The 536,703-nt window shown below is 38.6% G+C and overlaps 21 protein-coding genes, 1 long non-coding RNA gene and 1 pseudogene across 43 annotated transcripts; 12 read left to right on the top strand and 11 right to left on the bottom strand.

Annotated features, from left to right (window-relative positions):
- Positions 1-6,582: 6,582 nt before the first annotated feature.
- LOC139976203 (monocarboxylate transporter 14-like) lies at positions 6,583-15,808 on the top strand. The gene is made up of 4 exons (XM_071984721.1): positions 6,583-6,833; positions 8,328-8,474; positions 8,594-9,505; positions 13,929-15,808. The coding sequence occupies exons 1-4, from the start codon at positions 6,641-6,643 to the stop codon at positions 14,060-14,062; spliced, it is 1,386 nt and encodes a 461-aa protein (XP_071840822.1). The 5' UTR covers positions 6,583-6,640; the 3' UTR covers positions 14,063-15,808.
- A 15,875-nt stretch (positions 15,809-31,683) lies between these two features.
- Positions 31,684-38,982, top strand: LOC139976327 (monocarboxylate transporter 14-like). The gene is made up of 4 exons (XM_071985010.1): positions 31,684-32,144; positions 33,633-33,779; positions 33,903-34,814; positions 38,230-38,982. Exons 1-4 carry the CDS (start codon positions 31,952-31,954, stop codon positions 38,361-38,363), a joined length of 1,386 nt encoding a protein of 461 aa, XP_071841111.1. The 5' UTR covers positions 31,684-31,951; the 3' UTR covers positions 38,364-38,982.
- Positions 38,983-167,429: 128,447 nt separating this feature from the next.
- LOC139976197 (tumor protein 63-like) lies at positions 167,430-207,099 on the top strand. 9 transcript variants are annotated; one of them, XM_071984712.1, is made up of 13 exons: positions 167,430-167,634; positions 179,910-180,032; positions 181,428-181,545; positions 185,602-185,771; positions 188,257-188,338; positions 188,831-189,002; positions 190,093-190,312; positions 190,849-190,964; positions 191,536-191,627; positions 193,085-193,206; positions 199,674-200,225; positions 200,528-200,621; positions 201,309-207,099. In XM_071984712.1, the coding sequence occupies exons 2-13, from the start codon at positions 179,965-179,967 to the stop codon at positions 201,552-201,554; spliced, it is 2,052 nt and encodes a 683-aa protein (XP_071840813.1). In that variant the 5' UTR covers positions 167,430-167,634; positions 179,910-179,964; the 3' UTR covers positions 201,555-207,099. The 9 variants fall into 9 exon arrangements, with proteins under 9 accessions (XP_071840813.1, XP_071840809.1, XP_071840811.1 ...); XM_071984708.1 differs by having other exon boundaries at positions 167,432-167,634; positions 185,599-185,771; XM_071984710.1 differs by lacking the exon at positions 167,430-167,634 and adding an exon at positions 175,936-176,049 and having other exon boundaries at positions 185,599-185,771.
- A 491-nt stretch (positions 207,100-207,590) lies between these two features.
- On the bottom strand, positions 207,591-257,893 carry LOC139976196 (chloride channel protein 2-like). 2 transcript variants are annotated; one of them, XM_071984706.1, is made up of 23 exons: positions 257,587-257,892; positions 252,108-252,249; positions 241,949-242,080; positions 239,459-239,587; positions 237,988-238,121; positions 237,058-237,135; positions 233,844-234,048; positions 233,337-233,421; positions 232,606-232,707; positions 232,038-232,122; positions 230,498-230,626; positions 229,548-229,728; positions 228,428-228,525; positions 227,834-227,949; positions 224,961-225,094; positions 222,635-222,822; positions 221,863-221,914; positions 221,133-221,152; positions 219,935-220,012; positions 218,582-218,617; positions 215,985-216,089; positions 215,624-215,710; positions 207,591-214,974 (listed from the first exon to the last, which is right to left on the bottom strand). In XM_071984706.1, the coding sequence occupies exons 1-23, from the start codon at positions 257,632-257,634 to the stop codon at positions 214,894-214,896; spliced, it is 2,445 nt and encodes an 814-aa protein (XP_071840807.1). In that variant the 5' UTR covers positions 257,635-257,892; the 3' UTR covers positions 207,591-214,893. The 2 variants fall into 2 exon arrangements, with proteins under 2 accessions (XP_071840807.1, XP_071840808.1); XM_071984707.1 differs by lacking the exon at positions 219,935-220,012 and having other exon boundaries at positions 257,587-257,893.
- Positions 257,894-259,071: 1,178 nt separating this feature from the next.
- LOC139975808 (AP-2 complex subunit mu) lies at positions 259,072-270,318 on the top strand. The gene is made up of 11 exons (XM_071984003.1): positions 259,072-259,228; positions 261,756-261,859; positions 262,577-262,842; positions 263,632-263,714; positions 264,594-264,729; positions 264,939-265,077; positions 265,631-265,747; positions 266,666-266,801; positions 267,039-267,136; positions 267,844-267,955; positions 268,566-270,318. The coding sequence occupies exons 2-11, from the start codon at positions 261,786-261,788 to the stop codon at positions 268,698-268,700; spliced, it is 1,296 nt and encodes a 431-aa protein (XP_071840104.1). The 5' UTR covers positions 259,072-259,228; positions 261,756-261,785; the 3' UTR covers positions 268,701-270,318.
- Positions 270,122-274,648, bottom strand: LOC139975810 (phosphatidylinositol N-acetylglucosaminyltransferase subunit P-like). Its single transcript, XM_071984006.1, has 4 exons — positions 274,429-274,648; positions 273,426-273,498; positions 272,578-272,696; positions 270,122-272,152 (listed from the first exon to the last, which is right to left on the bottom strand). Exons 1-4 carry the CDS (start codon positions 274,505-274,507, stop codon positions 272,031-272,033), a joined length of 393 nt encoding a protein of 130 aa, XP_071840107.1. The 5' UTR covers positions 274,508-274,648; the 3' UTR covers positions 270,122-272,030.
- A 23-nt stretch (positions 274,649-274,671) lies between these two features.
- LOC139975809 (uncharacterized) lies at positions 274,672-283,600 on the top strand. Its single transcript, XM_071984004.1, has 7 exons — positions 274,672-274,821; positions 276,160-276,292; positions 277,844-278,065; positions 278,866-279,008; positions 279,893-279,938; positions 281,065-281,219; positions 282,010-283,600. The coding sequence occupies exons 1-7, from the start codon at positions 274,808-274,810 to the stop codon at positions 282,113-282,115; spliced, it is 819 nt and encodes a 272-aa protein (XP_071840105.1). The 5' UTR covers positions 274,672-274,807; the 3' UTR covers positions 282,116-283,600.
- Positions 283,601-286,943: 3,343 nt separating this feature from the next.
- LOC139976198 (uncharacterized) lies at positions 286,944-299,871 on the top strand. Its single transcript, XM_071984718.1, has 11 exons — positions 286,944-287,411; positions 288,254-288,412; positions 290,868-291,043; positions 291,747-291,961; positions 292,758-292,854; positions 294,157-294,288; positions 294,866-295,060; positions 295,649-295,739; positions 296,104-296,227; positions 297,452-297,743; positions 298,415-299,871. Exons 1-11 carry the CDS (start codon positions 287,032-287,034, stop codon positions 298,570-298,572), a joined length of 2,019 nt encoding a protein of 672 aa, XP_071840819.1. The 5' UTR covers positions 286,944-287,031; the 3' UTR covers positions 298,573-299,871.
- A 1,237-nt stretch (positions 299,872-301,108) lies between these two features.
- On the top strand, positions 301,109-309,538 carry LOC139975630 (ciliogenesis and planar polarity effector 2-like). Its single transcript, XM_071983690.1, has 4 exons — positions 301,109-301,295; positions 302,894-303,046; positions 303,904-304,028; positions 304,820-309,538. The coding sequence occupies exons 1-4, from the start codon at positions 301,184-301,186 to the stop codon at positions 305,258-305,260; spliced, it is 831 nt and encodes a 276-aa protein (XP_071839791.1). The 5' UTR covers positions 301,109-301,183; the 3' UTR covers positions 305,261-309,538.
- Positions 309,539-313,102: 3,564 nt separating this feature from the next.
- On the bottom strand, positions 313,103-332,419 carry LOC139975629 (uncharacterized). 2 transcript variants are annotated; one of them, XM_071983688.1, is made up of 15 exons: positions 332,215-332,419; positions 331,366-331,419; positions 330,720-330,818; positions 329,689-329,835; positions 328,042-328,176; positions 326,802-326,921; positions 325,221-325,280; positions 324,868-324,969; positions 322,288-322,428; positions 320,564-321,368; positions 319,558-320,036; positions 318,175-318,357; positions 317,044-317,097; positions 315,963-316,000; positions 313,103-315,077 (listed from the first exon to the last, which is right to left on the bottom strand). In XM_071983688.1, exons 2-15 carry the CDS (start codon positions 331,373-331,375, stop codon positions 314,880-314,882), a joined length of 2,571 nt encoding a protein of 856 aa, XP_071839789.1. In that variant the 5' UTR covers positions 331,376-331,419; positions 332,215-332,419; the 3' UTR covers positions 313,103-314,879. The 2 variants fall into 2 exon arrangements, with proteins under 2 accessions (XP_071839789.1, XP_071839790.1); XM_071983689.1 differs by lacking the exon at positions 325,221-325,280.
- On the bottom strand, positions 317,392-318,153 carry LOC139976356 (uncharacterized). The gene has a single exon (XM_071985049.1). The coding sequence runs from the start codon at positions 318,151-318,153 to the stop codon at positions 317,392-317,394; it is 762 nt and encodes a 253-aa protein (XP_071841150.1).
- A 3,882-nt stretch (positions 332,420-336,301) lies between the features above and the next one.
- On the bottom strand, positions 336,302-339,681 carry LOC139976143 (uncharacterized). The gene is made up of 2 exons (XM_071984597.1): positions 338,980-339,681; positions 336,302-337,405 (listed from the first exon to the last, which is right to left on the bottom strand). The coding sequence occupies exon 2, from the start codon at positions 337,381-337,383 to the stop codon at positions 336,430-336,432; it is 954 nt and encodes a 317-aa protein (XP_071840698.1). The 5' UTR covers positions 337,384-337,405; positions 338,980-339,681; the 3' UTR covers positions 336,302-336,429.
- A 6,154-nt stretch (positions 339,682-345,835) lies between these two features.
- LOC139976570 (U2 spliceosomal RNA) lies at positions 345,836-345,921 on the bottom strand (annotated as a pseudogene).
- Positions 345,922-349,960: 4,039 nt separating this feature from the next.
- LOC139976158 (cation-dependent mannose-6-phosphate receptor-like) lies at positions 349,961-368,653 on the top strand. Of its 5 annotated transcripts, none has more exons than XR_011796015.1 (7): positions 349,961-350,186; positions 352,317-352,462; positions 353,657-353,766; positions 354,921-355,048; positions 356,321-356,447; positions 357,042-357,284; positions 357,551-358,539. XR_011796015.1 is itself a non-coding variant. In XM_071984635.1 (7 exons), the coding sequence occupies exons 1-7, from the start codon at positions 350,050-350,052 to the stop codon at positions 368,059-368,061; spliced, it is 753 nt and encodes a 250-aa protein (XP_071840736.1). In that variant the 5' UTR covers positions 349,961-350,049; the 3' UTR covers positions 368,062-368,653. The 5 variants fall into 5 exon arrangements, 3 of the variants coding, with proteins under 3 accessions (XP_071840736.1, XP_071840734.1, XP_071840735.1); XR_011796014.1 differs by having other exon boundaries at positions 357,417-358,539; XM_071984635.1 differs by lacking the exon at positions 357,551-358,539 and adding an exon at positions 368,036-368,653 and having other exon boundaries at positions 357,042-357,120.
- A 1,574-nt stretch (positions 368,654-370,227) lies between these two features.
- Positions 370,228-380,323, bottom strand: LOC139976159 (uncharacterized). Its single transcript, XM_071984636.1, has 6 exons — positions 380,100-380,323; positions 378,182-378,330; positions 377,396-377,503; positions 375,303-375,406; positions 374,545-374,751; positions 370,228-372,228 (listed from the first exon to the last, which is right to left on the bottom strand). Exons 1-5 carry the CDS (start codon positions 380,217-380,219, stop codon positions 374,579-374,581), a joined length of 654 nt encoding a protein of 217 aa, XP_071840737.1. The 5' UTR covers positions 380,220-380,323; the 3' UTR covers positions 370,228-372,228; positions 374,545-374,578.
- LOC139976156 (solute carrier family 7 member 14-like) lies at positions 372,399-417,122 on the top strand. Of its 3 annotated transcripts, none has more exons than XM_071984629.1 (9): positions 372,399-372,774; positions 389,947-390,226; positions 406,648-406,884; positions 408,035-408,243; positions 411,498-411,633; positions 412,077-412,296; positions 412,591-413,414; positions 414,014-414,135; positions 415,008-417,122. In XM_071984629.1, exons 2-9 carry the CDS (start codon positions 389,968-389,970, stop codon positions 415,104-415,106), a joined length of 2,106 nt encoding a protein of 701 aa, XP_071840730.1. In that variant the 5' UTR covers positions 372,399-372,774; positions 389,947-389,967; the 3' UTR covers positions 415,107-417,122. The 3 variants fall into 3 exon arrangements, with proteins under 3 accessions (XP_071840730.1, XP_071840732.1, XP_071840729.1); XM_071984631.1 differs by lacking the exon at positions 372,399-372,774 and adding an exon at positions 379,493-380,042; XM_071984628.1 differs by lacking the exon at positions 372,399-372,774 and adding an exon at positions 384,983-385,476.
- Positions 401,725-404,987, bottom strand: LOC139976157 (alpha-1A adrenergic receptor-like). Its single transcript, XM_071984632.1, has one exon. It carries the CDS (start codon positions 404,504-404,506, stop codon positions 403,412-403,414), a length of 1,095 nt encoding a protein of 364 aa, XP_071840733.1. The 5' UTR covers positions 404,507-404,987; the 3' UTR covers positions 401,725-403,411.
- A 1,554-nt stretch (positions 417,123-418,676) lies between the features above and the next one.
- On the top strand, positions 418,677-474,588 carry LOC139976154 (nephrocystin-4-like). 4 transcript variants are annotated; one of them, XM_071984627.1, is made up of 33 exons: positions 418,677-419,029; positions 427,993-428,306; positions 438,269-438,415; positions 441,388-441,523; positions 442,340-442,444; positions 442,964-443,110; positions 444,190-444,329; positions 445,088-445,275; positions 445,748-445,880; positions 446,771-446,986; positions 447,458-447,520; positions 449,625-449,758; positions 450,597-450,717; positions 451,162-451,265; positions 452,025-452,213; positions 453,322-453,417; positions 453,723-453,840; positions 454,026-454,169; positions 455,919-456,020; positions 456,384-456,591; positions 456,814-457,025; positions 457,649-457,707; positions 458,453-458,620; positions 459,772-459,976; positions 460,284-460,364; positions 461,134-461,290; positions 461,897-461,979; positions 462,586-462,671; positions 463,797-463,968; positions 465,378-465,486; positions 469,724-469,842; positions 470,584-470,679; positions 471,573-474,588. In XM_071984627.1, the coding sequence occupies exons 2-33, from the start codon at positions 428,127-428,129 to the stop codon at positions 471,714-471,716; spliced, it is 4,362 nt and encodes a 1,453-aa protein (XP_071840728.1). In that variant the 5' UTR covers positions 418,677-419,029; positions 427,993-428,126; the 3' UTR covers positions 471,717-474,588. The 4 variants fall into 4 exon arrangements, with proteins under 4 accessions (XP_071840728.1, XP_071840727.1, XP_071840725.1 ...); XM_071984626.1 differs by lacking the exon at positions 418,677-419,029 and adding an exon at positions 426,330-426,444; XM_071984624.1 differs by lacking the exons at positions 418,677-419,029; positions 427,993-428,306 and adding an exon at positions 437,233-437,724.
- Positions 419,587-434,871, bottom strand: LOC139976160 (uncharacterized). The gene is made up of 2 exons (XR_011796016.1): positions 434,668-434,871; positions 419,587-420,249 (listed from the first exon to the last, which is right to left on the bottom strand). It is a non-coding gene; the product is annotated as an uncharacterized lncRNA (long non-coding RNA).
- A 4,174-nt stretch (positions 474,589-478,762) lies between the features above and the next one.
- On the bottom strand, positions 478,763-486,945 carry LOC139976153 (heparan sulfate glucosamine 3-O-sulfotransferase 1-like). 3 transcript variants are annotated; one of them, XM_071984622.1, is made up of 2 exons: positions 486,164-486,945; positions 478,763-482,208 (listed from the first exon to the last, which is right to left on the bottom strand). In XM_071984622.1, exon 2 carries the CDS (start codon positions 481,980-481,982, stop codon positions 480,894-480,896), a length of 1,089 nt encoding a protein of 362 aa, XP_071840723.1. In that variant the 5' UTR covers positions 481,983-482,208; positions 486,164-486,945; the 3' UTR covers positions 478,763-480,893. The 3 variants fall into 3 exon arrangements, with proteins under 3 accessions (XP_071840723.1, XP_071840722.1, XP_071840724.1); XM_071984621.1 differs by having other exon boundaries at positions 486,556-486,945; XM_071984623.1 differs by having other exon boundaries at positions 478,763-482,204; positions 486,556-486,945.
- A 6,148-nt stretch (positions 486,946-493,093) lies between these two features.
- On the top strand, positions 493,094-505,048 carry LOC139976508 (cdc42 homolog). Its single transcript, XM_071985335.1, has 6 exons — positions 493,094-493,267; positions 494,132-494,300; positions 498,906-498,978; positions 500,397-500,506; positions 501,622-501,819; positions 502,499-505,048. Exons 2-6 carry the CDS (start codon positions 494,196-494,198, stop codon positions 502,586-502,588), a joined length of 576 nt encoding a protein of 191 aa, XP_071841436.1. The 5' UTR covers positions 493,094-493,267; positions 494,132-494,195; the 3' UTR covers positions 502,589-505,048.
- Positions 504,619-522,917, bottom strand: LOC139976506 (uncharacterized). Its single transcript, XM_071985333.1, has 16 exons — positions 522,676-522,917; positions 521,222-521,261; positions 520,525-520,685; positions 519,623-519,756; positions 518,238-518,398; positions 517,876-517,961; positions 516,530-516,623; positions 515,433-515,538; positions 514,967-515,056; positions 513,847-513,934; positions 512,983-513,123; positions 511,939-512,078; positions 511,348-511,560; positions 510,536-510,633; positions 509,895-510,019; positions 504,619-509,181 (listed from the first exon to the last, which is right to left on the bottom strand). The coding sequence occupies exons 1-16, from the start codon at positions 522,776-522,778 to the stop codon at positions 508,595-508,597; spliced, it is 2,367 nt and encodes a 788-aa protein (XP_071841434.1). The 5' UTR covers positions 522,779-522,917; the 3' UTR covers positions 504,619-508,594.
- Positions 522,918-523,046: 129 nt separating this feature from the next.
- Positions 523,047-536,141, top strand: LOC139976507 (leucine-rich repeat-containing protein 47-like). Its single transcript, XM_071985334.1, has 6 exons — positions 523,047-523,196; positions 525,191-526,226; positions 526,372-526,491; positions 529,228-529,346; positions 529,983-530,085; positions 532,869-536,141. Exons 2-6 carry the CDS (start codon positions 525,228-525,230, stop codon positions 533,193-533,195), a joined length of 1,668 nt encoding a protein of 555 aa, XP_071841435.1. The 5' UTR covers positions 523,047-523,196; positions 525,191-525,227; the 3' UTR covers positions 533,196-536,141.
- The last annotated feature ends 562 nt before the right edge of the window (positions 536,142-536,703 follow it).

Genomic DNA, 536,703 nt, shown 5'->3' with positions numbered 1-536,703 from the left:
TCCAAGCAAACTTCATTCTATTTTTAACGTGACGGGTTTCCCAGTCAGGGACCCATATAAAAGGAAAGAGGTCATGTGTTTTCCAAGCACACTATTGGAACCGCGAGTCAATCTACTAGTATAGCGTTTACAGCAACTCGCGTTTACCTCCAATCCAGCAAAATTTAATCTCCTTTCGAGAGCAATTATTTACATATACAGTAACCTATATAAGCAACTTATTTTATAAGTGACATCATCATACAGTCGCTAGGAAGTGAAGTCTCCAACGCGCCCTAGGTCGTCCAAGCATTTATATTATTGAAGTTTCATTCCGCCATCTTAGATAGCTAGTCTTCGCGTACGTAGCCTACCGGTATACCGACTCATCGGTTGGCGCTGAGACTAGCGCTATCGAACGGGCGAGTATGGCCTCACGCGCCACTACATCGTCGTTAGCTGTCGGTTTATTTTCGCGGGATAATACATTACAATGAGTACGTGAGTGCACATACGACTACGAGGCTGTTCACCAGAAGCCGCAAAGAACACATTAGGGGTAGCCTAAGTCATAACCTCAAGGGCGGCGGAAGCACTTTTAATCTGGGGGGGGGGGGCGGGTGGGGAGCACCGACATCAAAGGGCACTTTGCAGAAATTCGATTGGAGTGATGCAGCCAAATATTTAGTACCCTTTATAACTCTTATTGTATTATCTTATTTGCGTATACACATCACTCCATCAACGCCCCCCCCCCCCCCCCCCAAGGAAAATATGCATACTAGCACTGCAATATCCAATGTGCAAATTGGGAAACAATGAACAAGTTTTCTTTTGAGACAAAATGAGGTGAAACCATGCTAGTTGCTAATGTATGAATCTTCCGAATTAGACTTTATTTCTTGTCAATATCTTAACAAATTTTTTCCATTCGAAATAGCCTTGAGTTTTACCCACAGAAATTTATTAAAAGTCAGGGGCGTAGCCAGGATTGGCAAAGTTGTATGCACGACTATCTGAGCGGAGCGCCACCACCGGATGGCGCGGAGCGTACAAGAAAATTTTTGGTTTTACAAATCCCTCAGATGGCTGGAAACGGCCCTTCCCCGAGTTTTCCTTCTGGTTCCCTGGCCTCTTGCTAACTTGAGACACCTCAATTTTTATGTAGAAAAAGGGCACATTTTTAACCTGAGGAAAAGTGGGGGGGGCACGTGCCCCCCCCCCCCGGTTCCGCCGCCCTTGCATAACCTCTACCCTTAATTAATATAAACATTATACAAGTACACTGGTTGTTGACATAGCCTTCGATGTCCTTGAACATTCCGACCCAGTAGAACCTGTCATTGGCAAGGTCATACACCTTCTCTGCACCCACATGTCCCATTTCTTCATACAACTCCTTGTAAACCAAATGGCGGTATCTCAGAGGTAGCACCAGCTCGTCTTTTCCCTTGATCACCCTTTTTAGGATCCCATGCATGTTGATCAATTTTCAGTTTATCCCACTGCAGTAGAAGTTTGGACACATTCTTTGTCTCAGCACGCCTGATCTTTGTTGAAGGTCTGTGGCCACGTTGTTGGTAGAAAAGCACTCTTGTTATGATTTCATCATCTGCCTGTGCCACTCTCAGCTCGTTTTTTGATATACTTCTGCCTCTCTAATCTTCAGGGAACTTTAGTACTTCAGACACTGGAGCAGACTGTTTCTATCAAAGTCGTCTCCCTTGGATCACAGCTTCCACGGTTTTTTTTACACAGGTCAGGACAGTTGGTGACAGTTCTTCAGTGCAGTAATCCATCACTGTCTTTGGATCATATGATAATGGCAAACGGGATAGGCTGTCAACATCGATATTTATCCTCCCAGGTCTATATCGAATGGTGAAATTAAAATCTGCCAGCTTCCGACACCCAACGTTGTCCTGTTGCGTTCAGTTTGGCATTTTCTAGTACATAGGTGAGAGGGTAATGATCTGTTTAGACGGTGAAATGCTTCGCATGAAACAGATAGTTCCACCAGTGTAAAAGAGAGTCTCGCTCTACAGCTAGTACAGTGCGCCAAGCCGTCGCGCCACTGTATCGGCTGAGATATTAGCTGATTAGTTAATAGTTCTAAACGTTAGATTGCATAACGTTAATCTAAACATTAGATTGCATAAAACTGTTTCACACAGAATTAATGATCCTGGCTCTCTGTATTCCATTTTAATAACTGTTTACGTATTCATGAATAAAAATCGAACATACATGTTCGATTTTTATTGAGAATTTGATTAGTAAAAACTTTCCAGCAGATAAAGGGGCGCTCCAGCATTTTACAGAGGGCACTGTCGTATTAGTCCTGAATCAAATTAACTCAATAGCCAGATAAGCTTGGATATAGACGCACTGGGTGATTCACTAGTTCAACCATGGAGCTATAAACAGAGCTCCATGGTTCAACTTACTATGTAGATAAGCTGCTAATGAATACATGGGTTGGGTAAGGATGATGACGAAGGTATGTAAATATGCATTATTACATGGATTAGGAATGTATGATTATGTAAGATAGGTAAGTAGTTTATGATTACATGGATAAGGGATGTATGATTATTCATTCATTCATTCATTTATTTGTTTCTTAACAATATATATACAGATAAGTTAACTAAGTGACAAAACATTTAACAAGATAGAATGGTCAATAGTATCAAACGCCTTAGAAAGATCAAGGAAGACACCTAGAGAAGTTTCATTATCACCTGCTGCTTTACTTAGTTATCAATCACGTCGACTAGCGCGAGTTCAGTGGAATATCCTGGACGGAAACCATATACTGGCTGTTTGACATAATGTGGTGTTTGTTAATAAAACTACCCAGGAAAAAAGTGATCTCAAATTTACCGCGCTAACATATACCACACTTTTACCACGGTAAAACCTGGGTAAAACCGCGGTTAATCTGTTGTACATTACCGCGGTGTTTTGGCCCTATGGACGCGGTTTTCGCAGTAAATTATCACAAATTTACCATGGTTTTACCATGGTGTTACCTCGCTTTTACCGCAATTTACAACGGTGTTACCATACTTTTACCACACATTTACCCTATTTACCACACATTTACCATAGTTTACCGCGGTAAAATTAGGGTACATATTTTGCTGGGTAAGATCTTGTTGAACATGATTCTTTCTATGATTTTTGAAAGCATGGTAGCACAGAGATTGGGCGGTAGTTAATAAACTGACAGTGAGCGCCTTTTTTTATAAAAGGGTATAACCTTTGCGATTTTTAAGATATCAGGAAAAGTACCACCAGCAAACGATATATTGCAGATATGAGTTAGCGGCTTTGCAATGAGATGAATAACACTACGAACCACGTTCGGGCATATTTCATAATAACCAGCAGACGTTTTTGGTTTCAGACAACAAATTGCCACTTTAACAACGTCATTGCTGCTAACCTGAGATAAAAGGATGGAATGTAACTGATTACCTGTTGTTACTTTTCTGTGACTCCAATGTGGAATATTTTTGGCCAGATTGGGGCCAAGATTAGTGAAGAAGTATTAAAAGCATTTGCAGTTTCCTGAGGATCACTAATAGAGACATCATCATCATCAACAATGAAGATGTTAGGGTAATTGAACAACTTTTACCATTGTTTAAAATAGTGTTTATGTTTTCCCATGTCTTTTTGTTGTCATGCTTTGAGCTGTTTAATATGCATGTATAATGTTTTCTCTTTGCCATGCACATACTGTGATTGAGCTTATTTCGATATTTGGCGAAGGACTCTTTGCTAACTTGATATGGTGACAGTCTTGTCTTGTACAGTTTATTCTTACGTTTAATTGAGACAAGGATTCCATTTGTAATCCAAGGTTGATCATTCTTTAGCCTTTCCCGTACTCTATACAGTGGGATGCAGTCTGAATAAGCCTGGCTAAACTATTATTGAAGGTATTAAATGCAGTGTTTGTGTCATTTGCCAGAAAAAACTTCACTCCAATCAGTGCTACATATACAGGAGGCAAAATGTCGGATATTACAGGGGCGTCGGGAGCTATTTGGGATTGGTACGGCAGATCAGAGTGTGGCCATCTATCAAAATTATCGGGGGAACGTTTTGTAGGTCAAACTTCGCTACGCGCCACCATGGTTGGCGCGTATCGTAATGGAGAAAATTTTGAAAAATGCCTCCCAGATTGCAGGAAATGACACTTCTCCCTTGTCTGTTTTTGTACCCGATTAATCTTCTGAAACACATTTTTGAAGTATGTTTCATTTTGGTTCTTTATTTTTTGCCATTTTTTTTTCTTAGTCCTTCTTTTTTTTCCTTTTTTTTTTGCGCCGTGAATATTGGTCCGGCGTTCCCCGGACCTGCCGTACCGGTTCCGACGCCCCTGTAAGGGGGCTGCAAAGCAAAATCGTTACCGAAAATGTCTGTGGAAGTCACTCTGCCCGTCCTTTAGTTGGTTTGTGTTTCTTGTGAAAATCTTGCGGCAGGTTTTATACTCAAAGTTAACGACGTAGTGAGGGCGCTTTTCGCCATTTATTTCATCCACAATTGTTAAATATTCTCGAACCTGCTCTGCCCGTTGTCTTCAGCTGACCGTACTTTTACCTTATGGATAATGCACGGTTAACTCACCATTGGCATGCTGAAACTCTCGTGTCTCAAAACCAACTGGCACCGAGATACATGGATAGAAAAAAGAAGAAAGAAACGTTTTAAGCAGGAAGAAATAGAGTACATCTCTTTGTTGTGGATCATGGCAGGGCGGGGAGGGATGCTTAACGGGTGCGATAACAATAGTCGGTCAATTCATTTGTTTCTTCTTTTTTCAAGGAGGGAGAGGGGAGTTTGCACCATTGAACATGATGTTTGAAGCTCCACATTGTCATTATTGACCAAGTGGAACAACTTAGGCCGCGTTTACATTACTGATCACAGTAAGATGTAAGATCCGTGAAAAAAGTGAGGGGTGGGGAATTGTTTACAACGGCGTCAATTTAGCAACAACCATGTAAAATTCGTTACGTTCTGATGTCTATAGATATATATTCTATATAAATTCTATATATATATATTCCTCCTTTTCATTAACATAAAGTCTGTTTAAAGTATCTCTTTCGAGATCCGGCTTTAGGAATATCAAATGATTTTCGAGTTGGTTAGCATCATGTTAAATCTCTAGAGTAAGGCAAAATATGTCACCAAAACAGGACTAAAGTATTGTTCGATACAAGTGTCAAACGCCTACAGTGAAACTACGACCTTACTTACCGGTTTCGAACCTCTGGACATACAATCAGCGTCCATAGCCTAGACGGTTAGGGTGTCCGCGTACAAAGCGGGAGGCCCGGATTCGAATCCCGGTGGAGGCTGGAAGTTTTTTTCACTGTTCTGGATTTTCCTTCTCATTACGATTTTCAATTATAAATATTCATTTGCCTTGGTCGTTTACCTCCATTTCATTAACATAAAGTCTGTTCAAAGTATCTCCCTCGAGATCCGGCTTTAGGAATCACAAATGATTTTCGAGTTGGTTAGCACATGTTTGATCTCTAGAGTTAGGCAAAATATGTCACCAAAAACAGAACTAGTATTGTTCGATTCAGGTGACAAACGCCTACAGTGGAATTACGACCTTCCTTACCGGTTTCGAACCTCTGGACATACAATCAGCGTCCATAGCCTATAGTGGTTAGGGTGTCCGCTTACAAAGCGGGAGGCCCGGGTTCGAATCCCGGTGGAGGCTGGATGTGTTTTCCACTGTTCTTGATTTCCAACTCATTTCGATTTTCATTTATATATATATATATATATATATATATCCCTGTTAGACATCTGGATAAAGTACTATTTCAATACATTTGATATGATGGAATCAATACCTATTTTTTGAACACCCTGATGTTATTAAGTGCTGGTTCATTCAAAATTAAGTGAATGTTATAGCTAAATTGCTTTATTTGTTAGTATCTGTAACAGCAAACTCTTTTGAGACATCTAATCCACCAGAATAGAGATAATATATTTGTGTCTGCTCATTTTACTATGTATTAACAAGGTAACACTGTTGTGTTAAATTATTCCATGTAAATGGCTATGTATCCAGCATTTCTGAATAGATGTATATTTACATACTTTTACAAATAAGAAACGTTACATGCAAGTCAAAGATAAAATAAGCAACATATTTCAAATGTAATATTTCTCATGCACTTATACAATGCAAATACCAGGCCTTGGCTAATAGACCATGCACATTTCAACGTATAATAGTAGAATTCACTCGGACGTCTTTCATATTTCAGCTTTTACTTGGAGAAAAAGATAAAAGTTATATTTCCTTTATTACCCAAATGTGTCCTATTTTCTCTTCTATATATAAAATACGGGTAGGATTTCTGAACCCAAAGACTTACTTATTCACTGTAAACCAATAAAATGATGGTACTTCAGTACAAATGCACGCAAATGCCCCCAACGATTGTAAATATATAAACAATCGCTGACTCGATCAGAATACTTAGCAACTTTCAAACACATGTGCCAGTAGCTAGCGATAGACGCACATATGCAGTAACAATACACACCCCTATCAACAGCCAGCCTTACTTGCCAGTTAGTAGTCACGAATGTTTCATGTTTTTCCCAGTATAAAATGGAGAGGAACGAAGTTACTCGACTGGCTAAGGCAAACACCTTCGTTGCTAGGTTGCTTTGTAAATTCCTATTTTCGGGATCGGTGAAGGCTTACGGTGTTATTCTGACAACGTTTCTCGACGATTTCAAAACAACGCATTTCATTCTTGGATGCTCCTTCGCCCTCCAAATGAGTTCGTGCAACATATCATGTAAGTGTGAACTATGGCAGTAGTATTACAATGAGTGCATCTAGAATAAGGTTGTAGAGCTGAATTAATGAATTCATGCATTATGAGTATAATTTTATTCACATTTGACGAAATATATTAAGTAGAAATTGAACTGTATTATTTCCGTTAGTTTATAGTTTGGTATACGACAAGGAGGAGGGTCGTGTGGTGCGTGTGTGGTTCCTTGACATGCATAGGCGTAGGAGCCCTATTTGATTTTTTTTTGGGGGGGGGGGGGGCTGTAACGACTTGCCGGAAAAATATAACCAAAATTGTTCAACAGTTTAATGTACATATCATATAGGCATGAATTATGTTATTACATCGCATGCCAATTACATGCAATCATTTGCCGAGCTATTACCATTCCATATTGGTTATCATTTTGAGGGGAGGTCGTTACAATTATCATGATAATGATACAATATTAGTTTAACCATTGAAGAACACATTGCAATTTATTTTTCTTTCAGTAGGTGCCCGAAAAATTATCAGCGTATTACCCGAATTTTCACAAAAATATTTGATTATGAGGGGGGGGGGGGGGGACTGCAGCCCGCATCTTTCGCTAATGTTGACTTGTAAAGACTTACTCAACAAGAACATGTTGGTCAAACTTCATGCGTTGTATGCTGATGTTTATCAGTTAGCAGAAGAAATATAGTTTTATTTGCACCAATCTGTTCTCTTCTGAGGTCAGCCGAGGTCAAAGTCTAAAACAGCTTGTACAATCGTGATAAGGTAAAAAGAAAAGCAACTATTGGAATAAGCTTCCTTATTAATGGCCTTTATAGGCTTCAGTATAGAGAATGTTGAAGAAGCAACACTGTCACAGAGTACAGGGGTCGAAAGAAGCTCTCTACCTTATTGTTATTTGTGCGTTACATGCACACTGTCAGTTCTTGAACTATGATGTAATATTTGCAAAGTTTGTTTTCAATTTACAAAGATTAGGTGATCCTCATATTATTATTATTGATTCACCTTCCCTGATTAACAGCATACTATTCTAATCTTTGGAGGTCAAAAGGTCGGTTTTCAGTAATTACTTGACATTATTATTTGCAGTGTCACCTTAATTGTTCTCTCGGGAAACGTGTCAAGGGTCAAATCACTGAGACTGCTGGTATTGTAGTTTTCGATTATTATTTTTTTTTGTAAGCAATTTGTAACTCGAATGTAACACCTAAACAACATATGATATGAGATGATCCGGCAACTTCACGTTACAAAAAACAGACACATACACACACATACATTTGTTGTTACAAAAAAGGGGACGCGTGGAAGATTCCAGTTGCACTTAAAAATGTAACAAATTAGTTAGCCTTCTCGTGTATCTGTAAACTTAACCAGTTATCTTTATTTATTATCATCTTCTCCTTCTCTAAGTGTTATAAACGCTGCAGAGTCATGAAGACAACTAAATCTTTTTTTCTAATAACATATTAATTTTTTATTCTATATTTGCAGCACCTTTAGTCAAGTTTTTGAGGCGTTTTGCTGAATATAAAACCTTGTACATGTTTGGAGGGATGCTAGCTGCTGCGGGATACTTTTGTCGCGCTATTTTCCCAATGAATGGAATATGGGTACTGTTTATCTATTCGGCAATTACAGGTGAGTATTTTTGTTCAAATTTTAGTATTTGCGACAAACCAGAAATTCTGTCGCGTTTTTTTCATTTCTGACCTACTTATCGTCTTTAGTTCAAGAATCCTCTTTATTTGCTCTCGCAGGTATTGGGTTCGGCTTATGCAATATTTCTTCGGTAGTCTACATGGAGAGAGCATTCCGTGATTCGTTCCCTACTGCCTATTCCATATCACTCTTTGCTGCGTATTTCGGAATCGCCATCTTGCCTTTGTTGTCAGAATACCTGTTCAAATCCTTTGGAATTCGAGTTGACATGACAGTGTTTGGAGCACTCTGTTTGATAATGGTGCCCGTGGGACTCATACTGCCATCAAAAGAATTGAAAAGCAGCGACAAGGCTCAACAACGTCGTGGCGAGGAACATTTACCTTTAACAGCTGAAGATTTTACACGGCGCAACCCGAATAATAATATTGCATCTTCTTCCATCATGGAACAAAACCGTGAACTTTCCGGATACGACCGGCAAAGAGAAACAGTCAGTACCAAGTTGGGATCTACGGAGAATTTATTGGAAGAGAAAAGATTAAACCATCCCTTATTTTCCGGTCATCCTGACTTTCTTCTGGTTTGGGCCATCGGTACCATGTTTGGATTGACTTTGTCTAGTTGGGCTATCTTTTTGATCCCGTTTGGCGAATCCGCCGGATTAGACTCTTCCACAGCCGTTGTGATGTCCCTCTTCGGTGGCATTGGTGGTGTACTGGGAGATTTGTATTGCATTTGCATCTTCTACAAAGGTCTTGCCAACATCTTGAGTGGATTTGCTTTACCATCTTTTCTAGTGTTTCTTAGTTTTATCGTGACATTAATATCGAGTGAATTTCCTGCACTGGCTTTATATTCGTTTATAAGTGGCTTTGGTATCGCTGTTCAGGGAATCGCGTCCACCAGCTTTACTCCGTCAACACTTTGTGACGACCATTTTGAAGTTGCCATTGTACTATCATATTTCACAGGTGGTATCGCCGCCCAGTTAGGTAGCGGTTTAACTGGTAAGGCGTTCACTTCTTCCTTTCATTTTTTTCACTATTTTTTACTAAGCTATAACATAACATGGTGAAATTTCACCATCCGCCGTTTTTTTTTTTCATTCAAAGATATTAATAAATTGCTATTTTGTTAATCGTTTGTTGTAATCAGACCCAAAGTAGTTAATGATTTTCCGCTTTATTCTTGCACAGCTTAAGCTTTGTAATGATTCTATGCGTTTCGAAATAGCAAATTAACCAAGCTGTTCATTTTAAGAAACAAAATGGGGAAAAGGGGAAGGTTTCAACAAGCTTTAATTAAAGACATTAATGATCGGAAGTATCAAAAAACATATTTCCTGAGGACAGATTTCATTCCTGTTTTCTGTTACGCCATGCCTCTTGAATTAAACACGCCACTGCTTTATACCTCTCTAAACTGTACTCCAATATAATGCTCTCAAAGCACTGGTGTATTGACAGTTTACTGACCTTGATCAGATAGAAACATGATATTCATACTGCTCGTACTGACAATAAGAGTGCTCTGAAGCGGGACATGACACTACAAGAATGGAAGAAAAATTGTTCCAACTGGGTGGCTTGCCTTGCCCGAAGAACAGTTGATAGTCGATTCGGCAATAGCAGACTCAGTGATAAAAATCCTAAGTGTGCAAAACCTAGCCTATAGTCACACATAATATACTACACTTTGCACATACCTGCAACCATCTTCACAACCTCTCTCTGACTATGCCTCATAGCGTAATGTGGTAAGAATTATGTCTCTGACTAGGCTATTAATATGCTTAGACATATAGCCTACGTATATACAGTGACAGTTAGCTCAACTGACGTTCGATGAAGCTGATGGAAGGAACAATAGCTTACCAACTTTATTGTATATTTAATTAAGCAATAATCTCCCTTCCAAAAAGTCCTAAAATAGTTGTCCTGTGATAAAACCTAACACAGAGGAAGAATTATAGGTCGAGAAGAAAACAACCGGTATCGCTAAGCCTACTACTATCTAACAGGATTAGTGTGCAGTATTCATTCATTCATTTATTTATCATCACAGTGCCAACAAAATACAAAATAATGCATATAAGTAAATCAAATAATTCTAGGCACAAATCAAGAATTACAAAATTAACAACAAGTTTACACTGAGATAAACGGAGGCGAACTTTTACAAAGTCTGGCCACCGTGCTAGAGAATCCCCCCCCCCCTAGTAATTAGGTAGGGGAGGGAATAAGCAACAAATAAAGGTTAAAAGAGACGAGTAGACTAAGTATTACACACATGAGTTATCATATTTTAGTAAGGTGGAGTCTAAGATTCTTCGTAAAGATATATACTGTACTTCTTTCCTTAATTATATTTGGCAATGAATTCCAAAGATTACCAGAAAAATAGATACGTGCTTTTTCTAAGCTCAGTTCTTGGCTTAATATTACGAATAAATCAGCACTGCGTGTATCATGGTTATGAATTTCAAAATTATACTGTATGCAGTTACTTATCAGGTAGAATATAATTTACAAGGCGATACATGAATACACTTAACTGCATAGTATGTATATTATTAATGGTCATAACATCGAGTTTTTTTCAAACAGGGGTGGTGTATGATCAATAAAACCAGCATTGCACATAATGCGTACAGCCCTCTTTTGAAGTTTACGTACATTTTTAATAGTATAACTGTTACCCAAATCCCAGACAATATTAGCATAAGAAATTACCGGCAAGATCAGTGCATTGTACCATAGGCGTAGGAGCCTCATTGATTTGGGGGGCTGTAACGACTTGCCCGAAAAATATAACCAAACATTTTCGCGAGCTCCGCGCGCGTTCCACATGATATGCATGACATGTGCATATCATATAGGCATTCTTCGGTTATTACATCACACGCCAATAACATACAATCATTTTCGGTGTTATTACCCTTCCATATTTGTTATAATTATCGGGGAAGTCGTTTAAACAATAATGATCATAATAATATAAGTTTAACCATTGCACAACACATTGCAAATTCTTCTTCTTTCAGTAGGTGCCAGTGGCGGAGCTAGGGGTATTGGTCAGGTAGGGGAGAGAATGGTCTGTAGGGGCGCTTTCGACACTATCTAAGCGGAGTGCCACCACAGGTTGGCGCGGAGCGTACAGAAATTTTTTGAGTAAAGATACTCCCTAGATCGCCGGAAATGACCCTTTCCAGGCCTTGCTAATTCGCAGATAAACGAAGAAAAAATAGGTGTCATCGCCATTTGTCAGAAAATTGCACCAACAAAATGTGACAAATGTCAATAGGTATTTGAGAGCGCAATAAAAAAGTCAATAATCGCGAATAAGTAAAAAGTGGTAAAAAGCTGAAAAGGGCGCGAGCAGTCCATTTGAGTCCGTCAGGGGGCATCCGCCCCTCTGACTGTACGGACGCTCCGCCACTGGTAGGTGCCCGAAATATTCTCAGCATATTGCCCAAATTTTCACCCAAAAAATTGAAAAACACACTGCAAATTTTTAATCTTTCATGCAGTAGGTGCCCGAAAAAGTTCTCAGCATATTGCCCAAAGTTTCACCAAAAAATTGAAAAACACATTGCAAATTATTATTCTTTCAGTAGATGCCCGAAAAATTCTCAGCATATTGCCGAATTTTCTTCAAAAAAAATGAAAAATACACTGCAAATTATCCTTCTTCCAGTAGGTGCCCGAAAAATTCTCAGCATATTGCCCAAATTTTCACCAAGAAAATGGTTAGGGGGGCTGCAGCCCCCTGCTCCCCTCTTCCTACGCCTATATGCATCGTACAACAATAGTAGAACTTTAGAATCAAGTACATCTTTAAATCTATTAATAATGCCTACAGATATTGCTACTTTGTTACATTTATTATTAAGATGCGATGTCCAATTTAAATTCTCATGAATAGTAACGCCTGAAAATTTGGTACATGTCACTCCCTTACATGTATATGTACAGTACACATACCTTAACAATGTAGGCCTTATTACCATTATCAGTACGGAATACTGCTGCCGGACGGACCATGGGGCTAAATATATAAATGCAGGCCATGAGGCAGTACGACGCAGTACGGACTGCGACCACGAATGTGGGAGAAGCCCGCACGGGTTTATGAATAACAAGATCGACAAGATCGACGATTTAACTCAAATTTGGAATCTAACAGTAAAACTTGAAAAGTATGCATGTGTAACAACGATGACACCGTAGCTGTTTAGTGTTGCATATTCATTAATCATTACTAAACTCACATTTACACTAGATACGTACTTTTGCAAACAGACACTCTGCTAACGGACATGTATAGGAACGGCACATGTTTACAACCTCACACATCCTCATATACCAGCGCATGCGTGTTACTGCACTTGTCGTCAGGCATACCATATACAGTATAGTGCGCTGGACTAGTTGGCAACTTAATTTACTGAATTTGAAATGCAATCTGAAATGTAGGTCTACATGGGTTGGGAATTTTGAAAATGAACTCGGCAAATCTATAAAAAAAAAAAAAACTGCTTTTGACGATTCCACTTCTTCTGCAAGTTAGGTCCTAATGTCTAGGCTTAATTAGGCCCAGCTACAGTAGGCCTAGGCCCCTACACTACAAACTTCTGGCGTCATGCCTTCCTATCATACTCACGTCCGTGTTCGTCAAGTCGCCTTGGAACCCTCGACGTGCCTGGGTAGCCGATTCACACAGTAATTACTGTCAATCTTAAAGTTTTGTACCAGAGTAAATACTGGATCGTGCTGACAAATCTGATACATCGGTAGCATGTGCTATTAGGTTTACAGTAAGCACTGAGGATATGTGTAATCCCAATAAATCCCAACAACTGGATTTGTTGGCATTACACATATCCTCAGTTCTTATTGTAATCCTAATGGCACATGGTACCGATTTATAGCACGATCCAGTTCTTACTGCGGTACTAAATTTTAAAAAAATTACAGTTATTAACTGTGTTCGCTGAGTGTATCGGGTGGCCTGGGCTCAAACACGATACGTAAAGCAATTATAGATTCATATCTCTGCCAAAATTGGTAAATTAGTCATGTCAGGGTAGGGGTAACAGCTAAATGCTTGACTTGTATCGACAATACGTCGTGAATGATATGTGATTTCTACATAATTTTCTACATATATTTCTGATACATTTCTAGATGGTTAGTGCTATGTAACAACATACATTTCTAATCTCTACTAAGCTTACCGAAAACGTATGAACTGGGTGACATCTAGGCGTTTTTTTTTCTTCAAAAATGCAATAAAAATGTTACCGTTTTTAAACCGTTTCATACATATAACCGATTGTCTTGTAGTAATGAAAACAGAAATTACCATCCACAATCAAACCGTTATATCTTGACAACAACTCTCATCTTATTTTCTTTCTTGCCTTTACAGGTGCTCTAATTGATATTACTGGATCCTTCTCATTGGCCTTTGGTTTACTTTCTGTTCTGAACTTGTTTCTATCCGTCGTTTCACTAATTTGGTGGATTGTGAGAAAGAATAGTACAAACTCTTTCTCAAGCTAGAAATCCCTTATTGCAAACCAAGTCTCTGCAATGGTGATACCCAGGATGGAGGGGTGGGGAGGGGGTAGGTCATAGGGTCGTCCCCAATGAAGAGGAGTTCTCCCAGCTCACCCATATTCAGTCTGCTGCTGTATAAATATGAGGCCCTCTGCATAACTTCCAGATTTTCTTTGAGTAATATTATACTTACAAAAGTGCTAAACCTTTCTGGGCCCCACTCCAACTTGAACAATTTCGCCCCTGGACCACATCAGGCTTTGAAATAGATTCCGTGTTTATTGAATTTCTGTCTCCCAAACGTATTTTAAACTCACTACGAGAGAATAAGCGATATTTGAAAATGACTTTCCGGGGGATTTGTAGCTTGGACCCCCCACCCCCCCCCCCAATTGGGGCCCAAAATTCATTCCAGAGTAATGAAGCTATCATTACTCTTTATGACAAGTATTTATAATGAAGTAAAAATAATGTAAACATTGAACAAAAGTTAATTTAAATTTATTGACATGTCAAATGTTATATAAATATGTTCTAAACACAATATATTATATCAATTGCAATATGTACCAATCCTACCCACACAAAAATGAACTTCTATTTCTCTGTCTTTGCATATTCATGAGATTTACAAAGTGAACATTAACATTGTAATTTCTTACGAAAAACTGCATGAACCATACTCAGAAACTGTCGTTCCCGATTCCACTTGTAGCAGGAGATAATGCTGACGAAACATTTACGTCACGTGATCATAATTAGACGTCTAGGACGAATAACTGACCATGACTCATGGTCAGTAATAAATTACTGATTTGAGACGACCTGTATATCTGACTCATGATCAGATACGTATATAGTTATAAACCTGCATATATCCAAGGACATCTTACCGCCAACTGTAAATCAATGAAACGTATTCTTGTTATACATTGCCAGTGTGTGTATCGTACACTGTGGCTAAGACTTCATCAATTTGCTGACGTAACGGTAAATATAATAATAATAACAATAATAATAGAGTGGCAACTTATAACGCGCCATATCTGTCAACTTGACACTCCTGGCGCAGGTGTATAGTCTTGTTCAAGGCCAAGGCCCTCTCACACGACCTAACCCTGGTCATTGGTAACCTGTCATAGCTACACACCAAAGTGTGCACAATTCAATCAATCTCTCCTAGGGGAACCACAGTGCACCCCGGGGGACTTCCCATAGGGTGCAGCCACAAACCGACGCACGCAACTACATTTACAAGTTACCTCGCAAGTCCCCATTTATACACCTGGGTGAAGAGAGGCAATGGAGATAAAGTGCCTTGCCCAAGGACACAACGTAATGATCTGGCCAGGACTCGAACCTGTAATCCTTAGATCACATGTCCACTGCCTTAACCACTTGAACTGGATCCTAACAAAGTAGACTATCCCACAAACTGAGAAATGGGACAACTGCATTCAATATTTTTTGAAGCAGTTTGAATATCATCAAAAACATACATATTCTGCAGGAAAGGCAAATCCCATTGCAAATATGTTTCTGAAATTAGAACCAATGAAAGCTGAAGGCGTCTTTCTGACACGATTCTTACAGGACTCGATAAGCAATTTTTATTGTGATGATTATTACGCCCTAAAGACTAGTATATCAATACAATAATATGTACTAAATAATCATTTTCTTTGTATTCATCATATTTTATAATTAAGTAATTAATATTGTGGTATGATGCAACGTTTCATAGGCAATCAATAGTTTTATAAATAATATATATATATATATATATATATATATATATATATATATATATATATATATATATATATATATATATACTTCAAGCTTCCAACGGAATTCGAACCCGGGTCTCCTACAGATGCTGACACCCTTAAAAACTAGGCCATGGACGCTGATTGTATGGCCTGAGGTTCGAAACCAGTAATGGAGGCTATCAGTCCATTACATGCTTTGTCAGCTGTATCGAACAATGCTAGTTCTGTTTTTGTGGTATATTGTTGCCTTTCTCAAGAGATCGATCATGATGCAAACATTGCAAAGATTAAAAAAAAGAGTCATAAATGCAACCTCTATATGGTTGCCTAGCTATGGTTCAAATAAATCAGATCGAAAAATGAATGCATATTCTTATTCATTATTAGTTTCCTGTAAGCCAAGCTAAGTTACATACCTGCATTATTTTGCGCCAAATTGGGAGACACTGGAGTTTTAATTGTGTATAATTATCGTTATTTTTTATGTCCTTCGCCTGTTGCTAACAGACGTTTCGTCGATGCGTTGTTACTAAGCGCCAAAGTATTATATGAGCGCTTTTTGTCATATCCAGGCTTTCTTTTCACATTGATCTCATTTGGTTATAAATGCCTACTTTTTGTCAAGTTCTTTCCTCGAGCCATTGACTTCATGAGAATTATTATGAGAGCGTATAGAGGAACGATTGAATAAGTAATGCACTTCTGTTTACTCCTCTTCCATGCAATAAAGGTACAATAAAGATACCAGTAATATTTCAACATGTAAATATTACTAGTAAACGTACTCACTAGTCTGTTCTATTCTAATTATGTACAAGTGTTTACTAACTGACAATGAATGAATGAATGAATAAATGAATGAATGAAGGAATAAATAAATAAATAAATGCATGATGAAGGAAGGAAGGAAGGAACGAACGAACGAAGGAACGACTGAATAAGTAGTTTGATTATTCGCGATGCCATCAAAACGGATTGAACAAGACTGAATGGAAGACCAAAATGCACAAAATCTATTTTAGGTCGGTGGACACGGAGCCTCACTGACAGGGAGCTCTAGCAGGTGTGTTATAACGAAGCTCTAACAGCTCTGTGAACGAGAGCTCGATTTGAAAACGATGGCTTTAATTGCTGTTGTAAGTTCCATACATTGCAACTGCCGCAATTTCTCGAAAACGCCCTCTTAGTATAATTTATAATATATAATTCTAACCTATACATGGTGCATCACTGCCATTACCTTTATTAACGCAGGGCAGTGATTACGTCGTAAAGCCAGTGGTGATGTATGAATCCAGTACACAATAATTGTGTGTTTAACGGAGGAATCAGGGATTTTACCAGCACATTAATGATGGTTCTTCTGGGTTTCAGTGCTTCAGACTGCCACGCATATGATTTATTTTTAGTTTTTATTGGACCAAGGATACATAAATATTTACATGGCGTATCGACAAGGATTTTTCATGTTATGTGTACAAATATATACCTACTTAGCAGCGCATTAACAGTGTACTATACCACCGCTCTGCGAGAAATATGTGCTGCAATTTTCATTCATAAAGGGTCAGACTAGTATTGAACTTAATTACATTTTATTTAGTGCATCAGAATAACCATTCAAGACTCATTTTAGCTATCACGTCTTTTGATTGCAGCTATATAGCTGATTATAAATAGATGATTAAAATTGTAAGCGGACATTGAAAAAGACATTGGCGCATTTATGAGAAGGTTGAAAAATACAGCTTTAAAATGGCAATAAAGGTTATTTTTGACATTATGCTGATCTTTGCTTTCTTGATTGCTTATACTTCTCAAGCGGAGATTAGATATGCACAGTTTCACGAGACAGGAGATGTGATCGTTTTACAATACTTCCCTTTCGGTACTAAGGTAGGGATTTACTGTATGCAGAAGACAAGCAACTGGATATACATCACTATCTACGATAACGGTATTATACACATAGTTGAAAATACGGTTTTAGAGGATAGGTTCTCAGACATTTATCAGTTTGAAGTGATTAATTCAACGACTTCTCTATTTACAATAAATAACTTAACCCGTCAGTTAAATGATACAATTTTTACATGTCTGAGCGACCTGCCATTATCAGAGGCTTTAATCCGATAAATGATGTTAATCCTATATGTACGTCATCATATCAATCTCGATTCATATTTGAGGATTCGGTACAACGTAACATCGAGATGAATTGTACTTCAGAGGAAGGAGACCCACCAGTGATGATGTCAACTTATTTCAGAACAAACGAGAACGTCACAAGCATCTCAACCAGGAGAGTGTCATTCGCATCGTACTTCAACTCATCATTTAATAATAGTGTCTTTGTCTGCAACGTCTCTCAACAATTACCAGCACCTTATCAGAGTTATCAAGGATCTTGCTCCTTCGGACCTATACTGTTTCTCCCTTTTGTTCTCTGTCACAGTGACACCTCAACTATCGACTTTAGTAATGTTAGGAATGCAATATTTTGTTGTACCAGTAATGTGAGTGAAGTTAACCTAACCTGGTCTAACATCCCTAATCACTGGATATATAATATTAATGAAGGCGCTACATACATTGAACTGAATGTTACGGATACCGGAAGTGACGTCTACTCAGTTGCCATGCAATGTGTCAGTGGTTACAATAGAGATAGAGTCCTCACAACAACAGCACTTTTATCATATTCACCACTGTCTTTCCAAGTTACCAATCTAGCAATATATTTGACCTTGGTGATCATCATCATTGTTGTTACTTGTGTTGTTGTTGTGTTTCTTCTCAGTGGCGTTTATATGACAAATATTCGAAAAAAACAAGGATACAATTCAAATGGATGATGCTTCCGTAAACGTTTTACCGGGAATTCTTTCCACAGAGAACTATGTGAACATAAATTCATCTTCATTTACATATGACAGTGGTGGTTATCTCTCTCCATGTGAACCTTTACAAGACGATGAACAGTATGATATTGTTAAATGAGTATTCATTACTCTCAAAAACAATTGTTCATCGTTAATGTTTGTATTTGATTCGTTATGTTTTGTGTGTGTGTGTAATTCTTATGAATACTGTACTCATAGTACTATTTGTCAAGTTACCGTTACACTCGAAACAGTCAATAACTGAAGTTATACTTTTGTATCATAAACCTTTAAAAAAACATGTCACTTTGGTGATATAAGTCTGAATACATCCGTCCGTGCAATGCGGTATTTGGGTTAGGGAGCTGAACGGGCGTCTTACAATATAGTAATACTTATAAATACAGCAAACGATTCGAACTTCATGAAACTAACATTAACAAAGCATTTCGTTCCAAATTGATCATTGTTGTGTACGAGGGAAAACTGTCTGTCAGTGTATCTGGTTTGCATATACTTTAACAAAATTTAACCTATATATACAGAAAAGGTGATATTGTCATCGAGATAGGCATAAAATTGGAATGGAAGCCGTTGACTTTCTACACTGAAAATCTAATATGTGAACGAGTTGTCCTGAAGGTAAGAGATAACATATCTGCAATTCATACTGCAGAGGTGACCAATCCTTTCTGGTCACTATAGTCCGTTTGTTAGCCCCACCATGCTCGGTGAGGAGAGCATGTGTGGCAAATTCAACTACATGACGTTTTCCCTCAATTTTAATAACCCATTGTAAGACCCACAGTCTCACAACTGACTGATTGGCGCACATGACGACAACGAATTAATTTCCCCTTGGTCCCATTTGTTGGGACTAAGCAAATGCGAACTACCACGCACCGCCGACTGCCAGACTGAATGATACATAGTATATAGTATACAGTTATGAATTGCAATTTATGACTTGGCTACTACATACATATTGAATATTAGTATAAAGTGTGTAAAACACTTTACAACTGATATGTTATTGATACAATTGGTACCTTATATTAATACTGTGCATTTCTTGCTCACATCAGTTAACAAGCTTTGCACACTAATAAAAGTTGAACACCTACTCAAGTTATACTGTGAAGTGACCCTGTCGTTTGTTGCAAAGTCAAGAGGTACAATATCGAGTCGAAAGCAAATCTCGACAATGAGAGTGTTTAGACACTCCAGGAGAACTTAGATAATGCATACGTTTATACACAGACAAACATGGTTGCTATATGTTCAATAAGTTGTGCATGTATCAACAGTAGTACATAAGTCAAGACTTGCTTTTCCAATCCTCGCATGATTTAAATTGACGTTTATGATACAAAATAAATATGTATACTGTATAAAGTTAGGTATTCATTAATCTCTTCTTTGGTCAACTCCTCCCTGTTCTGATTATGCTAATAACAAAATTTGTGCATTAGTTGTTGAGATTATCCCTGAATGATGAATACTCTCAACGCAGAATAGTTATTCCATGAACTATGACATATCAAGGCTAACAGTTTGTCTGAAGTCATCTTTTCAGGGAAAGTAAATCCCAAAGTAACAAATATTATGTTCTGATTACACGTAGGCTCTGTGCGGATACGGAAAGCCGTTTAAGTATGTACATTTTCAGTTTCGATTATTTTATCGTGGAAAGCATTTCCTGAACTAATTTAGCAATGCTACATTAAAGCAAGTACAACTCTTACCCAGACCATTCTGTGAAGTGTTTGCTTGAGTCGTGACAAATTGTAAAATAAACATGAAAACTGAAAGACTGACATTTTGAGCAGGAAGTTTGAACTGAAAGAAATGTCATGTCAAGTCAATAATGTATACATTATTGTCAACTCTGCATTTAGAGCGAGGCCAACTTTGGAGATCAAACGCTACTAAAATATATATTGCATATATATACATATATATATATACAACATATATGCATTGAATTAGACAAACCTAAAATATGGAGAAAGATTTACTGAATTCAATCTTTCTGTTTGCTCTCTATACGTTTTGACATCTTCCTGAACATGTCAGGAAAGCCTGGAAATTTAACCGACGTTTCCCAAGAAACTAACATTTTAAACATAACATGTCATGCAAAATGTAATTAGTATAATCAGCTCCTGTACGTGAAGATTCAAACGAAATGCATTAAATAACCTTCATTCATACTTAGTAAAGATTCCTAAATCCTATTGGTCCATTCAGGTCAGCTGACCGTGTTTAATCCTGTGAGTAACGCACGGTAAAATTACCGGCGGATGAATACAATTGTTACCATGTTACCATGTTTTGTCGTCTGCTTTGATGAGCTATTGAAATTCATCAAAAACACAAAATCTTGTTCAAAAGTCTTGCAAGATGACATCAGAGGTAAAGGACGCGAAACCATGGATCCGCACTCGAGTCTAGGCCAAAGTGTAGGCTGCACAGCTGTTGCCTCCAACAATGACATTAACGTTGCTGCTGCTGTTAGGGCTGAAACGTCTAACATGTCCAAACTGTTTTCCAAATGTTCTTTCCAAAGTCATGCGAATGTTTACTTCCAAAATTCATAGTAATATCCGTATTAAAACACCAAACAGTTGTGGATGCTTTGAGTTTAAAATATCCAGTATCTGTCCGTAATTAAATGTTCGCAAGGTCGTTATGTTGCTCATAGTGTTATAAAGTTAAAGTTAAACGACCGCAGTGCCAAGCACTGTGTAGTGTGTACGTTCAAGTGAGTGTACGTGTTCAATACAAGGCCTACTATGTTATCGTATGGCTGTATACCATACGTACATGTTTGTTCCTAGAATGGTTGCTATGGGAACCAGAAGCTGTAGGGCATTGATATGATGAAGCCAACTAGTAATTGTTTGTAGTTCCTTGTTATTGAGACCTTTCAAAAATGGTTTTATGGCCGCAATATTGCCAAAAATTAGTTAAATATTATTATGGTTCATCTTTTATGAATGACAGCCTTTCAAAGACGTTTCCTTTATCATTATTCACTATCGTTCAGTATTACTTTATAATTGCACATGTACATTAATGTTATGCTGGTTGTTAACCGTTAATTCGACTTACGGGGTATCACTTTAATAAATCTTCGGTTATATTTAACCAAAAATGTTTTGTTTTATGATTTTTCCCCCACACAAATGGTAGTGTATGAATGAACGGGGTTAATCAACGGTCTAGCGTGCGTTACTCACATGATTAATGCACTCCGGGGGTTAATGCTATCGCTGGATGCACTCGGGCTCCGCCCTCGTGCATCGCTTGCATTATCCCCCGATCGTGCATTAATCCTGTGAGTAACGCACGCTAGACCGTTGATTAACCCCTTATTTATCTAGCCATACAGCTAAAGACTTAAAGTATTTGTTATTATGAGCCACACATGATAGGGTTTATAGTAAGTATGATAGATCCCATTAGATATTTCTTCTTTTTTCATCTTCGTCTTTGACACACCGTCTGTTCCGAGAGCATTTGATATAAGGAAGCCTATTATACTTCTCCCTTTATTCTCTGTTACATTGACTCCATCCAGAATCAAGTTCAGTGACGTCAGGAATAAAATACTGAGGTGATGCAGTTATGCACTAAGTGAAGTGAAGTTATAAGGAAGTCAATAAATTATCACTAGAAATATGATGTTAACACAGACAACAACTCAATTGAACTTAATATTACGTATACCGCATATTCAATGTATATATACAGTGTGTTGGTAACTATGGATACATAGTCATCTCGTCAACAGCACAATACGTTAGTCACATATTCTTTCCTTGCAACTAGTCTAGCAATATGTTTGATGTTGTAATTGTTTCTTATTTTATTTTTCTACGTCTCCGTCGGGCATATTTGAAAATACACGAGTAAAACATAGTAGTGGTTCTGCAGTTCTTATTACCAGCTTCATGTGTCAGCTTACCAATATTCATGCATTTGTCATGCTTATTTAAAAACATTTATCGATTTTTGTCGATAAACATCGATAAATAGATAATAAATTAAATTGTATTTAAAATATCAGTGCGGACGATATGCTGCGCCCACAGTACGAATGGCCAGTTCCGTAAAATCTTCGTAATCTTAAACATTGGAGATATTTTATCTTTTAAACAATTAAACTGATGATAACAAATAATATCAAAATTCTTATAAAGGAGTAACGTCTTCAACTGATTTAAACTTATTGAATTTCGTAGCTTTTAATAAAGAGCGAGAGCCAGAAGTCTTGAAACTATGACTATGTCCACCACAAACAATGTAATGGATTTGTAGCGACAACTTCACGTATTTTTCGTGCTAATGTTGTTACGTGAAACGGACCACACCGATATTTTGGTAAACACGTTAAAGATTAACGACTTTTATGTTTCTGTTGTGATCAAAACGAAATATCGATAGGTTTAATGCCGGTTTTACTTGCATTCAGTGAAATATTTCAATAGTTCGGGATCTTTAGGTCAAAGCCACATAATAATCGCAATGAACATTTTCTATTCTGGAAATTGATGAATTGGTTAGGAAGCATTTAGCAAGAGCAAAGTGATTAACCTCAAATGGTACTTAATTTAAAAATGCTATTGTTTTATAATGTACATATGATTTATACACTAAAGAAACAGTGGAAACTAGGCAAATATTCCAACAGTATAGCGTTGCAAGAACAAATGAATAACAGTATCATAATAGAAAGTAGAACGTTCTGATGACGCCATAGCCTGCAACGTATTATCCATTCCTAGAGTATATATAATGTTTATCTGATAAGAGTGGTCTATATATTTTAAGAACCATATCTAGAGTGTAGAAACAATATGTTAAGCTGTTTTTCAACTTAAAGTGTAGAAATGGAAATGTCACGTTGTCTGCCTTTGGTCTATCCCTTCAATGAAAAATGAAACGTAACAATATATCTTCACGGCTGCCTAGAATGTCAGGTTACTTGAGATTGTGCAAAATATCCTGCATATATTTACATAAATATATACAATTTAACTTACAGTGCTTCTCTTTCTATCACCATTCCTTGTAATTTATAATATTGAACTTGATACTTTAGAAAAAAAAAACTTTTATCATGATCAACTGAATGTAACGTAAGTGTTAATTGTTTTATTCTCTCTGCTTTAGATTAAACACATCCTATTTTTGTTTATAATCGTCACATTTCTGAAATCCGAAATGGCTTAAATGAGGCTCGAGAATGTTTACAGTCACTTTAATTTTTTGCGTATATTAAAACATGTTTTAATATGTCTTCTCAACGGAAGCGTTACTGCTAAATTTGCTAGCATTCCTACCAGTATCAATGTTCTGAAAAATGACACAGTTCAGTTAATTTGTAAGCAAACAGCCAAAACTATGTTTAGCATACCATATAAAGGTGGCCTTTGATTTTTGAGAATACAATTTTTTAAATGCATTTGATTTTCAAAAGATGTATGTTAACACAGGAAAGCTGACGATAAAACATGCAACTGGAGAATATAAAGAAACTTATGCATGTGGTGATGGCTCTCATGAAAATATGCTGCGATTAGTGATATTTACACATGAGAAATAAATCACCCTATTAAATACTACACGGGAAAGTGATGAATTGTACCTGAGAGGAAGGAACCCCACATGTGACTATGTCAAATTATATTATACAGGGAAATAAAATGCAGATATCAATAACATTCAACACTCAACCAGGACAGTATCCTCTCACCCCCATCCCTCTAAGACTCATTCTCATTTCACTTTAACTCGTCATTTAACAATAGTGTCTGTGTCTGCAATGTCTCTCAACAAATTACCTTATCTGACCTAGAGTGATTCTCCCTTTATATTCTGTAACAGTGACCAAATCACGTCATCGCGCAGTGAAGTGATGAATCATATATTTAAGTGTACCAGTAATGTGAGTGAAGTTAAACTAACCAAGAGTAACATCCATAATCACTCGAAATTTGATATTAAGGAAGGCGATTCATACATTTTATCTAAATGTAACGGATACCGGAAGTGACGTCTACAATGTGTTGGTAACTATGGAGATAGAAATATCACATCGACGATCCGAAACAGTACAACCATTATCTCAGGTCGAGTTATCCTTGTAATAGTATTCGTCGAAATCTTCAGCAGTGTTATATTTGTTATTGCAATTTTACTATTACAAATATTTATTTCAAAGCTACCAAGTAACAACCTTTTCTCTAGACCAGTTAACTTAGCACCGATAAATTGTGGTACAGAGAACTACTGTGACATGGACAAAGTGTAGTCTTCTTACGCATAATGACGGTGGTGGTTGCCTTTCTCCCCTCGAACCTTTACAAGATTATGAAAAGCATGATGTTGTTCAATGAAAGCACTTTATAACTATAACTTAAAGTTCTTTTGTGTTAATTGCATATACAGAAGAGCATTACAACTATGCTTTAGTTAAAAGTATTATGTTTGGGAATTTTAAAGTGTTACCATCATGGATGAACTTCAGTCTGATATCTAGTGTTTTTGAACTAATTATGTCGAAGTCTTCCAAATTGTGTCAAAATAAGAGCATCAGGATTTATATGAGCGTACTGAAAAAATAAGACCGGTTTGAACACTGGTGTTGTCTTTATAGAGGAACAAAAAGCAGGTTCCAGTATAAAAACATATGCAACTCCGAAATGAACTACCTTTTGGAAACACTGTCACTTTCTCGTAGCATATTTTATTGCACTGGGCATAAACAAGCAAGTGAGTGTAATTACTGATAACAAATATAGTGTTTACAAACATTTGCACGCATTTGTAGACGAGATGAAGAATTCAAAGAAAAGAAGTAAAGGATTTCGATCAGTTCAAATAAGACGACATTGGCTTTCATATGAAGTACGGCACCATGACAGAATGAATGATGAATCAGTTGCTGCCTACCTAACAGAGGGAAACGTGAAGAGAAAAAGAGATCACGGCATATACCAAGCTTCGGACAGACCAAACAGAAAAGAGAGCATAGATCAGATCTCGAATAACATTTTCTATGAAAGACTATAGTGCTGCTCCATTTGGAAACTCCAAACACTGTAGATGACAGCTAGTTCTGGAACAGTTTAAGTTAAAAGTTAAACTCATTCGAGCATTTTTACAAATATTGGGAAGTTTATGATAGCATATTTTCACTCCAGTGCCAAAAACTGCACCCTCTAAAGAAATTTCTTTGTTACAGTAACCTAAATTTCCCAAGTAATGAACTTAAGTAAGGACTTGAACAAATTAGGACACACTTTAGCTGCAATAGAGTTGAATCCTTTACGTCAAGGACGCCGTACAATTATATGATCAAGCCAAAACCCTCCCTCTACAAGATCTTTCTAATTTTTCTAACCTTGTTGAAAGATTGCGTCCCGAAGTGCTGAATTTGTCTACCAACCTGTCCAACTACAGTGTTTTATTTTTCTTGTACAGGGTATGGTAGGAACACTTCAGAAGGGAAGATGACGTGCTTTTTGTGAGATTTTCAGAAATCTTTCACTGATCGTAGTCATAATGACAAGAATTGTAACATGGGTATTGTATATAAAAGTAATACACAAAATGAAAATAAAAAATGCATTAAGTTATCAATTACTGCCCTTATACTTGCTTTCTTAACGCCTCATGTGTTCCTTTTTCAATTAAAAGTTTTCTTCAGTTTTCGTCACGTTATACGTAGAGATTTAGTCTATTGGCATTGCTCTCTTAGCATTCCCTTTACATAAAGACTGAAAACAAACATCATTGCTATAGCTATGCTATTGGTATATACCCAAGCACGATCTAGTCAGAGAGCAACATTTGATTTGATTTGATTTATTTTGTTTTTTCACGTGCAAATATACACGTTTTTTCACGTGCAAATATACGTGCAAATATACAACATGCCTATCATGATCGACTTAACAAAGTACATTAACCATCTTTGGTTAACGTTTTAGAGGATTCTTTGATCCGTGACACCAGTACTATGCAAAGAAACACAAAGAACATTAAAACATTTTTTTCAAGTCGATATTTCTTTTTCTAATACTGGGAATTTTCGCCTTGGTCATTTAAATGTTGTCACGTGATAACGTGATATTCATCTGCATACGGGTTATTTCATCCTTTTCAGGAATAACAGGAAAGGAACCATAACACCACTAACCCACATATCAATAAAACAAGCGAAATATTTTGCTGATATAATATCATAAAATAGTTGATAATTTAAAAAAAGTAAAGAACGAACGGCACATACATGGTTATAGATAATAAACAATATGTGGTCAGATTGCAGGGTTCGATCAACAAATCCTTTTATTTTATGTTTTTTCTTCTTTCTGATAATTGCTTCGTAACGTGGCTCTTCAATTTCCTCGGAGCATAAAGTAGTACAAGGAACATACACTAACAGAAAGTAATAGTCAGTTTTCTGCTGAATGTTATCTATACAGTCTGTAAATGATTGCCTGACAACGGTTCAAATCATTACAGATCGCTTGAGAAGTACATTTTATCTGGTATTTATTATTATTTTCTTCTTAACCAAGGGTAAAGATGAAATAATATATGTTTTAAGCTAAGTTTCATATACCATGTTGGCGTCAAATTGGGAGATATAAGCGTTTTAATTGTGAATAATTATCGGTTTATTTTATTGACCTTTACCTTTTTCTTACAGACGTTTCGTTGCTGGGTTGTTAAACAGCGCCAATTAGCATTAATACGTGTAATCTTAATAATTAAAATACATTGTGGGCAAAATATGCGGCTAACGGCCAACGAATGTTGCTTAACAACAGTTTTAAATTATGAATATTCATGGTTTAGAGCCACTCTGCTTTAATGAGATTCAAATGTGAATAGACGTGTACAAAGTTGACTTGTTCTCTCAGATCAGTTAAGTCGTCTAAGCACTCATTCTTCTGTCCAGGGTTAGGGAGGTGGTGTGCTACAATTATTGTCAATGGGAATTTTCATCACATCGAAAGAGCCACCTCAAGCCCTCCTCCCCCTTCCCAATATGGAACAACAAAGTATTTGACAAGAATATATTTACATGTGTTGAGTCCAACATATGAAATGGTGGGAAGTATAGAAGGTCCAAATCGTATATGCATTTGAATAGAGGTGTCTGGTAAGTCTCACTTCTTGAAACGATTGAAAGAGACCCTATATCGGAGCCTTTATATGTCAAATTTTGGTGTCGTATGCTAGGTATATGTGAATTTAACAGTCAAAGTGCATTGACCAGGTGACCTCTCAACTGTGCTGTATGAATATTATGGTAAAAGCAGATAAAGGGACCCCGAGGCCCTCGATATAAGTGGGCCTCCGGGAAATTTACCGGCTTCTTGATGGGCCAGTCCGCACCTGCCTCTGTCCCTTCATTGTACAGTGAAACGACACCATGGATCAACTCTGACTCATTGAAATTGCTACTCGTTGTTGTAGTTATATAGAACCGCAAATCCTGGTAAATGAGAAATATCAATGATATAACTACTATATTGTCCAATTCATTGATCCATTCAGTCTATAGATTGATGGTTGCTAGTTTGGGGTGGACAATCGCAGATTTGTATCCGATAAAATGTCAACAACTTTCCCTTGTGCAACGCCTTCGCGTATGGTCAAATCTTAATGACTTACCTGAACAGATGAACTGTCAAAATCATTTAATAAACATTATTAGGAAGTAAAATTGAATTCAGCAATCCAGTAGATGTACCAGTAGTCTGTATCTAGCGATGAATTGAAAGTTCATCGACATCCTCTGCTGCATCATCTGACAAACTGTTAATGGTGGAAACATCCTTCATGGGTTTAAGATTCGTGTTCACGTGAAGCTGAAATCATATACAGTTGAAGGTTTTTTCTTTTTCAGGTGTACGAAAAAATCTTTGAAAGATATTCAAACGATAAATATATAAATATATATATATATATTTGTATATATTCATATATGTATATATATATAGACATGACTGAACAAAGAAACGGAGGGACGGATGGACGGGCACATTTGAAGCCTGTTTTCGCGGGTCTGATGTAGCAACTGTATCTGTCGTGTGTGAGTACGAGCTCGGAACCCGATATCGCTTGATCATTCACTGCCCAGTCAAATAGTTGTCTATTGATAATGAGAAACTCATTGTCATTTTTGAGGGTGAATAACTGTCATTAAGGGCCCTTAATGACAGTTATTCAAAGCCAATTTATACGCTTTAACACACCAGTAGAATCACTGTGGTTGAGTGGTACGGGCTTAGGTTCGTGACACGAAGATCCGGGGTTCGATTTCTAACTTCGCTTGATGAGTCCCAAAAGGACGAAACCGGTCGTGAAGTGGACTTTTTCTGGTGTGTTATTCTTTATTGATTTACTATATATCTGTCATACCACTTGCTTCACATTCAATTCTTATATACGGCTTGGCTTGCCTATAAAGAATGGTTATTCTGTGTAAAATTGTGTAAAAAAATTGTCAGATTCAAAACGCCAGGGGTGCACTCTATACAATCATTATACTTGGGTAATACGCCCTCAATGACAGTTAGTCAAAGCCAATTTATACGCTTTAACACATCAGTAGAATCACTGTGGTTGAGTGGTACGGGCTTAGGCTCGTGACACGAAGATCCGGGGTTCGATTCCTACTTTCGCCTGATGAGTCCCAAAAGGACGAAACCGGTCGTGAAGGGGAATTTTTCTGGTGTGTTATTCTTTATTGAATTACTATATATCTGTCATACCACTTGCTACACACACACATATATATATATATATATATATGGCATAAATATATATATATATGGCATAAATATATATATGGCATAAATATATATATATGGCATAAATATATATATATATATATTTGTGTGTGAAGATGTATCACTTAAAGGCAACCGTAGTTTTCTCCTTGGTGGGCAGAGGATGAACAACTGCCCATAGTAACAATCCAGGCTCTTACCTCAAACATAGAAGGGTTTTCGTTATGTTTTAGTCGTAGTGGACTTTGCTACCCGTTAGCCAGAAGCAATTCCCATTCCAAATCAGGAAGCGGAGACAATTGCTGAGGAACTACTGAAATTATTCTCCCATGTTGGTATTCCTGAGGAGATAGTTTCGGATCAGGGAACGAACTTCACTTCAAAGTTGATGAAAGAAGTGTGTAACATGTTAGAAATAGACCATTTGAAGTCCAGACCGTACCATCGACAAACCAATGGTCTCGTTGAGAGGTTTAATGGTACATTAAAATCAATGTTACGGGCATTTGTTACTCAACAACTGGAGAGTTGGGATCGCTATATCCCCTATCTGTTATTTGCTTATAGGGAAATGCCCCAAAGCAGCATAGGATTTAGTCCGTTTAAGTTACTATATGGTAGAAAAGTAAAGGGGCCTCTCGATGAGAGAAGAGATATGTAATCCAGAAGGTCAGTGTCATAACGAAAATATCTTAGAGTATGTGCTAGATATTCGAAATCGTATGAGAGAGCTCACAGCAATGGTTCAAGGCAATCAGCTGCTGCTCAAGACCAGCAGAAAGAGCGGTATGATAGAACTGCTAGGAGTATATGTTATGGGGTTGAGCAACAAGTTCTAGTGTTTCTGCCCACAGCATCTGGGAAACTACAAGCAGAATGACAAGGACCCTACCCTATCACTATTAAAATAAGTGATACAGATTATGAAATAAACACGGGTACAAAGAGGAAACAGTTCAGAATATTTCATATTAATATGCTTCGTCCGTGGGTAGAACGGCATTGTTTATATGCCCATGTATTAGAAAGTGACTCTAATAATTGTGGTAATTCAGAGCTAGGGTATCAGCCAATCAGAATGCAAGCCAAGATTGGCAAAGTGTAAATATTTCAGAGAGGTTAGCAGAGGAGAAACGAAATAATGGCGCAAAGCTTCTACCGAGGTTTGACGACATACTATCTGATGTGCCAGGTAGAACCCAAAGTGCTGAGCATCTATTTATGTAACTAATGAAGTACCCATAACACAAAAGGCATACCGCTTGCCCCAGGCTAAAAGAGCCGAAATTAAGTCACAACTAGAGGAAATGTTAGAGGCAGGAATAATCAAACCATCGTCTAGTCCTTGGGGGTCGGCCATTGTTCCAAAGAAGGATGGTTCGATTAGGATATGTACAGACTATCGAAAACTTAATCAAGTGACCAAGTTTGACGCATATCCCATACCAAAGTCCAATTTTGTCCCATACCAAAGTCCAAGTTTGACGCATATCCAATTCCAAAGTCTCCTGGATAATGTTTTGCAAGGATGTGAGGAATTTGCTAAAGCCTATATTGATGACATAGTTATATTCAGTAAGACATGGGAAGAGCACTTGTGTCATTTGGAGGCAGGTTTAATAGATTGGAGAAATCAGGATTGGCAGTAAAGCCTGATAAGTGTAGGATAGGTGAACCTACAGTTCCTTATCTAGGTTATGTAATTGGTATTGGAGAAGTAAGACCAGAAGAGTGTAAGATCGAGGCTATTATTAACTGGCATACCCCTCTATCTAAGACAGAGGTAACATCGTTTTTTGGATTAACCGGGTATTATCGGAAACTTATACCGGACTTTGCTCAAATTGCCAGTCCCCTTACAGACCTAACAAAGAAAAGTAAGCCCACTGTTATTGAATGGACAGAGGGATGTGAGCAGGCATTTTTGTCGTTAAAGAAACTGATCACTTGCAAACCTGTACTGAAAAGTCCAGATTTGTAATTATACCTTGCAAATACCAATGGTTAATGGACCACATGTCAACGTATGACAGTAGAATTCACTCGGACATCTTTCATATATCAGCTTTTACTTGGAGAAAAAGAGAAAAGTTATATTTGTTTTATTACCCAAGTGTTTCCTAGTCTCTTCATTATAAAATACGGGTAGGATTTCCAGTACAATTGAACCTATAGGCTAACTTATACACTGCAAACCAATACAATGCTGGTACGTCAGCTACTAATGCCAGCAAATAGCCCCAACGATTGCAAAATTATAAACAATCGCTGACTCGATCAGAATACTTAGCAACTTTCAAACACATGTGCCAGTAGCTAGCGATAGACGCACATATGCAGTAACAATACACACCCCTATCAACAGCCAGCCTTACTTGCCAGTTAGTAGTCACGAATGTTTCATGTTTTTCCCAGTATATAATGGAGAGGAACGAAGTTACTCGACTGGCTAAGGCAAACACCTTCGTTGCTAGGTTGCTTTGTAAATTCCTATTTTCGGGATCGGTGAAGGCTTACGGTGTTATTCTGACAACGTTTCTCGACGATTTCAAAACAACGCATTTCATTCTTGGATGCTCCTTCGCCCTCCAAATGAGTTCGTGCAACATATCATGTAAGTGTGAACTATGGCAGTAGTATTACAATGAGTGCATCTAGAATAAGGTTGTAGAGCTGAATTAATGAATTCATGCATTATGAGTATAATTTTATTCACATTTGACGAAATATATCATGTAGAAATTGAACTGTATTATGTCCGTTAGTTTATAGTTCCGGTATACGACAAGGAGGAGGGTCGTGTGGTGCGTGTGCGGTTCCTTGACTTGCATAGGCGTAGGAGCCCAATTTGAATTGGGGGAGGGGAGGGGGGGGGGGGCTGTTACGACTTGCCCCAAAAATATAACCAAAATTGTTCAACAGTTTAATGTACATATCCTATAGGCATGCATCTGTTATTACATCGCATGCAAATTGCATGCAATCATTTGCCGAGGTATTACCCTTCCATATTGGTTATCATTTTGGAGGAAGTCGTTGCAATTATCATGATAATGATATAATATAGTTTAACCATTGAAGAACATATTGCATTTATTTTCCTTTCAGTAGGTGCCCAAAAAATTTTCAGCGTATTGCCAGAATTTTCACAAAAATATTGGATTGGGGGGGGGGGAGGGCTGCAGCCCGCCTCCTTCGCCAATGTTGACGACAAGAACATGTTGATCAAACTTCATGCGTGGTATGCTGATGTTATTTATGGTATGCTGATGCTGATTTTATTTGCACCAATCTGTTCTCTTCTGAGGTCAGCCGAGGTCAAATTCTAAAACAGCTTGTGCAATCGTGATAAAGTAAAAAGAAAAGCAAATATTGGAATAAGCTTCCTTATTAATGGCCTTTATAGGCTTCAGTAGAGAATATTGAAGAAGCAACACTGTCACAGAGTACAGGGGTCGATAGAAGCTCTCTACTTTATTGTTATATGTGCGTTACAAGCACACTGTCATTTCTTAAACCATGGTGTAGTATTTGCAAAGTTTGTTTTCAATTTACAAAGATTAGGTGATCTTCATATTATTATTATTGATTCACCTTCCCTGATTAACAGCATTCTATTCTAATCTGTGGAGGTCAAAAGGTCGGTTTTCAGTAATTACTTGACTTTTATCAATTTCAAGTGTCACATTAATTGTTCTCTTGGGAAACGTGTCAAGGGTCAAATCACTAAGACTGCTGGTATTGTAGCTTTTCGATTTTTTTTTCTGTAAGCAATTTCTAACTCGAATGTAACACCTAAACAAGATATGATATGAGATGATCGGGCAAATTCACGTTACAGAAACACACACACATACATTTGTTGTAACAAAAAGGAGACGCGTGGAAGATTCCAGTTGCACTTGGAAATGTTACAAATTAGTTAATTTGGTAACATATTTGCCCTTCTCGTGTATCTGTAAACTTAACCAGTTATCTTTACTTATTCACCTTCATATTCATCATATTCACCTTCTCTAAATGTTATAAACGCTGCACAGTCATGAAGACAACTAAATTTTTTTTCTTATAAAATGTAAGGTTTTTTATTCTATATTCGCAGCACCTTTGGTCAAGTTTTTGAGGCGTTTTGCTGAATATAAAACCTTGTACATGCTTGGAGGGATGCTAGCTGCTGCGGGATACTTTTGTCGCGCTATTTTCCCAATGAATGGAATATGGGTACTGTTTATCTATTCGGCAATTACAGGTGAGTATTGTTGTTCAAATTTTAGTATTTGCGACAAACCAGAAATTCTGTCGCGTTTTTTTTCATTTCTGACCTACTTAATGTCGTCTTTAGTTCAAAAATCCTCTTTTATTGCTCTCTCAGGTATTGGATTCGGCTTATGCAATATTTCTTCGGTAGTCTACATGGAGAGAGCATTCCGTGATTCGTTCCCCACTGCCTATTCCATATCACTCTTTGCTGCATATTTCGGAATCGCCATCTTGCCTTTGTTGTCAGAATACCTGTTCAAATCCTTTGGAATTCGAGTTGACATGACAGTGTTTGGAGCACTTTGTTTAATATTGGTGCCCGTGGGACTCATACTACCATCAAAAGAATTGAAAAGCAGCGACAAGGCTCAACAACGTTGTAGCGAGGAACATTTACCTTTAACAGCTGAAGAATTTACACGGCGCAACCCGAATAATAATATTGCATCTTCTTCCATCATGGACCAAAACTGTGAACTTTCCGGATATGACCGGCAAAGAGAAACAGTCAGTACCAAGTTGGAATCTACGGAGAATTTATTGGAAGAGAAAAGATTAAACCATCACTTATTTTCCGGTCATCCGGACTTTCTTCTGGTTTGGGCCATCGGTACCATGTTTGGATTGACTTTGTCTAGTTGGGCTATCTTTTTGATCCCGTTTGGCGAATCCGCCGGATTAGACTCTTCCACAGCCGTTTTGATGTCCCTCTGCGGTGGCATTGGTGGTGTACTGGGAGATTTGTATTGCATTTGCATCTTTTACAAAGGTCTTGCCAACATCCTGAGTGGATTTGCTTTACCATCTTTTCTAGTGTTTCTTAGTTTTATCGTGACATTAATATCGAGTGAATTTCCTGCACTGGCTTTATATTCGTTTATAAGTGGCTTTGGTATCGCTGTTCAGGGAATCGCGTCCACCAGCTTTACTCCGTCAACACTTTGTGACGACCATTTTGAAGTTGCCATTGTACTATCATATTTCACAGGCGGTATCGCCGCCCAGTTAGGTAGCGGTTTAACTGGTAAGGCGTTCACTTCTTCTCTTTTTTTTTTCCTTTTTTTACTAAACTATAACATCACAAGGTGAAATTTCACCATCCGCCTTTTTTTTTTAATTCAAAGATATTAATAAATTGCTATATTGTTAATCGTTTGTTGTAATCAGACCCAAAGTAGTTAATGATTTTCCGCTTTTATCTTTATTCTTGCACAGCTTAAGCTTTGAAATGACTCTATGCGTTTCGAAATAGCAAATTACCAAAGCTGTTCATTTTAGGAAACAAAATGGGGAACGGGGAAGGTTTCAACAAGCATTAATTAAAGACATTAATGATCGGAAGTATCAAAAAACGTATTTTCTGAGGACAGATTTCGATCCTGTTTTCTGTTACGCCATGCCTCTTGAGTTAAACAAGCCAATGCGATAACGCACTGTAATGCTGATTCAACACTAATGAAGTTCTCTCAGCCAGTTGGGACCATTTCCTAATGCTAATACCTCTCTAAACTGTACTCCAATATAATGCTCTCAAAGCACTGGTGTATTGAGTTTACTGACCTTGATCAGATAGAAACATGATATTTATACTGCTCGTACTGACAATACGAGTGCTCTGAAGCGGGACATGACACTACAAGAATAGAAAAAAATTGTTCCAACTGGGTGGCTCACCTTGCCCGAAGAACAGTTGATGGTCCAATCGGCAATAGCAGACTCAGTGATAACAGTCCTAAGTGTGCAAAACCTAGCCTATAGTCACACATAATATACTACACTTTGCACATACCTGCAACCATCTTCACAACCTCTCTCTGACTATGCCTCATAGCGTAATTTGGTAAGAACCATGTCTCTGACTAGGCTGTTAATATACTTATAGACATATAGCCTACGTATATACAGTGGCAGTTAGCTCAACTGACGTTCAATGAAGCTGATGGAAGGAACACTGACTTACCATCTTTATTGTATTTTTAATTAAGCAATAATCTCCCTTCCAAAAGTCCTAAAATAGTTGTCCTGTGATAAAACCTAACACAGAGGAAGCATTATAGGTCGAGAAGAGAACAACCGGTAACACTAAGCCTATTACTATCTAACAGGATTAGTGTGTAGTATTCATTCATTCATTTATTTACCATCACAGTGCCAACAAAATACAAAATAGTACATATAAGTAAATCAAATAATTCTAAGCACAAACCAAGAATTACAAAATTAACAACAGTGAGATAAACGGAGACAAGAAACAAAGTTATTGAGGCGAACTTTTACAAAGTCTGGCCACCGTGCTAGAGAACCCCCCTCCCCCCACCTAATAAGGTAGGGGAGGGAATAAGCAACAAATAAAGGTTAAAAGAGACGAGTAGACTAAGTTTTACACACATGAGTTATCATGTGTTAGTAAGGTGGAGTTTAAGATTCTTCTTAAAGATATTTACTGTACGAATTTCCTTAATTATATTTGGCAATGAATTCCAGAGATTAATACCAGTAAAATAAATACGTTTTTTGTTCTAAGCTCAAATCTTGGCTTACTATTACGAAAAAAAGGAGCATTGCGTGCATCATGATTATGCATTTCAAAATTATACTGTATGCAGTTACTTATTGTATCAGGTAGAAGATAATTTAAAAGACGATACATGAATACACTTAAATGCATAGTATGTATATTATTAATGGTCATTACATCGAGTTTTTCACACAGGAGTGGTGTATGCATCAATAAAACCAGCATTGCACATAATGTGTACCAGCCCTCTTTTGAGTCACCCAAACCCCACACAATATTAGCATAAGAAATTACCGGCAAGATCAGTGCATTGTACAACAATAGAAGAACTTTAGAACCAATATACTCTTAAAATCTATTAAAAATGCCTAAATATATTGCTTCTTTGTTACATACATTATTAATATGCAATGTCCTATCTTGATTCTCATGAGTAGTAACTCCTAAAAATTTGGCACATGTCACTCTCTTACATGTTTATGTACAGTACACATACCTTAACAATGTATTACCATTATCGGAATACTGCTGCCGGACGGAACATGGCACTAAATGCATAAGTGCGGGCCATGAGGCAGTACGACGCTAAGCGACCACGAATGTGGAAGAAGCCCACACGGGTTTATGGATAACAACATCGACAATTTAACTCAAATTTGGAATCTAACAGTAAAACTTGAAAAGTATGCATGTTTAACAACGGTGACACCGTAGCTGTTTAGTGTTGCATATTCATTTATAAACACACATCTACACTAGATACGTACTTTTTGCAAACAGGCACTCTCCTAACGGACATGTATGCAAACAGGAAGGCACTAACCTATAGGAACGGCACATGTTTACATCCTCATACATCCTCATATACCAGCGCGTGCGTGTTACTGCACTAGTTGTCAGGCACACCATATACAGTATAGTGCGTTGGACTAGTTGGCCACTTAATTTACTGAATTTGAAATTCAATCTGAAATGTAGGTCTTCATGGGTTGGGGAATTTGAAAATGAACTGAGCAAATCTAAAAAAGATGCCTTCAACGATTCCACTACATCTGCAAGTTAGGTCCTAATGTTTAGGCTTAATTAGGTCCAGCTACAGTAGGCCTAGGCACCCTACACTACAAACTTCTGCCTCATGCCCTCCTATCATACTCACGTCCGTGTTTCGTAGAGTTGCCTTGGGACCCTCGACGTGCCTGGGCAGCCGATTCACACATAGATTACAGTAACTACTGTCAATCTTGAAGTGTTGTACCATAGTAACAACTGCATGGATCGTGCTGATAAATCTGATACATCGGTAGCATGTGCTATTAGGATTACAGTTAGAACTGAGAATATGTGTAATCCCAAGCAATCCCAACAACTATATTTGTTGGAATTACACATATCCTCATTTCTTACTGTAATCCTAATAGCACATGCTACCGATTTATGGCACGATCCAGTTCTTACTGCGGTACAAAACTCTAAGAATTAGAGTTATTAACTGTGTTCGCTGTGTGTATCGGGTGGCCTGGGATCAAACACGATACGTAAAGCAATTAGATTTATATCTCTCCCAAAATTGGTAAATTAGTCATGTCAGGGTACGGAAGTACGGGTAACAGCTACATGCTTGACTTGTATCAACAATACGTCTTCAATGAAATGTGATTTCTACATAAATTGTTTCATACATTTCTAGGTGGTAAGTGCATACATTTCTAATAGCTACTAAGCTTACCGAAAACGTATGCACCGGGTGACATCTAGGCGTTTTTTCTTCTTCAAAAAATGCTTTAAAAATTGTACCGTTTTTAAACCGTTTCATAAATATAACCGATTGTCTTGTAGTAATGAAAACAGAAATTACCATTCATAATCAAACCGTTATATCTTGACAACAACTCTCATCTTATTTTCTTTCTTGCCTTTACAGGTGCTCTAATTGACATTACTGGATCCTTCTCCTTGGCCTTTGGTTTACTTTCTGTTCTGAACTTGTTTCTATCCGTCGTTTCACTAATTTGGTGGATTGTGAGAAAGAATAGTAAAAACTCTTTTTCAAGCTAGAAATCCCTTATCGCAAACCGAGTCTCTGCAATGGTGATACCCAAGATGGAGGGGTGGGGGGGGGGTAGGTCATAGGGTGTCCCCAATGAAGAGGACTTCTCCCAGGTCACCCATATTCAGTCTGCTGCTGTATAAATATGAAGCCCTCTGCATAACTTCCAGATTTTCTTTGAGTAATACTATGCTAACAAAAGTGTTAAAACTTTCTGGGCCCCACAGGGCTTTGAAATACATTCCAATAAAATTGGAAGTTCTAAAAAATGTATTTACTCAAGTTCAAGGGCTACAAGTGAACAGTCTGAAAGCAATGCAACTTTCAGATTTGGCATACCTTCTACAAGAAGTAATTAAAATTTCGGACACGTGCCTTTGTGCTTTAGTCCTGAGAGAGAACATGCAATACCTCCAACTTAAACAACTTCGCCCCTGGACCACAACAGGCTTTGAAATGGAATCCGGGTATATTGAATTGATGTCTACCAAACGTTTTTTAAACTTGCTACGAGAGAATAAGCGATATTTGAAAATGAGTTTCTTGGGGATTTGTAGCTTGGACCACCCCCCCCCCTTTGGGGCCCAAGATTCATTCCAGAGTAATGAAGCTATCATTTCTCTTTCTGACAAGTATTTATAATGAAGTAAACTAATGTAAACATTGAACGAAAGTTAATTTAAATTTATTGACATGTCAAATGTTGTATAAATATGTACCAATATGTACCAAACCTACCCACATAAAAATGAACTTCTATTTCTCTGTCTTCACATGTTCATGAGATTTACAAAGTGAACATCAAAATGATAATTTCTTACGAAAAACTGCATGAACCATACTCACAAACTGTCGTTCCCGATTCCACTTATGTATCAAATTAACTCAATAGCCAGATACGCTTGGATGTAGTCTATAGACACACTGGGTGATTCACTAGTTCAACTTGCTGCTAATGAATACATGGGTTGAGTAAGGATGATTACGAAGGTATGTTGATATGCATGATGATCATCATCATCATCATCATCAACATCATCATCATCATCATCATCATCATCATCATCATCATCATCATCATCATCATCATCATCATCATCATCATCATCATCATCATCATCATCATCATCATCAATGAAGATATTAGGGTAATTGAAAAACTGTTACCATTGTTTAAAATAGTGTTTATGTTTTCCCATGTCTTTTTGTTGTCATGCTTTGTGCTGTTTAATATGCATGGATATATTCTCTTTGCTATGCACATACTGTTTTACCTATCTTACATAATCACCATAATCATATACATGTAAAATGTAATCATAAACTACTTTCCTATCTTACATAATCATACAGTAGTTTATGATAACATGGATTAGGAATGTATGATTATGTAAGATAGGTAAGTATTTTATGATAACATGTATATGATTATGGTGATTATGTAAGATAGGTAACCAGTTCATGATTACCTCAGTGTGTTGATGATTATTCAGAAGGGAGGTAAACAGTTTATGATAACATCAGTTGGATAATGATGATGTGAAGTTGGTAAAATTATTACATCGGTTGGGTTATGTAAAGGATATCAGACTAGTGATAATATATTTGTTTGTTTAGAATGAGAATTTGCCATATTGTTTCATGTTGGTTTAAAGGTCACATTTGCAGCATTGTGTATCTATATTATACAGAGTCCATCATACTGCTGTCTCTACATAGCCCGGGCTTTAAAGCAGTTGATTGCACTGTGCAGCATGTTTCATTCAAGATATTATAATCTTCACGTGTATATATGTATTTATCTATGTGTTGCTTAGTGCAAGATTCATTTAATAAATGTAGCATGATAATTATCAATACTACTTCTGTCCATGTTCTCTGGTCACTTAGTGTTCCGTCCATTTTCAGGAAGTCATCATCAGGGGCAGACTGACCCATGACCTACACCCTTGGGCAAAAACGGTCATCACGCCAGTGTTGTAAAAAGCAATGCTCAAGTCACTAAACTTTCAGGTATATAGAAATAACACTGTGATTTGAGTCAATGAACTGGTGCCAGGAAAATCTCTGATAATTGATTGTCCTTTAGAAAAGAGGTTTCTCACTACCACTCTCTAGTATGCCCACTCGCCCAGAACCATAGCCAGAAATAAACAGGTGATGTGCAATCCCCCTTCACTCCTTCCCCTGAGTCCTACCAGTGGTACCGCAAGGCACGATCTAGCCTGATGCAGCAATAGAAATTCCCCTCCCCTTCCCCCACTCCCTGCCACAGTCCCACCAGTGGTACCGCAGGGCACGATCTAGCCTGATGCAGCAATAGAAATCCCCCTCTCCCCTCCCTGCAACAGTCCCACCAGTGGTACCGCAGGGCACGATCTAGCATGATGCAACAATAGAAATTCCCCTCCCCTTCCCCCCACTCTCTGCAACAGTCCCACTAGTGGTACCGCAGGGCACGATCTAGCATGATGCAGCAATAGAAATGCCCCTCTTCCCCTCCCTGCAACAGTCCCACCAGTGGTACCGCAGGGCACGATCTAGCCTGATGTAGCAATAGAAATTCCCTTCCCCCACTCCCTGCCACAGTCCCACCAGTGGTACCGCAGGGCACGATCTAGCCTGATGAAGCAATAGAAATCCCCCTCTCCCCTCCCTGCCACAGTCCCACCAGTGGTACAGCAGGGCACGATCTAGCCTGATGCAGCAATAGAAATTCCCCTCTCCCCTCCCTGCAACAGTCCCACCAGTGGTACCGCAGGGCACGATCTAGCCTGATGTAGCAATAGAAATCCACCTCTCCCCCTCCCTGCAACAGTTCCACCAGTGGTACCGCAGGGCACGATCTAGCCTGATGTAGCAATATAAATTACCTTCCCCCACTCCCTGCAACAGTCCCACCAGTGGTACCGCAGGGCACGATCTAGCCTGATGAAGCAATAGAAATCCCCCTCTCCCCTCCCTGCCACAGTCCCACCAGTGGTACAGCAGGGCACGATCTAGCCTGATGAAGCAATAGAAATCCCCCTCTCCCCTCCCTGCCACAGTCCCACCAGTGGTACAGCAGGGCACGATCTAGCCTGATGAAGCAATAGAAATTCCCCTCCCCTTCCCCCACTCTCTGCAACAGTCCCACTAGTGGTACCGCAAGGCACGATCTAGCCTGATGCAGCAATAGAAATTCCCCTCCCCTTCCCCCACTCCCTTCCACAGTCACACCAGTAGTCTAAGTTGGGGGCTATATACTCCCCTGTAAATAATTGTTGTTTGCATTAGAGGGCCTTGATACAAAATCATGATATCATTGTAACTACATTTCTGTTGTACAACCTTTCCTTTTATAGTGCATGCTGTTAAAACTAAAGCCATTTGGAAGAAAATCTGAAAAAAAAATACATGTACCAAATTCATCACTTTTTTCTCATTAATTAATTATTTGTTTTAATCAAATTTGGAAATTTCTTTGTACACATCCAAACTTCAAAGCAATGAAAACGTGGCAAGTAAAGGAAAGTTAATTACCCCCTCGGAGATACTAAGTCCCTGGTGTGTCCTAGGTACATTACACTTTTGCAAAAGAACAATCTTACATCAAATATTATTATATATGTATTCATATTAACACTGGAGGTATAAATTGTAGATGCTGTTGATGGTTATAACAAAGTCTTATCTTCGACACCAGCTAATACTCTTCTCGACATATTGACAAAATTCTTTATCCAGATTGAAACTTGGCATGTGCTGTTTGGAAACCTTAAACCTTCAAATGTTTACAAGTAAATACAAGATATTTTTTGAGATATAAATATAAAACACTAATGATCAACAAAATGATCATAAAATAAATAGAACTTAACAATTCATGCTGGTGCTTTTTTTGTGAAGGAGAAAATGTTTTGTTTCAAAAACAGTGGGCTTTTTTTTTCAAAATGTGAACCATTGCCTGTCATGTCGGGACATCTACGGCTGCACTAACTCGTCATTGCTATCATCCTAGTTTGATGAATCAACGGTGCCCTCAATCGACGAGGTAGGTTTCTTCAAAATGGCCACCACGATGGAAGTGACCACAAACTGAATGTTTCAAAGAGAAAAAAAGAAACTAGAGACAATTACATTGACATGCTACAGCATTCCTTGCAAATTTGTGAAACTAATCTTAGGTTGACAAAATTCAAACCTCTGAAGAAGGCTATTGTGAATGACTAACCCTTCAAGAAGTGAATTTAGTAAATCCTCAAATGCTTCAGTCACTCAATTGCCTCCCGATATTGCAAACTGTATCTAATGCCAACTAATAGCATGCACCTGCCTAGACTAAGCTCCTAAGCCAGGTCTGACCAGTAAATAATTTCCCTCAAGCTGCTGCAAGGTCGTAAATTCACACATAGCAATATAAGAGGCGAAGTATAACCTGGTATACTTATGTTGAACCAATCATCAAGTGACAAACGGCTACCTAACCTAGGCTATAGTAAACAGCACAAGAGGCATGCATGCCTATACAGTTACAACACAGGTCAATATAACAGAGAGGTCCTATTTATATGACAGCAGATATGAGACACAGAGAGAGATTGCTACCACATGGCATCAACTCTTGTACTAGGTCACTGTGAGGTCAACCTAATTAGCATGGACAATACCAAATATGCATGGACCATACCAAAATCCAGATGAGGTTGTCCAAATTGCTATGTTTTGAATGGTTTTGGCCACTACATCTCTCCTAAAGTGGGAACAAATTATTCCATTCAAAAGTGAATCGAAATTCAGGAGTGGATTGAAAGCACTACTGTTAAGTACTCACAGCCATAAAGAGCCATGTGGTTTAGTATTATCAGGCACCAAAGAACCAAAAGTTGAAAGTAAAAGTGGCCAAAAGAGCTGTTGTCACTGTAAATATACATTTTGCAGGTTTGATAAATGGACTTCTCATGTACATGGAAAGAGATGTTGACAGTTAACCATAAAAGCTTGCATCTATGAAGTAATAGATTCAAGGCCTTCATCGATGACCCTAAATTACACTACCTCTCATCTCATGGAGATTATAAATTATAAATTATTATAAAAAAAACAACTCATACTGGAATGTAAGCTGCATGCCTTTCTCATCGCTAATTTTGTCCATATTAAGAGTGATTTGACCAAGCGCAATTACGTTTGAGAATTTCGGAGATGTACCTGTACTGTACTGTTGAAATGGTGGTTGATTATTAAGGCATTTTACATTTAAACCAAGAAAAAACTGTGCTTGTAAAGTGGAAAACATTGCTTTTCAACCTGATGAAATATAATACATATAAATTTGCAAAATAAGGATGTTACAGTCCTTGTTGAATAATCTGTGTCTATATTGATGAATGACGAAACAACATTGAGGTCAGAGAAAACAACCACGAGGTCAGAAAACAACTTTGACGTCAGACAAAAACAAGAAAACAACTCATTGAATAGCTATTAACTCACGAACTGACTGAACACCATTTTGGAAAAGTGACATATTTAAACATCACAGAGTACTGTGAAGGGCTGACCTTTCCATGGTTGTTAATGGAAACGAATCAATACCCTATCCTCAAAGGTAACATAATTAAGGCCACAGAGCAATGGCAGGCCACCACCCTTCACAAAAAGTAGTCAAGCAAGCAGGGTTCATTAGGAGTCTCAGTTAAACAGTAGTAAAACATGTTTTAGACATGCACTGTTGATGTAGATAAACTGTGCATTAAGGATTCATTAGGTGACTCCATTAATTAGTGGTCAAACATCTTTTACACATGCACTGTTGATGTAGACCAGTGCATTAAGGATTCATTGGGTGACTTCATTAATTAGTAGTCAAACATCTTTTAGACATGCACTGTTGATGTAGACCAACTGTGCATTAAGGATTCATTAGGTGTCTCAATTAATTAGTACAGTAGTCAAACATCTTTTAGACATGCACTGTTGATGTAGACCGACTGTGCATTAAGGATTCATTAGGTGACTCCATTTATTAGTAGTCAAACATCTTTTGGACATGCTCCGTTGATGTAGACCAGTGCATTAAGGATTCATTAGGTGACTCCATTAATTAGTGGTCAAACATCTTACACTTAAATCCTGTGCATTAGCAGTTTCATTTACTCATATCTGGACAAGGAATCTTTAATAGTTATTGCATCTACTCACTTAATGATACTTACTTGTCAGCAGAAATCACTGATGAAGATGTGGATGGCCCTGGCATCTTGTTTCCTCCACTGTCAATTTTAAGATATTTAAATTAGCCATATGATAAATCTCGAACATCCCAGCCCCTTAATACGCCCACAGATTTTAACAAACATTATTTAAACAATTTAAAATCAGATGATATCACTTTTCGTTTAATATGCTGTTTATTATATTTGTATCGCAATTACTAAATTATTTATAATTTTTCCATGCACATACAGGAAAATGTGATTGAATGAGGAAATTAATTCACAGATCATGCCAAGGTTTATGCAATGCTATCTCTGTTGACCTTAAATGAACTTTTTGACTGCCCCCCCCCCCAAAAAAAAATCTAGTCAAAGTGGGACATACATGTGCTACAACAGAGGTTCATCAAAGTTACCATTCTTGAAATAAAGTGTTTTACACTATTTGCAGACTTCGACCTCAAATGACCTTGACCTTCATGATGAACAATACATATCTCCTAAAAATGGTACATCCATGTGTCAAAAATTGCAGCTACCCTTCTTGAGATAACTTGTGTATAAGATTTTAAAGCTTTAACACTGCTGACCTTAAATGAACTTTGATCTAAGAAAACAAGAATATTCTTCTTATCATAGTGCATCCACTTGCCAAACATAAAAGAAGTACAAGATTCCCTCCTTGAGATTTTTCTGCAATGCTTGCAGTTTGCAACCATATAAATGTACATGATTTGAAGCTTTACAGTCAAAGAGAGGATATTAATAAAGAAATATATTGATTTCAAGACCTAGACAATTTAGGGTAAGTATCTTTATTCCAAGGTTTAATATATATAACTCTGAAAATATGGTTGTTCCAATGTTGCACTAGTGGGGGAAAACATGTGCAACGCAGGGTGTTACTGGAAAATGTCATGATGAACTAACTGTAAGCATACTAAGAAGAAAGATAAAAGATGAAGATATGTATAAAATGATGTATCTCAATTAAATAACACAAAACTCACAAAGATTTGGCTGTTGAGATTGCAAAGGATAACATTGACAACGAAGCTGTTGTTGCCGACATAGACATAGATGATGATGATGAAGAGGAACTAGAAGAGATAAGAATAGAACTTGTTTTTATATCTTTTTGGTCATATTTGGCTACTTGGTCACTAGTTGAGATAACAGCCTGCTGTTTTCTTAATGGCCTTCATATTTTAACCATACACTGTCATGTTCTTTATGTATTAAGTTTGTTCGGAAATAAATTGAAATTGGAAATTAAAGGACAATGGAAAGCAACATAAACGATGAAGTAATATATAAAATTATATATCTCAATTTTAATAATAACACAAAACTCACAAAGATTTGGCTGTTGAGGTAGTCATTGAAAAGGATGGCATAGATAACAAAGCTGTTGTTGCCGACACAGAGGAACTAGAAGGTGAAGAATAGAACTTGTCTAAGAACAGTTAAAACTACTTTTAAACCTCCCACATTTAGTCTGTTTGTTAGTATACAAATAAGGAATGGTTATGAGTGCAATAGTGCAATATTTCATGAGTTGAAAGATGGGATGTTCCATACAACTCGGCTGCGCCTCGTTGAATGGAACAAATTACATCTTTCAGCGAATGAAATATTTGCACTATTGCACGAATGGAAACCATTCATTATTTGTTTTATACAACATATTATATTAAGATGGGTAAAATGCACTCATGCAACAGATTGTTTTGAACAGACAGGTTTCTCTGCTCTCTTACCATTGAAAAAAGTGCTACCAAAAAAGTATAACCCATGGTTCTATTTCATAGAGTGGAATAGAGCGGATTTTGCATGCAATCAACGAGCAATTGACCAATCAAATGACCAGAATACAATTAGGTGTTGTATAATAAATAATATGGGTTAAGCCCTGACTATGTCGGAGACTTATATCTGTAGAATTCAAACAATGCATTAGATGCAGTTAAAATATTCAAAGAAATATTAAGCCAATAGACTGAAATTATCGACCCTAAATGGTCATCCTAAAAACATGTATTAATATTCAGCATTTAAAAAAAAATGTAAAGACATTTTCCTTTCCTTTTTACCAAACATTTCTTTCCTCCTTCAAATACATTATTTTGCAATGCAAATTTGGAGAAAAATTACCTGTCAATTCTGCATCATTCCATAACTCTGTTTGCGGAAAAAGATGATGGCAGAGCGAGCACTTCTCTTGGAGATGATTCACATCTGTCATTGGTGTCTGTTAAGTAAAATGAACACAAATTGAATTCATCCTGTTTGGGTGTCACACACCAATAAAATCATGGTAGGCCTATATATGCAGTCCAGTGTGTACTGTTACTTGGGCGGGATTGTCCTGAACATAGCATAGTCATGCAGCACTGTACGTATATTTATTTGTATATTTATTTGTTTCATCACAATTTACAGTGTGACGGGAAGTCTCCTATAAAGCCTGCAAGGTTTAACAAAGTAGGAGACTCCCCAAAAAGAAAAAAGAAAGAAAAACTTAAGAATAGAAAAAGAAAAGTTAATAGTAGCATCTACAATGATGAAATAATCGAATTGACACTAATTGAAATTAATTATGTTAATAAACAATTCTAACAATCTTTATAATGATCTAATCACAAACACACACAAGAATAAATCCATCAATAGTGAAAAATAATTACAGTTTGGAGATTCCTTTTGAATACAGAGTAAGAAGGCTTATTCTTAACATTATCCTGGAGATTATTCCACGTTTTTATAGCACGAATACGAGGGTTAAAAGAACTTAAAGTACTTCGTTGGGATAAAACATGTGCGTTATTACAATGGCGTGTTTGATGGTTGTGGTTTAGTCTATTACTATATATAAAATCTTTAAAAGCCTCGGGTAGCAATCCATTCCATGCTTTATATGCAAATGTTGCAAGCTGGACTCTTATAATATCATTTAGTTTTAATAAATTTAATCTTTTGAATAATGGGCTAGTATGATCACGTGGTGCAGCATGTGAAATATGGCGGATAGCTCTCTTCTGGAGGACACATAGGTGATTAAGATTTGTAGAATTGGTTCCTGACCAAATAGTCGTGCAATAAGTTAATTGGGGTAAAATCAGAGTTACATAGAGTGTTCTGAGTATATTTGGAGGTAAATAGTGTTTTAATTTGCATATAATACCAGTATTTCTAGCCACTCTGTTACAGGCTGCTGATATATGATCACGCCACGAAAGTTTATTGTCTATGTGTACACCCAAGAACTTAGTAGTGTTAACCCGATTAATAATTTTATCATTCATGGTAATATTGTGATCCCATCTTAATGAGTGACTAGCATTAAACACCATATAATTAGTTTTTTTTTATATTAAGAGATAATTTGTTTGCTGCAAACCAGCTGGAAAATTTAGTTAGTTCAGTAGAAACAGTTTTATGTGATGAGAGTAGATTTTGGGAATCGAAGAAAATATTTGTGTCGTCGGCAAATAATATTGTTTTAGCAATATCGGAGACATTAACGATATCATTGACATAAATTATAAATAGTAATGGACCTAGTATAGAACCCTGAGGAACTCCGCAAGCGATTTTAGCAAGTTCAGATTTAGAATTTTTATATACAGTGTACTGGTATCTATTTGAAAGATAACTATCTAGCCAATTTAGGGTTGTTCCTCTGATACCATAAAAAGATAATTTACTTAGTAATATTTTGTGATCGATGGTGTCAAAAGCTTTGGATAGGTCGAGAAATACGCCTACACAGGTATTATTTTTATCAAGACTATTATAAATATTGTTGACTGCATCTGCTAAAGCTAATTCTGTAGAATGGTCAGGACGAAATCCGTACTGCTCGTTATTAAGAACATTATATTTACATAGAAAACTGTAAATACGATTAAACATTAATCGTTCAATGATTTTTGAAAAGACTGATGCTGGTATATTACTAAAATCACAAAAATGTGTAAAGGAGCATCGAAAATATTGATGGCTATCATTCAGTCATTAATCCTATTGTTCAGATGCTAAGTGATCAAGTTTATATATGCGAAGTGGCAATACATCAAATATTTAACATATTTATGTTTCTAACTTTACATGGACTTACATCAGGTTGAGTCAGTATGCATCTTCAGAACATTTACGGACACTAATATCAGTCATAGTGTCCCTGTATATATTGTCGTTTCAACATGCTCTTCTTCTGTAAATTTGAGGCATTATTGTCAGTCTTAGTGTACCTACTTGCAGTGTCTTCATATTGTAATATTAACTCCTTCACTGCATTATGTGACACTACTTCAGTCATAGTGTCCTACCATATATTGTTGTTTTAACATGTTCTTCTTTTGAACAGTTGGGACAATACTTTCAGTAACAGTGTCCTTACTTACACTTTCCTCATAGTTTAAGATCAATTCTCTTCTTCGATCAGTACATCAATACCTTTCAGACTCGGAGCAATATACTCCTCCGAAAAATTATCCTATTTGTCTTACCTTCGTAATAGCCCTTTACCTTTACACTTCACTTTTTTATCCGCATCAGTAATGGTTTTGCCTTGTCATTGCCTGCTTTCTAACTCTATTTCTAAAATTTCCTTAAACATTTTATTCTCAATTAAACTAATAAGGCTTGTTTTCTATGTCACCCTATGAATGTTATATGTATGATATTGTGTACAGAAATTGCCGTGTACAAAATCCCCCTGCTGGATATGATATGGTATCCAGCACTTTGTTGGGAGCATTGCTTTCAGGTATTCAAAGCCTCCACCATATCTTAGTTTTGGATAGGCCTGTTACACCTTCTCCCATAATTCATGGGGACTATCATCAGAGTTGAGAAGACCCTTCTTTTCCACCAATCCAGCCTCACCTAAGAAGGTCTTACCCATAGTGGATGGTGTTTTTTCTGAAATCAAATATTATATTGTTTTTTCTTCTTTATACTTCTTTAAGTATGATCAACTTAAACCAAACGAAAGATAGATATTACAAATGAAACCAGATCAGCCCATTACATGATCAGTCAAAACCAAATCATACAACAGTAAGTTTGTAGTCATGACACACTGCATAAAATATTGATTTTATATACCTGTACCACACATTAATCATAAATTTGCTCCATATCCACTTATGAATACCTGATATTTTGTTTATTTTTGGTTCGATGATATCATTAACCTTTGCATTCATGATGGCTTATATATGTGTGTGTTTGTGATGCCCAGCTTGTAAACATGATATCTTAAGAAGGGAAGGTCAGGTCAATTTCATGTTGGGTGTGTAGAAGTACCACATTGAGTACAAGGGCGCGCCTTTCATTTTTGGTGGATGTCAGAGGTCATTCGGTCACCATGCAGTGGTCAAATTGTAACAAGAGCTCAAGGGCACTGTGGTTCCTTGCGTAGGGGTATATGACAATACACATAATAATTATCAAGCAAGATTGGGCTAAAATAGTCCAAGTTATTGTGGTCCCACATGTACCCATAAAGTAACCAACACTATAGCCAACACTTTTGTGATCACAAATTGTGATCGGATTTTTGATCGGAAGGCACCTTTGAGATCTGAATATGGCGTCGAAAATGTAAGAAATATAATGTCACCTACAAGCGGGTCAACAGATATGATAACATTGGTGACCTCAAATCACATGACCGTTAAGCTTGAAAATGTTCCACCTCCCATTCACAACTTGTCCCAAAATATCAACCATGTCACACCTTGGCATTTGGAGTTAATTGCATTATATGTCTAAAAATTAACTTTGAACTTGTATAAATAACTTCACATACAAAGGTCACTCGGGGGTCAACCGATTGACATTTTTAATCGGTGAGACCTAACTAGAGCAACAAAACTGTAGAAATCCAAACATTTTTTCTTTGCCCATTTTCTCCCCCCAAAATACTAGTTTTGTTAACATTAATTGACCTTTGGTGACCTTCACATGACCGTTAAGTTTGAAAATATACCCCTATACCATTTGCAACTTGTCCGAAAAATATCAACCGAGTCACACCTGGCACTGGGAGTTATTGCATTAAAATTTCTGAAAATTAACTTTAACCTCATATCACTTCGCACACGAAGGTCACACAGGGGTGAACCAATTGACATTTTTGATCAGTGAGATGTGAATATAGCATCAAAACTATAAAATTTCAAACATTTTTTCTTTGCCCATTTTCTCCCCCCAAAATACTAGGTTTTTAACATTAATTGACCTTTGGTGACCTTGGATCACATGACCGAGTTTGAAAATATACCCCTATACCATTTGCAACTTGTCCAAAAATATCAACCGTGTCACAGACAATTCGTTCTCAAGTTATCACAAAAATGCTAGTTTTTTATCATTAATTGACCTTTGGTGACCTTGGATCACTTGAATGTTAAGTTTCAAAATGTTCCCCTAACCAGTTCACAACTTGTTCGTGTCGCTACAAAATGCAGACAGTAATGAAACGTGATACCGTGTTATCCTTAGCTGGACCTGAGATGTCCATCGCTGTATCGTTTATACACTGTGCTGTGGGTATTGACCGCAGCTGCATGTACAATACTGACTGTACACTAGTGTCTAATTACTGTCTAAAAAGCTGTGTGTGTATTTTCTGGGATCTAAGGTGGTGTCTAACACTTCTGTTACACCTCATAAACTAGGTCAGATTACCAGCATTAGAGGCTTTTTTTGAGCGAGTCTTCACACCCTTTAACTGTGAGCCTAAATAGAGGAAAACTTTGGCAAATATTACAACAACAACAAAACTTTAAAGTGCATGGTGTCTTGGATATAGCAACTTGAAAACTTGATACCCGTTTTGAGTCAAAAACATACATGCATGCATGACCAACTTATATTTTCATTTGTGAATTTTCTGACTACCTCTTCAACACTGGGTAACCTCAGATGACGTAATATGCTATCCATGTTAAACTGAAAAACATATACCCTTTAAAGGGTATATATTTGGACTCTTATAAATTATACCTTCAAATGGATGGATCTAACCAGCTACCCCCAGGTGGCTATACCAAGCCTAATCTATGTGCTGATTGCACACGATGGAATAATAACAATAGACCAAGTGTCTGCATTATAATTACTACTGTAAATGTCTTGCATTTCATATGCCAAATTACAATTACAACCTAACTAGCCTAAGTAAATTAGTAAGTAAAGCTATGCCTGCATGTTAGTGTTAGCCTGTGGTAGGTATAGTATAACTATAAGCTAACAAATAACAGTTATGATGGCATACAATAACTTTGCCATGTTAAAGGTCTTTTTCTTCCAACAAAATCATTTGATCAAGCAAGTCTTTCTTGTTGATTATTTTATACAGGGCTAGAATCCATATGCATTTATTGAAAATTTAAAGAGAACAAACCGGAGTAGCCTATACTGGCTATAGTATTAGTAATTGTAGTATGGATGAATTGGGCTACAATTCTTACAATAATGCCTAACTTTATTGATCCTTTTGGTCTTAGACCATTTCAATTCATGACATTGAGAAACAACGTATATATGCGGGCACAGTATACTGTAAATTTGTTTCACACGGCTAGCCTAGGTCCTAACTTACGCTAAAACTAACATACTGGTCTGAGCTAGTCTTTGAAAGCTAATAGCTCACCCTAGGCCTCAATAAGGTTAGCCTATTTGCGTTTTGACAGATGACAGTGCCGTAGGATCTAGCCTCATGCCTATATTTTCTCGGTTTATTAAACATGAAAGACCTTAGGAGATACCCTACATGATATTAGAACATACAGGGCACAATGTACTTTGCGAACTTTACCCCTATGAGATAGACATCTTAGTTACGCAAGAGCGTTTCTCGCGTTTTCTCATTGGGTAACAGTATTTCGTTGTGGCATACTCCTATTAGAGTCTATATCCATCCGCTTGATTGTTCTCCTTCAGGAAAAGTGCCAAAAAAACAGCGGGAGAACATCTTTCTTGACCTGTTATCAATCAAAATGTAGTTTTCTTGTGGCTTGCATGTTGAAGAGCACGAATGGAAGTACATGTTGTGATATAATTGGGTCATTTGAGGCTATTTTAGACCCCTTTAGGCTTCCAAGGAGCAGCGTAGGGAAATTGTTTAGTAGGGAGTGAAGAGGTTTGTTTACAAGTGACGAAAACTTCCGGCTGGGATAGCAAAAATGTACATGGTCATGATACAGTACATTGATGGTGCCATGAAAGGCCAACTTGTCAGCTATCTGGTGATGGGTATCGTTTAGCTAGTGAAAACTTCTCTCGAACTTCTATTAGTTGTAAAAGATCGGCAAAAGACGTCATCACCGGGGCTCGAACCACCGATTGCAAAAGAGAGTCTCGCTCTACAGCTATTACAGTGCGCCAAGCCGCCCGGCCACTGTATCGGCTGAGATATTAGCTGATTATTTAATAGTTAAGGCTGCTAATGCGAGCGAGAGTTGTAAAAGATCGGCAAAAGACGTCATCACCGGGGCTCGAACCACCGATTGCAAAAGAGAGTCTCGCTCTACAGCTATTACAGTGCGCCAAGCCGCCCGGCCACTGTATCGGCTGAGATATTAGCTGATTATTTAATAGTTAAGGCTGCTAATGCAAGCGAGAGTTGTAAAAGATCGGCAAAAGACGTCATCACCGGGGCTCGAACCAGCGATTGCAAAAGAGAGTCTCGCTCTACAGCTATTACAGTGCGCCAAGCCGCCCGGCCACTGTATCGGCTGAGATATTAGCTGATTATTTAATAGTTAAGGCTGCTAATGCAAGCGAGAGTTGTAAAAGATCGGCAAAAGACGTCATCACCGGGGCTCGAACCAGCGATTGCAAAAGAGAGTCTCGCTCTACAGCTATTACAGTGCGCCAAGCCGCCCGGCCACTGTATCGGCTGAGATATTAGCTGATTATTTAATAGTTAAGGCTGCTAATGCAAGCGAGAGTTGTAAAAGATCGGCAAAAGACGTCATCACCGGGGCTCGAACCAGCGATTGCAAAAGAGAGTCTCGCTCTACAGCTATTACAGTGCGCCAAGCCGCCCGGCCACTGTATCGGCTGAGATATTAGCTGATTATTTAATAGTTAAGGCTGCTAATGCAAGCGAGAGTTGTAAAAGATCGGCAAAAGACGTCATCACCGGGGCTCGAACCAGCGATTGCAAAAGAGAGTCTCGCTCTACAGCTATTACAGTGCGCCAAGCCGCCCGGCCACTGTATCGGCTGAGATATTAGCTGATTATTTAATAGTTAAGGCTGCTAATGCAAGCGAGAGTTGTAAAAGATCGGCAAAAGACGTCATCACCGGGGCTCGAACCAGCGATTGCAAAAGAGAGTCTCGCTCTACAGCTATTACAGTGCGCCAAGCCGCCCGGCCACTGTATCGGCTGAGATATTAGCTGATTATTTAATAGTTAAGGCTGCTAATGCAAGCGAGAGTTGTAAAAGATCGGCAAAATACGTCATCACCGGGGCTCGAACCAGCGATTGCAAAAGAGAGTCTCGCTCTACAGCTATTACAGTGCGCCAAGCCGCCCGGCCACTGTATCGGCTGAGATATTAGCTGATTATTTAATAGTTAAGGCTGCTAATGCAAGCGAGAGTTGTAAAAGATCGGCAAAAGACGTCATCACCGGGGCTCGAACCAGCGATTGCAAAAGAGAGTCTCGCTCTACAGCTATTCCAGTGCGCCAAGCCGCCCGGCCACTGTATCGGCTGAGATATTAGCTGATTATTTAATAGTTAAGGCTGCTAATGCAAGCGAGAGTTGTAAAAGATCGGCAAAAGACGTCATCACCGGGGCTCGAACCAGCGATTGCAAAAGAGAGTCTCGCTCTACAGCTATTACAGTGCGCCAAGCCGCCCGGCCACTGTATCGGCTGAGATATTAGCTGATTATTTAATAGTTAAGGCTGCTAATGCAAGCGAGAGTTGTAAAAGATCGGCAAAAGACGTCATCACCGGGGCTCGAACCAGCGATTGCAAAAGAGAGTCTCGCTCTACAGCTATTACAGTGCGCCAAGCCGCCCGGCCACTGTATCGGCTGAGATATTAGCTGATTATTTAATAGTTAAGGCTGCTAATGCAAGCGAGAGTTGTAAAAGATCGGCAAAAGACGTCATCACCGGGGCTCGAACCAGCGATTGCAAAAGAGAGTCTCGCTCTACAGCTATTACAGTGCGCCAAGCCGCCCGGCCACTGTATCGGCTGAGATATTAGCTGATTATTTAATAGTTAAGGCTGCTAATGCAAGCGAGAGTTGTAAAAGATCGGCAAAAGACGTCATCACCGGGGCTCGAACCAGCGATTGCAAAAGAGAGTCTCGCTCTACAGCTATTACAGTGCGCCAAGCCGCCCGGCCACTGTATCGGCTGAGATATTAGCTGATTATTTAATAGTTAAGGCTGCTAATGCAAGCGAGAGTTGTAAAAGATCGGCAAAAGACGTCATCACCGGGGCTCGAACCACCGATTGCAAAAGAGAGTCTCGCTCTACAGCTATTACAGTGCGCCAAGCCGCCCGGCCACTGTATCGGCTGAGCTATTAGCTGATTATTTAATAGTTAAGGCTGCTAATGCAAGCGAGAGTTGTAAAAGATCGGCAAAAGACGTCATCACCGGGGCTCGAACCAGCGATTGCAAAAGAGAGTCTCGCTCTACAGCTATTACAGTGCGCCAAGCCGCCCGGCCACTGTATCGGCTGAGATATTAGCTGATTATTTAATAGTTAAGGCTGCTAATGCAAGCGAGAGTTGTAAAAGATCGGCAAAAGACGTCATCACCGGGGCTCGAACCAGCGATTGCAAAAGAGAGTCTCGCTCTACAGCTATTACAGTGCGCCAAGCCGCCCGGCCACTGTATCGGCTGAGATATTAGCTGATTATTTAATAGTTAAGGCTGCTAATGCAAGCGAGAGTTGTAAAAGATCGGCAAAAGACGTCATCACCGGGGCTCGAACCAGCGATTGCAAAAGAGAGTCTCGCTCTACAGCTATTACAGTGCGCCAAGCCGCCCGGCCACTGTATCGGCTGAGATATTAGCTGATTATTTAATAGTTAAGGCTGCTAATGCAAGCGAGAGTTGTAAAAGATCGGCAAAAGACGTCATCACCGGGGCTCGAACCAGCGATTGCAAAAGAGAGTCTCGCTCTACAGCTATTACAGTGCGCCAAGCCGCCCGGCCACTGTATCGGCTGAGATATTAGCTGATTATTTAATAGTTAAGGCTGCTAATGCAAGCGAGAGTTGTAAAAGATCGGCAAAAGACGTCATCACCGGGGCTCGAACCAGCGATTGCAAAAGAGAGTCTCGCTCTACAGCTATTACAGTGCGCCAAGCCGCCCGGCCACTGTATCGGCTGAGATATTAGCTGATTATTTAATAGTTAAGGCTGCTAATGCAAGCGAGAGTTGTAAAAGATCGGCAAAAGACGTCATCACCGGGGCTCGAACCACCGATTGCAAAAGAGAGTCTCGCTCTACAGCTATTACAGTGCGCCAAGCCGCCCGGCCACTGTATCGGCTGAGATATTAGCTGATTATTTAATAGTTAAGGCTGCTAATGCAAGCGAGAGTTGTAAAAGATCGGCAAAAGACGTCATCACCGGGGCTCGAACCAGCGATTGCAAAAGAGAGTCTCGCTCTACAGCTATTACAGTGCGCCAAGCCGCCCGGCCACTGTATCGGCTGAGATATTAGCTGATTATTTAATAGTTAAGGCTGCTAATGCAAGCGAGAGTTGTAAAAGATCGGCAAAAGACGTCATCACCGGGGCTCGAACCAGCGATTGCAAAAGAGAGTCTCGCTCTACAGCTATTACAGTGCGCCAAGCCGCCCGGCCACTGTATCGGCTGAGATATTAGCTGATTATTTAATAGTTAAGGCTGCTAATGCAAGCGAGAGTTGTAAAAGATCGGCAAAAGACGTCATCACCGGGGCTCGAACCAGCGATTGCAAAAGAGAGTCTCGCTCTACAGCTATTACAGTGCGCCAAGCCGCCCGGCCACTGTATCGGCTGAGATATTAGCTGATTATTTAATAGTTAAGGCTGCTAATGCAAGCGAGAGTTGTAAAAGATCGGCAAAAGACGTCATCACCGCGGCTCGAACCACCGATTGCAAAAGAGAGTCTCGCTCTACAGCTATTACAGTGCGCCAAGCCGCCCGGCCACTGTATCGGCTGAGATATTAGCTGATTATTTAATAGTTAAGGCTGCTAATGCAAGCGAGAGTTGTAAAAGATCGGCAAAAGACGTCATCACCGCGGCTCGAACCACCGATTGCAAAAGAGAGTCTCGCTCTACAGCTATTACAGTGCGCCAAGCCGCCCGGCCACTGTATCGGCTGAGATATTAGCTGATTATTTAATAGTTAAGGCTGCTAATGCAAGCGAGAGTTGTAAAAGATCGGCAAAAGACGTCATCACCGGGGCTCGAACCAGCGATTGCAAAAGAGAGTCTCGCTCTACAGCTATTACAGTGCGCCAAGCCGCCCGGCCACTGTATCGGCTGAGATATTAGCTGATTATTTAATAGTTAAGGCTGCTAATGCAAGCGAGAGTTGTAAAAGATCGGCAAAAGACGTCATCACCGGGGCTCGAACCAGCGATTGCAAAAGAGAGTCTCGCTCTACAGCTATTACAGTGCGCCAAGCCGCCCGGCCACTGTATCGGCTGAGATATTAGCTGATTATTTAATAGTTAAGGCTGCTAATGCAAGCGAGAGTTGTAAAAGATCGGCAAAAGACGTCATCACCGGGGCTCGAACCAGCGATTGCAAAAGAGAGTCTCGCTCTACAGCTATTACAGTGCGCCAAGCCGCCCGGCCACTGTATCGGCTGAGATATTAGCTGATTATTTAATAGTTAAGGCTGCTAATGCAAGCGAGAGTTGTAAAAGATCGGCAAAAGACGTCATCACCGGGGCTCGAACCAGCGATTGCAAAAGAGAGTCTCGCTCTACAGCTATTACAGTGCGCCAAGCCGCCCGGCCACTGTATCGGCTGAGATATTAGCTGATTATTTAATAGTTAAGGCTGCTAATGCAAGCGAGAGTTGTAAAAGATCGGCAAAAGACGTCATCACCGGGGCTCGAACCAGCGATTGCAAAAGAGAGTCTCGCTCTACAGCTATTACAGTGCGCCAAGCCGCCCGGCCACTGTATCGGCTGAGATATTAGCTGATTATTTAATAGTTAAGGCTGCTAATGCAAGCGAGAGTTGTAAAAGATCGGCAAAAGACGTCATCACCGGGGCTCGAACCAGCGAGTGCAAAAGAGAGTCTCGCTCTACAGCTATTACAGTGCGCCAAGCCGTCCGGCCACTGTATCGGCTGAGATATTAGCTGATTATTTAATAGTTAAGGCTGCTAATGGAAGCGAGAGTTGTAAAAGATCGGCAAAAGACGTCATCACCGGGGCTCGAACCACCCAGTGCAAAAGAGAGTCTCGCTCTACAGCTATTACAGTGCGCCAAGCCGTCCGGCCACTGTATCGGCTGAGATATTAGCTGATTATTTAATAGTTAAGGCTGCTAATGCAAGCGAGAGTTGTAAAAGATCGGCAAAAGACGTCATCACCGGGGCTCGAACCACCCAGTGCAAAAGAGAGTCTCGCTCTACAGCTATTACAGTGCGCCAAGCCGTCCGGCCACTGTATCGGCTGAGATATTAGCTGATTATTTAATAGTTAAGGCTGCTAATGCAAGCGAGAGTTGTAAAAGATCGGCAAAAGACGTCATCACCGGGGCTCGAACCACCGATTGCAAAAGAGAGTCTCGCTCTACAGCTATTACAGTGCGCCAAGCCGTCCGGCCACTGTATCGGCTGAGATATTAGCTGATTATTTAATAGTTAAGGCTGCTAATGCAAGCGAGAGTTGTAAAAGATCGGCAAAAGACGTCATCACCGGGGCTCGAACCACCGATTGCAAAAGAGAGTCTCGCTCTACAGCTATTACAGTGCGCCAAGCCGTCCGGCCACTGTATCGGCTGAGATATTAGCTGATTATTTAATAGTTAAGGCTGCTAATGCAAGCGAGAGTTGTAAAAGATCGGCAAAAGACGTCATCACCGGGGCTCGAACCACCGATTGCAAAAGAGAGTCTCGCTCTACAGCTATTACAGTGCGCCAAGCCGTCCGGCCACTGTATCGGCTGAGATATTAGCTGATTATTTAATAGTTAAGGCTGCTAATGCAAGCGAGAGTTGTAAAAGATCGGCAAAAGACGTCATCACCGGGGCTCGAACCACCCAGTGCAAAAGAGAGTCTCGCTCTACAGCTATTACAGTGCGCCAAGCCGTCCGGCCACTGTATCGGCTGAGATATTAGCTGATTATTTAATAGTTAAGGCTGCTAATGCAAGCGAGAGTTGTAAAAGATCGGCAAAGGACGTCATCACCGGGGCTCGAACCACCGATTGCAAAAGAGAGTCTCGCTCTACAGCTATTACAGTGCGCCAAGCCGTCCGGCCACTGTATCGGCTGAGATATTAGCTGATTATTTAATAGTTAAGGCTCCTAATGCAAACGAGAGTTGTAAAAGGTCGGCAAAGGACGTCATCACCGGGGCTCGAACCACCGATTGCAAAAGAGAGTCTCGCTCTACAGCTATTACAGTGCGCCAAGCCGTCCGGCCACTGTATCGGCTGAGATATTAGCTGATTATTTAATAGTTAAGGCTCCTAATGCAAGCGAGAGTTGTAAAAGGTCGGCAAAAGACGTCATCACCGGGGCTCGAACCACCGATTGCAAAAGAGAGTCTCGCTCTACAGCTATTACAGTGCGCCAAGCCGTCCGGCCACTGTATCGGCTGAGATATTAGCTGATTATTTAATAGTTAAGGCTGCTAATGCAAGCGAGAGTTGTAAAAGGTCGGCAAAAGACGTCATCACCGGGGCTCGAACCACCGATTGCAAAAGAGAGTCTCGCTCTACAGCTATTACAGTGCGCCAAGCCGTCCGGCCACTGTATCGGCTGAGATATTAGCTGATTATTTAATAGTTAAGGCTGCTAATGCAAGCGAGAGTTGTAAAAGGTCGGCAAAAGACGTCATCACCGGGGCTCGAACCACCGATTGCAAAAGAGAGTCTCGCTCTACAGCTATTACAGTGCGCCAAGCCGTCCGGCCACTGTATCGGCTGAGATATTAGCTGATTATTTAATAGTTAAGGCTGCTAATGCAAGCGAGAGTTGTAAAAGATCGGCAAAAGACGTCATCACCGGGGCTCGAACCACCGATTGCAAAAGAGAGTCTCGCTCTACAGCTATTACAGTGCGCCAAGCCGTCCGGCCACTGTATCGGCTGAGATATTAGCTGATTATTTAATAGTTAAGGCTGCTAATGCAAGCGAGAGTTGTAAAAGGTCGGCAAAAGACGTCATCACCGGGGCTCGAACCACCCAGTGCAAAAGAGAGTCTCGCTCTACAGCTATTACAGTGCGCCAAGCCGTCCGGCCACTGTATCGGCTGAGATATTAGCTGATTATTTAATAGTTAAGGCTCCTAATGCAAGCGAGAGTTGTAAAAGATCGGCAAAAGACGTCATCACCGGGGCTCGAACCACCCAGTGCAAAAGAGAGTCTCGCTCTACAGCTATTACATTGCGCCAAGCCGTCCGGCCACTGTATGGGCTGAGATATTAGCTGATTATTTAATAGTTAAGGCTCCTAATGCAAGCGAGAGTTGTAAAAGATCGGCAAAAGACGTCATCACCGGGGCTCGAACCACCCAGTGCAAAAGGGAGTCTCGCTCTACAGCTATTACAGTGCGCCAAGCCGTCCGGCCACTGTATCGGCTGAGATGTTAGCTGATTATTTAATAGTTAAGGCTCCTAATGCAAGCGAGAGTTGTAAAAGATCGGCAAAAGACGTCATCACCGGAGTTCGAACCACCCAGTGCAAAAGAGAGTCTCGCTCTACAGCTATTACAGTGCGCCAAGCCGTCCGGCCACTGTATCGGCTGAGATGTTAGCTTATTATTTAATAGTTAAGGCTCCTAATGCAAGCGAGAGTTGTAAAAGATCGGCAAAAGACGTCATCACCGGTCCTCGAACCACCCAGTGCAAAAGAGAGTCTCGCTCTACAGCTATTACAGTGCGCCAAGCCGTCCGGCCACTGTATCGGCTGAGATGTTAGCTGATTATTTAATAGTTAAGGCTCCTAATGCAAGCGAGAGTTGTAAAGATCGGCAAAAGACGTCAACACCGGGGCTCGAACCACCCAGTGCAAAAGAGAGTCTCGCTCTACAGCTATTACATTGCGCCAAGCCGTCCGGCCACTGCATCGGCTGAGATGTTAGCTGATTATTTAATAGTTAAGGCTCCTAATGCAAGCGAGAGTTGTAAAAGATCGGCAAAAGACGTCAACACCGGGGTTCGAGCCACCCAGTGCAAAAGAGAGTCTCGCTCTACAGCTATTACAGTGCGCCAAGCCGTCCGGCCACTGCATCGGCTGAGATATTAGCTGATTATGTAATAGTTAAGGCTCCTAATGCAAGCGAGAGTTGTAAAAGATCGGCAAAAGACGTCATCACCGGAGTTCGAACCACCCAGTGCAAAAGAGAGTCTCGCTCTACAGCTATTACAGTGCGCCAAGCCGTCCGGCCACTGCATCGGCTGAGATATTAGCTGATTATTTAATAGTTAAGGCTCCTAATGCAAGCGAGAGTTGTAAAAGATCGGCAAAAGACGTCATCACCGTGGCTCGAACCACCCAGTGCAAAAGAGAGTCTCGCTCTACAGCTATTACAGTGCGCCAAGCCGTCCGGCCACTGCATCGGCTGAAATATTAGCTGATTATTTAATAGTTAAGGCTCCTAATGCAAGCGAGAGTTGTAAAAGATCGGCAAAAGACCTCATCACCGGGGCTCGAACCACCCAGTGCAAAAGAGAGTCTCGCTCTACAGCTATTACAGTGCGCCAAGCCGTCCGGCCACTGTATCGGCTGAGATATTAGCTGATTATTTAATAGTTAAGGCTCCTAATGCAAGCGAGAGTTGTAAAAGATCGGCAAAAGACCTCATCGCCGGGGCTCGAACCACCCAGTGCAAAAGAGAGTCTCGCTCTACAGCTATTACAGTGCGCCAAGCCATCCGGCCACTGTATCGGCTGAGATATTAGCTGATTATTTAATAGTTAAGGCTCCTAATGCAAGCGAGAGTTGTAAAAGATCGGCAAAAGACGTCATCACCGGGGCTCGAACCACCCAGTGCAAAAGAGAGTCTCGCTCTACAGCTATTACATTGCGCCAAGCCGTCCGGCCACTGTATCGGCTGAGATATTAGCTGATTATTTAATAGTTAAGGCTCCTAATGCAAGCGAGAGTTGTAAAAGATCGGCAAAAGACGTCATCACCGGGGCTCGAACCACCCAGTGCAAAAGAGAGTCTCGCTCTACAGCTACTACAGTGCGCCAAGCCGTCCGGCCACTGTATCGGCTGAGATGTTAGCTGATTATTTAATAGTTAAGGCTCCTAATGCAAGCGAGAGTTGTAAAAGATCGGCAAAAGACGTCATCACCGGAGTTCGAACCACCCAGTGCAAAAGAGAGTCTCGCTCTACAGCTATTACAGTGCGCCAAGCCGTCCGGCCACTGTATCGGCTGAGATGTTAGTTTATTATTTAATAGTTAAGGCTCCTAATGCAAGCGAGAGTTGTAAAAGATCGGCAAAAGACGTCATCACCGGTCCTCGAACCACCCAGTGCAAAAGAGAGTCTCGCTCTACAGCTATTACAGTGCGCCAAGCCGTCCGGCCACTGTATCAGCTGAGATGTTAGCTGATTATTTAATAGTTAAGGCTCCCAATGCAAGCGAGAGTTGTAAAAGATCGGCAAAAGACGTCAACACCGGGGCTCGAACCACCCAGTGCAAAAGAGAGTCTCGCTCTACAGCTATTACATTGCGCCAAGCCGTCCGGCCACTGCATCGGCTGAGATGTTAGCTGATTATTTAATAGTTAAGGCTCCTAATGCAAGCGAGAGTTGTAAAAGATCGGCAAAAGACGTCAACACCGGGGTTCGAGCCACCCAGTGCAAAAGAGAGTCTCGCTCTACAGCTATTACAGTGCGCCAAGCCGTCCGGCCACTGCATCGGCTGAGATATTAGCTGATTATGTAATAGTTAAGGCTCCTAATGCAAGCGAGAGTTGTAAAAGATCGGCAAAAGACGTCATCACCGGAGTTCGAACCACCCAGTGCAAAAGAGAGTCTCGCTCTACAGCTATTACAGTGCGCCAAGCCGTCCGGCCACTGCATCGGCTGAGATATTAGCTGATTATTTAATAGTTAAGGCTCCTAATGCAAGCGAGAGTTGTAAAAGATCGGCAAAAGACGTCATCACCGTGGCTCGAACCACCCAGTGCAAAAGAGAGTCTCGCTCTACAGCTATTACAGTGCGCCAAGCCGTCCGGCCACTGCATCGGCTGAAATATTAGCTGATTATTTAATAGTTAAGGCTCCTAATGCAAGCGAGAGTTGTAAAAGATCGGCAAAAGACCTCATCACCGGGGCTCGAACCACCCAGTGCAAAAGAGAGTCTCGCTCTACAGCTATTACAGTGCGCCAAGCCGTCCGGCCACTGTATCGGCTGAGATATTAGCTGATTATTTAATAGTTAAGGCTCCTAATGCAAGCGAGAGTTGTAAAAGATCGGCAAAAGACCTCATCGCCGGGGCTCGAACCACCCAGTGCAAAAGAGAGTCTCGCTCTACAGCTATTACATTGCGCCAAGCCGTCCGTCCACTGTATCGGCTGAGATATTAGCTGATTATTTAATAGTTAAGGCTCCTAATGCAAGCGAGAGTTGTAAAAGATCGGCAAAAGACGTCATCACCGGGGTTCGAACCACCCAGTGCAAAAGAGAGTCTCGCTCTACAGCTATTACAGTGCGCCAAGCCGTCCGGCGACTGCATCGGCTGAGATATTAGCTGATTATTTAATAGTTAAGGCTCCTAATGCAAGCGAGAGTTGTAAAAGATCGGCAAAAGACGTCATCACCGGGGCTCGAACCACCCAGTGCAAAAGAGAGTCTCGCTCTACAGCTATTACAGTGCGCCAAGCCGTCCGGCCACTGTATCGGCTGAGATATTAGCTGATTATTTAATAGTTAAGGCTCCTAATGCAAGCGAGAGTTGTAAAAGATCGGCAAAAGACCTCATCACCGGGGTTCGAACCACCCAGTTTAAAAGAGAGTCTCGCTCTACAGCTATTACAGTGCGCCAAGCCGTCCGGCCACTGTATCGGCTGAGATATTAGCTGATTATTTAATAGTTAAGGCTCCTAATGCAAGCGAGAGTTGTAAAAGATCGGCAAAAGACCTCATCACCGGGGTTCGAACCACCCAGTTTAAAAGAGAGTCTCGCTCTACAGCTATTACAGTGCGCCAAGCCGTCCGGCCACTGTATCGGCTGAGATATTAGCTGATTATTTAATAGTTAAGGCTCCTAATGCAAGCGAGAGTTGTAAAAGATCGGCAAAAGACCTCATCACCGGGGTTCGAACCACCCAGTTTAAAAGAGAGTCTCGCTCTACAGCTATTACAGTGCGCCAAGCCGTCCGGCCACTGTATCGGCTGAGATATTAGCTGATTATTTAATAGTTAAGGCTCCTAATGCAAGCGAGAGTTGTAAAAGATCGGCAAAAGACGTCATCACCGGGGCTCGAACCACCGGGTGCAAAAGAGAGTCTCGATCTACAGCTACTACAGTGCGCCAAGCCGTCCGGCCACTGTATCGGCTGAGATATTAGCTGATTATTTAATAGTTAAGGCTCCTAATGCAAGCGAGAGTTGTAAAAGATCGGCAAAAGACGTCATCACCGGGGCTCGAACCACCGAGTGCAAACGAGAGTCTCGCTCTACAGCTATTACAGTGCGCCAAGCCGTCCGGCCACTGTGTCGGCTGAGATATTAGCTGATTATTTAATAGTTAAGGCTCCTAATGCAAGCGAGAGTTGTAAAAGATCGGCAAAAGACGTCATCACCGGGGCTCGAACCACCCAGTGCAAAAGAGAGTCTCGCTCTACAGCTATTACAGTGCGCCAAGCCGTCCGGCCACTGTGTCGGCTGAGATATTAGCTGATTATTTAATAGTTAAGGCTCCTAATGCAAGCGAGAGTTGTAAAAGATCGGCAAAAGACGTCATCACCGGGGCTCGAACCACCCAGTGCAAACGAGAGTCTCGCTCTACAGCTATTACAGTGCGCCAAGCCGTCCGGCCACTGTATCGGCTGAGATATTAGCTGATTATTTAATAGTTAAGGCTCCTAATGCAAGCGAGAGTTGTAAAAGATCGGCAAAAGACGTCATCACCGGGGCTCGAACCACCGAGTGCAAAAGAGAGTCTCGCTCTACAGCTACTACAGTGCGCCAAGCCGTCCGGCCACTGTATCGGCTGAGATGTTAGCTGATTATTTAATAGTTAAGGCTCCTAATGCAAGCGAGAGTTGTAAAAGATCGGCAAAAGACGTCATCACCGGGGCTCGAACCACCGAGTGCAAAGAGAGTCTCGCTCTACAGCTATTACAGTGCGCCAAGCCGTCCGGCCACTGTATCGGCTGAGATATTAGCTGATTATTTAATAGTTAAGGCTCCTAATGCAAGCGAGAGTTGTAAAAGATCGGCAAAAGACGTCATCACCGGGGCTCGAACCACCGAGTGCAAAAGAGAGTCTCGCTCTACAGCTATTACAGTGCGCCAAGCCGTCCGGCCACTGCATCGGCTGAGATATTAGCTGATTATTTAATAGTTAAGGCTGCCAATGCAAGCGAGAGTTGTAAAAGATCGGCAAAAGACGTCATCACCGGGGCTCGAACCACCGAGTGCAAAAGAGAGTCTCGCTCTACAGCTATTACAGTGCGCCAAGCCGTCCGGCCACTGCATCGGCTGAGATATTAGCTGATTATTTAATAGTTAAGGCTCCTAATGCAAGCGAGAGTTGTTAAAGATCGGCAAAAGACGTCATCACCGGGGTTCGAACCACCCAGTGCAAAAGAGAGTCTCGCTCTACAGCTATTACAGTGCGCCAAGCCGTCCGGCCACTGCATCGGCTGAGATATTAGCTGATTATTTAATAGTTAAGGCTCCTAATGCAAGCGAGAGTTGTTAAAGATCGGCAAAAGACGTCATCACCGGGGTTCGAACCACCCAGTGCAAAAGAGAGTCTCGCTCTACAGCTATTACAGTGCGCCAAGCCGTCCGGCCACTGCATCGGCTGAGATATTAGCTGATTATTTAATAGTTAAGGCTCCTAATGCAAGCGAGAGTTGTAAAAGATCGGCAAAAGACGTCATCACCGGGGTTCGAACCACCGAGTGCAAAAGAGAGTCTCGCTCTACAGCTATTACAGTGCGCCAAGCCGTCCGGCCACTGCATCGGCTGAGATATTAGCTGATTATTTAATAGTTAAGGCTGCCAATGCAAGCGAGAGTTGTAAAAGATCGGCAAAAGACGTCATCACCGGGGCTCGAACCACCGAGTGCAAAAGAGAGTCTCGCTCTACAGCTATTACAGTGCGCCAAGCCGTCCGGCCACTGCATCGGCTGAGATATTAGCTGATTATTTAATAGTTTAGGCTCCTAATGCAAGCGAGAGTTGTTAAAGATCGGCAAAAGACGTCATCACCGGGGTTCGAACCACCCAGTGCAAAAGAGAGTCTCGCTCTACAGCTATTACAGTGCGCCAAGCCGTCCGGCCACTGCATCGGCTGAGATATTAGCTGATTATTTAATAGTTAAGGCTCCTAATGCAAGCGAGAGTTGTAAAAGATCGGCAAAAGACGTCATCACCGGGGTTCGAACCACCCAGTGCAAAAGAGAGTCTCGCTCTACAGCTATTACAGTGCGCCAAGCCGTCCGGCCACTGTATCGGCTGAGATATTAGCTGATTATTTAATAGTTAAGGCTCCTAATGCAAGCGAGAGTTGTAAAAGATCGGCAAAAGACGTCATCACCGGGGCTCGAACCACCCAGTGCAAAAGAGAGTCTCCCTCTACAGCTACTACAGTGCGCCAAGCCGTCCGGCCACTGTATCGGCTGAGATATTAGCTGATTATTTAATAGTTAAGGCTCCTAATGCAAGCGAGAGTTGTAAAAGATCGGCAAAAGACGTCATCACCGGGGCTCGAACCACCGAGTGCAAAAGAGAGTCTCGCTCTACAGCTACTACAGTGCGCCAAGCCGTCCGGCCACTGTATCGGCTGAGATATTAGCTGATTATTTAATAGTTAAGGCTCCTAATGCAAGCGAGAGTTGTAAAAGATCGGCAAAAGACGTCATCACCGGGGCTCGAACCACCGGGTGCAAAAGAGAGTCTCGATCTACAGCTACTACAGTGCGCCAAGCCGTCCGGCCACTGTATCGGCTGAGATATTAGCTGATTATTTAATAGTTAAGGCTCCTAATGCAAGCGAGAGTTGTAAAAGATCGGCAAAAGACGTCATCACCGGGGCTCGAACCACCGAGTGCAAACGAGAGTCTCGCTCTACAGCTATTACAGTGCGCCAAGCCGTCCGGCCACTGTGTCGGCTGAGATATTAGCTGATTATTTAATAGTTAAGGCTCCTAATGCAAGCGAGAGTTGTAAAAGATCGGCAAAAGACGTCATCACCGGGGCTCGAACCACCCAGTGCAAAAGAGAGTCTCGCTCTACAGCTATTACAGTGCGCCAAGCCGTCCGGCCACTGTGTCGGCTGAGATATTAGCTGATTATTTAATAGTTAAGGCTCCTAATGCAAGCGAGAGTTGTAAAAGATCGGCAAAAGACGTCATCACCGGGGCTCGAACCACCCAGTGCAAAAGAGAGTCTCGCTCTACAGCTATTACAGTGCGCCAAGCCGTCCGGCCACTGCATCGGCTGAGATATTAGCTGATTATTTAATAGTTAAGGCTGCCAATGCAAGCGAGAGTTGTAAAAGATCGGCAAAAGACGTCATCACCGGGGCTCGAACCACCGAGTGCAAAAGAGAGTCTCGCTCTACAGCTATTACAGTGCGCCAAGCCGTCCGGCCACTGCATCGGCTGAGATATTAGCTGATTATTTAATAGTTTAGGCTCCTAATGCAAGCGAGAGTTGTTAAAGATCGGCAAAAGACGTCATCACCGGGGTTCGAACCACCCAGTGCAAAAGAGAGTCTCGCTCTACAGCTATTACAGTGCGCCAAGCCGTCCGGCCACTGCATCGGCTGAGATATTAGCTGATTATTTAATAGTTAAGGCTCCTAATGCAAGCGAGAGTTGTAAAAGATCGGCAAAAGACGTCATCACCGGGGTTCGAACCACCCAGTGCAAAAGAGAGTCTCGCTCTACAGCTATTACAGTGCGCCAAGCCGTCCGGCCACTGTATCGGCTGAGATATTAGCTGATTATTTAATAGTTAAGGCTCCTAATGCAAGCGAGAGTTGTAAAAGATCGGCAAAAGACGTCATCACCGGGGCTCGAACCACCCAGTGCAAAAGAGAGTCTCCCTCTACAGCTACTACAGTGCGCCAAGCCGTCCGGCCACTGTATCGGCTGAGATATTAGCTGATTATTTAATAGTTAAGGCTCCTAATGCAAGCGAGAGTTGTAAAAGATCGGCAAAAGACGTCATCACCGGGGCTCGAACCACCGAGTGCAAAAGAGAGTCTCGCTCTACAGCTACTACAGTGCGCCAAGCCGTCCGGCCACTGTATCGGCTGAGATATTAGCTGATTATTTAATAGTTAAGGCTCCTAATGCAAGCGAGAGTTGTAAAAGATCGGCAAAAGACGTCATCACCGGGGCTCGAACCACCGGGTGCAAAAGAGAGTCTCGATCTACAGCTACTACAGTGCGCCAAGCCGTCCGGCCACTGTATCGGCTGAGATATTAGCTGATTATTTAATAGTTAAGGCTCCTAATGCAAGCGAGAGTTGTAAAAGATCGGCAAAAGACGTCATCACCGGGGCTCGAACCACCGAGTGCAAACGAGAGTCTCGCTCTACAGCTATTACAGTGCGCCAAGCCGTCCGGCCACTGTGTCGGCTGAGATATTAGCTGATTATTTAATAGTTAAGGCTCCTAATGCAAGCGAGAGTTGTAAAAGATCGGCAAAAGACGTCATCACCGGGGCTCGAACCACCCAGTGCAAAAGAGAGTCTCGCTCTACAGCTATTACAGTGCGCCAAGCCGTCCGGCCACTGTGTCGGCTGAGATATTAGCTGATTATTTAATAGTTAAGGCTCCTAATGCAAGCGAGAGTTGTAAAAGATCGGCAAAAGACGTCATCACCGGGGCTCGAACCACCCAGTGCAAACGAGAGTCTCGCTCTACAGCTATTACAGTGCGCCAAGCCGTCCGGCCACTGTATCGGCTGAGATATTAGCTGATTATTTAATAGTTAAGGCTCCTAATGCAAGCGAGAGTTGTAAAAGATCGGCAAAAGACGTCATCACCGGGGCTCGAACCACCGAGTGCAAAAGAGAGTCTCGCTCTACAGCTACTACAGTGCGCCAAGCCGTCCGGCCACTGTATCGGCTGAGATGTTAGCTGATTATTTAATAGTTAAGGCTCCTAATGCAAGCGAGAGTTGTAAAAGATCGGCAAAAGACGTCATCACCGGGGCTCGAACCACCGAGTGCAAAGAGAGTCTCGCTCTACAGCTATTACAGTGCGCCAAGCCGTCCGGCCACTGTATCGGCTGAGATATTAGCTGATTATTTAATAGTTAAGGCTCCTAATGCAAGCGAGAGTTGTAAAAGATCGGCAAAAGACGTCATCACCGGGGCTCGAACCACCGAGTGCAAAAGAGAGTCTCGCTCTACAGCTATTACAGTGCGCCAAGCCGTCCGGCCACTGCATCGGCTGAGATATTAGCTGATTATTTAATAGTTAAGGCTGCCAATGCAAGCGAGAGTTGTAAAAGATCGGCAAAAGACGTCATCACCGGGGCTCGAACCACCGAGTGCAAAAGAGAGTCTCGCTCTACAGCTATTACAGTGCGCCAAGCCGTCCGGCCACTGCATCGGCTGAGATATTAGCTGATTATTTAATAGTTAAGGCTCCTAATGCAAGCGAGAGTTGTTAAAGATCGGCAAAAGACGTCATCACCGGAGTTCGAACCACCCAGTGCAAAAGAGAGTCTCGCTCTACAGCTATTACAGTGCGCCAAGCCGTCCGGCCACTGCATCGGCTGAGATATTAGCTGATTATTTAATAGTTAAGGCTCCTAATGCAAGCGAGAGTTGTTAAAGATCGGCAAAAGACGTCATCACCGGGGTTCGAACCACCCAGTGCAAAAGAGAGTCTCGCTCTACAGCTATTACAGTGCGCCAAGCCGTCCGGCCACTGCATCGGCTGAGATATTAGCTGATTATTTAATAGTTAAGGCTCCTAATGCAAGCGAGAGTTGTAAAAGATCGGCAAAAGACGTCATCACCGGGGTTCGAACCACCGAGTGCAAAAGAGAGTCTCGCTCTACAGCTATTACAGTGCGCCAAGCCGTCCGGCCACTGCATCGGCTGAGATATTAGCTGATTATTTAATAGTTAAGGCTGCCAATGCAAGCGAGAGTTGTAAAAGATCGGCAAAAGACGTCATCACCGGGGCTCGAACCACCGAGTGCAAAAGAGAGTCTCGCTCTACAGCTATTACAGTGCGCCAAGCCGTCCGGCCACTGCATCGGCTGAGATATTAGCTGATTATTTAATAGTTTAGGCTCCTAATGCAAGCGAGAGTTGTTAAAGATCGGCAAAAGACGTCATCACCGGGGTTCGAACCACCCAGTGCAAAAGAGAGTCTCGCTCTACAGCTATTACAGTGCGCCAAGCCGTCCGGCCACTGCATCGGCTGAGATATTAGCTGATTATTTAATAGTTAAGGCTCCTAATGCAAGCGAGAGTTGTTAAAGATCGGCAAAAGACGTCATCACCGGGGTTCGAACCACCCAGTGCAAAAGAGAGTCTCGCTCTACAGCTATTACAGTGCGCCAAGCCGTCCGGCCACTGCATCGGCTGAGATATTAGCTGATTATTTAATAGTTAAGGCTCCTAATGCAAGCGAGAGTTGTAAAAGATCGGCAAAAGACGTCATCACCGGGGTTCGAACCACCCAGTGCAAAAGAGAGTCTCGCTCTACAGCTATTACAGTGCGCCAAGCCGTCCGGCCACTGTATCGGCTGAGATATTAGCTGATTATTTAATAGTTAAGGCTCCTAATGCAAGCGAGAGTTGTAAAAGATCGACAAAAGACGTCATCACCGGGGCTCGAACCACCGAGTGCAAAAGAGAGTCTCGCTCTACAGCTACTACAGTGCGCCAAGCCGTCCGGCCACTGTATCGGCTGAGATATTAGCTGATTTTTTAATAGTTAAGGCTCCTAATGCAAGCGAGAGTTGTAAAAGATCGGCAAAAGACGTCATCACCGGGGCTCGAACCACCGAGTGCAAAAGAGAGTCTCGCTCTACAACTACTACCGTGCGCCAAGCCGTCCGGCCACTGTATCGGCTGAGATATTAGCTGATTATTTAATAGTTAAGGCTCCTAATGCAAGCGAGAGTTGTAAAAGATCGGCAAAAGACGTCATCACCGGGGCTCGAACCACCGAGTGCAAAAGAGAGTCTCGCTCTACAGCTACTACAGTGCGCCAAGCCGTCCGGCCACTGTATCGGCTGAGATGTTAGCTGATTATTTAATAGTTAAGGCTCCTAATGCAAGCGAGAGTTGTAAAAGATCGGCAAAAGACGTCATCACCGGGGCTCGAACCACCGAGTGCAAAAGAGAGTCTCCCTCTACAGCTATTACAGTGCGCCAAGCCGTCCGGCCACTGTGTCGGCTGAGATATTAGCTGATTATTTAATAGTTAAGGCTCCTAATGCAAGCGAGAGTTGTAAAAGATCGGCAAAAGACGTCATCACCGGGGCTCGAACCACCGAGTGCAAAAGAGAGTCTCCCTCTACAGCTATTACAGTGCGCCAAGCCGTCCGGCCACTGTGTCGGCTGAGATATTAGCTGATTATTTAATAGTTAAGGCTCCTAATGCAAGCGAGAGTTGTAAAAGATCGGCAAAAGACGTCATCACCGGGGCTCGAACCACCGAGTGCAAAAGAGAGTCTCGCTCTACAGCTACTACAGTGCGCCAAGCCGTCCGGCCACTGTATCGGCTGAGATATTAGCTGATTATTTAATAGTTAAGGCTCCTAATGCAAGCGAGAGTTGTAAAAGATCGGCAAAAGACGTCATCACCGGGGCTCGAACCACCGAGTGCAAAAGAGAGTCTCGCTCTACAGCTACAACAGTGCGCCAAGCCGTCCGGCCACTGCATCGGCTGAGATATTAGCTGATTATTTAATAGTTAAGGCTCCTAATGCAAGCGAGAGTTGTTAAAGATCGGCAAAAGACGTCATCACCGGGGTTCGAACCACCCAGTGCAAAAGAGAGTCTCGCTCTACAGCTACTACAGTGCGCCAAGCCGTCCGGCCACTGTATCGGCTGAGATGTTAGCTGATTATTTAATAGTTAAGGCTCCTAATGCAAGCGAGAGTTGTTAAAGATCGGCAAAAGACGTCATCACCGGGGTTCGAACCAACCAGTGCAAAAGAGAGTCTCGCTCTACAGCTATTACAGTGCGCCAAGCCGTCCGGCCACTGCATCGGCTGAGATATTAGCTGATTATTTAATAGTTAAGGCTCCTAATGCAAGCGAGAGTTGTTAAAGATCGGCAAAAGACGTCATCACCGGGGTTCGAACCACCCAGTGCAAAAGAGAGTCTCGCTCTACAGCTATTACAGTGCGCCAAGCCGTCCGGCCACTGCATCGGCTGAGATATTAGCTGATTATTTAATAGTTAAGGCTCCTAATGCAAGCGAGAGTTGTAAAAGATCGGCAAAAGACGTCATCACCGGGGCTCGAACCACCGAGTGCAAAAGAGAGTCTCGCTCTACAGCTACTACAGTGCGCCAAGCCGTCCGGCCACTGTATCGGCTGAGATGTTAGCTGATTATTTAATAGTTAAGGCTCCTAATGCAAGCGAGAGTTGTAAAAGATCGGCAAAAGACGTCATCACCGGGGCTCGAACCACCGAGTGCAAAAGAGAGTCTCGCTCTACAGCTACTACAGTGCGCCAAGCCGTCCGGCCACTGTATCGGCTGAGATGTTAGCTGATTATTTAATAGTTAAGGCTCCTAATGCAAGCGAGAGTTGTAAAAGATCGGCAAAAGACGTCATCACCGGGGCTCGAACCACCGAGTGCAAAAGAGAGTCTCGCTCTACAGCTATTACAGTGCGCCAAGCCGTCCGGCCACTGTGTCGGCTGAGATATTAGCTGATTATTTAATAGTTAAGGCTCCTAATGCAAGCGAGAGTTGTAAAAGATCGGCAAAAGACGTCATCACCGGGGCTCGAACCACCGAGTGCAAAAGAGAGTCTCCCTCTACAGCTATTACAGTGCGCCAAGCCGTCCGGCCACTGTGTCGGCTGAGATATTAGCTGATTATTTAATAGTTAAGGCTCCTAATGCAAGCGAGAGTTGTAAAAGATCGGCAAAAGACGTCATCACCGGGGCTCGAACCACCGAGTGCAAAAGAGAGTCTCGCTCTACAGCTACTACAATGCGCCAAGCCGTCCGGCCACTGTATCGGCTGAGATATTAGCTGATTATTTAATAGTTAAGGCTCCTAATGCAAGCGAGAGTTGTAAAAGATCGGCAAAAGACGTCATCACCGGGGCTCGAACCACCGAGTGCAAAAGAGAGTCTCGCTCTACAGCTATTACAGTGCGCCAAGCCGTCCGGCCACTGCATCGGCTGAGATCTTAGCTGATTATTTAATAGTTAAGGCTCCTAATGCAAGCGAGAGTTGTAAAAGATCGGCAAAAGACGTCATCACCGGGGCTCGAACCACCGAGTGCAAAAGAGAGTCTCGCTCTACAGCTATTACAGTGCGCCAAGCCGTCCGGCCACTGCATCGGCTGAGATATTAGCTGATTATTTAATAGTTAAGGCTCCTAATGCAAGCGAGAGTTGTTAAAGATCGGCAAAAGACGTCATCACCGGGGTTCGAACCACCCAGTGCAAAAGAGAGTCTCGCTCTACAGCTATTACAGTGCGCCAAGCCGTCCGGCCACTGCATCGGCTGAGATATTAGCTGATTATTTAATAGTTAAGGCTCCTAATGCAAGCGAGAGTTGTAAAAGATCGGCAAAAGACGTCATCACCGGGGTTCGAACCACCCAGTGCAAAAGAGAGTCTCGCTCTACAGCTATTACAGTGCGCCAAGCCGTCCGGCCACTGTATCGGCTGAGATATTAGCTGATTATTTAATAGTTAAGGCTCCTAATGCAAGCGAGAGTTGTAAAAGATCGGCAAAAGACGTCATCACCGGGGCTCGAACCACCGAGTGCAAAAGAGAGTCTCCCTCTACAGCTATTACAGTGCGCCAAGCCGTCCGGCCACTGTGTCGGCTGAGATATTAGCTGATTATTTAATAGTTAAGGCTCCTAATGCAAGCGAGAGTTGTAAAAGATCGGCAAAAGACGTCATCACCGGGGCTCGAACCACCGAGTGCAAAAGAGAGTCTCGCTCTACAGCTACTACAATGCGCCAAGCCGTCCGGCCACTGTATCGGCTGAGATATTAGCTGATTATTTAATAGTTAAGGCTGCTAATGCAAGCGAGAGTTGTAAAAGATCGACAAAAGACGTCATCACCGGGGCTCGAACCACCCAGTGCAAAAGAGAGTCTCGCTCTACAGCTATTACAGTGCGCCAAGCCGTCCGGCCACTGTATCGGCTGAGATATTAGCTGATTATTTAATAGTTAAGGCTCCTAATGCAAGCGAGAGTTGTAAAAGATCGGCAAAAGACGTCATCACCGGGGCTCGAACCACCGAGTGCAAAAGAGAGTCTCGCTCTACAGCTATTACAGTGCGCCAAGCCGTCCGGCCACTGTATCGGCTGAGATATTAGCTGATTACTTAATAGTTAAGGCTCCTAATGCAAGCGAGAGTTGTAAAAGATCGGCAAAAGACGTCATCACCGGGGCTCGAACCACCGAGTGCAAAAGAGAGTCTCGCTCTACAGCTACTACAGTGCGCCAAGCCGTCCGGCCACTGTATCGGCTGAGATGTTAGCTGATTATTTAATAGTTAAGGCTCCTAATGCAAGCGAGAGTTGTAAAAGATCGGCAAAAGACGTCATCACCGGGGCTCGAACCACCGAGTGCAAAAGAGAGTCTCGCTCTACAGCTACTACAGTGCGCCAAGCCGTCCGGCCACTGTATCGGCTGAGATATTAGCTGATTTTTTAATAGTTAAGGCTCCTAATGCAAGCGAGAGTTGTAAAAGATCGGCAAAAGACGTCATCACCGGGGCTCGAACCACCGAGTGCAAAAGAGAGTCTCGCTCTACAACTACTACCGTGCGCCAAGCCGTCCGGCCACTGTATCGGCTGAGATATTAGCTGATTATTTAATAGTTAAGGCTCCTAATGCAAGCGAGAGTTGTAAAAGATCGGCAAAATACCTCATCACCGGGGCTCGAACCACCGAGTGCAAAAGAGAGTCTCGCTCTACAGCTACTACAGTGCGCCAAGCCGTCCGGCCACTGTATCGGCTGAGATGTTAGCTGATTATTTAATAGTTAAGGCTCCTAATGCAAGCGAGAGTTGTAAAAGATCGGCAAAAGACGTCATCACCGGGGCTCGAACCACCGAGTGCAAAAGAGAGTCTCGCTCTACAGCTATTACAGTGCGCCAAGCCGTCCGGCCACTGTGTCGGCTGAGATATTAGCTGATTATTTAATAGTTAAGGCTCCTAATGCAAGCGAGAGTTGTAAAAGATCGGCAAAAGACGTCATCACCGGGGCTCGAACCACCGAGTGCAAAAGAGAGTCTCCCTCTACAGCTATTACAGTGCGCCAAGCCGTCCGGCCAATGTGTCGGCTGAGATATTAGCTGATTATTTAATAGTTAAGGCTCCTAATGCAAGCGAGAGTTGTAAAAGATCGGCAAAAGACGTCATCACCGGGGCTCGAACCACCGAGTGCAAAAGAGAGTCTCGCTCTACAGCTACTACAGTGCGCCAAGCCGTCCGGCCACTGTATCGGCTGAGATATTAGCTGATTATTTAATAGTTAAGGCTCCTAATGCAAGCGAGAGTTGTAAAAGATCGGCAAAAGACGTCATCACCGGGGTTCGAACCACCCAGTGCAAAAGAGAGTCTCGCTCTACAGCTATTACAGTGCGCCAAGCCGTCCGGCCACTGTATCGGCTGAGATATTAGCTGATTATTTAATAGTTAAGGCTCCTAATGCAAGCGAGAGTTGTAAAAGATCGACAAAAGACGTCATCACCGGGGCTCGAACCACCCAGTGCAAAAGAGAGTCTCCCTCTACAGCTACTACAGTGCGCCAAGCCGTCCGGCCACTGTATCGGCTGAGATATTAGCTGATTATTTAATAGTTAAGGCTCCTAATGCAAGCGAGAGTTGTAAAAGATCGGCAAAAGACGTCATCACCGGGGTTCGAACCACCCAGTGCAAAAGAGAGTCTCGCTCTACAGCTATTACAGTGCGCCAAGCCGTCCGGCCACTGTATCGGCTGAGATATTAGCTGATTATTTAATAGTTAAGGCTCCTAATGCAAGCGAGAGTTGTAAAAGATCGACAAAAGACGTCATCACCGGGGCTCGAACCACCCAGTGCAAAAGAGAGTCTCCCTCTACAGCTATTACAGTGCGCCAAGCCGTCCGGCCACTGTATCGGCTGAGATATTAGCTGATTATTTAATAGTTAAGGCTCCTAATGCAAGCGAGAGTTGTAAAAGATCGACAAAAGACGTCATCACCGGGGCTCGAACCACCCAGTGCAAAAGAGAGTCTCCCTCTACAGCTACTACAGTGCGCCAAGCCGTCCGGCCACTGTATCGGCTGAGATATTAGCTGATTATTTAATAGTTAAGGCTGCTAATGCAAGCGAGAGTTGTAAAAGATCGACAAAAGACGTCATCACCGGGGCTCGAACCACCCAGTGCAAAAGAGAGTCTCGCTCTACAGCTATTACAGTGCGCCAAGCCGTCCGGCCACTGTATCGGCTGAGATATTAGCTGATTATTTAATAGTTAAGGCTCCTAATGCAAGCGAGAGTTGTAAAAGATCGGCAAAAGATGTCATCACCGGGGCTCGAACCACCGAGTGCAAAAGAGAGTCTCGCTCTACAGCTATTACAGTGCGCCAAGCCGTCCGGCCACTGTATCGGCTGAGATATTAGCTGATTACTTAATAGTTAAGGCTCCTAATGCAAGCGAGAGTTGTAAAAGATCGGCAAAAGACGTCATCACCGGGGCTCGAACCACCGAGTGCAAAAGAGAGTCTCGCTCTACAGCTACTACAGTGCGCCAAGCCGTCCGGCCACTGTATCGGCTGAGATGTTAGCTGATTATTTAATAGTTAAGGCTCCTAATGCAAGCGAGAGTTGTAAAAGATCGGCAAAAGACGTCATCACCGGGGCTCGAACCACCGAGTGCAAAAGAGAGTCTCGCTCTACAGCTACTACAGTGCGCCAAGCCGTCCGGCCACTGTATCGGCTGAGATATTAGCTGATTTTTTAATAGTTAAGGCTCCTAATGCAAGCGAGAGTTGTAAAAGATCGGCAAAAGACGTCATCACCGGGGCTCGAACCACCGAGTGCAAAAGAGAGTCTCGCTCTACAACTACTACCGTGCGCCAAGCCGTCCGGCCACTGTATCGGCTGAGATATTAGCTGATTATTTAATAGTTAAGGCTCCTAATGCAAGCGAGAGTTGTAAAAGATCGGCAAAAGACGTCATCACCGGGGCTCGAACCACCGAGTGCAAAAGAGAGTCTCGCTCTACAGCTACTACAGTGCGCCAAGCCGTCCGGCCACTGTATCGGCTGAGATGTTAGCTGATTATTTAATAGTTAAGGCTCCTAATGCAAGCGAGAGTTGTAAAAGATCGGCAAAAGACGTCATCACCGGGGCTCGAACCACCGAGTGCAAAAGAGAGTCTCGCTCTACAGCTATTACAGTGCGCCAAGCCGTCCGGCCACTGTGTCGGCTGAGATATTAGCTGATTATTTAATAGTTAAGGCTCCTAATGCAAGCGAGAGTTGTAAAAGATCGGCAAAAGACGTCATCACCGGGGCTCGAACCACCGAGTGCAAAAGAGAGTCTCCCTCTACAGCTATTACAGTGCGCCAAGCCGTCCGGCCACTGTGTCGGCTGAGATATTAGCTGATTATTTAATAGTTAAGGCTCCTAATGCAAGCGAGAGTTGTAAAAGATCGGCAAAAGACGTCATCACCGGGGCTCGAACCACCGAGTGCAAAAGAGAGTCTCGCTCTACAGCTACTACAGTGCGCCAAGCCGTCCGGCCACTGTATCGGCTGAGATATTAGCTGATTATTTAATAGTTAAGGCTCCTAATGCAAGCGAGAGTTGTAAAAGATCGGCAAAAGACGTCATCACCGGGGCTCGAACCACCGAGTGCAAAAGAGAGTCTCGATCTACAGCTACAACAGTGCGCCAAGCCGTCCGGTTACTGCATCGGCTGAGATATTAGCTGATTATTTAATAGTTAAGGCTCCTAATGCAAGCGAGAGTTGTTAAAGATCGGCAAAAGACGTCATCACCGGGGTTCGAACCACCCAGTGCAAAAGAGAGTCTCGCTCTACAGCTACTACAGTGCGCCAAGCCGTCCGGCCACTGTATCGGCTGAGATGTTAGCTGATTATTTAATAGTTAAGGCTCCTAATTCAAGCGAGAGTTGTTAAAGATCGGCAAAAGACGTCATCACCGGGGCTCGAACCACCCAGTGCAAAAGAGAGTCTCGCTCTACAGCTATTACAGTGCGCCAAGCCGTCCGGCCACTGCATCGGCTGAGATATTAGCTGATTATTTAATAGTTAAGGCTCCTAATGCAAGCGAGAGTTGTAAAAGATCGGCAAAAGACGTCATCACCGGGGCTCGAACCACCGAGTGCAAAAGAGAGTCTCGCTCTACAGCTACTACAGTGCGCCAAGCCGTCCGGCCACTGTATCGGCTGAGATATTAGCTGATTATTTAATAGTTAAGGCTCCTAATGCAAGCGAGAGTTGTAAAAGATCGGCAAAAGACGTCATCACCGGGGCTCGAACCACCGAGTGCAAAAGAGAGTCTCGATCTACAGCTACAACAGTGCGCCAAGCCGTCCGGTTACTGCATCGGCTGAGATATTAGCTGATTATTTAATAGTTAAGGCTCCTAATGCAAGCGAGAGTTGTAAAAGATCGGCAAAAGACGTCATCACCGGGGCTCGAACCACCGAGTGCAAAAGAGAGTCTCGATCTACAGCTACAACAGTGCGCCAAGCCGTCCGGTTACTGCATCGGCTGAGATATTAGCTGATTATTTAATAGTTAAGGCTCCTAATGCAAGCGAGAGTTGTTAAAGATCGGCAAAAGACGTCATCACCGGGGTTCGAACCACCCAATGCAAAAGAGAGTCTCGCTCTACAGCTACTACAGTGCGCCAAGCCGTCCGGCCACTGTATCGGCTGAGATGTTAGCTGATTATTTAATAGTTAAGGCTCCTAATGCAAGCGAGAGTTGTTAAAGATCGGCAAAAGACGTCATCACCGGGGCTCGAACCACCCAGTGCAAAAGAGAGTCTCGCTCTACAGCTATTACAGTGCGCCAAGCCGTCCGGCCACTGCATCGGCTGAGATATTAGCTGATTATTTAATAGTTAAGGCTCCTAATGCAAGCGAGAGTTGTAAAAGATCGGCAAAAGACGTCATCACCGGGGTTCGAACCACCCAGTGCAAAAGAGAGTCTCGCTCTACAGCTATTACAGTGCGCCAAGCCGTCCGGCCACTGCATCGGCTGAGATATTAGCTGATTATTTAATAGTTAAGGCTCCTAATGCAAGCGAGAGTTGTAAAAGATCGGCAAAAGACGTCATCACCGGGGTTCGAACCACCCAGTGCAAAAGAGAGTCTCGCTCTACAGCTACTACAGTGCGCCAAGCCGTCCGGCCACTGTATCGGCTGAGATATTAGCTGATTATTTAATAGTTAAGGCTCCTAATGTAAAAGATCGACAAAAGACGTCATCACCGGGGCTCGAACCACCGAGTGCAAAAGAGAGTCTCCCTCTACAGCTACTACAGTGCGCCAAGCCGTCCGGCCACTGTATCGGCTGAGATATTAGCTGATTATTTAATAGTTAAGGCTGCTAATGCAAGCGAGAGTTGTAAAAGATCGGCAAAAGACGTCATCACCGGGGCTCGAACCACCGAGTGCAAAAGAGAGTCTCGCTCTACAGCTACTACAGTGCGCCAAGCCGTCCGGCCACTGTATCGGCTGAGATGTTAGCTGATTATTTAATAGTTAAGGCTGCCAATGCAAGCGAGAGTTGTAAAAGATCGGCAAAAGACGTCATCACCGGGGCTCGAACCACCGAGTGCAAAAGAGAGTCTCGCTCTACAGCTACTACAGTGCGCCAAGCCGTCCGGCCACTGTATCGGCTGAGATGTTAGCTGATTATTTAATAGTTAAGGCTCCTAATGCAAGCGAGAGTTGTAAAAGATCGGCAAAAGACGTCATCACCGGGGCTCGAACCACCGAGTGCAAAAGAGAGTCTCGCTCTACAGCTATTACAGTGCGCCAAGCCGTCCGGCCACTGTGTCGGCTGAGATATTAGCTGATTATTTAATAGTTAAGGCTCCTAATGCAAGCGAGAGTTGTAAAAGATCGGCAAAAGACGTCATCACCGGGGCTCGAACCACCCAGTGCAAACGAGAGTCTCGCTCTACAGCTATTACAGTGCGCCAAGCCGTCCGGCCACTGTATCGGCTGAGATATTAGCTGATTATTTAATAGTTAAGGCTCCTAATGCAAGCGAGAGTTGTAAAAGATCGGCAAAAGACGTCATCACCGGGGCTCGAACCACCGAGTGCAAAAGAGAGTCTCGCTCTACAGCTATTACAGTGCGCCAAGCCGTCCGGCCACTGTGTCGGCTGAGATGTTAGCTGATTACTTAATAGTTAAGGCTCCTAATGCAAGCGAGAGTTGTAAAAGATCGGCAAAAGACGTCATCACCGGGGCTCGTACCACCGAGTGCAAAAGAGAGTCTCGCTCTACAGCTACTACAGTGCGCCAAGCCGTCCGGCCACTGTATCGGCTGAGATGTTAGCTGATTATTTAATAGTTAAGGCTCCTAATGCAAGCGAGAGTTGTAAAAGATCGGCAAAAGACGTCATCACCGGGGCTCGAACCACCGAGTGCAAAAGAGAGTCTCGCTCTACAGCTACTACAGTGCGCCAAGCCGTCCGGCCACTGTATCGGCTGAGATGTTAGCTGATTATTTAATAGTTAAGGCTCCTAATGCAAGCGAGAGTTGTAAAAGATCGGCAAAAGACGTCATCACCGGGGCTCGAACCACCGAGTGCAAAAGAGAGTCTCGCTCTACAGCTATTACAGTGCGACAAGCCGTCCGGCCACTGTGTCGGCTGAGATGTTAGCTGATTATTTAATAGTTAAGGCTCCTAATGCAAGCGAGAGTTGTAAAAGATCGGCAAAAGACGTCATCACCGGGGCTCGAACCACCGAGTGCAAAAGAGAGTCTCGCTCTACAGCTACTACAGTGCGCCAAGCCGTCCGGCCACTGTATCGGCTGAGATATTAGCTGATTATTTAATAGTTAAGGCTCCTAATGCAAGCGAGAGTTGTAAAAGATCGGCAAAAGACGTCATCACCGGGGCTCGAACCACCGAGTGCAAAAGAGAGTCTCGCTCTACAGCTACTACAGTGCGCCAAGCCGTCCGGCCACTGCATCGGCTGAGATATTAGCTGATTATTTAATAGTTAAGGCTCCTAATGCAAGCGAGAGTTGTAAAAGATCGGCAAAAGACGTCATCACCGGGGCTCGAACCGCCCAGTGCAAAAGAGAGTCTCGCTCTACAGCTATTACAGTTCGCCAAGCCGTCCGGCCACTGCATCGGCTGAGATATTAGCTGATTATTTAATAGTTAAGGCTCCTAATGCAAGCGAGAGTTGTAAAAGATCGGCAAAAGACGTCATCACCGGGGCTCGAACCACCCAGTGCAAACGAGAGTCTCGCTCTACAGCTATTACAGTGCGCCAAGCCGTCCGGCCACTGTATCGGCTGAGATATTAGCTGATTATTTAATAGTTAAGGCTCCTAATGCAAGCGAGAGTTGTAAAAGATCGGCAAAAGACGTCATCACCGGGGCTCGAACCACCGAGTGCAAAAGAGAGTCTCGCTCTACAGCTATTACAGTGCGCCAAGCCGTCCGGCCACTGTGTCGGCTGAGATGTTAGCTGATTACTTAATAGTTAAGGCTCCTAATGCAAGCGAGAGTTGTAAAAGATCGGCAAAAGACGTCATCACCGGGGCTCGTACCACCGAGTGCAAAAGAGAGTCTCGCTCTACAGCTACTACAGTGCGCCAAGCCGTCCGGCCACTGTATCGGCTGAGATGTTAGCTGATTATTTAATAGTTAAGGCTCCTAATGCAAGCGAGAGTTGTAAAAGATCGGCAAAAGACGTCATCACCGGGGCTCGAACCACCGAGTGCAAAAGAGAGTCTCGCTCTACAGCTACTACAGTGCGCCAAGCCGTCCGGCCACTGTATCGGCTGAGATGTTAGCTGATTATTTAATAGTTAAGGCTCCTAATGCAAGCGAGAGTTGTAAAAGATCGGCAAAAGACGTCATCACCGGGGCTCGAACCACCGAGTGCAAAAGAGAGTCTCGCTCTACAGCTATTACAGTGCGACAAGCCGTCCGGCCACTGTGTCGGCTGAGATGTTAGCTGATTATTTAATAGTTAAGGCTCCTAATGCAAGCGAGAGTTGTAAAAGATCGGCAAAAGACGTCATCACCGGGGCTCGAACCACCGAGTGCAAAAGAGAGTCTCGCTCTACAGCTATTACAGTGCGCCAAGCCGTCCGGCCACTGTGTCGGCTGAGATATTAGCTGATGATTTAATAGTTAAGGCTCCTAATGCAAGCGAGAGTTGTAAAAGATCGGCAAAAGACGTCATCACCGGGGCTCGAACCACCCAGTGCAAAAGAGAGTCTCGCTCTACAGCTATTACAGTGCGCCAAGCCGTCCGGCCACTGTATCGGCTGAGATATTAGCTGATGATTTAATAGTTAAGGCTCCTAATGCAAGCGAGAGTTGTAAAAGATCGGCAAAAGACGTCATCACCGGGGCTCGAACCACCCAGTGCAAAAGAGAGTCTCCCTCTACAGCTATTACAGTGCGCCAAGCCGTCCGGCCACTGTGTCGGCTGAGATATTAGCTGATTATTTAATAGTTAAGGCTCCTAATGCAAGCGAGAGTTGTAAAAGATCGGCAAAAGACGTCATCACCGGGGCTCGAACCACCGAGTGCAAAAGAGAGTCTCGCTCTACAGCTACTACAGTGCGCCAAGCCGTCCGGCCACTGTATCGGCTGAGATATTAGCTGATTATTTAATAGTTAAGGCTCCTAATGCAAGCGAGAGTTGTAAAAGATCGGCAAAAGACGTCATCACCGGGGCTCGAACCACCGAGTGCAAAAGAGAGTCTCGCTCTACAGCTACTACAGTGCGCCAAGCCGTCCGGCCACTGCATCGGCTGAGATATTAGCTGATTATTTAATAGTTAAGGCTCCTAATGCAAGCGAGAGTTGTAAAAGATCGGCAAAAGACGTCATCACCGGGGCTCGAACCGCCCAGTGCAAAAGAGAGTCTCGCTCTACAGCTATTACAGTTCGCCAAGCCGTCCGGCCACTGCATCGGCTGAGATATTAGCTGATTATTTAATAGTTAAGGCTGCCAATGCAAGCGAGAGTTGTAAAAGATCGGCAAAAGACGTCATCACCGGGGCTCGAACCACCCAGTGCAAAAGAGAGTCTCGCTCTACAGCTATTACAGTGCGCCAAGCCGTCCGGCCACTGCATCGGTTGAGATATTAGCTGATTATTTAATAGTTAAGGCTCCTAATGCAAGCGAGAGTTGTTAAAGATCGGCAAAAGACGTCATCACCGGGGTTCGAACCACCCAGTGCAAAAGAGAGTCTCTCTCTACAGCTATTACAGTGCGCCAAGCCGTCCGGCCACTGCATCGGCTGAGATATTAGCTGATTATTTAATAGTTAAGGCTCCTAATGCAAGCGAGAGTTGTTAAAGATCGGCAAAAGACGTCATCACCGGGGTTCGAACCACCCAGTGCAAAAGAGAGTCTCGCTCTACAGCTATTACAGCGCGCCAAGCCGTCCGGCCACTGAATCGGCTGAGATATTAGCTGATTATTTAATAGTTAAGGCTCCTAATGCAAGCGAGAGTTGTAAAAGATCGGCAAAAGACGTCATCACCGGGGCTCGAACCACCCAGTGCAAACGAGAGTCTCGCTCTACAGCTATTACAGCGCGCCAAGCCGTCCGGCCACTGCATCGGCTGAGATATTAGCTGATTATTTAATAGTTAAGGCTCCTAATGCAAGCGAGAGTTGTAAAAGATCGGCAAAAGACGTCATCACCGGGCCTCGAACCACCCAGTGCAAAAGAGAGTCTCCCTCTACAGCTATTACAGTGCGCCAAGCCGTCCGGCCACTGCTTCGGCTGAGATATTAGCTGATTATTTAATAGTTAAGGCTCCTAATGCAAGCGAGAGTTGTAAAAGATCGGCAAAAGACGTCATCACCGGGGCTCGAACCACCCAGTGCAAAAGAGAGTCTCGCTCTACAGCTATTACAGTGCGCCAAGCCGTCCGGCCACTCTATCGGCTGAGATATTAGCTGATTATTTAATAGTTAAGGCTCCTAATGCAAGCGAGAGTTGTAAAAGATCGGCAAAAGACGTCATCACCGGGGCTCGAACCACCGAGTGCAAAAGAGAGTCTCGCTCTACAACTACTACAGTGCGCCAAGCCGTCCGGCCACTGTATCGGCTGAGATATTAGCTGATTATTTAATAGTTAAGGCTCCTAATGCAAGCGAGAGTTGTAAAAGATCGGCAAAAGACGTCATCACCGGGGCTCGAACCACCGAGTGCAAAAGAGAGTCTCGCTCGACAGCTACTACAGTGCGCCAAGCCGTCCGGCCACTGTATCGGCTGAGATGTTAGCTGATTATTTAATAGTTAAGGCTCCTAATGCAAGCGAGAGTTGTAAAAGATCGGCAAAAGACGTCATCACCGGGGCTCGAACCACCCAGTGCAAAAGAGAGTCTCGCTCTACAGCTATTACAGTGCGCCAAGCCGTCCGGTCTCTGTATCGGCTGAGATATTAGCTGATTATTTAATAGTTAAGGCTCCTAATGCAAGCGAGAGTTGTAAAAGATCGGCAAAAGACGTCATCACCGGGGCTCGAACCACCGAGTGCAAAAGAGAGTCTCCCTCTACAGCTATTACAGTGCGCCAAGCCGTCCGGCCACTGTGTCGGCTGAGATATTAGCTGATTATTTAATAGTTAAGGCTCCTAATGCAAGCGAGAGTTGTAAAAGATCGGCAAAAGACGTCATCACCGGGGCTCGAACCACCCAGTGCAAAAGAGAGTCTCGCTCTACAGCTACTACAGTGCGCCAAGCCGTCCGGCCACTGTATCGGCTGAGATATTAGCTGATTATTTAATAGTTAAGGCTCCTAATGCAAGCGAGAGTTGTAAAAGATCGGCAAAAGACGTCATCACCGGGGCTCGAACCGCCCAGTGCAAAAGAGAGTCTCGCTCTACAGCTATTACAGTTCGCCAAGCCGTCCGGCCACTGCATCGGCTGAGATATTAGCTGATTATTTAATAGTTAAGGCTGCCAATGCAAGCGAGAGTTGTAAAAGATCGGCAAAAGACGTCATCACCGGGGCTCGAACCACCCAGTGCAAAAGAGAGTCTCGCTCTACAGCTATTACAGTGCGCCAAGCCGTCCGGCCACTGCATCGGTTGAGATATTAGCTGATTATTTAATAGTTAAGGCTCCTAATGCAAGCGAGAGTTGTTAAAGATCGGCAAAAGACGTCATCACCGGGGTTCGAACCACCCAGTGCAAAAGAGAGTCTCTCTCTACAGCTATTACAGTGCGCCAAGCCGTCCGGCCACTGCATCGGCTGAGATATTAGCTGATTATTTAATAGTTAAGGCTCCTAATGCAAGCGAGAGTTGTTAAAGATCGGCAAAAGACGTCATCACCGGGGTTCGAACCACCCAGTGCAAAAGAGAGTCTCGCTCTACAGCTATTACAGCGCGCCAAGCCGTCCGGCCACTGAATCGGCTGAGATATTAGCTGATTATTTAATAGTTAAGGCTCCTAATGCAAGCGAGAGTTGTAAAAGATCGGCAAAAGACGTCATCACCGGGGCTCGAACCACCCAGTGCAAACGAGAGTCTCGCTCTACAGCTATTACAGCGCGCCAAGCCGTCCGGCCACTGCATCGGCTGAGATATTAGCTGATTATTTAATAGTTAAGGCTCCTAATGCAAGCGAGAGTTGTAAAAGATCGGCAAAAGACGTCATCACCGGGCCTCGAACCACCCAGTGCAAAAGAGAGTCTCCCTCTACAGCTATTACAGTGCGCCAAGCCGTCCGGCCACTGCTTCGGCTGAGATATTAGCTGATTATTTAATAGTTAAGGCTCCTAATGCAAGCGAGAGTTGTAAAAGATCGGCAAAAGACGTCATCACCGGGGCTCGAACCACCCAGTGCAAAAGAGAGTCTCGCTCTACAGCTATTACAGTGCGCCAAGCCGTCCGGCCACTCTATCGGCTGAGATATTAGCTGATTATTTAATAGTTAAGGCTCCTAATGCAAGCGAGAGTTGTAAAAGATCGGCAAAAGACGTCATCACCGGGGCTCGAACCACCGAGTGCAAAAGAGAGTCTCGCTCTACAACTACTACAGTGCGCCAAGCCGTCCGGCCACTGTATCGGCTGAGATATTAGCTGATTATTTAATAGTTAAGGCTCCTAATGCAAGCGAGAGTTGTAAAAGATCGGCAAAAGACGTCATCACCGGGGCTCGAACCACCGAGTGCAAAAGAGAGTCTCGCTCGACAGCTACTACAGTGCGCCAAGCCGTCCGGCCACTGTATCGGCTGAGATGTTAGCTGATTATTTAATAGTTAAGGCTCCTAATGCAAGCGAGAGTTGTAAAAGATCGGCAAAAGACGTCATCACCGGGGCTCGAACCACCCAGTGCAAAAGAGAGTCTCGCTCTACAGCTATTACAGTGCGCCAAGCCGTCCGGTCTCTGTATCGGCTGAGATATTAGCTGATTATTTAATAGTTAAGGCTCCTAATGCAAGCGAGAGTTGTAAAAGATCGGCAAAAGACGTCATCACCGGGGCTCGAACCACCGAGTGCAAAAGAGAGTCTCCCTCTACAGCTATTACAGTGCGCCAAGCCGTCCGGCCACTGTGTCGGCTGAGATATTAGCTGATTATTTAATAGTTAAGGCTCCTAATGCAAGCGAGAGTTGTAAAAGATCGGCAAAAGACGTCATCACCGGGGCTCGAACCACCCAGTGCAAAAGAGAGTCTCGCTCTACAGCTACTACAGTGCGCCAAGCCGTCCGGCCACTGTATCGGCTGAGATATTAGCTGATTATTTAATAGTTAAGGCTCCTAATGCAAGCGAGAGTTGTAAAAGATCGGCAAAAGACGTCATCACCGGGGCTCGAACCACCGAGTGCAAAAGAGAGTCTCGCTCTACAGCTACTACAGTGCGCCAAGCCGTCCGGCCACTGCATCGGCTGAGATATTAGCTGATTATTTAATAGTTAAGGCTCCTAATGCAAGCGAGAGTTGTAAAAGATCGGCAAAAGACGTCATCACCGGGGCTCGAACCACCGAGTGCAAAAGAGAGTCTCGCTCTACAGCTATTACAGTGCGCCAAGCCGTCCGGCCACTGCATCGGCTGAGATATTAGCTGATTATTTAATAGTTAAGGCTGCCAATGCAAGCGAGAGTTGTAAAAGATCGGCAAAAGACGTCATCACCGGGGCTCGAACCACCCAGTGCAAAAGAGAGTCTCGCTCTACAGCTATTACAGTGCGCCAAGCGGTCCGGCCACTGTGTCGGCTGAGATATTAGCTGATTATTTAATAGTTAAGGCTCCTAATGCAAGCGAGAGTTGTAAAAGATCGGCAAAAGACGTCATCACCGGGGCTCGAACCACCCAGTGCAAAAGAGAGTCTCGCTCTACAGCTATTACAGTGCGCCAAGCCGTCCGGCCACTGTATCGGCTGAGATATTAGCTGATTATTTAATAGTTAAGGCTCCTAATGCAAGCGAGAGTTGTTAAAGATCGGCAAAAGACGTCATCACCGGGGCTCGAACCACCCAGTGCAAAAGAGAGTCTCGCTCTACAGCTACTACAGTGCGCCAAGCCGTCCGGCCACTGTATCGGCTGAGATGTTAGCTGATTATTTAATAGTTAAGGCTCCTAATGCAAGCGAGAGTTGTAAAAGATCGGCAAAAGACGTCATCACCGGGGCTCGAACCACCGAGTGCAAAAGAGAGTCTCGCTCTACAACTATTACAGTGCGCCAAGCCGTCCGGCCACTGTGTCGGCTGAGATATTAGCTGATTATTTAATAGTTAAGGCTCCTAATGCAAGCGAGAGTTGTAAAAGATCGGCAAAAGACGTCATCACCGGGGCTCGAACCACCCAGTGCAAACGAGAGTCTCGCTCTACAGCTATTACAGCGCGCCAAGCCGTCCGGCCACTGCATCGGCTGAGATATTAGCTGATTATTTAATAGTTAAGGCTCCTAATGCAAGCGAGAGTTGTAAAAGATCGGCAAAAGACGTCATCACCGGGGCTCGAACCACCCAGTGCAAAAGAGAGTCTCCCTCTACAGCTATTACAGTGCGCCAAGCCGTCCGGCCACTGCATCGGCTGAGATATTAGCTGATTATTTAATAGTTAAGGCTCCTAATGCAAGCGAGAGTTGTAAAAGATCGGCAAAAGACGTCATCACCGGGGCTCGAACCACCCAGTGCAAAAGAGAGTCTCGCTCTACAGCTATTACAGTGCGCCAAGCCGTCCGGCCACTCTATCGGCTGAGATATTAGCTGATTATTTAATAGTTAAGGCTCCTAATGCAAGCGAGAGTTGTAAAAGATCGGCAAAAGACGTCATCACCGGGGCTCGAACCACCGAGTGCAAAAGAGAGTCTCGCTCTACAACTACTACAGTGCGCCAAGCCGTCCGGCCAATGTATCGGCTGAGATATTAGCTGATTATTTAATAGTTAAGGCTCCTAATGCAAGCGAGAGTTGTTAAAGATCGGCAAAAGACGTCATCACCGGGGCTCGAACCACCCAGTGCAAAAGAGAGTCTCGCTCTACAGCTACTACAGTGCGCCAAGCCGTCCGGCCACTGTATCGGCTGAGATGTTAGCTGATTATTTAATAGTTAAGGCTCCTAATGCAAGCGAGAGTTGTAAAAGATCGGCAAAAGACGTCATCACCGGGGCTCGAACCACCGAGTGCAAAAGAGAGTCTCGCTCTACAACTATTACAGTGCGCCAAGCCGTCCGGCCACTGTGTCGGCTGAGATATTAGCTGATTATTTAATAGTTAAGGCTCCTAATGCAAGCGAGAGTTGTAAAAGATCGGCAAAAGACGTCATCACCGGGGCTCGAACCACCCAGTGCAAAAGAGAGTCTCGCTCTACAGCTATTACAGTGCGCCAAGCCGTCCGGCCACTGCATCGGCTGAGATATTAGCTGATTATTTAATAGTTAAGGCTCCTAATGCAAGCGAGAGTTGTTAAAGATCGGCAAAAGACGTCATCACCGGGGTTCGAACCACCCAGTGCAAAAGAGAGTCTCGCTCTACAGCTATTACAGTGCGCCAAGCCGTCCGGCCACTGCATCGGCTGAGATATTAGCTGATTATTTAATAGTTAAGGCTCCTAATGCAAGCGAGAGTTGTAAAAGATCGACAAAAGACGTCATCACCGGGGCTCGAACCACCCAGTGCAAAAGAGAGTCTCCCTCTACAGCTATTACAGTGCGCCAAGCCGTCCGGCCACTGTATCGGCTGAGATATTAGCTGATTATTTAATAGTTAAGGCTCCTAATGCAAGCGAGAGTTGTAAAAGATCGACAAAAGACGTCATCACCGGGGCTCGAACCACCCAGTGCAAAAGAGAGTCTCCCTCTACAGCTACTACAGTGCGCCAAGCCGTCCGGCCACTGTATCGGCTGAGATATTAGCTGATTATTTAATAGTTAAGGCTGCTAATGCAAGCGAGAGTTGTAAAAGATCGACAAAAGACGTCATCACCGGGGCTCGAACCACCCAGTGCAAAAGAGAGTCTCGCTCTACAGCTATTACAGTGCGCCAAGCCGTCCGGCCACTGTATCGGCTGAGATATTAGCTGATTATTTAATAGTTAAGGCTCCTAATGCAAGCGAGAGTTGTAAAAGATCGGCAAAAGACGTCATCACCGGGGCTCGAACCACCGAGTGCAAAAGAGAGTCTCGCTCTACAGCTATTACAGTGCGCCAAGCCGTCCGGCCACTGTATCGGCTGAGATATTAGCTGATTACTTAATAGTTAAGGCTCCTAATGCAAGCGAGAGTTGTAAAAGATCGGCAAAAGACGTCATCACCGGGGCTCGAACCACCGAGTGCAAAAGAGAGTCTCGCTCTACAGCTACTACAGTGCGCCAAGCCGTCCGGCCACTGTATCGGCTGAGATGTTAGCTGATTATTTAATAGTTAAGGCTCCTAATGCAAGCGAGAGTTGTAAAAGATCGGCAAAAGACGTCATCACCGGGGCTCGAACCACCGAGTGCAAAAGAGAGTCTCGCTCTACAGCTACTACAGTGCGCCAAGCCGTCCGGCCACTGTATCGGCTGAGATATTAGCTGATTTTTTAATAGTTAAGGCTCCTAATGCAAGCGAGAGTTGTAAAAGATCGGCAAAAGACGTCATCACCGGGGCTCGAACCACCGAGTGCAAAAGAGAGTCTCGCTCTACAACTACTACCGTGCGCCAAGCCGTCCGGCCACTGTATCGGCTGAGATATTAGCTGATTATTTAATAGTTAAGGCTCCTAATGCAAGCGAGAGTTGTAAAAGATCGGCAAAAGACGTCATCACCGGGGCTCGAACCACCGAGTGCAAAAGAGAGTCTCGCTCTACAGCTACTACAGTGCGCCAAGCCGTCCGGCCACTGTATCGGCTGAGATGTTAGCTGATTATTTAATAGTTAAGGCTCCTAATGCAAGCGAGAGTTGTAAAAGATCGGCAAAAGACGTCATCACCGGGGCTCGTACCACCGAGTGCAAAAGAGAGTCTCGCTCTACAGCTATTACAGTGCGCCAAGCCGTCCGGCCACTGTGTCGGCTGAGATATTAGCTGATTATTTAATAGTTAAGGCTCCTAATGCAAGCGAGAGTTGTAAAAGATCGGCAAAAGACGTCATCACCGGGGCTCGAACCACCGAGTGCAAAAGAGAGTCTCGCTCTACAGCTACTACAGTGCGCCAAGCCGTCCGGCCACTGTATCGGCTGAGATATTAGCTGATTATTTAATAGTTAAGGCTCCTAATGCAAGCGAGAGTTGTAAAAGATCGGCAAAAGACGTCATCACCGGGGTTCGAACCACCCAGTGCAAAAGAGAGTCTCGCTCTACAGCTATTACAGTGCGCCAAGCCGTCCGGCCACTGTATCGGCTGAGATATTAGCTGATTATTTAATAGTTAAGGCTCCTAATGCAAGCGAGAGTTGTAAAAGATCGACAAAAGACGTCATCACCGGGGCTCGAACCACCCAGTGCAAAAGAGAGTCTCCCTCTACAGCTACTACAGTGCGCCAAGCCGTCCGGCCACTGTATCGGCTGAGATATTAGCTGATTATTTAATAGTTAAGGCTCCTAATGCAAGCGAGAGTTGTAAAAGATCGGCAAAAGACGTCATCACCGGGGTTCGAACCACCCAGTGCAAAAGAGAGTCTCGCTCTACAGCTATTACAGTGCGCCAAGCCGTCCGGCCACTGTATCGGCTGAGATATTAGCTGATTATTTAATAGTTAAGGCTCCTAATGCAAGCGAGAGTTGTAAAAGATCGACAAAAGACGTCATCACCGGGGCTCGAACCACCCAGTGCAAAAGAGAGTCTCCCTCTACAGCTATTACAGTGCGCCAAGCCGTCCGGCCACTGTATCGGCTGAGATATTAGCTGATTATTTAATAGTTAAGGCTCCTAATGCAAGCGAGAGTTGTAAAAGATCGACAAAAGACGTCATCACCGGGGCTCGAACCACCCAGTGCAAAAGAGAGTCTCCCTCTACAGCTACTACAGTGCGCCAAGCCGTCCGGCCACTGTATCGGCTGAGATATTAGCTGATTATTTAATAGTTAAGGCTGCTAATGCAAGCGAGAGTTGTAAAAGATCGACAAAAGACGTCATCACCGGGGCTCGAACCACCCAGTGCAAAAGAGAGTCTCCCTCTACAGCTACTACAGTGCGCCAAGCCGTCCGGCCACTGTATCGGCTGAGATATTAGCTGATTATTTAATAGTTAAGGCTGCTAATGCAAGCGAGAGTTGTAAAAGATCGACAAAAGACGTCATCACCGGGGCTCGAACCACCCAGTGCAAAAGAGAGTCTCGCTCTACAGCTATTACAGTGCGCCAAGCCGTCCGGCCACTGTATCGGCTGAGATATTAGCTGATTATTTAATAGTTAAGGCTCCTAATGCAAGCGAGAGTTGTAAAAGATCGGCAAAAGATGTCATCACCGGGGCTCGAACCACCGAGTGCAAAAGAGAGTCTCGCTCTACAGCTATTACAGTGCGCCAAGCCGTCCGGCCACTGTATCGGCTGAGATATTAGCTGATTACTTAATAGTTAAGGCTCCTAATGCAAGCGAGAGTTGTAAAAGATCGGCAAAAGACGTCATCACCGGGGCTCGAACCACCGAGTGCAAAAGAGAGTCTCGCTCTACAGCTACTACAGTGCGCCAAGCCGTCCGGCCACTGTATCGGCTGAGATGTTAGCTGATTATTTAATAGTTAAGGCTCCTAATGCAAGCGAGAGTTGTAAAAGATCGGCAAAAGACGTCATCACCGGGGCTCGAACCACCCAGTGCAAAAGAGAGTCTCGCTCTACAGCTACTACAGTGCGCCAAGCCGTCCGGCCACTGTATCGGCTGAGATATTAGCTGATTTTTTAATAGTTAAGGCTCCTAATGCAAGCGAGAGTTGTAAAAGATCGGCAAAAGACGTCATCACCGGGGCTCGAACCACCGAGTGCAAAAGAGAGTCTCGCTCTACAACTACTACCGTGCGCCAAGCCGTCCGGCCACTGTATCGGCTGAGATATTAGCTGATTATTTAATAGTTAAGGCTCCTAATGCAAGCGAGAGTTGTAAAAGATCGGCAAAAGACGTCATCACCGGGGCTCGAACCACCGAGTGCAAAAGAGAGTCTCGCTCTACAGCTACTACAGTGCGCCAAGCCGTCCGGCCACTGTATCGGCTGAGATGTTAGCTGATTATTTAATAGTTAAGGCTCCTAATGCAAGCGAGAGTTGTAAAAGATCGGCAAAAGACGTCATCACCGGGGCTCGAACCACCGAGTGCAAAAGAGAGTCTCGCTCTACAGCTATTACAGTGCGCCAAGCCGTCCGGCCACTGTGTCGGCTGAGATATTAGCTGATTATTTAATAGTTAAGGCTCCTAATGCAAGCGAGAGTTGTAAAAGATCGGCAAAAGACGTCATCACCGGGGCTCGAACCACCGAGTGCAAAAGAGAGTCTCCCTCTACAGCTATTACAGTGCGCCAAGCCGTCCGGCCACTGTGTCGGCTGAGATATTAGCTGATTATTTAATAGTTAAGGCTCCTAATGCAAGCGAGAGTTGTAAAAGATCGGCAAAAGACGTCATCACCGGGGCTCGAACCACCGAGTGCAAAAGAGAGTCTCGCTCTACAGCTACTACAGTGCGCCAAGCCGTCCGGCCACTGTATCGGCTGAGATATTAGCTGATTATTTAATAGTTAAGGCTCCTAATGCAAGCGAGAGTTGTAAAAGATCGGCAAAAGACGTCATCACCGGGGCTCGAACCACCGAGTGCAAAAGAGAGTCTCGATCTACAGCTACAACAGTGCGCCAAGCCGTCCGGTTACTGCATCGGCTGAGATATTAGCTGATTATTTAATAGTTAAGGCTCCTAATGCAAGCGAGAGTTGTTAAAGATCGGCAAAAGACGTCATCACCGGGGTTCGAACCACCCAGTGCAAAAGAGAGTCTCGCTCTACAGCTACTACAGTGCGCCAAGCCGTCCGGCCACTGTATCGGCTGAGATGTTAGCTGATTATTTAATAGTTAAGGCTCCTAATTCAAGCGAGAGTTGTTAAAGATCGGCAAAAGACGTCATCACCGGGGCTCGAACCACCCAGTGCAAAAGAGAGTCTCGCTCTACAGCTATTACAGTGCGCCAAGCCGTCCGGCCACTGTATCGGCTGAGATATTAGCTGATTATTTAATAGTTAAGGCTCCTAATGCAAGCGAGAGTTGTAAAAGATCGGCAAAAGATGTCATCACCGGGGCTCGAACCACCGAGTGCAAAAGAGAGTCTCGCTCTACAGCTATTACAGTGCGCCAAGCCGTCCGGCCACTGTATCGGCTGAGATATTAGCTGATTACTTAATAGTTAAGGCTCCTAATGCAAGCGAGAGTTGTAAAAGATCGGCAAAAGACGTCATCACCGGGGCTCGAACCACCGAGTGCAAAAGAGAGTCTCGCTCTACAGCTACTACAGTGCGCCAAGCCGTCCGGCCACTGTATCGGCTGAGATGTTAGCTGATTATTTAATAGTTAAGGCTCCTAATGCAAGCGAGAGTTGTAAAAGATCGGCAAAAGACGTCATCACCGGGGCTCGAACCACCGAGTGCAAAAGAGAGTCTCGCTCTACAGCTACTACAGTGCGCCAAGCCGTCCGGCCACTGTATCGGCTGAGATATTAGCTGATTTTTTAATAGTTAAGGCTCCTAATGCAAGCGAGAGTTGTAAAAGATCGGCAAAAGACGTCATCACCGGGGCTCGAACCACCGAGTGCAAAAGAGAGTCTCGCTCTACAACTACTACCGTGCGCCAAGCCGTCCGGCCACTGTATCGGCTGAGATATTAGCTGATTATTTAATAGTTAAGGCTCCTAATGCAAGCGAGAGTTGTAAAAGATCGGCAAAAGACGTCATCACCGGGGCTCGAACCACCGAGTGCAAAAGAGAGTCTCGCTCTACAGCTATTACAGTGCGCCAAGCCGTCCGGCCACTGTGTCGGCTGAGATATTAGCTGATTATTTAATAGTTAAGGCTCCTAATGCAAGCGAGAGTTGTAAAAGATCGGCAAAAGACGTCATCACCGGGGCTCGAACCACCGAGTGCAAAAGAGAGTCTCCCTCTACAGCTATTACAGTGCGCCAAGCCGTCCGGCCACTGTGTCGGCTGAGATATTAGCTGATTATTTAATAGTTAAGGCTCCTAATGCAAGCGAGAGTTGTAAAAGATCGGCAAAAGACGTCATCACCGGGGCTCGAACCACCGAGTGCAAAAGAGAGTCTCGCTCTACAGCTACTACAGTGCGCCAAGCCGTCCGGCCACTGTATCGGCTGAGATATTAGCTGATTATTTAATAGTTAAGGCTCCTAATGCAAGCGAGAGTTGTAAAAGATCGGCAAAAGACGTCATCACCGGGGCTCGAACCACCGAGTGCAAAAGAGAGTCTCGATCTACAGCTACAACAGTGCGCCAAGCCGTCCGGTTACTGCATCGGCTGAGATATTAGCTGATTATTTAATAGTTAAGGCTCCTAATGCAAGCGAGAGTTGTTAAAGATCGGCAAAAGACGTCATCACCGGGGTTCGAACCACCCAGTGCAAAAGAGAGTCTCGCTCTACAGCTACTACAGTGCGCCAAGCCGTCCGGCCACTGTATCGGCTGAGATGTTAGCTGATTATTTAATAGTTAAGGCTCCTAATTCAAGCGAGAGTTGTTAAAGATCGGCAAAAGACGTCATCACCGGGGCTCGAACCACCCAGTGCAAAAGAGAGTCTCGCTCTACAGCTATTACAGTGCGCCAAGCCGTCCGGCCACTGCATCGGCTGAGATATTAGCTGATTATTTAATAGTTAAGGCTCCTAATGCAAGCGAGAGTTGTAAAAGATCGGCAAAAGACGTCATCACCGGGGCTCGAACCACCGAGTGCAAAAGAGAGTCTCGCTCTACAGCTACTACAGTGCGCCAAGCCGTCCGGCCACTGTATCGGCTGAGATATTAGCTGATTATTTAATAGTTAAGGCTCCTAATGCAAGCGAGAGTTGTAAAAGATCGGCAAAAGACGTCATCACCGGGGCTCGAACCACCGAGTGCAAAAGAGAGTCTCGATCTACAGCTACAACAGTGCGCCAAGCCGTCCGGTTACTGCATCGGCTGAGATATTAGCTGATTATTTAATAGTTAAGGCTCCTAATGCAAGCGAGAGTTGTAAAAGATCGGCAAAAGACGTCATCACCGGGGCTCGAACCACCGAGTGCAAAAGAGAGTCTCGATCTACAGCTACAACAGTGCGCCAAGCCGTCCGGTTACTGCATCGGCTGAGATATTAGCTGATTATTTAATAGTTAAGGCTCCTAATGCAAGCGAGAGTTGTTAAAGATCGGCAAAAGACGTCATCACCGGGGTTCGAACCACCCAATGCAAAAGAGAGTCTCGCTCTACAGCTACTACAGTGCGCCAAGCCGTCCGGCCACTGTATCGGCTGAGATGTTAGCTGATTATTTAATAGTTAAGGCTCCTAATGCAAGCGAGAGTTGTTAAAGATCGGCAAAAGACGTCATCACCGGGGCTCGAACCACCCAGTGCAAAAGAGAGTCTCGCTCTACAGCTATTACAGTGCGCCAAGCCGTCCGGCCACTGCATCGGCTGAGATATTAGCTGATTATTTAATAGTTAAGGCTCCTAATGCAAGCGAGAGTTGTAAAAGATCGGCAAAAGACGTCATCACCGGGGTTCGAACCACCCAGTGCAAAAGAGAGTCTCGCTCTACAGCTATTACAGTGCGCCAAGCCGTCCGGCCACTGCATCGGCTGAGATATTAGCTGATTATTTAATAGTTAAGGCTCCTAATGCAAGCGAGAGTTGTAAAAGATCGGCAAAAGACGTCATCACCGTGGTTCGAACCACCCAGTGCAAAAGAGAGTCTCGCTCTACAGCTACTACAGTGCGCCAAGCCGTCCGGCCACTGTATCGGCTGAGATATTAGCTGATTATTTAATAGTTAAGGCTCCTAATGCAAGCGAGAGTTGTAAAAGATCGACAAAAGACGTCATCACCGGGGCTCGAACCACCGAGTGCAAAAGAGAGTCTCCCTCTACAGCTACTACAGTGCGCCAAGCCGTCCGGCCACTGTATCGGCTGAGATATTAGCTGATTATTTAATAGTTAAGGCTGCTAATGCAAGCGAGAGTTGTAAAAGATCGGCAAAAGACGTCATCACCGGGGCTCGAACCACCGAGTGCAAAAGAGAGTCTCGCTCTACAGCTACTACAGTGCGCCAAGCCGTCCGGCCACTGTATCGGCTGAGATGTTAGCTGATTATTTAATAGTTAAGGCTGCCAATGCAAGCGAGAGTTGTAAAAGATCGGCAAAAGACGTCATCACCGGGGCTCGAACCACCGAGTGCAAAAGAGAGTCTCGCTCTACAGCTACTACAGTGCGCCAAGCCGTCCGGCCACTGTATCGGCTGAGATGTTAGCTGATTATTTAATAGTTAAGGCTGCCAATGCAAGCGAGAGTTGTAAAAGATCGGCAAAAGACGTCATCACCGGGGCTCGAACCACCGAGTGCAAAAGAGAGTCTCGCTCTACAGCTACTACAGTGCGCCAAGCCGTCCGGCCACTGTATCGGCTGAGATGTTAGCTGATTATTTAATAGTTAAGGCTCCTAATGCAAGCGAGAGTTGTAAAAGATCGGCAAAAGACGTCATCACCGGGGCTCGAACCACCGAGTGCAAAAGAGAGTCTCGCTCTACAGCTATTACAGTGCGCCAAGCCGTCCGGCCACTGTGTCGGCTGAGATATTAGCTGATTATTTAATAGTTAAGGCTCCTAATGCAAGCGAGAGTTGTAAAAGATCGGCAAAAGACGTCATCACCGGGGCTCGAACCACCCAGTGCAAACGAGAGTCTCGCTCTACAGCTATTACAGTGCGCCAAGCCGTCCGGCCACTGTATCGGCTGAGATATTAGCTGATTATTTAATAGTTAAGGCTCCTAATGCAAGCGAGAGTTGTAAAAGATCGGCAAAAGACGTCATCACCGGGGCTCGAACCACCGAGTGCAAAAGAGAGTCTCGCTCTACAGCTATTACAGTGCGCCAAGCCGTCCGGCCACTGTGTCGGCTGAGATGTTAGCTGATTACTTAATAGTTAAGGCTCCTAATGCAAGCGAGAGTTGTAAAAGATCGGCAAAAGACGTCATCACCGGGGCTCGTACCACCGAGTGCAAAAGAGAGTCTCGCTCTACAGCTACTACAGTGCGCCAAGCCGTCCGGCCACTGTATCGGCTGAGATGTTAGCTGATTATTTAATAGTTAAGGCTCCTAATGCAAGCGAGAGTTGTAAAAGATCGGCAAAAGACGTCATCACCGGGGCTCGAACCACCGAGTGCAAAAGAGAGTCTCGCTCTACAGCTACTACAGTGCGCCAAGCCGTCCGGCCACTGTATCGGCTGAGATGTTAGCTGATTATTTAATAGTTAAGGCTCCTAATGCAAGCGAGAGTTGTAAAAGATCGGCAAAAGACGTCATCACCGGGGCTCGAACCACCGAGTGCAAAAGAGAGTCTCGCTCTACAGCTATTACAGTGCGCCAAGCCGTCCGGCCACTGTGTCGGCTGAGATGTTAGCTGATGATTTAATAGTTAAGGCTCCTAATGCAAGCGAGAGTTGTAAAAGATCGGCAAAAGACGTCATCACCGGGGCTCGAACCACCGAGTGCAAAAGAGAGTCTCGCTCTACAGCTATTACAGTGCGCCAAGCCGTCCGGCCACTGTGTCGGCTGAGATATTAGCTGATGATTTAATAGTTAAGGCTCCTAATGCAAGCGAGAGTTGTAAAAGATCGGCAAAAGACGTCATCACCGGGGCTCGAACCACCCAGTGCAAAAGAGAGTCTCGCTCTACAGCTATTACAGTGCGCCAAGCCGTCCGGCCACTGTATCGGCTGAGATATTAGCTGATGATTTAATAGTTAAGGCTCCTAATGCAAGCGAGAGTTGTAAAAGATCGGCAAAAGACGTCATCACCGGGGCTCGAACCACCGAGTGCAAAAGAGAGTCTCCCTCTACAGCTATTACAGTGCGCCAAGCCGTCCGGCCACTGTGTCGGCTGAGATATTAGCTGATTATTTAATAGTTAAGGCTCCTAATGCAAGCGAGAGTTGTAAAAGATCGGCAAAAGACGTCATCACCGGGGCTCGAACCACCGAGTGCAAAAGAGAGTCTCGCTCTACAGCTACTACAGTGCGCCAAGCCGTCCGGCCACTGTATCGGCTGAGATATTAGCTGATTATTTAATAGTTAAGGCTCCTAATGCAAGCGAGAGTTGTTAAAGATCGGCAAAAGACGTCATCACCGGGGTTCGAACCACCCAGTGCAAAAGAGAGTCTCTCTCTACAGCTATTACAGTGCGCCAAGCCGTCCGGCCACTGCATCGGCTGAGATATTAGCTGATTATTTAATAGTTAAGGCTCCTAATGCAAGCGAGAGTTGTTAAAGATCGGCAAAAGACGTCATCACCGGGGTTCGAACCACCCAGTGCAAAAGAGAGTCTCGCTCTACAGCTATTACAGCGCGCCAAGCCGTCCGGCCACTGAATCGGCTGAGATATTAGCTGATTATTTAATAGTTAAGGCTCCTAATGCAAGCGAGAGTTGTAAAAGATCGGCAAAAGACGTCATCACCGGGGCTCGAACCACCCAGTGCAAACGAGAGTCTCGCTCTACAGCTATTACAGTGCGCCAAGCCGTCCGGCCACTGCATCGGCTGAGATATTAGCTGATTATTTAATAGTTAAGGCTCCTAATGCAAGCGAGAGTTGTAAAAGATCGGCAAAAGACGTCATCACCGGGCTCGAACCACCCAGTGCAAAAGAGAGTCTCCCTCTACAGCTATTACAGTGCGCCAAGCCGTCCGGCCACTGCTTCGGCTGAGATATTAGCTGATTATTTAATAGTTAAGGCTCCTAATGCAAGCGAGAGTTGTAAAAGATCGGCAAAAGACGTCATCACCGGGGCTCGAACCACCCAGTGCAAAAGAGAGTCTCGCTCTACAGCTATTACAGTGCGCCAAGCCGTCCGGCCACTCTATCGGCTGAGATATTAGCTGATTATTTAATAGTTAAGGCTCCTAATGCAAGCGAGAGTTGTAAAAGATCGGCAAAAGACGTCATCACCGGGGCTCGAACCACCGAGTGCAAAAGAGAGTCTCGCTCTACAACTACTACAGTGCGCCAAGCCGTCCGGCCACTGTATCGGCTGAGATATTAGCTGATTATTTAATAGTTAAGGCTCCTAATGCAAGCGAGAGTTGTAAAAGATCGGCAAAAGACGTCATCACCGGGGCTCGAACCACCGAGTGCAAAAGAGAGTCTCGCTCGACAGCTACTACAGTGCGCCAAGCCGTCCGGCCACTGTATCGGCTGAGATGTTAGCTGATTATTTAATAGTTAAGGCTCCTAATGCAAGCGAGAGTTGTAAAAGATCGGCAAAAGACGTCATCACCGGGGCTCGAACCACCCAGTGCAAAAGAGAGTCTCGCTCTACAGCTATTACAGTGCGCCAAGCCGTCCGGTCTCTGTATCGGCTGAGATATTAGCTGATTATTTAATAGTTAAGGCTCCTAATGCAAGCGAGAGTTGTAAAAGATCGGCAAAAGACGTCATCACCGGGGCTCGAACCACCGAGTGCAAAAGAGAGTCTCCCTCTACAGCTATTACAGTGCGCCAAGCCGTCCGGCCACTGTGTCGGCTGAGATATTAGCTGATTATTTAATAGTTAAGGCTCCTAATGCAAGCGAGAGTTGTAAAAGATCGGCAAAAGACGTCATCACCGGGGCTCGAACCACCGAGTGCAAAAGAGAGTCTCGCTCTACAGCTACTACAGTGCGCCAAGCCGTCCGGCCACTGCATCGGCTGAGATATTAGCTGATTATTTAATAGTTAAGGCTCCTAATGCAAGCGAGAGTTGTAAAAGATCGGCAAAAGACGTCATCACCGGGGCTCGAACCACCGAGTGCAAAAGAGAGTCTCGCTCTACAGCTATTACAGTGCGCCAAGCCGTCCGGCCACTGCATCGGCTGAGATATTAGCTGATTATTTAATAGTTAAGGCTGCCAATGCAAGCGAGAGTTGTAAAAGATCGGCAAAAGACGTCATCACCGGGGCTCGAACCACCCAGTGCAAAAGAGAGTCTCGCTCTACAGCTATTACAGTGCGCCAAGCGGTCCGGCCACTGTGTCGGCTGAGATATTAGCTGATTATTTAATAGTTAAGGCTCCTAATGCAAGCGAGAGTTGTAAAAGATCGGCAAAAGACGTCATCACCGGGGCTCGAACCACCCAGTGCAAAAGAGAGTCTCGCTCTACAGCTATTACAGTGCGCCAAGCCGTCCGGCCACTGTATCGGCTGAGATATTAGCTGATTATTTAATAGTTAAGGCTCCTAATGCAAGCGAGAGTTGTTAAAGATCGGCAAAAGACGTCATCACCGGGGCTCGAACCACCCAGTGCAAAAGAGAGTCTCGCTCTACAGCTACTACAGTGCGCCAAGCCGTCCGGCCACTGTATCGGCTGAGATGTTAGCTGATTATTTAATAGTTAAGGCTCCTAATGCAAGCGAGAGTTGTAAAAGATCGGCAAAAGACGTCATCACCGGGGCTCGAACCACCGAGTGCAAAAGAGAGTCTCGATCTACAGCTACAACAGTGCGCCAAGCCGTCCGGTTACTGCATCGGCTGAGATATTAGCTGATTATTTAATAGTTAAGGCTCCTAATGCAAGCGAGAGTTGTAAAAGATCGGCAAAAGACGTCATCACCGGGGCTCGAACCACCGAGTGCAAAAGAGAGTCTCGCTCTACAGCTACAACAGTGCGCCAAGCCGTCCGGTTACTGCATCGGCTGAGATATTAGCTGATTATTTAATAGTTAAGGCTCCTAATGCAAGCGAGAGTTGTTAAAGATCGGCAAAAGACGTCATCACCGGGGTTCGAACCACCCAATGCAAAAGAGAGTCTCGCTCTACAGCTACTACAGTGCGCCAAGCCGTCCGGCCACTGTATCGGCTGAGATGTTAGCTGATTATTTAATAGTTAAGGCTCCTAATGCAAGCGAGAGTTGTTAAAGATCGGCAAAAGACGTCATCACCGGGGCTCGAACCACCCAGTGCAAAAGAGAGTCTCGCTCTACAGCTATTACAGTGCGCCAAGCCGTCCGGCCACTGCATCGGCTGAGATATTAGCTGATTATTTAATAGTTAAGGCTCCTAATGCAAGCGAGAGTTGTAAAAGATCGGCAAAAGACGTCATCACCGGGGTTCGAACCACCCAGTGCAAAAGAGAGTCTCGCTCTACAGCTATTACAGTGCGCCAAGCCGTCCGGCCACTGCATCGGCTGAGATATTAGCTGATTATTTAATAGTTAAGGCTCCTAATGCAAGCGAGAGTTGTAAAAGATCGGCAAAAGACGTCATCACCGTGGTTCGAACCACCCAGTGCAAAAGAGAGTCTCGCTCTACAGCTACTACAGTGCGCCAAGCCGTCCGGCCACTGTATCGGCTGAGATATTAGCTGATTATTTAATAGTTAAGGCTCCTAATGCAAGCGAGAGTTGTAAAAGATCGACAAAAGACGTCATCACCGGGGCTCGAACCACCGAGTGCAAAAGAGAGTCTCCCTCTACAGCTACTACAGTGCGCCAAGCCGTCCGGCCACTGTATCGGCTGAGATATTAGCTGATTATTTAATAGTTAAGGCTGCTAATGCAAGCGAGAGTTGTAAAAGATCGGCAAAAGACGTCATCACCGGGGCTCGAACCACCGAGTGCAAAAGAGAGTCTCGCTCTACAGCTACTACAGTGCGCCAAGCCGTCCGGCCACTGCATCGGCTGAGATATTAGCTGATTATTTAATAGTTAAGGCTCCTAATGCAAGCGAGAGTTGTAAAAGATCGGCAAAAGACGTCATCACCGGGGCTCGAACCACCGAGTGCAAAAGATAGTCTCGCTCTACAGCTACTACAGTGCGCCAAGCCGTCCGGCCACTGCATCGGCTGAGATATTAGCTGATTATTTAATAGTTAAGGCTCCTAATGCAAGCGAGAGTTGTAAAAGATCGGCAAAAGACGTCATCACCGGGGCTCGAACCACCGAGTGCAAAAGAGAGTCTCGCTCTACAGCTACTACAGTGCGCCAAGCCGTCCGGCCACTGCATCGGCTGAGATATTAGCTGATTATTTAATAGTTAAGGCTCCTAATGCAAGCGAGAGTTGTAAAAGATCGGCAAAAGACGTCATCACCGGGGCTCGAACCACCCAGTGCAAAAGAGAGTCTCGCTCTACAGCTATTACAGTGCGCCAAGCCGTCCGGCCACTGTGTCGGCTGAGATATTAGCTGATTATTTAATAGTTAAGGCTCCTAGTGCAAGCGAGAGTTGTAAAAGATCGGCAAAAGACGTCATCACCGGTGCTCGAACCACCCAGTGCAAAAGAGAGTCTCCCTCTACAGCTATTACAGTGCGCCAAGCCGTCCGGCCACTGTGTCGGCTGAGATATTAGCTGATTATTTAATAGTTAAGGCTCCTAATGCAAGCGAGAGTTGTAAAAGATCGGCAAAAGACGTCATCACCGGGGTTCGAACCACCCAGTGCAAAAGAGAGTCTCGCTCTACAGCTATTACAGTGCGCCAAGCCGTCCGGCCACTGCATCGGCTGAGATATTAGCTGATTATTTAATAGTTAAGGCTCCTAATGCAAGCGAGAGTTGTAAAAGATCGGCAAAAGACGTCATCACCGGTGCTCGAACCACCGAGTGCAAAAGAGAGTCTCGCTCTACAGCTACTACAGTGCGCCAAGCCGTCCGGCCACTGTATCGGTTGAGATATTAGCTGATTATTTAATAGTTAAGGCTCCTAATGCAAGCGAGAGTCGTAAAAGATCGGCAAAAGACGTCATCACCGGGGCTCGAACCACCGAGTGCAAAAGAGAGTCTCGCTCTACAGCTATTACATTGCGCCAAGCCGTCCGGCCACTGTATCGGCTGAGATATTAGCTGATTATTTAATAGTTAAGGCTCCTAATGCAAGCGAGAGTCGTAAAAGATCGGCAAAAGACGTCATCACCGGGGCTCGAACCACCGAGTGCAAAAGAGAGTCTCGCTCTACAGCTATTACATTGCGCCAAGCCGTCCGGCCACTTTATCGGCTGAGATATTAGCTGATTATTTAATAGTTAAGGCTCCTAATGCAAGCGAGAGTCGTAAAAGATCGGCAAAAGACGTCATCACCGGGGCTCGAACCACCGAGTGCAAAAGAGAGTCTCGCTCTACAGCTATTACATTGCGCCAAGCCGTCCGGCCACTTTATCGGCTGAGATATAAGCTGATTATTTAATAGTTAAGGCTCCTAATGCAAGCGAGAGTCGTAAAAGATCGGCAAAAGACGTCATCACCGGGGCTCGAACCACCGAGTGCAAAAGAGAGTCTCGCTCTACAACTATTACAGTGCGCCAAGCCGTCCGGCCACTTTATCGGCTGAGATATTAGCTGATTATTTAATAGTTAAGGCTCCTAATGCAAGCGAGAGTTGTAAAAGATCGGCAAAAGACGTCATCACCGGGGCTCGAACCACCGAGTGCAAAAGAGAGTCTCGCTCTACAGCTACTACAGTGCGCCAAGCCGTCCGGCCACTGCATCGGCTGAGATATTAGCTGATTATTTAATAGTTAAGGCTCCTAATGCAAGCGAGAGTTGTAAAAGATCGGCAAAAGACGTCATCACCGGGGCTCGAACCACCGAGTGCAAAAGAGAGTCTCGCTCTACAGCTACTACAGTGCGCCAAGCCGTCCGGCCACTGCATCGGCTGAGATATTAGCTGATTATTTAATAGTTAAGGCTCCCAATGCAAGCGAGAGTTGTAAAAGATCGGCAAAAGACGTCATCACCGGGGTTCGAACCACCCAGTGCAAAAGAGAGTCTCGCTCTACAGCTACTACAGTGCGCCAAGCCGTCCGGCCACTGCATCGGCTGAGATATTAGCTGATTATTTAATAGTTAAGGCTGCCAATGCAAGCGAGAGTTGTAAAAGATCGGCAAAAGACGTCATCACCGGGGTTCGAACCACCCAGTGCAAAAGAGAGTCTCGCTCTACAGCTATTACAGTGCGCCAAGCCGTCCGGCCACTGCATCGGCTGAGATATTAGCTGATTATTTAATAGTTAAGGCTCCTAATGCAAGCGAGAGTTGTTAAAGATCGGCAAAAGACGTCATCACCGGGGTTCGAACCACCCAGTGCAAAAGAGAGTCTCGCTCTACAGCTATTACAGTGCGCCAAGCCGTCCGGCCACTGCATCGGCTGAGATATTAGCTGATTATTTAATAGTTAAGGCTCCTAATGCAAGCGAGAGTTGTTAAAGATCGGCAAAAGACGTCATCACCGGGGTTCGAACCACCCAGTGCAAAAGAGAGTCTCGCTCTACAGCTATTACAGTGCGCCAAGCCGTCCGGCCACTGCATCGGCTGAGATATTAGCTGATTATTTAATAGTTAAGGCTCCTAATGCAAGCGAGAGTTGTAAAAGATCGGCAAAAGACGTCATCACCGGGGCGCGAACCACCCAGTGCAAAAGAGAGTCTCGCTCTACAACTATTACAGTGCGCCAAGCCGTCCGGCCACTGTATCGGCTGAGATATTAGCTGATTATTTAATAGTTAAGGCTCCTAATGCAAGCGAGAGTTGTAAAAGATCGGCAAAAGACGTCATCACCGGGGCTCGAACCACCGAGTGCAAAGAGAGTCTCGCTCTACAGCTATTACAGTGCGCCAAGCCGTCCGGCCACTGTATCGGCTGAGATATTAGCTGATTATTTAATAGTTAAGGCTCCTAATGCAAGCGAGAGTTGTAAAAGATCGGCAATAGACGTCATCACCAGGGCTCGAACCACCGAGTGCAAAAGAGAGTCTCGCTCTACAGCTATTACAGTGCGCCAACTAGAGAAAATTACATTGACATGCTACAACATTCCTTGCAAGTTTGTGAAACTTATCTTAGGTTGACAAAATTCAAGACAAAATTCAATTGAAGAAGGCTATTGTGAATGACTAACCCTTCAAGAAGTGAATTTAGTAAATCCTCAAATGCTTCAGTCATCTCTCCTGCACTCAATTGCCTCCCGATATTGCAAACTGTATCTAATGCCAACTAATAGCATGCTCCTGCCCAGACTAAGCTCCTAAGCCAGGTCTGAACAGTAAATAATGTCCCTCGAGCTGCTACAAGGCCATAAATTTACCACATAGCCATATAAGAGGCGAAGTATAACCTGGTATACTTATGGTGAACCAATCATCAAGTGACAAACGGCTACCTAACCTAGTCTATAGTAAACAGCACAAGAGGCATGCATGCCTATACAGTTACAACACAGGTCAATATAACAGAGAGGTCCTATCTCTACAGTTTGACAGCAGATATGAGACACAGAGAGAGATTGCTACCACATGGCATCAACTTATGTACTAGGTCACTGTGAGGTCAACCTAATTATCATGGACCATACCAAATATGCATAGACAATGACAAAATCCAGATGAGGTTGTGCAAAATTGCTATGTTTTTAATGGTTTGGGCCACTACACCTCTCCTAAAGTGGGAACAAATTATTCCTTTCAAAAGTGAATCAAAATTCTGGAGTGGATTGAAAGCACTAGTATACTCACAGCCATAAAGAGCCATGTGGTATAGTAGTAACAGGCACAAAAGAACCAAAGGTTGCAAGTAAAAGTGGCCAAAAGAGCTATTGTCACTGTAAATATACATTCTGCAGGTTTAAAGGAAAAAATGTCTATCTTTGATAAATGGACTTCTCATGTACATAGAAAGAGATGTAGACAGTTAACCATAAAAGCTAGCATCTATGAAGTACTAGATTCAAGGCCTTCATCGATGACCCTACATTACACTACCTCTCATCTCATGGAGATTATAAATTATGTTAAACCAACTCATACTGGAATGTAAGCGCCTTTCTTATCGCTAATTTTGTCCATATTAAGAGTGATTTGACCAAGCGCAATTACGTTTGAGAATTTCGGAGATGTACCTGTACTGTACTGTTGAAATGGTGGTTGATTATTAAGGCATTTTACATTGAAACCAAGAAAAACCTGTGCTTGTAAAGTGGAAAACATTGCTTTTCAACCTGATGAAATATAATACAAATAAATTTGCAAAAAAGGATATCACAGTCCTTCTTGAATAATCTGTGTCTATATTGATGAATGATAAAACAATATTGAGGTCAGAGAAAACAACTTTGAGGTCAGAGAAAAAAAACCGTGAGGTCGGACAAAAACAAGAAATCAACTCATTGAATAGCTATTAACTCACGAACTGACTGAACACCATCTTTTACACATGCACTGTTGATGTAGACTAGTGCTTTGAGGATTAAATAGGTGACTCCATTCATTAGTAGTCAAACATCTTTTAGACATGCACGGTTGTTGTAGACCAACTGTGCATTAAGGATTCATTAGGTGACTCCATTAATTATTAGTCAAACATCTTTTAGACATGCACAGTTGATGTAGACCAACTGTGCATTAAGGATTTATTAGGTGACTCCATTAATTAGTGGTCAAACATCATTTAGAAATGCATCGTTGATGTAGACCAACTGTGCATTAAGGATTCAATAGGTGACTCCATTAATTAGTGGTCAAACATCATTTAGAAATGAATCGTTGATGTAGACTAACTCTGCATTAGTTATTCATTAGGTGACTCCATTAATTAGTAGTCAAACATCTTTTAGACATGCACCTTTGATGTAGACCAACTGTGCATTAAGGATTCATTAGGTGTCTCCATTAATTAGTACAGTAGTCAAACATCTTTTAGACATGCACAGTTGACGTAGACCAACTGTGCATTAGGGATTCATTAGGTGAATCCATTAATTAGTGGTCAAACATCATTTAGAAATGCATCGTTAATGTAGACCATTGTCTATGTAGCTGATGTAGACAATCTTTTAGACATGCACCGTTGTTGTAGACCAACTGTGCATTAAGGATTCATTAGGTGACTCCATTAATTAGTAGTCAAACATCTTTTACACATGCACTGTTGATGTAGACCAACTGTGCATTAAGGATTTATTAGGTGACTCCATTAATTAGTGGTCAAACATCATTTAGAAATGCATCGTTGATGTAGACCAACTGTGCATTAACGATTCAATAGGTGACTCCATTAATTAGTGGTCAAACATCATTTAGAAATGAATCGTTGATGTAGACTAACTCTGCATTAGTTATTCATTAGGTGACTCCATTAATTAGTAGTCAAACATCTTTTAGACATGCACCTTTGATGTAGACCAACTGTGCATTAAGGATTCATTAGGTGTCTCCATTAATTAGTACAGTAGTCAAACATCTTTTAGACATGCACAGTTGACGTAGACCAACTGTGCATTAGGGATTCATTAGGTGAATCCATTAATTAGTGGTCAAACATCATTTAGAAATGCATCGTTAATGTAGACCATTGTCTATGTAGCTGATGTAGACAATCTTTTAGACATGCACCGTTGTTGTAGACCAACTGTGCATTAAGGATTCATTAGGTGACTCCATTAATTAGTAGTCAAACATCTTTTACACATGCACTGTTGATGTAGACCAACTGTGCATTAAGGATTCATTAGGTGACTCCATTAATTAGTAGTCAAACATCTTTTAGACAAGCACCTTTGATGTAGACCAACTGTGCATTAAGGATTCATTAGGTGACTCCATTAATTAGTGGTCAAACATCTTTTAGACATGCACAGTTGATGTAGACCAACTGTGCATTAAGGATTCATTAGGTGACTCCATTAATTAGTAGTCAAACATCTTTTACACATTCACTGTTGATGTAGACCAACTGTGCATTAAGGATTCATTAGGTGTCTCCATTAATTAGTACAGTAGTCAAACATCTTTTAGACATGCACAGTTGATGTAGACCAACTGTGCATTAAGGATTCATTAGGTGACTCCATTAATTAGTGGTCAAACATCATTTAGAAATGCATCGTTGATGTAGACCATTGTCTATGTAGTTGATGTAGACCATCTTTTAGACATGCACCGTTGTTGTAGACCAACTGTGCAGTAAGGATTCATTAGGTGACTCCATTAATTAGTAGTCAAACATCTTTTACACATGCACTATTGATGTAGACCAACTGTGCATTAAGGATTCATTAGGTGACTCCATTAATTAGTAGTCAAACATCTTTTAGACATGCACCTTTGATGTAGACGAACTGTGCATTAAGGATTCATTAGGTGACTCCATTAATTAGTGGTAAAACATCTTTTAGACATGCACAGTTGATGTAGACCAACTGTGCATTAAGGATTCATTAGGTGACTACATTAATTAATAGTCAAACATCTTTTAGACATGCACAATTGATGTAGACCAACTGTGCATTAAGGATTCATTAGGTGACTCCATTAATTAGTAGTCAAACATCTTTTAGACATGCACTGTTGATGTAGACTAACTGTGCATTAGTGATTTATTAGGTGACTCCATTAATTAGTGGTCAAACATCATTTAGAAATGCATCGTTGATGTACACCAACTGTGCATTAAGGATTCATTAGGTGACTCCATTAATTAGTGGTCAAACATCATTTAGAAATGAATCGTTGATGTAGACCATTGTCGATGTAGTTGATGTAGACCATCTTTTAGACATGCACCGTTTTTGTAGACTAACTGTGCATTAAGGATTCATTAGGTGACCCCATTAATTAGTAGTCAAACATCTTTTACACATGCACTGTTGATGTAGACCAACTGTGCATTAAGGATTCATTAGGTGACTCCATTAATTAGTAGTCAAACATCTTTTAGACATGCACCGTTTTTGTAGACCAACTGTGTATTAAGGATTCATTAGGTGACCCCATTAATTAGTAGTCAAACATCTTTTACACATTCACTGTTGATGTAGACCAACTGTGCATTAAGGATTCATTAGGTGACTCCATTAATTAGTAGTCAAACATCTTTTAGACATGCACCTTTGATGTAGACCAACTGTGCATTAAGGATTCATTAGGTGACTCCATTAATTAGTAGTCAAACATATTTTACACATGCACTGTTGATGTAGACCAACTGTGCATTAAGGATTCATTTGGTGACTCCATTCATTAGTAGTCAAACATCTTTTAGACATGCACTGTTGATGTAGACTAACTGTGCATTAGTGATTTATTAGGTGACTCCATTAATTAGTGGTCAAACATCATTTAGAAATGCATCGTTGATGTACACCAACTGTGCATTAAGGATTCATTAGGTGACTCCATTAATTAGTGGTCAAACATCATTTAGAAATGAATCGTTGATGTAGACCATTGTCTATGTAGTTGATGTAGACCATCTTTTAGACATGCACCGTTGTTGTAGACCAACTGTGCATTAAGGATTCATTAGGTGACTCCATTAATTAGTAGTCAAACATCTTTTACACATGCACTGTTGATGTAGACCAACTGTGCATTAAGGATTCATTAGGTGACTCCATTAATTAGTAGTCAAACATCTTTTAGACATGCACCGTTTTTGTAGACCAACTGTGTATTAAGGATTCATTAGGTGACCCCATTAATTAGTAGTCAAACATCTTTTACACATTCACTGTTGATGTAGACCAACTGTGCATTAAGGATTCATTAGGTGACTCCATTAATTAGTAGTCAAACATATTTTACACATGCACTGTTGATGTAGACCAACTGTGCATTAAGGATTCATTTGGTGACTCCATTCATTAGTAGTCAAACATCTTTTAGACATGCACTGTTGATGTAGACTAACTGTGCATTAGTGATTCATTAGGTGACTCCATTAATTAGTGGTAAAACATCTTTTAGACATGCACCTTTGATGTAGACGAACTGTGCATTAAGGATTCATTAGGTGACTCCATTAATTAGTGGTAAAACATCTTTTAGACATGCACAGTTGATGTAGACCAACTGTGCATTAAGGATTCATTAGGTGACTCCATTAATTAGTAGTCAAACATCTTTTAGACATGCACCGTTTTTTTAGACGAACTGTGCATTAAGGATTCATTAGGTGACTCCATTAATTAGTAGTCAAACATTTTTTACACATTCACTGTTGATGTAGACCAACTGTGCATTAAGGATTCATTAGGTGACTCCATTAATTAGTAGTCAAACATCTTTTAGACATGCACCTTTGATGTAGACGAACTGTGCATTAAGGATTCATTAGGTGACTCCATTAATTAGTAGTCAAACATCTTTTAGACATGCACAGTTGATGTAGACCAACTGTGCATTAAGGATTCATTAGGTGACTCCATTAATTAGTAGTCAAACATCTTTTAGACATGCACTGTTGATGTAGACTAACGGTGCATTAGTGACTCATTAGGTGACTCCATTAATTAGTACAGTAGTCAAACATCTTTTAGACATGCACCTTTGATGTAGACCAACTGAGCATTAAGGATTCATTAGGTGTCTCCATTAATTAGTACAGTAGTCAAACATTATTTAGACATACACAGTTGATGTAGACCAACTGTGCATTAAGGATTCATTAGGTGACTCCATTAATTAGTGGTCAAACATCATTTTGGAATGCATCTTTGATGTAGACCAACTGTGCATTAAGGATTCATTAGGTGACTCCATTAATTAGTAGTCAAACATCATTTAGAAATGCATCGTTGATGTAGACCATTGTCTATGTAGCTGATGTAGACCATCTTTTAGACATGCACCGTTGTTGTAGACCAACTGTGCATTAAGGATTCATTAGGTGACTCCATTAATTAGTAGTCAAACATCTTTTAGACATGCACCTTTGATGTAGACGAACTGTGCATTAAGGATTCATTAGGTGACTCCATTAATTAGTGGTAAAACATCTTTTAGACATGCACAGTTGATGTAGACCAACTGTGCATTAAGGATTCATTAGGTGACTACATTAATTAGTAGTCAAACATCATTTAGACATGCACAATTGATGTAGACCAACTGTGCATTAAGGATTCATTAGGTGACTACATTAATTAGTAGTCAAACATCTTTTAGACATGCACTGTTGATGTAGACTAACTGTGCATTAGTGATTTATTAGGTGACTCCATTAATTAGTGGTCAAACATCATTTAGAAATGCATCGTTGATGTAGACCAACTGTGCATTAACGATTCATTAGGTGACTCCATTAATTAGTGGTCAAACATCATTTAGAAATGAATCGTTGATGCAGACCATTGTCGATGTAGTTGATGTAGACCATCTTTTAGACATGCACCGTTTTTGTAGACTAACTGTGCATTAAGGATTCATTGGGTGACCCCATTAATTAGTAGTCAAACATCTTTTACACATGCACTGTTGATGTAGCCCAACTGTGCATTAAGGATTCATTGGGTGACCCCATTAATTAGTAGTCAAACATCTTTTACACATGCACTGTTGATGTAGACCAACTGTGCATTAAGGATTCATTAGGTGACCCCATTAATTAGTAGTCAAACATCTTTTACACATGCACTGTTGATGTAGACCAACTGTGCATTAAGGATTCATTAGGTGACTCCATTAATTAGTAGTCAAACATCTTTTACACATGCACTGTTGATGTAGACCAACTGTGCATTAAGGATTCATTAGGTGACTCCATTAATTAGTAGTCAAACATCTTTTACACATGCACTGTTGATGTAGACCAACTGTGCATTAAGGATTCATTAGGTGACTCCATTAATTAGTAGTCAAACATCTTTTAGACATGCACCGTTTTTGTAGACCAACTGTGCATTAAGGATTCATTAGGTGACCCCATTAATTAGTAGTCAAACATCTTTTACACATTCACTGTTGATGTAGACCCACTCTGCATTAAGGATTCATTAGGTGACTCCATTAATTAGTAGTCAAACATCTTTTAGACATGCACCTTTGATGTAGACCAACTGTGCATTAAGGATTCATTAGGTGACTCCATTAATTAGTGGTCAAACATCATTTAGAAATGCATCGTTGATGTAGACCATTGTCTATGTAGTTGATGTAGACCATCTTTTAGACATGCACCGTTGTTGTAGACCAACTGTGCATTAAGGATTCATTAGGTGACTCCATTAATTAGTAGTCAAACATATTTTACACATGCACTGCTGATGTAGACCAACTGTGCATTAAGGATTCATTAGGTTTCTCCATTAATTAGTAGTCAAACATCTTTTAGACATGCACCTTTGATGTAGACCAACTGTGCATTAAGGATTCATTAGGTGACTCCATTAATTAGTAGTCAAACATCTTTTAGACATGCACAGTTGATGTAGACCCACTGTGCATTAAGGATTCATTTGGTGACTCCATTCATTAGTAGTCAAACATCTTTTAGACATGCACTGTTGATGTAGACTAACTGTGCATTAGTGATTCATTAGGTGACTCCATTAATTAGTACAGTAGTCAAACATCTTTTAGACATGCACCTTTGATGTAGACGAACTGTGCATTAAGGATTCATTAGGTGACTCCATTAATTAGTGGTAAAACATCTTTTAGACATGCACAGTTGATGTAGACCAACTGTGCATTAAGGATTTATTAGGTGACTCCATTAATTAGTAGTCAAACATCTTTTAGACATGCACCGTTTTTTTAGACCAACTGTGCATTAAGGATTCATTAGGTGACTCCATTAATTAGTAGTCAAACATCTTTTACACATTCACTGTTGATGTAGACCAACTGTGCATTAAGGATTCATTAGGTGACTCCATTAATTAGTAGTCAAACATCTTTTAGACATGCACCTTTGATGTAGACCAACTGTGCATTAAGGATTCATTAGGTGACTCCATTAATTAGTAGTCAAACATCTTTTAGACATGCACAGTTGATGTAGACCAACTGTGCATTAAGGATTCATTAGGTGACTCCATTAATTAGTAGTCAAACATCTTTTAGACATGCACTGTTGATGTAGGCTAACGGTGCATTAGTGACTCATTAGGTGACTCCATTAATTAGTACAGTAGTCAAACATCTTTTAGACATGCACCTTTGATGTAGACCAACTGTGCATTAAGGATTCATTAGGTGTCTCCATTAATTAGTACAGTAGTCAAACATTATTTAGACATGCACAGTTGATGTAGACCAACTGTGCATTAAGGATTCATTAGGTGACTCCATTAATTAGTGGTCAAACATCATTTTGGAATGCATCTTTGATGTAGACCAACTGTGCATTAAGGATTCATTAGGTGACTCCATTAATTAGTAGTCAAACATCATTTAGAAATGCATCGTTGATGTAGACCATTGTCTATGTAGTTGATGTAGACCATCTTTTAGACATGCACCGTTGTTGTAGACCAACTGTGCATTAAGGATTCATTAGGTGACTCCATTAATTAGTAGTCAAACATCTTTTAGACATGCACCTTTGATGTAGACGAACTGTGCATTAAGGATTCATTAGGTGACTCCATTAATTAGTGGTAAAACATCTTTTAGACATGCACAGTTGATGTAGACCAACTGTGCATTAAGGATTCATTAGGTGACTACATTAATTAGTAGTCAAACATCATTTAGACATGCACAATTGATGTAGACCAACTGTGCATTAAGGATTCATTAGGTGACTCCATTAATTAGTAGTCAAACATCTTTTAGACATGCACTGTTGATGTAGACTAACTGTGCATTAGTGATTTATTAGGTGACTCCATTAATTAGTGGTCAAACATCATTTAGAAATGCATCGTTGATGTAAACCAACTGTGCATTAAGGATTCATTAGGTGACTCCATTAATTAGTGGTCAAACATCATTTAGAAATGAATCGTTGATGCAGACCATTGTCGATGTAGTTGATGTAGACCATCTTTTAGACATGCACCGTTTTTGTAGACTAACTGTGCATTAAGGATTCATTGGGTGACCCCATTAATTAGTAGTCAAACATCTTTTAGACATGCACTGTTGATGTAGACCAACTGTGCATTAAGGATTCATTAGGTGACTCCATTAATTAGTAGTCAAACATCTTTTAGACATGCACCGTTTTTGTAGACTAACTGTGCATTAAGGATTCATTGGGTGACCCCATTAATTAGTAGTCAAACATCTTTTAGACATGCACTGTTGATGTAGACCAACTGTGCATTAAGGATTCATTAGGTGACTCCATTAATAAGTAGTCAAACATCTTTTAGACATGCACCGTTTTTGTAGACCAACTGTGCATTAAGGATTCATTAGGTGACCCCATTAATTAGTAGTCAAACATCTTTTACACATTCACTGTTGATGTAGACCAACTGTGCATTAAGGATTCATTAGGTGACTCCATTAATTAGTAGTCAAACATCTTTTAGACATGCACCTTTAATGTAGACCAACTGTGCATTAAGGATTCATTAGGTGACTCCATTAATTAGTGGTCAAACATCATTTAGAAATGCATCTTTGATGTAGACCATTGTCTATGTAGTTGATGTAGACCATCTTTTAGACATGCACCGTTGTTGTAGACCAACTGTGCATTAAGGATTCATTAGGTGACTCCATTAATTAGTAGTCAAACATATTTTACACATGCACTGTTGATGTAGACGAACTGTGCATTAAGGATTCATTAGGTGACTCCATTAATTAGTAGTCAAACATCTTTTAGACATGCACCTTTGATGTAGACCAACTGTGCATTAAGGATTCATTAGGTGACTCCATTAATTAGTAGTCAAACATCTTTTAGACATGCACAGTTGATGTAGACCCACTGTGCATTAAGGATTCATTAGGTGACTCCATTCATTAGTAGTCAAACATCTTTTAGACATGCACTGTTGATGTAGACTAACTGTGCATTAGTGATTCAATAGGTGACTCCATTAATTAGTACAGTAGTCAAACATCTTTTAGACATGCACCTTTGATGTAGACGAACTGTGCATTAAGGTTACATTAGGTGACTCCATTAATTAGTGGTAAAACATCTTTTAGACATGCACAGTTGATGTAGACCAACTGTGCATTAAGGATTCATTAGGTGACTCCATTAATTAGTAGTCAAACATCTTTTAGACATGCACCGTTTTTGTAGACCAACTGTGCATTAAGGATTCATTAGGTGACCCCATTAATTAGTAGTCAAACATCTTTTAGACATGCACCTTTGATGTAGACCAACTGTGCATTAAGGATTCATTAGGTGACTCCATTAATTAGTAGTCAAACATCATTTTGAAATGCATCTTTGATGTAGACCAACTGTGCATTAAGGATTCATTAGGTGACTCCATTAATTAGTAGTCAAACATCATTTAGAAATGCATCGTTGATGTAGACCATTGTCTATGTAGTTGATGTAGACCATCTTTTAGACATGCACCGTTGTTGTAGACCAACTGTGCATTAAGGATTCATTAGGTGACTCCATTAATTAGTAGTCAAACATCTTTTAGACATGCACCTTTGATGTAGACGAACTGTGCATTAAGGATTCATTAGGTGACTCCATTAATTAGTGGTAAAACATCTTTTAGACATGCACAGTTGATGTAGACCAACTGTGCATTAAGGATTCATTAGGTGACTCCATTAATTAGTAGTCAAACATCATTTAGACATGCACAATTGATGTAGACCAACTGTGCATTAAGGATTCATTAGGTGACTCCATTAATTAGTAGTCAAACATCTTTTAGACATGCACTGTTGATGTAGACTAACTGTGCATTAGTGATTTATTAGGTGACTCCATTAATTAGTGGTCAAACATCATTTAGAAATGCATCGTTGATGTAGACCAACTGTGCATTAACGATTCATTAGGTGACTCCATTAATTAGTGGTCAAACATCATTTAGAAATGAATCGTTGATGTAGACCATTGTCGATGTAGTTGATGTAGACCATCTTTTAGACATGCACCGTTTTTGTAGACCAACTGTGCATTAAGGATTCATTGGGTGACTCCATTAATTAGTAGTCAAACATATTTTACACATGCACTGTTGATGTAGACCAACTGTGCATTAAGGATTCATTGGGTGACCCCATTAATTAGTAGTCAAACATCTTTTACACATGCACTGTTGATGTAGACCAACTGTGCATTAAGGATTCATTAGGTGACTCCATTAATTAGTAGTCAAACATCTTTTAGACATGCACCGTTTTTGTAGACCAACTGTGCATTAAGGATTCATTGGGTGACCCCATTAATTAGTAGTCAAACATCTTTTACACATGCACTGTTGATGTAGACCAACTGTGCATTAAGGATTCATTAGGTGACTCCATTAATTAGTAGTCAAACATCTTTTAGACATGCACCGTTTTTGTAGACCAACTGTGCATTAAGGATTCATTAGGTGACCCCATTAATTAGTAGTCAAACATCTTTTACACATTCACTGTTGATGTAGACCAACTGTGCATTAAGGATTCATTAGGTGACTCCATTAATTAGTAGTCAAACATCTTTTAGACATGCACCTTTGATGTAGACCAACTGTGCATTAAGGATTCATTAGGTGACTCCATTAATTAGTGGTCAAACATCATTTAGAAATGCATCGTTGATGTAGACCATTGTCTATGTAGTTGATGTAGACCATCTTTTAGACATGCACCGTTGTTGTAGACCAACTGTGCATTAAGGATTCATTAGGTGACTCCATTAATTAGTGGTAAAACATCTTTTAGACATGCACAGTTGATGTAGACCAACTGTGCATTAAGGATTCATTAGGTGACTCCATTACTTAGTACAGTAGTCAAACATCTTTTAGACATGCACCTTTGATGTAGACGAACTGTGCATTAAGGATTCATTAGGTGACTCCATTAATTAGTGGTAAAACATCTTTTAGACATGCACAGTTGATGTAGACCAACTGTGCATTAAGGATTCATTAGGTGACTCCATTAATTAGTAGTCAAACATCTTTTAGACATGCACCGTTTTTGTAGACCAACTGTGCATTAAGGATTCATTAGGTGACCCCATTAATTAGTAGTCAAACATCTTTTAGACATGCACCTTTGATGTAGACCAACTGTGCATTAAGGATTCATTCGGTGACTCCATTAATTAGTAGTCAAACATCTTTTAGACATGCACAGTTGATGTAGACCAACTGTGCATTAAGGATTCATTAGGTGACTCCATTAATTAGTGGTCAAACATCATTTTGAAATGCATCTTTGATGTAGACCAACTGTGCATTAAGGATTCATTAGGTGACTCCATTAATTAGTAGTCAAACATCATTTAGAAATGCATCGTTGATGTAGACCATTGTCTATGTAGTTGATGTAGACCATCTTTTAGACATGCACCGTCGTTGTAGACCAACTGTGCATTAAGGATTCATTAGGTGACTCCATTAATTAGTAGTCAAACATCTTTTAGACATGCACCTTTGATGTAGACGAACTGTGCATTAAGGATTCATTAGGTGACTCCATTAATTAGTGGTAAAACATCTTTTAGACATGCACAGTTGATGTAGACCAACTGTGCATTAAGGATTCATTCGGTGACTCCATTAATTAGTAGTCAAACATCTTTTAGACATGCACCTTTGATGTAGACGAACTGTGCATTAAGGATTCATTAGGTGACTCCATTAATTAGTGGTAAAACATCTTTTAGACATGCACAGTTGATGTAGACCAACTGTGCATTAAGGATTCATTAGGTGACTCCATTAATTAGTAGTCAAACATCTTTTAGACATGCACTGTTGATGTAGACTAACTGTGCATTAGTGATTTATTAGGTGACTCCATTAATTAGTGGTCAAACATCATTTAGAAATGCATCGTTGATGTAGACCAACTGTGCATTAACGATTCATTAGTTGACTCCATTAATTAGTGGTCAAACATCATTTAGAAATGAATCGTTGATGTAGACCATTGTCGATGTAGTTGATGTAGACCATCTTTTAGACATGCACCGTTGTTGTAGACCAACTGTGCATTAAGGATTCATTAGGTGACTCCATTAATTAGTAGTCAAACATCATTTAGAAATGCATCGTTGATGTAGACCATTGTCTATGTAGCTGATGTAGACCATCTTTTAGACATGCATCGTTGATGTAGACCAACTGTGCATTAAGGATTCATTGGGTGACCCCATTAATTAGTAGTCAAACATCTTTTACACATGCACTGTTGATGTAGACCAACTGTGCATTAAGGATTCATTAGGTGACTCCATTAATTAGTAGTCAAACATCTTTTAGACATGCACCGTTTTTGTAGACCAACTGTGCATTAAGGATTCATTAGGTGACCCCATTAATTAGTAGTCAAACATCTTTTACACATTCACTGTTGATGTAGACCAACTGTGCATTAAGGATTCATTAGGTGACTCCATTAATTAGTAGTCAAACATCTTTTAGACATGCACCTTTGATGTAGACCAACTGTGCATTAAGGATTCATTAGGTGACTCCATTAATTAGTGGTCAAACATCATTTAGAAATGCATCGTTGATGTAGACCATTGTCTATGTAGTTGATGTAGACCATCTTTTAGACATGCACCGTTGTTGTAGACCAACTGTGCATTAAGGATTCATTGGGTGACCCCATTAATTAGTAGTCAAACATATTTTACACATGCACTGTTGATGTAGACCAACTGTGCATTAAGGATTCATTAGGTGACTCCATTAATTAGTAGTCAAACATCTTTTAGACATGCACCTTTGATGTAGACCAACTGTGCATTAAGGATTCATTCGGTGACTCCATTAATTAGTAGTCAAACATCTTTTAGACATGCACAGTTGATGTAGACCAACTGTGCATTAAGGATTCATTAGGTGACTCCATTAATTAGTGGTCAAACATCATTTTGAAATGCATCTTTGATGTAGACCAACTGTGCATTAAGGATTCATTAGGTGACTCCATTAATTAGTAGTCAAACATCATTTAGAAATGCATCGTTGATGTAGACCATTGTCTATGTAGTTGATGTAGACCATCTTTTAGACATGCACCGTTGTTGTAGACCAACTGTGCATTAAGGATTCATTAGGTGACTCCATTAATTAGTAGTCAAACATCTTTTAGACATGCACCTTTGATGTAGACGAACTGTGCATTAAGGATTCATTAGGTGACTCCATTAATTAGTGGTGAAACATCTTTTAGACATGCACAGTTGATGTAGACCAACTGTGCATTAAGGATTCATTAGGTGACTACATTAATTAGTAGTCAAACATCATTTAGACATGCACAATTGATGTAGACCAACTGTGCATTAAGGATTCATTAGGTGACTCCATTAATTAGTAGTCAAACATCTTTTAGACATGCACCGTTTTTGTAGACCAACTGTGCATTAAGGATTCATTAGGTGACCCCATTAATTAGTAGTCAAACATCTTTTACACATTCACTGTTGATGTAGACCAACTGTGCATTAAGGATTCATTAGGTGACTCCATTAATTAGTAGTCAAACATCTTTTAGACATGCACCTTTGATGTAGACCAACTGTGCATTAACGATTCATTAGGTGACCCCATTAATTAGTAGTCAAACATCTTTTACACATTCACTGTTGATGTAGACCAACTGTGCATTAAGGATTCATTAGGTGACCCCATTAATTAGTAGTCAAACATATTTTACACATGCACTGTTGATGTAGACCAACTGTGCATTAAGGATTCATTAGGTGACTCCATTAATTAGTAGTCAAACATCTTTTAGACATGCACCTTTGATGTAGACCAACTGTGCATTAAGGATTCATTAGGTGACTCCATTAATTAGTAGTCAAACATCTTTTAGACATGCACAGTTGATGTAGACCAACTGTGCATTAAGGATTCATTAGGTGACTCCATTCATTAGTAGTCAAACATCTTTTAGACATGCACCGTTTTTGTAGACCAACTGTGCATTAAGGATTCATTAGGTGACCCCATTAATTAGTAGTCAAACATCTTTTTCACATTCACTGTTGATGTAGACCAACTGTGCATTAAGGATTCATTAGGTGACTCCATTAATTAGTAGTCAAACATCTTTTAGACATGCACCTTTGATGTAGACCAACTGTGCATTAACGATTCATTAGGTGACTCCATTAATTAGTGGTCAAACATCATTTAGAAATGCATCGTTGATGTAGACCATTGTCTATGTAGTTGATGTAGACCATCTTTTAGACATGCACCGTTGTTGTAGACCAACTGTGCATTAAGGATTCATTAGGTGACCCCATTAATTAGTAGTCAAACATATTTTACACATGCACTGTTGATGTAGACCAACTGTGCATTAAGGATTCATTAGGTGACTCCATTAATTAGTAGTCAAACATCATTTAGACATGCACCTTTGATGTAGACCAACTGTGCATTAAGGATTCATTAGGTGACTCCATTAATTAGTAGTCAAACATCTTTTAGACATGCACAGTTGATGTAGACCCACTGTGCATTAAGGATTCATTAGGTGACTCCATTCATTAGTAGTCAAACATCTTTTAGACATGCACTGTTGATGTAGACTAACTGTGCATTAAGGATTCATTAGGTGACTCCATTAATTAGTACAGTAGTCAAACATCTTTAGACATGCACCTTTGATGTAGACGAACTGTGCATTAAGGATTCATTAGGTGACTCCATTAATTAGTGGTAAAACATCTTTTAGACATGCACAGTTGATGTAGACCAACTGTGCATTAAGGATTCATTAGGTGACTCCATTAATTAGTAGTCAAACATCTTTTAGACATGCACTGTTTTTGTAGACCAACTGTGCATTAAGGATTCATTAGGTGACCCCATTAATTAGTAGTCAAACATCTTTTAGACATGCACCTTTGATGTAGACCAACTGTGCATTAAGGATTCATTCGGTGACTCCATTAATTAGTAGTCAAACATCTTTTAGACATGCACAGTTGATGTAGACCAACTGTTCATTAAGGATTCATTAGGTGACTCCATTCATTAGTAGTCAAACATCTTTTAGACATGCACTGTTGATGTAGACCTACTGTGCATTAGTGACTCATTAGGTGACTCCATTAATTAGTACAGTAGTCAAACATCTTTTAGACATGCACCTTTGATGTAGACCAACTGTGCATTAAGGATTCATTAGGTGTCTCTATTAATTAGTACATTAGTCAAACATTATTTAGACATGCACTGTTGATGTAGACCAACTGTGCATTAAGGATTCATTAGGTGACTCCATTAATTAGTGGTCAAACATCATTTTGGAATGCATCGTTGATGTAGACCAACTGTGCATTAAGGATTCATTAGGTGACTCCATTAATTAGTAGTCAAACATCATTTAGAAATGCATCGTTGATGTAGACCATTGTCAATGTAGTTGATGTAGACCATCTTTTAGACATGCACCGTTGTTGTAGACCAACTGTGCATTAAGGATTCATTAGGTGACTCCATTAATTAGTAGTCAAACATCTTTTACACATGCACTGTTGATGTAGACCAACTGTGCATTAAGGATTCATTAGGTGACTCCATTAATTAGTGGTCAAACATCATTTAGAAATGCATCGTTGATGTAGACCAACTGTGCATTACGGATTCATTAGGTGACTCCATTAATTAGTAGTCAAACATCATTTAGAAATGCATCGTTGATGTAGACCATTGTCTATGTAGTTGATGTAGACCATCTTTTAGACATGCACCGTTGTTGTAGACCAACTGTGCATTAAGGATTCATTAGGTGACTCCATTAATTAGTAGTCAAACATATTTTACACATGCACTGTTGATGTAGACCAACTGTGCATTAAGGATTCATTAGGTGACTCCATTAATTAGTGGTCAAACATCATTTAGAAATGCATCGTTGATGTAGACCAACTGTGCATTACGGATTCATTAGGTGACTCCATTAATTAGTAGTCAAACATCATTTAGAAATGCATCGTTGATGTAGACCATTGTCTATGTAGTTGATGTAGACCATCTTTTAGACATGCACCGTTTTTGTAGACCAACTGTGCATTAAGGATTCATTGGGTGACTCCATTAATTAGTAGTCAAACATATTTTACACATGCACTGTTGATGTAGACCAACTGTGCATTAAGGATTCATTGGGTGACCCCATTAATTAGTAGTCAAACATCTTTTACACATGCACTGTTGATGTAGACCAACTGTGCATTAAGGATTCATTAGGTGACTCCATTAATTAGTAGTCAAACATCTTTTAGACATGCACCGTTTTTGTAGACCAACTGTGCATTAAGGATTCATTGGGTGACCCCATTAATTAGTAGTCAAACATCTTTTACACATGCACTGTTGATGTAGACCAACTGTGCATTAAGGATTCATTAGGTGACTCCATTAATTAGTAGTCAAACATCTTTTAGACATGCACCGTTTTTGTAGACCAACTGTGCATTAAGGATTCATTAGGTGACCCCATTAATTAGTAGTCAAACATCTTTTACACATTCACTGTTGATGTAGACCAACTGTGCATTAAGGATTCATTAGGTGACTCCATTAATTAGTAGTCAAACATCTTTTAGACATGCACCTTTGATGTAGACCAACTGTGCATTAAGGATTCATTAGGTGACTCCATTAATTAGTGGTCAAACATCATTTAGAAATGCATCGTTGATGTAGACCATTGTCTATGTAGTTGATGTAGACCATCTTTTAGACATGCACCGTTGTTGTAGACCAACTGTGCATTAAGGATTCATTAGGTGACTCCATTAATTAGTAGTCAAACATATTTTACACATGCACTGTTGATGTAGACCAACTGTGCATTAAGGATTCATTAGGTGACTCCATTAATTAGTAGTCAAACATCTTTTAGACATGCACCTTTGATGTAGACCCACTGTGCATTAAGGATTCATAAGGTGAATCCATTAATTAGTAGTCAAACATCTTTTAGACATGCACAGTTGTTGTAGACCAACTGTGCATTAAGGATTTATTAGGTGACTCCATTCATTAGTAGTCAAACATCTTTTAGACATGCACTGTTGATGTAGACTAACTGTGCATTAAGGATTCATTAGGTGACTCCATTACTTAGTACAGTAGTCAAACATCTTTTAGACATGCACCTTTGATGTAGACGAACTGTGCATTAAGGATTCATTAGGTGACTCCATTAATTAGTGGTAAAACATCTTTTAGACATGCACAGTTGATGTAGACCAACTGTGCATTAAGGATTCATTAGGTGACTCCATTAATTAGTAGTCAAACATCTTTTAGACATGCACCGTTTTTGTAGACCAACTGTGCATTAAGGATTCATTAGGTGACCCCATTAATTAGTAGTCAAACATCTTTTAGACATGCACCTTTGATGTAGACCAACTGTGCATTAAGGATTCATTCGGTGACTCCATTAATTAGTAGTCAAACATCTTTTAGACATGCACAGTTGATGTAGACCAACTGTGCATTAAGGATTCATTAGGTGACTCCATTAATTAGTGGTCAAACATCATTTTGAAATGCATCTTTGATGTAGACCAACTGTGCATTAAGGATTCATTAGGTGACTCCATTAATTAGTAGTCAAACATCATTTAGAAATGCATCGTTGATGTAGACCATTGTCTATGTAGTTGATGTAGACCATCTTTTAGACATGCACCGTCGTTGTAGACCAACTGTGCATTAAGGATTCATTAGGTGACTCCATTAATTAGTAGTCAAACATCTTTTAGACATGCACCTTTGATGTAGACGAACTGTGCATTAAGGATTCATTAGGTGACTCCATTAATTAGTGGTAAAACATCTTTTAGACATGCACAGTTGATGTAGACCAACTGTGCATTAAGGATTCATTCGGTGACTCCATTAATTAGTAGTCAAACATCTTTTAGACATGCACCTTTGATGTAGACGAACTGTGCATTAAGGATTCATTAGGTGACTCCATTAATTAGTGGTAAAACATCTTTTAGACATGCACAGTTGATGTAGACCAACTGTGCATTAAGGATTCATTAGGTGACTCCATTAATTAGTAGTCAAACATCTTTTAGACATGCACTGTTGATGTAGACTAACTGTGCATTAGTGATTTATTAGGTGACTCCATTAATTAGTGGTCAAACATCATTTAGAAATGCATCGTTGATGTAGACCAACTGTGCATTAACGATTCATTAGTTGACTCCATTAATTAGTGGTCAAACATCATTTAGAAATGAATCGTTGATGTAGACCATTGTCGATGTAGTTGATGTAGACCATCTTTTAGACATGCACCGTTGTTGTAGACCAACTGTGCATTAAGGATTCATTAGGTGACTCCATTAATTAGTAGTCAAACATCATTTAGAAATGCATCGTTGATGTAGACCATTGTCTATGTAGCTGATGTAGACCATCTTTTAGACATGCATCGTTGATGTAGACCAACTGTGCATTAAGGATTCATTGGGTGACCCCATTAATTAGTAGTCAAACATCTTTTACACATGCACTGTTGATGTAGACCAACTGTGCATTAAGGATTCATTAGGTGACTCCATTAATTAGTAGTCAAACATCTTTTAGACATGCACCGTTTTTGTAGACCAACTGTGCATTAAGGATTCATTAGGTGACCCCATTAATTAGTAGTCAAACATCTTTTACACATTCACTGTTGATGTAGACCAACTGTGCATTAAGGATTCATTAGGTGACTCCATTAATTAGTAGTCAAACATCTTTTAGACATGCACCTTTGATGTAGACCAACTGTGCATTAAGGATTCATTAGGTGACTCCATTAATTAGTGGTCAAACATCATTTAGAAATGCATCGTTGATGTAGACCATTGTCTATGTAGTTGATGTAGACCATCTTTTAGACATGCACCGTTGTTGTAGACCAACTGTGCATTAAGGATTCATTGGGTGACCCCATTAATTAGTAGTCAAACATATTTTACACATGCACTGTTGATGTAGACCAACTGTGCATTAAGGATTCATTAGGTGACTCCATTAATTAGTAGTCAAACATCTTTTAGACATGCACCTTTGATGTAGACCAACTGTGCATTAAGGATTCATTCGGTGACTCCATTAATTAGTAGTCAAACATCTTTTAGACATGCACAGTTGATGTAGACCAACTGTGCATTAAGGATTCATTAGGTGACTCCATTAATTAGTGGTCAAACATCATTTTGAAATGCATCTTTGATGTAGACCAACTGTGCATTAAGGATTCATTAGGTGACTCCATTAATTAGTAGTCAAACATCATTTAGAAATGCATCGTTGATGTAGACCATTGTCTATGTAGTTGATGTAGACCATCTTTTAGACATGCACCGTTGTTGTAGACCAACTGTGCATTAAGGATTCATTAGGTGACTCCATTAATTAGTAGTCAAACATCTTTTAGACATGCACCTTTGATGTAGACGAACTGTGCATTAAGGATTCATTAGGTGACTCCATTAATTAGTGGTGAAACATCTTTTAGACATGCACAGTTGATGTAGACCAACTGTGCATTAAGGATTCATTAGGTGACTACATTAATTAGTAGTCAAACATCATTTAGACATGCACAATTGATGTAGACCAACTGTGCATTAAGGATTCATTAGGTGACTCCATTAATTAGTAGTCAAACATCTTTTAGACATGCACCGTTTTTGTAGACCAACTGTGCATTAAGGATTCATTAGGTGACCCCATTAATTAGTAGTCAAACATCTTTTACACATTCACTGTTGATGTAGACCAACTGTGCATTAAGGATTCATTAGGTGACTCCATTAATTAGTAGTCAAACATCTTTTAGACATGCACCTTTGATGTAGACCAACTGTGCATTAACGATTCATTAGGTGACCCCATTAATTAGTAGTCAAACATCTTTTACACATTCACTGTTGATGTAGACCAACTGTGCATTAAGGATTCATTAGGTGACCCCATTAATTAGTAGTCAAACATATTTTACACATGCACTGTTGATGTAGACCAACTGTGCATTAAGGATTCATTAGGTGACTCCATTAATTAGTAGTCAAACATCTTTTAGACATGCACCTTTGATGTAGACCAACTGTGCATTAAGGATTCATTAGGTGACTCCATTAATTAGTAGTCAAACATCTTTTAGACATGCACAGTTGATGTAGACCAACTGTGCATTAAGGATTCATTAGGTGACTCCATTCATTAGTAGTCAAACATCTTTTAGACATGCACCGTTTTTGTAGACCAACTGTGCATTAAGGATTCATTAGGTGACCCCATTAATTAGTAGTCAAACATCTTTTTCACATTCACTGTTGATGTAGACCAACTGTGCATTAAGGATTCATTAGGTGACTCCATTAATTAGTAGTCAAACATCTTTTAGACATGCACCTTTGATGTAGACCAACTGTGCATTAACGATTCATTAGGTGACTCCATTAATTAGTGGTCAAACATCATTTAGAAATGCATCGTTGATGTAGACCATTGTCTATGTAGTTGATGTAGACCATCTTTTAGACATGCACCGTTGTTGTAGACCAACTGTGCATTAAGGATTCATTAGGTGACCCCATTAATTAGTAGTCAAACATATTTTACACATGCACTGTTGATGTAGACCAACTGTGCATTAAGGATTCATTAGGTGACTCCATTAATTAGTAGTCAAACATCTTTTAGACATGCACCTTTGATGTAGACCAACTGTGCATTAAGGATTCATTAGGTGACTCCATTAATTAGTAGTCAAACATCTTTTAGACATGCACAGTTGATGTAGACCCACTGTGCATTAAGGATTCATTAGGTGACTCCATTCATTAGTAGTCAAACATCTTTTAGACATGCACTGTTGATGTAGACTAACTGTGCATTAAGGATTCATTAGGTGACTCCATTAATTAGTACAGTAGTCAAACATCTTTAGACATGCACCTTTGATGTAGACGAACTGTGCATTAAGGATTCATTAGGTGACTCCATTAATTAGTGGTAAAACATCTTTTAGACATGCACAGTTGATGTAGACCAACTGTGCATTAAGGATTCATTAGGTGACTCCATTAATTAGTAGTCAAACATCTTTTAGACATGCACTGTTTTTGTAGACCAACTGTGCATTAAGGATTCATTAGGTGACCCCATTAATTAGTAGTCAAACATCTTTTAGACATGCACCTTTGATGTAGACCAACTGTGCATTAAGGATTCATTCGGTGACTCCATTAATTAGTAGTCAAACATCTTTTAGACATGCACAGTTGATGTAGACCAACTGTTCATTAAGGATTCATTAGGTGACTCCATTCATTAGTAGTCAAACATCTTTTAGACATGCACTGTTGATGTAGACCTACTGTGCATTAGTGACTCATTAGGTGACTCCATTAATTAGTACAGTAGTCAAACATCTTTTAGACATGCACCTTTGATGTAGACCAACTGTGCATTAAGGATTCATTAGGTGTCTCTATTAATTAGTACAGTAGTCAAACATTATTTAGACATGCACTGTTGATGTAGACCAACTGTGCATTAAGGATTCATTAGGTGACTCCATTAATTAGTGGTCAAACATCATTTTGGAATGCATCGTTGATGTAGACCAACTGTGCATTAAGGATTCATTAGGTGACTCCATTAATTAGTGGTCAAACATCATTTAGAAATGCATCGTTGATGTAGACCATTGTCAATGTAGTTGATGTAGACCATCTTTTAGACATGCACCGTTGTTGTAGACCAACTGTGCATTAAGGATTCATTAGGTGACTCCATTAATTAGTAGTCAAACATCTTTTACACATGCACTGTTGATGTAGACCAACTGTGCATTAAGGATTCATTAGGTGACTCCATTAATTAGTGGTCAAACATCATTTAGAAATGCATCGTTGATGTAGACCAACTGTGCATTACGGATTCATTAGGTGACTCCATTAATTAGTAGTCAAACATCATTTAGAAATGCATCGTTGATGTAGACCATTGTCTATGTAGTTGATGTAGACCATCTTTTAGACATGCACCGTTGTTGTAGACCAACTGTGCATTAAGGATTCATTAGGTGACTCCATTAATTAGTAGTCAAACATATTTTACACATGCACTGTTGATGTAGACCAACTGTGCATTAAGGATTCATTAGGTGACTCCATTAATTAGTGGTCAAACATCATTTAGAAATGCATCGTTGATGTAGACCAACTGTGCATTACGGATTCATTAGGTGACTCCATTAATTAGTAGTCAAACATCATTTAGAAATGCATCGTTGATGTAGACCATTGTCTATGTAGTTGATGTAGACCATCTTTTAGACATGCACCGTTGTTGTAGACCAACTGTGCATTAAGGATTCATTAGGTGACTCCATTAATTAGTAGTCAAACATCTTTTAGACATGCACCTTTGATGTAGACGAACTGTGCATTAAGGATTCATTAGGTGACTCCATTAATTAGTGGTAAAACATCTTTTAGACATGCACAGTTGATGTAGACCAACTGTGCATTAAGGATTCATTAGGTGACTACATTAATTAGTAGTCAAACATCATTTAGACATGCACAATTAATGTAGACCAACTGTGCATTAAGGATTCATTAGGTGACTCCATTAATTAGTAGTCAAACATCTTTTACACATGCACTGTTGATGTAGACCAACTGTGCATTAAGGATTCATTAGGTGACTCCATTAATTAGTAGTCAAACATCTTTTAGACATGCACCGTTTTTGTAGACCAACTGTGCATTAAGGATTCATTAGGTGACCCCATTAATTAGTAGTCAAACATCTTTTACACATTCACTGTTGATGTAGACCATCTGTGCATTAAGGATTCATTAGGTGACTCCATTAATTAGTAGTCAAACATCTTTTAGACATGCACTGTTGATGTAGACTAACTGTGCATTAGTGATTTATTAGGTGACTCCATTAATTAGTAGTCAAACATCATTTAGAAATGCATCGTTGATGTAGACCAACTGTGCATTAACGATTCATTAGGTGACTCCATTAATTAGTGGTCAAACATCATTTAGAAATGAATCGTTGATGTAGACCATTGTCGATGTAGTTGATGTAGACCATCTTTTAGACATGCACCGTTTTTGTAGACCAACTGTGCATTAAGGATTCATTGGGTGACCCCATTAATTAGTAGTCAAACATCTTTTACACATGCACTGTTGATGTAGACCAACTGTGCATTAAGGATTCATTATGTGACTCCATTAATTAGTGGTAAAACATCTTTTAGACATGCACCGTTTTTGTAGACCAACTGTGCATTAAGGATTCATTAGGTGACCCCATTAATTAGTAGTCAAACATCTTTTACACATTCACTGTTGATGTAGACCAACTGTGCATTAAGGATTCATTAGGTGACTCCATTAATTAGTAGTCAAACATCTTTTAGACATGCACTGTTGATGTAGACTAACTGTGCATTAGTGATTTATTAGGTGACTCCATTAATTAGTGGTCAAACATCATTTAGAAATGCATCGTTGATGTAGACCAACTGTGCATTAACGATTCATTAGGTGACTCCATTAATTAGTGGTCAAACATCATTTAGAAATGAATCGTTGATGTAGACCATTGTCGATGTAGTTGATGTAGACCATCTTTTAGACATGCACCGTTTTTGTAGACCAACTGTGCATTAAGGATTCATTGGGTGACTCCATTAATTAGTGGTCAAACATCTTTTACACATGCACTGTTGATGTAGACCAACTGTGCATTAAGGATTCATTAGGTGACTCCATTAATTAGTAGTCAAACATCTTTTAGACATGCACCGTTTTTGTAGACCAACTGTGCATTAAGGATTCATTAGGTGACCCCATTAATTAGTAGTCAAACATCTTTTACACATTCACTGTTGATGTAGACCATCTGTGCATTAAGGATTCATTAGGTGACTCCATTAATTAGTAGTCAAACATCTTTTAGACATGCACTGTTGATGTAGACTAACTGTGCATTAGTGATTTATTAGGTGACTCCATTAATTAGTAGTCAAACATCATTTAGAAATGCATCGTTGATGTAGACCAACTGTGCATTAACGATTCATTAGGTGACTCCATTAATTAGTGGTCAAACATCATTTAGAAATGAATCGTTGATGTAGACCATTGTCGATGTAGTTGATGTAGACCATCTTTTAGACATGCACCGTTTTTGTAGACCAACTGTGCATTAAGGATTCATTGGGTGACCCCATTAATTAGTAGTCAAACATCTTTTACACATGCACTGTTGATGTAGACCAACTGTGCATTAAGGATTCATTATGTGACTCCATTAATTAGTGGTAAAACATCTTTTAGACATGCACCGTTTTTGTAGACCAACTGTGCATTAAGGATTCATTAGGTGACCCCATTAATTAGTAGTCAAACATCTTTTACACATTCACTGTTGATGTAGACCAACTGTGCATTAAGGATTCATTAGGTGACTCCATTAATTAGTAGTCAAACATCTTTTAGACATGCACCTTTGATGTAGACCAACTGTGCATTAAGGATTCATTAGGTGACTCCATTAATTAGTGGTCAAACATCATTTAGAAATGCATCGTTGATGTAGACCATTGTCTATGTAGTTGATGTAGACCATCTTTTAGACATGCACCGTTGTTGTAGACCAACTGTGCATTAAGGATTCATTAGGTGACCCCATTAATTAGTAGTCAAACATATTTTACACATGCACTGTTGATGTAGACCAACTGTGCATTAAGGATTCATTAGGTGACTCCATTAATTAGTAGTCAAACATCTTTTAGACATGCACCTTTGATGTAGACCAACTGTGCATTAAGGATTCATTAGGTGACTCCATTAATTAGTAGTCAAACATCTTTTAGACATGCACAGTTGATGTAGACCCACTGTGCATTAAGGTTTCATTAGGTGACTCCATTCATTAGTAGTCAAACATCTTTTAGACATGCACTGTTGATGTAGACTAACTGTGCATTAGTGATTCATTAGGTGACTCCATTAATTAGTACAGTAGTCAAACATCTTTAGACATGCACCTTTGATGTAGACGAACTGTGCATTAAGGATTTATTAGGTGACTCCATTAATTAGTGGTAAAACATCTTTTAGACATGCACAGTTGATGTAGACCAACTGTGCATTAAGGATTCATTAGGTGACTCCATTAATTAGTAGTCAAACATCTTTTAGACATGCACCGTTTTTGTAGACCAACTGTGCATTAAGGATTCATTAGGTGACCCCATTAATTAGTAGTCAAACATCTTTTAGACATGCACCTTTGATGTAGACCAACTGTGCATTAAGGATTCATTCGGTGACTCCATTAATTAGTAGTCAAACATCTTTTAGACATGCACAGTTGATGTAGACCAACTGTGCATTAAGGATTCATTAGGTGACTCCATTAATTAGTAGTCAAACATCTTTTAGACATGCACCTTTGATGTAGACCAACTGTGCATTAAGGATTCATTAGGTGTCTCTATTAATTAGTACAGTAGTCAAACATTATTTAGACATGCACAGTTGATGTAGACCAACTGTGCATTAAGGATTCATTAGGTGACTCCATTAATTAGTGGTCAAACATCATTTTGGAATGCATCGTTGATGTAGACCAACTGTGCATTAAGGATTCATTAGGTGACTCCATTAATTAGTAGTCAAACATCATTTAGAAATGCATCGTTGATGTAGACCATTGTCAATGTAGTTGATGTAGACCATCTTTTAGACATGCACCGTTGTTGTAGACCAACTGTGCATTAAGGATTCATTAGGTGACTCCATTAATTAGTAGTCAAACATATTTTACACATGCACTGTTGATGTAGACCAACTGTGCATTAAGGATTCATTAGGTGACTCCATTAATTAGTGGTCAAACATCATTTAGAAATGCATCGTTGATGTAGACCAACTGTGCATTACGGATTTATTAGGTGACTCCATTAATTAGTACAGTAGTCAAACATCTTTTAGACATGCACCTTTGATGTAATAATAATAATAAGACTTATAATGCGCACACACCACTCAAAGAATGTTCATGGCTCAAATGACAATGAGAAATGATACAAATGATACAGAATAATACAAAACAATGACAGAAGAAAAACTGGTATAAGATCATATAAAAGTTTTGTCATTAAGTGGGATTTTATGCTCTTCTTAAAGTTAGAGAGAGTAGATGTTTTTTCTGATTTTTAAGGGAAGTTGGTTCCATAAGCGAGGGGCAGAAACAATAAATGACCTATCCCCCCAAGAATGTTTGGACTTAATTTCAGATAATAAAAATTGAGAGCTGGATCTTAGATTACGAGAGGGGACAAAAATATGTAATAAGTCAGAAATATACATTGGACCATGTCCTTTAAGTGATTTATAAACAATAAGGAGAATTTTATACATAATACGATATTTTACAGGTAGCCAGTGCAGGTTTTTTAAGACAAGGTGGATATGACAATGCTTATGAGAATGAGTTACAATACGTGCAGCTGAGTTTTGGATTAATTGGAGTCTATGAATCTGTTCATGTGGAAGACCGAGGAGTAAGGAATTGCCCATATCCAACCTTGAAGTGATAAAAGAATGTACAATTTGTTCAGTTGCCTTATCATTTAAATAGTTTCGTAATTTGTAGATGCCTCTGAGATGAAATGCAGCAGAACTTGTTATTTTAGAAATGTGGCGTTTCATAGACATATTGGAATCGAAAATTACACCAAGGTTACACGCATGAGTGGAAGGGCGAACATGAACATTACCAATTGATATGAATGGAATATTAATTTTAGCAAGCTGATGACAAGAACCAAAAAGTAAAAACTCAGTTTGATGTAGACCAACTGTGCATTAAGGATTCAGTATGTGACTCCATTAATTAGTAGTCAAACATTAATTAAACATTAATTAGTAGTCAAACATCTTTTAGACATGCACCGTTGATGTAGACCAGTGCATTAAGGATTAAGTGCATTAAGTGCATTAAGGATTCATTAGGTGACTCCATTATTTAGTGGTCAAACATCATTTAGAAATGCATCAGGAAAAGTGCCAAAAAACAGCGGGAGAACATCTTTCTTGACCTGTTATCAATCATTATGTAGTTTTTTGTGGCTTGCATGTTGAAGAGCACGAATGGAAGTACATGTTGTGATAGAATTGGGTCATTTGAGGCAATTTAGGCCTCCCAGGAGCAGCGTAGGAAAATTGTTTACTACGGAGTGAAGAGGTTTGTTTACAAGTGACAAAAACTTCCGGCTGGGATAGCAAAAATTTACATGGTCATGATACAGTAAATTGATGGTGCCATGAAAGGCCAACTTGTCAGCTATCTGGTGATGGGTGTCGTTTAGCCAGTGAAATCTTCTATCAAACTTCTATTCGCTCCAAGTCATTTTCCCAATAAAGACCTTGATTTTCATTCTTGGACATTACTACGCGAAGAATGCCGCTAAAAATGGTTACAAAATGGAAAGATCTCGCCCAAATACCGATTTCCCAAGCAGGATCTAAAAACTTGAGGTAGACTGGAGTAATATTGCGTTTTTAACCAATGCACGAGTTGATCATTATATTTTCTCCTTCCCAGTAATTGTGAAGCCCTAAATCCTATGAAAACTATTTCTTCGTGCCCTCTCACCCTACCTTTAAAATCCTTCTTCAATAACGCATATTCAAGTAAAAAAAGTAAAACCGCCCTAGGCAGAGCGGGGCAGCAAAGCGGTAGATAAGTCGTATTCCTCGGAAGAATGTTGGTTTTGTATCCTGCATGGGTCAAATGGGAGGATTGAAATTTCCAGTTTTGATCTCCAAAATTTTATTGTGTTCTGTTATTCTATTTTAAGCTATTTGCTCTTAATCGTGGATCTTTCGTTGCAAGCATAAGGGGCGGAAACATGCTACTGCCTACTTACAAATATTAAAAGCAAGGGTGGGGGGGGGGGGGTTCAGTGTCCGACCCATTCATACCTGCAGTTCACTCAATGACAGTTTTCTTACTTAATTTAGATCGAAGGGGCTTTCCCATATGTATGCACATTTACTTGTAATTACCTTTTCTACCTGATACATGCAAAAGTAAGATTTTCACATATACTAATACGTTTTCAATTGATAAGTGAAACGATAATCTGGTGAGGAGTTCATCAGAGGTATAGCTTAAAATATAGCTTTAGTTCATCAAAGAAATTCGTTAATAAAAAAAAGAAGTGTTTTACATAGTAAAGATGCCAAAAATATGATTTCATGAATAATATTAGTATATGAATATTCACGACTGTGTTATGGAACTTCTACGTCATTCACTACTGTTCGTTCGAACCTAACGAACGCTTTCATGCATGGCTTTTGCGTACCGTTTGTCGTGTTAACTATACCGTTACCGAATTGCCCCAACTGGGTGTGGATCTCGGTCAGCGTATGCGTGTGCTAATATTGGATGCATGTGTGAATATAGCATATCGTTGTTATTTACTGTCAAACTTAAACTTAGGCTAACAATTGCTAGTGGCTACTACTTAATTCAATATATTTACTATTAACTTGAAATTAAATTGTGTTGAACGCTGGAACAAATGCAAGATATACCGTGCGCAAGAGGGAGCTTGAAGACGAATTGGGTGGCCATGCATATCCTACAGGTGCTCACACTACTTACGTAACTTGATACAAAACACATTCACGTATTGCAATAGATATTCTACATACATATCATGTACTTCACTAGACTGTATAAACAGAATTTGGTGTTTTTCCAGCCTTATAGCAAGCAAGGAGCGTAAAGGACATTTACATGAACTTTACATGATTGTGCAGGTCAAGGGCGTAGGAACCAGGGGCTGAGGAGCGGAAGTATCATTCCGCCCCCCCCCCCCCCCCGCTTCGCAAGTCAGAAAACCCCTTTTTCATTTCCAAATGAGAAAAAAATCTCATTTGGAGTACCAAATTGCATCTAAGGCCAGGTGAAAATACAAAATTAAGTTTACAAAATGGAGAGGGTGTTGAAGTGTGCTATATTGCACCAAATTGCATCAGAGGCCACCTGGAAATGCAAAAAAATCCAAAGGGCAGGGGACACCCCCTCCCCTTAGACCCCTCCCCCAGGCCGGCCATCATTCTTCAGCCCCCCACTCAAAAGTACCTTCCTACGCCACTGGTGCAGGTCGTTGGTATTGTGTCCTAAAAGTGGGTCAACAAACTTACAACGGGCTTTTGTGGTTTCTTAAGTCACCTATATCTGAAAAGCTAGATTGCTCTATAACTTACAAACTAGTAACTCAAAGATTAACAGTATTTACGTATGTAAAAGATGGCACCTTCACACAAGGGTGTATAACATAAAGCCAGGTATTACATATTCTATTCCTAGTGATGCTTACATGTTAAAGGTCGACGTGTCATATGTTATTTTTTTAGATTTGACGCACTTATTGCGCCGGACCGGTTGCACCCTTAATTTTATATCGGGTTGAATTCATACAAAATTTACTTGGCCGACAATATAGTTCCAAGATGTAATGATAAGCGAGTTTCCTTCACCCTATGATTCTTCCAACATTTTAAGTTATAGATTCATTTTCGTCTTTCATAGGCCAAGCCTAAACCAATCTTAATAGTATCAATTCTACGACTTCCCCATTATTTTCAATGCCGCTACAATTCCCATTGCTTAATTAACTGAAGGTAATATTTAAGTTTCACTATTCGTATTTTTAAATGTAATTATCACGTGCAAAGTTTCTTTTTTTATCCCCTGTATCATGCAGCCACTTCGAATTGCATGCAACCCATTGTGACCCTGCTGATTAACGGTCAGCTTTTCGCTTTCGTAAATGAGGACCGTCTATCATTTAACATTTACTGTATATACGACAATTTTTGCAAGCACTTGTGTTAAAGCTCTTGTCTTATTGTTCAAATTTCATTTCATCATGCATATGAAATTGACTATGTTAATGAGTTACTAATAACAGCGTATGGTCTTACTTGCTATAACCGAAAGCTAGCTAGCTAGCTAGCTGTCCACGCAACACATGAACAAGGAAGTAGAATTCAAAGTGTCCATAGTTTGGATTAGATTAATTAGTACATTGAATAAGCTGACTCTTAAATGTTAACCTGTAAATGGAATGATCTTCAAAAGGATTAACGGAAACATGATCAGGTATTTTTCAACGGATTAGTGTAAATGGAATTTGATTTTGATTCGGATATTTTTAGTTAACTTGTGGAAGATTTGATGTGAAGCCTGAAACTCGAAATTCTACAGTAACCGTAGACATGTACTTATTTGCATAATGACAATGGAACAGGAATCAATGAGTTTGGCGAAATCGATCAAAAGGGTGTTTGGGTTATGAGCAATTAGTATGATACATTGAAAATTTATTTACTTCGGATTGATTCACTGTGAATGATGCGGAATCTGCTGCAATATCGAACAACAAATATTCTTCTTCTTTAACACCGACTTTTCAAAATATATGGAAAACATTTTCAATGAACTGATTCCAATAATATTTTAAAGTAACCTTTCTAACAGTCAAAGTTATCTCTGACAGTAGCAGTTTAACATTAATAAAGTGGACTGTTACTAATAAAGGTAAAGTGAAATGTCAAATATAATTTTCTATCGAAGGTTTTGCAAGGTGGTGTTTTTCATGCACTTGTTATTGGTATGCCGTTATCATGTGAATTCATTGCTAATATTTAACGGTAGTCCTAAGTACAATGTGATGGAAGGTGATGATGTTGAGTTGATCTGTTATGGTGTTTCACAAGTGAGGATATTTCTGGATTCGGATGAAGATCATAAAGTGATAGTAAACCAAGGGATATTGGAAAGTGACCCTGCAAAATACAAATATCAAAACTGGACTAACGCAAGCAGTAATAAAACTTGGGTGAATCATTCATTACTTGTAAGGAATATTTCTAGAAATGAAGCGGGTTCATATCATTGTTTACAAATCGAACCATTTAGCAGCATGTCTCTTGAATTGATCGTCAATTACAGACCAACCAAACCCGTTTGCGAGTCACCTGGTTTCCAGAATCTCATTTCGTTTGCAGATGATGTCATCAACGAGACAGTTATTCTCCAGTGTAGCATTGAAGATATTGGCAAACCCAAATCCAGATTATCGTTCATAAGTAACCATAAATCGTCAGCAAAGGAGTTTAATTTAACACATTCTGATAACAATCCGATATCCATCTCTTTCGTCCCGTCTGTGCATATGAATCAAACCGAGATATCTTGTCTTGTTCATCAGGAAAATGCAAAATTTTCTAATTCTTTTGTAGAATCCTGTTCATTTCCAACAATTACATTTCTCGACAAGTTTGAAGTAACGGTATCTCCCGAGATTTATTATATGGGCCATACAGATAACGTTACATTCACCTGTTTAAGTAATGTAGGAACTCTATCTAATGTAACTTGGACAATAGATTCTGAAATTCCAGCTGGCATTCAACACATAATTCAACATAATCAATTAACATTTCATAGCAGATTGAATGTATCAGATACTGTCAACATATTTCTACGAATTGAGTGTTCAGTGCTATATAGAGAACGTTCATCCAAAGCAGATGCTCGTCTATATATTGTCCATGAAGTAGACAACGATCATGGCCTTCATTTAATATTTCTATTGATTATTATCATGTTTCCTTCATCTGTGCTTGTAATCTTCCTTTTTGCATCGTTAGTATACTTATTTGTGGTGAGGAATCAGAGGAACCAGCAACTCGCAGTCGGTTATAAAAAAGAACCAGTAGTTGCAATTAATTTAAATACGAACGAAAACGAGGCTGCTCTGTTTCGTGCACGAGGCGACGTGAATCAAACGCTGACGTCTGCATGTTCGTCAACTATTTTCGTAGAAGGAAACACTCAAGTGAATCCAAGCGATCTGATTGGTTATGAAACGTTGTCAAATGATTGCGCCAGTTGTTGTCAAACCTATTCCACAACTATTCATGAAAGGGATGATCAAACGATGCCAAACGAGTGCACCAGTTGTTGTCAAACCTATTCCACAACTATTCATGAAAGGGATGATCAAACGATGCCAAACGAGTGCACCAGTTGTTGTCAAACCTATTCCACAACTATTCATGAAAGGGATGATCAAACGATGCCAAACGAGTGCACCAGTTGTTGTCAAACCTATTCCACAACTATTCATGAAAGGGATGATCAAACGATGCCAAACGAGTGCACCAGTTGTTGTCAAACCTATTCCACAACTATTCATGAAAGGGATAATCAAACGATGCCAAATGATTGCGCCAGTTGTTGTCAAACCTATTCCAGAACTATTTATGAAAGGGATAATCAAACGATACCAAATGAGTGCACCAGTTGCAGTCAAACCTATTCCCGCACAATTTATGAAATGAAGACTCCAGTAACAAGGGAACATTTTTGCACAGCGGATACAAGGAAAGCAAGCAAAAAGTCAGTAAATAAGGCACAAGAAAAAGGAAAACTACAACATTTGAATAAGATAGATGAATGCAATGAAGATTCGAATGAGGTACATGATGAAATGTATCAAATTATGAGATGACGACGTTAATCTCGAAGATGATGGTGATGGAGCAGAATTTTACGACAGTATAGGTGATGCAGGAAAAGTGCTACACAGTCACGTACCTGCTCTGCAATTTCATTTGTTTTCCTCACACTGATTCGCGATTTTACTCTGGGTGTTAATATGTGTTAAATTGATTTAACAAATTGAAACTTTTGGACTCATGGCTATGTTCTTTCAAGTATTGTTGCTTTCTTCTCTCCATTCCTTGTCTACTAATCCCCTTACATCTATCTCTTTGTGAACACCATGTTCATTAACCTGTCTGTATTGTGTGCGTGTTTTTGTTCCTTCTGTCACTGTTACCTGTCATTTAGCTTTGAATGAGATCCTGCTTGGATCGAAACGTCAGGCCAACTTACTTTTAAACAAGTGTTATTTCTGACAACTAATCATTTGGTTCTGATCAAAGTTTGATTTGCTTCTTTACTTTTGTTATGTAACTTATATAGCTTCAAACAATCGACATGCATGTAGCACGTTTTCAATTAAAATAAAACGAACATTTATGACGGGAAACCGTATAGCCAGCCCATGTATATGCGTACGAAGAACAAATGTTGAGGAATGCAAAATAAGTGTTGCACTTTTCAATTTGTTTTCAGCGGGCTAACCGATAACATTGTAGTTCGACCTATTTAGGATTTTCAATAAAGGACAATACAAAAAGAATATAAAACGTTTAGAGACATATGAAACTCATAATTGCTGTCGCTGGCGGTCAGTTATATCGTATTGTTTGTAATTGAAAAAGTAATACACTTCCTTTACTCTGTAACCGCCTAATTTACCCCTTTTTATACCTTTCATATATTTCACTTAACGTTCATCTATTACTATATCGGTCTAGAAAACATAGCCTACTTAAGTTGCAGACAAATCGGTATTGAATATGTGGACAAATTGTGAGAGCATTTGAGAATTAAAAGCTTTCTTCTTTCATCCTATTTGCTTATTACTCTACATGTACGCATTGGTTAAATGAACAGGAAAGGGATCGCACCTTCTATCGTCAAATTTGACTGTGTAGTCGTATTGTTGATTTCACTTTTGACACATCTGTTTTCGATTAGACAAACCTTAAAGGATTGGTTCAGGTGTTTTATCGGACTTGCATGTTTTTTGTTGCGAAAATCAAGTGACGGAGAGCTTTAAAATAGCCAATTGATAAGCAACAGTTTTAAACAAAGATTACAATTCCAAGTTCTTAGTTTTTCGTTCCGTGTTAATAACATAAGTTTTGAATGCCTCAATATGTTTTAGAATCCGTTTCAGTCACACTAATCTATAAATGATGCATCTCTTGTAAAATAGAAAGCAATATTCTGCAAAACAAAAGCAAAACCAAAGCCTATTCTAGTTTTTTAATTATGCTGACTAGGGTGACGGTATTCTGTTTTTGGGAATATCGTTCTGCACCACAATACACATATTACGAACATGCAAAGTGTACAAGTAATGTATACTTAATCAATCGCGCGCACATAGGCTACCATGCTAACAAACGCCCGTACGGCGAGTTTGCCGAAAGAATGCGATTGCTATCGGGGGGGGGGGGGGCAGACAGCAGTTCCAATCGCTGAAATATAACGAATGTCACTGTATTACATGGCAATTTAACTACCTTTTGGTATAGAAAGGTAGCAATTGGTCGAGGCGATGAATTCCGTATCGTTTGATTCATATATCTAAGGCGATGCTTACGTTACTTAGAATATCAGTACAATATCTAGCTATAGACGTAACGTTAGGTTTATATGTAGTGTACTACTAGTACTAGAATGGTGGTCAGCATATTGGTGGGGAAAATGGGTTGTTAGTTAAGTTGAACAATGAGCGAAAATAATTAAGAATATCTACTGGTCCTTGACTGTGTAAAGATCGTACTGAGATGAGCAATGGATATGTCCATAAACATAATGTCTGTAAAAACATCATCATAACCCCTTCACGCGAATGGAATGTCTTTCTATGAAGGCGTTTGTATGGAGGAATCGTAATGTACGTATATGACGCAACGTTTAATGCGAAAAACAGATCAAAACTTGTTCATATGAGTTACCACTTGCCCCAGTTAATAACGTTTTGTGTCCATATCAGTACGTGGTTTATAATCACGTCGTTTGTGATATATTGGATCAATACCGGTAAGGCGTGGGAGTATTGTTACCCCCGGATCCCACGGGTTAGGGGTGCTCCCGGGTAGTTCGCTTAGGGTTGCAGAAAGGAGACAGAGAACATAATATGATGCAGACAGCTCAATTGGCAGATATAGCAAGCGCCTGTGAACGTACGTTCCTACATAGGCACGCATGTACACATTTAGTGTGCGTTTAAGTGCTTGTGATTTATATGGAACGCCAATTTGATCATTTTTGTAGGGGTACCTATTTTTCCGCGCAACACACTCCCCTCCTTGAAAGAAATTGTCCCCAACTTGTAGAGCCTATGATGTTATTTTACCAATTCAGCAGTCGCTCTCTTCTCCGTCACTGCAGAAACTATAGGGGAAAGAAGATTAATTGAAAATAAATAAAGCAACATATATAAAAACTACCACAACATATATCCTGCAGCAATCATCTGAATTGTCAGTTTGAAATCTTAAAATAATGGTTCTTTCAATTTCCCAATCTCTGTTGGTTCTAAGCTCAGTATCAAAATAATGATAAACATGTCTCTTGCCTTTGGCATATTTACCTCAATCTCTAATAGTCAGACAAATACTAACATCTAATACAACTTACAACAGATAATACAACTTACAGGACTATATCCTTTTACTCTAGCTACCTCCCCATGTGCATAGCTTTTCCCACCTTGGGTTTTGCACCTCCAATAGATTTGCTGAATCCAACTGTAGCCTTAATATGAGGCTCAGCATATCGAGTTGCTAGACAAACTATACAATAGTTGTGTTCACAATAACGTAAATAAAACATACATGTACATCTGAAAACACAAAAATTTAACCAATCATAGCGTCTCCTTCTAAAGTGATAAACCCTCACTACTTAAGAATTTATAGCTGTACCTCACGCTGACTATACATTGGGAAGCCCTGTATCATTGGATATCTATAAACAGGGTATATAGAACACTGGGCCTATATATTGAGCTAGCTCCCATGTTAAAAACTGGATTCAATGTGACCTCACTTGGCCACCCTACATAATTACAGTTTAACCTTGTGTATACCGGTGAACCTAGTCTATCATATGTGAAATGGAGGGGTGGTTATCGAACCCTATGAGTTACTTCCTCCTGTGGACCCAGGATATCAGGTTGGTTCGTCTGACTCTCTTGGTCTGGATTATCCCCGACCGCATCCTCGGACATCTGATCTTACATCTGGTCACCTGCCTCTGGTTCTCCTTCCCTTAAGGTCTCTCCAGTTGGCAGTCAGTTCTTACATCAGATGGTCTTACCACATAGAGGTCTTACTACATAGTTTGTTACTAGTACATAGGTTTGGTCTGCCCAGTATGAACGTAGTTTGGCTGGGCCCTCTCTGGGCTTCAGGTTTCTCACCAAAATTCTGTCTCCATGAAACAGGACTGTGGCATTGGCCTTCCTGTCACAGGCCTTCTTCCCATTAGCAGCAGCTTTGATTGCATGTTTGTTAGCAATTTCAAATGCTTCTTTCATTCTCTCTTTCCACTTCCTACGTACCTCTTATGGTTCTTTGACTCTCCTTGTGCCTCATTGGCAGTTTCAAAAATCAGATCAATGGGAAGACGGGGTGATCTCCCAAACATCTTTAGGTGGTCCTTCCATTTTGACTTTTGTGTTTCTGTCAGTGTTCTCAGCATTCCTAAAATTGTGCGGTTAAATCTCTCCACTTGACCGTTGCCTTGTGGATGGTATGGCGTTGTCCGGGAGTGGTTTATACCGCAATAGATCTGCAATCGGGTAAAGAGCTGGTTCTCAAACTCTCCCTTGGTCATGGTGGATTTTACGAGGTATTCCAAACTTCAAGATGTAATCATTGAACAACTTATCTGCTGCAGTCCTTCCAGATTTGTTAATCTGGTAAAATGATCAACAATAACCAGAATGTACTCATACCCGCCGGTACATCTTTCCAGATGAAGGTAATCTATGGAGATCAGCTCAAATGGTTGAGTAGTCTGGATGCTCTTCAGTGGCGGAGCTAGGGGTATTGGTCAGAGGGAGCGAGAATGGTCTGTAGGGGCGCTTTCGACACTATCTAAGCGGAGCGCCACCACAGGTTGGCGCGGAGCGTAGAGAAATTTTTTGAGTCAAGATACTCCTTAGATCGCCGGAAATGACCCTTTCCGGGGCCTTGCTAATTTCCAGATAAACGAAGAATAAATAGGTGTCATCGCCATTGTGACAACTCTGGCGCCAGCAGTCCATTGAGTCCGTCAGGGGGAGGGGGGGCATCCGCCCCCTGACTGTATGGACGCTCCGCCACTGATGCTCTTGAGTGGGACTCTTATTATTCTTTGTGGTTTCTTGCTTTTTATGCAAGTGTAGTGACTATGATATTTAGCCCTTATGGCCTTCCAAGCAAACTTCATTCTATTTTTAACGTGACGGGTTTCCCAGTCAGGGACACGTATAAAAGGGAAAAGGTCATGTGTTTTCCAAGCACACTATTGGAACCGCGAGTCAATCTACTAGTATAGCGTTTACAGCAACTCGCGTTTACCTCCAATCCAGTAAAATTTAATCTCCTTCCGCGAGCAATTATTTACATATTCAGTAACCTATATAAGCAACTTATTTTATAAGTGACATCATCATACAGTCGCTAGGAAGTAAAGTCTCCAACGCGCCCTAGGCCGTCCAAGCATTTATATTGTTGAAGTTTCATTCCGCCATCTTAGATAGCTAGTCTTTCGCGTACGTAGCCTACCAATATACAGACTCAACGTTTGGCGCTGAGACTAGCGCTACTGAACGGGCGAGTATAGCCTAACGCGCTTCTACATCGTCGTTAGCTGGCTGTTTATTTTTGCGGGATAATACATTACAATGAGTACGTGAGTGCACATACGACTACGAGGCCCTCCATCAACGCCCCCCCCCCCCTCAAGGAAAATATGCATACTAGTACTGCAATATCCAATGTGCAAATTGGGAAACAAGGAACAAGTTTTCTTTTGAGACAAAATGAGGTGAAATCATGCTAGTTGCTAATGTAGGAATCTTCCGAATTAGAGTTTATTTCTAAAAAAATTTGGTTTTACAAACCCCTCAGATGGCTGGAAACGGTCCTTCCCGAGTGTTCATTCTGGTTCCCTGGCCTCTTGCTAACTTGAGACACGTCAATTTTGATGTAGAAAAAGGGCACATTTTAAACCTGAGGAAAAGTGGGGGAGCACGTGCCCCTGTCCCCCCCCCCCGGTTCCGCCGCCCTTGCATAACCTCTACCCTTAATTAATATAAACATTATACAAGTACACTGGTTGTTGACATAGCCTTCGATGTCCTTGAACATTCCGACCCAGTGGAACCTGTCATTGGCAAGGTCATACACCTTCTCTGCACCCACATGTCCCATTTCTTCATACAACTCCTTGTAAACCAAATGGCGGTATCTCAGAGGTAGCACCAGCTGGTCTTCTCCCTTGATCACCCTTTTTAGGATCCCATGTTGATCAATTTTCAGTTTATCCCACTGCAGTAGAAGTTTGGACACATTCTTTGTCTCAGCACGCCTGATCTTTGTTGAAGGTCTGTGGCCACGTTGTTGGTAGAAAAGCACTCTTGTTATGATTTCATCATCTGCCTGTGCTTCTCTCAGCTCGTTTTTGATATACTTCTGCCTCTCTTATCTTCAGGGAACTTAGTAGTTCAGACACTGGAGCAGACTGTTTCTATCAAAGTCGTCTCCCTTGGATCACAGCTTCCACGGTTTCTTTTACACTGGTCAGGACAGTTGGTGACAGTTCTTCAGTGCAGTAATCCATCATTGTTTTTGGATCATATGATAATGGCAAACGGGATAGGCTGTCAACATCGATATTTATCCTCCCATGGGAGGATAGGTCTATATCGAATGGTGAAAATAAAATCTGCCAGCTCCGACACCCAACGTTGTCCTATAGCGTTCAGTTTGGCATTTTCTAGTACATAGTTGAGAGGGTCGTTATATGTTCAGACGGTGAAATGCTTCGCATGAAACAGATAGTTCCACCAGTGTAAAAGAGAGTCTCGCTCTACAGCTAGTACAGTGCGCCAAGCCGTCGCGCCACTGTATATACTGAGATATTAGCTGATTAGTTAATAGTTCTAAACGTTAGATTGCATAACGTTAATCTAAACGTTAGATTGCATAAAACTGTTTCACACAGAATTAATGATCTTGGCTCTCTATATTCCATTTTAATAACTGTTTACGTATTCATGAATAAAAATCGAACATACATGTTCGATGTTTATTGAGAATTTGATTAGTAAAAACTTTCCGGCAGACAAAGGGGCGCTACAGCATTTTTACAGAGGGCACTGTCGTATTAGTCCTGAATCAAATTAACTCAATAGCCAGATAAGCTTGGATATAGACGCACTGGGTGATTCACTAGTTCAACCATGGAGCTATAAACAGAGCTCCATGGTTCAACTTACTATGTAGATAAGCTGCTAATGAATACATGGGTTGGGTAAGGATGATTACGAAGGTATGTAAATATGCATGATTACATGGATTAGGAATGTATGATTATAGGTAAGTAGTTTATGATTACATGGACAAGGGATGTATGATTATTCATTTATTCATTCATTTATTTGTTTTTTAACAATATATATACAGATAAGTTAACTAAGTGACAAAACATGTAATAAGATAGAATGGTCAATAGTGTCAAACGCCTTAGAAAGATCAAAGAAGACACATAGAGAAGTTTCATTGTCACTTGCTGCTTTACTTAGTAATCAATCACGTCGACTAGCGCGAGTTCAGTGGAATATCCTGGACGGAAACCATACTGGCTGTTTGACATAATGTGGTGTTTATTAATAAAACTACCCAGGAAAAAAGTTACCTCAAATTTACCGCGCTAACATATACCACACTTTTACCACGGTAAAACCGCGGTTAATCTGTTGTACATTACCGCGGTGTTTTGGCCCTATGGACGCGGTTAACCGCAGTAAATTATCACAAATTTACCAAGGTTTTACCTCGCTTTTACCGCAATTTACCACGGTGTGACCATACTTTTACCACACATTTACCCTATTTACCACACATTTACCATAGTTTACCGCGGTAAAATTAGGGTACATTTTTTGCTGGGTAAGATCTTGTTGAACATGATTCTTTCTATGATTTTTGAAAGCATGGTAGCACAGAGATTGGGCGGTAGTTAATAAACTGACAGTAAGCGCCTTTTTTTTATAAAAGGGTATAACCAGTTTTCTATTTTTAAGATATCAGGAAAAGTACCACCAGCAAACGATATATTGCAGATATCAGTTAGCGGCTTTGCAATGAGATGAATAACACTACGAACCACGTTCAGGCATATTTCATAATAACCAGCAGACGTTTTTGGTTTCAGACAACAAATTGCCACTTTAAAAACGTCATTGCTGCTAACTTGAGATAAAAAGATGGAATGTAAATGATTACCTGTTGTTACTTTTCTGTGACTCCAATGTAGAATATTTTTGGCCAGATTGGGGCCAAGATTAGTGAAGAAGTATTAAAAGCATTTGCAGTTTCCTGAGGATCACAAATAGAGACATCATCATCATCATCATCATCATCATCATCATCATCATCATTATCACCATCATCACCACCATCATCATCATCATCATCATCATCATCATCATCATCATCATCATCATCATCATCATCATCATCATCAATGAAGATGCTAGGGTAATTGAAAAACTGTTACCATTGTTTAAAATAGTGTTTATGTTTTCCCATGTCTTTTTGTTGTCATGCTTTGAGCTGTTTAATATGCATGTATAATGTTTTCTCTTTGCTATGCACATACTGTGATTGAGCTTATTTCGATATTTGGTGAAGGACTCTTTGTTAACTTGATTTGGTGACTTTAAGTCTTGTACAGTTAATTCTTACGTTTAATTGAGACAAGGAGTCCATTTGTAATCCAAGGTTGATCATTCTTTATAGCCTTTGCCGTACTCTATACAGTGGGATGCATTCTGAATAAGCCGGGCTAAACTATTATTGGAGGTATTAAATGCAGTGTTTGTGTCATTTGCCAGAAAAACTTCACTCCAATCAGTGCTAGATATACAGGAGGCAAAATGTCGGATATTATGTTCAGAATAATTGCGAGAGTAAATTGAAGCATAACCACAGCCACAGGTCGGGCAGTGAGGTTACTATGGAAATAGTTAGCTGGTTATAAAAATCAAAATTAAAGTCACTCATTTAAAAATAATGATCTCCAGCAGCAGAAATATCACTTAAAATATCATTATGTATGAAATAGGCTAGTAGTTGATGATAACATGCATTAAAAATGTATGGCTATGTAAGAAAAGTAGTTTGTGATAACATGGATTAGCAATGTATCATTGTGTATAAGATAGGTTAGTAGTTTATGATAACATGGATTACAAATGTATGGTATGTAAGATAAGTAAGTAGTTTATGATAACATGGATTAAAAATGTATTGTTATGTAAACATAGGTAAGTAGTTTATGATAACATGGATTAAGAGTGTATGGTTATGTAAAAATAGGTAAGTAGTTTATGATAACATAGATTAGTAATGTATGATTATGTTAGATAAGTAGGTAGTTTATGATAACATGGATTAGGAATGTATCATTATGTAAGATAGGTAAGTATTTTATTATGAGTAGGAATGTATCATTATGTAAGATAGGTAAGTAGTTTATGGTTACATGTATATGATAATGGTGATTATGTAAGATAGGTAACCAGTTCATGATTACCTCAGTGTGTTGATGATTACTCGGAAGGGAGGTAAACAGTTTATGATTACATCAGTTGGATAATGATGATGTGAAGTTGGTAAAATTATTACATCGGTTGGGTTATGTAAAGGATATCAGACTAGTGCTAATATATTTCTTTCTTTAGAATGAGTATTTGTCATATTGTTTCATGCTGGTTTAATGGTCACATTTACAGCGTTGTGTATCTTGCACTATATTATACAGAGCCCATCAGACTGTTGTCTCTACACAGCCCGGGCTTTAGAGCAGTTGATTGCACTGCGCAGCATGTTTCATTCAAGATATTATAATCTTCACGTGTATATATGTATTTATCTATGTGTTGCTTAGTACAAGATTCATTTAATAAATGTAGCATGACAATTATCAATACTACTTCTGTCCATGTTCTCTGGTCACTTAGTGTTCCGTCCATTTTCAGGAAGTCATAATCAGGGGCAGACTGACCCATGACCTACACCCTTGGGCAAAAACTGTCATCACGCCAGCGTTGTAAAAAGCAATGCTCAAGTCACTAAACTTTCAGGTATATAGAACTAACACAGTGATTTGAGTCACTGAACTGGTGCCAGGAAAATCTCTGATAATTGCTTGTCCTTAGGAAAGAGGTTTCTCACTACCACTCTCTTGTATGCCCACTCGCCCAGAACCATAGCCAGAAATAAACAGGTGATGTGCAATCCTCCTCCACTCCTTCCCCTGAGTCCCTGATTCCCACCAGTGGTACCGCAGGGCATGATCTAGCCTTATGCAGCAATAGAAATTCCCCTCCCCTTCCCCCACTCTCTGCAACAGTCCCACTAGTGGTACCGCAAGGCACGATCTAGCCTGATGCAGCAATAGGAATCCCCCTCTCCCCCTCCCTGCCACAGTCCAAACAGTGGTGCCGCAGAACACGATCTGGCCTGATGCAGCAATAGAAATTCCCCTCCCCCTCCCCCCTCCCTGCCACAGTCCAACCAGTGGTGCCGCAGAACACGATCTAGCCTGATGCAGCAATAGAAATTCCCCTCCCCATCCCCCACTCCCTGCCACAGTCCCATCAGTTGGGGGCTATATACTCCCCTGAAAATAATTGTTGTTTTCATTAGAGGGCTTAGATACAAAATCATGATATAATTGTAACTACATTTCTGTTGTACAACTTTTCCTTTTTTAGTGCATGCTGTTAATACTAAAGCCATTTGGAAGAAAATCTGAAAAAATACATGTACCAAATTCATCACTTTTTTCTCATTAATTAATTATTTGTTTTAATCAAATTTGGAAATTTCTTTGTACACATACAAACTTCAAACAATGAAAACGTGGCAAGTATAGGAAAGTTAATTACCCCCTGTAGAGATTCTAAGTACCTGGTGTGTCCTAGGTACATTACATGGTGCAAAAGAACAATCTTACATCAAATATTATTAGATATGTATTCATATTAACACTGGAGGTATAAATTGTAGATGTTGTTGATGGTTGTAACAAAGTCTTATCCTTAACACCAACTAATACTCTCCTGGACATATTGACAAAATTCTTCATCCAATTTGAAACTTAGCATGTGCTGTTTGGAAACCTTAAACCTTCAAATTTTTACGAGTAAATACAAGATATTTCTTGAGATATATTTATATAAAACACTAATGACCAACAAAATAAAATAAAATAAATAAAACTTAACAATTCATGCTGGTGCTTTTTTTTGTGAAGGAGAAAATGTTTTGTTTCAAACACAGTGGGCTTTGAGAGAAATTGCTACCACATGGCATCAACTTCTGTACTAGGTCACTGTGAGGTCAACCTAATTAGCATGGACCATACCAAATATGCATGGACCATACCAAAATCCAGATGAGGTTGTGCAACATTGCTATGTTTTGAATGGCTTTGGCCACTACATCTCTCCTAAAGTGGGAACAAATTATTCCATTCAAAAGTGAATCGAAATTCAGGAGTGGATTGAAAGCACTACTGTTAAGTACTCACAGCCATAAAGAGCCATGTGGTCTAGTAGTTACAGGCACCAAAGAACCAAAAGTTGAAAGTAAAAGTGGCCAAAAGAGCTGTTGCCACTGTAAATATACATTCTGCAGGTTTGATAAATGCACTTCTCATGTACATAGAGAGAGATGTTGACAGTTAACCATAAAAGCTTGCATCTATGAAGTAATAGATTCAAGGCCTTCATCGATGACCCTAAATTACACTACCTCTCATCTCATGGAGATTATAAATTATGTTAAACCAACTCATACTGGAAGGTAAGCGCCATTCTTATCGCTAATTTTGTCCATATTAAGAGTGATTTGACCAAGCGCAATTACGTTTGAGAATTTCGGAGATGTACCTGTACTGTACTGTTGAAATGGTGGTTGATTATTAAGGCATCTTACATTTAGACCAAGTAGAGTGGAAAACATTGCTCTTCAACCTGATGAAATATAATAGATATAAATTTGCAAAAGAGGATATTACAGTCCTTCTTGAATGATCTAATTGATGAATGACAAAACAACATTGAGGTCAGAGAAAACAACTTTGAGGTCAGAGAAAACAACTCTGAGGTCAGAAAAAAAACCGTGAGGTCGGACAAAAACAAGAAATCAACTCATTGAATAGCTATTAACTCACGCACTGACTGAACACCATTTTTGAAAAGCGACATATGAAAACATCACAGAGTACTGTGAAGGGCTGACCTTCCTATGGTTGTTACTGGAAACGAATCAATACCCTATCATCAAAGGTAACATAATTAAAGCCACAGAGCACTGGCAGGCCACCACCCTTCACAAAGAGTAGTCAAGCAAGAAGGGTTCATTAGGAGTCTCAATTAAACAGTAGTAAAACATGTTTTAGACGTGCACCGTTGATGAAGAACAGTGCATTAAGGATATATTAGTGGTCAAACATCATTTGAAAATGCATCGTTGAGTAGACCATCGTCTATGTAGTTGATGTAGACCATCTTTTAGACATGCACCGTTGATGTAGACTAACTGTGCATTAAGGATTCATTAGGTGACTCCATTAATTAGTACAGTAGTCAAACATCTTTTAGACATGCACCTTTGATGTAGACCAACTGTGCATTAAGGATTCATTAGGTGACTCCATTAATTAGTAGTCAAACATCTTTTAGACATGCACCGTTGATGTAGACCAACTGTGCATTGAGGATTCATTAGGTGGCTATAATTAATTAGTGGTCAAACATCATTTAGAAATGCATCAGGAAAAGTGCCAAAAAACAGCGGGAGAACATCTTTCTTGACCTGTTATCAATCATTATGTATTTTTTGTGGCTTCCATGTTGAAGAGCACAAATGGAAGTACATGTTGTGGTAGAATTTGGTCATTTGAGGCAATTTTAGACCCCTTTAGGTCTCCCAGGAGCAGCGTAGGAAAATTGTTTACTACGGAGTGAAGAGGTTTGTTTACAAGTGACAAAAACTTCGGGCTGGGATGGCAAAAATGGCAAAAATGTACATGGTCATGATACAGTAAATTGAAAGTAAATTGCCATGAAAAGCCAACTTGTCAGCTATCTGGTGATGGGTATCGTTTAGCTAGTGAAATCTTCTATCAAACTTCTATTCGCTCCAAATCATTTTCCCAATAAAGACCTTGATTTTCATTCTTGGACATTACTACACGAAGAATGACGCTAAAAATGGTTACAAAATGAAAACATCTCGCCCAAATACCGATATCCCAAGCAGGATCTAAAAATTTGAGGTAGACTGGAGTGATATTGCGTTTTTAACCAATGCACCAGTTGATCATTATATTTTCTCCTTCCCAGTAATTGTGAAGCCCTGAATCCTATCAAAACTATTTCATCGTGCCCTCTCACCCTACCTTTAACATCCTTCTTCAATAACGCATATTCTTCAAGTAAAAAAAGTAAAACCCCCTAGGAAGAGCGGGGCAGCAAAGCGGTAGAGTTGGTCATATTCCTCGGAAGAATGTTGGTTTTTTTATCCTGCATGGGTCAAATGGGAGGATTGAAATATCCAGTTTTGATCTCCAAAATTTTATTGTGTTCTGTTATTCTATTTTAAGCTATTTGCTTTTAATCGTGGATCTTTCGTTGCAAGCATAAGGGGCGGAAACATGGTACTGCCTACTCACAAATATTAAAAGCAGTGACAGTTTTCTTACTTAATTTAGATCGAAGGGGCTTTCCCATATGTATGCACATTTACATGTAATTACCTTTTCTACCTGATACATGCAAAACTAAGATTTTCACATATACTAATACGTTTTCAGTTAATAAGTGAAACGATAATCTGGTGAGGAGTTCATCAGAGGTATAGCTTAAAATATAGCTTTAGTTCATCAAAGAAATTCGTTAATAAAAAAAAGTGTTTTACATAGTAAAGATGCAAAAAATATGATTTCATGAATAATATTAGTATATGAATATTCACGACTGTGTCATGGAACTTCTACGTCATTCACTACTGTTCGTTCGAACCTAACGAACGCTTTGATGTATGGCTTTTGCGTACGGACGGTTTGTCGTGTTAACTATACCGTTACCGAATTGTCCCAACTGGGTGTGGATCTCAGTCAGCGTATGCATGTGCTAATATTGGATGCATGTGTGAATATAGCATATCATTCTTATTTACTGTCAAACTTATACTTAGGCTAACGGTCGCTAGTGGCTACTACTTAATTCAATATATTTACTGTTAACTTGAAATTAAATTGTGTTGAACGCTGGAACAAATGCAAGATATACCTTGCGCAAGAGGGAGCTTGAAGACGAGTTAGGTGGTCATGCATATCCTGCTGGTGCTCACAGTACTTAAGTAACTTGATATAAAACACATTCACGTATTGCAAAAGATATTCTACATACATACCATGTACTTCACTAGACTGTATATACAGAATTGGTGTATTTCCAGCCTTATAGCAAGCAAGGAGCGTAAATGACATTTACATAAACTTTACACGACTGTGCAGGTCGTTGGTATTGTTTCCTAAAAGTGGGCCAACAAACTTACAAGATGTTTTTGTGTCGTTTCTTAAGTCACCTATATCTGCAAAGCTAGATTGCTTTATAACTTACAAACTATAGTGACCCAAATATTAATAGTATTTAAGTAAGTAAAGAATGGCACCATCACACAATGGTGTTTAACGTAAAGCCAGGTATTACATTTTCTATTCCTAGTGATGCTTAAATGTTAGAGGTCGACGTGCCATATGTTATTTTTAGATTTGACGCACTTATTGCGCAGGACCGGTTGAACCCTCAATTTTATATCGGGTTGAATTCATGCAAAATTTACTTGGCCGACAATATAGTTCCAAGATGTAATGTAATGTGTAATGTTATTCTTCCAACATTTTAAGTTATAGATTCATTTTCGTCTTTCATAGGCCATGCCTAAATCAATGTTAATAGTATCAATTCTATCTCTTCCCCATTATTTTCAATGCTGCTTCAATTCCCATTGCTTCATTAACTGTAGGTAATATTTAAGTTTCACTATTCGTATTTTTAAATGTAATTATCACGTGCAAAGTTTCTTTTTTATCACATGTATCATGCATGCACCCACTTCGAACTGCGTGCAACCCGTTGTGACCCTGCTGATTAACGGTCAGCTTTTCGCTTTCGTAAATGAGGGCCGTCAATCACTTAACATTTATTGTATATACGACAAACCTTGCAAGCACTTGTGTTAAAGGACTTTTTTATTGTTCAAATTTTATCATGCCTATGAAATTGACTATGTTAATGAGTTACTAATAACAGCGTATAGTCTAACTTGTTATAACCAAAAGTTAGCTAGATTGAGCTGTCCACGCAAAACATGAACAAGGAAGTAGAATACAAAGTGTCCATAGTTTGGATTGGATTAATTAGTACATTGAGTAAAGCTGACTCTTAAACTGTTAACCTGTTAATGGAATGAACCTCAACAGGATTAATGGAAACATGATCAGGTATTTTGCAACGGACTAGTGTAAATGGAATTTGATTTTGATTCGGATATTTTTAGTTAACTTGTGGAAGATTTGATGTGAAGCCTGAAACTCGAAAATCTACAGTAACCGCAGACACGTACATATTTGCATAATGACAATGAAACTGGCATCAATGAGTTTGGACAAATTGAGGAAAAGGCAGTGACAGTTTGTGTTATTAGTTTGATACATTGACAATTTATTTACTTCGGATTGATTCACTGTGAATGATGCGGAATCTGCTGCAATATCGAACAACAAACATTCTTCTTCTTTAACACCGACTTTTCAAAATATATGGAAAACATTTTCAATGAACTGATTCCAATAATATTTTAAAGTAACCTTTCTAACAGTCAAAGTTATCTCTAACAGTAGCAGTTTAACATTAATAAAGTGGACTATTACTAATAAAGGTAAAGTGAAATGTCAAATATAATTTTCTATCGAAGGTTATGCAAGGTGGTGTTTTTCATGCACCTGTTTTTGGTATGCCGTTGTCATGCAAACTCATCGCTAACATTTAAAAGTGGTTCTAAATACAATGTGATGGAAGGTGATGATGTTGAATTGATCTGTCGTGGTGTTTCACAAGTGATGATATTTCTGGATTTGGATGAAGATAAAGTGATAGTAAACCAAGGGATATTGGAAAGTGACCCTGCAAAATACAAATATCAAAACTGGACCAACGCAAGCAGTAATACAACTTGGGTGAATCATTCATTACTTGTAAGGAATATTTTAAGAAATGAAGCTGGTTCATATAATTGTTTACAACCTGAACCATTTAGCAGCATGTCTCTTGAATTGATCGTCAATAACAGACCAACCAAACCCGTTTGCGATTCACATGGTTTCCAGAATTTCATTTCGTTTGCAGATGATGTCATCAACGAGACAGTTGTTCTCCAGTGTAGCGTTGAAGATATTGGCAAACCCAAATCCAGATTATCGTTCATAAGTAACCATAACTCGTCAGCAAAAGAGTTAAATTTAACACATTCGGATAACAATCCGATATCCATCTCTTTCGTCCCGTCTGTGCATATGAATCAAACCGAGATATCTTGTGTTGTTCGTCAGGATAATGCGAACTTTTCTAATTCTTTTAAAGAATCCTGTTCATTTCCAACAATAACATTTCTGGACAAGTTAGAGGTAACGGTATCACCCGAGATTTATTATATGGGCCATACAGATAACGTTACATTCATATGTTTAAGTAATGTAGGAACTCTATCACATGTAACGTGGACAATATATTCTGAAATTCCAGCTGGCATTCTGCACATAATTAAACATAATCAACTAACATTCCATAGTAGTTTGAATGTATCAGATAATGTCAACATATTCATACGAATTGAGTGTTCAGGGTTTTTTAGAGAACGTTCATCCAAAGCAGATGCTCGTCTATATATTGCCCATGAAGCAGACAACAACCATGGCTTTCATTTAATATTTCTTTTGATTATTATCGTGTTTCCTTCATCTGTGCTTGTAATATTCCTTTTTGCATCGTTAGTATACTTCTTTGTGGTGAGGAATCAGAGGAACCAGCAACTCGCAGTCGGTTATAAAAAAGAACCAGTAGTTGCAATTAATTTAAATAAGAACGAAAACGAGGCTGCTCTGTTTCGTGCACGAGGCGACGTGAATCAAATGCTGACGTCTGCATGTTCGTCAACTATTTTCGTAGAAGGAAACGCTCAAGTAAATCCAAGCGATCTGATTGGTTATGAAACGATGTCAAATGATTGCGCCAGTTGTTGTCAAACCTATTCCACAACTATTCATGAAAGGGATGATCAAACGATGCCAAACGAGTGCACCAGTTGTTGTCAAACCTATTCCACAACTATTTATGAAAGGGATGATCAAACGATGCCAAATGAGTGCACCAAATGTTGTCAAACCTATTCCAGAACTATTTATGAAAGGGATAATAAAACGATGCCAAAGGATTGCGCCAGTTGTTGTCAAACCTATTCCACAACTATTTATAAAAGGGATAATAAAACGATGCCAAATGATTGCGCCAGTTGTTGTCAAACCTATTCCACAACTATTTATGAAAGGGATGATCAAACGATGCCAAATGAGTGCACCAAATGTTGTCAAACCTATTCCCGAACAATTTATGAAATGAAGACTCCAGTAACAAGGGAACATTTTTGCATAGCGGATACAAGGAAAGCAAGCAAAAAGTCAGTAAATAAGGCACAAGAAAAAGGAAAACTACAACATTTGAATAAGATAGATGAATGCAATGAAGATTCGAATGAGGTGCATAATGAAATGTATCAAATTATGAGATGACGTTAATCTCGAAGATGATGGTGATGGAGCAGAATTTTACGACAGTATAGGTGATGTAGGAAAAGTGCTACACAGTCACGTACCTGCACTGAAATATCTTCTTTTTTTTCTCACAATCATATCGCTATTTTACATTGGGTGTTAATATGTGTTAAACTGATTTAACAAATTGAAACTTTTGGACTCATGGCTACGTTCTTTCAAGTATTGTTGCTTTCTTCTCTCCATCCCTTGTCTACTAATCCCCTTACATCTATCTCTTTGTGAACACCATGCTCATTAACCTACATGTCTGTATTCTGTGCGTGTTTTTGTTCCTTCTGTCACTGTTACTTGTCATTTAGCCTTTGAATAAGGTCCTGCTAGGATCGAAACGTCAGGCCAACTTACTTTTACACAAGTATTATTTCTGACAACTAATCATTTTTTTTCTGACCAAAGTTTGATTTGCTTCTTTACTTTTGTTATGTAACTTATATAGCTTCAAACAATAGACATGCATGTAGCACGTTTTCATTTAAAATAAAACGAAAATTTATGACGGCAAACCGTATAGCCAGCCCATGTATAAATTGCGTACGAAAGAACAAATGTTGAGGAATGCAGAATAAGTTTTGCACATTTCAATTTTTTCAGCGGGCTTTCCGATAACATTTTCACTCGACCAATTTAGGATTCTCAATGAGGAAAAAAGGAATAATTCCTGTCGCTGGCGGTCAGTTATGTCGTATTGTTTGTAATTGAACAAGTACACTTTCTTTACTCTGTAATCGCCTAATTTACCCCTTTTTATACCTTTCATACATTTCACTTAACGTTCATCTATTACTATATCGGTCTAGAAAACATAGCCTTTTTAAGTTGCAGACAAATCGGTATTGAATATGTGGACAAATTGTGATAGCATTTGGGAATTAAAAGCTGTCTTCTTTCATCCTATTTGCTTATTACTCTACATGTACGCATTGGTTTGTTAACAGGAAAGGGATCGCACCTTCTATCGTCAAATTTGACTGTGTGGTCGTATTGTTGATTTCACCTTTGACACATTCTGTTTTCGATTAGACAAACCTTAGCCTGTACGTCTGTAATAACGAATGATGGCGGATGCTTTGTGTGTAAAATGTGACTACACGTTTAATTAATGTTCATATTTTCATTTTCATTTGATAATTTTCATAACATATGAAGATTAGAACAGAATACTTAAAGTAGCTTGCGTATAGGGCGAGATTATACATAAAACAAAATGCAAATGACATTTTCAAAATGACAATTTCCTTTATATAAAAATCTTTCATGTACCGTAATCCAATAATAATGACGGCCCCATGCATCTCCTGCGTTTGGCCGAAACATTGATATTTCAAATTGTCACAATTTGTATCATAAGTGCATTTGCAGCAATAAAGTGTGATACTCAAATTGTTTGTTCATCATGGTTTCTCTTTATTGTTCTGATCATAGATTGGAAAGGGCTCCAACTTTGTGTTTGATGGCAATCCGATTGTGAAGTTACCGATACTATACCATTGTCTGTAGTATTCATAGTTTGTTAATCAATTAAGGGGAAAATTGGATGAAGTGCATCTGAATGACATGACACCTGTTAGGTTCAGTCTTTTGACAAAATAAATCACACTATGTCAATCGCAATAAACAGTATATATGCGATTTGAATGCAAATTTCACTAGGAAGCTTAGAACCATATGTTCCTCTTCCATCAGCCAAATTTAACTTTTTTCACAGGCTATCATTTTTATTCAAATGAAATTTGCAGATCATGTAAAAGGAGTTAACTTTGTACAACTAGCCTGAACTTTGTCAGTATACCTAAAAGCAAATCAAAAACCGGTGCTGTGGCCGAGTGGATAAAGGCGGTGGCATTTGAAGCAATGAGGCTTAGCAATCGGAATGTTCGGGTTTAGATCTGCGGCTGGTTCATAGTACGGTGGGTTTGTCATCCAAGAGAAATCTACGGTGTGCTAAATCGAAAAGATTCCAAATTTTGAGTTAAAATTTTGAATTGGAAACCACCCGACGTGAAAGCTGTAATCCATAAGCCCTTGCGGGCTTCTCCCACAGTCGTGGTCGCTTAAGCGTCGTAGAAATAACTACCTGATTAAAATACAAAAGTTTGTAAATAACGTGTCTACACTTTTATGAACCGTCAACCTTAGATACTCAAATTTAACGAAATACTTAGACAACGCCCTCATTAAGATGACTTTAAATATAAGGCCAGTGGCTGATGGTTTATTACGTGTTTAATACAGATTGGAAGTATAAAACTAACTATCTATCGATGTCAAATTATGATGTCACCATTACAACGACGAACTATGTGTTTTACTCAATCTTATTTTTAATTCAGGAAAAATGTCACATTTTTAATTGTCTGTGGTACTCTTTCTTGTTGCTGATGAATGGCATTGGACCATCAACGAAATTGTTCAAATTAAAAATTACGATTGTAACAAAGACTATATCTTGCATCTTATACAACACTTACCTATCCAGAAGTAACATGAAATCACGAATAAAACATTTTTTTCAATTATTTTCTGTTGTTGCTCGATATCAGAAAAAGAAGGGAAACCAGCAAATATAATATGCAAAAGCCGACCTGCATGTTGGGATTAACAATCTTAAAAATTAATATTCAATGTTGAATGGTGCCAAATCTACGAGACAAATTATTGAAATTACAAAAGATAAGATATGAACGATACATGCATTTTCACGAAGGAAACACCATTCTTGTACACATTAGTGCTATAAAGATGAGTCTATTAACAAAAGTACAAATTGTGTGGCAAGAAGGTAAATTCAGTATACTCTAACTTGACGGTAATTTATGTCTTTACTTAAGTCCCGTTTCCTTTACCAATAAATAGGGAGTCATGTTTTCTCAATTTAATAATTCCTACTTAAAAGATATGTATACTTTGAACTTTTGAAATGGCTACATAAAAGTGTGAGTACATGGAGACGTTGGGGAAGGATAGGTCGTTTTGGTGTCATACGGTATGCTGTCAAACAGTCACTCACAAAGCAAATCTTTGAGTCAACTCGTATAATTGCTTCGACGCTTTTCCATGATAAACCCCTCCCACCCCACTTATCTCCAGCCAACCCCCCAGATGTATAGCTAAGCATATCGACTGGTCAAATTGATAACAACAAAATATATTAGTAATTTCTATTCGCTTTTTACAGGTCATTGCTAGCGGAAAGGGTCTGTGACAGGAAGTTTTTTTAATTAATTATTGTCTGATAAGCCAGCATCACTTTGAAGAAAGAGAATAAATGAAGAATGTTATCGTTTAATAAATTGCCATTCTATTTGAATAAATATTTGTTGCGATTTTGTAAGTTGCTGGCTAAAAGCAAGTAAAAAAAAACAACTTTGAAATAATAGGCCTACCAATAACAAAGACTGTTATCTACCTATGAGAGATAGATGACTGTCTTGAACAATGTCCCTACAGTAAAGATAATATCTATTTCACTTTGGAGAAATGACACATTTAATGTTCCTACAAAAACAAAGCCGAAGAAAATATCGGCATAGCGCCACCAATTCCTTGTAGAAATATTTGCAAAATGGGTATGGTGCACATGTGCGTGTATATACGTGTATTGTGTATAGGTGTAGGCCTACTGTTTATGTATTGCATATAGCCTGGAGGAAGGTGAGCCCCCAGTTCTTATGCCGATCCTTATATCTCCGTCATTTTTAAACCAATTTCCACAATTTCAGCCTCCAATGATAGGAACTATGTTAGATAATACTATTTAAATTAACATAAAATACACCAAAAACAAAAAAAGTTTATTACTATTGGTAGTATGTTTGCCAAAATAAGAGTCCAGCTTGCAACATTTGCATATAAAGCATGGAATGGATTGCTACCCGAGGCTTTTAAAGATTTTATATATAGTAATAGACTAATCCACAACCATCAAACACGCCATTGTAATAACGCCCATGTTTTATCCCAACGAAGTACTTTAAGTTCTTTTAACCCTCGTATTCGTGCTATAAAAACGTGGAATAATCTCCAGGATAATGTTAAGAATAAGCCTTCTTACTCTGTATTCAAAAGGAATCTCCAAACTGTAATTATTTCTCACTATTGATGGATTTATTCTTGTGTGTGTTTGCGATTAAGATCATTATAAAGATTGTTAGGATTGCTTATTAGCATTATTAACTTCAAGTAGAGTCAATTCGATTATTTCATCATTGTAGATGCTACTATTAACTTTTCATTTTCTATTCTTAAGTTTTTCTTTCTTTTTTTCTTTTTGGGGAGTCTTCCTACTTTGTTAAGCCTTACAGACTTTATATGAGACTTCCCGTCACACTGTAAATTGTGATGAAACAAATAAATATACAAATAAAATATACAAATAAGCTTTGTGGACCTAATTGGCATACATGTTCTGATGACAATCCTTATATCTCCGTCATTTGTGAACCAATTCCCACAATTTTAGCCTCAAATGATAGGAAATATTTTAGATAATACTATTTTAACATAAAATACACCAAACACAAAAAGTTAATTACTATTGGTAGTATGTTTGCCAAAATAAGCTATTTGGGGACCTCATTTGCATAATCAGCCCAAAATTAGTGAAACTTATCCGATATGAAATCAACAGTTGTTACCCTTTTAATTGATGAAATGGTTCTTGTACAAAATATTCCTCTGATTTGATGTAAATTGATACCCTAACAGGGTCGTCGGAGCCGGTACCAATATTCACGGCGCAAAAAAGAAAGAAAGTAGGACAAAGAAAAAAAAAGGCAAAAAACTAAAGAACCAAAATTAAACAAGCAAGTATAGCTAAATGCGACTACTCTGGCATGGCAGGGGTCTTGTTTTCAAGCTCGGGAAGTGCCATTTCCTGCAATCTGGGAGGCATTTTTCAAAATATTCTCCATTAAGCTACGCGCCAACCGTGGTGGCTTGTAGCGTAGATTGACCTTCCAAACGACCCCCCGATAATTATGATAGATGGCCCACTCTGATCTGCCGTACCAATCCCAAATAACTTCCGACGCCCCTGCCCAAGAAAAATCACTTTCTGCTGAAACTAAACCATAGGTCACGCTGCAAGACTGTAGAGTTAATTATACGAATGACCGTACAGAGCTTGTAATAGGCATAGACCAGATGGGAAATGTAGACCCTATTTCATACTTTTTCATACTGCTCAATCACGTATTTCTGTAATCAGTGCTAAAGACATGTGATGTATGTATAAACATGTACATGTAGTGTACATGTTGTATAGTTATATGTAACAGAACAGAATGCATTCGGAATTTCATATCACAAATGATCGTCCTTCTTCACATTCAGAAATCCTTCTAGAAATTTTCTAGATAAATTCCGATGATTTCTGTCTTTAAAATCTTTTACAAACGAAGTTGGTTTGGTTCGAGTAACGTTTTCAGATTGTGGCGCCCTCTAAGAATAATTATAAAAGTGGGTGTAGGCTAACATTATCCATATCAACGGCCACTAAGTGAATGTTGCTCAGGTTTTTAGCGCAGTACTGTGGTCATCGACTTTATTTCTTAGCCATCACGGATTGACTAGATTTTACCGTATGGTAGTAATAAATAAATATTGTGTAGAAGGATCCCTCTTGACTCTCTTTACCAATAAATATTCTTACCAAGGGTCCCCATTTGCCTCTACCAGAGGGTATATAGGCACAATCAAAATTCGTAGGCCCATGCCTACTGGCCCACCTGCCCCCCTCCCTCTGCTCTGGCCTATACGCCACAGCTGGCGCTGATGATCATTATTATACATAAACCCATTGTCTGTTATCTAGGGCTAGACCCAAAAGCCGTTGTTATGTCGGAGAACTATTGTGTCCAACTTTTGTATGCGCTGTTGACATTTATTACGTACAGATAATGTGTTTTAGGGTGAGCTATATACGCCAGAGATGCTCTTACTTCGTATATGTACTGTGTAGTAAAATGTGTAGTTGTACGTTATACATACGTTGTGTTGGATGACCATTATTACATATTATACAACACCTAATTATATTCCGGCCATTTGATTGGTCAATTGCTCGTCGATTGCATGCAATATCCGCTCTATTGCACTCTATGAAATAGAACCATGTGTTATACTTTTTTGATAGCACTTTTTTCAATGGTAAGAGAGCAGAGAAACCTGTCTGTTCAAAACAATCTGTTGCATGAGTGCATTTTACATCCAATAATATCCAAATTTGAAGGTGTTGTATAAAACAAATAATAAATGGTTTCCATTCGTGCAATAGTGCAAATATTTCATTCGTTTGAAAGATGTAATTAGTTCCATTCAACTCGGCTGCTCCTCGTTGAATGGAACATTCCATCTTTCAACTCATGAAATATTAGCACTATTGCATTCATAACCATTTATTATTTGTATACTACATTAACTAAAAAAGGGCTACACCCAACAGCTAGAAGTAATTGTTACATTGCAGATCCACTGGGTTGAGCTTTTCATTCAGGCGCGTAGCCAACGGGGGGGCGAAGGGGGAAACCGCCCCCCCCCCCCCCCTTGAGCATTGAAAAAAAATAATAATGTTTTTATGATATCGCTAGTATTTTCAAAAGAGAAAATGCTAAGATGCAACTTACAAGGCATGGGAAGTGCCATTTCCAGCGATCTGGGAGGCATTTTCAGCCAAAATTTTCTTGTACGCTTCGCGCCAACATGGTGGCGCTACGCTTAGATAGTTTGCAATGCCGAATCGACAGTTTCGCCCCTCTCTTGGCAAATTCCTGGCTACGCACCTGTTTTCATTCGATGTTGACCATTAATACGTGCATATATTGTCGATTAGCTACGGGTCGGTCCCACAAGCCATTGTTACGTCATAGACTTATTGTGTGGAGCTTTAGTGTGTTACATATTTTACAACATTTGATAGAATTTGCGACTTTTTTAAATTGAACCGGATATACCGTACTGCTTATTAGTTATGTACCGTACACTAAGGAACTTAAGTAACATTCCGTCTGTCAGTAAGGGGGGGGGGGGATTCCCCTACTATATGCTACGCCCTGCTGATGATTCACATTTGTTTCTCTGCCTTCTTGTCCAATGGTCAACCTAGATAACTCCGGGATATTGCATACAATTATGACACAGCTATATCTGGATAGTGACCTATAGAGAGTAAGCCAGGAAAATACTGAGGGTATAGGTCCAAAAGGAAGACCTCCAAAACGAAGCCCGAAGAAGGAAGACTTGGAAATCTCCAAAAAAAGAAGACCTTCAAAACGAAGACCAGGAAAACGAAGACTTTCTGAAATGTCTTTCTACGACACACTATACATATTGTAACGACACGTCAAAGCTCATTGTTTGTCGTTAGCGTTAACAAGTATTTTCTCCAATCAAATGTTTTAACTTGGGTTGATTCTTTACATTAATAGACGCTTTACGGGAATTGTTTGTTAGATAAAATCTTATGAGGGGGTGTCACTTGCTTGATTTATGAACAACTGTTAAGGGGGAACTCTCTCTTGTTGACCGATTTTGGAGGTCACTGAGTAGGACGTCTAGTTTACGTTCCATGGGCCAAAATGTTAGGTCTGGGTAAATCTTAACCAGCACGCATGTCGTATTTAATCGTGTTTTATTGGTTGATGGTTGTAGACTGGGCGTGGTTTATGTTTCTAATAGGTTTAAGTGTAGGTTCACACGTTGTAGGTATAGGAAGTAGTTTCTGTTTAAAAGCAACTGCGGGCTCGGACCAGGGGTTGGTGAGGTGGATTCCATGCTCGTACCAGGGGGTGGATTCCATGCTCGTACCAGGGGGTGGATTCCATGCTCGGACCAGAGGCGGTTCCCGGCTCGGAATAGGAGGGGTAGAACGATTCTGACCATGAGTTAGGAGACGAACGAGTCATCTATTGGCAAAATCAGTGGTGGAACAGCCCAGGAAGTCGGATCGGACGACGAGTAAAAATAACCTAGAAGACCAGGTTCAACACTTCGGTTCGACTGCGCCGCAGTTCACCAATCCGCCAACTGCGCCGCCGATCACCAATCCGCGCCGCAGTTCACCAATCCGCCGATCACCAATCCGCCGACTGCGCCGCAGTTCGCCAATCCGCCAACTGCGCCGCCGATCACCAATCCGCCGACTGCGCCGCAGTTCACCAATCCGCCAACTGCGCCGCCGATCACCAATCCGCCGACTGCGCCGCCGATCACCAATCCGCGCCCTAGTTCACCAATCCGCCGACTGCGGCACTGATCACCTATCCGCCGACTGCGCCGCTGATCACCATTCCGCCGACTGCGCCGCAGTTCACCAATCCGCCAACTGCGCCGCCGATCACCAATCCGCCGACTGCGCCGCCGATCACCAATCCGCGCCGCAGTTCACCAATCCGCCAACTGCGCCGCCGATCACCAATCCGCCGACCGCGCCGCCGTTCACCATAGCCCAATCTTCAGCGCCGAAGTCTATCGTTCTGCCCTCCGTGTCGAGACCCGCCATTAGTAATGTACTGTGTTATATTTAACTTCATCGACTTCTGAGCATGTGTTAAAACTTGGTTTCGTATTTAATAATTGCCTCTGTAATGCACGACCACTGTGCACCATCTTGACATGTATATAGATCGTAAATAAACGGGTAAACTTTAATATCTCCTGTCGACAGCCTCATTCCTGTGTCCCCGAATATCTCCACTCTTCCTTGCGCTCACCACCGAGGACGGCGCGTTACAATATATTCACAACGCATTGGGTTGACTTATTTCCTGGTCTGTCTTTTTCGTGTCTTCCTTGTAAAGATTGCCATAATAAACTGATACTGATTTCGTCAGGAACCTTAGCCAGCTTTCGGTGCATGGTGTCAAAAGGTTAAGCCAAATTTGTGTCCCCCTTTTTAAGACAGTGGCGTCGCCAGGGGGTTGCCTGGGGGTGGTGCACGTGCCCACCCTCCCCCCCCAAAAAAATCGTGCCCCCAAGTACCCCCTCAGATGCGATTTGTAGTGCAATTAATAAAAAAATACTCAAACCAAAACTTCATCTGTCTCAATTAAAAACATAAATATCGGACAGACTAAGCCCGAAAATTCTTAAACATAAAGTTACTTCAAGTTGCAAACTATAGCACCAGATTGCATCTAAAGACCCTTAATTAATGTGGAGGGGTAACCCCTCCCTTTAGAGCCCTTCCCACAGGACGGCATTCAAAAATGAACATTGTGCCCCCTAGTCAAGTTCGGTGAACCCCTGTGCCTCCCAAGATTAAACTGTCTGGCGACGCCACTGTTTTAAGATTCAGCGATAAAGGTTTTATTAACACCTGTACTTGTTTTCCATTAGTGCAGTGTGTGTGGGGGGTGGATGTAATGGCGCCCGTAAGGGGGAACTAAGGATAGGGGTGTTTCTCCTCTCTGTAAGAAATTTTGTAATGAGAATGAGAATGAGTCTCCATTGATTTTTTCCTGTGGGTTAATGTCCCAAGAATCTACGTTGTTGAAGGACTTGCTGTACCCGCGCTCATGATTTTGGAACCTTTACTTTGCGGCGGAGCCGGGAGAGTGGGGGGGGGGGGCGAAATAGGTTTACATGCGTTATATGTCGGGAGGGGTCTAAAGGCTTCCCCTTAATGCACGCTGAGATTATTTTGTTGCTGTAAATGCAAAATGATGCTATCATTTCCATCTTATTTTTATCCAAATTTGTGTAGTTCAACATTAAATCTTGCCAATATGCCCCCAACCCCCTCACCCTCTCTGGCTACGGCACTGGGACATTTTTTAGTAAGATGTGGAACATTGTTTACCGTTTATGTAAAGATGACGACAAATCCAATGAATAATAATAATAATAATAATAATATAGTAATAATTATAATTATAATTATAATAATAATAATAATAATAATAAAAATAATGCCCAATTAATCAGTACGCGTTTGCCAAATTTTGAGGCCTTTCCCATGTTGAAGATGCAGGAATAAAGGCATTTTCTACTGCTGACATACACTTCAAATATCTGATACCGGCAAGTAGGCGTGCTTGTACCAGCGAGCCGCCTAAGCAATTAGTTCCTGTTTAATGTGTACATTTGCCCAATAATGCAGTGTGTAGATGCTTTTCATAGAGACTTGGCGAAATGAACAGACCAAAATATTCCCTATTTTTGTAATACTTCCTTTTCCACGCGTTGTCATTACGCAATATGTTCAACAAAAGACAGGGTGTGTGTTAATCTAATGCGTTAAGGTTCAACTATGTCACAATACCGGACACACTCTACGATAAAGCCAATAACAAGTCATCCTCCCAGGGACGATGCTTAGCTCTTCCTTTGAAGCACCTGCTGAGAGCAAGTCGATCAAAGCCGTGTTGGTATACAATCCATTACGTCATCGCTATTTTGAGGTGACTAGAATAACCTTCTCTTAAACGTTTGGTGCTGTCGTTGTCACTAACCTTCGCGTTAAAAAACACAAGATATCATATCATCAAACGTAATACTTTAGACAAGAGTATTAAGGTATTTAGAGATACATGTGGTGTTCTTTGAAAGTTTCCTACCAATCTTTTAGGTGGCATAACTAATTTTTGAACTGTAGTAAGAGACTATTTGTATGCTAATCCACTGTACTGCTGCGACGCGAATGATTCCGAAGAAGCCACGAGTGTAGCACATGTCAGCCGAAAGTAAATTATACAAATTTGTATACAACGCTGTGTATTGACCGTACATGTAAGGTGCCATTCGGCGCGTCAACCGTGTATATGAGCAGACGGACTGAAACCATTCGGAAACAAAAACAACAATAGGGAATTAACCCTCATTGTAGAGGGATAGGCCCGGTAAGTTGCCTATTTATTTGTTACAATGCATTACTAGCCATAATCTCTAAGCAGATTGCTCTTTTGATTTACAATTTAACGGAATCTTGACAATGATACGTTGATTGTTTAGCTGTTGCTTGTTTTTAATTTAGTACAGCAATGTGGATCGTTCACCACTGCGCCATGAAACTACATTTGAACATGTTGTATCCAGTGCATATTTTCGTTTCAGTAGTGATTGCTTGATATATTCTGAGCTATCAGACATATAGAAATAATTTTACGACATAATATGATCAGAAGTTATCGTTTTATCTACGGAATACGTTAGAGAATAGCTTTTCTGTTTGGCTCCAATCGTGTTTTGGTTGTGGCCTAACGTAAGCCTAACACAATACAGTTAGGCTAAAGTTCGAAGTTGTTTTGATAATTGACGCCTGACCTTACAGGAAGTGACATTTGACATGAACTACAATTACCAAAGGGGATTACCCACATCATTGACCTCCTGGACCATCGAACGAGGTTCCACGTTGGAACTTTTTGCGTTTTCAGAAGAGCCTTTTTTCTTAGACGAAGTAACTTCTTTGTGTAAAATTTCCACTGTCTGTGGCATGGGTTGCATGGTTCAAACCCACTGTACATAGTCTATGGATAGCTTAACCATAGTTGGAGTGTGTTTGGGGAAACATTAGCTTTGTTTAATAATCAGGCCTAATTTACAATCATTTAGAGGGTGTTTGACCAACGAATCCACTTTGCAATATATGGTCAGTTCTTTTAATTGTAAATTATGGTCGGCTGATTTGAATTTACAACAATGCTTAGGCTACTACAGAGTGCAATGTAAACTGTGACTTTACACTTTCTCAAAGGTTATGCTAGTTTTGTATTAGAATAACTACATTTTCAGCATCAGATTTTCTGAAACTAAGTTTGGTATACCATGCTAAGTAGAAATTAATCCCTACACGACTGTTTTTTTTATCATCAAAGTACAGGGCTAAGAATATTATTTCTGGTATTTTTTTTTCTTCAATAGAATGTTTACTTCTCTAGCATTGCCATATTTCAGGGTAGCGATTTAGACAGTCATCAGATTTATCATTTACAACGTTTAGCAATTCACTCATACTGTAGTCAAGTTTGTCAAAATAACTAGTAGAAAACAGTGATTGTGCCAAAGAGAAAATACCAAAATCAACACAATTGGGCAGAAAATATTGCAGCCTAATGTGCATAAAAAAGATGTAAAAAAAGATAAAATGATATAGCCAGTAACTTCTGGACAGCATTCAAAGCACGTTTCTGTACAGTATCACTCCCTTACATAAAGTTTTGTATGTGTGTGAAACTGTTAAATGCGTATACACGTATACATATACTGTACCATGAATATTGCAAAACCATGGAAACATGAAACCAAGTGTCTACACAGAAAATGTCAGCTGAAAAATATGGCACTTTTTGACCTATCATCATTCAGTTCAATGTGCCCCTAAGTTTTGGAAAAATTTTACGTTTAAATCTCGACGGCACGAGACAACTGCCCGCAGTGGGCCTATGACATGGTCACAACTTTCCTTAAATCCTGTCAATGATTTGCCATTAACAGTTTTCCTACAATTTTTTTCCCCCATGAACTGTACGTTGAGTAGATTTCCCCTTTTCTCCATCCACAATAGGCAAGTTGGGCCTCCCTCTACAGTACCTCTTCTAATCCCTTCCCATTACAGTTTGGAAATACCTTTTATGCAATGTTGATTAAAAAACTCTAGTTTCAGTTGATGCTTTTGGCGATGTGTGAATGATGAACAAAATGGTTGCACAGACAATTGTAACTGAACCATACAGTCAAAAGGACAGCCACAGTGTAGGCCAGTTTGAAATGATGAAACTTCTGTGGTATGAATGCACATTTTTCATGGACGCTCTCAATGTGGAGAGCATATGGCAGATTTCACAGTTGCAGGGTCCAAAAGGTCCCTCCAGATCCCAAATTTTCAAATGCTTTGTTTCAAAACAAATGACCTACCATTTGTAACTTTGACATCCCAATTATCATTTGTGAAAACGCAGAGATAAAATAACCTACGGTTGTTACGAAATAAAAGTGAAACATGACATGAGTGGAAACTTTGCTATGGAAGATGATGAATGCATGTTAATCATACTTTCTTCTTTTTCATGTTTGAGGAGGAACTTTTTATAATTGTTTTGTTTTTAGAGGAGACTATTAGTACTATGGATCTGATATCAACCATCAGATTCATCTGTACAGCTGAAGTTTACCATTTACTGGAGCGTGAAGACTTTTAAGGACTTGGACGGACAAAACTCATAAAATTTAAATGGAAAAATTCTTTTGAATAAGATATAAAAAAGGCAGGTACTTGAGTGTTTCATAGTTTATTAATAACAACTGGAGTATCAAACATTTGAATGCAAATCAAACATTCAATGTTAATTCAACAAAAAAATTAGGTGAAACGTCACTATTGCAAACATAACACTTGGACGGACAAAAGTAACATATGCATTGCAAACATAACCTTGGACGGACAGATTCACTATCAGTAAGACAATAGTTTAATCATTTGATATCATTAAATGATTACTTGAATGCTTTTATGGCATAGTAAGGATTCATCCAAATTCCATGTCATGCTATTAGAAACTGTGTTTTGCAGTTGTTACCCCTGGACACAAAAAAATGTCAAATGCACATTGCAAACATAACCATTGACAATGAAGGACAAACTTACAATAAATAAGAAAATTATTTATTCAGCTAATATATCACAGGTAGTCACAGGTATACATGTACATTCAAGGTAAGGTAAGTTAAACTGCTTCAGGAAAGGTTTATGCAGCCACATAATAGCCATGGCCCACTCTCTCCCAGACCCCGAACTTGTCTAAAGAATAGTGTTTACATGGGTCCAAAACTAGGGAACCGGGTACCCGAGAGTTGTTACCGGTCGGGTATCCAGGTACCCGGAAAAATTGTTTACCCTCGTGTATCGCGATTTTCAAGAAAATAATATTTTTTAGTTGTTCCGTCTATAATCCATTAGTAACACCTCGTAAAATACCTAGTCAGTATTCCATGTACGAAATAAACGAATGTATAAAAAATAATTGTGAGAATTCTTTCAACATCATCCACATGGTAGCCTAACACCACACTAAGTCAATGGGGAAAATTCTAGCCTATACTGCAATTGTGACGCAGTTATAAGATATCTGTGGAATACTTTCATTATTGCTGTTATCTTCGACCAAGGGGTTGCCTAACACCACACTAAGTCAATGGGGGTAATCTAGCATAACCATGTTTATTAGCTGTAATTGTGACGCAGTTATAAGGTATCCATGGAATACTTTCGTTATTGCTGTTAGCTTCGACCACATTGTAGCCTAACACCACACTAAGTCAATGGGAATTTTGCCTAACCATCGGTTTGCAAAAAAAAAAAAAAAAAAAAACACTGCGTAGGATTCGGGTAATAAATTAGGAACCGGGTAGTTTCGCGGATACCCCGTGCAAAAACTACTAAAGAATAGTGATATGAAGAGGTTTAGTGGGTGGCTGAGCCTAAAATACTTTTGCATCAAAATTTGCGATCAATGACTAGAGGTGTAGGGATAAGTACTACAAAATTTCGCGCAACCGGTATACCCACACATTAAAGTTATTGTTTTCCGTCCCGCGTTATGTTCGCATTTTAGGAGCGTTACGTTCGCCTTGTCAAATAATTGTTTTGACCTATCCTTACAGAGTGCTATATGTACACATGGAAGTAACGTTACTTTGTAACAGACGGTCAAAATAAATCAAATTATTCATACCACCAGTCCAACAAAACTTTTAAGTTTAAAGTTTTAATACTTTTCCTAAGTTAAATTCTGCGAACGTAACGGTAAATCGAACGTAACGCAGTTGGACGGAAGTTGTCAAAATGTGATTTTTTCGTTACGTTTTGTACTTACGAAAATGTTTGGCCTAACACAATTGAAGACTGACTTCATACAGACTAAATAATCGTGCGATAACAGAACATTGATGACGATAAGTTCGTTCACCTTCAATGAAGTTTCTTTGGTGATCGAGCGAACGTGACATGGAAGTTTGGACAGACATAACGTTCGACATCAAAGATTGCTTATAACTCACACATTTTTACAATTACTGCCATGTTTTGGACAAGATGATGACGGGCGATTACCAATGTTGTAATCACATTGACTGACGGGAGAATTTGTTTCTTTGTTTTGAAGGAAATGATAGATATACATTTGATCACAAATTGGACAGAATTTTAGAAGTTCAAGGTAAAGAATTTCAATGTCTGATTAGAGAAAATTGAATGGGGAGTTGAACCAAAACTACCTATTTTTTGTTTTGTTCCACTATCCTGTTTTAAAAAATGGTGGACAATATTTGAAGGGGTGGGTCATTTAACAAGGGAGGCCTTAAGAAATTGAGGTGTATAAACATGTGGGACCCTATTCCGTCCACAATATGTAGTTCCACTTAATAAAATTTCTTCGGACACAGATAAAAAAGACACCACATAAAGATCATTATTTTTTTTATTTCTACAATCATATAACTGCATAATTCTGGTATCACAATTTTTTTTAAATTGAATATGTTGCATTACCTCAACTCATATTTGAAAAGTATAATTGGACCCCTTTACTGTGAAATCTGCCATATATTGTAATTAAAAAATTAAAATTAAAAAAAAAAACCTACAACATCATTCTCAGTGTCAGAGATGTTGGCTTCATTCATGTTGCATAAACTCATAACATTGGTGGTCTCAAACAATGACTGGTATTTTAGTGATTGTCTCAGAAACAATTCAACTGCAACTTTGTACTGTGAAAGCTTCTAGTTGTTGAAACTTGTGAAAACAAGGCCTAATGTTGTAACAATTATGTGCACACATAAGATGTGCCTAGATGTGCACACAAACATTTCTAAAATATCTTTACACAGGAAAACCTTACAAACTATAGTATAGTTTAACCACATCCTCTGTGTTCATTGAGCACTGAAGATGCAATCTGAAAGTTTGCAGACAATAGACAAAATGACTTGATCATGCTTACCAACAAGCTCCCCCCTCCCCACCCTCCACACCCTCCCCCTCCATGTCATAACACACTATAGCATTTCTGATACAGTATGTCGTGTTTCATCTTTAAATTAAATTGAAACACTGGCCCTATTTTCTGGTATCCTGCAGAAATACCACTGCAGGTCTACAGTATATGTATTTATGTATATATTAATATAGACATACTGTAACAGCTTGCTTAATTTGTGCTGCACTCGGCTTTCTTTCCCACTTTATGTGTACACTATAATGGAATTTGATCTTTTTTTGTATGTCCAGTTATTGTTCAGTACAGTATGTATCAACTTAAAGGAACGTTTCCTAGAACCTCAATCAAATTGTATAAGTTCTAGTCTGGTAAATAGTGTCACCATTTAACGGGGGTTTTTATTTTTGGTGACTATTTGTAGGACTACTTATAGAATGATTGTGTTTCTGGTAAAAAAAAATGGTCGCTCCTATGCAGTAGCATCGATGGGTCACCTAAGAACGTAGGTTTTTGAACCTGGAATATACTGTAAGATGCCCATGGTGATTGATGTCATGGTGAGAGAGTCCTAATTCCAGTCTTACTCTGTCCCTTGCTGAAAGTTTTTATTTTCCTCAAAGTTTTGAATAAAAAGCATATTTCTGTAATTGCATGTACTGTAATACCCTTTGAGATATTTTTCCTCTTCCTAAAGTTTGGTTGAACTGTTAGAATGGATTCCTTTCTTTACATTATATTTACTGCACATATAAAATATAAAAGCAGTGTTACACAGCAGCTCCAGGGGGGTTGGGTCACTGGGAGGTCCAGTGCACCCAGGAATTCTCTACTTACCTTCCTTCATTTCTCTGGCCTGAATTTTCCTACCTCTTAAGGTATTTCAATTTAATTTAGTTACATTATCTGCAGATCTATCTACAGTACTTAGGTTCTTAATTTCAATTTATTGAAAAATAAAGAGGTGAAGTCCCAATGATGATCATGATGTATGATGCAATAATTGATTGAACGATTAAATTAGCCAGGTACTCTATTATTGTAATGAAAAATAATAAGTAAGGATGGTACCAGAGTTATGCTTGGTAATAATGTAGTGTTTACATTTTCCATTCTACAGCAATTCCATATAACCTGTTAGGGGATTATACTAAAAGACTTTGTTTAGTGAGCAAAAAAACGTGCTATGTAATGTGCACTCTCTTTATTTGAATTAGCAGTTCAGTCAATTCATGAATTCATACACATGACAGTATGCTATATGTATACCAATGTGCATACTGGATAAATTAATACCTGCTCAAAAACCTATAAAAGAAAACCCAATTATTGTTAAACTGACAACCAACAAATTTTCTCAAAACAGTTGGAAATTTTTGTTTATTTTCACTTGTTCATACATTGCATAAGTACTGCATACAATGTATTTAGAGTCTACATATTTACAGTAAATTATCCTGGAGGAAAAAGAATGATACAAATTTGACAGTATTGTTTTACACATGTGATTTGACACTATTACCAACAACAACTAGAACATTTATGGATGGTCACTTTCAATGCAGACAAGTATTGCCGGTTTCTGGCCGTTAAATGTACATACGCTGCTTTACCATGCCACTGAGCTGTGCCAAGTGGTGATGTACTTTACGTAAGAGGATAAATTAAAAAAAAAATGATAACTAAAAGGATAAATTACATCATTTACACCATGACTGAGCACTGTCAGAAAATCTATGTACTTACTGTACAGTAGCTCAGTAATGGTACAGTATGTGTTTTGTTTGCCATGCGGACCAAGTCAATGCAAGTTTTATACCTTTTTGGCAATTTTCAAGTGGGATGATAAGATACTTTATCCTTATAACTTTAAATACAAACCAATTACCACACAAAAATAGGTGCCACATTAATGTGATGAGTCTTGTGAAGACCTCCAAAGTTGCAAACTATAAGTTCTGAGTACAATATGATAAATACAGTAGGCCCAACTTGATCAGACTTTTTCTGTCTTGAAAAACACACACCCCCTCCCCCACCCCCTGCCACAAGAAAATAATAATTAAAAGAAATAAGTACGAATATGATTTCTCAAGTGCAGAACTGGAAACACCAAAACATTCATTTGCTTGTTGTACGCAAAATGGTAACTTGAATGATGAAATAAATCAAACATTTACAGACTTACATGCAGTAATACAGTACTGCATAACATTAAATGTTTTAGGACACAACATTTTTCTGATTAGGGTTAAATGACTGATAAACTCGCAGATATAGTATGAAGAGCAGCTATTAATTGCAGCCACATACTACAGTAGATCTCTTACTTAGATTAAATACATATGTACAGTATGTCCACTTATTTACAAAATATTACATACATGACACTGTCAATTGGCATTGAATTGCAGAATTAATGTGACGTATATACGAAAGCTTACACTGATGTAAAAAACGGTAAAATTATACAAGATGGAAAATCATTCATGAGAGCTAGTTTGGATTAGAGGACCAGAGCCAAAGGATTAATGACCTCATCATCAATTTTGTGAAGTAATAACAATACTGTGCCACAATATTTAGAGAAGCTTTACTTTAAAGCGAACATAAGTGAATCTACAAGTGAAACTACAGTAGGTAAAAGATGCCAGCATAGAGCATTGTATGTGTAATGAGCTCGACTGTATGGCGTCAGCCATCTGGTCGTCACGGTGACACCTTGTCTCTGCCCCATTTGGAACAGTTCCAGAAAGGTTCTTGAAGCATCAGGACGTGAATGTATTTTATTTTAATACTGACTTGAAATGTTTTCATCCATCGCTTTGTTTCTAGCCATTTATAACTGTACAGTATATTGATTCATCGCAATTATGTACTCATTAATTAATTGATTAACGGCAGCTCTTGTGATGGATTAAACATTCGTTGTCGTCGGCAGGCCAGAGCCTGACACCTGCAGAAGCTCAATTGTGTACAAGCAAATGTGACACAGTAATAAAAAAGAAAGCTTCAAAATCAAACCGAGTCACTGACTCGCTGTATAAAGCTGACTGCGTAACGCCAATGTGACGACAACAGGATTGTTCACCTTTTGCAGCACTTTAATATTCTGATCTGGGAATTTCAGAGCTGATTTAATACCTTTTTTTTTGGTTATCAATAATCTGGAGGATGGCTCTGTTTTGGATGTTAAATTAATAATTTAATAATGGACTGAATGAATGTAAGTCCTCACACAAAGGGAATGTGATCACATTTAGAAGGACTCTTGAAACATGTTTGGATTCTCTCAGTTTCAGCATCGTAATGATGAAGGTAATGTTTAAAATGACTCATCTGTCTACTTAAAGCTTTAAATTTCTATCTGATGGAAAATGTATTGATAAGGTTAGCTGTGTACAATGCACACCTGTTCAGGAGTCTTGAAGATACAGTAGCTGTAGGCTCCCATTATCCAAAACTTAACATAATTATTATAGAGCTGCAGATATATAAAGTAAAATTCAGTACAGTTCCTTCCTACTGCAACTTAGGGCTAAGCATACATCTATAAAAGATTATCCAGTTATCCTGCAAAATTGACATACAATGTGCTTCTTTTAAGATGTCATTTAACATTCTAGATTTTCTTAAATAGGTACAGGTACATGTTTTCCCCAAGCTACAGTAAAATGTAACTTTTTGAGTTGGATTCACATTATCATGTCTTTGCTAAGTACTGTAGTACTAAGACAATTGATGCCTTTTACCGTAAATTAGGGCACCGGTCGAGTGACATTGTTAAGCATTGTTCACACTCTGTACGTTACCACACGATACGATTACACGATAAAGAAATCTGTGTTCACACTACATGCGATGAATTTATGCAATCAATGTACCGTGGACCTTGTCGGGAATTTTTTTTTCTTTGCCTCTCCTGCAAGCAACAGTAGTGGCGTAGAATATACAATGGGCCTAAGCTTCACCAAATGACACTCCAAGGCATCAGGTCGGCAAAATGACGAAGGTGTGTTGAACGCCTTGGATGGAATTGAAAGTACTTTACTGTGGCCTGTGTCGCTTTGCCCTTTTGTGTAGACTAAAAGGACGAAACGTACAGTAGAAGGGGGTGGGGCGAGAAGGGGGAGATTATTATGAGTACATCCCATATCGAAGGAAAGAAAAGAAAATGGCATATACACTGTACCACAGACTTGCACATTGCTTACTAGAGCTCTCTATGTACTGTACAGTGTATGCATATGGGTGTTAAGTTTGTGTTCCATAGTAAGATTCCGATTGGGTAATCCAAACCCAAAAGACGATGCATTTATCATACGTCAAATGTTAAATTTATTCCACCGTGTTTGACTTCATCGTATTCCATGTACTGTAGTGTTCACAGTATCGTATTGTTTCGTATCGTACAAGTATGTGATTCGTGAGTAAAGCTTTTACAGTTATTGAATCACCTACAGTACAGGTACTCGATAGACAAACAGCATCCTGATAGCATAAAACCTGATGTTTGGAATATTTGTAAATTGCAAAATATTGTACAGTGCAGTGTACAGTATATTAATAAAACGAAAAGACAAAATTATTCTAAAACTGTATATTCAGTAAAACTATGTGAGCAATTTCATGAACACTAAATCTTTTCTTTTAGTTTCATAAATACGGTGAATTTCCTGAATCGATCTGCATTGATGTTTATGTTGTGTGACAAGCTAACATTTACTCATTTCTTTGACTTGTTCATGGCGATTGACTTGTGTTGTTAAGCCCCTGGAGCGGTTACTTTTTGTTTCTGATTTGGCGTTATGTAAACTCCACTGTATTAAGTTTATCATAATAAATACCAATTATTCAAAGTGTCTGAAATGTTGAGGGATGTTGAAAAATGGGACAATTATTAAAATATTTGCTCATAAAACTTTGTTTGCCAGCAGAATTTAGACCAAACCCAGGACGGAGGAGGATGGCTTTGGGGCTTAAAAATAGGTTAATTAATTGAAATCTAATGTTGAGTTACTGTACTGTACATAGTAATAGGTAGTTTGGAAATTGTTTTGAACCAAACTGAAAATGTAAATTGTTTTTAAACAAACTGAAAAGCTTGTTGTCAGAGGGTAATTTTAGCAAGTCTAAACAATAGCTGAAAGGTCACCAACTCATTTGTCTGTCTGTCTGTACTGTGTGGTATGCTACCATGTGGACTTAATTCATGATGACTGCATATATATACTGTACGTTTAAACTGTACTGTATTAGCCTGTAATAGTTCTACAATACTTGAACTTTGGCACGAGGATATTCAGTAGCTGAGGTTACAGTCCAGCACGGTGTTGTCCTAAGTTGGAAATCTGCGTTGCATTTAACGTTACAAACTATTGTTGAGCACATGTGCAGTATTATCGGGCAAACTGAGTGTGTGAAGAAATTCGGCCTTGCAAGTTGAGATGTGAGTACACAATGTAAAGGAATTTGTATGCCATGGTCAAACATGTTTACAATTGAGTTCAAAACGAAATCGACATGCTATCAATCTTGGTTGTTAAACTACTTTATGTTATGTACATTAGAATACATGTAAATTTCCATTATAGGCAAATTACTATTAGTCTTGGTATTATTCTCTGCAAATTTTGTCGAGGTTGAGCGTTTTCTGTAAGTATATTTCTAAAGTCGAATATGTAACGTGTGTGTGTGTTAGAGAAAAGTGCCGCCCTGCTATGATATCATTAAAGTTTGTAAACATTCGTACTATGCAGTCACTGTCTTGTTTTCCTTATGTTGGAGGACAACACTTGCAGTTAATTTAATTCCATTAATTAGATAAGTTTGCTGAATGTTTAGATACAAATATCAATATATTGAAGCTCTGTTGCTTTATTTTCAAATTTCCTAAATCAAGTTTAGAGTTTAATAATGGAAGACAACAGGTTTTAAATTACAAAAAAAAATCACATGAATCACCATGTAGAAATTAGAGCAACCTTTTCAGTTGATTTTTTGGTAAACTTTGAAAGTTTGTATAGTATTTGAACCAAGTACTCCTGACAATGCAGTTTCTTTGCTAGGCTAATAAAGTAGTGAAGTTTTCCTTTCAAATCATGAAGGAAATGTGAGAAACTTTGCAAACTTTCTGACTTCCCTTTGTGGCAAGTCTTTTTTAAATTTTTTGAATTGAATGAATTCTGTAATTTTTTTAATGATCAGTATTTTCCACATTGGTGCAAGCACCTACAATGTAGTATTGTAGGATGTCTTAATCAGGTCAATTGTAAGCTTACTGTGAGTACAGTAAATAGTTCTATATTACCAGCTCAACAAAACTTGCAAAGCACAGAGAAATTAAGTAATTATTAAATTTCTTTAACTTTGATTAATTCTTGGCACGTTTGGCTTTAAAAATTTGTGATTGCCATGGAAGCATGCACTGACAGCGTCTCGAAAGGATTCTACTCTACCCATTTATGTTGTGATATACTGTATGTAGTGATGTATGTCGTGATATACTGTATGTGAAGCTATGAAAAGTTGAAGTTCTTTGGGATGATTTTGTACAGATATATCTATTTTTAAACTTAGAACTACGGTCCATGGAATAAATCAATATTCACTCACTGGTCCTCTTCTCGGACTTGTACAAGTGACATGTCTTGAACGATAGTGTAAGAGTGAAGGTAGCAACACATTGTCATGGTTCAATGTTCAGTATGGTTCTTTTTTTCAGGGGAAGGGGTGGGGTAGTGAAAGGGCAGGGAAGGGAAGGGGAGGGTAGAATTCTGTCAAGTGCTTTAAGATTTTTGGTGTCGATGGAAGGTGTAATAGAAAAACTTATCATGCTTAATGTGCATTAGAGGTTATACTGTACTGTAGATCCAAACAGCCATTGAGGTTTGCTTACGAATTACAACTTAATCGATATCTGGGGGATTGAATTGGTGATCAACGAAGTTAACCTTGTGATCTAAGAGCAGCGAAGAAATAGATAAATAAGTAAGTTTTTAAATACTTTAACGAACACAATCTATCCAGTAGGTACAGCGCATTATTGCATGGATTCGTGTAGCACTGTGCTTATACAGTAGATCTTAAACAAAACAGTACCACGTAAATACATTTCCCGCAATAGGGGGTTGCCCAGCAAGCTTAAGTTAACTCAATGGATTGTGTTACTTTCCCAGGGATCGTAAGTTGCTGAGACATTAGCGAAACATATATCCATCCTCTCCCGACGAAATGGCAGACCAATCCGCAACTGCTGCATTTAACCAGCTGTGGAACTCGCAAGAGTTCAATGAGGTTTTGTAAGTATTACATTTTATTGCATTGTTCTTGACCAGAAATAACAACAAACTAACCCGACACACTTTGATGAGTCGTAGTGATGGCTCATCTTGGGTTGTCCTTGCCATCACAGGGTCTCAATAGGCGTACCCCAGACCTAAATGTTTTAGTCCAGCCAGCAAGAAAGAACAAGAAGAAAGATCTGCCCATAATTTTGTATTTATTGGCCATGGTGGGGATGCAACCCTTAAAGCAGCATTTTGCGTTGGGTCGCTTTTTTCCACCTTTTTAACATGTGCATCGATTTTTTTACATGTATCAATCATAAAACAGCAAACTAAGATACCATCCAAGTTTCATCCTGCCAAGAGCGTTAATTAGCGAGTAATTAACGATTTATATCGATAACGAGTAAAAGTGTCCTCGACAAAGTTTTCATGTCTCCAAATCCACTAGTTTGAATTCCACCAATCAGTGAATAGTATGTTTATTCATGAGCATTTTGCATTTGGTCGCCGTTTTCTACTTTTTTGACATGTCCATCGAGTTTTTTACATACATCAAATCACAAAACAGCAAATTAAGATATTAGCCAAGTTTTTCCCTGCCAAAAACGTTAATTAGCGAGTATTCCACATACAAAATTAAATCGCATTCAGTTCCCAAACCCACTAGTTTGAATTCAACCAATCAGAGATGCAGGTTTAGTTATGAGCCGTTGCTAAAAATAGATTCAAGACTTTGCGTTGGTACAACTCCCTGGTAGAACTGCCATATAGACTGTACACAAATCAAGCGTGGTGTTATATTACGTATCTGTCAATGACGTTCGTAGTGTTTAAATATTCATATTATGGGCGAGGTTTTTTGGGTTCCCAACGGAAAATATCTTGGAGCACAACACAGTTAAAAGTTGCAATTTTTTCGACTTTTATGCCACCATTTGAAGTAAAATATAAATAGATAAGCTAGTTATGTATGTCGTTATGGCATAGTGGAGTCAGTGAGGTTGAGAAATACCATAGTCGAGGACGCAAAATGCTGCTTTAAGGCCTACGATGACCTCCTGTGCACATTGCTCTGGTGCTATTACTGTCTTGTGTGTAAAAATGTTTTTCTTTGAACCCTCCTTTTTTCAGTATTGGCTTGGTATCAGCTTGGTATTGGTGAATCAAGATTGCAAACTTTGTCAGTACATTCAGAACTTGGAAGGTTTAATACTGTAGCATAATATATGGTTAAAGTTAGACATTTTATTGGATATTCATGATACAGTGTTACTTGATTATTATTTAGTTATTTATTTCTAGAACTTATTTATTTCTATTAATTATTTATTTATCTATCTATATGTCCGTCCATCCATCCATCTGTCTCTGTGTGTTTATCTTTTATCCATAAATTTGCTTTTTTAGCTCGACTATGAATGATCAAACAGTTCAACTTCATGTCCAGGAGTTAGACGAAGATTCCTTGTTTAACCAGCGGGAATTGGAATTGCAAATTGACCAATTCCAATTTACAAATTCCAACGTAAGTATAATTAAGTTCTAATCTACAAGGGCTTGCTTGAGAGCTTACTGTGTAAGGCTTTAGCCAGTAACTCCTCCCTTCAACAGCCATGATTGTACTGGGATGATGTAAAAAGCGACTTAAGGTTTTGCTTCAAATGCCAAGAAAACCCAGAAAGAAGGCTCTGGAGTCTACCTATCACTGAGTGTAAACTCCTGCTAGTTTAAAGCTCTCTGTGTCAATAAAGTGAACATATTTCCTCAGCATTATTACAGTACCATACAATTAATAAGTTATCCAGTTATTAGAGCAGTTTTTCTTAATCAATCGCTTTTGTTTCTGAAATTATCATTGGTTTTGTCGTAGAAATAAAAATAACCCCTTTGAACTTGTGCCATATATACTGTATATATTTATATATATATATGTGTGTGTACATGGTATTGAGAGATGCAGAGGCAGCAATCTCCAGTATGCTGTTCTCTAGTCATGCATTTTGCTCTGAGATTAATACCAAAACAGCTTCCCTGGATAGTGCTCTGTGATCAGCTGATCATAACAAACACACACAACAAGTCTAGACATGTTGTGTGTTCTAGGGGGAAGTCCCTGGATATTTCCTTTTTTCTCCCCCAAGTAACTGTCAACTCTCTTCTGATTGGATAGTTTGTGGATGTGGCATCATTTCTGACAAAGTGATTGGTTGTGTGATTTTTTTGTGGGTGTGGCCTGTGTGTGCTATTGATTATTCATGAGTGCATGATGATGACATTCTTTTAGTATTACTGTATTGCTTGTGTACTGTGCTGTGCTTGGCAATATTGCAAGCACTGTACAGTACATGTACATATAGCTTTCATGGCTAAAGAGTTAGTGTGGGCTAAATATGAAGCGAAAATGTTTTTTAATGTATTCTGTTTTAATTTTGGGAAGTGCAATCAAAGGACATTCAGGTGAGGAAACCCTTTTTGTTTTTGGCAATTCTATAAATATTTGAATGTTGTTAACAAATATAACATACTGACTTATTATAGATAAGATAGGCACTGACAGTCAAGTCATGTCAAGCAGGTAAATTTATTTATTTCTGTCTTAGGTGAATAAGCAGCTCTGCTCATGTTACATGCAAGGGGAGGGTGAGGCAAGCCTAATACACCTGTGCTGCTCTAGTTGCTCACTTACATTGATATTGCCATGGTAACATGTTGAATGCTCAAGCATGCATGTTAGGAATTATGACTTATTTTGTACCCAAGGTGTTTTTTTTTTTGGGGGGGGGGGAAACTTGTTTGTACGGTACCATGGTCTAATTTATGTCCCCTTTGTAGGAATTCTTTATACTGACAGTCCATGGAATAAGAATGGATTTTTTTATGTAACTGTGGTGACTGGAAAGCAATCGTTAGCTGTTTCATACGTAAGACCTGATCTACGTGAATGTTGATTGTGTTTGGGGGATAAATATTTTCAGACAAATGTATTACTTCAAATGTCTTTGGAGGATAGATATTTTTAACAGACAAATGTATGAATTCAAATGTTTCTTCAAGACATTTTACAAATCTTTTAAGAATTACTTACGTATGTTATGGTACCTACAATATTTATCCACTAGGCCTAACTTGGTGTATATATTTTTAGCAGTTAGTTAACCAACAACTTTGAGATTGACTGTAACTGTGCAGTATACAATGTACACTATGGGGAAGAAATCTGGTCTGGAAAGTGTATTATCTGTGGTAGTAGTCTTAATTGTGGCTCATATTACATACTGGTACAACAATGCTGTCTTAAATACAGTCTCAATACCACATAGACTGTAAAGTCTAAAGTTAAGGAAACAAGTTGAGCCAACACAATAACTGGATGAGGAGGAAGGTCGAGTCTAGAGGCCTAGTCCAGGTTGATCTGTTTGGTCAAAAGTATTTTGTTAGAACGGCTCAATGAAGCGCATTATATAGGTTTTCTTTCAAGAGCTAGTCGTACGACAATTGTACGGTGCAGTTTTATGGTAGGGATTAATTTAGTGTTCGAAACTGGTGTAGCAGTTTTGAAGGCCCTGAAAGTTTGTCTCTCCAATATGAAAATAGTACATGGTCCCTGTGTATAAGAACTGTTATGTAGACATCTTTGCGCACTTGTTTATAGCCATTTCATCATTATGTATGGCATTTTTGCGATGCGATGCTGGATACGTTATTCCCTGTACAGTAAACATGTACATCCCTCCATGCAAGTAAATAGCAAAGAACAAGACTACACTTACACAGTACAGTACAGTCATTATGAGTACTGTGGATTTCCTTATAGCATATTAAGCACTGTGCAGTGGGGATGAGCCATGTTTGCACTATAAACATTGGTTTGTAGAGCGTGGGATGATGGCATTAGACCATAAATACTGCAAACATATGGCATGAAATGTTTTTATAATGTTACAAAAATACTGTATCTCTGGTTGGTTCCTGGGAGGGTTCAGACCGTAGTTGGTACCTATGTGTAGCGCTGGTAACATCAAAGGCCAAGATAGAAAGAAAAGCCATCCATTTCTATACTTACAAAATACACTTAATAAGTGAAATTCACAACCTGTTTCTCCATTTCTTTCTGACTAGACTTGGTTGACAATAAAATACAGGGCAAAGGGAAGTAACTTAATTTATATATATTGATAACAAAAAACTCATAGAACATTGGAGAGTTTACATACAGTAATTTTGCAAATGCAAGTCATTTTAGGTCAAATAACTGGTAAAAACTTTTTAGAAGTAAACATTTTTGAAATCAAATGCTCAATTTCCTACTATTTAAATTTCAGTGGATTGACATACTTTTTTAAAACCCTCACCCCACCCTTCCTCATTTCCATCTACTTTCTTCCAGGGAATAATTTATCCAGTATCGCATCGCAGAGATGGTCAAATTGCCATCCATTCAAGTTTAAAGATCCTGTACGTTTTCTACACTGGAACCATACTTGTGTACATAGTACTTATAATGAGAATAATTCATATATAATTACTATATTTACAAAATCTTAACAGTTAACTTTTTCCTACCAACTCTCATGTGTAACATTGGTAGTGAATGGATAAGTGTATTCTTACCCTTAGTATGGGGATAATGGTGAAGGGAGTAGGTTAAGGCTGGAGTCGGGGGGGGGGGTGGGGGGATGGGAGAGTACCATTCAGGCTTATAATTATTTTCAATGCAGTCGTTAATATATATAAGTAGATTTAATCCAGGGGTGGATAGTGACCTTTGGTTCTGCAAACAGTGACGAGAATATTGCAATGTTTATTTTGCAATTTGACAACAGATATCCTACAGTAAATAAAAAAAAATCAGAAAAACCAATTGCGATCAGGGGGAAGTTTGTTAAGTACATCGTTAAAAGAAATGTTACTTTCTAGCAAAGTCCTCAAAATTAGCATAGTTTGTATTAATTGAACATTTACTGTATATTGGGGATAGTATTTAGAAAAAAATTTAACTCGCTAACCTAGATTTTTACATTCATATATCGTATAATTTGTAAGGTGTTACATATTCAAGGAATCAAGTGAAAGGGACGTTTCTGTTGCACTAAACAGCACTTGTTGTTGTATTTCAAAGAATATACTGTACTGTACCAACAACATCCTGAGTTTTCAGTTGCATGAAGGAAGCAAGGAGGGATGTAAAACATCCATGGTTATATTCAACTGTACTTTTCTGTCGAACCCTCTTTTCCGGTCGCTTCATGAATGATGAGTTATAAATTACTTTTGTAAGGCTACAGCCGACAATTTTAATGTCCCTCTTAATTGGAGGACTATTTGAGAAGACATTATTTTTGCCATACATGTGCTTGTGGGGCGTTTATTGTACATACAGTACTTGGTCCACAGTAGGACCTACTGTGCATGTGCGGGTGGGGTGATTGAGTGAGTGCTGATGTATACTTTGCCATTAACTTTCGTAACTGTACTAGATACATGTAGAGCATACTCTCCCTCGCGCTCCGGAGACCTTGTCTCCCGATTAAAAATGAAATTCATGTATTTTACTCTTCTTAAAAATATTATCTTTTAGCAGCTGCCTACTTTTCCACAACCACCAAATCCTACCTTAACATTCCCTTCTGTGGACAGTGGTCTGGACCAATTGTCAGAAATGACCACATCTCCTGGAGCCGTCAGCATTCAGTCTCCCCTCCCCGGGCCGGACCCGCAGCACGGGGCTGCGATACAACAGCTGCCATCCAAGTGAGCACTTCTCTGTCTTGTTCAGATGAGCAATACAGATTTTGCACGTTTTTTGATTGTCATTCCTTTGATGGAACAACAGAGTCTAAGTATTAACATTGTACACATCTAGAAATTTGCTACTTTTACTTGTACATTGCCCTTAGTGTTCACGAAAGTACTTAACTATGTTAGCATGATGGGGTCCTGTGTAACATGTAGATATAACTGGTGGGTCGTTCCATATCAAATCAACAGATTTTAGAGTATGTTGTAGTTCGACCTCTTCTAAAAATTACCAGCTGCAATGAGGGTTAGTGTTCGACCGATTGTATGACAATCGGTTTTACCGATTACCGATTATTTCCTGTGACAATCGGCCGATTACCGATTACCGATTATTTCAAAATTTTCGTGGAACTGGCCTAATGTATGATTTAGTGTTATGCATGATTACCAACTTCTAAGAACACTGTAATACATACATAGGGCGATGTACGATTATAACGAGGAGTCGCAATATTGCAATCCCGCCACAACACAGTACTGTACAGACTACAGAAGGGGGAAAATAGTAGCCATTAGCTACGAAATGAAAAGCAAAAAAAGTTAGGTTTTACAACTGCTATTAAAACCATTATCAGTGTTGCAACTCCAACGTAAATAAAGTAAAAAGTATATCGCAAATAAATAAAACATTCGTTATTTCGTTAGCTGATATCGAAATATATAATCTGATATGAAAAAAATGTGTAGGCCTAAGAGTAAGTTGGCCTGACCTTTCGATCATAGCAGGATCGAAATGTAACGCCACATTATTTGTAACATATTCTTACACAGGCTCTTTAGTGGATAAGCAGTTTACTAACAGTTTTATTTTATTATGAAAAATAAAACATTCCCGAACGTTTGCTTCAAGTTTTCAATGATTACCATCTGCGCGGTAAAACTTCCGATCGAACGAACGTTGTTTCAAACGATCATACACAGTAAGTCAATGGCGCTTCTCCATTGACTTAACTACATGTGGGAGAAATCACACACTAAAGTCCCATTGACTTTGTCGCGGCGTGTCACTGGAAATCAGACTTGCTTTTAGTCGGTTGCGGTAAGGAGTTTAGTTACTGTTAGCACGTATGGGGCATAGGAAAAAAGTTCATCGGGTTTCTCGTAAAAATATGCGTAAGAATGTTTGCCTAATCACAAAATAATGTTTTGCAGTAGAACCTCTGAGGAATGTCGCCAAACGTGTTTATGGATATTGAGGTGTATTTGGAGCCTTGATTTCATCATTTTATGCCATTTGTAAAATCTTGGGCGCATTTTCAAACTTAACAGTTCTGAAGCTCAACCGTTCTTCAGCCAGACTAGCCTAATGTACGTAGTTCTCACAATGAACAAAGCCTAATGTTATTGTTTTCACTTTCCAGTTTTCACCTACGGTGAAACGGGCAAAGTGGTTCAAAAGTATACTTATTTGGTGATTATATTTTGTATAGACAATTTTTCTTTCTTATCAATCGTTTAACATGATGACAGGTGGTTTTGTCAGATGCAACAAGCGAAGTAAAAAAATACGTCGTTCCCCTAAGCTTATCGCGGGTATACTGTGTGATGTTACGCGGGTATACTGCATGATGTTAACTTCCAAAACTGGATAGTGTATCGAACAGCATTTGTACAAACTCGCGCGAGGGACTTACGATACCGTTACACGGTAGATTAGCGCACCTTCCCCAGCTATGAATAGCATCGAATCGAATGATCAAAAAAATTTTTTCCGGTGTGGTTGTGGTGTATCAAAAGCGCGGAAAATACAATCCTTTATGTGGAACGTAATAATCGGTTCCAACTAATCGGTAGCGCAATGGATTTTGCCGATGCCGATTATTTACCGATTGTCTGATAATCGGCCCGATGCCGATTGTCTAACCGATTATCGGTCGAACACTAATGAGGGTGGTAAGTTTTGGAGAGGTCCAGCAACAGCCATCTGTGATTTGGAAGGTAATGTCCCTAGCGCATCTTTTATACGCTAAGCACTCTTGCTAGGTCATACTTGCGAATGGTATTAAACTATAACCTCTAGTTGCTGTGGATTAATTTTACTGTATAGATAGGGTGTAGGTGTGAGGGAGCCAGGGGGGAGGGGAAATACTTAGCAATAATCTTGGAGGGCTCTGGGTACAACACTTCCCAGTAAGTATTCCCCTAATATATTTTATAGCCTTTTTATATTTTTTTCAAATATCAAACAAAATAACAGTGATGCACATGTTTTCCTTTTTATCATCAAAACAGGTTATACATATAAAATTAAAGACTTAACAGGTTATATACAGTAAACTTAAAGACTTCTGTTCATTCTTGATGCTTTCTGTTTCCTTCCCTTTATTTGGCATGTTCTGCATCTGAAGTTAGTCAGAAGTTTGAATTGATTTCAATCAAAATTGTTTTCTTTGAGACACTTTGCATTTTCAACACACTTCTCTCTCCTTACTTTCAGTAAAATTTGGCCGGGAGATTATGAATTTGAAATCAGTCTGGAGGCTTGCGGGGAGCACGCCGAGAAATCAATAAGTTGGACCGTAAGTTACAGAAATGTCAAAAAATTTACTTCGCCTCATCACTAACCTGTCTCTTCGTTCATAATGTACTCTCGCTGTATTGTGCCCGGAGAATGTGCACCCAGTCCAAACTAATGGGACTCAAAGGAATCAATTTTTGTTTCCAACAATATCACTTCTTTAAACTAACGAGTTGAAATCTACTTTTATCTTCCGTGCAGCGTGTGTCAGTGTTTGTATCTATCCATCATTGCAGCCATAGTGGTTGACCCATTTGTTTGTCCACAGTTGTAGTCCATGTCAGGGGCCTCAGTAAATGTTAATACATGTAAAGCTAAGATAAAAGGAAATTGGGGTCAGTGGGATGGAACCTATGAAATTCTTCTCCCAGGGGGGTAAAGTCTGTCTGTACTGGAAGAAAGTTGTGACCAGTGAGGGATTATTGGTGAGGGATCACATGAAGACAATACTGCAAGAGTTAATTTCATGAATTTTCTTGTATCTCCATCGTAGTACTCTGCAACTCTACACAAGTTATATGTGGATCGCGAGAAGAAGTGTCCCATCAATTTCAAGACATCCACCAAGCCGCCCGAAGGAGCAATAATAAGGGTAATACCCATCTTCAAAAAGGTGGCGAATATTACGGATGTGGTGAAGAGCTGTCCTCACCACATTGGACCAGGTAATATCATTGTATTGTATATAAACTGCACGTATACAGTATTGGTTTGTCGCTAACGTAGGTGGTAGTGTACCCAGACGGTCACAGGAAGTGATACATATAAAATCCTCTGTTATTCTGTGATCTGTGTTGTGTTTGCAGTTTGTGTTGAATATGCTGACATTTGGATAGAAACCAACCATGAGCATTTTACGAAAAAGAGCAGCTACTGGAAAAAAACATGACCCATTAGATATTTTAGACCTCCCTAATCACACACAAGTAGTGCAAACGGTGACATTGATAGGCCAAAGATTACATTTTCCTGTCTCCCTTAGCATACTACACACATCTATCTACCCTAGCCTATGAACTGGTAGCATTCTTGCACAGCGCCCCCAAAGACCCCAGGGTCAAAGGTCACTACCCTCTTCCTTCCGAATCTACCTTTCGAAAGTCTGAGACTCGTGTTCAGATAGGAATTTTCTACCTTTTGTCTTCACACCTTGTTTTACAATTCTTGAGGATTGCTGAATGTCTGAAAGAAGTCTCTTTGATCGCCTTTTTGGGGCGCAAAATTTTCATGCCTGGGTTCCCGCTGATTCCGTCGATAGTTGCCTCATAGCACCATTCCAAGCCAGTCAAATTATATATAATTACATATAATTTACTAGCCTGTGGCAATGACCTGATGCACCCTCTAAGTCTGTATAGTGTATTTCTGATCACTCAAAAAGTTGAGTAAACAAGTAACTGATTGTTATGCTCACCAATTACTGAAAATATCTGTTTAATAAAGTAATTCAGATCTAGTTCTTATTATATACACAAAGTTTTAGTAGGTAATATTAAAATTATGTTAAATCTTTGGAGGAGCAGGAAAGATCGATGTTCTATTTTGTCGATCTGGTTTGTGACATAAATGCAAGCAACCATTACACTTAACATCTCTGTTTATTATTCCCTATTTTGATAATGAGTTATGCTGCAAACCACAACCAGTTCAGTGAAATGTGAACATCTGTTGTATTTGAGGTTTTACTTTGACTGCTAGGTCATTAATACTGATCTGCTTGCTATCTCGCTCTCTCTGTTTATCGTTGCCGTGTAGATGGTGAACCTTCCGCAAACCATATCGTGATATGTCAGGACCCGGCCACGACCTACGAGACCGATGAGGTGACAGGTCGTCACAGTCTAACCTTGCCCTACACGGAGCCTCAGGCTGGCAATAACTTTGTCCAGCACCTGTTTATGTTCAAGTGCTTTATATCCTGTGTGGGTGGACTGAACAGAAGACCCATCCAACTCATCTTTACATTGGAACACGGGTAAGGGCCATTTGACTTCTCTAGAATGAATGCACTAGAACACTGGTAGCTTCATCCTAGAACACTGGTAGCTTCATCCTAGAACACTGGTAGCTTCATCCTAGAACAATGGTAGCTTCACAATAGAACACTGGTAGCTGCACCATAGAACACTGGTAGCTTCACAATAGAACACTGGTAGCTGCACCATAGAACACTGGTAGCTTCACCATAGAACGCTGGTAGCTTCACCGTAGAACACTGGTAGCTTCATAACTAGAACACTGGTAGTTTTAACCTAGAACACTGAATGCTTCACTGTAGAACACTGGTAGTTTCAACCTAGAACACTGGTAGCTTCACCCTAGAACACTGTTGGCTTCATCCTTGAACACTGGTAGCTACACTGGTAGCTTCATCCTAGAACACTGGTAGCTTAACTCTAGAACACTGGTAGTTTCAACCTAGAACACTGGTAGCTTCACCCTACTCAAGTTGGATAGGACCCGGTCCACTTTCCGATTTGATAAATCTGTTCGTCCGTTTAAATCTTCCAGTGGCAATGTCATCGGTCGGCAGGTTCTGGACACCAGGATCTGCGCATGTCCCGGGAGAGACCGCAAAGCAGACGAAAAGAACAAAGGAGGCAAGCCAAAAAAGGGTACAAAACGCAGTAAGTTTAAAGAAAAGCAGCTCATTTGTGTTTTTCAGTGCCAATCTTTCTCCCAATCAAACCATGCCATTATCGCTGAAATAAGTTTGCTTATCGATGATTGCAAACCCCCCCTCACCCCCCTTCCCTCTTGTAGATTTGTTAACCATTTTCCAATGAATTGTAACAAATCTGCAATAATTTTTAAATTTTCTGATTCTTGTATGCAAAAGGAGGCTTATAAAATCAAGACCAAATTCACCAGAAGAAGTTGATATTTTCCCAAGCTTGCTTTCTTCCTTTTGACTGTTCATTTAGTAATTTTTGTCATTAAAAAGGACCAAAGACTTGCTCAAGCCTTAAATGTAACTGATGGTAAATGTGCAAGAGGCGAGAATGAGGAGGGGGAAGGATATGGGGAGGTGGGGGGAGGGGGTGACAGGGACAATTTGTAGAAAAGGATGTCATTATTTCTTTTGGTGAGCAAAGCCAAAGTACCGATCTTAATCCGGCAAGTAAAAATAGTCAAAGCGGCTACTTTTTGTTTTCGCTTTGGTATTTATGTTTCATTCTGGTTTGATTTCATCAACAGCCAAACAGATCACACAGACGGTAGAGATTACTTCTCTCAGGAACAAAAAGCCCAAGACGGCTGAAAGCAAAGATGTACATTATTATATACGGGTAAAATACCATCCTCTTCTTCTTGCTTCCTTCTTCTTCTTCTTCCTCCTCCTCTTCTTCTTCTTCTTCTTCTTCTGCTTCTTTCTCTCCTCCATAACACGAAAAGTTAAACATCAATCTCTAAGGCGAGATTAAGTAAACTGTTTCAATATCCAAGACGGTTTGCTTCTGTATGATACCTAAAAGGAAAATAGCTACTAAAGAAATGCAATTAGAAGTTAGGCTTGATAAGCAGCTGGTTAGGCCTCATCTGGAGTATGCTGTGCAGGCTTGGAACCCATATTTTGCTAAGGAATAAGGAAGTACTTGAAAAGGTCCAGAGGAGGGCTACTAGGATTATTAGTTCCTTTTAAAGAGTGTTCCTTATTATAGGCCGTTAAATCTGTTGAATCTCACTACACTGGAGCTTAGGAGGTTACGTGGGTACTTGATCCAGGTTTTTCAAGATCATGTATGGTATTGACAATTTATCCTTTACCCACTTTTTCATGTTTGCTAATTGTAGTTGTACCAGAAGTCATTGTCTAAAACTCCAAAAGTCACAAAGTAGGATTAATATTCGGCATAACTTTTTCTCTAATAGGGTTGTGAATGAGTGGAACGGTTTGTCTGAGAAAGTTGTACTTGCAAATAGTGTCGATGGGTTTAAGAATGCTTTGGACAAGCACTTTAAGCATTGTAATTGGGTCTGAGTGTTTGTCTTCAGTTTTTTTTCTCTCTCCCATAGGGTCCTTGATGGGGATTGAGTGTCCCTCCTGATCCTTTTATTCTACTAAACTTAACTAAGCTAATTATTTGGTAAGTCACAAACATCAAAAGAAGAACATGAAGGTGGGGGGGGATGTAAAATGAGGTTTGTATTGTCTTCTTTGTGTGTGACTGGGTTAATTTATTCGGAGGAGGCATGTTTATGAATCATCTCAGGAAGTGACATTTTGAAGTTGTGAAAAAATAAGCTCCAGTTTTTTTCTTTTTGGGATTTTGAATATTTGTGAAATGAGAAATTACTTTTACCAGTATGGTAGAAAGTAATCAGTTCCATAGTTGGACCATTTTGTAAACTTGCAAAAGTTTCAGCTGAAAAGGGGAAACCAAAAAAGGTGTTTATGGCATTTCAATAATAGCAAAATAGACCAGGGTGAATCGTAGTGGACTAAGGGTTTCCATGAAAACTGTCACATCTCAGTTATAATTGTTGGTTCAGACTGTTTTTGGGTGGGGTAGTGAAAGAAACTAAAACGATAGGTTGCAGATAGGTTCATCTCTGTCTTTAATTTCAAACTACTAATCAGCCGCCATATAACTCAAGTCTAGGTAGATGCAACATGTTCTGATATCGCCTGAGATCAAATCACCTCGCCGTGAGCCTTAAAATCCTTGTGAAAATGTGCAGAAGTTTCTTGGGCTTTTGCAGTAACAACCAAAAAAATGTGATGATGTTATCTTTTCGCCTGCAGGTGGATAGTAAAGAAAAGTATGAGATCCTCATGAAGATCAAGGAGGCCTTGGATCTCATGGAACATGTGACCCCTGAACAGAAGGAGGCATATAACAAAAAAGAGGCCCAGTTAGCTTCACTGTAAGTAACAGTTTCACCTGTCTTTTTGCTTGTTAAAGGCTAGCCACTCACTGCCCCAACTGAATGCGACCGGACCCGACTGCCGTTAACCAGTTTTGGATAATCGTTAAGACCCACAGGCTTACAACTGTCACCCTCCCCCCATAAATTTATTAACTGTTGAGCAAACCGGACTGTTTTTCTGTTATTGAGAGATGCTGGTGTTAAGTCACATGTAGCATTGTTCCCCAATGGTTCATTCCATTTGTTGACACTGGCAAATTGTGGTCATGAATCAACTCCCCCCCCCTCCCCCCACCCAATACATCAACTGAATGGCTGATGAGCACACAGGAATGTTTGTCTCTTATTGAGAGATGCTGGTGTGAAGTCACATGTGGTGTTGTTTCCCAACGGTTCGTTCCATTTGTTGATACTAGCCAGTCATGAAACGCTTTGCACTGCTGTGCCGACTCTCTCGCCGGAAATGCTAAAAAGCCAAAGCTACTTTTAGCTGACTATATCTTGTTCAGTCGTAAGGCATTTGCGCACTGCTCAACTGATCCATGATCGTTTCATTGGGGAATAATTTATCTGTTATCTGGCAAATACAACTCAAGACTTTTCAAAATCTCATGCAAATGGAAATGCATCTAAGCAGGTTTTTTGCTAATGGCATCTTAACATCTGGGTATTTCACAAGAAGCAAGACTGCTCAAAATTGTTTCTCAAAATGTGAACACCAAATTATTCGCCGTCCATGTTGCTGTGATATTGTCTAGACATGTCGTCATCAACCTGACCTTTCAATCTCTGATATATCTGAGTTTTTTTTCGTTCGACCTTAAGTTGACCACGATAGCCTCCCCCACACCAGTTCCATCCAATCATTATCTGTGTAATAAATCTAACTACTGGTGACTTCCCCTTCACAACTAGCTGCCAAGTTTTCTCTGTAACAAGCCATTCATACCATCGGGTCATAGTAGCATGCTTAAATTGGCCTCAAACAGTCTTGTTATTAGATTCTTTTAACACTTTGTCCTTTGTTACCCTTCCAGATGTGTCGATAATACTCGTCTCTCTTCCATTTGTCGAATTTCGTACCTTTATGCGTTCGATGTATTTCCCAACAATTTTCTTGTTACTATGCCACCCTAAATTTTAAATAACAGAATGCCCCCCCCCCCCCCCTCCTCTGGCAACAGACAAACTATTCCCCACTTAATTTTGAGTAAAAAATGTTGCAGATCAAACATTGCATTGTGCCTATTTGTCATTATTATTTCCTCATCTCAGGTTACTGCTAAATATACGTTTTTAACCACCGCCATGGATTCTCTGACAACTCGCAGAAATACTTCACGTTATGCAGTTGTATAAAAGTCTAGTAAGCTACGCAATATAGATTAAAAGAAATTCTTATTGACAACACAATTGGAATGGATTGCTTAAGATTTGCCACAGGTGGAACCCCCACACATATTTTCACATGTTTAAGGCATCCAAGAGATTGCTTGTAAGCGTGTCATTTCATTGACGAAATTTTGTAAGATGATAAAGGCCGATTTTCGACAAGGGGTAATGTGTTCACAAGTAGGGGTAGTAAAAGCTGTGTTATGTAGGGAATTGCTGCTTGAGTTGTTTTTGTATTTGTTGAAAAGTAGTGCCAAGGTATTACATGTGTAGTAAATGCTATACAAATCAGTCATATTGCAACACATATACAAAGATGCAAAAGCAGCTATTTACGTTACACCACTGGATACCTACTTTTCATTATTGTCAGAGAAATAAAAGTCATCATCTTTGAAAACTGGCACGCTAAATGTTAAACACTAACTTATTCCCTGCATGTGTTTCCAATATCACTTATGTTGGGACTCTCATGTACATGGTAAGTTATATGTAATATGGTTTAACTAATAAGTTATCAGTCCCGATACTTGGGGCATAGGGAGTGTGAATCATGGGGTTCGAAATGTAGGTTTTGTTCTCTGGATATGACGCTGGTGAAGTCCTCTGTTTATTGCTCAAAGTAGATTGTGGTGTTGGTGTCGCACTTTCTCTATAAAAGCCACAATCATTCAAAAATATGAGATAAAAAGAATCTCCAAAACTGACACGCCCTCTCTTTATTTTCTCATCACTGCAGACTGCGTCTGACAAATAGGAGGCCAACGTCTAGATCTTCCAGGAGGGAAACATGAAAACTTCTTCACCTAGCCTAGAATAAAGTTCCCACCGGTGAAGATGCTACGTATTTGAGTTAGAAAAATTATCCGAGCTACATCCAGAGAACAATATCTTCAACTCCTGTTACCTTTTAAGAAGAGAGTGGGCAAGTGGGGGGGAACAGGTGGGGTTTGGGGGATAGGGAGTGAAACAGACAAGTACCACTGTGGGAAAAGCATTAGTTGTGTTACAGTTTTGTATGAGGGGACTCTTAATATAAGAACAGGGTACACCAGGGTTATTAAATATTTATTATATGACCATTTTGCAATTACTTAATGCAGAGACTGTCCACATTTAATTGATAATACTATTGATGTGAGCATTTTTTAGGTTTATTCGTGGGTATGTTTTGAGAAGGGGGAGGAAGGCGGGGTGGGGGCTGGGCAGTGGAGGAAACAGTTGGCGAGGAGAGTAGTAGATGATTGGTTTTCTGGGACAGGCACTGGCTGATATGATGGGTTATAAGTTGTCTTGGCAATAAGATTGTTGGAAGTTTTTCATCATAATACCAAAAAGGGGCATTGGCCAGGTCCATGCTATCAAGCAATAAGTTGCAATCCTTTTGATTTATAAATATTTTTTTAAAAAACACCCCTCTTTTGTTTGTCAAGACCTGAAAAATATGTTTAAATGAAAATATTAAGAACTAGGAGAAGGCATTAAGTGTTCCCTTCTTTTAAAGGTTTTTTCCATTACCTCATGGATGGATACAAAAGTAATTCCAATATTTATTTAAATTTTAAATAATGGACTTCATTCCTCATGAGTGCAAAAAACAAACCTATGATTCAAAATTCCATTATTCTGTCTGTACTAGAAAATGCAGTACTTGTATTAATTCCCTTGATTTCTACACAAACAATTGTCTGACTATGCATAGTTAATTAATGTCACGGTTTTCTCAATATTAAAAATTACATTCCATTTCATGTCAGCTACTCAGTACATTTAGATCTATGAGAGTTTATCATGGCTCGGGTATGGAGTACTTCCCCATAAAATATGCCCTAGAGGTCAACACTAGACACCAAGGCCCCCCACCCCCTTAAAGCTGACCGGTTTAATACCAAGGTCCCCCCTCAAAGCTGAATTTTATGACAACTCGTAAACTTTGTACTCATTCTGATTCAAAACCTTGTAGAAGTTTGTGTCCCACAAATCTAATGTCCTTAGTGTTTGATATCCAAATTTGCAAACATTCAATTCGTTGTACTCCGTGTGACTATGGTGGACAAGAGTATTAAGTGTTATGTGCCTGGAGCTGGATTCATCAAGCATGCTAACATAACATCGTAAAAATGAAAGAGCACATACAGCCTTTTAGGTTCAATATCACTGTGCAATCCACAAATGATTTACTGATTATTTTTATTGTTTTAGTGTATATAAGAAACAAAATTAGGGAACTAAGGCTTATTGAAATATTCACAGCACAACATTCCAGTGATGAGCCTTTCTCATCTTCAAACTATATTTTAATTGTAAGTTTGCTTAATTCTAAGGTCTGATGTTTAGATAATGTAATAATGATGGGTACAGGTAGCGGGGGGAGGGGGGAGGCATGGGGGGTGTTAAACAAATCGTCTTCATAGCCTGTTAAGATAAATCTGTGTAGTCCAGATAGGGTACTGCTGTGTACATAAGAGGGTATGTTTGCTTGTGGGTTGAGCTGGCTCAGTGGTTAATGTCTATCATTCACGGCCACCGACAGTTCCGCCACTCACGAACATTTGAAATCGACTATGGAAGTTAATTCCTCTACTTTTTAGAGATTCTTATTAGGAGATCAATTTTTAAGTTCATCCCTCTTGAAAGAGTCTGCTGGTCAGGAGATTTTCAGAGAGGCATTTTATAAGTTTGAGTTTTGTTTTTATCCAGTTTCATCAATTTTTGGAATGTTAATTTATTATTTCTATGTCTTTAAGCTCCCATGCAGTGAGAGTAAAAGTACCACGTAGTATGGAATGGTTTCTTGGCAAGCAAACTACTTTTTCTTGCAAAAGAGACAATATCCCTTTAATGATGAAACAATGGACTTAGCCAGAAGGGAAGTAAGGTTTGGGTCTAAGTAATGACACAGAGGCAATATTTAATTTTTATTTTGATAACATAATTCTACAACGTTACTCTACGAGGTTGGACGAGGCAAATTCTTAACGGTCATCCGGCTGTATGAGACCAACAAATTTCTGTTTGGACAACCTAGATTACATCATAAATAAATACTCACAGATGGGTAAATGATAATTTGTAGTCCCCTCCCCCCCCCGCCCCCCAATTGCGCAGTTGGTGTTCTATTCATCAAACCTACACATCTCTCCTACGGTTTAGATATCGTCATTCTTAGTTTGCTGCAGTTATTCAGACGATCAAAATTTGCTCCTTGGACAACCATAGAGTCAAGACTGGGTTGTCTGAGGGACAATTTGGGAAAAAAGTCCTTAGAAACTTTGCCCTTGTGTGTATGGATGTAAATGATTTATTCTGTTGTGTATATAGCTGTATATATTTATCATCGCCATCCAAGAAACTAAAGTAATCATATGTTTAATCTTGCTTTTATGATTTATTATCAGAAACAGAAATCAAAGTAGTGTATTTATATCCAATAATTATATTCATATTTTAATAAGTAAGTTGTAAAAGTTTTTATGTTAAAAGAAGGCTGAATTGGTTTAACCTACCACATCTTATACAGGGTTTGCAAGCCAGCTGTGTTTAGTTACAGCACATTTCAACAGCTATAATTGGAGTTCCTTGTGTTCCAAAGACACAGAACCATATTTCGGGCTTACAGCTGTGGGTTGTAGTCTGGGTGTCCTGCGAAGGCTGAATATGCACAAAATTTACAATTCGCTAAGTACTGCCAGCACAGTAAATTCTGTTTTAGTATGATGCAGAAGTGCATTATGGGAAGAGATAAATACTCTCAGCAGCTTTGGGAATTAAATATAGGGGTTTGTTTAAATGCTGCACCAGGATTAAATGTACTTTCAGGGTATAGCTCATCTGGCATCACATTGCAAAATGGCTATATGTAAAAATGAGTAAATTGCTAGATAAAATGAGCAAATTGCTATAAACAGGAGTACACAGATGCATATATGTATGTTAGCAGTACTTACCCACATGCAAGATTACATAATTTTTTATAAGACAAAATCCAGTGGTAGACAAAACTTGAACCTTAAATTTATACCCTGATATTTTTAAACCGGGCCGGACATTGTGTTCAAGACAAAGTGTTTACTTTCCACGTTTGACTCCTCTGTCTGATCAGTATGGACATGTCTTCCGGTAGAAACAATTTTTTTTTTAATAAGCACAATATTTTTTAAATAGCACCATCACGTATTAAACTCACGGTTCACAGACAGTTCATTTATTCTAATCCTGCCTGCCTGACTTTCATCATGTTAAAGAGGTAATTTTCACTTTGGGTTTCCATTGTCTTTGGAAAAGTCTTCAAAACCATTATGCAAATTATTTCTTGTAGTACTAACCTTGTTTTTCTCGTCTTTGTAAATACCGTTAGAGTAATCATCTATAAATGGCTTGGGGAATTCATTCCAATTGCCAAATCATTTCATCTTACATATTTTTTTCTCTCTTTTGTTTTTTCTTTTCTTTTTATACATATAAACTAATTTTAATATTTCAAAAGTGTGAAAACAGGACCAAAACACAATAAAATGCTGCATGAGAAGAAAAAAAACACTCTTTCTGTTTATTTGTTGGATATCTTTGTCACAAAGAAGAAGACCTTGATATTAAGAGAAGGAGGAAGACACCTTGTAGTCTTCTCAAAAGAGTTATGCCTGGGAAATTAAAGCAGTTGGATTCATTCATTCATTATTTGTGCTTGCCCATAGTCAGTTGGTGATAGTGGAATCAGCTTTCACTTACACAGGTTGTAAGAGCAGAAATGGCCAGAAGGGGGGCGGGGGAGGGGTGTGGGTATACAAGTTGTTGTCAAAGCTGTGTCAGAGAGGTGCCTATCCCCCTGCCCCTTTGTCAACGAGCCCTCAAGGTCATGATGATCATGTGAACACTTCCAGGCATGGCATACCAACTTCTTATTTGTGCGAAAGGAATAGGGCGCGTCTTTGGTTCCAACTGATGGCTTCACAAGTTTTCCACTTTGTTTAAAATAAGGACAGGTATCCCATTTCAGGAATCTACAACATGGAGATAACGTTGTTTTGTTTGTTTTTGGTATGATCGTTATATCTATTTGTTTTCCCTTGTAGACCACCTCCTTTGTCATCATCTGTGAGTGGATCATCGGGCTGTAGCACTAATCCATCCTCTCTACACGCCCAACCTGCTGCAAGCCTACCTCAGCCGATGCCACCTCCCGCCCTCATGACGACAAACATGCACCAGCAACCAATCATGATGGTACAGAATTGCCACCAACCATCTCAAAACCTACAGCCTTCCCTCGGACCGCCCATCTCCGACTGTGCTACCAACTTCACAGAGTTGCTTGGGCACCTGGGCACCACGTCTCAACCGTACGATAATACCTTACCCCCGATAAGCTCCTCGCCGTCATTCACACAGCTGACTAATTTACCGTCACTGAGCAGAACTGATACACTCCCTATCCTCACCAACTTGTCCCCCTCACTGCAAAACTATTTGGGAATGGACCAGCCAGATGGACCGCAGCCCATGAGCCAGGTCTCTTCTAGTCATGTCCAGAGGAATGGTGGCCCTGTTGCGTCAAGCATGGTGACACCTACACCGAGTGTTCAAGGCAACCAAGTCACATCCAGTATGGATAAAAGCATTCATACGTAAGTACAAAATAGATAATTTGAAGGTACCTTTTGATAGCAAATTTTTTTGGGGGGTGTTCCCAGGAACACCCCCCATGGGATGGTTCATAAGGGTTAAAAAAGTGCAAAGGAAATTAAGGCTAGACTGGCTTTCAGACCAGTGATCTCAGCTTATCCAGCCTTAGTTTGTGGCAATCCATTATAAAGTCATTGGTTGCTTCACGTTGCTTCACCCTCTACTGCCTGTGGCGGTGGATTCTTGTCATTCATTGTTTGTCATAAGTAACTGATGACATCATTATGTCTTTTTCTCCCATCAGATGGTTGGAGAGCAGAGGGTTTGGCAAGTACAGCAATGTGTTTCAGGATAAAGGATTACAGACCATCGAAAGCCTGGAGGACCTACAAGTAGAGGTGTGTAATTGACAGCTTCTTTACAAACCTTGCAACTATAGTTGCCAATGCTCCCTCTCTACCTCATTAATCATCCTCTCCTGCCTTTCATCTTCTCTCTACTGGCCTCTTCCACCTAATCCCCTCGCCTCTACCTCCCCCCTTCTCACCCGCCTCCAAGTCTTCCACCAAGAGAACTGGAGGGGGTTCACTGTGTATCGTAGTTAACACCCTTGCCTTTGCAACCAAAACCTTGAACCCCTTCAACACTCCCCCCCCCCCCCTCTCCTTTCATTAACATCACCTCCTGTTCTCAAATCAAAGCCCTGACCTCATCTACTACCCTTGTAGCAGAGGATAAGCCTTGCAAAGACAAATCATTGAAGCATACACACCTTGGAACTTTTGTGTGCATTCTTTAATTTACGTTGCGTACACTTTATTATGTAACTTCTTAAAAGACCTTACACTACGTGGAAGGGTTCACATTTATAGGCAATAAAAATAAACATAAACTATGCATCCATTTTGTACATGAAGCAGTCCATTCTCTAGTCAGATTATGTAGTCTCTTTTCAAGAATTGGCAGATATTGTAGTAACAGTCTAAATGTTCTTTGTTTCATAGTCCTTTTTGTTTGAATGGAATATTTTAACGAGACAGAAAAAAACTGCTTTGCTCAAAGACGTTTCTCTTCCTTTTTCGCAGTTCTTCAACGAGACGGGCATACCGAACGAGGATAGAGAGGCTCTTTGGAAGTGCATACTGGAATGTAGGACCAACCTTAGGTTGAAGTGTACACCTCCGCTTCAGAGCGTGAGAAGTAACACGTCGACCCTTAGCAACCACAGCCAAGGCTTGAACTCGCAGGACCGAGTGGTGAGGGCGACCCGATACACTCTGAGACAGACCCTCTCGTTCAAGGTGGAGAACACTGAACACGATGAAACTTGAGTACTCGTTGGATAGACACAGGGACTAGTGTAAATAGATCTATGAATATTCATATCTTAATTAACTATTCATCAGGTCCAGTGGCAGGGATCTTCTCGAAATAATCATCGCATCAAATGGAGCAATGGCCAGTTTAATGTATCTGTTTTCAGGTCATGTGTGTTCCATATTAGTTTCTGGACAGTTCCATTGCTTTTTCCTCCCCCAAAGTCCAGACAAAGAGTATCAAGTTGGTTGTCATGTGATCCTCATTCCCTTTATTTATGATCAGCTCCAATGAACATATCTGTTTAAAAACACCAAAAACTCATGATCAAGTGACTTCCTATGTCAGGGATTCTCCATTGGCAGCCCGCAGGCCAAATCCTGGCCTGCAAAAGAATTCAGTTTTAAACCTGCAAAGAATGAAAGAACAACCCGTGGCCTCTCACATGTCAAATCAGGGTATGCAGATCCTGAAATCTGAAGGGCTCGATTCCCTAACTCTAACTGGTCTACCTTCCAAATTACTCACGTTAGGTGTATGATCAGATTTGGATTTTGTAAGGCAATTTACCCCCCCTCCTCCCCCCGCCCCCCCCCAAACCAATGTTTTCTTTAGCCCTGGTGAAAAGTTTATTGAGACCCCCTGTCCTTTTGGGGGTCTGTGCTTCAGAGTTAAAGGGGAACTGTTATTTCTTGTTTCCAGTCCCTTCTGTTGATGCTTTTATGTTTCCATAACAGATTGTTTAATAAACTGTTTATGAGAAATTATCACAAATCACATCATCATGTTGAAAATTTGTCAAGCCAAAGCTAAAGTTCTGTTGAAAATGCGGAAGTTATCGACAGATGTTGATAAACCCGGTGTAGTAATTTGATTCATTGCAAACACTGTTGTAATGTCTTTTCTACTAAATGAGGAAACAGGTTGAACCATTTCGATGATTGACATGTGCTATATATAAATATAGTAGTAGCAGCCTGGTATAATAGTTGCCACCAAACCTTTCAAAATTTCTTGCTGCTGGGCAGCTGGAACCAGAAACAGGTTGCAACATCTGTGTTATTTTGTAAGTTGTATTGATAATTGACAAATAAATGTTTCATAGTGATAATGCCAAGTTAAGGAATACCTTGGACTTTTTAAGTTTGTGCCAAAATTGACAATGGTTGTTAATGGATCACTAATGGCCATTGTCATTCATTTTGTTTCTAACAAACTTGGGTTTCTTTGTTTTGGTAAAAACAATGTGTTATTGTCATTATTTCAGAAAGGGTGAGAGAGAGAGACAGGTGGGGACATTTCATGGACCACTGTTTTTAAAAGCAGATTTTTTTTTATGTAATTGTGAAGGACACAGGAATTATCAGGTAACAAGTTTTCCTTCTCAAGTGTTTCAGTTTATTGTTGTAGGGAAATGGTTAGCTTACAATGTGGTTTGGACTTCCAATGCAAGATGAGGTTTAATACAAACAGTGCGTGGAAAATTTCAAGATGCTGTTAAAGTTATTGTAAAAGTCATTAAGATTGATCTAGATTATTAATTTTAAAAAAGAGAATAATTAGTTGGATATCCTTAACGATATCAAGCAAGAAAAGCATATTTCTTGTCTGACCGAAAGGAATAGAAAATGAGCTGGTTTTATTCTTTGCTTTGGAAGGGTGGGTCAATTTGAGATGAAAGATAAGATATATGGGTGACTGTGACAACGTTCACGAGCTTGTAAGGATACCTTATAATAAGCAGCTGTGTTTGAGGTCGATTTTCATCGTTTTCATGTGTTAGATCTTTAAAGTGAGTGTTGTCATGGTTACATATTTAGGACACTACCTGTTGTCATTGTATTCTGACCCAGACGTCCTGGACTTAAGTTAAAGGCACAAACATCTTCATGTTAAGTTCAATTTGTCCTCGGTTATTTTAAAGAGACAGCGTTTTTTGGTTTATGTGAAGACTGCATTGGATACCACATATCGTAAAAAGTTAAAGACACTGTTTACTCACTTCATGTGGACGGCATTGATAGCCCAGACAGTCTGAAAATGAATGAGTGTCCCTTTAAAGTCAATGCAAACTAACTAGCTTTAAAGAAACAGCAAGCTTTGTTGCTCCAATTGGAACGAAGGTTAGAGAATGAGTTTGTACAGGATAGATTGAAGAAAGATATCCACCATAGTAACCAGTCCTGGATGTAATTACTGAGTAATGAACTTGTGTGCCTTGTATGGACTGATTTATATGATGTGGTGTGTACAGATGGAAAGATTCAGTATTAACAGAAGTGGCCTTTGTAGTATTAGATCGTAGAATTAGTGCTATGATAGCGGAATCGAGTAACCAATTGGACGATTCAAATTGAAAAGAGCTTGATGTTAACGAAGCATGGAATAATGACCTCATTCATATTCATAGAAAAAATGTAATTCAGTCAGTTGAGACATTTCTTGGTGTCTCGTACCTCTCTGTATGGTACTGTCATTGAATGCATCACAGTAAAATCTTACTGACAATATGAACAGAGTTTAACTGAAGTCTTATTTAATAGAAACAGGATATAGTTATTTGATCTCATACTGTACAACCGTCACTACAATTGTTGTTGTTGTTTTGTCAGTCAATATACTGCTCTGAAGTGTAATATAAAAACAGTGTTTTACAAAGAGAAAATTGTCCCAATTGGGTGTGAATATGAAGGCTTTTTTGAGAGATAAGAATTTAAGTGAGATTCAGCAAGTGTTGTAAAGGATAGGATGTTTTTGTTAAAGGAATTAATTTGTCTTGTAGTAAATGTATAAGTAGGCTTGCAATGATCTGCATGAATCTTTTTTTTTTGTAGTTGAATAATCAGGTCAGTCATTTCTAGAAGAGAGATTCATGCAGGTGTTGCTACGCATGTCTGTATTCCATTGGTTCCTACTCGTGGCAATGAATATTCATTTGACAGAGCTGACCAATCAGCACAATGTATAAAATGTAGAATCATGACTGAAGTATATATATTGACAGCATAGCATTTTCTGGATTTGGCATTGAGGTTCACTTGCACAAAATATAAAGCTGATGTGTGAAGCAGTGTTGTTGAATATGCATAAAGTTTGCATACAGGTAGATTATACAGCAGGTTATAAAAGGGGGGCTTGTTGTGCCTTGCCTGAAAGTGTTGAGGTATTGTGATGTAAAGTTTGAATGTAAGGTGCTATGTAAGTATTGATATGGGCATTACAAATTAGAGGTTTATGCCAAATGCAATTTAAAATTAAGCCATGCACTCTCTTTTTGTGAACTGAGAAGACATAGAAAGTGTGCTCTACTTGCTGTCACAACTGTCACAGAAATGCACACATCATGACTGTCACATGCATTCAGCTGTCACAGAAATATACAGCAGTACTGTCACTTGCTTTTTATTGGACATTGTAATTATCTCATCATTATTGTTTGTTATCTCTGGGTAAGAAAATGTCAAATTGTGCTGACATGTGGTATGCACTGTATCTATAGATCATATGCTAGTTCAACTTGATATGAATGGTATCCATATATAGGACAATAGTAAGTTATGGTTCCAAAGGTCATGGGAAAGTAGTATTGTTTCCAAGTAGTATTTGTTATAAAGTATGGTTGCATCTTAAAAGTATGACATAGAAAACCTTTTCCCTTGTACATGGAAGTGAAATGTTTCCCTGGTCTCAGCATCCCTGTGTCCAAACCAACATCCCTCCCTTAACCTGCCTCTTTCTCCTCCCTGAATCTACAACTCCCTAACAGTCTCTCTACCCTAAAGCTTGCTTCAGAGACCTGTGGTTCTTGTAATTACCTCTTTAGTCGTCATCGGTTAGGCTGTTAGGCAACAAACTCAGGGTCATGTCTCAGAATCATACACAATTAAATACAGGTTCACTGTGGGCTTGCACTTTTTCACATTTTATATTGGTTTGATAAGGTCAAGGCCCGAGGGCCTTGCGTTATGTGTGACAGCAGGGCCATACACATGTACATATATTAAATGTCTAGTCAACATATGTAATTGTCCACTGATATATGTCGATGAGTATATGTCTTTACACACACATATATTATATGTGTAGGCCTATATATATATCGACACATAAATGTATATATGTGTGGGTGGGTGTATGCATGTGTGTGACTCTGCGTGGCAGCATACTGCCAAAGACAAATGTGTGTGATGGATATTGTACAAATGTATACATTTTCTTAAGACATTTTTGATAATATTTTTAAGTTTAAGAAGGAAAATTGTCTTGAGACAATTACGATTTTGTTTTCACCTATGTTGTCATTTGAGTTTTCCCTGTAATTATTCTGGGTGTATAAATCAGAAGGTAAACAAGACGTTATTGCAACACGTTACTGTCTGTTACTGTCCGACACGTTACTGTCTGCGACACGTTACTGTCTGTTACTGTCTGTTATTGTACACGTTACTGTCTGTATATTAAAGCAAGGATTAGCTATGTATAAACGAAACCGAGCTAACTCGTGTTCAGTCGCTTCCAAGAGTTTCGTGGTTCACTATTGTATTTTCTTATCTCTCAGTAAGGGTATGTAACATACAACATATCCTTTCCATGACAGTAAAATTTAAGGGGGGGGGGGTGTTATTATTAATGGCCCTTATGATTGATGTCCCTTTTGTCTAGGGATTTTCGTAAGCTGCATTTGACATTAAATTGTTGTTGAAAGACAGTAGAAGTGTAAATTAAAATCTTTTATCATCAACATTGTAACAGTAACTATAATGACATCAGATATACGTTTCTTGCGGTTTCCAAATGAAACAAATATTTCATTACAATTGGCTTTGTGTTACACAGAGTATTCTGTATTGCATTTGAACTTGTTAGTAATTGTGCATTAAGAATACCTAAATGTATTAATCCATATAGATGGAAGATTAAAGTGACTTGGTCTGAAAGACACAAAATCCATATCCCGGCTAAAAAACATTATTTTTTGTTTTAAGCTGAAGATGTCTACCTTGTCAATTATCCTAGTGTTACGTGGAAGAGGTGTCTTTTGAAATTATCAAAAACTTTATTTGTATAAATGAATTTAGTTATAGAAAGATGCCTTGTGGACAATTGGATGGTAATGGTTGGTACTGGCAAAGTGACCAATCTTTGGGGGTAAACTTAGACCAACCAATGGGTTGAAACAATACTGTACAGTAATGCTATCATGCCCATAATCTTCAAAAGGCTCCATATTTTGCTGTTGATGTCATCTGTAACACCGTGATGGACAAACAGGGAAACATCTTCTGGCAAATTCAACTGGACTTCTCTGGGTTTAATCTCACAAAGAAGTTCAGTACGTTGCGTCAAGGAGTGGTCGCATTTTGGGTAGATACGGGGCAGATACGGAGTGTTGCATGGTGGGTAATCATCTAACAAGATTAGGAATGTTGCATATTGGGTACATGTTGCCTATTATTGAACATTGATTTTCATGTCGGTTGTATTTAAAAAACAGGAAATATTTCCATTTCTTCTGTAAATAGTAGTTCTTTAAAATAAGTTGTGTACAGACACCACCTACTTGTGATTGTTTTCTGTCATATTTAATTGTTCATGTTTGAAGTTACTCACTACCAGAATGTTAGCACCCTGGATATTGTGTGGGGATAGGGGTGGGGTGGAGTACTACTCGTTTTTGAACCATCTTTCATCATGTTACAGCATCTTACATTTGGATGAACATTGATGGCTATTAAAGAAATATATGAAACTTAAATGGAAATTAAAACCTTTGAAAACATGTACTTTGATGACAATGTCCCAGACTACAGACTGTGATCCATTCCTTGGGAGAATCAAGGGTTTAGGCAGTCAGATGTTGAGATAGGGATTTCAAAATATGGGCTGGAATATCTTTCTCTTCCATATAAGTGACACATTGTGTACCATCTGAATAAATTATCTATTTCAGAAGGAAGAAACAGGCTAAATATTGGGAACTTTAAAAAAAGAAAAAAAGTTAAGAAACAAGTAAGTCTTCAGTTATGGCAAAAATTATGCTTACACCAATGTTAGATATCTCTATATATATATTTCTCTCTTTCCATCATTCCGTGGGAGAATGTAAACTTTTGTCCAACAAAGATTACAAACAAAAGAAGCAGAAAATAAAATATCATACTGTCCTCAAATAAAAGTGTTAACGTATCCAATTTTTGTACGACCTTAAAAAAAGAAGAAGTTGACCTTAAAGTAGTTTACCTGATCAAGAAGTGTGACAAATTATTCTTCACATTAACATCAGACGTTCTTAAAAAAATGAACAATCCCATCACCAATTTTGCCAAATTTACTCACTTCTGAACGACTCGATTGGTTTCGAAATGGAAAATAAGTTATGGCAGCCAATAAATTGTATTGCATAATATAATGAATATGCATTCAGTAAAATATGCATTTGGCAATACTTCTAAAATCATTGGAAATCAATATCTAATGTATCTAAAGAATATTTTGGTACAAATGAACGTGCACATATATTGGTGACAGCTTAGGACGGTTCCAAAGTTTTACAAGTATTAAAATCCATGGCTTCATGAATTGAGTATCGTCGGTTAATTGTGTGAGACCGTGTAGCCAGAAATGAACTCTGAAACCATCGAAGTCCAAGACCGAGTAGCCTTACTTATGTAGTACTTCTATTATAGAAGACACCTTTAATACCAGTAATTTTGTTGGCATTCTCGGTGTGAAGAAGTACAAAGATTCTTGGTGAAGTACAGATAACGGTACGACCATAAAAGAGGCAAAAACTTCTTCTGCATGAATATTCATTGAAACAAGGACCTCTATGACAGGTACCTGGTTTGTACAGTATCATTTTAGATTTCATGATATATCGTTGAAATCTATAAACTAGCCTATACCCTACAAAACAAAATGTCATACATTGCCTACATTATACATAGCCTACTTTGTATATAGAATAAAAGAATTGGGGAGAGAAAACCTCGTCATTAGATTGTTAATTCCTCAACTAATTTGCAATCGAGAAGAAATCATCTTTGGATTCGTAAGGACCAATTGCACTAGTCGCAATGAGTTAAAATTGTTGGCCAAAGAAATTTGGTTTATTAATATGTAATTTAAGGGATATGGTTCACTACCCAGTTGCATTAAAGGAGCTTTCTGAGGTTTGGTTTTCTGACCTTTTTTGTCTAACCTACCAAGTCTTGCTCAGAAAAAGACAGCAATTAATCAAAATTAAGACTCCCTCATCCCTCTCCCTTGGATTTTTGTCACCAAATGAAGTTTCATATGCAAGTAACTTTATACAGCGTTCCATTCAACATTCTCAGCATTTACGTCTCAGTGTCAAGCTCAACACATTTTATGCGAGTGGAGTAACAAAGATTTCAAATTTTTCTTGTATTCCTTCACCACTTGGAAGACAAGCTCTCATGGCCTATTAAACTTGTTTATACAAGATTCTAGTATCTTATGGAAATGAAGCATTAATCAAAGCAGAGTTGTAACAAGTCACTTAAGTTCATGTTCCAGTTGAGTTATATACTCAAGTCACTGTTTTATCATCCATAGTAAAAATAAAAGTTGCCAGACTCATTCAGGTCATTTGACTTCTGAAAATTCAGCAACTTATGTCACAGAATCAAAAGTCAATTGAAAGAGCTGCTTCAAGATAATTCTTGGAACACTTCCAACTAGAGGATCCCTAATGACTTTTGAATAATATATAAATGAATGATACATAATTAGTGTTCATGATTACCATCCCAGATAATATGTAATTATTCACCCTATCAAATATTCAAGGGTAATGTTAGCTTATACGGGTATAGTATTTAGTATGGTTATAATGTCTGTCATTGGAAGCCCTATAACTGAAAAGGAAAAGAAAAATATATGTTGGAAATTTGTTACCTGCAACATATTACCTGCATCACAAATCCAGCGCAGGTTACTACAAGGTGTGACCTGTACCACATAACCAGCACAGGTTACCACAACATATTACCTGCATCACAAATCCAGCACAGGTTACTACAAGGTTTAACCTGTACCACAAATCCAGCACAAGGTACCACAACATATTACCTGCATCACAAATCCTGCACAGGTAACCACAGCATATTACCTGCATCACAAATCAAGGACCACTCATCGCAGTAAGTACCTGCATCACATTTCCAGCACAGATTACTGTAACATGTGAACTGCATTGCTTAGCAAAGAACCAATCACCACAAGTTACTTGTATCACATATCCAACACAGGTTTTAATGTTACTTGTATCACATATCCAACACAGGTTTTAATGTTACTTGTATCACATATCCAACACAGGTTTTAATGTTACTTGTATCACATATCCAGCACAGGTTTTAATGTTACTTGTATCACATATCCAACACAGGTTTTAATGTTACTTGTATCACATATCCAACACAGGTTTTAATGTTACTTGTATCACATATCCAACACAGGTTTTAATGTTACTTGTATCACATATCCAGCACAGGTTTTAATGTTACTTGTATCACATATCCAACACAGGTTTTAATGTTACTTGTATCACATATCCAACACAGGTTTTAATGTTACTTGTATCACATATCCAACACAGGTTTTAATGTTACTTGTATCACATATCCAACACAGGTTTTAATGTTACTTGTATCACATATCCAACACAGGTTTTAATGTTACTTGTATCACATATCCAACACAGGTTTTAATGTTACTTGTATCACATATCCAACACAGGTTTTAATGTTACTTGTATCACATATCCAGCACAGGTTTTAATGTTACTTGTATCACATATCCAACACAGGTTTTAATGTTACTTGTATCACATATCCAACACAGGTTTTAATGTTACTTGTATCACATATCCAACACAGGTTTTAATGTTACTTGTATCACATATCCAACACAGGTTTTAATGTTACTTGTATCACATATCCAACACAGGTTTTAATGTTACTTGTATCACATATCCAACACAGGTTTTAATGTTACTTGTATCACATATCCAGCACAGGTTTTAATGTTACTTGCATCACATAGCAAGTACATGTTCCCATCTGTCACCCATCCAAGCCAGTGCTAAATATTAATGTTATATTCAGTCTACCTTTTATATCACTTAAATAACTTTGATGATATCACTATGGTAACCACTGTGTCAAAGTTTACAAAGAAATCCTTGTGGAAGATCAAAGCAACAGATTGGCACCATTAACTGAAACTAAACTTAGATTCACTTTATTTATTATATCCTATCCCATCACATTGGAAGACTGGATTGTCCCTATGCAACAACTAAAATACTTTCCTAAACAACCAGTGAAACCTCGAGCAGCCAGCCAACAGGTCTAAAACAGGTAATCACTTGATGAGTTGATACACATAACAGAGGGTCCTCAAGAGGTGGCCTGCACCACAAACCTGGCTACCAAAGATGTCAATCCAACATGTCAGAACATGCCCCCACAATCTTGTACAAATTGGAGAACTATGAATACCCTTACAAGGCCCCCACACATTGAGCACTCTACTGGCCTAATATGCACACAGCCCAACCTTTGTGTAGTAGCAAGAATCTGATTCAATGTGGGCTCTTTACTCCAACCAATGTTTCTTTGTTGGCCCTCATAGAATTGATTAATTGATAAACCCCTGCCATTTTACATGCATAAACCCTCATTTTTTCTGGCATATATACATTAATGACGCCTTTGTTGGAAACATTGGAAGTATAGTGGCGACTTATTTCCAATGTATTTGGGAATGATGATGATGATGAGTGACCAAAAAACAGAATATTTATGTCTAAACGCAATGGTTATGCCATGTTACTGCCATTCTTACATGAACTATCTGTATTATGTGCAGGGTAATATATATGGTATCATTACACACATGGCATGTCAAAGTACTCTATCATTGTCCACAACCAATCATACATCAAACAACATTTCTTATGCTACCAATATAACTCAAATGAACCAAGTTACGAAATTCTTTTCATCCGAAACCAAACAAAATGTAAGTAAAAACATAGATATGACCAAATGAGGGATAAAAGTGCAATGCACTGTGGGTAAAAGTGCAATGCACTGTGGGTAAGATATACTACAAAATCTAATATACAGAACATCCTGAAAGCACAGAAAACTTTAAAGAAAAGAAGCAAAGAACAGGGAAACAGCACCTGACTTTATATTACAAAGCCTCAAATTAGAGTTAAAGATACAGTGGCACTGAAGGGACATAAGAAGTAACACTAAGTATCTAAATAAATCAAGCATTTGGAATTTTGATATATGAAATTTTGAGATAGGACATCAAAATTACCAGATAAAAATTCAAACTCTTAGAGAACAAAGGGTCAACATTTTGACTCGAAAAAGCAGAAAAATTTAAAGAAATTGGAATTTTTATATGAAATTTTGACATAGGACATCAAAATTACCAGATACAAAATCAAACTCTTAGAGAACAAAGGGTTAACATTTTGACTCCAAAAAGCAGAAATTTGAAGACAGCATTTTTGTTTATATATCTTACATCCATTCTGGACCACTGTGCTTAGCCATTTGTCCATCAAGTGACTGAGTATATCTGTCCTTTTCACCGTTTACTTTCTAATGTCAAAATAAAATAAAACTGTTAGCAAACTGCGTATCCACTAGAGAGCCTGTGTAAGAGAATGTGTAAAAGTAAGTTGGCCTGACATTTCGATCCTGCTAGGATCGAAACGTCAGGCCAACTTACTTTTATACTTTCTAATGTAGAAGATACCTTGGTGGTATATAATAATGTCTGAATTTTTTGGCCCTATGAATATTCATGTATTATGATTACAAGTATTAACATACTACAAATATAAAATCAATATTAGCAAGCTATAAAGTGAGTGGTCATACTGATAAATGGCTGGAATTTTTAATTTATAGTTTCAATGTCGACATAATTATGTTACATATATCTTACACGGATGAAATCTCTTAATAGCAGTATCACATCAGAATGTGCAAATAAAATAAAACTGTCAATTTGCTAGGTGATAAATTTCTGTTTTGTTCTTTTTATAATTTGTAAAACACTTTACAACAGACAGTAAAGAGACTTTTATAACATTATGGAATTTATGCATAAATAATAATTGTTTTTTTAATATTTTTATATACATTTAGGTGAATATGCTTGCTTCACGTTATAGTGATGCAATAATTATGCCGGTGGGAATGTCCCATAGTAGAATGTCGGGCCATCGTTTCATTTCCATAAATAAGAAAATGACTTTTGAGCTCAATACTGTCCTTAATTTAATACAGTATTTCCCAAATTGTTGTACACACAATATAATCAGTTTTACCTGGATTTTACAGGAAAAGGCAACATGCTATGTTTGGTTTATCAAATGATTATTCCGGTGGCTGAAGTCTGATTGCTTATTAAAATTGCTGGGAATTTCCCACAACTATAGATCAAAACTACATCCTTATACCATGTTTTCATAATATATGCCTATAAACATACCCCATCAGTATCTCAGCTATACGTATAATCAGCAAGCTTGGCTACTAGAATGACCTGGTCATTTCATTATCTTTCATCCGACTTGTCGTACTAGTACAGCAGCATGAGTAAGAGTACAATTGACATTGTTGTGTACACAAGTACAAGAATCAAAGCTTACAGTCCGTAAACTATGTGGCAGGATCCGGAAGTGGGTCACAACAAATATTAGGTGGGTCCCGGGATTTGAATTTGTCTACAGTTTTTGGAGCTGGCTGATGTAGATAGATTTGGCTATGTTTTGAACAACAAGTCCATAGTACAAACTTGTTTTCATGCATTGGAGCATTGATTATGGGGGTTGTGGGGGTGGTGGTGGGGCAGGCGGATGGGGTATGTATGTCCTCATGGAAGATAACGAGTGGTGGGCTATTTGAGGTTATTTTAATGTCATTCCCTTACCCTGTAATTCATTTGAGTATATGCTTTAGTAAAGTGTTGTTTTTGCATCTTTCAGGTTTTATGCAATAAATATGAAAAACCCTGGACCATTCCTTAATAACTCCTCCTTGGATGTCCACATGCTACAAAACTATGCACATCAACTAAGACAATAGGCGTTTTATTCCACTGAATCTATGGGAATGTTTTCTTTGGTAATTATGATTCTTCTTTTTTTTCTTTTTTTGGCATACATCATTCATTTTCTCTCTCAATATACATATATACATTTATATGTAATATTAATTCCCAAAACCATTCGTATGTTTGGTTACATGTATGTACACAGGATGGCAGATAACAATTATATAACCTATATCATCATGATCTACAGATTGTTATCTGTTGTTTAACTCTGCTCTTTACCTTCGAGATGAAACATAACATATATGCAAGAATATAAAACCACATTTACATTTATTATTATATAAAATAAGGGGTGAAACTTGTGGCATATTTGGTGGGTCCTTTTTCTCACACTCTGAATCAGTAAGACATTGGCAGTGTAATATTTACCGGAATTTTTTTTTAATGAAACAGTCCCAAAAAACAGGGCCAATGTGTTCAATTACAATTTATGACAGATACTCCATGACAGAGAAGCAAATCATCAAAAGATAATTTAAATATTCCACATATGATAGTCAAAACTATTTGATTCTGTGTGTCATGGGGACACCAAGCCTGTTTGCAGAGGTTGTACCTTTTGTTTTTGGAATTTAAATCTTAATGTAGCAACAATGTAAACGGTACATCTATGCTCCAAAATGAGAAGATTGCATCTGCATGATCATCATCATAATCTATGAAAGCTGACAGATAACCTATCATTGCATTTGCCATGGAATAATTATATATTCACTTCTCGATTCATGGAAAGAGTAAAGGATGTTGCAAGGCTACAATCACTTTCTTCCAATGCTAAAACCACTCCAAACTGTCCTCTCGTACCATGATGTCAAACACTCGTACTGACAGTATTATAAGCAATTCCTACCTTTATCTGACAGAAACAGGGATATGCATACTGCTAATACTGTCACAGTATGAGTGCTTCAAAAATACCAAATCGAGAAAGAAAAAATTGACCCAACTGGGTGAGTTAAGATCATGACCTTCGTTTCCTTCATCCTCTCATCGTGTTGTCATCTTCCTCTTTTAATCCTCTTGATCTCTGCTGGCAGCCTTTTCTATCTCGTTTCTCTTTCATCCCTTTCTTTTTCAGTCTCTCTGTCTCAATTCTTCTCCTTCCTTCCTTCCATCTGTTACTCCTCGTCTATCTCCATCTCTACTCTGCCTCTCGATTCAGATCCTCCTCCTGTGGTTCTAGTGGTGGTTTTCTTCTGTATCTGACCGTGATTTGGATTGACTTCTGTATCGGTTGGAATGTTCTACTGCTTGGCGAATCTAGAGGTAAACAATGAGACAAATACAAGAAGAAAATGAACCAAATTACATAAAAAATTACAACTGTTGCATTATTAAAATAAAATAAACACAAAAGTACCAAATGTTTTGGTGAATGCTATACATACATGCATTGATGATATTTCTAAGAAGTATTTTACCTTGCCCTCCTGCCGTCAGCCCCAAATACCACCCCTTCACCCCCCCCCGTCCCCGTCCCATCTTTGACTATTTTTATTAAAAGGAGGCTAGGTCTAGATACATCTGATTATAAAGTGTAGTAGGCTTGGGCAAAGTGGGTCTGTTTCGAAAATGAGATTTTCTAGTGTCAGTGCAAATATGACAAGATGCTTCACAAGAGGAACATGCAAGTGTGTAAGAACTCATGACACTTTATTGCAACATAGATTTCTTGGGTGGGTGGGTAAGTGGGTAGGTGTGTGGGTTGGTTGGGAGGGGTAGTGGAATATCCCCCTATGGAAAGAAATGTGTTACCCTTGGGAGAAAATGGTAAAACTATTCCCTCATGACAAGACACTAAGCATGGATTGTTACTTGATGTGACTGCAGTCAACCATGGTCATAAAACATTACAAAAAAAAACACAAAAAAAAATCATATTTCTTTATCAGAAGAACGAAATGTTTACCTCCTTCAAAGCCACGATACCAACTAATCTACCCAGGGTGGTGACGTAGGCGTGGCTGAGACCCAGCAGAGAAAATAATGAATGGACCTGAGACAGGGAAAAAAGAAAAGAAATCATATTAACAAGAGCCCAATGGGCACTATGGCTCCTTGCTTAATAATAAAGTGTTGCATGTCATCACCCAAATATCATAATATTTATGCCCACATTGTACCAGCTATTGAACCAATAAATGTAATCCAAGTTTTATTTTAAATCTCACCTTTAATGCACTGAAAATGAGTTTTACTGGATGCTCGATAGATGGGATTAAGTAAAGCATTCTACATCACAAAATATAACCTTTAAAGAACAGACTCACCTTATGAAGTGATGTTCTCTCAACCAGTTGAAAGGGAGCCGGATCAATATGGCTGTCCTTCAGATCCAACTGGTCTTTTAATTCTTCAGCTTCCCATGCTTCTTGCTGATTGGTTTAAGAAAAGCAAGCAATTGAATCATTACTCCAACATGTGGTTAGGTGTGATAATTAAAGGTTATGTTATGTAAAAGCTAGAGCCCAAAGTGAATAACCAGTTATTACGGTGTGTGTACAACAAAGTGAAGAATGAGCGATTGCTGTATTCGTGTAACATAAGATTGCTTGTACTTTAGTTGCCATAACCCTATCAGCAGAGCTGTTACTGAATGTTGTAATGTGATAACATATAGTGCATGTAATAAACTTTTACAAGTGAGCTACAGGTAATATACCCTACCAGTGGAGTTGTGATTACAGAATGCTGTAATCATGAAATATAGGGCAAGTAAAATACCATATTGGTTATGCTGTTATTGCATGCTGTAATGTGATTACCTACAGTGCATGTAACATACCATTACAAGTAGAGCTGTTACTGAATGCAGTAATGTGATTACCTACAGTGCATGTAACATACCATTACAAGTAGAGCTGTTACTGAATGCTGCAATATGATAACCTACAGTGTATGTAACATACCATTACAAGTATAGCTGTTACTGAATGCTGTAATGCGATTACATACAGTGCATGTAACATACCATTACAAGTAGAGCTGTTACTGAATCCTGTAATGTGATTACATACAGTGCATGTAACATACCATTACAAGTATAGCTGTTAGTGAATGCTGTAGTGTGATAACCTACAGTACATGTAACATACCATTACAAGTAGAGCTGTTACTGAATGTTGTAATGCGATTACATACAGTGCATGTAACATACCATTACAAGTAGAGCTGTTACTGAATCCTGTAATGTGATTACATACAGTGCTGGTAACATACCATTACAAGTATAGCTGTTAGTGAATGCTGTAGTGTGATAACCTACAGTACATGTAACATACCATTACAAGTAGAGCTGTTACTGAATGCTGTAATGCGATTACAAACAGTGCATGTAAAAATACCCTACCAGTGGAGATGTAATTACCTACAAAATTGTGCATGTAACATACCTAATTAAGAGGAGCCACTTAAATTGTTTTTGTTACTTTAGGGCGTATATACCAATTTTAGGGGAGGGTACCAAGGGTTTCCAAAGTAATTAAGTTTATTTCAAGATTCATTGCACCATGTGGTACAGAGTGTTAATCAGGGCTCTAATATAACTTATCCTTTTCCCAAAGTCTGTTCATTATTTAATAATCCAAATGTGATTATTACACCAGTGCTCTGGCCATCTGCCTCTCACCATACTGTCCAGAAAATGCCATGAAATGTAACCAGGAAAGAGAAAGCAAACAAATTTAAAGATGGAGGTAACCATTACACAGGTCTCTGACAAAACCAACGTTACATGACGTTTGGGTTTTCCCACAAAAGTAACGACAAACTGGCTCAAACTTTTACCTTGGTAAATTGTTTTAATGTTTGTTTAAAGTAATTAGTTTTGCCATGTTTAGATAACCAGATCAAGACCATAATCAGATACACATTACTTGGAATGTAAGTGTAACGTGATCTGTATAAGACCTTTCCTTGTTGAAATGCTAACTTGAAATGCTAACTTCAGCCCAGAATTCAATATGCAAATTTATCATAATCTTGGGTACATCTGCTATATAAAGGATAAATCCCAACACTAATGTGATTCTGCTTTTGTGCTTAAATGTAAACATTTTTTTGAAGCGATTAAACCGGTAGTCCTCAAAATTTTAGGCCCCAGACTCAAGATCTTTCATGAGAACTAAGCTGCGACCCACTTGACACACCCCCTGCGGAATGGATGTTCAGAATGTATGGAAGCTCTGTACTTGTTTTTACATCTCAGAAATGCAGCAACCCACCAAAACAGCGGTCACAACTCATATTTGGTTGGTCCGACAGACCATCGGTTTAAAATATCACTTATATGCGCTAAATTAAGACATTTGTATCCATGTCTTTGAATGAACGCACAGTCAACTGTTCCAGTCACTATGTATTTAAAGAACAGCTCTCAGTTTATGGGTGGGGATTAGCCATGGTTGACCCTGCCTTACTGCATTGTTCATTTCATGTACCTCTTCAGGTCAATGAGCTGACACATTATAGTGTTGCTTCTGTTGTAGCAGCAGAATTTTCTGAGGAAGTGCTGTTTAGACACTAGGTATCATATATCACTTGACATACTGAAAGGTATCATAAGCTAATCATGGCCTGAAATAAATTTAATATGATGGAATATGCATATTCATATTCTGGGGATTTCTCAATTCTAATCTGCCTCCTCTCTATTGTCTAGAAACAGAGAACTGAGAAACAAGTGTTCAGTTTGTCGGCATGGAATGGTACATGAAATGAAACATCAACAGTATAGCTGTTCAACTATGAATAAACATAGGCATGAACATGAATATACATATTCATAAAACATATTCATAAAACATAAATAAACAGTGCATGAGTCGTCATCAATGTCTTATACCCATCCTCCAATCCTTTCACTCACCTCTTCGACAGTCATATCTTCAAATTCTCCAAACGGCTGCAAAATATCAAACGGAACAATGCAATGAAATGCAGCAGGTGCGATCAAACCTTCAAAGTGCCTCAAGTGGAATAAAATGCTACTTTTGGCAGTCACAACAAAAATGATTATATTGATTTTATATACAAACAACAAATCATTTTTTCCTTTATACTTGAACAGACCAGAGGCGATTATGCAGAGGGAAGCCGTAGAGGGAGACATTCAAGAAACATAGGGCAGCAGGATTAAAAATAAGAAAGATAGGAGGAAAGTCAAAAGCGGGGAAAATGTAACATATCCATAAATATCTATAACACCATTAAGCTTCTTAAAGAACTGAATATGCTAGATTTAACCATATGAATGTTGCTGCTTTTGGCCACATTACCGTAGGGAAAAAAAATGCAGACAAGAATCTAATGCTCTATGCAAGTATTTTATAGTGAAAGCATTGACTAGTGTTGAGACTACAAAGCACCAAAAATGAAAAAAAAAGGAAGGAAGGAGGGAAAGAAACTTGGTGCTTGCTCTAGAGTCTAGACTAACATATTATTCCCAGTTTGTATATCATAGCTAGGGCTCTGTTTTAACAATGCTGCTGTTTTTATTTTACATGTGGAATGTTTTTATGATAAATCTCATGTCTCAACACCAGATAGTTTTATAACCAAAAAAAAAAACACAGATGAAGATCCTGGTAATTATTTTGACCTGGGACATTTTTCAAATTGTCAAGATACTACAGAAGTTCAATGCAAACAAAGGGACGAACCACCACTTTTGTCATGGGGGGAGGGGGGGAGTGGGGGTGCGTGCTAAGGTGTAATGTTGTCCGTAGAGAGATCTTTAGATGCAAGAGAGTGCTACATATTGCTGCTTTAACAGGTTGTACAGTACAGTATACATGATATATATATTAATGTACTACACACTAGGAGTTTTTTTAGCAATATTCTGTCACTCAGGACTGAAGCCCACCCCCTCTTAATTTTATTCTTGACTGGGAGGGCGGGCGGAAGAAGTGAAACCGTCTAAGATGTATCCAAGGTTGGCCCCTGCACACACACAAAAAAGAATTTACACTGGAAAAACATAAAACCTGAAAAGAAAACTGACAGTCTAAAAACTCTCACTCCTAAAACCAAGTTTTTTTTGGTTGTTTTTTTTTGGCGGCCATTTCTCGTGTTCATGATGCTGTACTATTCACTACATAAAAGTGGATCAGGCAGTTTTCATTTACCTCTTGAAGCTTCACAAATTATGTATTCATGTGCACTACATTTTACTACATAGACAAAGGAAAGAAACCAGTTAACGCTCTCTAAAACTCACCAGTTTATAGCGTTTACCCGAGCTAGAGTCACTACGGTTACTGGTAGTGGAAGCCGAGTTGATAGTGTCGTAGTGGTCCTACCGACATGCAGGAGTAGGAGGTAGGCAGGAGGGAGTGGAGCCATGCAGAGGAGGTGCAGGTGATAAAGAGAGGGAAAAAAACAAAGCAAAGAAAAGCATCTAACAATCAAACTAATGGGAAAACATGAGGTGCTCTACAGTGACCAGAAATTGGTGCACAAAATGCTGTAAATATCTTCTTCTTTTTTTTGGGGGGGGGGGGGGGGGAATGCCCACTGATTCATCCAATTGTATAATTGTGTATTAAATAGTTTATGCTTGAAGTAAGTCTAAATTTGACAGCTCTATGCCTGCTCACTGTGTCTAAAAATTGTAGCTTTTTCTTTGCATTATCTGAGTAGCACCACTTTACTGACTGCCAGGATGTATGTGCGCAATAATTCATGCACTTTGGCTTGCAACAGGATCCGTCGCCATTACTTCATTGTGTAAAAGTAAGTTGGCCTGACGGTTCGATCCTAGCAGGATCTTCTTCAGAGGCTAAATTTTCATTACTTCATTAACGCATTGAACTCCGCTCTCCTCTTTAGCGTCTCTACCTATCTGAACCTTGTCTGCAAATTAGGATTAAAAACTAACAGATCCAACCAAACCAGCATTAATAAAATTCATACATTTTGCTCAGCTATTTTTTTTTTCTTTTCTATTCCGGTTCTTAACCTAAAACTACAGCAGAATAATTAGAAAGGGGAAGCAAGCAGTAGGAGGAAGCGAGACCAGGAAAAAAGACAATAATTTAGATTCCCTTCCCCCTCTCCCTCTCCCTCCCCCTTCCCACCCCCTCCTTCCCATCCCATTTCCATGTTTTCAACACCCCCTTTTACATTGCATTTAAAAGCCAAAATAAACTAACTGCTTGTTTTTCTTCTTTACTATTACTACGCATGATTTCAAACGACAAGTAAAATAACAAAGTAATCTTTGTTTTCTACTTTAAATGTTACTTTTTTTCTGATCAACCCTGTCTGCAGCAATGATAAACAAAATAATCCACATTCCAGGCATAATGCAATGTGCAGTTAATAAAACACTGAAAGCAAAGTGGGGAAAAAAATAGCCACAAAGTGCAAGACAAAAAGAGATAATAAACATTGCTACAATTGAAAATAGCTCTTACCTCTGTTTCTCTTGGTGTTTCTGTGAAGGGAGAATAATAAAAAAGAAAGGAATGTTAACGATTGTTAACGAGTACATCTAGCAATATCAAATTAATATGGATGATGTTGTGGTACAATTTCAGTGTTGCTATGTTGTCGTCCAGTTAAAGATCCACATTAATGATGCAATGCTATTAAGATGTTAACTGTTTGCATCACTTCATGAAAACCACACAATTTTATAAATGTTTTTGTCATGCATATTCATGAATGTCTGAAGAAAATGGAAAGTAGGTGACATCACCGTGGGTAACTGGGCATAAGTTGTCGTTGTTTTAAATTATTTATTATTATGTTAAAATCCATAACCCACAGAGGAAGATTATTGTTCTTACAAGACAAAATGCTCTGTATTTTACTCAAAATGTACCACATTCCAAGCATAATATTATGTAAGTTTAGTAACTGTGCTTGTCATACATATCAAGCATGATGACATTCAAGGCCACCTGCCATATTCTATTCCATGGAGTTATGGACAAATCATTGAGAGAAGGATTTCAACTAACGACGTAGAATATTTTGAATTTTCCTAATGAAGTCCTGCCATCTGTTGTCAGTGTATTTCTCCTGTCAGAGGTCTTCAGTAGATTATGGAAGTGGCTTTAGGGAATGAAAGGCCGATTATAAATCTTGAAATTAAAAGTCACAAACATCAGTTAATATATTAAATAACAAACGTCAACTTACTGTCTTCAACTGGAGATATCGTTATTCCTCCACCCTCAGTATTACCATCGGACTGTGAAACAAACACACACAGACAATGTAATCACTTTCAGTGACCTTATTCTAATCCAGATAGTGTTTAAATTCATCTAAATGATGACAACAGGAGATTTTGTACCTGTCTATGGAAGGACACTATTGTTGTTTAACCTACATATATTTAATGTCATACCTATCAAAGGGAGGAAACTATTATAGTTGTATAACCTACTGTACATTTAATGCCATAACTGTCTATGAAAGCCCTCTGTTATAAGTATAATAGCATAACTGCACTATATTTAATGCCATACCTTTCTATGGAAGGACCCTATTATAGTTGTATTACTTACACTTTGTATAATGCCATACCAGTCTATGGAAGGACACCAGTGTTATATAACTTGCACTATATACTGTCTATGGAAGGCCACTATTGTTGTATAACCTACACTTCATGTGATGCTATACCAGTCTATGGAAGGCCACTATTGTCGTATAACCTAACTAATATTCAATGCCATACCTGTCTATGGAAGGACACTATTGTCGGATAACCTAAGATACATATAATGCCATACCAGTCTATGGAAGGCTACTATTGTTGTATAACCTACCGTACATTATATTTAATGCCATACCTGTCTATGGAAGGCCCTCTGTTATAGTATAATAGTATAAGCTACACTACCTTTAATGCCATACCAGTCTATGGAAGGACATTGTATAACCTACACATTATGTGATGCCATACCTGTCTATGGAAGGATACTATTGTTGCATTTTGTCCCATTGCCCTCATAACTCTGTCCTCCTCATCTGCTCCTCTTTCTCTCATCTTCCTCTCTGTGACAACTATTAACCTTCGAGCTCTCCCAATCTTTTTCTCCAGTAAGTACTCTAATTCTCCCCTCTGCATGGATCCCAGTAAAACCATGTTTTCTGTCGACAAAAGAAAGAAATCTTAGATGCCAAAGTAGAGAAACAACAGGGCATCAGTCACCTAAATAAAGAGTTGGGACCACATAGTAAAACTTCTCAAAGAGTATGGAAACTAGAATCAAACTAGAATGAAAACCTAGAGAAACAACAGGAAAGCAGTCACCTACAGTAGATAAAGAGTTGGGAGACCACATAGTAACACTTCTCAAAGAGTATGAAAACTAGAAATGAAAACTAGAATGAAAACCTAGAGAAACAACAGGAAAGCAGTCACCTAAATTAAGACTTGGGACCACATAGTAAAACTTCTCAAAGAGTATGGAAACTAGAATGAAAACCTAGAGAAACAACAGGAAAGCAGTCACCTAGATAAAGAGTTGGGACCACATAGTAAAACTTTTCAAAGAGTATGGAAACTAGAATGAAACCTAGAGAAACAACAGGAAAGCAGTCACCTAGATAAAGAGTTGGGACCACATAGTAAAACTTCTCAAAGAGTATGTAAACTAGAATGAAAACCTAGAGAAACAACAGGAAAGCAGTCACCTAGAAAAAGAGTTGGGACCACATAGTAAAACTTCTCAAAGAGTATGTAAACTAGAATGAAAACCTAGAGAAACAACAGGAAAGCAGTCACCTAGAAAAAGAGTTGGGACCACATAGTAAAACTTCTCAAAGAGTATGGAAACTAGAATGAAAACCTAGAGAAACAACAGGAAAGCAGTCACCTCGAAAAAGAGTTGGGACCACATAGTAAAACTTCTCAAAGAGTATGGAAACTAGAATGAAAACCTAGAGAAACAACAGGAAAGCAGTCACCTAGAAAAAGAGTTGGGACCACATAGTAAAACTTCTCAAAGAGTATGTAAACTAGAATGAAAACCTAGAGAAACAACAGGAAAGCAGTCACCTCGAAAAAGAGTTGGGACCACATAGTAAAACTTCTCAAAGAGTATGTAAACTAGAATGAAAACCTAGAGAAACAACAGGAAAGCAGTCACCTAGAAAAAGAGTTGGGACCACATAGTAAAACTTCTCAAAGAGTATGGAAACTAGATTGAAAACCTAGAGAAACAACAGGAAAGCAGTCACCTCGAAAAAGAGTTGGGACCACATAGTAAAACTTCTCAAAGAGTATGTAAACTAGAATGAAAACCTAGAGAAACAACAGGAAAGCAGTCACCTAGAAAAAGAGTTGGGACCACATAGTAAAACTTCTCAAAGAGTATGGAAACTAGAATGAAAACCTAGAGAAACAACAGGAAAGCAGTCACCTCGAAAAAGAGTTGGGACCACATAGTAAAACTTCTCAAAGAGTATGGAAACTAGAATGAAAACCTAGAGAAACAACAGGAAAGCAGTCACCTAGAAAAAGAGTTGGGACCACATAGTAAAACTTCTCAAAGAGTATGTAAACTAGAATGAAAACCTAGAGAAACAACAGGAAAGCAGTCACCTCGAAAAAGAGTTGGGACCACATAGTAAAACTTCTCAACAAGTATGAAAACTAGAATAAAACCTAGAGCAACAACAGGAAAGCAGTCACCTAGATAAAGAGTTGGGACCACATAGTAAACTTCTCAAAGAGTATGGAAACTAGAATGAAAACCTAGAGAAACAACAGGAAAGCAGTCACCTAAATAAAGAGTTGGGACCACATAGTAAAACTTCTCAAAGAGTATGGAAACTAGAATGAAACCTAGAGAAACAACAGGAAAGCAGTCACCTAGATAAAGAGTTGGGACCACATAGTAAACTTCTCAAAGAGTATGGAAACTAGAATGAAAACCTAGAGAAACAACAGGAAAGCAGTCACCTAGAAAAAGAGTTGGGACCACATAGTAAAACTTCTCAACAAGTATGAAAACTAGAATAAAACCTAGAGCAACAACAGGAAAGCAGTCACCTAGATAAAGAGTTGGGACCACATAGTAAACTTCTCAAAGAGTATGGAAACTAGAATGAAAACCTAGAGAAACAACAGGAGAGCAGTCACCTAGAAAAAGAGTTGGGACCACATAGTAAAACTTTTCAAAGAGTATGAAAACTAGAACTAACAACCTGCACTCAGGTTACTTGCAACATTATTTAAGTTCTCTCCAAAATAAAAAAAAATACATTTATTTATTGATAGTCACCTGGTGAGTCGACTAATGGATACGAGCTGTGTTCTGATCCGTCTAGTAAATCTTTCAAATCCTTGTATGTTGACAGCCACGATATAAATTTCACATTTTTCACCATGATCTGCTCGACGAATATATCATATGTTCTGCGAAGGAAAAGACAAGTGTTTCTCTATTAATACCCAACCACAGCTTCATTCATAATTCATCCTGGATTCTTTGTCTGGTGCACAGCACATTACGAATGTGTCACATTGGTATTCTCTGTGTATGTTAACTTTCACATTGTTTTTTTTTTTAATATGATGACACTTAACAGAATAATCCAGAAAGGTCTATATTCATTTATTGGTCACTCTCCAAGGAGGGAACATGACAACAGAAAAGAATGTGCCTTTCTGGTTCACAAGTTGAAGGAAATCTCAATTATCGTTGCTCCTGAACTTATCAAAGATTGTCAACCTATTTCTGACATCATGACCTCACTTTCTTCCATGACACACAACTCAGCTGGAATGCCCATCCCCATACCCCAGCCCTGTAGGCCGTACCCCAGCCCTGTAGGTCAACTAAACCACAAGCTGGAATGCCCTTCCCCATTCCCCAGCCCTGTAGGCCGTACCCCAACCCTGTAGGTTAACTAAACCACAAGCTGGAATGCCCTTCCCCATTCCCCAGCCCTGTAGGCCGTACCCCAGCCCTGTAGGTTAACTAAACCACAAGCTGGAATGCCCTTCCCCATTCCCCAGCCCTGAAGGCCGTACCCCAACCCTGTAGGTTAACTAAACCACAAGCTGGAATGCCCTTCCCCATTCCCCAGCCCTGTAGGCCGTACCCCAGCCCTGTAGGTTAACTAAACCACAAGCTGGAATGCCCTTCCCCGTACCCCAGCCCTGAAGGCCGTACCCCAGCCCTGTAGGTTAACTAAACCACAAGCTGGAATGCCCTTCCCCGTACCCCAGCCCTGAAGGCCGTACCCCAGCCCTGTAGGTTAACTAAACCACAAGCTGGAATGCCCTTCCCCGTACCCCAGCCCTGAAGGCCGTACCCCAGCCCTGTAGGTTAACTAAACCACAAGCTGGAATGCCCTTCCCCATTCCCCAGCCCTGAAGGCCGTACCCCAACCCTGTAGGTTAACTAAACCACAAGCTGGAATGCCCTTCCCCGTACCCCAGCCCTGTAGGCCGTACCCCAACCCTGTAGGTTAACTGAACCACAAGCTGGAATGCCCTTCCCCGTACCCCAGCCCTGTAGGCCGTACCCCAACCCTGTAGGTCAACTAAACCACAAGCTGGAATGCCCTTCCCCGTACCCCAGCCCTGAAGGCCGTACCCCAACCCTGTAGGTCAACTGAACCACAAGCTGGAATGCCCTTCCCCATTCCCCAGCCCTGAAGGCCGTACCCCAACCCTGTAGGTCAACTGAACCACAAGCTGGAATGCCCTTCCCCATTCCCCAGCCCTGAAGGCCGTACCCCAGCCCTGTAGGTCAACTAAACCACAAGCTGGAATGCCCTTCCCCGTACCCCAACCCTGAAGGCCGTACCCCAGCCCTGTAGGTCAACTAAATCACAAGCTGGAATGCCCTTCCCCGTACCCCAGCCCTGAAGGCCGTACCCCAGCCCTGTAGGTTAACTAAACCACAAGCTGGAATGCCCTTCCCCGTACCCCAACCCTGAAGGCCGTACCCCAGCCCTGTAGGTCAACTAAACCACAAGCTGGAATGCCCTTCCCCGTACCCCAGCCCTGAAGGCCGTACCCCAGCCCTGTAGGTTAACTAAACCACAAGCTGGAATGCCCTTCCCCGTACCCCAGCCCTGAAGGCCGTACCCCAGCCCTGTAGGTTAACTAAACCACAAGCTGGAATGCCCTTCCCCGTACCCCAGCCCTGAAGGCCGTACCCCAGCCCTGTAGGTTAACTAAACCACAAGCTGGAATGCCCTTCCCCATTCCCCAGCCCTGAAGGCCGTACCCCGGCCCTGTAGGTTAACTAAACCACAAGCTGGAATGCCCTTCCCATTCCCAGCCCTGTAGGCCGTACCCCAGCCCTGTAGGTCAACTAAACCACAAGCTGGAATGCCCTTCCCTGTACCCCAGCCCTGAAGGCCGTACCCCAGGCCTGTAGGTTAACTAAACCACAAGCTGGAATGCCCTTCCCATTCCCAGCCCTGTAGGCCGTACCCCAGCCCTGTAGGTCAACTAAACCACAAGCTGGAATGCCCTTCCCTGTACCCCAGCCCTGAAGGCCGTACCCCAGGCCTGTAGGTTAACTAAACCACAAGCTGGAATGCCCTTCCCCATTCCCAGCCCTGTAGGCCGTACCCCAGCCCTGTAGGTCAACTAAACCACAAGCTGGAATGCCCTTCCCCATTCCCCAGCCCTGAAGGCCGTACCCCGGCCCTGTAGGTTAACTAAACCACAAGCTGGAATGCCCTTCCCATTCCCAGCCCTGTAGGCCGTACCCCAGCCCCGTAGGTCAACTAAACCACAAGCTGGAATGCCCTTCCCTGTACCCCAGCCCTGTAGGCCGTACCCCAGCCCTGTAGGTTAACTAAACCACAAGCTGGCATGCCCTTCCTCATTCCCCAGCCCTGTAGGCCGTACCCCAGCCCTGTAGGTCAACTAAACCACAAGCTGGAATGCCCTTCCCCATTCCTCAGTCCTGTAGGTCTACTAACCTCAAGGTTCTTGAACATACAAAATGAAAGATTAATAAATTTTACACTAAAGAAAGAAGTTGTAGTTATTTGGAAGCCACTGGCATAAGAACAAATCTTTAAGTTCGACACAAAATGCTGCTTTACACAACTGCTGTGCCCACTGATGCAACATGTCATCCTTGGACGAGAAAAGGAATCTTTTTCTGTGATATCGAAAGAGACTTACGCTGAGCCGGCATGGCTGATATCTGGCAGGTAAGGAAGCTTTTTAATTTTGATGATACTGTCGTAAAATGACGGCTGCAAGAGTTGTGATATGGCGTTGGCAATAAGTACTGCAATCTGGAATAGTGAAAAAAGAAACCGGCATCAGCACCTATCAGACATGGTGTTGAAGGACAGAGGGATATGAGGCTGGGCAGGTGGAAGGGGCAGGCGGGGAGGGGTAAATGAGAAAGATGAATTATCCTTTCAGAACTGGTGGATTACTTCTTTTAGTTGTCAATGTTGCGACACAGTCACACAACTTTGGCCTCATAGCAGACTATAGGGTTCCATTTATATAAGTTTGTTTGTATGTATATATATACATATACATCATTTTTCAGAAAGAGTACGTAACTTATTTCTGGTTCCTCTGCTTCCATACGACATCAGTTATTTTCTACTCTTCATTTTTGTTGACTGTATTTGCTCCTGTAAACAATTTTGTATTTTCCTCATATCTGATATATATTGAGTTTTCCAATGGAATGTAGAGAAGCAAACTTGATAACTGTGATGGCCTACATTGATTAGGAATAATTAAAAGTACACTTACCATAACTGGTAAAATATGAGTAATCTGCCCCGTTAACTCGAATACTATGACTGACGTTGATATAGTGTGAGTGACAGACCCTGAAAGAGCAGCCGCACCTAAGAAAGGAAATCCAAAAAGTACAGTTAAAACAGTTTCATCAAATTTTCAATTCTTCAAATTTTCTTTTAATTCTTCACTTCAATTTTCTGTTTTAGTGTCATCATCTTGAAGGAAGTCTCATTCATTAGCAAGAGAATCTTGAGTGGAAGTACCTGCTTCTTGTTTATGCAGACAAAAAAATGTATTTTCTTACATCAACGAATCCTGACAAAATGGATCACCGTTGCCATGTTTTAACAGTTGTTCCTCACTTAAAACTTAGAGATCATGAGGTTCATGTTGTTAAAGGGAGAGAGTATCAATGTACATAAAGGAGGTCGCCATCCCACATTCCCAAAAATTCACCTGGAAAGCTGCTGTATAATCCCTGAGAAGGAAGTTCATTTTCCTATACATGTAATACATACAGGTTATTGAATTAATGGTTGGCAGGGTATTCAGCATGGTCAGGGTAGTCAGTGTGGTCAGGGTAGTCAGCATAGTCGGGGTGGTCAGTGTGGTTGGGGCTGTTGGGGAAGTCTGGGTGGTTGGGTAGTCGGGGTGGTCAGTGTGGTTGGAGCTGTCGGGGGGGGGAAGTCTGGGTGGTTCGGTAGTCGGGTGGTCAGTGTGGTTGGAGAAGTCAGTACGACTGGGTGATCAGGATGGTTAGTGTGGTCAGATCAGTGTGGTCAGATTAGTCAGCCTGGTCGGGTGGTCAGTGTGGTTGGGTGCCGTCTGGGAAGTCTTGGTGGTTGGGGCGGTAATAGGAGTCTGGGTAGTCAATGTGCTCGGGGTAGTCAATGTGGTTGGGGCCATCTGGGTGGTTGGGTGATTAGGATGGTCAGTGTGGTTGGGGCCGTTGGTGAAGTCTGGGTGGTTGGGTAGTCTAGGTAGTCAGTGTGGTAGGGGAAGTCAGTGTGGTATGGGTGGTCGAGATGGTGTGTGTGATTGGGGTAGTCAGGGTGGACAGGGGGTAGTCAAGGTGGTTGGTAGGACTGATACTATCATCAATCAAAATTAAAGTATTTTTAAAACTCACCAACTACTGCATATCCTCCCGGTATAACTAAATTTAAATCATCTCCATTTGGAATACCTCGTGGAAACCAGGCTGCCATGCTCTCACCTACCAGCCGTCCAAACGCAGCACCGATGGTGAAGACTGGCATGAATACTCCAGTTGGCACCGGGAGTGTCACCGCTAAAGCGGTCATCCAAAACTAGAGACAAATTAACAATTTTAGTATCAAACATACATCGTGGTCATAAGATATCTGCTTGCTAGACACAAAAATAATTTAACTTCCAACTGTCAACATTCGAATTCACCTATTTAGTGCAACATCGTCGATTTGTGTGTGTGAAATTAAACAGAGTAGACTGTAGTTAAATAAAATAATAAAAATAAAATTACGTCTAACACTGAATAGAGCTAAATGTACCCAATAAATTCACCTTTTGTAATTTTTTCCTACCTTCTCTTTTCACACGGAAACTCTGCAGCAAATCTAGTTAATAAGTACAGCATTACTATGGTTGTTAACCGGAGCATAATGTCCACTTGATATATACAAAGTACTTGTAAGTGTGGCCCAGGGGAGGGGCTGATATATACAAAGTACTTGTAAGTGTGGCCCAGGGGAGGGGCTGATATATACAAAGTACTTGTAAGTGTGGCCCAGGGGAGGGGCTGATATATACAAAGTACTTGTAAGTGTGGCCCAGGGGAGGGGCTGATATATACAAAGTACTTGTAAGTGGGGCCCAGGGGAGGGAATGATATATACAAAGAGCTGTAACTGTGGAACTCAAAGATGAATAAAACAGACATAAATATAAGGTTATTAAGATTTCAATCGGCGATATCCCCATAATTGGAGGACATGGTCTCTACCCCCCCCCCCCAAATGTATTACAGCAAAGGTTTGATCAAGTCAATTTCTGTCCCTGGAAAATTACTTTAAAACTTTTTCTACAATGTTTAATTACCTCCATAATGATAAATACGACCAGTGTGATGTAAACGTTGGGTCTGTGCCACGGCTTTAACCCATCTTCGGGAGCGCCTCCCAAGGTCGTGTTACTGAATAATTCATTAATCTGCTCTTTGGCCGTCAGCTACAGAGAAGATAAAAATATGGTTGAAAATTAAAAACCAGAAAACCAACAGGCTTAGTGATTCCTTGCCTTCTAAGCTTACATATGGATAGAGCAACTAAAGAAAATTCGTACTCAAGTCAAGTACCAGAACATCAGAAAAGAGTTCCAGATAACTTGACCATTGCAAAGGTACTATCCTTCTGATGTTGACGAAAGCTAACAGTCATTAGTGGAAGTGGAAAACCATCTGAGCCACTTTAAAAGAGCAAAGGTCAAATCCTGTGACAACCAGTCACATAGAAAAGGAAAGGGTTTGTGAGCTTACAAGGTTTCAGACTTTGACCACTGTTGACCTCAAATGACCTTCAACATCCATAGAAAACAATTGAGTTTCTTCTACTCAATATGGTGCATCCACATACTATATGAAGTTCATCCATCATACAGTTTTTGTGTTATCATGTTTACAAGGTTTTCAGACTTTGACCTCTGTTGACCTAAAACGGCCTTTGACCTCCACAGAAAACAATATGATTCTTCTACTTGATAAGGTGCATCCATGTGACTATGTATGGAGTTCATCCAACCTCTACTTTGTGAGTTATTGTGTTTTATAGTTTTCTGACTTTGACCTCTGTTGGCCTCAAATGACCTTCCACCTCAACATAAAAATATGAGTTTCTTATACTCATTATGGTGCATCCACAAACCAAATACGCAGTTCAACCACTTTATGGCTTTGAGTTATTGTGTTGACAAGGTTTTCCGACTTGTCCTCAAATGACCTTTGAACTCTGAAAGAAACAAAAGCGTTCTTCTACTCTGTAAGGTGCATCCACATGCCAAATATGAAGTTCCCCCCGCTATATGTCTTTTAATTATCCTGTTAACAAGCCAAGACATCACACACACACCATCGCCATTGCATAGATTCCACCTCTGACAAGGAATCAAAACATCTCTTTACTGTTATATTGATAGAAACTGAAGGAGTAGTTCAGGATTTGATTATCAATGACCGAGATAAAATTTTGTTGAAAATTATTCAAAAGATCCAGTATCTTCTATTTTACTTTGTTATAAATTTGTTTCAGAGAAAGAAAACTTGTGAAATAGACCCATGTTTGAATTTTTTGTTAACTATCATTAACTGTGCGAACAAGTTTTGCACCTGTTGTATCGCACACACCCATCCCCACCCAACAGACCCCAAACTCATGACAAATACGACTTAATTGTCCATATCGTGATTTGGCAATGAAAGATGACAAGATTCAATGGGGACTTTACAGTTAATTTGATAGACGATCACTATCTGATTCTTAATTTCTGATCAATAACAGCATGGCATGGCATTCTCCTTCCTTCCAGTTAAACATTTCCTGGAATTTTCAAACATGATTAAATATGTCTGCGACTTGGTACTTACCTCGCCTGCCATGTACCTTCCAAGACCCAGTGGGAAAGTCATTGTAGAAACAATCAAAGCGATCAGAGTTGGATATATGAAACGACTGAGGAGAAAACAATGATGTGAAAATCCATCTATATTTAGGAAGCAATATACTACATTAACAAAAAAGCAGATTGATAAAACTTAACCACAGAAGGAAATCTAACTATAGGCTATGACTCATCTGGTCTGGTGCAAAACTTATCTGGTAGAGATTGCCAGAGGGATAACCAGGATGATTTTGTTTAACAAGAGGAACTTTAAGAGACAGTTTTTTTTTATCTAGGAAGAAATGTACTCATCATGAAACAGTGGTGACTGTAATTGGAAGATGAAGAGTCCCCTACACATGCCAACCCCTCCCCTCCTCTCCACCCCAACCCCTCCCCTTCTCTCCACCCAACCCCTCACCTTCTCTCCACCCCAACCCCTCCCCCATTTCTTCTTGTCACTTCCTGCAAAGGGAGATACAACACACTAGAACTACTGAGACTGTTAACGACTCGGCCTACTTGTAAACACATATCATGCAAGCCTCACTTACTTCTTTTCCAGAAATCGTTTCACCTTCTTCTGCCCTCTTATAAAGTCGACTATTTTCCGATGAGTGTAGACAAACAAAGCACCACCGAATCCGCAGACAATACTGAAACAGGAAAGAATGGACTCATGAGCAGTGAAACTAGCAACAATTGGGTCAATCCATGCCAAATCAACAGAGGCCTCCACGTCGACCCTCTCAGAATAAATGTAAAAGTATTTTATGTCTGATATTGCAGATATTGTGGAAGACATGTGACCACTCTTCTAATTTAGCTAATTTTGAGGAAAATATACGGTCTCAATTTTTAGTAACAAGTGATTAAAAAGGCAGAAAATGAGATGGGGCCTTTTCTGGACCTACTTTGAGTGTGCTCTATATTCACAAACAAAGGCATGTTTGGGAAGGGTGTCAGGGGGGGAGGGGAGGGGGGCGTCAAAGAGTATTAGACAGAACACATTTAATAAATACATTTGGATAGTTTCTAATGTTGGTAAACATGGTGTCCTTGTTTTTGGTTTCAATTTTTTCTTTTTGCCCAAATTCATCCTTTGAGACATGTGGCTAGACACCATATCAATTTCAGGCGATTCTGAGAGGGTCGACGTGAAGGTCTCTGTTGATTTGGCATGGATTGACCCAATTATAAAATCAGTGACATCTCAACATTTCATACAATAGATGAACAATTCTCTCAATGGTTCTTAAAAGTACCAAAAGACTGAGATCCTTACCCAATGAAAGCAAACGCAATGAGCTCTTGGACGTCGAAAGGAAAGTCGATCCTAAAGTTGGTTTTGAAAAGGGCTGTGATTGTTTCTGTGAGGGACAAACAAGAAAATGAAATCAATAAACATAAATATGCATACACATAAAAGCACTCTTCTCAACTTTTTTTATCTAAACTGATATTTTCATATACATATTATTAGCTGTTCTACTATATTTAATTTTTCAGGTCACTTACATTGTCTTGTTGATGATTTGAAGACAGCTTCTCTAATTTATTTTAATTTATTTTTAATTTATTAACTTATTTTATTTCTACGGGTAAGCTAACATATTCCAACGACACCAGTGAAGTTGAAAACTTTCCCTCTGTTCACTTTAAAAGCATCAAAACATCTACCACTCGATTTTTTGGTCACTTAAATCCTAATAACTTCATCCTCAATTTCTACTAACAAATATTTGACAATTTCATCCTAACAACAGACCATTAAATCTTTCGATATTCTAACCTTCTTCTTTATTGAAGACAGCCAGAAGACGGAACATGAATGCCCCACAGACTGCCCCAAAGAAACCCCTCCAGTAATTCCTGACAGCAAAATAGACGGATGTTACTTCAATGCTGAAGAGGACACCACCGATGGGGGCAGCAAAGTTACAAGATACACCAACAGCGCAGGCTGCTGCAAGCATCTCACTGTTCCGAGACTCATTCTGAAATCAAGAAAAGTGACATATACATATACATGTAATATATATATATTTTTAAACTGAAAAACTGTCAGAGTATGAGCTACATGGAGAAACGGCTGAGATATCCGTAAGGATACAAAATAGCAGTTTTGCTAAAGAAATGGAAGTTAAACAGCCAATAACTTGTTTATTGCATAGCTTTTAAACAATGCTAGCTCTCCTTCAGTGCATGCTCATAGATCAATATAAATATATATGAAGATCACATTTTGGGTATTTATGTAAGTAATTAATAAAGACCAACACACCAGAAAAAAAAACTTCCACTTCACGACAAGTTTCATCAACAGAGTAATTTGAATAATAATTTGATCAAAGCAATATTTCTAAGGACATTTTTCAAAACTGGAGGTTATTACTTTAATATTGTCCACTCTACATCTTGCATTTGACAGATACATACAGTAATGTGAGAAAGGAATTGGATGGATTTCAACTCAAATCTTAAATACAACTGCAGCAATTTAACCCAAATACAAGAAAGAAAAAGGAAAAGGGAAAAATAATTTTGGAAAAGAAACTGCCAAAAAATACTGCAAGCCTTTTAAAATAAATTGTCTCCAATATTTCAAACAAAACTTGTCAAAACACACTGGACTGGGTTTTTGAAAGTTCTTGTTTGGTTCAGCTTAAAGACGTGTGCTGTAAAATGGAATTAAATATGGCACTGTATGAAAGATAGGATGTTGAGGGGGCTGCAGCCAGACTGCATAGGACATGATCTTTGAGCTGCGCAGTGTCATACATTAGGTATTGCTGGTCTGCTGAGATAATCTGTTGTTTGATGTTGATTCAGCTTTGATGCAGGGGCTTAAACTTGCAGCTGCTGCAGCTTTTCTTTCGGACGCTCTGACTAAAGCAAATTTTGTCCTGGAGACATATAATCATTCAGCGACTAGAGGCTCATGCCTAAGCTGTGCCTGCTATCTGCCATCCTGGAAAATGATAGCCGATGATAAAAGACAGTTTGGGACATAGACCTCCAACTTGGAGCATTTTATATATCCGATTTGTAAGCTCTTCAAAAACTTATCGAGTAACTGGTTTCAAATATTGCGCACATGAACATGAAAATCCTCTCGGAAATTTTCTCTCTGGTGTTTTTTTCTTTTCTTGTTGTTTGCTGCTGTATGTAATTTAAAGTGTATTCACTGTAAAACAAGGGTAACTTTTTAATGAGTGGGGTGGGGAGCAGGGTGATGGGTGTACATCTCATACAATGGATACATAAAGCACCTCAAACTAACTTAAACATCAAAGCTAGTCACCGAACCAACCACACAAGCTAGGGTACCTACTGTGTATGTATATTTAATTGGCTGAAACAGAAGAAAAAGTGATCAAAATGATGAGTATTTATAGATTAATATACAAGTATCGTTCATCCATACTTCATCCCCATTATGATCATGTCATATCTTCTGTCAAAGGCAGTTCCCCCACAAAGATATTCACGCACAGAGAAAGGACTCAATCTGGACAATGGCATCGGCAAAGGTTTTGCATTTGGTGTACAATAGAATCTATTAAGGCATATTCAAGTGGCTGATATTGATTGCTTTTTGAATAAAAATAGCTGGATATTTTCTGCAACCTTGGACTCACAACCACATGCTCATTACTGTAGCTCACTCAATGTATGGGTAAGATATTAATTTTCTAATTTGTTGGTATCTTGTCTATTATGCATCTGGCAACATTAATGTGACTGATGTCATCACGGCAAGTGCGCTGAGAATGTTTTTCTTCTTTTTTATTATTATTACTTTTATTTTTATTGTTATGCACAGAGGAAAATCATATTCCTGAAAGAGAAAAGTTTCATTTTGATAAAATCCTAACTACAGGGAACCTTGACAGTTACTTAAACATCCCCAGTGTTTCACGTTACAATGATAAATCAACAAGAAGACTATAAAAACAAAGGAAAGCTTTCGAAGAAAATTTTATCATGATCACCATCAAAGAGCGCTTATTGTGATCCACCCTGGGGAATAATAGAGGGTCTAAGCCAGTCAAAATAGGTGACGTTCAATGAACCTATGCTCAAGTTAACAAGATGTTACGATGAGGTTTTACACTACCTGGGTGGAATGTATTTCTTTTTCCATATTTACATATCACCTTATCTGCCACTGGAATATCCCATTAGGGAGCACTTACCTATTCATTTCAACATGATCAAATATTTATCGCATTTTCCGCAAACTTCATCCCAATTAGACGTTATCAGATATGTTAACAGTTGCCTCACACGAAGACTTTCTTGCATTAATACATAATATTTGATTTTCGATGAAGTATCTCAATGATCAGATTTTGCATATAAACGTTGTACAGTCTAATGTAATAAACAACATAGCTTCCATCCTCATTTTTTCATCAGTGCAACGTTCCCACTGTTAAGGGAGTTAGGCAGTATCCAAACTGTATTTTGTAGTTCTATCTCAGGCCAAATTCACAGTACAGTAAGACAATGGAACAAGTCACCTGGATTATGTAGTTCTTTTTTGGGGGAAAGGGGGGGAGGGGGAAGAGGGGAGAGGGGAGTGGGGAGTGGGAAGAATCAGCTTGTCAACATTGAATGCTGTTACCTCAAAATCAATACATGGAATGGAATGCAACTTTCACAAGGATGCTAAGCTATGTGCTATAACTTTTAGGTTTTCCTAAGTTTGGTAATTTTATATTCCAGGTATTGGTTCTTTTGTACAGTGCTCTTGAGCATGTTTTATTTCATGATAACAGCACTTTAATATATGGTATTTATTGTTATTATTATTATTTTGTTCCTCTTTCGTTAGACATGTATAAATCTTCCTCCAGAATTTCCTTTCCACATGTGAATACTTCATGGCTTGGTCAGAGTGACACACCAAAGCCCAATCCGAAAGGAACATGAAGATTTTTTTGGTTTTTTTTCAGGTTGAAAAAACCACTGAATAATGAATAAATAGACCCAAATATTACCTGAAAAACCCCTCTGAAGGAGACAATGACTTTGCCCAGAAGGGTGGACACAATACTGGCAAGATGTACAAAAGGTCCCTAAAGATAGAAAAAAGACAGAAGAAAATACATGGAATCAAGAAAAAGATGATGTATTCTTACAAATATCTCTATTAATTAATTAGTTCAAACCCAGGACAGGTTAAACGTTGATCTATCAATTAGCTTTACTCTCCCTTGACCTTTTTTTTTCTTTTCTTTTTTTCCTAACCTAAGTTTGATCTCTTCACAACATTTTTGATTCGAGCGAACGTCAAAGGTTCAATTCAAATATTAACCGAAGAAGAAATGTTAAAGTGAATTTTAAAGAAATTTAGACCAATATTTTAACCTAATTTTTTTTTTTTAAAGTTAATCTTTCTGTCCCTGGTTTGCATATAATAAACAGTTTATGACAGAACAGTCATCAAAAATTCTTCAGAGTCATTTGTCCTCACATATCTAGCAATTTCCTATGTTTCTGGTCCTTCAACATAAGCTACCGACAAGCTCAAAATGAAATTGTAAATTTTGAGGAACTTAAGATCCGTCTACACATTTTCTGGCACTGAATGATTTACATTTTAAAGCTAAATCTAAAAGTTCCTATTTTTAATTGTTAAACAGTTCTCTCCAAGATGTTGTCTCAGATCCTACCAAACTAATCAGAAACTGGTGAGAAAATGCATAACATAACCTTTAAAGAAAAAAAAAGAAAACCGTGGGGATTTCTGCATTGAACTAGTCAGAAATGCCTTTTCCCTACTGTTTAATATTCAAATTTTATTATCCTGTACAGAGTTGTGTTCACTGCAAACCAGAGGGTGGAATTTTCCTTAAAAACATCTATAATATCTGCAGAATGGGGGAGGGAGCTGAACTGTTATTTTCTTACTTTAGAGGGGAACTTACTTCCTTTCCGATGGGCAGGCCACTCCCGAGAGAGGTCGCTAGGCCAATGACCTTTGACACAAGAGTGCGAAAGGTCAAATATTCTTTAAGAATGACACCTCTGAGAATAGTTTTCATTTCTGGAATGCCTGAACCTGAAAAAGAAAGAAACATTTATGGTTTTTTAGTTAATTTAAAATCATTATTATTCAAAAGATCTTTAAGTAACTGATTTTATTCCTTAAACAAGTTTACGTACTGCTGACTTATATTGAATCATGTGACTACAGCTACTGATTTACTATTTACTTTTTAGTTTCATTTATGATTGTGATAACAGTGGTACTGTACCTGTAAAACCTTCTTAAAATGAAATGGAGAGGTGAAGGGGTGGGGGGAGGTGGTGGGTGGTGGGTGGTACTTTTGACCATACTTTAATGCAGGAGACACACCGTGGATCTACTAATACGGTTTTTACACATACTGATCAGTCAGCCAAAGGGAAAAAGTTACTTGGATTATTTTTATTTAAAATTACAGTAAGAAAGACATTTTCGGGCTGGACAGGATTCAAAGTACAGAGCTTGGTACTGTACCCTGAGGTCACACTGGTTCGAATCACGTTCGTGCCAAACATTTCCTTGCCCTTCTGCTTTCACTTTTGTTCGAGACATCCAAGTCGGCCATCAATTGACCATTTTCATACTGACATTATAATTGTACAGCTTGCACTTCACACCAGAAACTAGTACAATGGTTTCCTGTGTGTATCTCGTCTGGGGCTCCCACAAAGGTACCACAAGTCCCTTAACTAATCATTACGGTAGCTTGTTGAGTAATAATTAATGACAAGAGCAAATTCTGTCCTATTTCTACATGTATACATTTACTGTAGGAAATTTGGCCAGTCCTTAGCTACAATAACTACAGTATGATTTTTCATAGGTCAACACTTTAACATGAAATGGAGAGACTGTAATGTTTCTGGGGAAAATATCAGATGATGTACATAGATACTTCTAAAAAAGAGATGCTTTACCAAAGATAGGATTTGTTTAAGAATTTTTTTAAATTCTTTTACATTTTGGGGAATTTTTTTTAGATAAAAAGATTTAATTTTCTATACTTATTATGTGCTCCAGCGACTTTGGGTGGTAGAAATGAGGAGGTGCGGTAGACCGGAATGGGCTGGTTGCCAGGAGAGCATACTGTGCTAAACCTGTTAACAAGTGGTCTACGCACGATACAGTGAGAGTGCATTTGTTGTAAGGAGACAGGGTAGTGAAGAGTGAACCATGTTTTGCAACAGTAATGTATTTCAGACTGTGTCAGAAATTGCTAATTTTTTTTCAATTTTAATGTCATGCTGTATTTACATCATTATACCTTTTGTCCAAGTGTACAGTAGGTTACAGTAGCTCTGGGAGACCTTTCATTGTATAGACAAATCCAGAGCTAAAAGAGTAAAATAAATCCGAAGTGATCTGCTTACCTATGGCATTAGCTGAGACTAAATGGACGAACCCAGCTGAGAAGACAACTAAAACAATTGGAAATCCTACCCATGCAAAGTACTGCAGGACTGGTTGTCCGTTCAACATACCGAATAACTGAACGTGAGCTGTTAAAAGAAGCAACAGGATGAAAAACAAAGGCCATTATTTGTTGAAACAAATCAGCTTTAAAGTTTATAGATGTTTAGTTCTAGCATGAAACATTATTAAACTGAAGCAACAAATCTGTATTCTACAGAAACACATTGGATTGAATATTTAATATTTTTATTCTCATTAAATTGCAGCTACAGTAATTAGGTTATTTATAAAATCGCTCATATTTCAAGAAACAAGTTGAATTTTGTGTCAGTAAATGAAAAATTATCCTGGTTCTTGTTCCAGCCTGATCTACAATTTTTTTTATTTTAAATTTGCCCAAATTCATCTCATTTGAAAAGAAGACATTGGTACTGTAGTCACTTCAAATTTGTTGGTCATGGAGTATCTTTCTGAGTTTGAACTTTCTCCGGAGGAATGTAAACAATGAATGTAAAATCAATATTTCCTTCTTTGCTACATTCTGAGCATATTTTCACAAGTTGAGTATTAATAATAAAGAGAACTTTTCTCCAGTTAATTATTACTGTTTTCTCTATCTGATTTCATTCCTTCTTGGAAAAATCCGGTCCTTCAGGTTTTTGTGAAGGTTCCGACAAATCCATTTCAGGCCAAATCAAACATTTTGGGTCAGGTGCATCCTTAACTTTTGCCACTTTAGCTTATAAAGTCTGAGATCAAAGCCGATGTGACAAAGGTTCTGGGTTAACTGGAGTTAACAATTGTTGTTGTTGTTTTTTTTTTAAACCAAATGGTATGATTTTGTGACTAACACAATTTGTATAAATGATCTTCTTCATTTGGTGACCTCTTTGAAATTTGAAATTTTGAAACTTTGAAATTTCTCAATCTCTTTGAAATTATATGAGACAGATCAAACGTCATCATACTGTGAGAAACACTTGATTAGATTTAGATGAAATTGAGAGGAAAAAAAAGGAACAAAGAATAAAACAAAATAATTAAAAACTACCTGCAAACATAATAATGAATAAATTTTATGAATACGGTTGAGAAGTTGATGCTGAAGTGACTGCTGGTCTCAGGAGGGCATACTGTAATAAAGGTAAACTGTAATACTATCTGGATGATACCTTGTCTCATATGGCAGTAGACCTCGGCAAAAATAATTAGCTGAATATTAATTCACACCTACATTTATATGGTAACTGTATCAGTAACCGCTGCTTCCAGCTACATACATGAAGTATATATACCCATGGTTTAATTCCCAGAGAAGCTGGAACAATGATATCAAATGTAACAGATACTGTATGTATGTATGCATGCTACATTATGGACATACTAAACATTACCAAACCGGAACATTTTAACCACGTACGATACTGTCAATCACTCTTTTCCACGGTTCTGGGACCAACATGTGACAGACAATTAATTCATGGTTGCTCTGTAAATAATTTTAAGTTGTAGAAGGTGTCATTCCATAATAATTGAGGACCAGAATAGCTGTGGAGGTGAGATATAGACATACAAAGAGACTATCCAAAAGTTGGACTTTTAAAGGGTTTGTCCAGTCAATATTACTTGCCAGATAACTTGGCAGATAAAGGGCATTGACCGGGGGAGCCGGTCATAGAGGGCGCACAGTGTTTAAAGGTTACCAATTCATTTTAGACACGGTAAAACAAGGTGCTAAGGTTGTGGGGAGACAGGTAAGCGAGGAGCGAAGTAAATTCAAAGCATAAACCCTAACATCTACAGTATTTAGGACTAGTAAAATCCATGTTAGGATAACACTCTGATATACACTTTTGTATTGTAAGAATGAGGCGGATGAACATGTCGGGAGAGACCAATAACTTCTGAGGGTGTTCAGTGATAAAAGGGGCTTTCAGTTCACTCCAGACTTGGCAGAACAAGAGTGAGTAGTGCTCTGGTTGTGGGGTGACAGGTAAGTGGAGAAATGTTCAAAGTATATTTGAAAGAAATCGGAAATGCCGTCAAATTGTACACGACAACCTGTACACTAAAACCTTTTGGAAGAGTCTGTCTCGGAGAGGCTTAAAATTAAGTCCAGGACATTTCCAACTGCAACTGCCTAAAAGTCTAGCCACGTCATTAGTAACTAAATCGTTATGAGGTACTCTTTATCAGAACATGAATAAACATGATTACATGAGAAGTTAAAAAGATTCTTCTATGTTGTGACACATACAGTACATACTGGTTGGCCTCTTTACACAATACAAATAAGAGAGGAATAGAAAAAAAAGAGGGGGGGGAGAGAGAGGAAGTAAGTGCATTTGAGAGGACACAAGTAAGATAAAGCCAACTGCTGATATAAATGTTGTCTACATTTTAGAGCAGAAAAATTTGTTATTGAATAATTTTTATGATTTACTCACCTATCTGGAATTTTGCTATTGTGTAATCTAAAGCATATGATAATAGAGCCATCACAACACCAAGAATGGCCAAGAAGATCCAGTCTTCTCCAATTTTCTCAAATACAAACTTTTGAGCATATAATAAATTAGCTGAAATAGAGTGAGAAAAGAATAAACATAATCAATAAATTAATCAATCAATCAAATTTGAAGTTTCAACTTTATTATATCCCAATAGGGCATTTACATGCACGCATTAAAACTATAAATACCTAGAAGAATGCATAAAAATGATAATATACAAATGTACAAGAGGATAAGACAAGTTTAGGAGACCAAAAGAAGTTGTAGATTTAAGTAAAATAGTAAAATACCAGACACCTAACGATTTTGTAGATTGTTACGAAGTTTAATACAACGAGGGATAAACGATAATTTGTGTGGGCTTGTAACAGATAATATAAGATAATATTGAAATGATGAGGCCACCGTAAGTTGATTATCCTCTGAAATATGACTACAGTAGCCTGTCTAATAATGGAATCAATACATTTTTATATGTACCATCAACAAAATCCCCCAAAACGTACTGGTTTCTGGATTTACTAGCGACTACACAGGATGGTAAGGGGAGCAAGTGGAATCAGAGTATTTGGAAGAGTAGAGTAAGTACATGGTGCTTCAGAAGTGAGGGCTCAGTGTTACATTATTCTAATCAAGTACAGCAGGGTCTCCCTAACTTTATCCCCCACGAACCCCCTGTGGATGTCAGAGTTGTCCACGAACCCCCAACTTTCGAGACACGATCTAAGTCATTATTATTATACTACTGTATATACAGTAATACGCATAACAGTGCTTCGTAGAAGATAAAGTTCATAGTGTAATGCGTACACCAACTTCACCAAAGTCATGCAGCCTGTGTCTGTTTCATAATTCAGTTATTTATCACATGTGCGGTATGGTACTACTATGGAAACACATGCGTATGGAATGCAAAAAGAGTTTGTCGATAGGTACGACTTTTGTATATTACTAAATTATATGATATATTAGATTTTAGTTCAACAAAAATTACTCTAGTTTTGACTTTCAGAAACGTCTCACGAACCCCCTGGAATGGACTCACACACCGCCCCTGGGGGTTCATGCACCCCAGTTAGGGAACCCCTGATGTACAGGTAGTTTAGGTAGATAAACAAGTGCATATAATAGATGGAGACAGGGTAAAGAAAGGAGCAGAGTAAATTAGATCTGTTGTGTGTTCAAAGTATCGAAGACGGCCAGCACAACAGTACTGCACAGAATGTTGAAACGTCCGTGCATGCCTACTGTGACAATTAAACTTTATAGTGAAACTAATTAACAATTAAACTTAGTGGCAAAATCAGTGTTGTAACTTAATTCGGGAATAATTTAGTGTTTAACTACAGTATTTGTGTAGCAGATTTGAAGGCTCTGAGCCTCTGAACTACAGCAAAATACTCTGATTTCCTGTGTGCAAAACTGCTATCTTTTGACTTGTAGATCTTGGCAGGTTTACCATCTTGCATAGTGTTAACACCGGTGAATTCCAATGCCTTCTGGTGCCTTTCAATCATAAGGACCCCAGTTCGAGTCACTCCAAGATTAATGTGTGTCGTCCAGTTACAGAGTTGTTGACAATTGAAAATTCATAATCATTGACGTTAAATATGAAGCTAAGAGACTGACTTCGGTCAGCTTTCGGCTTTGATAATTGCCAATGAGGCTTCTACGCGAGTACCTGCTTGCAGGAGGATCTAAATACATACATACATACACGCATACATACTGTACATTACTTACATACATACACACATACATACATACATACATACATACATACATACATACATACATACATACATACATACATACATACATACATACATACATACATACATACATACATACATACATACATACATACATACATACATACATACATACATACATACATACATACATACATACATACATACATACATACATACATACATACATACATACATATAGTGCATTTGGGATGTGGTACTCGTTACATTATTTTGTGAAGCAGTTTTGAAAACTCTAACGCTATTTATAAATTACCACAAGATTACTGTGTACAACAAACTGCTATAGAAATCTTTGCAATTGTGTACAATTTGACCATTTTACAAAGTAGTTTCCAATGTGAGATACTCGTTACATTATTCCTGGTACAAGATCTGAGACTTATTCCTGTGGAAATTCAACATACAGGTATTGAGTTATATGTACTGTACTCAGTACTTGCTCAGACTTTCAACAAAGTTCAAAAGTCTGAATTGCAGATTTTACAGTTTTAACAACTGACTCCTCTTCCTAAAGCCTGTCAAAAAATAATTCCTATGACAGTTTTGAAAAGCAAACATATTTATTAAACAATATATATGTTTAATACCGTTTTCTTCCAAATTTCCAATATGAAATACTGTACCATACATGCTATAAATCTGATTGCAAACAATTAAAATCCACTAATACCCCACCATCACATGGCACCCTAGAAACATACAGGACTCTAGGCCTAATATCCATCCGACTGTACAACATCAACTGTCTATATATTACACAGTAAAGTACAGTTGTACTGTAATAAAATACTAACCATGACATAAGCTCTTTTTGGACTCCATGCCTTATTTCTCGTCCTATACTGGGTAACTGCAACTATACAGTTACTGCATACTATTCCATAAAAACACACAAATAGGGAACATTCTGGATTGAAATGTTTCCTAAACCCAGTGCAGCTTCATGAATGCAATCTACAGTAGACTACTGTCAATTCATATGCTGTAAAACAGATCCAATTTTGTCAAAGAAATCTCGCACATACAGTTCTGTCTGTGTACAATGATCACCTTCATGTATGACGTCTGCTAATTCCCACATGTACTGTAAGGTCTCGTTTTAGAAGAAAACACAGTAAAATGATAATACCGTAGCAACCGTGCGAGATATCGGGCCCGAATTATTAACCGTCCAGACAGTCATCATAACTTTCTACGAGCAGGCACAGGTAGTCCGAACAGTTTTGCGCGTTGAACTGTCAAAGTCTAGTCAACATAGGTGGATATCAAGTTTATGATACATACACGTAGTACCAAGATGTATTGGAGAACACAAATATGTATTGTATCAATATTTGTAACTATACCGTACTGTATCCAAGAGTATTGAGCAACCACAATCACATGAAATTTATGAAATATTTCCTACATTAATTTTGGAAAAAAGGTGTACCAGTTCTTCCTTCATAAGAAATATGCCATTCACATTGTACACAAACCAGCTGGAAATCTTGCGGTTCTGCCAAGATTTTTAGTTTTTTCCCATTCTCCTGAAAGATATCACGGAATAAATACTGTAATGTTCGTTCCGAGGTGTTTACTCTTTATTCATGATGCTACAGTGGCTAAATTAATTTCAATTCAACCGTGATGCAAAACTGTTTCTTTTCCTTCTGTGCCAAGAAATGCTCCCAACCTCGTCATCGTACTCTATTCGGTGACTTCACATCTCCGTTTTGACTGTTTCAACAAATGTTATCGAATCAAATTGGGGCCTAATAATCCAATAAAGAGCCTCACAGGGTGTGAAGCTGTTCCAATTCTCTCTTAGATGAGCTGTCAACCCTCCAAGAGGCTTGATTTCATTATTATAATGCCTGCCTCCTCTTCCTCGAACCATCTGAACACCTGCGACGATTCTTTCTATTTTTACACTCTTTGCGTCACATTGTCATACTTTCGCCTCTAAAAGTTAATTTGCCTCGGCTATTTGCGATCCGAATGATATATAGTTAATGTACAGTCAAGCCTACATTTATTTTGAGACTGTGATACGGCATAAATCAAATTTCGACATTCTGCACATGTACTGTTTTCTTTTCCCGGTGATATTCACTCCATCGATACTAAATATAATACTTTAAAGCGAACTTAATTCTATTTTCAGACCAAACCACATATCATACACTTTACATTTCAATTGCTTTATTCTTGTTGTTGTTGTTTTGTTTTTTTTCTTGCCCACAAGTTTGAAGTGAGAGATTAAAGGTATGCTGTATTGGCCCCAAATATGCTAGATATTCAAATATGGTCACCTTTGGTCAAAATTCCTAGACTGTTTTTTATTTTTTAAACTTTGAGGAAATCTTGTGTGCTCCTTAAAAATGTCTGAGAACGATTTGTAGATTAAAGACTTCCAGGAAAGTACTTTTTAAAAGCTTCTAGCAATTATTGCGTGCTATAATTTGGGGCCTATACTGACTACCTTTATATAGTTCAACTTTTACTTGCTCAAGAATTTATATCTTAGCAATCAATCAAGGTTTGTATGATGGCCCTGCTGTTAGGCATACTAGTGTAAATCATGTTCAGTTTTTTTTTATTTATTAAGATCTGTACACACTTAAATACATTAATGTCGACACACAAAACCAGGCTGAGTTTTATTGATTGATGTACATGACTGTGTGATAAAAACATACAAAAAATTCATAAAATTCTAAGTGATAAAACTTTTTGGGTAGTACTGCGATTTGCATATTATGCTATAAATTTAAAGAACAAAATAAATGTTTGAACAAAGTCTTGTACCTTCCTCCACAATTTAAATGATACTTTTTGATTAATTGTTTAAATTTTTAAAAATTTTAATTTTAAATTTAATTTTTTTTTTTTTTTTTTTTTTTAATTTTTTTAATTTTTTATCATAAATTTTTAAATTTAATTCCTCTATCGTGACGGAATCTTGTGCTTTATCAAAATCAAAACGTACTGTCACTATCTTCAGATGATGACAGTGAGCAGATTGCAGATCTGGATTTATATCCATACACCGGGTAAGCAATCCTATACACGTGTATGTGTGATCAGGATGGATACAGTATGTGAAGTTCAGTTAGAGATACTGTACAACACTGAAAGATACTGTGTTACTTCATCATATTGAATACAGACAGAAGCTAATAGGTGCCATCATGTAAAAACCTCACATGAAGGGGCAAACACTTGACATGTGTTAATAGATTTCTATCTGGAAGCTAGAAAGATAGATACCAAAGTTCTGCTATGTATACCTACAGACTGTTCGTATGTATTGTACAGTGGATAGGAACTAATTTTTGTAGTACCGGGTAAGTGCATTAAGTGTTATAGAACAGCAAAGGGCAAGTGTATCAGTGACATGTACAGAATTTCAAAGATGGGAAGTTCCAAATTTGTCCCTACTGATTTGATGAATCTTTATAGAATGGGTGAAGGGCTGTAGGCGGATAAATAAATAATATGAGGAGTGTGGGCCGTGGGGTTGTTGAACACTTCTCCCACATGGTGGCATGGTATGGGGGTGTTACCAGAAGGCCAAAAGGTGTTGCGATTCTATGAGGAGTGTGGCTGTGGGATCATTGAATGGGTCTCCCACATGTGGGGGAAGGGGAATCTGGGAGTGGACCCCAGACGAAGTAAAATCCTTTTTGCATTTATTGTCATCATGAATGCATAAGTTTGTTCTGGACCTTTATATGCATCAAACAAATTGAATTCATGAATCAAAAAATTTAAGAACAATGGGAATCAATTCTTGAAAGTGGTTCACAGTATAACAACTATATAATTAAATCATAAACAGAATGTCATGTACAACATATAATTTACTGGACTGAATGAGTCCTTTTGTCTCAGTTGTGACATTTTGTTCCTTTGTTTGTTTAAAGCAATGGAGATCGTATGTAGATCTAGATTAACTGGCAATTTATATACATAAAGGTTCTGTTACTCCAAACCTTCCGGTTTGATATATTCAACCTTAGCACTCTCGCTCTATCATGCCTGAGTGAACCTTTCTTAGCATTGTACACCTAAAGTCTAAGACATTCTGGTCTAAGCCCCACCTCATGAAAGCGCCCTCCAAATGCATAAATTTTACATTTAGATAGATTGTTCTTCAACAAGACCTGTTTTTATGGCACCATTTGAAATCATGCACAATGTGTTTGTGCATAAATGTTAGGCCAGTATTTTGATTCTAGAGAAGCCAAGCTCATCATCTAAACATGTTATATTCACATAAAACTGCATCGAAGAGTCAAAACATTTGCTTTGAATATATTGCCTTGTAGACTGGGATTTTGAGAACCAACACCAGCTCTTTCATGAACATCCTTACCCCCTTCTTGAAATCCTCATTTTTCCTAAAAAGTACTGTATTGAAAATGAATTAAGTTTAATTCTTTATTCCCCATATGTAGCCTTCCAGACACCTCTCTCATCATGGCAGGATCCCCATCTTAATCCCAACATAACAAATGCTGTTGTACAGGAGATCCTCTAGTGCATATACAGTAGGTCTGTGGTGTAGATATAGGTTAAGTACTGTACAAGTTCTGGTAGGATATGATGGCGCCTATGAGCTACCGTGATCTATCACAGACTGTGTGGTGTATGAATAATCCATCTGGTGTCATGACCAAAACTAATTTTACCACAAACCTCAGGTGTGCTTCACTTCTCAAATGAAAATTGGCACATTTCATGAAGAATATCACCAAGTCTAATTAAACACCAAACTTGACACCGAGTTAACAAGAAAAAAAAGTTTCAAAAAAGACCAGTATAAAAACTCAACAGTAGCAATTATATTAAGTACCTAGGTTACATTTTGATTCCTGACAGATTCCAACCGCAACCATCGATAAGATTTCTCTGCAATGCCTTAAAACTTTAATTTGCTCTCAATTGAACCTTGAGGAACCAGAGTCTTGGGCATACTTCCAGAAAGCCTTACTGTATTTCCACACTTTACGGTATACGTGTAAGTCACTTTATACTGTACCTGTTTGATATTCATATTCTTTGAGGCATAATAGAAGTCTAGATGGCTACCGAGAATGCATTTGAAAATTTGGTACAAAGTCCACTGAAAACCACAAATGTTCTGTTTAGGTGGGTTCAATGAGAGTTTGGAAGATATCCAATATTGAAAAATATTGTCTTGAGGCAGTCATTAAATTGTAAACAAGTGATGTTGTAGTGACACTAGGATCCAACTTGGTATCAATTTTAGACTTGCTCAATTAGTCTTCAACTTAGCACATAAAGGAACACTAAACACTCTGGTAGTACAGTAAGTTTATTATCATGAGCTTCACTACCACATACAGTACAGTACTGTAGGTTTAATAGATCTATGGGTTTTACTCTTGGCCTTTAAATGGGTGACTTTAGACAAAATTTTAGTCTTGATATTTCATACAGTAGTCCATGAAATTAGACAAGTTTGATACAAGTCACACTGCTCTACCAGCTTCTAAAATAGGATCATCATTCTCTTTACTACATCAAATCAACACTGGTACACCCCAAGGCAACACCATCAGCTCTGATTCTTTACATCCTCTACGTAGGAGACATTCCTCAACCAGACAACGACTATACCAAAATTTCACAATACGCAGACAATATCGCCATCTGGACCAGTCACATTGATATGGAAATTTGGGGACCCCAGCTACCTGCTGAAAGTTAACGTATTTCCAGAACAGATGCCATCCAGCCAATTCTTTCTTTTCTTTTTCCCACCACAGGGATATGAAGTCTGTCTAGCCTCCAGAACCAGAGCCAACCCTTGCAGCCAGCTGCAACTTACCACCATCGCCTTCTCAACTCTAACATGCTACTGTACCTTTCCTGTCACCGTCCAGTCACGTGTCTCTCCGACCCGGCCAGCAAAATTCAAATTAAAAATAAATCTCAAATTTCCGATCTCCCATTTTAGGAGTCTTGTATTTACCGGTCAGTGGCTTTCACCCTTGGCTCGCTGAAGCGCCTTTCGGCGGAAACAGCTAATTACGAGACTATCATAGCTATGCTATACAAGTAAAAGTTGCTATAGTTACTCAGGTTTGCAAGATACTGTAGTTACCATTAAAATATCCTACCACTCCTGGAATGCTCCTTTAAGGATAAACTGATGATGACATCAGCAACATAGTGAAGGCCTAAATAAACTTAACAACTGTTTCATGTAATCAATCCTGCATAACCTTTCTTCGCTTCACTAAATAGCAACAACAGACCACCCTTGGGTTAGATTCAACACCATACTAGGTCTTTGTCCACTCTGTAACACAATGTGCTCATGTAACCTGAGGCAACTTGTCCTATATTTTTCAGTCTCTTTAACCACATGTGGAGGTAAAACTGTTTTACCTCCATGCTTTAACACTGCATTTATGAGGAACTGACTCAAGCATGAAACAGAAGTCTGGGTTGTGTGTTAAACCAGGGAGTTGTTTCCATATTCCATAACAACTCCCTGGTTAAACTGAAGTAGTCCAACAACCTTTAATGGATGTGTCCTCCTTTAATTAATGTCAGAGCAAATATATGTGTAACGACTTGAGAAAGTAATTACTGTTTATTTTCAAACCAAACATGAATACATGATTTGTATGTTCATATTGGTCACACTAAGTAATGTGCACAACAGCTGTTATAAGCCTAGCCAATTTTGCATAAGAACTGAGGCTGAAGTAAATCTTATTTATTAACCACTGAGGAACATCACAAGCTCATTGCACACATATTTTTTTTTCCTTTTGGAAAATTAGACTAAATGTTCAATCTATTTGTCCAAAGCTAATGAAATAGCAGAATGAAGACATCAACTGCAACCAACTGCTTGTAAGACAATATTTTTACCCAATACTGTTTGTAGAGGACATGTTTCAGGATGAACAATTCTTGCAAAACTTGTTACCAGGTGTAATTTTCATTCTGTCTCAAGTGTTTGCATATAAATCTAGAAAACTCTGCATGTTATTAGGATCAAATATCTAATGTTTCCATCACTGATCAGTTCAATGAGATTGCAAGTTCTACACACCATTTTTATGCTCTATCCTCGACATGGCAGTTACCATGGCAACAGTAAAACTCGGCTTTTGTTTCAAGACTTGACCTACATGTATTCTAATTTGCCTTGCAAGGTGTCTGTAAAATGAATTGGTAACAGCTTTGGACTACTGTATGTAAGTATCATGCCCACTACTGTAATGTTCATGCAAAGTATTAATACCCATTTCTTGAGATCTGCTTTCACTGGTACAGTTAGGCATGTGTCATCAAACAATAAGGGGTTAATCAACAGTCTAGCGTGCGTTACTCACAGGATTAATGCACGATCGGGGGATAATGCAAGCGATGGCATGCACGAGGGCGAAGCCCTCGTGCATCCAGCGATAGCATTAACACCCGGAGTGCGTTAATCATGTGAGTAACGCACGCTAGACCGTTGATTAACCCCATTCATTCATACACTACCATTTGTGTGGGGGAAAAATCATAACACTAAACATTTTTTGGTTACATATAACCAAAGATTTATTAAAGTGATGCCCCGTGTGTTACTCACAGGATTAACCACGGTCAGCTGACCTGAATCTTTACTAAGTATGAATGAATGAAATTTCATCTCAGTACCAACGAACCATTACAAATTTTCATCGGGACATTTTGTGAAAATTTGGTTCAACTGGATGCGGCTTGGTTTGGCAGCCTAGCCCAAGCAGTAGTACTGTATGTGCCAAGACAATCTTCCGTAGCGAAAAATTATGGAAAAATTTAACATGGGATCCCTATATATTCTTTATTGAAGTATTAAAATCAGTTTTTACAGAATCTTAGATGTGATTTCAGGTTTAAACTAATGTCTTTTCTAAATAAGTAGGACTCAGGAGTGCTTTTGATTTCCACTTTTTTTACCTTATATTGGCAAGTTTTTGCATTATTCACAAGACTTGTAACTGTATACACAAACATACTGTAATGTAACAAACAACATTGGTTGTATCTTTCATCTGAATCCATTGATCTCTGTTTGTGGAATATTTACAAAATATATCCAGAAAAAGACCAGCACTTTTCTTAATTTTTGGACGGACCAACAAACATGAGAGATCTAAATCTTTACATGTATGTAGATTACAGAATATTCCCTTCTTTTCTTTGGATAACTGTCATTCACTGCATCTACTTCTCAATACTTTGTAATTCGTTGCAATTATTCAAACCCTCACTCCTACTGTACAAAAAACAATGACTTATTACTAATTACTGTACAATACCTTTTATTCTGTGACAGATGGTGTTCTCCTGGTACCTCCTAAACTCATCCTCCACCTCCCTCTGCCTCTCCTTCTCCGCTCGTATCCGGGCAGCCTCAGCCTTGGCATACTGTTTGAGTTCCCTCGTGAAGCGGCCATGCATCTGTAAAGTAGGAAGTGGAGTGGGGTAAGCCGATGACTGTCTGGTGTCGTAACCGCTACTGCAGTTACTACACTCGTCATCGTCGTCCCATGCGAAAACACTGTCGTCAGAATCTGAGCCAACCGACAGGACTTCCGTGGCAGGCTGAGAAAACTGTTCCTCTTGGTTCGCCAAACCCTGGGCACCACTGGGTGCGCTGGAATCGCATGCATCTCTCGTAGCACGGATCTGGCCCAATGAGGGACCGACAGAGTCAAACGTATTGTACCCAGTTTGGGTCAGTCTGTGAAGTAAATCTCTTTGGGAGTTGTTTAAGGTCACTCTATCAGAGAAAATTTTCCGTCGAGAAACATTTTTCTCTGATGAACTTATCCTCTGAGCAGAAACACTCAAAAGTGGGGTTATGGCTAATGGGAAAGGGACTGTCAACTGCCCCTCTACCCTACTATTAGATGGTAGAGGTTTGAATGGTACATTCTTGATTTCCATAAATCCTTTCCTTTGTCTCAAAAGTAAATTATTATCTTGAAAACTTCCCAAGAGACAGTAGTCAGGTAAAATATATTCCTGATAATTAATACTGTTTTTGAGGAAGTTTGTGCTTTTCCTCCTCAGAAAGTGTCCTCCAGAGAAAAGCCAAAAAATAGTCCAGTGTTCAATTTTGAAGAGAAAAAAAAAAGTCACTGACTAAGTACTACAGACTTGGTAATATGGCACACTAGTAAATGACATGGCTAAACAGAATATTAGTAATTAATGTCAATAAATCAGACCGAGTACTGAAGTTAAACTAAAACCGGCTTAACATGTCATCCGAGAGCTCTAGAATATTTAATGAATTACTGTAATGTTTAAACGCCCTTTACTTTCCTTAATTCATAAATGTCTGTTTTATATCATGACTCAGACTTAGAATATCATGACCAAAGACAAAACTTGTCCACTAACTCATTGGCATAATCTGAACAGTCAAATCTGTTTGCTCACTTCCTGTCTGCCAGTCGCAATGTTCCCTGTGCTCCTATGGAGGTTATCACTGATAGTCAAGTGTTTGTACAGTTAGTACTATGAAGGATGCAATACCTCTAGCAACCTCATGATACATCCCAGAAAAGGTGATTAACAGGGTTAAGACCGATATTACAGTAAGAACCGAATGCAGCCCACATATTAAAGGCTAGTATTTATTCATTTGTACAGTACCTCCAGCTAAAAATCTAATACCTGTATGTCCCAGTACTTCCACAAGTCATGTCAAATATGGACAATTTACAAACACAGAGTAATAATTTAATGTCATAAGTAGCAGGAAACTTTTAATTTGAAGAAATTATGGAAAAGTTTGCTGGAAGTTTGTTTTAGCTCTCAGTGGTCATTTTAGCAAGTACTGTACATGCACTGTACATATACAATGAATACTTTCTCCAGTAGTAAATTTAATGATATCATCTCATAAATTAAATCATCTTTTGAAACCCTACAGTATATTTGATAATGCTAGATTTTGAGAATGCGATGCCAAAACAATAAAATATATCTCAATTTCTTCAACACTTTTTAGTTTTTACACATGTACATTTATGTTTTCAGCAGAGAGCTTGGTCTAACACTAGCCTTACATGCGATTTAAGTGTTCGAAACAACTTGAAACTGGTCCTATCTTTCTTAAGAACCCCAACATGATGCTAACCAGTGACATTGAAAGTTCTACTGTCCTCCAGGTAGCTGTAAATATTACTTTCCAATCAGAAAGGAAAAATACTACAAAAAATGTTAGCAATCCTGTTTCTTTCCCTACTCTTTCTCTGTCCAAATTTATGTTCAGTACTATGTACTGTACCATTAGAAAATGTTTACACAATTTATGAGTTCCAAGTAAAAGAAGCTCTAGATAACACACTGCTAATTAAGATAACAGAGACAAACCATCCACAAGAAATATCCAAACTTAATGAATCAACATTTCCAGATGAAACATGGCTATATTTTTTTGTCTCCAAATATTTCATACACAAAACAGGTCTTCCACTACAGCACTGTATATGACTTGCCATATGTATACAATCTCTCATCTGGCAATCACACCTATAGATAAACATTTGACAAAGTTTCAAATTCATCAAACAGATGTTCCAAAATCTGTCACAGAATGCTCAAATGTGCTTTTCACATTTTTGTAACTTTGTGGCCATTAACACAGTCTCAAGTCATTTTAAGTTCACAAGTACAATGTTGGCATGATGTAACTTGTGATAAATCCTACTGTACTCTCACATAAAGCTCGAATTCAATCCCAATATTACAGTATACATCTGTAACAAGATCTGCATGTATTAATAGAAATATTCACAGGCAAAAAGAGCAAGAACTGAATGTACAATAGATATCTCCCTCATTCTCTGATGATTTATCTGTAAACAGTACAAGCCAGACAACGATGACAAAACTTCCAAGAACCAGATGCAGCATAGAATAGTTTCTTTTATTATAACAAACTGGAGAGAACGCTATACATGCTCTTTTAGTTGTTCAAAGGAAAATCGGCAGAATAATTCCACTGTACAAATCCGTTACGTATTTTCTGTAGGTTGTTTTACAAGAGCGTCACTACTTGGTCAAGTCGACAACTTCTTATTAATATCACTTTGACTTGAGAAATTACTCATGTGCATGTATACATGTGCTGTATAGTAGCCTACATACATATATAATCTACATTTAGCATTTTATTTTGGTGATAATCAACACCCATGCATGCTATTACGTATCTCTGAATTCATGAAAATTTTCTGTTCCACCACTCGAAGGAAATGCAATCTCTAAGGTCGCCATTTAAGTCTCTGTGATAATGGTTTAATAGTAAACCAAGCAGCCTTGGTACCATCAGCTGCATACATGTGCACTGATACTCAATAGTTAACTGTGCCATATTGGTTATTATTAAAGTATTTTTATCCACAAGGTCAACTTTTGATCTTATTGTATAAAAGAAGAAATGCAAGTAGGTAATCCATGGAGTTGAAGACCTCATCCCAAAATTTTGATAATGTCTACGACCATTATATTGTGTCAATTTGACTTTAACCAAGTGTGAAGTATATGAGCATTGACATTTACTTACCATGAAACATTCACAATTGAGATGAATATTTCTCTAAACATTCATCAGAACAATCCATTCAAACCAACTATTAATGGACATGGGTACGACACTTTCAGCTATTTTGTTGTTTGACATGTACCCGCATAATATTGAGCCAAATAAAAGACATATTTTTTTTACAGGATTCAAGCAATGATAAATTAATATTCATGAGCTCTATACTGCTGTTCGCATAACAAGTAAATCACGAGAAATGTGCACACATGTAAGTCATAGTCAGGTTTTTATGTCTGTTTCCACGTTTTTTGCCGCCGTCAAAGCTCATGTTTACAAACATGAACTTCTGTCAGTGGCGGTTACAATGCACGTGCTGTTTTTTTTTCCAGTACTTATAGTATGTACTGTAAATGCCGTTCGGGAAAAGATAGCAAGTCTGTAAACGTAACTGGTGTCCAGAAAGTGTGTCCAAACAGATGTGTAGGAGCTGAGAAAGAGGGTCGAATAGGTATATTTACGATCTCTCCACCATCATCCCCCCTGCTCCATCCCCCACCCTCCCAAACAATTTGCTCAACAATATACAGTAACGGCAGGAACGGAAATTTTGTACATGTTCCAAAGAAATGTGAGAGTATAACCTCTTTTGTCTTTTTCTTTTTGCATTAGAGAACAATCTTGAAATATCTGGATCCAGATAATGTGCCTTCTGGAGCCACAATAGTAATCTCCTTATTGGTGGTACCATGCATCCATCAATATACTAGCAGTTTACATCTCCACAAATACCATAGATTTCACATATTGTTTTATATGTTATATTAGGATATTTGAAATTCATCTACAGTTGCAATTTTACCAATTAACATTGCTTACATTATCTAACTAAGTTTCAAATATGATCTGTTACTGTGTTTTCGGAATTCTTGCTTTGTAATAAATTATATTTATATAGTATATCCAAACCATTTTTAAGATGACAGCAACATAATGTATGTCCTACATAAAACATCATTTTACCAATGACTTCATCAAATCAAGATGTGTAAATATAACGGTCATATCGTTGTTTTATTTTTCGTATTATGGGGTTTTAACTCTTCATGTTTTCGTTGCACTGAGAGTCTGATATGGTCGGAAGATGCTTTAAGGTGACAAACATTGTTCTCAAAGACTAAGTCCATGGGACATGCAACTTCATAACTTTGGAAGGAAACAGGATGAAAGGACCACCAACAGAATCCAGATCATTCATGTATGCTAGGGATATCTTCCTTCAACCAAGCCTACCTCATAATTTTTTTAATGCTTTTTCAAAATGCACAGGTTAAATATAGGCCAGTCTTCTTGCATCATTACCACATGCAAAGTATTCACACTGCCTTAACTCTTGGTGGTTCACTGCATTAGACTAGTTACCAATATTAATGGTTTTTTAGTGACGTACCAGGCATAGCATAACCTACTTTCTTCCTATCACCGCAAAGTGAAACTATGAGTCGACCACTGATCTCATGATTTCAAGTTCTGTTTCAAAAGTCTGGGTCATGGAAGAGTAGGACCTAATAACACTGTGAAACTGATACTAGTTAACTACATATGATCTTTAACGGGCTTTTGTTAAATTTAGCACAGAGTTGGGACTACCTTAGCAAAATCTGAGCTTACTTGGTAGGCCTTTATAGTAGATATTCTATTCCCTTTGCTACTTGCATTATGATCTAGGCACATGGCTAGCCGTACACCTGATCAACATCTACCATAATTCACATCGGACTTCAGGCTCTGCAGTGACTAGACACCAATTTTCATGATACTACTATGCTTGGTTTAAACTGACTTTAGCCATGTATTCCGCACAACTGGATATATTTATTGCAGGGGACCCCATTTGAATTAGCTTGTGACTTCTGTTAAGTATAAGGCTGACTAATAGTATTAATACTAGCCTACATTTCCATGCTTGCCCTTGCGGGTTACAGTGATACTCGTAGTCCTGAGCAACTTGCGACATGCCAACCTAGCACAATATACGTAATAACGTATCACTAGAAATAGCACTCGACAATAACAACCTGTCAATGCAGCACTACTGTTTTTAAGTTCGAGTTACACATTATGACTGAATGAAACCATTATCAATAATGCTTTTAGCTGGGGCCCTGCCTTTTGATAACCATGTCCGTTATATGTTTATCGAATTTGATCATAATTTTATCGATTGAATGAATTCTTACCAAAGTTTGCTCGTATCCGAGCTCTCTTCTGTCTGGCTGCATCGCCATCTTGATAGATCGTGGATGAAAGGTAAATTATGTTTTTCACGTCAGCGGATCATGGACGGAAGTGTGTTAGGGAGCCGAGAGGGGTTGGTAACGTAAAATTATTGTAATATCTTTAACCCATAATACGACTTTTTGCCTAACTTAACGATGAATGAATGATCAAACAATATATTGTAATTATCATGATATCTACAATAACACTCTAATGGGAATAATTTATTAATCACTGTTTAAAAGAGCCATTTAGTTCTTAGGGGTCACACTGAGTACAGTAGATAAATTATCTTGGTGATCCGCCCACTATGGTTCTCTCCTAAGTTGGCGCTCTTCATATTTATTTTCTTCTGAACGCATACATTTCTTGGAGTGATATCAATATTATGGTACATTGCAAATCGACAACGTAACGGTTTCTCTAAAGCTTTTTCTGAGTTTATACAAACAAAAATAGACACGTACACTACCAAATGACCGCAGAAAGCTTGGTTTGCATGATTGATCAATAGCATATTCATTCAACGGTCTTTGGTCACACAAACATCACAGTGAGCAGGCGCGACACTCACCGTTTTGAAGCTAGCATCCATTAAGAGCAGCCCCTAATAGCAGCCACCAACAGCAGACAATAAAACAGCAGCAGACAACAATAGCCATTAGTGTATACCTTTGCGTTGCGCACTTTTGGCCACTATGTTTACTACGCTTAGACCAAAGACACCAGCGGCTTAACAGATCCTTTCTAGATTACAGATCCATAGCAGCCATTAAGATTTAGCATTGGGAAATAAATTAATTTTAGACCAAAAGTAACGTCCAATAATTGACCGATAAATGCACATGAATAAATATACTAAATATGATACCTATGAGAAAAGGTAATGTGTCTAACTCGAGTTGTGGAGCGATTTGAAAGTCCGTAATACTACCAAAGTAAAGTTTAAAAATGTCTTTTTTCCGGTGGTATAAGTCAATTATCAGTGTCAAACTTGACCATAAACAATATGATTCCATCTGAAGAGCGTGGATGAAGCACAAAGTACTCTGCGAATTCGACATAACTACCAACAAGGGAATTTTTAGTTTTAAAGATTAAAAAAAAGTGTTATGGTGTAATTTGAGACTCCGAAGAACTACCACAGCATAAATGAATCATCATTCAAGGTTTTCAATAATTTCAAAACGTGAAAAATCGTTACTACTTTATTCCTTTTTCCATCGGACCTCCTACGGGGGGAGGGGGGCTCTGACAAAGAGACTCTGCTACTATTGTCTGCTCTTAGTGACTGCTAGGGATCTGTCATCCTGTAAGGATCTGTTAGGCCGTTAGTGTCGTAACCACGTAAACGTAGTAACCACTGTGGCCAAACCGTGCGCAACGCAAAGCTGATGGTTGGTCTGCTGTTGTTAGCTGCTATAGTAGGCTGGTCTTAATGGCTGCTAGCTTCAAGCCGGTCAATCACAAGTGACAGGCACATCATAGATACGCCCCACAAAATTATGACAATTTAGAACGAAGAAGTGTACATAATTACTCTTGGCCATTTTGAATATTTCCACCCGAAAACGTCGACTGGAATAGTCCAGGTATTTTATGGTACGTTGAAAGCACTCCTCATTATCATTATACAGTACTTTGCTGACTGCCGAACCAACTGAATAATATTATTCTTTGCTAGTGTTAAATTAGTTAGTCGTAGGCTAGCCTATGTGAGCATATGATTAGCGCCTAGGCCTAGCCTATGTCCGTCCACGTACAGAATGGTCCTAATACTAGATTGTATCCTATTCCTAATGTTGAACATGTGACAGTGCAATGTAACCAAAATATTTAACCACAATAGTTTACTACTGCTGGTTTAATGTTGTATTCGTTAGCAGCTCATACAACTGTCCTTATGAAAGCCATAAAATAAGACGTAAATTGTATTACTGTTTATAAATTAGGCTAATGCTGGCAATGGCACTTTGCACAGGCAAGCATTTCCACAGGCAAGCATATCCAAACTGTTCTAGTAGTACAGTATTATGCCTAAGTGCACAGGTAGGCCTATGCCTAGTTCAGTTGATAATCGCAAGAATATTTTGCAATACCACAAATAATATTCATTCCCAGGAAAGTGTATTTAATGCTGCTTATTTACACAGAAGAAGGGAGAATAAGAAATAACACAACTGGGGATACACATGACTTCTTCGACACATTTACATCTCAAAATATTTCTGAACCTTTCATGTGAACATAAAGCCTAGCAGCCTTAGTGCACAAGCAGCCATTGCATTATTCTGCTGTAGGATTTTAAACTTTAGAAATGGACTGTCATATTCCTCACCAAATTGATGTGCATGAAATGGTGTTGTGTGCAACTTATTTTGAAAAATACTAGCCTATCCCTCCCCTTCTGTAGTATGATTCATTACTCTGCAGGGCTCGAAATAAGCGGCGGCCATGGCCGCGGGTGCCCTCGCCACTGGCCGCGATGCCCAAGGGAAAATTACTACTATCAAGGCCAGTACTGGCCTTGCCCTTTTTACCCATTGGCCTCCGTGCCTTTTGCAGGAATAGGCATTGGACAAATGCGACTTTGAGAATGACAAAAAAACGAATCATATGTTCCGAAAAAGCGTGGCTATTATTCGCGGAAAATGATGAAAAGCATGCTAGCGTATCGCGGTCACAGGACGTGAATAACGAACTGTGATCGAAAATTGAACATCGTCACAGTACTGACCTTGGTAGTTGGTGTGAAAACGTACCGCATTCTAACGGTACACGAATGTGAGCCTATCCAACTGATTAATATACGACCGCTCCGCGGGCTATCATTGCATTTTCGTAACGTAGTTCAGTGGGAAATTCAGTCGTAATGCAATACAGTGTTTCTAGAATCGCGAAGAAATTATTCCAGGGACAACAATGTGAACAAAATCATCATATTCCGAGAGAGAACATGTTTAGCTTCCTAACCATATCATTCACGTATATGTATGTATAACATACCTGTATTTATCGTAAATTGAAAGAAAGTTCGAAAATGTTTACAACCAGTAGCAGCTACGGTCAAACCACACCTGCACACAGTAGTACCATTATACAGCTTTGGCTGATTGACGTCACAGAATCGTGCTCGCTTATTGGCTTAACAACTACATGAATGCGAGGTGATTGGTAGAATCTGGGAAATTCCCAGAAGAGTCAAGTTACACAGGATTATTTCGGGAGGGTGTGCCACTATTGGCAATTACAAGTACACCCAATTTCAGGCGGGAGTAGGAAGACCGAATAATTATGTAGTGGAGAGTTGTACACTGGAAGCATATGCAGTTAAGTTGTATTATCGACAGTGTTTCGGCGTTGTGTATGAATTTCATAATAATAATGCTGTTTCATGGAGGAGTGTTACGCGGCGGTTTGAAAATAAAACAGGTTACAAATTGAGACATTCTTCACATCATTTTTCAAAGTGGCCTTGGTGCCCTGCTCACAATTTCAGCGTTGGCCTTGCTGCCCTCCCCACTGGCCTTGATGCCCTCCCCAAAAACATGTATTCCAAGGCCAGTTGGCCTGCCCTAGAAATTACGAAATTCGAGCCCTGTTACTCTGTTCAACCAGCTACGTTCAACACTTAGCAGAACACTTGGGCTACCAGTCTAAAGGTAATCAAAAGGAATCACAAACTAATTTGCAGATATGTTAGAAAATGACTGGGATGAATGAAACTGATTTCATGTATATAAATAAGACATTAGAAGTTTAATAGCCAAATCCAAACCAAACAACATTTCATCAATTTTCTCAGTTAAATAAAAAATTCTATCCTACCATTAGCTGACTTGTGCAATAGTGAAAATTTATTTTAAGTGCACGGTAAGGAAGTTTGCAAATTTGCATGAACATTAGTTGCCAGACAGGCTTTTCGGCTACGAGATTAGGTAGCCCAAATAAATTAATAAGGACCCCCGGGAACACAGCCAATAGTTTTTTGGAGCCCTGTGTTTGTTCTCAATATTTAGTCTTAAGAAATTGATATAATAATCAGATTTGATAAGAAAGAAATTATCTCTTTGCAACTAAGTGTAATTTTGTATGAGCTCTATGTACATTTCTTCTCTCCAATTGACAGGTGTAACCATAGAGAAACAAGAGAAGAAAAATGATTGGGGGGTTGTTTGTTTACAATCATAAAGGAGAAGTCCTTATCTCTAGGATATTCCGAGATGACATTGGGTGAGTTTGACACAGTTACTTTAAAAGGGTTACAAGATAAATTAGGGATGCAGCCTTATTAACAACTTCACATAGGTTTTGGTTGTTTTCTGCATCTGCAAACCCTGTTACAGTATTTACTTTTTCCCAGGAGTTTTCTTGACTAATGAATTTATATTTTTGTAAGTGCTGCAGATCTTATATGGTTTGATTGGCATTCATTCAGATAGACAAACATTGCTGCTCAAACAGTTCTGAGTGTATTTTAAGTAATGGGCGGTCTGAATTCTCAGTATGAGTGACCGTAATGTAGAGTAATATGAACTTTAACACTTATTTATGATTATAACTGGTAGGATAACTTTTCCTACAGTAGGCCTGTTTTTCTCTGAAAATGTGGTTTAGAACTCTACAATGTAAAAAAAAAAATCTTCTCTGTGCTGTGATATCCTTTACTGTACATACAACACCAAGCAGCTTTGCTATGTCAACTTGTTGTAGCCCCCCCCCCCCCCAAAGTTAACCTGTTTCAACTTGGGCTTCACACTTGGGCTTTTTGAAGTTGTCTACAGGTATTTTCTGTGTCACCTTTGTTTGTTGGGAGTGGGGGAGAGGTGGGAGTGAGTTGGGGGTGTAGTAATGTACTGTCAGTCCTTAAACGCACACTTGTCGCAAATAATACAAACACATATTTCACGAGTGTTCGAGATGAAGTCTTCATTTTCCTTTATATTCCAGACGTAATGCTGTCGATGCTTTCAGAGTCAATGTGATCCACGCAAGGCAGCAAGTTCGGTCACCAGTAACCAATTTAGCTAGAACATCATTTTTCCACATCAAACGTAGCAACATCTGGTTCGCATGCGTAACGCGACAAAATGTGAATGCATCCATGGTCTTTGAATTCTTGAGTAAAGTGGTGGAGGTCATGGGGTCATATTTTGGAAAGGTCACAGAAGACAACATCAAGAACAACTTTGTTCTAATATATGAACTACTCGATGGTGAGTGGCTGGACTAAAACATGTCTTTTCCTGTAAAGGAAAACATTCATCTGACAAAATTAAATAAGCTAGATAGAAAACAGGCAGATAATTAAGTTTTGCATATATTTAAGGTGCAAATCACAGTTGTTTGTGTCAGCTACAATATTTTTTTGAAAAGTTGTTTGTAGGTGGTTGTATATTGTGTGTTTCATCCCTTTCATATTGGAGGGGACGGATGCATTGTTCAGTATTCTTCGCATTGAAGACAGGTTTCAAAATAATTTCTACATAAGTTTGGCACCCAATTAGGACATTGAAAAAGTTTTTTGCTATAAACTTAGACTCAAAAAGTCATAGATTTTGTTTTCATTCATCACTTTACTGAATTATTTGGATGTATTTACTCATTATTCAAAATGAAACTAATCAATCACTACCTTCTTTGATTCTGAAAATGGGCCAGTTATGAACAAGTTCTAAAAACATTTGGGTGCAACCTCAAGTAAAGGATAATTGACCTCTGATCCACATATTTTGTCTGGGAGTAACTTTAATACTTGGTTCTCAAGCTACGGTTTGTGAGAAGGCATTGTAGCTTTGTTGTACCTTCTGCAAGATATGTCACATTATTGTCCCTACAATTAGCGTTTACATCAGAATGGTACACTTCAGTGCATGCTATGCTATACTAGGTTTGCTTTCACGAGGAAGTCTTTTAACTTCTATTGTACACATATCATGGTTTACATTTATTTCATGGATTTGCTTCGATGTACAAGGAATTAAAATTTGCATTCATCTTTCCAGAAATTCTGGATTATGGCTACCCACAAAATACTGATGTTGGTATATTAAAGACTTACATTACACAGCAAGGAGTTAAATCTGTGGTGAGTAACATGCTAAGTAGTAAGTCTCTTTAGGTTTTTGTTATATAATATCTTGGCCTTTAACAGAGGGACATGATACATCATATACAGTAGATTATCTCTACTAGTATTGGGTGTCCTTACATTGTACTTTTTTCACACTTAACAGTGCATAGCCAAACAAGTACTGCCGGATGCAATTTTAAATAGCAAAAATAAATTCTACAGCAAACCTTGTTTGCTGCATGATAGTCCTTTACAAAAGAAGTATAATAGATTAGAGAAATACCACCTACTATACATTAGTCCCTGGTCTCACCAAAAGCCTATGAACCTGTGATCACTTCAAACATAGGTAGTGGCTCCAAGAAATATTAGTTTCACCCTTGAGGCTTTTGATTATACTTTTGTGAATTCATTTTACAATTGACTGTATTATAAGTGATATGCTATCTTCAATATTTGGTGAATCACATTCTGCTTACTGCATACTGTATAAATATATGTATACAATACCCTCAATATCGTACTTCAAAGCATTTGTAGTGGCAGTATAAGCAGTGTGAGGGTCCTGCCTCTGTTAGATAATGGTTCAGAATGTTCAAACAGTCAGTACAAGTGCTTTGAAACATGTTATGAGAGAGCAGTGTGCAAGCGTACTATTAGAAAAAAAATTGAAAATTACCCATATGGTTGTGTTGTAATACTTTACTTTGAATGGATTATTGTATTATAGCCAAGTTCTTGAATCTAAATGTAACACTGAATTTTTTTGTAAGGGAGAAATCAGTGGTAGTAATTATAGCAGAGCATTGTGACAATGAACGATGCTTTGTAACATGTCATCCGAATACTTGTGATAAAATTGGATAATTTGGGTATTTTTGTTGATATTCCTAGACCAAGGAAGAACAAGCCCAGATCACCAACCAGGTCACAGGTCAAATCGGATGGCGACGGGAAGGCATCAAGTACCGCAGAAACGAACTGTTTTTGGACGTCTTGGAAAATGTCAATCTTTTGATGTCGCCACAAGGTAAATTAAATCCCCAAAGACTAACCGCCATCACTGCCTGCTTTTTCACTGATCCTTGCAAAACACCACATAAATAATTGAATCATCCTGTTTTTCATTTCCGGTGTTTTTTCGATATGAATATGCCTGTTTATGAGAGAATCAGCCGTTCGGTCCCCTCCGATCATTTACCTGTCTCTGTCTCTTTATTCTCCTCCTTCTCCGACCAGGTCAAGTGTTGAGTGCACACGTTGCTGGTCGTGTGGTCATGAAGAGTTACCTCAGCGGTATGCCCGAGTGCAAGTTTGGAATGAACGACAAGATCACACTCGACAAACAGGGCAAGGGAGACGCTGACCCAAACAAGAGGTAAATACAGATTGGGTGGTTGTTTAAAAGATGGTTGTGTAAGGTGATGCTCTATGTCAATTGAATAATAACTTTTCCACGGCAGAGTTGTCCGCTATATAAGTAAGAAATAAATGTTATGAACTTAGGTCAGTACCTACATGCATGTTATCTATTGTGTGCAAGTTGAGGCTTAAATTGAGCTACAAGATTTATGTTTTATCAATTCATTAATTATCAAACTTGCGTCTTGTTTCCACATAAAATTTGTTGGACATATTAGTTGGACATATCTATCACAGTTTATTTTTGATATATTTCCAAGTGGGATTCTTCATTCTTATCATCTCCCCCTCCCAATGCCACCGCCCCCACCCTCCATCCAACGACCCTCTCATGGCACCTTCAGAGATGTTAACACTTTTTGTTTGTTATGTTTATATGTCATGTAGCCTGAAATCGTATTGGCAGTTCACTGAGACTTCTTTCCCCTCACCATCTCATCCATGTGCAGTACTCAAGTATTGAGCCTCCTTAAATTTGCTAATTGCATTGGTTTCCTTTTTCTTGACAGTAAAACCTCCATTGCTATAGATGACTGCACTTTCCATCAATGTGTCAAACTCAGTAAGTTTGAATCGGAGAGGAGCATCAGCTTCATACCTCCAGATGGAGAGTTTGAACTCATGAAGTAAGTTTGACCTCTCTCATCTCAACATTGAAGTAGATGCATGGATGTTTTTTATTAAGTTGCAGCGTCACAGATAGCAAGTCTCAGTTAGTTGTAACCTTTCCATTTTACAACCACTCCCTATAATGTTACGTGACAGCTAGCTATCTGTAAGACCTTTTCAATGCAATCATCTACCCCTAGGAATAGGATTAGAGTTAGTTCTAGTGATGGTATTTACTTTGCGATAGTCAGTGCAAAATCTAAATCAACCATCAGGGTTTGGAACAACCTCAAGACAGTTTTACATTCCTTTAACAGAATTCACAGATCTCATACAATAATGAAAATAAATATATTTTTGTTGATATCTAACAAGAATACAAAAGGATTAGTATGTAATTGAATGAAGTATACTGTCACTTCAGTTGTATCAACGACGACAACTGACTGTCTGTAATGCTCTTTCATATTTTGTTTTCTCTTGGTGTGTTGGGGGGGGGGGGGCATGCCTGTATAGCTTACAAAGTTTAAAAAAAATAAAAAGGCAGATGATAATAGGAACATAACAACTTGCTGCCCTTTGCCTTGGTTGTAAGCCTGGGATACTGCCCTCTTCAGCGCCTGGTTTTCTATATCTCATTCAATCTGTATGTCGCACCACTGAAATGTAGAAATGTATAACTGCAGTTCACGAAAGAGAGGTGCCCCACAATCGGTCAAAGGTGAGGTCTTTCCAAAGATGTCAGTATTATATTAAGGAAGTCCATCCACTACAAGGATGGCTCACTGTTTGCCTTTCATGGTAAATCCCTGTGTTAATGTTTCCTTCTGTGTTGGCTAACCCCTGTTTCCTGCCTGGAAGGCACACCCAGTCACTATAAGACTGTTCAAGCATTTAACTGGAACTGTCTGTCACTTGTTTGTTTCTCCTCCCAGGTACCGCACCACCAAGGACATCAGTCTGCCATTCCGGGTGATTCCGTTGGTACGAGAGGTTGGAAGAACCAAGATGGAAGTCAAGGTTGTCTTGAAATCCTGCTTTAAGCCATCCACCCTAGGACAAAAGATTGAGGTAATTGATGAGTTATATAGAGTTCTAGCCATGTCAGTCAGTATGCATGTGTGTGTGTCTGTCTGTTTATATCTGTTTCAGTGTGTATATGTCAACAATCTAGTACTGTAATTTATGGAAATTAAACGTACTGACATATTTCGTGACAGGACCTGACACAGGTTTCGTTCACATTCTTAGTTTTGTTTCCTTTGAAATATGAAATTTGATGTACACATTTATTTCTCCTGGTTGCAGGTACGCATTCCAACTCCTTTGAACACAAGTGGTGTGCAAGTTCTCTGCATGCGAGGAAAAGCCAAGTATAAAGCCAGCGAGAATGCCATAGTATGGAAGTAAGTACAAGGAAAAAATTAGTTCTTTGAGCAAACTTTTTCACATTGGTGATTTTGGCAACATGAACTCTATAGAGTGATATGCCAGGGGAAGGTGGGGAATGGGAGGGGGAAGGATAATAGTTTGGGGTAATGGGAGGGGTAATGGGGAGGGGTTATGGGTGGGGGAGGGGTAATGGATTGGGGATAATATGTGGGGGGGGAGGGTAATGGGCTGGGGGTAATGGATGGATGAAGGGTAATGGGTTATAATGGGTGGGCAGGGTAATGGGTTGGGGGGTCATGGATGGGGAAGTGGCAAACCACACTGAGAAAGCCATATTGATCATGTTTTGCACTTCCTTACATTGTCCATTGGCATTTTTTTGTTGCTAATTTTCCTTCCTTCTTGTACTTGTTACACATTCATGGGTTACTCATTAGCTTCTTCTGGTAACGTAATCTGTATCACATCCATCATGGAAATTTGTGACAATAACAGTGACTGCACAAATCCCTGACTTGACAAACCACACAAAGCTTAAGGTTATCCTTAGGTCACAATCTTCCCAATCCCTAGAACTAAGGTTTACCAAGCTGAGGGTCACGACAGAGCTTTTAACCGAGGCTTTTGGATCAGGGAAGCAGGACCCAAGAGCGCTCAAAACAGCCACTAGTGTAATTAATTCAAACGTTGCTGATAATTAAAAAACCCATTTCTTTTGTAGAATCAAGCGAATGAGTGGCATGAAGGAGTCTCAGATCAGTGCTGAGATAGAGCTTCTCCCGACCAACGACAAGAAGAAGTGGGCCAGGCCACCGATCTCCATGAACTTTGAGGTAAACTGTTTATCATCATTTATGTGAACTTGGTTAACTTGGGGACCTAATGTAGAGTTGTCATGAGTCACTTTTAAATTTGAGTTGAGCCATTGCCAGTAATCTTCCCCAAGTTTATTTAACTCGTAGACTTGATTCACTGTTTCTGTGGGAAATGACTTGAGGAGGTTTTTCCGGTCCACTTTGTGTCTGAAATCTAGTGACTCAAGCCACGACACTGACTTAATGTTACCTACAGCATTAGTTTATTGGCCATGGTTATCCTTATTCAAAATTCAGAATCTGTTCAACAGTCCGTAAAATATTAGGCTGCAAAAGTAACATTGCTCCCTCTTTTGCTCACATTTCCAAGAGAAAAAGAAAACCACTTCCATACTTTATATCAGGTACCACAAATCTTCATTTTGGTCCTCTCTTGATCAACAAATTGAACCGTGACACACCTCCCACGTCTCAATGTCCGATATTTAACAATGACGATGAACTCTTGGAGCAGTTAAACTGTCTTATTTCCAATGAGCCCGGGAAGATGGTGGAAGTTCCTGTGTCTTCACAGATGAGTTGTGTCCTTAATATTTGTTAATCAGTTCTAAACTTCTTCTTCGTACAGGTACCTTTTGCTGCCTCTGGTCTGAAGGTTCGGTATCTGAAGGTGTTTGAGGCAAAACTGAATTACAGCGACCACGACGTCATCAAGTGGGTGCGGTACATCAGTCGAAGCGGACTTTACGAGACTCGTTCCTGACCTTACAATCATTCTTAAATACCATATAGTTGTTTCTGTGCCCCATGCCCCCACTGTGCCTCCCCCCCCATCCCCAAGTGTACATTGATATGGTATCCCATACCATTTTTTCTCACATACCTATGATTATGGTTGAAGGAAAGTTTTAACATTCTAAATTTTGGATATGGAACGGTCGGTTCGTGCCGATAGGAAAGTGTTTTGCTTTTCTATGGGAACGATCGTTAGCTAACAAATTATACACATCATCTATCCAGATCACTAATACCATACAGTTTTCAAGATTTATTGAATATAAAACAAATATTTGAGTTGAATTTTCTCTATTTTGTTACAGTATTATATGCTTTCTCAGTGTAATCCCTTGTGATCTCCTCATATTAAGAAATGGCGACCCCTGTTTTTTTTTTTTTGGCTGTTCTACTTGACAGTTGAATAACATAAGCCATATGTGTCTAGAGGGGAAGAGGATTGTGAAGATCAAGCAGCAGATGTAAATATCAATATTGAAACTGAATAATTTTGTTTATACCCTGGACTCGGGACATATGTTCCTCTGTATGAGTTAAATATTAGGTTACAGTCAAATATGGAATAAATCTGCAGCAGTTGAAAGAAAAATTTTCAGAGGATTCTTTTGTGTCCTCCTATGCTACAGATGTTGATACACATTGTCTATAATGATTAGCAAAGAGCTTTTAAATGGTGTGACATTCGTGTTTGTGAATAATAGTCAAATGAATATACATGACTATTTGTGGTTCATTCATTAGAGAATGACTTCAGCATAGGGTAATTCTTCTTTTGAAGAACCATGCCTAATTTTGTTAAGATTATGCCTATTATGTCAACTTCCCATCAGAATTCTGTAAATCCATACAAGTTAACATTAGAAACTTTTTTATTCATTAGGGAGTGCCTTCAGCAAGGGCAATTTTTCTTGTGAAGAATCTTACCCACTTTCTGAATAACATGCCTGATTGGTGTTAAGGTCCTATCCGGAGTCTATAGATCCATGCGCATGGAAACACTGAGAAAATCTTTTACAAGTTTTTCAGTTTTTGCACACCAGCACATAGCAGAAGTAAAATACATTTATTTTCAAATTTAATGTTGGTATTCAATGTATGGTTGACTGAAGATGCTACAACTAAATCGGTCAGGTAAATTCTTCAACTTGTTAGAACATACTAGTTCCATTATGTAAACTCCCCCTACTCTGTTGAATGTGTGTGTTCATTTCATCAATATTTTGACGACTCATTTGTTTCCGTTCCTATCTCAAATGTTTTGGAAATTTGGGTAGAGAAGAGGCTTTAGGTAGGCAGTAGGTAGAACGAGGGGGTGGGGAAGGAAGGAGGGGAAGGAATAATGTGGTGTTATTATGCACCAGTCTTCATTTATCTAGACAGAATTTCAGGTTCCCTCTCCCATGGTAGTTTGGGCTTTAGCATAATTACTGGGAGACATTTTTTGGAATCGTAATGACATCAATTTTAAGTTGTGCACCCTAGTTCATCTCCATAATTTTGTCTTATACAATTTGCGACCTTTTGTTGATTATTTCCCTCACTTAATTGGAATCATGGAATTAATAAAAATGATCTTTAAACAACATTTCTTCCATATTGTGTATTTTATTGATATCTGTTGCATTATGTACAAAGACAGACCCACTATTTCTTAACTTTAGTTTGCACTGAAGTCGCCATAACGGCTCAATTGAACCAAAATTTGCCGTGACTTGGAAAAGATCAGACATTTCACTTCACCAAATATGGTGAAATTATGTAAATAAACTCATCATAGGTTTGAATACATCAGCAGTACCATTATCTGTCAGAACAACATAATGTAAATTACAGCTTTCCAACAGAATGGTGAATTTTGAAACTTCCTGGCAATTATCTTTGTGAATAAATGCACACAGACTGTCAGTAGACTAGCAGCACAGAATTAGACAGTTCTGACTACGACTATGGTCGCGGTTGACTTTGAGAGAAAGTTTACTGGTAGGTCCTCTACCATTTAGTTATAGTTACATTCAACTGTCATTGCCTGGTCAAAATGAAAAAAAACTCAAAATACAGCAGAATAGGATTTTTGAAAATTCCTGTCATTGCACATCTCCATGTAAGAAAACTGTCAGAAAGTGTGGTTTTGTCAGGGAACAGTTCCCACACTATATCCGGACCTGACTTTTGAAAGGCCTCTGTTGTCACCTCTATGTTTTGTCAAGAGTTCTATGCAATGGTTGGTACAACAGTGCTAAATAAACCTATCACTTTATAGATTCCAACCAAGCATCCTCTGCTTTTGAAATCTAGTTAATAATCCCTGCTATTGGTGTTCTACATTATAATCAGGTACAAGTTTGACACAAATACACACTAATATATGGACTGAAATTTATTAAGTTCCTTATGCTTCATTATTCTGAAAACAAATAGTTTGGATGTTGTAAGCAATCCCGGCTGTGCACACTGTCCTTCCTTCATGACTGAAAATATAATAAAAACTACAATTTGCCATGTCTGTGATCTAAAGCTACCTATTAAAAAGTAACGTTGTGTCTTAGAACAATAAATTTCAAGGCTACCCCATGCCCTGAGGGGTCTCCCAATCTGAGCAAAAGGGTTTGACAAGTTTCGGTGGCGTTAAATTCTAACGCAGGCCAGCTATGCCAAATTGGCATGGCTCTACATAAAACTTGGTGTTACTTGTAGAGTGATGATACTTTATACAGATCCAATAGGTCAAGCAACAAGAATAATGAGCAATAGCCTGTAATAATCAATCAACAATCAGTAATAGTATTAATGATCTATTTCTTGTTCTATCCAGCATCATACATGCTCTGTTTATCTGTTAGAAGGAGGGCCAAAAGTAGAGGGTGCCCTCTCCACTCTGTGGGGAGAGAACAATGTGACTAGGAGGGTACTTAAACGGTACTGTACCACAAATTGAAGTTAAAAAGCTCAATCTAAATGAAAGAACAAAATGCTGGAAGGAATATAAGCACTTTTAACACTACTGCATCATATTTATTTCTACTGTCAGAAATATATAAATATCTAGACATGTTACAAAATTTTGTTGAATTCACCTGGAGGTTCACCAAAGATAGAAACACAAAGTATTCCGGGTGGTCCAGATGTATGCAAATTAATAACCCTAATCGTAACTGAATAGTAGCAGTGCGTAGTGTCATTATATTGACAACAGACTACCGTGTTTCAGTTTAAACTTCTACCTGTGCAAAGCACACAGCGAGTAACAACCTCCCTGATAAGAATTGCATAATTTTCTCAAGGAAGATATATCCTTCCTTCATCTGTCAGTGGGCTGTACCTGGTACAATCTTCTATTCACCTCAGAGATGGAAAGGTCACCAATGGGTGGAACCGAATTATTTGTCATATCTTCGCTTACGACAGGCTTTGCATATTTATCTGAAGAAAAAGGAAAACAAATTGTGACCAAAATACAAGTAAGAAATCAAACACTGCAGTTGTAATGTTTGACAGGACGCCATCAGTCTGTTTATTTATTGTAAACACATTCCAGGATATAAACAGCACAAGAACAGAGGGCGGTATGTCAGATTTCAAGTGATCCATACATGACAGCAGTGAGGTTGATCAGTTATTTACATTATTATTTCTTAAAAGCAGCAAATCACTTGTGGTTGATACTTTTAATACAAGAATTGGGAAAATCCATACAAAGTGTTGATCCAAATCAAGCAATAAATTATTAAAATGAGACACATTTTTTTATAAATATTACAAATTACTATATATTTTATTCTATAACTTTACCACTGATAAGAAACACTACTAAGAAACTGTTTGTAATTAGTCGGACTGACACAAACCTGTAATGGTATGAATAGAATTGAGTGGTTTGGTGATTGTAAAGTTGTATGCTGTATAGAAGATGTAGAGAAAGAAGATGCAAACACTGAAATATACTGGAATAGCAATCGCCCAGGATCTACAAAAGGAGAGAGAAGGGGGAAAAAAGAAACAAAATAAGAAAATGAAAGTTGGAAATCACAAGATCACATACGTTAGCTGCAACTGGTTCCTTGAATCAAGCTGATATTGTTTAATGTGCTCTTCAATTCTTGAATACATTGAGAACATTGCACGTGCCAGATTTTATTAAAAAACTTTAGACAAATAACTGAGACATTGAGGGATCAAGCAGTACATCTGACACTAGGCAACATACAATGAAAGTATTGTACAGTAGATAGTCATGTGGTAAATGTTCTGCATAACACATTAAGATCTACTGTACTTACTAGTGTGATGGATATAAATTGCAATAGACAACATGTTGAATTTATTGAAGTCATCAGTAGGCCTACTATCCCTGAATATGCTGCAAGTCAATTACTGTTCAATCTTGAAGAAGCTTCTGTGTTTTTAACTTCCACCCTCAAAGAACTTCTTATCCTTACATTTAATTTGACATACCGTAAAGTCTTGAAATGATTTACTGTTTAAAGGTTGGAAAATTCAGGATGGCACTTTGCAAATTGTTTGCAAATTAGGAATACTAAATGTTGGTGCAATTAGGCTTCTGATGATCTTTAAATGCTATTAAACACTTAAATACTATTCTGCAAAGAATAAGACCTTACTTGATTTCAAACATCTAAAGATAACAGAAGGGGGGGGGGACATTAAGAAATATCGTAAAAGAAAATTTGCTTACTTCTGAGGCCAATATGTAAGCCCAATGGCTGTTAACCAAGCTTGTGGTACAAAGGCCCAAATGAGATATATTCCTGCAATAGTTAACAAATTGGACATATAGTTTAGTAGTTTCCAAGGGTGAAGATGCAAACACAAGCTGATTTCAAACCCTCCCATTACTTGTAGGCCTTATGGTCTTGGATCAACACAAGCCTTCTCTTATTGATTAGTGTCCTGAGAATGAGGTTTAGCATGTTTACATTACGTCCCATCCATTCCTGCTCCTGGGACTTCCACTCAAGTGCCCATCCAATGGATAAGATTGTATCTCTGTATTTGACCACTTTCACAAAAACTGAGAGAGGCAATTAGTCACCCGGCCAATGCATCATCACTGCAGTACAGCCATGGTGAGGGAAGATATTTGGAAACCTCTAAAAAGAACGGGACCAAATCTAAATCCTCAAACACCAAACCATGGTAGAATTTGCTCAGTTACACTGCAAAGCTATAATTTTTAATAGGTCTTGAAAGAGATTCTGGTCCCTGTTGGGATTTTAAACTGCAGGTTGTGGGATGGACACTCTTACCACTTCACCATGCATTTAGTGTATAAACAACATGAAAACAGTTGAAAAATTTCATTCTTAATAGGTCAGAATTACAAGCCCTCATTTGTAGTAATATGTTTCTTCCCTATCTAATTTGTAAACAGCCTAACCATGTATGTTACTAATACTACAGTATGTACCTCTTCCCTTCCCACAAAGGCCATAGCCTTCAGAAAATAGACTGGTTACTTGTAATAGCGATTGAAATTTCACAAATCATCTGGCTACTGGCAAATGTTCAGGAGGTTTCTTAAAATTGTGGTCTAACGTAAGGTATAACACCATAACATACCAAACACAGACTAGCCTCTAGTCACAGTTTTGGGAGGAAGTGTTTCGCGTAACTGGTATCTACATATATGTCACGGGCCTATCGTTTACACGGTTATAATGTAAATACAAGAAACTTACCAAAAATTGCATAGGAAAACAAAAATAGGACGAATCCATATATTGCACGTTCAGGAGTAGGACCAGGGTTGCTTGCCATCGTTCTGTGAAAGATCCAACCGGTCCTGCACACAAATTCAACCTAGTCGGGAAATAACATTACTGTGCATTCTCGATACCGTCCTCGCCAAGACGACAATTACGTCACTGTGTAATCACAACTAAGTTGGCAATCTACATTCTACACCACAAATTGACTTCTAAGTTCTAACATATCTGACGAAGTGACAGCAAAATGTTCTTGTTCTAAGTTATACACCTTTTCCAAAACAAGAAGAAAGGAAGGCATAATATTCCGCACTAAAATGTGTAATGTAACCGGAGAGCGATAAAAGCTATCATGAGCGAAATTGAGTAAGTGCTACTGCACCTGTTTCTGTTACTGTTAGTGTAACTGTAACTTAGGTAAACTTGTGTTATTGTTAATGTTACTTGTTAGGCCAAGCCTAGCTTAGGTCTAGCCAATGGGAATTACACCAGACCTCGTATAGACTGAATGAATTTAGATCAGGCTAGCTTAGGCTATAGCCTAGTAAAGTTGTATAGGCCTAGGTCAAAGTTAGGCTAATGTAAACTTTTAAGGCCATCGGTATATGATAGAAATTAGTCAAATTATGGTCACCCATGCTTTTTAGGTATTAGACATGGAGTAGTTTATCTCTGCTTTTTTTACTCCTTGTTCGGTTCCTGAAAAAAATGCTTTTACTCTAAGGAGAGAGGCAAAAATACATACAATTATAAGTCCCTATAGCCAGTATCATAATACAGATACATAAAAAGAAGGTAACAAGTTACTACTACTCTTAAATGGAGAGAAAATACTCCATTACAAAACACCTCTACTATCTCCACCTCCATGTCTTACCACCTTACTACAACGCTCAGTACAACAACTGTTTTAGATTCTGCACACATACCAGATACCTATATTCTGACCAGCAGAAAATGGAACATGATCCTTGTTGTCTAGCCTACTATCACTGTAATTGTAAAATTACTCCTGAATAGCTTGAAACAATTTTGAGCATGGCAAGCTCTAGAAAGTTATTGGAAAAATTCAAGGCAGAAATTTTTTACAAAGTGGCTATTCTTACGACTGTTCGTAAGAATAATTTCCGACTACGCATGCGCAGTTGCTATTTTTATGACAGGAGAACTATTTTTTACGACCAGGAGTAACAATAATTTCCGGTTAGGGTTAGGATTGGGGTTTAGGGTTTAGGGTTAAAGTTAGGGTTAGGGTTACCCCTACTACATGCGCAATTGCTTTATTTACTTTACTGCGCTTGAATTTGCCTTTGTCGTAAGAATAGTTTATAAATAATTGTTACGACTAGTCGTAAGAATAGCCACGGCCAATTTTTTATTCCTAATTGTAATAATGTACATGATCTGTAGGCCTACATAGCCTAAGGGCTAATAGAAAGATGATTTTTTCTTTGTGGGCTTTAACTTGCCGGTGTTAGCTGTTTTGGACAAAATATACATGCTGCCCAAAATAAATGAAGAAAAGAGAATATGTGCCATATATAGCAAGTTTATAAGGTCTATATTTAAGTTATGCCTAAAGACACATCCTTCAATTTTGTCAACAATCAATAAAGGAAACGTTTATTAACCCTAGTGGTGGAATTTCACATCAAAATAGAACAATAAAATCATTGTATTTGTATGTTTACTTTACCTCCACAGATCAATAATTCAAACGGAAGGTTCAAGTACTTTCATCGCAGTTCCAGCTCCCACAAGTAAAGGCATTCCAGTTATAACCATCACAACTGCTGGAAATATAACAGAGAAAGAGAAAGCCAAGCCACTGCCTCCAGTAAGACACATGACCTCTTAACACTCATCACCTCCTTCCATATCCTTCCTCCTCTCTTTCTCCCTTAATGTAATAGATGTTTAACATTTTCCAGAGAAAAAAGAGTAGTTAAATTCATCAGTTTTTCCCAAATTATATTTTATTGTCAAGGAAAATGCTTGCAGTGACCATTCTGGGAGTTTGTCCTATACATGAAACAACCAATTTATATTTATCACACCGGTCAAAATTTGGCAATTAAAGGTTGCTTCTCTTTATTTAATACTTTTGGTTTCTACCAATTGACGTGAACAAGTCGAAAGCTAATCCTGTCTAACCTTACACAGTTTGTCACCTGTTTCAAATGTTTAACCTCTTGACTAATAGTTTAAATCATAGTAACCCAGGCCTCGATATTCCGGTTTATGGCCTTTATTTTCCTGTAGAAAACCTCACTGGCAATTTCTTGTCCAAAGACATTACTTAAAGGAGTATATTGCGTGTAAATATCACCCAAAAAAGTGATGCTTGTATACCATTAATAAGCCATGCTGATAAACATTATCTCCATTACATACGCATAGGTCACATTGGGTTGCCTCAGTACTGGGCAATACCTGTGAAATTTGTGGATTACTGACTGTCCCAACGATATATATTATATGTGTACACAGTACAGTGCAGTATAGTCCTATAGGAATGTTCTAAAATGAGCTTGCATATTGCATTGTTCAAAGATCAGTTTATTCAGCAACACTTAACCGTCTTTCCAGTTAAAAATTCAATCCTTTAAAATGTAGTATAGTGAAACTTAAGTGTACAAAATTTACAATATAAACAAAGAAATCATTACTAAAATAATCATTATATTTTGCTTCATTTGGAGGTTTTTGATTGGCAGTTTGCATTATGTGAAGGCCTAAAGGAAATTACAAAAACGCAACGCTTAGTTACATCTAGTAGTATAGGCCTAGTACATCAATGAAAGGAGCGAAACAAGTGGTTTGTTATGTCTGACGTCACATGATAGAGATGATATGATTGGCTGATTTTAAAATATGAATAAAAAAGGTGTGGTGTACAACGCATAATATTTTGGGCCAACAAAATTGTCAGTTTTTTACGAATAGGTCAATTACTTGTTAATTAGGATTCACTGAGTAAAAATTCTATCACAGTAATCTCTCCCTCATCAATCCCAAGTTGCTGATATGTAAATGAATACGGTGACAGTGGAAAGCTAACAATTCCAGATAAAGGCAAATATCTGAAATACATGGTAAGTCATTTAACAATCATATGTCAAAGAATCGGCATGATTTTCGTACATAACATAATACCAATATTCCTGATTATTGTCAGCAAATATTATTGAGTTGCTCTCAAAAACCTCTATAGTAACTTGTGTGTGTTGTAATTCAGGAAAATGCCATTGAGAAGTTTATTTTTAAGCACCAGAATGGGTTAAAATTGTGAAATTCTAGGCCTGCTAACAGTAACTCCATGGTTTTTTTCCTTCGTAAATGCATTCAAGCTTCACTGGTCTGCCTTTTAAATTTTTCTTTCCACCAGTTACCATCACATCGTTACCGCTACTCTTTATGGCATGACCTCCGGAGTAATGAAGTCACCGGCGATCAGCTTCGGAATCCGAGGGTACGAAGGGGTCCTCCGGTAAAAGATAAAGTGTTTTACGATGTCAAAGATGAACAGGGGACTAACATCCACCACGATAGAAAAGGCTCACAGAGAAAAGAACAGCAGAAAGAGCTAGAGAATTGGGAGAATGCTTTGGTAAGTGTTTTTGAGTAAAAAAAACTCTTCAGGTGAAAATGACATGCGCAACTATTTTGACTGGAATTGCATTTTAGTCAATGCATTGTACTGCATGAAGTTAGATGTGACTTTTGGATGGTTGATCACTTAAATATAAATATGTGATAATTGGAAGATAGTCTTGCAAAAACTACTTTTGTTTGCTTTTAGGCAAGACCCTCATCTTCTCATCATGCCAACAGAAGACATACAGTACCTTCGGGTTCCTTACTGGAATGACTTCCTATTCTCCTACATATTTGTCTTCTCTGATTTACTGTTTATTACTGGTTTACTCATTTGATTTGTAAATCTCATGAACTTCTTACGTTACATTGAACTCCCTACAGTAGAATCATTAAACTTCCTGTATCCCACAGTCCATAGACTAGATGACAGCTTAACGTCCAATCTTGGTTTGATTTAGTTTTATAAATGTCTCTACAGAGTGCATCATTATGACTAAACTAGTGTGTAACACCTTGTGAAATCACATGTTAGAACAAAGAAATCTCCATTTTCTGTGTTTGAATTTATTCTATTGGAAAAGTATACAAAAACTCAGCCCGCAACACTCCTCTCTCCACTACATCAGGTGGGTACACATTTGAACCCAATTTCTACCATTACCATCCATTTCAGTTAGATAACAGTAATTTCATGATTACGATTAAACCTTTTGACATTTGCAAACTAGTCATGTTAAATATAAGCAATATTTAGCAACTAAAGTTACAATGTTTTTTATCATTCAGTTTATATACTGCTTTCATCCACAGAGAGTTAACCTATCTTATCAAGATCTCGCACACGATTACCAAGTAGAAAGTTTCCATTCGATCCTGAAACGGTTGTCCTCGGCAGAAGAAATTCAGTTGATGGATGACAACTTACAAGATCTCAGATCCTTCAACTTTCCACGGTAACGTCTGGGGTGGTGGTGATAACTGTTTGAAGCGGGGCAGGGTAAGGCTTTTATTCAACGGAATGACTAATTCTTAGGCGAGTTTTTATTGGGTTTACTGATTGAATCGAAACATTTCAATGGTAGACATTCATGTTTAGACAGTGTCAATGGTTTTGTCAAGTTTCAAATTATAAGAGTAGGTGGAGATTTTGCAAGAAGTATCTAAAACGGGTGCATTGGCTGCAACCCAGGGAATCTTTTGTCTGGTATCACATCGCAAACTGCTATTCAAAATGGGTCAAGTTGCTATACAAGTGTAAAGATGCATAGCAGTTTTTGCATGTAAGATCCAGAGTATTTGCTACACAAAATTTGAACAGTAAATTAATCCCTGTATTCCATGTGTCAGACAACTGCTGAAATAGGAAATATGCAGGCTACCTGACAAGGTGCTTGTTGGACATGAACATGACTATTGGATGTAGTTAGGGAGAAGGTGATAGAGCAATAACAGTTTGTATTAATAGGTAGAGTATCTCTGTTACCATAGATGAAAAACATGTTGTTATGTAAAACCCTAGAGTTTTGTGTATTTTTAAGTTAAGATGATTTACGTGTTGATAGTTGTTGTTAATGTGAGCTTTTCATCCTGTTGTATGGATTGGATGCAAAATGTACTAACTCAAACATTTAATATACCTTCAAATCTAATAAAATAAATTGTTCATGTATTTGATCTCTTGTTTACTAATTAGTAGATTGGAGGGTTGGGAGAGGGATGGAGTTAATTATTATTTATACTAATACTAGAATAAATTAAGTGGGTTCATACAATATGCACTGAACCACATTTATGTTATTTCTCATTAATGATATGGGGTATTTCTTTCTCTTCATAGTTGCATCACCTTGAATATTAGCCAAAATTATGTCTCCAGTTTCACAGTAAGTTCTATTTTATCATGTCTGCTTACATCATTCCCCCTCCCCTTTTCTTCCAGAAAGTTTCTGTTATCACTTTTTTTTTACATATTTATAATTTCTGAAACAAACTTTTGACCAGAAATGCAATTACAGAAGTGGCTGCTTTTTATTAGGGTAACATCATTTCACCAAGTCATTTTCCATTATTAGTGATTGTAGAAACGATTAATTGTAAACTAATTAATTATATGAAAATGGAATTAAATTTTTTTTTTGCCTGTTAAAATATAAATGCCAGATGGATATATGCATTTTTGTGTTGAAATTTACTTTGATTTAGTAAACAGTACAAAAATTCAAAATCAACTTATTTGCTTGAAGGTTTAAAAACATGATAAATTGATACATCCTTCTTCATGTTTATAGAGTAAAGTAACAAATACAAAAATTGTTTCAAAAATTGTTTTAAAAGCATGGTTATTTAGGTGAAATGAAAATGGTTCTAGCAAGCTGACTGATTGCATCCATCATAGTATATCTAGGCATATATATGTTACTCTTGATTCAATTTCACTGAAATAAGCTTGCTTTAAGTTACATTCAAGTGGTGTGATCTTCACAGTAAAAATTTATTCTGTTCCTTTATTTATCTCTACTTGCAATTTGTTACTAGGAATGTGCAAATTGCTTTAGTCTATTGTATTACTGGTCTGTGTGCTGTGCTCTTTGCAGTCAAGCTTATGTTTTTTAAGTTTACAACAGACTTTAATGATTGAAAAATAATTTTCCATTTAGAAATAAGGTTCTATTGGTGGAAAGAAATGGTTTCAACAGCCTGACCAAATTTGACCAAGTTCTTTCTTTTTGTAGCATGTCTTTGGCATAAATATGTTGCTTCTGAGTCAAGAATCCAGTCATTGAAATCTCATTAAGTATGCTCTCTTTAGAGACATGTATCCGAGTGGAATTGTCTTCACAGTCAAAAATTCTTCTGTTCCTTATTTTAAGACTTCTTGCAATTGGTTATGAAGAAATTCAAATTGTTTTAGTCGTTTAATTACTGTTCCTTTCTTGACTACATCTTTGTAATTTGCATTAACTGTGCCGTTTACTAATTATGTGTAAACGATTTTTGCCTGCTTTCTAGAAGCTTCCAAAGTGTACACTGCTGCAAAATATGAATCTATCTGACAACTCAATTCGTTCCTTCGACGGTATCAAATACTTGAGGAAGTATCCCATGCTCCAGTCGTTAGACTTAAGACGGAATCCAATATGTTTTGAGCCCTCCTATAGAGCAAGGTAAGTCATGGCAGGAAAAATGACATTAAGCACTGATGGCAAATTGCTGTCCAATACCTCACACATGTTCCATCATGTTCCTCTCAAAGGTTGGTGTGGGATGGGGGAAGGGGGACAGGGGAGGGGCAGGGGAGGTGCACAGGCAGGGATGCAAATATCAATCTGGATACCAAACTTACCGAAATAGCAGGGCATGAGAGGTAGATAATCCCGTTGATGAAGCATGATAACAAACTTCCCTTGTTTTGATGACTTTATGTACAAAAATGATGTTTATAACCAAATTTAAGTTTGAAAAAACAAAGAAGGAAAATAAGATGGGATGGGGAAGGGGGGGGGGAATGGGAACCAGGATCCACCCATGAAATCTGCTCTGAATCTGAAAAGTGATCAGGTAGTGTTGAAGTAGAATTTAAAGACTGATTAGGCACATTCTGTGTACATAGGAAGTCAGTAGGTTGTGAAAAGGGGCTGGGGGAGAGGAATGCAACAAGGGCAAATATGCAAAAGGGGGGGGGGGGATTCATAAACAGGGGTCCTAAATTATAAACCTGAATTTATGGTCTAAAATATGCCTCAGAAATAATTTACCATTTGATGTCTAAATTCAACAACCCCAGGTTCCTCTCCTTTATAAAAGCCTTTGTTTGCTACCGACCCTTCCAGAAAGGTTCAGTCCCTCCCTAAATCAGTCGGGATTTTATAATTTGCATTTACATCGTTAAAGTAGTCAACACTTTTCAGTGTCTGTATATCTACATATGATGCCAATATTTTGTACATGTTGCAGGATTTTTGCTGCTGTGCCTCAACTGATGATGTTAGATGGCATATCAAGGCTTCCGTCTGATGATGAAGCATTTACAGTAGAGAGAGAGGGCTGCGTTATATCGTAGTTCTTCCTCTTTTTCCCAGTCAAAGCATTTACAGATGACTAATGCTATTCCGTCCATATATAGAATGCCTGTCCAGGTTGAACGACACCGCTCGACGAAGGATGCGTAAAATATTTGTCTTTCATTTGTTTTGTTGATCAGTCATGTACCTTAAAACTGGCAAAACTCACTGGTTTTTAAGCCAACTATCAGCAAACTTTACCGCCAGTATTCTTCCATGAGGACTAAGCCACAACACTTTTAAGCCACCTATCAGAATCCATGCTCATTGCATGAAAGTTTAGGTTAATGTTAAAACAGCAACTTAATCAAGCTCTATCACCAAGCTCCAAAAACTGCAGACAAATTTTCTGATGTCTGGAAGAATCCAGCTAGCTACCCACCAAATTTTTTTTGGTTTTTTTGCCGACCTTCTTGTGGGTCGTGCCCTATAGTTGGCCGACTGTTGGTTTAAGCCTTCTGTCACTTACTTGCAATTGTCCAAATCTGCTAGTTTTCTTAAGCATTAAGATTATAACTTTATGTTAGATAATAGAGGAGATGGCCCAACAAATACATTGATTTTTAAAATTGGAAGCAATCTGGTATGTTAAGGACTTGTCCATTACAAATACTTTTATTTCCGTGCACCTGAAAATGCTTCGCGGCAACCATGTTTCATTAGACACACAACAGTTGTTTCATCTTTTTCCTAATGGAAGAAGTTTAATGCTACAGGGTTGGAAGGTACAACTTCCTGATCTCTGGTAAAGATGCCCCCAGAGTCCAATAAGCAGTTATACTGATGTTTCTATGCAGAAAAATGTGTGACAGCTTTCTAAGAGGTTTTATTTATGTTTCTCAAAGGTAGGATGTGGGATGACTGTGACTGCATTTGTCTAAAAAGCAATGTGCTGATTAAAATTTTAATTAAATTTGAAACTAGGAGCAAGACAATTTTTGGCCAGAATGGAAATTGATCTTAGGATTACATGACTTTGCATTGATGATGGTGAGGGGAACGGTGATATGCGAGATTGTTGGAAATATTAATAGCAAAACTTTATTGTGGCACGGAAGAAAGTTGGACCATTTAAATAGTGCACTAAAGTTATTTTACCTTTGATATAGTTGTAAGTTTGTAGTATCCATACAATTTTACTAAATTTTAATAAATTAAAACAAATGAAAAACTTATCATAATTTTAATTAATAATTGTATAACTTTAATTTTATGATTGTTATGTTTTTACCCATTGATTTAGTTAATGAAGTATCTTAGAGTTAATGCATGTTTAAGTTATCCCTAAGGAGATACTGTATTATTTTATATATATGTACTTCTCATACATTTGGAACCAATTCAAGACGAGGGGCCTATTGTAGGATGCAAATGTTGAAGGAGGGTGAGGGGTGTAGGGTATGTTACTGTATTGGGAGTGTGATGTTCAGTATAAATTCAGTAATAGCAGCAATTAAATGAATGAAAAGCAATGAGAATGCAAAGTTGAGTTTTGTTAATATTTTTTTGTCTCACCTGAGTATATATGTTTCAGGCCCCTCATTCACATTCACCAACTTGTGCTGACCAACCCTCCACCCTCCCTTCCCCTACAACCACAAGTGACCTGGTGGAAGATCTCTGCTGTTCACTATTCTGGATATGTTTCTACTAAAATCTTACGAAACTTTTTTTGAAATGATTTTTCCACTTCTGCCCCAATTAATGCACTAGCTAGCTTGTGCCCCTTGTAAATCAATATAGATTTCTTTAATCCGTATTCCTGTAATCCAAAGATTATTCAACGCAGAAGAAATGTTGAGTCGATTCGTGGTTTATTAGCTTTGATATCTGGTAACTATCTGTTAATCTGCTAATCTGTCAGTCTGTCAATCTGGTAACTAAATAAATAAAAACGAAACATACGTTTGTAATTAAACAATCAGGAAATCGATTAATGAATAAGTCAATTATTGAAGAATAAATACATAAATCCAAATCATACAGAATAAATAATCATGTATGCAACAAATATACAACGTTATATCAATAAAAACACAACTTACATAAAATCTTTGGTTTAACACTGGAAAATACATCTTGCTTCAATGCGTTCTTGATATCGACTGAACTCAAATTACGGTAAATGAACGTAAAGACAGAACCAACGAAAACAACAAATTTCAAACACATACTCACGCACGCACGCACACTCGCACAAACACGCACACGCGCAGTAGCACTGCAACTTTACATGACGCACACTTCGTAACAATACACAAACAACACATCGTGTGAGCGCGTTTACACCCCTACCCGATCCACAGTTCCTAGAACAGGCATGTTATGCCACTGTACACTGGGCTAACTTACTTTCTCAACCATGTCAATTGCTCAATGAAACTAGTGCTCCTTGTACTTGTTGTATAGAGGAAGACTAGACAGACATGAATTTCGTTTGTTGAAGGATACATAACAAAAACCTACTTCAAGACAAATACAGTGAAATTTTGTTTACTCTTCTTAATCGAGAGAATACCGTTTTATTGTAGATTTAGTGATTGGCCTAATTAATCTAGCACACAGACCATAATGTCTCAGAAGTAACACAAAACTAGACCATTATGTGTACATTGCATTTCAAATTTGTGAAGTACAAATGGTGAAAGATGCCATCTTTTGATGCTATTTTGTTTCAAGGGAAATAAGAGAACATATTGGGTTCCGTTATTAAACCTGATAAAGCAATGAATGAATATGAACATTTGGTTTAGACCTGGATTGAGGAGCCAACATCGATAAGGCAATTAAAGGAGCAGTCCAAACATTTAGACAGTTTAAATAGTGAATATCTTGATAGTGAGTACAATCACATTACTATCATTTCAACTTTCCTTTTTGTTGGAAAATAACGTTATCATAACTTAAGTTCTGTTGAAGTCTTTTTTTTAATGAACATTCATGACTTAATAACATTCAATTTAAACATTCATTTGCCTTTCCTGAAAATTGCACTGAAGAGGACAAAAGACTGATAGCAACCGGGATTCCAGGACTCTCACAAAACATTTATTAATGCGATACACAGACACGGCGTAGCAGCTTATCCCCATTGAAGACTGAGACTGCATGTTGACTACGAAAGCTTTAAAGTGCCATCAACATAAGAAAACTGCCCCGATAAGTCAACATTTTTCAGTAAATTGTTTAGATAATAAGATAATATCTTATCAAAACTCAAAACATTTTTGGATTGCTCAGTTGCTTTAACTGAGCAATTGAACATTTTTCTGCAGTTTTATTGACAACTTATCATATCTCGTCAATTCAACATTTTTCTGCAAAATGCTAAATTGTTCACTTCATTTTAAACTGAGCCTGTTAACAAATTCATTGAATCTAATAAGTGATGAATTCAACATTTTGCAGCAAAATTATAACTTCATCTTTTAGTAATTGTCGTGAAATCATCATTTTGCAACACAATGATTCAGGCGCGGCGGAACGGAAAAATTATTGGGGGGGCTAATGTGTGGAGACTATCTAAGCGGAGCGCCACCATCGGTTGGCGCGGAGCGTACAAGAAAATTTTGGGTTATTTCAAACCCCCAGATGGCCGGAAACGGCACTTCCCGTATGTTTTATGCTGCGAATACCTAGCCCTAAAATATGGGTCTCAAGTCTGCAATTTCTCAGATTGCACGTAAAAGTCTGTAAAAACATTGTAATTTGTATATTCGATGGTGTTTTAAGAGAGTAGCTATTATACTCGTAGTGTACTCGCAAAGACGTTTTTGAGTGTAGTAAGGGCAGTGGCGGAGCTAGGGGTATTGGTCGGGGGGGGGTAAGAATGGTCTGTAGGGGCGCTTTCGACATTATCTAAGCGGAGCGCCACCACAGGTTGGCGCGGAGCGTACAGAAAAATTTTGAGTAAAGATACTCCCTAGATTGCAGGAAATGACCCTTTCCGGGCCTTGCTAATTTGCAGATAAACGGAGAATAAATAGGTGTCGTCGCCATTTTGTCGGAAAATTACACCAACAGAATATGACAAATGTCAATAGGTATATGAGAGCGCATAAAATAGTCAATAATAGCGAATAAGTAAAAAGTATAGTGAAAAGCTGAAAAGGGCGCCAGCAGTCCATTTGAGTCTGTCAGGGGGGGGGGGGCATCCGCCCCCTGACTGTATATATGGACGCTCCGCCACTAAGTAAGGGGATGTTGGAGAACTGGCTGAAATGAGGCAAGTCATTGGCCTAAGACGAAGTTGTGTCACGCTTACTGGTACTCACACTCACTGCTTCCACTTTTCACGGGGCGTGACGACGCGGTTGGGGTGACAATGTGGTCTATAGCCAGGGGACGGGCCGAGGGTCCCCCAGCAATTACTAATATTATTACACCTACATAGTATACGTGTGCATCGGACAGATCGACAAGTATGCATTGAAAAATGGGCAGATGCACGTTTCGGAGCCTTGGTAAATATTGGGGGGGCTTATCATGCATTTGCCCCCTCAACTTTTTCATTGGGGGGGGCTGAGCCCCCCCAAGCCCCCCCGGTTCCGCCGCCACTGCAATGATTAATTAAAATGATTAATTGTTGCAAAATTGCAGACACAGAATGACAGAACCTAACATTTTGACGGCACCTAATCGTTTCCATAGTAGGCCTACTTTTCCTCAGTCGAACAGAACGCACGTATAATGGGAATTTCCCTTTCTGATAACGGCTAGAGGGGGGCATCCTTTCTCGCGATATCATTGGTCAATACTACGCTGACGTAGTGATCATTTCCGTCCCTGGATAAGATACATATCAGTCTTGACATACCTTGGAAGTATTTGGCATCAGTTACTGTGCACGCTATACCGTCAGTGACACCTGTTGGGTTTCTTGTTTTCCACAGGCGAATCTAACGTACAAATTTACATGGTGAAGTTAAATATGGCGTCCGTGGTTACATTTCACATGAAGCTTAGCCATATTTATAAAGGTTTAATTATTTGGTTAGCATTACATCGGGCGTTGTGTGTCTTGGATGTAACGAATAGTGACATCGTTAAACGACAATGGCCATATCCGTTACTCCCTGGCAATTTCGAAGATCTCACGAATAACCTTGAACAATGTAATAAGAAGAAGCAAGAATCGTCAACAGATAAGTTGGCACACTCGCCCACCCTCAAGCAAATCGCAACCTCACTTGCAGAAAACAAAACAGTAAATTTAGCGGCAGTCTATGATGATGTCCTGAGTCAGAAAAGCATGCTGACTTTACAGATGTATGGAACAATTGCTGCTGATTGGAGGTAAGAAAGAAACAAATTGGAGGAGTTTTTTCTTGCTTTGATATTGGAAAATTTTGGTCAAGAATGAGTGACACATTTGGATCGAGTGGTATGAATGTGTGATATGAGGCCAAGATGTGTCTCACAGTAGGTGGTGCATTTGTACATTTTTTGTTGTTTTGTTTTTTGTTGTATTGATCAAGTGCCATTTGAGGTCCAATTCTGAATGCCTCAGTCAAAGAACAGCTATGTTGATTATCATATTGTAATGTTGGATCACATACAAATATCATGCTGGTAACAATATTCAAACCATGAAAATATTGTCTGCAGTCTACTATTTAATGTTCTCATTAAGGGTGCAGCAAGTAATGACTAAGCCTTTTGGCATTCTGGTTTTCAGATTGACTTTTGTGTTGCATCTGAAGAACTGACCTAATTGTTCTGTGTATAATTACACTAAAAAAGGATGTACAACCATATGCATGTCCCAAATGCAGGAACATCGGATGTTTCTGTCGCCTAGTTGGACCCTTCTTTGCCTTTGAACCCTGAACCATATACTCCGGGGATCCTTATAAGTATGCCCCATACCCCATACCACAGGAATGCAAGATGCACATACATACTACTGCCACCATAGGCAGCATGTTCAAGACCATTGAACATTTGTCTGACAGCCTTTCTCGCCCCAGTCCCTATTATTACCTTTGTTATGGGCCTTAATTTGGGGTTTAGGGGCCAAATTGTGTCAAGAGCCTTCAACAAAGGGAAGAAGTGGGAGTTTCTTTTATCAATTATTTTAGAATATATGGATTTTCCAAGTAACCAATTATTGTCTTTTTTGGGGGGTTTTCTTCCAGGTTTAGCCAAAGTGAATCTATGCCATGGTCTACTTGGTTGAACTCAACAGTGGTCAAGTCTACAGAAGTGAATAAAGTCTTCAGTACGTTAGTTGGAGACATTAAACAGAATGCTAAAGAGTATTATCCATATGAAACAACACTGCATATTCTCAGGAGGTGAGATCTAGTGCTATATATATTCATATTTCTCTTCTTTAATTTTATAACTTACAGTATTTGTGGCATATGTCTTTGTGGTTATATTTTCTGATGAATGTCCATTTGAGTTTAATAATTCAGAATTAAGTCAGAACTATATGTACATGTGCATGCCTTGAATTTCACAATTTTATCCACTTGCCAAAAAATGCCGGTGCTTGCAAGATCTACTGGCAAAAATCAACTTTTCATCACTGGCATTTTCCTGAATAACAACAAAGATCAGTGACATCTGCCCAATGATATTTGCTCATAATGAAAGTGAAGTACGGTGTTCAGTGGCGAAGCTAGGGGTATTGGTCAGGGGGGGGGAGAGAATGGTCTGTAGGTGCGCTTTCAACACTATCTAAGCGGAGCGCCACCATAGGTTGGCGCGGAGCGTACATAAATTTTTTGAGTAAAGATACTCCCTAGATCGCCGGAAATGACCCTTTCCGGGCCTTGCTAATTTGCAGATAATTGAAGAATAAACAGGTGTCATCGCCAATTGTCAGAAAATTACACCAACAAAATGTGACATGTCAATAGGTATTTGAGAGCGCAATAAAAAAGCCAATAATCACAAATAAGTAAAAAGTAGTAAAAAGCTGAAAAGGGCGCCAGCAGTCCATTTGAGTCCGTCAGGGGGGCATCTGCCCCCTCTGACTGTATGGACGCTCTGCCACTGCTTATGTTACGGAAATCAAGCAGATTCTTTATGTAAATGCCCCAAATTTGTGACTCTGATTTGAGGGGCGAACCACAAAATTGCCTCAAGACTGCCACACAAACTTAATCAATCAAATCTTCAATGTTTTTTAGAAAAGTTTCAACTTTACAACAAAACGGCACTTTTTAAATATCAATTGCATGGGCACTTTCTAATGACATAAAATACCAAAATGGCTCATTATAATCACAAGAATGGAACAGGTTACTTTTCATTAACAAAAAAAAAGCATATCTATAATTCATAAAAAGGGACACTTTTCAGTGTTTTTATGCCACAAATGATCTGGGGGTGGGGGGAGGGGAGGTAGGGAGGAGGTGTTGTGGAGGGACATATGCCACCAATTTAAGTTGCTATGGTTGTGTGTTAAAGTGTTGCTGTGAGTAAATTGTTTCTCATCCATGAACGAAGCACGTTGGCCAGATACATCAGTATGATGTAATAAATAGGATAGAATGCTGGTGGAACTAGTTTACCATATATCTTCCCATGTATATAAGGTTATATGCAGTGTGGATCTAAGCAGGTATGGTTTCACTGTGTGCAGTGTGCATGTATATGAAATGAAATTCCCTCATAGTAATTTGATATGGTAATAAGAGATTCTTTTGAAAATCCCATTATTTTGAAGGCAATGCAGAGTGAACAATTGACTAAGTTAGTGTACGATAAATGTCGAGTTATAGTTTTCCTAGAAAGACTTTCATGAGTGCATAATTTTGCCAGTTAATTACATAACTTGAATGCAGAATAACTATTTATCTAGCTGAACTATATATATAGCTTGTGATTCTTTGCCTGTTCCGAGCAGATTGGCAGTTGTCCTCAATGATTTCTTGCAATTTGACTGATATTCACAAAAAGTGAACAGATTGTAACTGCAGGTAACAACTGAACTGTCTATCATCAAACTTTTGCTGCAGTAAATCCACATTAAAACTATCATCTTGCATTTAGGCCATGCTGATAAATAAGGGGTTAATCAACGGACTAGCGTGCGTTACTCACAGGATTAATGCACGATCGGGGGATAATACAAGCGATGCACGAGGGCGGAGCGATAGCATTAACACCCGGAGTGCATTAACCATGTGAGTAACGCACGCTAGACCGTTGATTAACCCCGTTCATTCATACACTACCATTTGTGTGGGGGAAAAATCATAAAACAAAACATTTTTGGTTACATATAACCAAAGATTTATTAAAGTGATGCCCCGTAATTTTACCGTGCGTTACTCACAGGATTAACCACGGTCAGCTGACCTGAATGGACCAATAGGATTTAGGAATCTTTACTAAGTATGAATGAATAATATTACAGTAATTCCAGTTTCTTTCAAGTCCTAAATTGCCCTTGGATATTTATTTTGGACAAAATACTTGTTTCTGGATGAGATATTAGAGACACATGGACATTTAGCCACAATCCTTAAACCATAATATACCATAAAACCTGCACCAAACACAGAGATGCATACCCACAACCCCCCTCCCCTCCCCTCCCTCCCCTACAGTGTAGATACTAAAAACCCTCTGTGGACTACATGGGGGGAAGTGGAGAGATCATGTCAGAATCATATGTCAATGGGTTTCCTGAATAAAATATCATGGTCGCCTTTTAAAGGATGGCTATAGTTTCTTTCAGATGTGATATGTGATGTAACCTGAAATAATTGACATGGTTTCTTATTTTCCTTTCAGAGGAGATTCTGTTGGTTTGATTCAAGGCGATTCAGAAGAGGTTATTCTCATTTATTTCTTGAAGGATGACTGGCAGATAAACTCTTACGGAGAACTAAATCTCTACAAGGGAGAAGAGATAGAAATGTCAGTGAAGCCATCTTCCAATCGTGCAATTGTGTGGAACGGCTCATTAGGTATAGTATATTAGGCAAGAAATTTGGCTGTCAGCGCATGTATTACTATGACATTACACCTGCTTCAAGTTCACTTATAATAAAAAACAAACTGACAAATTTCAATTATCTCAAAAAGGCAACTTGTAGGGATAGATTGCATGCAACTTTCACCAAGATTCCTTAGTATAATTTTCTACTAAAATTAAATTTTCCCCTGGAATCTCCTTTAGACCTTGCACTATAGTATCTATACCAGTTATCCAAATGTCACTGGGGAGTTAAACAAATTGAAAAGAACAGAGACACTGTTTACTAGAATGGGATGCAAAGCAGTGACTGCCGGGATTAAGTCCGGCAGGACTTTTGTTCTTCTAAGTTATTCAGCCTTATAGTTGGTGGTGTTCCCTAAAAAATTACCGCTGTACCTATGTAACCATCTCAGAGCTCAGGAGTGCCAGTCAGAAGCCTCCATCCAGTTATATTTGAAACAAACCAGGAATCTGCAGGATAGGGCATTCAAGAGATACTGTATTTGGCTCTTTATGTTCATCAGTAAAACAAGAGTAGTTAGACACTTCTTCAATGTCTGAGAATAAATTGGAGTATTAGAACCTCTTTTACAAATACCCTCCTTTTGGAAACTTTGTAGCAGTTTTTTCTTGCCAAATTAACCAAGCAATACTGATATAAGTTACCGTTTCTCTCAATCCATTCACTTTAGCCTATCTTCCAAAATCACCGAGCATGAACTGTGAGGGATCTCTGTACTTTCTAATGATTAAGTACACCGGTAACATGACAAAGGTTGATCTATTCGAGGCACGGAGACTCCATCATATCGAGGAGAAGAAGAATGCTGAAAGGAACATGTTCCATTCCATGATGGATATTAACGGTCACTATGGAAACCTTGATGTAGCCAATCATGTAACAAAGGTGACCAACATTCAATGCAACTAATTTCTGAACCTTTTTAAATAATTATATTGTTTTATTCAATATGTTTCATACTTTGATGTTTCAAAACCATGATATAGAAGGGCAGAATCATTAAATAATCAAGATATGATACAGATCAATTTCCAGCTGTGTACATTTCCTGTTGCCGGGATATATATAACATTTTAAAATTTAGTTCATTTTCAGAAATTTGTCCAAACAAAGCCAAAAAAAAAAAAAATGTGGATTTGATGTGTTGTTTGTTTTTCAATCCTCAATTCACTTTTCAAAATAAAACAAACTTGAGTACTTCCTATTAGTGCAGTAACCAGGGGATTCAGAGCTCGGTAAGAGAACATAGGCCATGTTGTTTTGTGAAAACATATCACAGAGTGCCTTTACATTAATTACGAATGCTAATTTTGCTAAGGAAAAGTGTTTTGTTTTTAATTAAAGAGTGCCCTTTTGATATTTAAAAATGCCCTGTGGTTGGAAAATTAACAAAACAAATATCGTTAAAAAGTGTTGCCTTGTTGAGAAATAGTCAAATTTGTACTAGAATGTTTGTAACAAGCACAGAGTAGATCTATTCTGTGGGAAAATTTTGGGGTGTGCCCCCTCAAATCAATGTCACATGTCCTCCTGCCCCCCTCCCCCCTCAACTTTGTACCCACCCCCCATCCTGTCTTTCTGAGTTGCGTCGCTATTCACCTTTGTTGTGTTGTTTGTTTGCAATATTTGTTTCTAGTATGTGATCTGTACTCAGCTAATACACATGTCTGTCCTCACTTAGGACTACACTGGAACAAATGGTAGGAAGATTTATGTCTTTGATGACCTGTTTCTGCAGGATGATCTTTTAAACTTGAGAAACCATGTAGAAGACTATGGTGAGTACAAAAAGACAAAGTCTGCTATATATGCAAAGAAACACACGTTATGTTATAATCTTTGATCTATTTTCTGTTTTATGATTTTAATAATTATTGCTCATATTAAAGATCATCTGTGCCATCGATGTCATTTTGTTAAATACATCAAAAACGAAAAAGCTGCAGCAAGGCCGGATCAACATGATCAAGGAATAGAGATGATATAAGCAGTGCTTATTGTCTGGAAGTGTTGATCGAGCACAAAGATCATGTCCTATAATAATAATAATAATGGACATTTATAATGCTCTGGTATCCGTCAAAAAAGACGCTCATGGCGCAGTGACACAAACAGTGTGACAGCGAAACAAAAAACAGTAAACATAGTGGAAGACAAAAATGCAAGCAAAAATGGGCAACAATGAACAATTAATTAAACAGTTTTCATGAGATGAGTCTTGAGAGGGTGTTAAAAAGAAGCAAGGCATGGACTGTGTTTTACATGTTCTGGAAGGCTGTTCCACAGAGAAGGTGCAGCAGCAGCAAAAGCTCTTTTGCTCCATGATCGATTTGAGCGATTTTCACTATCCATCTTGGCTGCACTGATGCATGCAGCCATATTCAGTCTCAAACTTTTTACATGGTGTCTTAGTGGACATTAGTGTATACATCGTTGCTACATGTTGAGGAGTGTTAGCTCCGTGATTAACGCCGGTGCCTTTCAATCATAAGGTCCCGACTTCGAGTCACTCCAAGATTAATGTACAGTATGTCGTCCAGTTACAGAGTTGTTGACAATTCATAATCATGGACGTTAAATATGAATGTAAGAGACTGACTTCGGTCAGCTTGCGGCTTTGAGAAGCCAATGATGGCTTCTTCGCCAGTTAATAAATATAATGTGAATGGTTGTTACATAATATACACAAATTGTTGAAAATAAATAACTCATCTACACTTTTGACATAATTTAATATGATGAAAACACCTCTTTTTTTTTTATTAAACATTTCTTAAATTAATTTTATAGCATGGACAGGGTTCAGTTGGCATATATATTGGTCACTCTGGTATTGTTGTGAAAACCATTTTTGCCATATTTCAAAGGGGTGGAAGAAGTAAATAGGGAGGGCATCAAAGAATGACCATCTGGTACCTCTTGTAATTCTTTCCCTTGCCTGTTGATAGGATTTTTCTTTTCTGTTTTGTTGACCTGTTAGTTTAAAGTAAATTTTAGAAATAGAAGAGTTTTGTGGCAGTCCAGTTTTTACGTCCTTCCTACCGTCTGTGTTTTGATCGGCTTTATTACCTGTCTTACAGGGGACTACTACTTTGACGATTCCTATGACGAGGATTCCGACAATGTCCAGTGGATATCGGCCATAAATATTGAATTATTTATCAAAAGTAGACTGTGGAAAGTTGTTCAGAGAATCGCAGAGTTTGTGTCTGGTGAGTTCAATTATCTAGTAAGAAGTAAATTTTCAGACCAGAAATACTAAATGAAAAAGTTAAAAGGTTGTCCTATTATTATTTATGTGCAGTTTTCGATATAGTATCATTGATACTCTCCATTGGTAAAATGGTACAAGAAATTACATGAAGGAAATACTTAAAACTATTACATTACATAATGACATGATATGACATAAATTATGACAGTAAAATAAGTCATGTATATGATTGGAATTCAACATTTTCAACCTTTCATGACATGAAACAACTTAGTAACACTTGTCAGCAGTTGGATAGGGTTAAGACTCTATGCTATGATAATAAATATTGCAAGGATTGTTTCAGCTTGATCAGAAAATTGAAGAAAATTGTTAACAACAATTTTCAGCAGATAGAATATTACTTTCATAATATTACCTTTGTTTTGCGGGAGAGCGGTAGGGGAGGGAGGCATAGCTGTTTGAAGGTATTTTGATGACTTGTCAATTTGTCAGTATAGCAATTAACACTGCATGCTTGTACAATTCGCATATATAGCAATTAATTCTGCCAATAAATTTGATCATTAATTCAGGTGTATCTACGTGGTATCCATACGACATTGCATGTAATAACATCAGAGCGTTCGACAGCACGCAGAACCATCAGGACTGCGAAACCTGGGAGGATGAATGGACATTCCTGCTATATCTAAATCCAAACTGGACGATAGATTACGGAGGAGAAACAGCTTTTTATTCTGATTCTGAGAAGTTGGAATATATCACTAGTAAGTAGTTTGTAATTAGTTCTGTATATAAAGTACTTACACAAATGCGTTAGCATTTGAAATCAGTATGAAGCCTACCAGTTAGAAGATTGTGAGATCAATAAGATATAAATGATTATGGATTCTGATAGCTGATGCTAAAAATGAACACAACACTGCTTGGTAACTGCGGCTCCTCTTTATGCATCCGTTTCTGACCAGATTCAGATTTGGACTAATCGAATATGTCGCTACAGGTGATTTGCGATTGTTGGAAAAATAAAAAATAGGAAATAAATTTGAAAAAACCACATGCTGAACCTTGTAGACTGAATGATTTGATTTCTTCATTTAACAATGAAAGGTTTTTATTTTTCATTCAGCTGGAGTTGGCCATGTTGTCTCTAACTGAAGTAGCTGTGTGTATGAGTCTCAGTGGCTGCTATAAACCTGGTGAAATCAAAAGAGAATTCAGAGTTATTTCCCGAACTGGAAGGTTGTGTAGTCTACAAGTTATTGCTAATGAGCAACTTTAAAGTTTTCTGCTCATGTAATAGAATACCCAAGCTCCTGGGAAATTAATCCATCCTTCTTTTTCTTTTTTCGTAGGTATTAGACCCAAATATGGCAGGGCTGTCATCTTTGAGGGTATTATACCACACTCCGCTCGACCTCCTTCATCGGTTCATCTTGGTCCAAGGTTCACATGTCTTTCTTCATACTTTACGTGTATGGGAGAGACACCTGCAGTCTCAAAATATGGAATAGTTTGAATTCATTGTATGTTATTAATCCACATTTATGAAAAGTGGGCAAAGTTCATCAGGGTTCCGGGGTTAAGATAGTTAGAAACAGGTCAAATTATGTTGTTTATTTTAAGAGAAGTTAGTTAAAATACTACCCTCTCATCCTCACTACTCACCCCACCCCCTCACTGTTCCCTTCCCCACTCTCTCCCACTCCCAAAGAAACATCTATCTCAGCTGTATCTTGAGTTAGATGACAAGCAGTGCTCTGTTGACTATATATTATATATATTAGTCTGTATTTTGTTTCTTCTAAAGGTTCACATTTGCAGTTAAACTTGCTATCAATCCATGGACAGCTTTAAAGAAAGCTATTATACAGGAGGTCGCACACGAGGAACATGTTCACTATGCCGCTCTTAGTCTCTTACAAAAATATTATGTAAGTATCATGTGCAGTAGACAAAGACTGGTAGAAATAGTTGTAACTAGACTCAAGTTAAATATTCAAGTTATATAAATATATATATATATATATATATATATATATATATATATATATATATATACATATATATATATATATATATATATATATATATGTATAGATATAGATATATATATATAGATATATTTATATATATATATAGATATAATATAACGAAAATCCACGTTTACTCCAAAAGAAAATATTATTAGAGAAAACCAGAGAAATAAGATATGACTCATAATTGACAAATAAGGAGTATTTTCTAAAACTTACTCCTTATTTGTCAATTATGAGTCATATCTTATTTCTCTGGTTTTCTCTAATAATATATATAGATATATATAGATATAGTCACTGAGCTACAAGTCAACACTCTCAGGGTTATATTAATCAAGTAACTGATGATAGATGGACATATTTTAAACAACCTTGTGGAATGTTCAATTCCTATTTGCCTTACTGGATATAATGAAAATTGGAGTTGATACGGTTTTGTATTATAGTGGACTTGGCAGCATGATGGTCAAGCCTGTCTATCAAAAAACAGTCCTCCTCAAATTCACTCCACTATTAATAATTTGTTACTTGATAGCACAAACTACCCCATGTACTACCATTAGAATTCATACTTGAGCGCACCTAATTTATTGACCAGTCACCTATATGATTTTAAACAAAGGTGCTCTAATGGCCAGCACTACTTTCCAGTGTGTGAACACAAGTTTGGCTCGACCGCTGAAATAGTACACTATGTGTTTAATCATGAATTTGAGCAGAGGAGGGTTCAGTATGGCTAGAGTTACCAACTGGGTACATATTCATAACTGAGTGCATATTCAATCTCCCCTGTTTTTGGCCAAAAACAGGGGACTCAAGTGGTATTTGTTAGAGGCAGGGAAGTTCCAAATGAGCATAGAGATGTGATGTTGTACATGACAAGACTGTTCTGGCATAAACTTTGCATAAAAAATACTTCGTACTTCAGAATTGGGATGCAAAGACAGCACTCAACTGGTATATACACTATATATATATATATATATATATATATATATATATATATATATATATATTTATATATATATATGTTGGTAACTTCACACAAAGTTGAAACCATATCCCATCAACGGTTAAATTTGGAAAGCAAAATCGTAATCTCAACCATTCCTACCTCAGAGTGATCAACTAGATCTATTGGAGAGAGAGGAAACTCCAATGCATCAACATTTAAGAGACCATTTACCACAGCACGGGGATGACAATGAAGCTGAGGATGGTGAGGAGTTGGAGGAGGAGGATGAGGAGGAGATGGAGGAGGAGATAAGGGCAGTCTGTGAGCCAGGAAGTCATTGCACCGAAAATCTCCACCCAAGTCGTTACACAGCAGATGCACAAATGAAGGAGTTGATCGCTGGTATCTTAGAGGAGGATGAAGATTCCATAGAGGATAGTTTTATTGACTTAAGTGGTACGTTAACAGCAATCAAGATGGAATAGGGGTTGGTGGGAGGCTTGGGAATGGGAGTATGTGACTGTATCGATAGAAAGATAATGGGGAATATTTGACAATGAGGGTTATAATGTTTCTATGGAACAAGGGAAAGCTAGCTGGGAGCCATTCAGATATGATTCTGTCTATTAAATAATGATTGCTAAATAGTCATGGCAGGTTTAATAGGGATTTTTGTGGGACAGAATGGGTATGGGAGAAAGGTGGGCTTCAGTAAGCTATATTTTGTCCAAAAGATTTCACCAATTCAGGGAGTTTAATTTCCTTTCCTGTACATGGTTGTCATTTGTCTCAGTGAGAAGATGGTTTATTGTGCTGAATGTACTTTTTAAAGTTAGACTCATTTTAATAGTGACACACTAGTCTAGGGTAACCATTGCACTGAGGTGGGGAAGGTGAGAGAGTTGACAGCAGGGAGAGGATGTCAACAAGCCAGAGGTAAATATTAAAGCAGATGTAATCCAGAATATAAGATATGATATGAAGGTATTATTTTGTAAAGGAGCATTGTCCATTATTACTGACAACATTTTGGCAGACTTGTGCTCAAAATTGCTGCAGGTTCTAACTATTGAAAACTTAGCGCATACTTTCTAGCTGTTAACCTATTTCTTCCTTCCTTCATGCAGAATTTCCTGAGGTACTTCTTAGAAAGCTTTTCATATACCAAGCCATAGCAGATGCTGGCACCAATTACGAAGAACTTAACGAGATACAGGCCCAGTTTTTCCTCGATATAAGCGAGATCCAGAGGCGGTACGTGAAGCTCTTGGAGTTACTTTTGTGATAGATTCATTATTGAACTTTTACTTGGAGATCACACAGGCCCAGATGGGCCCAATGTGGAAATCGTTGAATGGAACACAGCAAAACATCTACGCAGGATTTCTGCTCTACCTAACTCACTTCTTAAGGCTTGGTCTGATATTCCTGTATGCCCTTGTCGAAGAATATATTCCACAATACATTATATCATTATCCTATACTGCATTTGCCTTCAGGTGAAGGGCAGCAGAGTGGTGCATGGATTCAAGGTTCTTCAAATCCTTTAGAGATAACTTTCTAGTTAAATCAGAAACAGAAAACTGAGGGCTGAATAGCTCAGTCGGTAGAGTGCAAGACCTTTAATCCTGAAGTCATTGGTTGGAATCCCATTCTAGCCAATGATTTTGTTAAGCTCTTTTGTAACAGGGCCAGAAATAAATTATGGAGCGCATAACTGGCTGTGATGCAACAATTAAAACAGACAGTGTGTTTCCATGTTTTCCAGAAGTGCAGTGTGTATAAAGTGTATGCATTGTAATAATTCATTCATAACTTTTGGTTCATGTATAATTTGCTATACTCTGTAATTAGGAAAGTTATATGTTAAAAAAAGGCCCCCAAAATCCTATTATTTTTCAGATATTGGTGAAATGATTCTAATAGGCTACTTTTCCTATTCTGTTCCCCCTCATTACGATCTTCCCTGCCTATAGTAAATACCACCCAAGTCCCCTGTTTTTGGCCAAAATCAGGGGCGATTGAATATCTACCCGAGTTGGTAATGCTAGCCATACTGAACGCTCCTCTGTACAAATTTATGATTAAACACCCAGTGTAATATTTCAGTCATTGTGGTAAAGCTAAACTTGTCCTCACACACAGGAATGTAGTGCTTGCCATTAGAGCCCTTATGTTTACAATCATACAGGTGACTGGTCAATTAATTAGGTACACTCAAGGATGAATCCTAATGGCAGTAGTTGGGGTAGTAGTTTATGCTATCAAGTAACAAATTGTTTATGTTCGAGTGAATTTGAAGAGAACTGTTTTTCTATAGACAGGTTTTGACCATCATGCCTGTTATACAGTATATATCTTGTGTTAAAGTGCTTTTTCTTGCCAGTGAAGTTTTAATGTATACCTTGACAGGAAAGGCTGTGTTGTGTCCAGGGATGCTTATCTTACCATAATTTGTTTTAATTGATATATTTGTTTTGGTATACAGTGCTTTCAATATTTCATTTTTTTAGTTTCCTTTTCTGAATGAGGGGAGACTCAAGGTGCATTTATATTAAAATAAATATTTAACAAGAAGTCCAAATTATAACATCTTTGCTTCCTCTTTTTTGTCTTGTTGTTTATTTTGGATGTTATGTAATAAAATTGCCAACTCGTTAGTTAGAATTTTACACGAACAAGCACAGGATGTGTGGATGTGGGGGTGGGGGTATGGGTTAGGGGTTATTTAGAGGGGCAATGGAAGATAGGATAATGGGTGAAACACAGGAAAATTGAAGCCAAGTTATGGCATTTGAAATTATTTAGTAATAACATGCACCTAGTTCCAGTATCCAATGTTATAACCTCTTCAGAGTACACTCATTATATAGTAAAAGCATTGCTGAAAAGGCCTAGCTTGACCACCACCAGCAAAATGTTCCATATAGTAATCATGTAATCACCTATAAACATAAATCTGATTGTAGTGAACAATGTTTCTCAATTTATATTCAAAACGTGGAAGGTCCTCACAGGCACACTTCGCTTCAACCCATGCTTCACACTGTTAAATGAATATTTCTGTGTTAACACAGAAATTAAGGTATATATGCTACATAGACACAGATATGCACTTAGTAATTTTCCTTTCACCTTATCCACCCCATGTATGACAACCAGCAGCTGTTTTATTATGTTCTCACATCATCAAATAAGTAACCTGATGGAAATTAAAAAGTCACCCTGCTTTATTGTACCCCTTGCCGGGTTTATCTTTGCTCCCATTTTCCTGCTGGATCCCCTCGTTTCCTGCTCCCTTGCAACTCCACCAATGGTATAGCAGTTTTATCAGTCACACAGCATTACAAATCTAGCAGGGAGTCATTCGCTGCAAGAGAGCATATAAGATGGAAGGAAACCCTGGCCTCCTCTTTCACAGATTATTTGAAAACAAACCTATTTCTTGGTGATTGTAATTCTGAACAACTCGATCCAAGTTCTGCGATTGAGATGGGCTATATACGGCTGACTTTTTCTCAGATTTTGTGTCTATGCCACCTGTGACATAATGGCAAGTTATTTACATGTTATTCATAACCGTTTTAGTACCGAATGGGTTTCGGAAAAGGGGCGGGTGGATATCACGGTGGGGAGCCCGTGGGGAAGGCGTAAGTTGCGTATTCCAAAAGGCGTCTGCTACCCATTTGACGTGTAGCAGACGGCGCAAAGACCTCTTTCGCTGTACACTGTACAGTACAGCAACTTTACGTTGTAGGATCAACGACGGCGACACGTTCCATTTCATATCACATCGAATCCTGTATTATAAGAATAACACAATGTTCTCAGATTAATACATATTGTACCATAGTGTATAACGTATGTGATAGCGTTTGGGATCTCTGCTGCAAGAAATGTCCGTCAGTTCAAGCAGTGAAAGCCTTATTTTACCAGACTGGTACAAAAGCAAGGATGGAAAGCAGTACATCAATGCTATCTTCAAAGGAGGGAAGCGTAAAGTTTTCGGTGTGTGACAGTAATATCATTTTTTTTCCCGTGAAGAAAAGATGCCCAAATAGGCTACAGTTAATGTAGCAGTTGTGCGAAAACTAGGCTAGCCCAGGGCCCTTACTGTATAGGCCTACTGTAAGTCTACGATGATGTGGCTACAGTGGAATGAAATAAAGTAACACATCATTAGAAAATAAAGAGGTTTCGCTCATATAATCTACCAGCTTTGATAATAATTTAAGAAATTAAGGTGTCAAGATTATGGATAAAGTTAGCCTAGAGGCTAAATGCTTAAATTTAGGTGAGGCCCTTTCCTTATTGGCCTTGCATGGGGCTGAAAGTTTTAGATTTGCATCCACCTCCCCATGCTTGAAACCGTCTGCCAAAAATGTTCATTATTTACATGAATTGACATTCCATCAACAAATGCAAGTTCCAATCCACAAACAGCAGTAAAAGAAAAGGCCTATAAGCTGTCCGCTATCTTCAGGCCATTATTATAATTAATAGAACTTTAATGGACTGTTACGTTTTTATCACATAGGGGTCTACAACCCATGTGCATGATCTTCAAAACTGATCTGCTTCATTGATATATTTTTGCTGAGTGCCACTTTAATCTGCCACTACTGGAAAACTTCATCAGCAACAGTAAACAAGGCACTTATCATGACGAGAATTAGTCCATTAACCATAGGTTGCATTTTTCAGCTCTCTTGACCTCAACTTACTGAAACTTTATCTCTTCTGCAAACAGACTGGTTAGTTTGGAAGAGTTGATTTGTTCACACCTTGCCATGTCTGCCTTGATCTGATAGTGATTTGGCTACTAGCTGTGTGAAGAATTGCATAATAGATGAATAGGCAGCTCAACTAAGGTGCGAAAAGATGGGACTGATCACTCAGCTAACCAACTGAAAAAACCTGCCGTTCAGTACAAACGGCGGGTTTTTGGATGCAACCTATAGCTAATGGACACTTTCGTGACATGTTGCCTAAAATAAAATAATAATGAAATATGAAAAAGGCTCATGCAAATATAAAACTTTCATTTCAAATATTGATACCAATGCCTTAGTGTTTGCTTGCATATTTCTTCCCAGTTTGCTGATCTGAAGTATCAACTATGGCCTAACTTAATCCAAATCATTCTTGATGCCTGTCGTTATAATTAATATGTAAGAGTTTCTCACAACATATATCCAGCCTTGGCCTCTCTGCTCCCAAAGGAAAAGACAAGACCTGAAGCAATTGATTTGATTTGATTTATTTTGTTTTTTTACGTGCAAATATACACTGTGAAAGGAAGTCTTCTATAAAGCATACAATAGCTTAACAATGTAGAAGACTCCCTGAAGAAAGAAAAGAGAAGAAAAAATTGAAAACCAAATTAAACGTTTCGACAATAAATCAATTATATGATATTTTAATCAATATGATGCAATTATTTCTTTAATATAACATTTTCTAAATGTTCTACAGGATAATTTATTTTTAATAATGTCAGTAATAGAAGTAATCATTTGCAATGTACTATTCCATTCATTTCAATATCTTTGTATTATAATTTACACATGGATGTATCTCATACTGTCATTATATGCCTTTTGTAGGATTCTTGGAGAGGCCAGCCTTACCTCCCCAGATTACACCCGAAATGTGGAACTTCAAGGCCAGACTGGTCGGCAAATCAGGGGTTGGTAAGACCAGTACAGTAGCAAAGTTGACAGGTCAGCCTGCACCAAGATCCCATTGTGAAACACCAGGTATGTAGGTCTTTGTTTTTATTCATTGAGAACATTACACAGGGCATAGTTGGACATACAGTAACATGTATTTTAAATCTTCACAGCTGTTGAAATAACAAGCAATGGTGTTAACACTGTTTCAGTGATGTACATTTTAGAAGTTGGCTAATATCAGGATAGAATCCTGAAATACTTTGTGCCAGGGGTGCAGGAAGGAGTTTCAGATTGGTGGATCTGAAGTGGTTGGATGTCTGTGAGCCAAATGACCCATTACTGAGCTGTGTCTATTTCTATTTTCTATGTGGATTTATGTGTTTATGTGGCACTCATCTGGGACTGATAACCATTTCAACCTGTTTAGCCCTTGCTTGGTTTTTACCCGAAAAAACAGTGATTTGCCGGATATCATGTGATCTACGAAGTAGCCAAAAGCTATCTACCTTATCTTGGCTAATGAAGCAGCTGCAGAAGGAATAAACTTTCACAAAAGAGCATGGAGGGATAAGATATAGAACAGAATTCTAGAAGTCCACCATTAAGATTCAGTAGTGCTAGAAAAATAAAAAGCTGCAACTCTGTGCAGTTTAATATATAGTGTGAATTATTTGAAACTTGGGTGGTTAAAATGGACAAAAAGATACAAAATGGAATAGCAATGAATTGCAAAAAAACAAACATACATCCACAAATTACCCTAACATTGCTCCTACCAATCCAGAGGGGTGGAGGGAGACAAAGGAATACTACTTTGCCTGGGAATAGATTTATAAATTGAGGGAACAGTGGGACTATAAGCAAAATGTAAGCTGAGTATTTTGCAAACTCATAGAGCAGAGAGTATATGTAAATTTTGCATACTTTTTACATCTGGGCAGGAATTGTATCATCTGTGGCATACTGGCCAATCAAATTGAATTCTAATGGTAATGTCATCCTCACGAGGCTTCAGTTTTGGGATGCTGGAGATAACGTCGGTAAAAAGTACGACCACATTTATCCTGTAAGTAGCACTTTACTATGAACATGTGATAAATTATAATATATTATAATAAATTATAAATTTTAATTATAAAGTAATAAATAATAATGAATTTTATCAATTTTTAAGTTTACCACACAATGTCTTGTTGAGTGTCACATTGATTGCTCAGTTATAATCATATTATAGGATTAAATATGTCTAGTATCACATTTTCAGTTCCTGATTTTTTATGTATGAAAAGGATGAGAGATATTGCATACAGTATTACGGTACATATTTGATCTGCAGCTATGAAATTTGATTTGATAAAAGCTTATTTGGGCATTATATTTTCATCATGTTAGTAGTGGTATTCTGAAGCTATCATCATTTTCTGGCATGACATTAATTTCCTTGGTGTATGTAAACTTTATTTATAGTAATAGATTATTGATACAGTAGCAATCGAAGCCATCTTGTCTTTAGTCAACTTAGTGATTATGAAATATTAATTAAGAATTTTATGGATGTTTCTGTCTACCTCTTGGTTTAAAGACAAGATATATTTGCTGAGGTGTTGTTTATTTATGATTGTTCCCTCTTTTGTTATTTTACTTTTGTTATTTTTTATTATTATTATTTTCTTTTTGTTATATTACATTTCAGAGCCCTCCACATTCTATTTTGCTTTACCATTAATACTCTACAAGTCACAATATCTCTTTTCTGCCTCCTACTCTTTGCACTGCTTCTGAGACTTGAGAGACTACTTAAGCATCTATTGAAACATGCACAGATTGAAGAATTTCACATCTTTTGATCTTTCACAGGCCTGCCGAGAAGACATAGACGTTACCCTCTTCCTCTTCTCGTATACGGATAGATCCAGCTTTTTGGATTTACACAAGAAACTGAGCGACTCAGAGGACGACCTGAAAGACACCCTCCGTGTCATCGTCGGAACTAAATTCGATCAGATTTATCGAAGCGAAATAACATCAAAAGAACTTGAAGACTTCCAAAGACAATGGATGGTACCGTTACTCAGTGTACAGAACGTCCACAAGACGGAAACAGACAGCGGGCGCATCGTCACAGAGACCTGCAATGACCTCAAGGATGTAGCGCCCTCTCTGAATCGATTGTGCGAATTTCTCTTGGCATTCCGGATGATCAAAAAAGGCTTGCTCAAAGATTATGCTTGGGTGAGGACGGAAAGTAGAAGTGAGGATGATGATGCTGACAGTGACATCGAAGCTACTTATGTTTGAAATAAGAATAAATTATGCTAGATAGAACACTAAATGGTCACTCAGGACAAAATTAGACTTTCCAGGTTACTCACTTCTCTTGAGAGTTTTGCTTTGGGCTGAAGCATTTAAATATTTGATTCCTATCATTGTTTTAAGAAACCTGACAGACAAAAAGAGCAAGAGAACAGGCCTTGAATTAAGGGTTTTGGTGAAATCTTATTTTAAAGCTTTCTTTCATTTTTCCCTTGAATCCTTAAGTTTTCAAAGAAGCACATTTTAGGCAAAAACAAAAATGGAAACTGTACCAATAAATAATACCACAGAAGTGAGCAAATTTACTTCCAGAACACTGTCTAGGAAAAATAGATTCTGTTAATCTGTATCAGGGTTGTCAAGAGGGACTAACTCTTGGTTTGAAGAGCAACCCAGTGTACAATAATACAGTGGATTTATATAGCAAAATCACAAACAAGAAGTAGCTGCTCCAGGTGAATTTCGGTCAAAGAAACAAGTAAACAGATGAGTATAAAACATTGAGGTAAAAGTCAAGTGCAGAGTCACTCATTTTGTGGGGTTTTTTCAACCCTTTGCAAGTAATGTCCAAGACTGTGTGGAACTGTGGACAGTTCTCACTGCATTATTTACGTCTATTGGAAAAATGTTGTCACAAGTTTGTATCATGTCTCTTTCATTTTGAAAAATGAGTGACTCATTCAGTTATAACCCCCCGTACCCCTCTCCCCTTTACAGTGCTGTAGTTTTACCCCTGTAACATTTATCTGCTGTTTAAGGCAGAATGTTGTGGAAGACACAAATACGACTTTTGTATTTCTTACCGACCAGTTGAATAGTGGTTGAAATGCCTTTTGTTCCACACGATCTTAATAATTTATTGCTTAATCAGTATATGATCTCTTTTTATATTAAACAAAAAAGAAAAGGGCAACGTGCAATACTTTTAGTATATTCACCGACCAACATGGTTGAATTTTACTCAGTAGTTTCTTTCAAACTTTGTTTTCTTTTTGTCAGACTTAAAAGTTTTTAAATTTCTTAAATATTTCATTTTAATTTCTCTTGCTTTATTGTGATTTGTACTGAATAATAACTTGTAATAATACAATTTTTCAGTGTTAAGTATTCAGCTAAGTGACTATGCAGTAGTAAAAAATCGTATAGCACTTCAGTTTCTAAAATGGTAATGTTATTTTTTGTGAGTAATATGTCATTGGCCTTATCAAGACTGTATACTAGTTAAAAGTTGAATAACTGACCATTGTACTCAAGGTAATTGTTCCAAACCCAGCTATTGTTTTCCGATTTTTCCCAGTACATCGAAGTCTGAATCCAACTACAGTACTCTTTGATTGTTTAACAGCCATTGTATTTAAATTAACTGCTCTTTTTATTCAGGCATTGTGTTAAATTCATTCTTTATTCCTCTTTTTGTTTCTAGTTTGTCCTTTTCCAGCTAATGTATTCAAATCAAACTCTCGTAGTAGTGGGTTCATGTTATGTAACTCTGACTCATATCATTCCCCCATTCAAACTGTTTCTTAATACTTCATATGAGTACGAAATATCCTTATATTTATGAATAATTATTGCAAGAGGGAGAACGAAAGAGAAGAATGAAATGGAAATTGCTTTCGTACATTCTCAAGTAAATCCATTCGTTTCATTTAAGAAAAAGAAGATAATTCAGCAAAGTAAAGTCGGAATGACAATAAAAACCATTGTCAAAACTAGGTAAAGTGCCCTGATTGCATGGCTGAGAAATGCGAATTAAAGTCTTATTGTGTACGTTAGGAGTTCTGAATGGAGTAGCTGGTTTCATTAATATCTGTTTTGTTGATATTTGAACTTTTAATAAGAGGTGTTATTTGGCTCTAGGATGTGTACTAACTACAGGCTGTTGTTGGATGCTCTCTTCAAGCCATTGAAATGTGTCGTTTGCCTTAAAGGCATTGAAGACTCGCCCCAAACAGTGTGCCACGCTCTGCAAAAATTTAACTTTCTGTTGCTTGCAAGTGAAGTTTTCTTCTTGTCCCTACAAAATGCAGACAGTAATGAAACATGATACCCAGTTATCTCTTATCTGGACCTGAGATCAGGGAGTTCTATAACAACTCTCTGCTGAGATGTCCATTGCTGCTATGTACACTGTTTGGGCGTATTGACCATAGCTACATGTATTGACTGTACACTAGTGTCTAATAACCGGCGGTAGCAAGCTGTGTGTGTATTTTCTGGGATCGATGGTGGTGTCTAACACTTCTGTTACACCTCATTCGAAACGTTTAGATTACCGGCGTCAGATGTTTCTTTGTGCACGAGTCTTCACTCCCTTTAATTCATTTTGAAACAGACCTACTTTATATTTTTACAGCTTGTCAGTACAGGGAGCCTATTCCTTCTCCAAGTGTGTTTTAGTTGTAACCACAACAATACAGTTTTTCTTTTGTCAAAAGCATTCACATCTCCCTTCCCCCATTAGAAAAAAAGTAGCCTCTTTATAACCCTTTGCTATATCCTGAAACGTGACACAGCAGAGATGATAACCTTATATGTTGGTCAAAGTTTTGTATGAGAATCTATTTACAGATCATACATCTTTGCTCTGCCCCCTTCCCCTCCACCCAAGGAAATAACAAGCCTGACTGCCAGTGTATTAAACAGAGTACTAAGGTTATTACACTATTCTTCTATTACTATATTGTTTGTTTTAATTTTTAAACAATTTGAATAAAGGAGAAGGGTTGAATGAAAACAATTTGTTAACATTTTTTTCAAATTGTATTTATATCTTGTTGAATTGAAACTATAAAATTAACAAAAGAAGAATGATGATTAAAAGTAATATCAGAAGTAAAAACAATAGTACATAGGTATGAAAGATGACTCCTGCTGTCTGTTAACTATAGACAGTTATCAAGTTTAACACAAAGCATAGATGGCGCTATTAATCAACTATATAGTCTTGGCACCATTAATCAAATACAGTGTTGGCGCCATCCGACTTTAAAACGCTCTTCCAGCTTTCGCAGAGCTGGTCCTTGTCAAAAGTTTTATCATAAAATAAAATCAATACATGCAAACACCAATTCGTTGACAGATTTCCATATCAAGATATCAATAATTGGCTGTAGACTGGTAAGTATTCAGCCCTGGCTGGTTATGCAAATGCTGGCACAGTATTAGACACCTACAATTTGAATATCGGAGCCGAGTAGGAGATGAAAAGCTGTGAGGAGTTTGATTAGTATAGTACTTCAACTGTAGTCAGTGCCAGATAATCCGTAATATATATAGTAGGTGAACTGCCCCCCCCCTCCACCTTCCCCACCCACTGTCAAGGGTCCTACATGGAAAACTCAAAAACTAAAGGCGGGTGATCAGATGGAGATTGATTAGTATAGTACTACAATTGCAGTCAGTGCCAGATAATCCAATATATATAGTAGGTGTAGTGCCCCCTCCACCTTCCCCACCCACTGTCAAGGGGCCTCCATGGAAAACTCAAAAACTAAAGGTGGGTGATTTGGGTAAGCATGGCATACCCAGAGCCCCAGAGGATATTATATATTAAGTTAAAGGTATTTGAAATCTCACAACTGACGGCAGGCTCTGTGGAATGATTTAACAGTCTGCATATACTCCCTGGTGGTTTAAACGTCCTCAGTATTCCCCCCTCCCCCCAAACTAAGCTATTTCCCAAAGTAGTTTCCTAGAGGCTCGGAGCCTCCATATTATTTCCAGACATCAAGCAACATTCAATTAGAGGCAAACGAAAGTGTTTTTTGTTTAAATCTTAGGGTTTATAGTGACCATTAATTGACTATCTAGCATATTTGGAGGCAATTACTGCTGATCTTTCAAAATTCAACTATTAAATCTGCATGCATGCACCTCACGCAAAATATAACAATAATTGTTTTGCAAAAGTCTATTAAAGTGATAATGTTTATAATCAAATAAAAGTATCATTATATTAAAAACATATTTACAGGTTGCATTGAACTGCTTTAAAATTTTCATAAGATTATTAAAATGTAAAAGTCGATGTAGGATGATATGAATATAAAAAAATTCAACTACTAACTTTTTTACTTTATCTGGGCTAATTGATTATGTTTAACAACAAACATGGGAGTAAACATGTCAATCCTTTAAAATATACAAATAAAACATCGTACCATAATAAAAGAGCATAAAATTCTATTCACATTTTATCCTCTTAAACCAGTCGAATGCCTTATATTCCCACAATTTTTTTACAGTTTGGACAATTAAAACCTACGAGCATTACATAACATAATACTTCTAACAATAGTTCTGACATTCTAAATGATGGTATAAGACACCCCCAACTCTCCTCCCCAACCCATAACAACTGTTTTTAACATTATATTGTGCCTAACTCAAGAAATGGGTGATTGAGTTTAAGATGTTTTGACTGGATTTACCCTCCCCTTATTCCAGTAAATGTCGCTAACATCACTATAAAATTTGAAAAAATTGAGATCTTTGTGATACAAAGTGCCATCCAGGATGTGGTTTGGATCTACAGATGTAGAAAGTTCCCAGCAAGGTTGCGTAGCAACCAGCCTCAGTCACCAGTATAAACTGTATATGTATCCTACCAGAGAAATGCATTGCAAGGAGTGAGGTATTTATTGGTTAAATTATATTAAACATTAATGTTTGAGTATAGTTCCTTACTTTCATTATAAAGCAAACATGACTTACTTAGCCACTTGCCATTAAAAACAAATTTACACAAGTGAATTCCCAAGATCGTAACCTAATTCACATATAAGAATAAGGGCTTGGAGATGTTAGTGTTATTGAAGGATTAGGTCAAATCTCACCACCTGATTGCACACATTTTGGGCAAGAGCATAGTAACACTTCATATTAAAAACTGCTTCAAAATTTTTTGGTAAAACTTTCAGGACTGAATTTACCAACATTTACATATAATTGGATAAATCCCTTCAATTTAACTAAGATTTTGGTGAACCAAGCAAAGGTTCATGGTTTTCAGGTACATTTCTTTCCCTTACTGTCGTGTAACTTCCAATAGATTGTGACAATTTCAAGGCATATTACAGCTTTATTGGAGTCCAATATAAACACACCAAACCCAGAGTAAGCTACAATTCCAATACTATCTTCATTGTACTACTGTGATAAATACATGTTTCGATAAAATAATCACATCACCCCTAGTTTTTTTCCCTGACTAATGTAATAACATGCATATTTGTGAATGAATCTCCTTGCTACATTGAGTTATATAAAATGCATATTTTACTATATTTAAAGTATACTCAAAAAAATCTTAAAATAATTTCCGATCAATCAATTACACGTTATTTTCAACTTTAATGACTTCTTCCCGGTGTGCAATCTCTCGTGCTTCTTCCTCCCACTTCCGGTCGAGAAGCCCCTGTCGCAGTGCTGGCACTGGTACGGGCGTTCCCCCGTGTGGGTCCTCTCGTGGGTCTTCAGATGTCCCTTCTGCGAGAACGCCCTGTCGCACAGACCGCACTTAAAGGGCTTCTCGCCCGTGTGGATCCTCTCGTGAATAAGACACTTGCTGATCGAGTAGAACGGTTTCGAACAGTATCTGCAACGAGGTAGATTGATCATCCCTTCTTCCGTGTGGAGCTGTTCGTGTCTCTTGCAGTCCCCCACCGCTGCGAACCCCCTCAGGCAGTGCTTACACTTGTAAGGTTTCTCGCCGGTGTGCTTACGCTCGTGGAGGACCCTCTTACTATTCGAAGAGAAAGGTTTCCGGCAGTACTGACAGTGATTCGGCTGCTCGCGGTTCCTGGGACCGTCCGTCACCCTCGACTGGGTATCCTCGTCATCTCCCGGACTGGTTTCCACCTCGCTCGTAATCTGCAGACTCCTGCTGTGGTTAGGTTCTGCTTGGTACGGTGGCACCTTGACGGCGTTATCGACCGAGTGGAGTCTCTGGTGGGCGATGTATGAAGTCAAGAGAGTGAACGAGGTCTTACATATCTTGCAGCTGTAAGGACGCCCGACGGTACAGGAGGACTTTTTCTTCTGTCTCTCTTCTCTGTGACCGGGGTCGTTATCCTCCAACAATTCTTCTTCCTCGTTACTCGCGTTGGTGTACAGCACGCCGTTGCTCGTGCTAACCGCTGCCTCTGAGTGCGCATCTTGGTGTCGTCTACAGGCAAGTTTGGAAGAGAATTCCTTGAAGCAGTAGCTACATTGGTAGGGCATCTGTTTTAATTTCTTCAACACCCCTTTAGCTTGGTTTACTAGGATGGAAGAAGACCTGAGCTGTTTACGAAGGGGGTTGATAGAGGTTGGCTGCAGTTTTATTGAATCTGGGGACAGAGAGAAACAATAAGGTTGTTAAACAGCATTCTTCTGCTTGAAGGTTCTCGTTCCCACTTGTCAATTTTAATCACTTCTGAAGTTGCTAACAACTGCTGATGAGTAATATAAAAATCTTACAGGTTAATCACTATAGGCCACAAATATTAGCATGCTAGTTATTGCTTAAAGGTATGCTGTATTGGCCCAAAATATGCTAGATATTCAAATATGGTCACCTTTGGTCAAAATTCTTAAACTGTTTTTCTTACAACCTTCAAGGAAATTTTCCTCACTTGGAATTATATGCATTATTTGTAATGATAAAGTGTTCAAATCTGGTGTAGCGCATCTTACATGAATTTTTACTTCTCACAAACGGTCATGAAAATAGTATGCTTTAGTGTACAAAGTACAAACCTGCTAAATGTATTTACATTTGTGTAGCAGTATACCTAGCATTTCTCTATATGATACCTGAATACCTGATACTCAAATTATTCCCATGTACCCTACTTCAGCTGTCCTTGGTTCAAGAGAATCAGAACAAAACTTACTATCACTCAGATTGTTTACTGTATCTTGATCTTCGTCGTCATGGCTACCTTCATCTTCAGAAAACCCTATAAAGGGAAACAAAGAATCCTCATTAGTATTTGGATATCCCCGATTAAGAGCGACGGAAGTCGCCTGGCAAACGTTCACTGCATTCCAAATATCTGAAAGAGATCCAACCCTGCAAATGGCTAGCCATTTAAAACTTTTACAAATCACTTGAAAGAACTTCTTGGACAGACACATTAATATTTGTATGAATACATTTCATATCTTTCTGTGGATGGCCTATATACCATCACACACAGAACTCATTGCCAACTCTATGAAGAATGTAACTCTCCTTGTACCTGACAACATTAACCAAAAAAAATAGCAGAGCCACCAAGAAACCTGTTTCGAATAGTAATATTGTTATTTCATCAGAAAGACATCCGTGACAATTTTCTGTTTCCTACGACATTAGATACGATGCCTGTGGGAACTATGAAAATCTGGTGACAACAAGATTCCATGAGTGGTGGTTTTTAAATATTACTGCTCATGTAATGACTTAAGAGGTGTAGGACAGGTGCAGGACAGGTGCAGGGTGCATGGGAGGGGGAGTTTGGAATTTTGGTATTCGTATAGAGCCAGAGGCTGACAGTTATCTGAAAATTTTGAAACCCCCAGCTGAAACTTTGTGAAGTTTTTAACCTGATATATGATCACTTCAGTGTAAACAGAAACTGTTATTTATGAAAACAGTTAAAACTGTTAAGAAAATGTAGAAATACTCATGTTTACAAACACATGGCATCTGTTTAGTTTAAATCATCGCTGCGATGCCGATTGAAAAGGAAGCGGAGAGTAAGAGAAACTGGACAAAATTAACTGCTTGTTTGGATCAAGTGTAACGAATATGGATAGAAAATATATTAAAAAAAAAGCAAATAATTTATACACAATTAATACTTTTGAAGAATTTGTATTCCTCTGTTTTATGCAAAGACATTTATTTTCACAAAAGTTCTTTCTTTTTTAGCTCTTAAAAAAATAGACCAGAAGTTTTGTACATATGAATGATAGATAACCTGAAAAATACACAACCACCCTTCACCATAGCATATATACACAACCACCCTTCACCATAGTATATATACACATATCTGACTTAGAGGTTATGGGGTAAAAATGATATTTGAAACTTAACAAAAACAAACATATTAACAGTACTAAGATGGGTTTGTGATATCACAGATTCACTAAGCATTTATATGTCCAACCTAGGTGGACCACATACTGCATAGACACACCGATTCTTTAATCTTTTATCCAACCTAGGTGGACCACATACCGCATAGAGACATTGATTCTTTTATCTTTTATCCAACCTAGGTGGACCACATGCCGTATAGAGACACTGTACAGATGTCTATTTGCCAAACGTATCTTTGTGCTGAAGTAAGACTTCAAAACACGCCAAAGAACGATCTTTGCCGTTCCAAATTCCTAACATGATTTACGTCAGCCATGCTGATTGATCAGTTGTACCGGGAATGCAGAGCAACTGTCAAGCAATAACCGTTTGTTCTAAAGTAACGAATGGAATTATTGTTAGATAATAATAAAGAAAACTACTTAACATCTGCTCCTCTATCAGTTAATAAAACAAGAGATATCATTATAATGTATATAATCGTTATAATGATGGTCAATGACTTCAAAGTTCTGAAATAGTGCATAAGCATTCCTGAATTTAGTCTTGTCGACTGATATTATATTTTGTCAATGTTGCTCTCTGAAACACTTTCATGTTCAAATTTTAGCTGAACAACGACGTGTTAACAGCTAAACACAAACATTCATAGTTTACAAAACGACTAAGCAGACAAGATACCTTAAAGAAAGTGAAGACTCGCGCAAAAAGAAACGTCTAATGCCGGTAATCTGACCTAGTTTCGAATGAGGTGTAACAGAAGTGTTAGACACCACCATCGATCCCAGAAAATAAACACACACAGCTTGCTACCATCGGTAATTAGACACTAGTGTACAGTCAGTACATACAGCTGCGGTCAATACCTACAGCACAGTGTACAGACAATACAGCGATGGACATCTCAGGTCCAGCTAAATATAACAAGGTATCAAGTTTCATTACTGTCTGCATTTTGTAGCGACACGAACAAATCGTCACTTGCAAGCCACGGAAAGTTAACTTTTTCAGATGGCCGCACACGGTTTGGGGCAAGTCTTCAATGCCTTTAAATATCCCATCTTCAGTTTCCTTTCTTTAAACTCCATGATATTAACTAAAATTATGAAAGTGTATCCTACAACATCAAAACAATATTAACAACACATACAAGATGATTAAAAATGTGCAGCTATGTCACTGAAATATCAATTAAAATGATAGCTTTGTAAAAAGTAATGTCTCAACTTTTGAGAGTAACTGTTGTAACAGAAGCAACGTATTTCAGCCTCAATGTAATGTAAAATCTTGTTGATAGGAGAAAAAAAAACACTCGAAAAATCTTAAAATGTTAACATTAACATTCAAAACAGCAGTGGTCTTTTGAAAGTTATTGACTAACCTAGCAACAACACTTTTATCAAGTTTATTTTATTTTTCATTTCTTTGCATTTTATGATATTCTCTTAGTCTTCATCTTCTAAATATCTACATGTATGTATCTATCTACATTTTCATCCAACAGAACATATTTTTTTATATATTTTTTTGTTATCCTTTATTCTCCTTCTTGATAATATTCCGGACAGCATCTTTGATGTTTCTCCAGGTTCTTCCTTGTAGTATCGTGTACTTCTTCATTGCTTCAACGATATCATGTTTTCCCGGGAGGGTCGAAGCTTTGATGAAATGGCCAAAACTTAGCCACAGGGCATTTTTTTCATCTGACGTCCACGGTATTTTTGTCATCTGTGTAGTGAAGAAGAAAATCGTTTAAGAAATGTAAAAACCATCATCACATTTATTTAATTTTCATATCTATTTATTTTTTTATTGGGGGGAGGGGGCTACTTCAGTAATATAGAAGAAGAATAAACAGATCATAATTTTATACTAAAAATTCCTTGATATCGGCAGAATCACACAACATATCTGAGGAATAATAAACAGAATCACACAACGTTGATAAAACTAAATCCAACTTACAGAACAGCAATAGATCTATGGCGCCTCAAGGTATCAGTACAAAACCATATGTTTGTTTGTATGAGCGCTTTAATATGGTAAATTCTAAGATAATATTAGCAAATGACTGTACTATTAGTATTGCAATGAGCTATACCAATCCTGCATCATGTTAAATGATCATGAAAATATGATATTTTAATCCATCTCGCAAATCATAACAAATAACCCAAAATGCCTCTTGCGAATCTCAGATTCGCCCCGAAAGTTAAGCTGGTTAATAAAACAATTGCTGAAAACTTCCCCGAATGCTTTCCACAAATAGTTGCGAACGGGCTTTATCATTCCCACGGTTGGACAAATATACACCAGGACACATTTCAGTGGAAGGAAAATAATTTGACCATGGCAGAAAAATGCTTGCTGACATTATTGAATGATTCTTCTTCTTCTTCTTAGTTGTTTGAATGACTATCTAGCATATATGGAGGTCTATATAGTAAATAGGAATCGCTACAAAATTTGGGCTGGATGGCTGAAATGATATCGAGAGTAAAATATTGTAGCCCTGGTGTCAATGATTGGAACCTCACTTACTCTTCATAATCAATCTCTTTTCTTTGTTTTTAATCAATTATAAATAAATTGATATCGTACATATCAACATACCTTTCCTCTCTGTGTAGACACAGATTCAGAAGTTCCAGCTGGTAACAAAAACATGGAAAAAAATAAAGTAATAAAACACAACAAAATATATCACAAGTTGGTCAGGATTAAAGACTTAAACATGATTTACAAGTCATGCCTCATTAGATTTCGGATGCTCAAACACACTAATCTCTAGGTTGGCGGTCAATCTGAGTTTAATTAGAATTGAAAATGAACAGCCACTTTTCAGTGACCTTAATACCAGTGCTTTGGTCAAGTGGATAAAGGACATTGCATTAAAAGCAACAAAACCTAGCATCTGGTAGGTTGTTGGTCAGACTCTTGGCTGACCAGAGTGGCTGAACAGAGTATAGTAGGTTTTTTCATCTTGGAGGAATCCATGGTTTTCCAATCTGAAATGGTCTTCCAAATTGTCAAAAATCCAAGCAAATGAGCTAAAGCTGTAAGATGGATAGTGACCCTACATGAAGTGCATTAAGTAACAAGCCATTTGGCTTCTCCACATACACATGTGGATGCCTAGCATTGTAAAATAACTGCCTTCCAGCCCGATGTTATATAATACTTATATATCTTATATTATTAAAATAAAAAAATATTTATATATTTTATCGTATAATGTTAAACCTTAACTGTTGGCAAATCAACTGATTTTACTCATTTTCATTTGACTTCAAATAATCCTTCTCATTGGCAGTCATACTATCGATGATTTACAGCAAAAAAAAACCTTATTTGTATTACACTTTATGGAATGGATGCTAAAGTAACTGAAGAAATTAGAAATTCATTGGACATCCCCAGGTGAAATGTCAGTTTTCTATGATTACAAATACAATTTTAATTCAATTTGTGACCAGGAAGAAATCAAAGTTACCTGGAGCACAAGAGTTTTAACATTGAGGCCACAGTGACACAAATCCATTTTCAGCTGATACTATTTTTGCTCTTTCTAAAAATCCATCTGCAATTACCAAGTCATGCATTTGCATAGGTTTTGCTTAGTTAGGCAGAAAAGTGTATGCTTAGCATTCAAGTTTTTTGTATGAAACATAAGAAATCACGCAAGAGAACTCACGACAACTTTGTTCCATCTCTTGTGAACCATCCAAATTCCAAGGGTATCTGCCATCTGTATGAGAAAATCAAAATGAGTCTTTTAATCTGACTTTTTTTTTTGTGGAGTTTAGTACAAGTTTTATACAATTTGATGTTGAAATTATAAATACAGTTCATTTTACTGGACTAGAAAAGTTTCATTCAAATAACAAGAAAAGCATGAAAATTTATGAAACTTCCTGGTTGCTTTTACCATATCACGAATTATGAATATGTCTCATGCAGCCGAGATTGTAGAAATTTCATAAACATAATAATTATTCACTAAATATTCAGTTTATTTCACTGCGCGGTGAATGTGTTTTCTTTATAAATAATAATAATAATAATTACAACAAAAATCACTGCCACCGCCACCATCATTATCATGATCATCACAATCATGATCATCATGATCATCATGATCATCATGATCATGATCATCATCATCATCATCATCATGATCATCATCATCATCATCATCATCATCATCATCATCATCATCATCATCATCATCATCATCATCATCATCATCATCATCATCATCATCATCATCATCATCATCATCATCATCATCATCATCATCATCATCATCATCATCATCATCATCATCACAATCATCACAATCATCATCATCATCATCATCATCATCATCATCATCATCATCATCATCATCATCATCATCATCATCATCATCATCATCATCATCATCATCATCATCATCATCATCATCATCATCATCATCATCATCATCATCATCATCATCATCATCATCATCATCATCATCATCATCATCATCATCATCATCATCACCATCACCACCATCACCATCATCATCACCATCACAATCATCGTCATCGTCACCGTCATCGTCATCACAATCATCATCATCACAATCATCATCATCATCATCACAATCATCACAACCATCATCATCATCATCATCACCATCACCATCACCAACATCATCATCATCACCATCACCATCACCATCTCCATCACCATCACCATCACCACTACTACCACCACCACCACTACCATCATCACCACTATCATCAAATTGCATTGCAATATGTGCTTTTAACAACATGACAAAGGCAAAGGAAGATACCTGAGTTGTAGCAAGCTGAATCTTGTTCTTCTCCTATATCTATTTCTATTTCGTCTTCTCCTCCCGCCTCCTCCACCTCCTCCTCTTCATCCTCATCTTGCTGATTTTCTTCCTCTTCCTTTTCCTCATCAGCTACTTCCTCCCATTCATCTAGTTCTCTGTCTTCTTCTACATTGGGAATGTCTATTGTATAATATTAGACATAAAAGGTAATCATCAGATAACTTCAAGCATCTACAACATGGTTGTCTTAATTCTTCAAAGTTTATACGTACTGCCCAGATACTGCTAGATAAGTCATATAACGGTCACACACGCTCAGACTTCACCAATTATCCGCTCTGAGAAATTAAAACATTTTTTCTAATGATCGTCAAATGGCTAGGATTAATTTTGCAATCTGTTAACAATTTTTATACTACCATAAATTGATGGGCCAAGAATGATGACTTTTAATGATAAAAAATAGCTACCAAATTAATAAACTTCAGAGCATAATTAGGTTTGCTTTCTGGCCCTCGGGCGGAATGCCAAATTTCCCATTTTTGTCAAAGATACTGACAAGCTGCAAATTGATACATACGACAGTGAAGGTTGTACACAGTTTGATAGTGTTGAAGTACTTAGCAACATGTTCAATCTAAATATTAGAAAGATATATTTTGCAATATTCAAAGTCCTTGGGTATACTCCCAACATACTTCGTTCAAATTTTTCATTACTACGTGAAGTCGTTAATACTTCTGTTAGAGCTGAGTTCACCAGGATGTCATGAAAAGTAATCATGATGAGAACACCCACTTTGTGTTTTCTAACTAAAGGGCCTTTTAGTTAAGCCAACGGAAATTTACGCAATCCTAGCATCTTGTCAAAAATCAGAAATCGTACAATTATTCGTTACTACCGCGCTCCAATCTTTATTCAAATAGACGCTCTTGAACGTTTTTGTAGACTTATTTATTTGTTTAGTTTTTAACCATTAATTAACCTTTTGTACATCTTAACACTAATATTTATATACACTTTTTAATTTTCCTAATTTAATACTGCAATTATTTTGGGTGTGGATCTTGATCAAGTTTTTTTATGCTAATAAATAACAACACTCCACTACAACAAAGTTTCTTAAACCTGTCCATGGCTAGCCATCTTTAATTTCAAATAACTTTAGAATCTCTCCAAGTTACCTTTGACATGTGAGTAATACCATCAAATATTAAGTGTTTGAGAGACACTGGTCTAAGGATCGGATTGGACAAAGTTTTATGAAGCACTCAGTCCTTAACCTAATTTATACAGGAATATTTAAAATAGGAGAGGGCTTGAGACCCTACATCGACTTTAACAACAACTGCAAAATGATTAAAAAAAAGAGTCCCAAACCTGACAGGTTTATTTCTGACAATGTTTTGCTTCCAAAGTTGTTATCTTTGCCTGCATCCATCGCACACAGGATTTTGCTGACTTTTGCCACTTCTAGCACGGATGACTTCAAATCACGGTGAAAGCTGTCGCCAACTTTAACGAGCCCGTCCATGATGTGTTTCGCGATCCACTGAAGCTCGTCGTCATTCGAGTCCGACACTTGGGAGACCGTGGCAACAAATGACCTGAACTTAGTGCCGCCTAAGAGATTGGGCTGACCTACTTGAGCATTCACGACAGCTGACTGGATGACCTCCTGACCTCTCAGGTACTGAAGAGAACCTCCGCCGCTCTTGGCAAAGATGTACTGGTTATCTCGGTTGATGTCAGCGAGTGAACGGGTCGTCACGAGTAACTCGATGGCTTTCTTCACCGTTGGGGTGAGAAGGATTGTTACCGTTCTGCCCGATCGTCCAGGTGTTTGCACCATCTCTAACCTGAAATCAAAATAACACCAGAGAGACTTGTGGTCAAGTGGTTGTTAAGCAATGTGGATTTGCAAACCAAGGATTCGGTTCGATCCCGGCCAGATCATGACGCTGTGTCATTGGGCAAGACACTTAATTTGCAAATACTGCCTCTTTTCCATGTCTCTCTTCCTCTGACAATAGCTCAACTATTTGAGTTAAAAAAAAAAAGTTATTGCCAATCTTTTACAGCAATTCTATTCATCTTTTGAATTTTACAATTTAGTTTTCTATCGCCAAACATGTCCATTCCACTCACTTTCTATGTTTCTGATAGAGTATATACCTCTTGAAGAAGACCCCTGTACGATGGAGAAATAAAGCTTTATATTTGTGTGCAGTATATTAACAAATGCACCTCTACTTGACAACTAGACATGCCATAGTAGGGGACCTAACGGGTGGGTTTCCTTCTTACTGATGGAATTGCTAATCCTGTGGATCGAACAACAGAACTAAAGTGCTTTATTTAATAAGTCTGATGTGAAAATACCTACCTCTTGCTAAGCTCCTTCTCCACACTTGAGAGAGATCGTGTGCTGCCCTTACAGTCCCACTCTGCCCTGTTCGTGAAGCTCGCCAGTTTCATTCTCATGGCTTCTCCTGCCCTGCTTCGGTTGTACAGAATCAGGCTGGCAGCTGTACTTTGCTGTAAAGCCAGATAAGTTCTCTGTTCCGGTGCGGCCATGAGCGTGTCGTAATTCTTTTCAATTTCATCCTGTAGGTGGTCACGGAGTCTATAGATGTGGTTCGCTAGGATCAGCAGCTCCGGTTGTTGTTCCTGGTCCGGGGGATCAACAAAGACGCTGGTCTTGGCCCTCTTGACCGTTGCGGACAATTGGAGCCGTCTCCTCCATGCGAGATATTGCAATCTACTACTGGGTCTCTTCCTACTGGGGCCTTCCCTCTGAATGCTGGTCACGATGCACTTGTGCCGGTGCTTGAATAAATCTGTCTTGATTACGTAACCGAGACAATTCGGACACGGCATGTAGTCCTCTGGCCTCTGGTCCGACCCTTTGCGTGGTCTTCTCACGGTCAGTAGTTTTCCTCGCCCGGTCTGGAGCACTCTGACGTTGTGATAGTGATCCCCTCGGAGCCGCAGTAGAGCAAACGCCGTGAGCCTTGCTTGACCATTTGCCATTGCCATGGCAACCTTGACCTCTCTCTCCTCACTGTGCACCATCAGGATGTGTCTCTTAATCTTGCAGGAAATCATCTTCCTACAATACAGGCAGCAGTGCATGTTGTCGAAAACTCTGGTCACGCCGTTCTTGCAAACATCTAACATGACTTTAGATTCTGAAATGAAAATAGTACGGGTCATTTTTTCATACTTGTCAAAACCAGTTTGAGATGAAATTATTCCTAACAGAAGACTACACCGAAACGCCATCAGCATTGCCCCCAAAATCTGCTAGAATCTCAAATAATGGTCACTTGCTGTCACAAACGGTCAAGCTTTCACAAGCATTTTATCGCGTTACCGCTTTCGGCCACTCAATAGTCAAACGAATATGCTTCTTGTCTGCAGGAAGCGTAAGGATGAAGATTGAAGCATAAGGATGGTCAGAAACTACGGGAGGATGCATTTCCAAATTTGTGCATGCCAAGCTTTTAGCAATCAAAACTTTCAAGGTGAATAACTGGTCATCTTTGGCACAGCTGCTTGCATTTCACAACCATATCCAACTTTCAATTCAAATGACACTCTGTACTAAAATATATACAGTTTATGTGATCTAGCAATAAGAAGGAAAGAAGAAAAAAACTAGCTGGCAATTTTCAGCTTCATCCCTTAATTATAGTAGTAGTATCTTATAGGTTTCCCGAAGGTTTTAAAGCATCTGTCGGACTAGTGACTAATGATAGATAAATTCTTAACTGTTATTTTACAACCGATAAGCAGCAACACCGTTGGGGAGGCCGAGTGGCTTACACGTGTCAAAGTCCGATGGTCAACCAGTTTGGACGTTTTCAGCCCATTCTGGATTTGTTTTCCCATTTCAAGGCCGTTTGCAGACGGAAGAAATAGTGCCGAATGAAAAACCGCTTAACTCCATCAGAGTTGGTGACCATGACCACCCAGATGTTATGTTTATTGGCTACTAAATTCTACCGCCATTAATATCCACTTGACCATAGCGACAGTCCAATGACATTGGCAAGACCGTAACGTGATTCTCATCTCTCAGTCGGAATTTATACTTTGAGTTCGTACCTTTAGTGTTCGTGCTGCCCTCGTAACCGCTCTCTTGAATAGTACTGGATGTACCAGGCCTGGAAATATTTAAATAAGGCCCACTTTCTTCTATGTTGTTACTTTCTACGTAGTGGCTTCCTTCGTAGTCGTTTATGTCGGCTGTAAGACAAGTTTCACAGAATCTAGCATACAATTAATCTAAACTATTTGACATAAAGGGTGACTGCACAAAATATGACAATCACTTCTTTCTATACTGAATTAGCCCCTCTTGAGATACTGTGTTTACAAACGTTTTCATAATTTAACCTCAACCAACCCTCTGATGGTCTTTGACGTCTATCCGAAAACGGTTTCTTAAAAGTCATGATAGGACGACGGTGATCTGAGGGTTAATTCGACTGCAGATAGCCTTGAAATTCTGCGTTCGAAAAGCTCTGCACTTTGACCTCAAATGACTTTTCTTCTCAATGATGAAATAACGCAAGTTTTAATTTTCCTTAGACTTGGAGACTGTACAGTTACCACTCAACACTGCTCATTGTAATAATTTGAGCATGGAAATCGCCTTCCCCTTGATTTCACATTCTCACTGTACGTCAATATATACGTGGATATTTGTGCTTCCTCACAGAGATCATAAACATACCAGGACATTCAGTGACTTATAATTACATTTGTAAGCACTTTGTACAAGACTTGTGATAAGAACCAGGGGCACAACCTTTTCCTTTTTTCCTGTACTATGGGGGGGGAGGGAGCTAAGATGCTAAGTCATCCAGGGAATGGGTGCACCCTCCCCTTTGATATTTTTCTAAAAAATGGAGGATACTTAGATACAAACGATGCTATATTTTGCAAAATTTTGTTTGGTTAGGTTGTACCGCATAAACATGTACTTTACACTTGGAACTGTTGTATACATCCCATCTGGCAGAGTGGTTGCCCCCGATGTGAACTGTAAGACTTATCCAGAGGTACAGTACTACTCCACATTACTAAGACAGCAGATTGACAGAAAGACTGACTACTTTTAACTCAAGTACTTAATTATTAGTTATAACAGATACTGCGAGAAGCATCCTAAGATAAGAAATGAACCGTTTTCCTTTAAACTAAGTATATATTTGATCCAGGACGAACAAACCTAACCGTACTCCCTACCACTTAGAGCTTTGTCATTACATGGGTTAGTAACCTTATCATAAACACTACCACTACTAATACAGTTGAATAATGAATGAACGAGGCTTGCCTCGTTTTAAGTTAAACGGACACTACCAATGAACAATTATTCCTGACCATACACTTGTCTACAATGCAGTACTCTAGATGAGGTGCTACTGCTAAAATTCTACCTTGTATTTTCAGCTTGCATTAGGCATGTGTGATATTACCAATGTAGGCCTACAGTAGGCTAAGCCTAACAGAATGAGGTACTTAAAAGACTGATATACTGATATTAGGCCTAAGGTCTCTGGCATATTTCCCTCTATATATTTAGTATTATGAACTTGGTATAGGTGTAAAATGTCATACCTGAAATCTGAATGAAATAAAACTTCAGTATCTGCACAAGTGTGTATCTTTGGCAAACGGCGATTGAAGAGTTTCACTGAAGCTGGTTAAGAATTGAAGTCAACTTCATATAGCTTTTCGAATGTCAGCGATCTTTCTTAAGTCCGTAAAATACCAATCAAATGACACACATATCCCCTCCTCCAACCAAGTATCGGTGGCAGTAAACAGTACCACACGGTCAATGTCATTTTTAACAAGCAAAACTTTTAGTTGATGGTATACTGTATGTCCACCATAACAAACCATGTCCACAGAAGAATTGCTGTCCACACTGACAGCTTACTTATCATACAGTATGTCCACCTTATCATGAAAATGTGTACAAAGTCATGTGTAAACATGCTACATGAAGGAACATTTCCTGCCTAACGGCAAAACGAGAGAAAAATATTCATTTGTTTTATAGCAAGTAAATATGTTTATGCAGTGGATAGCTAAGCAAACTAGGTGGGGTGTCGCTTACTTCAACCAGAGTTATTGATGTTGTTGCCTCGACCCAATACTCCCATGAAAGTTTACTGATGTAATGTTGACATATATATGTGACGCGCTGCTGTATCTTCAGATATAACATTTTTAAGTGTATATCACAGTTACCTAATTTGAAATGGCACATTCCTGTCTTAATTGCTGTCAAAGTTTCATGTGATGAAATCATAGGTCGAAGGTCGAAGAGAACAATAAATAAATAAACACTGTATCTCAAGAAGGGGGAATAATAAAACTCATGTCTGATAAATTAAAGTAAAAATACAACGACCATCAAATATCATTTACCAGAATGCTCAATTTATATCTTAATTTAGCTTTGAGGCTGCTGTCATTAGCCTAGATAAGAACAAAGTTAAACATTTGAAACAATAGCAGCAAAAAAAAAAACACCAATCATATATGGGATTCATTCACACCTTTAAAACATCCTAAAAGTGAATAATTATGTTAATAGCTTGAATGATATTTGCATATTTATGCTATATCATTTATATTAGCATAAGCAGTCATATGGTAACAACATACCTGAGGACTGATTCACAGGGTGATGATCCTCCAGTATCCAACCTTCATAGAGACCTTCTGAGCTTATGTTATCCGGTTGCTCGGTTTTAACCATATCGATAACTGTTGTAGAAATGACAAGAGACAGTGAAAAATCATAATAATTTTAAGAGGATTTCTTTGTCCCTTCTTTTGCCTGTTTGTTTATTTGTTCAATTCCAGCAAAGAATAGTAAAGCCTTTACATAATTTATGTAATGATAGACTCTGGATAAATAATGGAATAAATGATATAAATGAAATAAAGGAAAGATATAAAAGAAATGAAAGAAAGGAAAGAAATGAAAGAAATGGAATAAATGAAATAAATCCAACCTTCATAGAGACCTTCTGAGCTAATGTTATCCGGTTGTTCGGTTTTAACCATATCGACAACTGTTGTAGAAATGACAAGAGAGTGGCAAATCATTTGAATTTTAAGAGGATTTCTTTGTCCCTTCTTTTGCCTGTTTGTTTATTTGTTCATTTCCAGCAAAGAATAGTAAAGCCTTTACATAATTTATGTAATGATAGCCTCTGGATATATAATGAAATAAATGGAAATAATGGAATAAATGAAATAAATGAAATAAATGGAAATAAATGGAAATAAATGGAAATAAATGAAATGTAATAAATGAAATAAATGAACTAATTGAAAAAATGACCTAAATGAAATGAATAAGATAAATGAAATAAATAAAAGAACTGATGATATATAATGAAAGTCTCTGGATATAAACATATGAACAAAATTTACAGATAAAAATTTACTTCTGTTTTGCCAAACCTTCAGGTGTTGCAAGGAAAGGACAAAACAGCAGTTAAAGTACATAGTAATTATATTTTCCCAATGAAAAATGATACTTAATATTTATCCCATCACAGGTTAGTCAAATTGCAGAGTTTTCTAGCAATCAATGTCAAATTGTACTCACAAGGAAGATTTTCAACCCCAAATTCTTACACAACAAGGAGGCTAGGCTAGGCACATCTACCGAGAAAGTCATAAGTCTAGACATGGTCACTGACGTTATTCTCTTTTTTTTTAACAGAAATACATTCTCAAAATCTTAAGCCTCTTCTGGGCATATTGCAATTAATACTAACTATGAACAGTTTTCTGTTCAATTAGTATATTTATATAAGTAATGGAAAACTGACTGGAAACGTTTTAGACATTGTAAAAGAGCAACGCAAGTTATGGCTAGCAATAAATATACTTGCCAGCAAGCAGTTTTAACCAGCTGTGATAGCTTCACATACATGTTATGTCACTAGCTATGTCACTAGCTGAGATAACAGCCTTGCTGTTAATCTAGTGTCCTTCATATGTTAGCCTTCCTACTGTAATGTTATATTGTATTTATCTTGTACAAAACAGACAGAAATAAACTTGAAATTGAATATGGTAATATTGGAAAATAAATAGGAAAAACAGCAGGGAAATGAAGGAAAAATGGAGGTCTGCAGTCTGCGACAGACATGCTCATATTGGATAAAGTTTCTGTGTAAAATCTAAACAGTGATTTTGAGAAGATACATATTTTTTATGTGAACACACTCAGTTGGTACATACAAGAGATGACCACCCATTCAAAATTGCCCATAATTTTTGACTCTCTCATAAACACATAGGTGATATGCACACTTTACCAGCAATTCAATACATTTTGATATGACATGTCACATAGCCAAATGACATGTCACATAGCCAAATGACATGTCACATAGCCAAATGACATGTCACATAGCCATATGATATGTCACATAGCAAAGCAAAACAAAGTGTGGGAAAAGGGGGGAAAAGTGAGCATTTTGATGAAAAGATATGAAATAGACTGGGATCCCAAAAGTAGGTAATAAGGTAAGACAGGTAGAAACATCCAATAGGCTGCAGACTCCTGAGAACCTTACCTGGGTTTGAAGTATCGGAGCAGGTATCAAGATTTTGTCTGCCTGGAATCTCGTCTGGATAAATACCTTCTATGGTCGCCGATGACTCTTCACTTTTCACATTACTCTGGGCTGAAGGAACTAAAACAGTATAAAATATGTGAGATACTGACTTATTTAATTCAATACTGCCACCAGTCTGCCAGAAAAAACAAATTATGTTCATGGGTTTCCCTAACTGGGGTGCATGAACCCCCAGGGGGTGCGTGAGTCCACCCCAGGGGGTTCATGAGACGTTTCTGAAAGTCAAAACTAAAGTAATTTTGGTGAACTAAAATTTGATATATCATATAATTTAGTAATGTACAAAAGTCGTACCAATCCATAAACTCTTTTCGCGTTCCCAACACATATGTTGCCATTAGAGGTATAGTAACGTGCATGTGATAAATAACTGAATTTTGAAACAGACACAGGCCGCATGACTTTGGTGAAGTTGGTGTACACATGACAGTACGTTGTGAAGATGATGAACTTGATATTTTAAGAAGCACTGTTATGCGTATTATAGTATAATAATGACTCTGACCGTGTCTCAAAAAGTTGGGGCTTCGTGGACAACTCTGACATCGACAGGGGTTTCGTGGGGGGACAAAGTTAGGGAAACCTTGTTCTAAACAGTCTTACGCTTAGATATCGGTAGAGTTTTACATCTGACCTATTTTTGCTATGAAATTTATTTCGTTTCTGTTAGCCTCTGAAGAAGATCCTGCTAGGATCGAAACGTCAGGCCCTCTAACAATTACAGATTTTACGTACACAGGCTTTATGCAGTAGATAAAAGCTGTTCGATGACAAGTTTCTCCTCTCTTTGAACTTATTATTAGTCATGAATGAAGTGTGAAATTTGTGACCGATTAAGGGTCCATGTCGACATGATTCCACTTAGAGGGTCAGTGGAAATTGTCGAGTCCACAATCACGTGAAAAAAACTCTGGCAGCGACTTAACCAGCATTTTGTAAACTCTAAATATCCTTCGACTCACCACTTAGGGGGTCAGTGTAAATTGTTGAGTCCACTATCACAGGAAAACAACTCTCGCAGCTACTTTAACAGCATTTTGTAAACTCTAAAAATCCTTTCGACCCACCACTTAGGGGGTCAGTGGTAATTGTAGGGTATACTATCACGTGAAAACAACTATAGCAGCGACTTTAATAGCATTTTGTAAATTCTATAATCCTGAGACCATCGACTCACCCTGAGATGCTCTAACGAGGTCCGGTTCGTCTGACCCTTGCTCATCAACGTAGATCATATCTTCCTCGGGGCTGACTTCGACGTATTCTTGAGCCAACGGACTCTCTGGTGTGTACCCCGTCAGATGAACCACACCTGATTCCAAAAATAATATAAAATGATATTTAATATTAATCCTGACAAGACTCAGTGATTTCAAGCGAAGGTAGACACTTTCCCTGCCACACACACACATAACCACAAAATTGAATACAACTGTCTCGTTACAGTACTACGGTCATACTCTCCTGTTTCAAGTAACTGTGACAAGTGAAAAGTTATGAAAGACTGGTACGTTAGTGCAGAATGCTCTGAAATTTGAGCGGAAGTATTTGGAAGTACCATCAATCAATCTTGGCGTATGTTATTCACAATTTCTATTTTTAAGTCATGGGTATGCTTATGATGTGCAGTGTGCATCATTGACCTTATCAACACCCTCTAGGGCAAGATTTTATTTTTTTTATTCTGGTGTCTCTCAAAAACAACCAGGTCCTCACTTTCTGTTTGTCCTGACAGCAAGTTTGGTTGCTGGAGAAAAAAGTTGCAAAAATATCTATGAACACTTTATTCATTGTAGGACATGGGTCTATGTTTCAGTGAATGGAACACCTGCTTTGGGGGTGATACCAATTTATCATTGTTTCCAATTTGAGGTTATTTCGTTACCATGCAATCTTAATTTGATGTAAACAACCAGTCATGGGCCGGCCGGCCAAACGACTCAATAAAGCTGATCTGGGTTGCCCGAACAGTAATCTGGTCGTCTCGGACAACCGGACGACCGTTAAAGACTTGCCCTGCATCCTGAATGTACCAAAGGGCAGCTGAATGATACTCAGATGATGAATGAACTTTGATTGAGAATAACTTCATCAATGAAAAGTTTGTGTGACTCTTTCAGATGGTCTGATTTGTGAATGATTCTGTCGACCTATATCAGAGAAACAATTTGTAAGTTTCAAGTTTGAATAGCAGTTTTGAAGTCACTGCAAACTTTGTCTAAAAACTATGGTTTCTGTGTACAAAACAGCCGAATTTCTTTGCATTTTTAAAGCAATTTGCCAATTTTGCATAGCTGTTTGCAATGTAATATCAAATCAAATTATTCCCTGGATAATGATGTGTTTAAACAAGAAAGATATCTACATTAAAAAGATCAACACAGCAAACATTAAGTTTTCCATGAAAGTTTCTTGCCTTTCTGTCTTGTTTTAACCATAGAAAAGGTAAGCAAAGAAATATTATCAATTTAAAAATTTTAGCATTTTAATTGTTTTGGTAAATGTGATTACTAATAATGCCATAACTATGCAGTGCTGGTGAAATAGAAAAAACAATTTAGAAAAGTCAAAAATTCCTGTTTATTACTTCTGGCAGAAAAGTCTCTCAGACATGCTGTATCTTTACAATATAACAGAATTTTTACTAGCTCTGTGAACAGATTCTTTGGAAACATGAGAAAAAGGAGTAAACCAATCAAGTATGTTGTCTTAGTTTGATCAATGGAACACTTAAATTGTGTAATAACCTATAGCTTTGACAACATATGGTGAAAATACAGAAAAATCAGCTTTAACAAAAACAAAAACAATAGCTTTGAATTACCAGTCCCTTCAATACAAAATGTGACCTCTTCTTTGGGTTGCAGGACCAGATCAAGGCTTTGCTGAGGGGTGGACCCTTTCTCCAATGAGCAGAGAAGGTATTCTCCTTTTACTGTTGTAACAACCACGTGAGACGTCGGACAGGGAACTGTGAAAGAGACAATGACCAGTGCGGGAAAGTCAATCAAATATCACAATGATCGTGTGCCATGATTGCTGCGAATTTCATTTTAATTGTGAAACAATCATTATGTCAAAAATATAATTGTGCAATTTCATACGTCTTATGAAGTAACACTCATTAAACCGGAATCAGTAGTGTATGTGACGCCTGTATAGGTACTAAACAGAACTGGTATAATTGAGGTCAGTCATGGTTGAATACTGTTAATGTATATTATTGATAGTTTAGTTTTGTATATTTGCACAATCGGCATAGGAGGGTGGGGGGGGCATGGGAGCCCCCCATAAGATATTTCTTTGAAAATTCAGGCAATATACTGATATTGTTTCGGGCACTGCTAATAAAAATAAACTGCAATAATCTTGTTTGATGAGAGTCAGTAGTTCAGCCTCAGGTAATTAGGCTAATGTTCGAAGTTTGACTGTATAATCTGACAAATGATGTTGTGGAGTTTTGACACAGTCCAAACTCCATGCTTTATTTCTCTGTCTGATGTTATGATATGTATCACTGTTGGCATTTCTTATAACAAACTCGAATTTCAAAGGGAATCTCACTGGTCAGTAAACCCTTTTGAGTCATCACATTATCAGGTATAACTACGTATATTTATTTATTTATATTTTAACAAAAAGGTCAACTTGAGAGAAAGGAGATAAATAAACTTACAATTTTTTAAATAAACAAAGACTTCAAATATTAAAGGATATTTATGAAAGACAGGCAATTCTAAAGATTGAGCATGAAAGTAATATGCATTTAAAAATTCAAAGGTAATGAAGCAAAGTTGATGACACAAAGATGATGACTATCAAAGATGAACATGTTCGAAGGTGATGAATTAATACCTGTCGTCTTGCTAGAACGAAATTCCAGAGAAGCCATTGAAAGACGAATTTCATCCACGACCAGTTCCGTGTAAGGTTCCCCAGGTTGCAAAACAACTCCTGCAGAGGAGAAAATAAGTTGTAGCTGTTATTATATAAGAAATATTTTGAACAGGCAAATTCATGCCAGTCTTCAGCAAACAAGAACTGTTTCAAATAAAAGTGATATTTATTCGTGTCTAGTAGGTCTCATAAACTTGTGAAAACTATAGTCACATCTTTACACATCTGGGTAGCAATTTGCCTATTTTGCATATCCTTTATGCATAAATGTAAAAATGTGGATAAATGTTGCTTGAACTGTGCAATAGCATTAAGTAGCAAAGAGACAAGTGGAAGGAATCCGTACATTCTAAGACTTTATCCTCATCTTGGGATGGATTATTCATTCTGAAATGATGTATAAAGCTGGTTGATCTCATGGATTGTTCAGGTGAAGGTTTAAGAGTAAGATCCGATTGCTGTTACATATAACTGAGATTAGTGAAAGTCTAAACTATGTCTCTGGTGTTTCTTAAGGAAAATGTTAATGATATAATAAACTTGACAAGAACACTCTCTTCAAATGATGTTGAATACATATTATAAGGAATGTCATTTTCATTACCCCAAAGCATGTTGATGTCTACAGGTACTGAGATGATTATCTAGTTGAAATAATCTGCAACAAAAATAAAAGGGTGAAAAACATCTGCCTTATAAATTAATCATTCTAAATCAACAAGATCATTTTGATACGGATTGATTTATTAATGATTTAAATTGCAGTCTCCAACTTGACAGTTAAACAAAGAGCTAAGAAAAGAGCTGTTAACTTAACCATAAGGTAAACATAGAATAGAAGAGGTACACACTGTGCATTGTGCAATGTCCTCATGTACAGAACAACACAAGTTATAGGTAAAGCTTTTCAGTTTCAGGGAATGACATTTACTTAAATTATGACTAGGCAAGAACCTTAATGTGATATAACACAATTTAAACATCCAAGACTAAATTGAAGGTAATTATAGCAATCACTTCACAGCTTACAAACATTTTGCATAATTTCAGAATTTAAAAAAAACTCATAGTTGAGCCACTACTAAGTTTTAGCCATTTGAAGTTTCCATCATGCTGTTGAAGCCTGGGTTCTACCCCACTGTCATTCCCAACATATAACATACAATACCATATTTATGTACAAGAAAACATGACTGAAAGGTCTAAGCTAATGATAGGCTACATCTCACGCTGGAATTTACAGCTAAAATTGTTGGAGATCATACAAGTTTTTCTTAGTTCCCGAATTCGAATGACTTTTTAACACTCCATAGCACTGTAGCTTTGTAACTTGCGTGCAGTAGTATAGGCTATAGACTACAGTGTGCTGTGTACAGTGGGTCACACACAAATAATTTACACAGTTCCTGTTGTATGAATGTTAGGATGTTGTTAGGATGAAATCCAACATTACCGATTCTGGAGACACAGATTCCTCTCCGAACAGGAGTTTGCCAGACATCGATCGTTGTTTGGAGCAAGGTTCTTGCAATTTTAAGTATGGATCATTTAATGACGTTATAACAAATACATCGAGGATAAAATGGGATTCGGGGACCTCTGTATAAGAATATGGAGCTGTATGTGAGGAGGAACAATTCAGTGTTTATATTGTGCTTTTCAACTTGTTCAAGTCGTTTCGCTAAAATCGACTGATGCGTAATTTTAATTGGGCCTAGAAGACAAGGGAAGTAAATTAGCGGGTATCAACTAAGAGTTATTTCAATAAACTATAGCAAAATAATGTAATGTGACAGTCACTGTGGAGTTATATACAAGGATACTAGCTAAAGGATCAGAATATATTTTAAACCATCAAACATAATTCAGTATTAACAAACTGCGTTCAGGAGAGTGACTTGGGACGCAAACAGCACAATAAATCGACACAAATTACACAATGATCCGAAACTTCAGTCATTTATATGATTAAGGACGATTTCTTTAGTAGCCTATGCATGTGTGAACGTGACACGGTGTTAACAGTAAAAATCAGGCCTCTGTCCTATGTATGGAAAGTTTCAGGAGAATACCAGTCCCCTGCCGTCAGTAGGGAAATATATCCGCAAGGCTGTTTCTGTTGAGAAGTCCCCGTAGTAGCCTATGAAAAGTGGCGAATAGGCTTATGGGGTTTTCGGCGGAAAGGGAGGCACCATGTGACGAAGAAGCGTTCTAAAATTGTCCACTACGAACATTAACTTTCTTTGAGTTAATTAATGCTTTCAAATAATTTACGGTGCGCCCTATCGGTATAGACTAGGCCGTCCGCGGGGACCCCTAGCCTGTGCACCCCTACACCCAGACCCTTTCAGGCCTCTGTCCTATGCAGACAGGAAAGTTTCAGGAGAATACCAGTGCCCTGCCGTCAGTATAGGAAAATATATCCGCAAGGCTGTTTCTGCTGAGAATACCCCGTAGTAGCCAGCTATACATGCATAGGGTTTTCGGCGGGAAGGGATGCCCATGTGATGAAGAAGCGTGCTAATTATAAGATTGTCCACTTTATAGGCTACAATAACTTTCTTTGAGTAAATTAATGCTTTCAAATCATTTCAGTGCGGCCTACCGGTAGACCCGGCCGTCCGCGGAACCCCTTCCCAGACCCGCCCCTGCATGCAGTGGCGTCGCCAAGGGGGGGGCCAGGGGGGCACGTGCCCCCCCCCCCCATGGAAAACCGAGTGCCCCCCATCTGAGATTTGGGTTGGTAAAAAATATATATATATATTTTGTTATATTCAACTCCCATCATCTGAGTTGGTTTTTCATAAGGACAAAGAAGCACAGTAATTCGTATTTTCTTCAAATGAGCTGCGAAAAAATGAAAAAGTTTATCCTTGAACGTCGGGTATCGAAGTCGTAACCCGCGCCATCACAACAGGTGTCGATATTTACATTGAATGTGTCAGTGCTCACGCCATACCAGCGGATATACACGTCCGCTTCGCGTGCTACATCACTGTGAGAAGGGAGGGTACTGCAATATGTTGCCTTGGTCTGAGGTTGACAGGTTAGGAGCTGACGAAATGTGAGAATGTGAGGGTCCGCAGGCACCATACTTTCCTATATTTGTGGACCCATATATTAACCCTGTTGTGTAGGGGGTGCAGAGGTCATTTGAGGTCAGATGCTTGTAGGAACAAATGGCGAATGTTCACACCTGCATACTGAGCCATACTCGATGTGTGATCAAACTTTGGATTGCATGGTGAGATCCCTGATAGGAGCCAATAACGATGCTGGAACCTGTTACATCTTAATAGATAATGGGCGAAAACGAGAAGGACAAGAAAGGAGTCGGGGTCATGCACACATTAATTCAACAAATGTAGGTTCTATTGATATAGGGTTAGGCATAACATCGACAGCATGTGGTTCATATCCTCTGCAAAATTCTGCGCCTTGTTAAATCATTACCTCAAAAATAGCAATTTCTGGAGATATCTTCAGATCGAATTTATAGCATTAAATGTGGCAGCATTTTGCATCTAGCCCTCCGTATGCGAAAATTTTCCAAAGGGGAGGGGGGCAGTGGCGGCGGAACCGGGGGCTTGGGGGGCTCAGCCCCCAATGAAAAAGTTGAGGGGGCAAATGCATGATAAGCCCCCCCCCCCCAATATTTACCCAGGCTCCGAAACGTGCATCTGCCCATTTTTCAATGCATACTTGTCGATCTGTCCGATGCACACGTATACTATATAGGTGTAATAATTTTAGTAAATGCTGGGGGGACCCTCGGCCCGTCCCCTGGCTATAGACCACATTGTCACCCCAACCGCGTCTTCAAGCCCCGTGAAAAGTGGAAGCAGTGAGTGTGAGTACCGGTAAGCGCAACACAACTTCGTCTTAGGCCAATGACTTGCTTCATTTCAGGCAGTTCTCCAACATCCCCTTACTACACTCAAAAACGTCTTTGCGAGTACACTACGAGTAATAGCTACTCTCTTAAAACACCATCGAATATACAAATTACAATGTTTTTACAGACTTTTACGTGCAATCTGAGAAATTGCAGGCTTGAGACCCATATTTTAGGGCTAGGTATTCGCAGCATAAAACACTTGGGAAGTGCCGTTTCCGGCCATCTGGGGGTTTGAAAAACCCAAAATTTTCTTGTACGCTCCGCGCCAACCGATGGTGGCGCTCCGCTTAGATAGTCTCTACACATTAGCTACCCCCCCCCCAATAATTTTCCCGTTCCGCCGCACCTGGAGGGGCAACCCCTCCCCTTAGACCCCTCCCCCAGGACGGCAATCCGTATCCACCTAAGTTCCCCCCCATCAAATGTTGGTGCCCCCCCCTGTGCCCCCCCAGACTGAAAAGTCTGGTGACGCCACTGCCTGCATGGTATAGCATGTCCTACGTTACCCGGACGAACTTTTAAGAACGCCAGTACTGTCATCGAATGCCATTACTCGAAATTTGGAATACAATTTGGGGATAACGTCGAGAAGGTTCAAAGTAAGTGTAAATAAACACTGACAAGAACTATAATAGTAATTTTTGTCACTATTTAGTTAACGTTTAAGTAGTCACAGCCAGTTATAATTAAAGTACGACCAGACACCAGTCTCACCGGATGGCTGCAGGGTTCTGTTGGCAGTGGCGTACACAGGATTTTAAAGGTAAGGGATATATTCTAAATTTCCTCCGACAAATTTAGGTACGCGGGGGCATGAATCTTAATGTAAGGGGCGAGTGGCAAATGAAAGATTTTTATTTTTATAAAGGAGGGACTGGCCATGGGTCGTCGAAGCCGAAAATCCAAAGTAGGGGAGTCCAATTCCCCTCCCCCCCCCCCGAAAAAAATTGTTTAAATCTCACATTTTTAGGCATTTTTAGATGATAAAGTAGTACTATATTTAGGTCTAAATGCAAGGTTACGTTAAGAAATACCGTACTCTTGATTTTTGTGTGAGGTTTAAAAGGAAAATATATAACAATAGGGGTTGTCGAATTCTTCCCGATTGAATTAAGGAAAGCCCCGACTGATCCAGGGGGGATTGTCCCCTTCCCTTGCCCCTTTCCCCCACCTTGCACACGCCACCGTTTTGGGAGGGGTGTAAATCGTGACTATAGTGTCCCTTTCCTCCATTAAACATAAGCATAGACGATCAGCAGCTCGTTATAATTAATTGTCTCAATAGCGTCATGTATTCTTTCACAGATACTTTAATATACATGTTATAAGTGAACAAAAACCAAATAAGTAAATAAATAAATTGAGAATGGCAGGTTTGACTGAAAACGGCGAAATATGTAAACGGAGAAGTTTTTCTAATCATCCAGGCTATAACTTTTCATTCGATTATTCATCATTTCTAATGTAGTAGTAGCTACAATTTGCAGCAATTGAACTACCATACAGTGGAAACATCCCCCCCCCCCGCCCCTCCCTCCCTTCAGTCCCCTTTGCTCTATCTCCAAGAGCTGAAATCAAATGGCGTCTGCGTGCACATCATATGAAAGTCAATTTTGTGAGACCAGTTTGTGTACTTTTGTTATGGTTACGATAAATACACTAAAAAAAGAAAGCAATAATAAAAGCCTATATACATTGGATTCATCTGGATACTAATTTTGATGTTCACTTTGCTCTGGTCCTTCCTCTCCGGTAGTTATTTGCTCTCCGTCATATGTTAATGTCTGCCTCATCAATTGATGCCTTCTTATTTTCGTCTCTGTCATCTTCATCTCTCGAGTTCTCAGATGCTGCCTGGATTTCCTCTTCTTCCTCTTTTCTTGCAACTGCAGAGACGTCATCAAGCCCACTTTCAGATCTAATTTCACTGGTGCTATTTTCGTCTTGCGTAGTATCATTACTGTTAAAAGTTGTATCACTACCTGTAATCTCCACATGTACAGCGTCTTGACCTTCGGCCTTGTCTTCCTTTACCACACCATTCGACTGGTTATTTGTGCTGCGGTTACTTTGGATAGATTGGATAGAGTTGATCGATATGGCGTCCTCGTAATCTGTAGAATCTTCCTTTCTCTTCCATCCGAGCAAAGAGCTAACTTGTCTCTTCAGAGATCTGTTCTGACGTGATTTCACCCTCTTTGCCCTCGCTTGTCTTGCCCGTCTGGTTTTCTCATATTCCGCAATCATTATTCTCCTCCATTCACTTTCATCCGTCTCTAAATTACACGTGAATTTTAAAATAAGCGCTAAAATGTAACAAACAACAATATATACGAAGAATCCAAAAGCAAGCAGCGTTTGCACGTTGGCAAAGAAGAAATGAGTCGAGAATGAATGCCGGTCAGAGCCAATTGCATTGTGGGAGAAATCATACGTAACAAGAACAACGGTATAATTTGTCCATATTTCTAGGTTTTGTAGTTCATAAACTGTTTGAGATGGATCATTAATAATACGTTCTTCTCGTTGATTAATAGTGAGTCCATATTCTGATATTAGAGTAATATTGCCAGGTGATTCCCATGAAAGGACTGCAGAGCTATGAGTTATATTCGAACTTCTCAACCGCGAAGCAAATGGAACTGTGTCACAAATTATTACTTTCCCACACACGAGTAGGACGACCATTAAGATTAGTAGGTTCCTCTTCTGCGAAAAATCCATTTTGGAAGCAGAGTGTCCTCATCTAACAGAAAGATCAAAAGAGAAAATGACATAATAAAGTCTTAATCAATGGTGCATGATTAGTTTTCGTGACCTTTGACACGTTGACATCATAAGTTTCCTGATCGCGCTACAGCTAGTCTCTCTATGTACATTGTGGAACAGACGATAAGTGTTTTACTGTTCGCATTGGCAGCATAAAGATTTCCTTTTTGGTACAGTTAAGGAGTAATAAGTGAATGATTTGAGAATCGAGGACATTGTTTGTTCACTGACGATGCTGGAATGTTGGAATACCAAAACTTGTTAAAACAGGTAGAAAATGGGTAAAACAACATGCGGCGTTGCAACAACACAATCCTTTCTGTATGCAAAGGGAAAATTCCTGTAACTGTACAATCATATTGTACTATCTTCATCTAACGTCATCGGATTCATTACGGTATAATTAACTAATACTGGACTGGGTTTGAGCATGTAGTTAGAAGAGCTCTTCTAACTCCATGGTTTGAGCAATTTCCAGTTTCAAATAACTTTAAGCTTAAAGGGACTATATACTGGTGATCAGCCTGGAATCGCTGAATATTAGATCTTCGTTGGGACTGTGCCACCTTTAAGACTTAATTAAAGATAATTCAACGGACTGGTGGCACGTACGTACTATTTGGTACCACACATTGACAAACTATATACCATCGCCTCTGACATGACTTTTAACCCGAGCTACCTTCCAAATTCATAGTTGTTTATCAGATGGAGTTTTCTTCATTAGCATATCTCTACATGTATACACGTTAAGTTCAATGGTGCCGATTGCATATGCTTCTCAAGTAACCGAATCGTAGAATTGTGCAAGATTCAAGATTATCAGTTCTATACCTCTATATTAGGCACAAATGATCCACAGAACACCACTTTGGTCACTAGCTGAGATGACAGCCTTGATGTTTTTCTAGTGTCCGTCATATTATCTTAACCTTCCTATAGGACTGTAATGTTATATTATATTTATCTTGCACAGAAATATGAGAAATAAACTTGAGCTTGAATTTGAAATATTAATATATAATCATTTCATGTACAGTATATAAGAGTTCTATACCCGCAACTTGTCGTGTAGTAAACTTTATACAATCATCACGCATACAAAGGAACAGCTATTATAATAGCTAGTGTAGCCGATCTATATTTGCATAACGACATAACGAATGGCTATGTTGTAATTATTATATAGGTAAGGTACATATACAGACCAGGGAGTTGTTCCATAACAACTCCTTGACACAGACCATGCGCAATATAAAGATAGCTTATATATATACACAAGGATATGTATTCGTTTAGAAGACTCTTTTTTTTTTTTTTTAGAAGACTTCCTTTCACAATGTATATATATGAATATATATAAATCGAATCAAATCGTAGGCAAACATGTGTAAAAGAGATGTGAATTCAATCAAGAAACATGTGATAATAATTGGAAATAACTAAATCCTGCGAATATTACATCATCTCCCTAAATACACTTAGTTTTGCCATGGAACGTATTTCACCCCTTCTATTGTGAATGTGTTTCACATACTGTACTATACTGACCTGTCAAATATAACTGTAGGGTTGTTGATCCACTCAGCTCGTTATAAAGGAAGTAATTCTCGCTAATTACCCATCTCCTCTCCTTCCGAGTTATTTAGTAAGTCGAGTCGATTTCCAGACCATTAACGACATCCACGGACTTAAATAGCTTCCATGTAAACACACTCACAAAAACACTTTCATATGACATATCCAAACAATGGAAATATCGTGCCAGTATACAGGACTGTGAGAGCACAATATGATTTCCTTTTACATTCTGGAACTCTCGACCTCCGTGGGCCCTACTTTACGTATATAGACTTATATATTGTTCATGTGTACAGATAGCATCTGTGCGTCCACTTGTTATGTTTTCGGGCATACCAGTTGTATAGCTTATAACTCTGGACTGAAGATTAAAGAGTGGTATTGAATCGTTCAGAAGTGGAACAATAGCGAAATCACAATAAGGATTACGTAAGCATGCTAAGCTCAATAGAACATAGACCTGTCTGCTAGATCAGGCGGATGTGATGTGATTTGATTCTGTACTACCTTCCTGGCCACAGGACTCGTGATACACATTTGACGTAGTAGTCTTGGCCAAGTCGTTTGTAATTTCTCTTTTTCTCGCGTACAAACTGTACATGCCTCAGAGCCCGTTTGTGCCTATCACGAATGTACTTCCCTACTGTATTTTACATGCCCGAGGATCTGTCCGATACAAACTAAAGCGTTGTCGCGGGCGTTCTCTGGGAAGTATAGCAAATAGATTCGGGAAAAAAGCTTTGTGAAAAAGAAAGGTACACTATGGCTGTACATACTAGGGCCTGAACAAGACTATTGAAGTAGTAGCAGTCTAGCCAGCCACTGCCAATGCCTCGATGTTGAGAGTGGATCAGTTACTAGTCGTTAGGTTCTCTTGCGCATGCTCTATCTTGGGTGACTTTTCTTACAAAAGTTTTCCCTCCTGGTCAGACGCCTTCGTAATGTGAGGAGGCAAGACTTCAGAATTCCAATTTCTATTAGATACATTTATTTTTAATTCAAACAAAGTGGTATTCTACCCACGAGTTGGGGGCTACTTTTCAGCAATTGAGATATTTAAATTCAACTTGAAATTACGAAAAGAGGGAAACGAATGGAAAATACATTGACTTCACCTCTAATTTGAGCCTTGTGTTGAATAATTACATAACATTTTCCACAAAATAGCAGCTCCAGTAACACGACCTATTTCAATCATGATTTCCCCACATGGAGCACGATGTTTCTATGATAGGCTATAGCTTTTAAAGGAGATAATCACTACAAGTATAGGCCCATTCTACTATTAAAGGTAAGCTGAAGGGTTGGTTTGCTTCTCCTCTGACATCAGAAGTACTTGGCTTGAGTTTTTTTTTTGTATAGAACTGGCTTGAGTTTTTCTGGGATTTTTCTCCACCGGTACTGTGGCCGAGTGGATAAAGGCGGTGGCATGCGGCAATGAGGCTTAGCAATCGGGCGGTTCCGGGTTCGATACCCGGCCGGGTCATAGTAAGGTGGGGTTTTCATCAAAGAGCAATCTACGGTTTTCCCATCTGAAATGGCTTTCTAAGTTGAAAAGATTCCAAATTTGAATTAAAATGTTGAATTGGAAGCCACCCGACGTGTCCATTTATTTGTAATCTGTTAGCCCTTGCGGGCTTCTCTCACATTTGTGGTCGCTTAAGTGTCGTAAAAAAATAACTGCTGATTATCATTGTTATAATTATTATCCACCGGATCATCTGCAGTGTTTTATATGTCAGTCCATTGCGCCAATCATCAGGCCCACACGTTGTCAACATAGGCCTATTATTTAATCACAACTACAATAGTATAGACAGTCTTTTTGTTTTCTTTCAAACTTGATTTAAACGGCGTTATTTGGTAAGCGTCAGTGACGGAGCATCCATACAGTCAGGGGGCGGATGCCCTCCCCCCCCCCCTGACGGACTCAAATGGACTGCTGGCGCCCTTTTCATCTTTTTACCACATTTTACTTATTCGCGATTATTTACTTTTTATTGCGCTCTAATCTACCTATTGACATTTGTCACATTTTGTTGGCGATGACACCTATTTATTCTTCCTTTATCTGCAAATTATAGCAAGGCCAGGAAAGGGTCATTTCCGGCGATGTAGGAAGTATCTTTACTCAAAAAATGTCTGTACGCTCCGCGCCAACCTGTGGTGGCGCTCCGCTTAGATAGTGTCGAAAGAGCCCCTACAGACCATTCTTGCCCCCTTAACCAATACCGCTAGCTCCGCCACTGGTTAGCGTATATAGCTAATCTTCTCCCAAGGACCTCGAAAACAAACTGATATGTTTTGAACCATTTTAAGAGAAACTAAATGAAAACACATGAAAGAACACAAAACAGAATAGAATGTATACGCGATAACACCGAGGTGAAAGTAACAGCAATAAAAGGAAACAAAAATAAACAATGACCAAAAGAAAATGACTACAATCAAAACAACGGGATGAAGCAGTAAGACAACTGATAAGTTATATATATAATATGATAAAAACATGAAAGTACCGTTACTATACTTGCTAACAATTTATTTTAAAGACAAGTCAACTGAGTTTTATCAAACCTTTAAAGCAATTTCGGTTTGGTAAGTCATTCCATATATAGGTTGGAACCAAGAAAAGAGAAACATGACACGTCCTTTGTAAATTTCAATTCCGATCACCATGCAAATACAGAAAGTTTGAAGATTGAGTAGACCTTATAGTATACATGATTATCGGCTGTTCTACTGCGCATAGACTAACACGTTTCCTTCATGATGTATAGGTTGGAGCAAGTCTGTTTTACGATTTAGAAACCATTGTTAATTGCCTACCATGTAGACGTTTAATTAAATATTCCATTATATATATTCACGTGTATATATTCGTGTATATATTATATATATATATACACGTGTATATATTATATATATTCATATGTATATATTCACGTGATAAAACAAATAAATCAAATCAAATCAAAATTAAGTATCTCATTTTAAATTGTTAAGTAGGACTGCAGATACCCCCCCCCCCCCCCAAAAAAAAAAAAAACTACGCAACATGTATTATTCTTACAGCAAGTTGCGAGAGCCTTTCGATGTTGTCTGTATATTTCCCTCTTAATGCGTTCCCCATACAATACTACAGTTTACGTTATGGTCGAAGGCTGTGACGGAGGATGTAGGCAGCTAACGGTTACAATAACGGGTTTTTATAATCCCAACCAAATTTTCCAGTAGGCCTATACATTATTTTCTCATTTCTGACTATCTATATCTAAATTTAGTAGGTTATATGTACCGGTACTGTTCATGTTGCATTACATTAAATGTCTATAGAAGTTGACATAGTGTCTGTACGTATGATAAGTTAGTATATCCTGGACACAAACATGCAAATTTATTTTGATAATGCAGATGATAACCTCTGGAACCTTTGAAGAATTCTGCGGTGCTTCTTTGTTCCGGGGCCCAAGTTAAACAATTCAGACTAGATTTCACTTGTCCAATATTGCTATATGGTAATAATACGGAACGGGCTTCCATTTTGAAACATTAATTTCAGATTTTCAGTTTGGATACACCTATCCCATGATTCGCGATCGAAATATAGCGGACAGCGCCCCTCTGGGTGTAGTCTCCACGAGAATAATAACATTTGCCGCCTCCTTCCCACAACAGTCTACACTCGGAGTATTAGTTATGCTTTAACCGAGTTTTGAGGGTGCATGCTTATATCATTGTCAAGTTGGTCTTTGCTGGTAAATTACCTCCTCCTTATAGGTCATAATGGAATGTAGATAGGGCCAGAAACGTTTGTCACTCAACAGAACCATGTTAAAGCTCTTTAAAGAGAACCCGGACACTTTCCACGGTGGCTTAGAAAGCAAGGGAAAGTGTCCCCGAGACACTATTCACGCAAATGAGACACTATATCCTAGAAATATGTGTCCTACGGACGCACGGACACTCACTACTGCCACAGCTGACCCCAAAGCTGCGCGCGACGTCTAAAAAAAAACACGTTTGAAGTTTCAGCCACAGATTCGAATCAACATGTGTGTTGTTCCATACATATATATACCATGTTGAACATATTTATAGTATGTGGTCTGATTTACGTATATGTAATGTGTAATATTGTTTATATATACTTTCTGCTTCGATTTACTTATATGTGAACTTCATCTTTATATTTATAGTTTCATATTAGTTTGGATCAATGCTCATCTCAGTTTCGGTATAATTTTCAATGTTTATCATAAATAATGTTGGCACACCGTAGACATCTCCTCGGCGCGGATATTGACGAAACTAACTTTTCTCCTTTGTATAAGTACGATGTTGCAATGCGTTGAGTTTAATTACAGCAAACGTACAGAGTAAAACGTTTTTGATTATGGTGGAACTTAATTAGTTCACGGATCTATTGACTTCTGATATGTTTTGTTGTCCAACGCATAGTCACCGACGTCTTCGTAAAAGGAATCGTTGTTCCTGTGCGATGCCGGTGTCTGTGAATCCGTGCGGTTTTTATTCCTGTCGGTTCTCTTTTTTCCTGTCTGCAGCATACACATTCCTATGATGACAGTTAGCAGCACAAGAAAACCGACACCGAGTGTACCTATAATGACGATATATGGCAATGTCGATATTCGTGGATCTCCGTCACTAGAGCAGCGGTTCAAGTTCACTTCGTTAGGCATTGCATCACCCGCAGAGCCGAGATCGTCTACGCCGCCTTCACGGTATATCGTTTTTATATCGATTACACTAGACGGTGTCGTACGTCCACCTACACACGTGATGAAGAGAATGCCACTGTTCTGCAAATCGTCTCCTGTGATTCGGAGTACGGAAGTGTCTAAATCGTGATTAATCGTGATGTTTAACTTAGACGAAGTCAACAGAGGTAGATCGTCTGCCAGTAATTCGCCTGCTATGGTACTCACACGCCACCGTATGAAGTACGCGGATGGATTTGCGGTACAAGATACCGAAATCGTCTCACTGGAATCGTCAAACTGAAAAGAATCGGGGTTAATAGAAACAGTAGAATAAGGTTTACTTTGTACATTTAAAGAACAATTTAAACACCGAATGACTTGATTAGTTGATCCTATCAATGCTGCTCCGCCAGATACTAGAATGCTATTGTTCTGTCTCTGGTAGCACGTGTATAAGAGATCTTCCCGATAGAGAGCTTCAACACCTATACTCGAATAGCAGCCATGATCACCTCTAGCTTCGAATACACGAAACGATACATCGTTGACATATACCGGTAACGGTTTCTCCTGATCCACGGTTATCGTGATCCTACATGAGTAAATATCGTCGTAGATAAGATCACCGTTGCCTGTTGCGGCCGATGACTTGCTCACGCCTAGGACGAGTTTTTTCCCGTTTGTAGCTGGAACAGTTACCGTAAATGGATCTCCAGGTGTGTCTATCCCCAGGGAAGCACCGAAGCCTTCACTAACGGTCCACTCAGCTACAAGGATTTGCTTGCGAAACAGCTGAATTAATTTGGACGGGCCTCCGGTGTCTACTTCACAATTAATCGTAGAAGGTTGTTGCGGAAATATCACAAACTCTCGAATACCCGACGAATAGCCGTTACTAACCGACATGGTAATCGTTGGTTCCGGAACGACTTCGGTAAAGAGTGAAACGAATATGAGTAAGGACACCGGTATTGCATTCATTTTGATAATTTTACAAGAAATAACTGGAGTTTGTGAAAGAAAATGAGAAAACCTTTCCAACAATCCGATATAATAATTACTGCTTTTCTTCCGAAAATTGTCGTTCTATATGTATTCAATAACAGTCGAATACATTTCATAGTCAAACATCTTTCAAACTAAATAAATGTATGAAATTATAATGAGCAGAACAGTGAACTAAAAACAAAAACAAAAGTATGAAACGGATTTTGTAAGATTCAGTCGACGAGTAAAATCTCAAAGAACTGTATTATCGCCGAGTTGAAGCTGTATTGTATAATTAAATAGAAAACCTGAGTTGAAAAGACCGTTGTGAATTGAAGCGTGCAATATTGTGATATAATACTTTATATACCTGGAATCTCGTGTATAGGTGTATGGGTGGGTGTTTGTGTGTATGTGTGTGTGGTGGACTATAGAATATATATTCAGGGAAAGACAAAAGGCCACAAGGTGTCGTTGCTAAACGAACGATCTAATGAACTTAAAGGGGAAGAACCATATAAACTGGAATGGTACTGTGAGGTATACCGTTTATATGGAAGACAAACTTGCAGTGTTTCAAATTTCAGACATCAGAACTTGTTCAGCACTATCTGTGTCAGGTTCCAAAATAGCCGAAGCTACGGGGATACGTTTGTCAGGCTTGTGCTCTGTTAACCTATACCCCACCCACACCCATCTCCTACAAAACTCAATACAGGAAGTGGACTCTCGGAAAAGGTAGCGAGGAGAATGTTATGCAAAGGCATCGTTTTCTTGGGGTATTTTGTATTTGATTTTTTAACGGAATATTATCCTTTCTCTCCCTTGCTCCCCCCCCCCCCAAAAAAAATACAATTCTGTACTTAAATGATAAACTAGCCTTCTTCTCTCTGGTATTCAGTCGATTATTTCATCAACTTAAACAAAAATATGGTGATATCGTGAATACATGTTTATCACTATATGTGTTCAGTGCGAAATCTTCTATAAATCATCGCCTACTATATGACGCGACAATACTTTTTAAGAAAAGTCGCCCAGGAAAGAACTCTGGGCACGAAAACCACACTATACCGAACGACTGATCCGCTCTCAACCCCAGTCCACTTGCATCGAAACTGTGACTATGTGATCATCGTCGGGTATGTAATCAAAAGAACAGATACTACGCATGATCTTAGCCAAAAGGCCGAGAAGCGACAATTGACAAGCGACAATTGACAATTGACAAATGACGCGACAATTTATATATAGCAACAGGCCGTGCCTCTTTAAGAAATAGTGGGCGGTGTGGAATTTTTATCGCTGAATCATTTGCTTTCTTTTGTTTTCGCCAAACCTTTAGATCTTATGAACGTCATGGTCCCAAACATATTTGAATAACCATTCTGTGAGCTCAAACCAGCCAGACATGTGTGCAAACAAGACATAGTGTACGCGTCATTCACTGGCTATAACAAAACGCTTATTTCTGTATTATCATTACATAGTAGAACCGATGTTGGGGATATTCAACAATATCATCATTTTGAGAGAGAGGGCTGGGGGAGGGGGATTGGTGTTGTGAGGTGGAGTTGGGAAGGGGTTAAAGGAGAGACATTTGCCTTCACAAGTTAGAAGAAAGAGTCGGTTGTGTTTCATGAACGTGATTATCGGAAATGAGGTAAAATCGAGCAAAATTTTGTCACCCCTATAAGCGCTTTATTTTAGAATGGAAAATTGCAGTTCAAAAAGACAATGGTTCTAATGTGTGCCCATATTTTGACCCACGTGCTTCTTTCTTTGCGTATAGTCACATATGTATGTTCGTAAGACTTTGCAATGCACTGGAATCCCATGAGACTTGTACACAAAGGAAAATCATTGTCTTTTTTTTCAAGACATATACATGCAGTCCATCCATGCCAAATATTATTAAATCAATCCCATTTTCTTCCCTTTTTTGCTAACACAGGGATTGTTGACAAATGTGAAAGTACTACTGTAATACATAACACATATATCTGTATGTGTCGTGTATATATACTGTACATAAACTACTTGTATATAGGGGATTAAAGATTCTTACAAACGTAACCATTGTTTACCTTATCAGTGAAACATTATTATATAACATTAAACATTATTATTATTATCGGATTCCTCAAATGTTTTGGGAGATTCATTCCCTCGTAACTTTGTAACAAAAACCATAGCGAATTATCGTGATGGGTTTTCTCAGTTACTATACCTGCTTTAAAATGACATTCATTATTGTGACGTCACAGAAAGCAACCATGCAAGTGTAAAGTTTTATAATGGTAGCAATTTCGTTACAAATCTCTCTTTTGTTTCATAGAAAAGAAGTGTCTTTCTCCCAAGTACCGTTGAACAAACACATTCGTTTCCATGAGCACCCATGTTGGTATACGGTAAAGTGGGGGTGGAGGTAAGGTGATAATAAGTTGGGAGAGTGGTACGTACGTAGTGGGTGATATTAGGATGGGAGTGGGGTGAGGGAAAGGGATCTATTGGAACGGATCTCAGGTATCTCGGAGTTCGCTGTCATGTATTTCGTGAACATCTATCAGAGTATCAAAGCTATTTGACATGTGTGCGATACGTTGTGAGGGAGTATTTCTGTATACAACCCATATAGGATAACTGCATGTGCATAATTTTTATTTCGTTCGTGACAGCACATTTTGGGGAGCGAAAGGAAGAGGAGAGGTAAGGGGCAAGTAACTGACTATAGGTTTGGCAGACATTTTAACCACAGCAGCAGACTAGGTTTGGTTGATCTTTGTTTTGGTCCTATATTAATATAACATGAACAACATGAACAGACGACAGCATCAATAGATGAATTTTCATATTCCAGTAAACCACTGTCAAAGTTATTTGTCGGCTTCTAATAGTAATGGAGGCATCTACTTCTATAGGCTGCAACTTAAATGAATTAAGGCGTACTAATGTCACATTTGAGTTCTGTGGCACGCAAGCTACACCGGTACTCACATAATATGTGTCGGTACAATGCAAATAATAATTTAATTATTCTGAATAGTCAGTACCTCAAAAAGTATTTCCTTATGCTTATAGTGCACTCTAGACAGAATATACGACCTAGGCAGGTCTTCCCCATTTCGACCCACTGCCATCATAGTTATCGAGTCCTGGAGATACTTACTAAGTAATAACTTTTCAGGCTGCAGCGTAAATATTAATTTCATTGGTAAGAAAGGAGCAATTTAAAAATTATTCTAAAATATTCCACAATAAGGAATGCTTGTGCTCAAATGACATTGAACCAACATCGGCGTATGTCAATTAGGAGACGTGCAAAACGTACCAACCATGCTGGAGAGTCATATGATGTGCTCCCTAGTAGCACTACAACTGTTAATTACAGTGCTCCTTGAATTCATATTCTACAACAACTAATATCATGATCTCAAAGCTACCACATTCCCTGTGTAGCTATGCGAACAGTGTAATATCGATAAGTAAAGCCTTTTCCCAATGTTAACCACAGTTTTCAATTCCAAAATTGCTATCATTGAGTATTGAGCTGCAGCTGGACCGCATGCAGCATATCAGTACTGTATACAGATGTCCGTAGATATGAGAAGTAAACGACAAAGTACGTTGTTCCTTAGCAACACAATGCAGCTTGCTATTTTTGCATTCAAGGTGGCATATTCTTATTATTAGAGTCGTTATGAACCCGTCCGGATGTTCTCCTTCAGGAAAAGGTATATAGTATATAGCCTTAGTTAGTATAATCATAGTAGTATTAGAATCATATAATTAATATTAATATTAGTTTAGGTGCAACTGCAAGGAATGTGAGCCATAGTGGCATATAGCTCCCAACTCTTGAGAAGGCAAATGCTGGTCCATGCCACGAATCGCCTAACTGGGGGAGGGGTATAAGGGGAGGGGGTGTCCCCTCCTCCTTTTGATTTTTTTTTTTGAATCCTGTTGATGCCTACATGTAAAATGGTGGCACTTAGAAAGGCTTTTGTCACCCAAAATTTTCTGAGAAATATGCATTTGTTGGTGTGTAACATCAATAAATTGAATAGTAGGTGATAATTCATTCTTTCCCGTGGCATGAAAATGTTCGCTGCTCGCCCCCAATGAAAAACAATATAGGCTAATTTAAGGTTCAAATGATGCTGTAAAGGAGGTTTTATACTCTATTATTGTATCTCTTTTTCAGGTCAATCAGAATCTACATGCAATAGAATCGGTTCAGAGTCAAACCCAATTGTCAAAAAATGAAACAACTACTGTAAGAAGAGATTCCGGGAATCATTATGTCGTCAACCGCGAGTTGTTTTGAGGGTAAAAACGATGAGGTAACGCGGAGTAGAAAACAGATAAAGACAGTCTGTTTTGAGTGGGATGAGTGCTAAAGAAATGATGGTTGCTATGTCAAACTTTGATGCAATTTTTTAATGTATACTTGACAATTACAATGCGGGTTTTTTCGGACGCTTGCGCTGGTCAGCGGGTTTGGGTGTTAGAATGCGGGTCCAACCCGCGAAATGAGGGTCAGTTGGGAGCTCTGATAGTGGGCGTTACTACAACAACATTGAAGCTTGGAGACAGCAAAATCGAAGGAGACAACAACACTGAAGGAGACAACAACATAAAAGGAGACAACAACATCAAAAGAGATGGCAACATGATTACAGACAGCATAGAAGTAAACAACGTAATACTTTCTCTTTCGGCGTTCCATAAGGTTCAGTCTGTCGTCTGAAATACCAGTACCTTCTTACGCCGTTAGTTCCCATGTCCGATCCGTCTTGGTGCAAATCTTTCACGAAGTCACTAACACTTTTCTTGAACTGCTACAGACAAATATCAGTTGAGTACCACCCTGGAACACATCACATGTTCCTCCATGCATAGTACGCGCGCGCACCCAATTGACATGAATCCTCCAGATTCATTTACCTCAATGTATTATATGTGCATGGATACCACTGATAGTGTAGATCAGTGATGGATACACGTGATAGCCTCAAGTTGATGGCGTAAATGTTGTCACATGACAATGGGCTTCGACAATAGAAAGCATCCAGTACCAGTCAAAGAGGTGTTTCAATATTTATTTATCCTACAACAGGATATTTGTCCTCATATAGTTTACTGTTCATAAATTCAGTTTTTTTCAAATAGTCTTTTTGATTTAATATTGGTAAAAGAGTTGTAAATACTAGAAATAATGACTATGTCAACGGATGGGATCTAGCCATAACGTTTGTTACGCGTGAGACTTTACAAAACGGGAAGTCCCTAAGAAATACTTTTTGACGAGGCAGTTTTTTATCCGAAAATGAAGTTCATTCATTCGCAATTGTTGCTCGTATTTGTATTTTTGTGCAACATACGACAAATTCGTTCTGAATGTAGCGTTGAGCCCGGTATTAACGATGACAAGCTTAAACTAATCGAGCCCCTGTTTGGCCAGACGTATGTAAATCCTACGTTAGTCCAGGCTCTAGGCTAAGCCTAACGTTGATTAGGATTACTACTAGTAGCCTAGTAGTACTACTAGTACTAGGCCTAGATGTACTTCTCCAAGTATTTACTCAGAGTCCGGTACTAATTTAGAATCCGCACCAATCGACCCTACTTCCTAACCCTATTCCCTACTTCCTTACCCTAACCCCTAACCATATTCCCTACTTCCTTGTAGAGTACACTACAACTTAAAGGGATGGATGGACAAGGCACAATAGAAGAGATGTTGACAGGTTGGTAGTAAGCGCAGAACTGAACTGTATTTCCTCCAACACTGCACTGCATACAGCAGTGCAGTACACCAGCTGCAAGGCATACCATACAAATATTAACATAACAATAAAGGGTAAGTGCACATAACAATAACACCAATAAGATGGCATGTAGTATAAGTCTTACACTGCATACCATACCCTACATCCTAACCCTAATTCCTATAAACCCTACTCCTTAACCCTACTTTCTAACCCCTAATCTTATTCTGCCGATTCGAAGTAAGCTTTCCCATTCATATGGTACGGAGTCTAAAGTTAGGCCCAGAATTCCGAGTTAAACTGTAGGCTAAACGAGTAACCTTGTGTTAGTTGTTTCCTAGCCTTATTATGACCAACTAAAAACGTATTACCTCACTGTTTTTGGAAGAAACTAAAACTTAATAGTAAACAAATTGTAAACACAAACTTAGGCTAACCAATATGGCACCATACTGGAAAGTATGACCTTTCACACAAAGATCTTTGGCGTATGGAAATGTATGCCAATAAATACGCGTGTACGCGCACCATGCATGGAGGGTCATGTGATGTGTTCCAGGGTGGTACTAATATATTACTATCCCCATTAATGCATGATGATTTCACCCAAATTTTCATAACATGAAACCTCCAAATATACAATTACAGATGTAAGTTATATGGTCCTGGAAGTGCCATTTCCTGCGATCTGGGAGGCATTATTGACCAAATTTTTTTTGTACGCTCCGCGCCAACCGATGGTGGCGCTCCGCTTAGATAGTGTGGCGTACAAATACAAAACAAAACCACATCCACCGTGGCGTATTTCTTTGGCGTATGGTCAAAGTACTTTCCAGTATGGATATGGCACTATTAGTATTACTAGTATTAGTCTTTTATTAGTATTACTTAGCTGTGCATATGAGTATTTGTAGTAAGCTACTGTACATAACAGTTACAGGATAGGTAAATACGCAATGGTGTGGTATGTACAATAACTGGAATCATGAATTTCTTTTAGCGTCAAAATCTCAGTGAAACAGGAAGAAATATACTGATCCTTATCAACACATGAATTTAGTGATACCTAGGCTATATATGGTACTTAGTTTAGTAGAAGAAAAAAAGGATCAGGAGGGACACTCAAGTCCCCGTCAAGGACCCTATGGTAGTTGACTGGCTGGATGCAGATTAAAAGTCACACTCTTTAAGTTTTAGCACTACAGTAGTAGGTAGAGCTTTTGCTCTCAAAGTATCCAGAACTTTGAATATTGTCTTACTGAATTAAGCTAAGTTATTTTTCTTGTTTCAAATAAGTTTTGGAGCTGTACCTCTTTCCATTTGTCTTAAGGATGTTGTTGGAAAATTGACAAAATGTTATAAACATCTGCTAAGCCAATGAGGCTTCATCGCGAATTCCTGCTTGCAGGAGGATCTAAAATACGTACATCTTTTTTGATCTAAGTACTTAGTGCTTTGCTTTATCCATCCCTGTATTCATTTAATTCCTATAAGTTCATAGCATAATTTTATAAAGCCCACAAAGCATTTTTGAATCAATGCATGTTCGAAAACCTTTGTGTGGTTGACTGGTAATTCAATTTATTACCACTTTTTTGAGTTTTGTAACTTGCCATTAATTAAAGAATTGTTGATATCATAGTGCTAGCAATACCCTGTATTGCAAATCTAAAGATATGACTGGCTTAGCATGAAATATATTGTTTTCTGTTCTGCTGAAAGGTGTAACCACTTTTATTTTTATACAAACTCACTATATGTACCAACCCTACCTTAGGCTCTTACTCTCAAGTTGAACCATTTCCCTATTCTCTTTTTCTTTCAGCCGGACAGTAACAGATGGAGAAAATTATGAGTATGAGTTTAGTTTCTGTAAATCATTGGATGACACAAGTGCAGGTGTCACACAAACTAAAGATGATACTAAACGGGTCCTTGGCCGTGTCAATGCAACGAGTATTAAGAATGGCAGTAAGTTTTGTATCCCTTGAAGCGTTACTAAAGATTTCTAAAGTCGTTGGTTAGCATCAGCGATGGGCTTTGCCAAGTTGTAGCAAATTCAGATGAGTTAAAACTATTTCAGGGTAACATGGAGGGAAGTAATATGCAGAATGTGTGAGTGGAAACCATTGCAAAGGTGATAAATTTGAGTCACTTTAAGAGTGATCTGGTTCAGCTAGGAAGAATAGTTCCCATTTGAATGTTTTGAAATTGCCAGAGGATGTGGAGAGACCAGTTGTGCAAATTTTGGGTAATTCTCTACTAATTAATTCTATTATTGTCATTGTAAACGTTTCGATTGTGTGTATCTGTGAGCAGGTCGGACAAGAGGGAGAAATTGGGGCAGTGGGTCGGGGTGGTCTTCAACCTTGTAGCACAAGGCCAACATGAGGTAAGGGGTAAATATATATTTAGAGCAGGTTGGGAAATATTAAAGGATAAAGAATAATGTACTCTCATTGTCTTAATATATAAAATTAAGAAAACATGAATTGCTAAGCAAAGAGAGCATGTGACATAATTGTCCAAGCCTGTTTAAAGGGAGTGAAGACTTGCGCAAAAAGAAACGTCTAATGCCGGTAGTCTGACCAGAAAATACACACACACACAGCTTGCTACCATCGGTAATTAGACTCTAGTGTACAGTCGGTACATACAGCTGCGGTCAATACCCACAGCACAGTGTACAAACAATACAGCGATGGACATCTCAGGTCCAGCTAAAAGATAAAAAGGTATCACATTTCATCACTGTACTGTCTGCATTTTGTAGCGACACAAACAAAATGTCACTTGCAAGCAACGGAAAGTAAACTTTTTCAGATGGCCGCACGCGGTTTGGGGCGAGTCTTCAATGCCTTTAAGGCAATATTTATCTCAAGAATGGTTATTTAAAGTATATAAGATCACAGACAGTTACTTTGATACTTTATTTGATATTAAAAGCCCTTATTAATGCTATTCATTAGTTTGACTAGTAGTAGAGTGTTCATAAAGAAAATTAGGCCCAAAATTACCCTCATTTGGGACGTATTTATTATCTTTTTTCAATGTGATTGAAAGTGTCTGAATCAAATGGAATCTTTAACTTTATTGCCCTAACTGATTAAGTGGTAACTTAACCGTCAGTTCTATGATATCACACAAACTTTTTCTCAATTTCAGCTGACTGGATATTTCTAACTTACAAGGACGGTGACAAATACGGCTCACATTGTAATTCCGAAAAAAGGCAGTCCCATTTAATCATCTTGTGCAATCCTGGCACTCTTTTGGTAAGTGGATAATGTACAAATCAGGGTAAGCATAGAAGCTAAAGTACCCGGAAAATATGACAGTTTGGGAGGAAATGGGCAAGAAATTGATCTTTTGTATCTAATCTACAAGCCACAACACTTTGAGAAGTACCAATCCCCACCTCGAAAGCCGAAATATGACATTAGACAGGAACTGAAAGACCCAATGTTTATATATATTTGTGTCTTCTATAAATGGCTTACATCAAAATTTGGATCAGATACAAGATTTCATTGTGCTGACCTCTGGCCTAGACCTATACCAAACTTTATGTAGCCAAAGTAGCACCTATTACTAACCCTAAATCATATCACAAGTGAACCCCGTAAACAAGCGCCCCAAAAATGTCTGGTTTTCACAGAGTGGAATAATAGTCATCACCTCAGTTGGTGTGATGTATAGATATCAACACTGTACCTTCCATTATGTAGGATTCTCGAGGGCTGTGAAAAGATGTTAGCATGATAACCACACTTGGCACTGCATGTTGCCTACCCTGTGGTGTCTTAGGCTCTTTGTCATTGTTTTATTTTTATGTTAATATTTTATGTTTATTATTTTTTTTTTTTTATCATGTGAAGCCACAGGTTGCTTGTCAATGCAATCATTTTACATTTTGCTTTGTGCAAAATGAATGCGAATACAAAATTTTAATACTGCTGTAACATGAGTACACTTGAGTACAATTCTCTTTTAGTACGAGTTCAAGTATGAACGCAAGGTTCTCGGCAGGCGCATGAGTGATAAATATCCGGGTATCTTTATAAGATTTCCAAAATGCCCCAGATTCAAGAGGTATAGCGTGAGGCTACTTGTACATACTCTAGGTCACATTCAAGTACAGACTTATATGCTAAAATAATTATATATAGAAAATCTATATTCTCATCATTGTCTATTTTCCTTTTTACCTAAAATAATAGATGCTGATGAATCCAGTACTAAAACTTGTAGCAAAGCTTGTAAACAAAATTCACAGAACTAGATAGGCCCTTTGTTGACTTGGAAAAGCCCCACTGTGTATTAATCAACCATGCTTAAACTTTTTTTCTTCTTTGTGCTTTTCTAATCTAATTTTGCATTTCTGATATTTGCATTTATTTATCTCTCTCTCTCCTTTTCTTGTTTTTAGGGAGAAGTTCAAATTCTGGAAGAAAATAGGGAGAAAAATTCTGACTGCTACTACTTATTTGAAGTGCAATCCAGCGTAGCATGTGTCAATAAATCTTCATTCTCTTTTGGATGGGTTTTAATAATATTGTAAGCTTGCCTCACATTCATATGGAATAGACCTCATTAAAAATGAGATCCCCCCCACATCCCAACCTCCCCAGATGGGTTTTAATAATATTGTAAGCTTGCCTTACATTCATATGGAATAGAACCCCCCTCTGCCCCTCCCCCAGATGGGTTTTAATAATATTGTAAGCTTGCCTTACATTCATATGGAATAGAACCCCCCCTCTGCCCCTCCCCCAGATGGGTTTTAATAATATTGTAAGCTTGCCTTACATTCATATGGAATAGAACCCCCCCTCTGCCCCTCCCCCAGATGGGTTTTAATAATATTGTAAGCTTGCCTCACATTCATATGGAGTTGACCTTACCAACAATGAGACCCCCTAAATCCCCCCCCCCTACCCGGATGGGTTTTAATAATACTGTAAGCTTGCCTCACAATCATATGGAATAGACCCCCTCCACCTCGATGGGTTTAAATAATATTGTAAGCTTGCTTCACATTCATGTGAAATTGGCCTTATTAACAATGAGACCCCCACTCCTCCCCACCCCTTGAATGTGTTTTAATAATATTGTAAGCTTGCCGCCTCAAATTCATATGGAATAGACCTTATCAACAATGAGACTTCCCCCCTGGATGGGTTTTAATAATATTGTTAGCTTGCCTCATATTCATATGGAATTGACCTTATCAACATTGAGACACCCCCCCCCCCCAAAAATGATAATGATAATAATAATTTGTTGTTTATTCTGTGGTAGAGACTGCTACATTTGCATAAAGTTGCAATGGTTAGGTCAACAGCAGGACTTTGAAATATTGGTTTACACAATTGAATCGGATTGTAGCGACTAACTTTATTCCCCCCAGTTACCACCAAATGTTGTGAAAGAGAACTTGTTGTGTCCTGTCTATGTAAAACGGTCATTATCCATATGGTTGCAAAAGTGGCTCATTTTATATCCTTGTGTAGTAGTGTATTAGGATGGCTTTGTAGCTCTGAGTGTGCATTGTGTGGCACCTGATCCTGTGTTGTGGCTTTCCTTAGTCTGGAAACCACTGCATTTTTTCAATCTAATTTTTTTTTTTTTCAATCTAAATTTGTGCAGGAAACTGCCACCATATCGTACATTGTGAATCGTTTCAATAACTTAAACCGTGCCTATTAACCCGTCTTGTAAATCTACTGTAAACTGAAGAATGTAACTTCTGATCATTCACAACACTTTTATTGAATTTTAAACATCTCCTCAGACTGATGATGTGTTTTCCTATCTCTGTTTCGACAGAATTCTCAGCATAGCTACGGTCTATCTCGTAGTTGGATTCCTCTATCAGCGATACGTCGCTCACGCAAAGGGAACAGAACAAATACCACACTTAGCGTATTGGCAAAAACTTGGAGGTCTGTCAGCGGTAGGTACAAAAATTTGCAGAAATAGTTAAAACGTGAACAGATTTTTGCAGCGATTGGTTTCAGATTTCTGACAATACTATTTTCTTTCTATCGATTCTTACTTAAGACATCGTTGTAAACTGATTAATAAACCAGATGAATTCATGGAATGTGTTTTTCCAGATTTTTGTTTTGATGCAAAACATGCACAAGAAAATGAGGGGTCTCTATATCAATTCTGTCTGGTAGAAAGTGCATTTCCCTGGACAACGGATATATCCCCCACAAAGGAAACATTTTCTCTGGGATATTTCCAAGGGAGGGTGTGGATAATTGTGTGTAGGGACCTAAAAGAAGGTACAATTGATTTAAAAATGCAGTTGACGTTTTTAAAATTTTACTGGTGTTCTCCTTCTTTTAACACGCCCAGAATGTGTAATGCTGTTGAAATATCTGAAACTTTAATTTACCATAATAAGAAAAAAAGGGGGGGGGGGGGAAACGGGCATTCGTTTGAACCAATTTTCTGGTATTTTGGGGGGGTTAATGTCAATAGAAAGCACTGCAGTAAATCTTACGACGATATTTATTCTTTTCTTGTGTCTTACCAAAAGGACGGCTGCGATTTCATATGCAGATGTCAGAAGACGGAAGAAGTGCGAAGTTATAAGGGTCTTGGCGATGACCAGCTTGGTATGGATGAAGACGAAGATAGAGATGAAAATATCTTGCCAATGTAGGCTTCAATGTCACTGCTTGCATGTATCCCATAGGCACTACTGTGTCAAAAACGTAGGATGGCTGCAGTATCCCTGCAGCCAGGCTGCAGCCGGGCTGCATAGTACATAATCTATTAGGTCTCTGCGTTGTCACACAGCCTCTGCCGGACTGTGGAGATGATAAAATACCGTTTGAGACTTTGTTTCAGCCTGGCTGCAGTATCCCTGCAGCCAGGCTGAAGCCAGGCTGCATAGTACATTATCTATTAGTGCTGTGCATTGTCACACAGTAGCCTCTGCCGGACTGGAGATGATAAACTACCGTTTGAGACCTTGGATTCAGCCTGGCCGCAGTATCCCTGCAGCCAGGCTGCAGCCAGGCTGCATAGTACATAATCTATTAGTGCTCTGCATTGTCACACAGTAGCCTCTGCCAGACTGTGGAGATGATAAACTACGGTTTGAGACTTTGATTCAGCCTAGCTTGGCTGCAGGGGATTTTGCACCTGCTGCAGCTTTCCTATTTGACACGTTACCTAATCGACTAGCTGCTGTATCTGCCCAAACGAATTGCTAATCCCTCGTTTGCAACCGGGCTGAATTGTCATGGCTTGTTGATGTTGCCCGTCACTCTAATTTTGTTTTTTAGTTTTTTGTTGTTGTGTGTTTTATACTCGGAGGATGACAGTAAATGTCCAATAGCTCTATCACTTATGATTGTTAACGGAGACAAAAATTGGAGATTGGAGAGGATTATGTAAAAAATGGTCAAGTTTTGCAATCATTGAGTATTTGTTTTGTTTACACAGACATTGGTGGATTGTTAAAAGTTATTGAAAGGGACCAACTGAATTTCATTCTTAAAGTTGATCAAATCCCTGCGGGTCATCTGATTAGTACTATACGTAGAATGTGTACTGGAAGACCATTTTTTTACTGCAGGAAAGAAACTGTTTCACTACTGGCAGCAAAGAATGGTTGTTTTTATTCCCTCTAGGAATTCTGGTTGTCTCAATTAATTAGACAATGGCGGAAAATTCTACCCTAAACCTCTCACACACAAAGTAAAACAGTACGTCAAAGTTACTGGTCACAACCATTTGGTGCAATAGTTTATCTTACTTTTTTTCTGGAAGCAGCATTCTGCAAGATCAGATTCTAAGCAAGAGAATTTATAATTAGTGAAAATTACAAAGATACGATGCTCAGCAATGTAGTAGATAGGTACCGCACAAACTTGTTGACCCAAGTCTACCAGAGGGCATAGGTCATTTCCCATCAGGTAGGCATGTCACTATTCATGTCATGTGATGTCCATGGCATGTCTGGAATATATACACAGGATGAACTCTGTTCCTTACACAATTCAGAATATAAACAAGTAAAAGTCAATGGGAGATCTCAATTTCTTGACTTCATTCAATAAAAAAATTAAAGAATAGGGGGGGGGGGGGTGGGGAGAGGTAATCAAATATCAATCCATCTATGGAAATATCAATCCATCTAATGGAAATAGTTATTCTCTGAATTTTAAGCCAAGACCATTGGGAAAAATTTATAGTTCAAATTTTGTGTAACTCTTTTGAAATCTCTGAAGTTTGTCTCATAAAAGACTGTTTCCTTTCAAGTACGAAAGATTTATGGGAGAAGCAACACTGGCAAAATTATTCTCTGAAGATGTGTACCGCTCACAGCCCCTCCCGGTACAGTTTTTTTTCCGTAAAATCTGACTTATTCTGATCTCATAAAATAGTACTAAAGAAATTTTCTAATGGAAAGGAAAAAAGGGAAGCCATGGTCAAGCTCAGGGTTTTTTATTTTTTTATTTCTCGATTTAATGTTGCAATATTTTTGGGCAAATGCAGTTTGAAAATGTACTTTAAGTGCTTTTGATTTGACTTCAAATCGATGTTTTTCTCATTTTCTTTGGTTATATAGCAGCTTTATAAATCACATATGTCTAAATAGCACCCCACCCATTCAAGATTCTCCGGGAAAAAAGGCAATTTCTCTTTGTATATATGACTTAAGTGATAGTCATTCAATTGCTGACACTACTTCCTGGTTAGGAGACAACAGGGTCAAGTTTGATATTTTTGGGGGGGAAGGGGGGGGGCTGTCCCATTTGGCCAATTTTCCAAATCGTAGACATTTTTCAAAAGTACTTTGCTGGTGTCTGTGCATCTTTGAGGTTACTTCCAAACATTAAGTTTAGGAGTTTTGAATCTGCCGATTGAATGTTACAGCGAGGCAAAAATATTCAGTACGTGGTTGTACAATGCTTTATGTTGAAGTCCTAACTGTCTAGCATATTTAGGGGCCAATACTGACCATTAAAGGAGCTATAAAAGTAAGTTAAAAGGTTCACTTGATGGTACTAAAAAACAGGGAAAACTGCCTCCCTTTGTCTATGGCACCATAGAAACCATGAAAGATAAAGATACCAAGATATTCCCAAACTGTGACAAATGTTGAAATGTTTGTTGCACATTTATGAAACTTAGTTGTGAAAGTTGAAGGGAAGAAAATTAGCAGTTTAAGTGTGATGATATAATTCTTTCAATGCAAAAATGCTGCATTGCTAAAATTTACATGCGAATAAAGGTGATCATCTCTATTAAATAAATATGGTTTTACCCTAGTGTAGGTCTAGAGGAGTGCCAATTTGTCTCTAACCATGAAAACAAAGGGCTTTGCTTCAACATTATGGTGCACTCAGCAGGAATTGGGTTTTCACTTTGCACAGGAACTTTTGAAGGAGGTTTCCCTGTTTCTGTTTCCCAACTTGGTAACAAAAATCTGCAAACTAGAACTGCCTCTTTGGTGGACACTCTATCGATTCTACAAATGACATTACAACTCAGGTGCCCCCTTCACTCACCCCCCCACCCCCGACTGACCCCTATCATGTCCATGGCATTTACCTCAATGTGTGCTTTCTATGTGTCCATGTGATTTGTTTTAGTGTTATGCTGTCAGAAGTTGCTGCTTATTTTAGTCAGTAGTAGTTCATGAATGGTAATGGCTTTCATAAATTGTTGTGAATGTTTCAATAAATGTTAACAGTTCTCGTTTTGCTTTGCCGACCTACTGCACCAAATAACAGATCTAATTACATACTGCTTTAAGTTAGACCAGACTTCATAAGATGACTGTAACACTTTCATTGACTACCACTTTAGAAAGACTTTTACCTTGATTTGTGTGTTTCTGTGGTAAAAGCTATACCTCAGGCAAGGCTGATCTTTTTACAAATGTTTGCAAGCGTTTTCTCCAGTCAACCAAGATTATTCATTCAAGTTGCCGAAAAAGTTACTTTTAGTTAACATCGGTTGAAAAAAAAAGGGGTGTTTCGAGTACCATAATTTCTTAATCCAAACTGTTTGCCCATCATTCGGTCCAAAAGGGTTGTTTGGTAGTTGCGACCCAGGATAGATTTGTCTTTTGGTGGAGATATGACTTAAAGATCAGCCCTGTCTATTTTTTTCCTGCTTTAAACCATTTTATGATGCCTTCCTAGTCAAAAGAACGTCTTTGAACTATGTTTAGCAGTAGATTACAAGGATAGTCAAACCAAAAACAGCATTCACTCATTATCATAGAGATGATTGCCATGAAAACACTTCTCCGATTAGCTATGAACAACTTGACTCGATTTGTGAGATATCTTATTATGAAGGGGTTTCTTTCAAATGCTTGTCTGAAGACTTGAGCAAGTCTAAACAGGGCATTTAATATGGAACCTCCATAGTGCTTCAGTTGTTTATGCTTGTCTTTCTTCAATTACTTTGCTTAATAGTTTTACCTCAGTAGAGGCGGGATTTGAAAACCGAACATTGTCTGCAAAGGTGATGTTTTTGCTAACCTTTGTTAATATGTAAACCGTGATATCTCCAAAGCTGGGTAATAATGTTTGTAGTTTGTTTGGGAAGTTTCTCATCACAGACATCTCTATCACATAAAGGTAAAGGTGAGTTAAAGCGTTGGTTTCTCCCGTTAAACTTTGGCATAGAGTTGTATTACCATGTACAGTGTATATATGTTAGTTGAATCATCGTTTTTCAACTTTTAGCTGCATTGCTAGTCTTTACTTTTGAGATCTGCACTTGTCACTGAATGTGTTTGCACGTCGTATGCTATGCACCTGTCAATTGTGAAGGGGGGCTGTCCGACCCCAAAGTCACCCCTCCGGCCCCCTCAACAACAGGTCAGTCTGCATGTTTAATGTCTGCATGTTTAATAATATTCCAGTTAAATAGGAAATAACCAACATTATTCAAATGGTAAGTTGTAGGATAAACATTATATAGCTTAGAATGTCAAAATTTGCATATGATTGCATCATCATTTTCTTGGAAAGAGAGAGATATACTAGTTGGTGTGACATGTGTGTGCATCATTGGCACGGGTTGGTAAACCCCGATTTGCCACATATTACAAGCACCATACTCTGAGCTCTGATAGTCTCCTACTTACATGTATACATTTGACAGGTGCATTAATGTCCCAGTAGAGGTTAATAAACATTATGGTTAATAGCATACTTGTAAAAAAATGTATGCAAGAATAACATGTTAAGATATTAGTATTCTATCAAAAACACAACTCAAAAATGTTGTAGTGTAAGAGTGCAAAGTGAAAAAAGAAGGTAAGTGAAAACCTTTGTCCGGGTAGATATTTCATGTTATCAAATATTGGGAAGTGTAAGATTAATTGAATTACTGTAAATAACAAAGGATCAACTTTATTGAAAACCCCCACCCCCTGCCTGGTTAGGGATAATCCTACATGCCCCCACCCCATCACTCACAAAGCACTTAATTGACACTTTGATAGTGTTGTTGCCTTTTATAGATCTTTGTACATATACTAAAGACATTATAAAATGTAATACCAGTTACCTGTAATGTGAAGTTTGAAATTAATATCATTTGTCGTAGGTGCTCAAATCAAAGCCATTTACTGTAGGTTCTTTGTATCGAAGATTGGAAAGGTTAGAGGTCAGTTTTCCAATCATTTTTCGTAAGTGCAAGATGCTAACAACCTCAAAGAATTAAAATAAAGTATGAAATACAACAAAACACTGTTATTTCAGGAGTTGTGGACCCTGGGGAGAGAGGGGGGATAGAGGATGGTTGAAATTTCAAACTTTTGGTACAGTTATTTCTTTCTTTTTCCACCCGACAGTACCAATCCTTAACCTACTAAAATATTTAAATCTATCTATGTGCAACTATAACCAATACGCAATGGATTATTTTCCTTCTTCTTCTTCAAGTACTTTCCTTTCAAAATTTGAAACATTTTTATAACTCTTCAAAGTAAAATATGCATACAGTACATTGTTGTAAATATTGCATGGCAGCAATTTCAAGGGTACTGGAGGGGTGATTGTATTGGGGTGAAGGATTCTTGTAACCTTTGTGTCTGTTTTGTACTCTGTACTCCGACGGATAACTCTGTTTTTTTATGACCAATTTACCCTTCCCAACCCCACCCCCCTTTTCCAAAGTTCTGCTTCATTTGTTGCATGTTGTAAAACCAAATTCAAGTTGTTTAACTTGCCAAAAGATTTTTTTTTCTTAGATGATGAAAGAGACATTGTTGGTTATATCAGATGATTAAGCTTGTAAATTTTTTAGATATTAGTGATAACTGCAAAGCTAACGTTAATTTTGCACAGCAAAGGCAGTTTTATGATCCTGTGTTAACGGTGGGTGCACTATAACCCTGTCACATGTGGATGTACATTCCCGATCTGACAATGCTAATTTAACATTGAGACAATGCTTAACATACGAGGCTGGTACTGTACCTTGATAGAAAAACTGCTACGGTGTAACACGATATTTTCATAAACTGTAAGTCCGATATACTGTGGTGCGTTAATCGTAATTATTGGTAGCGACCTCAATCTAGTGAAACCTTGATGAAGCCTATCAATATTCTTGGCTTGAAAACCTTTGATGCCATCCTCAAATAGGTATTCAAATGAAAAATTGCCTTGAAATTTATGCCTCTTTAATCATTATTAAGTAAGTTATTTCTGCAGTACAGTCATGCCTGTGTAACTATAAAGTAGAGTAACTGGATAATTAAAAATGACATGTTTTTATGTCGCAATATTTTATTTTTTATTTGTAATTTGTAGAAGCAACAGATAAAGTACACCAAAATGGAAATAACAGTCTTTAACGTTCTTTGTGTATGCACTTTTTCATTGAAAGTAAAAATTTTGTTATAATTGACATCAACTGAAACTAATTTTAGTCTTTGCTCCATTAAACATAATTGCTTCGTGGCTTTCATGGGTTTGTTAACAAAAAAAACTGTTGTACTGTAGAAACTCATAATCAGAACTGAATATATCATCTCAAGTAGTTCCTGGAAATAAGTTAGATGCTTCCTTCCCTTCGCTTTCTGATGGAGGAAGTCCAGTTTGAACAATCTGGCAACTTTTCTAACCAAATTTGTATTATTATTATTGGATTATTAAATTGGAGTATGATTTTGTAGTTGCAACAGAATTATTTGTTTATTAAAGTTTCAATTAAGTCAGTTATGACCATCTTTAAATTGACATACTTGATCTCAGATAATTTAAAAGAATGCTGTTTTCATCAGCTCTCAGGATATTCTTTACTTCCTTAAATAGCCTCAAGTATTTCACTCAGGTGTGTTGACCAATTACAAACAAGAACATCATGTTCCAATAAAAAGCCGAAATGAAAAATAGTGGAAAGATATAAGAAATTTTACAAAGCATTGCAAATCAAGGATATAACACAAAGGGTGTCTCTACCACTTTAGTCTACCTCGTTAATATGTGATGGGAAATTGTCTCAAAAATATTTAGATATCTAGGATGAAGGTAACAAATATTACTATAAATGGGGGCTTGTTCTTTGAAACACACTAAACTGCAACTGGTCCATAAAATATACCAAATCTAGAGTTTATCGGAATAATTTTAAATTTAAAATAATCAATGATCTATCACACATGTATATCCAATGTGGAAAGAAGCCCGTTCTTACAGAATGCCAACGCAGATAAATTTATCAGCATGAACTTTTTAGCAACATTATTTTTACACATCTCGATAACATCCCCTCCCCACATACCTCCGCCTCCCGATAAAAATGTTATAATAAGCATGTGTTTTAAGCAGTCTCTGATAATTTCACGGAAAAATTGAAGTTACTGAACAAGTTTTATCAAAGAATTTCATTAATTGTCCAAATGTTTAATGTTTTGAGTATATCTTGTGGGGGTTAATAAATTCTGTCTTGACAACAGAGATTACTCAAGCAGAGTTCCATATAACAAAAATGAGGGGGGGGGGGGTGAAGGGTGATGAGAGATAGGCTTGGATCTTTGGAGAGGCTTTGATCTGTTTGTTGAGTTTTGCTAATCTAGGTAAGAATATGTCTAACTTTTTCTCCAACTTCCATTCTCCATGACCATATGCTGGTTTAGTACTCTATGCTTGCCCAACTTTTTCAAACAAATCTGATCTTGTGTCAGCGTAGTGGGTAGTAGTAAACTTACGTAACAGAACTTTAGATGAAACAGTCAACTATTTTACAATTTGAACTTTTGAATGACATCATAACAAATAGATAAATAAAAACTAAATAAATAAATTTTCAGTGCTTTCCCTGTGATAGTACTATTACTTTGTATATTCTGTACTCAGTGGTTCCTAAACATTCAAGTACTTTCCCTGTTAAAGTACTATTACTTTGTATATTCTGTACTCAGTGGTTCCTAAACATTCAAGTACTTTCCCTGTTAAAGTACTATTACTTTGTATATTCTGTACTCAGTGGTTCCTAAACATTCAAGTACTTTCCCTGTTAGAGTACTGTGACTTTCTATATTCTGTACTCAGTGCTTCCTAAACATTAAGGTTTTCTAAGATCATGGATTAAAAAAAAATTGAAAAATGATGAATTTAATCAGTGATAGAGCAAACACTTTTATGTTTAGATTCGGAGTCAATGTAACAGGATTGAATCTTGTTAAAGCCAATAGTTTTAAGCTTGTCTTTAAAACAATTTTCAGATTGGTATAAGTCTTTCATGGGTGACAGTAGCTATAAATATTTTTTTATTTGTTCAATTTTTCTTTTCTTTTCTCTTGGTGCAATTAATTCAACCTGAAAAATTGAAGAAGGCAGGTGGAAAAAAACCAACACATAAATTTTCTTTGGTGTATTTTGCATGATTCTTATTTATGATTGTTATCAAGTATGAAATTTATCCCCCATATTATACTTCCCTATAAAATTTCTGTTTACTCAGACATTTCTACATATTCATTTTTGTTACTTTTTTCACATTTTCATCCCAATATTTTGTCCTTCTTTGTGGAGAATAATTAGATGAAAAATAAGGTAAAAAAAATTGTCCCTATTTTTGTTTGTCTTTGTGTGCTTTTATTGCTATTTTGAGTAAAAATTTAACCAGGAAGAAATTTTAAATTGATAAAGGTGTATTTTGTCCCGAGTTGCACGATTCATACATTCATCGAAAGCACTTACGAAAGATTCTTTCAAGCCATTTGGAACAAACCATTTGCAAGTTTGTTGGTTTCCATTATGCAAAGTGTAAGTTTACCCTCCCTTTTGCAATTGTCTGCATCTCCCACCCCTGACCTACCCCCCCCCCACTAATCCCCTCTCATTTACAAGTGATAGATATGTATGAATGAATAGTTTCTGTTTAGTCACTCGAACAAGCCTTATCGGTCCCTAGAATTTGACAAAACATTCCATAAATGCATAATTACAACAGCAGGCCTCTTAATTCAGTCTGGTTTTGACAAAATCTTAGTGAATTTGCCATTTGCTATTTGAGGAAGAAAGGTCCTTCCATTTTATTACTGGTACAGAAGAACAATAACATTAAAGTCGATTAGCAATCGTGAACCAGGAAGTGATATCTCTACCTTTTGTAAGCCGCATACCACTGCACTGTTTTCAGCAAATATTATCTTGCAAGGTCAGATCCCTTAAACCTGTACAGTAGAAGTTGATGTGTGCTATAATTCAGGCAAAATGTCATTATAGGAACTTGATTTTAGCCATTCGGCGGTAAGAGTTTTTTTTTCGTAATCATCTAAAATCGAGAACTTCTAGGCCTGCGAAACGACTTTGTATTCGTACCCTACTGAATGGAGAACTGATGATGGTTCCAAGTCCAAACCTGTTGTACATGTAGCCAAGTAATGCTTGGCTCTTAAATGACCTCTTTGAGTTTCCAGGGAACCATTTAATGCCCTTCTAACCACTGGAAGGAAGCAATTCATTGCTCTGGTTTCATTAGATGTACAAGTTTTTGTTTCTATCTTCTCCCTAAGTTCTTGATTACTCAAAAGCCCTTGGATAAAAATATGCCCAGCTACCATATTTCCCCCTTAAACAATGGAAGACTGTCACCTGATGTTATTTGATACCCCATAGCTTTTCCAGGTATTTGAACCCATTGAGGATGTATTGTAAAGGGTTTGTATGCCATTCAACAGCAACTTCTTTATAATGTAGCAAGCATAAAAATGGAAAAATTGTCTGGTAACGTCAATACGGGTTATTATCCGCATGCGTTGCTCGTCAACTGGCTATTAATATGATTTTGTGAGCAATCGATCCCATATGAATGGTAACATTATTTTTCTTTTTCAGTTTGATCTATCACTCTGATATTTGCCTGAAACTACTGTAAATGCCTAGTTAAAAGGTTAACAGTCTTTGTCCCAAATTTTAGCATCAGCTGAACAATTGGTTGAAATTGTTTTGGTTTCCATTTGTTGTAGTTATTACTTTCCAGAATATTTCTAGGCATTCAAGTGTGTTCATATAATTTAGAGAATTGTAGATCTCAGAGAGGACAAATATCTCATGGCTATAGCTAAATGTTGGACACAGACAGAGGCGGCTGACTGGGTCTTAAAACCGGCACGGGCATTCTTCACCTAGACCGGCCCATTATTCATTGATAAGTTTCTTACATAGTGATCGCCATCCTGGGGCAGGGGTCTAAGGGGAGAGGGTGTCCCCCTCCCCATTGAGATTTTTTTGAAGTTAAGAAATGCCTAGATGCAAAATGGTGCTATATTTCTCAATTTTGTAGGTTACAATAATCCTTTAAAAAGACCCCAAAATAATTTTCCAGAAGCAACACTTGATTAAACTGAGAAAAGTTAAAAACGTTAACAAAAATATATGTTTTAGACTTGATTTTATTTAGTTTTTTAAGCATTATGTGACAACAAACTTGGAAAAAAATGGAAGAAAACCTGAACAAAATCCATTAGCACGGACGGGTTGCCAATAGCACGTTCTTTTGTTAGGAACTAAAAGACTATTTAACATGGTGATTTCATGAGCTGATTCCCACAGTTAAAAATATATTTCTACACATTTTATTAACTACTGTGAAAATGGGCTGTAATTTTTACCAGGCTGCCCAGCCCACCGGCCCACCAGGCATTGCCCAAATGCCTGTGTGACCAGTGCAGATTCCCTTCATATTTACAGTTCAGTGGAGTCATTGGAGTCGGCCTGATTTTCCCAGACTCAAGTCGAATCGCTGACTGGAGCCACTGTCTTATTTCTATTGGCAAATACTTCCGCAATCTTCTTTAAGTCACTTTGCTTGAAACTTTAAGTGACTCAAGTCCCCAAGTCTTGCTTAATACCACAAATGTGTACTTGAAAGTTGAAGCATGAAGAAGTGACCATTATTTTGACTATCTAGCATATTTTGGTGCTAAACGTTTGGGTCAATAACCGATGACCCATTTAATTTCAATATTTTAATTTACGATATTTCCATTTCCCTCTGTTCTCTTCATATCTTTCTTTTCTCTTTCTGGTTTCATTGCAGGTATTGACGTTTTGGGTCAAAGGTGAAAGGGGCATGTGATCAGTCGTGGTTAAGGTTTCTCAAGGATGCAAAGTTTTCGTTTCTTTTCATAACTACTCTTTTTTGTAGATTTTGCACCGTTTTGTATAGTTTCTATTGTTTCTTTCTGCAAATTATTCTTTTTGGAAGACATATTCATACCTTGCAGTTTGAAATGGGACAAGGTTGTACAGGCTATACTGGAAACAAGTTGCATGTGACATAATAGTAACCGGACGTTGGTAGAGGGAGGATATTGTTGACCATGTACAGGGACTTCAGCAACCAAATAAGAATTTTTCAGGAGGCGGTGGTTCGTTTAGTCCAATTAACAAAATCTGAGGGATTAAAACGGAGGGATTTGGTCGGGAGATTGGGTAGCCCGTTGTGGGTAGAGGACCAGAGTTTTCACAAATTGGGATTAAGGTAGTGGGTTGTGGCTGAACTGGAGGGGGAGGGGGGGGGGTTGGGTGGAGCAGTGATACTGTACAGCTAAGAAATTAGTCACAAGAGCGAGGATTATAAAGAAACTAGTCGTGGGTTAAAGGAAGGTGGAAAATGGCAGGATCACGATGAACCATATATCACTCTAGAATGGAATCTAATAAAGTGAGCTAAACCTGAATTGGATTGTCAATTGATGTGGAGTGGAAAAAGGACAAGCTGTTCGGTTTCGTATTCTACATGCACTTGTTTAAACCGTTGAGCATTGTATTAGTAGTACTGCCTTACAGGCTTGGTTATTATCATAAGCTCTTAATAAATAATCAAATCAAAGGCTTTTCTTTTCTTTTTTTCATTTTTTGTACATTATTATCATATTTCTCTCGTCTTTCTATTTGTCAATATAAAAAAAAAAGTACATTTTGGTTTCATAAGATTAAGCAAATCAGTCTCTCTCATAACTATCAATTGTACTATAACTAGCATAGTAGGTCATTATATTATATTGCAGTTAACCTTATCAGGAATGACCAAAGGCAAAGGTTAGGATGGCATTCTTAATTGCACTGGAGTAAGTGGATGCATTATCCAAAATGTGGTCAGCATGCTATAGAAAAATTGTGCACACCGACATTAGCCTCACAGGACGAGTGTTGTAAATCAAGGACAAAAGTAAAAATATCTCAAATATGCTTAAAAAGATCCAAAATAGGGCAACCTTGACTGAACCTTAATGAACCGGGTTTTTTTTTTTTTGGGGGGGGGGGTTAGACCTTCTCATCCATATCCTGACATTAACATATTTAGATATTAACCCTCAGCATTTTTTAATTTTTTTTTTATGTGAACTAGTATTTCTGTTATGGTAATTAATTTACAAACAATTTTAATATAACTCTAGCATTTGGTCCCAAAACGGTCCATCTTTTAAGTTGACAAAATTACTTGCAAGAAGTGTCTGTCAAACATATCCTAATCAGTGGTAACCATTTTCTAAAGTAGCATTATGCCAAATGTAACATATCATCATAAAAGGGTTAGGGCATAGTTATTCGTATGGAGTTTCTTTACAATTTTTTCATTTAATTGACAAAACTAAGAAACGGCCTCTGAGCACGTGCCATCTCTCACCCATAGCCCATCTCCCTTTACCCCATGTCCAATGCTCTCCTTTACCCCAACCACCGATTCAAATTATATGGCTGTGCCTAAAGGCATTTGCTTTCCCATGTCCAATTAAAATCTGCAGCTCGTCTTGACTATTTTCTGCAGAACTTTTCTTTTTTATCTTGTTGTTTTGATAAAAATTTTGCTGTACAGTCATACATGTATCATACTTTTATTTTTTCTTGTACCTTTTAGGGGAGGGGGGGTGTTGTTTTGTCTGTATGTACATTTCTATGTCTGGAAGTCACTAAAAGTGCCACTAAGGTTTGAAAATTATTATTTGTTGTAAAAACATTTGCAGCGACCTACTTGTTTTGTATTGTAACCTTGATTTAATGTTTGTTATGATAAACAAAATAAACAGTAACTGAAGTAAGATAAATATGTGAAAGTGTTTCAAATTTTTTGGGGTTCACAATTGTTTTGTTTTCTTTTTCCATGTCACAACAGATTTGCAATGGCTACCAAACTTCATAACCCATACATTGTTATGTATAGAATTAGATATATGCAATATTTTAATATGAAAAGTTCAAAAGATAATATATAAGTACTTTACAAAACAAATCACAACAGATTGTAATGGCTACCAAACTTCATAACCCATACATTGTTATGTATAGAATTAGATATATGCAATATTTTAATATGAAAAGTTCAAAAGATAATATATAAGTACTTTACAAAACAAATCACAACAGATTGTAATGGCTACCAAACTTCATAACCCATACATTGTTACGCATAGAATAGATATATATGCAATATTTCAATATGAAAAGTTCAAAAGATAATATATAAGTACTTTACAAAACAAATCACAACAGATTGCAATGGCTACCAAACTTCATAACCCATACATTGTTATGTATAGAATTAGATATATGCAATATTTTAATATGAAAAGTTCAAAAGATAATATATAAGTACTTTACAAAACAAATCACAACAGATTGTAATGGCTACCAAACTTCATAACCCATACATTGTTATGTATAGAATAGATATATGCAATATTTCAATATGAAAAGTTCAAAAGATAATATATAAGTACTTTACAAAACAAATCACAACAGATTGTAATGGCTACCAAACTTCATAACCCATACATTGTTTACGCTTAGAATAGATATATATAGAAGATATATATGCAATATTTCAATACGGAAAGTTCAAAAGATAATTTAAGAGTAATATTTTTACAAAATGAACTTGATTGTGACTGGATGTTAGTAGTTCATATGGTATCAAAGAAATATCCCAACCTTCTTCAGCAGAAAGGTTTAAATACTTTCATTCGTTTGCATATGATAATGTCCTATGTAATTACATTTTTTGCCCAAAAATTCAGAAATGCTGAGCAAAATATGGCAAAAGAGAAAATGAAATGAAAAATAAATATGCAAACTAGGTTAGAAAACCATAATAAATAATGCATGTCAGACTCGTTGATAATTTTGCACTGTTATACAAAGCAAGATTTTGGTACACGTTTTCTGAATTGATATAGAAACAGAAAACGGATATTTTGTGGCGAAGGAAGACATTGGACTTTGTTCGTGTTGTTACAGTCCTTTGTTTGTGACAAGTTCAATGGATGCTTACATTTACATGAGAAACAAATTATCACAAATAGGCTATTGTGAAATAGGTGGGAAAAAATATTTACAATCAAAATTTCACATTAAGTGTTATACAACTACTTTGGAGGTGAAAAAATCGATGGAACTTCATTTCGCAGCTGCAAATCTTGAAATTTACCAAAACCGATTGCTTATTTCATAAATATTTTTCTTGGTCTATAAAATATATTGCAAACAGTATCTTTTGCACAAAATTTAACACAATTGCATCACCTTTTTGACTAAGATGACATATATTTCAGTTGGGTGCTAAACTCGGTGCCATTACATATTAACATATTTACGAACAGAGCGTAGACAACCAGTGGGCACCAAAGAGGAATAATTTAGTGCCCAAATTTTAATGCCTACAGCTGTTTGGGTGGCTCTGTATTTTGTCTCTTAAAAATAACATGGTTCTTGTGTACAAAATATTTTTAGCAACTTTCCCATTTTGCGTGGCATTTTGCTATTAGATACCAGGTAAATTTATCTCTGATCAGGGATAATATGACCTAAAGGCAGTTAGCACTCTAGGTTAGGTCCAGCAATCAGTGGTCATGTTGCCACTCTAAGGGTGGGTCCTGCAGTCAGTGGACACCAACAGTATAGCCTGCTGTCAATGGGCCCAAAGGATGGGTCCTGCAGAGAGGGTCACAACAGTGGGGACACGTAGCATTGTGCACCAAAAATGGGGCCTGCTGATCGAGTCAGTTGGACCTCAAACATGGGGTCCAGAATGTAGTGGGCGCCAAGGATGGGTCCTGCAGAGTGGGTCACAGCAGTGGAGTCCAGTAGCACCGAGGATGGGCCCTGCTGAGTCAGTAGGCCTCAAGGATGGAGATCTGCAGCCAGTGAATACCAAGGATGGAGTGGGTCTTGGAGGTGGTTAGAAGCAGGAATGGGTCCTGCTGGCTTTTCAATAGACCTCAAGGGTGAGTCCTGAAAGCAATAAATAACAGTGAAACTGCAGGTATTAAACTCAGCTGCCCTTGGGTCCTATCGACTTGTCATAAGTAAAGTAGAATATTGGGCATATTTGACCATAATTTTTGCCTTTCTATCATATTTTAATAGCAAAGGGACTACATGCCAAACAAGAGTATTCTTGAATAGTGAGGTCAGAAGTGAAGGACGACACTATCTCTAATGTCCATATTGCATGATTTACTGTATCAGAGTCTCATGTCAGTGTTTAGTATATCCGATACTTTTGTTTACTACTCATAAAGAACAGAAGAACAACATAAAATGGGGTTTATATTCTATACTGCATACCAGCACATATGGGAAAGCTTTGTTACATACAAAACCAGAGACACATATCATGTTTATGTGTTTTGCTGCCTTATGTACCATTATCAAATTTCCCTGATGTCAACATTTAAGAACTCTAAAAGACACACATATTGTTGTTTTACTATCCGTGGTGTTACTGAAAAGTCTTGATTTTACAGGAAGGGTAGCCAGTTGTTACCACAAGTACAGGTAAGAATGTCATCTTAAATGTTTTAGTTAATTAGGCTACTTTACTAGCATGTCCATTTTGCTGCAATTTGTAAGATACTTCAAACTGTAAAGCTAGTTTGATTTTTGCATTATGAATAAATCATGTTCGACCTTTGAGAAGAAATAGCTATATCTGTTAGATAGACAGATGCTCTGAACAAACATGTGAAATTGGTACACAATTGCAAACATATATAGCATGCAATCAAAACAAAGAAGAAGAGAATTCATGGTGCTAAATATATGTAAGTATGCGTAAGCCATAAACTGCTCCCTGAATTTATCATCATTTTTGCAACATTGCTCTATTGTGTTATAACTATTGCAAATAATTAATTGGCTGGCTGTATGCTGTACAATAATATGATATCGCATCACGATTGTAACAGATTACAGCACATTTGGCGACTGGACCTGCTTTGTTCTAATCAAGTCTCTCATACTGTTGTAATGTCGAAGGGCACAGAGGTCTTCAATAGTTTGTAAAACACGTTTTGCCGAGGGTGAATACAGCGAGTAGCTTTCAAACTTAGATCTAACCTGGTTTTTTTGGTTAAATGCTAACTGTGAGAAACCTCTATTTTGTTTAAATCTCATTTTCTGTCCTATATTTATTGTGAAAGAACCCTTTACATACATCTCAGTTTACCAATTCATATTAACTCAGTCTTTTCATGTTCAACATTGAAGTTATACTTTGCTTTCCACTTTTTGAAACCAGTTTGAGAAAATGCTAGACTTTAAAATGCCTATAAAAGTTCTTAATAAGCCGGCTGGCTTTAAAACTTGCTAAATGACGGTGGATTTTGCTGTTTGTTGGTAAAGTATAAAATATCGAGGCCCTTGCATTTTTCTGCCAGTGCAAAATTAATGTTGCTTTTGCTAGTTCAAGGGAAATATTTGATTTTAGCCAGTAGATCTTTTATGCACTGACACTTTTTATCAAGTGGCTAAGACTGTGAAATTCTAGGCCTGGCCAGTTTATGCACAAAAAAAAAAAAAAGATTGGCATTAATAGTTTTGGCCTTCACTGAGAGAGCAACTACATCATCAGCAACGAATATGTATGTATACAGAATATCGAAATTATTACATTAATGCTACAGAAACATTATTATCAATCAAATGTTGTTGGCCTTTGATATATCAACATTAAAATCCTCCTTTGAACACAACTAATGATACAACCATGGATTAACATTTAGGCCCTCACTGAGGGCGCTAACCCTCATCATCAATGTAGCCTTAAAGGAGCATTCATAAGATTTCAGCATATTTTAAAGATGAATAATTTGACAAATATTAAACTGTAGCTACAAAAACAATAACTTACAAGCAAGCGTTTCTTCAACTATGATACATCAACACTAAAATTCTGCTTGAAAGTCATGATTCAAATTATACAGTCATGAAACAAGGTTCACATATTTTTTATAATTTTGCCTATGTAATACCCATATCAAGATTCTTCATGTGTTTCTACCAAAACAAAAGAGATTTCAGTGCATCATATGGTTCCAAGGATCCAGAATCTCAAGAAAACACAATTTCTCATTTCTCTAGTTTTAATTTTTTCTTAATAATATTGGGCATAAAACCTACTATTTAAAATGCCCATATCACCTGGCTGGTTATAGTTTCCAATAAGTAGGAACATACTATATAATGATAATCATAAGCATTTTATCCCACCTATGTCGTTCTCATTTCATCTTTTTATCGTCTTCACAAAATATATTTTCTACTTACGTGATCGGGAGTAACTACGTGCTCTGCAAACAACTCAAAATAAGTTAGTCTTCAGCATGACTGCAGTAAATTCCTCTAAATCCACGGCATCATCCCCGTTTTTGTCCGCCTCTTCCAACATTTCTCGGATCTCGGTCTCGGTGAACTGGACGCCGGCCTCTTTACAAGCCCTCTTCAAGTTCTCCATGGATAATTTCCCAGTGCCATCTGTAAATAAGATACAAGTCTCAGGTAATTACACCCAAAATGGTACTTCTGGTCAGAAATGTATGTATTTTAGATCCTCCTGCAAGCAGGGACTCGCGAAGAAGCCTCATTGGCTCATCAAAGCGGTAAGCTGACCGACATCAGTCTCTTAGATTCATTTTTAACATCCATGATTATGAATTGTCAATTGTCAATGACTCTGTAACTGGACGACATACATTAATCTTGTAGTGACTCAAACCGGGGACCTTATGATTGAAAGGCACCAGCGTTTACCACTGAGCTAACACTCCTGTGTAAGGAGCTAACACTTCTATGATACCATCCCCCCCCCCTCCCACCCTCAGTCCCTTTCACCGATGCATGAATTTTGCCCACAAATAAGCACTGAATGTCATTTTGAACTCTAAACCATCCAAACTAGCACAAAACTTTGAGTTGTTTGACTCCATGCCCTTGGAATAAACAACAACATGTATCTCTGCTTTGGGGTAGAACAAGATAAATCAAATCACCATCTTTTTGGAAAGAGTTTCAGAATCTAAACTTACCATAGTCCATCATTTTAAAGCCCTGGCATATCTCAGCCTGTACATCTCGGGCTGTACCCTGCCTGTCAATAATGAACTGTAAGAACTCGTTGAAGTCGATTGTTCTAGGGGGAGGAAAAGTTAGTCATCATTTAAGGAAATGGAAATTGCCATCTTGAAATTCACTGGAATGTGTCATACAATAAAGGAAAAAGGAAGACAATTTTGTGTAACATGTGTGACACAAAGCAATGAGAAATGTCAATTTCTAGACAGTTTTATTACTGTCTGTATGTACCTGTATGAATTCTGCAGAATTCGATCAAGTGCCACAGAAATTAAGAAAAATTTTTCTTAATTTCTGTGGCACTTGTCTTAAGACACAAGTGAAATAACCAGATTAAAAGTAACCTTTTAATAGCCTTTTCTTTTTGCTTTTGTACCATTACTATGCATTATGCACACTACAATTCTGAGATATTTGACTGGTTCTTATTTAATAGACCATCAACTTAATTTTCAACATTAAATGCTTTTCATAAAAACAGTACTTTATATGTTAGAACTGCCTTCTTTAACAAGCTAATTTATTTTTAATTTTTTTTTTGCTTTTGTACTAGTACTATGCATTATGCAGACTACAATTCTGAGATATTTGATTGGTTCTTATTTAATAGACAATCAACTTAATTTACATAGATCTAGGCATCATTCAAACAATTAGAAGAGCACCCCACCACAGCACTCCACATCCGCTTATAAAGCCCAAAGTCAGATGTATGAAACTGCTGATATTTGTGGTTTTATTTCCTGATTTAACTGTTTTGTTTGGAAGTAGCTCTCCTGTTAGATTTCCCTTCTCATGTAGTTTCACATCTTCATTTAGCCTCACGCTCGACATATAAATTCCACAGCGCAATATTTTAATTGTGAAAAGGAAAACTATTTTCCACGAACAATAGGCTCTTGAAACTAATCTTGAAAACCTTCTTAATATGTTTAGAGAACTGCTGAGGTTGCAGCAGCTCATTCTGTTGGTGTTTTCTTTTCAAGCAATTTCACTTTCATAGATATTGATAAACATGTAATATTTCCATCAACTGACAAGATATTGTTAGAATATGCAGGTCTGTAAAAACCTTGTACACCCATAAACAAACACTTTTATTTGCACTTCTATTAAACAATCCAAAATACTATAAGCAAGCAGCAATTTGTTGCTGTTGTTGTTTTGTTTTTTTTTCCCTCTGATTAAGGCGATTACTTCTAGAAAACTAACAACTGCATGCACATCTTAAAACAATTATAATTAAACTCCCATAAATTTATAAAAAATCATAAAAATTGATCAATATCAAAATAGGCTGTTTGAAGATTCACAAAAAATACATTAGCAGGAATCGCAGTGCGTAAGACGATTAAATATTCCCTGACTGTTTCAGGACATCAACAGATCAACTTTTTCAAGCTCAAGATCAGAGCAAACATTACCTGAAACTGTAAAATTTATGAAACCATAGACTTTTTGCTCTTTAAATTAAAATACTCAATTTGACACTCAGCAAAAGTGAGTGACATCACAGCTGAAAAGCATGTCACAGTGTTTACTGGGAATTGTCAATCCTAATATTGGGCAATGTGTGGCCAGCTGTAATCTATGACCCCTGGAAAGCTAGGCTTATCAACTTTATTTATGCAGCCTGCCAACCCCTATCATGTTAGAGCTACAATGTTTTCATCCGACCAAATGGTAAACCAACTGAATTGTAATTCAGTGAATGACCAAAATGTAAAAACATAAAATTTTGCAAATTTTGGCACTTGGCAATTTTGCCTACTTGGCAATAAAACACGGACATATTATGCACATGTTCATTTTTCTGACCGCTTAGTTCCCATATATAAAAAAATTTCCATTTATGTCATGAGTGTTGCAGCACTGGGATTAGATACAAATTCACTGAGGCTCCCGATATCAATTTATACCCTCCCTCCCCCACCCCTCTTGCTAAATTGAACACATATTCATGTTTAAAAAGGCTTTAATTTCCAGAATTGCTAGCGATTTTATTTCTTGCTTACCTGTACAATTCTCAGCAACTTAAAGTACATACCCATTCTTATCAAGATCCATATCAGCAACCATTTCCTTAGCTTCCTGTTTGTTAACTTTAAATCCAAGAGCTCTCATAGCCCGTCTCACACTGTCTGCTTTAATTTGCCTGTACAAAACCAAAAGACATAAGTATAAAAGTTTCAGGTTTATTTGTCTTTCTTTGTGGAGGTTAAAGCAGTATTCCTGGGGCTCACTAAGCTTAAAGAATCACACAAGAAAATGCTGTAGGAGAAATAATGAAGACAGTACAAACCGGAAACCTTGATATTATGTTAAATAAACTATACTGTTATATGTTCTTGCACCTACAAAAAGTGAGGTGAGTTCCTATATTTTATTTTAAATAAAAAATGAAAGGACATTTATATTTTATCCTCAGTGCAACATTTAAAGGTCTTGCATGTTTGACCCTCCTCAATGCTCGGAAATCATTTCAAAGGTACGATAAAATTTGCAGGAAAATACCGATAATCTGAGGTGAAAATCGTGACATGTCCAAACAGAATATTGATGTCGTGAACTTCAACTTCTCTCCAAGTACCAATGTACAGACTAATTTCAATCACACTGATGATACATAATATCACTGCACTGGCACCCATTAATCAGTTATATGGAGTCACAAATATTATTATAACAAACTCAGATACTTTGGCCTGTTTTGATCGAAACAAATCAATGATCTTTTCTTCTATAATATTCACCTTTTTCCTTTCAAGAAAGCAAAACATAATAAATTCGGTGAGAAGAACAATTTGAATTTCTTGATTTTATGAACACTCACCCTCTTCTGTCAGCAAAGGCATCAAAAACAGTCTTCAGGTCGCGTATCTCATGAGTGGTAAGATGATCAAAGACTCTCGTCGCTATCCGACATCCCATGAACTCTTTGGTATTCAGATCTACTTGCTCGCCTGTTAATACGGCTTTCAGCTATAAAAAGAGAGAAGAAGAAATTATAGAAACAAATTAGAAATATCATTTCAACGATTTATTGGCTGTTCATCTCATAATCTGTAACAGTGCAGATTTTCCCTCAATGGGGTGTCATGACTGTCATGTTTTTATAAAGCTAAGCCACAGTGGAAACTGCATCTTGTCTTGGCATCTAAGTGACGCTTGATTGAAAATGTTACAATTAAGCTACATTTATTACCATGCTGAGAGCAAATAAGATAGAAAACTGTCCGTATGCACTTTACTTTTTTTTTATTTGTGGGGGGAGGGGATATCTTAGTGTTGTATTCACTTTCAGTACTTAGGACTGACAAAGGTAAGCTAAGATATTATGTGAACTAATTTCAATGCTGAATATGGCCAATCAATTTTGGTTTGGTCTAATGCTAGGAATGTTTGCCTCATTAAACATTTGAGCTGAGATTTTGACTGGTGTATGGTTTGATGTCCCTCTTATGGGCTGATTAACATTAGGCAACCCTGTCATAATTTTATGCCAAACGTGAGACTAGGTTACACCAGTGGCGGAGCTAGGGGTATTGGTCAGGGGGCGAGAATGGTCTGTCGGGGCGCTTTCAACACTATCTAAGCGGAGCGATACCAAAAGGGAACAAAAAAAATTTGAGTAAAGATACTCCCTAGATCGCCGGAAATGACCATTTCCTGGCCTTGCTAATTTGCAGATAAAAAAGAATAATAGGTGTCATCGCCATTTTGTCAGGAAATTACACCAACAAAATGTGACAAATGTCAAATAGGTATTTGAGAGCGCAATAAAAAAGTCAATAATTGCGAATAAGTAAAAAGTGGTAAAAAGCTGTTAAGGGCACCAGCAGTCCATTTGAGTCTGTCAGGGGGGGCATCCGCCCCCTTTGACTGTATGGACGCTCCGCCACTGGGTCACACTTAACTAAAGAAGCAGATTAGTATAACTTTTGTTTGAAATACTCTTTTCCCAATTGGAAGTAGCTATATAAGTGAATCAAAATCCATTCTTCTCCAGTTCTGATCCATAATTATTTCTTCAAATTTAATGTCTGATAAGATCAATTCCTCCTTTATGTTAAGAATCTTAATCAGATCATACATTCTACGAAGAAGTTTGGCTTCTGCCTGCTGTATCTCAACATTACACGGTGGATTTCCCAAAGAAATACATAATCAGCCTATATACTTCTGTCTGAAAGTTTTCATCTTGCCTTTACTAAAATAATCATTTAGGCAGAAGTTCTGATTCTAACTTAGGTCTAACTTAGCCCTTATTATTTTCTACAACTGAACATGCACAGGAGGGATCAAGTCCCTTATGTGTCCGGTTGGATTGTTCCATGTGTTTATTGTAGGGGTATTTTTCAGCAACGTTTTGTCCTTTCAAATTTAATCAGAGCTATCATACTAATCTCGAAGAACTCTCTTACTAACATTGATGAAAATTAATTTAAGACGTAAGGACTATCCTGGGCCTAAGTAATGCGAAGTGTTATTCTCAAATTGAAATAACACACAACTTTGTTGCTGAAAAATACCCTAATGAATATATGGAACAATCCAAAAAGACAAACAAGAGACTTTATCCGTATCATTATTTATCAGCCTACTGACTAGTCAATAGCATAGTAAGATCTTATTGATGAGATGCGTAGTGGAACTGGAACTAGCGCCTAGGCCTACCTTCAGAGTTTCATACGGTAAGAAAGGCTAGGCCTACACACGCCTAACGTTACCACCTGTAAATCAGTTCTTACACTTTCACGATGAGTTGGCTGGGGTAAACCTAACGGAATTGGTGGAATGGGGTCTTTAGGTGCACCACCAATATCCTGAGAAGAACGTTTGCTCCTTTTCTTTTTTGTTTTAGAAGGCATGTCTTTATTTTCTGGAATACAGCTGTGACAAAACCAAAATGGAAAAGCCACCAGTGAGATCAATAGCTTCCATAGCAACTGAAAAGCTGACCTGAAGGGTGCATGGTGCACAGATAAGTGCTAATCGGCTTAAGCCATTGTTTCTTCCGTCAATAGGCCTAATAAGTATCAGAAAGAATCGTTTTTGAACGTCTTTACGAAAGCTCGCAAAGATGATGCCAAATCAAGTAATCTTCAGAAGTACTAGCCCAGACTGAGAATCCATTCGTTTCCTTAGCTGCAGATTATTGATCATGGTGACAATGAACTTGATTTATAGCAACATTCCATGGATAAACTTCAAAATTAATATACATGTGACCAAGGATTATATCAGTCTATTAAATTATACACTGATATATGTACCGGATAACGATTAGCCAAGTGTCATTCTCTATTTACTTAGACGTTCCTTCCCGGTCAAGTTTTGACGTAGGCAGGTGCTCCCTCTGTTTCGATAGACTACTGAAGGGGTAAGCCCACCGTCGCAAGTTAGTGTGCACTGAGATTGTAACAAGTTGTCGAACTTGTCATAACAAATACAAACCGAGACGTTCTTTATTTTTAAATTGAAAATTCAGTACCTTCTTATAGTCTATTTAGGTTGGGCCTGCAATGTGCATGATTTAATTTCATTTGGATACAGGTTAGTATAGTACCGGAGAAGGGCGGTATATCTTACCTACCAGGACTCGGTCAAATGGCGGTGTATCATTGAAGAACCGGGCGGCGGAGCAGGGTGGGTTTTCATTATTGCCAAGTGCAACTTGGTGACAAAAATACCTTTTGTTGTCAAATTAAAGAAGAAAATGGTTATTAATCGGTACCATTGCGTGGAATGACATTAAAAGACTGGAAATTTTGGTAGGCCTACAATTTCCACAGACTCATAGAGTCCATTTTGTCGGTGATTTACGGTTTGCTTCCTCAATCTAAGTATTGACTGTCGTTCGAAGTTCATATATGAGTTCATATATGAGTATACTCCCCCTCCCCCACTCCGTCCCCTTTATTTTATCTTGGGGGATGTAAACAATACATATATTAGTGACTGATATGCAAAATGGTGCTATATTTGGGCACATTTGAAACAATGTTGAAGGGTTTTCAAATGTTTATTTTGTTCGGTGTACATGAAGTTGCTACACATTGGCTATGAGTTATATAGATTTCTGTATGAAGCATAGAGAGGTTGCGTTCCTCTTTATTTTATTCGGGAGGCAGATGGGGAACGACGAAGTGTACGTTCAAACATCACAGAGAATTTACTGCCACTGCGTCATAATAACATTTTGTATCGTGGAGATGCAAACTCTAAAATTGTGGTGAAGTTTCATCAATGCATCTGGCAACACTAACAGAGTTTATAAAGTCACCATGCCAATCCGGAGCTGCAAATTTCTTTTTGGTTTCCTTATCTTTCTTTTTTTTTTGATAGTTTATCAATCATTTATCCTCAAGGAAAATAATATTCCTACAAACAAGTTTATAATGATCGATGAAATCCTGATGATTTGATTATTGACGACTAAAATAAAATATTAAAATAATGTTTCCAGTATTATCATAGAAAAGTAAGACATTGAGGAACATCTGGCATGTTGGCATCACGTACCATCTACAGTGCTCAGCTTCCTATAGCTCGATTCAGGAAATCTGCAGGTTTATCTGGTAAAAATTGTTTCCATAAATTCAAATAACAATACGATATCCATATGCGTAGGAGGCGGGGGGCTGCAGCCCCTCCCCCCCCCCCCACCAAACTTACATTTTTGTGAAAATTCGGGCAAAATGCTGAGAATTCTTCGGGCACCTATACTAAAAGAAAAATAATTTGCAACTGTTTTTCAATGGTTAAACTGCTATTACTTATTATCATTATTATTCTAACGACTTCCCAAAAATTCTAACCAATATGGAAGGGTAATAACACGGCAAATGATTGTATGTTATTGGCATGTGATGTAATGAATGCCTACATGATATGCACATTAAGATATGTTGAACGCGCACTGAGCGCGCGAAAAATTGTGGTTATATTTTTCGGGCAAGTCGTTACAGCCCCCAAATCAAAGTAGGCTCCTACGCCTATGACGATATCTCCTATGAAGGATAAGATATTGAAAAGGGGATGTTAAACCAACGGCGTGAGATACTTTTCTCTTCCATAAAAGTGACACATTGCCTGCCATCGGGACACTCTTTAAGCATATTCAGGGAAATACAAGTCGTTAACCGGTCTGCATCGCTCCGATATACTGGTATTTCCCTGTCATTTGCAGATAAAGAGACGTACGAAATTCTTCTTATCACTGCAGCGATGACGTACAAACTAGTCATATATGTAAATTAAAACTATAAATTGAAGCTAACGGACTGTACTCAGTTTTTCTTAATGAAACAAATTGAATAAAAGGCAAGGCCGTGCTGTATATAGTATAACTTTGCATGGCGAATAGAAGACCTACTTCTATAGCAAATATGTTTCTGTTAGGATTTAACAACTTAGGCACTAGAGAAACACAGTGAGAGCATATACAAGTCAATTAATTCCATTTTACATAAAGAACCAGTTCTGTAGTGTGGACAACATGGCCGTATATTAGGTCATTGCGGGATGGGGTGGGACAGCTACTTTCCATGAGCTATTCAATATATACAAATAGGGAATCATAAAGATCAAAATCTGGGTCTTTCTTTTCCTTGCAAATAGAACGTGACCACAGTTAAATTAATGGACTTCAGTTTGATTAAATCTTAGTATACCTACAGCAACATAAGAAGCCGGGAGTATAAGAAGTGATTGGGTTATTACAGCCCAAACCCCCATCCCTCCCACCCCACCAAAATTATTTCTTTCTTTCTTGATTTCTTGCTTTCTTGCCTTCTTGCTTTCTTGCTTGCTTTATTGCTATCTTTCTTTCTTGCTTGCTTTATTGCTATCTTGCTTTATTGCTATCTTTCTTTCTTGTTATCTGTCTTCCTTTATTGCTTGCTTGCTTTATTGCTATTTTTCTTTCTTGTTATCTTTCTTTCTTTCTTGTTATCTTTCTTCCTTTATTGCTTGCTTGCTTTATTGCTATCTTTCTTATAATCTTTCTTTCTTTCATTCTTTGTTGCTTGCTTGCTTTATTGCTATCTTTCTTATAATCTTTCTTTCTTTCATTCTTTGTTGCTTGCTTGCTTTATTGCTATCTTTCTTATAATCTTTCTTTCTTTCATTCTTTGTTGCTTGCTTGCTTTATTGCTATCTTTCTTATAATCTTTCTTTCTTTCATTCTTTGTTGCTTGCTTGCTTTATTGCTATCTTTCTTTCTTGCTATCTTTCTTTCATTCTTTGTTGCTTGCTTGCTTTATTGCTATCTTTCTTTCTTGCTATCTTTCTTTCATTCTTTGTTGCTTGCTTGCTTTATTGCTATCTTTCTTATAATCTTTCTTTCTTTCATTCTTTGTTGCTTGCTTGCTTTATTGCTATCTTTCTTATAATCTTTCTTTCTTTCTTTCTTTGTTGCTTGCTTGCTTTATTGCTATCTTTCTTTCTTGCTATCTTTCTTTCATTCTTTGTTGCTTGCTTGCTTTATTGCTATCTTTCTTTCTTGCTATCTTTCTTTCATTCTTTGTTGCTTGCTTGCTTTATTGTTATCTTTCTTATAATCTTTCTTTCTTTCTTTCTTTGTTGCTTGCTTGCTTTATTGCTATTTTTCTTTCTTGTTATCTTTCTTTCTTTCTTGTTATCTTTCTTCCTTTATTGCTTGCTTGCTTTATTGCTATCTTTCTTTCTTGCTATCTTTCTTTCATTCTTTGTTGCTTGCTTGCTTTATTGCTATCTTTCTTATAATCTTTCTTTCTTTCATTCTTTGTTGCTTGCTTGCTTTATTGCTATTTTTCTTTCTTGTTATCTTTCTTTCTTTCTTGTTATCTTTCTTCCTTTATTGCTTGCTTGCTTTATTGCTATCTTTCTTTCTTGCTATCTTTCTTTCATTCTTTGTTGCTTGCTTGCTTTATTGCTATCTTTCTTATAATCTTTCTTTCTTTCTTTCTTTGTTGCTTGCTTGCTTTATTGCTATTTTTCTTTCTTGTTATCTTTCTTTCTTTCTTGTTATCTTTCTTCCTTTATTGCTTGCTTGCTTTATTGCTATCTTTCTTTCTTGCTATCTTTCTTTCATTCTTTGTTGCTTGCTTGCTTTATTGCTATCTTTCTTATAATCTTTCTTTCTTTCTTTCTTTGTTGCTTGCTTGCTTTATTGCTATTTTTCTTTCTTGTTATCTTTCTTTCTTTCTTGTTATCTTTCTTCCTTTATTGCTTGCTTGCTTTATTGCTATCTTTCTTTCTTGTTATCTTTCTTCCTTTATTGCTTGCTTGCTTTATTGCTATCTTTCTTTCTTGTTATCTTTCTTTCTTTGTTGCTTGCTTGCTTTATTGCTATTTTTCTTTCTTGTTATCTTTCTTTCTTTCTTGTTATCTTTCTTCCTTTATTGCTTGCTTGCTTTATTGCTATCTTTCTTTCTTGTTATCTTTCTTCCTTTATTGCTTGCTTGCTTTATTGCTATCTTTCTTTCTTGTTATCTTTCTTTCTTTGTTGCTTGCTTTATTGCTCTTGTTATCTTTTTTTTTTCTTTTCTTTCCTACGACTCTCTCAGTCTATATCCATCCAAAATAACTCACACTTTCGCCTTGGAATTATGTGTCAAGTGAATCGAAGAAAACCTCCTTCAAAGGGAGAGAAAAAAACGCCAATCAAGACATAGCCTATTATGAGACAAGCGAGGGTTCTTGACGTAGAAGATAAACCAATAAATTTCACTCGGTTATGTTCTACACAGCGAAGGAATGATTGCTAAGGGGTTTGGCTGCGCACGCCGCCGACTGCCTGTATATACGACGACGCTGTTTACTACGGCATATAGACGATGCATGCAAATCTATAGGCAACCAGCGACAAATTATCATAAAAACTGTATATACACAGGCCTACGTAATTACTTGCACGGGCGTCGTCGCAGGAAGGAATGAGTAAAAAAAAAATAAGAGACTCACAAGAGAAAGAGAAGGTTTTTATGTTCAGAATTGATTTCGTTCTTGGGTGAGATAATAGGCTTTCCCCGTCGTGTTTGTGTTGACTTAAGCTCTTTAACTTGCAGGATATCGAAAGGATAATCGTAGGAATATTAATCAGGAATACATCTTTAAACAGGAATTTTGATTCTTCTTTATGTGGTAAGAGATCTGATATTTTTTTTTTGTTACCGACGTTTTCTTTTTTTCTATAATTTTGTTGCATAGCTTATAACTTTGTGTAAGCATGATCGATCATACGTGTATCGTAAAAATGATATTAATGATGAGATAAAAGCGTTTGTTCTTATTAAGTTATATTATAGGTTAATTAATTAGCAGTGCATATAATATGAATTCGGCCGTTTCAAATAAATGTTCAAGTATAACATCTATTTTCTTCTTTTGTTCTTGGAGTAATAGCGATATACGCCGTAATAGTCGGTGATACTGTTAGAGAATTCCTATAGGCTATGTATAAGTAAACCAACAAGTGAACGAAAAATTGCGCACACTGTTATATGGTAACTTACGCTTCGGGAATTAATTGATTGAAATTACCGGGTGGTCTATAATCTTTGATTGAATACATTACGACCTTAAATTATTCATTTTACGCGAAAATCTTCCGAAGAGGTTCAAATGGCACCATGGATTAACATTACGGTATTTAATATTTGATAACATTAGCAATATGTTTGGTTAATTTGCGTTAACCGTTCAGAAATGCCTTCATATAATTCGTACTTTATGTAGCCTTCTGATGTTTTCTAGATAGATTCTCCTATGAAAATTATATTTACGAGATAACAAGTCTTCTATAAAATAGTAAATATTTCTAGAACACATTATATGAGAAACATTAGTCACATGTAAACATTATATGTAACGTGTAAAGTTCTTAAATTTAGGCTTCATATTGACGCCATTTTGAACCCAATCGTGTTATCAAGTGGTCACTTTATAAAACTTGAAGCATATAAATGTCATTGATACATTGACTACAAATTTTCAGGGTTTTAAGATTTCTCTAAGTGTTCAAAACTAATATCATGGAACGTTTGACCGTTTTAATCATTTCCAGGCAGTGACAAGGGGTTTCAGTAAGATAATAAGCGTCTCTGTGAGTCAGAAATCATTTCAAAGTTGCAAATTGAATTCTTGGTTTGAGTACCATCGGGTGACCATTAATTGACTTTTCTAGCATATCTGTCGGCAATGACCTTTAAAAAGTGTTTTTTTCCACATACTCACTGATGAAGTGAATGAATAATCCATGAAAAGTTGGAACAATTGTAGATTAAACTTTTCTGTGTGTGACAAGGTTTATCGTTATTATTATTATTATTATTTATTTATTTATTTATGTGTTTATTCAAAATTATTGTATTTTTATGCGCTCTTACTCTCTGTACCTTATTCCCTGTCTGACACTTAACATATTGGAATCCATTGTAACATCGTCCAACTCAATCAACGCATGTAAATATTGAGTAGGCCTATACTTAAAGTGTATCCGCCGCGTAAACCTAATTCACGAAAATATGTTACCATGGATACATGCTCGGTGTTGGAGGTATTCTCAAAGTATATTAGTGAAGGCACTGTTTTACAATGGGGTGTGCGGGAGATATGTATAAGTATATCAGAAACGTAAGTGAAGGGGGTTGACTTCGTATCGCCAATGTGGGCAAGAGTATTTTGCTTAACAAAAAAGAAAGAATAGGAAAAATTCTGCTAAACTTCCAATCTTGGATTAAAAGGGTGACCGTTGGTCAAACATATGTCACTAGATCATAAAAAGTTAGCTACTAGCAGTACAGGCTGCATTTTAATATCAATTTTACTGTTTCAAGGAATTGTACATTTCAAATCGGAGTTCCCTCTCTCACTCAAATATTGTATAGCTACCGAGTTGAACATACATGCACATTGGCACAAAATTCGAAAAAGGAATGAACCATTCGTAACTCTATCGTTGTCTGAAATATTACGTATACAGAAGAATGCCAACATTTCTATTCATAATGTATGTGATTAGTGCCATTGGGACTAATATAGAATAGACGATACGGGTAATAACAATACCAAAAAAAAATAATTATATTACAAATATTTTCATTTTCGTAATTTTGACAATTCAACAAAATTACCATAGGCTACTATCATTTTAAAAAAATGCCAGAAGGAAGATTTTTCTAATTCATATTTTTCCCCTTCACCATGCATATATATAGGTGATTTGTTTTAATCCAACTAATGTGTAACGAAAAATGAAAATAGTTAGAGAGTCTAAATTCTATACAAACACAAGATCTTGGTTAACATCATATGTAGGCCTATATATTCACTTTGTTGGTAAGATGAAAAATGTTCGAATATTTTGCAAGTGTATTAGAAATGGTATGTAAAATGGCAACAAATACTATGCGATTACAGAGTGTATAATCTTTATAATTGCTTATTACGCGTAGAATGTACACATTTCCAATATGTCTACAATATTTGTATACGAGAAATGGTAAGTGAAATGGCAACCAAGTGAAATGGCAATTTAAACCAATGTAATCCAATACAGTATACACTATAGATGTTCTGCGAGATTTCTGTCTGTGCACGAGGCTTCAACTTCAATCTTTTTTCCTTCAGGACTCTTTTCATACCAAACAGTACGATGCTTACATTGTCGACTGTGCCCTACTTGTCAGAACATATCATAGAACTGAATGAATACGACACTTAAAGTAAAGTGCGTGGGCGTTATTACTGCTCAGTATAAGAATGCAGAACGCTAAAACTGGTTCAAGTGCCAATCACTAATAACACTATAGCCTTAACTGAGTAAATTAAATCTTGGTATTTATAGTATACATATGTATGTATGCGTTCCATATAAATACAAAGATTTGTTTTTATGTATATATAATGCTAACATGACTTTTGAGTCTTGGCACCCAATTAACATTTCAGCGATTGAGCCTGCGTGCCATAGGTAAGTTTGTACTTTTGTTCCGAGGTCAGTAATTATTATTGTTTGATTATACATTATAATAGTACTAAACTGATAGACTACTATATAAGTATAAGCATACCATTACTTCCGGATTATGTTTTATGTTTATATAACACATCGAGTGCCAACCTGGCGAACAGTTGTTTTTAATCCATGTGCCTATACAAGAATTGTTTATAATATATTGTCCATTGAATCGAGTTTAAGGCCGCGATTCGACTTGGGTCACTAAATTTCGACAGTTTTATCAACTCTCTATATACTCAAACATACAATCGAAAATGATGAAAGTTGACCTAAATGACCTTCTGCCAAGTGAACAGTAACCGGGGCGATTACGGAATATTTTCGTACACGATTCTAGAGGTTTCGTCGCCCAGATAAATTTTCACTACATGTATATTCTTTACATCATTTTCATTCAGTATTTGAAATAAACGTAGTTACATTCAAAGCAAATTAAATTCCTTACTGTGGGATTTTATAGCGTGGAATAGTCTCGGAGAAATTATCAAAATTAATTACCAAGAAATCTGTTGTTACTATTTCAAGGATATCATAGTAGAAACAGCTGTTCTCTTCTAGGAAATTATATGTGGTTAAGTTGCTATATCGAGCGTTAAATCTTGAATTTTTCAAAGTAACACAGACTTCAAAAAAAGTTTATCTATTTATCGTTCCTCATTGAATAATAATAATAATAATAATAATAATATATATATATATATATATATATATATATATATATATATATATATATAGCCTATATATATTTATATCGCATTAACTACTTCCAGGCAGGCTTGGTGAAAATTTAATGAATATTTTATGAACCAATATGGTACGTGATGATTATCATCTAAAAAGTGATCCGAAAGAAAAAATATAATAAAAAATATAGAATCATATCACACTTCGCTTCAGTAAATTTGGTTGTTGGTAACACTTAATGAATAGGTAATGGATGAATATACGTTAGGAAGTTGATACAAAGCAGGATCATAGAAACAGAGGAAATCTAATCAAATGTTGAAAGACTTTTCGCAGTAATCTTTAGTTTGGAACGGGATTGAAAACCAGTGATCTCATGAGAATTAATGCCGAGCTCCTCTCTGTGACGATATATTGCCTTTATTCGACCATTAGCCGGTGGCGGCGGCTTGTATATGTAAACAATTGCTGAAGGTGTACAACTTGAACATAAGCCGCTTAATGGATTTGGTAGTAATGGTATAGGGCAGCAACTGGATGAAGAAAAGCAGGATCAGATAAATTATAAACAAATATTGAAAAACTGTCAAAGAAATGGTTACAGTTGGAACGTGATTGAAACCAGTGAACTATGAACGTGAATATACCGTGCTATCACTATATATATATATATATATATATATATATATATATATATATTTGGGTGTGCCCAACAGCAGCCACAGATTCATCCGTATTGTGGGAGGGGGGGGGGGTAGGGGCTCAGGCAGCTACAGCCCAGGAACCCATTCATAATGAAGTAAAAATTAAAACCCTTGCCGTTTTTCTACATGAGACTAATACAAAGATGTCTTTTAAATATAGAAATACATACTGACCTGACTATACTTTGTTTTCATTATGTATAGATTTGATTCTTGCCGAATGTCATGGGTGTTATTCGAGATATCGCCGCTCGGTTGGTCCGAGTTCGAGAAATCGAAGCGGATACCGGATCGGATTTTGCAGAAGGCGGTATTCCCGGTAGATTACCGAAATGTCTTACTACCCTCGACCTAATTTCCCTTGGAGTTGGGAGCTGCATGGGGACGGGTATGTACGTGGTGTCTGGAATGGTTGCTAGGGAGATGGCTGGACCAGGAGTGATATTATCTTTCTTAATCGCTGCCGCTGCCTCTCTCCTCTCAGGTAAAAACTTCTTCTTTGAAAGACGATTCAAACCGAACTGTCATCTTTAGCTTAATATGATCGTTGCGATGAACGACTCCCTCAAACAGATAAGAATAATCTTGCACATTTTTGTCCTCTCAAATTTCAAGTCCGGGAACTGTCATTTCGTATTGTCATTGTGCCCACTGGGATCTGAAAACTTGTACTTCCGCTTTCCTCTGTTTTTATCAAAGTAAATTGTTTAAGTACAGTACTGATCCGGGTCATGTTATAGGAACTTCAAAATTGTATATTTCGCAATTGGTAATTTTCATAGACCATTACAGAACTTGAACGTTGTAATATAGAAGAACATGAAATAATGAAACGCGCCTGGCTCGATGATGTCACATATTTAGACGTGTACTCACGTCTGTCTGCAGCCGTTTGTTTGATAGAAAACACACTTATTAACGGTGCTGGAGCTGAGTGGATAAAGGTGGTAGCATTTGAAGCAATGAGGCGTATAGCAATCGGGAGGTTCCGGGTTCGATTCCCTGCCGGGTCATAGTAAGCTGGGTTTTCAACCAAGAGCAATCTGCGATTTTCCCATCTGAAATGACTTTCTTATAGATTACAAATTTGAGATTAAATGTTGAATTGGAAGCCGCCTGACGTGTAAGTTGTAATCCATAAGCCCTTGCGGGTTTTTTCCATGCACGTTTGTGGTCGCTTAACGTCGTATAAATAACTGCTGATTATTAGTAGTACTATTATTAAAACTGTTAATATCTCCCAAATGGGATAACATTTGCATTAGCTGTTGGGGAAGATCTTCATGCAAGTTACACACACACCCATTACACGTACACACACACGCACACACATACATTCATTTTCCAAAAATAATTCAGAAATAGTCATTTCTATTCATGATGAGACGATTTGCAGCTGTGCAAATTACCAAAAATTCTTTGACAACTTTAAATATCTACTAACTAATTTTAGTTTTCTCAGTGTTATTCCCCCCTATCGAATTGCTATTCTTTACTATATTATCTTATTTTTTGAAGGGACATCAACAGAAATAAACCTAACGTGCATGTTTTCCAAGAATGGCTAACAGTATTGCGCAAGGCTGCATGGCGGGGCAAGCCCTCTATTCCAAACAATACAAACAAAACGTTTTCTTCCGTAATTTCCGGATATCATCCTGTCAGGTTTTTTTTTTTTTGTTAAAGCAAGGATATTCGGGCATGCATCAAGTTCGAGATTATAGTAAGACATATCCGGGTAGAGGGGGAGGGGGAGGGGCGTTCTATTCCTCCCATATTAAGTTGTTGAAGAAGCAGATAGAAGTAACAGGAGTCACATTCCGACGAAAGTTTGGAGTAAATGCCTCTTTTTTTGTTACGTCTGGAAGTCGCTATACGAGAGAACATGGATAATATGAAAAATGCCGCTAAAAGCTTCTAAAGTTTCGTCCCGGTCTGGACTCACAATTAACAGAACTCTGACCTCTTGGGACGCACTCCATCCCAGCAAGTAACACCTTACTCCCTTTCCTACAACCACCCCCCCCCCCCACCACCACCACCACACCCTCATGGTCAGGTAGAAGTAAGTTTCACACACTATATTTAATGAAGCACAATGAACTACTCTGTTATGGGATTAAATGTTTGATATCAATCTTGAATGAACGATTACTAATATATAGGTTGAACCCTGTATGTATATAGGCTCTTGCACCGTTCTGATATAAGGAGAGACCGGATTAATAATGCTTCGTAATCAAGTTTTGGGGCAAACTGAAACCCTTCATTACGCCTTAATTGCATTAATTTCACACTACGATACTTCCTCTCTGTCTCGCATTACGTCATATCATTGAAACAGTTTGTATTTAACAAACACTTAAATCTACACAGCCATCATTTCTACGTCAAAACGCAGGCCTTGTTCGTCTTTATACGAAGATTCGCAGTTTTAAACTTTCAATCTAAACTAAACTAAAAATAATTGTGATGTAAGTACCTAATTAATGCAATTGTAAACTTAAAAGGGAAGTATACCCTATAAGCGTTATATCTTTCGTCCGTTATATGACATGACCCCCCCCCCCACCCCAGTCCCCCTCCTCTATTTATGTGTGCGACATATGTTTCAGTGCATTACATACACACAACACTATAGAATTGCTTCAAATATTTGATTTAAGTTAATTCAAAGAGAACTGCAGCTTCAAAATAGATAACACGAGATACTACAATACGTTAGTCTTGTTACATCATACATCGTATTAACAATACAGGGACCTCCACGCAGGTTTGGGACTGGGAGTGGAGGGGGGGGGGTGGCAAGAGTACAAAGTGGGAGAGGAGTAAAAAAAGTAGAAGTAAAACAAACTGGCAGTGATTTTTGTTAAACTAATAGCAATTTATACAGTTATAGAAATATATAAAACCAGTGAAAAATGCATATGAAAGGATTCATCAAGGGACCCACCGAAAAGTTTTCGCGACCCACAATTCCCGGACCGTCGGCGTATATGGAATAAAACCGAATACCATGCTTTAACTCCGTATATATACGGTATCCTTCTATCTATTGTATTCCTTAGAGTTTATACTAGAAATGACCTTTGATAACACCTTTACGAAGTGAACAATATATCAGAAGGACCAAGTAAGGGCTAATGAAATTCAAATGATCGAAATCTAAGAGAGTTGCATTTAGTTTTAACTTCCGTTTTTTGGTCAATGACGGAAGTGTCGTTCACATGCCTTCCCCAGTAAATGGTCTTTTAACAAGTCTGAATTCTCATTATGCATATTTTAAAGGGGAAAAAATTAATAAAGGGGATTTTCCATGACCTCTGCAGCAGTATCATTTCTTGTAGTCGCTTTACGAAATGAAAAAATGGGGGGGAAATCTTGAGCATGTTTAGTTTATTTTACGTCACCAAAGGCTATATATGATGTAAAGGTCCAGGTATATGAAATCAACATAGAAGTACAGCCTGCCTGATAACGTTATACACTTTTAAAACCATTATATGTGATACTGCTTTGCATACAGGCATAATCGATCTAAAATCAGGCTAAATTATTGTAGGAGAAAACATATTACAACTTAACATTAACTCATTAATTAATTAATTAAGATCGAAAGTGTCATGTTGTGATGTCTACATTAAAATCGTAAACAATCGTACCCCCGTCAATACAACCACAAGTACGCGTTGTTAAAAATCGCTTTAGTACGTTCTGGTTCAGGGTATAGGTCTTAAAATTCACAGGATATTCTTTCTTGATTGCATGAACTGTCCATTATTGTATTTTTTTAAGCTGCTAGCCTAAGACATGACACGAAAAGAAATTCAAACTTCGTTGTATTACTAATATGTTGTTATACATGTAGCGACATTTTTTCTTTGATAATTTCATTGATTTAAACATAGTTTTACTTTCTGCCACCATCTTGCGATGTACTGTAGTTGTGGCAGCTGTGTTCAAATAAAGGAGAAAAATCAGAATTGCCTGAAATATCTGCAACATATACTGAATATGTGGGTGCTAAATGTTCTTATCAGGTATATATGAACTATACTTTATCTGCGCAAAGTATTTCTTTGAGCTATTTGGCGTTCCATAACTATTGAGAAATAACATATCACGTGGTAGTGACGTTGTTGATAAGGAAACTTTTACAACAACAAAAATTCGTGTAAGAAAACTATGGTGAGATACCTCCATCTTACATCTTATCGAATTCTTTGTTATTTGTATATTTATTTGTTTCATCACATTTTACAGTGTGAAGGGAAGTCTCCTATAAAGCCTGCAAGGCTTAACAAAGTAGGAGACTCCCAAAAAGAACTATATTTGAAGTTGGAACTTTACGAAATCACTTTGCTTTGCTTTTATCAAATGCCATTCATTACATTGCACGTGCGCAAAAAAAAAATGTTGGTGAGACATGCAAGCTTCGACTCCACCTATATCTTCAGAGTTAAATGGTTGATCTCTCCTATACTCATGAAAAATTTACATGAATAATTTAAAAGTTATTTACATTCTTGTAAATATTAAGACTGACAGGAAGTCCACGGAATGACTCACCGAATCCAAAAGTTTGGGAGAAATCCGGTTCTGTTATATCCTTTAGTAAGAGTATAACTGTAGGTACGTACAGGTCGTGACGTTTATTGTGTATACTTGAGAACCCTGTTAAAATAACGGGAAACCCCCTGACGTATGCGTGTGACGTATAAGGAATTAAGGGCATGTTTCAATTACCGGTTAACCAGAAGAAGGTGTTTAGCTTTTAAAACAACATCGAGTTACAACATTATGTTTTTAAGATAAAGTTTTGCATTTGCCCATACAAAGTACGATTCCCATTCCAATGGAATAGGTACATGTGACCCCGAAGGTTTAGGTATACAGAATATCCATGTAGCCCGCATGCAAGATCCACTTAGGTGGCATCTCTTTATCAATCCACCCGAGGAAGTGTCGAAAAGTGATATTGTTAGCAAATCTGGTTCCTGTGACTTGAATGTTGAAGAGTATGAATGGAAGTACAAGTGGTGCAAAAATTGGGTCAATTGACGCAATTTTAGACCCCTTTAGGCCTTCCAGTAACATCGTATAAAAGTGTTTACTATACTGCACGAGTACAGACGTTTGTTTACAAGTGACGTAAATTTCAGGCTCTGATAGCAACAAATCTAGATGGTCATGATACAAAAAATTGATGGTGCCATGAAAGGCCAACTTGTCAGCTATCCAGTGGTGGGTATAGGCCTTGGCTAGTGAGAACTTCTACACGGACTAACATACCATATTACTTTGACAATTTAGTGTGCAAGTCAACGGGGCAATTACATGGAGTATGCTACCCTCAGTGCTAACTCGTGGTATAGAGTTGGGTAAATATGGATTTAACCATTTAGCATACACCATTTGGTGTGTCTACACTGTTAAAACAACATAGGCCTACTGTAAACATTAAAAGGTGAAATGTTGACGTAATATTACTGTGCTACGCCATTTGTACCATATAACAGTCGCATACTACTAAAATAACAGGAAAATATGATATGATACATATGCATGCATCGTTAATTTACTACGTTCACTGCCCGTTCTGTAAAATAACAGACTCTAAAGTATACCATTATATCGTGGATTAACATTTCACTATTAGTCGTAGGATAATAGTTAAATGCACTTTCAATAATTTGCATAACATTATAGTTAAGAATTAACTGTATTTAATGATGGGTTTTAATGACTTGACATCTAATATATAACTATTATGTGAATACATAATTACACTTCACTATCGTTTTGTATCAATTATAACATACATCGGGACACTGTTCAAATTTGAATATCTATAGTGAAGGTGTTTCTCCTATTTTTTCGTGTGTCATATTCTCGTTAGGGGATTCGGTGGCTTAATTATGTACACAATGTGACTACTTAATACTGTAGGTTGTGCACAAAAGAACATAATGCATTTTGATATAAAAGCATGCGTTTCTTGCTTGAAAATTGTGGTTGTTTGTGCTAACATTAATGTTGCAGTATTCAGTAATATCTCAAACACGCACACACACACAAATATCTGGTATATATATTGTTGAAATAAATTTTAAGCAAATATGACTTATATAGAACTGTAAATCTTCTAATAATTAGGTGTTTCACACCTTGATCAGTCGCTTCTCGGCATCTCGGCTAAGATCATGTGAAGTTTTGTGTTCCCCTTGTAGGGGAATCGTGATACACACCTGACGATGATCACACAGTCACAGTCTCGATGCAAGGGGGTGGGGGCTGGGGTTGACGAGCGGATCAGTCGTTCGGTTGTTTGGTTTTTCGTTTCGTGGCCAGGTTCTTTCTTGGGTGACTTTTCTTTAAAAAAAAAACACTTTGATAAGTTACAATATCCGATTGCACTTAGGAGGATATGGGCTGCCGATTGATGAATTAATTGCACTTATACTGTATAAAGTTAAACAAAAACACCGGTAACCTATAAATAACAATAAGAAACGTTTTCAAAAGACGAATTGTTATTTAACGGAACTCTATCGACGTGAATTCACGATTTGAATGCCCCCCCCCCCCCATTAGAAAAAAACATATACAGTTTTTCACTCACTGTTGTTAAATTAAGTCTTAGCCCATTTTTTGAACAGTATATACTTACATGCAGGGTTATAGCCACGCCGGCCGGCGGCGGCCGGTAGTAACCGCCACTCACGCCTGCCGGCCGGCATTGGAAGTGAATAAACAGTCCACTGGCCGGCACAAAAAAATAGTAAAATGCTTGTGAAATACAACAAAAGTAACAAATTTATCTTTCCCTTGCCGTAAAACATGATAATAACGTCACCTTTTTCTGTTATTTACCAAAATACCCTCGACCCCCACCGGGGCGTTGCCCCTGGACCCCACCAGGGGCCGTTAAGCGGGCCCCTGGACCCCCGGCCGTGAGATGCGAGAGCTTCGCTCGCTACGCTCGCTACGCTTCGCAAATTTATTTAACCAGCACTCACAATCTCCTAGCTATAACCCTGCTTACATGTCTATATGTGTGTGATAGGTCAAACTGCGGACCGCCTTTGAAACCTTTAACACACTATCAAGTATATAAGAAACCGTTATTTTCCGGCATTCAAGTTTCGATAACGGGGTTAGAGTCTTCATAAAGCGTTCTACTTTTGAAAACGAAAATACGTTGTCTGAAAATGGCAATCGAGAAAATAGAAAGTAAAATTTACAATTTCAATGTAATTCTTTTAAATGTAAAATGTGTGTTGGTGCTCCCGTTGTAGCCCCACCTTTCCCCCACTGTCGTATTTTCTTACCAATTTAAACGGCACATACAATACATACAATACATACTATACATACAATACATACTATACATACAATACATACAATACAAACGATACATACAATACATACTATACATACGATACATACAATACATACAATACATACGATACATACTATACATACAATACATACGATACATACAATACATACTATACATACGATACATACAATACATACAATACATACGATACATACAATACATACTATACATACAATACATACGATACATACTATACATACGATACATACGATACATACAATACATACTATACATACAATACATACGATACATACAATACATACTATACATACAATACATACAATACATACGATACATACAATACATACAATACATACAATACATACGATACATACGATACATACGATACATACGATACATACAATACATACTATACATACAATACATACAATACATACAATACATACAATACATACTATACATACAATACATACGATACATACGATACATACAATACATACAATACATACAATACATACTATACATACAATACATACAATACATACGATACATACGATACATACAATACATACGATACATACGATACATACAATACATACAATATACATGTACCAACTGTACAAACACACCAAGTAAATAATGATCTATAAGTATCATTTTGAAATTAGTTTATCATCATTTTCAGCTGTGGTCGGTCAGACATTTTAGTATATTTGAAGCTTGAAATACTGGCAACGTTAATACGACCCCAGGAACCGTTCGTCATTTACCATATCATAAAATAACAAAAAACCCTATATAGCCTTGGGTCTAGAAATACAAATATTGGTCTAGTTATTGTTTCCATTGTTATCAGTCATAATTTGCATATAAACCTTCCTCAGTCTCGCGGAAGTGGTTATGTCGATTAACTTGTTTCGATAAGCTATCGAGCGATAATATAACTTTCTGGAGCAAAGTGAATCTCCCAGTATTTATATAAAAACGATAATACGCCAAACTCAAGATGCTGACGGAAGGAGTTCAATTTGTATCTGTGCGGGGGGAGGGGGGGGGGGGTGAGATAACAAACTTCGAAGGGCAGTGGTGCACTGCTCTATATTATCCCAAAATGGCCCTACGAAATGGACCCTCCGTGCGTTCTGTAACACAAATTCCACTATTTGAATGTTCTTTCAACAAATCATTTTGAGGTAATTATGTCTTTTCATTGTATCATCAAAAGGACTCTTTCTAATTTAAATATTATTAATATACATATATATATAGATAGGACAATTCTTAAATAACAAAAGAGCACTTTTCACTTCCCACAAAATTAGTAGATATTAACATAACAAATATAGAAAAGCTATGAATATGTATACTCTCGAGTCCTTGTGTTTATCAGACGTGATTTTTGAGGAAACCAAGTACTTTAAAAATAAATTTAAAAAAAACGCATTTCTTAGTTTTCAAATTGAGGTATGTTTTTGGGGTATTTCACAAAATTGGGGGACCTATCCCCACCCTTACCCTCTCTCCTCCCTTCCCGTCGTCTTCCGGGCTCCGCCTTCCGTGGTACTATAAAATTGTAGGCTAAGGAAACGCAATTAAAGATGTGTTTACTTTAGTTAATAACAATTATACCAAACCTATACACTCAAGGTAGGATTGTCGCTGATAAATTTTTAAAGATACCCTCAATAATTTGTCTTGAAATAATAATAATAAAAACGTGATTAATAGATTTATTTTGATTCTGAAAATTTCACTTTTATTTCATATAAGTATATATTAATCACAAGCAAAAAGCAAAGTGGAAAACTTCCAAAATTAAGACTTTCCATTTCTCTGAAATAAATCTTGACTACATGCAGCCAGGGTAATAAAACTATATACGTTGCCATGAGATTTTAATATCGAACGGTGTCGAAAAGAAATAATAAAAAACAACTCAAAGAGGTATACTTTAATGTGAATGTTTTAAACTTGGTTTATCTCTCTTTGGATGCTTTAAATGTCCGGGCTTGAGTCTCTACAGGCAGAGACGGGGAAAACAGCCCGATTTTGATTACTTACAATGTTTTTGAAATTCATTGACCTTCGTAAAACCATATAAGTGTACATGTGGTCTGCACGTGTTGGTATTTACACAGCCTACAGTGAAATTTCCGTTCCGATATTTTGTGCTAACTTATCGATTTAATAAGCGTTTCTCTGGGGTTCAAAACTCTTGAAAGTGACGGCGGCGGAAAACTCAAGCATGTATTGTAAATATGATAGGGCAGCACGAACCACGGACAAGTTTAATACTTCCTGCATAAACAACATAAACGAACCTTGAGAAAAACGTTAACCAACAAAGAATTTTTAAGAAACTAATGTGGAGATGGGGATGGAGAGAGGTGGAGAGAGAGATACGTATAGGGCATAATTGGATTGCTGAATGAGTATATAATTCTCACATCTAGCAAACAAACAACCACAATGAAACAAGAATCAAAATTCAATCAAAAACAAGAAACGAACGAAAATATTAAAATTTGCCCGAAGAACAGAGAAGTATATCGTGGATCGTAAATGTGTTCAAACAAGTTACAGAGTATCGAAAATTCCTTCCTCCATTCACTATTCGGGTTTATTTATTTTTGATGGGAAGGTTCACTATTCCCTGCCCCCCCCCCTCCCCCTCCCTCTAAAAGAAGGACGCGAAAGAAACAGTAAAATCGAACAAAGATCGCGACGCTGACTTGGCATTCCCTTCATAGTAATCTAGCTGATGAGTTTGGCAATTACGGCATCATCACTTTTTGGTCACCACGACTTACGGACAGATAAAGTAAAATATCAACGCTTATTTATGACGACATAAACTCGCGCAATAGCTGTAATTTAGTGGGGCTTGCTTTTAGATTCCATGCAGTGATCAAACTAAATTAACTGAACAACATGAACGCGCTCTTTTCTATATACCATTTTGGTTTTGACAAACCTTCTTTTATCTCGTGGGAAAGCACCGCTGTGTGTATAGTCTTAATGCGATAAGTACGTACAGTGTATGCTGTAAAACTAGACTACATCTCTCTGCAGCAGAGCGTAATGTTGTTGATGGAATAGCTGAGCAGTAATACTCATCTCCATAAATGGTATTTATTTCCTTCATATGTGTGTATGTACGTGTGTGTGTGTTTTGATATCGATCTTAGATGAATCCAACCTATAGTGGGAAAGATCCTAATAGTAAAAAAAAAACAAGTATTTTTTACATTCACCCTGCACATGTTTTATGGCAGTAAATAAGCGATTATGATAAAACTATTTTTTATATCGCTTGAATAAAGTAAACCAACTTTCGTTACCTTTTCAATACAATTAATAATTAACGACATCACATCAGAAAACACAGGAAGCCAAAGGTGATTTTATGTGTCTGCTAGTATATATGATTCATGCAGCTCCATACTTGAACATTAACCTAATAATTAATGTATTAGTCATGTATACTTTCACTTGTCGAAAGCAGTGTAATTAAAGCCCCGGGAGTGAGGTATATACTGTTAAAAATTCATGAGCCACTGAAGCTAGACATAATTGCCTCTGAGAGCGTCTATATAAGCGAACTCACATGAGAACAATTCCCAAGCTTGCATCAGCATGTAGTTGAAGCTCTGTTGTGAATTATAACTGTGTCACTTAAAGGGGAAGTGTATGTTATATGCTTATATATATATATTAATATATATATATATATATTAATATATATATATATATATATATATATATAAATATATATATATATATATATATATATATATATATATATATATATATATATATATATATATATATATATATATATATTCTGTGTAAATTGTCATATTCAAAACACCAAGGGTGCACTCTGCACAATCATAACATTTAGGTAATACGCCCTAATTGACAGTTATACAAAGCCAGTTTATGCGCATTCACACACCAGTAGAATCACTGTGGTCGATTGGTACGGACATCGGTCTGTAACACAAGGTCCGGGGTTCGATTCCTACCTTCGCCTGATGAGTCCCAAAACGACGAAACCGGTCGTAATGTTTAGTTTTTCTGGTATAGATTGTTTACTCGTTGGTTACGTCACACCGCAATTGATTAACAATGCCGAGTCTAGGCGCGCCACTGCCGCAATTATCCATGCATTCGTCCAATCTTTATAACAACTCTGCGAGAGGCCGCGTAAAATTACGAGGCTTGTTAATTTGGTTATTGACGTCATGTTATAAGGACGTCACAGCCTATATTACATCAGCAGCGTGAATCAAATGCCGGACAGGATCTAGCAGCATGTGTGGTGTGTTTTTAAACATGGAGTTGCATTATAATAGTCCTAATTTGAAAAAAGTGAAACCTTAATGTGCATTGAGTATTAAACTTACTATACTTAGCTGCCGATTCCAATGATCTTATAAGGTGAGCTAGTTAATGTCAGCTTGAGGCCCGGAAACTGATATTTTCGTCTCCGTGAAGACTTACATGGAATGAAAAATTAACTCCTCGTATGTACATCAAACGCTCGGAGTTGGATTATGACCATTCAAGTGTATATATTTTGTTTACGAAATATAAAACAAACTAAAGATAAACGGTTTTGCTTTTTGTTATGTCTGACTACATATATTGTACACATTGTATAATATTTTAGGGTACCGTACGGTGTATGATACAAAGCTTATTGGAAATGTTACATAATTCTTAAATGATACTTTGCATATACTTATGCAATTTTACATACTGGTTTACATTGTTTAATTATACATATGATAGCCTATATAACATTAATTGACTGCAAGATATATGCAACAAAGAGTTTGTGATACTTTAAAGTAAAATAAACAAAAATAAATATAAGCTAACAAAAACTTCGTGCAAAACCGGACACACATGCACCACACACACACACATTTGTATTACATTCAGACAGAGGACCCCATTGTATTTTCCATTGTTCAAATCCATGTACCCTAACCTTAACAATACCCCATACAATAGAATTTTTTCCGAGGACGTGGTGATTCTTTAGAAATCACAACCGAGGACCTGAAATTCTTTTGTTCAAGTCCTCGGTCAGAATACAAAACAAACGCACACATACACACAAATGAAAAGTAGGGCTGTGATAAAATATTTGTTGCTATTCCTGAATATAGCATGGACACTATGTTTGAACCAAAAGTAAAAAGCAAATCGTCCCATTCGGTTTTACTTATTGCATACCGTTTACTTATTGCATACCGTATCTCCTTTTTTAAAAGATTGCTCTTCTTGTTAAATTTTTTAGAATTGAATTCATTATCACCGCATAATGATCATATTCAAGTTGGTTTTTACTATCAAGTTGTACTCGTTCCGTTTGCCTGTGGCGATGAACCGCTTTGTGTTTCATCCATATATAATCGAATGCAAAGATAGCCTGCAGTGGTATATTAATATACGATGAACAAAGTACTCTCAAGGAGTAACCTAATCCAGGAACGTGAGTAAATGAATGCAAAACTCTCCATTGTCATCAATCAAACTTGAATTCAACCATTTTTTTGTAAACAGTGATTGATTTACATACCCCTCAGTAAAATTAAATTTTATTTTCACCACAACGCGTGGATCATTTTCTCCACCCCACCTCACCCACCCCCTCTCCACCCCACCCCTCCCCCATTAGACTTGAAACTTTGTTTTCTTCTGTTTGCTTTTCACCAGTCCAACAAATTTATTCCATTTTTCGAGAGAAAACTCTTCTCCTCGTTTTTTTGTTAATTGTCATCTGGCTTAGTCATCCTCGTTGTACTAAACAGGGATGCAGCTCCCTTCATTGTATCTCCGTATAATCGATATCCTCGCTCAAGAAACCATCCGTTCTTCTACACATATTTGCGTTCTTGGCATGCATACACTAAATGTTTTTTTCCTCCAATAAACGGTATACCTTGCATATAGTAGTGCATAGGACCATCCGAAAACTGAGGTACAGAGAAAGGTGTAATCATTTTACAATGGAATCATAAGCAGATGCTTTGTTAAATTGTGGTTTAAAAACGCGAAAAACAAGTATGCCGTAAATTACTTTTAATAATGTCTGCAAGTTCTGCATGTTGGTTCTTGTTTTCTCCCTTTTTTTAAAGAAATGTTTGTTTTTAAGACGCTAATAATACTGATAATCTGTCATACATACATTATTCAGGTAACATAGAGATATACAGAAGCAAAAAACATTTTTCGTCGATCGTCGCCCGGCCTTGTCCTGTTCCGACGAAATGCGTTTTACTTGTGACGTCACTACCGACGAAGTGATAAGATACTCTGTAACAGAGGCGACGGCTGTGGAATTTCCCGCCAATTACAGGTCGTGATCTTATGAAAAACGAGTTGAAACTGGGGATGATTGAAACTGTAAATAACAAAGTTGACACAGCTGTTTAGAAGCAAGAACGCAGTCGTCCACGGAAGTGCGAAACTCCATATTTTCGGATCCACGATATCTGTGAACATAGTCACGATGGCGTAGGGCATTATGCAAATGTAATATCCACAAACCACGAAGAACATGTTCTTTGTGACTTGAACTTGCCTGGACGAAATACTCTGTACAAAACCACTCTTAGGTGTCTTCCTCGTTACGGTTGGAGTAGTCGCCGATGACGGGACCAGCGTAACCTTTGACCTCGACTGTCCGTTCTTTTTATATTCCGCACTGCTCTGAGAATGGGAGGAGGAGGATGGCTCGCCTTTAACCGTATGAGATTTCAGACCGACGGAATGAGCGCGGATGTGACGGAATATTTTAAAGTAGCAGACGACGATGACGATCGAAGATGGTATTTGAAAAAAGACACCCAGATAGGCGAATGCATCCGTCATACAAACGTGGAAGTATTCTGTGTAGCCTATACCGTCCAGCAAAACAAATACGGGTACAATGTACAGAAGGAAAGGAAAAGCCCAGGCGAAGATTATCATGAAGGTGACATTCAACTTGCAGAAAATGTTGTCGTAAGAGGTTCTCGAGCGGGTTATGAGCATGAAACGATTCCAGGCGATATAGGCTAAGTTTATGGTACTGCTTCCAACCCCTACCCAAATCAGGCATGCTCCCAGGGTGCAAACAGCATGTGGAAAAGGTAACTCCTCGTGTACGAACGAAATGGCGGAGAAAGGCATTCCGAGGCAGGTCATAAAATCTGAAACAGCAAGAGTGAAGACGAAGATGTTGGTTTTAGTCTGTAACTTCCGAGAGAGTACCACGGAGAGCATGACAAGCCCATTACCAAACAGACCGACGAAGCATGTTACGGAGAGGGCGACTGATAAGATGTACCTAATATTGATTGGATATGGAGGAAGCGTCGGTGGATACGTTGTATTTATCTCCATGGTTACTGCCAGATATGTTCTCCTCACAAAAAAAGTCCTTCTTTTTTCTTCCAAAACGAGAGGTATTTGAAGCAGTATATTTTAGCAATATGTATATCCAGGAATAAATATTCATTCAACTCCGTCGATATTCTTGGGGATGTTTTTTACCCTAACTGAGACCAGTCCGTCTGACTATATGAATGAGAATGTTCTGGGATGCTGTAAGTATTTATTTCAACAAGATTGGCGAGCGAAGCACTCTATACAATAGCCTAGAAACACCTACTACAATCAGTTTAGCCAAGATGAAAGTGAAATGAACTACTTTCAATAACTACCTCAGCAAATATCTTGTTGGTTTTGGTTTCATTGTTAGCGGATATACATGCTATTTATGTTTTTGGTAAAAGCTCCCTACTCGGCTTCGTACATAACTACCAAGCATTCGGTATAGGAAGTTATCAAAGCTTGTTCGAATAAAATGGAACAGGCGGACTAAACGTAGAGTTAGCTACAGTTAAACAAAGTATAGGACCACGCAGTTCCGCAATGTCGGGCTAAAGTGGAAAACAACTTGCTTTGTCATCCACTCTCATAACGAACCAACTATCGTATGCAGTGTATGGGAAAGAACACGAGCTGGTACAAAATATGACGTCATTCCAAATTTGACGTATCGCGGCATGAAAGTCCCCTTTGTCGTCATATCGGGAAGGGGTAATTATTTTAGGGTTATCATTTTAATTTGGAAGGAACATTTTAAAGTTTTTGGCAAATGGATAAATGAACAAACGAAAAACTGACTGTGGAAAATAAGTGAAACGGCGCAAAATCACTGGTTAATTGGTTGACGATAATGTGGCTTTTTGAGGCTGCTCCAGAGCCGTATATTTGCTCTTTTGTGACAGCGCCTCCGACAAATGAAACCTCCACCCCACCCCACCGCCACATAATCACGCTGGCGTGCTGTTCTTTCCCTGCACTGAACATTCGGATCTGACGAAAACATATCAAATTGAATTTTGCGACCAAAGTCTATAGCCTCTTATCTCAAACTTTTGTCGGGGTCCTGAAATGTGACGTCAAACTTACCTTGCAACGCCGAGCATTATAATGCCCGATGACTGCAACTTTAATTTAAGCAGAGAAATAAGAAGTATGGTTTTCCACTCCCTATTTGTCAATTTTGAGTCATTTCTTATTTCTCTGCGTTTTTCTAACTGAATATTTTCTTTTGGAGTATACGTGGATTTTCTTGATATAAATATATATATATATATATATATATATATATATATATATATATATATGTTGTTTTTGTAACATGAGCATTACAGGGAAGTAGCTCCTGTGCAAATACGCCATATTGCAAGGAATACTAATGATCTTGTTTTGTTTCAGCAGGTCAATTATTACGGTGCAGTTATTATCTTGTTATTCGAAGTTAGTCTCACTTCTATTCTTATGTCATTTGTTTCTATAATTATTATTATTATTAGTTTAGTTTAGTCTAATGGTTTTCTTTAAACAACAAGAAAGAAAGAGAGAACGGAACCGAGCGGAATTTGAAAAGTTAATATTTGGGTCAGGTTAATGAGATACACGTTATATAATTATGTCAATCTTAAAAAACAAATTGGTAATTAATAACTATTAATAGAATTAAATTAGAGTTAATAAGTTCGATAAAACGGAATATTTTTTGGGGACGAGTTCAACCATTTGTACACTGTCTGAACATGAAATGAATCTCGCAGAACTGCTTCGTTATTAATATACATATAACCAGACGAACTTCTCCGCAAGATTTCGTCTCCGCCCCTCCCCTCCGATCAGAATAAAGTATCTGAAAGCATATCATAACAATAACTAAGGATTCCCGGATCACTATAGCTCACACCATCCCCCTCCCCCCCCCCCCCTGACACTTATAATCTGGTTTGTTATGTAAAAATATGTGTATAAAGTTATATACAAATATTAATCAAATTAAAAGTATGCATATTTGCACACATGCAGGTATCTGGCACGTTTATTCGACCAAACTATTAGACACATGATAGATTGATATGTAAAAAGGGTAAATTTAAGTTTAGGGAGGACAACATGCCAAACTTTCTCTTTTTTTTATTTCTCTCTTTCTCCCTCTTGTCCGACAGGTGTGTGCTACGCCGAATTTGGAGTGCGCGTGCCCAAGACTACAGGCTCCGCCTACATGTATAGTTACGTCACCGTGGGAGAGTTTGCCGCTTTCGTCATTGGCTGGAATTTAATTTTGGAGTATCTGATTGGAACAGCGGCTGGAGCTAGTGCTTTAAGTAGTTGTCTGGATGCACTTGTCAGAAACAAGATAAGCACTTTTATGATGGACAATGTCGGTGGTTTTGGCATTCACAGTGAGTATCATTATGATCGGCACAGCTGGGTTGAGTTTCTTAACAAACCAACGAAAAATATTTTACTTCCAAACAGATAGTTTAAGCACAAACTTATAGGCAGACGTTTAGTCTTGATATGTCAAATAGTCCACACAAAAATAATAATAATAGTAATAAAATGAAATAAATTTGAACTAAATTTAATAAAAGAGGAGTTGAATGTGAGTGCATGTTAATGATGTTTCTGAATGCTATTCGGGTTACGAAACATTCAGCTTTAAAAATATATGAAACCTCTGGGATGCTCCTTTAAGGCTACAATGATGATGATGACGTCAGCTCCTATAAGTACAGGCCTTTGTGTTTATGTTAATCCATTGTTTTATCAATTCTAATTAACACCTGAACTCAAGTATGTTCGTTTAACTTCATATAAACAACCTTTCATGACCTTTAGTTGACATTCAACACAAATTTGTTCTTGCTAAATTTGTAATCCATTCTCAACATGTGTTTTTTGTTAAGCCATTTAATATTATTCGATGAGGATCTAAGTTAGTGATCTGTGTGTTAGACTAAGTAGTCCAGCCGCTTAAATTGACGTGCTTCACATGTTGAGTAAATGTTCATATCTCAAGAACAGCGCATGTGCGTCATTTCATAATTGATTTTCTGCATAACGTTATCCTTCACATCTTGTGCAGTGGTGTATTGTATATACAATACAATTCTTGCCATACAAGATGGTCTATAAATATATCTATAATCGGGTACTTATGCCAAACAGTCAATAAATAGGGCTAGGCTATGCAATTTGGCATTGATAACTTTGGTAGGCTAATAAATAGATCTAATGTAATTGTTGAAATATATTTGAAATATATCCAGGTTTAATCATCCGTTTTGACATTCATGAAACCAACTAAAATCAAATCCCATGTTGTTTCCTTGCTACACGAACATATATACTTTACAATAAGCAGACTTTACAAAACGATGTTTTTTCCAAGTCACTTGAATGAGATATGAATACACCCAACTGAACAATTATCATACATTTAAGGGGAAACTTTATATTTTTATTAAACAAATGAAACAGATATATTTTCCTTCGCTGTCCCAGGGATCGGTGAATAAATAAATAAGTCTTATATTGTTTTTTCCCCAGCTAAAACGTATCCGGATTTGGTGGCGCTAGTCATCGCAGTTGCTCTAACCCTGATTGTTGCTGCAGGCGTCAAGAAGTCCGTCACCTTCAACAATATTCTCAACTCCATCAACTTAGCAGTTTGGGTCTTTATGGTCGCTGGGGGGCTGTTCTTCTTCAACATCAATAACTGGACCGAAACGGGTTTCTTACCCTTTGGTATTTCAGGAGTAAGTAAACAAATAGATTTTTACAGGATGTTTTGAAATTTTAAACTAATTAGTACTGACGTGTTAACGTGATCTATAATGTCTTTAGTAGCTACAGAGGGTAAACTGCTGTGAGTTTCAGAATTACAAACCGTTGTCTCCTCCACCTCCACCTCCCCCTCCCCCCTCTCTCTCTCCCTCCTCCTCCACTCCCCTCTCTCTTTCCTCCTCCCCATCTCCTCTCTCTCCTCCCCAACGAAAAGAGGGTAAACAACAGTCCGTCATTCTTCATTGCATCAGAATCGGAATGTGAAGGATGTTAGATCAAATGAATAACCCACAGCAATATTCTTTGATGATTTGTATCGTTTGATGTCAAAGGTCATATAAGGTACGGGGAAATACTGTAACAAAAGCCTTCACATAGCTTTCGATCATGAGCATTATAAGGTACTACAAGAAAGAGTTCATTAAATTATTGACCTTGTCGATGTTGTATGATTCATGTAAAGTTTACAATAACAATAACAACAGTAACAAGCCCCTCGATACCGGACAATTCTATTAAACTGATATATTCCCTTGCGAAATACAGTGTTGCCACTACGTGGCCTCACCTATATTACCTTTACTAAAGGTCTGACTGTTAATAACTTCCGGTGATTGTTATTTCCAAGTTTATAATAGTAACAACGTAACTTCCTTTATTGTGTACAGTCCTTTTATGGTGTGAGCTATTGACCCGATCTTCGGTTCAATAAGGCCTAGGTTGTATATAAAAAAAAAATGGAATATCCCGATAACTGTTTATGTGAGATGACGTAATGTCTGGAACCTTTCACCTTGTAATGTAACTTTGTTCAATGTGATGCTTCGCCACGTCGAATAGCCCAACCTAATTAAGACTCTTGTATTTATGAATGTTCCTGCTGTTTTTTATTGGAGTTTTTTATATACTTTTTCTACGATATGTATCAATAGTAAAATCATATAACAGTACAATTCGTTGTTTTACTTTCACAAGTTTTCATACAATGGAATATATAATATATATTATATATATATATATATTATATATATATATATATATATATATATATATATATATATATATATATACACATATACATATACATATATATATATATATATTATATATAATATTATATATATATATATATATATATATAATATATATATATATATTGAGGAAAAGTTAAGTCGTAAAATTTGGGCATATTGCCGACTTGCTTTTGCATCCTATTGAAATTATTAAATGCTCAATGATGTAAATTTATTTTCTGATAAACCTATTAGATTGTCGTTGTTGAATGCAGTCTATCCTATTTTTCTACATGATGTTCTCAAGCAAGGAAGTCTGCCTTAACCAATGTTTACAAATGTAAACACAATGTCGTAGACTTACACACAATGACCTTAACATTAGGCTTGGAAACGAACGACCACACTGATAAGTAGGCTAACACAAATGTGTCTTTGATATTACATATATAGAAAATGCATTGGGAGTTTGTTGCAGTAACATAACCGATGGCGTTTGTTAACTACACCAGTTATAGGAATAGGACTATATATTGGCCTACCATTGATTGACTGGCGAGAGTTAACTCTTCGGAGCAATTTTTTAAGAAGCATTTGAGATGTTTTCAGTGAAATTGAGGGGGGTGGGGGGGGGGGGGGTGGTGGCATGTTGCTGTGTTGTTTCGGTTAAGCAACTCAAGGAACCATAAAGTGTATATAGGGCGTGGACATGATTAAAAAAACCACTTCAGTCGGCCTTTCGGGGATTTATACATATATTTGATATATTGTCAGTGTTTGGCGGTGAAGGAACTATATAAAGACGCTTGAGGACTGCGTGCCTCCTCACCGCCCATCACCCCCCCCCCCCCCTCCGCCACATTCCCTTTCCCCTGGGCTACACTATTGATTCAGTGGCCTATTAGTATCAATTATTTTCGGTATGAATATTATATATGACCGCAGGCTTTCAAAAAGTACATATTGCTATGGGTCGAAGTAAACTTTGCAGCTATAGTATTTGTGCATACAGGTATTAAATTACTGATTCATTTTAATGTGTTTTGTACTTCATAAAACTTAAATGAATAACTATCTCGTCGCTATATCTTACATCTAAATGAAAGTAAAATTTCCTTTTGATTTTCGCTTTTGTGTTCAACAACAACAAATGACCCAAAAAGTTATTTATTCACCAATCGCAAAGACGACATAACTTAAGGTGAAATTGAAGTGCTACTGCGTTAAGTACTTGAAACATCTAATATACTTGACCCAATTAATGCACTAAGGGTTAATGATTTAATCGGCCTTTTGAGTGGATTTAGCGGTTTGCTTCCTCATATCAAAGTCACATTGTCCACTGCTCTAATTAGAACTTTTACCCAGTGGCGTAGGAAGGTACTTTTGAGTGGGGGGGGGGGGGCTGAAGACTGATGGCCGGCCTGGGGGAGGGGTCTAAGGGGAGGGCTGTGGATTTTTTTTTTGCATTTCCAGGTGGCCTCAGATGCAATTTGGTGCAATTTGGTGCAATATAGCACACTTCAACACCCACTCCATTTTGTAAATAATTTTGCATTTTCACCTGGCCTTAAATACAATTTGGTGCTCCAAATGAGATTTTTTTTCTCATTTGGAAATGAAAAAGGGGTTTTCTGACTTGCGAAGCGGGGGGGGGGCGGAATGATACCTCCGCCCCCCATATTTTTCACAGCCCCCCGGTTCCTACGCCCTTGCTTTTACCCCTCCACTCCCCTCCCCTCCACTCCCTTCATCTCCCATCCCTCTCCGCTGTCTCTGAAACGATGGGATGTAAAGCTCCCAAAGTACTAAAATTACTACATGGACATAGCTTGCCACTGCTTCAGTGCAACTCTTAGTGTTGTTTTCCTGACGTCACTGTCAAGTTTAGCACAGCCAGCTATTATACAAACAAACTACAATGTATATGTAAAATATATTAAAGTTGTGGGTGAAGTTTGCAGTCAACTTGTCGAAGTTAGTAGATGGTCATGCACGATTGGATTTATTCATGTTTTCATGAATCATCATTTTGCTCGCAAGCTCACATCCAGTTAAGCCCGTTGCTATCCTGGTTGCCCCTCGATACTGTTACTTCTGCATTCCCTTATCACCTTTCATCGACAAAAGAAATATTTTCATTTCTAAATTTAAACGAGAAAAGTTGTTTCCATTTACAGTCAACATATTTCTGTACATTTTTACTTGCAAAGGTTATGACCGGTGCCGCAACGTGTTTCTATGCGTTCATTGGGTTCGACATTATTGCAACGACTGGAGAGGAGGCTAAGGACCCCAGCAGGTCAATTCCGATAGCTATAATGGCCTCGTTAGTTGTTTGCCTTATTGGTAAGTAAATCACGCCCTTTGATAAAGGTTTCGACACATTTAGAGAATAAATATCAGTTAACGTCATTAATGAATGGATAATTAATTAATCAATGGGATGGTATCCACTTAAACCACTAAGATGATACGTACTTCATTCTACACCCCCATCGTCCACCCCCCCCCCCAATCCCACCTTACCCCGAGAACTCGAGAAACCAGTTTGGGTCCGCCAAAAAAATATGTCACAGGATTCCATTTTACACGCATCATGTTGCTCTTTCAGTATACACGGTCGTGTGTCGTAAAAAAAAATGAAACTACGCTATTTATGGCCCATATTTTCCCTGGCCCATCTGTATTTTCACGTGGCCCCCCTGATTGATTCCCGTCCCCGGGGGTGTATTCTAGATGGGGAAACAAATTTTGTTGATCTTTCTTGTTTATCATAATTTCTTTGACAGGTTACGTCTCCATCAGTTTTGTACTTACTTTAGCTGTTCCATTTTACCACATTTCCACGGAGTCGCCTCTCATGGATATGTTTGTACAGAATAATGCTGAAGTAGGCAAGTACGTGGTCTTTGTCGGTTCCCTGGCGGGACTTACCGTTAGTCTACTCGGTTCCATCTTTCCCATGCCTCGAGTCATCTATGCGATGGCGGTGGATGGCTTGTTATTCAGGTAAATGTTTATACTTGCTTTATTGAGTTCACTATAGAGCCACACTTGGTGGTTTGGTTGCCAGTTGCCGAGAAGAATAGCTGAGATTATTTTTGAAAATAAAATTACGATTGATCAAACTTGTGCAACGGTTTATTTTACAACATCAACATTAACTAGCTGGTGATTTATGATTTTTTTTTCAAATTTTAATTACTGATTTTTTTATTTCGATTCTAAATTTAATACCAAATATATGTGTCTTTTGGTATTATTATTTTAAATTTTCTGAATTCTTCTTCCCGTTTTTGTTAGATCCCTTTCTAAAATCAACCACGTCACTCATACACCGGCCATAGCAACCATTATTTCCGGTTTCTTAGCGGCCATATTGGCCCTTATGGTGAGCCTTAAAGACTTGATTGAAATGATGTCGATTGGAACACTCTTAGCATACACTATAGTCTCAATGTGCGTATTAATTCTGCGATATCAGCCGCATGTCGATGTAGTTTCTGCTCTCGAGTCCAACTTGGCATACGGGCGGCTTGCAGAAGATGGCGATGGAACGGCGCCGCCCAGTTCCGAAGCCGCAGCCACTCTCGAAGAAGCTGGTGTAGACAAGCTATTGCCGAAGTTACAGGGCGAAGATGGCTTCCATTCACCGAAACCATTCTATGGTGCGGTCGACGAAGAACCATCCAATGGCTTCAGAAACTATTCGCAATCACAATTCATTCGGTCACGTGTCCGTGAATGGACATTCGCAAACATGGAAAGACTGCGTGTGAGACTACAGCTACCAGTAGCGTCAGAGCTGCCGACACCAGACACTGGAAGAAGCATTACCTTGACAACGCTCTTATTATTCGTCTTGCTATTTATAACATGTGCCCTATTTGTGTTTGGCGGAGGTGCCGCCGGCAGATGGTGGGGTGTGATATTAGTCATAGTTTTAATATTGTGTATGCTGCTCTGTCTGTGGAATATCATGCGCCTGCCTCAGAATCCAGATCGCTTGAAATTCATGGCGCCTGGCCTGCCTTTTCTTCCGATTGTAGCGATGTTTATCAACATATTCTTGATGTTAAAGCTCTCCTATCTGACGTGGGTTCGTTTCGTCATTTGGATGTTTATAGGTAATTAAATAGAACAAGATATATTTATTGCTTACAAAGGCTATGCATGAGGTTAGATTCTGTAAATATTGTAATTGCCTAAACATATTATTACATCTTATAAGTTAAGCATCTGTAACCCCCCCCCCAATCCCCACCTCCATCGGCAGTCGGGGAGAAAACATTCAGTCGGGGGATTATCTCGTATTGTCGAGTAAGTACTAACACAGGTTCACTTTTGACATAATAAAAGGGCACAGTGTCATTACAAAAATAAAAAATGGCTTACGGTACTTTATCATTAATAAAATGAGCATTTTAATTTATGAAAAGTGGCCCTTTGGTAGTTCTCCACAAACGTTAAGGCAAGTGTTCTTTCTTTGATATCACTCCCCCCGTCCACCCCCGCCCCCGCACGTTCCCCAACTCCGCCGCCTCTGGAAACCATGATATGATTTCAATGATATAGGTGATGGCAATAAATTTATTTCATAAATGTGTTATAGGTCATACCGCCTTCCCCTTCCCATCTACCCCCCCCCCCCATGCTGCCATCCCACCCCTCCCTCTCTCTTTTCTAGACGAACGGAATATTTAATTTTCTCTGTTTGCCCTCATAGGTCTATTGATATACTTCGGCTATGGCATATGGCATAGCAGTATCGAAGGACGAAACAGCGAAATACTTAGACAAAGAGTGAAGAATAAACAAGTAGTTTTAATGGAATCGACGGGAGTGCCGGTAAGTTTCCGTATAGCTACTCAGTAGGCCCGCCGTAATGTCAGTCTTTGTTGGACAAAATTGCCATCCTTTTTCTGTGTTCAATACCCTGAAGAGTTCACGACTTTTAAGTTATCCGGTCGAGGTTTTCATCCATATTATATATTTTGGTTGATGCCAAATTCTCCAAAATAATTTTACAAGTACGTTTGACACGTATTACATCTTCCCATAAATACTTTTGTTTTCAAATTCTTGGAACACTCCTTTGAGGAAAATTTGACCTTGAGGTCAGTTTGTGTGTGTGTGTATGCATGTGACGCCCAAGCTTATGCATACTCCAAATTTAAAGGGTGTGAAGACTCGCGCAAAAAGAAACGTCTAATGCCGGTAATCTGACCTAGTTTCGAATGAGGTGTAACAGAAGTGTTAGACACCATCATCGATCCCAGAAAATACACGCACAGCTTGCTACCGTCGGTAATTAGACACTAGTGTACAGTCAGTACATACAGCTGCGGTCAATACCCACAGCACAGTGTACAAACGATACAGCGATGGACATCTCAGGTCCAGCTAAAGATAACAAGGTATCACGTTTCATTACTACATGTCTGCATTTTGTAGCGAGAAGAGAAAAACTTCACTTGCAAGCAACGGAAAGTTAACTTTTTAAAGATGGCGACACGCTGTTTGGGGCGAGTCTTCAATGCCGTTAAGCTTGAATGAAAGTCAGCAGATTCAACTGCACGAATCCTATTGGTTCTTCTTGTGAAGGTCAACGGTCATTAATTTTTCGGTCAGCAAAAGTCAAATGCTGAAAACCTTGTAATGCAGAAACTCTATCATAATAGTTTTTGTCTCTTTTCTTATTTTTTCTTATCTTAATTCAGGTAACGACTGAACAGAATATCATCACGGCCCATACGAGAAAAACCGACAAAGCCCCAGAAGATACTAAACCTCTTGCAGAAGATTTTCAACCGGAGTAGGACGCCCTCTATTTGTCAGTTCAGCTGCGGGGGAATTTTCCCGCCCCTTTTTTTTTTCTTTTTCTTTTCTGTTATGTTTTTATCCATTGATAGTCTTAGAATAAGAATGATGTAATTCTATTTTCAAATGTACATCTAATAAACTTACATTAGATGTATTTAAAGGGACTTTCCCACTCAGTAAACCCCCTGTTTTTCTATCTTATAAGCCACACGAGAACCTTTCACTGTTAAAGAATGACTGTCAGCTACAAACTAATTTGAATGGGTTGTATTGCTCATCAAAACTTCAAAACATTAGTAAAAAATTCAATACTATAACGATCAGTAAATGTTATATTTGATCACTTCAGTTTTTTTCGGGTTCTTATTGAAGATACCTGTTAAAAACCACTGACGAAATGGTACTAGTTTACCTAGGTTAGTAGGATTATTATAAAGACCTCATCAGCAAAGAAAAACACTATTCATCTTAATCCCTTAATGTATGAGAAACATGACTTTTGATGACCTCAAATACCGTATTGAAAGCATGTTACATATTTTCCAAGGCTATATGGTGTTAGTAGTATCGTTGTGTGCTATGTTGTTAACAATAACTTTGAGAAATTCCTTAAATGGGTAATCATAGTTCATGATTCAATGTCTTGACAACAGTAATAATAAGACCTGAAATTAGGAGGCATTTACTGAATTTACCTTCAAAGGCACATCTCAGACATTTCACATACTTTGCACAAGTTGTGAACACTATAAAGTTACAAAATTTACTTTAAAAACTTAAAGAAAAAAATAAGTTCACCCCACAATTTTCTAAAACCGGACATATTATGTATAGTTCAACCGTTCAAACGAATAATATGATCCTATATGGCTGCGGGTACCTGTTGTGAGAGATTAACTGAATCAGTTCTAAATCTCACAATCAGTGATGCGAACAGCATATTATATTTAAATAACTGAATTTTATGGAATATGGCTGTTCTTTCATGGTTTTGTCTGAGAGAAAGCCATGGTCACTTCTTCAATTTTTCTCATGTGTTAGTAACCCCCAGTCCACGTCGTCACAAGAAAAGAACAAAAATCACAAAAAGAAACGTTTTACTGTAAAATGTATATTATGACAATCAAATTTGTCATCATTGCAGCCTTATCTTGAAATTTTGAAAATGAATATTAACGTAAAAGTTAACAATGCAGCCAGTTGGGACGATCACAAATGATAATACCACGTCGTACTGTCATGCTTCAAAACACTCGTACTGACAGTATAAACAGTTCCTAATCTTTTATCTGATAGAAATACGATATTTCATATTGCTCATGCTGTCGTTACGAATGTATTGCAGGGCGGAACATGAAAGTAAAACTTATAGAAACAATTTTCCACTTGAGTGGAATCATTTGAACGTGTCTGCTTAATTATACCATCTATTGTTTTAAGTAAGATCATTTCATACTATTAATTGTACTCTTGGTAATGGACCTTTACAGCATTTTCTATGAGTTGTTTTTGATTATTTTTAGATGTTATTGGATATTTAAATTCCATAGAAATGTAGGTGTAAACTTGAATTATGTGACAAACACTCCCTACCCCCCCCGGCCCCCCAAAAAACCCACACAAACACCCCATCCTCTATCATGACCCCATATAATGCATCTTGGTGACGTCACTATTTTCGGGGTGATGTACCAGCCGTCTTATTTCGAGTTTAGTTTGTTATCATCATAAATTTATTTAATTAAACATAATTTTAATCTGCGTGCATATATGGATGCACGTATACGTAGAGACTGGACGTAAGACACATCTATGCTCCCAGAATTTATCATTTCCAAAGATAAATATACGTTTTTGGCAGAAACTGAATCTAGACACCATAGAGATAATTTTCATTCATATGAACGTATCTTGAAAAATGGGACATCAATGAATTGTTTATGCAAATAACACCAGGATACTTAGATTATAGTCCTGTTTAACATGTCAACAATAAATTCACCGTCCTTTCAGCAATCTTATTTTCTATTCTTTTTTTTCAATATACTTTAGAATTCTGACCAATTACGTAAAAAGATGATTTTATGATAGATATAGTATTTATGTATATTTGTTGAGTAGTATATATATATGAAAAAAATAAATGTTTAGAAACGCAAATAAAAGAGAAAATCGTTCATATTTTGGGAGGTTGCCTCTCTCTCTGGTTTCTCTCTGGTTTATTCTTGATTTAGTTTTCGGGCCAGGTGTCCAGATATAACTTGAATGGATGCTCAGGGAGAAATGTTCTTTTAATGTTATCGTTGCTGATGTTGTTAGTGTATACATATACATTAACATCAGTGGCGGAGATAGGGGTACTGGTCAGGGGGTCGAGAATGGTCTCTAGGGGCGCTTTTGACACTATCTAAGCGGAGCGCCACCACAGGTTGGCGTGGAGCGTACAGAATTTCTTTTGAGTAAAGATACTCCCTAGATCGCCGGAAATTACCCTTTCCAGGCCTTGCTAATTTGCAGATAAACGAAGAATAAATAGGTGTCATCGCCAACAAAATGTGACAAATGTCAATAGGTAGATGAGAGCGCAATAAAAAAGTCAATAATCGCGAATAAGTAAAAAGTGGTAAAAAACTGAAAAGGGCGCCAGCAGTCCATTTGAGTCCGTCGGGGGGGGGGGGCATCCGCCCTCCTGTCTGTATGGACGCTCCACCACTGATTAACATGTTATATAGTTCTCACGAAAAATCCTTACCTACCGAATAATATTCCGTATGGTTTAAACGAGAGGATTCAGAAAGAGGAAGTTAACCGAACGTGTATGGTAGGCCATACGGGAAATAATTGCTGATTTAATGTCCGTACGAATTAAAATTATTACCGGTATTAATTCTATTTAATACCGGCATTAATTCTCAGCCAATCACCATACAGCTTCATATGCCAGTATTAAACAAATTAAAGAACGGTATTAATTCTAATATATGCGGACATAAAAAGCATTTATGTCCTTCATAAATACATTTTAATTCATACGGACATTAAATCAGCAATTATTTCCCGTATGGCCTACCATAATCGTGTTAAGTCTATATCCGCCCATTGACAATTTCACAGTGTATCATAATACATTCATCAATTTTTTGGGTGTTTATCCTTTCAGAGCAGAATTGACCACCTATGAAAGAAAAGTCGATAAATTCTCCTTGTTCAAATTACGTCAGAAGACAAAATTCCTCTCTACATTGATATAAAATTCAATCTGATTGGTCAAAATTTCGGCTCGTGAGTATCAGTATCCAATGACAGGACATGTAAGATATTGCCATGAGCTTTCTTTCTGTTCCCTATTACTTTGTACACAATTGAATCGCAAGTACTAAAATCATGCTACAAATCTTTTGTCTAATTACACCATATATCAAACGCACATATCTCGCGGTAGACGTTTTACTATACTACTATAGAATTAAAGTAAAGAACACGTTCAGTGAACATTATATTCAAAATACCTTTCAATACGTTCAAAACTTATGACTAAAGCAGTTCGTCTTTGAGTTTTATTGCAGTGCTGGTTTTCGCACAGTCAATTTTTAAGGAAGGGGTTCTACACCTACCTGTTCTAATAGTTCAACACAAAGTTTCATATTTAGGTAAATTTGAAATAGGTTTGTGTATTTCTATTAATTTGTCGGAAGTCTATAACTCTATAAGCATATTTTTTACCAAATTGGCTTCTTATATATATGTACCCGTATTTTCAGTGTCAGTATTTTCATAGCTCAGCGACACAAACCCCTAAGCAAGTAATAGAATATCCCGTATTTTTCGTCACAACAAGCTCATCCCACGAATTGCCTATCGGAGAGTGAATAAACCGTATACAGGGCTGATTTCTCTGGTGAAACCGAAGCGTTTCATGGTAAGTGAAGGAATTGTTATGATTCTAAGTGTACTGGAAATAAATTTATAATTCTTCAACATTTATTTCAAAAGCTGCAAACTAAATTTAGCACCATTTTACATAAGCATCAGTCATTTTATCAAATTTCTCAAAGGGGGAGATGAACCCCAGGATGACATAGCAATCATAACCTCCACTGACCTCCCCGCCCATAGTGGTTAAGAGGTCCTTGTTTGCAGCAGTGTTATAAGAAAACATGGATGGCATGGAAAACTATGGATATATGTGTAAAATTGTGTAAAATATGGAAATGTGTTCATTAGTCACTTTTATTTTAAATGGTCGGTCTGAATTTCCCCAATAAACAAAAATGTTCAACCCGACAATTGGCCACTCTCGCCCGACGGCATAAGAAAGTGATGGCGGTATGCGTATACACGCCAATGAGATAAATGCACTACTGTAATTTAACATTTTTCATAGGCGTTTTTTTTTTAAATGTGATGTGTGATCGGTTTTGCAGCAGTCTATGGGCGGTAGGAAGGGATTTTTAATTTTTTTTTTTTTTTTGGGGGGGGGGGAAATCAAACTGAAGTTCGTCCTTTTTATCCCTGACCCCTCACATTCACAACTGCCCGACTCATCTTAGATGACTCTCATGTACGTACTGGCCTTCTGTCAATTAGTTTAGTTTAGAGAGGCCAAGGATCAGGAAGCCGCGGCATTAGCTTATTTTGAGACCCTTTTTGTGTTAGATCGTGGATGAACTATTTGAAGCCTTTTCTTTTTTCGATAAGTGTTCAGAGGATAACGAGGCAGGGGTGTGAATTCGCTCCCATTCGTGCTCCCAGGACTGCCATTTAACGTCCCCATCCGACGGACGAGAGTGTATGCCCCAGCATCTGACCACTTTCTCAAATACTGAGGTAGGCAAAGGCAACCCATTCGACATCACTGCGCAGTGCAGCCATGACGAACAAAGTTGTTTCGAAAACAAGTGAAGAACAGAAACAAACCTCATTGACAAAGTTCACAAACTAGAAATACGAAATCCACGGAAGACTTCGCACATCACCACTGCACTCCAGCGATTTTTGAATAGGTCTAGAGAATCTGGCTCCTGGCTGAATTTTGATCCTGGAACCTAAGGATTGTGAGGGAGACACTCTAACCGCTGAACCAAGCCTTTGCAGGTCAATTGAAGGTCAATTGTCATGCCCACTTACAATCGGCGTACCCTGTAGATGAAAGAGAATTAACAGCTCTCTCAGATGATATCAGAACCTTCCCCGTCCTCCTCCCCATACACCACACACACACACACACATACACACACATACATGCAATACAAGAGAGAGAGACTGCAGATGAGGAACTTTGAACTAAACAATTAACATGGGGTTAATCAAACACAAACAACCCAAACCACCAACTGAGTTAAAACTATTGTAGATAGGCCTGTTTCATATAAATTCATATTAATTTGTCTAGATTAGTGCAACACAAGGATCAGAGACTATGGTACAGATTATCCTAAGTATCCAATGGACAATAGAACCAATAAGTTCTCTCTCGAGCATCACTAAATTTGACCGTTCTTGATAAAACAACATGTTGCGTACATCTTCTTGAAATGTTATAAACTATTATAAAATATTCATGATTACCGTATGCAATTACTCTCCCACCCACCAACACAACTCTGGTCAAGCAACTGCCCATTTATATTGTTGTCCCAGCCGCGTATTGAAATCGAAATACTAAGTTAATGAACCAGGGTCAGCACGACGTCTCAGATTTTGAAACTTGTTCCCCTTCAGCCCATATGCATGTATGAGTGCTTCTGTAACTTGAACTATGGCAGTGGGGAGTGAATGTGTTACTATCCACTGAATTACGCGGTGACTTGATTCAGGTTTACACGATTGAGTATGATTTTGACAATTTATCTTTAACTGACCTTTTCATGTTTGCTAATAGTAGTTGAACCAGGGGTCATTGTCTTAAACTCCAGAAGTTACACAGTAGGATTAATATTCGGCATAACTAATAAGGTTGTGAATGAGTTGAACGGTTTGCCTGAGAATGTTGTACTTTCAAGTAGCGTGAATGAGTAATCGGGTCTGACTTTTATTGTGTCTCGAGTTATTTACTCTCCTATAGGGTCCTTGATGGGGACTTGAGTATCCCTTCTGATCCCTTTTTTCTTTCTACTAAATTAAACTAAAGCTAAAAAGCGATATGAACAAGTAACCTCAGGGGCCGGGAAAGCAGGTCCCCTCACACTGAACTATTAAAACCATATAATTGGAGGCAAACAGCTGGCGTCGCATTTTGCTGTCGGTTTTTGTTCGGTATACTTACTCGTCTTTTAATTGAGAACTTGCAGTTTCGTTTAACGAGATGATATCCGGGGAGTGGATGGCAATACGATTGAGGAGGTGACTTAATTTTGAAAGGATACTGTTGATATTTAGGTGAAGGAACTTCACCGAAGGAGAGAGTGAGCCTGAGTGGGCGACTGCGCACCTGTGCGCTCCTGTGCGTTCCTGTGCGCTCCTTTGCGTTCCTGTGCGCTCCTGTGTTCTCCTGTGCGCTCCTCCGGCTCCTGTGCGCTCATGTGCGCTCATGTGCGCTCCTGTGTTCTCCTGTGCGCTCCTGTTCGCTCCTGTGCGCTTCTCCGGCTCCTGTGCGCTCCTGTGCGCTCCCGTGCACTCCTGTGCGTCCCTGTGCGCTCCTGTGTGCTACTGTGCACTCCTGTGCGCTCCTGTGCGCTCCTGTGCTCTCCTGTGCGCCCCTGTGCGCTCCTGTGCGCTCTTGTGCGTTCCTGTGCGCTCCTGTGCGTTCCTGTGCGCTCCTGTGCGCTCCTTTGCGCTCCTTTGCGCTCCTGTGCGCTCATGTGCGCTCCTGTGCGTTCCTGTGGTCTCATGTGCGCTCATGTGCGCTTCTGTGCGCTCCTGTGTGCTCCTGTGCACTCCCGTGCACTCCTGTGCGCTCCTGTGCGTTCCTGTGCACTCCTGTGCGCTCCTGTGTGCTCCTGTGCACTCCTGTGCGCTTCTGTGCGCTCCTGTGCGTTCCTGTGCGCTCCTGTACGCTCCTGGACTGAGGTGGCCCCCTGTGTGCCTCAGTACACTGTGGTGTACCAGCTTAGCACGCCATGGACTGAGGTGGCCCCCTGTGTGCCTCAGTACACTGTGGTGTACCATGTTAGCACGCACTGGACTGAGGTGGCCCCCCTGTGTGCCTCAGTACTGTGGTGTACCACTTAGCACGCCCTGGACTGAGGTGGCCCCCTGTGTGCCTCAGTACACTGTGGTGTACCAGCTTAGCACGCACTGGACTGAGGTGGCCCCCCTGTGTGTCTCAGTACACTGTGGTGTACCCAGGCGCGTAGCCAAGGGGGGGGCGAAGGGGGCAGCCGCCCCCCCCCCCCCTTGAGCATATTTTTAAAAATTTTTTTTTAATGTTTTTATGATATCGCCAGTGTTTTCAAGAGAGAAAATGCTAAGATGCAACTAACAAGGCCTGGGAAGTGCCATTTCCAGCGATCTAGGAGGCACTTCCATCCAAAATTTTCTTGTACGCTTCGCGCCAATCATGGTGGCGCTACGCTTAGATAGTTTGCAATGCCGAATCTACAGTTTCGCCCCTCCCTTGGCAAATTCCTGGCTACGCGCCTGGGTGTACCTTACGGCACGCAGGGACGTAGCTAATGCCTGATGATGGGGGGGGGGGATGGGTTTGGAGCCAGAAAACTCCGACTGCTTCCTTGTACCCCCCCCCCCATCCTCCATTTCGCGCTATGCGTCAACGATTCACTCAGTGTCAGTCAGACACCCCATCTTTCACGACTGCACTTTTCAACTTTTTTCGATACATTTGTACCACTGGCCCTCACTTCACAAACTTATTAATCACTCTGGTTAAGCAAGTAAGCAACTGAGTATAAGTTATCTGCTTGGAGGCTACATAGACTCCTTACTACAAATGCTATGTTATTATAACAAAGGGGACACCTTTTTTTTCAACAAATTATATTCGACGACATAGTGAATTGGTTCCCGGACAATTCCCCCCTGGACGATTTCCTCCCGGACTATTACCCCCCGGACGATTCCCCCTCGGACAATTCCCACCCGGACAATTCCCAACCCTGACATTTGCCCCCCGGACAATTTCCACCCGGACAATTCCCAACCCTGACAATTGCCCCCCGGACAATTACCACTCCGGACAATTCCCACCCATGACAATTGCCCCCCGGACAATTTCCCCCCGGACAATTTCCCCCCGGACAATTTCCCCCCGGACAATTTCCCCCCGGACAATTTCCCCCCGGACAATCCCCTTCCTCGGAAATTTCGACGATTGATTGACAGCCGATGTAGGCGGGGTTAAGACTATTATTCCAGTAAAATTGGTGGTGTGCAACAGGAGATTTCAGTTTTGGTTTCGATGACAATCGTAACTTATGCATTCATGCGGGCGGAGAGTGTGTGTGTGTGTGTATGTGACGCCCTTAGCTCGTAAACACGATAACTCAACAATAGCAAGTTGGATTGAAGTCATACTTGGTACATAGATGCGTCATACTGAGTAGAAGAACCCTGTTGATTTTGGTGCTCATCTCAATAATACTAATGAGGTCACAGGGTCAAATTTAAAATTTTCAGAATTGAATCATACTTTGTGTGAGGTGTTGGTATATAGCGGGTACATGATAATGTATGTTCAATGTGATATTATGCACATTTATTAGGGGGGCAGGGCTTGAGTTGATTTTTGATAAAAATAGCTTTTAAACATGGTAAGTTAACATATAGTAGGTAGGTCCACAGTCAGTGAAAGAACCTTGATCAATGTAATCTCAATCGGCAAGGAATCACAATATGCCCACTGGCTTTTTGGTTTATATTTTAAGAAGTATCATCAGAATAAATTTAAACTCTTTAAAATAGTATACTAAAGATTCGCCACTTCGTCAGACCGTTATGACCTCTTGTAAGAGCAGTGGCATTGTTAGGTAAAAGCTAAAGGTAATTTTGTTTTTGTTTTTTTTAGAAAACCGCTAATTCTTTTGAAATTGGTTGCTCATCACTTGTGTTTTGTTATTTTCGCCATTTACATCGCTTGTTTTGACTGACAAGAATTTGCAGTCTTTTGTTTTGCGTTATTTATGCTTTAATTCTTGAAAGTTTTAGAAGTCGTTTTGCTCGTAAAACAACTCAACCATAAACGATCCACGACTCTGTCCCAATTTTTTTATGTCTCATGTGTCTACAATCCCCGCCAAAATGACGGGACAACAGTACCATGAATACAGTGCATGCATATTGGCTGTCTTTAGAACTCCCCACCCCCTCAATCAATGTAGGGGTATAGTAGCTATAATGCATAACAACAGTCTAGAGCTTCGTGATTCCTTGTCTTTGGATTTGAAGCCAGATATAATTGTTTACCTAGCTCTGTTGCCTTCAGGTGACCTTGACCTTAACCAAAAACAATAAGAATCATCTACTCACTATGGGTAATCCACCACCGAAGTATGAGAATGATCTGAACTTGCGTAATCCACTTAGAGTGGTTACAACCGGCGACACAGACACACACTTACATGCACGCATGCACATCTTCCGCCTCTGGCAAGGAATCAAAAAGTGGTTCTGAGCAATTTTCATCGAAACTACATTTGGCCACGCCCCTCAAAAATATTAATGAGATGCAGTAGGGTTCTAACCTACACATGCACCCACACCTCCCACCAATGCCACCAAAATAAGTTTGAACAAAATCGGACAGACGGTTGCCGAGATAGTAGCATTTAAAGAAATTTTTCGAAGCCCCGCCAAGTCATGAATTTTAATGATATTGGCACCACAAACAATAGGGACCACCTTGACTCACTATTCCCAAGTATGGGAATGAAATCAAACTTTGCGTCATTGACTTAGCCTGATTACGAGCAATTTTCAACGAAATTACATTTGGCTCCGCCCCTCATGAATATCAATGAGATGCGATAAGGTGTTAACATACGCATGTACCCCACCTCCTACCAATGCTACCAAACAAGTTTGAACAAATCATCCATTTGGTTGCCGAGATACGGAGTCCGTCCACTTTTTAATATATATTAATGAGATTGGCACCAACAACGATAGGGACCATCTACTCACTATATGTATCCCACCCACCAAGTATGAGACCGATCGGATCTGCATCGTTCAGTTATCGTGATTACAAGCCGGCGTCACAGACAGACACACGCACACACATGCGTGAATGCATATATTCCTGTTGCCTCTGGCAAGGCATAAAAAAGATTCAAATAAAAGCCTCTACCCGGAAACAAATGCAGCTAAAGTGCGCGCGAAGTGCGCAGAAAATGTTAAGGTTATCTAGCTAACATGCATGTGCAAGGAGTAATTAATTCTCACAGCATCAATGCAGCTTGTGCGCGCGAAGCGCACCAAATCTCTTTTTCCAAAAAGTTACCAAATTGACGCCCAAAATATTATCATTGTTTTAGTAAAGCTATAGAATACACAATGCACGCGAAACAAGAAAGTGTTTTGGTACTTTGTCTCCTAAACTACAGTCGTTTTGCTATTTAAGCTTTTCAATTCAACGGTGTTCGTATGTTTTCTACATTGCAAAATTATTACATTGGTAGCGTGACAGGTCTCAGATCAGATTCAGATCTCTATGTAAGTAGACCAAAGTAAACCCGTATCTCACTCCTTTATGTTGAAAAAATTAAGCGAAAGTCAGTCTCTACAGGGCAGACATGGTTTACACACAGAAAGCGGAAATAAATAAATATATCACTAATGCACGAGAATCTCGCACAAAGATACGCGTGGTTCGTATCTTTAACCAGGGAGTTGTTATGGAAACAACTCCCTGCTTTAACTTCGTGAATATTTTTTCTCAAGTGAGTTGGACCTGTTGGTTATGCTAATATAAAATAATATCGTTCACACGCACAGTTTTTATTGGTACTTAGCGTTATAAAATCGTCCCAATTGGGTCCCCCCTATTGACAATTTTCTTTGGGCTATTGTCAGGGGGAAATTGTCCGGGGGGGAATAGTCCGGGGGGAAATTGTCCGGGAGGGTTATTGACCGGGGGGTAATTGTCCGGGGGGAAGTCGTCCGTGATGGGAATTGTCCGGGGGGGAATTGTCTGGGGTGGGAACTGTCCGGGGTGGGAATTGTCTGGGTGGGAATTGTCAGGGGGGTAATTGTCCAGGGGGGAGTTGTCTGGGGGGTAATTGTCCGGGGGGTAATCGTCCAGGGGGGAGTTGTCCGGTCACCAGTGAATTACCCAAAAACTACAGTCCTTTTGGCGTTCCATAGTAGACGACTTTGACAAGTCTACGTTCCTATGGTTTAGTGAAGCTACAGTATAGGCTACCCGTGACCCCGGAATTGGTAAATATTTACTTTTATTATTCATATCGTGTTTTTACCACTAGGGGTTCTTTGGATGTTTTATGAGCTTCAATTGTGTCCAATTTAAGAGCATATAATAGCATAAATTTGTAAACACGATCTAGGCTATTGGATGTAAAAACACTTGAGAGGTCAGAAAGAATACAAATATGTTGTTCGCGGAACTGGTTCACGCAAAAATAATTAGCCTCAATGCTTTTGTCAGCCCAAATGTTATTTTGTTAACTTGTGAAAGGGATGTTTTGCAAAACCCATCCTTATATCATACAGTATTATTAGTTTAGTTCAGGCTTACTAAACATTTGAACATTTAGTCGTACTGGTATACTCTAGAGTCATATGGGATATCCGTACCAATTGTCAGAGATGTGTCTTTTATTGTGGCCATCAAATTTGAGCATGAATTTAAAGGGGAAAGAAGTATCTCTTAGATTATTCAGTAGGTTACAAGATTTGTCTAAAATCAATTCATTCATGGAAGTGCACAGATCAATAAACATCACAGGGTGGACGGTAACAAGTATGGGTCAAACTTATTTGACCCGGTACTAGCCTAGGTATCCAGTCAAAACGTCCCTTTACCAAAACGTCCCCGCTTTTTTTCAGACCAAAACGTCCCCGCTTTTTACCAAAACGACCCCGCAGTCAAAACGTCCCCGTGAGTCAAAACGTCCCCGCTTTTATAATCAGTTGGAATGCAAGTGTGGATGTTTTTAGTTCAAATCAAAGAGTAAGGATAAGTAAGTTTAGGTTGAAAACACAGTTTTTAGGAGTGGGAAGTGCCGGCTATGAGGGAGGAAACATTTTTGAGTATAATTTTCTGAGGTAAGATACTAGAAAAGGGAATGCAAGAGGGCTGTAGGGTTATAGGATTTTTTTAAACACGAGTTGGTTTCTGAATGAATGAATTTATACGATATTGAGGGAAGGGAATATAAAAGAATTTTTGTTTTGTTTATGTACAACAAGTTACTTTTGGAATATGCGAGATGGGCTGGATGAAAGTGATATATATTTTCCTACAGCACATACGTTTATTTTTTTCTGAAGACACTTTATATTTTTGATTTTCGTGATTGTTTGCCTATTTTGCTACCCTTTTCCAGAATTTTTTCTGCCTTCTTATTTTTTGATGGTATAGAAGGGGGACTACGGCTAAAGCCCCAGCCCCCTTTCCCGTCTCTGCCCTAAACGATATATAGTCCTTCATGATTTATTTAGCGCCTGTAATCCTGTAATCCAACTTGCATGCCGATAACTTAGCCAAATAATAACTTAAAATTAATATATATTAACAACTGTAAATGAATGTATTAGACGGGGACGTTTTGACTTACGGGGACGTTTTGACCAACGGGGACGTTTTGACCAAAAGCGGGGACGTTTTGGTACGGGGACGTTTTGGTAAAGGGACGTTTTGACTGGTAAGCCTAGCCTAGGCCTATAGCCTATTATTACTATTTGTATACATTGTTCCAAATTATAAATGTTGATCAACTTTTACCCATTTCTCTTTTTCTCTCTCAGGACATGAATATTTAGTATTTACATGAGAATAAAATTCCTACCCTACTGTTAAAAGGTGTTCGAGGAATAAAAACAAATTTTGTTCAAATAGCTCTCAGAAGATGTTTATAAATCAACTGAGAACAAAGTAAGACATGTTGCAGTCACTATTATCAGCAGCCAGAAAGGTTAAAAGTGAGTCTGAATGGCGGGATCTTTTCCAGAAGAACGCAGACCAGATTCCTAGAGTGAATGAACAGCATGATGATGCTGAAGAATCCACTACATGTTACCAGCTAACTGTCAATACTATTGAAGCAATACATAAACCTGTGGTAAGTATTATAGTGTACAACTATTTCTTTCTTTTGTCCTCTTTCCTTTATGTTTGTTAAAAATTCTGTAACTGTCTAGATAGTTCTTTTCTGCCACACTGTCCCTAATGAGCAACTTTATAATCTGACATCACATTCGATTGTAACATATTAACAGCCAACAATGTTATTTCAGGATTAGAGTACAGTACATGCAGGCTTCACAATCTGGGATATTGCTAAAATGCAAAATTGATTTTGCTATTTGCCAGAAGAGAAATGATGCCCTGTCATTATTCTGCAAGTTCAAATTATTTTTTGCCTTTTGCAACAATTCAAGAAAAATGGAAGTTGAAATTTGTTTTTAGCCTGTAAATTTATCATGCACTGACAATTTTTAGCAAGCAGCTAAAATTGTGAAATTCTAGGCCTGATGTGCATGTATATAGACCATGGCCCAATCACTTAGAATATAGCTTACAAGTGGTAGCATATCAGGTGGAAACATGCGCTTCCATGCCTGTTGTATATATTTTACGGTAGCTATCACTTTCATTAATAAAATATATATAGGTTTCAAAGCTTTCAAGCTTTCATTCTAAAATATGGAATTCTTAGATCTGCATCACAATGGGGGAATTTTGATGGCAAAAAAAGGAGAAATCAAACCACAAACAAGAGAATGTCAGATAATGTCATGTATAAAAGATGTTTCCCAAAAGTCTTTCAAACTGCTGGAACAAAAGTAAATTCCAGTGAAGTCCATTTGGGCTGTAGCCTGTATTTGAGAATTTGAGCAGATTGTTTTAAAAATGCATAAAACCAATAAAAAGCTTGATATTTTACGACGGTTTACGGGACAGATTACAGTATGTGTGAATGCATACACATGTATACAGTATAAATGATGTATATATACTGTACTGTAGCATGTACACAGCTTTTCCCTATTGCAGGGGTCAGTAAACAAACAGTGACATCATTTGTTTACCACTTTCCCCTGTGAGCAGATGTCTAGCCACTTTTCTTGCAACATTTATTTGATTACTGGGGTAATGTTCATACCACTATAGATGCAAAGAATATTTCAGAAAATTTACATCTTTATTGTCATATAAACAATCTTTTGAAATTGTAGCAGGCTCATCCTTTCAATAATTTTTCTGTTATGGCCTGTTGTATTAGAGAGCTGTTTATCCTTGCTTCTCAAAAGTTTCCTATATTTTCTGTATTGTGCAGAAGGTTTGTTTTTTTATGGAGCTTGTGCACTACACCTCCCACGATGTCATACAAACAAAATGTGTATTACGAGAAAAGTTTTAGTTTGACCATTTCTCAGCAGATCTACTTTTTATTTTGTCCTATGAGTATTCCAAATAATATTATGAACAGTCACTGCTGTATATGTCGTTAGTGGTTTGGCCTTTCAAGATACAGCACTTGTATACTGTACATGTGCATATAGATCTACCCAAGAGAAAAAAATTGTTGCAAGCCAGGGATGTACATACAAACAATTTGATAATTAATACATATTGTTGTAACAGCATGAGTAGAAGACCTTGTAAATTATGTAAACTTGGATCTCAACGTAGACTGCTGTAGTGTACAGTGCTGTAAGTGTGAATTGATACTTATGAGCAGGAATTGTTTTATGTTAGGGCTTCCATTGTACGGTACATGCCAAGTATATAATTAACATAATCGAAGTTTTCTGTGATTTCTTTGAAATTAAAAGTTAAAGCCAAAATATTGCTGGCAAGTACAGGGTTATATATTCAGTAATGGTCATTGGAAAGTTGTTACATCACATGATAAACCAAAATAATACTTAAAAAAAAAACTGAGCCTAGATAGAAGATGCAAGAACTGTACTGCTGTACACAGACCTGTGCATGGTATAGATTAGTTTGATTCCTACTGTTAACCTTTGGACCAGAAGAATAAAGTTAATACAGTTTTAGAAATTTCAGGTTTCATTTTGTTATCGTGCAGCCGTGTCAAGTTGACAACTCGACATGTATACTGTAGATAGTAATAGACTAATAGTGGTAGATGGTATTTAAATAGCTGTACTGCTTGACTACTTCTATCAGATAGATGTTAGTGTGTGACCGTATTGTATTAATGTGCATCATACATCCTGTACCAGGGATGTGCCCAGGATTTCCTGAGTGCTGGGTATACTGATCGCCGTCCTGGGCGAGGGGTCAAAGGGGAGGGGGCTGTTTCGGTTTTTGAAGGTGCTCAGATGCCAAATGCTGGCACTTGTGTAGCTTTTTAAGCACAAATACAAGTACTAGTTTTGCTAACAATTTACATTTTTTAATTTTTTTTTTAGTGAAATATATTACGTACCTGGTAAAAGTTATTAGTTTGTTTCAAAGAGATATTACAAGGGACCGATTGAGAGCCGTAAGTAATGTTTCTCGCATGCGTAACTGATGCATTATTAGCCTGTATAATTTTGGCATACGTAGGCTAGGCTCAATTTATGTTGAATATATTGTTAGGAATGTTAGGGATTTTAGTTGAAAATAGTGCTGGGCGGGATTCACGATTTTTAAGACAGTGCTGGGCGGTAATTTTTGGTGCTGGCTGGGCCGCCCAGCGTGGTCACATCCCTGCTGTACTCAGGGTCATGGACTCATGGTACGACAATGCAACAGCATTATATTTGGATTGACTTTAGACAGAAATTTAGTTGTGATATGTCGTGACTTCAAAAGATAAAACAAGATTTTTGAGTGTTCTTAATGTTTTAATAGCTCTTCCAGTTTTTTTCCAAGATAGATCAGCTTTAAAATACCTGTACTGGCTTTACCTCTGGAATTTTCCTTTAAGTTTAAATTTATTACTACATGTTGGCCTTTTAGGGCAGGCCTAAAATGGTCATACTCCGATGTAAATTCAATAACTTGGCCAAAATACTGTATGTTTAAGTTCTTCATATTTATCAGAGCAAACTCAAAGCAGACTAACAGAGCAAACAAAATTTGTATAAATTGATTGTATTAAACTCTTATTTCAGTTACTGGGAGACCATCAAATTCTTAAGGTTTCCTTTAGATTCAGTTTTGTGTTGCATCTGAGGAACTGACCCAATGGACTGTGTACATATTAGACCAAGTTAGTCTAGCAGCTTTAATTGATTTGAGCTTCCTGAAGTTCTTTAGAGCCATTTCTGAAATTTAAATATTTTTACATGATGCTTGCATGCCGGCATGAATGGCTCTTGCCTTAGAATGCCAGCCCCCGAACTTTGTACAATTGCGGCATTTAATGTACCTGTAGTCTATAACAAATTGCTCATTTATGGAAACTTGAAAGACAAGGGACCGTTAGGTATAAATTTAGTGTACGAAGTATACAATACTTTGCGTGACCATTATTGCACATTTACAGTATGCACATTCTGTCTTTACTAATAAACAAAATGTGCTAACTACAAGTTAGGGATGCGAAGGGGTGTGCATACAGCTAAAGTGTAGGATTTTCCACTCATTACGTAACGTACCAAAATGTGATTTATTTCTTACGTTGTTTCTAATATGAATGGAGGACGATACCAACAAGCTGATATCATTTTTGGGGCAGATTTTGATTTGAAAGAATAGGGATTTTTCAAGTTTTGTTCAAAGTGTTGAACACTTACGGCAAATGAGCTATTTGTCCGTCAGACAACCTAAGCAGGGGTTTGGTCATCCCAGATGATTGGACGACCGTTTAATTTGAGCCCCTGACAAGTGTAAGGTTGTTTTCTTGGTAGAGATACAGTAAGTGTGGATAGATATTACATGCACAGACCAGTGTAAGGTTTCTGTTGTAGAGAGTTACTGCACATGGAGGTCAAAGTGTAAGTGATCTACTGGGACTTAGAGGTTGGAAAAGTATGTTATTATGTTGATGGCTTGTAAATAGAAACTGTTAGTCATCTTTCTGGGAAGTGTGATATATAGGACAGGTATATTTTTTATGTTTCTGCTTGTAAATAGAAACTACTAGTAATCTTTCTGGGAAATCTGATATGTAGGAAAGGTATATTATTCTGTATCGTCTAGTAAATAGAAACTGCTAGTAATCTTTCTGGGAAGTGTGAGATGTAGGAGGAATTCCTGTCTGTGCTAATAGCCAAGACATTGTAACGGTGACCCTAGGGAAAGGGGATGGGGACAGATCTGTCTAAAATACTCGAGCTGTTAAACAAACTCCATACAAGCACTATCCTTGTATCGTGCAAGTATCCAATAAGTATGCAGGCACCATTCATAGGTACCATACAAGCACCATCCAAGCACCATCCACTTGGCACCATTGGTGTATCCAATCAACATGCAGTCACCATCCAAGCACCAACCAGACGTCATACTAGTACCACACAAACCACTTGCCAGCATCATACAAACCTCTTGTAAAACATATTGAGCACTCATCATGCAAACACCATCCATACACCATACTTTTAGCTACCATGGTGACTATGCAAGTGCCACAAACCACCATAGTTCACTGTGGCTCTCAAAGTGGCAAATTATACCATTGTCAGAAAACTTAAAATGTTCATTCTTTCCAGCATTAACAGTAAGTACAGGGCTTCTACGATTCATGTTTATTGACCTTACATACAGTATTGCTTTGTATTTTTATTATTAATTATTAATTGATTTCTCTACATATGACAGTTGACTTCATTGCTCAGATTTTAAAGCAATTTGGATTGATATCGGATTTTAAGAATATTGCCGACCCACGTCTGAGCTCTACATTATCTCAAGTCTTAAATTTTCTACTTGCAGTCCACTAAAAAGAACAGCCTCTTTCCTTGCATGTTTACTTACACAAAAATACTGTTAGTTTAAATTGACCATGCAATTACCCTTTGAACATCGGAGGTTCATTCAAGTGGTTGCATGATTACCATTGTCTTTAGTACACTACCTGTATATGTACTCAAGGTTCTAGCAAGCACGGAAACAGACGATAGGAAAATAACAGAATTGAGGATCTTGTGATTCTGTATATATCACGATAGATATGATTTACAGTGCATTAAAAATTGATCAAAGATATGGTGTGGAAATTATACCATCCTGGCAGCCTTGTTGTTTATATGATGCATAAAAGAATATTGCTTGAAAGTCATTACAATTAATAAGAGAAAAACATATGTTTTTGACAATTAATTTTCCACTGAGAAGCTGTCATCATCAAATTTTTCTGAAAGGAGCATTCCCCAAAATAAAAATTATTTAAAGGGGAACAATGAGATGGAACTCAGGTGCACTGCACACTACCATTTTGATGATTAGACTACAACATATCAACTTTAAATTTCTGTCATAACTCATCTTTTCATAGGTGATCCTTAAGTCAGACTCTAAGATATTTTAATTTTGAAATCTTTGATATGATAAACAATTTTGAGAGGGGAGGGCTGGGGGTGGGGATGGGGGTGGAAAGGAATGAAGAAACACAAAAATTGGAAAGCTGGGTTCATTGCTCTTCCTTAGACCGGTGTAAATGTCTTCAGGTATCCTACAAGGAAAACACATTTAATGTGCAGGTACTGTAGCACAAGTTCAGTTCAAACTTTGATTAATTTTTCAATACAGTGAAAAGAAAAAAATTGTAAATTTCGTCTATACTATGGTATATACAAAACTTTGCCTTATCATAGTACTGTCCATGGATGTTTTTATCAAGCATTAAATTTAATATTAAAAGATATTGCTGTGACCTTAAAGAAATATTTCAAGCATAAATTTGCGTAATATGTACTTGTTGTATATAGGCCTTACTACTGTATTATTTTTACTATTGTGATATTGTAGCATATATACATAACAGTTAACTGTGTGTTAAGTACAGTAGGGCAGCCTACTGTCTTTTAACTGCCTGTCAGTACTTTTCAAACAGTAGTTATTTTAAAATGAAAAGTTCATTCTTAAAAAATTTAAATTGTTGTAAATTGTTATTAAATCTTAGGAAAGAAAAGTTCTTTTGAAAGTTTAAAATAAAAGTTATAAATAAATAGTCTTTAATACCAGTAACCTCCATAGTTTAGTGTTCTTTGGTTTTACTATTCAGTATTAAAAAACCTCGCAACTTTCTGCACTGAAAGTCATCTAAGATTGACACTAATTTAGCACTGTCTTTTATAAATATCACTGCACTATTGATCTGACATTAAATATATACGTATTCACCACTAACAATTTATTCTCTAATTCCACAAAACCCAAAAGAACAAAAAAGAGGGAAAAAACAAAGGAAAGAGAATTAAGAAAAAAAAAATTTATCAGAAACTTTATGTTCTTATCATTTATAAGCTATCAGATAAAGTCTATTTTTAAAGATAACAAAGTTAATATATGATACTAACCTGCACATTAGATGTTCTTTGGTGTGATTTAGCACAGTACTAAACCTAACCCTAACTCTCTTTAACCGCCCTGTACACTAGATCAATCTAAAAATGTTATCGCCCCTGAAAACTTGGTGACGTATCAGTTTGCATTATTGATCCTATTCCAATTTATTTCTCTAGTGCTCGATAAAAAAAAAAATAATACTAATAATAAAACTTGAGCTAAAGAAGAACCTTCTATATTTCATCGTTTAATAAAGGACTGATAACCATCAAAAGGTAAAGCCACAATTAAGTACATATCACTGTTCAGCTGTCTCTTAGCAACAGATGCTATATGATATTGACATAGTCTGCCACACAGCTTAGGCTAGGCTAGATCTATCCATCAAGTATTGATTACGCAGTGTCAAAGGCAGGACTTGAACCCAGTGCAGTTGAATTCCAATGTCGTGCCTCATTCAGCAAACTCCGCTTCTTGTGAAGAGCTCATAACACGTTTTCAGGCTTCTAAATTAATACCGCCCGCCCGCCTGGTGGAAAAACCACGGCAGAGGATTGAGATACAGTATGCCATGTCTATTGACTCACCAGAGAATTAAATGAAGCTCCAGCCCGGCCTGTGTTTTTAATAATATCGGGAGAGTCAAATTATTTCTCCCTTCTTGCAGTGCATAATTTTGTCTGGACTGGATGGTTGTAATGTTTTAAGTGGAAGGATCAAGTCTCTATATATCGGATGGAACTTCAGTTCTGTTTTCTGCTTAAAATTACGTTTGTTGTGAGAAGGTCGTAAAGGATTTTGTTTAGTAACGACTGTCTTCATACCTACTGTTGCGGTACCTGTGTAGAAGATATTTCTAATTTATTGATACCAGGAGCCTTAAGTGCCACATGTTTACAACATTATACTACAGCTCTTGATCATTGCAATTCTGCCATAGTTTGAGAATTTCCCCCCGAAGGACTTATTGTTTCAACCGGCGGCCTACAGTTGCATTTATAATGTGATTATCAAAGCTGTTTGTAGTTTGTGAAGAGATGATTACCGTATTCAAGCAGTATGCAGTAACTTTAATTAAATTACAGTGTAAATGTTGTGAGCATTGTAAACTAGCTTTGCAAGACAGCACAGAGTGTAGGTCCGATCCAAAGCATCAATGACTTACAGTAACAGGAAAATTGATCTCTTTTAATTTCACAACATTTTAAATATATCTGTCCGTCGTATGTACATAGCAGGTACTGAGACAGTTTTTAATGAAGAACGTAAAAGCAATTTCCTCATGCGCTCATAACATTGAATGTGTTTTCTTAACTTAAAAAAGGATACTGAGATATTACACTGCTGGGCAATCGTTAAAAAACATCTGTGCACACTTTGACCATCAACTTTGTTAGAAATTTATGACTAGATAACCAGATAATGTGATGACCAGTCGTACCTTCAAAAAACACTTAAATATATCAAATTTTACCCCAAAATTCTGACTCATCAGGTCAGGTGTGTTGAGATTAATATCCGCAAGGAAATTGCCTTACTATACAGTGCATAATGTGATGTCATATGTTGTCTGACAGATATTTATTATGCAGGCAAATACTTCCATGTATGCCGAGACTTATAAAATTTAATTTTTGGTGATTAGGAGGGTGAGAACAAACTTACTGTTCCATACTAAAGAGAGAGAAGATATATTAATTTATTTACTATATTTTGCTTACTTGCTTACCTGTCTCCTTACAACAATAACATTCTTGATCTACTGTACCATGTCTAGGTTGGACTGGTGACCTTTTTAACACCATACACCCTCAGCGACCGGTTATTTACTGCTCAAACTTATTTTCTCTATCAGTTCAAGGACAGACAGTGGTTGTGATTAGAAGGAGTAGATATCAGAGGATGTTGATAATAATTTTGCAAGAGTGAGGTTTTTTCCATCTTTTCTCTACTTGTGTGGGTTTCACTGAGGAAGTTTGTGTGCAGTATATATAGTTACACTTACACAGGGTGTGCAGCATGTTGTTACAGTCAGTTCGTTCAGTGTGGATCTTAATCTACATGTGAATGTACAGCACTTTGTTAGGATAAGTTGTCAATTAAAATATCCACTGGTTACTGTGTATCTGAAGAGCTTCAAGAATAATTTATGCAGTATTGCATATATCAAATTGCCATTAACCTTGATCGAAATATTACAGTACATCAATTTCTAAAGATGCATCTAGCCATTTTTGTGCATAGAATTTTAGTACAGTATTTTGAACACATTTATGACCCAAGTAATTTAGAAACTTGTAAAATTGCTTTATTCAGTTAAAGCACTGATTTTTTCTCTTCAACAACATTTAAGTTTTTTTGGCAATTTCTAATGATTGATGTTAATACTGTCATCAAATTGTCAAGTGCTTACTGTACCTGTTTCCACACAACTGCTGCACTCTAGCATTTGGAACACTTTTACGTTGTCTTTCAAATTCTCTTACTTAATACTAGCATCGATCGGTTAGTAATGAGCTGCCGCCCACCTTCTCAATGCACCAATCAAACTGTTGGAGAGTAGATGACGTCATTGAATATGCATGGTTATTATCGTAGATGAATTCTGATTGGTGCTTATGATAATGCCTGATGGAGAGTAATTGTTAAATTCCTTTTCAAGTATATACAATGTATAACTTGATGAAGTTTAAAAGAGGCAAACTTCTCCTTTCTTGCCAACGATGGCTCTGACATCAGGGCCAGAGATATCCCAGAATCCATTGCACGGGACTTTACTTAAAGGAGGCTCACTGCCGTCATATTTCAAAACTACAGCGGTCATAAAATCTTTCGCACCGGCAGTGTCTTTACAACTCCCAAAGAACCAATCAGGACTGCCCCTCAAAGATTTCAAACAACATTTGACGAAAGCTAAATTGTTACCTCCGGATTTACGGAGGTCGACAACTTTATACAACAACTGGGAAGAAGAGGAAGATCGTGTGGAACCAGAGGCGTTACCTCTCTGCCTGGTTATTCATACGTTGGAGAATGTAGCTCAGGTCGACAAGTTACCCAGACAGAAGGTGATCAGCCTCATCAGGGATGATGGAATGGGATTAAACCATGCATAGGGACAAGGTGGAGGAGGGAATGGGGGGTTGGGGAGGGGCGGGGTGGTGGAAGGGTACAAACCTTCAACAGACATGTGACTTGGATTTGAGGGAGAGAGGACTAAAAAGTACCTTTAAACTTTCCACTAACAAAATGAATCCTCTGTGCATTCAAAACCCAGTTGAATTTTAGCAGCCAAAGCTTTGTTTTAATTACAAGGCTGGTAATTTTTAAACCAAAGGGCACTTTTGAAACCAATTTTTACTTACAATGTAAAAGCAAAGAAACATGGCACTTTCTAATTGCAAAAGTGGAATGAATAGGGTACAAGAACAAAAGAGGCACTTTTGTTGTATTTTTGCAGCATTGGGGACGGTGGAGAGGGCGTATGCCTGCCTTCCCATGTCCCCACAACTTTGTTCCCGAATTTAATGAATTTGTCCTTTTTCATTTTTGATTAATTGTTAATTTTTTATTTGCACTTACTATAATTTGCCACCTTTTTTTTTCTTCCAGGAAAAAGGAAAAGCTGAGACAGAGTATTTCATCCGGCTGAGTATCTTTGATGTCACCTTCAAACGCTTCTTTGGTAAAACATGGACCGGCCCTCGAAAGGTGGTCAAGGCCAAAGGCAACAAGAAGACGTTACTACACTACAACACTGTTAGTATACCGTACTGCGTACCGTGTTTTAACTGATATTAACACATATATATATATATATATATATATATATATATATATGTGTATATATATATATATATATATATGTGTATATATATATATATATATATATATATATATACCTATATATATATTTTACTAAATTTGGCACTAGGGCGAAATTGAACAATAGGAGAGTGGAAATTTGATGCTAAGGCGAAAAATTTGTTTCGCCTTAACGTTTTTACAACCATTTCTAGGCATAATTTTACTGTCGCAAGTACAGTAGTCTTCTCTTGTTCTCCACTATCTAAAACTAGGGTTTGGTTAGTTTTAGGGTCAGAGGTTAGGGAGTATATGAGGAATTAATGTTTTATTTTAGTGTGCAAATCAATGGGGAATTCGCCCAACCGTTGAATTTAGCCGAATACATATACTGTATATATATATATATATCATAAAGAAAATCTATGTTTACTCCAAAGGAAAATATTATTAGAGAAAACCAGAGAAATAAGATTGACTCATCCCAGGGGGACCGAAAATTCCAACATATTTTCGAAAACTTTACTCCTTATTTGTCAATTATGAGTCATTTCTTATTCTCTGGTTTTCTCTAATAATATATAACTAGATTACAGTTTAGATGCATTGAAATTCGTTCTTTCCTTTCTTTGTTGATTTCTTTCTCTCTCTTTCCGTTCCTTCAAGCATTTTCTTAATATGTAGTTGTTTCCCGGCACTTTGTAAAGATTTCTTGGATACAAAACTACAGTAAATATGAGGTACTAGTTAATTGCATTTAAAGTGTCAGTCAGTTCTACAGCCTAAGAATGTCAATCTACTTTTTTTTTGTCCAGATGGTAAATCTTCTCAAAGGAATTCCTTCAAATTCAGAGGGAAAAAATACATATCAATCATCTCACAGTAAAAAGCTGTACAAAATGGTGGAATTTGCTACACAAATGCAGATATACTGTATATATAGATCCACTCTATGCAGTTTCTGTAAACAGTATCTTTTAGTATGATAGAAAAGAATTAAAATAATATCTCCCTCGATCTGAAATTGCTAATGAGCAGTCATCAAGCTACCTTTTCATTCTTTAATATGTATTTTGTCAGCTAATGATGAATAGCTCCTTTCTCTCTTAAAGCTTCCAAATTTTTTGTACTGCTTGTTTTTCAACCTAATCTGTTACTCTAAATTGCTCAATTGTCTGTTTTCCATCATCCAAATTATTTTTAAATAGAAGTTCCAATTTACCTGCAGGAGCCGTGCTTTGCACGGCTCGAACAGGTGTGCCACTCTGACCATGCTATGATGAATCACACACAGTTAATCAAATCAAAAAAATTATTTTCATTTGAAGCTTAACATTTTTATGGCAGTGTATCCTTGACTCCCTGGCTGACTTAAGGTACTGTAACTATGGCAACCGAATTTTCATACGTTCCCATAAATAGTTGTAAATTACGGGTGGAAACTCCGACATCGGTCTTAGGCAGATGCAAATTGAAAATAATATTTTAGCAGTCAGCACACACACTCAACCATCATCATCTTTAATAGCTGATATGGTAGCTATCTTGGTAAAATTCAACTTCCCCAATCAGCTATGCAAAGACTTGCTCCGTTTGGGAGATATACTAGTGCAAAAATCATGCCTGGGAGCTGTCATTTTGTCAGTAAACAGATCTTTGAGAGAAGTACAAAAAAATATCTGAAACCTTTTACTTTGTCTTTGGTTTTCTTGTCAAATTTTCAAGGTAAAGTGTTTGACAATGAAAGAAATGCCATCATAAGGTCTTGTTAAGAGTTTCAATGGTTTGGATTCAGCATTTGCTGCAAAACCCATCACCATGACAGAAAATAAACATTGTAAAAAAAAAAAAATGGGAAAATGAGGCATATGTGGGTCAATGATGTCATATTTAGACTTGATCAAGTCATACAGCCTTATGTGTGTGTCAAGGAACGTTAAACCTGTGATATCTCCCAAGTGGAATAATGTTTGTCATACAGTAGCTGTGCCACACTTGTTTATGACATTTATATCTATCGCATAGACTAATTATTATGGTAGGAGAATTTTTGTCTCTCCTAAAGATTGTTATTATTTGGCAGTATTTTGTCATTTATTTCCTTCATCCTTGTCAAATTTTCTTTAGAAACAATCCTTGCCATCAATAGATAGACTTTGTTGACAGTCATTATCTTTGTTGCCTCACTTACCTGTCTCCATGCAACTACTGCACTCTCACTCGACTTTAGGATGACCTGGTGACCTTTGACATTGACCCTCCCATGGTGACTGGTCACCTTAGGTCAACATACCCCCTATTCATTCTTCCTGCTGTCTATTGTTCCACAACTCCAAAAGTGTCTAGTTTTGTGTTTCAATGGATGAATAAAGGCATAATTTTAGTCGTGATATGTTATCATTCATGAAAAGAGAACAAATTTGAGCTCCAGTAATGTTTCTATAGCTAAATCCAGTTTTCAAGATATTTACATTTATCAGATAAGTCTGGTATATGTTCCCATCGAGTTTTGTGTTGCAACTGATGAAGTGACCTAATGACCTGTGTATTAGAGTTAATAGTCCAGTCACTTTGATCAGTGACCCTCATTTGTTTAAAGGGTCATTTCACAAAATAAATAAAAGCGATATAAATATCAAACCTGGACTGATAGCAATGTGAGTCAATGGTCTATAATATATCAAATTTTAAATTTTTACCCAGAGCTTCCAAGATCTTTCTATGTACATTATCTTGTACGTACAGTAAGCTAGGTGGCAGCATCTAGCAATTCAAATAAGTTTTTAAAAGAAATCTACTTCTGACACTGTTTGTCATTTATGATAATTTCATATGTACCACATTTAAGTTTTATCCGCATGAATTTGCTTTTCTTTTTTCACAATGTATTAATGACATTTATTTTGGTTTTTTATTTTCCGTTTCAGCCCGTGTACTTTCACACGTCACTAACGGAGCCAAATATCGTCCTGGTGGCAGAGATCGTTGGGATCGTGGAGGACAAAAATGGCCGGATACATCACCTCTCCTGTGGTTGGTCCGTTTTGAGGATATTTCAACAAGGTAATTAGACATTGAAGTGAAATCAATGTTGACATGACTACAGCTCTTGATATATGCAAGCCTAACATGTTTTGTACAACTAATTCCATGACTTCTATATATAATGTTCAAGTCAGACTTTAATGAAATTCAGTTCAGTTCAGGTAGTCCAGTGTGAAAAATTTTCAATCAATTTGGAAAATAGAACCTTTTCAATAAAACTTGAGAAAATGATGAAAGCTCTGGATATAAATGTGTTTTTTAAATGAAATATTCTAAAACTAGGTTTGTATTGCATCGTTTTTTTTCAAAGTTGTTATGCTTTCTATTATTGCACACAGCCGTTAGCTTAGAATGAAGGTGATGTCGTCTACAATTATTATAGATATTCTTCACAATCCTTATTAAATCATATTGTGTGCCTTCATTGACTTATATTTAAAAGGTAATGATTGCCAAAGCAGATAATTTTAGGAAACAATATTATAGGAAACTACAGGACAGGTACAGTACCAAGTGATACCAAATAGCAAGAATGGTTTTGTTCAGAAAATTCATGATCATTACTTGTAAATTTATGTCAGGATGTTGCTGATATTATGTAAACAATTTTTGTGATGGTTCCAGGTAAATGTTCATGTACCTGTATTATTTACTGTTTACTTCAACAAATGGAGAAAAACTGTTTAAAAACAATTTTTGTTGTTAAATGATTATATGTCAGTGACGTAATTGGTAAAATGTTTAGGTAACTTCTTTTTTTTAAATTGCAAGTAAATAAAGTACTTGCTATTAAGCAATCATCATCGTGTTAATGCATTTATCGAATTCTTTCAGGAGAATTTGTTGACGCGTCATCCGGAAGCCCCGCCCCGGTGAAGCGTGTTGATGTATTTCATGGATCACCGAGGGCACTGTTGTATCTGGACGATGACATTGAAGGTTAGTGGGTATTTTTGGTAAATTTAACAACATAGAAACTTCTAGATATGCTGTAATGACCACCGTGTTTCAATCACTAACAAATCATTTTTTACACATTTCTGTTATAATTTGGAATATGTTCTTAGCTCGGTCATTATTTAGTGCTCACAAGTTGTCTATCATCAAGTTTTTCATTTTCTCAATTTTAAGACTTTTGTAGACGAGCTATTCAAGACCCTTAGACACGTATGAGTGGTCTTTAACTGATTGAGAATGACTATGACACACACAAGAAACAAATCCAGAAACTGAAAATTGTGAGAAAATTATAAAGAATCTTTGAAAGAACAACGAGAGACTTTTGGCTACAAACGAATTCGAACCAGTGGTGTATTTAAGAAGTTCATCCAAGCCTTGTGGAGAAGATATGTAGAAAACGAAAAGCAAAATCATGATCTGGTCGGTTGGAAAGTGTCAGATGTCGAAAGCCTAAATTTTTGCTTTACGTAATAGAAATATCGTCTCTGATCTTGACAGGTCACAAACTGATTACCCTGGTAGCAGACTGCCAGCTCTGCTACAGCATCAAGACTCATCGTCTGATGGAGAAAATCTCTCATCTCATACCAGAGAACGCCTTCTTCTCAGGGTCGGACGTCGTACCCGGAGTTGCCGTAGCTGATGGTAAGACAACTTTGTTGATAAAAGTTATAATCGTGTAAAAGTAGGTTGGCCTGACGTTTCGATCCTAGCAGGATCTTCTTCAAAGGCTAAATGACAAGTAACAGTAACAGACAGGACAAAAACACGCACAGAATACAGACAGGTTAGTGAACAAGGTGAACTCAAAGAGATAGATGTAAGGGGATTAGTAGACACGAGATGGAGAGAAGAAAGAAAAAACCCAACATGGGACAAGGAGAGGTAGGAGATAAACAGTGGAGGAACAAAGAGAGGATTAGACGAAAGTTATAAGCATCACAAAACAGAAAACCATGGTGAAAATCCCAAAGCATCTCTTTCGAAAGTTTCAGGTTGCCTATAAGGCAAGCTGTGTCTGTGTTATGACTGTGTCTATATTCAGAATTCATTTCAGTTTTAGAAAATGCTAAAGTCTTTTAAAAATGGAGAAAGTGGTGGTTTTAGTCGCAGGAGCCGGAGACGGCTTCTCAAGCGATGTGAGTTTGTTGACGTTTTTCTGTTTAGCTCAACAAATATGTATCAGAGAATTTAAAGGAAGACCTGTTACTGCAAAAGTACGGTTTACTTTTCAGTTTCCCATTTAGCCAAGAAATCACCCATTATGATTTTATGGTTTGAGTTTTAGAAACATGATGTTTGGGCGAATTGTAGACAAATTTGATGAATCTATGGTCTATACCTTAATTGAGAGATTTCCGGTTGTCAAGTTTTTGACTGAAAATTGGTCGTCGCAACATGAGGTTGCATCCTGTGTTCTCTCTTATTATCAGAAATAGATGCATTAGAATAAATTTTCCTCAATTTGTGAGTTTCAAGATGAAGTACTTTGTTAATATCATTTTGATCGTGACGAAACAATGGAATAACTTGATTTAGTTATGCATCATAAAAATTCCATGTAATATGAGCAACTTGTTTTTCTTCAAATTATGCAGAGATATGTCAGTTTTTAACAACCATGGTCAATTCAACATTCATAAACATCAGAATTTGCTAAATGCAATATAGAAAAACATTTGCACCCAGTTTTTGATAAATAAGTTCCATCTGTTTGCTTCTAGATGGAGACAACTTTCGGAAACCTAAGCCGCTGAAGAAGATCCATGGCGTACTTGACAAAATAAACATTGTGTTACCACCATCGGTAGAGAAATTTGAGGAAGATCTGTGTCAATTAGTGAATGCAGACAGAATGGCAAAGGTAAGTTTGAAGGTGTAGAAAAAACAATGAAGTGTATAAATGAAGTGAATTACCCCCAAAAAAATATTAATGACTCTTTGAAAAAATTCTGGTTTCAAAAGTCACAGATCAATAAAAAATTTTAAAAATTAATCAGGATATTTATTGTGCCCCAAAGTTCAAACAATCTGAGAAATGCTAATGTATCTGGATTTTACCTTCCTGAAAGATCTTGTCAACGAAAATGTAGGATTCAGTCTGTAATTGATATCTATGAACTGTTTAAATCAATCCAGGTAAAATTTGGATATATTATAATTAATTCCTTTATATATAAAGGAATTCCTTTAATTTGGTGATAACATGTGTCTCATTATCTCATGATTAAAAGCTTGTTGCTTTACTATGATCCAAATCGTTGTGAACTATATCGTAGTTACATCTTTAGTGTCTGTTAACTGTACCATGATTAGGGTTAATAAGTTGAGGAGGGGAATGGGGGGGGGGGGTTAGGAGAGGAGATGGGGTAACAGAGGCAAACCATCAATTTAAACCAAAAGACATTAATTACAGTTTACAAGAGTGGGGGGGTGGAGAGCAAATGGGATAACAGAGGCACACCATCAATTTAAACCAAAAGACATTAATTACAGTATTTACAAGAGTGGGGGGGGGGGTGGATAGGAGATGGGATAACAGAGGCACACCCTCAATTTAAACCAAAAGACATTAATTACATTAATTACAAGAGAATCAAACTTTCTTTATACCGTACGCAGGAAAATATCCAGGCCGATCGAGCCGCTGTGAAAGTTGCGGAGAGACGCCTCCATGTGAATCTTCACAATGGATGGGAGTACGTGGACAAGCCGCAAATAGTCATGTTAGATGCAGATGTCTTCACGAGAGGAGGAAACAGGGGCAGTCTCTCGAGGGGAAAGCACAAATCTGGAATGTCAGGGTCAAGGTAAATGAGCATGTACACCCTCCCTCTCAACGCACCCCACCTTCACCGCCTTCCTTAAGCCAAACAAACATTCTTGTTCATTAGCTTCATTTAGAGAGAAAGTATGAGGATTTTAATACAGTTTCATTTACATGTTTTTTGTGAGGAATAACTTGTTAACTTTTCAACTTTTCAAATTTACCTCTCCGTAGTGTTTTATATAAACACAACTTATTCATTCGTTAGTAACGCTAATTTTTTTTGGGGGGGGGGAGGGGGCAGAATTTTCTTCTTTTTTATGGTCTACAAAAGGAAAATAATGTTGTGCAGATTTAGTGCAATGAACCATACAAGAAAGTAAACTTTCTAAAAGTATCCATGCAGCTGTCTTAAATTAGAATATGAAAAATGACCTCAAAACAAAAAGAAGGGTTTACACCCCTGTCTGTGTTGAATTTGACAGTGCTAGTGTTATTTCTTGTTTGTCTTACAGAGAAAGCCTTTTATCTTCGCTACAAGTCAAGAGCAAGATTCAGCTGAAGTCTCTTGTGGACGATCCTTTGTACGCTGTCCTCTTCCTTCTGGAGTACATCGTTACTATACCGGTATCCGACCAGGAGAAAAAGGTAAACGGTCAAGACCCAAAATGTAACTACAATTTATCATGACAAGTTATACACAGTTTCAAATAACACTGCTAGAGCAAAGGTAATTCTGTAACCGAATTTGGTTACCATAGCAACTGTTGATATGTCACTTTGTATAGTACAAGGTGAATTTGACACACTATGAAGGTTTTGAAATTCAGCACTGGCAGCATAGTTAGCAAGCTGCTGTAAAATTATTCAGATGTGTTGCTTCGTCACTTTCCTCTTTTCAATTTCTTCTATTCCTTGTCTTCTTTCCTCCAATTCCCTTCCCTTCCTCCCTTCCCCTGCCCACCCTCCCCTTCCTTCCCCCTTCCCCTGCCATCTTCCCCATCCTTCTCCTCTTTGCAACCCCCTTTCCCTGTCTCTTTCTTTTCCAATTCCCCTTTTACCAAACAATTTGCCCTTTTCAAGCTTCTGCTTTGATCCATAGAAAAAAGCACATTTCGAACTACAATCCCCTAAATTCTAAAGCAAAGTTTTGAGTTTCCTCTGAGAATATTGTCAATGGCATTATACCAATAAGATGTAGCTCCGTAGCCTAATCTGTCCATATTTCATTTACAAAAAAATCCAAGGGAATCTTTAAAGTCTTCAAAAAGTGTTTATTTTGGCAGACAATTTGTCGGTTATGCTAATGTAATAATAGAAAAAAAAGGTTGACATTTATAGGAGAAGGGAAGGGAAGGGAAGGGAAAATGGCAAAATGGATGATTTAAAATGAAAGGGTATGATATCATATTACTTTAACTGTTTGATATAGTAGTTGCATGAATTACTAGGACTTTCTCATTTCACTGATAACAACTCCCTAACAGTGATATTGTACCGATGTTGCTACTTTCATTCTCTCACTTCATCTCAATTAGCTGGCTGGGAGCATGAGACGGTCTCAAACCCAAAGTTATTTCATAAGGTGGGCTGCGTGGACCCCAGACCTCTCCCAGCCAACCAGGGACGTCTCTATGCCATTGGAGGGCGGATTAGCTCATAATCCCGATCAAGTTTTAATCTATGCAAAACCGGATGATACAGAGAAAGGCAAAGATCATGGAGGAACAATCAGTTTTAGTTTCAAGTTAAAGGTTCGTTTATTCGTTTATTTTATATTTGTTGTGATGTCATTGTTTATTAGAATCAAGTATTTATGTTAACAGATTACCTATTTGATGGAAGGCTATTATTGGCAAGAGTTAGTTATAACTGTAAAAAATCTATAGTTAGGAACAAGATGTTGGTGTGAGATTTTTCAAATAGCAGTGTAAAATATTTTCCGTGTAAATGTCTGTAAGAAGATTCCTTTAAAATGTTTATGAACAAATGTGTTATTCATTTAATAATAAATGAATAACATGTTTGTTTATAAACATTTAATGTAAGTGTTTCCTGCTTTAAAAATTTGTAGTTGTCACAACAACAACAACAACAACAACTTGTTCCTGCAGTAAAAAGTTCAAAAATTATTACATTTTTCTTTTTCCGGTGACATTGTAATCACTTACCAGATTTGACAAATACAAATTTATAAGTGTTTTAAACTTTGTCGTAATCTTCAGAAAGAGGGAAACTCTCGACCGATTTCTCCCACGTCAGGAAGCGTAAGCTCGCCTCGTATGTTGGTAAGGAGGGTTCGTGGGTGTCTTTACTTACCCTCACTGGCACCTATACACTACTAACAAATTTCATTTTGGTGTAAAGATTACAGCACTCGGTCTCTACCGACTTGCTCTATGAACCTTTTTTTTCCCTGGAGTACAGGGTATTCACAGATCATGTTCAATTCATATCTACAACACCGGTCTCACATCATTTTATTACTCGACTAACATTTTGGCATCGTAAATCAGGTTGAAACAAACCTGAGAATGTCTAAATTTATTCCTTACTTGTGGAGGGTTTTCTAATGATTGTTGCCACATTTTCACCATTGAGCCATGCAAATGTTGCGTTAAAGATGGACAATTAACCCACCTGTATTCTGGGTCACTTCACAGGTTTGCAGTGTGTTGTGCGACTTCTTCCTTTAGTCTGGTCAATGGACATGACACTTTTGTAAAGTGGCCCTGGGACTGGTAGAAATGTTAACAAAAACATGAGATAACTGTATAGACACTAGAAATGGTAGGATCAGCTGATTAGTTCATAATCTACCACAAGTAGCCATTCTAACCAATGATATCTATCCCTCTAATCCCCAGGCTGGATGAAGGGGCTGGATGAAGGGGGTGGGGGGCCCCCCACCCCCTTCATCCAGCCCCTTTGTGTTTGACAATCGATCAGATATATCATTACTACAAATTATCAAAGTACTTTGCTGTGATCTATTTCACTTTTTATTACACCAAACACCATGAAGAGATATATTGCCTGCTATATAAGCTCTGTACTTTATATGCACACAAAATTTCTGTTGGGAAGGCATGATAATACTTCTTATGCAACTGGATGCTCTTCATGACTAAAGCAATACATCCACGTCGTATCAGCTCCATGTAAAGATAACATAGTTCAATGTATTCATTCCCTCATCCATGTACTCATGTTTATGGGAAATTTATTCTCACCCACGGTTCAACTGACTCATACTTATCTTCAACTCTTAATCAGAATAATAACTTCTGCCCCGACCATGATACGCAACTCATGTTTTGTGAACAGGGCCAATTGGCAGACTGATTTCCAGCTCAGAACTGGTACCTTGATACCGTCTGAGGCGCTTCGGTGCCATCAGTTTGAGATGTTAAAGGCACCGATTTCCTCCTTGTTGTCAAAAGCAGTCTAGTTTTGTCCGAGATGCTGTATGTGGTGCTTGTTTGAATGCCCCAGCACCACAGGTTGGTTCACCCAGCCGATAGCAATTTATGCCCCAGTTTGACCCTTTACGTCAAGGTGTATCTGCTGTGAAAGTGTTGTTGTGTTTGAGTATTATCTCTTTGTCGTGTCTTCCTCTAATCCTCTTCTTGGAAAGTATCAGACACCAAACAGCTTTCGTAATGCAGATGTTGTCTTCTAAATACTAACTCTCGATGTTCTTTTTTCTTTTCTATTCTTTAAAAAAATACAGATTCATACTCCAAATAGTTTTGTTTTGTGGTGCAGATAGCTAGCAGGAGAATTTAATGCTGTTGTATTTATTTATTTATTCATAGATTCATACTACAAATGTTTTTGTTTTGTGCTGCAAATACCTACGAGGAGAATTTAATGCTCTTGTATTACTTTATATATTTACTTATGTTATGTCAGAAATCACAAGCTACCTTTCAGTCTGTAAAACAGGGAGCTTATTCCCGAGTGCAAGACGAGGCAGAAACCACTTTGTATCCATATTCATCCCTCTACATCAAGGAATAATGTCGCGCAATTCAGTGACATATTAAACAAACTTTCAACCTAACATTCCTTTTTACTACCTTTTCGAATAGAATATGAAATTGTTGGAAAGTAGAAAATTGTCAGACTTTAAACATTTATGAACTCTTGCTATATGAATAAAAAATTGTAACGCAATGCCGCAACCCCCACCTACCCCCGCCCCCCTTAATAACCTGACATTTCCAGAGCAGGGACATATTTGTTTCGATAAAAAAATACTTTCTATATTTACCCTCTTACTGTGTTAATCAACAAGTCTGTCAAGGATCAATACAAACTTGTGAGAGCATTTGATGTTATTACTTCTCATCAATTTTCCTTTTCCATAACATTTCCTTTTCATGACAGGATCTAAAACCACCATCAGGAGGTCAGTTTTCTTCCATGATGTCCCTGCCCTCACAGACCAGTGAAGGATCGGCTCTTCATGAGGTCAATGCTCCCCTCAGCGGAAAGCCACCATTAGGAAGGAGTCCAAGAAGGTAAATGTCTTACGTGAAGATGATAACTCTCACTCCTTAAATCAGTTGTTCAAAAGATCTACCTGATAAATATTACTCTCCCCGACACACCCTTTGAGTTGGATATTATTAAATTGGACGACACAAAAATAAAGGGATTTGCTTACAGTCTGCGATTAAATCACGTTCAACTTATTAAGTTGAAACATTTTCAAATGTCATGTGTTGATCAGGTGACTTAAATTGGTAGTTAAACAGAAATTTAATTAAACCTTTCAATATTTTAATGACCACGATATAAATATGCATTAGAAAAGAAGAGGCCCATCGCCCAGTTATCCACACCTTCGCTTCCAATTGTCCATTAGAATTGTTTTTGTTTGTGAAGGATGCATGTGAAGGATATGCATTTTTAATTTTTTCATGGAAATGGATTATTTTCTTCATGGAAATTCATGTTTTGTTCATAGAAATGCATGATTTTTGTTCATGGAAATGCATTAATTTCCCTTCGGATGTATACCCTTAAATTTATGCATATCTGCGATAGTAAGGTTGATTGCCGATTGTCTTAATTGTTTACTTTGTCTTTAGTAAAAATAAAAATAAATTTGCAAGGAAAGAAGTCGTGTTAATATGTCAGGTAAAGTTAAAATTAGTATCTAGAGCATCACACAGTGAAATTCGGAACCAGTGAATGATACAAATGCCACAGATTCCTTGCCTGTTATGAATTGAATCATCAATGCAAACCTAGCCAAGAGATAGATTTCATGCTGCGTTTTGATGCCGAATTGAAACTTTAACATTCTGAGGTTAGAACTTTGATGTTTTTTTCCCTTTTTTTCTTAACATTCAGATTCCAACAGTCAGCAATGTCTAACTACTCTGCCCAGGGCATGGACAGTGCAAGAAGTAATGGAGGCATAGAATCCCCTGCTGCCCCTTTTGGATACCCCTTACAGATCACTCACTTAGAGGTACATATAAAGTACAACAACCTACCCCCTGTGGGTACACCTAGGCTTATAAATCACTCACTTAGAGGTATGTCAAAACCAGTAGTTACCCCCTGTGGGATACCCCTTAAAGATCCCTCTTGGATATATGACAAACCCTAAAACTTCCCCTTTGAATGTCCTTAACAGAAAACTCTCTTAGAGGTATGTCAAACCAAATGGGGGGGAGGGGCACGGAGGTGATATGATAGCAGAACTGGTTGGTTCTGAAGAGGAAAAAAAATCATTAAATATGCTTACATAAGTAAGGAGCAAGAAGGAAACTTCTTTGTTCCTTGACTGCTATTATCTCTTTATTATCTTTTGTCTGTCTGAAGACTTACCACTCTCCCCCTCCCCATGTACCGTTATTTGTATTTCGTATAAAATGTCCTCTTCATTGTTCAACTTTTATATTTCTTTCAGAATGAAAGAGACGTTACAGACAGTTCGTACCAGGAACAGCTTCAGGAGATACCATTTGCACCCGTCCATGCCCCAATAATCCCCACCTTGACACCTAAAGAAAGGTAGGCATATCTTCAATTGACCCTCTTAATTGATCCCTATCATGCATAGACTAGAGACAGAGAAAACATGTTTTGTGAGGAATAAATTCACTGCCATGCAATGACTTAGTTGTGTGACTTTTGGTGTTGCAGTTATTACAGCGATGGTGTAAAAGGTTTATGGTGTATTTAATGATTGTCTTGGGCATCCCTCTACATTCTATCTTTCTTTGATAAGTTTTGCTGTATCGTTGATTTTCAAAACAACCTGAAACAGGATTAGCAGTGCACCTCACTTACCTGTCTGCACACACCAATCGCGATTCTGTTCTACTACGTGTGATGGTTTGTGATGGCCTTTGACTCAGACTCTTTATGACATTAACATCTATTACCAATCTACTGTCCTTCCTCTGTGTTTACCTGAACTCTGAGGATTTCATGGATAATAATTTACACCTCTGAATCCAAAATGTCACAATTTCTTTTTTCTTTTTTTTTCTGTGGTGCACTGTTGTGCCCCAGGAGAGATTGTTTGAATTGTGCACACTTTGGTGTGTAGGTGTGACAAGTTACCAATGACCAGGGTTAATTGTAAAGCGCATAGAACTTGTGGATTATGCGCTATATAAATAACGGCGTAATAATAATAATAACATTTTATATAAAGAGTTAGTCCATTCAAATTTCACTTGTTTCTTCCCAAGCTGGTGACGTACATTACCACTATACTGTTTCTCACAAATTCGCATAATTACAATATTTTTTTAAATTATCCAGCGGTCCTGGAATGTCTCGTGCTGCGTACGCCTACCTGTATCAAGCTGGATTTCCCGCAATTCAAGACAGGCACGGTGAACCCCCAGAGCTTGTCGATGTCCTTGGACATGCGGTCCTTCGTCCAAAGAAGGAGAGCGTCGACCCTTTACAGTGTAATGAGATTGTTGTTCAATTCTTAGCTTTGGCAAGGTCAGTATTTGGTATTCTTCTCCTCTGAGATGGTAATCGTTAAGTAAGGTATAACTTTGTGGTCAGATTTTAATTCAGTCTGTATTCTACATTAGTTTCCTGTCCTTGCACTCCCTCCCCCCCCCCCTCACCCCCAAGTACGTGCAATTAGGAGTGTTACCTCAGTGGTTAACGCCAGTGCCTTTCAATCATAAGGTCCCGGTTCGAGTCACTCCCAGATTAATGTATGTCGTCCAGTTACAGAGTTGTTGACAATTGACAATTCATAATCATGGACGTTAAATATGAATGTAAGAGACTGATTTCGGTCAGCTTGCGGCTTTGATAAGCCAATGAGGCTTCTTTGCGAGTTCCTGCTTGCAGGAGGATCTAAAATTCATACATACATACACGCATACAATTAGAGCCTTGTACTCATACTTGTTTTCAAACTCAGGGGAGTTCCACTTGTACTCAATCTGCAAGTTTGCTTGTGACTGTACATACAGTATGTAACAACCAGTCAAATAAAATAGAAATGTGAAGTAGCAGTGGAAAGGGACAATAGTCCTCTCTGTGTGTTGTAGATCTCTAGTCACAGAAGAGGACTACAAATGTAAGTAAGATGTTTTGTAGATCTTCCCTGCCGATAGGAAAATATCCATTGAGTGATGATCCAAAGATATATCCACAAGGCAAACGTATGTCCATTTAGACCCACATGGTCACAGCTTATGAAGGTCTTACCTCCAATTCAATATGGACACTACATAGATGTATTGATTTTATAAGTTGGCATATTATCCTGCATTGGTAAAATATTGACGAATTAATGCATATGTTATAGTGGACAAACTAGTAATGTGAGTTTAAATTAAAATTCAGGAGAAAATTCCCTCTTTTACATATCAGAAAAGTGGTTTTAAACTCCCAACTACGGAGACAAAATTTTTGGGGGGGATTTTCCATTAATTTGGGAGTTTACATACCCATAATCAACATGTGTAAAAAAAAAAACCTGTCACCGTGTGATTACATACATGCAAAATGGTGGGATTTTATGTTCATCGAAAAGTCTCCATAGTTGGCTTTTAAGCTCTGTTTCATATTCGTTGTATTTCTCTTACAGACCATTCACAAACCAGCAGCCATCCAGGACAGACTTCCCAAAGACAGTTTTCTTCACATTCCAGTTTTACAGATATCCAGCCGTTACCACGGAGAGGTAAAAGTGAAATTTTCCGTCTGTAACATTAGTTAGGTAAACTGTGACCGTACCGTGGACCGGTGGTAAGCAGTGAACTTTTGTTCCATTACCACAAAGAGGTAACAATTAAGTTCCTTCTGGTATGGCAAAGAGAGTGATGTTACCTATTTCATTACACTTTACTATATCTATATATATATGTATATGTATCTATCTACCTGGCACTGAGCTCAAAGCATATGTCTGTTTGTGGTCTATAACTAGATCTAAGAGTAAACAAACTTGTTAATTTTCTATTTTATTTTTCTCTCATCTCTGTCCAGGCTACTCGTCTCAGAGCCGGACAACAAAGTAGCAACACCCGTTGACAAGTTTCCTCTCGTCTTGAGGAAACTCAAGGAGGATGAAATCACAGCCAAAGAAACTGACCCGGGCTGGATGGTGAGGAACAAAACCAAGCTCTTGATGATTCTTATTTCCTTTCTTGTTATTAGTGTTGTCTGTGTCATGACTGCATTGGTCTACTCTATATTCTCTGTTTCTTATTTCCTTTCTTGTTATTAGTGTTGTCTGTGTCATGACTGCATTGATCTACTCTATATTTGCTTTTCAAATCATATATCCAGATCAGCTACCGGGTAGATCCAGAGTACCTCAAACCCGGTGAAGGTCATTTATTCATCCGACATCTTTATTTACAAACCCTCCACATCGACGTTTGGGATGGAGACTCATTGCTCCTCATTGGATCATGTGCTGTGCAACTCAAAGTGAGTCAACAACCTTTGTCTCTTTTGGGTTTTTCTTTCTTTCTTTAGTTAAATTAATTTTGATTGAAAGGATTTAGATGAAAGGATTGCTTTCTTCATAACTTTGTTTGTTTCTGTTCTTACCGGTTGTGATGGGAAAAGTTGTTTATAGTCTAGAAATACTGTTATTGTTTGCAGGACAATAGCACCATTTAAATAAACTAAATGACTTTACCTCCTGGAGTCATCATGACATTGTACAAGATTCATTATATATACATATTATGTATACATATATATATATATATATACACATATATGTCACCAACACAGGACCAGCATTGTTCAATACAGGTGTCAAACGTCTACAGTGAAATGACTAAATTCCTTACTGGTTTTGAACCTCTGGACATACAATCAGTGTCCGTAGCCTAGTTGGTTAGGGTGCCCGCATATGAAACATATAAAGGGTTCCAATCCCGGTGGAGGCTGGAAGGTTTCTTCACTGTTCTGGATTTTCCAACTCATAGCAATTTCAAATATATATATATTAATAAATATATATATTATTTGTCAGGTTTGTAAGGTAAATGTGTGTTATTTGCATTGCTATCACATACTACCTATCAAGTATCGGCTGTCACAAGCATTTGTTTGTGACAGCCTTTGAATCTACATCCTTTGAATCTAGGAGTGTTAGCTCAGTGGTTAACGCCGGTGCCTTTCAATCATAAGGTCCCGAGTTCAAGTCACTCCAAGATTAATGTATGTCGTCCAGTTACAGAGTTGTTGGCAATTGACAATTATAATCATAGTTGTTAAAAATGAATCTAAGAGAATGACTTCGGCCAGCTTGCGGCTTTGATAAGCCGATGATGGCTTCTTCGCGAGTTCCTGCTCGAAGGAGGATCTAAAAAACATACATACATACATACATATATCAGGGGTTCTCAATAGCCTCAATAGCAAACTATACCCGCTAAATTTCTCGCAGCTGCCCCTAAAAGCGAAAGTCGGTCTGCAATCTTGGGTTGTTAAAGCTTTAGGGTTGAGTATCAAACTTGCCTATCCTGCAGGAAGATTTAAACTAGGTAGAGTGAGATTTTGATCCTCTCTGGCCCTTCCCTACAATCAGTGGTTTCTCTCTAACCATCATAGGGAATTAATTGACAACACCTGCTATATACAGGCACGAGCTTTTTCCGCGAATTCGCGGAATATCCGTGATTTCTTTTCTACCTCGGGGACAAAAACTATTATCTTAACACACTGTAGCATACGCAAACTAGAGCCTATGCCGCAATTTTTGCAAAATTCTGTGATTTTTTTTTACCCCAGGCTCATCCCTGTAAATAACATCAAGAATATTTCATTGCTTGTGATGTGCTTAACGTTTTTGTGTATTCATTAAAAGTATGGCAAAACATGACCTGACAAAAGCAAGGAATAATCTATTTACAACATTTCACAAAACAGTATTCAAATTTAGCAGATTACAATATGAATGCAAAGGTAGACGTGTAGATAAAGTCATTAGTATTGTCAGTATGTTGTTTTGTTTAAAGCAAAATTTGCATGAACTCCATTCTAGCAAATCTCTAAACACTATCAATTGTTTAAAAAAAAATTGTTAAAAAAAAAATTGTTAAAAATGTTTTTGTAAAAATTAAAAAAATTGTTAAAAAAAAATATATATTATTGTAAATATTTTCCGCCCATTGGCTGTTGTTACTCTCATTTGTTTGTATCTCATTTGTATGTATTTTGTAGCATCTTCTCAGAGGAGGGCGAGAGGCGGTCCAGATTGCCTCCGAGTTGGACATCGTCACATCAGAGTACAATGAGGCAGCGGGTACAATGACTGGAGACTTGGTGAGTCTCTCTCAATCATAAAAATTAACCAATCAAAAGTGTTAACAATTTAGAGGTTGGTTTGCCCAATTTTGACTGCTATGGTATTTTACATTTTTGGGGTATTTGCATTTTTGCATTTTTCTTTTGTATTTGCTAAATGAAAATTAAACTATGTATGTATTGGTTTGATATACTAAAATTCTGTGTTTAAAGCCTAATTTTGGGTTGAAATAGCTAAGTTTGTGTTGAACTTAGCAAATTTGGTTTGTAATACACAAATTTATCTTTTCTGGTAATACGTTAAAAAATTGGAATTTATCTTTTTACAACCATGGTTATTTATTAGTTGTATGACCTTTCAAATATTTTTCATTCCAACAGAGTCGGAGTGGCAGCGTTAGGCCGGTGGGCGTGGCTAACCTTTTAAGAGGTCACTTACATGTCAGACTGGCTAATATAGGTCATCCCGTAGATAAAACTGTCGCAAAGGCAGCGACTCTTCCGTTCCAATCGGCCAAAGTTGTCATACAGGACGATGGAAGCGGAGCGTTTTTGGGCGGAAGGTTGAATTCCACAAGCAGACACTCTGGTAAGTAAAGTGTAAGGTTGTGAAAACTATCCAGGACTGACTTGATAATCTTCAGACATATTTTTTGCCCACCGAATTAGCTCTTCATTCCCGCCCAACATAAAAAAAAAACATGTACCCTGTTTAAAGGTAGTTTGGATGGTTTCAAGTAGATGGACTTGCCTGGAAACGTCTTTCGTGGCCTTTTAAGTGATCTATATTTGAATTCTACTTTTGTTAAAGATGCAAGGGCCACCCACTTGAGCCAAAACAGGACGTTCATGGCTTCTCACATGGCCGAAGTTGACCAGGAGGTGGCCACGGCTCTCTTCTCGAGAACGGGAGGACAGAACAAATCAGATTCCAATGAGATGAGCTCCAAACAGCAACGCAAGTTGAACAGAATGAAAGCTGTCCGTGAATCGCTGGGAAAGGAGAAAAATGAGAAATTTTTGGTGGGTTATTGTCCCCTCCCCCCGCCTCCCACACCCCCCCCCGCCTGCCTTTATTTTTAAAGGCCTGTTTTGTGCAGCCAGTCACAAAAATTACAAACTAAATTAACTTTCAGATAAACAGATCCTTTGCAATGTGTGAATTTGGTATGATTTTCCATGTGAATCAAATGCTTGAAAAAATAACTCAAATCTTTATTGACCCTTAAAGCAGTCTATGAATGCAGATGGATGATAAAGTTGGGTTTGTGGACCAGAAGTTATACAGAGACTCATACATTGTCTTCTATATATTAATCATAACTTATTATGTCGTTAGACTTCCATTCACTTAATATCCTTTATTATTATATATCATGCCTTTTCTGTCGCTGCGCCTTCTCTTTGGAACAAACTCTTATTTCATGTTCGTGACTCTCCCTTCCTTTGTATTTTCAAGAGACAACTTAAAACATGTCTGTTTGATTCCTAGTTTCTTTTTTTCCCCCTTGGTTTCCTTTGTCTCTTTCCTACTCTGTAAAGTGATTGAAATGCTGTATTAAGTGCTATATAAGTGTAATTTATTATTATTATTATTATTATTCTGTATCTTTTCTCTCGTTTTTTTCTTCTTCTTAATTTCTCAGGTGAAAAAGGAAGAGAAGGTTCAAAGAAGCAGAGACCTGAAAACAATAGAGATTCAGAGGTAACAAGGGAAATTCCCACCTCCTATCAAAAATTATAAAAAAAAACACATTGGATATATGTTGATGGATAGGGACGCATTCTCCAGAAAGAGGCCAAATGCCAACAACTGTCTTGGAAACATGTGAATGTGACACAAGTATTCTGTCTGAGCCGTGTGAAAACCCTTCGTTTGATTTATGTATTTCAATACTAACATTTTTTTTTTTTCCCATCTCTTTTATTGACTCATTTGACATTTATACAAATAGACATGATAATTTTGTGAGTTCTTTAGTATTACAATACAACTCAATCCTTGCCTAACAATTTATTATTTTCTTATCTTTGTTTTAATAGTACATAACAATATCAATACAGTGCAACCGCAGAGACAAACGCACAATTATACTATTCAGATATAACGATCGCGACTTGCACAATTGCAATACTAACATACAATGCTGTCAATACCTATACCAAGAAGCCTAACTCATTCTTGGTCAGTACTGACCTTTGTCTGGTTTTGTACTTTCTATATTAAAATCCATGTATTTTGCTCATTTGCCGTTTATTATTTGTAAGTTTGTGCACTTTTGTACACCGTATCTGTGTAATTTGAGCTAGCTAACAAGAAAATGATATTTAATTTGGTTTCATTTATTTATTTTTCCACAACAAGATTACATATAAACATATGCATGATATGCAAACATTAGTGACCAATTTTCAGGAGAACGCTTCAATATTGTTTCATTCTCTTGTAGATCTCTGAGTAAGAAAGAGGGGATACTGTTAATGTTGCAGTCTGTTATCACCACCCAACACACTATACATCCAACGTTCGCAGCGGCAGAGTACTTTGAGTTTGAGTTACGTAATCCTTACAATGTGGAACACACCATAGCAATACAGTGGGAAGATAGGGAACTAGGGTAAGAATACACTATAGTAATGCAGTATGAAGATAGGGAAGTAGGGTAAGAACGCACTATAAAAAAAGAGTTTAATATAGGGAATTAGGGTAAGAATACACTATAGTACTGCAGTGTGAAGACTGCGAACCAGGGTAGGAATACACTATAGCAATACAGTGTGAAGACAGGGAACTAGGGTGAGAACACACTATAATAATACAGTATGAAGATAGGGAAGTAGGGTAAGAATGCACTATAAAAAAAGAGTTTAATATAGGGAATTAGGGTAAGAATACACTATAGTACTGCAGTGTGAAGACTGCGAACCAGGGTAGGAATACACTATAGCAATACAGTGTGAAGACAGGGAACTAGGGTGAGAACACACTATAATAATACAGTATGAAGATAGGGAACTAGGGGAAGAACAGACGATATTAAGGCAGTGTGAAGACAGTGAACTAGGGTAAGAATACACTATAGTAAAATGCAATATGAAGATAGGGAACTATGGTGAGAACACAATGTAGTAATGTATTATGAAGATAGGGAACTAGGATAGAAATACACTATAGCAATGCAGTGTTATGACAGAGAACTAGGGTAAGAACACACTATAGCAACATCCTGAGATGATAGGGCACTAATGCAAGGAAAGTATTAATGATTCAACAGTGTAACAGAGCTACAATAGACTGTTAAGTATAGAAAGTCTACCAAATGATGGAAATAAGCTATGTGTAATAGTATGTGTTTCAAAGCTCTTCTTCCACCCCCCCCCCCCCCCCCCCCACCCCCTTGCCTGTTTAGTGTCCACTGCATCTGGAATGCAATTTACTACTCTGCACATATCTGCAGCAGTATATTGCAATTCGGTTAATTTAAATATTTAAATTTATATGAAAGAGCAGACACCCATAGAATCCATAGAACACTAGAGAAATCCATAATGTATTTAATAGTGTCTTGCATTCTGATCATGTGAAATGTCTGTAATCTTCACTGTATGTAAATCACTGATGTTGTTATGAAGAAAATTAACTACCCCCTCCCTCCTTCCTTCCCCCTTTCTCGCCCCCTCCAAAACCATCCTCTCCTCCAGCTACTCATTGTGAACACCTTTTTATTGACTTACTATCTAAAGACTGTTCACGTGATTTTCGTTTCAGTGTCATGACAAATTTCAAGGAGTTGCGATATTTGAAGAAGATCTTTAAGCTCACAACCACGAACATGGAGGAAGGAATGTTTATAAATCCTACGGATGACGAACATCTCGGTTTAGGTGTTCACATCTTCCTCAAACCAAAGGAAAAAGTCTTCATACCTTTCAAATACCAAAGTTTCAGAACAAATCACCAAGTGCCACCGCAGGTTAGGAAACTTTGGACTTATTTTCTGTCACATCAAAGAGTGTAAACATTTTAAACGTTTTTCATTTCAAAAATGTGACAAATTACAACATTGTTGTCCTGCTAGGATCCTGCTAGGATCCTGCTAGGATCTGAAGATCCTGCTAGGTTCGAAATGTCAGGCCAACTTACTTTTACACATTCTCTCTAGTGGATAAGCAGTTTGCTAACAGTTTTATTTTACTTTGAAATTACAACAGTGATAAGTAAATTATTTTTCTGTATTTTTGTTTTCATTATGATAATTGTTTTCTAATTTTTATTTCCAGGGTCCCTCAGCTAAACATTATAACAACTGGACCAAACAGATGACTGATGTAGATGACACACTGGAATCTAAAACTGTCAAGGTATGTAGTTCAAGACAAATTAAATTCAGATTTTTTTTTTTTTTGGCTTTACACTTCCCAAATGTGCATTTTTAAGAGCGATACATACATCGAAAGAAAATATACAGTAAAGAGATTGAAGACACACACACACCAAGAAAAAAACTTATGAATCTTATGTTATGTAAGAAAAAACCTATCTTTGCATATTTTGATAAATAGTATGATATGTGTACAAACAGAATCATGATACAAAAGATGAAATTAGTTTACGATTAACAATTAATTTTGTTTCTGATGTAAAATATTTCTCCTAAGGGACTGAGCTTGGATGTAATAAAAAATGGTATAAAATATTTATATTTATAGTTACTATGTACTACAGTATTTTATTCTTGTGTTATGGGATCTGTTGCTGTTTCAAACCTTGGTTGGAAGTGACGGTCCGCAAACTATGGGTTGTGGCCCAATCTGGAGTCCCGAAAATTTTTGGCTGGGTTGTGGAATATTTCCAGACTGCAGATAACTTTAATACGTACGGGTTTCAAAGCTTGTCGATGGAGATCGACAAGAATTTTGTTTTTAACATCAGTTCCCTAGTCCAAGCTAGCTATACACACATTCTGTGCATCGATTCTGAGGGTTGGGCCGGGGGCGGGGGTGGGAGGGGGAGGTCTGGTGGGTCGTGACTCAGTACTCATGAATGATTCTGGGATATAGGCCTAAACATTTATGTACCACTAGTTTAAATTCATTGTATTAGTTGCATGGTTTCCAATATTTTTTAAAGGTATTTTTCCGGACCCAAGACAACAAGCCAATTGCAGTGTTGTCATTGAGCGTGGAACCCCAACCTCACATCGTCAACCAAACCTTTCGTTTCCAGCATCCAGAACAGAGTTTCCTTAAGAAGTCGATTAGGTTACCTCCGTTCAATGCATTTACAGGTAAAGCTTAAAAAGAAAACAACTAGTTGCAAATATTGTTTGGAAAATCTTTATTAAATTGCATGTTTCATGTTTTCAGTCACCTTTTCAAAATTTTATCGGTTTCTTGATAGTTTCTACATAAAGAGACCAACTAGTTCTCCTTTTTGTTTTGTAATAATTGACAAAAGTATGTGTATTCTAATCACTCCTCCCCTCCCCCACCCCTCCCTTCTGCCTCCGGTCAAAGAATAGCCCCATAATTGGCAGACAGATTCAATCCCTTCTGCATCGTATCAAAAAACGGGATTGTAAATATTTTCTCCTCAGAAATCCTGAAAGAAAATATCAGGTGCTGATGGTTTTTTATATCTTAGTTCTCATAACAATGATTCCATTATTATTACTTTCTTCTATTGTTTTTCAACCATCCATGGAGTTAATCTGTTCTACTCCGTCTTTGCTCCCTCTGGCCATCATACTTGGTGTAACATATACTAGACCATTACAAGTCAAATATTTTGCAAATTCTCTTATCCCCTTCCCTAACCACCCCCCCCCACCCCTGAGGATTGCTTTCTACCCACACCATACCAATTTTCTTGTCTATTCAATCATTTTCAATAGAAATGATGGGCCACTCCGACCTCCAACGACAAGTCTATGTCAAGTGCAGTGATGAGAATGTTATATGTGAATCAAAAAAGTTGGTAAGACATTGAAAAAATGGAAGTGGAACTATTTATGTGATGTAGTTAATTCTTTGGTGCTTCTGATCATTTCTGACTGGCAATATATATTTAATCTCACCTTCCTCTTTCTATAAAAGTGTGTTTAATGTGTTGGTTGTCTGTGAACCAGGCCTTACAGGATCAGAGGGGGTTACATCCCTGGTGTCCGTTCAAGTGGGCCTGGGTCAAATGTGAGATAAAGAATGTAACAATGGTTTTGTAAGGTACGAAAGGTAAAATGAAGACTTCAAAAAGTGGACCAGGTGACAGTCGTCTATTGCTCGAACAAGGGGACACGGTTTTTTACTATCACTGATTTCAACATGTGACAATTAATGAATCGTGTCCCATACTGCTGTGACTGATGGGCCTTGGATATAATTTAAATATATTAGCAAAACTAAAAAAAAATATAATTCAGTTTTAAAATGTCTTCCGAATCCTATTTTGGTGGTTATTTTGTACTTAATATGTCACATTTTAAGAACTCCATGTTTCATTTCCCCAGAAAGTATTAATCAATGAGTATGTTGGTCTGTAAAAGCACATATTTAGAAAGTTTTTCTTTTCTATTTCTTTACTTAGCCTTCGAGTGAACCTCAAGATGTATTCATCAAGGTCGCATGTGGTCCTTCACCATCGGTCAAGAAGTTCTATGTCGTCATTTATCTGTAAGTTTCATGTTTTAATATAATTTATGTCATACATATTTTATTTTTTTTTGCCATCTTTTATTCAAACTTTGAATTCAATGTACAAATTTGTTTTTCCATTTTCGTAAATGAACAATAGCTATTTCTTAAATAGCGACCATAATTGTGAAAATTAAAGTGATCGATTTTTAACAAAGTATATTAGATTAATACGAATTTCGAAATATATAATCTGTAAACCTAAACATCAAAAAGAGAAGAACAACTAGAAAATGTTGCGTAAAGGTTATTGTAAGAAATTGGAGAGCGAGTTTCGCACTCATGAAGATATTTCTCCACCTGTAGTAAGAATTTAAACTTATTGAAGAATGCATTTGTATTTGGAATACCACTGTTCATGTTTTCCTGATAAATGTAATACTTCATATGAAAGAATAGGAAATGTAATACATATCTTACTTGTACAAGGAATAGGTTATGCAAACCCTCCTTCTGCTCTATCATCTCAGAAAAGTTCATATTTGATAAATATTTTGACACTTAATGAGATACTAAAAGCTCATAACCATTTATTTCATTAATTTTACTAGTCCAGTTTTTTATTTCAAATAAAGTATAAGTTGAGAATTTGATGATAGACTCCTATATTAAATAAATATTTTGACACTTAATGAGATAGTAAAAGCTCATAACCATTTATTTCATTACTTTTACTAGTCCAGTTATTTATTTCAAATAAATATAAACTATAAGTTGAGAATTTGATTATAGAGTCCTCAATTTCCACAATGACATCAAAGTTTCAACAAATTTTTAACATTTCTATCTCCATGATACAAATTGCTGTTAAAATGGGGTTTTGACCTAAATATGCAGAACTTTTCCAGTAATTCTATTAATTGATGAACTTTAGCAAATGGAGCATCCCTTAGAGGTAGATAGCGCTCTGAATATTTGCAAACTAGTAGTTTATGTTGACCTAGCACAATAATCTCTGAAGCCACATAAAGCCAATGTTTTGCAGTTAATGCTCATTGACAGTTGGGATTGGCTATTGATAAATGTGGTACTCTTGTCTTGCAAAAATTAACCGTTTATTTTAAAGATCACTTCATCTTATCTCTGTCCTGGTTTTATCTTCAGGGACCCGTTCATCTGCAAACCGGTTCAGATCTGGCAGTTTTACATCCACGCCCTCCACAGGATGGACGTCAGCTGCATGGAAGGACAAACGCAGAGTTTCTCTTTGATCTTGAAAGGAACGACAGCGTCCAGGCTCGTGAAATGCTTCTCCTCCCACCCGCAAGAGATGGCGGTAAGTCCGCTGCGTGCTGTTGATTTTATTCTTATGTTTTTGAAATATGGAGTTGGCAGGGATGAAGGAGAGAGGGAAAGAGTGTTTGGACACTCTTTTGCAGGTATGAGCTCTTTCCGCGAATTTTCCGGAATATCTTTTCTACCTCGGGGACAAAAACTATTATCCTAACACACTGTAGCATATGCAAACTGGAGCCTATGATTTTTTTTTTTTACCCCAGGCTCATCCATGCTTTTGGGTGGTTCAAAAAATATAGCATTTATAAAATTTGGAGCTGTTGGTGATCAAAATCCCATTTTCTTGTGACCCCGTATTAAGAATTGCTGGTGGCTACTCTCGGCCAATCTTTAAGTAAGTTTTCTGGTCAATCCTTGGACAAAAATCTGGATCTTCCCACAATTCGGTCAAAAAAGTTGGTCGCTAAGCAAGATTATTTATGGACGTTAGAGACATGGAATCCTAAAGGTGCCGTCGCTTATAAAATTGGGTTCCTTCTCAAAAGTGGTACTAGATTTGCTGCGGAAAAAGGTCAATCTCGACGTCAGATCAGAACGGCTTTGATGTGTGTGCAAATTGGAGTGGTTGGATGGGGCAAATTGCTCTTGAGAATGTTTTGCTACCGAGTTTATTACAACTTTATAATCTGGACTCATTTTATCTTTTGTGAGTACACCAGGATCTTTCACATATGATAGATAATCTGGATTTTTTGTCTTACAAAATTTGTAAGTATAACTGAACTCTCACATAGGATATGAAAATGGCCTCCCTTGGGAAATGTGGATGAGTGGTAACCTGGAGTCTTTAGATGGAAGCCTAGAAGGATCTTAAGAATTGTATACACGTCCCTTCAGCCGCTACAATATCCTTCTGTTCGTGGAGTTTCTGCTATGAGAAAATGATTTCTAAATGCACAACTTTACTCCCCGATTCTTTCAGCGATCTCAATAGTTTACATCATATCTTCCACCGAAGCGATACCATCACTCCAAAAATTAGTCACTTTTACTTTCTCTTTCAAGAGGAAATGTAATAACAATATTTTTATTTTCATATCCTTTACGAATTCAAACTAAAATTCTGTTTAACATAGAAACAGGAATCGAGAAAAAGTTTTCTTGAGTCCTTCAATAAATAGTGTAGGTTTATAAAGAAGGCCCATATGTGTGTTTGATGAACGAGCATAATCTAACAGGAACCAACAAAGATTCTATTCTCAATTTTCTGATAGTTTTACTTACCATAGAAGAATAAATTTGTTTTTTTGTTAAGTTTGGCATTTCCATCTCAAAAAGTTACCCAATCAAAGAAGTTTAGCCAACAACAATGAGTAAGGGTGATTTTTGTTATTTTTCTGTATTTATTTTGGGTTTTTTCCCATTTTTTTCTTCCATATTATCTTTCAGATGACTCCATCTGATCCTTTTATGTTGATGGCCAATGCAGTCCACGAGGTCCAAGTTTATGTTTCCCCTAAACAGAAGGGATGCAAAAACATGTACATCAATGTAGTCGGTATCCTTTAAAATGTACCTCAACATCACTGTTGGAACATTCTATTATATTCTGTATTATCATGTCATGCTTCAAAATGTACAGTACTGTACTGTACTGTAATGTACTGTACAATACTGTACAGTACTGTCCTGTACTATACTGTATAGTACAATACTGTACAGTATGGAACAGTACAGCTACAGTACTGTACTGTAATGTACCATACTGTACAGTATAGTACAATACTGTACTGTACAGTATGGTAAAGGACAGTACTGTACAGAACTGTACTGTACAGTTTTGCACTATACAGTATAGTACAGGACAGTACTGTACAGTACAGTGCTGTACTGTACAATAAGGTACAGCACTGTACAGTACTGTACAGTATAGTAGATTATGTACAGTTCTGTACAGTACAGTACATTACTGTACAGTATTGTACTGTACATTGCTGTACTGTACTATACAATAAGGTACAGCACTGTACAGTAATGTTCAGTAATGTACAGTATTGTACTATACAGTATAGTACAGTGCTCTACTGTACTGTACTGTACAATAAGGTACAGCACTGTACAGTACTGTACAATATAGTAGAATACTGTAATGTACAGTACTGACATTATGAGCATTATGAATATCTTGTGTTTATCAGATCAGTGTTTCTGATCCAATTCAACTTCTTATACCCAATATCAATCAATCAAAGAGCTTTTTGGTTCCTTGCTTTAGCAAAAGGAACCTATGCAGTCAGGTTGGCGTGTGTGTGTGTGTATGTATGTATGTATGTATGTGTGTGTGTGTGTGTGTCTGTGACACTTGCTTGGGTACGCTCTATCTCAATAAGGGAATGTTAGATTGAGGCCAAACTTGGACTATAGATCCGCCATATGGAGAAGGTGTGCCCTATTGTTTTTGGTGCCCACAAAGGTCACCAAAGGTCAGTTATGGTCCAAAAACCGAAAATATTAAAACTGCAATAACTCCCAGTGCCAATGTGCGACAAGATTGATATTTTGGGACAAGTTGTGAACTGGTTAGGGGAGCATTTTCAAACTTAACGGTCATGTGATCCGAGGTCACCAAAGGTCAATTAATGATAAAAAACTAGTATTTTTGCAATAACTTGAGAACGAAATGTCTGTTAGGGTTGGGAGTTGCCTCAATGTAATCCAATTGTCGACCCGCATCTGGGTGACCCTTGACCTCAATTTGACCTCTGGTGACCTTTTCGTGTTTTGGGGATTTTTACAGTTTCGATGCTATTTTCAGATGTCAAAGGTACCTTCTGATCATAAATGTCAATAGGTTGACCCCGTGTGACCTTTATGTGCGAAGTTATATGGGGTCAAAGTTTTTCGGTCAGAGTTAGGATGGTTGTACAGACTTTTCGTTTTGTTTTTTGGAATCAGGAGATTAAACTACATCTGAAACCAAGGTCAAAAGGTCAAAGGTCACATTAGAAAAAATGTGCTTATTTTGGGAGGAAACGAGCAAAAAAGAAAATGTTTGGTTTTGATGCTAGATTTGGATATCAAAGGTACCTTCCGATCAAAAATGTCAATTGGTTGACACCCGTGTGACCTTCGTGTGCGAAGTTATACGAGGTCAAAGTTAATTTTCAGACATTTAATGCAACAACTCCCAGTTCCAACGTGTGACATGGTTGATATTTTTGGACAAGTTGCAAATGGTATAGGGGAATATTTTCAAAGTTAACGGTCATGTGATCCGAGGTCACCAAAGGTCAATTAATGTCAAAAAACTAGTATTTTGGGGGTAGAAAATGGGCAAGGAAAAAAATGTTTGAATTTTTATAGTTTGATGCTCTAATTTAGGTCTCATCAATCAAAAATGTCAATAAGTTGACCCAAGGTGACCTTTGTATGTTAAGTTATATGAGGTCAAAGTTAATTTTCAGACATTTAGTGTAATAACTCCCAGTGCCAAGGTGTTACACAGTTGATATTTTGAGACAAGTTGCAAATGGTATAGGGGAATATTTTCAAACTTAACGGTCATGTGATCCGAGGTCACCAAAGGTCAATTAATGATAAAAAACTAGTATTTTTTGCGATAACTTGAGAACAAATTGTCCGTTAGGGTTGGGAGTTGCTTCAATGTAATCCAATTGTCGACCCGCATCTGGGTGACCCTTGACCTCAATTTGACCTCTGGTGACCTCTGGTGACCTTTTTAGTGTTTTAGGGATTTTTACAGTTTTGATGCTATTTTCAGATGTCAAAGGTACCTTCTGATCATAAATGTCAATGGGTTGACCCCCGTGTGACCTTCGTGTGCGAAGTTATATGAGGTCAAAGTTAATTTTCAGACATTTAATGCAATAACTCCCAGTTCCAAGGTGTGACAAGGTTGATATTTTTGGAGTAGTTGCAAATGGTATAGGGGAATAGTTTCAAACTTAACGGTCATGTGATACAAGGTCACCAAAGGTCAATTAATGATAAAAAACTAGTATTTTTGCGACAACTTGAGAACAAATTGTCCGTTAGGGTTGGGAGTTGCTTCAATGTAATCCAATTGTCGACCCGCATCTGGTTGACCCTTGACCTCAATTTGACCTCTGGTGACCTTTTCGTGTTTTGTGGATTTTACAGTGTTGATGCTATTTTCAGTTTTTAAATGTACCTTCTGATCATAAATGTCAATGGGTTGACCCCCATTTGACCTTCGTGTGCAGAGTTATTTGAGGTCAAAGTTAATTTTCACACATTTAATGCAATAACTCCCAGTGCCAAGGTGTGACAAGGTTGATTTTTTTGGACAAGTTGCAAATGGTATAGGGGAATATTTTCAAACTTAACGGTCATGTGATCCAAGGTCACCAAAGGTCAGCTAATGTTAAAAAAGTAGTATTATGGGGGAGAAAATGGGCAAAGAAAAAATGTTTGAATTTTTTACAGTCATGCTCTATTTAGGTCTCACCGATCAAAAATTTCAATTGGTTGACCTCCGGGTGACCTTTGTGTGTGAAGTTACATACAAGTTCAAAGTTAAGTTTTTGACATTTAATGCAATTAAATCTCAATGCCAAGGTGTGACATGGTTGATATTTTGGGACAAGTTGTGAATGGGGTGGTGGAACATTTTGAAACTTAAAGGTCATGTCATCTGAGGTCACCATTGTTATCATATCTGTTGACACGCTTGTACTGTAGGTCTCTTATATTTCTTACATATGCGACGCCATATTTAGATCTCAAAAGTGCCTTTTGATAAAAAATCCGGTCACATTTTGTGATCACAAAAGTGTTGGCTATAGTGTTGGTTACTTTATGGGAACATGTAGGACCACAATTACTTGGACTATTTGAGCCCAATCTTGCTCGATAATATTATGTGTATTGTCATATACCCCAAGCAAGGAACCACAGTGCCCTTGGGCTCTTGTTTTATTCTCCTCCCCTCCCCCCCCCCCCCTTTGCCCTGTGCCAGCATTTGATGAACTTACTCTTGCCCCAAATTTATTGTTTATGCACCATCCTCTCACCCCCCTGGGGCTTGGTGCAATGCCATGTTACTAGACACTGTTATAAGATAAATAACATCTGAATTATTCATTGTGAGTATAAACATGCTATTGGTCTTTAATATAGACTAGCGTTACAGTAATATTTTTATTAAAAACAATGATTGTGTTTTTTCTCTCAAACACAAAGCAAAGTGACGAGCAAACCAAATATTATTGTCAAGAAGGGAATTTGAAACATTGCATGTGAAGACAGAGGTTTTCTAGTTCGGAATGTTTATAAATTTTAAAAAACGATTTTAATTCGAAAGACAGGGAGTGTTACTACTAACTAGAGGAAATGAGTTTATAATGATGAACTCCATATTTTAGCCAAACAAACACATATTGGGATTTTAATAGGCATTTCTTAATCACAGAAGTTGGTGTTCTCTTGCATTTCATAATTTATTGGGAAGGGCAGAAGTTTGGGAGATGATAATTAACGAAGCTTCTCAAAATTTCATTAATTTTTTTTTAAATAGTATTCATATATGTGTTTTTCCACATAAAATGTTGCCAGAATCGTATCACTGCAGTCGGTGGATGCCATCTTACCCCCTTCCCCACCCCCATCCCCACCCCCTGTCTCATATCCTCTCTATGTCAGCACCACTGAATGTCTAGAATACACGTGTATCATTTTAAATCATGTTTTCTATTTAACAATAATATGATATTATCCCTGGCTGCATTCAGAATTCCTCAACATACAGCCCACAGATACAGATTATCACCAGCTGGTTCGTACCTGGCTGATAGCGGTCACATGTCGCGAACCGGTTATATCCAAAGGTTTCGAGCTCACTCTTCCCATCGGGGGAGGGAAAGGCTCTAACAAAGTAAGTTTATTTTTAACCACCACAATTTTTAAACTTTCAAAGACTTGTGTATCCCAAACCGTCTGTTTCCTTTTTACTATAATGTCCATTACCGCCAAAAGTATCAACTCACATTTTTTTCTTTTTCTTTTCTAATTGGTTTTGTACTGCCTCAGTTCATTTTATTCCAGGCGCGTAGCTAAGGGGGGGAGCGAAGGGGGCAGCCGCCCCCCCCTTGAGCATATTTTTAAAAAAAATTTTTAATGTTTTTATGATATCGCTAGTGTTTTCAAAAGAGAAAATGCTAAGATGCAACTTACAAGGCCTGGGAAGTGCCATTTCCAGCGAACTGGGAGGCATTTTCAGCCAAAATTTTCTTGTACGCTTCGCGCCAACCATGGTGGTGCTACGCTTAGATAGTTTGCAATGCCGAATCTACAGTTTCGCCCTTCCCTTGGCAAATTCCTGGCTACGCGCCTGTTTTTTTCTCTCCCTTTACCAACTCTATCCATAGAAGAAGTTTGAAAACTTTTTTTTGGGAGGGGGGGGGACACTCCATCATAATGGAAACATTTTACACTTTACTTAAAAAAAAATAAAGTACATAAAATGTATTACATCTTCAAGGTAATTCCACTTATCCCAAGAGGTGTAAACATCACATCATGATTTTATACTTGCAACCTGTTTTGTTTTACTATTAAATACATTTATAATTAAAATTTATATATATTGTTTGAATTTACTTTGTAATATTCACAGAAAATTTCTTACAAAAATCCGTATTCAACTCCTAAGACGTTCATCGTTAAGTGCAACCGTCCAGATTTGGTGCAATTCAAGGAAACCAAGTTAAAGGTGAGGATAATGAAACCCAAAAAATTCCAAAATAATCGCAAAGATGACAACATACTGTGAATCATGAAAAGAATGTTGTAGCTAACGAAACATATGTGTATACATAGAACGGAAACTGGTCCTACAAAAAAAGAAGTAAAAAAAAGTGCCAAGCTTTGTCGCATGTATATTTAATAATTATGATTTCTGCAAACAAATAAAGAACACAGGGTTTCCCATGAACCTTGCATTTCGAAAAATTATTCGAACCATTTTGTGGCATAGTTGGTCAACAAAATGAAGTAAAAATATATAATTAGAGAATGCAATTAATACCACAGTATCTCTTTAATACTTTACCACCTCCTATGGCACCTTTTTCTGACCCCACATAATTTTACATATTTTTTTTTTTTATTTTTTTTATCATAAATTATACATCCTTGCTGGAAATCTTATTTAAGTTGTAAATAGCAGCTGTGAAGCTGAAATAGTAAGGTGAAAACTGTATTATAAAACCAAGTTTTAAAAGAAATAAATGAGAGGAAAATCTCTCATCTAAGATTATTTGCAAATGCCAAGATTGATACGTTGAATGAAACTAGGTGTGATGTTTAGTCACACTTCATGGACCTCTCAACACCTTGTGACTGGCAAACCGTAGAAAATGAATAATGAATACGAACCAGCCCCAAATAAAGGGTTTGGAAATCTTAGTCGGTGAATTTCAAATTTTAAGATTTGTCATATCTGTGGGGGTCACTTGTTGCAGTCCCATTCTAGCCCCAAATTGTATAGCTTAATTTTTTTTATATAAAATGTTTTTTTTTAATTTCTCAGCTTTCTTGTTAGTTGTGAGTGTTTGAAACGAAAACTTCTTTAACGTGACGTTATATTATGGGTTTTTTATATAGATGGATGGAGGAGAAACAACTAATCTAGGGATGAGGTTTGCTCCCTGCCAGTACATGGGTAGTATTGATATATATATATTTATAAATGATGAAATGGACAAGAACGAAGAAACATTCCTGGTGAGAGCTACCTACAAGCCTTGAGCCTGGGCTATAGAAATCCCCCCAGATTTGTTGGGAGTATATCTATATATTTATTACCAATAGGATGGACAAGAATGAAGCAACATTCCTTGTGAGAGCTACCTACAAAAGCCTTGAGCCTGGGCTATAGAAATCCCCCCAGATTTGTTGGGAGTATATCTATATATTTATTAACAATTGGATGGACAAGTATGGAGCAACTTTACTATGAGAGCTACCTACAAGCCTTGAGCATCGGCTATGGAAATCCCTCCAGCACGTAGGAAGTATATATCTATATATTTATTAACAAAAGGATGGACAAGAATGAAGCAACTTTCCAAGTGAGAGCTACCTACAAGCCTTGAACATCGGCTATGGAAATCCATCGAGTGCATGGGGAGTATTATCTGTATATTTATTAATAATAGGATGGACAAGAATGAAGCAACGTTCCTGGTTAGAGCTACCTACAAGCCTTGAACATCGGCTATTGAAATCCCTCCAGCTTTGTTGGGAGTATTATCTGTATATTTATTAATAATAGGATGGACAAGAATGAAGCAACGTTCCCTACCTACAAGCCTTGAACATCGGCTATGGAAATCCCTCCAGCTTTGTTGGGAGTATTATCTGTATATTTATTAATAATAGGATGGACAAGAATGAAGCAACGTTCCCTACCTACAAGCCTTGAACATCGGCTATGGAAATCCATCGAGTGCATGGGGAGTATTATCTGTATATTTATTAATAATAGGATGGACAAGAATGAAGCAACGTTCCTGGTTAGAGCTACCTACAAGCCTTGAACATCTGCTATTGAAATCCCTCCAGCATGAAGGGAGTATTATCTATATATTTATTAATGAGGAGATGGATAAGAATGAAGCAACTCTCCTCGTCAGAACTACCTACAAGCCTTGAACATCTGCTGTGGAGATTCTATTTACATTGGCTACTGCTAAGGAAATAGTAAACTTTGAAATGATATCCGTTTTTTGAACATCCGATACAGCCATCCTAGTTAAATAGGATACAGCTCAGGAAATGGTAACTTTCAAAGGATATCATTTTTATAAACAAGAATTCTTAGAACAGAAATTATTAAAAGGCTGCGAGTGGAGAGGATAATATATGTCACTTTGCTTTAGATATATATATATATATATATATATATATATATATATATATTTATTTATCTTGTGCGAAGCTCAAAATATGATGGGCAGAGATAGAGTGTGTGCTATGCTATTCAAACCTAAAATCTTAATGTCCCTGAATTAATACCAATGGAGCACGGTTTAGAAACATAAACCAGCTTTGTTAATTCGATGTATGAGTGAAAATGGAAGTAACATTAGTGCAATTCTGTCTTTTGAAAATGATGAGATTGCTTCCATGGTTAGGGTTGAAAAGTGACTGTAAATTAAGAACAGAATATGACCAAGCTCATATCAGATTTATTCTATTTTGTATATGGGAAAGATGAAACAGCATCATCTAGTCTGTTGAATGTTTTTATAAGTTCAGAATAAAACATTACCTAGCTTCATGCCAGATGCTTATTTAATGTATTGTTGTTTGGATTGCTCTTAAAGTTCTAAATAAATTGATATAATTTTGTCCAAAGGAATTCTACATTTGTATATCAACAAGCCAAAGATAGCACATTAATTATTTTGTGAATGGATTTTTATGGGTTGGAGGAACGCCAATTCGGGGGGAGAGGGGGGGGGTTAGAGGGCAGTTCTTACACCTTGAGTACAATCAATAGTGCCCTTTTTTACATCCATGTATCTTTAATTTAGGGGTAGTGGGGCAATGTTACCATGACGATAATCATACCTTGACACAGTTGCTATGGAAACAAAGCAGTACTGTACAGTTGCTATGGATACAAAGCCATACTGCCTGGTGAGGATATCACAGCTATAACAGTATTACAGTTATTGTACCCATACAAGTCAGTATTTACTATGTATTTTAATAATACCATTTCACCTTGAAAGAATGAAAACCTTGAAAATACTTATTTTGCATGAATAAGTCGGGGGGGGGGGGTGGTCTGTGTTAGAGTGTAAGTGAGAGGCGCAACCTTTTGCATAAGCCTACCATATTGTCTTGTGTCTGGGTGGGGCAGGAGAGGGTAGAGGTTATGGATAAACTGTATATTCTAAGATCGGCCAATGTTTAAAGTGCTCATCTTGTTGGGATCTGCAGACTCTTTGGTGCTACCGCCCTCACTCCATTAGAATACAACACTGGAATAGTTATTGCTCTTCTTACGCAGATTTTTCACAGCAGTCAAATGTCATCGGTGATTGCCGAGCGGTCAAAGTCTGCAAACATTGCTGTTCATGATAAAATCTCTATTAGTGAATCTTTGATTAAATTTCACACTTATTAGATATAGGACCACCTCACTTGGTGTATCAAATAAATTTATAGTCTCTTCGTGAAGGTCAAACATCATTCAAGGTCCAGTTCTGAAAACCTTGTTTATCATGGTGACTCTTAGAAGTGAAGCTTGGATGAACCAAATTCATTACGTGGTATTTAGTGAATCCACAGTGGTGAGTGCAGAAACCCTGCTGTTTTTGTAAAGGTCAAAAGTCATTTGAGGGCAACAGAGGCCAAGGTCTGAAACCTTGTTAATGCAACGACTTCATAATGTACAAAAAATATTATCAATAGTTGTGTAAGTCAAAGGTCATTTCAGGTCATTAGAGGTTGTCGAGTTCAAAGGTCATTTGTGATAATATCTATCTGTCTGTCTGTTGGTGTGCATGTTTTTATGTAAGTAAGTATATAGTTTGTTTATATTTTACGTTTGAAATTGTACCAGGCAGATTTATTGGACTTTTTTTTAAATACATTTACAGATAAATCAGTACATAGTTACAGTGTTATTATTGCTTTCTAGTCACTTCGCCCAACAACCATTTCGCCCAACTGCCATTTCGCCCAACCTTACCATTTCGCCCAACCAGCCTGGTCATGGCAAAATGCGAAATGGCCTGCCTGTGCCTGCTTCCTTACTATTTCTTTGCCCCTGACAATGGAACGAACATTCTATCCAGGACAGGTTGGTTTCTTTCAACCTCCAGCTCGCATTTACTCTTCTCGGCGGATTTTGGGAGACTTGGAATTTGCGTACATAACGTGACTATAGGTCTTGTTGTAACAAGCTGCATAAAATATATGGTAATAAATTCAAGTTCAATTTATTTCTGTGATCATACAAATTTTCATATAATTTTTTTTTATTTTAATATTTTTTTATTTATTATTAGAAATTATTTTTTCTTATTTTTTTTTCTTTCTTTTTTTTGCTCAAAGTTGATCTACATACACTTAAGACAGGATGAAACAATTAAGTTTGATTTGACAACTTACTGATCGGAATCTGACTCAGCACAGGATATGACAAATCACACTTAATAGCACAGAAAAAACAAATTGAGATCGTTTGATAATGATGAAGAAATGTATCGAAACATCATTTCTACATGTTCTACAATGTACTTCATACATTAATCTATTGACTGTACTAAGCGATGTATTCTCACTATTTAGCGACTGTGGGGGGATCCCGGACAGCGGGTTTGGTTCGGCCTGGGCAAGGAGCGGTGTATGCATGCAGAAGATCAGTGTTCAGCAGTGCCTGTGAAGGTACCATGCCCGTGTGCAACTAACAACAACCACAATATTCACAGCGACCTGTACACTTTCAGGCTAACTTCTATGTGTCGTTTTTTTTTACATTCCTGTAAAAACGATCAAAACATTTATACGGAAGCGTAGAAGGGACATTGCATTGACGCGTTACCAACTTGACAAAACGACAATTATCTGCAAATTGACGAGTTGATGAGATGGTAACGTGACAAAAATCAGAAAATTGACGTTTTGACGAGATGATGGATCTCGTCAATGCAACAATTTTCTGCAAATTGACGAGTTGCACAGTTACTACCATCTCGACAAGATGACAAAATTCAGAAAATTGACGTTTTGACGAGATAACGGATCTCGTCAATGCATCAATTTTCTGAATTTTGTCATCTTGTCGAGATGGTATACGTAGTAAGTGTGCAACTCGTCAATTTGCAGAAAATTGATGCATTGACGAGATCCGTTAACTCGTCAAAACGTCAATTTTCTGAATTTTGTCATCTTGTCGAGATGGTAGTAACTGTGCAACTCGTCAATTTGCAGAAAATTGTTGCATTGACGAGATCCGTTATCTCGTCAAAACGTCAATTTTCTGAATTTTGTCACGTTACCATCTCGACAACTCGTCAATTTGCAGAAAATTGTCGTTTTGTCAAGTTGGTAACTCGTCAATGCAATGTCCCTTCTACGCTTCCGTACATTTAAAATGTTATCAGGAGAAATCACGATGAAGGAGGGATTTCGCTTGTCAAAACAAAGGCTAACTCGAAAACGAATGCAGCCTTTGTTAAAGTTTTTGAACCGTCATATTTGGTAGGCCTACGTGAATTCCTTCACTGAATACAATGAAGGTATTGTATTTGATGCCAGGGCGAAACTGACTGATTTTGAGATGAGCAGCGGTCACAGTCTGATCATATGAACGCAATGAATCCAAAAGCACAAATTCTTGGTGGTTCAACATTCGCGAGTAAAAAGATGTAGGGCACTGCTATTCTTTGATTGAAGCGAAGAGCGTTTGAAATCAATAGTGTACTCTGGAACCCTTGTGAACATATTGTAACCCGAAAAATCAGCATAACTTGAGTGACGTATGTCCCTGCTATGTGCCTTGGCTACCAACCCACCCCTTCACTCCCTTTCCCATTCCAACGCCATCCCTTCCCTCCCATGATTGTTACAAGAAAGTTTTCAAATTTTATCGTATCGTACTTATTTAAAAACATCAGCAGCTAGTACCAGGCCTGACCAGACTCGGGATCATCATAGTGGTTACAGTTCGGCGGGGTCAGTAAGGGTACGGGGAGGTATGGGATAAACTAGGTTAATGTACTTACAATTTTGTGGTAATACACTTTCTAGGAGAAATGAAGGGGCCTAGGCGGTAGGGGCGGTAGCGGTGATGCCCGACCCTTGTATATAACACACCTACACACAATCTTGTTTTCGGGTACAACCGATGTATTACATTTCCCTTTATTCTAACCCTTTGTCTGGACAACCGAGATGACTATTCAATGTTCGACAACTGGTGACATGAATTTCTTTTGTCCCATGTCACCAAGTTGTGCGGCCTATAGACATGCCCACATACACACCCACCCACACTCAATGTCAGACAGACAGGCAGACTACCAGCAGTTATCATAGACTGAACCGATTTCTTTCCTGCTAGGACAGAAATGTCAAAACATATATATATATCTTTTCGCTCTGTAGAACACGATCACAGAGAGACACACAAACACACACAGTTGAAGGATACCAGCAAGATGCGTAAAACCTGATATAATTATTATAATCAAATTTTAATTATTAAATCCTGTCTAAAACAGTCCAGCTAACATCTGCCGGATTCTCTTATAAGAACAGACATAAATAATGTATAAAGAATGTGTTAACTCTGAGTCATCATTGGAAGGCACTAAATTAATCAACCATAACTTCATGATGGATATAGCCTTTTATCTCTATGGCATATCATTGTATAGTTTCATGGTCACTGCCACCCTACGTAACGTACTGTGATTTCCTTCCGTATGAGCAAAGTGGAAATCGCAAAACACAAGAGTTGCGACGGCGCTATACGCAGACAAAATAATCACATGATTAACTAACCGTGACTGATTAAATACGTGGTAAACTTTGTGGCGTATTGTTATGTTATTTCAGGTCTTACGAAACTACGAGATAATGGTTCGGAATTGTTCATACCGTTAGTACGAGTGCTTTGAAGCATCACATGAGAGGACAGTATAGAGTGATATATTAACATTGGAAAATAAGTCCCAATTGGCTGCCCAAATGAGTGTGACATATCAGAACAAATTTATGAAAAGAAAAGCATTCCTCAACATGAAAATATTTGTCACTAGATGAAGATTAATGGGCATGTAACGAATGATTTATTTAGGTTTCAACAATTCGTCGCCCAGACACCTTTGGTATATATGCATAGTATTAACCACATAAATTTCGAAAATGTCAAAATTTTACTGCATTATTGGATATGAAAAGTGATTATTCCAGCGGTACTGTTTGGACATTTTAGCATGAAATAACATCGAAAAACATTATTGATCAAAATCCAATAAATAAATAAAAAGATGCAATCAATTCATCAATATTACAATCTTTGGTTGTAAACGTTATATGATGGAATGTCCCAATAATATTTTAAAATTGGTTACGTGCGAGTTTACAACGATTCTGAAGATCTCAGAGAAAAAAACTGGAATCTTCAGGACCAAAATATTACAAACATAATTCATTTATTTCATTAAAATGAGGAAGGATAAAACTTCATCGGATATAGCAGCACACATCTTGTTTCCAATTAAAATTAATGACGGTAACAAAGTCTGTACAAACATATGCTTATTTCTATTATTCCATTATTGCACTTTTTGTAATCGATTAACCGCCACTGTATAAATACCGATTACCGATTCAAAACTTCACTTACTGATACTCGTCTACCTGAATTACATCATGACCAAGCAGCCATTACGATCGAAGTCCCTGCACGGTTAAAATGTTCTTTTAGGTAATTCTACTTTTAATTAAAACAAATTAATATTCAAAAGTTACTAATTAACAGGAAAGGTACCAACAGTTATAAAGAATGGCGATTACTAATAGCCGGGTTTCCTTCATTATAATATGGTAATGAGATGTGATAAACCTTTATTCACCGTTGAGCTGTTGTCGATTATTCGATTAACCGAAAGTCGAATAAAATATAGCGACAATATAACAGGTAATATTATGGACATGCCCCTACAAGTTGCTTGTTGAAATTAAATAAATAAGTACAGTTTTGTCTTGTAAGCTTTTACAGCTCCAGTTATAGTTTGGAAATTGCGTCATAATTGCTTTACTACAGACGATTGTTTTGTTTTTTTTTGGGGGGGGGGCGGGGCAGGAGCTATATCAAGTACAAACCATGAAAATATCTGTCTGTAAATATCAGTTTCTCTTCATGATCCAAAATAAGGTGAGTTTTCTTTTGAAAATCACGTCGGACATTTTCTAGGAACTATATCTATATAACAAGATTACAAATCGTCAAGTTAACACGATCTGAATTATAATTTAATAACTAAATTATGGTCACGGAGAAGCTTGCAAGAAATCAACATTTACATTCGATTATCAAATTGACTCGTTTTCATAAATATCATATCCAAAATACAAAATTCAAAAGATTTCACAATCGTGGAAGTTTTTTTTTTCTCCTCCTTTTTTAAAAACGTCACTTGGGCGCTTGTGTTATAATTTGAATTTAAAAACTGAACCAAGCAAGCTAAGGATGTGCATTGCCATGGGAACTAATTGTCGAATAACATTGGAAATTATATCAAATTTCAACTCAATCGTTGCTTTATTTCATTATAAACACTAATCGAAACCGTATACATGATGATTACTATAGGTTGTCAGCACAGTGTGGATTTCATTAATTTTAAAATCACTATTATATCAGTCTCCATTTAAAGAGCAGCCGTCACCATAGCAACGAGCTAGGTTCATTTTGGGCGCACAATAAACGAACGATCAATGCATATACACAATGGCATATCTTCTGCGATTCATAAACTACATGATATAGCGCAACTGTTCAAAAGGCACTTCTGACAACTGTTTAACAGAAATCGTAAAAAATAAATCGCATATATTCGAAAAGTTACCACACAGTCTGGGTGTGTGTAAGGCCACTTGGACTTATGCTCTTTTCCCGATGTTTTGAAATTTTAAGATAAAAACTAATTAAAAATATAGTGTTTGAATATTAACCTTGCCTAGTACACATATATCGCTTTTTTCTCTATGAGCCGTTGCCTATATGATAAGGTGGATGCAGGCATATCCTCTCTGATGTGGCACCCCACCCCTAACCTACCAAATTCGTTCCTCCTCCCAAATTCCCAATCCCCTAATAATTCAACCCCACGGAACACCCTCAATCCCGCGATAAGCCAAACCCACCAGCTTGAATGACGTCATCATAGCCATTAAGTTGACGATGTTCTTTACTCTTCTTGATCGCTCATTAGACTCGTATCATTGAACCAATGAAAAACGGTGACAGTTTGCGATGCATGCACAGTCTTCGGAAGACATGAAGTATATAGGGCTATAAGCAAGCATTCCGCAAACGCATTTCACATTTTTAATGAGAAACGGCAAGACAATAAAAGAATATTGGCCATGACGTCATCGCAAGAACAATCCTCATTAATGATTCTTTTCTTTTTCGTCAATTCCATCGTAATGAAGTTTTTTCCTACAACCGTAGTTAAAGTGTTAGGACCAGGAGAAATGATCGCTATACGTTTCTAATCAAGTCAGCATTTAAGTCTTATAGATTCAAAGAACATCTGATGAGCTCTTTTGGTGGTCAGAAAGGCGTTATTAACCTTCATTGTACTGCGCACAAACATAATCTTCCTCCTTTTGTTGACCATTGTGTCGCTATTGGTAATGAATCCCAGTGGTTCAGGAGGAAGATGACAGTCTCCTAATAAAAGACTTAAATGCTGACTTGAATAGAAACGTAGCGAGCTACGGGTTGGAGCTATTTTAATCCCCACTTATTTTCTATTGCTGGTTTGTACTAATCATTCCTAGTTTACAAATTCACTCATGCTTATCACTATTGTCGTCTTCGGATGTATTAGCCCTTGTATTTAATTGATCTTGTACAATTGCCTGACGATGGAGTGGTGACCACTCCGAAATATAGCAGTATGTCGTTGTTAAAGATATTCGCTTGTTTATCTTATATATATATATATATATATATATATATATATATATATATATATATTCACGGCCGTATACTTTCGGCAAGAGTTAAACATTACCGCAACTACCGGCATACACAACTCACATCATCTTCAATGGAAAAACGTACTTAGCTATGATTTAAGTTTTATTGCGACTATATGATCCCGCCACTTTCAGGCGGCAGTGCCTCATATACCATACGCACCCACTTCCATATGTCAACACTTATCGTCATAAGACTGGTACGAGGAATAGCTTTTGAAGTTTATCGTTGTACGGTCGATAAAAGTCCCGTAATTTCTCAAGTTTCGTCATGTTTTGCCTCGTCAAAAAATTATCCCGAGAAAAGCAATATGAATCGAATTTAAAGTTGTTCCTGATACAGATGACATTTTGGAATGGATCTCGAAAAATCTTCGACGAAAAATATGACGGCACTTTGAGAAAAGTCTCCAACTTGGTTAGGACTTTCTCGGTCTCGTTAAATAGTCTTCCTTCGCCGAGCATGAAAAACGCACTCGGAGGTAAGTGTTGATACCATTCATAGAAGAAATTCACATAAATTCCATTTTTGATATACTTTAACGATGAATTATTTTCGAATATTTCGGCTAGAGTCAAATCATGCTGCTCGTCGTTTCGGATGAACGGATTATCCAGATCCTCTGCCCTCACCTCCATGTCGCTTAGCAACTCGAATTCATCGTGTCTTACGTCTTTAATCTCTCTCAATGCCCTCTCCACGGGATCGCAGAACAGGACAATGATTTTCGTCGTATTCGAGAGATCCGATTTGATTCTAGCGGGCGCCTCATGATCCGTGAAATATGACGGGCTAGCATCAACCGTCAGCTGGTCCTCTATTGAATACCCTACCTGGCTTTGATACCATTGTGTACCCAAATCGTAGAACTCGTTGAAATACGATACATCAGTGGTCAATTTCGGGAAAGCGAGGTAAGGATGGTGACGTAATAATGACGTCAGAACATCCGTCCGACAATACTTGACACCGGCGATCAGCACATTCGGTAAACGTTGCTCGCATCCTCTCTCTTCGAGTAACTGAGCGGGGAACAAATCCTGGGAAAATGGATCGTCATTGTTGTAACAAGTAAAATTTCGTTTTCTCTTATCGTGGAAGTTGCCTTCAAAGAGCCGGTGATAGAATGCGGTGTCGTCGTCGGCGTCATCGCTAAATAAAGCCTCTTCGAGGACTGACGTAAAAAACCAAACACCGACTACGAAAATGACGAATATTTCCAAAGTATGCCTACGACTTTTAAACATGGAGAATGAGCTTATTTGTATAAGAGCCATGTCTGCCCAAGTATTGCCGTCTGCATTCTGACAACAAATGTACTCGTAGAAAGAAAAGCAACAATGAGAACACAAAACGTCAGTAACTCAATACCCGCACCATTGCGATCATATTTCAGCTTACACTATATCAATTCCAGCTAGTATCTGACATATTATAATACTCTCTCACGGTAAAATCTCAATGATTTACACAACGTAAGGTCACCGTTTCAGAGACGTCTATCTGGAAAGAAGGAAAGCAAAAGATAAAAGAGTTATATATACAATTGCTGTCAAACCCATCAAGAGAATATTGTTTTCAAGGTCATCCTGAGGTCATACTGTGAAGAGATGCAGGCAGGCACTTACAGTGGTCAGGGAACACTTAAACCATGTGCGAGTACCAAACCTTTAAACTTTGATTGCAAGACGTTCCCGCAACTTTCTATACATGCATGGTAACGATATTATGCGGGCCCTTTTTGGACAAACATGATAATTAAGGCCCCTTATCATGTTGCCATTACGTTGTCCATATTCATTTTGAATGTAGTAAAGTATACTTATGTTCTGGTATACTATATTGAGGTGTATAACTGGATGTGGCCACTGTAACTACAGTTCGACTGCCCCTCCCCCCCCTACACACACAACCCCCGGCACTGCCCCGGGAAGAAAAAACTTATAGCGAGTATTGTCAGTTCGCAGTTTAAACACGAGTACAATAGCAAGAGTAGGCCTACGAGTAAAAGTAGTATTCCCATTGGTGTGGGTACAAATACGAGTACGAAGCAGGTACACACTCCACGGTTATTATTTATGTATTCGTTGCGAACGAATGGAACTCCCTAGATTTCCTCAAGTAAGTGAAAGTTGAATATAATTGAATGATCGACATTTCCCCTGACCTCATAGGGCAAAATATCTAATTTGATTCAGTTATAACCTCTGATCACCTCTGTCATCAACTCGTTTCCCGCATTTTATATGCGTACAGTTAACGTCGGTAATTTATCTAGACATGACGTCATTCCCCCTGTCTTTAGACCATTTTTGAAGACAACCTGTACATACTACATATATACCAAGTTCACATTGTTAGTATGTTACGGTTGCATATATGTCACACCGCAATCGATTGCTCCTACCGAGTTGACACACACGCAAGGAGTCTGAATCTCTTGTTCATTAAAACAACACCGTGGATTAATATTGATATGCAGTAAGAGAACGATAGGACCTCTACTATGTATTGATGCGGTATATTCGTGATAGGATAGGGTGTAGGGCTCTTTAAAAACAATTTGCAAACAGCTTGCGCATTTGCATGAGGAAAAAATCGACAGAGAAAGTCAATCATAACAGTTTCGATTGCAGGCAAATTTTATTTCTATTCCTTGTTATTATTTCTTCACCAATCACCAACAGACTGTATCGTTTTAAATACAGCTAAATATCACTTCCACAAATATACTCAATCTACCTTAAACTAATCTGAATATTAATTGAGAGAATCTGTACTAGTCAGAAGGCTTCTAGAAACAGGTAATAATTTTCTGAGAGCTAGTTAATCTTCGTATAGCCTATGGAGATGCCAGACTGAAAGGTCTCCTTCTGCTAATTCCAGTATACAATCTCTTTACTGATGTATTTAAGCGTTATACAAAAGGTAGGCTATTCTCGTAGGCGTCACACTGATTGAATATAAACCAAAGAAAGGGGGAAATGACGACCGCAGGCCAAGTATTAGTGGTCCAAACATACATCGAAACAAAAGTTAAGTGCCATATATATATATAGGCTCCCTAAAGGTCCTTCTTAAGAAAAGACACCCGAGATCATGGAACCCATAGCTGTACACGAAATTGACGAAAACTAAACTACTTAACTGATCCACTATCAAGTACCTGGCAGTTCCCTTGAATCGAGATTTTGACTATATTAGTGATCATCGTCAAATGTGTATCACGTGTCCCTTAGAAAAAAGAACAGGTTTACTACTTTAACATGATCTTACCCAAAATGCCCCCCCCCCCCCCGTTAAAAGGTAATCCGTAATATCGTGATACTGCGCAAGACGGATACATCGTACGTAATGAACACATCGACGCAATGGCACTCTTTACCTGCTCGGCTGTCATGAACTTGATACTGATACTCGTCGACACCCATATATGGCCCCGCACATTCAACGACTGGTGAGCGCACACCGTGAACGACCATTTTTTGTGTATACATGCAGACACATCGTGCCAGACTGGCACGGGACCTGGCAGTCCTCACCACCACCCCCCCCCCTGACCCCCACCCACACACACATCCACGCACACATGTGACACAAGTTCATACATGCAGTCCACGCATACATACTCGTATACATACATGTACCCTTACATCCTTACATACACATACATAAAGTAGCAGTGTACGTATAGTGAACGTGTTTGGCAGTTTCGTATATAGGCTTATTCAATTGTACTTGTGCGTTCACAGAAAAGATTAACTCATCTGTTCTATACCTTTCCAATGAGCACCGTTCTATCATCGAGAGGGAGGATCTATATGTGTGTATAGTTTAATGGACATTCCTGTCGCAGACAATGTTGCTCTTATACGGAAAACAGAAACTATTCCAAACCGTGTTGCTTAAAAGCCCATATTGATATATTGTCCCTATAGCTCAAGATGGTCGATCGAATGAAAGCTATTTTGACTGGCTAACTTGACTCCATTCTTCCATGTAATGGACTACAGTAGGTGGTATATGATATCACTGAACGGTAAACGTTCTTTAGAAAGGCTTTACTAATATAATCTTTTTCCTGATATAATTTGTTCTTAATTTATCCTTGAAACCTGTGTATTTGATACATTTGGAACCTTTGCGTGGCCTCTTATGTTTCTGTGTTGAGAATTTCATCAAAATGAACTTCTTATTTTTTTTGATAGAAAATTTATTTTCCTCGGTAAACAGGTGAGTTAAATTGTATAAGAAACTTGAACAAACACATTTTCAGCTGCATTGTATAGTGATGACATCATTCATTCATCTGTTGCCACATCGGATACCATATACCTTTACCATATATACAAAATGCTATGAGGTTGTGATTTTGACCGAGATAGATGCAGACAACTTTTAAGCATTCTCGGCCTTGGCTAAGGTTATGTGTAGTATCTGTTCTCTTTCGAGGGGCATCGTGATACACACCTGACGATGATCACATGAGTTACAGTCTCGATGCAAGGGGACTGGGGTTGAGAGCGGATCAGTCGTTTGGTTGTTTGTTTTTCGTGCCCAGGTTCTTTCCTGGGTGACTTTTCTTAAAAAAGTACTTTTCAGCATTTTTTAGTAAGCAATCAATCACTGCCAACGGAATACCACTTTAATTGGATGCATATATATAAATGGTTACGGTATATACATATATATATATATATATTGCAACTATTTTTTGCAACTATGAGCCTACCTATATCAATTTGTTTAAAATGGCAATTTGTTTCACCGCCCCCCTCGACCGACAGACGTACCATTCTCTCTGGCTAGCCTATTTTGACCTTTGAAAATGAGCCTGGGATGTCTACGGATACACCACCAGCCCCCCCCCCCTTCCCTCCACCTTCACCGCGTACTGGCCTGTCATGCAAAACAAGTATTCTCCCTGTTTTCACCTGATACGCAAATAATTGGCCAATGTCAACCCGGGGTCTATATATACGCAAACGCCTTATAGATCGCCAATGTAACTTGATTCACATATAAACCATTCTGTTGGGTACACAATAGTACACTACGGTAGCCTATGACATGCTACCATTCACGATAAAATTATCTGCTTATCAAACTTTTGCGAAGAACCCGTCATCGGGTACCATGCTAGCTATAAGTTAGTCTTGAAACTACCCCGAGCTAACTAGGCTAACTAACTAGAACTACTGTACTAACTAGGCTATACTCCGGGCATATATGTACATATCATATATACTTACACGCTGTACGAGGATATAGATATACCACCATGTTATTATAACACGAACCAAAGGGGATTGTTGAATGTTATACAGTAACTCCACAGTAAGCGTTTCCTTTCATCATTCACAGATATATTGTGCAGGTATACAAACTACAAATACCTCATTAGGCCTATATAGTTTGCTGTCAAACGTCATACTGTATTCAGTGTAATAAAGCCTACCATCTTCCCGAGTCGTCGGATCTTCCTGCAGGGGTGATCAATTTGGCATTTTATCTTAAATACAAGCAGCTGCGTCTCCGTAATTATATCCCGACTTCTAGAGGACCTCAGTAATCAGCTTTAGAAGAGATTCTCGTGCCGACAAGCCCGGTCAAATGATCAGTATCAGTGCTCTACACGTGAACTCTTACAGCAGGAATCCCGAGGTTTTGCTCACACAAGTCCGTGTGAAGACACACAAGAGACCTTTTGACAACGGCGGTAAACCAAACTCCATGCAGTCCCATGTCCGTTCTAGTCTCCTAAGAAATTGTAAACCGGTTCCACACTTAAAAGAAATTCATGGTTTCAAAGAAGCCTACACATGTAAACAAATGGACTATTTCACTTACCTATATTTCCAGTAATATATACTTCTATCCTGTGACACGCACGCAAGGTATTTCTGCGTTATATGATCGATGGTAGAGATACGTAGTTTGGTCTATCTGTACATCAATATGAGTTGGTATGCGTTATGACCGTTGTTGAGTGATCATGTCAATATACAACCATAGACAAATTATTATCCCTGCTGAGTTTATATACGCTCGACTTATCGATCGATTTTTTACATGCATGGCGATAACAGCTGCTGCGATTTGCTCTAAATAAGGTAATAAAAAAAAACGATATATTTTAATGAATCAGTGTCCAACTGTGGTTCGAAAATGGTGTATGCTCTTGGATAACATGACAAGGTGAAATCTAGGCTATCTGGAAAATGGCATGTAGTGGGCGGAAGTGTTACGTTACTTGGGTACTATAGCCGAGTTGTGTCCCATACAAAATGATGCCTTTATAGTACGCAGTAATCAATCATCAAGGCTAAATTCGTTGACAGCTCTGTGGGTTAACTGCATTTATCATGCTGACTCAAACAAGGATCTCATAATTATAACATCTCAGATATTTGCAAGTCATGGGCGTCGCCGGATGATTTGAAAGACGAGGTCAAGAAGAATGATCCCTATATTTGCAGTGGAGAGAGAGGAACTACCCTACTAGAGAAATTATGTTTGCAGTCTTCATTTTTTTAGCCTAATATGAAAATTCTGTCCCATATTTTCCCGGCCCCTGCATATTTCTCCTGGGTTTCTTAATGACCATGGGTCCATGGCTTTCGCCCCCCCCCCCTCCTTTGTAGGACCTGGGTATACTCTAGGGTGAACTCATCAACATTAAAAAAACGGTGATCAATGTTCTAAAGTTGATATTTACCTTAAAAAATTCCCCTGTTACATCCCTGGCCCTCTATTCCAATTCCACCCCTCCCCCGGCATACTTCTTTTTTGTTACCCCTCCCCCACCACCGCCCTTATCTGTGCCACCATCACAAGTTGGAGGAACGGAATATTGTGCCCCTCCCTAAGGTGTTGCTCCTCGTTAAGTTATCGGTGCCAATTCAGAATTCCTGGCTAATGGGCCCTCCTTCAGGCTCCCTCACGGGCACACACACACAGGCACACACACACAAACTAACGAGGGTTACTATACAAACATCGCCGACGCCCATGAATGTTCCTAGTCAACATAATAGAGCTTAAATAATCAGTTGACATATAATACGGCTCGCTTTTTATATTGTTTCCTGAATATAATTTCTTTTTGGATATGACAGTGCATTTTAGGACGGAAACTTAGCTGTGATTTATTTCCGCTTAAATCACCAAATCATCATCATTAGATAGATTTTCTGGAATCATATATTTTAGAGTATGTGTTGTCGGATATTCTGGATTTATATTTAGTTTCGGTTCAAGTTTTAATTCCTTATTCAAGGATGACTTTAGGTACAACATTAATGTTCGATATGTTCTAGAGACCATTAAAAACCACTGCTGTCAGTCTAGGTGGTATTTCTATAGTGCTTGTATTTGTGAGGGGGGGGTGGGAGGGGGACTGATCCTTCAAACAACGGAGGCTCTTCAATTGAAGTGGCTGGACTCCATAGACTAACACATAGACCATTAGATCAATTTCTCAGATGTAATCCCAAAACTCAATGGGCAAACATAGACATTTTATAGCCTCAAATGACATGTTTACAACATAATTTGTCACGGGCAATGATGTTGAATGTCAGAACATGGGTTCTCTGTTCATTATATGAAAAGCACGGGACTGGAAAATGTTTTCAGTAAAACTTGCAAAATGTAATTGTTTCTTCTGTCAAACATATGTTTGTTTCTCAAAAAAACAGAGCGTCTGCCAGTGTACCGAAATTAAGTATTTGGAGGTTACCCCCTCTATACCTGGTTTGTGAACTTAACTCTCAAATAACCGTCTTTCCTATTTGTTGTTAAAATGTACCCTTTTATTGAGAGAAAATGTAATTAAAAGTGTTCTGTTGTTGAAAATTATGATAATTGAAGCGTGTCCGTTCCTTCAAGAACATTAAAATACAAGAATTTGTAGGACGGAATGAGCAGAGGAAGCCGCATTTTAACTTAACGTTGTGGGTTCTCCTTCAAATCAAAGTCACATATCCAGTGTCCATCGAGTTTTGTGAGTTACCCCTCCACTACCCACCACTCCCCTCCCTTCCCTCTCTCTTCACCCTATTGTACACACGTCCTACCTCCCCCCCCCCCCCCCCATGTTGTTGATTTATTGTACAAAACTCATCTTACAGGATGAAACTTTTAACAGCGAAGTAAAACTTTGGTAAGATGGCGCAGTTCACTATTAATTAAGTTGCATAGGCATAAAGGTAGTGTTTCCGTTGCAGTTATTTTTCGATGTTCGTTCCGGTTTCACATATCAATGTATACGACAATTTGTTGAAACGATTCATTTAATTGCTCACTTGATACAATTTCTTTTAAAACACAGCTATCGTAACGAAGGTTAGATTGATTAATTGTAATCAGTATTGAAGTGGCGTAGAAAGATCAGATATGAGAACGTGTGTGTGTCTGTGGTTTTGGTGGAGAGAGGGGATGGGAAACCATGTAATTGTTTCTCCCCTACCCCCCCCCCCACCCACCTCAATCCTTGTTGGGAATAAATAATGGAAACATGTAAATTCCGGGCAAATTCAGAGGGACGCCGACACAGGTTTGGGATGGATGGAGGGGACACTATAGAATATAAAATGGTATCGATATTGATACCTTATTAAGTCGGCATCAATCTATTATGAAAGTTATTGTTGAGAACAGTATTGTCCCCACCCCCTCCCTATAGTGTCGGGGACTTTGCTACACTCTATTTAGAGGTGGTAGGTTCCTCTAAGATACCTCCCTATTGATCTCATTCAGTTGAAAAGCAACGTACGTGTATTTAACCGAAAACCCCACAACCGGTATATATAGATCAAACCGCGCCCCTGTACAAACACTTTTGTGACGTTTTTAGAAATACGACATCTTTATTTATAGTCTATGTTAAGACTCCTATATATATATATATTTATATATATATATACTGACTGACTGACACAAACCTTTTCGGCCTTTAATTGGGGCTCTAATTAGATGCGGTGTATATTCTCCTATGACGAAATGAATGTGTAAACGTATTGATCGCATAAATAGCCTCAACGTAAGGAGACCGAGGTTAAGAGTCGATCTAATTATTGAGTTTTCGCGTCCAAGCATTTTCTTGGGTGATTTTTTTTCAGCCTGGAGTGACGTACAGAAGGCTGAAGTGGATATACTACCGGTATCCATTCCCCCTCTTGACGCCATCTGGATTTGGTGTAGCTATAGTCTCCCCAAGTGAAGCATTGGAGAGGCGTTTTACGGAGGTGAAGGGGGGGGGGGTGTTGTGGTGTCTATACGGTGATGTGGGACAAAAGAAATTCCTGTCACCAATTGTCGAACAATAGAGTACAATAGTCATCGGTTGTCCAGACAAAGGGTTTGAATAAAGAGAAATGTCTTCGGTTGTAGCTAATATAATAGAAAACATGTTTGGGTGGGCTTACTATAGACGGTGAATAACTGCAGATAATACACGACTAGTCAAAGATACAGGGGATTTGAAAGGCAGGTCGAGCATCTGATGACAATTGTCACCGGGCCCAGCCCCTTCTCGAAGTCTAAATTAAATCATGGTACTGTCAAAGACGTATATGAGAATACATTATGCTTCATCCCACATTTGCCAGACCCCCTATAAGTGACCCCGGGGATGTAGCCCACCAGATGCCCTTCTCGACGGCCCTGCCAACAAACACACAAATTATTTTGGTATCTCAAGGACGATTGCGTTGTCTGTGTTCTTATATAGGTTCGACGTATAGGCTACATTGAATTGAAATATAACTATACAGGGATGTGCTCACACTGGGCGGCACCGGGCGGCTGGCGTATTTTTTTCCCAGGACGAACGTGGGCATCGGCCAATCAAATCCCTGGATTCCAAACATGTGACGCTTTTTCAAAAAACATGTTCTGAATCTTTTTTCCTAGTTTTGACCCCAGATAATGAACGACAATCCTTCATTTTCTTAAATTCTGGATCCCTAACCCACTTTCTAAACCCTAACTCTGATTTCAAACGAATTTGTATATTCCTGAAAAACCTGAAACCCACGTTCGTCCTGGGAAAAAAAAACGCGGGCGGCTGCGCTCAGCAGTTCTGAATGCCGCCCAGCACAAACAGTTTTTTAAACATTTCCGCCCGGCACTATGTTGATGATAATTTAACAAATTTTACCATAACCAAACTTTGGGAGAATACATGGCACAGAATAGGAAAAATAGCACCACCTAAGCATACTTCATGTGCAAAATTTGTCCAGTGTGGAGGGGGTACCCCACCCATGAGATCCCTCTCCCAGGGTGTGGACCACATGCACTACCGCACAATCTGCCCGGCACTCAAATATTCCTGAGCACATCCCTGCCTATAACCTGATAAGTTTGCGTTTCGGTATGAGATGGGACTTTGCAAGATGGAGAAACCGAAATGTCTCTTTATTTATTGGGCTTGTCGATGCAACTAGAGAGAGACTGCATATTGCCATTTTGTTTTTTGTTAGCTTGCGGGAATTAAGGGACGGGCAAGGAGTAATTGGAAGGACCTACATTTCGTTTGATGCACTTTGTGTGGAGGACGCTTTACTGCCACTTGAATATCAGAGCAGTATGAGTCTATAGCGCCATGTACATGCATGGTATGCGAATGTAACTATGGAAAGCCGAGATATTTTATAGCATTCCAAGTATCTCAATATATTTTAGATACCTGGCAACCATTGCAGATATATTAAATTGACTTTCAGATATTTGAAAAGATAACATAATTTCATTTAGAATTAACATTTCATATATCTTATTTTTGGTCTCAAATATGAATGGTAGATATCAGAAATTATATATCAGATCTCGAATGCAAGGCGAGTAAATGACTCAACACACCGGTGGGGTGGGGGGCGTACACAAGATTGACCAAGGGCGGCGGAAGCACTTTTAATCTGGGGGCACCGACATCAAAGGGCACTTTGCAGAAATTCGATTGGACTGATACAGCCTTATATTTAGTACCCTTTATAACTTCTTATTGTATTATCTTATTTGCGTATATACACATCACTCCATCACCCCCCCCCCCCCTCACCGGCCCCTCAAGGAAAATATCATACTAGCACTGCAATATCCAATGTGCAAATTGGGAAACAAGGAACAAGTTTTCTTTTCAGACAAAATGAGGTGAAATCATGCTAGTTACTAATGTAGGAATCTTCCGAATTAGAGTTTATTTCTAGTTAATATCTTAACAAATTTTTTCCATTCGAAATAGCTTTGAGTTTGACCCACAGAAATTCAGCGGAGCGGAGCGCCACCATCGGTTGGCGCGGAGCGTAGAGGAAAGTTTTTGGTTTTATAAACCCCTCAGATGGCCGGAAACGGCCCTTCCCGAGTGTTCATTCTGGTTCCCTGGCCTCTTGCTAACTTGAGACACTTCAATTTTTATGTAGAAAATGGGCACATTTTTAACCTGAGGAAAAGTGGGGGAGGGGCACGTTCCCCTGTGCCCCCCGGTTCCGCCGCCCTTGAAATTGCGATGTGTGGGGTTATTTTTTTTGGGGGGGGGGATATGTTCCTCCGATTCGGTATTACGGACTCGGGTCAGAGAAAGATCCATTTTATGAAGGAGGAGTGTGACTTGGGTCATTGTAGCCTGAATTAGGTCTTGAAACGCAACCATTGGTTACGTTAATAATTACTTCTGAATATTTGTGTGACAATTAAGTTGAAAGGGTGGCGGGTTTTTGATCCCCACAACCCCTGCATAAATTCCATCTTGCCTGAAATCTCGAACCTGACAATTAGGTCGACCCGAGGAGTTGTCTGATTCTGATTCTTTAAATATTAATTATAAGTGAAGTAAGTTGACACCACATTGTTTGGCACGTAAATCATGTTTGCCAATCACCATGGGCCAACGGGACGGTGGAACCCATATCGGCCGGTACGGTGTACGGTATATCTGGTTAATTAAGACATAGGTCTATATGTACATTCAGGACTCCCATTACGATTTAATACAACACTTCATACATTAAAGCAATATCGTTTCATTCCTACCATTATCAACTTCAAGGCACACGTCCGCACCCTCGATCGGGTACCCCACCCTACAAGAAAGCCTGACCAATCACTCCGCTCGATCCTCCCTGTTTGTTGTCTTGCATTTGAACGTTGCAATGATTAATTTTGACCTTTTTTTACCCTTCGCAAAATTTCTTTCTTATATGAACAAGGGAAGTTTGTCATAAACAAATTATACAAATCCCCACTCAAATTGCCTCGCCCCACATAGAAGCACAAAAGGGATCATCGTCCGTAAAAATGGCAATGACGAAATGCCTCAGAAGTAAACCACATATAAAAGCGCGATGCAATTTAGCAATCAAGCAGGAAACGGAAGTAATCCGTGAACATCATAAGTATAAAGCCTAAGCTGTTAGCACTGCATTAGGGAACACACACCCACTGCACATCACAGCTACACAGTTCACAACGTTAACGATGAATGTGTTACGTTTGATGTGAGTACTCGAGTGGCGAAGGTTGTGTTGTGATTGAGGATAAAGTGTACCTAAAATATCAGGTAATGACCAGTTTGAATACTTGAAAATCGATTAAATATATTAATTGAAATACTATGGATTATTTTTCCCTTTCTTAATGTAGTTTCAAACGTTTGAAGGGTTAATTTTTCCTGAATACTTTTATTATATTGGCACGCCCATTACACCTATGCACTGGAGCCAAGTCAGGATGACAAATTAGGCCGTTGTAATATACGGTAATTTTCGCACTCATTTCAATACAGTAGGATAGCCGGCCTAAGCTAAATGACTCATTTCATTGAAACGGTCAGGAAGACAAGAAAAAAGTTTCTCCACATGTTATCGACTCAGATGCATGAATTTTCGATATTTTCAATTGCTGTCTGATACGCGATTGAAGTTGTCATTTGAAACTGTTGTATACTGATCAAATACCGAGAAAAGTAAGGTACATGCGATTCAGACCACTTTCCTGAGTAACACTGACTGAGTAACACAAGTAGTACAAGGATATTACTATATTACTAGTTAGGCGTAAGAGGTATAGCCTACTCAGTTAAGTACTGTACTTACTAGGCCTAAGCCACTGTGTACTAAAATGATTTGCATACGACAGTAAAGACATTTTTTCACATTTAAATAGCACCATTGAAGACTGTCAGTTAAACTTGCATGTTTAAATATTGGCAAAGTATTGTCAATTACTAAGTTAGCCTAGGCTTAATCTATTATTCTTATTATTGCTACAATAATTTAAGAGGGTTAAAATATATTTCTAGAAGATTACTTAAATTGTTCTTTGCATTATTACACAGAGTGTCAGAGCTACAGTATAAGGCTCAGTTTTGTCTTTTTTTCACTCCATTTTGAACATCCATGTTTCATCATCTTCTCTTAAATAGGACTGGTGGTAACACTGAATAATTGTATGCTAAAACACTGAAACAACATAAACACCAAGCAGTCATGCAGACCATCAAGTGTGTAGTAGTTGGAGACGGAGCTGTTGGCAAAACATGCCTTCTTATATCGTATACAACTAACAAATTTCCTTCAGAGTATGTGCCTACAGTAAGTATCCATGTCAATTAATTGATTACAGTAGTCAGATTGTAAGATCAAATGAAAATGAAGTTGCCGGCATGAGACATTTCTTTGTGCGCGAGTCTTCACACCCTTTCAAGAAGAAGCCTGTGCCAGAAGTAACAGCATGCGTCACATCAATTATTGAAAGTAACCATCAAGTTTGCAGTGCAGACTTGACAACCCCATTATCATGACAAAGTTCTTCCTCCTCTTCACATCTTGAACCTTTCACAAAAGTCAAGCAAATTTAAAGCAAAGCCAAGACTTCTATATCTGACTTGAAATTACTGCGCTAGCCACTATTGCATTTTTGAACTTTCACTGAGAGGTCATAACATTTACTAGAGCAGCGGTCCAAACGTTAAGGCTCACATTCCCCAGGATCTTTCATGAAACTGAACCACAACCCACTAGATTGTACTGATGTTCAGTGGGCATGAAACGTAGCTGGGCCTATGGATGTCATGTTGAAAAAAATATAACTTATTCAATGTCCATCAACACACTCCTAAAATGTTAGATAAAATTATGCAACATCTAAAAAATGGACCACGTGCGTGTTAGTTGTGGTTTCGTATAAGGTGGTTACTGGAAGGAAAAAAGATAACATACTTAAGTCATAAGAAATCAGTTTGTACTTCTATAGATGCGTTTTGTATCTTTACTTTTAGACAGAAAATTTAGGCCAAGACGAAATGACTATGTGAAGTGTGTTTTTGTGTAATATCGATGTTTTTTTTGCATAAACGCGTACATTTGACCTCGATATCAAAACCTGTGTACATTGAAGAAGATACGTGTAGGTTGATTTACTAGCAATTTTACCTGATAAGGTTCAACGTGGTAAGTACAGATGAATGTCTCATAAGAAACAAAGTAAATAAATAAATAGAAAAGTTCTGAATAGGAATAATTAGGCCTGTCTACTTCCTTGTTTCTCTGATGGTTGGACATATATTTTGAGTCATACAGGAAATCATTGATTTAGTTTCCCTTTTATATTGTTTTGTTTTATCCTGTTGAAGAATTTGGGAAATTAAACTGTTATTTCAGCATGTAAAGGTACATGCTACTAGCATCAGCATAATACAACAACAGTTTGATTGTAAAGTGCCCCCTCGAGGTTGGCAAAAGCACCATCTCAGTTTACTTTCAACCCCCCTACTTTTCATCCCCTCCACCCCCCCCCACAAAAAAAAAGAAGAAAAATAGAAGGTACTTGAACATATATATTCAGGAAACTTTATCGCTTAAATTAGTTTCATCCTTTGTTAAATGTAACAGCAGCAACAATAGTTCCATCTGCAAAAAAGTCTGATGAATAATTGAACGCTAAAGTAACTGTACACAGTGGGTTTCCATAGCCTTTCCTTATGAACACATCTAGTTGTTATTGTCATCAGTCAATATAGCTAAGTACCAGCTCATTGTACCGTGTCGGGTGAGAAAATATCGAGTTTCTCGCAGAGTGAAAACAGATCATCTGATGGGGGAAAGGTGGAGATAGTTTATATAAATGATAAATCATCAGGCATTTTGTAACATGAATACTGTACAACAGTTTCACTAAATGTGGTAGTACAACCTGATATGAGGAATTACAGTATGAACCTTCCACCACATTATATAAACTGGATATCATATTTTTCCATAGAAGTACACTAAAACTGAGTGTCTGCTACATGTGGATATGCAAAGAGGAAATCATCCTCTCGTCGTCACCACCCATTCCAAAGAACAACAGAATTATTACAAAACTACTGTACTTTTCAGCACCGACAAGTGACAACGTCCTAACGATTCATGCTTTCGATACTTCAGGTTTTCAATAATTTTCTCAGAGAGAGAGGGGGAGGTATAGAAAAAATTATTAGATGAAGGAAGTGTGAGTTAGAAAACCCCATATCTCAGTGAATCTTTACCTAGATGGAACAATGTGCAGGGTCTAATGTGTACAGGTCAGTTGGGTGCGCACGCCTAGGGCCTGCATACACGGTTACTACAAGATCATCGGCTGATTTCCAATACCAGAGATGAAATATTTATATTTAAAAAGGAAAGTCAACATTCTATTAAAGTTGAAACAGATTCGATTGGCAGATGTTCATATTAGTAATTAATAATCAGTAATTTTATCTTCATTCCTGTCACCAAGACTTTCAATTTATCCACAAAAAGAAAAAAAAAGAAAAGATAGCTAGAGAGAAAATGCTTTCCTTGATTTCACCACGGTCTATGGTTTAGTTTACCGGAAAGTGAAGATGGCTTTCCAGAAAAGAATGGAGCATAAAATACCATATTGTGTGCCTACTCTACTTTGCTGTTTCGACCGATTGAAGCCAGATTAAACCTACTCTTCTGTTCGTGTTGTAGCTTTTTAAAAGATTGTCACAGTTGGCATTGACACTCGTGCAAAAGTGATTGCAGTTATTCCTTTGGGAAATCAGTTCAGAACCTGCGTTATTGCGTCAACTCAGATTGTAGAATTTTAAGCTGACTTTCTAATCAGTTGTTGAACAGTTTCATTGTCATTCTGTGGCCATTGTCTAGTACTTGACTGTATTGTACTGTATGTAGCTCTGGCTCATATTTGGGTCAAAATGATAGCATTGCCAGCAAAATCTCACTTCATAGTAAGAAATCTTGTATTTTTTGATCCTCCAGAGTAGGGAAATATATAAGGGGAACCCCACAGAAAATTGGAGATTTTCCTTCAAATTTCTGAAAATATTGTTTTCATGTCAAATACTTCTTTTTAGAATACCACCTTTCTATTCCAACTTTTCAAAAGAAGGAAAAATTAAGCATAAACCCTTCAAATTCTGCAAATCTGGCTTATATTTTGCTCTTTTTCGAAGGAAATGAACTAATTAATATCCAAATATGATACAGGGAGTAATTTATCAAGTATATATTGCATTGCATCGCAAAATGCCATGCAGAGTGGGCAGATTGCTATGTATACAAACTGTGCAATGATGCATTGCAGTTTTTCTACACAGGAACCATAGTAATTGATAATCTGAGACTAAAGTTCAGAGCAGTCGAAACTGCTACATGCAAAGGACTATATCATACATGTGAAAGGGGAAACACCATTTTTCAGAAGTTATTTTTATTTTTTTTATTTTTTTTTTTATGAGTACTTCCGTGCAGTGCTACTGTAGTTTACTTTCGATATCGAAGTTTGTTCTTCAAATTGTTGCAGCGGCCCATGTACTGTGGCCTTAGGGCACAATTTCCAGTTCATCATTCATCAAGTATCTAGATCCACCAACTAAGGATAGGTGTTAACATAGATTTTTCAACAAATATTTTTATTTAGTGTCCAAACCTATCTTAAAACTCTTCAATAAAACTCATCGTTCAGACACAATTCCACGTACTGTGAATCTACTTTCTCTTTCTCTTCCCCATTTAAGTAGTTTGCATACTGTACAGTACATATGAGATTGAGAAGTCCCATGCGTACGGCCATACATAATGCCACGAGTCTCGCTGTAAAAAGTTACCATACTAGTTGGCAGTATTAAACTGTCCTAGGATTACATGTTCCTGCATTTAAGCTCTTTGGCAGTTGTATGACAGTACAGTAGTAGCAATGAAATTTTGAAATATAAGAATGGTACTCTTAAAAACAATAGGCAAAGCAGCATCTTTTAAAATCATATTAATTATGCATCGCCCTCGATGGCTTGTCCAAGTCGTCTTTTTGTTTGATCACGGTTTCTTTGTTTTTCAGTCATTGTTATTCTTGGGTCAGTGCAATGACTCAAGCAAGCCTTATTGTACAATATATATAATTCACAAATTCAGATACGTGTGCGTGCACACGTACTGTAAGTCTGCTGAGTAGGAAATTAAAGGAAATAGGTTAAATCTCTAGAGTGCTAATCTTGGAGCACAGCCGAAAACAAACATCAAAACAACAATAATACAGTAGTGATGATCCATGCAGTGCTACTATATGAGTGAGAGGCACACAGTGTTGAGAGAGTGCTATATCTGCTTAGAGTACGATATCGGCTTAGTTGCAGTTGATACGTTAGTATGTAGATCCCCAATTGGTGAGAGCAATGATCCTACTTGAAATTGGTGATGTCAAAGGTCATATGATGTCAACATAGCTCAAAATCTGAAAACGTGCAAACGTGGTGAAAGTCTCTCAAAGTAAAGTTGGGATGAACGACATGCTCGGAAAGTGTGATGATGTGATCCACCTTATTGAGTACAAGAACCTGAATCCAAGGTCAAGCTTTAATGATGAACTTCTTACATTATAGGGTATACCGTACGTCCACAATTTTGAAAGAATCTTGCTGATCACCTGGAAGTCAGTAATGGTCCTGGCTTAAGAATCTTGTCTGAGCTGTTACTGTTAATTCTCATACCAAAATATGGCAAGGAATCACTAAGCCAACTGGCTTGCTGACTAAGTCCCTATTGTTTGTGTGGAAGTCAAAAAAAGCCATATTAGGTTTAGCCACCATACAAGTCTCAAAGCCTTGTTAAAAAACATGATTTTGTCCAATGATTTTGTCCAATGTATGATTTATGATTTTGTCCAATCTATTTTGTTTTCTCCTTTAGGTTTTTGATAACTATGCTGTGACTGTGATGATAGGTGGGGAACCCTACACTCTGGGATTGTTTGATACCGCAGGTGAGACCATCACGTGATTAACCTATAAGAGACAAAAAATATTGAGTGAATGTGACAGGTTGGCAATGAGATCACATTTCCTGATAAGTACCAACTTTCCCCTGAACAATAGATGAGTATGCAATGTATGTGTCTCTGACCTACAATAAATCTTTCTTCTTCCTGTTGGGGGGGGGGGGGAGTAGATTGGTGTGATTCCTCTTTTCAATTGCCTAAATTGAGTCTATGCATACTGTATGTATACCCAGACTCTCTGATTTGTTGGTTCAGTACTTCCTTTATTCTTACTTGTATATATGTGGAATATGGTCTGCATTCCTCACTGTGTTTATCTTTTAAAGTACAACTTACTCGCAAGAAAGTGAACCAGGAAGTGGGTTTGAAAGCTGGAGATATTCCTAGTCGTATATATATTGAAAATAATGTCGTGTATCAGGATTGAGGCATGACCGGTTTGGTTCATTTATCAATTGTCAATATTGCAAAACAGAATTATAATCATTAATAAAGGAAAATCTGAATACTTGACCTTCACTCAGAAAACTTTCTGTGAACAGTTTAACTAAGAAAATGTCAACATTTGAGTTCTCTGAAAGGGCGTCCTATGATATTCCATGAAACAATAACAAAAAGTTGGAGACTAGAAAGGTTGTAAAAGGATTAATGAATCCTGTTAAACCCTGTCAAATCTCTAAGTTTTAAAAGGATTCATGATTTTAGCTATGTAGTATTAATTTGCAACATTAGTAGACTTATAGCCATTCTATACAGTGCTGCTTCACAGTGTTAGGTTGACTTCATATGCTTTATAATTAGAATTGAAAGTGAAACAAATAAATAACAGCCAAGTGTTTGTAGTTCTAGCAGTCATTCGATGTTGATATTATACATGTGTTTATGTTCGCTAAGCTTGGCCTGGTCGTGTTACGGAATTGAAACTTACTGGTTAAGTGTGTCATGTATTCAGCTTCACTGTTGTACAGTCTATATGTTTACATATATGTAAGTACTGTGGTTGCATTCAAGATATTCTTGGCTGAGGTCAAGGGTCAAGTAAGTATATATTACATGTTTGCAATACAGTATGTTTGCTAAACAAGAAAAGATAAAAAAGGTGATCAGTGGTCAATTAAGCTAAAAGAAAAGTGAATGTTGATTTTTGAGGGAAGTTATCGTCTATTTGCCAAGATGAAAGCGATTATGGACAGAATATTATTGGATACATTGCCAAATTTACTGCGAGGGTGTTTAGGGACATACGTACAGAAATATCATACTTTACGTTACATTCTGCCACATAGACGTCGATGAGCTGTTTCCTGTGTTTTTGAGTTGACACAGGTGACAGCATATATATTCTAATTGCTTTTTTTTAAAACTTTTCTCGTCATCCTTTTCTCTTTTCTTGTGACTCTTAGGTCAGGAAGATTACGACAGATTGAGGCCATTGAGTTACCCACAGACAGACGTCTTCCTTGTGTGTTACAGTGTAGTATCACCATCCTCGTTTGAAAATGTCAAAGAAAAGGTTAGTCTGTGCTTTATGCCCACCAGGAAGTAAAATTGGATAGATTTTGCCATGTAGCCGAGAGACAGACAGAAAGCAAGGCCCAAGTCTCGGTAGAGTTTTTAAAGTAGTGACCCTTTTGATACTGTTCTATTACCTGTCTGAGCACGGTTATTAGGATATATCTGATCTCTTGATTAAACGTTTGATCACTCGATCATAACAAAACAAAATGGAATGGGAATGGAACAAGGAAGTTTGAGAAATGTATCTAGGTTCCTTCATACTGTAACGTTACTTTTATCATGGTACATATGGAACAGTACAGAAGTGTTGCACAGATAATTCCTTAATTTGCACCAAAGCAATATTGCAGTCATCTTGGGTAATATTCATTCTAGTAATCACCCCTTCACACTCATGTCTGTTGGTAGATAGATATATCCAGTCGTATCTAGCTCTGCCACTCAACATTTCTGCAGGGGTTCAAACAGACCTCCCCCCCCCCACCTCCACCCCTATTGATACCTGATTCAGAAGTGTTAAATCATTGTCATGTATGTAATAATACTGTACAGTGCTAAAGAGCTATTGAGACTCTCCCTTTGACTTGCATGTACAGACTTCTCAATAATCTCTGACTACTTAGTATTAAGTGTAGAGTCATTGCAATTGTTCTCAAGTTGAGCAAATTTGCTGTCATGAATTATTCATGAGTGAGTATTCACAGAAGTGCAATTGAGGGATTGTTTCAAGACCCAGTCGGTTACTTTATCATCAGTGTGTTTCTTTTATTCTACATTTTGCTCTGGTAAGGCTACCGTGTTTTCCATGTTATTTACTCTCCCAGCCTTTCCATTGAAAAAATTTTTTGGCTAGGAAACTCTTAAGCATCTAGCAACGATATCACCATGGTCACAGTCCTCGGACTAGGGGTGATAGTGAATACATTACTAGTATGTTCTAGTAAGGTGTTCTCTGTGCCAACGTTCTATCTTGGGCGACTCGGTGTAATCCATCTTTCTTTTCAGTTCATCTTCGATAACGGTCTTCTCGTCCCGTAGAATATTTCCGTGGGGTTGGTCCCGAGGATCAACAAATGTGCTTACATGTCCTCTCTGTTTTTGTTTTAACAGTGGCAACCGGAGATCACCCATCATTGCCCGAGTACGCCCTTTCTGCTGGTGGGGACCCAGATTGATTTACGAGACGACAGCACGGTAGTCGACAGACTACAAAGAAACAAACAAAAACCCATCACCGTGGAACAAGCTGAGAAATTGGCAAAAGAACTAAAAGCTGTTAAATATGTAGAATGCTCTGCCCTTACTCAGGTAAATAATGTTTGTTTTTTAACTATCAGGCCATGGATTGCCCACACCCTTCTTCCCCACCATACTCCCATCCCCCCCTCCACTCCCATTACAGCCTCCTTTCCCCTCCCACTTTCCCTCCCATAGGCTGATGACAGGTCTTGGGTTTTTCCTCGCATTTTGAATAAGCTTGTCTTATCTAAGAGTTTGAATGGCCGTTTCCTTGTTGAGACTACTTTGTTCTGTTGTTCTAGTTTCCGTGGTACCCTCAAAGATGACTGGTGGCAATGAATAAAAAAGAAAATTACAAATTTTCAATATCTTATAAACAGTTTTGAGACAAAGTGAGCATGTGTTGAGGTGAAGAAACCTGCATGGTGAAAATGGCCATGGAAAAACACAATGCATCAGGACTTCTTACCTCTTAGCATTGGAAAACTTAACAACTTGTGATATAGATTATAGAGGCAGGCTTTACCATGTATAGTCAAATTTTGATGTAATCACTGCAAATTGTTAATTTTATTCCAAAGGGGATACATTCTGCCCTTGACAACAACAGGCATGTGATGTTTTCTTTGTTTTTTTTTCGTGGTCTGTCTTCGGGTTGGGAGAAGTTGATGGACGGCAATCAAAAAAAAAGTTGCGGTCCAAGTGAGATTCGTAACAGAATCAAATTTTCTTTTCCTCGACATTGCAGAAAGGTCTAAAGAACGTCTTCGATGAGGCGATATTGGCCGCTTTGGAGCCCCCAGAGGTGCAGAAAAAGAGGAAATGCAAGTTGCTTTGAAGAGGAGGAGGATAGAGGAGGAGGAAGAGGAGCATTGGAGAAGTTTTCAGTTAGAGATTGCGAGAGGGTCGAGGTGTTTTTGGCCTATAGACATGTCATGTGGTTCTCATAGTTTTTCCCATTTTGTAAGATATCCCGGTGGCACACAGCACCCTTCCCTTATATGTATAAAGCTAGCAGATGAGATGTGTTTTTGAACGTGGGGGGGGGGGGAGGAGGGGGGGTAGAGATGTAACTTAAGAGGTGTGAATGCCAGAGTATTAAGTAAGAAATCTGTCATTTTCAGTTTTGGTTTTCTTTCTTGTGGGTTTTTACTCCCTGAACTATCATATTAAAGGCTTTGTTTGTGTCGTGGAGTTTGAAGTATCTTAGGATATTATTATAAAGTGCTGATTATGTGTACACAAAGTCAAGAGATTGATCTTCATATCCCTCCCCCCTCCTCCCCCCCCCCCAGCCTTGAGGTTTACAAAGGTCGGAATCACTCTGTATTTGTATTACAAATGTTTCCAAATCTGCTTCATTATATCGATAATGTAAGACTTAAAAGTTTTATAGTTCAAATGGGGAGGTGGAAGGGATGGTATTGGCTTATTTCTAGGAGGATTTTGACCCAGCTTATAGTTTCTAGGAAATTAAGTACTTCTACAATATTCCAGTGATCAACAAGGGTGAGAGGCCAACACCAACCCCTGCAGTCTCAAGAGATGAAAGTCCAGACAAAATGCCCCACCCTCCTGTTCCCCCCAAGCCCTGCTTTATACAAATGTTAATTTGTAATATGATCTCTGTTCAAGAAATCTTTATTATTTTATAAAAAAGACTTACTCTACACAACTCCTTTTTCCACTTTGTTATCTGAAAACTCTTGGGTGTTGAACACCAACAAGTGTTAGTGTGGCTAAGATGAATAACCTATTCCTAATGAAGAGAATGAACTATAAGGGGGGGGGGGGGGGTGTCAGGGTCTTATACTATATAATAATAATGGCTCACTAACAATCCTGTGAAATTCTTTATTGTGATTTTTGGAATTTGTCTCCTTGAAGCTAAATTATTGTTGAATTTGTAGATTATAATTTTGATTATTCCTACAACTGCACAAAAACTGCTTCAATAAAGCCTTAGTCAATCTGTGTTAATCTTCACTCAGTGTGTGCATAGCTGAATTTATTTATATGAAAATTTAAAAACAAAATTGCAGACAATGTTGCTTTGTTAAACACAAAGGAGAAAAAATTTCAGAATTTCTATACTTTTTCCACCAAGAGACTTGCACCTTGCAATTACATATCAGCACCAAGCTAACAGGCACAGGTGTTTGTAGTAGTGCTTCATTGGTTCTTGGGGTATTGGCTGACAGGCTTCTCCTTTGAGCCAATCAAATGCAGATATTTGGGATATTACGTTTTAAATCCAGCTGTATTGGTTCTTAGGGTATTGGCTGACAGGCTTCTCCTTTGAGCCAATCAAATGCAGATATTTGGGGTATTGTGTTTTAAATCCAGCTGTATTGGTTCTTAATGGTATTGGCTGACAGGCTTCTCCTTTGAGCCATGCAGATATTTGGGGTGTTGTCTTTTAAATCATGTTGTTAGTGTATTGGCTGACAGGCTTATGATACTTGTGATTCCTGCAAAATTAACTTAAGAAGAATTTTGGGAATGAAAATTCAAGAAAAAAAAATGCAGCCAGATCTGGTTTATTTAGTATGAAACATACCATCCATGCTCTTTTGAATAGGGACCTAACAGGTCACACAGACTGTGATGCTGATGAACGGTAGCTCGTGTCATTTGATGGCATTCTTGTTTAATAATTACACTTAAGTTGCTTTGTATAAGTTTATGCCGGTATTAACGATATGTATATATTATAACCATCTTTGTTTCAAAACTATGTAGTCCAAGAACTTTATCATACTTTTCTTTGCATTAGGGAAGCTGTGGAGTAGCATCATCTAGGGGTTTTGGTATAATACAGTATTACACCACCGTTGAATTTGAATTACCTAGACATCAACCTGTCCATTTCGTTTTTGACAAAAAAAAAAATAATAATAATAAATAATATGTATTGAAAGATGATAGTAAAACTAAGAGGGGACTATGACCTTCCATTGTAGCGATAAAATGAGCATTGTAACTCATTAAAAATTGTGTTGCAGTTTAGTCAGTCAATTATAGTCGGTGTTATATTCGAGGAGGTACGTTTAAGCAAATTTAAGAAAATTTAAGAAAATGTTCGATCCTGTCTTTTCGTTGCCTAAGATCATCTACGGCCCTGAAAAGGCCAGATGGACTGTTAGCAATTTCAAAAATATTTTCCAGTTATGTTTTATTTTTACAGTATTTAGCAACAAGGTAAAAGATAAGTTTTCAGTAAAAGCTAGGAGTAATTCTGTATTTGTCAATTAATTCTTGTGAATACAAAACAAACCAAAAAATACCAAAAAAATGAGGGTTTTTGTTTGTTGTTATTTTTTCTTTCTCTCTCGATGGGTATCAGGTTTGATTCATTTTTTACAAAACTGAAGATATAATGCTAGTTATTATATTTTGTTTGAGCCTAACAGATTTTTTTTTTATATGAAATCATTACCTGGTATTTTTGTACCTTCTCTTTACATTCAACCTCCTTCGGTATAGTGTAGCCAGTAATATTAAAGTTTAGAAGCATTTCATTTACGTCGAGTGTTAATACTAATAAAGAAGGCAGCATGTACAACTAGCTGAAGGGTGTCTTTCATGTTTTGACTAAACAGATTATGAGAAATAACTAGAATCACTACATTTGCACTTTAGATGCTGTCATTGAACCTTGTGGATTGGTTGGTACTGTAAAAGAGGTGTTTAGGAGCAAGTAGAGGCAGGGGTAATTGGGATCCGGTAGAGGTAGGGGTAATTGGGAGCGGGTGGGGGAAGGCGTATTGGGAGCAGGAGAATTGGGAGTGGGTACCATAGATCAGGGGTGCAAGCAGAGCTAATTGGGAGTGGGTGCTATACATAGATCATGGGTGCAAGCAAGGGTAATTGGGAGCATGTGTTAGAACCGGGAAGCAACTTAAAGGTACTTGGGAGCGGGTACTATATATCAGTAATACAAACGGATGCTATAGATCAGAGGTGCAAGCAGGGGAAGTTGGGAGTGGATACTGTATATCAGGGGTGCAAGCAGGGGTAATTGTGAGTGGGTACTATAGATCATTGGTGCAAGCAGTGGTACTATAGATCAGGGGTGCAAGCAGGGGTAATTGTGAGTGGGTACTACAGATCATTGGTGCAAGCAGTGGTACTATAGATCAGGGGTGTAAGCAGGGGTAATTGTGAGTGGGTACTATAGATCATTGGTGCAAGTAGTGGTACTTGGAAGTGTGTACTATAGATCAGGGGTGCAAGCAGGGGTAATTATGAGTGGGTACTAAATAGATCATGGGTACGAGTAGTGATAATTGGTAGCGTGTACTATAGACTAGGGGTACAAGCAGGGGTCACTTTTGGGAATATTTATTTGGTAGAAATTTCATAGATCTCAACAAACTTTGAGAGGATACCAACCTGGCATGGTCAGAATGAGAAAGTTTAAGTTTTAAAGGGAGTGAAGACTCGCGCACAAAGAAACGTCTAATGCCGGTAATCTGACCTAGTTACTAATGAGGTGTAACAGAAGTTTAAGACACCACCATTGATCCCAGAAAATACACACACACAGCTTGCTACCATCAGTATTAAGACACTAGTGTACAGTCAGTACATACAGCTGCAATCAATACCCACAGCACAGAGTACAAGCAATACAGCGATGGACATCTCAGGTCCAGCTAAAGATAACAAGGTATCACGTTTCATTACTGTACTGTCTGCATTTTGTAGCGACACAAACAAAACGTCACTTGCAAGCAACGGAAAGTTAACTTTTTCAGATGGCCGCACGTGATTTGGGTCTAGTCTTCAATGCCTTTTAGACTGATATCTGGGACTTTGGAGGACAGCTGATGGCAGACAACACAACAATGGGAATATTGGTGGCATACATTGTGGCAATCAGGATAAACTGTGGCAGGCAAACCTAACATAGTTGACTCTCATATTTGTTTGAAAACTCACACAGAATAATTTGGCAACATTTTCTTTTCAATAATCAAATTTTTATTGAAAATGGAAATATCTCAGAATGCACATGTACACTTACGAAAGCTTAAATATGCTCTTTAAAAATTTGTTGTTCCTTTTACTCTTAAAGTAACTTCACATCTGTACATCAGAATTAGAGCTTTGATAGGGAAATGATATCTCTGTAACTTCCTACATTCTACCTTACCTTTCAGATTCCTACCCATACAAGATGTGTGCCATTGAACACTGTAAGGGCTACAACACAAAACAGAATGCAAAAATGCATTGAAGTTTCGATTACTTCAACAATTAACTTCTTTTCTATATGATTCATGCCAAGTATAACAAGATTTCCACAATTTGACCCCTGGTAAATGCCAAATGACCTCTGATCTCAACCAAATATAATAAGGGGCTTGAACTCAACATGTCACAACTATGAACTAAATATGAGATTAGTCCCAGCTTTCCTTCATGAGATATGGTGTTTACATGTTTTCACAATTTGACCTCTGGTGACTGCAAATGGCCTTTGACCTCCACCAAAACAATAGGCTTCTTGTAATCACTGTGGTACTTCTACACATCAATATGAAATTGGTCTGTCCTTTCCTTCTTGAGATATCGTGTTTACAAGGTTTTCACAATTTGACCCCTGGTGACCCCAAATGACCTTTGACCTCCACCAAAACCAATAGGCTTCTTGTACTCAATGTGGTACATCTACATACTAAATATGAAATTCGTCTGACCTTCCCTTCTTGAGATAACCTATTTACAAGCTGGGCGTCACAATCACACACACATACTAACATACGCCATCATGAATGCATAGGTTATGATCATCTAAACCAAAAATTAACCTGAAAGATTGCAAACATCCCACTCGATTGGACTTAATCTCACAAAGAAGTACATTATTAGTCAGAATTAACTCAAGTTGATAAAAAAAGGAAAACACAACAAAAACAAAAAAAGACAACTAATAGAGGATTCAATGATTGTTTTAAGGTCTTAATGTTATTTTGAACAATGGATTAATAGTAACGATTTTCCCTGGACTGAAAAAGTGACACCATTAAATATGGGGTAAAGAGCACTCCTGATCTTTTTAATGGTGAGGGAAAAATAGAAAAAAGGTTAAATCATAAATCCCATACATGCTGGCTACAAGTTTTGGCTTGTCCGAGTTGCTGAAATTAATGCTCTTACGATGTTATGAGTATACCATACTACGACACATAATTACATCCACACATGACGGTGTGAATGCCATACCTAGGACAAGTATTCTTGAGGAATAGTAACAAAGTTGGTTGCCCTTTATCTGGGCCTGTTGCTATATTCATGTACCATCTTTCTCCATGTTAACAGGTCTAACATGAAGAAGTGGTGCATATGATGTTCATTCTTGGGATCTAGTGACAACCAATCATAAAAAAATTGAGGGGGGGGGGATTGCATGTGTGGGGCTGGCAAAAATTTATTTATCAGAGAAAATTTATTTTTTGACCCCTGAAGATCCTGGCATGGTATGAGAAGTCCGTTTGAAGTTTTGAGTTCTTACTCGACATGTTCTGGACTTTGTCACTGAATTGATACAAAATTTAAAGGGCCACAGTTAAAACCATTACAATCAGGGAGTTTTAAGGGAAAAACATGGGGCAAAGGGATGGATTGGGGAGGGGGAAGGGGAAGGGAGAGACATTGGCTACATCATTGGCTACATCACAAAGAGTAATCAGTAGTATGTATAGCATACAACTCCTTGCTAACCATCTCAGTGTCATCGTGGTGATTTATACACACACACACACTGATTGGGCGTTCCCTTCTTCCCATTGTTCCCTTCTTCCCATTGTTCTTGTTTCATTGTCCATTTGCTCCCACATCAAGGTGTCTTGGCTTTCTTTGGGCTTTTGCCTCTGAACTTCCCCTTTGGTGACTTCTTCCCACCAAAGCTCTTAGGTCTCGGTCTCCCTTTCTTCTTCTGCATTTTTCTTCTCCTCTCGGGAGTGAATTTCTTTCCTTTCTTCCCGCCTTCATCGTCGTCGTCGCTGTCGTCGTCATCATCTGCCTTCCGTTGACCTTTGACCTGACTGGTCTTCTTCACGAATCCTTTCGAAGCTTTGTCGGATTTTGGCTCGGTCTCACTTGCTTGACCTCCTGTTCCTTCTTGGGAACTCTGGCCTTCTGGTAATGGTTCAGTCTTCTTCATTTTTCCCTCATTTTTCTTGATCCCTTTCTGCTTATTGTCACCATCTTGGGTGGTCTTTTTATCATCCTTTGCTTCTTTAACGTCTCCTCCTTTGTTTGACTTTTTCTGCCTCTTCCCTCCTTTTCCTTCGACCCGACCCTCATCTCCATCTGGGTGTTGCCTCTTCTTGCCCTCCGGTGCTGGACTGGTATCACTCTTTCCTGTGCTGTCCGTATTCGGGACCTCTGTGTTATTTTCCTCGGTAGCTTCATCTTCCGGAGCTATTAACAAAAAGAGATTTGACAAAAAAAAGTTGTAACTTTAAAAAGCAAACTGCTAAGGCTTCCACCCACAATTTCCAAAGACATGATGGCAGGGTGATACATTCTTTAAGCACACCTGACCCAATCAACAACATAGAGTGCTCGCATTTCATTCCAAACACTGCATTCTTGAAAAATGTGAATAAATATAAACTCAAGTTTGAGTTCTTGAATTACTGTTCCCTACATGATTTAACAACATAATCAATATGTGACCTCACTTTTTTGTTGCATTCCAAGAATAGTAGTTTATTTGCAAAACTAAATGAAAATTTTGTAAAGACCCAAATGAGACATTAACAAATTTGTCCTTTGTAAATTGTTGTTGAGGGTGGGCAACTTTTTGGAAAGCATAGAAGGAACAGAACCAAGTGAAATTTCTGAAATCATGAATCAAAAAAACAAAATCCAAGCTAGGTTGAATATGCCCGGAGAATGTCTCAGTCGATGGATTTTGAGTTGGAAATCAAACGTCCGGGGTGGACACTTTAATGGCTGCACCATGACAACATGCCCTCGCCCTCTCATTCCCATACAAGAATGACCTCGAATGGGTTTCACACTGGAGAAACTTCCATCTCGTAAACTTGCACATCACCCACCCAAAGATAGCACTTGCAAGTTAGAAACAGAACGAAAAAAAGAAGATGAATAAAAGACGAGATACTTACTTGCTTTTGGTATCACATTAGAGAACTTCCTTAGTTTGGCTACAAAGAAACCGTCCATATTGTGCGTATGAGGATAAAACCTTCTCGTCTCCTTCAGACTCGGATGGAAGCTTCGGGATCCCATACTGCGGAGAGTAACGGAAAGATAACAGGTAACGTTGGACGAACGAGAACAGCTAGGGGAGGGAAGGGGTTAAACTCCTTCATGTTATTAAATACTAGGCCCTATTGAGAAGTGAAAGAGTTTCTAATCTTACTCTTGCACTTTGACCTGCTACTGCACTTTAGAAAACTTTTCTATTATCATACTGTTCCAATCTTGGGGTAGTTTGGGCACAGGGTTGGTCCCACCGACTCACGTAACCCAGCGATTATTTCAGACCAAGATGTTGGGAGTAATATTCTCAGTCCCCTATTTGTAACCCTTGAACACATTATCCATAGGGGCTAGTTTTATATACAACATACATACATACACACACCTGTACATACATCACTATTTACCTAATCATTCGTTTTGTGAAATGGGCCACCCTACTTGCTCCTCCCCTCACTCATACAATATATTTGGTGACATGCACAACTAACTTTCAAACTAGTCCGACACTCAGCAGAGAGCTTATGAAATAGCAGAGACTCACTTCTTGAATCCTGGAGTACCAAAGTCTAGCCCTGTGGGGACAAGTTTGACACTTCGTTTCTTCAGGGCGTAGTCCACGACCCACTCGTTTTCTTCGACCTTTTAGGATACAAACAGGAGATAATTATAGTTGAATCTTGGGGGGAAAAGTTGACTGCTTTATAAAACTACTCGAAATAGATTTTGTTTTTGAATCTGTAGTTCAAAGCCCCATCCTCATATCATACTGTACGGTGAAGAATTTTTTGTTTTTGCAAAATTCGAGAAAATTTGTAAATATATTTTGCAACAGCAGAGTGACGTCATCACAGCGATCCAGATGAAAAACTCTTCTGGTTTTCTATATAACATTGACTTTAAAATATTTACAAATGAAAATAGTATCTTTTCCCTAGTAGCGTTTCGATGAAATTAAAACCTGGATTGATCACAGTTTTACAACATAAAGCAAATCGATTTTGTGGTCATCCTTTTGTTCTATTGGAGCACTCTTAATTAGATAAATAGTTAATTAGCATGTTACCAATTTGCTGAAGCTCATCTCGATAGCTTTGTGTCCTTCACAACCAATGTAATCAACTTTGTCATTTGTTATTTACACAGGTCTTGACACCTGACTGTATCATTCCTTGAAATTTGACGTCTGGTAAGAAAACCAAATTCGATGCAAGAGGAAGCTTTGAGAAATTGGAAATAGCAGATTGCTATTTGATAGATTCCACTTCCGTCCCCCACTTCCGTCCCCCACTCCTCCCCCTTACCCCGACCCCTGCCATTTTTATTCTTGTGTTTTCTTTTGAGAAATGGACTTACCAAGATTGAGCATGTAGAGTAAACTACGTATCCTCCGGTCTTAGATCTTGCATTTACCGAGTCAATCGCAGCTAAAAGTAACTCCTTCTGGAGTTTGGCACTGTTGTACACATCGTCCATTGACTTGTTAGTTTTCACACTTTCGTCCTTACCGACGACCCCAGTACCGGTACAAGGAGCATCTAGGAGGACACGGTCAAAGCCACCTTGAACCTAAAAGTAGAAATTGTTATTTGTATAGAAAAATATCTTCTTTTTTCAAAACAACTTGACATGCAAACTTAAACAGTCACTTAGGTAAAACTGGTCAGAGACGAATGCAGTCAATGAGGTTACATCAATAGACAACAGAGTGTTAGTAACACCAAAGTTATTACAGTGAATTATTTTTTGTAAAGTAAACTCATTGGCCTTTAGAAGCTCTTATGGGTAAGTTTGGCTGTTCAAAGTGATGAGACCTAGGAACAGTGATTCGGGAATAGCATCAAAGATATCAGTATCACTTCTGAGCTGGTGTCCAGTAAAACCTTTTCTGGCAAGCAAAACAAATACTGTCTCTTAGAATGGATTAGATCAAGTCGTGTCACTCACCTTTGGAAACGATCTACCATCTTCATTTGAGACCACAATATTTGTGACACCGCACCGGTGGGCGTTACCAACGATAGACTTCACCCTGTCCTTGTTGGCATCATTAGCCAGCACCCTGCCAGTGTTCTTCATCAGTGCAGCTGGCCAAATAAGAAAAAAAAAAATTAAAAAATTAAAGATAAATAAAACTTGAACTATGAAAAGAACCTTGAACTATGAAAAGAACCTTGAACTATGAAAAGAACCTTGAACTATGATAAGAAACTTGAACTATGAAAGAAACTTGAACTATAAAAAGAAACTTGAACTATGAAAAGAAACTTTACCTATGATAAGAAACTTGAATAATGATAAGAAACTTGAACTATGATAACAAACTTGAACTATGACAAGAAACTTGAGCTATGATAAGAAACTTTACCTATGATAAGAAACTTGAATGATGATAAGAAACTTGAACTATGATAAGAAACTTGAGCTATGATAAGAAACTTTACCTATGATAAGAAACTTGAATGATGATAAGAAACTTGAACTATGATAAGAAACTTGAGGTATGATAAGAAATTTGCACTATGATAAGAAACTTGAACTATGACACAAAGAAAGTCATTGAGAATTCATTTGAGTTCTAGAAACAAATGAATTTTCAGGAGATACTTAAAAGACACAAATGAAGGAGAGTGCTTGATGGATTCAGGTAACTTTTTCCAAGAGGTAGGGCAGCAGAAGCAAAACAGCGCCCCCCCCCCCCCCCAGGATCTGTTAGTAAGCTGTATGTTGAGTAGACATTTATTCCGTTTGGTTAGTAGACATTTATTCCTTTGAACATGATTCACAAGGTGCACAATATTAGAAGTAGATGAAGGCTACAAGAGGCTGAAGCAGCTTCACACTAAAACTGAATAGTATCAAATAATGAATGGTGGATCAGATTTGGATAATCCTGGATGAAATTTACTGATATTTGGATAATCCTAAATTTTACATTACTTATATTTATCAAATACTCTGATAGGTAGTCTTTAATTTTTTTGCTCTCACAAATATATGTTGTTTTTCCTCCTGGTGCAGAACACATGTCCAGGACACTCTCATGCTCTTGAGGGGCGAGTGCCATGACTGGGAGGAAACTGGATGCCCCCTGGAGGACGTAATGGCCAGCCAAGTACTCTGGAGTTGCACCTGATGAAAGAGGCAAATATGTAGTGCTTACTTAAAGGATGACTGGTTGAAAAAATTAATTTTGTTAGATATGGGGCCATTCAAAATAGAGAAGTAAGATGTGTTCTAAGTTGTTGTATTTAAAATTACTACTGAAGTGTATCCTTGTGATTTAAGCAACACTCCACCCTTCCTCCCCCCCTTCCCCTCCCATCTCAAAAACATTTATGAACCTAAAGTTAATTACTTACTGACATTAAGAAACCAACACATGGCACATTGATCACTGTAGATTTCACTGCTTTTTTTCCCTATTGACCTTTTAATAGAGCAAAATGCTGTGGAAACTATCAAAACTGCAAAAAGGACACCAGTTATCTTAGCAGTATCTTTACACAGAATCTTTCAGTATTTCGGTGACAATAAACAAATTCTTGATCCTCCAAAACTGCTTTCCCAATATTAAACTACTCCCTGCAGCCCGAATACCTATGAGAACTGCTGACCAGTTTTCTTAGAGATATTTAACAGCACGACAAATCGAACAGTGGCATGCATAAAGCGGGATGATTTAGAATTCCGCACTGCCATCTTTCAAATCCTGCACAATCCACTGGAACAGGAGACGTCTAAAATGCACTTGCATCTAACATGCACTTGCATCAAATACCTAGATGGTATTAAGCACTTTAGTCGTAAGCTTCTTTCAAATTCAAATGCATCCTCATCAATATTTTGGCTTACCGATTGGAACCGATGACTCAAAGATGACGAGCCCCACTTTTGACCATTTGCCGACTGGATCAAGATTCACTCCTCGATTAATCAGAGCCTGAAAATAGGGAGAGAGTGGAACATTCACAAAATCAGAACTAAAGTGAAAAAGAAATCTACTTATTACTGATAGATGATAGCAGACTGGTAAAACAAGTACAACAGCATGAGTACAACAGCATGAGTATGAGTACAACAGCATGAGTATGAGTACAACAGTATGAGTGGAAGAACAAATAGCCTTCCCCTTCATATCATTTATTCAACAGAGTTAACCATACGTTATCAACCACGCCTGCAGTATGAGTACAACGGCATGAGTATGAGTACAATAGTATGAGTATGAGTACAACAGTATGAGTGGAAAAACAAATAGCCTTCCCGTTCATATCATTTATTCAACAGAGTTAACCATACGGTGTCAACCAGACTTGCAGTACAAGTACAACAACATGAGTATGAGTACAACAGCATGAGTGTGAGTACAAGTAGAAGTCCCCTTTGCATGAGTACATGTATACGAGACTCTAAATGTAAGTCCCAGTGCTTCATTTTGCACTAGTACCTACAATAGATTCTAATAATGACCTGAGTACAACGATCCACAACGAGTAAAGGTAACTATGCTAGAATAAGAGTAATGACTTACTACAAGTCCGCTGTGATAGCAAAATGCTGAAAATGTCAGAATTGGCTTAACTAATACTCACAAATTGTTTATCTAGAATATGGTTCATCATCATTTAAACCATGTCAATTTTTGGGAGTTAGGTTATAAAATCATTTTGTGATGGAAACACAGAAAAATGTTCTCGTCTGGAAGAGGCTTATCAAGAGTGAATTGAAACAGGAACATAAGCAGCATTAAATGTTAAGGTGGGTTGATAAACTTTAGATTGGGATGGGAACCATTTTATTCCAGAATCATATCCCACCCTCCCCTCAGCCTGCCCCATCACCACCGACTCCATGGATCACCTCCTTATGCTGTATCAAGGATACTTAAGAGTGTGAAGCTATAGTATATGGACTGTTATATTTATATATCATAAAATGACACTTCATCTCTGACAAGTCCCTAGCACCATACCTGGGCAAGATCTCTCCTTCTCGTCTTTAAGGTATTGGTTCGTATCGTGAGAGGTCTGTGGACTTCGTTGGCCTCCAAAACATCATTCAACTATTAAAATCAGTCATAAAAAAGACATATATAGTTAAGTCACATATATTTTTTAATTCAAACATACGATGACGCACACTGTTTGACACTGGATCCCAAAGTTCTGATTGAAAAGCAACACGCATCGGTTTCTAAACATTCATATCTCAAGCAGTCATCATAAAGTAGTTTGTTTTACAATTAAATGCATTTTATGCAAGAAAAGTACAACATTGTGATCAATTGAATTGTCCAACCCCCCCCTCCTCTTCATTAGCACCATGAGAGGTTATTTTATGTCTATAGAATGGTTAGTATTTTGTATTGTGTTTACGATGGAGCCCATATAACTGCACTTCAAACACAAAAATAATCTAAATAAGCTTTGAATACTTACTTCTGCCATAGGGAAAATCTCCATCAGTTTTTCAATCATAAATTCGTTATATCCGTAATAGTTCATCAGGTCCCCCTTCAAGACTTCGACGTATTCTTGTCTTGACCTAGCGTAAAATGATTTGTTGAAAGAGTGAATCTCTTCTTCTCTTTTCCAATATGCAAAAAATGTCTGAAAATGTTCCTTCATTTTGAAATTTTCTTCACACCCTTATTCTTATATAAATATATATATTGCTTGGCAGAGTAGAAATCTAACATCCTTTTTTTACTCGCTTAAGGTGAACCCTCTTGGTACTAAATCTGAAATCTACAGTAAACATTCTAATTGAAGAGAAATCCTTGCCCTACATTATTGAATGAAGGAAGAAGGTGGTTGGGATCGAGGGAACAAACTGAGATTAAACTTCCTCATATTTAGTTTTAACTTCTTCACTTAAGTTGGAAGGCAAAATTATTCTACAATGCAAATGAAACTGTGAGTGCTTGCAATGTCTTAACAACAACCCCTTTGTATACCATGCAATAGGCATCTTTGTACAAAGAATATTTCTGCATAAATGCTAACATAATTGGAAGTGCCTTCTATGTATTAACCCAAGTCATTTGTAATGCATAACATATCTCTCTCTGTACTTCTATTCAAAGAATACTTCTTTATCACAAATATGATTGGAGGAAGTGACTGCTATGTATCAACCACAATCTATTTGAGTATCATACAAATAGCTAACTTCCCTACCACACATATCCTCAATGAAACCAAGTCTATTTAAGTAGACTCTATTACCCAATTCCTGGAAACCCACTTTCAGCATAAAAGCCATTTTCCTGTTTTCAACTTTTTGTTGGAATTGAACACACTCATAACTTAGAAACTACTCACATAATTGATCAAAACACACAAATGAAAGATAATATCACTGCTTCCTTCAGATGATTTGGGCGAGGGGGGAGGCGAGGAGTATGGAGAGGGGGCGTAGGTGGGATCGGTTGGTAGAATTATACATGAAATAGTTTTGATAATAAAAGTAGACCAAGAAGACAGAAAAACATAATAATATAGATATATCAAATATGAAAACAATTTTGGTTTACCTTTCTGGATCTCTCTTGTTTTTAAAATCTCCAAGGACTCCCATAACTTCTCTGATCCTGAGACTGATCAAGGTAAGATCTGGAGGTTGGGATGGTGCATTGTTGTCAAGGTAACAGTTGCTATGTATATCATATATACTGTATCTTACGTGGTATGTAGTATTTACTTCACTCCTCTCTTACCTGTCTCCTACAACACTAACGCACATTTCCTAGTCTACCTAGATGCCACTGGTATAATTTTAGCACTGCGACCCCGGTGACCTCTCCCACAGGTCACCACAGGTCAAGGTAACAGTTGCTATGTATATCATATATACTGTATCTTACGTGGTATGTAGTATGTAGCATACTTATAGCAGGGTTGCCTGTACTCTAATGGATTTGTACTCATGTTCGGGTTGTTTCTGAGATCTAGTATAGGTATTTAGTCCCAGAATACAACGTGCATGTATTCACAATTTGAGCCTTTGTACCCAGTGTACTCATAAAAAGGGGGCATGCTACTTGTACTCATGCTGTTGTACTTGTATCACTAGTAAGTGTGATTACATTCAACTTCCCACCAAATATCCTTTTGGGACACATTTACAACATTCTGTACAAACACTAACATGAAGTATTTCTGCTCACTCCAACAAGAGACATGCCAACTTCTTACGAGTCTTAAAACTTTATGGCAATAATAATAATAATAATAGGAATTTATAAAGTGCAAAATGCAAAAGCCTCTAAACGCTAAAGAAAGAAAAATCAAACAAGAGCATTTACAAATAAGTGAGTCTTTAACATAGATTTAAAGTAGTTCAAATTGTCGTTTAGGCGAATGTCAATTAACAACTTTAGCCTTGATCTATTTGCAAAGTAGGTTGTTGCTATGACACGTTTTAAAAATTCTTTCGTTTATAGGGCTGCCATATTTATGCAGGGTGTTGTGCCACAAAACCTACTTTAATTCTATTATTAACTTTTGATTTATTATTTGTACATATAGTACATGCTCCTTCAAGCTATATAACTCTTAACTGTTTTTTCATATCATATTTATACTTTCATGTATTTATACTGGATTTTAATAAATAAAAAAATTTAAAAAACAGGTTTGGCTTTCATCATCTATGTTGGCCTATCAAGAAAAACTGAGTCCTTGTATTGAACTAGAGCAGGAATTATTGAGGACTTAAAAATTTGATACTATCGACCAATACATATACACTAACGATACAGTTTGCACTTGAGTGTGTCTGTACTGCCAACTCCACCATCTGTTTGAAGTCATCACGCAATCAAACAAGCAATCCCGCACATTAATATCTCTTACTATCGAGAGAAGCAAACAAGGATATCTTCCAATTCAATTTCTTGTCCGCTCGGAAGTTGAAACTTCTCAATTTGTGCGATATTTGTCATGAGCTCGTCTTCGGCCAGTTTCCTAAAAGGTAGGATAAAAAAAATACATAGCTTGATATAGGAATCCCCCAAACGATGAGTAAACTGCAGTGAAGCTAGTGGTTGTCGACTAAAACGGGTTCCCCCACCCCTCCCACCAATCCCCCACAAAAATAATGTTATCAAGACCATTATAACTGATGCAATATACTGTATAGCACATATCCCCCCCCCCCCCTCTCCCACCAACAGGAATATCGATAAATCTTAATCCTTGGTAAAAAGTCCTGTCAGAAGATCTCTCGTAAAGGACACCTACTTTTGTATTTCGTGTTTCTTCCGCAACTTTTTTGAAGCTTTCTCGATTGGTAGAAGGTCATCATCTCCGTCTTGTCCCTCCTCTTCCTCCTCCTCATCATCATCGTCATCGCTGTCATCCTCCGAGTCCATCCCAACGCCTGCTCCAAAGTCATCGGCTGGCTGCACAGACAATGCAAGAGACTTTTAATTATCAAGTGTTTGAATTATGGTTACAGTACATTCCAAATCACTATCTGGTAGACTGTCTCCAAATGCTGGTTTCTTTACTTGCTAAATGCCAGTGGAGTTTGCCGTCTGCCAGTAACCACAAAAAAAGCACTGGCTATTTTCTGCTAGTAAATTATATTAAGAACACAAGCACATGATGGGTCTGATAACAATCATCACTATCGTACAGACCTACGGCTTATTATCAACAATTATTACGGGACTTCTCTCAGAAGCCCTGTACAGTAATGGATGTGTGTTGTAATTCAGCGAAAAGATGGCAGTAAGAACTTGATTTTATGCCTGTGGATATTTTAAGCACTGGCAACTTTTGCTAGCAAGTGGCCAAAATTGTGAACTTCTAGGCCAAATCAGGCTTCATAAAATGCAAAGAAACTTGCTATAACTTTAATCGTTGGATTGCATTCAGATTGAGCCGACAGCTTCCGAAAGAAGAGATGCATGTTTGGATTCCATTCCTGACATGAAACAGAAAATTATTATGGACCTACTGTAATGCAGGGTATTCAAATCCCACCATGAATAAACATAATGAGATGGTTATGATCCTTTTTATGTTTTAGTTGAATTCCAATAACTATTGAATATGCATGCATCTGGTCCTGCAAACCACCTTATTACCACAATTAGGCTGAACTATAAGGATATATTCGAGAAGATAATGCATTTACTCAAACAAAGGGAGTACCTTCCTTCGCATATAAATCCTCTATATATAAGAAGATAACTTTCTACGGATACATCCTACTCAGGGTGTAGATCCTGCAGCCGGTAGTGTTGTACCATTAAGCAGTACTGTAACAATAAGCTTATTAGGATTGTTACAAATTTGCTTAATTACTGTGAAATCAACAGATACAGTTGTAAGATTCTAACACCCTGTCTATAAATCTATCACAATACTTGGTCTGTTTTGTACTACAGGTCTGTCAAGTATTAATGGCTATGCAGCACTATACCTTTGCGATGGAATTCACTAGGATTGTTTGAATTATTTCCAGCTTTTTTTGGTCAAACAACTGCAGATGCTACTACCATTGCATCACAGCGCTTAGGACCGCTACAGTAACTAAGGTATCAACGTCTCATGAGACCTTCTGGTTTCAATCCCGAGAAAATTGAGGTTTTCTCGTTTGAAATATTCTGATCTCTTACCATATCTTCATCTTCGGAATCACCATCATCATCATCATCATCGTCTGAGCTGAGGAGGTCCAGTGTTTTTTTGTCCAATGGTTGTAACCACCCTTTGTTTTCGTCAGTGAAGCCCCTTGCAGCACCTTTTGCCGCTGCAAAATCAGAAACATATAAAAAGACCTTCGAGGTAGATATGTTCAAACAAAAGAACTGCTCCGTAGAGGAAACAAAAGTATGCAGTATTTTGGCCAGTCAAGTTTTGAAGGGTCGACAAGGTATCAAAGAACAGCCTCCACAGACAAACAGCTTGGCACAAAGTCGAGTCAGAACACCTCACACCAGAACATTTAAACCTCACAGTCGCATTAGCCATGGAGATTTCTGTCATTCAAGATTTCTGTTAATCATGTTTAAGCCAGAGCAATCAAACAACAGAAATTGAGAAATTTGTAGACTTTGGTACATGAGAAAAATCAGAAATTCATCATAACTATTAATCTTTTTTACTGTAATGTTAAATCTATCTTCTGAACTTTTTGTCCACTCATGTTGTAAAACTTTTGCTACTGGAATACAAAATATGTGCAGTCTTTCTTTGATACTGTCTTCATGAATCAAATCAGGATTTCTGTCTTTAAAATGTTTATTAATTTAAAGTGGAAATTGCTGGGAAAGGTTGTAACCTTTAAATGGCTCACAACTACATTTAATTAGCTCGACTATAAAATATCAAATATAAACATCAGGCCTCTCTATATAGCACACACTGAATCTAACCAAAGTGGCTTCAGTAAAAAATACTAAACCATCCTCCATCTCAACCCCTTCACACCCACAAAGAGTAGAATTGTAAGCAAAATTGGATAAAAAACAAAGCATCTACAGAGTGAGAATTTTGAGACTGAACCGTCTTTGTTTACCTTCCAATTCAACATCCTCCAATCCGCTGTCGTTGCTTGAATTATCATCTAACAGTTCGTCATCTTTGCTCTCTGCTGCAACAACCGGTAAATTCTTCTTGAGAGCCTTTGTTTCCTTGTCTTGTTGTCTGGCCTCCTTCTTGGATTTACGTTTTGCCGCTCTGGACAGAGAAAATGGAGAGAATTGTCCAATAATAATCATTATTATCTGGAATTATAACCAATATTGAGGAACAAATGACCAATTCAATACATGATCCAACACATATACACCAAAGCACATCGTAGATGGATGCGAACAGGTAAGGTCGTTTCGAATTCAAATTTAAATTCAAAATTATGTGGAATAACCCTGCAAATTTTTGTACAGCACATGTAATGCTTGCAGGAAAATAGTTTGCTGTTTAACATACTATATTTTTCCATACTAGAGACCCTGAGATTTAAGAAAGAGTCTAAAAAACACAGCAATGTTTGAATTGTTTTTACACCTTATTTCCATACTGGAGACACTGAGATTTTAGACAAGTCTAAAGAACACAGCAATGTTTTATGTACAGTATCCTTGCAATCAGTTCAACTTAAAAGACAGGGCAGTTGCAATAAATATATTCAAGTTGCTGCACATGAACCCTAATGCAGAACCACACTACAGTATTTGTCAGGAAAAGAGAACCAGTCAACTTGGGAGACTTACCTCAGTCTTGCCCTGTGGCCTACTTTCTTATCTGTATCATCTGTAAGGAAAACGAGATATAGATAGTTTATATACTGTATGTATACAGACTTCAAACTTTAGGTTACAATTTTTAGCAATAGTTACAATTGATTCATCTAGCATACAAAAGGTCTGAGAAAAAGGAAAGAAGGTGGTTACCATCGAAAAGTACAATGAGAACAAATTCAGGCTTCAGAGTGCCAGCTGTTGAGGTTACATGTAGGCTGCAATAAATTTGAGGGACCTTTTATGACGCTGTACCAACTGTATGAGGCGCTTTCAGAAATGTTATGATTTTACCATATGATACCAATCAAAAGGAAACCAACCTTGAAGAGTGTTAGCAAGTCTCTTAAAGTGTTTATTGTCTCTCACAAATGTGAAGGCAAACAATGAATGAATAAAATTTGAAGGCTATACAGTATAGTACTGTATGTCCACATCATCGCTATGAAGAAAAGTTCTTGTGTGCTAGCTTACTGTCAGCTGGACTATTGTCTGTTTGTGTCCATTTTGAGGAATGAAGAAATTTCACCAAATTAATATAAACATTAAAATACAGGATCCTATTTTTACTCAAAATTTAGGTTCATCAAAGTAAATTCCAAATAATTTCTTGCTCACTTTATGAAGACTGTGCCATAATAGGTACCGGCAGGGGTGCGATTATTTGTGAAAATACAGCTATGGAAATTGCCTGGAATTTCTTCAAACTTTTGTTTAAAATATGCAAATGTAGAACTGCGCATGTTGTTAAACACATTGTACTTAGCTAGATATGTATGATCTAGAGAAAATTATTCAATGATGAGTAAAATATGTCACTTCAAAGCTTTTACTGTAGGTGTGTCATAAGTGGACCCATGATGCTACTCCATGAAAAGGAGGCCACACCCAGTTGAAGCTGAAACAAGCCAGGGACAATTAGACTTAAAAAAAGACTTGCCAACAGGTCAATCTTTGAAGTTTGATGGATTTTAATGGATGTTGTAATGTAGCTATTATCATGATTTCTAATGCCTATAAGAGAGTTAGGACAATGTTGTTCATAGGTGTCTGTAGACCTATAAGTGGTAATTTGAAATGAACATACACAATTACACTTCTTTATTCTACATTTCCCCAGGCTCCAAGCACATGAGTTATAGCAACCCTGACCCCCTGTGGAAATAGCTAGAGGCTGGCCTAAATATTGCCATGTGGAAATATATACGAAAAAATTGTGTCATGTCACATCACACTCTAGAGCACCATACATACATAACTTGTGCAAAAGGAAGTTTCTTTCAGTCTTTGTAAAATTTGATTGTGGAAAACATTGACAAAGAAAGAAATAACATGTTAGTTGTTAACTGTAGTGTGTAATATCCCATCTTTAGTTTAGGCTTAGGCTAGTTAGGTTTGGCTATTTTGGTCTGTTAACTAACACTAACCTGTGCCTAACAGCTTTGCAGAAAATTGAGGATCTTGTTGCTTTCTCGCCTTTCGACCGGGTCCTCGCTTACCAAGATCTGACTTGTCTTTCTTCCTACCCATTGTGTGATATTTTTAAATCACTTCAGGTAGGTTATGCAGACAGAGACGTTTCAATAGAGCAGCAAGTATTTTTGCTTGTGCCCAAATTTGATATTATTACTACTGCATTAAACTTTCTCGTTATTATGGATTTCGCGAAATGCTCAGTACACTACACATTTACACGTACATGTGTGATTGCGCAAACACACGTGTTTGTATCTGACTGATGGCATCAGTTTAACACAAACTAAACGCAAATGGTATATTCGTATGCATGTGTATGGTTACTTGTATGTTGTAAGTATGTTGCAATTTTGCACTCAATATATAATACGTATTGAAAGCAAAACCTCACTGACTGACATTATAACTGTATCGTAAGCCATACGAACTAACTTCGAGCTGAGCCAACAATATCGTCGACCGATAATGAATGGTAATATACCTAATTGATTATGAAATGGTGTTTTAATTCAAGTGAATGTCGTCCCTTGAATTTGGAAGTTTAATTTGAATTTATAATTTCCGAGAAATAACTAATTATAATATATTATTAATATTGGCTTAGCCTATCCCAAGTTAGGGCATAGTTGCCTACCCTGGCCTAACACAGTTAGTCAAAGTTACACAGCCTTAACGAGAATGACTTGCTGTATCATGGCTTAAGCTAAGGCCTGAGGTAGGCTATCAATCATTACAAATTCAAGTTATTATCAATTGGTGTTTGGATGTGCCAGTGAAACCTTTGATAAATGCTGCATCACATTCACAGTGAACATTGTTTATGATATTTCCTTATAGGGGCCTATACAAGTTACCATTATTTATTAAGGTCTTTTCATTTGTATATAAATATCTAATCTTAAGAAGTTGAGCCAACCCCTTCTGACTGGACAAACAGGACAGAAAGAATGATAATGTGACACCAGAGTTTTGGGCAAGGGCCTTTCTGGAACAACTAATCGAGAAATATGACATTTTAGAATCACAACAGTACATAAAAGTAATAAAACATGAACTGTTATTCCTAGCTGTTACACTGACTCTGTAAAGAGGTAACACATTCAGTTCAGATTATGATCTACATCTCAAAGTTTCCAGAATTATACATTTCACATTGTTGTGTCTTAGTTTGGAATTATCTACCCAAACTGATCCAACCTTTGCAACAGTGGCGGAGCTAGAGGTATTGGTCAGGAGGGGAGAGAATGGTCTGTAGGGGCGCTTTCGACACTATCTAAGCAGAGCGCCTCCACAGGTTGGCGCGGAGCGTACAGACATTTGTTGAGTAAAGATCCTCCCTAGATCGCCGGAAATGACCCTTTCCTGGCCTTGCTAATTTGCAGATAAACGAAGAATAAATAGGTGTCATCGCCAAATCACAGCAACAAAATGTGACAAATGTCAATAGGTAGATGAGAGCACAATAAAAAAGTCAATAACTGCGAATAAGTAAAAAGTGGTAAAAAGCTGAAAAGGGTGCCAGCAGTCCATTTGAGTCCGTCAGGGGGGGCATCCGCTCCCCCCCCCCCCCCTGACTGTATGGACGCTCCGCCACTGCTTTGCAAGTATGTCAGAAGTCTTTGTGTGGTTCAGAGCACTGGTTTCAACCTCATGATATTTTTCATGTTCTTGTTGATATATTTTCTTTTGGAACATCTTTGCATCCAGGGATCTCCTTTTGACAGACCTACTGTATTCTTCCCCAGGCATGGCCATCCTTTTCTTTTTCATTTCATCAAAGAAAAGAAATGGTTAAAAATGCTTATCTAATGCAAAATACTGTGTAGACCTGTAAGGGTATAAAAGTGTAAGGATACCTGACGTTTTGATCCTAACAAGATCATCTTCAGAGGCAGTTTAAAGCAGAAACCGAGAAAACAACATTAATTAGACAAATAGGATAGACTTGTAAAACAGCTGTTTTATAAGTTTCCAAAGTACAAGTCAATTTATGCTGCTATCTCTGGCTTTCTTTTCCATCTTTTTTTTTAAAAAGACCGCAAGCGCTCAAATTTCAGGCCCTCATGGTTTCCATTTTAGTGTGAGAGGCCATTCAAATTGCTAAACAACATAGTCAAATCGCTATACAAATCAAATCAGAAAACATTTATATAGTGCCAGTATCAAGAACAGTTGTTCTGCGGCGCTAAAAGACAGTTACAAATAATGAATTAACAATACACTTGTTCAAACAGATAAAATCATAACCAGTGACTTGCACAAAGATGAATAACAGTGGTTTACACATTCATCAAAGGGACAAAATTCAGAGGGTTCAAAACTGTTACAGACAAAAAAAATTGAACACTTAATTATTCCCTGCAAACTGTACATATCGTACAATGTTTAGTTTGAATTCTAGAATTGCTATCAAGAAGGGGTAAATGCATTGCATATAACTAACTTCAAACTGTCTTCCCATTTCAGTTATATCAGCATCTTGAAGAAGTCTAGATGAAATAAAATGGCTGGCAAATTGGTACAGGTGTCAGAAGCTCTTGAGGATGAAAGGAGGGAACTTGTTCTCAGAGGGTCAGATGTCAGTAAAATTGTCAAAAAGCACGGTTTGGACGACCGCATCTTTCAACTGAACCTTCTCAATTTCTTGGAAATTTCGGATGCATCTCTGGAAGAACTACCCAAAGGTTTAGAAAATCTTACCCAATTGAAAAACTTGGTATTGAGGGGCAATATTTTAACATCAGTGCCGAGCACTATTGGTCAGCTCTGCGCATTGAGGACTTTAGATTTATCTTCTAACAACGTTGAATCATTGCCCGACACTTTAGGAGAACTCATCGAATTGTATTCCCTCGATGTCAGTAACAACCAGCTGACAGATCTACCCGAGTCTGTGTCCGACTTGGTAAACCTCACAGTCTTGAACGTTTCAAACAACAAGCTGAAGAGTTTATCCCAAATTTGCACCCATTTCTTAGCCCATCTGAGTGAGGTGATCGCCTCCCAGAACGAGATCACCGTCTTGGACCATGAAATTTCCGAGCTGTCTGCTCTGAAAAAGTTGGACCTCTGCAACAACCAGCTGAAAGAGTTACCAGTGGACTTGGCATCGTGCAGCAAGTTGAAGATCCTGCTGTTGAAAGAAAACCCACTGAAGGATTCACGACTGGCTAAGCTGGTGAAACAGGACCAGGCGCTGAAACCCATTTTGCAAGGCATCCGGACCAGAGGAGTCAAGAACAAGAACAGCGAAGACAAAGGGGGTAAAGGGAAGAAGGATCAAACGGGTAAAAAGAAAGGCAAGAAAACCGTCCTGAAAGAGGACGTTGAGGAAGTCATCAACAAGGTCATCGAAGTTTTGCATTTCAAAGAATCGGAGTCGTCCACGGAGGTGAGAATAACGGCCGCGGTTGCGGAGGTGAGACCGTTCATCGTCTGCTGTGTCGTGGAGAACATCAGCCTTCAAGAGGAGCGTCTGTACAAAAACTTTATTAAGCTGCAGGTGAGTGCAAGATTCAATGATGCCTTTAAAGAGTAAGTTGATTTCATTTTTTTTTTCTTCTTCAAAGTAATCTTTGATTGGTGTCATCTGATGCTTTTGCAACAATTTTTTACCAAAAATTTTGTTTCTCACAAATTTATTGTAGACACGGCTTCACGATGGGCCTTTGTGTGGCAAACGGACGGTGGCTACGATTGCGACGCATGACATGAGGGCGATACAGTCGCCTTTACTTTATGATGCTCGATTACCTGAGAGAATACAGGTAAGACAGGCAGTAGCGTACCCTGGACGCATAATGCACCTTCTCACGGTTTGACCAGGAGTCTCCAGGTTTCTGAGGCAATATCCCACTCTCCAGAGCTTATGTGCTTTATCTCCCATCAAAATTTGATGTCTAAAATATTTTCTTGGTTACTTGGTGACGATGTTTTATTAATATAAAATTGCTAAACAAATCACCACAATTTCTCACCCAAATTTGTGTTACTCTATAAAGCAGAATTCAGAATCGGAAGGATCTTGCCCTATTTTGCTTGTATCAGTGATTTCCCCGTATTGTTCACGAAGCATAGTGAATGCATTCCAAACCCACAGTACATCCAGATAAAAAATATTTTCATTGCCAAAAACAACAGATTGTGCACCCCTTATAGTAATACTGAACTGTTCAAGTCACGGCGAAGGATCCCCACCAGAGAAAGATAGATATTGTAACATAATAAAACCGAACCTTGATTCATCCTCTCCCCCCCCCCCAAAAAAAATCTTTGTAAGGGCATGGAAGGTTCACTTCCAACTTTTGTCTTTCCTGTCTGCTGCCACCAATCAAACTTCTCAACACTGGAAGAGATTAACTGTGAGAACTACATCTGATTTCATTGACCAATCAGAGAACCTCATTTTCCTTTCTGCATCATTTTAACACACACAGGATGTTTCCATTGAATCCTTGAAAGAATTACTGAAAACAGTTAAAGCAATTTATCAAACTGAGACACTTGCCTAGGATTTATTATAGGGATGCACCGGATCCAAATTTTTGGATCCGGCCGGAACCGGATTTTGCCGGATAGTACATGAAATCCGGCCGGATAAAATCCGGCCGGAACCGGATTTTTTCATTACACAAAAGAAAATCATTAATAAGAAGTAGAAATATGAAACAAGGAGCAAATCTTAGGTGAGGTATAACGCTTATTATAAAGAAGGTGAAATTAAGACCCCATTTATGAGATTGAATATGACTTGAAGTGGTGTAATCTACATTCTTTAATCAAATAAGTTCGTCAGACTATTGAGAAAATTAAATTAAACATGTTACACCTAATTTTTCCTTACTTTGAATGTTTTTATTAATTTTTGGAAATAGTTTACATTGATTTAAATTAATACCAACACCTTTTTAAGGAATAATTTAGGCCAGATTTTGAAAAAGATTCAGCCAGATTTTGAAAATATCCGGCCGGAACCGGAACCGGATAATTGCTCACTATCCGGCCGGATAGTCTGGCCGGACCGGATATCCGGTGCATCCCTAATTTATTAATAGCATGTTAATGGTAATGTGAGAGTGGATAGTGGATTTGAGCATGATATGATACTCCAGTTTTGGTCACCCATACATTACACTGTATGCATTTATACCAGGGAATACTTTAGTGTTCAAATTTTGTTTGGCAGTTTTGAGAGCTCTGAATTTGGTCTGTTATAAAATACTATGGTATCTGTGTAAAATCCTTCTATACATCCTTTTGGACTTGTATAGCCATTTGACCACTTTACATAGCATTTTGCGATACAATACCAAATAAATTAGTCCCTGTATACTGCTTGCAAAAAGTATGTTTTGAATAGTCGCTGTTGTAACTTATTTAACCTCATTATTTGAAATAAATCTCGACTACAGTCAAGTCAATTAAACAGATTGATATGGGATCTAAGTATCAAATAGTATAAAATAAAACAACATAAAAGTTCCACTCAAGAAAACTGCTTTACCTCTAGGAACTCTTGTGTAACAAAGAGAAGAATTACTAGTGTGCGTAAATCTGTTGTGTTAACAGATATCTGAAATTCATATATTTCATGATTGCGTAAAAAGCCGTCTCAAACATACAGATGCACTGGTTGATTGACTATTCAAGGTACCACTCATTTCTGCAGTTTGGGGGAAACCAAAAAGTGTCTTAAGAAAAACACAATTTAAGGTGCTTAAAACAGTTAGTTTGACAGAAAACTTGGTAATAAATATGGTCCAAAAAATCTCTTCTTCAATAAACACAAATGAAATTGTTTACCAAGTACCGACGATAAAACTAACGGTACCTTTATGAGCTACGGTCAAAGTTAGCAGCTCGTCAGGTCTTCGCGGTACTAGATAGGACAGATACGACAGTGCCCCCTGTTGATGTTGGGAGTGACTGGAGGCCCCACGCCCCACAGGCCCGTCCCGCTTACACTGTCACCGTCTGCATCTGTCCGGACCACTTCGTCCAGGTTCAGAGCGTACATTGATTGCTATTCAATTACAGCATGGTAAAATGCTTTGAACTTCTAAACCTCCAAAGCACAGAAGAAGTTCATAATATGACGAATAATAAACCAAAAATATGTATGAAGGTCTTAAGGTAGTCTGTTTATTTCAAGATCTTTGTCAAGATTGGCACATTTTGCTGGGACAATGATGATGTAATTTAGGCTGCAGGGTCAAGGGTCAAAAATGATTAATATCATAATATCAGGAGGTCAAGATTTTGTATGTCTTTAAGTTGTTATTTGCTATAAGTAAATTTTAAAAATGAGAATATATTATTCATGTTCTCATAGGATCGCACAGACACACTTATTGGCATCAGAACTGTAACCCCTGAACCCCCCCCCCCACCATCTTGTCAGGCCTGGTCTTAGATACTCCCAATTTGAATAATAAAAAAAGAAATAACAACAAAGTAATAAGTTTCAGCTTTTGATATTAATTAGTACGTCCTCTTGATTCCAGATTGTGCCTTTGATGAAATCCAAACCAGTGACAGCTGACCTCTTGATGGCTGACCTCATGAAGGAAGCAGACGAACAAAGGAAGGCTCAAAAGCGAAATATTGTCTCAGGTGTTCACAAGTAAGAAGGACAAAATAAACATCGTGGCTAAAAGCTGCCGGTTCCATTTCATCACTAAATTTGTATGTTGTTGCAATTCCCACTGGATGTACTCTATGTGTCTTTCAGTAAAGGACAGGTCTGACAAATTTTGCCATGCAAATTCATGTGATGAAAGGAGAATATCCTGGTGTTAGAAAGTTTGACTCTTGAAATAGTGTTGACAAAAAAATTCTCATATTACTAGTTGAAAGGCTATTAAATGTAAATTACTTGTTCCTAACTTTACACATGGTTGCTTTAAAATAACTACAAATTTTTGACACTAAAACTCTTTTTAAAGGCCATTTCATATATATTTTACGAATTTTTTGTTCTATTATCTGGTTTGACATTCAAGAAACAAAATTATAAAATATCAAGCCAAGTCATGCCCTTCTAAAATACATGACATGCCTTTAGAGAACTGTTTTAATTGCAATTAATATAACACCGTGTTCCTTTATTTTGGGTGATGTGTTATTGTTTAAATTTTTTACTTCAGTAGGATGAAGCATGGAAATCATGTTTATATTTCTACCTAACTCCTGCTTGGAGTAAGCTCTCCTATTTGGTCTTTGGTAACATAAATGCTAAATTCCTGCTTATTTTACACAGGTATCTGCATCTCATATGGGGCCACCAGAAGTATCCCTGCCTCATGAACAAAGATGGTCAGGTGATATCATTTCCACCAATAACAAATGCCGATCTATCCAAGGTGATGACTTTTTCTTTTGATGCGTACCCGTCAAACAAAGACTACGATTATCAATCGACGTTAGACTTTTCCTAAGCCGCCGCGTAAACCTTCTGAATATTTCATTAATCTTAATGGTCGGCAAACCTTTGCCACCAATTTTGGAAAGTGTGTTATCACGCACACACTCAAGGTTGTAGCACTGCTCTCATTAATATTTTCCCAATAGAACGGTAAAGAGATATTCTCACGTTAATTATTTTGCATTTCAAATATTGTGACAGTTGAGGAGATATCTAGCCAAGAAAAAAAAAAATCAACCATTTGAGAGACACTTTTTTGATGTACTCAATTTGGGATGATATGCCCCTGTGTATGTTAAATGATCCGGTGTTGTCCTGTATACATTATCGTATTCCCCTGTGATAGCTTCTAGCTGCTGATTGGTTGCCTGTCCCTATGTCTTTTTTGTGTTTTAGGAACCAACAATAAGCGAGAAGAAGATTGATCAAGATAAGGCACATTCCTAACTTTTCTACAAATGAATAATTTCATTTTTTTAACTTTCTTATCCCAAATACTGTTTCTTGATAATACAAACCACATCCCAACAAGCAGACCTGAAATTTTGTATTTTAAAGAAAAAGTTTTACTTTGTCTTCAGTACATGATTTCATGTCTTTTTAGAAATGAATACTCTTGTCAGTCCAAGCCTGGCAAAGCCTGCTTAAAACATTTCATCGTTTGAAAACATTTAACTGTCTCCATGTGAATCTTTGACAGCCATGTTCCATAATCTTTAATATCAAGGGCAAACTTTCTGACATCTTCAATGTCATAACATTCGTAAAGGAAACCGTTTGTTTTCAAGGAGCTTAAGATTTAGAAGTAAAAACGTCTCCCTAGCCCGCACTCTCAAGTGATACTCTGGCTGGTAAAAGGAACGACCTTGTCCAAGGCACTGAAATTACATCTATTTGTAGTTTTGCTTTGATTCTTGGATCAGAAAAGTGTGTTAAAGTTGAAACACTAACTGATCTTATGAGTGTTTGCCTGTCGTCGTGGAAACGAGGTGAAGTTGATCAATTGTGAGCGAAACGAGGAAAGGTATTATAGTGTTATAACTTCCTTTCTAAGTTCCTTCCTAAATTAATCATATTGTAATACTTTTCAGTCCATCAAATTTCAGGAATTTCAGGACCCCTAAATAACCCCCCCCCCCCCCACTGGACCACACTTCCAGCACTGAAGTAGAAATTGTTATAGTTTTGCTGCTACTATTAAAGAGGATATGATTCTATATACCTGTGGTAGCATTTATATACAAATTTATCTGAAATTTTCAATTTAAAAGTATGGAAACTTGTGACATGCAAGCTATACAAAAGTGCCAAAATACACTCAACGTCCACTGGCCCCCCCCCCCCCAAAAATGGAATTACCTTTTTTTCCCCTTCTACTGGCAAATGGCAAAATGCACTGGCATCCAGCCATTAAAGGGGCCCTGATACCTGGAAAATTCACATCAACAGATCACATAATTTAACATGTGGGGGACTCACAAACAGCCTATAATCTAAGTTACAGTACCTTTAATAGACAGCTGTGGATCTCTTTGGTTTAAATAATCATACCAGTATCTAGCATTTTCTGGAATATTTTTGATATCTCCTTTGTATTAAAGTGTCTGTTTCTGGGCACTGCACAATACTGACGTGACCAACATGTTGTGTACCATCCAAACTAAGAAAACAAATTTTGCTGGGTAGACGGATACTCTCCTTCTCACGCATGCAGCGACGAAAAAAGGAAAACAGTTCAAAACACCCCTTTAAAGCAAGACATTGAAGTGGAAGTTTTTTTTGTTTTTTTGCAGGGTTTTCATTTTCCATATTATGTCATTTAGGTAAAGCATTTTATCGCAGGGAAATGTTACATATAGCTGTTAGAGAACAGATAAACAGATAAACTAGCAAAGTGCATCTCGAGGAATGAAAAAGTCGAACCCACCTGGTTTTTACTTTTTAGGTACTATTTTTACGTCTGTTCTAATAATTTTAAATTGACAAAGGTACTTCTCACTTAGCAGTAGGTTGTACTTGGGGATGGGATAAGGAAGGGAGGAAGGGGGTGGGGCAGTTAGGTAGGGGGGCAGTTAGGTAGGGGAAGGTGTGCAGAAAGTATGAAGGATATTATTTTATCTTGGTTTGATATCATCAAGAATCTTATCGAAATTAATGATGTCAATTAAGGGCAAGTTGTAATTTTGCATCTGCAACAAAAACACAGAAGATATTGAGAAACAAAGAAGGTGTCGATTGTTAAATGCTTAATATCTGGAATGCTCCTGTAAAGGGTGTGAAGACTCGCGCAAAAAGAAACGTCTAATGCCGGTAATCTGGCCGGTAATCTGACCTAGTTTCGATGAGGTGTAACAGAAGTGTTGGACACCACCATCGATCCCAGAAAAAACACAGCTTGCTACCGTTGGTAATTAGACAGTAGTGTACAGTCAGTACATACAGCTGCGGTCAGTACCCACAGCACAGTGTATAAACGATACAGCGATGAACATCTCCTGTCCAACTAAAGATAACAAGGTATCACGTTTCATTACTGTCTGCATTTTGTAGCGACACGAACAAAACGTCACTTGCAAGCAACAGAAAGTTAACTTTTTCAGATGGCCGCACACGGTTTGGGCGAGTCTTCAATGCCTTTAAGGCATTAAAAGTCAGATTAAGGATGTTAGCCTCGCAGAGCATGCCTAAATGTTAATCCTAATCCATTAAATCCTCTCTCAGATAAGCCGTGGTACGACCAGTCTCTTCATCGAGGTCACCAGCTCCAAGGACCTGGCATCTTGTAAAGCAGTGCTGGACGAACTCATTCGAGAGATGCTGCTCATGGAGCTGGGTGTGGTGACTAGTCACGACGAGGACGACAGCAGTGACAGTAGCGACAGCAGTGACAGCGAGGAGGGAAGAGGAAGAGGAGCTGTCGGTCAGCAGGCCGCCAAGAGCCTTAGGGTCAGACAGGTCAGGATAGTGGACGAGGAAGGCTCCATGAAGGTCGTCTACCCATCCAGAACTGATCTTAACTACAAAGGGATTCATGTCGTGAGACACTAACGTGTGTTGGTAATCAATTACCTTATAATCACAGTCAGGCTTTATAACCGGATATATCCTATAGAAAAGTGTACTAGAACTGATCTAAACTACAAAGGGGTTCATGTTGTAAGACACTAAGGTGTGTTGGTAATCCATCACCTTATTATCACAGTCAGGTTTTTTAACCGGATATATCCTTTAGAAAAGTGTACTAGAACTGATCTAAACTACAAAGGGGTTCATGTCGTAAGACATTAAGGTGTATTGATAATCCAATCCATCACCTTATTATCACAGTCAGGCTTTATAGCCGGATATATATCCTATACAAAAGTGTATATCCATAAGCAAGAGAACATATTTCCTAGGAATACATATATATCCTTCACTAAAGAAGAACATTTCCTAAGTGAGTGATATTTCCTATCCAAGGTGTGAATAATCAGGGGGGGGGGTGGGGGGAATTTGTAACAAGAGATATGAGTATTCGTCGTCGTATTATAGCAAAAGTAGCCTTTTTTTCACCAGACACAGTGGAAGGATTTATTCTTAGTTTTGTTTTCATCAGTGTTGCAGCAGATTTGTTTTTGACAAGTGAAATCCTTTCCAAAACATCACTTAACAAATTACTGGTAATACTTTAATACCAGAATGTTCAAAGGCACAGTTTTTTTTTGTGTGTGTGGAAATTTAAGAAATAAATTGCTTTAGGCCGCCTCACAATGATGAATGAACTGACAAGACCCTTAATTTATGGGGAAAAAACATGACGGATGAGGCACATTGTGAAGATTATGCTAATTAAGGTTTAGAATCAGAGAAAAGTACATTGACCAGTCTAGGGTATGATGTGTTTTATCTGTGTCCTTGAAAGTGACACTGAACCAGGTTGCCTAGCAACTTCAAACCTTCCTCTTTTCCCTCCAAAACTGGTTTGTTGCTAGGTAATCATGCTAATTATGTGCCAGCTTTGCACAAACTAACAGATTGTGAGAATGATCGATGGCTGCAAATATTATATGTATGATTTGCCCGCGCATTAGGCTAGCTAAGCTCGTTCGCGTTAACGAAAGCTGTGAAACGCGTAATGAATATTTGTATAGGTCTCTTAAGAACTTCTTCTTAATTGAGGTATTGATTTGCATTTATCGTAACGAGGAAAGGAAATTGCTAAAAACACATGGCTCAGTTACATCTAGTAGTGTCGGCCCAGTACATCAATGGACGTACGAAGTGAGCCAAACAGGCGGTTTGTTATTGTCTAACATCACATGATAGAGATGATATGATTGGCTGATTTTAAAATATGAATATGAAAGTGTGGTGTGCATGCATAATTGTTTGGGCCAACAAAATTGTGAATTTTGTTCGTAAAGGTCAGTTACCTTAATTACCTTTAAATATCTCCAAAGATGTATTCTTTGGTTTTCCATCCTTTCTCATTAAAATGTCGGCAAATGACATAAAATATACGATTAAAAGTTTGAAACATAACATTTTATAAAGTTTGCAGTAAAAACTGCCAGTGTTGTTTCGAAATGAACACTTAGATATGAGAACCCTCAATCCCGTGTCTATAATAACTCATAACTCTAGTCACCTTATACAGGGGTTTGACCCTTTGATGTCTTGATTTCCTCAAAGTGCTGCTCTCCCAGAAGTTGTAGCAGTCATAAGCTGAACATGAAAAATACAAAATGGCTGCTGCCTCCTTCTGATTCTCGTACATCGTGCCAGCGTTGAGTGGCAGGTTCAACTTTTTTCACTCTCCAAGTCTGTTAGAGCATAGATAGACGTCTTCAACTGACATATGACTGCCTGGCATTTCATAGCTCATGTTGATGTCAATCGCTGCTGTCTAGATTTTGAACTTGGAGAGGAGCAAGTTTATTAGACTGACCCCCTCCCCCCCCCCCTGATCCTTTGGACTGTTTGCTTGTAGTAATATCAACATCGAAGCAGAGAATACCATCATCTTAACATTGATTCATGTTGTGTTACATATAAGCGGAAAAGTAATTATGGGCACTGAAAAATGCACCCCAAAAAAAACATTCATTACATTAGGTCAGTTTAGGCCCATTTTCCGATGGCGGGAACCTTTTAATTGCGGATGTTCGCTATTTTAATTGTGGTACGGTACTTACATAGTGATTTTTGCTCGATATGAGTGTCAGAAATAATGTCATTTGGTAACAAAGCCAAATGCATATCTATATATACTGCTCTGACGTCTTCAAAGACGGTGCACCCATTATGTGGCTGATTATTGTACCAAGACCAGATTGTGGGGCTATGCACAACTGTGACTGTCGCACACACCTACAGAATACGGTTATTCAACTGTGCCCTGTACACAAAATACAGCTTAGTTTGACAATGTTGGCCTGTCTTGAAATGTACCTTTTCGAAAAGTGTCAAAGATTTCCATAAATGATGAACTAAAGGTTTCCAAAAATGATGACATTAAGGTTTCCATAAATGATGAAATTGAGTTATAAATATATACATTTGCATCCAATTGGGACTAAATTTGTGTCTGTTTTTCTATCATTTTCGCCTAATTTTGAAGAAAACACCCCAAGACTGTCAATTATGTTTGCCTGAAATAAGTTGATAGCATGCAGATCTCTAGTACATTATGATGCATGATTGAAGTTTTGTTAAAAGATTTGAAAATAAAAAATTAAAACAGATCATGCCCTCACCAAGCCATAGCCAATTTATGAGATGTAAAAGCGTAGGAAGCAATCCCTGTCTTTTTAACCCAAAATGGAAGTAAATGTTCATAGAGAACATCTTTACACATAAATCGCTTGCTTTTGGTTCTTAGTTGCAAGAATTTGAGCGTTTTTAGTTTCTTAAGTTTAAAAAAAGTAGGTTGATGCTCTATTTCTGTTCACACAATGAGTAAAACTATATGAATATGAAAATGATCAGAAGAAAAGATGAGATTCTGTTAAACCTATTTTGTCATTTGTCTCTTTATCACTAAGCTTATCCTTCAGAGGGGTGGCGTGTGCAAGGAGAGGGTATGGAAGGGGGGAGGGGGAATGACCCCATATGTCCAATGTCAGTCGCGGGGATAGGCTGGCGGTTAACATACAAGCGGGTTTAGTTTTCACATTACAATCAGTTGGGGAAGAGTTGTTGTGTCAGAGAAAGATCGGGGTAAATAAATCATTAAAACAACAGAAATTGGAACTTGCCCCGTAGCTCTATCGGTAACATGAAACGCTATCTCCCCCAGATGGTATAAGATGTTTCTTAGCTGTTTTAGGAACTTGTTCATGACAATAATTATAATGACAGAGTTTACTTCTTAAAAACAATCACACAATCATAAGCTACTTCTCTAATTAATTTTTTAGCCCTTTCACAAAGAAAGAACAGCTGAAACACCGACAGAAATACAAGACAGAGAATACCGTCCGATTGGAAAAAAAAGTCACGCGAACGCATGTATTCTGATGCAGCGATCAGCAATCCTTGTTAAGTCCTCGACCAAGATAATCCATGAGGATTA

This window comes from Apostichopus japonicus, chromosome 11, assembly GCF_037975245.1.
Source record: "Apostichopus japonicus isolate 1M-3 chromosome 11, ASM3797524v1, whole genome shotgun sequence".
NCBI classification, from domain to species: domain Eukaryota; kingdom Metazoa; phylum Echinodermata; class Holothuroidea; order Aspidochirotida; family Stichopodidae; genus Apostichopus; species Apostichopus japonicus.
The sequence above is the reverse complement of the archived record's forward strand: the minus strand, read 5'-3'. Positions and strand labels throughout refer to the sequence as shown.

Bases quoted from the DNA above. Each gene is read 5' to 3' on its own strand.
- LOC139976203 (XM_071984721.1), top strand. From the start codon at position 6,641: ATGGAGAGGAACGAAGTTACTCGACTGGCTAAGGCAAACACCTTCGTT. The intron at 8,475-8,593 runs GTGAGTATTTTT...TTGCTCTCGCAG, and splicing joins TATCTATTCGGCAATTACAG to GTATTGGGTTCGGCTTATGC. The intron at 9,506-13,928 runs GTAAGGCGTTCA...TTGCCTTTACAG, and splicing joins GTTAGGTAGCGGTTTAACTG to GTGCTCTAATTGATATTACT.
- LOC139976327 (XM_071985010.1), top strand. From the start codon at position 31,952: ATGGAGAGGAACGAAGTTACTCGACTGGCTAAGGCAAACACCTTCGTT. The intron at 32,145-33,632 runs GTAAGTGTGAAC...CTATATTCGCAG, and splicing joins GAGTTCGTGCAACATATCAT to CACCTTTGGTCAAGTTTTTG. The intron at 34,815-38,229 runs GTAAGGCGTTCA...TTGCCTTTACAG, and splicing joins GTTAGGTAGCGGTTTAACTG to GTGCTCTAATTGACATTACT.
- LOC139976197 (XM_071984708.1), top strand. From the start codon at position 179,965: ATGGCAGACCAATCCGCAACTGCTGCATTTAACCAGCTGTGGAACTCG. The intron at 181,546-185,598 runs GTAAGTATAATT...ATTATCTTTTAG, and splicing joins TCCAATTTACAAATTCCAAC to CAGCTGCCTACTTTTCCACA. The intron at 189,003-190,092 runs GTAATATCATTG...GTTGCCGTGTAG, and splicing joins TCCTCACCACATTGGACCAG to ATGGTGAACCTTCCGCAAAC.
- LOC139976196 (XM_071984706.1), bottom strand. From the start codon at position 257,634: ATGGCGATGCAGCCAGACAGAAGAGAGCTCGGATACGAGCAAACTTTG. The intron at 232,123-232,605 runs GTAAGTGAGGCT...TTTTCTCCTCAG, and splicing joins AAACGATTTCTGGAAAAGAA to TCGTTTCATATATCCAACTC. The intron at 218,618-219,934 runs GTGAGTTTTAGA...GATATTTTGCAG, and splicing joins CGGGTAAACGCTATAAACTG to CCGTTTGGAGAATTTGAAGA.
- LOC139975808 (XM_071984003.1), top strand. From the start codon at position 261,786: ATGATTGGGGGGTTGTTTGTTTACAATCATAAAGGAGAAGTCCTTATC. The intron at 261,860-262,576 runs GTGAGTTTGACA...TTTATATTCCAG, and splicing joins ATATTCCGAGATGACATTGG to ACGTAATGCTGTCGATGCTT. The intron at 267,137-267,843 runs GTAAGTACAAGG...TTTCTTTTGTAG, and splicing joins GAGAATGCCATAGTATGGAA to AATCAAGCGAATGAGTGGCA.
- LOC139975810 (XM_071984006.1), bottom strand. From the start codon at position 274,507: ATGGCAAGCAACCCTGGTCCTACTCCTGAACGTGCAATATATGGATTC. The intron at 272,697-273,425 runs GTAAGCAAATTT...CTCCTTTTGTAG, and splicing joins CTTACATATTGGCCTCAGAA to ATCCTGGGCGATTGCTATTC. The intron at 272,153-272,577 runs GTTTGTGTCAGT...CTTTTTCTTCAG, and splicing joins TTCTATTCATACCATTACAG to ATAAATATGCAAAGCCTGTC.
- LOC139975809 (XM_071984004.1), top strand. The intron at 276,293-277,843 runs GTAAGACACATG...TCTTTCCACCAG, and splicing joins AAGCCAAGCCACTGCCTCCA to TTACCATCACATCGTTACCG. The intron at 281,220-282,009 runs GTAAGTCATGGC...TACATGTTGCAG, and splicing joins GAGCCCTCCTATAGAGCAAG to GATTTTTGCTGCTGTGCCTC.
- LOC139976198 (XM_071984718.1), top strand. From the start codon at position 287,032: ATGGTGAAGTTAAATATGGCGTCCGTGGTTACATTTCACATGAAGCTT. The intron at 291,044-291,746 runs GTATAGTATATT...CATTCACTTTAG, and splicing joins TGTGTGGAACGGCTCATTAG to CCTATCTTCCAAAATCACCG. The intron at 294,289-294,865 runs GTGAGTTCAATT...TCATTAATTCAG, and splicing joins AATCGCAGAGTTTGTGTCTG to GTGTATCTACGTGGTATCCA.
- LOC139975630 (XM_071983690.1), top strand. From the start codon at position 301,184: ATGTCCGTCAGTTCAAGCAGTGAAAGCCTTATTTTACCAGACTGGTAC. The intron at 301,296-302,893 runs GTGTGTGACAGT...TGCCTTTTGTAG, and splicing joins AGGGAAGCGTAAAGTTTTCG to GATTCTTGGAGAGGCCAGCC. The intron at 304,029-304,819 runs GTAAGTAGCACT...GATCTTTCACAG, and splicing joins AGTACGACCACATTTATCCT to GCCTGCCGAGAAGACATAGA.
- LOC139976356 (XM_071985049.1), bottom strand. From the start codon at position 318,153: ATGTTGTTAAAAGCACATATTGCAATGCAATTTGATGATAGTGGTGAT.
- LOC139975629 (XM_071983688.1), bottom strand. The intron at 320,037-320,563 runs GTAGGTATTTTC...TTTTGATTTCAG, and splicing joins GAGAAGGAGCTTAGCAAGAG to GTTAGAGATGGTGCAAACAC. The intron at 318,358-319,557 runs GTTTGGGACTCT...ATTATACAATAG, and splicing joins GTCAGAAATAAACCTGTCAG to ACATTCCCAATGTAGAAGAA.
- LOC139976143 (XM_071984597.1), bottom strand. From the start codon at position 337,383: ATGGATTTTTCGCAGAAGAGGAACCTACTAATCTTAATGGTCGTCCTA.
- LOC139976158 (XM_071984633.1), top strand. From the start codon at position 350,050: ATGAAGTTCATTCATTCGCAATTGTTGCTCGTATTTGTATTTTTGTGC. The intron at 352,463-353,656 runs GTAAGTTTTGTA...TCTCAATTTCAG, and splicing joins AACGAGTATTAAGAATGGCA to CTGACTGGATATTTCTAACT. The intron at 353,767-354,920 runs GTAAGTGGATAA...TCTTGTTTTTAG, and splicing joins GCAATCCTGGCACTCTTTTG to GGAGAAGTTCAAATTCTGGA.
- LOC139976159 (XM_071984636.1), bottom strand. From the start codon at position 380,219: ATGCCTTCTAAAACAAAAAAGAAAAGGAGCAAACGTTCTTCTCAGGAT. The intron at 377,504-378,181 runs GTGAGTGTTCAT...GGTTTTGTACAG, and splicing joins GCCTTTGCTGACAGAAGAGG to GCAAATTAAAGCAGACAGTG. The intron at 375,407-377,395 runs GTATGTACTTTA...TCCTCCCCCTAG, and splicing joins ATGGATCTTGATAAGAATGG to AACAATCGACTTCAACGAGT.
- LOC139976156 (XM_071984629.1), top strand. From the start codon at position 389,968: ATGGGTGTTATTCGAGATATCGCCGCTCGGTTGGTCCGAGTTCGAGAA. The intron at 390,227-406,647 runs GTAAAAACTTCT...CTTGTCCGACAG, and splicing joins CGCTGCCTCTCTCCTCTCAG to GTGTGTGCTACGCCGAATTT. The intron at 413,415-414,013 runs GTAATTAAATAG...TTGCCCTCATAG, and splicing joins CGTCATTTGGATGTTTATAG to GTCTATTGATATACTTCGGC.
- LOC139976157 (XM_071984632.1), bottom strand. From the start codon at position 404,506: ATGGAGATAAATACAACGTATCCACCGACGCTTCCTCCATATCCAATC.
- LOC139976154 (XM_071984624.1), top strand. From the start codon at position 437,380: ATGGCTCTGACATCAGGGCCAGAGATATCCCAGAATCCATTGCACGGG. The intron at 445,276-445,747 runs GTAAATGAGCAT...TTTGTCTTACAG, and splicing joins TCTGGAATGTCAGGGTCAAG to AGAAAGCCTTTTATCTTCGC. The intron at 453,418-453,722 runs GTAAAAGTGAAA...ATCTCTGTCCAG, and splicing joins CCAGCCGTTACCACGGAGAG to GCTACTCGTCTCAGAGCCGG.
- LOC139976153 (XM_071984622.1), bottom strand. From the start codon at position 481,982: ATGGCTCTTATACAAATAAGCTCATTCTCCATGTTTAAAAGTCGTAGG.
- LOC139976508 (XM_071985335.1), top strand. From the start codon at position 494,196: ATGCAGACCATCAAGTGTGTAGTAGTTGGAGACGGAGCTGTTGGCAAA. The intron at 494,301-498,905 runs GTAAGTATCCAT...TTTCTCCTTTAG, and splicing joins CTTCAGAGTATGTGCCTACA to GTTTTTGATAACTATGCTGT. The intron at 498,979-500,396 runs GTGAGACCATCA...TGTGACTCTTAG, and splicing joins GGGATTGTTTGATACCGCAG to GTCAGGAAGATTACGACAGA.
- LOC139976506 (XM_071985333.1), bottom strand. From the start codon at position 522,778: ATGGGTAGGAAGAAAGACAAGTCAGATCTTGGTAAGCGAGGACCCGGT. The intron at 520,686-521,221 runs GTAAGTCTCCCA...TTCTCTGTCCAG, and splicing joins GGCCACAGGGCAAGACTGAG to AGCGGCAAAACGTAAATCCA. The intron at 518,399-519,622 runs GTAAGAGATCAG...TTGTCTGTGCAG, and splicing joins ATTCCGAAGATGAAGATATG to CCAGCCGATGACTTTGGAGC.
- LOC139976507 (XM_071985334.1), top strand. From the start codon at position 525,228: ATGGCTGGCAAATTGGTACAGGTGTCAGAAGCTCTTGAGGATGAAAGG. The intron at 526,492-529,227 runs GTAAGACAGGCA...TCTTGATTCCAG, and splicing joins GATTACCTGAGAGAATACAG to ATTGTGCCTTTGATGAAATC. The intron at 530,086-532,868 runs GTGATGACTTTT...ATCCTCTCTCAG, and splicing joins CAAATGCCGATCTATCCAAG to ATAAGCCGTGGTACGACCAG.